The following is a 549,030-nucleotide window of genomic DNA, read 5'->3' as shown; positions in this document are numbered from 1 at the left end:
AGGGAGGCCTGGAGTGAGTGTCTGGGACACAGAGACCTTCCTTCGCCCCGGGTGTTTCTGGCCCTGCTTAGGCGATAATGAGATTCCCTGAGAGCTTTGGATTTCACTCCAACAGCTCAATCCAGTTTGATAAACATTCCTGGAGTGAATGCCAGGGGAGCCTGGCACGTCCCTGGACGCTCAGAACATGATGATCTCTAGAATTCTGCCTGCAGGGAGCTTGCAGTTTGGTAAGAGAAAGAACACATGTACTCCAGTGACTGATAGACAAAGAGGAAGGTGGAGACCCCGTGGGGGAGGTGGTGGTGGATGTGCAGGGGGGAACAGGGTAATTTGGGGAGTCTTCACACCAGCTCTTGGAATGAGGTTCCACTTAGCTCTGATGGGAAGATGCCAGACTCAGATTCACTCAGTACCACCCGAGCGGTCGACCCCTGATGGGAAGGGGGTGGGAGGGGAAAGGGTGGGGAGGGTTTGGAGTCACGGCCAAGGCTACTCTATGTGCCAGAGCCCTGACTTCCTTGGGCGGCCTGAAGTCCCCACGTCAGCACCAGTGGAAGAAGTTTCATCTTGCAATTGGGCTGTGACTGATGGGAGTGAGGAAAGGTAGAAGGTGACACAGCAGTTTGCAGGGATGGGCACAGCTCAGGGACAGGGGCTTGTCCCTGGGGGGTGTCCCGCAATACCCAGGCAACAGCGGCTGGGTAACTGCCTGAGCGAGAAGGAAACCGTGGTCCTCAGCATTGGCGGTGCTTCTCTTGGGTGTCCCGTTCTGCATCTCTCTGCCTTGTGCGGGGAATCACACCAAGTGCTCTCTGTATGGACCCTGGAGTCCAGGAACCTGGACTGATGGCCCAGCTCACCTCTCGGGCAAGTTTCTTGTCTTCTTTTATTTCAATCCCGTGGACGGAGGAGCCTGGGAGGCTACAGTCCATGGGGACGCAAAGAGTCGGACACGACTGAGCAACTTCATGTTATCTATAAAGTAGAGCAAGTAATGACAAATCCTGGCTGGCCTGTTCTGTATGTCAGGCAGGTCGTTTCCAAGCTGGGCTGTTAGCCATGAAGCTGGCCTTGCTCGCGCCACCCTGCTGGGCTGTAAGGAGGGTTGAGGGAGGAGATGAGGGTCAGGGAATTAGCAATTGGCTCACAGGGACTCCTCAGTGTACATTACTGCTGTAGACTGAAAGCTTTTTCCTGCTCCCAACTCTCTCATTCGTATGTTGAAGCCCTAACCCCCCAAATGTGATGGTATTTGGAGATGAGGCCCTTGGGCATTAATTAGGGTTAGATGAGGTCAGAAGGGTGGGGCCCCTATGCTGGGATTCATGCCCCTCTAAGGAGAGACACCAGAGAGCTTGCTTGACACTCTCTCTCCTTGCTCACACAAAGAGCACCAGCGAGATGATGCTACCTACACACCAAGAGAAGCCTTAGAATAAAACCTACCGCACTGACATCCTGATCTCAGACTTTCCCACCTCTAGAACTATGAGAAATAAGTATCTACTGTTTAAGTCACCCAATCAATGATATTTTGTGATGGCAGCCCAAGCCAACAAAGACAGTTACTTAACCTAATCCTTGAATCCCCATGAAAGTATCATTAGACCCACATTCCGGATGAAAAATTGAGGCAGAGGAAATTTAAAACATGACATGTGGGCAGCACAGCTACCCAGCTCCAATTCTAACTCAGGCTTGAAACCAGAGGCCCATTTACTTCAACTCAGGGAGATGACTTGATGTCACAAAAGGCAGTGTGCTCCTTGGCTTCCGAGAAAGCTCTCAATGACCTTCGCCCTCGGGTATCCACACCTGGGACAGCCCCTCTCCACACCAGATCAGGGCTGGCCTGTGTGAGGACTGGACCACAGTAGAAGCGACGGTGGGTGACTTTCAAGGCTATGTCAGAAGGCGTTGCAGATTCTGCTTCGGTCCTTGGATAGCTTGCTCTGGAGCAAGCCAGCCTCCATGCCAGGAGGACACTCCTGTGGTCCTATGGAGAGGCCCACACAGGCAGGAACAGAAGCCCTAGGCCAACAGCCCAGCACCAGTTTGCCACGTGTGTGAACTACTTTGGAAGTGGATCCTCCATTCCCAGCCAAGCCTGTAGGTAACTGCCACCTTAACGGGAACCCAACTGTAACTTCATGAGAGACTCTGAGACAGAACCATCCAGCCAAGCTGCTCCTAGATTCCTGATGCACAGAAATGATGAGAGATAATCGATGGATATTGGTATTTATTTTGTGTATTTATTTTTTTTTAATAATTAATTTTTGGCTGCCCTACGCTAGGTCTTTGTTGCTGCGCTCCGGCCTTCTCTAGTTGTGGCGGGTGGGGGCTACTCTTCGTTGTGGTGCTGGAGCTTCCTATTACAGTGGCTTCTCTGGTTGCAGAGCTCAGGCTGTAGCGTGCATGTGTTCAGTAGTTATGACGCATGGGCTTAGCTGCTCAGGAGCAGGTGGAATCTTCTCGGGACCAGGGATTGAATGTGTGTCCCACACATTGGCAGGCTGATTCTTGTCCACGGCGCCACCAGGGAAGTTCTCAGTTCAGTTTAGTTTAGTCGCTCAGTCGTGTCTGACTCTTTGTGACCCCATGGACTGCAGCACGCCAGGCCTCCCTGTCCATCACACTCCCAGCGTTTACTCACACTCATGTCCATTGGGTCAGTGATGCCATCCAACCATCTCATCCTCTGTTGTCTCCTTCTCCTCCTGCCCTCAATCTTTCCCAGCATCAGGGTCTTTTCCAATGAGTCAGTTCTTCGCATCAGGCGGCCAAAGTATTGGAGTTTCAGCTTCAACATCAGTCCTTGGTGTTTAAATGCCTAAGTTTTAGAGTACTTTGTTACACAGTGTTAACTAACCAATACAGACAGGACTGGGCTTCCCTTGTGGCTCAGCTGGTAAAGAATCTGCCTGCAATGCAGGAGACCTGGGTTCAATTCCTGGGTTGGGAAGATTCCCCTGGAGAAGGGAAAGGCAACCTACTCCAGTATTCTGGCCTGGAGAATTCCATGGACTGTATAGTCCATGGGGTTGCAAAGAGTCAGACACGACTGAGCGACTTTCACTTTCATAAACAGGACTCAAAGGGTAGAATTTCAGACGTGAAGACCCTTTCTAGAACTGAACTGCCTACTCCTGGAGCGAGGCTGTGGCCAGAAGGCCTGGAAGCATTTTAAAATCGCACGGCCGCCACACGTGTTCCACATTGTCGCCCTGCCGCCAGCCCTTCCCGTCACAACCTCGGTGCTGCTCTGTGGTCCCCCCGCCTGGGTGTCGCCAACATTCCTCAGCGGCTGCCCCAGCGCTCAGCACCCCCGGCACGTCGGCTCTGCTTGCTGTCAGCCTTCTACCCGGCCCCAGGCTGGTTTGGGTAAGGAACACGAGACAGCAGATGACTTTCTTCCTCAGTCCTTCAGTGTTTCCATCATGGGCCAGGACTGTTTTGGAATAAAGGGCTGAGATCAGTGGGATTTTCTGCTTGGAATCTGGAGGCCAGGCCTGCAAATGCTGACACATTTTTAAACATCTTAAGAGAAATGAGCTTGTGTTGCTCCTGGAAGGTGGCTCCTGGGTCCTGTTCTCCCCTGTAGGTCCTTCTTGTTTCTCAGCTCCTACCAGTGGACCTGGTGGACCTTCGATTTAATGTTTAATTTAATGTTTAATCTTGGAGTCACATAATAGGTGCTTGGTTGCTTTTGACATAGCCCGAGACACATTTGTCGGATCGTCACACACACACCGGGAGTGTTTGTGGTTTGCACATTATCCATAGATCCCGATGACAACTCTTGCCCGAGCAATTTTCAGGCTGGGCTGTTATCTTTGCAGCTCTGGTCTTGTTGCCATTGTTTTCTTCTTTGTTCCTTGGCCCTCATCTGAGATAAATCTCCAAGCTTTCCACCCCTCTCTGAGCTGGTTTATGACTCACCGAGTCCCATCACTGGGAACAAACAGCCTGTCCCCGCTCACCCGCCCCCGCCCTCCGTGACCCAGCGCTCTCTCCAGCGATCATGGACCTTTACTGGAGCGATGGGTCAGGGTTTGGTCCTGGGTTGGCGACATTATTAAAAACAGATTTAGTAATGTTCCAAGCAGCGAGTCCCCTTGTCCAGTAATGGTTCATCATGGTCATAAAGCTAAACGGGACGATTAGGGGTCAACTAATCTCTGCTTTTAAAAGGCATGACCACACCTACGTCATTCCAGAGAGAAGGCATTATCTTTTATTTGTTGTTAGTTTTTAAAGACCTCCAGAGAGAGCTCAGCCTCCTTCGGAAACCACTCGGGTGATCCAATGTTCCCTAAGCCGCATTGAGCTGAGTGTGTGTGTGTGATGTGCCCGCGCCAGGGTTTTGGCGACCGTTGGGTCCCCAGCACTCCCCCTCTGCCCCCTTCTGCAGGCGCAGGGTCTGAGACGAGGTGGCTGTGGAGTGCAGAGAAGAGAGAAGGTGGGAGCAGCTGGCTGTGTGAAAAGTCTGCAGGGTTTGGTGCCTGGATTCCACTCCACCTACCTCTGATTTGCTCTGTGACCTAAGTAAAGTGAGGCTGGTTAGAATCCCTGAGCTTCAGTCCCGCCATCCGTGATGGGAGAGGAATCGCAGGTCCTTTGCAAAGCTGTGAGGCTTGGAAGTAACATACATCAAGTGCCTCATCCATAGTAGCTGCTCCATAAATGCCTGCTCGTATCGGGGATAGAGACAAACGATGCCTGGGCAAGGAGGTGGGGACATCTGGAATGTGTGGTCTGCGTGGGCACACTTCAGGCAGGGGTGAATCCTCCCTGGAGTCTCCACCGCTCACAGCACGGGGCTTCCCCCCACCCCCCGGGGGAAATCCCGAGGCCACCTGCTGAGCAGGGTGGGGTGCTGGCATCCTGGGTGCCTCCAGCTGACCGGCCACGGCAGCCAAGCCCCGGGTTGTGGAGGGCACGGGCACACATCTGTGGGGTCTCGGGGGGCGGTGATACACGTTGCCTGACTTGATAAGAAGCAACCTGTCCCTGGGCTGTTGGTTTCCATGGCAGCGCAGGGACGAGCAGCCAAGCAACCAGGCAGTTATGCTTGGGGGAAAAAAAAATGTAGCATGATTTGGGAACCTAGTGACTGTCATAGCTGTGTGTGTACAAAATACAGAGATTCGTTTATGAAACAAATATTTATTCAGAATCTACCACGTACCAGGCACACAGGGTGTATCGGTGAGCATAAGAGAGATCCTGTTCCCGAGGCGCTCACGACGTGGCAGATGGGGGTGGAGAGGCAGGCAATGAAGACTAAGTGTGATGAACACATCCACTATACAGTGTTTTAGGAGGCGAGCTATGGTGTGAAGAGAAAGAGGTAATGGGAACTATGAGTGCTGGATGGAGGTGGGGTGGGTTACGTGAAATCATGTGGTCAGAGGAGGCCTCCTTGTGGAGGGAACATGTGAGCAAGACTTAGAGAAGCTTCTGGAACTAGCCTGGCAGAGAGAGAACAGCATGTGCAGAGGTGTGTTCGAGGAGCAGGGAGGAGGCCGTGAGGCTGGGGAGATGAGAGAAGAAGGCAGGAGGGGCCTTTGGGACGTCAGACCACATCCGGCCATCTGACTTGGGCTCTCCCGTGGGCTACCCGGGTAGCTCAGTGGTAAAGAATCCACCTGCAATGTAGGAGATGAGGGTTCGAGCCCTGGATGGGGAAGATCTCCTGGAGGAAGAAATGGCAAGCCACTCCAGTACTCTTGCCTGGGAAATCCCATGGACAGAGGAGCCTGGTGGGCTGCGGTCCATGGGGTCATACCATTCACACACAACTTAGTGACTAAACCAACACCATCGCGTGACCGGTTACAAGTCTGCGGCGCTCATCCAGTGGGAGATGATGGTGGTGGCATTGGAGACGAGTCCAGGGCAAGTCGCGTTCCACAAAAAGCTGACATTGAATACCAGAAGTCAGATGAGCACAAAGATGACCGTGACTCAAAGCGGAACAACCCAAGTCGCGCATGTACAAAAATTAAAAAAAATAATAAAATAAAGTGTAGAAGGGAGGGAAGGAACACATCGGGCTGATGAAATAATGGAAGTCTTCATGTGTTCAGGATGGGCCTTGGAGGATGGATAGATTCCAACTGGGAGTAGGGCTGGGAGGGCGATGAGGGCAGGTGTGGCATCTGAGCAAAGCATGAAGGTGGGAAAGGTAGGGACAGAATCAGGCCTTTTCCATCTATCCTTCCTCTCGGGCCTCCCCCAGCCCACACTGTGCACCAAGCAGGCGGGGCAGCAGAAAAAGTGAAGACAGCTGGTCCGGGTTGACTAGGGGGGAATCTGGTGGCGGGCGGGGGTGGGTACTTCAGGTGGGAAGTTGGGGAGGACGTGGAACAAAGTCTGCGGCTGGGGGGCCTAGGGAGATGGGGAAGGTGGGATGCTGGCTGTCGGCCAAGGTTGGAGTTGGAGGCCACCCCGAGGCCCAGCCAGGGGTAGGGGGCACAGGGATACCACTAAAACGGGTAGTTGGCAGAAAACAGGAGAGGAGAGAGGCAAAGGCTTTGCCTTTGAATACACTGAGAGCAGACATCAGGAGGCCGTGGTCAGGCAGGAATCGAAACGCCCGTTAGGGAGTTGTGCCCACACTTGGCTCTCGGTTGATTTGCACTAATCTGTTGGGGGCTCCCAGGATCAGTTGGGGAGAGCCTGCAGGGTCAGGATGGGAAAAACACAGGATGCAAATGAAACCAAATGGCCCAGGTCAGGCCTCCGGCAAATGCTGGGTAGCGTCGCTGGCACCTTCACAACTGGATGTTGGATGCCACCCCTGCTGGTGGCAAAAAAAGACATTTTTAATGGGCCCTTGCTTTAGACCCAATGTTCTGGAGGAAGTGTCAACTGCCAGAGGTGGGGGACAGGGGGGTCTTGCCTTTCAGCTTCCATGGTGGAAGTGTGGGAGGGGTCTTCTCCCCAGCACGGTTCTCTCCATGGCTGATTCCCCAGTCACAGGGCACAGGGCATGTGCTGAGAGCTGAAGGAGACGCAAGTCCCTGTGTTGGTTTGCCAGGGCAGCTGGCAAAGGACCAGCGGACCGGGGGCATACAACCAGAAATGTATCATCTCATAGTCCTGGAGTCTAGAAGTCTGAGGTCAAGGCGTGGGGAGAGTCAACTGCTTCTGAGGGCCCCGAGGAAGGCTCTGGTCTTCGCATCTCTCCCAGCTCCTGGTGGCTTGAGGCTTTCACTCCTAAGCTTGTAGATGGCTGTCTTCTCCCATCTCTGTCTTCACAGTCTTCCTCTGTGTGTCTTCCCTCTTTGTGTCTAAATTTCCTGTTTTTATAAGGACACCGGTAATATCAGATCAGTGAAAGAAAAGTGAAAGTTTAGTCGCTCAGTCATGTCCGACTCTTTGCAACCCCGTGGACTGTAGCCCACCAGGCTACTCAGTCCATGGGATTCTCCAGGCAAGAGTACTGGAGTGGGTTGCCATTTCCTTCTCCAGGGGATCTTCCCCACGTAGGGATCAAACCTGGGTCTCCTACATTGTAGGCAGGCACTTTACCATCTGAGCCACCAGGGCAGTCTATATCAGATTAGGGCCCACGCTAACGACCTCATTTTTAACTTGACTGCCTCTGTCAAGACCCTATTTCTGGGACTTCCCTGGTGGTCCAGGGGTTAAGACTCTGTGCTTCCAATGCAGGGGACCTGGTTTCGATCCCTGGTCAGGGAACTAGATCTCTCATGCCACATCTAAGACCCAGCGCGGCCAAATAAATTAAAAAATAAACCCTATTTCTAAATACAGTCCCATTCTGAGGTAGTGGGGTGTAGGACTTGAGTGTATTTTCCAGGGGCAGCTACTGTTAGTCACTCAGTCCTATCCGACTCTTTGCCACCCCATGGACTGTAGCCCGCCAGGCTCCTCTGTCCATGGGGATTCTTCAGGCAAGAATACTGGAGTGGGTTGCCATGCCCTCCTACAGGGGATCTTCCCAGCCCAGGGATCGAACTCAGGTCTCCTGCATTACAAGTAGATTCTTTTCCATTTGAGCCACCAGGGAATCCCTGGAGGGGTGGAAGGGGGACACAATTCAGCCCACGACAATAGCATGTTGGTTTAGCTTTTTGTAACTTTAATTCACTTCTCCAGAAGAGGATGATTTTCATCCTGATGGTTTTAGGAAGATAAATGTGTAATTGTCAATTTTTAAATTATGGAAATGAAATAAATCTGCTCTGCTGTTTCAATCATTCATGAAAGTCAGTTAACAAGCTCGGGTTTGCCTGCGGCAATTTCTGTTGATAGGTAGGAGCGCCAAGGCGCTGCTTGTGGAGCGTCTCTGGCCTTGGGATAAATATTTTCCTATGATTTGTATTGTGGTGGTGCAGAAATGAAGGAAGTGGAGCTGTTCTCATTGCTTTTGGACCGAGAAAACACATTCAGCATGTGGGCTGTGTCTAGAGGCCAAACACCAGTCTGCAGCAGAGACCCATCACCCTGGCCCACCCGAGGCAGCCTCCTCGCCAGTCAGACCTTCTCCCCACACGCACTTGACGTCCCTGTGGTTTCCAGAAAGGACTCAAGTCACACATGTGTTAGACCCGACGTCTGAGCAATTCTGCTCAGTCCGTCTGGAAGAGCTTCTCCCGTCTGGTCACCTGAGGCTTTGCAGTTCTCGCCACTCTCTCACAGGAGCATTTTCCTGAAGGAAGATGTGAGGCCTTGGTGGTGGCAGGCCCCAAGTCCCCTCTTTCTGCCATCCTTTTAGTGTCCCTGCTGGTTAAGACGGTAAAGAATCCACCTGCAATTCAGGAGACTCGGGTTCGATCCCTGGAGAAGGGAAGACCCCCTGGAGAAGGGAATGGAGACCCACTCTTGCCAGGAGAATCCCATGAACAGAGGAGCCTGATGGGCTACAGCCCGTGGGGTGGCCAAGACTCGGACACAATTGAGCGACTAACACTTTCACTTTCTCTGCCGTCCGTTTGTGTCACCTGCTTCTTCTTCCACCTCTTCCCTCTAGGCCCAGCAGGCCAGGGAACACAAGCTCTGCTCTATAAACAGAAAAATGGGGTGTCAGAGCCAGGCAAGCACCCAACAGCTTGTAGTTCAGTCGCTCAGTCTTGTCCGATTCTTCGCGACCCCATGGACTGCAGCATGCCAGGCTCCCCTGTCCTTCACCAGCTCCCAGAGTTTGCTCAAACGCATGTCCATTGAGTCGGTGATGCCATCCCACCATCGCATCCCAGCAAACGGCATGCCTCTAAGCAGGGAGAGAAAAGGGAGGTTTGGGAGTTAAGCCAGCAGACCCCCTCCGCCCCCCCAGATGAGCCCGCCTGCCACCAGAGGAAGGCGAATAGAAACACGGGAGGAAAGTTCTTCCAGTGCTTTCCGGAGGGGCTGCTGGGCCCACCGGTCCTAGCGGGCCTCCTGGCCCGGGGCCCAGAGCAGCGGTGCTGAGTAAACAGGAAATGCCACGAATCCGTTTTGATTTGGGGCAGTCTTTACTTTGCCTCCTCTCGGTGGAAAATGAGTCTGCATTCCACAGACTCCTGAGTAAACAGCAAATAGACGCGGAGGCAGCGCCAAGGCTGTGGTTCCTCCAGGTGGTTTTGGAGCCGGTTCTCCTGTGTGGGGAGACCTTGGCCGGCCAGGCGGGCAGGAAGCAGGTGGCTTGCTTTAGAGGAGGCTGAGGGGGGCAGACTTTGGTGCCCTGCAGCCGCCTGCTTCCCGTCAGCCAGCTGCTGATGGGGTTCAGCTCTGCTCCTGGTCCCACACCAGTCAGCTACGCGGGGGGCAAGGTCGGGGATGCTGTGGGGAAGGGATGGCCGTGGCCGCCTGGTCTGTAAGGACACCCAAGGCTTCTTGGAGGCCGTGAACTTGGCCTAGGGATGCGGCCAGAGGCTGGGCTGGAGTGGGCTGGGGTGTGTGTGATGCGTGGCGGGTTTTGCCCTAAGGCCCACCTGCTCAGATCTGCACGTCCTGGTGACAGAGGCAAGGAATGGGAGAGTTACAGGGCTCTCTGGCGGTTGAGCGCCGCGGTTTTTTTCCTGTCTGTGTGACCTCTCTCTACACTGAGAAGCCTCCACCTATGTCTCCTGCCCCCCTCAGCACCCCTTGTCTTCCGCCCCTCTCTCAGTAGATGCCTTGGCCATCCTTCGGTCACCATTGTTCAGGATTACTACACATTTAAAAAAAGAACAAGTTTTTTCTCCTCCTTATGATGGCGGGGACTCTTAAGAGTTCCTTGGACTGCAAGGAGAGCCAACCAGTCCATCCTAAAGGAGATCAGTCCTGAATATTCATTGGAAGGACTGATGCTGAAGCTGAAACTCCAATACTTTGGCCACCTGATGCCAAGAACTGACTCATTGGAAAAGACCCTGATGCTGGGAAAGATTGAGGGCAGGAGGAGAAGGTGATGACAGAGGATGAGATGGTTGGATGGCATCACTGACTCAATGGACAAGAGTTCGGGTAAGCTCTGGGAGTTGGTGATGGACAGGGAGGCCTGGCGTGCTGCAGTCCACGGGGTCGCAAAGAGTCGGACACGACTGAGTGACTGAACTGAACTGCAGATGCCATCAAGCCTGGTCGTTTTCTTGGGCCCACCTTCTTCCGCCTCCTGTCTGAAGACTGTACCCTGCTTGTTATGGACTCTTGGTGAACAGGTCTGCATTATCATTTGAATACTTGAAAGCATGTCCTCTTGCTTTTAATGAAGTGTTTCTCCAATGGGCTCACCTTTTCCTATTCTGTGCTGCAGCCGCATCCAGTGCATGTCCAGAAGGAAACCCAACGAGCTCTGGGGAAGTCAGGCTCTGGGAGCGGCGGCACATGTGTTCCCTGCAGCCAGCTGTGAAGGGCTTGGCCGGCGTTGTAAGGGTGCCCATGAGCACAGATGGTGAGCCTAACACACCCGGGCCTTCCTGACACAGGTCTGGGCCTTGGCTCTTTCCTGACCAGCCCCTCAGCCTCTGAGTCTTTGCTTCTCTTGTCAGACCTGCTTGACTGCCCTTCCTCTGCTAACAGATTTGGCTCTTAGCTCTTTTACTCTCACGATTCCTTCTCTGCTATAATTTTAAATTGCTAACAAGCATGGCTTGCTCATGGCCCTTAGCTGTCTTTCTACCTTCATACCTTTGGAGGAAGTCTTCCTTTTTTTTTAATGTATTTATTTTTCATCAAAGGATAATTGCTTTACGGTATTGTGTTGGTTTCTGCCACACTCTAGGAAGCCTTCCAGCTTCAGCTCCCACTCCTGACTCCTCGGTTCTCTCTAGGACTTCCAGTTCAGCTTCTGCAGTGCCTGGCTCTGGCTGGCCCAGTTCACCCTCCTCTGGGTACAGCTTTCTTTGCCCCCAGGCCCTCCCAGTGGTCACTGTCCAGCCTACAGCCCTGCTTCCCTTGGTTATTTCTCATAAGACCTGAGAGTGAGTGAGTGAGTCAGTGAAAGTCACTCAGTCGTGTCCGACTCTTTGTGACCCCACGGACTATACATTTCATGGCATTCTCCAGGCCAGAATACTGGAGCGGGCAGCCTTTCCCTTCTCCAGGGTATCTTCCCAACCCAGGGATTGAACCCAGGTCTCCCGCATTGCGGGCAGATTCTTTACCAGCTGAGCCACAAGGGGATAAGACCTGGTGCACCACAATTATGCCATCTGATATTGCTCACGAATGACTAAGAAAGATACAGGGAAGATGTCCTTAAATTCTGCTAGGTGAGTTTTTGAAAAGACACCAGTGACATCCACAGGTCCACCCCACACCTCCAGAAATGAAGTTTAATGCCATCGGGTATCTCCCAAATCAAGTCCAAATTCTCAAGTCTCTGTCAGAGCTAGCCCCCAAAGGCTCTCCTGGATGCCTTTCGAGTCGTGTGGAGCCATCTTCCTCTTCACATGACCCATATTCCAGATGTTTCCCAAGCTTGCCACGAGTTAATCAACTTCTTTTATAGGGCTTCTTGTAACGTCCGCATTCTGCCCGTGCTTCAAAAGCTAGTTCATTACCTATGTTCCCTTCCTACGGCCGCTGCCACAAACCACCATGAACTTGGTGGCTTAAAACAACAGAAGTTTCTTCTCTCGCAGTTCTGGAGGCCTGAGCTGAAGTCAAGGCGTCGGCAGGGCGGTGCTCCCTCCAAAGGCTTCAGGGGAGTACCCTTCCTCCCCACTTCGGGTTTTTGGAGGCTCTATGCATTTCTCTGTCTCCGTCTTCATGTGGCCTTCTCTTCTGTGTGTTTGTGTCTTTTCTGTTTCTTATGAGGATTTGTCATTAGATTTAGGGACTATCCAGGAAATCCAGAATGATAGCATCTCAAGATTAATTTAATTCCACCTGCGAAGGCCCCTTTTTCCAAATAAGGTCATAGGTTCAAGGAGTGAGGAGGTGGACATATCTCTTTAGGGTGTGGGGACATCATTTAATCTACTACAGTCCCCCGTTCCCTTGAAGACTGTCACCTAGCCATAAGTGACCCTTTTCATGTTCGGGTTCCAAAGCCCTTTATTCAAGACTCTTAAAGGCCCTTTGACATAGTACCATGCAATTTAGATACTTTGGTACTAGTGGTAAGAGTGTGGCTTGCAGAGTCGTCCTGGGTTCGAATCCCAGCCGGGCCACCTGTCAGCTGAATGGCTCTTGTCAAGTCATTTAACTTCCCCCAGCCAGGGCCAGGGCAGAGAGAGGCAGCCGGGGCACAGCGCTGAGGGGCCCCCACCCTGCGGGCCTGCACGTGCAGTCGGCCGTCTCTCTGTCCCGGGAGGGAGCTTTCCGTAAGCCTCCTTACACTGTGTGCCCCAGGCGTCTCTCTCGCCTTACCCTTGCCCCTGCCCTGCCTCCCGCCCTGGTCTTTTAACCTGTAAACTAGGGATAGCGACCTCCCTGAGAGAGAGAGATGATAAGAACTGAATGAAGGTCAAAGTCTAAGACTTACACAGTAAGGGCTCCAGGGAGGAAAGCTGTTCATTCTCTGACCTAAGTTCCCCAAGTCTTCATGTCTGATTCGTTTTTATGTTTCTAATAACGTTAAACACATTGAAAGGAGCATGTGATCAATTATGTGTGAGGACATTAAGGCAGGTTTGCTGTCTGAGGCGTGTAATTTGGGTTGGTGTCTGTCACCAGGCAGACGAGTCAAGTTCCGAGGGCCTGGATCAAGACTTCTTGAACGGATTCATTTCCTCGTTCGCGTTCAGTGTTGAGCAGATTTAGGTGAGGTGCTCTGGACAGCGGGAGTAGAGCCCAGAGCCTCAGAAAACCCCTGAGCTGGTTTTCAGATGAAAGCCATGACGGGAGAGGCCCCCCGAGCGGGCCGCGCGCCCCGGGAGGATTAGCTCGCGTCTGCAGGGCAGCGGCTCACGCGTGCGAAGTGGCGTGGGTCCACGCGTGCCGGTCGCTCAGGGACGGATGGGCTCCTGCCCTGCTACACGCACTTGCCAGCTCCCTGGGAAGCAGATTCTTTCCTGGAACTCAAAGCCTATCTTGCATCTTGCCTGGAACCCCGTGAAATTCTTGGCGGCATCCGCCCCGGCTGCGTGCCCCCCCACGCCCTTGAAGTATCACATTTATTTGATATTGGGATTGATATTCCTCTTTTTACATTGTGGTTGGGACTCATTAACTCTCAGTAAGGACCAATGTGGAAGGCGGAGTTTCCTCCTCTTCTAGAAAAAAAAAAATAAATGTTTCTTTGGACGGGCCACAGCTCCTGTAACTGATTTGGTCTGCTGGCATGGCACAGCATGTTGTGTGGTACCCTGAGGCTGGTGAGAAAGGGGACAGACTCAAGAATTCCTGGGTGGAAGGCTCTACCCTGTATTTACCACAATTACTAAAACACCACATTTAATAGCCCAAGACTGGTCTGTATTTGCATGGAAACCACATATATGTGGAATTCTATTTTATTTTTTTAACTTCAAGATGGCCATAATAGGAGTCAGACTGTTGATGAGTCTAACAATTAGAAGCAGCTTCTAAATTTCCCAACACAGTCATCTTGGGTTCAATTCTGAGATCCTGTTCTAAAAGTTCAAACTGTGTGGTGTTTATCTAGCAACCTCACTAAAGCACTCACATTGGCTGGTGCCAGACATGTGCATTCGGTTTGCCATTGCCCAGTTCAAGGACGGCTCTATAATCAGTCCTGGAATTTAAATCAAGCAGTCTGGAAGGGTGTTGGAAAGTTTCGTTTTAATAACTGGTTGTATTTATGTCCATAATATCACTATTAAATTGGCAAGTAGGAGGCAGCCTTCGGTGTGGGCGAGCCTGTATAGTCACCACCCCTGGATGATCTGTGTGCTTCGAAACAGGGAGTATAAAGAGGGTTCTTGGCTTCAGGAATTTGGCTCAATGGTTCTATCCATCTGAGCCATGTCCACCATTGCACCTGCTTCTTCTGGAGCCAGACGTACACATTATCACCATCATTCATTCAATAGTACTGAAATGACATCAATCTACAAAATCTGTCTTTTTCCTTTCTTTCTCTGCCACAAAGCAGAATCTCCAGGAGCTTGTGGGGATGGGTTGAGGGATTGAAACCTACATTCTCAAGTCACTGCTTGAGACATTTTTTTATTTTTTCAAGTGACTCTGGTGACGAAAGTAGTATAGTCACAGGGCAAGCAAACATCTAGACTGAAAACAATCGGATGGTAAGGATCTCTGCTTTAACCCACTACATGAGAGGTGACTGCTCCTCGTTTATGAAGCAATTACCCACTCGGAGTGTGGGACTGGAGAGGCTCCTCCGGTGCAGCTGATGGTGCTCACAAAAGAACCACTGCCTTTGAGAGAGAAAAACTCGGGCACCAGTGATGAACTCATTGCTTCTGTGTGTATCTTACACAAGCAACAAGATGCTAAAGTCAGTATCAACACATGGCTAACACTCCCACTGTATCCAATCTGTTTTTCAAACTCTTTGCACAGCAAGGGCAGGGCAGTCTAGATTGAGGGTTGGAAAACGACAGCCCATGAACTGGCCACCTGCTTTTGTCAATAAAGTTTTACTGACACCAGCCACGCTCATTTGTTTATGTCTTGTCGATGGCGGTTTTCGTGCTGCAACGGGAGAGCTGAGTGGTTGCGACAGACAGCGTATGGCCAGCAAAACTCCCAAATATTTACTCTCTGTTGCTACAGGAAGAGTTCACAGACCCCTGGTCTAGACAGTCAGTTGAGCCAAGTGTTGGCTAAAGGTCCCCAACTCACAATGCCAAGAGAAGGACTGGATTGGCTTTGGTTGTTGTCACGCAGTGCATAATTTAAAAAATCTTTACAAGCTGGTACAAGTAAAACTCCTATTCACCTTACTTTGGAGAAGCAATATGGAAAGTAAAATTAGGTCTGACTATATTTTATACGTTACCTAACTGTATTTTATATGTTACCTACACTTCTAAAGCATTTCTGGGTTGCCCAACTGTGTGCATAAGTCAATGTCATTTCTTACAACTTTTAAAAGATACAAATGTTGGCGACCACTAAGTATTGGCATTATGCTTGTCTCTGTGCAAAATTCTACAATGTGCAAAACCACGTGCTGTAGCTATAAATACAGTCCCAATTCAAGTCAAACTCTTCTGTCTAATTATTTTCCAAATATTTGAAACCAGTCGTAAGAGTCACCAGAAATCTGTAGTTTAAGACACCAGACGCATTTCTTAGTCGAGCCTTCCAACGCTGACATGCTGGACCAATTCAGTGAAGCATGCCATAAATTATATGACTACGTTATTTGAATTAATGGGACACTTTCTACAATGGCAGGAATTGTTACCAGGAGTTCAAAAGCCAGACATGGGCTCTAGCTTATTATTCATACTTCAGTGATAGATTTGAATCTCACCTTTGTGGCCAGGTTTGATTGGTCTGGTCAGGAGTGCAGGCCATGACAAAGAACAAAAATTAAAGACCTTAAAGCAGCTGAGACTACGGTTTCAATAGCCCTGCGTTAAACAACCAAACAAATGCAAGACAACTGGCTGGAACAGTATTGGACTGGCGTGTGATCTGAAGGTTTTGAAATGTCATTAAGGATGGGGCTTATTATTTGATGTTGCTTACAATGAAGGCTAGCTCTTTTCTTCTCATTTCAATATTAGGAGACCATAAATAATAACAGATATGATTATGGACTCTACTTGCAAATGTGTCTTAGGAGACCTGCGTCTATGGCAGCAGAAGGGCCATTCAGGTCAGGGTACAGGAGGACCTGAACTGGACTCAGGCTGGATCACCTAGCTGTGTGCTATGTGTGCAGACTGAAAATGGCTGAAGTCCAGTTCTCTAATCGTAACAGTTCTTTTACCTAGAAGGATTTTATTCTAAAACTTGAAGTAATGACTTGAGGAAAAGATGGAATGTTTGTGAAAATATCACTAAAAATTTAAATATGATTTTTGAGATTTAACGTTGAAAGTTAAAACATTAAAAACCCACTTGATGAATTATAAGATCTAAACAAATAAAGGCATAGGATATGAAGTTTCTCTTCAGTTTCAAGTATAATAGGATCATATGCTGAAGAAAACATCAGTGCTCTACACTCTTACTTAAAAAAATTGATACTGAATGATTTTTTGGTACTAATTCTTAAGTTTTGCCTTTCTTAAGCTTAAAAAGTTCACCAGCCAAGGTCTTCTGGTTTTGGTATACCCCATCATCAAATGGGGTATAAACTGGATCTTGAATCTGTCATACAGTGAAGTAAGTCAGAAAAAAAAAGAAGTATTATGTATTAACACATATATGTGGAATCTAGAAAATGGTACAGATGAACCTATTTCCAGGGTAGGAATAAAGGTGCAGATGCAGACAACAGACATATGGACAGGGGGCAGGATGGAGGGGAAGAGAAAAGTGGGCTGAATCGGGAGGTTAGGATTGACATATATACACTATATCATGTGTAAAATAGATAGCTAGTGGGAACCTGCTAAGAAGCACAGGAAGCTCAGCTTAGTGCTCCGTGATGACCCAGAGGGGTGGGATGGGAGGGCAGGAGTGAGGCTCAGGAGGGAGGGGCTATATGTATACATATAGTTGGTAAAGAATCCACCTGCAATGCAGGAGACCCCGGTTCAATTCCTGGGTCAGGAAGATCCACTGGAGAAGGGATAGGCTACCCACCCCAGTATTCTTGGGCTTCCCTTGTGGCTCAGCTGGTAAAGAATCTGCCTGCAATGTGGGAGACCTGGGTTCGATCCCTGGGTTGGGAAGATCCCCTGGAGAAGGGAAAGGCCACCCACTCCAGTATTCTGGCCTGGAGCATTCTATGGACTGTATAGTCCATGGGGGTCGCAGAGAGTTGGACACAACTGAGGGACTTTCACTTTCATAGCTGATTCACTTCACTATAGGCAGAAACTAACACAGTACTGTATAGCAATTATACTCCAATAAGAAAAGGAAAGATGAAAGTGAAAGAGTGACATAAGTGTAGTCAAACACAGATGCTTAATTATGAAAAAAAAAAAAAAAAACACCTTTACTTTTCAAAGGATAAATACGATAGGGCTCGTTTTCAGAAAAGATGATTTACCACTCTCATTTGGGAACAGAAAAGTGAAATCTTTATGGGAAGCTTCCTAAAAGATGTCTAAGGAAAAATGAATGCTTTCAAACCTTTGGTTTAAAGAGGAGATTGTGGGACTAAAGTGTCTCTTTAAAGCAAAGCAACTGACCTTGCAAGCTGTATGGGAAAAGCAACCTACGCATTCTGCAGCCAAATCGTCAATGCACATTTTTGTGTGACATTTCTGCCTGGGCAGCCAGGCTGTAATTAAGATCTAACCAGTTAGATGATCACCAGGGAGAGAGGTCCAGGGTGCGGGGAACACTTCAAATTACATTCCATGAAAATCTTAGACTGTCAAAGCTTAGGAAGGCCCTGATCGTCCATGGACATGGAGGTGGGGGTCAGGGACTGAAAGGAAGGCGAGCACATGTCAGCATAAAATAGCTGCTGACATAAATTGAACATGTGCAATATTTTAAAAAGCGGTATTGAATCACAGGCCCACAGCCATCCCTCTCGGCGTCTCAGACCCCTTTCTTCTCTCCACTCGGGCTCTTTATGGAGTCACTTCCATCAGGCAGAGTTCCATAGGATAAGCCGCTTGAATCTGGTTGTATCTTATCCAACATTTGTTTCCCTGTGGAGATAATAATCACAAAGAATCTTTTGAGCTCTTGTAGAATAATAAGTCTTAATAATTTCTCCTCTATCTAGGCCACATTTTATTCCTTTTTTAAAAAGGACAATGTGGTCGCTCTCTAAATAGAAGAGATATACGTCAGGGAAGAAAGGCCCAGGTCGTGGCTGTCTGCGTGAGCACACCCCGAGGAGTGTGCTCAGGGACATGACCATGCTGGGGACAGAAATCAGGCTGGATCAGTCAGGAGACTAACATGAAGTGTGTACGCATCTCCAACCTCTCTCCCCACTGTTCTGCCTCCTGGCCTATGTTTAGTCTAACGCATGAAACAACAGAGGAAAACAGTCTTTCAAAATGGCTTCTAAAGTTCTTACTGATTCTACATATAGAACTGAGTGAAATGAAAAAGAGTTAAAAGTAAGTAAACTTCATTTCCTACCAAAGAACCCCTAACCATAGAAGGCATCTCTAAGGCATGCCCTTGCCACAAATGCTGATTCCTGCGTTGAATGTTCTTAGCTGGTAAGACAGTTCAAACGGGAAAGAGAACACAGGCTATTTTCTCTCAGGCACAAGGTTTCAATGGTTTTTGCTTCAAAGGCTTGGTCCTAACTGCCTGGTGGAGTAACCTGTGAGAACATCACCACTCCTCATCTAGATGTCTATGAAAGTGAAAGTGAAGTCTCTCAGTGGAGTCCGACTCTTTGCGACCCCACGGACTGTAGCATACCAGGCTCCTCTGTCCATGGGATTTACCAGGCAAGGGTACTGGAGTGGGTTGCTATTTCCTCCTCCAGAGGATCTTCCTGACCCAGGGATCGAACCCGGGTCTCCCACATTGCAGGCAGACGCTTTACCATCTGAGCCACCAGGGAAGCCTTCTAGAAGCCTACAGGTCACCCCAAACCCCTAGCAAAGCCAGAGATTGTTGGGGGTGGTGAGCAGGGGAGGAAGTGAGGACACAGAAGCCCGTTTCCTTTGTTCTGGACATCGCTTCTGTTGGGTCTACATGAAAGTGAAGGTGTTAGTCGCTGTTTTATCTGACTCTTTGCGACATTATGGACTGTAGCCCGCCAGGCTCCTCTGTCCATGGGAATCTCCAGGCAAGAATACTGGGGTGGGTTGATGCCCTCCTCCAGGGGACCTTCCCAACCGAGGGATCAAACCCAGGTCTCCTGAATTGCAGCTGGATTCTTTACCATCTGAGACACCAGGGAAGCCCAAGAATACTGGAATGGGCAGCCTCTTCCTTCTCCAGGGGATCTTCCCGACCCAGGAATTGAACAGGGGTCTCCTGCATTGCAGGTGGATTGTTTACCGGCTGAGCTACCAGGGAAACCCCCCCAGAGTGGGTAGTCTTTCTCATCTCCAAGGGATCTTCCCAACCCAGATATCAAACCCGGGTCTCCTGCATTGCAGGCAGATTCTTTACCATCTGAGACACCAGGGAAGCCCCAAGACTGCATCACGGAAGTGTTATTCTCAGTGGGAGTGGAGAGCTGGGATGACGATGCATGTTAAACCCTTCTGGATGAATGAAGTGAGGAACAGGGGAAGAAGCTCTTTATATTCAGGTGACCAAGAAGAATGTCACTCTTGGACCCAGTACAAGTGCCACCTCATGCTTCTGAAGGGATGATATTCCGAAGCTTCTGGTCTTAGATGTAGAATCCCCCTCAAAGGTTCTCCAAGCAACAAGGGTCTGTTCCTGCCATTCCCACTCCTTTCCCTACCCTTTTCCAATTTAAGGAAATCCAAAATGGAAATTCTCACTATCACCCAAATTAAGAAAACAGGGTCGGTTCTTTTCTATCCCCAGTGTTCTGTGCAAAACTGATAATCAAATAAATAATTATTAACATTTACAGTTAAACTATCATCTCTGCTTTCATCATTAAGTGTACATTTTCTGAGGGTAAGAATTGCATTTTATATTAATTTAACTCCAGAAATCATACCAGCAATAATTCATTTGTAGGATACAATTTTCTATTATAAATTAAGGAATATATATCTTACCGGGAACATTTCCAAAATCAATGTAAGACTGTGGCAGATGTTCCTTTTCTCTATTTCTTGTGACCAAAACCACACCAAGGCATGACAGAAAACACCTGTAAGAATAATGTTAATAAAGAACACAAGGTCACTGTATTAAATAACTGAATGCATGGTATTAAGTAACTGAACTCCATCTTCTACATGATGACATACATTCCATTGGTTTTGTTCTTTCTGTTTCTCATGGTAAGCTGCCTAGAAATTGTCTTAATTGCTGCAGCCAATAATATTTGTCCCCAGAACCAAGACCTGGGCAGCTTCCAGTAAGTCTCTGCCCCAGGTTTTTACCATCTGGAGGTTAATTCAGGCTCTAAACCCTTTGGGTAGACACTAAGTCTCATTTTCTATCCATGCATGCTCAGACCCATTACTGGCATGCAACACGAGCAAAAAAATAATTTATTCTTTAATTTTCTAAGAAATTTCATTGTCCTTGGCCATAAGCATAGTCATAGTTTCCAGACCCCAGAAGTTTAACTTCGCCCAAAAATCTCACAAAATTGAATTTTCAAGATAGATAGCTTTCTATGTTAAAAATAGTCTGGGCTCAAGTTTGCATAACAATGGTCATGCAGAATACCACATTGAGAAGCAACTAAGCATTCAGAGAGTTCCAGGTGGGAACCAGTGGAAGAATCACTACATCGGTGATATTCTGTCAAGGTTCTACTCTCTATCTGCCAGAACACTAGCAGTGATTGTCCAGCAAATTCCTAGGCAGGGTTAAAGCTGGGCACCTAGACCCAAGAGAGGGATGGCACCAATCTGATGTTAGTAGGTCTCAAGGCAGAGATCTGCCCCAGTCTTGGCCTTGCATCCTATCATCCTAGAGGCATCTGTGGTTCCCTGATTGAGATCTAAGCTAATGGTTCCTAAGGCTGGGATAGGTCTGATTGAGTATAAAAAGGTGGAGTCGCTACAAGGGCCTTTGATTTACCTTGACTTTGGCTGGAACTGAAAATCCTGAGTGTTTCAGATCTCTCACAGAGATATTTAAATCACAAAGACACTGAGCTCTGGGTAGGGTGTTAAGTTGAAAAATATGCTTCTTTTGAGCTCAGGAAACTGATGTTTCTTATATTATTTTCCAATTTTCCATGCCTCAGGTCCAATGCCAAAAGTCTCACGTAAAAGTAATAGGATTTCACATACCTTACCTCTGAGACATTTACTCACCCAAAAAGATATATAAATATAGTGAGAAAAGCTGCACCAAGAAACTCCTGATAAAATATGATACCTACAATAGTGACAGAAGATAAAATTAATTTTAGGGTAAGAATATTTACAATAGCTACATATTATTTTTCAAATTACAATATTATTTTTTTCAAAGTAAATAGTTACCCTTAAAATGCACATCCAGTTGTTGCTGTTGAGTTGCTAAGTCGTGACCTACTCTTTGCGACCCCATGGACTGTAGCCCGTCAGGCTCCTCTGTCCATAGGATTCTCCCAGGCAAGAAAAGTGGAGTAGGTTGCCATTTCCTTCTCCAGAGGACTTTCCTGACCCAGGGATCAAACCCACATCTCCTACATTGGCAGGTGGGTTCTCTACCACTGAGCTACCAGGGAAGCCCTAAAAAGGCACAATCAGTAGCTTACTTTAAAAAATAGTTGCATGCAATACTAACATTTTCAATGACTGCAAAGAACACAGATTTGTAGACTTTACATAATGTATAATGTACATATCATTATTATAAAATCGGCACCAGTAACACAGCTTTTGCCAACAGAAATTTTTTTATCCAGTCCAAGATTTGTCCCACTGGAACATGCAAGAAGAGTGACATTTCCCACCACCAGTTGTTTAAGCTGGGGGTTGGCAAGCCTGACCTGAGCGTCTGGGTGGATGCTGGCCCTTTCACATAGCACTTGCACTTCAGGCCAGCTGCTCCCCACGCTGTCGGCCTTGGCATCACCCTGTGGTCTGCAGGTCTGATCACAGGCTCACGTGTGCACTGGAGGATGCTAACATGCTGCCTGAGCACCATTTCTCACTGCCAGCCCCTCTCCCATCTCCCTCTGCGGCTCTTTCCTTCTGGGTGAAGGGAAATGTGCATCTGTCCTTTATTCCAATGAGCTCTCCTTCTCTCCGTCTTAGTATCAATGATTCCCTTTTGGCCTATGGTCCCAAAGCCTTCGCAGACTTTTTCTTTTTTTTTTTTTTAACTAAATAAGCTACCTTTTTTGTTTTAGTTGCGGCGAGCAGGGGCTACTCTCTAGATGTGGTGCACGGCCTTCTCATTGCGGTGGCTTCTCTTGTCGCTGAGCACAGGATCTAGAGCATGTGGGCCCCAGCAGTTGGGGTGCCTGGGCTCAGCGCTTGCGGCACAAGGGCCGCGTTGCCCTGTGGAATCTTCCCGGGCCAGGGATCGAACCTGTGTCCTCTGGATTGGCAGGTGGATTCTTAATCACTAGACCACCAGGGAAGTCCAAAAATAAGTTATCTTTTAATTATCTACTACCTGGAATCACATTTGTGTGTATGCGTGTGTGGTGGTGGCCTTGCGATCCTGTCAACAAGCATTTACTGAGAGTTGTGAGTGCCGGCTGCTGCTGAGGTGTTGCAGGCACCACGGAGAACAACACAGGCCGCTTCCCCACTCTGAGGGCTGTCTCCTCACTTCCTGTGGGAACAAGCCATGTCCCATTCTGGTGGATCTTTGTTGAGTGAATCAACATTGCTGAAGCATTTTTCCCTGTGATTACACACGTACTTGGAGTCATTTGAATGTTTTCTTGTTATTCTAAGCTGTGCCCCATAATATTCATTTCTCGAAGGACATTTTAAATTGCTTCAAACGCTTTTGCTTTTGTGATGTTAATAAACTTCTTTGCACATGTTTCTTCCTGGTATTTTAGTATTTTGTTGTTGTTGTTGTCGCTTAAAGAGGAATTTCTGTCTTCAAGAGTAAACATTTCTCAAAAATTGTAGTAAAATACACATAACGTGGCTTCCCAGTGGTGCACTAGTAAAGAATTCACCTGTCAATGCAGGAGATGCAAAAGACACCCACTCCAGGATTCCTGCCTGGAAAATTCCATGGACAGAGAAGCCTGGCAGGGTACAGTCCAGGGAGTCGCAAAGAGTTGGGACACGACTGAGCATGCAAAGCATGCATGCATACATAGCATAAAATTTACCATCCTAAACATTTTAAAGTATACAGTTCAGTTGTGTTAAGTATACAGTCATCACTCAGTATACACAGAATTTGATTGGAGGATCCCTCAGTGGATACTAAAATCTGAGGATGCCCAAGTCCCTTATATAAAGTGGCATAATATTTGCATATAACTTATACACATCCTCCACAAATATTATAAATCATCTTTAGATTACTTATAACACCTAATACAATATAAATGCTATGTGAACAGTTGCCATCACTTGGCAAATTTAATTTTTGCTTTCTGGAATATCCTGGAATTTTGGGGGAAGGGGATATAGTCTATCTACTATTGGTGGTATCCATAGATGCAGAAATATGGATACAGAGGGCCAACTGTATTCCCATTGGAGTGCAGCCAATTTTTAGAACTTTTTTAACTTGTAAAACAAACTCTATACTCATTAAACAGATCCCCATTTCCACCCTCCTCCAGCCCTTGGCAATCACCACTCAACTTTCCATTTCTATAAGTTTGACTACTCTGGATACCTCATATAAGTGGAATCATACAGCATTTGTCCTTTCATGACTGGCTTGTTTCAGTTAGATAATGTTCTTCTTAAGGTTCACCCAGGTTGTAGCATGTATCAAAAGTCCCTTTTTAATGATTGACTAATATTCCTCTGTATGTATATGGCACATTTTCTGTATCCATTCATTTGTCAATTTAGGTCACTTCTGCCATTTGGCTACTGTGGATAATGCTGTTAGGAACCTAGGTGTACAAATATCTGTTTGAGTCCCTGCTTTCAATTCTTTTGGACATATACCCAGAATAGACTTGTCGGATCACATGGTGATTCTATATTTAATTTTTTGAGGAACTGTCACAGTGTTTCCCATAGTGGCTACACCACTGTTATGTTCCCACTAACAGTGCACAAGGGTTCCAATTTCTTCATATGCTTGCCAGCGCTTGTTATTTTATGTTTTTGTTTTGTTTTTGCTAGTAGCCATCCTAATGGATGTGTGGTGATTTATGGTTTCCATTTGAATTTCCCTAATGATTAGGGATGTTGAGCATTTTTTCCATGTACTTGTCGGCCAGTTGGACATCTCTGAAGAAATGTCTCAAGTCCTTTGCCCATTTTTTAATTGGGTTGTTTTTTGTTTTTGAGTTGCAGGATCAAAGAGGAGAGACATTTTTTAAGGCTCTTGATAAAAACTATGAAACTCAGTTCTAGGAAGGTGGTACCCTGGTACCTGACTCCACAAGAGTGCCTGCAACACTTTACTCATGTCAGCACTGCTTATTGCCGTAAAAAGAAAACAAAAGCTTTACTAATTTAGCAGACAAAATATGGTATTTCATTTTAATTTTAAGCTATACTTTTTGATGGGGCAAAGAGGAGAAGTAAGTCAAGAAGCTTCACCTCCATTCCATACTTCAGTAACATCAGATGAACTGTTATTACTCCTGGAAAGTTCTAGCTTCCCTGACACATCAATTGTGTGTGTGCTAAGTACTCATTGGTGTGCAAAGTATTCAGATTCTGCACTGTTGATCTTCTCATAAAACTTTCCTTTCAGGGGAACTGTATGTTTTACACATCTTTAGCACAGTAATTTTAACTATTCTGCTGTAAGTCATGCCTCTAACTGTTTTTGTCCTTGCTTTTTTCCCTTGTCAATAATTCTAGGGCACAGAAATATACAGTCTTTTGTTACTTTCTTTTGTCAAAAATGCAAGAAAAAATTAGATGTCTTCAGATATAACCTTTCTCTTTAAAATTAAGGTTCAGTTTTGGGAGATGATAAGTTAAGTAATTACATTTAAAAATTTCCCACTGGCAGGAACACTGTTTGCCATGAAACAATATTGATTAGGTAAAAATAATCCCTCATTACCTCCAAAATACATAAATTTTGCATGGAGAAATGAAGTCCTAATACAACCAGGTAGAAAATACATCCAATAAGCTAAAGAACTAGGGTATACCAGTATCAGACTTAGGAGCGACATACCTGAATCTACTGTATTTTTGTTTGGACCAAGTTTCAGACTTATATTTTTGTAATAGTATTGTGTCTGACATATTTAGACATTTCTATGGACATTCTTGTCCATAGAAAGAGAAGAAGCGCAAGAGCAGAAAAACAGAGGCCATAACTGCAAAGGTAGTGGTTCCTATTCTTGTCTGTCTGGCCTTCTGTGCAGCACTGGATCACTTTAGGACCCTACTCTCTGATTCGGGCGGTGAGGGCCAGGGAGAGGAGTCATGGAACTGGGGATGTCTGACCCAGAAACAGGACACAGCAGGACCCTTCCGCTGCTCTGATTATCAGAAGGACTGACAGAGAGGACTCCAGAAAGCAGGACTAAGATGAGCATCTTGAATTCACAGGGAGGCTAATTTCAGCCCCAATACCAGGCAATACTTCTAATGATTAGAGCTCTCCAAATAATTCGAGTGATTCGAACTGGGACTGAGCTGCCTCCGGGGGGCAGAGAGCTCTGGGGAACATTCATGCAAAGCAGGATAACCTCTCCTAGAGGATGCTATGGGAGAAATTCAGACACTGGGGGGGTGGCTAGGAGGATTTGGGCTATTTATCCCTTCTAAGCAGAGATTCTTTGATTTCCTTATTATTCTGAGTGAGACTTCATTTACGCTCGTTATGGGGGTAGAGTCACCAGAGTGTAAAAAGCCCAAACTCACCTGCGATTATGGCACTGACGGTAAAGAAAATGTGGTTAACGGGCACCACCGTCGCTGTGTTGTAGAGTTTCGTGGCTTGATTCAGGAGCCTAGAGCAGAAGACACGTACTGAAGCTCTGTCTTTATGAGACGCTCAACCATAAGTTAACAATAACAATGAGAAATGCATGTTCTTTAGCTGCGACTACAAAGTGGAAGGAAGTGCAGTGAAAGGGCATTTCCAATCAGCAGTCACAGCTTATATGCATCTGATGTATGAGATCAGATGTCAGGTTTTACGGTCTGTTTAAACCAACAACAGTAACAATGAAAAGCAATTAATCATCTTTGGAGGCCACAGAAGTTTGAGTTGGAAGCGATTCAAGCTGCTGGACCGGTATCACACTGGGGCTGATTCATTAGGATAGACCCTAGAATCTGTTAAATATCATATCTGGGGAATGGTCGAGCTATCCCTTGACATGCCACGTGCCAAGAGAGAAGATGGAGAAGCAAAGGAATGTTTAAGGTTTCAAAAACAACGCTCAGCCCTCCAGCTGCTGAGCACATGTGGGAGCCTGGCTTCCCACTCTGGTTGCCAGCACGGTTCAGGTTCCCACGACGGCACGCTGTGGCCTTGCCAGGGACTAGACCTTTTCCGAAGCAGTGCACCAGACTGGCATCACCTGGACACTCAAAGCAGCACTAATGCTGAGGTCCTATTCTAGAGCAACTGGGAGATAAAATTTGTGGGTAGAACCCAAGTGCTCCTTTGTGTGTGTGTGTATACATGCATGCAGGAATACACACATATGTATGCATGTATACAGGCAGGTAGGTATATACATACATGTAAAAACAAACCTCCTCGGGTAACAGAATTGTAATGGGCAGGCAGGGCTGAGAACCACAGGGGCACAGTTCTGCTGCGGTCACAGAGTTCTAGTGTGAAAGGTGTGGGGGCTGAAACAAGGGAGACAGGAATGTAGTTTACCTTCAGTTGTATCTGGCTTTTGAATTCATGAAGCAAGAGTTTCAAGTTAAGGATGCTAATCACTCAATTCTGAAAGCTATTGTAACAGTACTGACTAATTCAGAAGAAGGGAGATGAAGCAAAATAGCAAGACGCAAGTATTAGAAACACGCTTGATCTTATAAACAAACGAAAGAAGCAGTTTGTTTACGACACACAAAACAGTGATGGGACATTGGATTTCTCCGGTAACACACTCCTTGTAACAGGGTCCATAGTAAACCCGTAACAATTAGACTTGACTTCCAGCACCTAAGGCAGGAACCACTCTCTTCAGGCTTGGGCTCTGATTTCCCAGCTGACGCACTCACATAGCACTTTAGAGTAAACAAAAAACCTAGCGGGTAGACTCAGGAGAATCAGGCAGCTGAAGGCAAAATCACAATGTGAAATGGAGGGGAAGTAATTGGAGCCGATGGAGGTGAGCGAAGAGAAGAGCAGAAATTAGAAATGTTCCATGTTGCCACTGTGAGGCCCCAAGAGAAACAAAACGATCATTCTGCAATCCCATGGGTGCAAAGAAAATTCTGGCTGAAGATGCAAAGTTTTAGAGAAAGGATTTCCCTCCCAGCCAAACGTCTGGTTTTGTCTATCTCTGGGCAATTAATGAGCATGAGCTAAGAGATGAAGGTGAAGGGTTCATGTATTTTCCATATTTAGAATGAAATCCTCGATGTGGACCTGCCCCTTTGATTTATTGCTAATGACAACCTGTGTACGATGGATATTAATTACAAGCAGAAGAGCATCAGGAAAGTATCAAAGTGCACTTAGCTGGATTACGGCCACACTTTAGAACTCACAAAATGTGGAGGCAATGCTTCGCAAAAACTTATTATTGGATGTGAAGGATAAAGCCAGGCATATTGGCTGAGGATAAGCTTAGACCCCCCCTCACCCTCAGAAATCAGGTGCACCTAATTTTAATTATCATCTCAAGCCAATACAGATTACTGCTTAGGGAAGCACAGGAATGTTGAAAGATCAGTGAGTATGCAGGAGTTAACTTACTTGACTTGGAAAACACAAGATGCTATCATGATGATACACATGATATAGAAGATGGGATAAGTTAGTTGCATTTTATCCGTCACAGAAAAAGTGATCATGCCTGAGACGGCTTTTACGGAAATAACAGTCACCGAGGCTGAAAAAGAAAACACAAAACACAAATAAAATTCATAGTTGAGAGAGAATTACAAATAAATATCTTAAATTTATATGGTAGAGTAGTAAATACTCCTGGTATGCTTTAAGAATGAAGACTGCTGTGAGAGGTGTAGGGAGGAATGAGACGCAGGCCAAGCAGTAGCCTTATTGCTCAAGCTCTGCTGGGCTTTCCATTTGCTTAAATCAACGTGCTTCTTATCTTTGGAGCAAGATGCTTATTTTCCAGATCTCACTGTTGAAAGGATGCTGCGGAGGTTATAATTATTAGTAGATAGAAAGGAGAAAAAACAATGAGGGGAGGAGATAAGAAAAGGCAGACTGCCCATGTGACGTTAATGGGAAAATAACCACTAAACTATACTGAAAAGACTTAAAGCCAAATAGATGAGAAGACTGGAAAGTGAAAAAGCAACTCACTCAGTGAGTTTATTAAGAGTTGCACTAAAGTCTACACGTGAGCCCTTTTATTAAAGTTTCTCTTAATTTTTTAATTGGAAGATAATTGCTTTACTATGCTGTATTGTATCTACTGTAAAACAATGCTTGTTGAGCCTTTTTGTTAGTAAAGGCTTAGAAGTTTCACTAAAAATATTTTTTGACAAAGACACAAAGTACAGCACAGAGCTGAGTATTCATTTCTCAGAGTCAACCAGAAGTCTAAGATTTATATAAGCAATGTCTATTTATTTTCTATGTTGAAGAGAAACCTATCTCTATGAGACCATAGGTTCCAAATAACAATAAAGAAAAAGTGACTGGATAAGGTTCTGTCAATATGATAGCAAGGAAATATTTTCTGGAAACATAGTTTTTCTGCAGGAAGAAGACAGTGTTCTCTTTTTGTCTTAGGTCCCTTGAAATTACTGTTGTATATAATTCTATAATTTAGCTGAAACCCACAGAAAGTTGAAAAATAATTTTTACCTGATATCAAATATCTGTAAGTCAAAGGCAATGTGATGAAGAAATACTACCTTTGATCTACTTGGTCATACTATATCTGAGCTTTATTCCTTTTAGCTCTTGAAAAGCGCGCGCGCGCGCGCGCGTGTGTGTGTGTGTGTACAGTGTTTAAAATAATAGGTGGTGGCCAACTAGAAAAAGCCCAATTTTCAAAAAACTACAAATATACTTTGACTTGAAGGGTACCAGGACATACTTCCAAATCAGGCATTTTCTCTCTGTTAAAAGTAATAATTAACAGAAGAGACCAGGTGATAAATTCTAAAAATAAACCATCTACCTAAACAAAGAGGCCCTTACCACTGGGACTGTCTTCATCTTAAATGTTTTTGACCCAATCACTTTCCACATTTTCTATAGATTATGAAAATAGTCATACTTTAGCTAGTCCAGAAATTTACAATATCTATAGATATGTATGCCACTTGATGGTTCCAGTTTATAAGGTTAGCTCTTGATGGATCTAGATTTCCTCTTAAACACTTGGCTTGAAACTAGACCGTGATGTGATGAGGGGCTAGTGGTCCAAAGAGCCACGTTTCCCAAACGGATCATTAACCGAGAAAGAGCTGAACACACTGTTCCTTCCTCTCAGAACTTCAGAACAGTAAAGGCCACCTTATTAAATCACCATCTGATGTTAAATTATACTTAAATACAAAACAAAAACAAAACTAGAATTCTTTAGTGAAACCAACTATCAGTTGCTAGAGTTAATCATTATATTTTCAAAGCATGCACCATTACCACCTGATTAATCACTGTTTATTGTAACTCTCCAAGTTATTTCTAGGCTGGTGTTGAGTTCTAAATGAGAGAGGAGGTTGGCTGGGAAGCATGGTTAATGAGGATGGGTGGGAATACTGAATTATAATGCAGTATCATTCTAATGCTGTAGATATAAAAATAGAAAGTACCTACATATGCACAGCAAAAAAAAAAACCAGAAGAAACTACATCAAGATACTATCAGTGGTTATCTCTAAGCACTGAGATTATGAATAAACTTTAAACTCATTTTTTCAAACTATACAAGTGTACATGCTCACTCAAAAAAAAACTGGAAAATACAGAGAAGCCTAGAAAGAAAAATAAAAGTCACCCGCCATCTCAACAGTCATCCTCAAATAATTTTTAACATTTGAGACTTATAGTTATTTTTCTATTGCTAAGCACAAATATATCATAACATGTGAATCATACAATATACATTACTTAGGAAACTGTTTTCCATTGCCAGTAAGTATTTTCTACGCCAGTAAGTATTCTTCTAAAACATGATTTTTATTGGCTGGAGAGTAGGCCTTTGTACAAATGTATACTTTATTTTGGTAATTCCATGTTCTTGGATATTTAGATTGTATCCCCCCCCCTTTTTTTTTGGTATTAAAAATGAAGCTGTGATGAATATCCTTGAATACAAATCTTTGTATATCATTCTTCCGGTATCTGTAGAAAAACACTTAAAGGACAACAATTACTGTTCTTCTGAAATCTATTGGCAAACTACCTTCTACAGAGGACCAGACACACTTTCATCATGTCATGCTGCAGTGCTCAACTACATGGATTTTTATGTTTTACATAAAAACATTTTATATTTTCTTGGTATCTTTCTGTTTTCTTAATTCTCAACAATAGATGTGTATTACTTTTATCATTATAACAGTTCCATTTTTTGCCCAACATTATACTGACCCATGTTTGAAAGTCAGCCTTCTCGGTTTATTCCTAGTTCTTCACCAGAACTGATTCTTGGGCTTGTTTACCTGTCCGTTGCTTTCCTGTTTTCTGTTGTGTTAACTTTTGCCTTTACCTTTACTAACTGATTTTTTCTGCTGTCCTCAGCTTTATTTCAGTGCTTTCTCCTCGACTTCTTACTAATTTGTTTATTTAATTGTCGGGTGCACTGGGTCTTCGCTGCTGTTCTCAGGCTTTCTCTGGTTGTGGCCACTCGAGGCTACTTCGTAGTTGCATCATACTGCCAGTGGCTTACCTTGTTGTAGAGCATGGGCTCCAGGCACGCGGGCGTCAGTAGTGACTTGATGGCTCTAGCATGGGCTTAATAGTTGTGGTTCACGGGTTTGGTTGCCCCACGACATGTGGGATCTTCCCTGATCATGGATTGAACTAGCACCCCCTGTTTTGCAAGGAGAATTCCAAACCACTGGGCCACCAGGGAAGCCCTCCCCTGACTTCTTGAGTTGAGTGCTTAACTGACTTATATTTAAAGCAATGGATTTCCTTCTGAATACAGCATTAGTCATAAACTGTAGGTTTTAATATTGTTTTCATAATAATTTAAGAAATAAATGTTGTAATGAAATTGAGGTTTCTGCTTCAGCCCAGCTGCAGTTTAAGTGTAGTGTTTAACATTCCCACGTGGTATGGCTTCACTGGTTTCTATTTTTGTTATTATTTTCGGCTTTTCTCTCACTGTGATCTGAAAATGTGGTCTGTACTATTTCAACTTCCTGGAACTTATCAAAAATTTCTTTCCGGCCAATTATAAGATCAGCTTTTGTAAATGTTACACAGGCACTTGAAAGAAGGTGTATTCTCTGCTTTCTGGATTTAGAGTTCAACAATAGAACTGCCAGATCAAAATTAAGCATTCAGTTTCTCTAATTTTACATATTTTTCTGTCTACTTATTTCCATGAGCTAAGAGCAATATTCTACTTGTATTTCTGTTAATGTATTTCTGAAATAGCTGCTGCCCCGTCTACTGAAGGCCCCCGTCCCCTAGGACCTCCCCTTCTAAGTTCCAGTTCTACCCAGAATGGGCTTCCCAGGCAGCTCAGAGGGTAAAGAATCCTCCTGCAATTCAGGAGACGTGGATTTGATCCCTGGGTCGGGAAGATCCCCTAGAGGAAGACAAGGCAACCCACTCCAGTATCCTTGCCTGGAGAATCCCATGGACAGAGGAGCCTGGCGGGCTACAGTCCATGGGGTCGCAAATGGTCAGACACGACTGAGTGGACACGCACCAAGAGGTGTGCCTCCAGGACCCTCCGCTGCACTGAACGCTTCTGCCTTGATTTTAATTTATGTGGTAAATTCACAACCGTCTGCTTTCTTTTACTTTCAATCTGAGTTACCTTGCTTTAGGCGAAATTATATATGAAGTCAAAATATTTCACAACCAGCAAGGGCCAATCAGAAAGGATGCTATTTCAATAATCCTTATGGAGTTGAACCAGAGCAAACAGGCTGAATCCAATTTTAGAATCTTTTTCAAAATCAATAGGGGAATTTTTCTGAAGTCCAATTTGGAAATCTCTCTTTTTCACTTGGTAAACTTAGCTCATTTATCTTTATGATCAAAGCTGATATGTATGGTCTTAATTCTGTTATCTTACTTTGTTTTTTCAAGAAAATTAAAAATTCCCTTTATTTTCAATATTTTCTGGGTAATGTACATCTTCTCAGTTTGCTTTTGTTCTCCCTGGCTGGTAAATTGGAAGAAAACAAAGTTTCTTTTCTGTTCTTTTGATCAACGGCATACTTGAATGTGTTCTAGAGTAAATTTATTTCTATAAGTACCACAAATGCAAATCTTCCAATTCAAAGTCAGAGCAAACAACAGGATGGATGGGTCATCTTCTTGGCAAAGAAGAGGCAAAGGGAGGATTATAAATAAAAATCTTTAAAAAGGGAATTTCCCAAATGATTAGTGAGATCTCCTACAGTTGATATATATATGAGAGAAAGAGACATAGAGAGAGACAGAGAGACAGAGATGGAGGAGCAGGGAAGGAAAATAGATTTTAAAATATAGAGAGGGCTTATGTAGGCATCAGTTTTCAAATCTTATAAGGTATATCTGGAAAAAAGGAAATGGGTAGGTAAATGAGTGAGAGAAATGTTGTATTTAAGAAAATCACTGACTTGCCTGGTGGTCCAGTGGTTAAGAATCTGCCTTCCAGTGCAGGGGACATGGGTTTAATTCCCTGGTTGGGGAACTAAGATCCCACATGCCGTGGGGCAACTAAGCCCGTGTGCCTCAGCTGCTGAACTCGCAGGCAACAGCTATACAACCTGCATGTTCTGAGCCTGCATACCACAATGAAAACTCTCGCATGCCTCAACTAAGGACTGACACAGCCAAAAATAAATAAATAACAAAAAAAGAAAATCATACTGCGCACATTTGTGTTTCATATTAGCCATGTTTTACAATTTTCTTAAAAAATGTAAACAGGATAGGCTTTGATAGTTCATTTCTGATACAAAAGTTTCAGTTGGGTTGATTCAGTTGTTTCTTTACTTATTTACTGCAAAAAAAAAAAAAAAAAAAACAACCCTCAAATTGTCAGAGAGCAAAGAGAATTATCAAGAAGTAAAATTGCTTAAATATATTAAAAAAATAAGCACATATCCATTGTAGCAATGGACATGCAAAGTATAATTGGCATAACTGAGTTTCTTTCTATAGATCAGAATTGAAAAGTAGAAACAATGAGAAAAAACAGAATGCTCAAATATTTCTCCTTGAAAGTCTTATATGGCTTAGCATGGCTAGATTAGAGAATTAGAAAATAAAACATATCCTTACCTAGGAGTGCCACCAGGGTTAGCAGAATCACAATGTGCTTCATTCCTTTTCTTTTATGGAAATACAGGAGAATGCAGAAAATTAATATTTCTAAAATCTAGAAAGGAAGAGTAAAGTTTAAATTACTCTACACAAAGTCTTCAGAATGCCACACTTCTCTTTTTGATTTTGCAACGATTATCATATGAGGGTTGAGGGTGACTAGAGTTCCCAAGGACAATTCTAAATCTATGAGAACAACATAAGGAGCCTCAGCCACCCAGACTGAGTTCTACCACCACCTCCAGGGCAATGACAACTGGCTCTAGATCTCCGGTTCTCCCTGCAAGTCCAGTCTCATCACCCAGCTGTCGACCAGACATTCCCACATGCACGCTCAACAGCCATATCATATGAATATGGGCAACACTTAACTCTTTATGAGGGGGAGGGGCTGTACCATGGGGCATGTAGGATCTTAGTTCCCTGACTAGGGCTGGAACCCGTACACCGTGCAGTAGAAGTGTGGCGTCTTAACCACTGGACTGCCAGAGAAGTCCCAGCACTTAACTCTTTCTTTTCCCCCTCTCCATCAACAAGGTTGAATTGTTATAGCTCATTCCAGTGATGACAAAAATAAAGAATCAATGGTACCACATTTAGAAGACTATTTTCTTTGTGTGGTTCTAGAAACAAGTTTTTTTTTTTTTAATATATTTACTTTATTTATTTGGCTATGTGGGGTCTTAGTTGCATCATGCTGGATCTTTCATTGCAGCAAGTGGAGTCTAGATCCCTGACCAGGGATTGAACTCGGCCCCCTGCACTACGCGCAGAGTCTCAGCCACTGGACCACCAGGGAAGCCCCTGGAAACACAGCTTGACTCTTGTTATAAAAATAATACACCACTATCTATAATACTTTGCTTATGCCCAAGGGGTAGCTGATAGTATGGAAACCAGGACTCAATACACATTTTCTTCTGTGGTTTGGCCGACACTTAATTCATGACTGCCTGGCTTCTCTGCCTGCTCCTCCTGGCCCCGCACCCCCTCAGGTGTCCTGTTGCACAAGCTGAAAAGTCCTCTTTCCCTCCCTCCCCCCATCCTCTGACTACTGAAACAGCTTCTACTTTGTCTCTGACTTGACTCCTGTCTCGTAATCATCCAGCCATTGAGCAACAAGAGGAGTCATTTAAAAATGCAACTTGGATAATGAACTATTTCGTTCATAGAGACTCATTACTTGTATGATATACATATTAGGTATTTACAGTATTATGACAAATATCACTGTGCCCTCTTCCCAATCTGAGAACTCGAACCCATCAATCTCTATGAAGTCTTCCCTTCCCAGTTGCTCTCCCCTCCTTCTGTGACCTCCCCAGGAACCACTACATTGAATTTTGTGTTTACCATTCATTTTTTAAAATTATGTTTCTATGTGTTCCCAAATGATACCATTTATTTTTGCACATTTGTTCTTTATACAAGTGGAGTCACATACTTGCCTTCACTCATTTGCTTTTTTTCCACTGTGTATTATAAGACTCATCCAGGATGATACATGTAGTGAAAATATAAATTAGACCTAGTCATTCCTTTGCTTAAGACTCCTGGGGCCTCAGCATCGTGTATGGCTGGCTCATGGATGGTCCACCTGCAGCAGCTACAACGGCTTCCCCACCACCCCACTTCGGTTCTTTGTGGTTCTCAGGCTGCTCCTGCCTTTGGGCCTTTGCACTGACAGTTTGCCCAGCCTGGAATGCGCTTTCCCTGAGCTTTTGTTTGCACAATGATCCTAGTCACTCAGCCCCTTGGAGAGGTCTTCCTAGATCCCTCTGTTCTATCAGAGTCACCTAGTCATTCTATCACAACTTCTACTTCAGGGGGCAACTGTAGAGTGTCTTAACCATGACCTGTCCACGTGTTTATGTATTTCTTGTCTGTCTCCACCAGCACATCAGCTCTGTAAGAACAGGAACCTTTCCTCCAGTGTCTGGCACTCAGGTGGTCACTCAGTAAGTATTTTTGGAATGAATGAGTTAATTACATGTCAAATTTATTATCAACAGTTTGCCAAAAAACAGACCTAATGTCTAATAAACTGAGTATTCAATAAGTATTAACTGACTGAATGTCTAAAATTTTCCTTCTTTTAAGAAAACTAGTGTAATTTTGAACGCTCAATTTTATTTTTTAGTATTTTTTTTCTTTTTTGAGGTCCTTAAGATAACCCAAAAGTTGTCTGAGAAGACCTTACAAACACCTGAGAAAAGAAGAGAAGTGAAAGGCAAAGGAGAAACGGAGAGATATACCCAACTGAATGCAGAGTTCCAGAGAGTAGCAAGGAGAGATAAGAAAGCCTTCTTAAGTGAACAATGCGAAGAAATAGAGGAAAACAATAGAATGGGAAGGACTAGAGATCTCCTCAAGAAAACAGAGATACCAAGGGAACATTTCATGCAAATATGGGCACAATAAAAGACAGAAATGGCAAAGACCTAACAGAAGCAAAAGAGATTAAGAAGAGGGGGCAAAAGTACACAGAACTACACAAAAAAGATCTTAATGACCCTGATAGTCATGATGACCTAGAGCCAGACATTCTGGAGCGTGAAATCAAGTGGACCTTAGGAAGCATTACTATGAACAAAGCTAGTGGAGGTGATGGAATTCCAGCTGAACTATTCCTAAATAGTAAGTAACTATTCCTAATAGCTGAACTATTCCTAAAAGATGATGCTGTTAAACTGCTGCACTCAATATGTCATCATATTTGGAAAATTCTAACAGTGACCACAGGACTGGAAAAGGTCAGTTTTCATTCTAATCCCAAAGAAGGGCAATGCCAAAGAAAGTTCAAACTACCATACAATTGCACTCATTTCACATGCTAGCAAGGTTCATGCTCAAAATCCTTCAAGCTAAGTTTCAGCAGTAAGTGAATCAGGAACTTCCAGATGTACAAGTTGGATTGAGAAAAGGCAGAGGAACCTGAAATTAAGCTGCTGTTATCTATAGGGTCATAAAGAAAGCAAGGGAATTCCAGAAAAACATCTACCTTCACTGACTATGCTAAAGCCTTTGACTGTGTGGATCACAACAAACTGGAAAATTCTTAAAGAGATAGGGCTACTAGACCACCTTACCTGTCTTCTAAGAAACCTATATGTACATCAGGAAGTAACAGTTAGAACCAGACAAGGAAAAATGGACTGGTTCAAAATTGGGAATGAAGTTCGTCAAGGCTGTATATTGTCACCCTGCTTATTTAACTTATATGCAGAGTACATCATGCGAAATGCCAGGTTGGGTAAATCACAAGCTGTAATGAAGACTGCCAGGAGAAATATCAACAACCTCAGATATGCAGATGACACACTCTAATGGGAGAAAGTGAAGGGAACCAAATAGCCTCTTGAGGAAGGTGAAAGAAGAGAGTGAAAAAACTGGCTTAAAACTCAACATTCAAAAAGCTAAGATCATGGCATCCTGTCCCATCACTTCATGGCAAATAGATGGGGAAAAAGTGGAAACAGTGATAGATTTTTATTTTCTTGGGCTCCAGAATCACTATGAATGGTGACTGCTCCTAGGAAGGAAAGCTATGACAAAACTAGATAGCATATTAAAAAGAAGAGACATCACTTTGCCGACAAAGCTGCTTATAGTCAAAGCTATGGTTTTTCCAGTAGTCATGTACAAGTATGAGAGTTGGATCATAAAGAAGGCTGAGCACCGAAGAATTTATCCTTTTGAACTGTGGTGTTGGAGAAGACTCTTGGGAGTCCCTTGGACAACAAGGAGATCAAACCAGTCCATCCTAAAGGAAGTCAATCTTGAATATTCATTGGAAGGATTGATGTTGAAGCTCCAATAGTTTGGCCACCTGAAGTGAAGAGCTGACTCACTGGAAAAAGACCCTGATGCTGGGAAAGATTGAGAGCAGGAGGAGAAGGGGGAGACAGATGATGAGATGGTTGGATGGCATCATTGACACAATTTGAGCAAACTCAGGGAGATAGTGAGAGACAGGGAAACCTGGTATGCTGCAGTCCATGAGGTCACAGAGAGTCAGATAGGACTTAGTGACTGGTCAACAACAAGATAGCTGAAGCAAAGCTCTTTTCTTTGTCCCAAAGAGACAGTATCTCTGGACTGAAATTATAAATTTGAATGTCTACATTGGATAAGTAAAAATATCAGCACTAGTTTTGTTTTTTTTTCCCTTAAAAATGACAAGAGTTGGGGATTTCACTACTTTCAGGATTGCATTTTACTCATGGAGCCTCTTCTAAATAAACACAAGTGTCTCCTGTTTCAACTCAAGCTTTCACCCATTGCTTTGTTTCTCCCTTTAATCCTCTGTGGGTATGCAAAGCAGCAGAACCATATCTTCCTCATTTAAAACCTTTTCATCTAATACGGAAGATTAACTCATCCTTTAGTCTTGTCTTTTCCTGGCAAATGAAACCAATTATTTTAACTTTTTCTTATAGGACTTATTTGCCAGACCTTTAATTTAATCAGGTTGTGCTACAAAATCTATTCAATTCCTATCTCTTCACCTTCCCGAAAGCTGCCATCAAAACCGAAACATCCCTCTCAGTTTGGTCTCCCCTCAACCAGAGGAGTCCATTTCTCATGTGATGTGATAACAGACAGTTTCCAGCAGCCTTTGGAATCACGGTATTTGTGGCTGGAGGAAGGAAGCCATTCCTGCACCAAGGCACAGAGCATGTTAGCTCAACCTGTTAGCACATCAATTATTTTTTTTTTGCAGGGGATGGTGGTAGCTGTCAGTTTAAAAAATCGTATGTGACTTTTTTTGCAAACTTCATCTCTACGATTTCAGATCAACAAAATATGAGTTTCTATTATTCACAGAATGACTGTTAATTGCCATGGGTCCTGTCCTGTGGCAAGAGATCACAGAGCTCCCAGGAGTAAGATATCCAAGCCATGTGAGTTAATGTTAATTTTTTCCCTAGTAACATTTCCCCTCCTCTCTGAGCAAATATTCAGTATTAAAGAAGCTGTGACTTCTGCAGGTTGCTGCAACCCAGAAGCAGCAGCTTTGCTGACTGCTATCTCAGAGGCCAGAAGGAATAAGAGCACAGGGTGCATACTCTCCACATGCTTTACTTGTACTAATTCACTTAATTCTCACAACCGTCTCAGGAGGTGGGTGCTATTATTATCCTCATTTTACAGATAAGGAAACCAAGGCTCAGAGGGGTTTCCTCTGGTAGGCAGGATAATGCCCTACCCCACCTCAAGATGTCCACGTTCTAGTCCCTGGAACTTGTGTGTACATTACTTTACACAGCAAAAGGGCTTCCCGGACATGATTAAGGCTATGGACCTTGAGATGCAGAGATTATCCTGGATTGTCCAAGTGGGCCCAGTGTAGTCACAAGGGTCCTTAAAAGCAGAGAACCTTCCCAGCTGTGGTCAGAGAGAGATGTAACATGAGAAAGACTCAAGTCAAGGAATGCTGGCCGCCTCTAGAAGTTGGAAAAGGCAAGGAAACAGATTCTCCCCCAGGGGCGCTAGCAAGGAACACAGCTCTGCCAATATCTTGATTTTAGTCCATGAGACCCATGTTGAATCTCTGACTTTCAAAACTGTTAAGAAAATAAAATTGCGTTGTTTTAAGCCACTAAGTGTGCGACAGTTGGTTATAGGAAAAATAGGAAATGAATTCAGGTTTGGGTACTTGAAGTCTTTCCAGAGGAACAAAATCTTCAGGATGAGTTTTCTGAATTGATTCTGGGTTTTCTGGATTCATTCTCTAATTGAATTTAAAGGCACTCCTCACCCTGTTTTCGCCAGAGAATGAGGTGGTTAGCTAACATCACCGACTGAGCGGATATGAATTTGAGCAAACTCTGGGAGGATAGTGAAGGACAGAGGAGTCTGGTGTGCTGCAATACATGGGGTCGCAAAGAGTCAGACACAACTTAACGACTAAACAACAACAATAACAATCACTTCGTTGTCGGTGGCAGAAAGAGCACTGGCAGTCCATGGGATGATGTGACAAGAGAGATACACAAAGTTTCACCACTGGAAACCCCACTCCCAGTACCAAACTCCAAGCCTGCAGTCATCTCATCTTCTCTCGTCAAGTTCTCTCTGAAAGTGTAGCTTTTGATACAGTGTCCTTGTCCAAAAGAAATGGGCTCTGCAAAGATTCTCTCTAAAGCCACATCTGGACCAAGATCTGATGCTTGGAGGTCAGCCTGTATCAATTCTGTGTGGAGAGGTGGGTGGGGAAATGAATTGGAGTGTGTACCCCAGAAGTGGTCCACCTGGTTTTGAATTCTGGCTCTTTCACTCAGTATTTATGTGACCTCAGACAAGCTACTGAACCACTCTACTTTGGTTTCCCCATCTGCCAACGTCTAGGACTGCTGTTCGGGTGAAGGAGAGAACGTGGTTGGCGCGGGCACAGGGCTCAACCTGCTCAGTGAGGTTGCTGACCTCGGCTGCAGAAGTGGGTCCGAGTGCAGACCTGTGAGCACTCCTTACATTCAGACAACCAAGCAGATGAGCCTCACATACCAGACACAGAGGACTTACAGAAACTGAGTTTTCTCCTTTCAGGTTTTAACACCTGCTGGTGGGTGTTGAAGCAGCTTTTGCCAGAAAGGCTGACTTAATAGTGGGCTCTGGGGTAGAAAATCACACTGAATGGCAGGTTGGGCCCCTGCTTCTGCTTATTTAGCTTTTTTTCTGGTGGAGAGAAAATGAGCACCATGCAGATTATTTTGTGAAGGAGAATAGCCTGTGGGGAAATCTGGGTGTGCAAAAAAAAAACCCCAAAAAAACCCAGCCACAATCAAGCCTGCCAAAGAACATAGAGTAACTGAGACCGCCACAGCCCCTCCTGCGGGTTCTGCCGAGGTGTTCACAGTTGCTGTTCAACAAAAGGCCCTTCGAGAAAAAGGCCTCATGGTCAAATAAGCTGGGGCAGGGCAGGATTAACAAGGTTAGGCCTAACTCTTCCCTAAAGGACTTCTAGTTTTTAACATGCTAACGGAAATGATGAATTTCTCAGGGGGGCAGGTATGTTTCACGGCATCTCTCCAAGCTAGTTTGACCTTGAAAACCTGATTGTTTTATTGCTTTTTGGCAAGCACCAGGTGGGAAAGTATGTTTTAGTGGATGAGCAAAGGACAGTTCATTCCTCTCTGACTAGTAGACACCAGGCTTCTCAAATCCTCTTCCTACCCCAAAGAGTCCCAGCTCAGAGGTTGGGCCTTGTTTCTGAGGCTTCCACTTCATGTAATTCTTAAAGGGAAGATGGATATTGACCTGAGACAGCTAAACACATGATAAAAGGAGATGCTCTTAGTTAGTCTATAATATGACTTTATAATCCCCTTTTGAGATATGTAAAATTTATTTACTTTAAAATATTTTATTCATTTTACTGCTTATTTGACCAGTCTCAAAAGGCAGTTCATGTGCTGTATTTTATACTTGGTGTAATATACAAATACAAGATATAATACAAATATTGTATAAATAATATGCAATATAAAAACAGATGAACAATTCTTCAAAGAATTGCCTTAGTTATTATAATTATGATCTCTGCAACCACAGTTTGCAGAAAAAGTACAGAACCTGGCACAATGAAGGATTAAATATTAATTATGTACATGTTAACAAACTTTAAACTTCAAGTCAAGATCTTAGTATACAATTGATAACTTCTTGAGTCTTTAGAGATGTAACAAATAATGGATTAAATTCCAAACTGAGATAAACTAAGATAATATAGATCTATTCCCCTAAGAGTCTAATGCCAATAGTGTTATTCAAATGTGACTCTATTAAAGTTTCATTTTATGCTGTCTTATAAGTATCTGGAATTATCTGCATTTTTGGTGACATTTATTTTCAAATATTCTTTCATTGTTTTACAGGAATATGAATCTCTCTCAGGACTGTAAAATTCCTGCCTCAAGAATTCTCCTCTATATTCTAGGTGACTAAATTAGTTGGATGAATTTGTGAATAAATTAACTTAAGATTTACCTTTGGAAAATAGAAGAATGCAATTATTTCAGCGTACATTTTTGTGGAATTAGAAGGCTTAAAAAAGTAGTTTTTTTCTTTTAAAATGTTTTCTCTGGTATTAAAACAATATAAAATACATAATTATCAAACAATGCTGTTTATTCCAGGAAAGAAGTCTTGATGCATCTTTAATCTCCAAAGGATTCAGTGCAGGCTTTTAATTTTCTGGTTGCAGACTCTGTGACCCTTTTCCTACCGGATGAAGAATTTGTTTTGCCTGTAGGCAAAGAATAATAATCTGTTGGTAGGACTTCAAGTCTAGACTATCTCGGAATGCTCAAAGAGTCCTTCCAGTACTTAGATTTGATTGATGAAAGCTTTAGTAGTTAAAGGATTGGGTACAGTGGACAAGTAGGAAGATAAAAGAGGGAAGGGGTTGGGGTGGGGACAAAGTACGACAGACCTGAGGAAGCCTACCCTGAATCGGAAAGCCCACTCCTGAAGTTTGTTGGAGGATGAGGTTAAAGGGAACTTTCCGATTTAAGAGAGGAGGGAGTTCAGGGGAGGAGACCTTGAGTGCAGTCTCTGAGATGTTAGTCCTGCGGACTCTATGGGATAGCCAAGCAGGAACAAGGAGTAAGTCGCTGCTGCTGTTGTTCAGTCCCTCAGTCGCGTCTGACCCTTTGAGATCCCCTTGGACCAGAGCATGCCGGGCTTCCCTGTCCTTCACTCTCTCCCGGAGTTTGCTCAAACTCATTGAGTTGGTGGTAATAAGCGGACACACAGCTTTGGGGTCAGGAGAGATCTGGGAAGGACATGCAAGTCTGGATCTGAAAGTCTTTCTAAAGAACGATGGTGGTGGAGTAGGCAATGAGATCACTCCAGAAAACCCTGGAAGAGTTGTGCGGCATGGATGCAGAAGAGGAGGGAGTGCCCACCAAGAGCCTGGGATGGACTGATCAGATAGGACGAAGAGAAACAGGGAAAACAAACTGAAGAGGCCAGGATGGGAGCGATGCCAGGGAAGAGAGTGGGCTGTCAGAAAATGCCGCACAAGAGGCCAGAAGGATCGGGAACAAGGCAGCAGCTCCATCTGGCAGCTCTTGGGGAGGGATCTAGTACATTACGATGAGTGAGCAGTGACTGGGAGCTGAGGGAGTGGAGGGGAAGAACACAGTTTCAGTGGGGAAATAGGGGGGAAATAGGTTAGTTTATTAAAGGGTGTGTAGTGTATGAGGAATTTTTTTTAAACAGATTTTTGTTGAGTAAGAGACAGGAGGAGTGGGAGATATAAACAGAAAAGCCCGGTAAACACTTGTATCCCAGTGGTTAGAATTATATATCAGAGATGGTAAGATATATAGGCTTCTGGTCACCTGACTAGGAATGGCCACACAATAGTGTAATACTGTAAGGTTCCTGCTGTAACATCCTGAGTCACACTGAGAGCAGGGACTGAGACCATGTCCCTGCAAATGTCAGGTATAAATAATAGGCATAAAGCAGGATTAAACTATTTTACAAAGGCAATACCAAAGAATGCTCAAACTACCACACAATTGCACTCATCTTCACACACTAGTGAAGTAATGCTCAAAATTCTCCAAGTCAGGCTTCAGCAACATGTGAACCGTGAACTTCCAGATGTTCAAGCTGGTTTTAGAAAAGGCAGAGGAACCAGAAATCAAATTGCCAACATCCGCTGGATCATTGAAAAAGCAAGAGAGTTCCAGAAAAACATCTATTTCTGCTTTATTGACTATGTCAAAGCCTTTGACTTTGTGGATCACAATAAACTGTGGAAAATTCTGAAAGAGATGGGAATACCAGACCACCTGACCCGCCTCTTGAGAAATCTGTATGAAGGTCAGGAAGAAACAATTAGAACTAGACATGGAACAACAGACTGGTTCCAAATAGGAAAAGAAGTACATCAAGGCTGTATATTGTCACCCTGCTTATTTAACTTATATGCACAGTACATCATGAGAAATGCTGGGCTGGAAGAAACCCAAGCTGGAATCAAGATTGCCGGGAGAAATATCAATAACCTCAGATATGCAGATGACACCACCCTTATGGCAGAAAGTGAAGAACTAAAGAGCCTCTTGATGAAAGTGAAAGAGGAGAGTGAAAAAGTTGGCTTAAAGATCAACATTCAGAAAACTAAGATCATGGCATCTGGTCCCATCACCTCATGGCAAATAGATGGGGAAACAGTGGAAACAGTGGCTGACTTTATTTTTTGGGGCTCCAACATCACTGCAGATGGTGACTGCAGCCATGAAATTAAAAGATGCTTACTCCTTGGAAGGAAAGTTATGACCAACCTAGATAGCATATTAAAAAGCAGAGACATTACTTTGCCAACAAAGGTCCGTCTAGTAAAGGCTATGGTTTTTCCAGTGGTCATGTATGGATGTGAGAGTTGGACTATAAAGAAAGCTGAGCACCAAAGAATGATGCTTTTGAACTGTGGTGTTGGAGAAGACTCTTGAGAGTCCCTTGGACTGCAAGGAGATCCAACTAGGCCATCCTAAAGCAGATCAGTCCTGAGGGTTCATTGGAAGGACTGATGTTGAAGCTGAAACTCCAATCCTTTGTCCACCTGATGCAAAGAGCTGACTCATTTGAAAAGACCCTGAAGCTTGGAAAGATTGAGGGCAGGAGGAGAAGCGGATGACAGAGGATGAGATGGTTGGATGGCATCACTGACTCAATGGACATGAGTTTGGGTAAACTCCAGGAGTTGGTGACGGACAAGGAGGCCTGGCATGCTGCAGTCCATGGGGTCACAAAGAGTCGGACACAACTGAGCGACTGAACTGAACTGAACTGAACCTGTTTTAAAGGCAGAGCACTGGGCCTGATAGCTTTTTGAGGTCACTTCTAACCCTAAAAATGTATGACTCTGTGTGCCTTGATTCTTTTTATTGAATTCACAACTATTTTACCAGTTCAGTTCTTGGTTAAATGCTCATCTAGACAACCCCATTTTTCTTCTGCCTGCCTGCCTTTTCTAGAATATTCTTAATTTTCAATCTAAACTGACCTCTATAACAAGTTATATGCCAACTATTTCAAGCACATTCTCTCTTAATACCCAACAAACATAGTCATTGCATCAAATTAAAAAAAAAAGTCCCAATTAGTGGCTTCCAATTTCTACATCAGCTCATTCTGTTTTTTCTTTTCCCCACCTCTCAGTATTATCTTATTTCTCTTCAGACAGGCTATTGCATGGGTTTCTATGAGTGCTTTTTTGAAGAAAATACCTACCTTAAATAAAATTCAGTGAAGTAAAATATGTCTTCAGGTACTTTCCTTTGACTTGGGAACAGAGGTTATTTTTTGTTTTTAAGTTGTCCTAAAATACATGACTCTGGAATTTGCTGGATTAAATTCCATTAAATTGTGGAAACTGTTCCAGTGATAAGTTATCCCCAAGGACCGAATACCCAGGGAACAGGGGTACTTCTATTGTTGATTTAGTGTTTCAAATACTGGTCAAATATATTTACATTTTAATGAGTTATTAACACTGAGAAGAAAAGATTATACTAGTTCTCCTACATCTCCATGTACCAGTGGTCTAGACAATATTGCTTCTAGGATAGTAAAATTTTTAGAATTCTTACCATGTAGATCATGAACTGCCAGCCAACAAAGTAATACTGTACTGTTCTTGCGGAGATAGCCTGAGTTATATTTGGAGCAAAGTTCACCAATAGATATGTTCCTGCCAATGCCAACGTCATACCTTTTAAATTGAAAAGACAAACCATGTTGAAAAGGGGCCATTCAAGCCTTTTTGTTTATGTAAAAATTTCCTATACACCGAGCATTACTTGTAAAAGTCATGAAAGTCGCTCAGTCGTGTCTGACTCTTTGCGACCCCATGGACTATAGTCCATGGAATTCTCCAGGCCAGAATACTGGAGTGGGTAGCCTTTCCCTTCTCCAAGGGATGCCTATGAAAATACAATCCATCAAACCATCCCAAGAACATCACGCATTTACCCAACAACATTACCTGTAGAAGGGGATAAGATAAGGGCCACAGGATGGATGGGGTAGCACATAACTTCTGATTTTTTTCTGTTGTTCAAGATGAATCCTGACCTCTTACAGAGAAGGTTTCCCCAGAGATGGGGACGATCAGAACACATATGCATATGGAGATGTGGAAACACATCCAACCTGGCTGTTTGTTTCCATGTGGACCAGGAAGTGCATGATGAATCTAGATCCACCTAGATCTAGATGGCAGGGCCCAGAGAGTAGGGAAATACATCATCTGACGGTCCACTCTGCACTTACTCACCTTGGACCCTTTACACACACATACTTGGGTATTTTACACTTTGAAACTCTGGTAAATGAATACCATAATCATTGTCAGTTTTGGGAGTCCTTTTAGGAGAAATAACAAAGTGAATGCTGACTCTGAGTCAGATTGACTTGATCTAATTTAAAATCTAGAATTCCAGGGATAGCTCGATAAAATATCACATAATAAACCTATGTAGGAATGTGTTACTGTCATCACTTTAACATTACTTATAATAACGGAGGAACGGAAAATGTGGGGGAGAAGTGGCCACAGAGAAGCAGACTTGGCTTTCTAAATAACACTGGAAACTGATTATTTATTAATAATTAGCAGCCTGAGAAAAACTGATTTATGTAGCATTTTTGGGGGAGCACAACTTGAAAACATAATTCAACCTGTTTCACTACTGAGGTCAGCATTGTTGTGTATATAATTTACAACCAGCACACACTCCAACCTGAAACAATTTGGTTTGTCTATACAATCTCATAATTTGAAGACATCAATTTCCTATTGTTCTCAACCTAATGATTTAGAGTTTTGAACTCTAGTTTCTGAGAATCCATTTGATTTTTTATACAAGCCAGACAACAGCTATTCATGGTATAGTAGGAGCTATAAAATAAGCTTACTCTAATGTAACAATTTATTCAGTACTACTTTGTGAAGACAGAAATTATACACACCATTTTAAAAGCTATTTTCTAATGAGAATTTTAAAAAAGAAAACAATATACATTATTAAGCACTGTAATGAAAGGAAATAATAAAAACCATATATAAGAACTTGGGCAAAATTATTGGTCAGGTCTGTCCTTTCTTTGACCAAAAAAAAAAAAAAAAAAAAAAAGAAACCAAAGATCTTATAAGATAATTGTTCAATATTACATTCCTAGGAAGAAGGGATATTTAAAAAACCCAGCTTTCTAAACTTAGTAAAGCAGAATAAATGCATTGAAATACAATTTCAAAATCTCAGAGACTTCCAATCTATTCTTGTGAAACCCAAATCTCTTATTTATATTGAGTTCCTCTGCCAATTGTTTATCTTATCTATCTAGCGTCAAATTTCATTTTTCAAGAATTTGGTTTTTATTTATTTATCTTTGGCTGTGCTGGGTCTTCATTGCTGCGTGGGCTTTTCTTTAGTCGAGGCAAGTGAGGGCTACTCTTTAGTTGCAATGCATGGGCTTCTCACCGTGGCGACCTCTCTTATGCAGGAGCAGGGGCCCTCGGGCACACGGGCTTCAATAGCTGCGGCATGGCATGTGGGATCTTCCCCCATCAGCGATCGAACCTGTGTCTCCCGCATTGGCAGGTGGATTCTTTACCGCTGCACCAGCAAGGAAGACCTTGAAATTTTAGTTTTGAATGGATAACACATGCGTACAGTAAAAAACTGAAAAGCCATATAAGAGGGATCAGCGAAAGGAAATTCTTTTTCACATCCTTGTGGCCCACGAGGTCCCCTCCTCAAAGTGAGCTACTGCTGCTCGCTCTTGAGACATCAATTCCCTATCAGATGCTTTAGGTAGGGGTGGGTGAGAGTGCATGCGTTTTGATTTTCTTTTTTTACACAGAATGATGTCAGCATATTATACACACTTTTCTGTATCTTGCTTTTTTCCTACTTAACAGAACATCTTTTTCTACTCCAAGAACATCTCGGAAAACGTTTCACATCATTATATGTCGGGCAGCCTCATTCTTGCAGAGTCTGCAGTGTTCCATTCATGGAGGCAGCGTTATTTCCAATTCGGCCTGTGCCCATTTCCACCAGTGCAGATCCTCACCGCCTTCCAAAGCTTGTTAAAAACAAATGCAACAACTGATGGTTTTGCGAGTACCCTTTCAAAGTAATTTTTCACACGTATTATCTCATGTGAACCTCACATCACTGAGAGTCTAGTGAGTAACTCTATGGCAGCTCAGGCGGTCACACGTTCTTTCTTGCTAATAATTTTAATTTCAGCAACATCCTACATTTACGAAGGCAGTTCTGGATAACTGCTCTAATTTGTTTGTTTCTTTGGTGTCATTTTTATTTTCCTATGTGATATACTGTCTCCTTCATGAGTCATGTGCACATTTTTCATAAGTGTTTAAAAGTGTTGCAGACAGCCACCAGCAGTTGCTTCAATTAATTTCTGCAAAATATTTTTATATCCCACCTTTTCCTAAAAGCGGCATGAAACATCACGTTGTTGTTGTTGTTTAGTCGCTAAATCGTGTCTGACTCTTTGTGACCCCATAGACTGTAGCCCACTAGGCTCCTCTGTCCATGGGATTTCCCAGGCAAGAATACTGGAGTGGGTTGCCATTTCCTTCTCCAGGCGATCTTCCCAAGCCAGGGATCGAATCCAGGTTTCCAACATTGCAGGCAGATGCTTTACCGTCTGTCACCAGGGAAGTCCCTAACCTCAGGGAACTGGAACACAAAACACTGAGAGCTGACCATTGGTGGGGACCAAAGGCGAAGCGGTCAGGCAGCAGTGAGTCAGCTGCAACCACGGGATGCTGGATACAGGGATGTGTGCTCATCTGCCACCCTTGTGCCCAGACCTGCACCAAATACATTTTCTCATCAAATACAACTGAAGTCATATAAAAATCTACAATGATCTGGTGGGCATTTCAGATTCAGCTTGATACAAGTATTAATAAAATCTCCTCCTATAAACTTGTCACATGTACAAAACAGGGAAACAAGCTCATCCCTGCTCTTTGGAGTAGATGGACTAGGTGTACTGGGAGGGCAAATGCCAAGGGAAGGTAATCATTCTTTTTAAGCAATGTGCTCAAAGCTATAGATTTCATAGACAATTGTGGCTGACATGAGTTACATTATGATCACCATCACACAGAAATGTGATGATAATAAGAACTATAATAGCAATAGCTAATGCTTAGCATAATCTAAATGCTTTATACAAACACAACTAATATTTCTTACAAAAAGCCTGCAAAAATAACTATACTGCATGTTACTATACTAACATATAGTATATGTACATTGTATAATATATAACATTGGATACTATTAAACTATTACTAGCCGTATTTGACAAATGAGAAAACTGAGTCACAGACAGAATAATTACCTTGTTTGGGCTAAGTGAAGAGCTTGAACTGGAACCTAGGTAACTTACTCTTTTAATACACACACACACACACACACACACACATATATATATATATATATGTTTATTTATCTACTTGCTGTGCTGGGTCTTAATTGTGGCATGTGGGATCTAGTTCCCTGACCAGGGATCAAACCTGGGCCCCCTGCATTGGGAGCGTGGAATCTTAACCACTGGACCACCAGGGAAGTCCCTAGATAACCTGTTCTTAATGATTATACTCTTCTGCCTCTTGTATGCATAATGGACCAGGGCTGACAAATGGATTACACAAGTCTGTCATTCACCTTGTAGTCTCAGTGAGTGGCACCCCAGGAGTTGTACTGAGCACAACATGAGGCTGGATGAAACATCTCCACAGGGGAGAGAAGGAATAGACTCCGTCTGGCAGCAGTTCCTTAAGGCCCCGACTGGCCCGTAAGTTTCTTGAGAAGAACGTCTCCAAACTGGTGTTCCCTAGAACCCAGTTTCATAAGATGGACACACCACCAAAAAAAGTTTCAACTCAAGTCTATTTGGAAAGAGGTGAGTTAAACAAATTTAAATTGCTATTTTACTGGAAGACCCCTGAGAGCCTGAATGTGTTAGCGTTCATTGTGAATCTCCTTGGGGAGGATATGGTTGTAATATTTTCTAAACATATTTGACCATTTATATCATCCTGAAGTAGTGTTTGGAGGAATATTTTATACTCTGAGAAATGCCTGACATTTAACTGGATCCAGCTGTGAGAATACAGCCTCTGTTTCAAGAGGCTACTGAAGCTCTGCTGCAGAAGTCTCCTATAGATGCTTGTGGACGGAGGCTGAATAAAGATAGAGGAAGGGAAAACAGCCTATAGGCAGGCTCCTTCTGATGTGTCTGTTCACTGGCATCTATAGCCTGCTGAGTTCCTCACTTGTGCAAGCCTTGGATTTTAGAATCCACTTGCACAGTTCTTCCTCAAAAGATATCCAGTTTCCCAGCCCACCCTTCTCCTTAAGCAAAACCTGAAATCGCTTTTAATTGTGTCCCCACTCCTCCAGCTCATTGCCAGTTAGTGTTAACTGTGGTTAAGCTAGTTTCTGGAATCTGCCTTGACCTGACTTCTGATAGCCTCAAGAGTTGAAAAATTCAGCTAAGCTGACCTTAACCTACATTGCTGTCTGCTTCTCTTAGAGCCTGCAATATGCCGCCGGATCAATGGCGGTCCAGCTATTGCTTTAGTGGTATACCACTAAATACCCCAGCATAAACTGGATCCCTTCACACTGAAGGGTGCCTTCTCCTCAGTATAGTCTCTTCAGATTCCTCAGGCTTAAGGCAAAGTCCTGAAGAAGCCCTGGATTGGCAAGTCTCAAAAGTGTTGTTCAGTCGCTAAGTCATGTCTGACTCTTTGTGACCCCCATGGACTGCAGCATGCCATGCTTCCCTGTCTTTCACCATTTCTTGGAGTTTGCGCAAACTCATGTCCATTGAGTCAGTGATGCTATCTAACCATCTCATCCTCTGTCATCCCCTTCTCCTTTTGCCTCAGTCTTTCCCAGCATCAGGGTCTTCTCCAATGAGTCCGCTCTTCATGTCAGGTGGCCAAAGTATTGGAGCTTCAGCTTCAGCATCAGTCCTTTCAATAAGTTAACTAAGTAGGGTGTATACTGTCACCTTGCTTATTTAACTTATCTAAATAATATAGTGAAATTAAATTGTTCTGAATCTACCATCATAAAGTCTCCCATTCTTGAGCCAGTTTTAAAACCAAATAGCCAATCTGTCCTCTCAACTAGAAATGATTTTTTGTTTGGCTAGATTAGTATTCTAGGTCCTGGCTTCAAACCAAGCTGACCTCTACTGTGGGAGAAGGAAGGAAGGAAGTATTCTTTGTCTCACTATTAGTCTCTTGACATTCTATCAATGGGGAAACCATATATAGGTGACTTGAAATAATCAAGTTACTCTGGAGAGTGCTGATGTAATTTTTATTTTCATGATGACAATGTCTGGACTTAAGTCAACTAGGATCCCACAGACTATTAGATTCGGTATTTTTGATGACTAAGGGAGGAGAGGGGGAAATACTATAGTTTTGGCTGATTGAAGGGGAGAGAATTCTGGTGCATTTTAGAGGAAAAATAATCATTAAAATAATTTAAAGTTATTAATCCACTAAGAATCAGAGCACAGTCCAAAGCCTGTCATTGAATTAATAATAGTTGGTGATTTCTTTCAGACATAGCTTTTGTGAGGTCATTTTTTGAGGCTAGTGGTGAAAAGCTTCATAGCCACAGATCAACATTTGGCAATAAATTAGTTCAGCTAGTTTCCACATGGTCCAAAAAAATCTTCATTTGTTCCATCATGAAAAACAAACTTTCATTTGCCTGAAGCAGGGAAAAATACATTTTACACATTTTGACAATTTAATTTTTAGCATGCTTATATGTTAATCTTGTATAAAATGCCACTAACTACTCTTTTCCCTGTTTGGTCTTAGTCCCTGTAAACAAAAAACAATGCATTTTTAGCTTTTAACAGAAAGAGCCAAATTTTCTCAAGGCAACAGCAATATAGGTCCCAAGAAAATACATGTGACCTAACACACTACTGAGGATGGTTGGGAAAGAGTCCTTCCCAAGCCTGAAAAGGGTTATAACATCTCAAGTCATGATAATCATATGGTATTGCTGTCAGAGGCACGGATATGGAATCGGTGACTATGTCCTTTCTTATTCCTGTAACGTTAATCAAGAATTGATCACTTTTAATTACAGTATGATACAAATATGATAACAGACAAATCCCTGATCAAAAAGCATTCAGGTAAAAGGCAAAAAAACTCAATCAGAGTTGTGGGAAATGTTACCTGGATTCCTAAAGTTCACTAAATATCCTAATCAAGGTTTTCTTTCATGAAGAAACAGCACAGAGTGGTGGGTGGTGGTATTAATAGCTATGATAATAATAGCGGCCATTACTGAGGACTTATTACATGACCGACCCTCTTCCAAGAGTCTTACATACACAAGTTTTATATACTTGTTTAATCCTATGACATAGGTAATATTATCTTCATTTTAAGGATGAGGAAATTTGGGGCTTAAAGGGATTAAGTCATTTAGCAAAAGTCACATAAGTCTTTGAGTGGGAAATGGCAACCCACTCCAGTGTTCTTGCCTGGGAAATCCCATGGACAGAGGAGCCTGGTGGGCTACAGTCCATGGGGTTGCAAAAGAGCTGGACACGACTTAGCGACTAAACAACAATAACAAAGCAGATCTGTAAATGAATGTTCCTACATTTAAATGAGACGGTTCATGCAAAACACTTATAGAACCTGAAAGAAGTAGATATTTAATAAATCTTGGTTATTTTTAAAGTAAGAAAAATTAGCAAAGAATCAAAGAACTGACAGAGGGTTTTTGTCATTGTTGCTGTTACATGTGTATGTGAGTGTATTTCCTATTTCTTATGTTTTTAGTATTACCTCCTAGGAATGAAGTTAATCATAGAAATAATAATTTTATTATTAATAACAGGGCTTTCCATGTCTCAAAGTGCTTGTATCAATTATCCAATTTGACCCTTAAAATAGTCTTCTATATTTGTCAGCAAACTGGCTTAGAGAAGTTAAGTAATACGTTGGCCACACAGTTGATAGCAGAAGTTGAATCCAGCTTTGAACCCTTGAGAGTGAGTTTATTTTATATCCTTTGATGTTGAACTAGCTTACTGCTTTTAGTAATGTTCAGTTGATCTTGGGTTTTCTAAGAATATAATCAAATCACTGGCACATATTGATATTTCTATTTCTTTCCTTCCTATAGCTATGGCTTTCATTAATTTTTCTCCCAATCCTCATTGGCAGTGCTTGTAGCACAGTACTACATAGAAACTTATCTTACCTTTTCATTCGTCAACAGTGCTCATCTTATTCCCTCTGTTTGCCATCCTCCAGATGCTTAGAGGTGGTCCATGCCTGTCCTATTCAGCTGTCAGAACTAATTCAAATGGTATCTGCGCTACAGAAAATCCTCTCTAAGCTTTCTAACTAGAGTAATCTCTCTTTATTCTAAACCAGTGGTTCTCAACCGGAGGCAATTTTGCCTGCCCTCCGCCCCCCAAGGGAGATGTGACAATGTTTGAAGTTATTTTTGGTTGTCATAACTGGGGCAGAGTGTGCTACCAGCAGCGAATGGGTAAAGGCCAAAAGCGATGCTGCTAAACACACTACAGTGCACAGTACATCCCCCTTGATGAATTATCCAACCTAAAATGTTAGTAGTGTTGAGGCTGAGAAACTCTGTTCTAAACTAACGGTTCAGGCATTATAACACATATTGTTTTCTGCTTTTAAAAATGCATTTTTGTATATATTTGATCATTGACCATATTACTTGAAGGCAGGGATTCTCTCTTAATCATTGTTTTATCACAAGGGTTCATAATAATTGGCAAGACTTTCTCTATATCCATCTGTATTACTTCATTAAATACCTTACAATTATTTAAACATCAATCAGCCATTAATTACAAAAGATGACATACGTAAGATTAAATGACTTAAAGTTTCCATAAGACTTTTGATAAATGAGAAACATAATGTAGGACCTAATTGCTTTAATCTATAAAACTCAGGCATTGCTCATTCTTATTTCTGATTCCATACAACGTCCCCAAATGAGGCCATAACCATAGTACAAAAAAAGAGTATAGAAAAATAATGTATTTGAAAAGCCACAATTCACATATGAATGCATTTGGAAAAACATTTTAACCATGAAAATTTGACAGTGTTGACTAAAAAACTCTACCAGCAGAATCAAATCAAGGAGGAAAAAGAAAAAGTGAAAACTCCTTCAAGACACTAGGCTCAAGGGAAACATGATCAGGGAAACAAATGTTCAACATACCAACACTGGTGTCACATTTAAACTCAAACAGTTTTTTTTTAATATGATCTCCTTGGAACTGAGTAGACATGGCTTTATTTAAAGTGCCTAAAGTCTTATACTCATTATCATATGTCGGCAGTAATTCAGACAGGATTTTGTCAAGGAAGAAAATATGAATTTTTATAATTCTTCTCACCAGTGATATTTCCAACAAGAGGTAGAAGATACAATCAATATGTGTTGGCTTTGCCGTGCAGCAGAAACATTTTTTACAGCCAGTAAGGCTACTGTGATTTTTCATTAATAGCTGTATTTCTAAATTAAAAAAAAATTTTTTTTTTGGCTATACTGCACAGCTTGTGAGATCTTAAGTTTCCTGACCAGGGATTGAACCCGAATCCTCAGCAGTGAGTACGTGGAGTCCTCACCACTGGATTGCCAGGGAATTCCCTCTAAATAAAATTTTGAAGATCAATATTCTATGTTACTTTTGGAAAAGGCTAACAAAAAATTAGGTAGTTAATTGGTACATCTAATTTTTGGACGTGGTTTTCAGTTTCATGCAGTCCCTCCATGGAACAATCTATTAAATATGTCCTTTGAAGTGGAATACTCTATTAGGTAACACAGATGTTTTCTTGGATTTTATGACGTTCATAAAATTTTCATAACATTCACAATAGTAATAATACTGTACAATAATGATCTGCTGTGGTCAATAGCTTGGGCAGCGGCCACAATGAAGATGCACGTATTTCATGTCAAAGAGCAGATGGAAACTCCAAGGCAGGATAATGTTCGCCTCTAGATGACACTATATCCATTTCAGTAATTTGTTCCTTGCTTTTAAAACACATATTCTTAATGGATAGGATTAGTTATTTCCTCATCAATCAGAGCTTTAATTACCTGAATTATATAATTACTTACCTAGTAAATCCGAGGTTCTCAAATTTTCTCTCAGAAACATAACAGAAATAATAGCACTACCTAGAAAGAAAATGGCCATTAGAGATGTTTCCAAATAGAAAACATGTAATATGCAACACCATTTGAAAGGAGTTAAGTAGTCTCAGGTCTGACTAGCTGTGTCCTGGTCAGAGACACCTGGTGACTGTGGCCGTGAAAACGGCCTCTTTCCCCTCATGGCTGAGGGTTCACGGAAAAGGGCCTGCTTTATAATGAACCTTCAGCAGTGACTGGGATAGTGCATGGCATACAGTGAGGGCTTAATAAAGGTTGACTGAATGACTAAATGCCTGAGTGAAAAGAAAAGAAAAGAAAGAAAGAAAGAGGTAGGGAGGGAGTAAGGAAGGAAGGAGGAAGGTAGAAACAGAAGGGAAGGATGGAAAGGCAGAAAGAGACAGAAGGGAAGGAAAAAAGGACAAAAAAAACCCCTTAACTTTATATCTCAAACTGACACATACTTCCCCTCATCTCCTCGCACAATCCCCTCTTCCAACAACACCAGGACCCGAGGGCTCCTCCTGGTCACCCCTCTCCTTCACACGACACACCCAACAGCCTGCTGGATCAGGGTCTACGTTGGCATTTCACTGTCTCTCAAGTTCACCCCTGCATCTTCATTCCCTCTGTCACAATTCTGGCCAGCTTCACTTCACGGTGGTAACAGGTCCCCTCTGGAGCCTCCCATTTCACTACCTCTTCCCCACAGCACTAGGGGCATCTTTCTAAAAGGCAAATCAAATGTAAATCCACAGCTTAAAACCTCTTAATGGCTTCCTGTCATACAGAGGAGAAAGGCCCAGCTACTAAGTATGACGTTCAAAGACAGCCACGATTTTACTCCTGACAATTTCCTTGCCACGTTTGCTCTTGATCTCTTCTATAGTCTGTGTCCACTGTCACTAAATTAATCATAATTCCCAGAACCACCACTGAGCTTCATGCTAAAGGACTTTCCTACAAGCGGTTCCCTGTGAATCTCTGTCTCCATCTTTTAACCCAACTCTGGACTCAAGCAACACTTCTGGATACTCCCAGACTGAGTTGACCACGCCACCCTTATGTGTCATTACCCCTCATACAGTTTTCTCATTACATAAGACTTTTTTTTTTTTGCCTGTTTCCTGCAAAAGATATTTTGGCTCTTTTACTCTAAGATATGTCTTTTTAAAAAACTATTTATTTGGCTGTGTGGGGCCTTAGTTGTGGCATGTGGGTTTAGTTGCCTTGCACTGTGTGTGATCTTAGTTCCCTGACCAGGGATTAAACTCACAACCCCTGCATTGGAAGGCAGATTCTTAACTACTGGACCTACAGGGAAGTCCTGAGATATGTCTTATTTTTTCAAGATCTCTTGTATGTAGTTAGTGTGTGTGTGTTAGTTGCTCAATCATGTCCAACTCATTGGGACCCCGTGGGCTGTGGCCCATCAGGCTCCTCCAGCCATGGAATTCTCCAGGCACGAATACTGGAGTGGATAGCCATTCCCTTCTCCAGGGGATCTTCCTGACCCAGGGATAGAACCCAGGGCTCCTGAATTAAAGATGGATTCTTAACCACCTGAGCCACCAGGGAAGCCCAAGCAGTTAGTACCCAGCACATAAATAAAAAGGTTGCTGGGATCGCCTGCATTTGTTGACCCTTGTGATGTTTAGAGTTGTTCCTCCTCTGGAATCATGAGAAAATGGGAACATCCAAATTTGCAATAATACAAACACAAAAAACAAAACCTCACAACGTAACTTACATTTAAAAATTTTTAAAAAACCATTAGCTGAATTTTTTGTTTTTTAAAGCAAAAATACAGAAAGAAAAAACACCATAAAATAATATTATCATCTAGGAAAAAACCACAGTTAATAAACTTGTGTGTTTACTTCCCTTTCATTGAAATCAAATCATAATGCAAAATTTCTTTTCTCAGTTACTGTATTAAAAACAATTTGCCATATCATTAAAAATTCTTCATAGGTATAATTTTAGTGTCTGAATTATAATCCACCAAATCCGTTACACTTGAATGTAACTCACTCTGGTGTTGCGGTTTCCCTGGTGGCTCAGATGGTAAAGAATCTGCTTGCAAAGCAGGAGACCTGGGTTCAATCCCTGGGTCAGGATGATCCTCTGGAGAAGTGAATGGCTACCCACTCCAGTATTCTTGCCTAGGGAATTTTAAGGGCAAAGGAGCCTGGCAGGCTACAGTCCATGGGATCACAAAGAGTTGGATATGACTGACTGCCTGACACACACACACACACACACGCATATCTGGTATTCTGGCAACTGATTTAAAACAAAAGCACAAACCCACACCAGAAACCTTCATTCAAGATAAGCTGGGATCTCCATATGCTTCCTCCATCTTTTCTCAACCTAGCCTCTCTCATTCAAGTGAGACATGTCCTTGCAGATCTTTTCCGGGCAGGTTATTTACAGAGGTTTCACACAAAATAAACAGAGCATGGGAAATGTCCACCAAGCATGAGTTTGACTGTGTGGCACGGCTGCTCCTCGGAAAAAAAGTTATGACCAACCTAGACAGAGTATTAAAAAGCAGAGACATAAAAAAAAAAAAAAAAAAAGCAGAGACATAAAAAAAAAAAGCAGAAACATTACTTTGCCGACAAAGGTCTACATAGTCAAAGCTATGGTTTTTCCAGGAGTCATGTACGGATGTGAGAGTTGGACTATAAAGAAGGCTGAGTGCTGAAGAATCAATGCTTTCAAACTGTGGTGCTGGAGAAGACTCTTGAGAGTCCCTTGGACAGCAAGGAGATCAAACCAGTCAATCCTATAGGAAATTAACCCTGAATATTCATTGGAACACCTGACGCGGAAGCTGAAGCTCCACCACTTTGGCCACATGATGCAAAGAGCCTGATACTGGGAAAGATTGAGGGCAGGAGGAGAAGAAGGTAACAGGATGAAATAGTTGGATGGCATCACTGACTCAATGGACATGAGTTTGAGCAAACTCCGGGAGATAATGAAGGACAGGGAAGCCTGGTGTGCTGCAGTCTATGGGGTCACAAAGAGTTGGACACAACTTAGCAACCGAACAACAACAACAGTGGTTTTAGAACATTAAAGCAATATTTTCTACAGATAAATTAATGTATAGATACATAGCTCATTGCATTAAGAACTGAGTTTGGGACTAGCATAAAAATGTATGAAAAATTTCTATTTCAGATTTGGACCAAAATAATTCTGGGAAACTAGTTTCACATGTTAGAACCTTAGAAAAGGTATAAAAAAAAAAAATCAAGATCTCACTCCCAACTCCCATTACAGACTTCCTGTGTAATTATGTAAGGAATGTTTCCAAGTAGCCCTTCTCCAGGGGATCTTCCCGACCCAGGAATCAAACCAGGGTCTTCTGCATTGCAGGTAGATTCTTTACCAGCTAACCTACCAGGAAAGCCCCTGCAAGCAGAGGGAGATGGATTAACAATAGGTAAAAATAAAAAAATAGGTAAAATATCATTACACTAACATACTAAATGCATTCCATTATAACAATCCTTGAGATGTCTATTTCACAGTGAAGGATTCCAGCAAGAAGGGAGACACTGCTTACATGAAATAAGGAGATTTTAGAGCTATTAGGAGACACAGAGATAACCTACTCTAACCTTTACAGTTGCTCTAACCTAGAGTAACTTAGTCTATAATAATTTACTACTAATAATAATTTACTCTAACCTAGGTTCTAACCTTTACAGTTGGGAAACTGAGGTTCAAAGGTCTCATATTTATTGATCTGTTCATTTAACAAACATTTATATTACAGCACAGCTGGAACCAGCACCCTTATTTCCTTGTCCCACTTCAGAGCACTTTCTAGCATACTACATTTCCTCCCTTAGAGTAAGAAAGGCATCATTTTCCTTCTCATTGCTAAGCCACAGTTTCAGAAATAATGTCACTTTCAGAAGGAAGACAGAAGGATGCTATGTAGTAGACAATTTCATTGCTAAAAGCAAAAGGGACATGACTGGTAAAAATAAATTTGAAATATACTATATACATTAAATTATATCAATTGCCATAAAATAGTTATCAGCGTCTTATGAAACACAAATATGCTACTTTTACTTTCTGAAAGAATTTATGTGCCTGATTCATCTTCCGTAAGTTTTGAGAAAACATGTAATTTGCTACAAAATTTTAGCTAAGATAGGGAATGAGACTTTAAAAAATTTATCTAGTGAAGAAAGTAATGAAAAAGAACATTCTATTAAGATACATCTACTTATAACTAATTTATCTTGCAAATCATGATCAAAATGACCTCTGTGTTGAGCAAAAAGACAGTTTCTGAGCAACAGCTGATAACATGATTTCTAAGAAGAGCAGTAAATTTTAATTTTATTTATTTTTAATTGGAGGATGACTGCTTTACAATGCTGTGTTGGTTTCTGCCATACAAGAAGAATCAGTCATAATTATATATACACACCGTCCCTCTTGAGCCACCCTGCCCACTCCTACCCCACCTCTTCAGGTTGTCAAGAACAGTAGTAAATTTTTTAAATGAGAAAAAAATAAGCAAACTGAACTGTTCCCATATACATCTCAATCAGAGATCTGTCAAACTCAGCCCTGTCTAGTTGTTGCTATAACAACAACCTTGCCTTCTAAACATGTACAAGCGGGGGACAACTATTACACTTTTATTTCTATAGTAAAAATTAATATTTTAAAATAGAGCATCTTAAGATCAATAGTTTAAAAAGCATTGGAACAGATAATACTGGTAAATGAACAGATTTTTACTAAGTATAATTAAACTAAAGTTACTATGGAGCCCTAGGTTGAGCACTCAGTTTTATGTGCATTTTTGACTAAAGGCATGGTTGAGTAGAGGTTCATCAATCCTCTTCCACCCTGGCTTTCACAGGTCATGCTTCTACACAGAGAGTGCTCCCAGACACAGGCCTACACAGAGCGCTCCTGAGCATAGGAGTTAATTCATTGCATGGTGAGCACAGTGACTCCAGAGGCACTGTGGACCACAATGATTAAATGCATTAAAAAAAAAAAAGGTAGCCTATGAAAGATAACACACCCAAATTCAAACAGTGGTTATGTAGGAATCATGGGAAAAAATACAGCAGGAATACTACGTAAAAGAAAAGGACAAAAAAGTGTCTTCTTGGATTTGGTGTAAAAGAGTGCTCCCAAGGTGCCGTTTATTAAAGTATTCACACAGCCTTGATCATAATACTTCATGGTCAGGAGAATCAACAACAGTTACAACGGACTGACTCCTACTGGGAAGTCATCTATGCTCTTTTTGGTGATGAAGCATCACCTGGCTTGCAGGCAGAATGGAAACAATTTCCTGTCATGGCCCTGTACAAGGGTGAGATACATGGACATTCTGATTTGGATTCCAGATGAAAACAGAGGCCAAGCCAAGATCCCCGTGGCTTCAGGTGCACCAGGTATAGGCGTGAGGAGCTGTCAGTCCCAAGTGTAGACATGTTTCAATTTGCAGCATGATGATAAATGTGCACATTTTACTTAAATTCTCTCCTCCAACACAAACAATAATTTTTTTTTGTTATTAAGAGTTTAAGAACACAAAAGAGGCTTCAGTAACTATTCAAATGTGTTATGGTATGGCTATTTTTTCGTTCACATTTATTTATTTCTCACCACTTTTTACCCTTTTATGACCACTGCTATAAAGACAGATTTAACCCAAAGTTTTAAAAAATCAATTACACTTTATTTAAATGTGATTATGTATATGACATTCTTATCTGATTCAGCTGGAAAGGAAAATCCTTTGGTTGCAGGGTCACAAACCCAAATGCCTACAGGGGCCAGTTGGGTAATCCTCTGAAGAAGAAGGACAATGAGGGTGGTGGGTTACGTTGATCAGGGGCTGTGGGCCTGCGGTGACCTGGTGTGCACAGGATCAATGAAAGGCGGTGGCCAGAATTCAGTCTAGCCAACTTCAAGTCCAGTGTTACCAGATCTGATTCTTTAAGACAAAAATTCGGTTTTTGTGCATCACTGTCCACTTTTTAAACATGGGAAATTAATTTGTATTCTTAAAAAGCATTCTTTGAGCAAAACAAACACAGCAGAGGCCAGATTTGGTCTACAGGCTACCCGTTTGTAAACTCAGATCATCCGCAAATGAAAATTCCATCAGCTCTCCTGCCTAGATATTCAATTTATTGTTTAACCTCTATAATCTGAAGAGAAACCAGGGTATATGTTTATAATACAGGAAAGCAGAACACAAAGTACTAAAGAAAACACTCTTTTATAAAAAAGATCCCATGACATGAAAAGAACATATTTATACAATAATGCTACAAACAGTTCCTCACATGTAAATATCTGGCTTGTGGTTTCTGACCACTTAAAATGGCAACTTTATTGTACTGCTAAAAAGCAAACCACAAAAGCACTTTCATGTCAGTCACAATCAAACTTCAAATACGTGGGCATGTTGAGTGCACTCACAGTCTCAAGCAACTCTAACCGTTGTGAGGTACTGACTTCTCCAAAAGGATCATTCCTCCTTAGTTGTAGAATTGGAGGAGAAAAGTATGTCAATTACAATGAATTCCAGGGAATTAGGATTAGAAAATCTGAGGATGTGACACTCTGAAAAATGTTTCTTGACAGAGAAAAAAGTTGTCCCACCGCCTATACTGGCAGGAATGAAAGTATCCAGTAATTCATGTTAGTAAAAAAATTGCTAGAGGGTGTGGAGAAAAAGGAACCTTCCTACACCACTGGTGGGAAGGTAAATTGGTACAGCCACTATGGAGAACAGTATGGAAGTTGCCTGGAAAACTAAAAATAGAGTTACCATATGATCTGGAATTCTACTCCTGAGCATACATCCAGACAAAACTATAATTCAAAGAGATACATGCACCTCTATATTCATAGCAGCACTATTTACACCAGTCAAGACATGCAAGCAACCTAAATGTCCACTGACAGATGAGCCAACAAGTGAGTGGATAAAGAAGGTGTGGCACATATACACAACGGAATATTATGCAGCCATGAAAAGGATGACATAATGCCATTTGCAGCAACATCGATGGACCTAGAGACTTTCATATTAGTGAAGTAAGGCAGACAGAGAATGACAAATATTGTGTTATCACTTTTTTGTGGAATCTAAGAAAATGATACAAATGAATTTATTCACAACACAGAAAGAAACTCACAGACAGTAGAAAACAAACTCATGGTTACACTCTAGATATAAATATAAAATAGGTAAATAACAAGGACCTACTGTATAGCAAGGGAGAAACACTCAATATTTTATAACTCTATCATGGAAAAGAGTCTGAAAAACACGCACACATATACAACTAAATCACTTTGCTGTATACATGAAACTGACACAATATTGTAAATTAACTACACCTCAATTTTTTAAAAAAGAGAAAAAATTGCCATTGTCATTTCTTGAAGATAATGAAATTATAGGTAACATGCATAATTTCAAATGAGGAAAGTTACCTGGATTAAGAACAAACATCTTTTCTACTTTTTACTTGATATACACTAGTGATTAAACTGAAAGGACTCCACAAATGTAAAAATACTATCACTGACAGGATTAACTCTGTATTATACATGTAATAGGGCAACATATCATCATCAGCAATTTCTTTAGAAATACTCTGTGGTGTTCTCAAAAATAAGGATGGGTGGAAAAGATGTTTCAAATAAAGGTTTTTGGGTTTTGGGAATGCTTTCAGCTGAGAGTGCATGAGCAGACATAAAATGAGGACTTCAGGGATTTATTCCACACATTTTACTTAGGCAGGTTTTTGGGACAATATGCTAAGGCAGACAACCCAGCAAGTCACCGAGAAAAGGGATATTTTCCACATATTTTCAATGTAAAGTGCCCCCATCACAGGCAGCCCATGAGGTCTAGAACCCTGACAACCTCATTTGGGCTGGCCCCGAGCACAGGGCATTAAAGGACAGAGAATCCACCGCATCGAGGTTTGTGGGGCGCTACAGGTCACTCGCTCATGGGCCTGTTTGTGTTTTCCTTCATTTGTTTCTAATAAAAATCTTGGAGACCAAAGTTACTGCTTGAGATGACTTCTCTGGAATTCCAAAAGGCCTCACCAGGGTTTTCTGGCTGCGCTATGACCATTGTTTAATGGAATACAGACACATTGCAGCTTACAGCTTCATAACGGCACACAGAAATACATGAAACAACATATATTTCCACATCATGAATTTCAATTTGAACAAAAGCCAGCATGTTAGGGAAAATGCGTGATGGGAAAGACTTACCAGTCATCTTCATTCTCTCCTCATTTTCCCAGTGCAGTTTAGATCTCCAGCCTTAATTCAAATTAGCCTAGTCACAGGGTGACTACTTCTCCTAGGAAATTATCCCAGGGCCAAGGAGACCTCACTGCTATTAATTTTATCATTCCATATAAAATTCCAAGTGTTTGATCTCATATAATTCATCATGAATTTAATCTACTTTTTACTCACTTCTATTCATCTGGGCAGTAATTAAGTAAAATAACAAGGTTGTATGTCTCACACAGTACCTGGCATGGTGGATGCTCATTCAGCACTAGTTTCCTACCTTTAATTATTTCTAAACTGTTACCTGAATTTAATTTGGAAAAAGGTGATCTATTCTCTGAACTCTAACTACTTTCAATCAATACACTCAGAGGTAAAGAACGGGAAAATGTCCATCATGTTTTTATTTCTGCCACCCTTCCTGCCCCCGAAACAGCATCCCTTCATATCCCACTCCCTAGCTACCCCTAGACAAGTCAATTTTATACTGAGAGAAGTCTACCATGAACCTCCTTCATTTTTTGTGGCTTCAACTCTTCAGATTATTGACAACTTCATTATTTTCACTCATCTCTTAATGCTTATGCATAGCATAGATCACCATCAGGGGACAAACAGAAAAAGGAAAACATGAAATGTAAGGGTACACTTTGTATTAATAGATGCACAAATAATCTAACTCAACCCCCCAAAGGACAGGCTTATAAACCTGTAAGTATTTACAGAAGTGAGTATTCACAAGTTCTTTGCAAAAAATGTTTAACCACTGCACTTCATCAGGAATTGAAATCTTTTAAATAACACCTTGGAGAAGGAAACGGCAACCCGCTCCAGTATTCTTGCCTGGAGAATCCCATGGACAGAGGAGCCTGGCGGGCTACAGTTACGGGATCGCAAAGAGTCGGACACAACTGAAGTGAGAGAGCACACAAATAACACCCTAGAACAGAACAGAACACTTCTCTTTCAATATCCTGGAACAGGACATCCTAGAACACTCAATCCTCACTGTATCAAAATTCAAATTCAAACCAGTTCTGTGAGGCTGTATTGTATGATTTCTTGTATCATGCTCTCCTGAAAAAATCAGACAGCAGGCAACATGACACATAGTCCCAATCTCCTGGTCTCAGATGAATGGCCAAGATGAACATTAAACAGGTCATTCTGAGCATGATGACAGTTGCCAAAGGGGAAGTAAGGGTCAAAGCTTCCACATGCAGTTGGACAGGTCGTGCACTGCACAAAGACACTACATTTGAGGGGGCACCACCCACATCTCAGATCTTGGTGCTTCGTATATTTCTCAGGACAATTTTCTGACCGATGGCACTAGAGTGTCCTGCTCCAATCAAATTATTATATTAAGATAATCTGCAGACCAAAATAAAGTACCATGAGAAAGGCTGCCTTTTTCTAATTCACAAAAAGGCACCAAATAGATGAGAGGAGGGCCCATGCAGGGTGCTAAGGGAGCAGAGAAGAAGCCGCTTTAATTTAGTACAGAAGCAAAAAAAAAAAAAAAAAAAGGGCCTCCTGGGGAAGAGGGACAGGAAAGATTAGCAGCAGTTTAAAATTTTATTACAAACTGCACAGAATATCCAACTTATTTCTCCTTATTGGATTTCTGGTGTAATAAATAGTTTCTCAGAAAAACACTTTCTCAAATTACAGTTAGACCTGAATGTCTCTCTGAAGTTAATTAGCAAGTGAACAAAAGTGCTCTGAAGCCAGAGCAAGAAGACAGAAAGTTGCACGCACATTTCAGACTGTTTTCCTTTGGACAAAATTCTGAGTCTGTTTTTTATATGTATTTGTTTTTGCTAGGTTATTTGGAAATGCTGGTATTTTCCAACACATTTTGGTGGGGAATATGTGGAGGAGTCATAGGATAATTGCTGCTTAATGGCTGAACAAATGAGCAGTGAGGAGCCCACCCTTCTTCTCCCTGAGAATTAATTAATTACTGGAGGACTGATGCTGAAGCTGAAGTTCCAATGCTTCGGCCACCTGATGTGAACAACCAACTCATTGGAAAAGACTGATGCTGGGAAAGATTGAGGGGAGGAGGTGTAGGGGGCAACAGAGGATGAGATGGTTGGATGGCATCACTGACTCAATGAACCTGAGTTTGAGCAAATTCTGGGAGATAGTGAAGGACAGGGAAGCCTGGTGTGCTTCAGTCCATGGGGTTGCAAAGAGTCAGACAAGACTTTAGTGACTGAACAATGAACGACAACAATGGTAAGGACAATAAAAGGCATTTCCTGAAGTGGTTTATTCATTTTTGAGAATTAACAACCAGCCATCTTCAGAAGCATGAAGTAAACTCCCTTATAAAGAATAATGTACTGTGTTTTAGTTAATTAAAAATATAAATCACAGTGACAATGGCCAGATTTGTCACTGTGTCAAACACTGCACTATGGATCCAACACTGTTCTTCAGTGTTTCTGTTTACTCAGCTCTTCCCCATGACAACCTCTGAGGGAAGAACTGCTTTTATTCCCATTTTACAGATGAGGGAACTGAGGCATAAACCCATCTAAGCAACTTGCCTGAGGTCACAGAGCTTTCCAGGTGCAACTGAAACACCAACTCTTAAGATTTCTTAATGGAAAAACAAACTCCTAGAATTAACCATGAGAAAAAGTGAAACTGGCAGTCACTCAGTCATGTCTGACTCTTTGTGGTCCCATGGATTGTAGCCCACCAGACTCCTCTGTCCATGGGATTCTCCATGGAGTGGGTTGCCATTTCCTTCTCGAAAGGATGGAGGCAGCCATTTCTCCCTCCCGACCCAGGGATTGAACCCAGGTCTCCTGCATTGTGGGTGGATTCTTGTCTGTCTGAGGAACCAGGGAAGCCTGCCAGCATATAATCAGCATTTTAGCCAAAATAAGCTTTTATACTTATTATTCACTGAGACAGCCCTTCAGGGAGAAAAGGAAGGTAAAAGCATAAGGAGATACAAGAATATGAGGGCTCTGAGCCTCTTTCTTCAAAAGAGGACTCAGGCCTGGGCATTCAGATCTGCCTGTGTATCAGGATTACTCCCATTACCCACCTCCCCACCCTGTTGTAGGTACCGGCGAGGTATCTATCCTGTCTGAGTCTCTAGAACGCTCTGACTGTCTGTGAGCGCTGCCGTAAGGACTCTCTAGAGGGTTTTCTGCAGAACTGTTGTTCCTTGAGATGCTTCTTATAAAGGCATCTTTTGGACAATAGATTTGGAAAGCTGGCTTACTGCATTTGCTTCTGAAAAATTGACAGCATGCCTGGGCCTATCCCAGAGCCTCAAGAAATCCTCTACTCAGGAAACCTGTGTACTGTTTTAAATCCAATATTACAGAAACCTGCTTGATTACAGAATTCTTTGTTTCTGAGAACGCCTATGAAACCATCAGTAAAACTGGTGCTGAGAAATGCCACCTCCAGGTAAGCATGTCAGTGTGGAGCAGCAGGATACACAGAGAGAAGGAAAGGAAGACTAGAAAGGAAGATGGTTCAAGGCAAGAATGTGGGTGGAGTACAAACTGAAATATCCAGGGTGGTTACCGTAGTGCTTCTTACGTGCTATTCCTAAAAAAAAAAAGTCTGTTGCACTGAAGTGTACAAAGGGAGGAGGAATTTTGATTATGTAAGACAAAGCAGTGGGACTGACATATTAGCAGCCTGGGCGTAGTGAGATGATGACCCACACAGTATCGCCTTACTTCTGGAGAGAAGAAAAAGGAACACAGTGTATTGGTATGAACCAGGCTACCCAAGGAGAATGAAGAAGATGGAAGAAAGTTCCTTCACTTGGACTTAAGAGCTAAAACTTAAAAAAAAAAAAAAAAAAAAACCTGTTTTGGACTTCAGTTTTCTTTCTTTCTTATTTTTTTTTCTTTTCAAACTTTGAAAGCCACAAAAGACAGCAGAAAAACCAGAAAAGAACATGTAATCTCTCATGCAACATTGCAACAAATATTACCTTTAAAAAAAATCATAGGAAGGTTTGATTTCCTTCTTGAAGCTCCCAAGAAATAATAGGGAAAATGAAATTAGTAAAGTGTAGACACTTCTCTGCCTCAGCTGTAGACATAGCCATAGGATAACATATTTATTAAAAAATACTGTCCCCTTTGCTTTCACATTTTCTAGAGTTTCTAGAACCTATATAAAGAATCATAAAAGTGGTAGGGGGTTGTTCTGGGGAAAATCCTCCATCTCCAGCATTCCTTACCCACCCACAACACTGCACAGTGACCTGAATTCAATGCAGGAGTGCTGTGGGAATATTATTTATGAGCATATATTACTGTGTGCAAAGACTGTAAAGCAGGAAACAATTTGTGTTTGAGGCTATAGTTTTACTTCTTGGAATCATTTTAAATGGGTAGAGAGGGAGGTTGCTAAAAATGTTCTGAAGTTGAAGCATTAATCCAGGCCAGGGGTAGACAAAGAAAATGGGAGGATAGCATGGAGAAGAGCCCATCCCCAAGTCTGCAGGTGCGTGGACTGCCCCGCCCCTCCAGCAGACCTGGGAGGACGCTCTCGGAGGGGAAGGCGGTTAGACTGAAAACCTCCCGTTATTAATGAGAGCTTCGAGCAAGTCACGCCAAGATGAGCAGCTTCACAGGCGGCTTCACGAAGGGCTGTGAGGAGCTTATCAGGGCTGGCCCTTCATCTCTGATAATTTCCGAATTCTCACTTCGGGTCCCAAGAGGCCTGGCTTATCTTCATTTCTGTGAGATCTCTGGGTCTTTATAAGAAATCCAGCACATCCCCCTTCCTTTGTGCTAGTTGGAATGGCTCTTTTCTTGTTCCCAGAAAAAAGCTTCCCAGGACCGGGGGATTCAAGATAAACGGAGAATTTCAGTGCAATGTGATGCACTCAACCCTCCTCGGGCCTCCGTTTGATCTGTCTGGACACTTCTGTTTTAGGCTATTGCATGGAAACTGAGCATGAAGCAGAATCAGAAACGAAACTAGAGATGAGCTCTAAACAGACAGTTGCTATGAAAAATAGTACAACAGTTTCAGAACAATTGGGGCCTGTAGAAGTCTCATGGTGACAATATAACTATGCGTGCATGCTGTGTCACTTCAGTCGTGTGCAACTCTTTGCAACCCTATAGACCACAGTCCTCCAGGCTCCTATGTCCATGGGATTCTCCAGACAAGAATACTGGAGTGGATTGCCATGCCTTCCTCTAGAAGATCTTCTCAACCCAGGGATCGAACCTGCATCTCTTATGTCTCCTGCATTGGCAGACAGGTTCTTTAGCATTAATGCCAGCAGGGAAGCACAATATAACTATATCTTTTTATCTGTTATTTCTCAGATTTTGAGAAGAAAAAAAAATAAATATAAAGAATGCCCTTGTACACAATATATGCAGTAGTAAATAGAAGATAAGACACCTTCAAATTGCTGATTTTATCTGAATTTTAAAAATGTCAAATGATTACATAAATTGTGTGCCTATTCAGAGTAGGGTGATTTTAACTGAACAATTTCTAGAAAGCCAAAAAAGCATTATTGGGAAAAAAAAAGCATTCTTTGCTAACCATTCTATTATTGTACATTATGAAATAAGATATTTTAAATGATTAAGAAGGGGAAACTTCTTTCAAAATGAAACAAAATTCCCTTTGAGTATACATTATTTCAGTTTAAATTATGTTTTTAAAAAGAATATCATATAATTTTTTGGAAAATATCACACTTGGGATAATACGCTTGATCTAGTCGCTACCAGACAATAACCATCAACTTGTTTCTATTTCAATGAAGATTCCAAGTTCACAGAAACTTAGAAACATGCTGTTTCCATAGCAGCAGATAAAGGGTGAAACTCAAAAGATTTTATTGATTTTAACACAGCTTAGAGAATTTGCTCTCTTTTTTAGCAGTAATTTTTGCTTTATCTTTAGTCTTTAGCAACATCTCATATTCTCTTGTCTAAATGTATCTAGCAGGTCATAAAAAATTTTGAAAGCAGGTTAATTATGACATTACTGTAAAATTACACATTCTTATAGATAGTAATATATCTAATTCTTAATGTAAAAGAGATGCTAAACTATGGATCAGGCATCAAGGACTCTGCATGTCATGTCAGTTTAACATATGAATAAAATATGTCATTCTATTACAAATGTTTTAAGATAATTCATTAATGATTAAAAAGCATGTATAACATTTGCTGTGGCTATTGATTTATTGACTCAGACACCGGGAATCAGGCTTTTAAACATAAATGTTACAGCTACAAAATGCCAGTTTCTTCATGGTTAATGGGGCACCATAACAATGAATAACTGAAATTAGGAGTATAACTGTTCCAAGTGAGCATGCTAAGAAAACAGGAAACAGACCTTCTTCTTTTGGGCCTGTGTTCAGTTGTATGTTTTTTCACCGATTATTCTGATCTCTTAAAATTTCTATTTGTCAAAACACAGAAAAATGGCCCACCTGTAACAGACACACAGCCTAACGGAGCGATGAGAGTAATGGGGGCGAGTCCATAGGCCGAGAAGTTTCCCGTCTCTCCCAGGGCCATCAGTATGACCCCAGCCCACCACAACGCGCTCCTGAAGTATGGCCTTGGGGGTTCTCGCTGTGCTGACCGAAGATGTGAATACTTCTAGAAGTCAAACAGAATGTAAATAAGAAAACATTTCCACGCAACTAAAAACTGCCTTGAAAATTTTGGTCCTATAAAATTGCTTCAAGGCTCTTAAATTTATTTGCAGATTATAATAGAGCAATGATTATGGTTTTCTGTTTTGTTCCAAACATACTAAAAGTGACTCATACTGACACAGTATTTTATAGTTTAAAGGGCCTTCTTCATATTAATTAATTCTCATAACTCTATGAAATAAATATCATTATTACTATCTAAAGATGGGATGTATGTTAAGGAGTTAAGTGACTTTTTATTCTACCACACCAAAACACTTCTTTTATTAGATTGTCAAAAAAAAATCAGGTTCCCAAAATAAACATCATTGAAATAAATACGATAAATTATTAAAGAAACACCTTTGGAAAAGGGATTTAAAGAGAGCATATCTTAGGGTGAGTCAAAGTGGCTACCACAATAAATGTAACAGGGCAGAAAGTTTTGGTAGCGGAGGGTTGGGATGGAAGAACTCATTTATATCTGATTTGAGTACATCCTTCTATTGCAAACATGTGAATTCCTGAAAAACTGGCCATTAAATAAAGCACTATTTCCCTCTTGATTTTCTAATGATAACTGAATTCACTTCTTTAAGAAGTATGCACAATTCTAGATGACTTTAAAATTTTTCCTTTAAAAATTTTTTAAAAGCTTCAGGAGCTATTCAGAAAATAATTAAAGTACCATAAGAAAATGTGGAACATTAAAATAAATCTTGGTTTATGCCAATGTTATGAACATCTTTTCTCAGTGTGATACAAATTCACATGAAGTTTAACTGGGGTATACAATACTATTAAGAGGTTCACAAAAATATTTAACTTCTTTTAAAATCAAAAGAAAAAACATGGATACAATCCAGTCAGCACTACATTTGTCTTTATATCAATAAGGACATAAGATACATTTTCTTTAATGGAGGAAGAAGGCAAGAGTGTCTGAGGCTTATTAAAGTCATAATGTGTCCCTGGATCAAACTACAGAGTTAGAAAAATAAGCTTCTTCTTACCTGAATATTTAGGGAAATGCTGATTACCAGGTTTCCTAAAATGGCCAGCAAAACTCCAAAAAGGTGAATCTATAAAAGAAAATGCTTTCTTTAAATAGCATTTGTAAGATATTTACCAGAAAAAAAAAAACCTACAAAAATTTAAGTTGATACATTCATTCCTTTGTTCATTCATTCTGCAAATATTTTCATAGCACCCATTTGCCAGGGTCATTTGGAATATGGATAACAGTTTTATTAGGATTAATTTCTCACTTTAGTCAAATATTATTTTTTAGAACTAGTTTGGTCTATATTTAATTCTCTAGGTACTTGCTCCATTTACTAAAATAAATAGTCATCAGGTTCTCCCTTTTTCCCACTAAGATGCTTCTACTTATTCTGTTTCAGTTTTCCTCAGCAACCCCTCTGATTGGGGTGTTCACTGTCTCAAGTATGTGAGTGCTGTTCTCCCTCTTTTCTTTCTCTTAAGATATTCTGGTAGACTGGAAGATATTCTGGAAAACTGTGGTATGAAAGAAAGATCATTGGCTTTGGAGTTAAAGGATGAATCTGAGATTCAGATCTGCTATTTTCTAATGGGCAACTTTGAGCAAGCTACTTCAGCTCCCTGGATCCAGTAGATAGGGGTTGTTAGAAAAGATGTTTCCAAAATCCCTTTATCTCCAAAGTGTTATGAACTCTACCGGTGACAGACTAAATTTTCCACTGCTCCCCTGGTCAAGAACCCACAGTCCCTCTCTACAGTCAACTACATCGAGTATAAAACTACTATCCCAGCTCCCCATATTCCATCCTCATCCTGAACACCCGCTGTCCACAGCACGCTCCAGGTTGCTCTCTCTATCTTGGGTACCTGGTTCCCGACTTCTCCAGTTAGATGTCATACCTTGCTCACATCATTCTTCTCACCCAGACAGCATCTCCTTCCCTCAGCCCATTCCAACCAGACCTCACCCTCCTGGCCAATTGAGCTCCACTCATTACAACTGTCTCAGACACCACAGCCCATCTTTACTGTCTCAGAATCTAAATGGTGCACGTCCCTATTTCTTCTTTTATACTGTCACGTGTATCATCAGGCTCTGTCAAGAGATGGCAAATTCTCCAAGGGAAGAGGATCGTGTCTTAGACTTCCACTGGGTCTTCTACATCATCTACTATACACAGTGAGGGGCTTAAAAAAACACTTGCTTGAAAAAGTATATAGCGGTTTAAAACAAGAACTACAGAGGTTAAAAAATAAGTTCTGACACATTGCCCAAGATGTTTACTATAGATAGCATATGTATTATTTGATAACTTCAAAAGATGCATTTACTGCTACTATCTAGGTACAAAGACGTAATATCTGCTAGTAGTAACAATTAGTAATGATAGGACTCTTCCCCCTTTTTCTTCTTTAGTACAGAACTTTTAACTAGCTTCAAATTCCAAAGCATTATTTGAATTTCAAATGAACATTACAAGCACAAGGAACCCTTTTCAGAATGCAAAATGTCTTTGAAGTTTTAGAACTTTATTATGCATGCTGAAGTGAAATTCAGTATTTTTTTAAAAATGAAGCAGAAAAGCTGAAAACCCATTTAATAGCTGACATATAATATCCATAGTCTTTAATCAGTTAAGAATTTTCTTTTCCTAATAAAGGCAGTTGGCAACAATTTTGATCACTATTCCTCATGGGGAACAATTGTATCATAATATAATGTGCTATTTCCATGCTTTCGATTTACAATTGAGTACATTTGGCAGTAATCAGGAAAATAAAAATTCAGAAGAAGTTTGGGATTCAATGAGTAATTATGAAAATCTTCTGTAATTATAAAAGTAAACTGGTGAATAGAAATAACTTACTTCAAAATTCTTTAAATGATTCACTGAGTAGTTTAAACACCACCAGGCCCAATGTTTAGAAATTGGTTAGCAGGATTTGGCAATGATTTCTTGGATATGACATGAAAAGCACAGGCAACAGAAGAAAAAATAGATAAGTTGGACTTTATCAACAGTGAAATATTTTGTGCATCAAAGGATACTATTAGCACAGTGAAAGGCAACCCACCCAATGGGAGGAAATATTTGCAAATCATATATCTGATAAAGACTGGTATCTGAAATATATAAAGAATTCCCACAACTGAACAACACCAAAAAAATAAACAATCCAGCTGAAAAATGGTCAAAGAACTTGAATAGACTTTTCTCCAAAGAAGATATATAAATGGCCAATAGGCACATGAAAAAATGCTCAACAGCACCAATCATTAGCAAAAGGCAAATCAAAAACAACTAAACAAAATAACAGTAAGCTTTGGTAAGGATGTGGAGAAACTGAAACTCTTGTTCACTGCTGGTGGAGATATAAAATGGCTCGGCTGCCGACCTCATACCATATACAAAAAAATCAGCTCAAAATCAACCAAAGACCTAAATGTAAGAGCCAATACTATAAAATTCTCAGAATAAAACACAAGGGTAAATCTTTGTGACCTTAGATTTGGCCATGGATTCCCTTAGATAAGGCATCAAAAGCATAAACAACAAAGAAAAAATAATTGGGACTCCTCAATATTAAAGAATTGTGTATTTCAAAGGACATGATCAAGAAAGTGAAAAGATAATCTATAAAACGGGAGACAATATTTGGAAATCATACATCTGATCATACATCTGATAAGGGACTTATACCTAGAATCTATAAAGAACTCATATATAATGCAGTAATAATGACAAATGACCCAGTTAAAAATGGGCAAAGGATCTGAACGGACATTTCTCTAAAAAAGACAAATGGCTAATAAGCACATTGCAAACATGTTCAACATCACTAGCCATTAGGGATTACAAATCAAAACCATGGTGATAAACCACTTCATATCAAATGAGATACCTATAATAAAAAGTCAGATAATAACAAGCATTAGTAAGGAGGTAGATAAATCAGAACTCTCACACACTCTTATGGAAATATAAAATGGTGCAACCACTTTGGAAAACAGTCCAGCAGTTCTTCAAAAAGTTAAGCACAGAATTTACATTTGACTCAGAAATTCCATTCCTAGGTATAAATCCAAGAGAAATGAAAACATGGGTCCACACAAAAACTTGCACACAAATCTCCATACCAGTATTGCTCAGATTAGTCAAAAGTGGAAGTAACTAAAATGTTCATCAACTAATGAATAGATAAGCAAAATGTGGTATATTCATACAGTGGGATACTATTCATCCATAAAAATGAATGAAGCAAAGAGATATGTTACAACCTAAGTGAACCTTGAAAAGTTTATGCTGGGTGAAAGAATTACATCACAAAAGACCACATATTTTAAGATTCTATTTACATGAAAGGTCCAGATTAGGCAAATCTATAGAGACAGAAAGCAGAATTGTGGTTGTTTAGGGGTGGGAAGGAAGAGGGACTTGGGCATGACAGCTAAAGGCTGGGGCTTTCTTTTTGAGGTTATAAAAATGTTCTAAAGTTGATTATGGTGATATTTATACAACTCAGGAAACTGTACACTTCAAATGAGTAGATTATATGATATGTGAATTATATTTCAATAAAGTTGTTAAAAAAACACAGGCATTAAAAAATAAATAAATAAAAATAAAAACACAGGCATTTACTTTTTTTGTCCAAAGAAATAAAATGCTACAAAGGTAACTAGCTCTACTTCAGTCTCTTCTCCCTCCCAGAGATAAATGACTGTTTTTATGAAGCTGACATAAATGTATTTCTTTCCTTCCTTGATTTAATTATCTTTATTTTGTTTACTCGATTTTTCTTTTTTTGTCATCTTCATTTGAACTCTTAACTCATTAGCTTTTTCTGCTTCTTTCTATCCAGTGATATATGCAAATAGGGCTACTCATTTCTAAGTATACCTTCTGATTTGCCACCTGCATAGCTTTGGCATCCACAGTTTTCACTGGTATTTAGTTCTAAACATTTTATGATCATCTTATTTTAATCTGAGCCTATATTATTCAAAGGTGTGTTTTTCAATATTTCTAAATGAATGGGGTGTTGATCATTTTATTACTAATTTCTAATTTTACTGAGTTGTGGGCAGAAAACATGCTGTGTGTAAATTAACATTTGCCTTTCACCTATTATACAGTGTAAATTAAAATTTGTGACTGGCTGGTGTAGGGTCAAGAAGTGCTCCATGTATGTTTGAAAAAAAGTACTTAATAGTTGAGTTAATATATTTTATATATTCTATCTATTCATCTATTTCCATTAATTCATTGCTCAAATCTTTCCTATTCTTACTAAATTTTGGATTGTTTATTAATTACCTAGGAAGGTACATTAAAAATATACTCAAATGTGTACTTACCCATTTTTCCTTTTAAATCTATTGAGCTTTGCTTTATATTTTTAAGACCAAAGCGCCAGGTGTATACACGTTCAAAACTGTTTTATCATACCAGCTAATTGTTCCTTTTATCATTAGGTATTAATCTCAATGTTTTTTCTTTAAAATCTATTTTATCTGATATTAATAGTTACTTTCTTTTGATATTTGCCATTTTCTACATCACTTTAACATTTCTGTGTCATATTTTAGTCGTCTCTAATACACAGAAAATAATTGGATTAAAAAAAACCCCTGACACTTTCTGTGAAATGGGGAGGTGAGTCCATTTTGTTTATTGTGACTATAAACATATTTTCATTTATTTCTACATCATTTATGTTTTTGCAGTTATCTTGCTTTTTTTTTTTGTTATCTTGCTTTTTTAATTTTGCTTTCTAATTTCTCTTTTCCTGAATCCTGTTGAAATGACTGAGTTTTCTTTATTCTCTTCTTTCCCCTATTCTTCTGGCCAGGGAAGTTACATATCTTATTTATATTCTGTTAGTAACTACTGTTAAATGTTTTCAACTTTCAATTTTGAAATAGTTATGGATTCACAGTAGGCTATAAAGAAATGTCAAGGTAGGTCTATGCCTTCCCCTCAATGTTAACATTTTACACAACTACAATCCAGTATCTATGGTCTCTCTATCCTTTCCATGTGGAACTCCTCTTACAAGTATGTTAGACTTTTTAATTCTTTTTTTCCTAAAATAGCTCTCATATTTTCTGACTCTTATCTCTTTGTACTGAATTATGGATAAGTTCCTCAGATCTATCTTCAAGTTCAGTATTTCTGACCTCCCTTTCAGGTCAGAATATACACACCCATCAGTGCATATATTAAGCTGTACTATAATCATTATCTTTACAAAATATTTATTTGGTTGTATTGCTGGACTATTAAGAAAGCTGAGTGCTGAAGAATTGATGTTTTTGAACTGTGGTGCTGAAGAAGACTCTTGAGAGTCCCTTGGACTTGCAAGGAGACTCAACCAGTTCATCCTAAAGGAAATCAGTCCTGAATATTCATTGGAAGGACTGAAGCTGAAGTTGAAACTCCAATACTTTGGCCACCTGACGCAAAGAGCTGACTCACTTGAAAAGACCCTGATGCTGGGAAAGACTGAAGGTGGGAGGAGAAGGGGACGACAGAGGATGAGATGGTTGGATGGCATCACCGACTCAATGGACATCAGTTTGAGTAAGCTCCAGGAGCTGGTGATGGACAGGGAGGCCTGGCGTGCTGCAGTCCATGAGGTCGCAAAGAGTCGGACAGGACTGAGCGACTGAACTGAGCTGAACTGCCTGGGTGTTAGCTGCGTCCTGTGGGACCTTTTATGCCACACGCAGGCTCTCTAGCTGTGGCGTGGGCTTAGTTGCTCCATTGCAGGTGGGATCACAGTTCCTGACCAAGGATTGAAACCCCCTCCCCTACACTGCAAGGCAGGTTCTTAACCACTGGACCAGCAGGGAAGTCCCTATAATTATTCTTTACAGGTGTATTTTCCCTCTAGACTATCAGCTCCTTGAGGGCAGAGCTGTGACTTACCAACTCATCTTTGTAACCCTAACAACTAGCACAGTTATCTGGCACAGAGATGGTGTTTACTAAAGGCTATTTGAACTTAACTACTCTCAAATTGATTAAAGACTTTCTAGAAATAGTAAATTTTGACCTTTGGCCTTAGAAAGATCTCAAACGGAGTACTTCATAATCAACTGGGGTTGGAATTCAGAAAACACTCAGTTTCATGAGAAAAAAAGCTTGCCCCAGAATTCATATTTCAACAATTAAGGGTCCACTGTGTGCAATAGAAAGCTGCCTGCTGTCTTCTAAAGTGTAGTTATTTCATATCTACTGAAATATAGGTATAAAGCAGGTATCAGAAACAGTTTCCTGCTAATAGAGATATACTTCACTCCTTGTGCTTCACTTTATTGTGCCTCACAGATAAGCATTTTATACAAATTGAAGGTTTGTGGCAACCCTGCATTGAGTAAGTCTTTCAGCACCTCTTCTCCAACAGTATTGCTTACTTCGCATCTGTGTATCACATTTTGGTAATTCTTGCAATATTTCAAACTTTTTCATTATCATAGTATTTGTTATGATTATCTGTGATCAGTGATATTTGATGTTACTATTGCAAAAAGATTATGACTCACTGAAGGCTCAGATGATGGTTAGCATTTCTTAGCGATATATATATATATATATATATATATATATAGTTTGTTTTTAATTTAGTTGGTTGTGCCAGGTCTTAGTTATAACATGCAGGATCTAGTTCCTTGACCAGGGATCAAATCCAGGCCCTCTGCATTGGAAGCATGGCATCTTAACCAATGGAACATCAGGGAAGTTCCGGCAATAAATTATTAAGGTATGTACACTGCTTTTTTTTTTTTTTTAGACACAATGCAAAATGCAATATAATTGCACATTCGATAAACTATGCAAGTGTAAACATTACATTTACATGCTGGGAAACCAAAAATTCATGTGACTCACTTTGTTGCAATACTTGCTTTATTGCAGTGGCCTTGAACTGAAACTGCAATAGCTTAGAGGTATGCCTGTGCACAGTATAAACTAGTATATCTTATTCTTTGTTTTTCTGAAAGTTTACCTAGTTATTCAAGGTTAATTGCATACTCATTAAATTCATTTGACACATACCTGTAAATAGTAGTAATTCAGTAAATCCTCATTAATGTCCCTAATTGGTTGAGATGGGGAGGTTCAAATTTGTAATGTTTCCCAGAAAAGGTGGTTTAGTTACCTTCAAGGACATAGAATGACTTGAGGTAAGCACTATGAAACGCTGTTTCCAATTAGAGGCTCTGGTAAATGTGCTTTAATGATTACAGAATTCTCATCAGAAATCAGTGGTATCATTTGCATATAGTGAGCAGCCCTTATAAACTTGCCACTTAAATTAAGAGACATCTAGTTTACTTCATTACTTTATTCAGAGTGCTATCTGCCTTCCAGCATACTAGAATTAATGGAAGCTTAGATTCCTCTCCTCTCCCAACCCCCTTTTCTCCCCACGCTCTTGATCTGGAGACTGGTGGTCAGGAAAGAGAATAGAGAGCTGGAGAAGGAAAGTGATTTGCACAGAGTCACACAGTTAGATAGATACCAGGCCAATTTTGGCCCCAGGCACCCAGCTCACGCCTGAATCACCGTTTCTTCATAGACTGCAATAGCTAACTGTCTGGCTAGTTAATGTTCATTTACTGCAATTTTAAACTTAGCAGAATCTGTTTCTTTTTCCCAGTGCACATAAACTAAAGCAAAGATAATAGAAGCAAAGGTGGCCCGACACCTTAACAATGCAATTAGAAGTGCAGACCAGAAGCACAGAAAGATGCCCTTTATTTTTGTAGGGTTCACTCCTGTCACTACTGCGGCTTAAGGTCTGGCTTTTCCAGGATGTCTTGGCAAAGAGATGGTGGGAGCCACAGCAAAAATTTCTAGAGAATGAGCTTTAAAATATCAGCACTAATAAGTACTCAGGATGTTTTTGTTTTATTTGGAATAACAATCTTCTATCCTACTTTTTGGTGCCAGAATGGTCTTTAGATATTCCACATAAAGTTACTGACCTATAACCATGGGTGGAGGAGTTTGGCCAGATGATGACGGGATATGATAATAGGGACGTGTGGAATTGGTCATAGTCTGTTCCAGTCTCTGGCGCTGCCTTCAAAACATAAATTCAGAATCAGACCCTGGTGGAGCCAATATATGGTTCAAAAGAACCATAGATTCAGAGCTAGTTTTGAACACTGTAATAGTCATATTTAACTCACAGCTAGAATAATGCTATCTCCTGTTCCAGGCAGTAAAATATCCTTGAACATGGAAAGGAGAGATCCAGTTTTTAGTATGGGAAATATCACAGGTTAAGTGATTTAAGTCAACTAATCACTGAAGGAGTGATCTTACAGAACCTGAGCCTAAAAGGGGATGATATGCCTGAGAAATGAGTATTCAATTCATCTCATCTCACAGGAAACTCAGGAATGAGCTGGGGTGGTTTTGTATTTGCACCTAGTAAACAGGTGCAATCCTACTTCCAGAAAGTTGGGAGGGGATAGGAGGACATCCAAAGTCTTCATGATACATCCTTAAATTTGTAGGAGTAAAGATTCATAATGTGTGCAATTTACTTTCAAATGATACGTGACAATATAAATAAAAAACAGGAAGAGAGAGGGAGAGACAAAGAGAACGAGCAAGAACAAACAAATGTGGTACAGTGTTAACAAGTGAATCTCCAGATGAAGACATGTGGTGTTTACTGTATTATTCTTCTGAGTTTTCTATAGGTTGGGAAAATTCCAAACTAAGAAATTAAAAAAAATCTGCTTTAGAGGTTCCATTAATTTTTTAAAGACAATATGGGTTCACTTTAAAAGAGTTAAAAGAGGAGACGATAACAAAGAAAGAAAAAAAAATTGAGAAATAAATAGGAAGCTGGCTGAGCTAAGGAAAGAGATAAATGAGAAAAATAAGACCACTGCACAACTTAAAACCACAGGTAGGCGAGGGTGGGATGATCTGAGAGAACAGCATTGAAACATGTATATTATCAGGTGTAAACAGATTGCCAGTCCAGGTTGGATGCATGAGACAAGTGCTCAGGGCCGGTGCACTAGGATGACCCAGAGGGATGGGATGGGGAGGGAGGCGGGAGGGGGGTTCAGGATGGGGAACACATGTACACCCATGGCTGATTCATATCAATGTATGGCAAAAACCACTACAATATTGTAAAGTAATTAGCCTCCAACTAATAAAATAAATGGAAAAAAAAAACCCACATGTAGACACTGGTTGGGAAAAATACACAAGGTGGAGGAAAAAGACATGAAATAAAAGTGATCACAGAGAAGACGGTGGATAGGGGAGACAAAGTCCACATCAGAGGCTATTTGCTCAGTCATGAACCCATTTGGTATTTATCTAGCAACTAGTAAATATTAGGTCCTATTTCAGGAACAAAGGATGCAAAGAATCTTCGAGAAGCTCAGAAGAGGCAGGAAAAGTGCCCAGTAACAGATGGCTGCTGCGCTCACTCAGTCGCGTCCGACTCTTTGTGACCTTGTGGACGGCAGCCCACCAGGCTCCTCTGTCCGTGGGATTCTCCAGGCAAGAACATTGGGTTGGGTTGCCACTTCCTCCTCCAGGGGATCTTCCTGACCCAGGGATCAAACCCGCATCTTACGTCTCCTGCATTGGCAAGTGGGTTCTTTACCCCTAACGCCACCTGGGAAGCCCAGTAACAGCCTGGTGGTGGTTTGGTTGCTAAGTCGTGTCCAACTCTTGGGACTCCATGGACTATAGCCCACTGGGCTCCTCTGTCCATGGGATTCTCCAGGCAAGAATATTGGAGTGGGTTGCCATTTCCTTCTCCAGGGAATCTTCCTGACACAGGAATTGAACCCAGGTCTCCTGCATTGCAGGCAGATTCTTTACTGACTGAGCTACGAGGGAAGCCCCCCACCACCACCTGTGAAATCTCTAATAGAGGTACTCTCTAGAACCCATACGAAGAGAAGGGAGAGAGAACAAGTCTGCCTAGATTGGAGAGTATATTAGCTTCCTGAGGATGCTGTAACAAATCAGCATAAACCTGGTGGCTTAAGACAATAGGAATTTACTCTCTTACGGTTCTGGAGCCTGGAAGCTCCAAATCAATTTCATTGGGCTGAAATCAAGATGGCAGGGCCACACTCCCTCTAGAGTTTCTAGCAGAGAATCTATTCCTCACCTCCCCCAGTTTCTGGTGGCTGCTGGCACATCCTTGGTTTAGGGTTGCATCATTCTAACCCCTGTTTCTGTGGCCGCATTGCCTTCCTCTTCCATGCGAAATCTCCCTGTGTCTCTCTCTCATAAAAAAAGAAAAAAGATAACATGTGATAGCATTTAGGGTCCATCTAGATAATCCAGGATAATCTTCCTGTCTCAAATCTTTATCTTAATTACACTGGCATGACTCCAGCATAGTTGGACTGGAGGGGCAGGCAGCAGCCTTTTTATGCCATGGGTCTGCAGGTGGTGCCACAACATGAAGAATGCTAAACCAGAGAAGGATAGGCTCAAAGGAGACATTTAGAAGACATCCTGGTGCAGTGTGGAGGATGGACTGGGAGGGAGCAAGACCAGAGAACAGGAAAACCAGCTGGGAGACACTGGAATCTCAGAAGAAGGAAGGTAAACGTGGAGAATTAACTACAACAGGGCCATGAAGGAACAATATTCATATTCATTGCAGCAAACGATGGAAATACGTAATGCTTTTTAGAATGCCGAATGGGTTGGACCCCTAATCTCCTTTGCCCTCACAGAAAATTGCGTTGTCTGCAATACTAACCCAAACTAAGTTAAAGCTATAATCCCATACGTGAAAATGAAGAAAGAAAAAATTTCATTCCAGAAGAGATTTTTAACTTGTTATCTTGGTTTTTGTATGCCATAAGGTTATTGCCTTTCTATCCTGAGAAAGTCTCATAGCATTGGATCCAAATCTGGTGATTCAAAGCCAACAGAAAAGGTCAGGGTTACAAAACACAGTGTATCGTTGCTATTCTACAAGCTGTTCTATGCCAATTTTTAATCAACTTTAAAAACCTAGGCAGAAAAGCCCAACATACTGCCTTCCCATACAATTAAGCACTGTTACATTTTGTCTTTTACTTGGGAACACATTTACTTACATAATTGTACATTCGTTATCTTAAAAAACTGAACTCCATTAACAGTAAGCCTTACTTAGCTTACTAAGCCACCACGTTTGTTGTTTTTGAGAAATTTAAGTTGCAGCAGAACAAATTTATGGGAAAAACTTAATAAGACATCCTTTGGGGGCTTTTAACACTTTATTAAAAGGAGAACAACAATAGTCAAGAAAGGTGAGATATCACTTAAGGAAATCTTAAACTTGGGTCTATTACAAAACAAATCAATCCTGTTTAACGTTGGAAAGGGGATCTTTGAAACAAGGGCTGACATGCTAAACACAAAGAATGCTATTGTTTGCATCCAGATCAATATGAGGTCCCACAACTTTCAAATTTTGCAAGAACATATTCTTAATAATTATCTAACAAAATCGGTCATTCTTTGTTTTCAAAGAAGCAGGACTGCCGGCTGCCTTTTGCAGGGAAATACCAGGGTGTGCGAGAGGCTTCCGCCCTCGAGCTGGAAAACCTGGGAGCTCGCTGAATTACAGCTCTTTCCCCTGAACCTGACTGGGTTTCAAGAGTACATGACCCTTTTGAGAGCAATGCTGGTCTTGAACTTGGGCTGTATTTTGCCAGCTCCATCCTCCTGGAAACTAAACTCCACTGTCGATGTCAGGCCCCAGCCCCTGGGTGAGTTTTTGCCTCAACATGGGGGAGGGATCGTGACACTGCCTCTTACTGACACGCATCTGCCCGAGACTCCTGCAGCCCTCTCCACCCACCAGACCAGATCTTTCTGACATCAAGGCAGGAATCAAGTGCAGACTTTCTCCTCTGGGACACTGTGACCTGGACACTCCATTGCCTCTAAAGGGCCAGTACTCATAATCAAATAAATTCCCCTAACCCCAAGCTCCCCCTTTCCCGGCAAAATTCTCACATCCCACTGGTCTAGCAACCAGGTCCCAACCCACCTTATGGTCAACCCACCTCTGATACCCAAAGAACTCATTGATGGTGACTGTGATCTGGGTCTGCAAGTACAGTTCAAAAGTCTAATAAAATGCTGTGCATGTAACTCAGAATTATTCTCAACTTCACGGCTGTGGTCACCGCTTGTAACATGAGGTCCACTTGTACCTTGTTCACAAAGAACCACTCGTTTCTCCACTGCTGTGACTCAGGCAGTCACATCCAAAGGCACTTCACACTGTTTCCTCTTCTGCTTTGGCTCGCTTTACTTAAAATTATGTAACTGTACTATGCGAGTCCTGGAAGCACAATGGAAGCAGTCCATCAGATTGTATAAGCAAGGGCAGCTTCACACCAGTCCTTCAACTGTGGTTTTTCAAGTATTTCTAATGCATTCTCATTCTCTGTCTAGATCTTTCACACACACACATTGTACATTGTATAATGTATGCCTGTGTGTGTGCTAAGTCACTTCAGTTGTGTGTGACTCTTTGTGACCCCAGGGACTGTAACTCTCCAGGCTCCTCTGTCCATGGGATTCTCCTGGCAAGAATACTGGGGTGGGTTTCCATGCCCTCTTCCAGGGGACCTTTCTGCCCAGGGCTCAAACCTGTGCCTCTTATGTCTCCCGCATTGACAGGCAGGCCCTTTACCACAAATACCACGTGGGAAGCCCCCGTATAACGTATGCGCTGTGCTGCGCTCAGTCGCTCAGTCGTGTCCAACTCTTTGGGACCCCAGGGACTGTAGTCCGCCAGGCTCCACTGTCCATGGGGATTCTCCTGGCAAGAATACTGGAGTGGGTTGCCATGCCCTCCTCCAGGGGGTCTTCCTGATCCAGAAATTGAACTGGGATCTCCCACACTGCAGGCAGATTCTTTACCAGCTGTCCTATCAGGGAAGCCCTGTATAATGGATATGTGATCTAATTTACATATATCACACCCCATATATGGCTAGTTTGAGGACAGAGTCCATGTTTCCAATTTCTCAGATATCACTGCCCAACACTCTTGAGAAGGGCTTTCTACTTGTGATTTTTACTGAGTGGAATGTTGGCTGCATTTGGGCTGTTACTGTTGACTAGCTGATCAAAATCAGTGTGGGCTGTAATGAGGGAACAGAGTATCACTGTCTCCCAAATAGCCCCGGAACAATCAGAGCCCTGCAAGTCCAGAGGCTGAAGAAGAAATAAAGACCTCCCAGAATTCACAGGACTAACCTCAATGACATTGACCTTGAATGACATTGTCAGCAATGCTGACATGGCTTCTAGGACTCTGCAGAGCGCTGCACTCACATACCACACCTACTCCACCTAAATCCACTAAATTTTTAGGAGGCTCATACCTTCTGAAGAGGTGGCTGTTGACGGTAAAGACACCACTAAGCAGGTCGAGGCAAGCCTGAGATACTGCTTATGCCAGTGGATAGCCTCTGACTTCTCTGTCCGCAGAAAAACAAGAGGCTATTCTAGAAGTCCCTCTTGGGGAAGAGGGCAGGGGCGGTACGTGTAGAATTTAGAGATAAGTCACAGCTTAGAGTTGACGCTAAGAAAAATACTTCAGGAACTGATCCTATAACTAAGCTTTTAAGGAGATTACTGCTCTGGTTCACCCACAATGGCAAGGCGGGCTCCACTGGGGTGATTTTCTGGGGCTGCCCCTCTGAGGCAGGATGTAGAAAGCGAAGGTCCCCGATGAGCTGGGGGGAGAGGTGGCTGCCCAAGAAGACAGTGAACCACAGGGGGACCCCAGCCTACTCAGTGGGCACCGCTGTTAGGGCCACGCAGTGCCGCTCGTCCTGAGTACAGGACCTCTCTCTCATCCAGCCCTTCCAAGGGCTCGTGTTCTTTGGGCCTCGGCGACTGGTTCAGGAAAGGACATGGGCCTAACCTTGTCCAGTCAGACTAAAGGCAATGGATTTTCATTGCTTGAGAAAGTCAAGTTTTCCTTCCTGAAAATGAAAAGGAAGGATGAAGGCTACAGGAGTGAGCCTGCAAAAAGTGGGACCAACAGCCCCGAGGGGCAGAAGTGGAAGAGGAGAGGGAAAACCTGTGTTTGCCATGCGACTGCGGCCTGCGCATCAAGGCTGGTGTGGACCCGGAGTTCTTCCAGCCTTCCACGTCATCCAGACTGATTCATTTCCTCTATTATTTAAGCCAGTTAAAGTTAGGTTTCCTGGGACTCACCAACCAAAGCCTCTTAACTTACAAAGCGTTCTTGGTCAGGAAGCCACGTGCCAAAGCCAGAAGAGAGACGACCCCTGCTGCAAGCTACAGAGGTCAGGCGGGGGTGCCTAAGTCACTGAAAGGGGGAAACCATTTGAGAGGCGCTGAGAAGGTGGGCGGGCGGCTTAGGGAACCACAGTGTTGAGGCTGCTGGCGGACCTCGGAGCAACCCGCCAAGACCAGGGTGGGTCTCTGAAGGAGTCATGCCAGGACAAATACAGTATTTGGTGAGGTGTGGAGCTCATGGCTAAACATAAGCTAGCCTGTGTTTACACAAGCCTGTGTTTACTCTATGTCTCTTGACGTGTGCCAAAGATGACAGGAGACCCACGCTGGGAGTGACCGTGGTCTGGGCCGAGTGAAGAGATGAAGCAGATGCACAGGTGTGCACACGCTGAGAACTATCTAGAGGGGAAGTGGAGTGTTATCTGCCAGCCTCCGGGCAATTAGGAGACTCTGATGGACCAGGACAGAGTGCTGAAGAGTTCTGACTTTATGTAAAGTGCAATTCTCTTGGATGGAACAGAGAATTACATCCAGGAGAATGGGGCTGGTTATAAAAGGTGTAAACTGGGTAGAGGAATACTGGATCTTTAGAGAAAAAAAAAAAAAAGCCAAAACAAACAAACAAAAAAAACCCAAGCTAAAATAAACAGCATTTAAGCCTTAACGCTGACACAGCATGAGCTTTCCCAAGCTGGAGTGTTGGTCCTTAGCTGGTTAAACTACAATCAGCATCTGAAGATGTCATCACACTTCTGACACCAAATCCTGTCAGCTGTTTCCAGGGCCACACACCCATCCTCCCCAATCCAGAAGTCTGGAAAGTGGCAAAACACATGGGGGGAATCCGTGCCTTAGTACACTTGCCTTAGATGACAAGTGTTCCAACTAGGAAATTACTGCAACCAAGAAATGTTTTGTAAGGTGACTACGTCTGGGGAGTAAAGGGGAGGCAAACATCAAATGGAGTGAGGAAGGCACTGGAGATAGAGAAATAGTTGGTTCTGGATTAAAGAAAAGAGAGTTGCATCAAATAACTGACAGGATTTCTCTTACTTCCATTTCCAATGAGTTAAATACTCAAAATTCTCCAAGCCAGGCTTCAACAGTAGGTGAATTGTGAACTTCCAGATGTTCAAGCTGGATTTAGAAAAGGTAGAGGAATCAGAGGTCAAATTGCCAACATCCATTGGATCAATGAAAAATAAGAGAGTTCCAGAAAAACACCTACTTCTGATTTATTGACTACGCCAAAGCCTCTGACTGTGTGCATCACAACTGTGGGAAATTCTTCAAGAGATGGGAAGACCAGACCACCTTACCTGCCTCCTGAGAAATCTGTATGCAGGTCAAGAAGCAACACTTAGAACTGGACATGAAACAACAGACTGGTTCCAAATTGGGAAAGGAGTACGTCAAGGCTGTATATTGTCACCGTGCTTATTTAACTCATATGCAGAGTACATCATGAGAAATGCTGGGCTGGATGAAGCACAAGCTGGAATCAAGATTGCCAGGAGAAATATCAATAACCTCAGATATGCAAGTGACACCACCCTTATGGCAGAAAGCAAACAAGAACTAAAGAGCCTCTTGATGAAAGTGAAAGAGGAGAGTGAAAAAGTTGGCTTAAAACTCAACGTTTAGAAAACTAAGATCATGGCATCTAGTCCCATCACTTCATGGCAAATAGAAGGAGAAACAATGGAAACAGTGAGAGACTTTATTTTGGGGGGGCTCCAAAATCACTGCAGATGGTGATTGCAGTCATGAAATTAAAAGACACTTGCTCCTTGGAAGAAAAGCTATGACCAACCTAGACAGCATATTAAAAAGCAGAGACATTACTTTGCCAACAAAGGTCCATCTAGTCAAAGCTACAGTTTTTCCAGTAGTCATGTATGGATGTGAGAGTTGGACTATAAAGAAAGCTGAGTGCTGAAGAATTTATGCTTTTGAACTGTGGTGTTGGAGAAGATTCTTGAGAGTCCCTTGGACTACAAGGAGATCCAACCAGTCCATCCTAAAGAAAATCAGGACATCCTAAAGGAAATCAATGAATGAATATTCATTGGAAGGACTGATGCTGAAGCTGAAACTCCAATACTCTGGCCACCTGATGTGAAGAACTGACTCATCTGAAAAGACCCTGATGCTGGGGAAGATTGAAGGCAGGAGGAGAAGGGGATGACAGAGGATGAGATGGTTGGATGGCATCACCGACTCGATGGACGTGAGTTTGAATAAACTCTGGGAGTTGGTGATGGACAGGGAAGCCTGGCACACTGCACTTCATGGGGTCGCAAAGAGTCGGACACTGAGCAACTGAACTGACTGAAGTTCAATAATGACTAATCATTATAAATATATATTTTATGATACTTCCTGTAACATAGGTTGATTTTAATACTTCTAATAATAGCTAGTTTTAAAAAGCAATTTTGCAGATTACATTCCTTTAATTGGTTGTGCCGGGTCTTAGCTGTCTTTGAGTTGTGGCGCGTGAGATCTAGTTCCCTGACCAGGGATTGAACCTGGGCCTTGGGAGCAAGGAGTCCTAGCCACTGGACTACCAGGGAAGTCCCTAGCTAGTGTTTATTCTGTGCTTTCTGTGTGTCTGGCACTGCTAACTATTTGATATACATATCTTATTTTATTCCTACATCAGTCCTATAAGGTATGTAGTGTTATTGCTATTGCTATCCCATTTCGATAGAGAAAGTCAAGATTTGGAGAAATTAAGAAAATTGCCAACACATCTAGTAAAGAGGCCGAGCTTTTTAAAACACCCTATCCTAGAACAAAAAGGGTAGCTTAGAGGCAAGTCATCTTTTCCATGGTAAACTCTTAAATGCCAATTTGAACAATCACCAACACTTTAAAAAGAAATTGTTTAAATAATTCTCCTAAGCAAACAAAATGAATACAGCATACCATTTCCCACACTATCTGGATAAAACGTCCAAGATGAACAGTTGTAGCATTGATAATATTTTTACAAATTTTTAAACTGTAGAATATAATAGATACAGGCAAGCTCAAAGAAAATGATATAGATGAACTAATTACTAAAGTGAATTATTATAAGGCAAACACCCTCATAACAGCATCCAGATCACGAAATAGAAACAGGGTGCCCCCCAAAGCCTTCCCTTTGCTTCATCCCATCACAGCCTCTCCCTTCCGCAAGGAAACCCTGGTCTGCCTTCAAGGCAATCACGTTCTTCCTTTTCCTTACGGTTTCACCACAGAAGTGTACATCACCGAACACTGTGAAGGGAGGCTGTCTTTTTTGTCTAATACATCTTCTAGTTGCATTTTAATCTGCAAGGAGAATCTCTATCCTTGCTCTCCCCCTTTTTTCCCCTGTAAAAGTGATCTGCGAAGAAACTGAGCCACACAGACCCATAAACTGGTGAAGTTTCCCACAGCCTGAACTTAGCCGACCGCATGAATACAACTTTATAACTAGTTCGTAAGAATCAGCTTCCCTGGTGGCTCAGCGGTAGAGAATTCGCCTGCAGGAGAAGCAGGAGATACAGGTTCGATATCTGGGTTGGGAAAATCCTCTGGAGGAGGAAATGGCAACCCACTTCAGCATTCTTGCCTGGAGAATCCCGGGGGCAGAGGAACCTGGTGGGCTACAGCCTGTGGGGTCACAAAGAGTGGGAATGAAAGGTAGATTTAAATGCAAACATGTGGTGTGACAAATTCACGACAGCATTAAGAATCTGTTCCTCAATTAAGGACCATGGGATGACTACGATGATGATAATGGTCACAAAAGCTTTGACACAGTTCCTTTGAGGTAATTGATTTCTTCCTTCCTCCTTTTTGCTGCCTTATATTGTACATACATCTTGAAAAAAAACCTGGTAAAGGGGAAATGCCACATTGGCTATATAAGGAAGGTTAAAAAAAAAAGGTCAATAAGTATAAACAAAATTTAAAAAGAGGCTTTTCTTGGGAAGGAAATGGAAAGGACCAGTAACCTCCACCTCGCCTTTTGGTTATTTGTAAGTTTTGACACTTTTCTGTCTCTAAGAGGCAATCAGATGCAGTGACCAGCAGAAAAGAGATAAATGGTAGCAAAGCAAAATCAATAAAAGGGCACTATAAAACCCAATGTGATTTTTCTTTAGTCCAGGGAGACAAGCCATATTCATTTTCTCTTACCACATTCTTTTCAAGCTTTAGTTTCTAAGCAATGGCCTTCAGGCATGGAATAAAAATAGCTCTGCAGTTAAACCTACTTGCTGTAAGATCTGGGGGCAAGTTATTTAACACAAATTTCCTTACATGAACAGTGAGGATAATACGTATCTTACAAGGTTGTTGGGGGGCTCGAATGAGATAATAGCTATAAAGTGTCACATAGCAAATGCATAACAAATGTCAGTCTCTTCCATTCCCCTCATCCCTGCCAAGATGTATCAATTTTCCTTTATGTTGACTTTAAAAATTCAAGCCATTGAAAATCAAAAGTTCAAACAAAGGACATTAAAAAAAAATCTGAATTCTTCATTTCACCCTGTGCAGAAGAAACCTTTCTGACAGTATCTTTGCGAATTTAGATATTTAACAACGTGCATAAACTTAAAGAAACAGTCACGAAACCCCTCCTTTACAATATTTCCCACGTTCATCCTTTCCTGTCCATTCCCTTTACAGCCTTGCTGGATTGGCACTTATTTAACCAGATAACATGAAAAAGATTGTGGATCTTTCATTCTAAGCCTAAGTTTACCAGCAAGGAAAACTGAAGCCCAGTGTGACTTGCCTACAGGCACTGAGCTAGTTGACAGCAGAAAGTAGACAACAGCCTCTGACGCTTTTTGCAAATTAAGTGCCTACAGGGGTCAGTAGGTAAAAGAGAAGACAGCCCAAGTAGGGAGCACAGATGTTCTGAGCTGTGAACCCCCCCTCACAGTTATCACGTGGGGAAGAGGGCCAAGTTGCTAGCACTTCTGATGTTTAAAAAGATCATGGAAATTTGAAACCTTACATACTCATTTTTTAAATGTTGGCAATGTATTAAACATTTTTAAACCTCTGTGCAGTTTGACACAAGACACATCTACAGGCTGGATTCAGTCCACAGTTGGCCTGTTTGAGGCTCCTTCACACTGCTAACTCTAATTCAAATGTCTTTCATTTGCTTTGGGAGAAGGAAATGGCAACCCACTCCAATATTCTTGCCTGGAGAATCTCAGGGACAGAGGAGCCTGGTGGGCTGCTGTCGATGGAGTCACACAGAGTCAGACGTAACCGAAGCGACTTAGAAGCAGCAGCAGCAGCAGCAGCATTTGCTTTGATTGCTTCACTCCCTGTTCACAAAACAACCTTCAATGGCTCCCCACTGTCTACCGGATAGAGTCCAAACATCTTAACCCGTTGTCCTTCAAGGCAACTCATGTTGATATGTAAGACCTGAAACTGTCCTTCCACTTTCCAGTCATGGTCAGTTTTCCACTGCAACCAGAATGGCCACTGACTTCTACTCTACATACAAAGATGTTCAGAAGGGCACCTGTCCAGACCACGTGGGCTGCTCCTTTGTCTCCAGACTTTCTCCTTTCTTGGAGTGCCTTCCATCTGTGCACGCTCATTAATGAAACTCTGTCTTTAAGTGTCCACAAACAGCACTTCTCTGGAAAACATTCCTGATGGCCCCTGCTGAAAGCCACCTTGTTCTGAATTCCCAAAGGACTTTATATCCCTCACATGACACTTAAAACATACTGCCTTGCTTTAGAGTTACCTAAATAGCTTGTTTCCCCAAGCATCTAATAACAAGAAGGAAGGAAGAGTTTGAGTCAAAAGACTATGTTGAATATTCCACAATGCTTTGTACAAAGTGGGGAGTTCAATAATCATCTTAGAAGCATTGTCTTTTTATACTGAAAACTTGTGGATCAAACATAAAGAGAATACCTTTGCAGAACTTAGTTGGATTTATACTTATATAGTCAGATGCCTAAGTAACGCAGACTGGGCAAAAGCCTTGCTTCCCTGATTCCCTAGAATACTTTCCCCACTGAACTCCCACTTATTACTTGTTTGGGGATTTCTTCCTCTAAAACCACTCACATCTTTGCCTTAGATGCCACTGATTCTAAGAAGGCACTGTTAAGTATTCATCTGTCACCTGAAATGTGTTTCAGGGAAGTTGCTCTTTTTCTGTGAGTAAGGTTAATTTATCAGATCTGATGGTTATCTCGTGAAAAAACACAGAGAGCTGAGTATCACTGAACAGACACTGTCCAAATATTTCAGTAGTGATAAAATTCAGTAAACTCTGGCTATCCAGTAATCAGGGCTTCCCTGGTGGCTCACTCAGTAAAGAATCTGCCAACAACGCAGGAGTACTGCTTGCAATGCAGGTAGACCGGAGTTCGATCCCTGGGTTAGGAAGATCCCCCAGAGAAGGAAATGGCAACCCACTCCAGTATTCTTGCCTGGGAAATCCCATGGAGGGAGGAGCTTGGTGGGCTATAGTCCATGGGGTCGCCAGTCGGACGCGGCTTAGCGACTAAACCACCATCCAGTCGTCAAGGTTAACTTTGAGTGTGGAAGTCCTAAACTTATATCCCTTATTTTGTTTTCTTGAAGCACTCCCATTTGCAGCTATCTATAATCAGTTAGGGTTTCCCTCCTGGCTCAGATAGTAAAGAATCCACCTGCAATGTGGGAGACCTGGGTTCAATTCCTGGGTTGGGAAGATCCCCTGGAGGAGGGCATGGCAACCCACTCCAGTATTCTTGCCTGGAGAATCCCCATGGACAGAGGAACCTGGCAGGCTACAGTCCATGGGATCACAAAGAGTTGGACACGACTGAGCGGCTTAAGCACAGTACATAATCAGCTAATGTCCAAAAAGAAAAGAAAAATTAGATTCCATTTTATTTCTACTGGCCTGCTCAGCACAAAAGGCACTCAATAAAATGTTTGCTGAATGAATTTTTTAAATTCAAGTTTTACTTTTGCTTAAAAACAAATGCAACCAATAAAATACCACAATCTTATAAGATAGCCTAAATCTGAATAATAATGGGAAAAGTTGATACAGTCTTATCTCAAACTAGCTATGGTTCAGGTGTCAGCTGAGTAGTTGCAATTAGCATACTCCTGATACACTCTTTCTAACCTGTACAAACCTATACTGTCAAAGGCAAGTTAAGCCTTGCAAACATAAAGTTAAGTTTTCACATTTATGTCACATGATAAGCTATGTTTGGTGTCAGAGAGCCAAGACAATCTTGAATTCCAGGAAGCATTAAAGAAAACTAATGTCTACAGAGGTTTCCACTCTGCAAACAATGTTTTCTCCTGTTTTGGATGATGCCATCTCAGGTCACATTTACTAACTCTTTAATTCCTTTACCAAAAAGACAAAAAATCAGTCAACTTTTATTGGGACTACTTCTAGCATTAGCATATTATAATATGCTTTATAACACAAGCTAGCATAAGCATAGTATAACAGATATGCTCAAAGAACTTGCCATGAAAAGCAGTCTTTGTAAGTCTTGGTAGAAGGAAGGAGAAATGGAATACAACAGGTTCAGTGTCCTCTCATTTTTCCTGTTTTAGTATGTTTTGTGGTAAAACACACTCAAAGTGACATTCTCTCCTCTGTTGAAAACTAATAAGGTGGGCACGTTTATTGTCTTTATATAAGTAAATAATCTTCTGAGTTAAATTTTTGAAAACAAAATTCTAACATTTCAGAAACTAACATTCAAAACACTTGGCAAGCATAAAGGCTTCCAGGTGTTTGATTAGTGGTTAAAGCCCCTGATTTAGACCAACAACAGATATTTTATAATTACACTGTTGTAAAATAAAAAGACCTATTGATTTGTTAAAGAACAAGAACAAAGTAACACATTATGAAAACAGAAGGGAGCCTGGAATAATCCACCATATCAAGATCACTTGCTCTTTCCTGAAAGAATATAAATGTGGCTAGAGGAAGGGCTTTTTTTTTTTTCCTCCTGCTCTTAAACCAAGCCTGAAATAAATGGGCAGCTCCAATCCCCTTTGATCTTGTTAAATGTGTGTTTCCAGTGTACATGGGCGTTGTTGAGGCTGACGACGTTTTCCCACAGGGTCTGTGAGCAAGGAGAGAGTCTGGCAACTGCAACGTGAGAATGTCAGTGTTCCTTGTGCGGAAATGGAAGGAGCTGAGCTTACACTGGGGACACACACACACACAGTCACGCTCAGAGCATCTGCACAGAGGTGCTATCTGGTGGCCTTGAATCAGTTCTCTGATTCTGAGAATACAGTCTCACTCATGTTTTCAACTGTGAAACGATCCTGGGGGTGAATATGGGTGGAGGAGGTTTGCCCCCACACGCCAGGGAGGGTGAATTCAGGCTGGAGAGGCGGGATGTCTGGGGACACAGAGGCCCAGAACCGCCGGCCTGTGTGACCCACTCCCGGGGGCGGCTGCCCAGGGCTTCCCCGCTCTCCCGAACGCGGGGCAGTGAGGTCCACGTGTGGAAACTGCGGTCAGCTCTGCCCACGTGGGCAGCCCGGTGTCCTCGGGACCGTCGGCCGGAGGGCGGCCCCAACCCGGTCCCCACCGGGCGGCGGGGCGGCCGGCCCTTACCTGGTTCCGGCGGTACCACGCGCCCGACAGGGAGCCATTACCGGCGCCCCGCGCCCCGTACGTGAAGTTCCGAGCCAGCTCGTCCAGGACGGCCGAGGCGGCGGTCCGGGGGTCCCCGGGCGCCGGCGCCTCCATGAGCGCTAGCTGCCCGCTCGCCGGGGCTCGGGCTCCGGCCGCCTGCCCGGCCCGGCCGCACCCGCCAGGCGCCGCGGAGGAGGCGCGCCCTGCGGAGGCCGCGCCGGAGCCACTTCCTGCTCCGTGTCCGGGCGAGGCGGGCGCGCCCGGGCCACCTGGTTCCCGCCCCCGCGAGGCGCCAGGTGCCCCGGGGGCCTCCCCGCGCTGCGGCCTCCCGGGGCGGCTCGCCTCGGCTCGGCCCGCAGCTCCGTGTGGCCAGGCCTGGGCGCGCAGAGGCCTCACGACTAGCCCCTCTCTGCTCGCGGGGTCGGTGCCGGTCGGGGTTGGGATGCGCTCAAGGTCAAAGCGCTTCCAACCCCAGCGGCGCTGAGTCAACACTTAAAACTAAAGTGAACAGGAGTGAAAGGAGACATTCAGTTCAGTTCAGTCGCTCAGTCGTGGCCGACTCTTTGCGACCCCATGGAATGCAGCACGCCAGGCCTCCCTGTCCATCACCAATTCCCGGAGCTTACTCAAACTGATGTCCATTGAGTCGGTGATCCCATCCAACCATCTCATCTTCCGTCGTCCCCTTCTTCTCCCACCTTCGATCTTTCCCAGCATCAGGATCTTTTCTAATGAGTCAACTCTTCGCATCAGGTGGCCAAAGTATTGGAGCTTCAACTTCAGCATCAGTCCTTCTAATGAGTATTCAGGACTGATCTCCTTTAGGATGGACTGGTTGGATCTCTTTGCAGTCCAAGGGACTCTCAAGAGTCTTCTCCAACACCACAGTTCAAAAGCATCAATTCTTCGGTGCTCAGCTAGCTTTTTCTTTTTTTTAGTTCTACCACTTTATTGCTACCAACCCATCTCCCTCCACCCTCGTGCACACATGCTCAGTCATGTAACCCCATGGACTGCAGCCCGCCAGGCTCCTCTGTCCATGGACTTTGCCAGGCAAGAATACTGGAGTGGGTTGCCATTTCCTTCTCCATCAGCTTTCTTTATAGTCCAACTCTCACATCCATTCATGACTACTGGAAAAACCATAGCTTTGACTAGACAGACCTTTGTTGGCAACCCAAAGCAGCCACCTTTTTCGGTAGCTGGCAATCCAGCTCTCTATCTCAGATGCAGAGTTTCTCACTTATATTTTTAAAACTGTTTGCATATGGAAAATTCAGGAGTTCCCAGCAAATTTTATATGCAACAAGAGAATAAAGATCTGAGAGATTACATCTCAGGGCCAACACTTGACAGAACCTTAGCAGTTATTCCTAGAAGGAAAGAAGGACTCTCCTCTCCTGGAGGACCCCGGTGTGTATCTGGGACTGGATGGGCTTCCCTCGATGGAACCAGAAGGACTTGCTGGAAAGTTGCCACCCACTGCGTGTAACAATTTAGGTGGGGAGATGATTCATAATGGGCCTATGGAACTCTAACCAGATGTTCTGGTTTTACCTGTATTCAAATAATACTGAGTTACTACATGTGATGTTAGGTCCCTCTAGCCTTGGGAATTCCTTGATTCTTTATTGTTGCCCTGAAACTTGTGATTCTTTCATTGGCACCATGCTGAGTCTTCTTATATAAGGTGCTTTGACTGCCCTGACTTCATGAGAGAGAGACCTACAAGAGGAGAGAATTGCTGCTTAGCAGGGAATTAGGAGGTTTTCAATGTTCTTAGGGACATGTGCAAATGAGAGAATAAAATGAGGAAAAAAAAACAACACAACATTTCAGATAAAGGAAAGACAAGACATCTCTGAAGTTGTAGTTTCCTGCTTGAGTACTCAAAATATTCAGTGAACAGTTAATATGGTAGCTAACTATTTCCAATTTTGCAGCTCATTTATTTCCAATAAGTATCTGAAGGGAACAGTGTCTATTTTTAATATTTCCTATGACGTTATATTACTTTGTACTGGTGACTTTATTAATGTTCCTTTCAGTTGAGATGGTTTGGGGTACAAGTAACAGAATATCCAAGTAAAAGTGGCTTAAGCAATGACCATCTGTTATCTCCAGTGGGAGGGGGGCTCTGTGCGGTTCTATCACGTTGTCACCTCCATCTTTCTGCTCTGCCATCCATGAGGTATTGGCCTTGTCCCTATTCGTGGTGGCAGCTCTAGACACTGCATGTAAACATGATCACATTTAGAAAAGAAGTGAGGCTTTTCTCCTTAAGCATCTTTTCACTAGATAGGAAAGCTTTCCCAGAATCCCACCCTCCCCCGCCCCCCAGCTGCCTCCCCCTCTCCGATCCCATTAGCCAGGACTGGATCACATGCCAGGGAGGCTGGGAAAGTGACTGGTAGGCATTTCCAGGCTTGGGAGTGGGAGGTGAGCCCCGCTGGTGAGGAAGAAGCAGGATGGGGTGGGAGGGCATCACTAGCAGAGCTTGGCACAACCATTGTATAGTGTATTCTATCAGCCAGATTGTAACTAGTCACAGGGTCTGCAACGAGCAAACTAATAAATGGATCGTGCCCACTGCCACAATAAAGTTCACACTTCTTCAGTCTATCAGTAGGAGACCCTTTATGAGCTGGCCCCCATTCTCTACTACATTTAGCTCATTCTCATTTTATTTTTGAAATAAAAAATAATTTTCAGTTTCTTGGCATTTTTTTTAAACCTTTACTTTTGGAGGATGATGGCACTTGGTGCAGAAAGGATATGATGTATACAGCCTGTGATGTGCTCTGCTCTAGACGCCAAGATGTCACTGCAGTTGCTGACTGTCCTAGTGTGTGGGGGTGGTTGAAACAAAGGATTCGTGACCAGTGCTCCTTCCAACACAGTTCACAAGGAGGCAGCAGGAATGCCATGTGAGCTATTTTGGTCCCAGGAGTGTAGGCAGCGCCGGAGGCTGTTCCGGGCATTGTGATGGCCTGTGCCTCTTGCAGGGTTTCTTCGGGGGCTGTTCTGTTCACTTTACAAGATGCCAAAAGCCTTTGATCAACCTCCTGTCCTCAGTGCTGGAACAGTGGCGGTCTGCCTTCCTCAGTTAATTCAAAGGATTCTATTCTGGGGCCACATCATTTGAAGCTGGACTTTACTGTGAACCTGGAGAGCAGGGTTACATTTTGCCCACCTTGCCTAGGATCACTTGCTTATAGCCTCTACAAAATAGTTTTGTTTTTTTAATTCACCTTTAGCATGAGTCAGTCAATGATAATTTTTCACTACTGATGAATGTCTATGGGGATAAGGTAGATATTAGGGTAAAGATTAATTCAGGTCTCTTACATCATATACAAATGACAACCTCAGAGTAAATAATGAGAAAGGTAAATCTCCAAATTCTTTTGAACTAACCAGATGATCTCTACAGTTGACAGTATAAACAGTCTTTAAAGTGCAAATGCTAAAGACAGATGGTCACATTCTTATTCTACCACTTATTTACTGTGTGACAGTGATCAGGTTGCTTAATTTCTCTGTGTCTTACATTCATCATCCATGAAAGGGAGTTAAGAGTACTGAAACATAGTTCTCAGTAAGGAACTTCCCTGGTGGTCCAATGCTTAAGACTCTGAGCTCCCAATGCAAGGGGCCAGGTTCAACCCCTGGTCAGGCAACTAGATCCCGCATGCCACAACTAAGACCCAGCAGAAACAAATAAATAAATATATGCCACCCTTCAGCATCTATCCAGTGAAAAACAAGGTCCAAAAGGACACATGCACCCGTGTTCATTGCAACACTGCTTACAATAGCCAAGACAAGGAAGCAACCTAAATGTCCATTGACAGAAGAATGGATAAGACTTAGAGAACTAACTTACGGTTACCGAGGGAAGGGATAGTTAGGGAGATTGGGATGGACATGTACACACTACTATGTTTGAAATAGACAGCCACCAAGGACCTACTGTATAGCACATAGACTTCTGCTCAATGTTACATGGCAGCCTGGATGGGAGGGGAGTTTGGGGGAGAATGGATACATGCGTATGTATGACTGTGTCGCTTTTCTGTGCACTTGAAACTATCACAACATTGTTAACCAGCTATACTCCAATATAAAATAAAAAGTTTAAAAGAAAAATAAAAAAACAGTAAAATCAACCCCCCCAAAAATCTTATAAAAAAGAAAGAAAAGACTCACTAAGTGCTGGTGTTTACTATTACCTTGGTGGTGGTTTGATCACTAAGTCATGTCTGACTCTTGCGACTCCATGAACTGTAGCCTACTGGGCTCCTCTGTCCATGGGAGTCTCCAGGCAAGAATACGGGAGTGGGTTGCCATTTCCTTCTTCAGGGGATCTTCCTGACCCAGGAATTGAACCGAGGTCTCCTGCATTGCAGGTAGATTCTTTACTGACTGAGCTACAAGGGAAGCCCAACTATTACCTTGGATACTACTGTTACCTTAGGATGGGGAAGTATTCCTTAAACAAAGGGAAGAAAATGCAAACCACAGAGGAAAAAATGGACACATACCATTAAAATAAAATTAAGAACTTTTATACCTCAATAGACCATAAAGTATAAAAAGATAAGTCACAAACTAAGAATATTTATTTGTTGCATATGTGATTAACAATGGATTCACATCCAGAAAATATAAATAACAGTTAAATAACAAAAAAAATCAGGCAGCCTCGTGGAAAAATGGGCAAAAAATATAAATAGGCATTTTTCATGAGAAAATACAAATGACTCATAAACACATAAAATGCTTCCATGTCATCAATAATCAGGAAAAGCCGAGTTAAAATCCCAATAAGAACCATTTTTCACCTGCTGGTTTGGCAAAAGAAAAAAAAATTTTTTTTAATTTACAAAATATCTTGGTACATTTGGGAACACTACTGATTGTGTAGCTTATAAACAACAGAAATTTATTGCTCTTAGTTTTGGAGACTGGAAGTCCAAGATCAAGTAGCCAGCAAGGTCATATTCAGGGAGGCCCTCTTGCTGGTTCATGGTGAGCACCTTTTTGCTGTGCCTTCATATGGTGAATTGAAAGAGGCTAGGGATCGCTCTGGAGCCTTTTTATCAGGCATTAATCCCATTCATGAGGGTTCCCCTCCTAAAGCTTCACCTACTAATACCAGTCCCTTTTGGGGAGGTTGGATTTTAAATAATAGTTCTGGAAGGACACAAGCATTTAGACCAAATGCTGGTGAAGATACGGAGCATCAGAAACTCCTATTCATTGCCGATGCCATAGATACTGGAAATTGGATGTTGTTTGGTAAAGACAAAGGTGCATGTATAAATTTCACTCTTATACCCCAGAGAAACTTCTGTGTGTGGATAGCAGAAATATACAAGGATAACAGGACTGTTTGTAATAACAAACAAGCAAACAAACCTGGAAACAGCTCAAGTGTCTATCAACAAAATTAGTGGGCAAATGAACTTTGATACATTTATATGATGAAATACAATACATTGAGTACATCCATATGTGGGAACATTTGAAGAAAAGCAAGGGAATGAAAAAATTTGGATAGTGGTTCAAAGGTATTGGCAATGTTCTATTTCTTAAACTGGGCACGGTCATTCATTTTATTATTAAAGATATACATTTATGTGTAATATGACATAACTTTCTATGTATGTTTTTATGTCTCTATGTATATTTCTATGTAAAATATACTATGGTATATTTTATAAGTAATTCAGGAAAGCACACAATTTTGTGGTCAAAGTTTCCAAAAGTTCAGGGTCCTTAGACCTGGATTTCACTTCAGTCTTCTGCTCTTTATCAGTTACATGGTTTTGGACAAATTCTCTGGAATTCAGTTTCTTCATTCATAAAGTGAAAATAATAACATTTATCTCAAAGACTGTTGCAAAAATTCAGTGGTAGGTACTGAAATTCAGTGGTAGGTTCGATGCTAGTGAAAAACATCCTTTAGTTCAGTTCAGTTCACCAAACACTTTGTGCAGGAGCCAAGGACACAAGGATGAATGAAGCGTGGGCCCTGTCCCTGGGGCTTGCACTGTAGTGAGCAGATAGGCAGGCAAGCTGATAAACTTGGATTAACCTCTGCCTGGAGCTAGGAGAGAGCAAAGAAGATGCACTCAGTTTAGCTTGGAAAGGCAGGTGCAAGCCTGAGATGGCTTCCTAGAGGGGGATGATGTCTGTTGAAATCCCAAAGGACGAGTTAGCCAAATAAATGAGAGAGGTAGGGGGTGAGCGGGCAAGAACAGCATAAGCAAAGGCCAGAGGCAAGAAACAGCATAGTTTGTACGTTTTCATGTTAGTCTCAGGTGGGATGAAATGTACCCTAAAATAAGGATAGAGATACTGGCAGGGCCAGGAAATTCAGAATTTCACACATCGGTTTATTAAAGTTGGACTTGATTCTTAATGGAAGCCATGGAGTAACTTTAGATAAGAGAGCTGCAGGACAAGATTGGTGTGTAAAAGAGCCTCTGCTGGAAGGACAGGTGGAAAACACCAGAGATAAAGAGATAAAGAGAAAAGTGAGAAGACTGCAGTGGCTCAAGTGAGGATATATAGAAAGGCTGGAGAGAAGCAGAGAGAGTTTAAGAAAAGTTTAGTCATAAAACCAGAGCAACCTGTTTATGGGGCAGGGGAAGAAGGCAGAAGGAAGAACCTAGCTTGGGTGCTGGGTGCCAAGCCAGCACCATTGCTGATGCAAATTGGAAGGAAGAGCTGATTTGGGGGGAAAAGGGATGAGTTCGGTTTAAGTCAGAAACTTACTGAATTAGAGGTGCTTGTGGGGCATCAGTGCAGAAAGGGGTATACAGAGTTATCCCAAGATGCAAGGTGAGGTCAGGGCCAGGGAGATAGATTTGGGACTTATCAGCTTGCAGGTGAATGAGACTGACCAGGAGAGCACATGGCCTCCACTTTTTAGGGTAGGGCTCAGCACTGTTTGTCTGTAAAGGGCCAGATAGTAACTATTTTAGGTTTTGTGGACTCTATGGCCACTATCATAACTATTCACTTCTGATACTATAGTGTGAAAGCAGTCACAGATAATACATTAGTGAGTGCATGGAGATGTGTTGCAATAAAGTGATTCACAAAAACAGGTGGCTGGCCAGATTTGGCCCATGAACTGTAGTTTGCTGACCCTTGTTCTAGAGAGAGAAGAGCTGAGTGCAGAACACAAGGCCCAGAAGGACCACTTGAGAGGGAAGGGACTATATTTTCCAGGCCTCTTGGCATGTGAATGATAGAATCCCAATTCAAGGGGAAATTCAATAGCTCATAACGAATATCTCGGAAGTGGGGGATGGAGTCAGACCACTGGGTCGAGGAACTTGATTTTTTGGGTATAGGTTTCATCCTCAAATCTGCTTCACACGAGGGGGGCAGCTCCCAGTGTCCATCTTTAGAGCCTGGGTTCAGAGAGGTAAGGAATGCCGCAGACTGACTATTGTTCCCAGTTCTTCATGCCTCTACTCGCAGGGATATTTGTATGACACAACCCCTGCAATTCCTCCCACAAGAGGTGTCTTCCCAGTGATTGTGGATGTGGCCACATGACTTGCTTTGGGAGTGTGGACAGAGTCACAGTGTGACGGTTCCGGCCAAGGCTTGAAGAAACGTCACATGTTTCTGCTTGCTCGGTGCCCTGTCCTGAGAAGAGTGTGTCCCAAGTAGCCACTGGTCCAGAGAGAATAAAGAAACCTGTGAAACGTACCCAGAGGCAACCTTTGCCACATCTGACTGTGGACTATTGGCAAGAAAATAAATACTGTGTCACAGGCCACTGAGATTTTGAGAGTCTTTGCTACAGAACAAAAGTGACTGATTGAAGGTAGTCCCAGCCAGCTTCATTAGCAAATGCTGGCGAAAAACTCTGATTGGCCTGATTTGGGACACGTGACCCATCTCTGAACCAATCAGGACAGAGAGGTTTGGTATTAAGATTGGCCCACCTGCGTCACATGCTCACTCTTCAGGGAAGTGGGGCACTTACCGAGGTGAGGAGAAGGCTTACGGGGCGGAGGAGACCCTGCCGAGGAGAACCAGCATAGAGTGGTGCATGGAAACTCAGGCAGGAGAGTAACAAAAGCAGGGGTATGTGAATAATTGCATCAGCAGCAAAGAGAACACCAAGACAACAAACGAACTGTGTTTCTTGGTTTTGGCAACGTGCACGCGTGCGCGCTCAGTTGCTCGGTCGTGTCCAGCTCTTTGTGGCCTCATGGACTGCAGCCCTCCAGGCTCCTCTGTCCGTGGGATTCTCCAGGCAAGAATACTGGAGTGGGGTGCCATTTCCTCCTCCAGGGGAATCTTCCTGACCCAGGGATTGAACCCACATCTCCTGCGTCTCCTGCAGTGGCTAGCGGAGTCTTTGGTTTTGGCAATAACAACCAGTAAAAGTCATTGGTGATCTTTGCTCGAGCAGTTTCATTTGAGTATCGGATGACAGCCGGATTATAGCTCACAATAATGTTTCAGTCAACTCCAATCCACTATGGGAATGCTAGTTGTAACCAAAATAGACCTTGGATAGGAGCAGATTAGGAGTCTGTTAAGGGAGAGCCAGGAGTTTTATTTAATTGTGCATCACTTGAAAGCTACATGAGGCTTAGGACAGGGATCATGCACACTCTACAAGACACAATTCTCAAGGTGTGAGAGGTCTCTTGAGGGTGGAACCAGGCAGAAAGGTGGAGCCCCCGTCCTGTCATGGCCCTCAGGACCTGTGGGCAGAACCAGATGTGAAGACTAGATCCAAGCAACAGGAAATTTAAAACAGCAGTGTTTAGAGAGAGATCAGGAGGAGGTGGGAGAGGCCAAGGGAGGGGAGAGCTGATAAGAGTCTCTGGTCCCAGGCCTGGAGAAACAGGAACACAGCCAGCCTTGTAACACAAGTATCCATCTGATGGAATGTTCATCCAGTGCCCAAACCTTCAGAGGGGTCTGACTTTTTCTTGACTTCTTCTAAGACCTCTTTCCCTGCCCCGCCCCATGCCCTGTCCTCCATATGCTCCCTGTCCCTCCTGCTTTCACTGATGTCAGACTCTGTGCAACTTCCCAAGGCTGTGTCCCATCAGGGCTGGTCCCCGGCATCTCTCCCTCTGCCTCATCGTAAATGGTACCATCTCAGGTCCCATTCCTTTGCTCTCCGCTTTCATATGGGGATGAATCCATGCCAAGATATTAAAGTAACAGCTCTTCTTTTTCTGTGCTTATTTGCTTTCTAAATAGAGTCCTGGTAATGTGATGTCTTCATCCAAAAGAGCATTTCTGTCAAGGGAGTAAGAATTGGGGCTGCTGGATGTGGGGCAGGCAGAATTGTCTCTCACATCTTACCACAAGAAGAGCTGATTTTGCAGTTCAAGTTTGAAAATAGGATAAGAACAGCATCCCAGCTCAGCAGTCAGCATCATTCTCTCTTCTTCTACTGACGGGATGAGGCCCACCCACATGAGGGAGGGCAATCTGCTCTTCTCAGTTTACCAAATCAAATGCTAATCTCACCCAGAGACACTCAAGGAATGCTTGACCAAATGCCTACTTATCCTGTGGCCCAAATTGACACATGAAGTTAGACACCATAGCAGGCTCCACAAGAAAGGGAATAAGAGAGACAGTCCTGTTTGCTTTTAAAACTGATAAAATGGCCTGACGGCTGTGACAAATGTGGCAGGCAGAAGTTTCACAGACAGAAATTTGATTATTTCTACCATTTTCCTTTGGCCTGGAGTTTGATCTCTGTAGTAATCCGATTTGTAGGCCATTCTACCTGGATAGAATTTCTTTTCTATCTTTGTCCTCCCTCCCCTTCTCCAGCAACATTATCATCATCGTACTGTCATTGTCATCAACATCCAAGGTTTCTTGAGTGCCTGCTGCTTATGGGACTCTGAGCTAGGAAGAAATGTGGAATTCACAGGGGAAACTAGATCTGTCCCTTGTTTGGAGTGGCTAAGTGTCAGTTTAGGAGCCAGAACAGGTACATAAAAAGTACAAATCAAGTATGAGCTGGATAACTAAGTGCAACATGCAGGAGGATAGACTGGAGGAGGGCATGGCAACCCATTCCAGTCTTCTTGCTTGGAGAATCCCATGGACAGAGGAGCCTGGTAGGCTACAGTTCACGGGGTCGCAAAGAGTCAGCCACAACTGAAGCGACTGAGCATGCATAGGTTCATCTTAGATTCCAGAAAAAGGAGTGCTTAGCAGGCTGATCGTGGTCTGGAATAGCTTCGAGGAGGTCATGATCCTTGGGCAAGGCCTGAGGGAAGAGTGTGACCAAGATGCGTGTTGGGAAGGAGAAAGCCTGTGTCAGGTCACAGAACACTGGATCCAAGTGGAGCGAGCAGGAGGAGAGGGGACTGACAGGGCTTGGAGGCTTGGTGGCCCTGCACCAGGGAACAGCTTGACGCCTGGGGCGCAGCCTCCAGGAACAGCTTTAGGCCCAGCTTGCTCATTAAAATCTTTTGACTGTGTGTGAAGTTTTCCAGGATCAGCACCGAGTGTCTGCATCTCCCGGAGGCGTCTCCTCCCAAACAAGCCTTCTGAAACCTGCCCAGCAGGTCAAGCAATGAGGCTGCTCCAGGGAGTGATACACACACCCTCTGCAAAGCCCTTCTCCTGGATTTGCACATGATTAAAAGAAAGAAAAGCAATGAAAGCAAAAGCCTTGTTTTCCCGGGTGCAGTCGGGCTGGTCTTGTACTGTTAGTCCGGTGTACCTGGGCCCGCATCACTGTCAGTTCTTAGTGAGTGCTTGGGGGATGGGATAGAAACTGTGTGAGCCAGGAGACAGTGCAAACTGTGCCTCCTACAGCCAATGAGGCAGCCCCCCTACCGCCCCGAATCTCCCCCAGGCCTTCCTCGGTCCTCAGGAGGCAGTGTGGGCTGCAGAGAGTCATGTTCTATGAGAAACCACATGAGCTCCAGTTCTGCTCTGCCAGGAATCAGCTGCATGACCTTGGACAAGTCATTTTACTCCCCTCAGCCCCATTTCTCATCTGTGAAATCAGAGGCTTGGACTAGAGGACGGTGCAGAATGTTTCCAACTCTGAAGGATGAGTCCAGGAGAATTTTATCTTCCTTGGATTATAACAAAGAGCTTTTTTTTTTTTTTTTCCCCTCCCCTGTCTACTTAGGGGAAGAGAGAGCCTCTTGAGAAGGGACTAATCCATCTCCTTGAGATGTCTTGGGATGTCTGACAGTCTCCAATCAAAGAGGGTTGGCTTTTAGCTACCAGCCACACTTAAAATAATATCATTTATGGGTATTTTAGAGAGATGGAATATTTAGAAAACTTTAAATAAAGGAGAACTAAGATTCAAGAATGCTATAACTGAGTAGCTCTGTGATCTTGGACAGATTACTTCACTTTTCTGAGATTCAGTTTCCCTTTCTGTGGTGGCGCTAGTGGTAAAGAACCTGCCTGCCAATGCAAAAGATGTAAAAGACACAGGTTTGATCCCTGGGTTAGAGAGATCCCCTAGAGGAGGGCATGGCAACCCACCCCAGTGTTCTTGCCTGGAGAATCCTGTGGACAGAGGAGCCTGGCGGATGACAGTCCATGGGATCACAGAGAGTCGGACACGACTGGGTGACTGAACATCAACAACATACAAAATATTATCATTTCAACACAGAGTCAACATGGAAATGTTAAGTATTTAATTTCTTCATACCATGCTTGAAATCTGGTTTGGATTTTACACTGCATGTCTCAGTTCAGACAGCACAGTTCAAGGCACAAAAGCCACATATGTCTAATGAATGGTTGCTGAATTGGAAGGCGTAGCTTCAGGTTAAGCTTGATGAAGCCTAGCCTCCACCCTCCATTCCATTCCTCAGTTCTACATCCTGTTTGAGAATCCAGGTCTTTCCCAGGTGGCTGTCCTGAGAAAGGCTTTGGGCTTCTTTGAAGACATGCCCACCACCCACATGGGCGTGCTTCAGTCTTACATGTCTTACTAGAAAAATCACAGCATGACACCATAACCGTAAAATCCATTCCACAAAGTACATGTATACCATGAGAAGAAATTTTTCAAGGCCCTTCAAGCTTGTTATTTGAAGTATCAACTATCATCAAATATCAACTATCATCCTCTTTTTCAGACATGCATTTTGGAGAGCTTGATTTATTGTGATCTTGGCTTACATTCAACCTTCTCTGATAATTCATTTGTTCATTCAATTTATGGAGTGCCTACCATGTGTAATGGAGTTAGGAATGTTATCACATGCAGGAAGGATTCAAGGCCTGCCCTTGGGAACCTTAAACTCGAGCTGGATGAGCATTTCAAGAAACAGGATTTTATAACACAGAGTAGTGGGGGAAATACTCAGTACTCTGAAAGTTCATAGGAGAGCAGCTAACGTAACAGAGGAGTGTGTGTGTGTGTGTGTGTGCGCGCACGTGCAAGGGGACAGTCAGGAAAGCACTATCTTAAGTAAGACCCAAAGTATAGAGAAAGGGAATCCTCCTACACTGTTGGTGGGAATGTAAATTGATGCAACCTCTTTGGAAAACAGTATGGAATTTCCTTAAGAAACTAAAAGCAGAATTACCAAGTGATCCAGCAATCCCACTCCTGGGCATATATCCAGAAAGGATAAAGACCTGAAGGTTGAGTTGAAGTTGGGGTGTAAATTATTGGGGCATATGGGGCTGGGGAAAGAGGAGAGCCTTCCAGAGAGGTGACGAATGAGTAGGCACATGTCCCAGAGGGTCAAGGACAACGTAGGGGGTCTGCAAATCACTCCATCTGGCTCAAGTCCAGGAAGAATACATCTTTGGCTTGGGTAGATATAGGGAAGGCATAGTCAATAGTTTCGACTTTATTTACATTCTACAGTAAAGATACTGGAAACTTCAACTTTGGTTCTGATTTCTCCACCTGCCTTCTTAATCTGTATTTTCTAGCTGTTTACAGGGTATCTCCCTGTTCCACTTAAGATCAACATTATCAGAATCACTCATCACCCTCACTCCTCTACTAAATATTCCAAACTGGTTCTCTGTCCTAATTCTCTGTCCCTCATAATGAGATCAGCATAATTCTAGTCTCCTACCAAGCTAAGGCATCTTTCATCCCTTCTATATCTTCGCCCCTGGTACCCAAGCTGTCACTGACTCTCGCTAATTTTTGATTGAATAGCTGAAAGCTTTTGGTTCAAGCACTTTCTGGCTTCCTTGAATTCATCACTCATCTTTCTATAATAGCTTTAAATTTTCACCAAGGCTATCTGAACTCCAAGTGGTATAACTTGTACTCCTTTGAGATATCATTCTGGAACAAAGCAGCAGTTTAAAGATCACATCAGATTATAAAGTAGGAAAATAATTTCTGCAGTCCAGAAAAGCCTCAAGTAATTTTTACTGGAAAAAAGACAATTCTTAATGTTTTATTTAGTTTTGATTCTACTATCATCTTTAAAAATAATTCATCAACCTTCCTCTTGGTATCTGAAGCTTTTATTACCTGCATAGAGAATTCAGAAGTTGGGATTTTTACTTGTCTAATTGTGTCCCTCCCTTCAAGGTTTTTCCTGGATGCATTACCTGAATGCTCACTCACCCTAAAAAAATGTTCAACACTGTTTAAACTTGCCCTGATTACCAAGTATCTTACTTCATACTGGCTCAACAATTCATTATAACCACACCCTGAGAACTGGACACGGAAAATTTAAAACACAAGAACCAGATTGCATTTTGTGTCTCAGGAATAGATGAGAAGAGAAATGATAATTTCCCCCAGTTGTATTTTGTCATATTTTAAACAAAATGTCCACTGGCTGGCAATTGCATTTCAATCTTTTAAGTATTAGGTGAGGTTTAAGTAGTGTGCTCAGCATGAAACTGCTTGTTAGAGGTATGGTCATCATGTTTGCTACATCTAAAATCAGGACACATGGTGTGACAATGGGACAGAGGGTTTGAAATCAATGTTAGCTTGGAAAATGTGGGTTATGTGACTGCCATAGTTACAGGAAAAGGAAGAGAAATATTGTCCCTCAAGTTTACAGTATTATTGGAAATACAAGTCTAACACATTCATTTACTCCACCACTAAATAGTGAACATTTAGTATAGGAGGTATTTTCTTAGCCAGTAAGATTACAAACATGAAAAATATAGTCACTTTAAATGCATTCTTAAATAAGGTAGGCATTCTTAAACATATGAGGCTAATTTCATGCACCAACTTAGCTAGGCTCTGGTGCCCAGTTATTTGGTCAAACACCATTCTAGATGTTTCTGTTTTCAGTTTTAGTTCAGTTGCTCAGTCGTGTCCGACTCTTTGCGAGCCCATGGACTACAGCGCTTTAGGCTTGCCTGTCCATCACCAACTCCCAGAGTTTGCTCAAACTCATGTCCATTGAGTCAGAGATGCCATCCAACCATCTCATCCTCTGTTGTCCCCTTCTCCTCCTGCCCTCAATCTTCCCCAGCATCAGGGCCTTCTTCTCATCAGGTGGCCAAAGTATTGGTGCTTCAGCTTCAGCATCAGTCCTTAGTTTTTTAGATGTGATTAACATTTAAATAAGTAGACTTGAGTAAAGCAGATTATACTGCATAACACGAATGGGACTCCTTCAATCATTTGAAGGCCTTAAGAGCAAAAAGTGAGATTCCCCTCAAGGAGAGGGAATTCAGTCTTCAAACTTAAGGCTACAAAATTGACTCCTAGGGGAATTTCCAGACTACCAACCTACCCTACCATTCCCCAGTCATGTGAGCCAACTCCTTAAAAATAAATCTCTCTTCTCTCTGAAGAATTCTAATACAACCCTCGTAAGAATTATTTACTTCCCACTCCCGAGGTGTAATTTAAGCCTACTTGTATAACCTTTTTTTCCCCCACAAACAGTAACATTCCCTTTCACAATATGTCTTCTAGCAATGTTTTTAAACATATGGCATTCACTTTCAAGGCCCAGCTTGCTGCTGAAGAGAAAATTTAGAAGCTGATATGTAATGTACTGATGGAACAAAGTTGCCTAATTTTAAGTGGAATGAAAAAGAAGGACTGCAGAGAACTGGAGGAAACCTGAGAGCATTCAAGTCAAAGAGGCCATGGGAAAAAAGCACAAAGAAGGCAACTTCCTGATGGCAGAATTTGGAGGCAGGAAACTGCATGGAAGACAGGGCCTGTGTCTATGAGGACACACAGTAGAAAAAGATGGTGTGTGGCGGGGTCGGGGGGAAGTGTGGAAAGAGGACAGTAGAGCGAAGCTAGTCAAAGCAGTTTGGATAACAATCAAAACTGCTGGTAAAAAACAAGCAAAAAATGTCATTTATGATATAAAACTACGAGTTCAAGGCTAGATTAGTGTTTGGGGGTTTTGGAGTTTCTATGAGCCTTTTCAGTGGAAAATGGTACAGGTTGAGCTGTCCTAACAGGAAATGTGGGCTCCTCACAGCAAGAGAATTTTGGAAGGAATAAGTGATAGCTGACTTCCATATCTGATTTGAGCACATAGCGAGCCCACTTCTCTGAAATGGAGATAGAACCCACTGGGAAGAGGGAAATCTTAGAAATAATTAGGCTTAATTAGGTTGGCAGCTCAGATATCATTATGTCTCGCTGCTCAGGGATGTTTTGCAAATTTAATTAGTTAATGTTTGTAAAATAAGCTACAAGTGCCGTGTATCATTGGCATAGAATTTGATTTTCAGTATGATGAATCTTCAGTGTGATGTAATTAAGTCACACTGATTTCATATGAACTTTCTTTGCAGGGTAATGTCTGTTCCGGAGTGTTCTGGGGGCATGGACATTTGGGCTCTCATCCTGGCATTTCATCAGGAAGAGCTCTGTCGCTGGAGCACGGTGGCAGGCAGTCCGCCTGGAATGTGATTCACAGATCAGGTGAGACGAGACATTTAAACTGTCAGATGAGAATTGTGACTTACTGATGCATAAATGTGATGTTGTAACGATGCCCAGTTGGACAGTATAGTAAATAAAAACAAACACTTTATTATCAATATTTGCATGAGAGAAAACACTAAGGATCTTAGTTGAGTCCCTATGTTCTCTTTGCCTAGTATATGACATGTACATTAAATACTCTTCAACGAGGAAATTAATTTTTTAAATCCTAAAATGACTTCAAGTATTACTCCATCCATACCTGTTAGTAAGCTCTTCTTGTGTGTGTGGGAAAGTCACTCAGTTGTGTCTGACTCTTTGTGACCCCATGGGCTGGAGTCTGCCAGGCTCCTCTGTCCATGGAATTCTCCAGGCCAGAATGCTGGAGTGGGTAGACATTACCTTCTCCAGGGGATATTCCCAACCCAGAAATCGAACCCAGATCTCCCTCATTACAGGTGGATTCTTTACCATCTGAGCCACCAGGGAAGTCAAGAATACTGAATAGGTAGCTCATCCCTTCTCCAGCGGATCTTCCCGACCCAGGGATTGAACCAGGGTTTCCTGCATTGCAGGTGGATTCTTTACCTGCTGAGCTACCAGGGAAGCCCAAGCTCTTCTTAAGCAATACGATTTATTGTTGACTCAGAAACTCAAAAGTGTATTCACAGTTTTGGACTTGAGAGAGGAATCAAATAAGGTCTAGGATAGGGTTTTTCAAACATTTTAGTCTCAGCGTTTTTTTTTTTTTCCCCCCCAGCGTTCTTTATACTCTTAAAAATTGTTAAAGATCCTAAAGAACTTTTGTTTATGTGTATTATATCTATCAGTGTTTATTGTATTAGAAATTAAAGCTAAGAAAAAGTTTTTTTTAATTTATACATTCATTGAAAATAATCCCATTATATAATAACATAAATAAGAGACTTTTAAAGAGAAAAGGTGAGAAGAATGACATTGTTTTACGTTTTTATAAGTCTTTGAAATGTTTAGCTTAGTAGAAGACAGCTGAAGCTCCATATCTGGTTAAGCATCCAATCTGATGTGATACATTGGTTGCAATAGGTGAAAAAAGTTTGGCCTCACCCAAATATGTAACTGGAAAGGGAGGAGTATTTTAACAGACTTCTTAGATGATTGTGGATATTGCTTTTTGACTTGAGACTGTAACACAAAAACTGATAGTCTTTAAAGGTTGGTTTCTTCGAAGTTGATGGATTCTGCAACTATATCAATGACTCTTATAAAAGATTTTTTTATGTGGGCCATTTAAAAAGTCTTTATTGAATATGTTACAATATTATTTCTGTTTTATGTTGTGTTTTTTCAGCCATGAGGCATATGAGATCTTAACTCCCACAGCAGTGATTGAATCCATACCCCTTGCATTAGAAGGTGAAGTCTTAACCACTGGACCACCAGGGAAGACCCTATATTCCATTACTTTAAAATCCATTGGTCTGTCTTGTACTTGTATCATGCACTGGTCATTTGGAAAATATTGATTCACTGAGTTGTGTAAATCTTCCAAATGTTGACACATTTTGTTATACAATATCAAACAATCACTTTGTTCAATATCACCACTGATTTCATCTTAAAATTCTTTAGATGTTGGTATACTGCCAAGTTTTCTAAAATTTTCATTTTTGCTATAAAGTTGGAATTTTATTATTGGCAATAAAACTTTCAGTTGTTTTCCTTGAAGTGATAGTCTCACTTTGTTCATTTTAGAAAAAAATGTCTGCCAAATACCCACATCTGAATAAGCATAGTTTGTTTTCAAGTAAAAATGATATTCCATTAAAAAAGCAGCCAGTTTAGTTCACACCCATTGTAACTGATACACACAGAGGTCTTGTTGGAACATCCCATTTTTCACACAGAACATTAAAATGATATGTGCTCAAGGGTTGACATTTAATAAAGTGAATACTTTTTACTGCCTTATCAAGGTCATTGTTAAGTGAAATCGGTACTTTAAGAAAAATCCAGGACTACACGGCAGTGCCATATACACTGGTTGTTACAGTTTGGTACCATTGCCTCAACTGATGCTAAGGCCCAGGTATTGTATTCATTTTACCTTTGCTCCATCAATGCAAATGTAAGCATAGTGAAAATACAAATAACGTCCTCATCTTACAATGAACTTGTAGATCTATTCAGAGACCTCCAGAGTCTGTGGACAGCACCTTGAGAATCACTGGTACAAGAAATGCACTGAAGGGAGACCAGAGGAGAGTCAAGGTGTGTTTTTTTAAAGCAGCTACTTCAGGAGTACACGGGATGGTATAGGGCAGAATAATCTGATGGAATTTGTTGTTGCTACTGTTTGCTTTTTAAACAGCAGGAAGCATAATATACTGCCCTAGATCAGTTTTTCCAACTTTTGGGACTATAATACACAAAAGAAATATTTTCTACATTATAACAGTGTGTACATACATACATGTTTACTGAAATAAAACTTTCATGAGCTATCCTTACAATTTGTGATGAACTCTAAGACATTTTTATTTTCTTCTATTTCACCTTTTTCAAAAAATGTTAGTTATGACCCACTAAATTGATTTTAGCAACTCACTACAGTACTCTTGCCTGGAAAATCCCATTGATGGAGGAGGCTGGTAGGCTACAGTTGGTGGGGTTGCAAAGAGTCAGACACGACTGAGCGACTTCACTTTCGCGCATTGGAGAAGGAAGTGGCAACCCACTCCAGTGTTCTTGCCTGCAAAATCCCAGGGACGGGGAAGCCTGGTAGGCTGCCGTCTATGGGGTCGCACAGAGTCGGACACGACTGAAGCAACTTCACTTTTGCAATGGGAAATTATTGTTGGCAAAAACCTGCATTTAATAAAGATGCTTTCATTTTGTAATATTTAAACATGGAACAACGGACTGGTTCCAAATTGGAAATGGAGTATGTCAATGCTATATATTGTCACCCTGCTTATTTAACTTATATGCAGAGTACATCATGCGAAATGCCAGGCTGGATGAAGCACAAGCTGGAATCAAGCTTCCCAGGAGAAATAGTAATAACCTCAGATATGCAGATGACATCACTCTTATGGCAGAAAGTGAAGAAGAACTAATGAGCCTCTTGATGAAGGTGAGAGAGGAGAGTGAAAAAGCTGACTTAAAACTCAACATTCAAAAAACAAAGATCGCAGCATCTAGTCCCATCATCTCATGGCAAATAGGTATGGCAACAATGGGAACAGTGACAGACTTTATTTTCTTGGGCTCCAAATCACTACAGATGGTGACTGCAGCCAGGAAATTAAGAGACACTTGCTTCTAGGAAGAAAAGCTATGACCAACCTAGACAGCATATTAAAAAGCAGAGACATTACTTTGCCAACAAAGGTCTGTCTTGTCAAAGTTATGGTTTTTCCAGGAGTCATGTATGGATGTGAGAGTTGGACTATAAAGAAAGCTGAGCACCATAGAATTGATGCTTTTGAACTATGGTGTTGGAGAAGACTCTTGAGAGTCCCTTGGACTGCAAGGAGATCAAACCAGTCAATCCTAAGGGAAGTCAATCTGGAATATTCATTGGAAGGACTGATGCTGAAGCTGAAACTCCAATACTTTGGCCACCTAAAGCTAAGAACTGACTCATTAGAAAAGGCCCTGATGTGGGAAATATTGAAATCAGGAGAAGGGGATGACAGAGGATGAGATGGTTGGATGGTATCATTGACTCAATGGACATGAGTTTGAGCAAGCTCTGGGAGTTGGTGATAGATAGGGAAGCCTGGCGTGCTGCAGTTCATGGGGTCACAAAGAGTCGGACATGACTGAGCAACTGAACTGAAGGGTTGATTACCTTTGATTGGAAACTAAATGTATCCAGGAGTTTTTAATGGCTGCTTATTCTGCTATTTCTTGGCTTAGTTTAAATGATTTTAATGCGTAATCAAATGAGAAATGCTTTAAGGATGCAACATGTATATTATTACATTAAATATATGATTGATTTGATTTTCTCTGCTAAAGTCTAGATGTTTACCTGGAGTTGATGAAACCTAACATTTTCCCTCCAACATTGGTGGATAAATATATGCACTGTGCTGTGTTTAGTCACTTAGTTGTGCCTGACTCTTTGGGACCCAGTGAACTGTAGCCCACCAGGATCCTCTGTCCATGAGATTCTCCAGGCAAGAATGCTGGAGTGGGTTGCCATGCCCTCCTCCAGGGAATCTTCCCAACCCAGGGATTGAACCCATGACTCCCACATTGCAGGTGGATTCTTTATGGTCTGAGCCACCAGGGGAGCCCAAATATACACACTGCTGCTGCTGCTGAGTCACTTCAGTCGTGTCCGACTCTGTGCGACCCCATCCCTGGGATTCTCCAGGCAAGAACACTGGAGTGGGTTGCCATTTCCTTCTCCAATGCATAAAAGTGAAAAGTGAAAGTGAAGTCGCTCAGTCATGTCCGACTCTTCGTGACCCCATAGACTGCAGCCTACCAGGCTCCTCCATCCATGGGATTTTCCAGGCAAGAGTACTGGAGACAACCTTATAAGAGATTTTTTTGTTAAGACTGGTACAGTAGTAACTATCACTCTCATAAAAAGAACACTTTAGTACATTCCCAGGATTTAGGTTTATATCCCAAGATTTAATACTGCTGTGACTTACTATTTCAGTTTTTTGAAAGCGTTACTTTGATGGATGCAACTAATTGTAAAAACCCAAATGAAGTGGCTATCAATTGGGGATTTTATGCTTGAACAGAATTTTTTCTTGCTAGTGATAAGACTATAGATGGTAAGCAAGTAGAATGTATGAGAGATAAAGAAGTAGCTTCTTTGATCTTTTCGGTATTTGGCCCTTTCCTGCTTCTCCTCCTTGGCTTTCAAGATATCCTTTCAGAATCTCTCTCTATTCCTATATTTTTCAATATTTTAAAAATATTAACTTACTGTTCTAGTCTGCTTCAATCTTTAAAGTCCGTTTTTTAAAAACTTTTTTAATCAGAATATAACTGATTTACAGTGTGTGTTAGTTTCAGGTGTACCGCAAAGTGGGTCCGTTATACACATATTCACTCTTTTATAGATTCTCTTCTGATGTAGCCGCTGCAGAGTATTGAGTGGAGTTGTCTGTGCTGCTCAGTAAGTCCTCATTCATGATCTATTTTACGTATGGTAGTGAGTATGCGTCAGTCTCAATCTTATAATATCCCTAACTCCCCTCATCCCCTGGGAACTACAGATTTGTTTTCTATATATGTAACTCTATTTGTTTTGTGAAGAAGTTCATTTGTACCCTTTTTTCAAGATTCCAGTGTAAGAAATATCATATGATATTTGTCTTTCTCGGTCTGACTTCACTAAGTGTGACTGTGTCTAGGTCCATCCCTGTTGCTGCAAATGGGCGTTCTTTCATTCTTTTTCTATGGATGATATTCCCTTGTATATATGTACACATCTTCTTTATCCATGCATTGATGGACATTTCGGTTGCTTCCATGTCCTAGCTGTTGTAAATACTGCTGCAATGAACAGTGGGGTACATGAGCCTTTTTGAAGTATGGCTTTCTCCGGAGTGGGATTACCAGATCATATAGTAGTTCTATTTTTAGTTTTTTAAAGGAAACTCCATATTGTTCTCTGTACTGGCTGCACCAGTTTACATTCCAGCCAACAGTGTAGGAGGGTTTCCTTTTTTCCACACGCTCTCTAGCATTCATTGTCCATAGATTTTTCAATGATGGCTATTCTGACTGGCATGAAGTGATACCTCATTGCATTTTAATTAGCATTTCTCTAGTAATTAGTGATATTGAGCATCTTTTCATGTGCTTTTTAGCCATCTGTATGTCTTCTTTGGAGAAATATCTATTTAGATATTCCATCCATTTTTTTTTTTAAAGGAGGGGGGTTTGTTTTTCTGATATTGAGCTGCATGAGTTGTTTGTGTATTCTGGAGATTAATCCCTTGTCAGTTGCTTCAGTTGCAAATATTTTCTCCCATTCTGAGGGTTGACTTTTCATTTTGTTTATGATTTCCTTTGCCTTGCAAAAGCTTTTAAGTTTAATTAGGTCTATTTTCTCTCTGTTCAAGGCCAAGGTACTTACTTAGACTTGCCTCCTCTGCTTAGGTATCACTCTGGCGATATATAGGGACAACTGGGCGGGGAGACGGGAAGTGAGAGGTAGCTATCTATTGCAATTGTTCAGAAGAGAGATGAGGAGGCCCTGAATCAGGGAGGTGCCTCTGCAAATGGAAAAGCAGGAAGAGGCCCAGAAGATTTGTCTGGTGATGGGAGAGTGGGGATGTAGGAGAAAGAAAAGATTAGTTTGAGATTCTCAATTAGAGGAAACTGATAAGGTAAGAGGAGGAGCTGAAACAGGAAAATAATTAGGTCATTTTAAAAAACGTATTGCAGATATTAAACAGACATCAGAAAATATAATAGTGGAGCCAGAGAGAGAGCAGGCCTAGAGCCTTGAGCTAAATTATCTGCACAGGAGCCGTTGTTGAGCTCATGGGTATAAATGAAGTCGATGATGTAGAGAACACAGTAGAAGAAGGTGACAAGATAAACTTTGGGGAATTTTGAAACTGGAAAGAGCAATGAGAGATGAGGAGCCCCTGCAGGAGACATTCAAGGAGCAGAGAACCAGTTAGAAGAAAGGCACTTTGGCAGCACATGAAATACTAACTTATAGTCCTTTGGGGGAAAGGACAGCTTCTTTCTTTTTTTCTGAGCAAAAAATAACACAGAAATGTTCAAGGAAATGCGTGATATGGAGAGAAAGATCCTAGAATCTGGAGCCAGCAGGCATGGGTTTTCGTTTCCTCATAAGAGCTTACTAGTTATGTGACTTTGGGTAAGCCACAGAACACAGATATGAAGCCTTTAGAGAACAGCTGCAGGAAAGTTTGTGTGCAATATATTGTCAGAAATACGTCAAATCAGAGGGAGGAGAGCTTTCTGGTCGGAGGAAGGCAGAACACATCACTTAATATGTAGAACTTGAGTGAAGTGTCAGAAGATGAATAGGATTTTGGCAGATACAATAATGAAGGGAGAATACATGACTCAGAAAAATGAGGGTTTGTCATCTGTAGAAGAGAGAATTGAAGACAAAAATTCTCCTAAAAGAGAATCCTTGTGCTTTCCTTTTCCTTATTTTTGAACTTATGTAGCTTGTTTATTTGAAATGTTGATGTGCCATAGTATATACAGAAGAAAAAGGTAAGTATGCACTTAAAGGAAAAGCCTTCTTTTAGGATGAATGGGTTAATCGATGTTTTATTTTATTCACTTTCATTTTAGAAATGTACCATGAGAAAGTTTCCATAAGATGCTTCTTATGTTAGTGTTATGGAGAAGGGAAGGGCAACCCACTCCTGTATTCCTTCCTGGAGAATCCCATGGGCAGAGGAGCCTGGCGGGCTATAGGCCATGGGGTCCCAAAGAGTTGGACACGACTGAAGTGACTTAGCACCATGTTTTTGTTAAGGAGATAGCAGTACTTTATGTAGAAAGTTCAGCAACCACTTAAAGATCACTTCACTTTTCAAGTTGGAGGTACAGATAAGCAACTTATTTAACTTCGAGATCAAAAGTGCAAGTCACACAATGGAGGTCTGGGAGATGTATATTAGATGTGATATGAAAGTGCATCTTCTTGGATCACAATAATAGAGAAAAACAGGAGTTGACTGCAAACTGAAGAGAGACACAGAGGGAATACAATCCAGAGGAATAAATTGTTTAAGAGTATTGTGACTTTAAGATAAAATATCAGTTTGGTAGTTAACCAACATTCTTGGGCCATGATGCTGGTTCTTCGGGGGGAAAAATTAAATCAAGCTAACATAAAGGCATTTTATTCCACTATCTTTGGGGAAAATACAGTTACACATTTGACCTCTCAGAATCCGTTCCAGAATCCGATGGGCTTTATGGACCACGCACTGAATCAGCAGTAGGGTGTGTGACAGGCATCCTGTCTGTGGCTGAGCATTGTTCATTAGGCATTACCAAAGGCTTCAGAAATGATCTCAGTGTGGTTCACCTTGCTTTGAATGAAACCAGTGAGATCACTAGCACTCACTTTAGTTGAGGACAAGCTGAGGATTAGCAGCTTTTCAAAATGAAAACCAGAGAGTACTAAATGTGTCATCATTGGGAGGGGGTGCTCTGGGTTTAAGAGGATTTGGACACATACAGAGATCATTACTATGTTATTAAGCAGTTATAAGTTAGTTTATATTTGCCAAACGCAAATATAAAAATCATTTCTTAATTATACAGGCATTAAAGTCTTGCATCATTAACCACATATTTAAAACAGCTTTGCATCACTTATGAAAACAATTTGAAATATCAGATTATTGAATTTCCTCTGTTCTAATGGCCCATTGCCTCTGAGCCAGCTTTAACCTGTTTATTATCTTATAATTAAATGCATTTTTTTTTAAAGTGTTATTCTGTCATTTATCAAAAACTGAAGTGCAGGGAAATGAAGCAATTTGTGCATATGTTTTCATCCATCCAATGTTCAAATTTAAGAATCAAACTCAGATTGTTTTTTAACCTGGTCTATATTTGTACAGTATGCCAGGCAGGCAGCATACTGTTAAGGGAAAAGAAGGAAAATAATAAAAATTTTCAAAAAATGATTAGCTTTGAGTTAAATAACAAAGGAGCACCAAATGGAAACTCATCCACTAGCCAAGAAGGGCCATAGTTCACGCCACCATCCATCACCACCAGCTGGCAGATGGGCTCAAGAGTAATGCACTCCTGCGTAGATGCCAAGTTCTCTGCTTATGCAGCAATCTTTGTCCTTGCCATCCAGGGTGGGAGGACAGGGAGTGGCTGGAGCCTACAGTTCCACGTAGCAGTACATCCCATTTGAAGGAAACTCTTGGGGTTAGCCAACAAAAGAGGAATTCAAATTTGGAACCAGATCTCACCTGATACATTTTAATTGATTGCCATGTGATTGGCCATCTGTTTATAATTTGTCTTTTCTTTGTATGAGAAATGCTTTTGTACAGGGTGGGACCCATGTGCCTCTCAATTTCTATATGGAAAAAAAATATTTTCTATCTTTTCATTGCTTTGCTGAGTAGCTTTCAACAAGCTTTTGGAAAAAGTCTGGATCCAGATTTATAAAGTATCAACTGATGCTGTGCTAAAACAATAGGATATTTTATGGGTTGTAAAGCTCTTATTATTAAGTAATTTTTGGTTGTGGTAATTTTAATAATAAGAGTAGTAAACTATTCTACAGGGTGGAAGGCTGATGAACCTTTTAAAATCAGTTGAGATTGTTTAAATTCAGTTTATGCCTTAAGAACTAAACCTTAAGTATCTCATTTGGCTCTTGCTATAGTTCTATAATTTATTTGAATGTCACTATTTTGATGAGGTATAGACATTGATGCTAGCTGGAATTATGGAGCTAAATGATCAATCCCTAAAATTTCCAGAAACACCAAAATATTTGTGTTTTTACAATTTAAAATGTGCTAATCTTCATTGGTGGAGAAGGAAATGGCACCCCACTCCAGTACTCTTGCCTGGAAAATCCCATGGATGGAGGAGCCGTGTGGGCTGCTTTCTATGGGATCACACAGAGTCGGACACGACTGAAGTGACTTAGCAGCAGCAGCAATCTTCATTGGGCCAAATTTCATTCTCTTGTCTAACCCTCCTTTTTATGAGTCTCTCATTAAAACCATGGTGGTTAATATAAGACCAGGGAGCTGCATTTCTTAAAGATGAAGAACAGCATTTCTCTAGCTTTGGGGCACCAGAATAATGGTGGGTGCTCCATGACCCGGCCCAAATCCATGAAATCAGAATCTGGGGTCTGGACAGCTTTTGTTGTCATAAGTGGCTCAGGTCATTCTGATGCACACCAATGTTTGAGAACAAGTAAACTTGAGAACAAGATCAGCCCAAAGGCCAAATACACCCACTGCCTGTTTTTGTAAATAACATTTTATTGGAACAGGGCTACAGCCATAATTTTTGTACTGTCTGTGGCTGCTTTCCCAATACAATGACAGAGTTGAGTAGTAGTGACATAAACCATATGGCCCACAAACCTGAAAGTCTTTACTATCTGTCCCTTCACGGAGGAAGCTTGCCAACTCCTGAGCGAGATGAACGATATAAAAAGAAATATGTTTTTCCAGATCTAGTCATTTCAGTTCACCCATTCATTCATTCATTCACTCCTTTGCCTGGACAAATAGGAACTAAAATTCTTAGAATCACTGAGGGGGTTAAAAATGACTTTAGATATCACCTCTTTATATTCTTCAAACCTTTAAGTTGTTTTAAAAAAGAAAGTAAAAACAGCTGAATAATATGTTTTTAAAAAATTAACTTCTTAAAATTCTGTATTTGATTAAGATTTTGGATATTTAATGATTTTCCAACTTATTGCAAAAGGACCCATGGGCAAGTTAAACTCTGTAATAGCATGTATTTTAGCAGCAACTCAAATAAAATTCAAATATAAGGAAAAAATAAGCCTTTCATCTCAAAAGGTGCATAATGTTAAAAGATTAAAGGGGCTTAGAAATGCATTTGGATTCAGCAAGGCAGTGAAATGAGGAAAAGGGCTAATGATCTTCAGGAGCCAGGGTCAGCCATCATAAAATAAAGATGCTTTCTGGTGATATAGTACAAAAATGCTCTGTACACTGTACGAAGCATCTTGAAATGTGAATAAATTGGATGAAGTTCCAGAAACAATAGATATGCTCAAGTGAATGGGAGGACTGAGTGCAGGAAGGCTTTTGATTTACATAGCATGATTGTTTCAAGGTGCACACAGCCCTTCCCAAGAGCTGGGCTGGATTTTCCTCCCAGCGCCTGCAGGAGATATTGAATTGACATCACAGAAAATTGTCAGCAGAGAAGAGAGACTGATTGCCAGGCTGTAGGAGGGAGTTGGAGAAGGGAATTAGGTTCCTTACACCTTGTTCATCATGTCATTCACTCCCTTCTTCAAAGATCTTCAATGACTTCTCATTACTTAAAGGATTAAAGGCAAGTCCCGGCTGGTATTTCAGGCTTTCTCTAATATGTCCCTTATGGGGTATCACTAAGCATTTTCATGCCTACTACCTCATTTGATCTTCACGGTATCCTCCTGCAAGTCAGAGGGGGGACTTTGCATTCCCATTTTACAGATAAATAAGCTCAGGAATAGCTGGTTTAGGGGCTTCCCATGTGACGCTAGTGGTAAATAACCCACCTGCCATTGCAGGAGACACAAGAAATGTGGGTTCGATTCCTAGGTTAGGAAGATCCCCTGGAGGAGGGCATGGCAACCCACTCCAGTATTTTTACCTGGGAAATCCCATGGACAGAGGAACCTGGTGGGCTACCGTCCACAGAATCACAGAGAGTCGAACACAACTGAAGTGACTTAGCACACACATAACTGGTTTAATGGACCAGCTAAAGGCCATACAGAAGGCGAGGGCTGAGTCAGGGCTAGGACTCCTGTCCTCTGTGTGACATCATGTTCATGAGTCTTTTCCCCTAGGTTAGCCTGGTTCCTGAAACATGCCTGATGCTTGCTGGTCTTTGCTTGTGCCGTGGAATACCTCCCCCTTCTCCACGTGCAAGGCCACCTCTGGAGTTCCAGCTCCCTTTGGGGCTTACTCCGGGCTCAGTGGTAAAAGAATCTGCCTACAATGCAGGAGATGCAGGAGATGCGGGTTCAACCCCCAGTTCTCTTGGTCTGCTAGCAAATGTTTCCTGAGCTCCAGAATTCTGTGCTCTTTCTCCTCCTCTGAGCTCACATTTATCTTGTTGACACCGTTTTCTTTTCCTCCCAATCCTCCATGCCAAAGCACAGCTCCTCCACTTTCCTGGGTGTTCGTCTTGTGCGCTGAGACTCTTGAGTCACTCTTCAGCTTTGCTCATGTCTATGCCCCATGTCTCCAATGGAACTGTCTGCTCTTTGAGGGAGCATCTAGATAGCATATATTCCTTTTCTCCTCCACAATACCTTCTGTGATGCATCAAGAAGGTGGGAGATCCATAAATATTTGTTGGACAAATGAATAATTTCAATCTCAAGCTGTCTCTGAATATGATTAAGAGAAATTAGATGAAATTGAAAAGCAGAGACCAGGTTGTCTTTTTAACAGCAAATTCCTTTCTGATGAATCAAAATATTCCAAGGACAGCCACTGACGCTCCATGTTCAGCTGAGGCCTGGAGTCGTGAGGGCTGAGTGATCTGAACCTGGGCACAAAAGAAAAACCAGCCCCACAGAAAACTGACTTGGAATATGCACTGGTGAGACAGCTCTCTCACAACTTTCACTTGAGGCCAGCAACTCACAGGCAGTTGACCTAACAGGAAGAAACAGGAGCAGGTTTCCCCCTACCCAAAAGGCTGGCATTGCCATTTCTCCACCTTCCTGGAGGTGCACGCAGCTCTGTGCTTTCCTGGCCAGGAACCCGAGGAGCAGCTGCAGTAAAGCAAACCTTCCCTGGAGCTTCACCAAGGTCTTCTCATCTCTCTTTGGTTGTGGGATTAAGAACGAACATAGTCTCTTTGTGAAGTCTGATACATGGGAAATACAGTTCATGGGGTGACCCCTCAAGGGAGTGGGTGGTGCTTGCCTCTGAGCAGGGCTGGCTAAGCCTTCATGAAGTCTACTCTGTGCAAAGGGCTTTCCCCCTCAACTTTTGTGCATTTCCTGCCCAGTTGCATTGATCCCACCCTCACCCCCAGGATTGGTGCGCAAAACGACCATGCCTATGATCAGCATTCTCTGAGTTCAGGGCCCCGGCCCGGTCAGCAGGGCTATGTGGTCTATAGCAGGGGTCTGCAAGCCTTTTGACACCAGGGTCTGGTTTCGTGGAAGACAGTTTTCCCACGGACTTGGGGATGATTTGGAGATGATTCAAGCACAGTGGTGTCTGTGTTCCTATGAGACTCTAATGCCCCGCTGATCTGACAGGAAGCGGAGCTCAGGTGGTAATGCGGGCAATGGGGAGTGGCTGTAAACACGGGTGAGGCTGGCTGGTTCTGCTGCCCACTGCTCACCTCCTGGTGCAGCCCCAGGAGGTGGTGGGGCGGTGCTGGGCACTCTTGGTCTATACCATTATCCCTAATTCTGGCTGAGTACATTGACCAAGTCACAACTAAATTTGAGGTTATACCTCTGTACATTGATGACTTCCTCTTGATTTACTAGATCTTTCTGTTGCAGAAAGTGATTATATTAGTCTGAGTGCTACCTGGGAAGCTGAAAATTTATGTGGTTTTTGTGTGTGTAGAATATAATTGAGAGGTTTCTGCAAGAGCCTCTCAATTATATTCCACACACATATTTCTTCACTTAAGAGTAAAGCAGAGCTGTGTAAAGTGAGCAGCGTGTTTACACTAGGTCCCTATGGCTTGCTATCAAATTAGTGGCAAATCAGTATTATAGTAAACAGAGGTCAAAGATCAAACCCACAATTTCACATAAAATTCAAAACACAAGACACAAGACACAAAATAGAAGGCTCGTGTCATGAGACCATCAACTACTCTTAAAAAATAATCAAAACCAGGAAAAGATGAGAGGAAACAAAATTTAAACATGATTTTGGTCCAGGATCTGATGCAAAAGCCAGACCTTACAGAGGTCTTTTAAAAACCATGACCACTGACTACATGTCACTCATCTTAACTGGAAACACACATCAAAAGGTGGCAAGAACCAAGACTTAGTAACTCCCGGATTCTATTCATGGACTTGACACTGACTTTGAACAAATCAGAATCTGTCTTCATTTTTCACTCTGAAAATTAGGGTGGAAACTATTGTTTTACTTCTCTTGATGGACAACTCTGGAGAGAATCATGCTAATAAGGAGACAATGGTAATTCTCTCCTAGATTTGATTAGATGTATTTTTAAAAGGTCAAATAATTTAGTAGCATAAAATTGTACACACCACACCCCATTTTTACTGTGGGCAGCTCTCCACTCTTGGCTTCTAAGCAGGAAATGAGAAGAATCACATTTATTCCATGTTAAAGCATTCCTTGAAACAACAACAAAAAAAGCCCCATACAAATTGATTACTGCTTAGCTCTTATTATTGAAATTGGAGTCCTAAATTAGTCAACAGTTCATACCTATCATTATTAATCTAGGTTTAATTAACCTTGAGTTAAAGCATAATGTTTTACTGAGCGGCTTAAATGAATGGGCTAAGCCAGATGACAAATATTATTGGGAAACAGCAAAGCCTTTTTAAAAGAGTTTAGAAAAGCTCCAAAGGAATGCTGAATATTTTAAAATAATTTAGTCAATAATTTTAATTACAATGCTGCTTATTAATTCTTAAGTATTTGCTTAATCAATACCACCAGATGTCAGTATATTCTGTATCATTAGCACTGAGTTCTCAAAACCAGCCAGAGTTTTCATTCCAGTTAATGAAAATGATGTAGTGGCCAAATAATTAAAGCTCTCTAGAGGATTATAAATCCTCTTCCTCAGCGTTGGTTATGTTATGGTGGAGGCCCCTCAGTTTAGATACAAATTCCCAGCTTCCCAATAAATCTTGGCACTGAGGTTCTTGAAAGTAAGAATGCCATTCTCTGCAAGTGATGCATGGTCTTTGAGCTCAAACAGCGTGTTGAGGGACACAAACAAGCACAGCTTCAGCTGCGCCAGCTCTGGATCTCTACTTCTGTGCTTTTTTTCTAGCCTATTGACTTGACTTTTGCATTCAGGCAGTGTCTTATTGGCATTTGATGTTTAAACCAAAGGGGTTATCAGCTAGATAAGGGGAATTTTGTTAACAAAGAAATAATTTTTACTAATTCCTGGATATGCACTGGGACTTTTACCTATGTTATCTTATGGAAGCAATAAGAAGTTATGAAATAAAGTTTAAAATGCCTGAAAGCTTATTGTGTGTCTCTTTTTGACAATATGAAGGACTCAAACCGAGTTCTCAAGCCTTTCATTTAACAAAAAGTGATGTCATGGTAGAAAAAAAAATTAAGGGTTTTAGTAAAACTGGCAAAATCTTGCATTTTCAGGTTATTATTAAGCAAAAATCAGTCCATTCTTTAACAGGATAAACCTGGAAGGCATTTAAGGCACTAGTAAGGATAAGATTTTAAATGCTGTTTAACAGAATGCTATTAATTGTGAGATATGCTTGCATTTTAATAACTGTAAGCTTTAGAAATATTCAAAGTCCCTGGCACTATGTTATGTTTTCAGAAAAAAAAAAAAAGTATTTTGTATAAACAGAACCCACATTGGAGCTTCACATTATGGAGGCCCAGTGTGGGACTACCCCAGGTGTGGTCTGGGGAGACAACATAGCAAGGTAGCTCCAAGCTTCTTGCTGCATAATGAAGAATGCACCTCTCAATTAGAAATAAAAGGGTCCTTGTTTATCCTCGAAGTTGATATTGCTGCAGGCTTTACCTTTGAAGGAAAACCCTTTGAAATATTCTATCTTTATTGTGTGAAAAATGGTTATAGTCTTGTTCCTTTAGGACAAGAGGAAGAAATACTCAACAAAATTCCTTGGATTCTACTTACAAAAACATTGAAACACCTACAGTTATATTAGTGAAAAGATAACATTGAGTTTTTTTTTTTTTAAAGCTTTTCCAACTTCAAAATATTTGTGGAATTCACTGCAAATAGAACTCCCACTTCCTCAAATGCACACGCACACATATTCTTTCATTGGCACCTGGAGACCACTGCACCAGATAGTTAAGACTCTCTACTGGACAAGGTCAAATCAGAAATTTTCATTTGGTAACATATATGTTTCATGAAATAGACCACTGACGTCATTGTATTTCAATATGTGCACTCACATACCATCCTAAATCCACAGAAATCAGAATGTTCATTGAAACCTAGTAGCTAAAAGAAGGTGTTACAAAAGCCACTCTTAGATAAATCTTACTTGTCCTGAAATGTTTCCTTATAAAAACACCTTAAGCACACCACAGAATTAGTTACTGGTTGAATCAAAATTGTGCCAGCTGGGGAGGACTTTGGTATTTATACAGTGACAGGCAAACCCACTGCTTCCCCAAGCCCCACTATTTTTGGGGGGGACACTGATGCTCAAAGGAATAACTTGCTTAGGACTCATAGGTCATCACTGGTATGTGAATCCCAGACACTCTCAGGCACCTGGGCATTTGCACTATTTCACTCTTTTATTGAAGTATATTTGATTTACAAACTTGTGTTAGTTTCAGGTATATTGTAGAGTGGTTCAGATGTAGATACTTATCCAAATATATACACATTCTTTTTCAGGTTCTTTTACCCTTATAGGTTATTATAGGATAATTAAGTATAGTTCTCTGGGCTCTGCGGTGGGTCCTTGTTCTCAGTCTATTTTATATATAGTAGTGTGTATATCGGAGAAGGCAATGGCAACGCATACCAGTACTCTTGCCTGGAAAATCTCACGGACGGAGGAGCCTGGTAGGCTGCAGTCCATGGGGTCGCTGAGTCGGACACGACTGAGCCACTTCACTTTCACTTTTCATTTTCATGCATTGGAGAAGGAAATGGCAACCCACTCCAGTATTCTTGCCTGGAGAATCCCAGGGACGGTGGAGCCTGGTAGGCTGCAGTCTATGGGGTCACACAGAGTCTGACACGACTGACGTGACTTAGCAGCAGCAGCAGTGTGTATGTGTTAATCTCAAATCCCTAATTTATCCCTCCCACTCCCTTTCCTCTTTCGTAGCCATAAATTCGCTTTCTGGGTCTGTGAGTTTATTTCTGCTTTGTAAATAAGTACTTTGTATCATTTTTTTTTCAAGTTCCACATATAAGTGATATCATATGACATTTGTCCTTCACTATCTGACTTACCTCACTTTGTATGAAATCTCTAGGTCCAGCCAGGTTGCTGCAAATGGCATTATTTTTCTTAATTCTTAATAATCATAGTTTTATTATAAACTAACTTGTTTACTCACTGTAACTGGTTTCTAGGCATTAACTAATCTTGACTAATCTTCATAATAGATCACTAGCCGAGTAGATAGTGAGTATAATTCATCTTTTAAAGCTGAAGAAAGAAAACAAGAAGAAGAGGAAGGCTTTTTACACATATCTTATTTATTTTTCACAAAGCCATATGAGGGAAGGTAACTCCATGTGACAAACAAGGACACTGATCAGATAAGTTAATTAACATGCCCAAGGTCACTATCTATTTAAACAGCAGAGCCTGGGTTAAACCCAGATCTGTCTGATTCCAGAAACTGTGCTTTGTCCAGCCTGAGATGTTTCTGATTAAGTTGCTTTTCCAAAATTACATGATGAGAGATAATGGAATTGGACACGAAAGTCACTGCCAATGTACTGGATGATGTTTGAACAGGATCTTCACAATTAAGTCCAACAGTATAACTTTTAGCACTAACCAACAACATCCTAAGTTTTTCTCTCTCTTTTATTGCCAGTCCTGATATATTCCACATACTCAGTATCTTAACTAAATTACAGGTTTGTCTTTTTCTTGCAATCTGTAAACTCCCCGAGGACAGTCCATAGGAATTCACCATGAAGTAAAATGTTAAAAATCCCAGTGAGAAATACTGTTCAAATGTGGTTTTAAATGCAGGTACGTATGGTCAGCAGGCTCCTGTTTGCTCACACAGAAGAGCTTCAAATGGGGCAGGAAGAGGGAATGCGGACTCAGAGCCCTCATGGGGCTCAATGCTCCCGCTGTCCTGCTCTCACTCTTTCCCCCATTTTCACCTCTAATTTAAACGGCGTTTCCAAAACAGAAGTTGATATACTCTGATGAGTTTTTATTATCAAGTTATGTGAGGTTGATATTGCCTTGACAAGCTTGCTGCTGCTGCCGCTGCTGCTGCTAAGTCGCTTCAGCCGTGTCCGACTTTGTGCGACCCCATAGACGGCAGCCCCGTCTATCCCCGTCTATCCCAGGCTCCCCCGTCCCTGGGATTCTCCAGGCAAGAACACTGGAGTGGGTTGCCATTTCCTTCTCCAATGCATGAAAGTGAAAAGTGAAAGTGAAGCCGCTCCGTTGTGTCCGACTCGTAGCGACCCCATGGACTGCAGCTTACCAGGCTCCTCCGTCCATGGGATTTTCTAGGCAAGAGTACTGGAGTGGCTTGCCGTTGCCTTCTCCAGTTGACAAGTTTAGGGTTCAAAAACTGATGTATTTTAAAATTCAGCCTTGTTTATTCAGCATGGGTCTCAATAGGCTTAGGAGGTACAAAGTTCTTAAACAGACCTCAATACCAAGGGCACAGTGGGAAATAAACCTCTTTCCTCACCAGATAGCTGTTTGTTTTTAATTGGATGACGGAGGCAGTTTCTAACTCTGGTGTCTAATTGATGATCCCCAGTGTTTTGGAAAAGCAATAAGATCCTTCCTGGGGCCAGTTTGGAGTGTGCCAGAGAGGCTCCTAAGAACACGGGCAATTGCTGAGTAAACACTCATGGCCCAGTGGCTGCCATGTTGTTCTTGAGTACACGGAGGACAGGGGAGTGGAAAGGAAAATAATTTCACAAGACTGTGCAAGTATTACTTATAGCTTCCTGCTGGGGAAATTCATGAAGTTTCAGAAACCATCTTGCTTGGTATTCATTCATCAATTGGTCCTGGGGGTGGGGTGTGCGTGTGGTATTCACCACTTTACCCAGCCGTAGCCTTAAAAGTCATCTCATAAAAATTCCAGCTGTTCTGACACAATGGAAGGGAAACTCTTATTCTTATGTTTTTGCATATTCTGTGCAGGAGATACGGCTCAGCTATGCTTCATCCCTCTGCATGTCCTTTGGCTATGAATGACCCAAAGCCTGGTCACAGTCCCTGTGTCACTCTGGAAGGCCTTCCATAGCAGCATGGCCCTTCCCAAGGTTGTCTTCAGAGCCGCCTTTAGAGGGCACCCTGAAGGGAGCCAGAGATTTTGAATACCGCACCTCTTCTTCTTTGTTTTTGGGTAAACAGAAACTCCTATGTGCAGGTAAAGGGAAAAATAACCAGTTGACATTTCATTGACCCAAAAAGGACAAGCTTTGAAATCTCCATGAAGCTGAAAGAATCTAGGTTGGAAAGAAATGACTGATTTTTGCAAATATTTGCACTAACCATATAGTCTTTGTATTAAATTTTTTCTAAAAGATCCTCAATTTAGGAGCTTGAAACCTATCAAATCATTCTCACCATATGCTTGTTTTTCTTAATCATATCATAATATTTCAGAGTAAATTGGCTAGCTTTCTTACTTCCAACTGCTCTGATACAATGAAAAAAGAGCTTCTCTCTTTTTTCTTTTTGGAAAGTAATTTTATCAAAGTTTGTATTTCACCAGGGCATTGCTGACAAGATTCTTTCCTCTGGCTCTCCGCTGTCATAGCACTAGTTGATGCTCTCAACATTAATCATTACATAATAGAACTAATAGTAAAGTTATTACTTATCCGTTAATTTGGAAAGGCCATGAAAGTGAAAGTGCTAGTCGCTCAGTTATGCCTGACTCTTTGGGATCTCCATGGACTGTAGCCTGCTAGGCTTGTCTGTCCCTAGAATTCTCCAGGCAAGAATATTGGAGTGGGTAGCCATTCCCTTATCCAGGGGACCTTCACGACCTAGGGATCGAACCTAGTTCTCCCACATTTCGGGTAGATTCTTTACCATCTGAGCCACCAGGGGAGTCCTGTATAGGCCGTAACCCTGCTGATGTAACATAATGTCTGCTGTAGTAATATGCATAATTTTTTGTCTTTTAAAATCTTATTTTATTTACTTATTTTCTTAATTAATTAATTTATCTTAATTGGAGGATAATTGCTTTACAATATTGTGGTGATTTTTCCCATACATCGACATGAATCGGCCATGAATGTGCATGTGTCCCCCCATGTTTATTTATTTGGCTGTGCTGGGTCTTAGTTGCAGCATGCAGGATCTTTATTTGCGGCATAGAAATTCTTAGTTGCAGCACGTGGGATCTAGTTCATTGACCAGGGGTGGAACCTAGGCCCCCTGCTTTGGGAGCATGGAGTCTTAGCCACTGGACCACCAGGGAAGTCCCTACATTATTTAACCCTCATAGCAGTAAGTGAACAAATAAGGTTAGCAATGAGAGCTTACTATGTGTAATGGATAATTTTATGTGTCAACTTGATGGGGCCATGGGAGGTCCAGCTCTCCGGTTAAACATTATTTCTGGGTGTATCTGGGAGAGTGTTTCTGGAAGAGATTAATGTTTGAATTGGTGGACAGAGTAATGTAGACTGTCTTCCCCATGTGGGTGGGCATCATCTAATCCATCAAGAGCCTGAATAGGCCAAAAACGCAGAGGAAATTTGAATTTGTTCTCTGCTTGACTGAGCTAGATGTCAATCTTTTCTGCTCTCAGCACTCCTGGTTCTTAAGCTGTCAGGTCCAGACTGGAATCTACACCATTTTCTCCCTGGCTCAGCTCTCAGGCCTTCCAACTACACCACTGGCTTTCCTGGGCCCCAACTTGCAGATGGCAGGTTGTGGGTCTTCTTAGCCTCCAAAATTCAATGAGTGAATACCTGTAATAAATCTCTTTGTTGTTCTGTTGTGTACTCTATTCTGTTTCTCTGAAGAATCCTGACTAATCCACTCTGCATCAAACATTTTTCTAACCATTTTACACATATTAACTCATTAATTCTCTTTAGTTCTAGTTGGTAGATTTTTATCCATTTTCTCTTTTTGTAGGTCTGTTGCATCTGGACTGTGACATCAATTTCCAAAATGGTAGCAGTTTCCTCTCTCTTGCCAATTCATCCTTCAAAGGGCTAAAATCTTTTTTTGTCAATCTTTTGATGGTTTACCACTGCCTTTAGTGTGAATTCCAAATTATTTGACATGGTGCTGCAAGTCCATCAACATCTAGGTGGCCTTGATTCTCATCAATTTCTGCCATTCTCTCTGGGCTGTAGCCAGCTTCTGTGGCATCTATCAGCTCCACTGTGCTTTTGGTGCCTATGGCTGTGTGCATGTGTTCCGTCTCTGCCATTACTGTTCATTCCTCAGTTCAGTTCAGTTGCTCAGCTGTGTCTGACTTTTCTCGACCCCATGGACTGCAGCACACCAGGCTTCCCAGTCCATCACCAACTCCCGGAGTTCCTACGTTCCCATTTTTCTTGACTGCAGCTGGCTCTCAAGTGGTCTTCTTGCCTCTATTCCTTCTCCCCTCCAACTCATTTTCTATTTGGTGGCCAGACTAATCCTTCTATTAATAAAAATGCAAAGATGAACATGGCACGCCCATGCTTGAGGTCTCTCAACAAGTTCTCATTATCAGAGGTTGAAGTCCAAATTCCTTCAAAATACCCTTCAAGACCTTGTCCCAGCTTCTCTCTCCAGCCTCATCAGTCACTATCCTCCTAAATAGACCCTTCCACCACCAGACCTTTGCACAGAAAAGCCCTACTGACAAAATATTCTGCTTTGTCCTCCTTTGGCCAATGCCTCAGCCTTCATGTCCCCACTGAGATGTCATCTCCTCTAGCCCACCATCCTCTAGCCCATCGTCCACTCTTCCCCTTGCAGTGGCACCCCACTCCAGTACTCTTGCCTGGAAAAACCCCTGGACGGAGGGGCCTGGTGGGCTGCAATCCATGGGGTTGCAAAGAGTCGGACACGACTGAGCCACTTCACTTTTACTTTTCACTTTCATGCATTGGAGAAGGAAATGGCAACCCACTCTAGTGTTCTTGCCTGGAGAATCCCAGGGACGGGGGAGCCTGGTGGGCTGCAGTCTATGGGGTCGCACAGAGTCGGACAGGACTGAAGTGACTTAGCAGCAGCAGCAGCAATGCCCTCCAGGGTGGGAAGCATACTGCGCCATCTGTGTACCATAGCACACTATGCTGATTACCCGCTTCATCTCCCTGTATGGTAACGTTGGCTCTCATCAGCTTCTAGCACTGGACTCTGCATTTCCTACCTGGCAGGACCGTCATTTTACCATCACTGCCCCAGTGCCTGCCACTTAAAAGAAACTCAGTAAGTATCCGGCAAGGATGGCCAGAGAATTGACAGATGAATGGCTAGCTGGATCCCTGCCCTATCTTCACTCCCTGATGGAAAAATCCCTGCTTTCCTTCTTCGGCTCCAACTTCAGTTCCTCACTAGAGCTGCCCTGCCCCCTCTGCGGAATCAGCAGGCCTTTCTCTGTGCCCTCCTGAAAGCGTGAGGCACATGGGGTCCTGTTGAATTGTAAGCTCCTCGAGGGAAGGGACTGTATTTTTGTCCACTTCAAGCTTAGTCTCTGGCACAGGACCTGGTACCTAGTTGACTGTCAGTACACTTTTGTCAGATGAAATCCTGAATTCACTCTTTGCCTCTCTAGTCACATCAGTTGAGAGTTTTCATTAGTATTGCCACATGAAAAATGAAAAAAAAAAAATCTACAGAGGGTTCAAAGAGAAGAAAATTAAGGAAGGATGTAGCATTGTGAGGAAACAATGCACCCCCACCACCGCCCCCACCAAATAAACACCCAGCACTCTGGTCCTGGGGCTTGGCTCCCTCCACCTGGGTACCTGGGGCAACTTGACTTTCTCCTCTACCTTCTCTCCACCGACTCCCCCGCAATGGGTCTGCAGCCCAGCACATCCTGATCCATTTAGAAAGCAAATTGTACTTTTTTCACCATTGTTTTTAATCAGTCACTCAGTCGTGTCCGACTCTTTGCGATCTCATGGACACCAGGCTTCCCTGTCCTTCACTATCTCCCGAAGTTTGCTCAGAATTGAGCCAGTGATGCCATCTAAGCATTGTAACATTTATTGCTGAGTAGAAACTATGTGCAAGCAGATGGAAAGTGCTCAGGGGGCTAAACCTTGTCATCTGATACATGCATCGATCTGGGGCTCAGTCAGTCAAGGGGCTTTCCCCTCCAGAATCGCTTCACCTTAACTTTGTGTTCAGTCCAGCCTACACCTTCTGCTCAGCTAGAAATTCCCTCTCCTTTGCCACCCAAATGCCAACATGGATGCTACCCCACCTTGAGGTCCCTGTTCCACACATTTATTGTACTGCGTCTGTCCTCTTGATAATTCCCTTCAGTCGATGCCTTGTCTAGTTGCTGTTTCTTCCTTCCTCTCTAGTTAATTTGATTTCCCCTCACTTTCTGTAAGTAACTTCCTTCTCCTCTTTATTCCTGCTCCCACTGGCCCACCCTTCCAGCTCTTCTGCAGAGGATTGTTCCAGCCTCTCTGTCCATTTCTCCCTCAGTTTACATTCACCAGCATTTATAGAGGGTCCACCATCTGACAGGCACTGAGGATAAATAAATAACGCATAGGGCTTGTCCTCAGAGGAGCTTGCTGAAACATATAGAAATAAATTATTACAACGCACAGCTGTCACAGGATAATGGAAGTTTGTATAAGACTGTGTTGGTATGGATTCTCTTAAGAAATAGAACTTGTGGTAAAGATTTGGATACATTCATTTATTCAAGAGGTGATCCAAGGCAGCACAATGAAGGTGTGAGGGAGTGAAACAGAGAAGAGGGAAGCGCCAATCAAAAGCATTTTAATAAGTGGGTAAAGGCTGTGGGTAATGGAGGTTCAGACCTACTGGGAGCCATATGAGACATGGTGGAGAACATCCTTCAAAAACGGTTTCTTTGTAGATTCACAGATTTAGGAAATGAACTTACGGTTCATTTCAGGATGGGGGGGAAGGATAGTTAGGGAGTTTGGGATGGACATGTACACAATGCTATATTTAAAATGGATAACCAACAAGGACCTATGTGTATAGCACATGGAACTCTGCTCAATGTAATGTGGCAGTCTGGATAGGAGGGGAGTTTGGGGGAGAATGGATACATGTACATATAAGGCTGAGTCCCTTCGCTATTCACCTGAAACAATCACAACATTGTTAATCGGCTATACCCCAATACAAAATAAAAAGATTTCTAAAAAATGGTTTATTTGTGAAGTCAGGGATGAATTCCTGCCCCTCAGTGGTTAAGGATTGCTTCTGAGACAACCCCCTCACTCCACTCTTGCTTGTCACATGCAGGGATGACATGCTCTTTTGGTCAGAGAAAGTCCTCAAGTCAAGAGACACGGAGTCCTGAGAAATGAAGCCATACATGTGCCCAGGAATGGTCTGCTGGATCTCCAGGTGGCTTCTAGGGTAGCCAGAATATGAGCCAGGTACCAATGACACCTGCCATATGGACACAGAAATATGTATGTGTGTGAGAGGGTATCATGGGTCAGTAAAATATTCATAGAGGTGCAGTCCTAGCAAGGTCTTGAAGGTGAAAAGTTCTCCAGGTGAACAAGTAGGGAAAATGTTTAAGAACAGGAAGACAGGACGAGGGCTTATAGATGTGAATTGCATGATAATGTTGGTTACAGATGAGTCGCCGGTGGGTGGAGGTGGAGACACAAGGGGGAAAGTAAGATGGGCAAGACTTGATAAACATTCACGATACATCTTTTCAATGTGAAGAGACAAAAATCCACAACAAGGTGGTGAGAAAATGTTGCCAGCCTTGGCTCTGTGACGTGGTGGTAGGTTGCAGGGAGAACGGGCTGGATGGCCAGAAGGTCCAAGCGTAAATGGAGGATGTAACCAGGTTTGTGGGCCTCCTCTTAAACCTTTTACAAATACATTGCAGCTTCTGGTGCCTTGTTTGCCTCTAGATTGTTTACTTACTTTGATGGAGGTAGAGATTTCCTGTTCCTGAACTTCTCAGTTTTACTCTAGTCATCAGCAGAGTCATGTGGAATAAAGATCTCAAGGAAAATGTGCCATTTTCATCTCTTATAAGGAAGTGTAATTTGGGGCTGAAGGAGAGCTGAACCTGGGTTATTGGCAGAAGAAATGGGCAAGGCAGAACAATATGGATTGGGATATTCTTCTTACTTCAAATATACATCACTTGTGTTTAAATAAATAAATAGCCCAGACACACCTACCATGGGGGGAAAGCACAATTAGCCAATCGTGATGATCGTAGTCCCCCTGTGCATTTCATCTTATGTGCATTACTTCACATAAGCAAGGTTTTTTCTCTGCTCCATGAACCCCCGCCAAGCCTCAGCAGAAACCTTCAGAGATCTTTCTCTATAATAGTGTGTTTAACTCCATCTGCAAAAAAAAAAAAAAAGGAAAAAAAAGGTCAATGACATAAACAGAGGGTATTTGGGGGTTGTTCTTGCTTATTTAATTTCCTTAATAAAAAAAAAAAAAAAAGACAGCTAGGGGCAGCAAAGGCAAAGGTGGTTGAGAGTCTTTAAAAGCTAATTATAGCATAAAAATCATCCAAGAGCTCTGTTCCGGCCTCTGTCAAAGTCCCAACTTTGTCCTTATGCATGAGTCAAAGCTGCCCAGGGGTCAAGCTTGTGACTACCAAACACCATTACTGCGTCTTATTGCTCCTGTGGAATTCTGGAATGTAGTTAGTGTCCCCCACCACCCCACTCCATAATATAGGACAGGGTTTCTCAGTCTCAGCACTATTGACATTTGGGGCCAGATAATTCTTTGCTGTGGGCTCTGTCCTTGCACTGTAGGATGTTTAGGAGCATCCCTGGCCTCCAGCTGATACACAGATGCCAGCAGGCGATCCCTCTCGGAAGATGTGACAACCGAAAATGTCTCCCGACATTGCCAAGTGTCCTCTCGGGGGAAAATCACCCCGTTTGAGAACCACTGACATAAGGCTACAAAATCATTTTTTGGAAGCAAATATTCCACAAAATCTCTCTAAGTGAGTTGTTCAATTACTTTTTTCTCAAAAGAGCAAAGGAAACCCGTCTTTATGTTTCCCCACTTTGGTCTGTGGTTGCTTTTCTAGTTCTGTTCTTTTTTTATTGCCTGAAAATAACATTCCCCTATAATACTTTGTCTTCATTTGATTTTCTCAGTTCTCTCAGGCAGACTGGTGCTGTGAAACAAAGTCCAGAACCCTGTGGCTTAGGAACCTTAGGCAAGCTGACAATCAAACATTCAGACATGACAAGGGAAAAGAGAATTTTTTTCATGTCCTTTCTATTAAAAATGCTGTGTTGTAAATGATGTTATTTTCAATTTCCAGAACAATTATCAAGTTTTCCATCTCCTTGAAGATAGGAACCTCTGAGTATAATTATGTAATTGTTCAGAATGCTTGGCACATAGTAGGTGCTCAATAAATATATAATAATTGACTGTTTGATTAAGATGGATCTACTAGTAATTTGACTTCTACTAGCCCCAGTCATAGGGGGTCCCAGAAACCAGAGACCTTTGAGTAAGTCACTCATGAGGAAGTAAGTATCCCCCCAAATCCACATGTTCTCAGTTTGAATCTGTTCAGTAAATATTTAGAGATTGCTTAGTGCAGTGGGGCTGAGACACAGAGGTGAAAAAAGGCAGTGCCCACTTTTAAGGAACTTAAAGACACATCAGCGGATAATTTTAATGCAATGCTGTACATTCTAAGAGACAGAGGCTAAGCCAATACTGTGGGTGTTCGGTAGAGGGGCCCCACCCTGGCCTTTGCTGAGAGATAGAAGCAGGGTCAGAAGATGCAACACATAAACGTGTGTCAAGGGACAATCCGAGTCGGTTCTGTGAAGAGGAGCGGGCAGTGAAGAAGTAGGGTGGTGGCAAGGGCGTCCAGGCAGAGGGCCAGCATGGACACACCCACAGAGGAGTGATCTACTCTTCCTGAAACTGGGGGTGCTGGGAGATGAGTCTGGAGATGTGGAGAGGCAGGCCCTGGAGTGGGAGCTTTCTTCCACCTAGGGAGCTGTGAAGGTTTTTGTTTTTAAATTGGAGTATAATTGCTTTACAATGCTGTGTTAGTTTCTGCTCTACAACAACGTGAATCAACGGTATGTATACATATATCCCCTCCCTCCCACCTCCCTCCATCTCACCCCTCTATGGCATCACAGAGCTCCGAGCGGAGCTTCCCACGAGCTATCTATTTTATGAGTGTTAATGTATATACAGGGGTTCCCGGGTGGCTCAGATGGTAAAGGATCTGCCTGCAATGTGGAAGACCCAGGTTCAGTTCCTGGGTTGGGAAGATCCCCTGGAGGAGGGTATGGCAATCCACTCAAGTATTCTTGCCTGGAGAATCCCATGGACAGAGGAGTCTGGTGGGCTACAGTCCATGGGGTCGCAAAGAGTCATACATGACTCAATGACCAACACTGACGTATATATGTCAATATATCTACTCTTGCAATTTGTCCCACCCCAGCAAGAGAATTTCAGAAAAACATCTACTTCAGATTCATTGACTATGCTAAACCCTTTGACTGTGTGGATTACAACAAACTGTGGAAAATTCTTAAAGAGATGGGAATACCAGACCACTTTCCTCCTGAGAAACCTGTATGCAGGTCAAGAAGCAACAGTTAGAACTGGACATTGAACAACGGATGGGTTCCAAATTGGGGAAGGAATATGTCAAGGCTGTATATTGTCACCCTGCTTATTTAACTTATGTGCAGAGTACATCATGAGAAATGCTGGGCTCAATGAAGCACAAGCTGGAATCAAGCTTCCCGGGAGAAATATCAATAACTTCAGATATGCAGATGACACCACCCTTATGGCATAAAGTGAAGAGGAACTAAAAATCCTCTTGATGAAAGTGAAAGAGGAGAGAAAAAAGGCTGTATTAAAAACAAAGATCATGGCATCCGGTCCCATCACTTCATGGCAAACAGATGGGGAAACAATGAAACAGTGACAGACTTTATTTTGTGGGTTTCAAAATCACTGCAGATGGTGACTGCGGTCATGAAATTAAAAGACACTTGCTCCTTGGAAGAACATAGACAGCATATTAAAAAGCAGAGACATTCTTTGTTGACGTAGGTCCATCTAGTCAAACCTATGGTTTTTCCAGTAGTCATGTATGGATGTGAGATTTGGACTATAAAGAAAGCTGAGTGCTGAAGAATTGATGCTTTTGAACTGTGGTATTAGAGAAGACTCTTGAGAGTCCCTTGGACAGCAAGGAGATCCAACCAGTCCATCCTAAAGGAGATCAGTCCTGGGTGTTCATTGGAAGGACTGATGCTGAAGCTGAAACTCCAATACTCTGGCCACCTGATGTGAAGAACTGACTCATTGGAAAAGACCCTGATGCTGGGAAAGATTAAAGGCAGGAGAAGAAGAGGACAACAGAGGATGAGATGGTTGGATGACATCACCAACTCAATGGACATGATTTTGAGCAAGCTCCGGGAGATGGTGAGGGACAGGGAAGCCTGGTATGCTGCGGTCCATGGGGTCGCAAAGAGTCGGACACGACTGAGCAACTGAACAACAAGAACCTTCACCGCCACCGTGTCCACATGTCTATTCTCTGTGTCTGCCCTGCACATAAGTCCGTCTGCACCAGTTTTCTAGATTCCACACATTTGCATTAATACACGACGTTTGTTTTCCTCTTTCTGACTTACTTTAACAGACTCTAGGTCCATTCACGCATGCGTGCTCAGTTGCTCAGTCGTGTCTGACTCTTGAGACTCTCATAAACTGTAGCCTGCTAGGCTCCTCTGTCCATGAAACTTTCCAGGCAAGAACACTGGAATGGACTGCCGTTTTGTACTCAGGGAGATCCTTCCCACCTGGGGATCAAAGCCACACCTCCTGCATCTCCTGCGTTGGCAGTCAGATTTTTTCTTTTCTTTTCATTTTTTTTTTTTTTTTTTTTTACCACTGGGCCACCTGGAAAGCCCCTAGGTCCATCCACGTCACTACAAATGACCCGATCTCATTCCTTCAGTGAAGGGTTTTAAGCAAAGGGTAAGGCAGCCTGCTTTGGGTTTTCCTTCAGTATGAAGCATGGATTTAAAGACCAGCAGCTGCATGAGAGAAAAACAGGACACTTGAGGGAAGAGGCGGTTAGGGTCTTTTCTAGGTAATGGAAGGGGGAAAGGCATACAGTCGACAGGTGGAATGGAATGCCCTAGGGTAGATTGAGACCCCAGGGGCAACCCTCTGAGGGACAGACCAGGGTGGTTGGTGGCATTTGAGAGATGTGTCTAATCTGTTGAGATAAGAAAAGTATTTCTTCCTTACCTCTGTGCCACTCCTGCTCAGATCTTTGTGTCTTTTTAGGTAGAGAGGGGGCTTCCCTGGTAGCTCAGATGGTAAAGAATCTGCCTGCAATGCAGGAGACCCAGGTTGAGTCTCTGAGTTTGGAAGATCCCCTGGAGGAGGGGATGGCTATCCACTCCAGTATTCTCGTCTGGAGAATCCCATGGACAGAGGAGACTGGTGGGCTACAGTCTATGGTCACAAAGAGTTGGTCAAACCCAACGGAGCGATGAACACTTTCATTTTCAGGTAGAGGATCAGCTGTTCGCAAATTCCTGATAGAGGCCTTTGTGCTTTCATAATTCTCAAAGAAAATAAATAGAGTTGGGGGACTTCTATGGTGGTTCAGTGGTTAAGACTTCTTGCTTCTAATGCACGGGGTGTGGGTTTGATCCCTGGTCAGGGAACTAAGATCTCCCAGGCCATGTGACCAAAAAGTTTAAAAAATAAATAAGTTTAGGTCTTAAAAATTTTTTTATTTTAAAAAGAAATTTGAATGTCAAAGAGGGAGAACCCTTAAGTAGTGATGTTACAGCAATGAGAAGGAAAAGGAGATTCAGATTTCAAAAGAAACAGAGGCCTGGGTTTCCTAGGCTCATTGCCTTAGATGGCAGAGGGCAGGAGGGAATGAGTCAGGTGGGCAGATAATATTTGATGTGCTCCATACTCACAAATTGGGAAGTATTTGTGAAGTTCAGGGCAATGCTAAAATCTGGAGTTCCAGTGAAGGTATTCGGAATTGAGGAGGCCAAGAACCTCAAAACACTAGTAATGTGTTGGTTGGGCCAGGCACAAATGTCTTAGAATACAGCAGAAATTCGGTCCACCCATAAGGTGTGTGCTGCTTTGGCAAGAGTGCCCATGGTGATATTTCCATTCTCTTCCCAACCCCAGCCCTGTTCTGTTCTCAGACAGGGTTGGTGGGGGTTCGCTCTCCTACTTGTATGCCTCAGCCTGCACATTCAAGATTCTCCCACACCCTCCAATCACAGCAGCATGATCCACCCTTTAGAGGGAAGAGGCTCTGGACGTGGGTCCAGGGCCTTAAGGCTCTGTGGGCAGGGATTCCCAGGGTCCTGTGTACCCAGAAGAGTCTTCAAAGAGGGAGCAAGAACTCCCTATGGGACTCTTCCCTTGGCTGCCTGAATTCCTTGCCTCTTGGGAAGGGAGATGGTTATAGGAGGGCACAGCAGGGTCCTCTAAAAGAGGGGTCCAGGGTAGCAATCCTGGTGGGCTGGGGGCAATGATGGCAAGAATTGGGATGGAGAAAAAGGCTGTGAGTCAGGGCCTTAGCCCTCCGTGAGGCTGTGCTGTGTGTGTTTGGGAGAGGTGGGTGGCAGTAATGACACAGAGGGTGAAGAAGAAAAACTACTCTTCATCAAACTCTGTGGCTTTAGAATCAAATGAAATATAAGGATGCTATTCTAGCAGATTGATTTTCTCATTTTCCCTGGTAACCTTTAGCTCCTGCAGAGTTCAAAGCCAAGCAAGCAGAGTGGGAGATGCTGGGAAATGACACAGTGAGAGTGGTAGCTGGCAATAAAAAAAAGAGACAAAAGAGTCCCCGAATAGAAGAACACATTAGTTGGGGGGTCAGTCAGTGCCAGGGAAAATGGCCCTGCATGTGTCCTCGGGACACAACTCCATTACAGCATGGAACAATGATGAATGCGCTTTTAGAAGTTTCCATTTTGGGGAAGAAGCATTTGCTTTCAGTTGTTGAGAAAAAAAAAAAGCATTAATTTAGAGCTCCTATTCTCCAACAACTCAGGGTAAGTTGGGTATTGCTGCAGTTTCCATTTAATGAGACTTTCTGTTGCCTCTCCTCTGGCTCCTGATGGCTTGAGCAAGTTTTGCCATCACTTTTCTTTCTCCCCTTCTCCCTCCTGGAGAATTCCACAAGGAGCTGCATCGCTGGGCCCATTTCCTGGTCAGGCTGCATAAAATCAGTTCAACTCATCTAAGCCCGAAAATGAAGTGACAATTCTGCGGTTATGGCCTAATTCACAGCCGCAGCATTAAATGGTTCATCGCAGCCTCAGATGGGACTTTTCATTCTCTTACGACAGCTGGCAAATGATAGGAACAGACGTGCCCACTCAACCCGCCTGGCTTCAGCAGGAGCAGGCAGAAGAGTGAGGATCATAGACCGTTGCAAAAAAAAAAGGCAAGCCACCTCTTCTCATCAGCTCTTAGCCTTGGAATCTGTGGGCTTCCACGGTGGGGGGCTCAGCACTGTGCTCTAGAAGCAGGGCTGTAGCATGGCTCCAAGAGACCCCTGGGTCTGGGAGAGCCTTCGTGTGGTGCTGAAGAGCTCATCTCATCTCAGGGGGGATTTGCACCCCTTCTCTGCTCTCGCCTCCTCTCCTTTGAAGGTCAGGAGTGAAGATGCTGCCCCCACCTCTTGGCAGCTCAATACTTCGCCTCTTTCCCTAGAAGAAAAAGGCATGGGTGGACTTGCCTGCCACTCCAACCACAGTATACTATAGTTTACAGCTTTGATGGCCAGGGGCTCCAAGTACCAGACAACTGGTTTGCAAACACTTGAGTCAGATGGAGCTATCTTGCTGGAACACGTGCAGGCATTTGGGGCCTATTCTCCCTGTCACTTCTCCAGCCCTGGGGCCAGTCCTGTTCTGAATGGGTGGGTGAGATATGACATGATGATGGTGATGATGATGAAGATCGTGGGAGGAGAAGAAGAGCTTGTATACTTTACAGCCCCGCTCTGCAGTACCGGTGCCTGAGAATGATCATGCCATGTAATGTCTATGACTCTTTTGTGTGGGAGGTATTTCTAACCCCCTTTTAGAGATAAGGAGACTGGCATGGGATTATTGAACTTTCCTGAGGTCACAAAGGTGAGAGGTCAAAAAGTCAGGATCCCAGCCCAGCCCTTGCTCTCGACCAGTATCAGGCAGCATCTCCTACCAGACACCTGGGCACTTACACTTTGTACTGTGTGGGCTCCGCTTCACTCAGTTTTCCTAGGACTAGCTCTGATCTTGTTCCTTGATTCTAAAAACTAGGCTCTGCCTTGTTCCCTAAGACCATCTCCTTGTTTTAGGCTCCATTTCTGGTCACTGCGTCCTTTTCTAGTTCCCTTGCATGGAGTGCCCATCAGAGCCAGAACCTCCACTTCTCTGGGACAAAATGCGTGCCTTGATCTTTTCAGTACTGCCCATGAATCTCAGCTTACCAGGAGGGTCCCCCAGTACCTTCTAGGCTTGTCGATGATTATCACTTCCTTGTGTCTCCTAGTGGACCATTCTGTTGCAGAACCCAACTGTCTCTCTTTGATCTCTATACTCCTTTCTATCTTAGGCCCATTGTAAGCTCGTGACCATCTCTGATCACTGCTAATACCTCATCAAGTTTTCCCATCCATCCTCTAGGTTTCAACCACCCCGGATAACACTGAAATATTTATAAGAGGACTATAAGCAAAACTGGATTTTCCTAAAGGAACGCCAGGGAGCCTGGCCCACACACTCACTTCTACAACAAGCAAGGTCACTCTCCAGTATTCCCTTGGAGGTCTGTCCTTTGGAAGACCTCCCCATCCATTGGGTTGGCAAGTAATGCTTTTGCTCAGTGTTAGTACCCTTCTTACCATGATCACTGACATCGGGGGCTCATTTGGAAGCTTTCTCAAGTGTACTTTCCATTATTGATTAAATGTATAAAGGAGGAGAGCTTTATTCATTAGTAATCTCCCTTAGACTTACTCTCAAGAAAAGCATTCAGAGAAGCAGAGAACATAATTCCCAGGGGTCTTGCCAGCCTCCCTCGGGCAGCAGAGAAAGATCGTGGAATAAGGAGCCACAGGTCTCAGCTTTCCTGGAACAGCGGGTAGGTGTGGTAACCCCTCTGGCAATTTCTGGTGAGGCAGCAGGGGAGAGAGTAATGATAGTGGAGAAAATCATGGATTGAGCCCCTGCAGGGTGGATGTCCAGGGAGGTTTTGGAGAAGACTGGGAGAGTTAGAGGCTACGGAGCAGTCATGGAGTAAGAGAACTGCAGATGAGTGAAAGTTTTATGCTGCACTGTGTTGCCTGGGATTCGAAATTGGATCCCCATCCTTGAAAGATACAATAGAGTAGTGTGCTTTTAAAATTGTTTTTAGTTTCTGAAGTGCATTTTCTTTGAATGTGATTTTTGAAAAGAGACTGGGCCATGTGGGACCCTAGAGTCATAAAAACCCCATTTGGACATCATTTCAGGCCACTGAAGAAAACACAGTTGTTTTGCAAATCATCTGACAAGTCCTTAGAAAGGCATTGTTTTCATCTGGAGATAAGATTGGCCCTAATTCCGCCATATTTTCCAATGCCACATTCCCCTTCATCTGGGAATCATCCCATTTCCTTCCTCGGCTCCCTATATAGCTCTGCTTAAATGAGACATGGATAGTTACCTATGGCAAACACCGAGAATCCTCACAAAGTCAGGCTGGCAGGAAGGCCCAACGGCCCAGAAGGAGAAAGACTGGGCAACATGCTCAGCATAGTTTAGACATCGTTACTGCTCAGTGCCTTTTATCTGCTTGGCAAATGGCCTGGATTCTTTTCAGAAGTGGGATAGACAAACTCATTTGGGAAAGGCAACGTGGCCCGAGGAGGAATGTGAGTGGGAGGTTTGAGACTCATCAGTCTGACTCTGTACTGCTAATCTCATCACTCATATCAGTGAGATACAGGGCAGTAAAATATCTTCTTCTTGTTGTTGTTGTTTAGTTGCTAAGTCATGTCCAACTCTTTTGTGACCCCATGGACTATAGCCCACTAGGTTCTTCTGGCCATGGGATTCTCCAGGCAAGAATACTGGAGTGAGTTGTCATGCCCTCCTCCAGGGGATCTTCCTGACCCAGGGATCAAACCCAGGTCTCCTGAGTCTCCTGCATGGCAGGCAGGTTCTTTACTCACTGAGCCACCAGGGAAGCGCCTTTACCATTGCACCACCAGTAAAATAAAGAGTGCTGAATTGCATCTCCAAAATCATTACAGGAGGGATACATAACAGATCTAGCAAATATTTTGAGATCCTTAGGATCACAGAATGTAGAACTGCAAGTCCTAGGTATCAGTGAGAATGTGGAAATAGGCCATTTTAATTTGAAACAGAACAAAATATTCTAAGTTACTGAGCCTGAAGCAAAAGATTTATATATACTTGATCTAGTAATATGGACCCAAAGTACTGCAGGTCCTCTTGACTCTCCCAATGAAAAATGAGCTCATATGTATTGTGTAGAAGTAAATAAAGCAGCTTTTCACATACCAACACCATTCCTTTACCCTCAGTACCCACACTGAATGCACTGAATCACCTCCTAATGCTTTTCTCCGATTCATCTTGGTAGGAATTCTATCTCTCACTCCCCTTTCCTGGTTTTGGTCTGTCTGGTGGTGGTGGTTTAGTCACTAAGTTGTGTCTGACTCTTGCGACCTCATGGACTATAGCCCTTCAGTTCTTCTCTTCATGGGATTCTCCAGGCAAGAATACAGGAGTTGGTTGCCATTTCCTTCTCCAGGGGATCTTCCCGACCCAGGAATAGAACCTGGGTCTCCTGCATTACAGGCAGATTCTTTACTGACTGAGCTACAAGGGAAGCTAGGGGTTTGTCAATGGAGAAGTAGCTCTTTTAAGATATTGTACACCAGATACAGAATCTTTGGCAAATGATAGTTGTACAGCAGAGTTTTTCAATCTGTCTGAATCCCTTCATAAATACAGTACAGCTAGATAGCAAAACTGAAAAACACACGCACAACATTTAAACAAAGCTAGGTGACAACCCAAAACACAGGTATATAAAGACAAACCAACAGCAACCCCCAAAACTGCACAGAGTCACAGGACTACACGGGAGGAGGAAGAAAGAAGCAACTGACAGGGTTTGATGGGCCTGAGAACAGAAAACCAGCAGGCGCACCCGAAAATCAGGGTGAGCCAATTTGAGAAGGGCAGCTGAAACACAGAGGGAGTTGTTTCTTCCAATACCAACTAAAGGAAAAGGGCCCCCGGTCAGAATGACCCAGAGGCTGGAGCCATCTTGTCCTTTGAATTCTCAAAACTAACCCAGAGCTCCCTTCTAGGACAGGGTAACACAATTAGGAGAAACTTACGGGAATGCAATGAAAATTGAACAGGATGTAGGTAAAAAGAAAAGAGGGGAGAAAATGTCCAATCTGACATGGAGGAAAAGAACAGAGCCTGCGAATGTCAGAAAAGAAGATTCACACGATAACAGCAGAAGAGGGCACTCTGTGTGGTTAAAAAAGCTTTCTCGAACCTCATTTCTGACCTCACTCTACAAGCCTAGGAAAACTAATGTCACGTAAAAATGATCAACAGGCAAAGCCCATACAAATTTATTATTTTAAAACAGAAGTCAATGAGAATAACATCCTTACAAAAACACAGCAGAAAGACGTGTCCACCAAACATACCAAAATTATAACTGATTACTTCAAAATGAACCAAAGAACACTTAGAATATGATTTAAAACTTGAAAGAACAACAACAGTCAGAAATAGAAAAACTTAGAAATGAGCTGGCAGAACTCAGGAAATATGTTTAAAAAAGAAAAGCATTATTTCAGAAATAAAGACTAAACTATAAATCTGAGAACAAAAACACAACAGATAATGTCTTAAGAAAGGTAAATAAGAGAGAAGGAAAAATTTAAAGTCAGAAAAAGTGAAGAGTGAAGTAAAAAGAATTTGAGAAAAAAAAAAGAACAAATATTGAAGATAGGCAAAACAAATCCAATTCAAGATAACAGACATTCCTGAAGATGAAAATTAAAATAAAGGAACAGAAAAAAATACTTTAATAAGCATAATTTTAAAAATATTCCTTAAAGAAAAAAAGTTGAAAAGCGCATCACTTTTCCACTTTATGACAAGATGGCCTAACAGGGACTAGATTTACTCTTCAATATGAAAAAGTAAAAATACTGGACAAAATACATGAAACAATGGTTTCAAAGCACTGGACATCAGGCGATGAAGGACAGTGACCCCTGAGACACGGGAAACAATTGAAGTGAGCCCTGTGATTGCTCCAACTTGCTGCCTTATGACAGTTTCCAGATTTTGATGCAGAGATGGGAAATCCAGGAGAAGTCAGGCAGATTCCTCAAGTTGAGGAGATAAACCTATGAGTCTAGGGAAAACAAAACGAGCTAGAGTTAGCAGAACAGAATACTGAGAAGAGAGTGGCACAGAAAAAGAACTCTAGTGATCTAAAGAGGGTATTCAGCACGGTATTGATCAGTGCTACCCAAAGCTGGAGAAAGAACACCTGAAAAGACTGGAGGGGAGAGTATCTTGATGGTTACACAGGATTGGGAATAATGTCGACTCTGGCCAGGCATGAAAAGAGGCAGGAAAGCACAAGCCATAATGAGAAGAATAATTAATCATTATTGGAACCAACCCAGAACTGACATAAGATGTTAAAAATAACAGTCAAGAATGATAAAATGTTTTTTATAACTATGTTCACAAAGTTAAATAGAAAATATAAGAGATCCAAGTTGAATTTCCAGAAATGAAAACTATAATGGACATGCATTTGAGAAAGCTCAAATGATGGTGAAGGACAGGGAAACCTGGAGTGCTATAGTCCATGGGCTTGCAAAGATTCAGACATGACTCAGCGACTGAACAACAACATGTCCATTGAGTCAGTGATGCCATCCAACCATCTCATCCTCTGTTGCTCTCTTCTCTTGCTCGCGATCTTAAATGCAGGGCAGACATAGGAAATGGACATGTGGACACAGTGGGAGTAAGGGTTGTTGTTCAGTCACTCAGTCTGTGCAACTCTGCGACTGCATGGACCGCAGCACACCAGGCTTCCCTGCCTTCACCACCTCCTGGAGCTTCCTCAAACTCATGTCCATTGAGTCAGTGATGCCATCCAACCAACTCATCCTCTGTCATCTCCTCCTCCTGCCTTCAATCTTCCCAGCATCAGGGTCTTTTCTAATAAGTTGGCTTGTTGCATCAGGAGCTTCAGCTTCAGCATCAGTCCTTCCAATAAATATTCATGACTATTCATTGATTTTGTTTAGGATTGACTGGTTTGATCTCCTTGCTGTCCAAGAGACTCTCAAGAGTCTTCTCCAGCACCACAGTTCAAAAGCATAAATTCTTTGGTGCCCGGCCTTCTTTATGGTCCAACTCTCACATCCACACATGACTACTGGAAAAACCATAGCTTTGACTAGATGGACCTTTGTAGGCAAAGCTATGTCTCTGCTTTTTAGTACGATGTCTAGGTTGGTCATCGCTTTTCTTCCAAGGAGCAAGTGTCTTTTAATTTCATGGCTACAGTCACCATCTGCAGTGATTCTGGAGCCCAAGAAAATTACATTTGACACTGTTTTCACTTTTCCCCCATCTGTTTGCCATGAAGTGATGGAACCAGATGCCATGATCTTCACTTTTTGATTGTTGAGTTGTAAGCCAACTTTTTCACTCTCCTCTTTCACCTTCGTCAAGAGGCTCTTTAGCTCCTCTTCAACTTCTGCCATTAAGTAGTATCATTTGCGTATCTGAGGCTGCTGCTATTTCTCCCAGCAATCTTGATTCCAGGTTGTAAGTCATCCAGCCCTGCATTTCTGCATATAAGGTAAATAAGCAGGGTAACGATATACGGCCTTGACGTACTCCTTTCCCAGTTTGAAACCAGACCATTGTTCCATGTCTATTTCTAACTGTTGCTTCTTGTCCTGCACACAGGTTTCTCAGGAGGCAGTTAAGGGTCTGGGACTCCCATCTTTTCAGGAATATTCCACAGTTTGTTGCGATCCACACAGTCAAAGGGTTTAGCATAGTCAATGAAGCAGAAGTAAGTAGATTTTTCTTTAATTCCCTTGCTTTTTCTATGATCCATTGGATGTTGGTAATTTACCTAGCCTTAAAAAGAAAGGAAATTCTGACACCTGCTACAGTATGGATGAACTTTGAGGATGTTATGATAAGTGAAATAAGTCAGTCAAAAAGGAAAAATACTGTATGATTCCACTTACATGAGGTTCTTAGAGTAGTTAAATTCATAGAGATAGAAAGTAGAGTGATAGTTGTCAGGGGCTAGGGGAACAGGAAAAGGGAAATTTTTTAATAGGAATAAAGTTTCAGTTTTGCAAGATGAAAAGAGTTCTGGAGGTTAGTTGCACAACAGTGTGCATGTACTTAACACTACTGAAATGTACACTTAAAAACTGTTCATTTTGTGTTATATATATCTCATTACAATTAAAGATAAAAATATCTAAAAGTATAGCTAGAGATGGTATATTAATATCACACAAAGTAGACTTCAGAGCAAATAATGGTATTAATACCAGGGATAAGCAAATCTATTTTCCAACAAAGTGACCAATTCATCAGGAGGAAAAAGCATACCACATACCTAGGATCATTGACTTGACTATTCAGTATATTTTAACAAAACCATACAACTTTAAAGAAATAGAAAAAAAAATTGGGGGCATTTTTAAGAAAGAGCACATGGCATAAAAGAGGAAAAATTAACTTATCATCAGACTTTCACATGACACGGTATGCCAGAAGAAAATGGAGTTACTTGCTTAAGTTACTCAAGGAAAGAAAATGTGAGCAAAGGCTTATATTCAGCAAAACTGACTTTCTAATGTAAAGGGTACAGACATACTCTTATCAACACGTAACAACTTTGGGAAACTTGTCCCTAAGATTTCACTAAGAAGTCTACTGGGGAGCAACTTTAAACAGTCAAAATATCTAGAAAGACACTTGCATGGACATAAAATATATAGCCACTTGGCACTCCAAGACCTTTTTTGTTTTTCGGACCCTAAGTCGTGTCCTACTTTTTGTGACCCCGTGGACTGCAGCACACCAGGCTCTTCTGTCCTCCACTATTTCCTGGAGGTTGCTCAAATTCATGTTCATTGAGTTGGTGATGCTATGCAACTATCTCACCCTCTGCTGCCCCTTTCTCCATTTGCCTTCGATCTTTCCCAGCATCAAGGTCTTTTCCGAAAAGTCGGCTCTTTGCATCAGGTGGCCAATGTATTGGAGCTTAAGCTTCATTCAGCGTGAGTCCTTCCAATTCAGGGTTGATTTCCTTTAGGATTGATTGATTTGATCTTGTAGTCCAAAGAACTCTCAAGCATCTTCTCCAGCATCACAATTCAAAAGCATCAATTCTTCAGTGCTCAGTATTCTTTATGGTCCAACTTTCATATTTGTACATGACTAGTGGAAAAAAAATCATAGCTTTGACTATATGCATGTTTGTCAGCAAAGTGATGTCTCTGCTTTTCTTCCAAGAAGCAAGTGTCTTTTAATTACATGGCTGCAGTCACTGTCTGCAGTGATTTTGGAGCCCCCAAAAGTAAAATCTTTCACTGCTTCCACTTTTTCCTCCTCTATTTTCCATGAAGTGATAGGATTGGATGCCACGATCTTAGTTTTTTTAGTGTTGAGTTTCAAGCCAGCCCTTTCACTCTCCTCTTTCACCCTCATCAAGAGGCTCTTTAGTTCCTCTTCACTTTCTGCCATTAGAGTGGTGTCATCTGCATATCTGAGGTTGCTGATATTTCTCCTAGGAATCCATTCCATCTTGTGATTCATCCAGCCTGGCATTTGGCATGATGTACACTGCATGTAAGTTAAATAAGCACAGTGAAAATATACAGCCTTGATGTACTCCTTTCCCAATTTTGAACCCATCTGTTCCATGTCCAGTTCTAACTTTTGCTTCTATACAGGTTTCTCAGGAGACAGGTAAGGTGGTCTGGTATGCCCATTTATTTAAGAATTTTCCACAGTTTGTTGTGACCCACACAGTCAAAGGCTTTAATGTAGTCAATGAAGCAGAAATAGATGTTTTTCTGGAATTCCCTTGCTTTCTCCAAGATCCAGGGAATGTTGGCAACTTGATCTCTGGTTCCTCTGCCTCTTTGACACCCAACTTGTACATCTGGAACTTCTTGATTCACTTACTGCTGAAGTCTAGCTTGAAGGGTTTTGAGCATAATTTTGCCAGCATGTGAAATGAGCACAATTGTACAACAGTTTTAACATTCTTTGACATTGCTCTTCTTTGGGATTGGAATGAAAACTGACCTTTTCCAGGTCTGTGGCCAATTTGCTGGCATACTGAGTACAGTACTTTAACAGCATCATCTTTTAGGATTTGAAAAATAGCTCAGCTGGAATTCCATCACCTCCACTAGTTTTGTTTGTAGTAATGCTTCCTAAGGCCCACTTGACTTCACACTCCAGGATGTCTGCCTCTAGGTGAGTGATCACACCACCGTGGTTATCCAGGTCATTAAGACCTTTTTTGTCAAGTTCTTCTGTGTTTTCTTGCCACTTCTTCTTAACCTCTTCTGCTTCTATTAGGTCCTTACCATTTCTCTCCTTTATCATGCTCATCCTTGCATAAAATGTTCCCTTGATAGCTCCAATTCTCTCGAAGATTTTCTAATTTTCTAATCATTCTCATTCTATTTTTTTCCTCTATTTCTTTGCAGATTGTTCATTTAAGAAGGCCTTCTTATCTCTCCTTGCTCTTCTCTGGAACTTTACATTCAGCTGGGTACATCTTTCCTTTTCTCCCTTGCCTTTTGCATCTCTTCTTTCCTCAGCTATTTGTAAAGCCTCCTCAGACAACCACTTTGCTCTTGAATTTCCTCCTCTTTGGGATGGTTTTGGTCACTGCCTCCTGTACAATGTTATGAACCTCCATCTATAGTTCTTCAGGTACCCTGTCTATCAGATCTAATCCTTTGAATCTATTTGTCCCCTCCACTGTATAATCATAAGAGATTTGATTTAGGTCATACCTGACCTAAATGGACTAGTGGTGTCCCCTACTTTCTTCAATTTAAGTCTGAATTTTGCAATAAGGAGCTCATGATCTCAGTCACAGTCAGCTCCAGGTCTTATTTTTGCTGACTGTGTACAGAGCTTCTCCATTTTCAATTGCAAAGAAGATAATAAATCTGATTTCAGTACTGACAAACTGGTGATGTCCATAGGAAGAATCATCTCTTGGGTTGCTGGAAAAGGGTTTTCTATTACCAGCTGCTGCTGCTGCTAAGTCGCTTCAGTCGTGTCCGACTCTGTCACCCCATAGATGACAGCCCACCAGGCTCCCTTGTCCCTGGGATTCTCCAGGCAAGAATACTGGAGTGGGCTGCCATTTCCTTCTCCAATGCATGAAAGTGAAAAGTGAAAGTGAAGTTGCTCAGTCTTGCCCAACTCTTAGCGACCCCATGGACTGCAGCCTACCAGGCTCCTCCATCCATGGGATTTTCCAGGCAAGAGTACTGGAGTGGGATGCCATTGCCTTCTCCATCTATGATCAGCATGTTCTCTTGAAAAAATTCTGTTAGCCTTTGCCCTGCTTCACTTTGTACTCCAAGGCCAAACTTGCCTATTGTTGCAGATATTTCTTGACTTCATACTTTTGTATTTCAATCCCCTATGATGAAGAAGACATCTTTTTTGGTGTTAGTTCTAAAAGGTCTTATTGGTCTTTGTGGAACTGGCCAACTTGAGCTTCTTCAGCATCAGTGGCTGGGACATAGACTTTGATGACTGTGATGTTGAATAGTTTGCCTTGGAAACGAATTGAGCTCATTCTGTCATTTTTGACGTTGCCCCCAAGTACTGCATTTTGGACTCTTTTGTTGACTATGAGGGCTACTCCATTTCTTCTAAGGGATTCTCGCCCAAGTAGTAGATGTAATGTTCATCTGAATTAAATTTGCCGTTCTCATCTGTTTTAGTTCACTGGTTCCTAAGATGTCGCTTTTCACTCTTGCCATCTTCTGCTTGACCATGTTCAATTTATCTTGATTCATGGACCTAACATTCCATGTTTTTATGCAATATTGTTCTTTATATCATCAGACTTTACTCTCACCACCAGACACATTCACAGCTGAGCATCATTTCTGCTGTGGCCCCACCACTTCATTATTTCTGGAGCTCTTAGTAATTGCCCCCTACTCTTCCCCAGTAGCATACTGGACACCTTCCAATCTGGGGGCTTATCTTTTGGTTTCATATCTTTTTGCCTTTTCATACTATTCATGGGGTTCTCAAGGCAAGAATACTGGGGTGGGTTGCCAATTTCTCCTCCAGTGGACCACATTTTATTAGATCTCTTCAGTATGACCCATTCATCTTGGGTGGCCCTACATGGCATAGCTTGTAGTTTCATCAAGTTACACAAGCCTCTTTGTCACTACAATGCTGTGAATGGGATTCTAAAACTAGATGAAGGCTAAAAGAGAGAATAAGTATATAATAGTTTCCTGCTCTGATCATGCAGATGTTATTGTTGTTCAATTGCTAAGTTATGTACAACTCTTTGTGACCCCATGGACTACAGCACACCAGGCTTCCCTGTCCTTCACTATCTCTCAGAGTTTGCTCAAACTTACGTCCATTGAGTCAGTGATGCCATCCAGCCACCAGATGTAGTATAACTACTTTTTTTTAAGTTGAGGGGATGGAGTGATCATGTTTGCATTTTAAAAAATGTTTTTGATCATTGTAGTGACAGAATTGTTTTTATTCTGAGATGGCTGTGCATCCAATATGAGATAAAACAAATGAATAATTGCACAATATTCTAAATTCTATCATCCACTGCATGCTTGAGAACCAGGACTCTTGGCATGGAATAAAGGAGATAAAGATTTAAGAGGTTAATAAAAACTCCGTAATAATATATAGTCCCTCTCTCAGCCCCAGTAACTCTGTCCACTAAAAAGGTCTAGAAATGAAAATCAAACCAGTAGCAATGGATATCCTTTGGCACTCAGATAGCCCTCTAAATGCTGTTTCTTACTCAAAAGAAATAGAGCAACTTAGATAAATGACTGACTCCAAATATAAGACAGGAAATATACAAGGTGAACAATTTGTCAGACCAGTTAGCAGGAAGCAGGAAGCAGAAATCAAACACTATTAGGGTCATGTCAAAAGGACTCAAGAACCAACTTGAAGAGAATCCCACCAATGAAAGAGAGGGCAATATGATAATAATTTTAGTATCTTGAAATCTATTACATATATTTAAACCCACAATTTCATAATGGTATTTAAATTAAAAAAAAAAAGAATTAGTCATCTACAGAGGAGACAGTCTCTTTATCTTGCTTTTCCTATTTAAAGTGTACCTTTGCATAACCAAACCATATATGAGGGTAAGAGTTTCTTTATACAAATATTCCAACTGGTAAATGAAAACAAATTCTTGCAATTAGAATATCATCAATTTGCAACTCCTAATGAATTAACAAATGCAAGTTAATGTAGGTACAGAGGCCATAGGAATCAGGAAAAGACGTATGGGAAAGGCAAATCTTGGTTGTTCTGTAGGCAGACAGAAAGTATAGTGACCACATCCTTTCCAAGTCCAGATCAGTTAGAGGCAAAATGGTGAACCATCAAGGTCATTGTCTTTTTCTTCTCTCTCCTGGAAACACTGACATGAATTATAATACATATGATTATTACAACAATTCCTGTATTAATCAGGCTCTTTAAGGTTTGATAAGGAAACCCTCCTAGGTAACATCTGTGGTATTGAAGAAGACTCTTGAGAGTCCCTTGGACTGCAAGGAGCTCAAACCAGTCAATCCTCAAGGAAAACAGTCCTGAATATTCATTGGAAGAACTGATGCTGAAGCTGAAACTCCAATACTTTGGCCACCTGATGTGAAGAACTGACTCATTGGAAAAGACCCTGATGCTGGGAAAGATTGAAGGCAGGAGGAGAAGGGGACGACAGAGGATGAGATGGTTGGATGGCATCACTGACTCAATGGACATGAGTTTGAGCAAGCTCTGGGAGTTGGTGTAGGACAGAGAAGCCTGGCGTGCTGCAGTCTATGGGGTCAAAAAGAGTTGGACACGACTGAGCGACTGAACTGAGCTGAAGGAGGTTTACTGCGAGGATATATGAGACAAGCTCTGGCCTCTAAGATGATGTTCCCTGAGAATATCAGGGCTTCCAGTCAGGGATGTACAACAGAACTCATGGTGACATGGAGCAGTGGGTCGCCACCATGTGGGATACAGCCTGAGCCTGTGTGACCCCCTTCCATTCTGTGCGGTGCATCCTCCAAGGAAGGGTCTGGTCTCCACGTCACCATTCATTACATAGGGTTCCAGCTGCTCAGAGAAGTTCCAGCTAGACAGTTTCAGGCCAGCTCACCATCAAGGCTGGCTCTCTTCATGTCTGGTGTACCCATGGTTGTCTTGATTTGGCCCTGGTTCCTATTCCAATTAGTTGGAGCCAGTGTAACACAGCTACTTTTACACCTGTTGGAGCCCAGGCAACTCCACATAGAAAGAGCTGCTTGGAGCTGTTTTTCCTACCTTTCTCATCTAAGTGATTAAGCTCTGGCCACTGAGACTTCTGGGAAGCCTTAAAATAAGGGGACACAACTGTCTCCTCTTCATCCACCCGACAGGAACAAGCATACAGAGGAGCTCCTATAGCCATCAGCTTAGAATGTGAAGGTGAGATTTTTAAGGACAGGCAGAGCCGAGAAATGAAGAAAACGAACTGCATCAGTGATGCTTGTGTTGAGTTGCCATGCTGGCCCAAGATTGCCTACCTCTTTGTATGTGAGGGACACAGCCCACTGTTATCTGGGAGCTTGCTGTTTTATGCGACTAAACATTTCCTCATTATTAGAAGCCATACGTTCTAGTCTATCAAAATTGACTAATCTGGGGAGCTCTTTTCTCTAAAGAGATCACCAAATGGCTGCCTAACCTGCTAAACTTGTCCACCAAAAAGTGTCTGTGGCTAGTAACGGTGCCAGACGCTATCTTTTCCATGAGAGAGAGTGTATTAACAGGAATCTGCCAGACACTCAATGCCCTTGAACTAAGAAATTACTTTCCGTGGTGGATACTTGTGTTTGCCCACACAACGTTCATTTGTCTTTGCTAACCAAGTGGCAGTTTTGAGCTTGAATCCAGTGTCTATGTGCCGGACTGAGGCTAGATTCTGTCTCTCCCCCATGTAGTTCTTGCAGTTACTTCTCTCTGTATGCCTGACTCATTCTTCTGCAGTGCAACTTTCTTAGTTTCTCCATGCATATGGCAGAAAATGCCTTTAGTAGAGCTCTCAAATTTACATGCATCACTCAGACTAGCCGTTTCTGAACCACACCTCTAATTTTCTGGAACACAGGATCCTAGGAGCTCTGCTTTGGTTTAGGTGGAGTCCACTGATCTTACCAACTGGATCTAGGGAGGGCTTGTGCAGTCCTGACATGACAGCAACTGCTGGGGCCACCCTGATCTGTAGTTGGGGTGTAGCACTCAAAGGAGAGGTCCAGGGACTGGGAAGACACCCCAAGAGGGTACTTACTACAAGCCTGACTACTCCCTGTGACCATACTGGCTCACTATGACCACAGTCTCAGGGCTGTGACCTTGTCGTTTCATCAGTTGGATCCTGAACTATTAGAAATGCAAGTCATTGAAATTTGGGGCTGTTTGTTAGTGCAGCATGCCTATCCTATCCTGGCTGATACCATATGAACTGGGCTAGGATCTGCATCATTTATGAAAAAAGGCATTTGAAGACCACAACTCAGCACCAAGTCTGTCACACAGACCCCTCTTCCCTCCTTTGTTCTGTTTCCTATGAATCTTTCATCCTCGTGTGCATGCACATGTACACGCATGCTCAGTCATGTCTGACTCTTTGTGACCCCATGGACTGTAGCCCACCAGGCTCCTCTGTCCATGGGATTTCCAAGCAAGAATACTGGAGCGGGTTGCCATTTCCTCCTCCAGGAGATCTTCCCAACCCAGGGGTCAAACCCACATCTCCTATGTCTCCTGCACTGGCAGGCGGATTCGTTAGCATTGAGCCACCTCGTCGTTACATCAGAGAGAAAAGTGCTAATGCCTAGCGGTGATGCCACCAAAAATAATGCGAGTGAAAGCTTATTTCTTGCTTGGATAGGGTGTGCCCAGGGATGTGCATACATGAGCAGAGTTTGAGTAGAGGAGTCTGGTGCTCAGTCCAGACTCAGAGAGAGCTCTGCCTGGTTTTCAGGACAAGGTCCTGGGCAGGGGATGCAGCATAACCTCAATGGCCAGGTAAGGCTTCTGGTGGTGTCCCCCGCTCTGCCAAAGTCACAAAGGGAGGCTCAGGAGTCTGGAAAGACAAGCTGAAAGTCATGGGTGCTCTAGTGCTCATGCAGATCCCAAATGTGGGAATGCGATGTGATGATTTTATGAAATATAAAAGTCAAATGAATTTTTCATGAAGAAGTTATCTTCCCAAGATGCAATAATGGAAAATTCCTTTCAAGAACTGGTGTTTAGACCTCACAAAAATGCGCAGCAAATTGCATTGTGATTTATTTGTCAATGTTTTTATAGGTTAGGCGTTACTTTCTACCCCACAGCTGGAGTCAATTTTTAATATTTAAAAGTGGAAAGAAAGCAAAACCTAAACACATCCAGAGCTGTCTGTTTTAGATTGAGCTTTTCCCAAACAGTGCTGTTTAGAACTGAACCCTGAGCATGGTCGGTCAGGAGCCAGCTGGCACTTACTTCCCTGCAACATAGAATTAAAATATCTGGGACTGGGCAGATTACATATAAGACCTCCTAAATTGTAGTTGGTGGGTCTGGTGTTTATAACTGCTTTCAAATGTGTGTAGCCTGTCTGCCCTCTCGATTGAAGAAGGGAAGACTCTTTGTGCTTTTTATTCTGGGTTTCCCTTCATGCTTTGAGCTCAAGGTGCCGTGAACATAATTTTCAAGTCCAGTGGTTTCTGGCCTCCTTTGATGGCTGAGTTAGCAGGGATCCCACAGACGGTCTCCTTGGTGATTTCCAGCACACCCACCCACTACAGAGAAGCAGCCTGGCCTTTCTAGACGCTGACTTCCACAGCGTCTAGTCTGGGAACTAGCCAGAGCCCACCTTCTTGGGCCTCCAGGTGAAACCATGACCTTGAAGGCCTTGAAGGTGGGTTCTCATGGCAAGAATTCAAATCACAAAAAAACAAGCAGGCCTTGAAGCTTAATTCCATTAACCATTCCTTCGGGCTCGTCTCCAGGCTCAATCAGGGGGCTTCATTATATCCGGTGACACAGGGTTCACAAAGCGAAACTGGGTCTGTGCCCTTGAGAGCACCACAGCATGCTGTTGTCAGAGGCACACACTCGTACCTCAGTGCATGGTACGTCATACTTCATGCTCAATTGCAGCCCCATTGTTGAAGCCTTCAACTGGCCCTGGCTGCAGCTATGGCTGCCACGCGTGTGCTTACCAACAAAGGATTCTGTAACACACAACATCTGCAGAGAGGAAAAACAACCCTAATTGTGACAGGCGCAATCCCTTTGGGTAAGGGTTGATACCCTTTCGATGATGGGGGTATTTCTCTTTGCTCTCTCCTTCTTGCTCTCTCCTGATCATTCTATAGCCAAGGCCCGCAGAGAGAGTTGACCCATTCCCAAATGTGTGCATTGGTCCAGCTGGATCAGCCAGTGGAGGGTTCTTGAGGTTGCTGACAACATTCCCCCCATCAGGTTCTGAGAAGCACCAGCCATGTCATGGAGACAAGCTTTGCGTTACAAGGAGCCTCAGCAAATGATGAAAATGTCAGATGTGCAAGCATTTTGAGCTCAGTGTCAGCTCCCACAGGCCTTCCCCAGCAACCATGCTCATGGTCTTCAGAAGGAACACTAGCATCTAGCAAACCCCTTCAATAAGCCCCCAAATCTACCAAGGAAGTATCTATCTATCCAATCTATCAGTATCAACCAAGGAAGGGCTGGAGAAGGGCAGTGATTATTCCCCATCACAAAAGGATTTCTCGCTTCACGAAAAGAATTTGACATGGATTTCCTTTTTTTTTTTTTTTTTTTTAAGTGCACACCCCAAGAACACCAGTCTCCAGGAACATATTCAACTGTGTAGAGCGAGGTACTTAACATGGGCAACTGGGGCGCAGGTGCAGCAGAGCTGCCCGCCAGCAGGGGGAGCGCTTCCCCCGGTTCAGGTGGCCAGCACCGGTCTCTAAATTACCCACACTCGACCCGATGAAAAACCTGCTGGAGCAGTCAGGGCTGAAGTCCACTGTCCGAAAGGTAATAGACACCCAGTGCATTTGTGCTTTCTCTGAAGGGCCATGGGGAGCCACCAACGGGTTCTCAGAGACGTAGGGAGTTGTACTGGGTCATCCTGTCTTTTGTGCCCCGTGTCTCTGATGTCTTTGAGGAATCCATTTTCAGGAATGGTATTCTATTTCCAGCATTTTCAGCTCCTCTTAAACTGAATTACAGTGGTGACCCAGGAACCAAATACTTCTCAGGGCCCAAGGGTAGTCTCAAGTTTAGGGGGATTTCTAAGAAAATACATAGCTTGTTGTTGTTGTTGTTGGGAGCTAAGGGAAAGACAAGCGTGGTTTAGGGGAACAGGAGAGAGGGGTGAGGCAGAATTATTATCATTTTATGCTCCAGTGGTGCTCCAAACCTTGAAGCAAGGAGCTTGGCACTGAAAATGGTGTTGTTTGAAAGTTAGTGGGCAAGACCTTCTGAGAAACGGGTTGTGGAGATAAGCATCAGGAGGAAACAGCATTGTTTGAAGTTCGCCTGCATCCAGGAAACCAAGAAAAGCAAAGCCACCCATCAGCTGGACCGCAGTGCATACACGCACATGCTCATGGAATCCAAACACTGTCCAGAGCAAACATCTCAGAGAAGCAAATGGAGAGTGACTTTGCTGAAAAAGGAAGTGGGGAAATGGCATTTCCCTCCTGTTCTTGGGATCACAGTCACGATATTCTCTGGGAGAGATGTGAGCTGCGGAGGGCAGGGACTAGGCACTGTCCCTTTAGTCTCACTGAGTATTGATTGTAAAAGTAAGGTCTTGACCTCAGAGAGTCCCAAAGATGGGGGATCCCAAGGGGAAGTGATGAAATGAGACTTGCATGTCCTCTTGAATACCTTACACCCGAATTAGGCCACTGTGATAGTTCCTTTCAGGATGACTACAATGCCTTTCCCACCTCTGATCTAGACCCCCCCTCTCCTACTGCCCCTACGCAGCGCTGCCAGGAGGATCTTTCTAAATCTGACCTGCTTGGCATCCTTCAGTGGCTCCCAGGACCCTCAGGATAAAGCTCCAATTCTTCGACAGAAGTTACAAGGCCCTTCAGACTTTTGTCTTGGAGATCTCCAAATTTCGTCTCTTGCCCTTTCTGCTATGGTCACTCAGAAAAAGTTTTCAGTGCCATAGGAAAGGGAAGCACTGCTTTGGGTACTGCAGTGTAGTTTGAGTCCTTCCTCTTTACATTGATTAGAAGTTGTCTAGACCCACATTTTTGAGGGACCCTTAGAGACAGGAGCACACGCCTTCCCCTTCTCCCTCTTTGCTCTGCCTCTGGATAGCTGTCATTTCCCCGCTCTGATTCTTGCATGTACCTGGGCCTTTCTGTTTATCTCCCCTACCTCCACCACCTCTATTTTATCTTTTGAAAGTTGCGCTAGACATCGTTCATTACAGAAGTCTTTCCTGACTCACCAGGACGGGAAGGGCCACCCCTGATATCGCCCACCCCTGTCCCCCTGAGCGTCTCCCTGTTGTAGCTTTGCACACTGTGGGTAACCACCTGCTGACCTGCCCACTGACCCCCAAGACTGTGAGCCCCACCGAGGGGGGACTTCTCTGCTGGGTCCCCATGTCTAGGCCAATGCCCATCATATGTAGGAGCTCAAGTAATCTCTGAATGAAAATATTCCTTTCCCCCAGACTATCGAAAGACTACCTTGGCATTTGAGGCCGGTTTTTTTTTTTTTTTCCTGGTCAAGTATGATCTATTATTAATGATCCCACAGTTTGGTCTGTGCATAGGACATCTATGGACAAATGGGTCTGGCTGCTCTGTTTAGGCTTTAAGGAATATCCTTCCTTCCTCGAGAGCTCTCTCTGCAGGCACTTCCATCACCTTAATATTTTATTATGCAGCCCTTTTTCAGGTCATAAGGGCATCATCTCTGTTTAACTGAACATCAGAGCAGAGTCACCAAGGCTAGCAGTTCCTGTGGCATTCCAGCAATTAGAAAAATTTGTTAACAGGCCAGTTGGCCTGAGGCTGTGTGATTACGTGTTCTCAAGTCTACTTTGATGCAAAATGACATGTAAACAAATAGAGATCAGAGATGGCTAAAACATTTTCCAGGGGTGTCAGAAGGTCATGAAAATAAACTTTTAATTCACTCTATTACATCCTCCCCATCTATAAGGCTCAAGCTCTACAGAATATAAAACCACAAGGTAAACACCTGATGTCTTCCATCTGATAACCTGTTATTGTCAGACTCCTGGAGTCTCAGAAACCTGCAGGATAAGCCCAACCAGAGTAAGAGATTTCACCAAACAGCCCTTTCTCAACCAGAATGGAGGACAGAGAGGTTAGGTATTTGACTCCAGTGAATGCTCAGAGATGGCCTGCGCCCCAGACCAACAACCTCCTGGGCTGAAGAGCTGCTTACTGGGAGCCCAAGGTCCACATATCCTGTAGGCCAGGCCCTACCTCCCGCCCACAGTGCTAGGGTCTGTGGCTCTCACGGTGATTGAGAGGATTAAATTAATGAATGAGGTGCTTAGAACAGTGCCCAGCACAAGGTGAGCATCACAATAAACATGCATTATAATTATGAAATTAACAAGAGGTGTGGATAGTCTTTAATATCTCATTGGGTTGCCTTTAAAAAAAGTCAGAAGAGCTCCAAATGCTCAGCTCCAGCTTCCCTGCTGTGTTGATTTGCATGTGTGCTAAGTTGCCTCAGTCGTGTCCAACTCTTTTGCGACCCCATGGACTGTAGCCCACAAGGCTCCTCTGTCCGTGGGACTCTCCAGACAAAACTACGGAAGTGAGTTGCCACTTTCTTCTCCAGGGGATCTTCCCAACCCAGGCATAGAACCTGCATCTCTTACGTCTCCTGCATTGGCAGGTGGGTTCTTTACCACTAGCACCCCCTTGACAGTGATGAATAAAGCAGCATGTCTTGTGTAAATGTGTATATTTCATCGGGACATTGGATGGTTTGACCCCTGGCAGGCTGGCTTTTAGAAGGAACTTAACAAATGAAGCGATTCTGCTGGTCTGATCAGGCTGGCATGAGCTGTGGGAACAGGCTCCCAGAATGTGGCCTTGTAGTTTCAGGACAAGGGAGCCACGGGCGAGGGCTGTTTGCTTCTCAGCTCAGGCAGCAGAGCGTCTGGACTCGTGCCAGTCCCGAGGGTTTGGTGATCTCAGCTTGGTCCTCGCTGCCAGCAGGAGACCTCTGTGAACCGGAGCTGGCTTTGGGGATGCTGTCCCAGTTTCTTCGTGGAGCCACTTAGCTTGGATTCCCGGGGTGGTGAACATCCCTGGGGGGAGGCTTGGGCCAAAGTGTTTTTTCCTACAGGGTGTTTGAAGCAAGAGAGGTATTAGAAGAGAGCGAAGGAGGGTGGCTTGGAAGGAATTCAGAGCTCTTTAACAATAAACAGGCCCCTTGGGGAGAACACTGAAATGAGCAAGGGTAGCTCCATGGGAGGATGACAGGAGATGTACAGGTTTGCAGTTTTTACTGGTACCAGGCCTCATCGGACTTGTTGATGGATTGGGTGGGGTCGGGAAGAGAGAGAACAGCTCCAGGGGTGGTTTTTTGCTTTTTTTTTCTTTATTTTTGGAACAACTGAGTGGCTGGTGGTACCTGCCTGCTCACCCCCTCCCCAGGCTGAGCTAGGATGCCCGTAGTGGCTCTGATGGCCCTGCTGGTCCCTCCGCCATCACCCTACGAATCAAAGTTCCCCTGCCCAGAGTTCACCAGTTCACCGGCCTTTAGAGGATCCAGGGTGATCGGAGGAGGGGCACACTTGGGGCACACTTTTTCTGAGGTCAAGCCTGCATCCATCCAGCAAAATCTCTGGGTCCTGATCCCCCAGGTAGGTTGCTGAGACAATGTCCATCTCTTCCCAGATACAAGGGCTGTTTATAGGAGGGGAGCGCCAGCTCCTCCTGCCTCCCACAGAGGATCCTGCAGTGCAGTGTTAGAAACTGGGGTAAAGAGACAAAAAAGAGTGTGGTGCTTCCTCTTGAATTAAGAGCACAGAATCCTGGCTCAGCCCAGGGCTGCCGGCGGAGGCGTCTTCCCACTTTCCTCCACCGCATCTCTTCCTTGTCTGTGGAGGATACCCGACAGGTCTAATCTGCAGAAAATCCTTTCAGCTCTGAAAACAGTTAGCTATTTCTAGAAAGCTCCTACATAATCATTATCCGTGGCTCCCCATCCCCCCCCCCACCACACTCACTCACTCACATAGTTTTATTTACAGTTCAAGAAAAGCCCATACATTCTGAATATATACTCCACCCTCCCCACGAACCACTGTAAAAGTCTAAAAACCTACACAGGCTTGTAAATAGATCACCCTTAAATGGAGCAGGATCTCTGAATAATCTCTGAACACCCCGTGAGTCATGCAGCTAAAATGTCCCCCCGGGGGAGCCCAACTTGGCAGCACGCATTTTCCTATAAAAAAAAAAAAAAAATGAGTTCAGAGCTTTCTGAGGCACCCAGCTCTATGCCAGGAAGAGCCCATCTGTGTTTGGTGGGGAAGCCGGCAGTCGGGGAAGCCTGTGAGGCCAAATACTCTGCCCTTCACCTGGGCGGAAACATCCCCAGCCAGAAGTCACGGAGCGGAGCAGTGAGGAGAGCCCAGCTAGCAGAGGAGAAAGACCAGCAGATAAGAGATGGGGGCTGGGGTCCACCCCAGGCTCTGTCTTCACAGAGATCTGCTAGGGAATATGCCTACCTTCCCTGAACCTTTGTTTCCTTGTCTCTGAAAGAAAGGGCTGGGCCAGATTAAATCCCATAATCACCCAGGGCCAGAGATGTGCTCTTTATTTTTAGAAAGCCAAAATTCAACCCTAAGTCTCTAGGGTTGCAGTCTTGTGGATGGATAACTGGTGCTACCTGTTTAGGATTTGGGATCCCCAAGAAGGCTAAGAGGCACCACTCCCAGCTTTAGGAACCTGAGTTTCTGTCTCCCTGGGGTGAGTGCAGGGAGCAGCCTCAGGTTGGAGTGAGTGGACACGATGGCACCACAGAGATGTCACTGTCTGTGGACGCATTCTCTCCTACCACCGCTGGCCATTGCTAGACTACAGAGACACTAAAATTTATACACCTGACCAGGCACTAGAAAAGTCCTGATGGGGACAAGGGGAGGGGTAGATAAAGGGCCAGATTCAGCCCCAGCCCAAGCTGTCCCCGTGTGGTCTTCTGTGTCCCAGACAAGCCAAGAGACCTTAGCCAAGAAGCCCGAAGCTGAGAGGAATCTTCTTAATGAACTAGAGGGTGTTGCGTGGTCTGCTGAAGGGTGCCCGGGAGAGGAGGCAGCCAGCCTGGGTTCCTGGAGGTACCTCCGGCCCTCCTGGTGCCTGGTGAGTGGGACCAGCACTGTTTCCCAAGGGGTCCCCAGGCAGCCTCAGGCTGAAGGGAGGTCTTGGCAGCTCCACCTGCAGGTTCCGGGTCTCACACAAGGCTCTTCTCCCGCCCGCTCACCTGCCTTCTGCTGACTGCCTGCTCCTCCTGTCTGTGCACCCAGCAACTACGGCTGCTCAGGAATTCCCACTCGGAGCAAACAAAGATTGGGGCTTTATGACCCCTGGCTGCCAGCTCCCTCTGGTCCCACCTTGAAGCCCCTGCCCCCTTCCTTCTGCCCCTCGCACTGGCACTAGTGTGGTCTAGCATCCTTTTCCCCCAGAAGTTCTGCTAAAACCTAAATCCCAAGCCCTAGTCCTTTTTCCTCTCTGGTTTCCACTTCCTTAACGTTGACGTCTTCAAAGGTTATGGCCCAGGTATTTTTTCTCCTGTTCTTCCAAACTAAATTGCGTGACTGTCATTCACTAACTCTACACCTGGAACTGTTTTTAACTATTAGGCTGGGTAGTCACCATTAGCGTGCATTCCCACCCACCTCTTCCCTGCTCTGAGGCCCTAGGGGACTGCCCACCGTGGACTACATCTCCCAGAATGCCTTGTAATCCGCTTCCTATCACTTAGCCAATGGGAGGCACCAGGAAAAGGTTAAAGGCTGAAAGATTGGTCAAGGTATTTCTTCCCACCTCTTCCCTATCCTCTCTGCTCTGGTTCTGTCTCAGACTTTGCCTGACTTAACCTCGACCAGGCGGCCCCTCCTCTGTAGTTTTCCCTGGGCCACAGTTCCATTGTTCCTTCTCCTCCTCCCCTTGCCTTAGGTTGGTGATGACTTCCCACTGCCACTGGCCCCCAGGTGCTTCGCCATCCCTGTGTGTGCCCATAGCACGGCCCACGCCCATGTGTGTGTAATCGTCTCTGAGCCTCCTGGGGTGAATTTCCTGTTGTGACCGTGCTGATGCAACTAACTTTTATTTCAGTGTTTGACTCACTGCCCTTCTAAAATTACATAATTTTTCCACCGAGATCACTAAATTAAATGCTTTCCTTTTAATATGACACCTACTAGAAGTTCTAGAAGAACTCTAGAAAGGTCAAATTCCTTGATAAAGCCATAAGCCATGGAAGAAAAGGTGGTTTCTCAGAAACAAGATAAAAAGGCCCCCCAGGAACAGAAAGAAGTGTCTCCCATGATTGATGGGATTCTTGGCTCTTACTTCTTGATGAAAAGAACTGCAGGAGAGCCAGGCCCTGGAAGAAGAGAACGAGGCAGAGTAATCCCAGATCTGCTTACTTCTAAGGAAAAACAACAACAAAAAACCCTGGAAGAATCCATGTGCCTGCCACCCGAAATGAACAAATGCTTGCTTTTAAATTAAAAAAAGAAATAAACCATTACAGAGTTAAATACCCCCATTTTCTTGTACCAGATCTTTTCCTCTTCCTCCCTTATCAAATCAACCACTATGATGAATTCCATGTGTCCCCAGTCCTTGTCCTTCTCTTCTCACTATACATCCATGTATTGATAAATGATGTATAACATTATTGCGTGTTTTTAAGCTTGTATGAAAAACAGTATCTCCTACAGGTAAGATTGTGCAACTTGTTTTTATCATCCAACATTGTGTTGTCTAATCCGGCTCCAATGCCACATAGAGATTGGATCCATGTATTCTTGTTGCTGTATAGTATTCCACGGTTTATTCATTGTATTCATACTCTCACTGGTGGGAAGTTTGTGGCTTTCAAAGCTTTTGGTTTCTATAAGCAATGTTTGTAAAACATGTACAGATTTTTCTCTTGAAAGTGGAGTGCTCAGTTGTTGGGTATGTGTATTTGCTCTTATATTAGAATTTGCCAAAATCGTTCTCCAAAGTTATTTTACCCACTGCTGAATTCCTGTTTCCCTGCAAGTTCACCAATACTTTGTATTGTCACGATTTTCCATTTTTACCAAACAAAATTGAATTTCCTTGTTTAAGTTGAATATCCCTGTTTCCTGGTGAGACCCTAATGCATATTGGATATTCAGGGTTGTTTTATAAATTGATGATTTATAGTCTTTACTCATATTTGAATTGTGCTCTTTGTCCTTTTGAAAAATTGACTTAAAGAATTTCTTTATATATTTCAAATGAGTCCTTCGTTATGACTTGCCTTTTATTTTATTTTTTCAGAAGTTTTCAATTTTGACATTTCCTTTTTTGATTTTCATGTCTTATAAAATAAATCTTTCCTTATCACCATGTCCTAAAAGTTTTCTCCCAAGCATTTGAGTCTTTAAGGCATTTGGAGTTTATTTTTGGGTTTGGTGTGACACAGCGATCTGATGAAAAATTTTTTTCCATAAAAGAAGCTGGTTGTCCTAACATGTTTATTAAATGGTTCATAATGTCTCCACTAATTTATAATGCTTCTACTATCATAAACTAAAGTCCAATTTAGGCTCTATTTGGACTGAAGTCCAAGGCTCTATTTCTGGGCCTTCTATTCTGTTTTATTGATAGGTTAGTCTGTCCCTTTCCCCCCATTCAGTCCAGATGAAAGTGATAAACCCCACAGCCTCCTGTCTTCAATGCCCATCTCCAATATGTCCCTCTTCACTTTTGCCCTGCACTCTGTACTTATCACTACACTCATCTTTCCGAGCATCTTCGTCACCTAATTTGAGCACCTACCTTGTGCCAGACAGTGTGCTACACATGTTGTTCAGTCGCTAAGTCGTGTCCTACTCTTTGTGACCCCATGGACACCACACCAGCACACCAGCTTTTCCTGTCCTTCACTGTCTCCCAGAGTTTGTTCAAACTCACATCCATTGATTTAGTGATGCCATCTACCATCTCATCGTTGGCTGCCCTCTTCTCCTTTTGTCTTCAATCTTTCCCAGCATCAGTCTTTTCAATGAGTCAGCTCTTCACATCAGGTGGCCAAAGTATTGGAGCTTCAGCTTCAGTGTCAGTCCTTATGATGAATATTCAGGGTTGATTTCCTTTCTGATTGACTGGTTTGATCTCCTTACAGTCCAAGGGACTCTCAAGAGTCTTCTCCAACACCACAGTTCAAGAGCATTAATTCTTTGGTGCCCAGCCTTCTTTATGGTCCAGCTCTCACATCCATACATGACTACTGGAAAAATCATAGCTCTGATTATACAGACCCTTGTTGGCAAAGTGATGTCTCTGATTTTTAATACACTGTCTAGGTTTGTCATAGCTTTTCTTCCAAGGAGCAAGCGTCTTTTAATTTCATGACTGCAATGACCATCCACTGTAATTTTGGAGCCCAAGAAAATAGAGTCTCTCATTGTTTCCATTTTTCATTTATTCCTCACAGCTCTATTAGGCAATCCCTGTTTTTCCAGTCAGGACGCTGAGGTTCAGCAACTGAGTAACTCACTCATGTCATACAGCCAGTAAAGGACAAATACCAGGTGGATGTGTCCATTTGTCCCCAGAGTGCTGATGGCATTCCATTTCCATTTTTAGCCTTCACGATTACCACGATCTGGTCCCTGTCTAATCTCAAAATTCTTCCATCAGAAAAACCACTTGCAAGGTTGTCATAAGGATTCTGTGAGATTATAAATGTGAAAGTACTTTAGGACAACGCCTAGCACATAAAAGTTACTAAACAGACATTAGCTAAATTGGAATAGGAAGTAGGAAACAGTTGCCGAAGTTAAAAAAAGAAAGAAAGAAAGTTAGTTTACCCCTGTCCTCTTATACCTCCTTCATTTTTAAAATTAGCTTTTATTGGCATATTTGCTCTACAGTATTGTGTTAGTTTCTGCTGTACAGCTAAGTGAATCAGCTTACATGATTGTGTGCACACATGATAAGTTGCTTTAGTCATGTCCAACTCTTTGTGACCCCGTGGACTGCAGCCCGCCAGGCTCCTCTGTCCATGGGATTCTCCAGGCAAGAATACTGGAGTGGGTGGCCATGCCCTCCTCCAGGGGGCTGTCCTGACCCAGGGATTGAACCGGCGTCTCTCATGTCTCCTGCACTGGCAGGCAGGTTCTTTAGCACTAGCACCACCTGGGAAACCCCATAAGTACACATATGTCCCCCGTTTTTGGATTTCCTTCCCACTTAGCTCTCTATAGATCACTGAGTACAGTTCCTGAGCTATACAGTAGTTTCTCATTATCTCTGCTTTAGAATCCCAGTGGGAGTTGGGGAAGTGTGAGTGGGAATTAGTGAGTAGGGGTGTGTGTGTTAGTTGATCAGTTATGTCCACCTGTTTGCGACCCCATGGTTTGTAGCCTGCCAGACTCCTCTGTCCATGAGATTTCCCAGGCAAGAATACTGGAGTGGGTTGCCATTCCCTTCTCCAGGGGATCTTTGACCCAGGGATTGAACCCAGGTCTCCCACACTGCAGTCAGATTCTTTACCCTCTGAATCACCAGGGAAGCCCAAGTAGGAGTAGAAACCATCATTGGATACCTACCACTTCCTTGCTGCTTCTTCTGGTTGCAGGCTCCCAAGAGCAACAGGGTGACTGACAAGGAAAAGCTGGTGAGGTTGGGACACCCTTAGATATCTTATTTTTTCCTGCTGAACCTCCAGGCTGAGAGTCAACTCAGTCTGAGCTGTTCTGTATCTCTGGCCACTGAATGACCGTCATGACCCAGGTTTCTCATCTCCAGCATCCCGAGCTGGAGGGGGACATCTTCCTCCCTCTCCGGGCTGTCTGGGCTCACAGTGTGGCCAGCCATGCCTTCTGCCACTCCTATGGCAACAAGAGAACTACAGGACTCCCTCGGAGGAAGCAGGTGAAACAAAGAGAGCCTTTCCAGGCAGCTCTCTGCCTAATGGGAACCACATTGGCGAAGGAAGCTGACTGACTTGAAAAATCATGTGCTAGTACACAGACTCCCCTTAATGCTAGGGGATAATGGCCACTTGCAATTTTCTTGCTAATTGAAGTTTTCGTAGGAAAAGCAAACACATACATACACATGCATGTTGTATTTCCCCGCGGATTCTATTTCAGAAGCGGTAGGCTGTACACTTTGGTTCCCGACTCTCTTTGACTCCACCACTCACGTCTGTGCTGTGTCATTGGCAGCCCCAGCCACGGCCCCAGGACACTCTGCAGGAGTCAGAATAAGAGGAAAACCACAGTGATGAGGACAGTGCCCTCTCTCCCTTGTTTCACTCGGAAATATTGTCCGACTCTTATGAGAAGCAATATGCTGGGTCCTAAAAGAGGTGAAAACATCAGGTTGCCCAATGGGAAACCCCAAAGGGCTGCAGTCTGTTTTCCTTTGCTGGTGGTCTGACTTGGTAGGTTGAGGCAGCTGCTCCTGGCCAGGGGGCTCCTCTCAACATGAGTGATTCTGAAAGGGGAGGATTTTTTCCTTCAACAGTCCTTACTGTTCCCCCAAGCCAAGCAGAGATCCTGGGTCCCCAGAACCTTTTTAGATTGGTTGCAAGGAACACTCAACCGGTGTTTAAAATGTCAAAGTTTGATGGAAAAGCTGTCCATGATAGAGAGACAAGGGCTTCCTAGGTGGTGCTAGTGGTAAAGAACCCTCATGCCAATACAGGAGAAGCAGGAGGTGTGGATTCAGTGCCTTGGTAGGGGAGATCCCGTGAAGAAGGGCATGGCAACGTATTCTTGCCTGCAGAATTCTTGCCTGGGGAAGATGCTCATCACCAACTAATTATTAGAGAAATACACATTAAAACTGCGATGAGGCACCACCAAACACCAGCCAAGATGGCCATGGTTAAAATGTCTAAAAACAGAATCCCATGGACAGAGGAGCCATAGACTTGCAAAGGGTTGGACGTGACTGAAGAGACTTAGCACACGTGCGTACATGCACAGGGGGAAAGAAGTGACTCCATCCCTTGTTATGCTAACGTGACAACGCATGGGTTCCCATTGTGTACCTGCTGCCACACCCTCCCCCACACACTCTCAAACACCTGCCATGCTCATGTGCTCGCCACACTTCTACGGTCATGTCAAGACCCGGGCCAGGTCCCTGCAGTGGCCAAGTCCATTTCTTCTACATTCCCCAAAGCATATCAGAACACAAACGAGCTCCAGGAATATTTTAGAAAAAGAATTCACTCACAAAGATCATTCTCTTTTGTTTTTAATTTTGACCATGATGCACAGCTTGCAGGATCTCAGTTCCCCAAACCAGTGATCAAACCCGGGCCATGGCAGTGAAAGCTCAGAATCCTAACCACTAGAATACCAGGGAACTCTCCCCAAAATTATTCTTGATCATATGTGTCAGATTAGTTATGATGCATGTCTGCATTCATGGTGCCATGGTGGAGACAGGAGATTTCTAGTCCTGGTCCTGGCGCTAGCTCGGTGACCTCGGGTAGGTACCACTCTGAACATTGGTTTCTTCATCTGTGAAAATGTGAGTCTGGGCTGGGAGCCTCAGAGTGCGTTGGCAGCAATACTTTTCTTGAGGGCAAACTCCTTGTGGGCTTTGTTAGTTCACACATTTGAGGGCCTTGGAAATCAGGACAGACCAGAATTTTCAGGCATCTGACTATTGCTGCTGGGGGCTCTGTAACGTTTCCCGCATGGAAGTTGCTGTTTATTTGCTGTCCCTTGACTACCAAACATTCTCCCGGTCTCCATCCCTTCTTCCTAAAATTCTGCCCTCGGGAAAGGATGTGATCATTGTGTGCACGCTGGGTATCAGTTACTAATGGGGGTGGAGGAATTGACTTTGAAGAGAAGGAGCTTTGAACCAAAGGAATGAAACACTCATTGTGAAATTTTAGCTGGAGAGTTGAAGGGGGAGCTGTTTGGCATGAGGACCTTAACTGCACAGAGGCTTATCTTATTGCATATGCCTGAAATTTCAGCTCTAACAAGTGAGTCCTTTTGTTGAAACTTATTGGAGGTTTTCTCCCCACAAAAAGAATGTATTAAAATTCAGAAGTCATTCAGGCCTTGGTAGGAAGGAGTTATTCAGAGCGTTTTTTTTTTTTTGAGTGCCTTTTAAAAGATACATTTATTTATTTAAATTTTATTTATTTTTGACTGTGTCGGCTCTTTGTTGATGCGTGGGCTTTTTCTCTTGTTGTGGAGAGTGGGGGGCTTCTCTCCAGTTGCGGTGCTCAGCCTTCTTATTGTGTGGCTTCCCTTGTTGCCGAGCGTGGGCTTGAGGGTGTGCGGGCCTCAGGGGGCTTGAGGGTGTGCGGGCCTCAGTAGTAGCTGCAGATGGACTCAGTAGTGGCGGCTCAAGGACCCCGGAACTCAATAGGTGTGGCGCACAGGCTTAGTTGCCCCATGGCATGTGGGATCTTCCGGGGCCAGGGATCAAACTCGTGTTCCCGCATTGTAAGATGGATTCGTAACCACTCACCCACCCCCCGGGAGGCCCTTCAGTGCCTTTTTTAGTAAGGACGGGGAGGGGAGCAGCTGGAGGTGGGCCGATGGCTGGTGGACTTTGCCGCTGAGGGAGGTGAGAGGAGTTGCTCTGAAGGGAAAAACCAAAGGGCGGGCTTAGGACCCCAGAAAGCAAACCTCAAGTACCGCACAGTGTGGGTGAGGGCCTGCTCACACCGGTAACTCCCCTGCAGGGCGGAGGAGGAGGGCCCAGGAAAGGACTCAGAAGGAGAAATCCCAGCCGAGTTAGAGCAGCGCAGGTCTGAGAGATACAACAAGCGTCACTGCGTAGAGACGGGATTTACTCCCCCTAGATTTCGTTCATATCAAGGCTGAAGACACCACGCACGCACCTAGAGGATATTAAAAAGGGCATTAGTCACAGAATGAGTCTTTCTAGGAAGATCACGGCAGGCTCCCAGGAAGATCTGAAAATGGCTGGTGATTTGCAGGTGGTTAGGGGGTGGGGCTGGCGGAAGGGCTGCTGCCGGCTGGCGGGGGGTGGATGGCTTGAACTTGCTGCCGTGCTAAAGGAAGCTGTCCCAGGGCATTCTCATCAGCTTGCCCGGATGTGGGCCAGGAGGGGAATGGGAGTGATGGGATTTGAAGACTGTCCGCATCAAAAATAAAAAATAGAGTTTAGTTTTATTTTATTTTTTTAATAGGTCTGTGTGTGCTGTGTGCACAGTCATGCCCAAGTCTTTGTGACCCCATGGACTGCAGCCCAGCAGGCTTCTCTGTCCATGGGATTCTCCAGGCAAGAATACTGGAGTGCGCTGCCATTTCCTCCTCCAGGAGATCTTCACGACCCAGGGATCGAACCTGCGTCTCCTGCCTTGGCAGGCAGATTATTTACCACCAAGCCACCTGGGAAACCCCTTCTGTAGGCCAGGATGGAGCCCTGGGCCTCCCAGGTCCTCAGTCTTCCGCAGGAGTCAAAATGACTTCAGCCTGCTCAGTCCAGTGGACCAGGAACTTTCATTCTTTTAAGAACTAGGGAAGCCTGTTAAAATATTTTCTGAATCCACAGACCTCCTGGCCTTCTCTCTTTCTCTCTCTCTCTCTCTCTGTGTATGTCTTTGAAGAACACTGGCTTTAACACTGACCCCAAACTTTAGAGTCTCGTATAATGAGATGACTGGGATCCCCTAATCAGAACTGGCTCATTTCATGTCTGAGAAACTGAACTCTAAAGAGAACAGGATGGCAGCTCACAAGGTAAAGCTGATCCTCTCATAGCTACTCATCAAACATATATCATCCAGAGTAAGAGCAGGGAGAAAACCAACAATGGAAACTCAGATGTGTGCCATCCTTCCAAGCCAGTCTGGAGGGGGCTATACAGCATCTAGAAATGCTGACATGGGCTCTGTTATTCTTGGAACCAGCTCCCCTTTGGGCAAGGCTTTAGAGCCAGGTGAAGTATAATCTTTTTCCCCAAGAGACACAGTTTTAAAATTGTAGGTGGTCCCTATCAGGAGATAAGGCCTTTGGGTTTAGTCAAGTCAGTTCAAATCCCAGGTAGGTGACCTTACATTGTTTTCTTCCCATCCGAGCCTCAGTTTCCTCTCTTGCAACATGGGATGTTAAGACTGTACAGAATGTTGTAAAACTTACGGCTGTTCCAGGTAAAGGACCTTGCGGAGCGTAAGCACTTCATATACATACTTACCTTCACTTGGTTGTGTGTTCGTACAGGACAAGAATTGATCTTATGATGTGTTGTATCCCCAGGGTCCAGCACAAAGCCAGGTATTTCCTAGATGCTCAGTAAACATTTGCAGAATTGGACCAGTGAAGTGATTGATGACTGGTGTGTCCCTCCTTCTGAGCCCATCTACCAGACAGGGAAGGGCAGGAAATGAAGACCTCATTCAACACTTACTGTGTACACTTGCATCCACTTTTGTGTATATCACACTATTTCATCCTCAGAACAACTCCAGTCAGTACTGATGGTTCCATTTTGACAGATGGGAGGAAAGTGAGGCTCCTCCAAAGGTTATGGAGCCAGGCCTTCCCTCAAAAGCCCAGGTTCTTTCTAAGCCCCATTCTTTCTGGAGCGGTAGGACACAGTGCAGGGGCAGTTGGATGGGGGGAGCTACCAGGCAGGAATGTTGTGCTGGTATTTTCTTCAGATGTTCAACTCTTTCAACAAAAACACTTCCCAGATGTTTCCAGACCCTGGCGAGTCTTCAGTCGAAAAGAGAAGAATGGTCCCACACCTGCAGGAGAGCGGAACTCTCGAGCCTGACCTCCCCGGATTCAGCTTTTTAATTTGTCCAAGAGTCCCCTGGCAGCACCCTCATCTCAGCTGTCCTGAGGGCTCCAAGGCAATCCTTATTGTGAGCCAATACGTTTATCCCATCTGAGTGCTAGGTCATGGGGGCTGTTATGGGTTGAATTGTTCCCCCTGCCCTACCCCACAAAGACACGTTGATGTCCTTACCCCTGGTAGCTGCGAATGTGACCTTATTTGGAAATAAGGTCTTTGCTGATATAACCAAGTTAAGATGTCTTGTGTTAGTCCTTCAGTCGTGTCCAACTCTTTGTGACCCATGGACTATAGCCCACCAGGCTGTTCTGTCCATGGAATTCTCCAAGCAAGAATATGGAGTAGGTTGCCATTCCCTTCTCCAGGGGATCTTCCCAACCCAGGGATTGAACCTGGGTCTCCTGCATTGCAGGCAGGTTCTTTGCCATCTGAGCCACCAGGGAAACCCAAGCTCATCATCATAACATGAGCTCATAATGAATCAGGCCCTTAATCCAATGTGACCCATGTCCTTGTAAGAGGAGGGGAATTTCAATGTAAATGCCAACACCAGGGAGAGCCCCGTGTGAAGACAGAGCAGAGACGAGTCATGTAGGAACAGGCTGAGGAATACCAAGGATTGCCAGCTCCCACCAGAAGCTAGAGGCCTTCCCAGATGGCACTAGTGGTAAAGAACCCACCTGCCAATTCAGGAGACATAAGAGATGCGGGTTCGATCCCTGGGTTGGGAAGATCCCCTGGAGGAGGGCATGGCAACCCACTCTAGTATTCTTGCCTGGAGAACCCCATGGACAGAGGAGCTTGGCAGACTATAGTCCAGGGGTCGCAAAGAGTCGGACACAACTGAAGTGACTTAGCACGTAAGCAGGCGTGCCCCAGAAGCTAGGAGGCAGCAAGGAGGGATGGTTCCATGCCTCAGAGACAGCACGGCCCTACTGACACCTTGACTTCAGACTTCTGGGCTCCAGAACTGTGAGAGAATAAATTCCTGGTGTTTGAAAGCAGTCTGTGGTACATTGTGAAGGCAGCCTTGGGTTCCAGGGCCTGGCACCTTGGCCATCAGCTGAGAAGGCTCACAGATTGCATCAGTCAGGACCCCAGAGCTCCCCACCTGCTTCACTGCCCCCCACCCCCAGGAGACAAGACAGACTTCAGCTCCGGGACACATTTCTCCCTGATGGGCTATTTATTCATCTTTTAGCTCAGATCAAAACCCATCTTGAATCTGAGAAACACACTTTTCTGTTTCCATACACTCCTCCAGGGTAGGCGGAGGGTCTAGGGTATGTGATCCACTCTGGGTCTGGAGAACAGAGGCACTTCACACTTTGTGCAGTGCCCAGGGATCAAGGAGATGGGAAATGAGAACAGCAAAGGTTTCAGACTCAAACAATTCAAATTCTAGCTCTGTTACCTAAAAACGATGTGCTTTGGGAACCGCCACTTAGTGTCAAAGGCTTGGTCTCCTCATCTATAATATAAGGAAAATAACACCCACACAGTGGGGGGTTATTATGAGGATTAAATGAGAGGATGCACAGCACCCAACGTACAAAATAACCGATAAATATTAAGATTACTATTACTTTTGCCGTGGTTGTTGTTACCATTTCCTCTTTATTATTAAATTCTCTGGAATGGGACAGCCCACACCACAAACTAAAGAATTATTTGAGGGAATAGACACTGGAAGCCTCAGAAATGAAGGGAAAGAAATTCACTGCATTTTCTGCCCAGCTCATAAGCCTATTTTCTGAGCACGGACCCTCCCACCATAGCTGATGCTCCGTAAATGGCAGCTGTTACTACCTTTTTATTTTTGCTGTTTATGAGGTTGCTTATCTGAACCAGATCTGGCCATTAACTGCTCCTCTGCCCCAGCCGGGGGCACTTGTGGTAAATTGGATTACTGCTCTCAATCTTCATTCCTTGTAACAGGATTATGTATCCGAACCCTTTTCTATGCAAGGTGCATTTCCTGTGAGCAGAGTATGCCTTCTACATGACTTGATTTGGCCAATGGGATGTTAGCAGACATGACATCTGACTTCTCTTCTATTCCTGATCATATCTATGGAACACTTGTATGTATATTCTGGGCACTACTTTTCATTATCTTATTGAATTGTCATAACTTGGTAAGCTGGGTACTGTTTTCACACAATCTATCACAGATAAGAAAACTGAGGCCAAGAGAGACTAAGTATCTTGCCCAAAGTCACACCAGTATGGACCCATGGCTGAACCCAGACAGCCTGGCGTGCTGGCCATGTCACCTCATAGCCTGAAGACATTGGTAGAAATGCCTCTCTTCAAAGACACAAAAAAGTATTATCTACTTTTTTTTTTTTTTTTTTTTGACAACAGCAACAAGGCAGGCACCCGTCTATGTGTTTTATATCTCTTATTTCTTCATCCCTAAAACTTGCCCCTTTGGGTTTTATGGATGAGGAAATGGAAGCTTAGATATCGGTGTAGTGGCTTGCCAATGTCACAGAACTAGTAAGAAGAGTAAGAACTGGACTTCAGATCTTGAATATCTGACTCCCACACCTGTACTCTTTCCATCTTCTCTCTATGACACATCATCCTTCTGCAGGTTACTGTATTATGGGGGCCTCTGCTTCTCTGGATATAAAAATGGAATAATCAGTCTAGAATCTAGAATTTAGATCTTCCACTCATGTTGGAAGAGGGTGCTGAGAACAGTAGCAATCATGTCTGTGTATGATCAAGAGATCATGTTAAACAAAATTTGTGTTATGTTTTGAATGCATGCCTGCTAAGTTGCCTCAGTCATATCCGACTCTTTGTGACCCTATGGACTATAGCCCGCCAGACTCCTCTGTCCATGGGATTCTCCAGGCAAGAATACTGGAGTGGGTTGCCATGCCCTCCTCCAGGGGATCTTCCCAACCCAGGGATTGAACTCACGTCTCTTATGTCTCCTGCATCGGCAGGCAGGCTCTTTACCACCAACACCACCTGGAAAGCCCCTATGTTTTGAATACATGGGTAAATTTCTGGAGAGAGTGAGGAAGGGAATATTTTACAAGTCTTAGAGCAGAAGGTTAAAAACCAGCAAAGGTCAAACGCTAAAATTAAAAAGTGTCCTGGGAGAAGCGTGTTGGGGAGATGCAGACTGTGTGGCCTGGCCAATAATGGGGCAGTTGTTAGGGAGCCAAGGTGTCCCGCCTGTAGGGAGGGCTGAGTTGTCTGAGTCAGTGGGCCAGACCCCAGTGTCTGCTACCCGGTGGGCTTACGGAATGGACAGACAAGGTCTTGGAATTGAATGGGGGCGAGTTCCCTTCCAACTCATGTTTAAATGAAGCCATTTGTTCTACAAATATTTATCAGATAAGCAAGGCAGTCTGAGACAATAGAAGTTTGAACTGGAGCTTTTATTCCTGGCAGTAACTGAGGCTTGGCATGTCGCAGCAGGTCTGGGTGTACCATGTACCTGGCTGAATGCTTCAGTAAATAGACCCTCCCTGCCCCTTGGGTGCAGTCAGTGCTAGAAACAAATCCTTCTTCCCTAAGGATTTTGCATGGGAATATGTGAAAAGCCTTCAGCCAAACTAAATCCAAGGCTACAACTAACCTTCTCCCCGAATTTAGGTGCCAAAGGGTAACCCTCTATTGCTGATGTGGGGAGAGCCCCAGGATACATGATTAAGTAAAATAAACACAGTGTAAATTGTGTCACTCTTGTGAGAAAGCAGAGGAAAATGAAAATAATATTCATATTTGCTTGTATATTTGTAAAGAAACTCTGGAAGAAAGCATGAGCAACTCAAGGCAATGGATATTTCTGGCAGAGGGCTGGGTAGGAATGGAATGAATGAAAGTAGGTATTAGATGAAGACTTCATTACATACGTTTAAATTTTTTAAATATAAAAATTACTATACAATAAAATTGACTCTTTTTGAGAACTTTTTGTAGTGTTTTATCAATTTTTTAAAATACAAGTTTTTAAATTTAATTTTATTTATTTGTTTTTGGCTGTGCTGGGTCTTTGTTGCTGTGAGCAGGCTTTCTCTGATTGCAGCAAGAGCGGGCTGCTCTTCATTGCAGCACCCGGGCTTCTCACTGCAGTGGCTTCTCTCGCTGGGAACACAGGCTCTAGACACACAGGCTTCAGTAGTTTTAACGCACGGGCTTTGTGGCTCCATGTGGGATCTTTCTGGATCAAGGATCTGAACCCATGTGCCCTGCATTGCAAGGTGGATTCTTAATCACTGCACCATCAGGAAAGACCAAGTTCTATCAATGTTACCTGCTAAAATTGCTTCAGTTGTGTCTGAGTCTTTGCGACCCTATGGACTATAGCCCGCCAGGCTCCTCTGTCCATGGGATTCTCCAGGCAAGAACACTGGACTGGGTTGCCATTTCCTTCTCTGGGGGATCTTTCCAACTCAGGGATCGAACCCAGGTCTCCTTTGTCTTCTGCATTGACAAGTGGATTCTTTACCGCTAACACCACCTGGGAAGTCCTTTTTAACACATATAGCCTCACTTAAAATACCAATATGATCAGGATACCAAAAAATTCCATTACCCAGAAAATTTCCTGTGCTATTCCGTCAATAGCACTGCCTCCCACTGTCCTTAACTCCTGGCAACCAATCATCTATTCATCTTAATAGTTTTATCTTTTCAAAAATCTCATGTCAATGGAATAATCATACAGTATGTAACCTTTTGAGTGTGAGTGTGGGTGGGAAAGCCTCTCATTCGTATTCGACTCTTTGCAACCCCATGGACTATACAGTCCATGGAATTCTCCAGGCCAGAATACTGGAATGGGTAGCCTGTCCGTTCTCCAGGGAATCTTCCCAACCCAGGGATCAAACCCAGGTCTCCTGCATTGCAGGAGGATTCTTTACCAGCTGAGCCTCCAGACTGCTCTTTTTCTCACTCACCAAATTTCTTTGGGATTCTTCCAGGTGGTTGCATGGATCAAAAGTCCATTCCTGTTTATTACTTTGTATCGTCCCTGTATGAATGCAAGACAGATTCCCTCCCCGCCCCCGATTCACCCACTGAAAGACACTTGATTTATTTCTAGCTTGGGACAATTACAAATAGACCTATTATCGATGTTTGTGTACGGGTTTTTGTGTGGATATACATTTTCATTTCTCTCGGGTAGATATGCGGGTGTGTGACTATTGGATCATAAGTACATGTTTTCTTAAATGAAAAACCATGAAACATTTTCCACTGAGGCTGTGACTTTTTACACTCCTGCCAGCAATGTACGAGAGCAACTCAATGTTTGGGTTTTTTCAAATCTTCCTTGGCAATTGGTGCTGTCAGTATACATTTAAAAAAAAAAAAAAAAAAGACACCACTCTAACAGGTACATAGTGGCACCTTGTAGTGATTTTAATTTGCATTTCCATAATGACTAATGATGTTCAACATCTTTTTGTATGCTTCTTTGCCATCTTTCCATCCACTTAGGTGAAATGTCCGTACATGTCTTTTACCCATTTAAAACCTGAATCATTTGTTTCCTTGCTGTTGAGTTTTGACAATTCTTGATATATCCTGTACATAAAACCTTTGTCTGATACATGATTTGCAAATATTCTTTCCCAGTCTGAGTTTGCCTTTTTATACTCTTACTGATATCTTTCTCAGACACTGTTTTTAATTTTGATGAAGGCCAATTTATCATTTTTCAAAAAGAATTGTTTTAATGCCATGTCTAAGAGATCGCCAAACCCAAGGTCATATAGAGTTCTATCTTTTCTTCTAAGAGTTTTATAGATTTGTTTATTACATTTAGATTTATGAACCCTTTTGAGTTAATTTTTAAGTTCTGAGGCTTAGGAAGTTTTTTTTTTCTTTTTTGCCTATAGATCCATTTGTTCCAACATCATTTTTTGGAAAAGACTATACTTTCTCCATTGAATTATTTTTTGTACCTTCATTGAAAATACTTTGGCCTTATCTGTGTGGGCCTATTTCTAGATGTTCTATCTTGTTCCATTGATTTATCCATCTATCTCTTTGCCAATACCACATTGTCTTGATTACTGTGTAAGTCTTAAAATCATGTAATATAATTTCTCCTATTTTACACACATTTTCCAAAATTGTTTAACCATTCCAGATTTTTTGTCTTTCCATATAAATTTTATGATCAGCTTGTATATATCTATAAAAATTCTTATGAGGTTACTGTTGAATTTCATTTAACCTATAGATCGAGTTGGGGAGAAGCAGTATCTTTGCTGTATTGAATCTTCCAATGCAGGAACATGAAATGTCTCTCTACTTATTTAGTCTGTATTATTAATATTTTGCTGTTTTCAGCATTCAGGTCCTGTATGTGTTTTGTTAGGTTTACATCTAAGTATTGCATTTATTGGAACTATTTTAAAATGTTATTGTTTTCCAATTGCACATTGCTAGTGTGTTAATGTATGTTTATTTTTTGTGTTGACTTTGAATCTTACAACTTACTAAATCTACACATTCATTCTAGTTTTAAGTTTTCTCATTCATGAACATGAGATATGTTTCCATTTATTTGGGTCTTCTTTAATTTCTTTCAGTAATATTTTTTTTTTTATTGTATAAGTCTTTCACTTCCTTGGTTAATTCCTGAGTATCTTGTACTCCTTGATGCTGTTATAAATAAAACTGATTTCTTGTTTTTTCTTCTTTGCATTTTTTTATTGAAGTATCATTAATTTACAATTGAAACTGATTTCTTAATTTCCTTTTTATCTTATTGATTATTAGTATATGCAACTGACTTTTATGTGTTGCCCTCTCCTGCTACTTTGCTGAATTCAGTAATTAGTTCTAACAGTTTTTTTGGTATGGAATCTTTGGGGTTTCTTACACATATGATCCCATCATCTGAAAACAGAAATCATTTTACTTCTTTTCTTTTGGATGTCTTTCATTTCTTTTTTCTGCCTAATTGCTCTGCTAGAGTATTGCTAGCATTTTGTCAAATGCTTTTTCTGCATCAACTGTGATGATAATGTGTTTTTCCCTTCATTCTATTAATGTGCATATTGGTTGATTTTTCATATGTTAAACCATCCTTACACTTCAGGACAAATCCCACTTGGTGTAGTAAAATCTTTTAAATATGCTGATGAATTCCATTTGCTAGTCACTCTGATTTTGTTGTTGTTTCTCTTTTCTGCCTCCTTTTGTGTTATTTGGACACTTATTGTTCCATTTTAATTTACCTATTTGATTTGATTATATCTCTTTATATTTTGGTGGTTATCATAGGGACTGCAAAGGACACATGTAACTTTTTACAGTCTGCATGGAACTGACATTTTACCATTTCATCTGGAATGTAGAAATCTTACCATCTCATAAGTTCTTTTACCCACCCTCTTTAGGCTAGTTACCTTCTGTATGATTCCATCAGACTATATTACAATTTTCCCTATCAACTGTCAAATATATTTTAAAGAACACAAGAGAAGATTAGTATTTTATATTTACCTAGGTATTTACCATTTCTATTCTTCCTTTATTCTTAATATTTTAAAATTCTTTTAGGTACCATTTCTCTTTTGTCCAAAGTGTGTTAGTCACTCAGTCATGTCTGACTCTTTGCAACGCGCCCCCCCCACACACACCCCTACACCCACCCCCACTCCCCCTTCCATGGACTGTAGCCCGCCAGACTCTTCCGTCTGTGGGATTCTCCAGGCAAGAATACTGGAGTGGGTTGCCATTTCCTTCTCCAGGGGATCTTCCCAAACCAGGGATGGAACCCAGGTCTCCTGCATCATAGGCAGACTCTTTAAGGTCTGAGCAACCAGGGAAGCATAAAAGGATGGTATGGTCGTGCAGGGAAGGTCAGTAGGCGGCAGGGGCAGAGGAAAAGAAAAGCTTTCCTGATAGGGAATCAAACCAGGAGGGCGTGAATCCTAACCACTGGACCACCAGGGAGCGTCATCGTGAAAGTCAGTCGTGTCTGACTCTTTGTGACCCCATGGACTGTAGCCTGCCAGGCTCCTCTGTCCATGGAATTCTCCAGTCCAGAACACTGGAATGAGTAGTTCCTTCTCCAGGGGATCTTCCCAACCTAGGGATCAAACCCAGGTCTCCCGCATTGCAGGCAGATTCTTTGCCATTTAGCCACCAGGGAAGCCCAAACAGCTTCTTTTAATGATTATTTTAGAGTATATTTGCTGACAATGAATTCTTAGTTTCCTTTCATTTGTGAATGCCCTAATATTATTTTGCCCTCATTTCTGAAGAATACTTTTGCTGAATACAAAATTCGGGTTGACTCTTCTTTTATTTCAGCCTTTAAAAAAGTGTTGTGAGAATTCCTTTTGGCCTCCGTGGTTTCTATGAGAAATCTGCAGTCCATTTGAATTGTTTCTGTATGAGTAATGCATCAGTTTTCTCTGGTTATTTTCAAGGTTTTTTGTTTGCTTGTTTTTAGTTTTTAGCAGTTTGATTACAAAGAATTTGGGTATGGGTTTATTTAGATTTAGACTGTTTAGGATTTCCTTGACTTCTTGAATCTGTAGGTTTATATCTTTTACCTAAATTAGAAAGTTTTCAACTACTTTTTTTTAATGTTTTTCAACACTATACTGTTTTTTTCTTTTTTTATCTCATGACATGAAGTTGGATCTTTTGTTAATGTCCCACAGATCTTGGAGGCTTTGTTCATTTTTCCCCCCTATCATTTTTTTTCTCCATTGTTTGGTTTCTATAATTTTTATTGATCTATCTTCAAGTTCATTGACTTTTTTATGTTATCTCTGTTCTGTTATTCATATAGCAGAGATGTTTACATGATATTATCTTTTTTTATTTCCATTCACTCTTCTTTATATCTTTTATTTCTTTTCTGAGACTTTCTTTTCTTAACATTTGCTGCAAAAGTATTGGAAATTGCTCATTGAGGCATTTTCATCATAACTACTTTAAAGTCTTTGTCAGATAACTCTGATGTCTGTATAATCTCAACATTGATGTCTACTGATTGTCTTTTCCCATCCAATATTCCTAGTTATTCATATGCAATTTTAAATAACATTCTGAAAAATTTTTTTTCATTCTGAACATTTTGAACATTGTTCAAATTCTATGTAGAATGTTTATGTTTTTGTTGTAGCAAAAAAATTATTCTGGCTAATCTCAGGTTGCAATTTACAATCCATCTTCTATAGGCTACGGTTCCATTGTAAGTTCAGTCCTCCAAAGCCATTGTATTGCGCTATGGATCTGTCCCAAGTATGTACCACCCAGTGGCCACTCTGAGACCTAGTCACATTTTGTTCTCAAAATCTTTGCTATGCTAACAAGGATCAGATTCACAGTATTAAGCTCAAGGGTGAGCTCTCGAATTCACAAATGCCTTTATTGGATCATTTCTCCAAGCGCCTCCTATCCACAACCTCACAGATAGCTTCCAGCTCCCTCTGGGCTACGCATTTTGGTTCTCTGGCCAGAACTTGGAGCCCTAGTTACTCTGCTCTGCTGAACTTTGTCACATGCTCCCTCACTTGGCCCTTATGCTGGCCTCTGTTGAGGGGGGACAGAGAAAGGGATAACAACAATCAGTGAGGTTTGTCCCATCCTCTTGGAACTGCAGCTCTGCCAGAGAGGAAGGCTCCCCTCCCTTAGAATTTTGGATCTTCTGGATTCTCATGGGTTGCTCCTGATACTGCAATCACCAGATTGCCTAGAGGCTGGAGCACAAGAGAAAGGAGATGAGGGAAAATAAGATGGAATATTTTCTTACTCTTTGGAGCATTCGAAGTGTTTTTGTCTGGTCCTTGAGCCAAAGCTAGAGGTCTCTCATGGAGCTCTCTCTGCTCAACCGTGCTTACTTGTGGGTTTCTGGATGCCTTGCGTTCAGGTCATGGGCTACTGAAGGGAAAAAATACTGTGAACTCACCATTGATGAGATCTGATGGTATTTTGAATTCTGAAGCTCTTTCTCAATCTGCCTGCTGCTATTTACTTTTCACAGTTTTCAAATTGTGTTTCATGTTTCTGTTCAGGCTTTATAGTTGCTGTCAGAGGGAGAGAAAGGGTGAAGCATACCTACTCCATCTCACATGGAGCTGGAGCCAAGTATATTTATACTTATGTACCATATGAGTGTATTACCTATTCAGAATTTAGTCAAACCATTTTAAAAATAAAAAATACTTTATGCACAACTTATGTAGGATGTTATACCAACAGGCTCTGTGAACACTGCAAGAGGTGGCACTTACCTCTTGTGGGCCAAAACGTTTTGGCCTACACCCAGCCCTACTGTCCTGAGATAGCTTCTTCTTTCCTTCATGAGATGAAACGGTTCTAGCCTCTTGACCATGGGTCATCAATAGGGACATTCACTGGGTTTGGGCCTCAGGCTGTTCCCAGCCTCAACCACTTTCCCCACAGGTGAAGCTTTGCAGAATGTGGAGCCGGAAGGCCTCAGGGAGGGGGAGTGTGTTTCTTCAGAAGCCAGTAAAGGTGATGTTCCACTGATGTCTCCTGTCTCTTGTGGAAAAGCTGTTAACTCAAGGACAGAAGGTTCATGCCAGTGACCACACCCACGAGGTGGCCAGCTTATTTCCCGAGAGAAATCTCCCACAGCAGGGCTGCGTTGTCACACACCTCCTTCAGACCTGAAGGAGAGGCAAAGAGAAGAAGCAGAACAAGGGACTTCCTGGTGGTCCAGCGGTTAAGACTCCACACTCCCAGTGCAGGGAGCATGGGTTCGATCCTTGGTCAGGGAACTAGATCCCACATGCTGCAACTGAGATCTGGGTGCAGTCAAATAAATTTTTTAAAAAAGAAGAAGCAGAACTGCTCCATGGCAGCCACAGATACGAGAAAGAGATGGCTAACCTGAGCAGTGCTACTCCAGGAATGGGATCAGAACGTGTTTGGAAGGCCGGCCCTGCAGCTCTGTAGTAACATCCAGCTGAGACATCTACCCTGAGCAGTGCATCGGCTTGCAGAAGGGTCCACTTTTCTCTGCAGTCAAAAGCTGGGCAAAGATCCATAGCACATGGCTTTCTGATGAGTTACTCGCTCCTTTTAAGACACTGACCAGAGCACTCTGCTTGTCCTTTTCTCCTTACTGGCCTTCTCCGGTATGTTTCAAGATCAGTATCATTAGGTGTTTCAGAGCTGGGGCCCCAGAGTCAGAGAGACTTCTGTTCATATTGTAACTCTGTGACTTCCCAGCCGTGATTCAGGCGTGTTATTTACATTTTCTAAGTTTTGGCTTCCTTGTCTGTAAGATGGATATAAGAATAGTGCTCAGACTGTGAGACGAATACAAGGTAATACACGTGAAGAACTTAACCCGCTGCCTGACACAGTGCATGTGTTCAGTGGATGGTATCAACCTCCTCCTCACCACCCTCAACGTTATGATTGTGAAGACTCTGCTTCCTTCTCTGACCTGTTTATTGTTGGGAGGGCTGCGACTGGAAAAACCACTCATTGAGAATCACCTGTGAATATCTACTTAAAAAAGACAGCTCCCTACAATTGCCCCTCTCTTCAGGATGGGGCATCTCTACCAGGTGGGCTTTGCCAACCTTCAAAAATTCAGAGATTGGCATGAAAACCCCACTGAGAGCCCTATGGTATTTGGGGCTGGGGTAGATAGGAAAGGAAGCTGGGCCTAACTCGGGTCTCGGGGGGCTCCCAGCCCTTGCTACTGGAGGCATCACTGGGCCCAGGTCTGTGGGCTCACTGGGTGTTGGTCTCAGGTCTTCTGGCCCTCACTTGCCTCAAGGCTGGGCATGGGGCAGCATGGTTTGGGTAAGCCAAGTAGCTCAAGAGTTAGCATCCGAGGGGCTTCCAGAATCATTAGAGAATCTGGATTCTCAGCTGCTGTAAAGCACTTACAAGGAAAAATAGGCTTCATGAAAATAGGTTAGACTCAAAAGTTGCTTTGATATTCCCACAACAATGGACTGATCTGTTTGCATAACTTCCCTGAGTGTGCCTTCTAAGATACATAAGGGCTCTTTCACCTTTAGGGAATAATTAGCTTAAAATACTATTAGTAGGTTTCTCCTCAGACCCTGGAGAATGAAATAATGCAATCATTTTGCTCAGAAATGTTGTTCTTTAATAATATTGCTTCCCATGGACCAAAGGCTGCAGTAACCTATACCAGGCTTTGTGAACCCCTCCCACACGGCTCTGGCCACCTTGGTTAGCAATGACCTGTTGGTGTGCTGGGAATCTGCGCCCACCCTCCCTCATTCCTCCTACAAGTGTCCTGGGACTAAAGAACTGGACATAACCATTTCAAAGGTCACAGGTGCAAGGTCATCCACACCACACTCTCCTACTCCCTAGGATAATCAGACCCTCAATTTCTTTCATTCTTAAAACAAAAATACTACAAAAAGAAACACATGTTCATTGTAGAAAATTTGAAATATACAGAAAAGCAAACAGCAGAAAGTACAACTCAAAATCTTATCACCCAGTACTTTATTGTCATCTACCCATCTTTCTATATACATTTTAAAATCCCCTATTATTGGACACTTATGTTATTTTTAACACCCTGGTGAATAATTCCTTGCTCTATGTCCTGCTAAAGAATTCCTGGTAAGATTTTTTGCTCAAATCTCCTATTATTACCTTAAGATAGATGTCACTCCAAGGAATGTCATTATCAAGTCAAAGAGTTTGCATATTTTTAAAGCTTTTTATTCAAGTTAACTCCAGAAAAATCATATCTATTAGCTCTCCTTTCAGTCATGAATGAGATTGCCTGTTCTTCAGACTCTTACTAGTACCAGGAATTGTACATTTTTTTTTTTAAGTCATAGTTTGAGACATAAAAATTGCACTTCTTTGATTGTTGGTAAAGTTGGGTACACTTTCATGGGAGACTTGGTCCTTGAAATTACCTGCCTGTTGTTCATTTTTCTTTCTCCCTTGAATTACCTGCCTATTGTTCATTTTTCCATTGAGTGTTCTTCATCTTTTTTCTTGTAGATTTATAAAAATACAACATACAACAGGGAAATCAATCTATTGCCTATAGTGCCGTGTTGTGCTAAGTTGCTTCAGTCATGTCTGACTCTTTTTGACCACATGGACCCTACGCTCCTCTGTCCATGGGATTTTCCAGGCAAGAATACTGGAGTGGGTTGTCATGCCCTCCTCCAGGGGATCTTCCTGACCTAAGAATCAAATGTGCAACTCCTGCATTGCAGGCAGATTATTTACAGCCTGAGCCATGAGTGTGGCCTATATATGTACATACTTAGCCCATTGATTCCATTTCCCTGGAGAACCTGGACTAAATGTCCTCATTTTACAAACGAAAATATGGAGGCTCAAAGAGGTTCAGTCACTTAATTTAAAGTCATCCAGCTGGGAAGTGGCAAAATGGAATCCTTGTCTGGCGTCCAAGTCCAGGTTTCCTGCACTCCACGTGGGTTCTGAGGATGGGGCATTTCAGCAGGGCTGCGAATGAGATGAGTCATGCGGGTGCAGGATCAGATCTTCCCTCATTTAAAAGTTTTCATGGATTTATTTTTGCATGACTTTGTATTTTTAAAATGTAACGCATTAAAATATTATCTTCAGTGTTGAATTTTTGCCGCTACCTTAAATTTTGTGCCTAAGCAAGTGCCTCACTTCCCTCACCCGAAAGGAGAAGGACGTCTATCCTTTTCAAAGAAATAAAGGTGAGGACACACGGGGGAGTGGACAGGTTGGTGAACTGGGTGCAAACCGGGGTCAGGAGACCTGGGCTTGGACGCACTTCCCAAGGGTGACTCTGGGTGGCTCTGAGAAGTCCGCTTGGCCTTCTGTGCCTCTGGGCCTGTCAGGAGCAGACCTGACTCCCCCCAGCCCCCTGCCCTCAGAAGCAGGGCTGGAAGAGGAACATGGGGCTCGACAGGCCCGTTCTACATGAGAAAGACGTTCTGCTTAACACACAGGTTGTGATGCTTGGTTAACGAGCCGCGTTTGAAATGATCATGGTCTCCGTGTCATTTTGTTCTAAAGGCCTGCTTCCTTCCCGGCCCTGGCTCCCACAGGCAGGGGAGGTCAGACGAGGCGTTCCCAGGCCCAGGTGGTGGGAGAAAAAAGCCCTCCAAGTCCAGGCCGCCTCCTCCAGCCCAGAACCCAGCCTTCCCAGGGGAGGAGAGGGTTGGGGACCGAGGGGAGGCTCTTTTCAGCTCTCTGACCCGAGAGACCAGCCCAGGCTGCGTGCGAGGTGGGGTCTCGTCCTAGGGCTCCCACATTCTGCGTTCTAACCCATTCTCCCCTCTGATGAACATCCCCACTCCCCCTGCCTGGAGGATCGCCTGACAGCTAATCGCCTTCCCGCCCACTTAGTGCACGCCAGCGGCCACATGACTGAGGGGAAATGGCAAGAGACTCAGCCCCTGAACCTGGGCCCAACTGATAGGGCCCAGTTCCTGGAATCGCAGCCGAGAAGCGGCTGGCCCGGCGGGGGCCAGCCTTCCCGGGGTTTGGGCTCCGTCCTGCATGGCAGGGGTTCAAAGTCCACGCAGGCCCCAGCTGGGCCTCGGCCTCCCACAGAAGACAAAGAAATCCAGGCCTCCAGGCCCCTCTCACCCTGGAAGCATTCCCCGTCCCACAGCCCGATGGGCTTGTCCGCTCCTGATTTCCCTTTGCAGGGCGTCCACCCCCCCTCAGGGTACAACCTGCCTTAGACCACAGGGCTGGAGCCCTCACTTGCCTGGAGGGGCAGTGCCTTGTCAGGAGGACCCTGTCTCACTCATCTCTAATGAGTCCCACTTGTTAAGTAGTTTCCACACGTGTGTTATCCTATTTGCTCCTTACGATGAGAGGTAGGCACTGGTACCAATATTATCACCATTCTGCACATGAGGAACGGAGGCCTCAGGGGGGTAAAATAACTTCCCGAAGGTCACCAGTGGGGCTTCCCTTGTGGCTCAGCTGGTAAAGAGTCTGCCCACAATGCAGGAGACCTGGGTTTGATCCCTGGGTTGGGAAGATCCCCTGGAGAAGGGAGAGGCTATCCACTCCAGTATTCTGGCCTGGAGAATTTCATGGACTGTACAGTCCATGGGGTCGCAAAGGGTCAGACATGACTGAGTGACTTTCACTTTCAAGGTCACCAGTAGGTGGCCAAGTTGAAAATTGAAGCTGTGTTTCCCATTTATTACCAAAGCTGGTGCATTGATTCAAGAAGCCAGAGGTTTCAGACACCAAGCTCCAAAGATGACAGAGCAGAAGGAAATGTGTGAGATAAGGAGCAGGCAGGATCTATCATAAGGTAAGAGGTGCTTGTCTGTCTGAGGGAGCAGACACTTCACCCTCCAATTACTCTGCCATGTAGGAATTCAGGCCCATTGCAACTATATAGGTTTTTCTGGAAGAACTTGAAATACACACTTTTAGGTAAAATGTCCTGATTTTCAAATTCTAGAAACCAGTTAAAAATAAAAGGAGAACAGGACTTCCCTGGTGGCACAGTGGATAAGAACCTGCCTGACAATGCAGGGACACTGGTTTCATTCCTGGCTCAGGAAGATTCCGTGTGCCATGGAGCAACTACGCCTGTGGGCCACAACTACTGAGCCTGTGTGCTGCAAGTACTGAAATCCAAGCAGCTTGAGCCTGCCCTCTGCAGCAAGAGAAGCCACCACAAGGAGAAGCCCAAGCCCCACAATGAAGAGCAGCCTCTACTCACCACAGCTAGGGGAAAATGCCCCCGCAAAAGCAATGAAGACCTGGTGCAGCCAAAATAAATAAACAAAAACTAAAAGAAAAACAAGCAACAGCATTATGTTGGCTAAACAGTAGAAGTCTTTGGGTCAGACATAGCCCATGAGCAGCAATTTGCAACTTCTGGTCCATGCATTTGCACGCACCATGCTCTGTATATTGGAGATGAGAAGGGAATGCTTGTTTCATTAAATGGAATGTAAACTAACCCTAATTATGGGACAGTGGTATCTGCAGGGGGTGGGGGGGGGGGAAATAGTATAATCTCAAATATTCCTAAAGGTTCAGTTCAGTTCAATCACTCAGTCATGTCTGACTCTTTGCGACCCCATGGACTGCAGCATGCCAGGCCTCCCTGTCCATCACTAGCTTCCGGAGTTTATTCAAACTCATGTCCATGGAGTCGGTGATGCCATCCAACCATCTCATCCTCTATCATCCCCTTCTCCTTCCACCTTTAATCTTTCCCAGCATCAGGGTCTTTTCAAATGAGCCCTAAGGGTGTATATTCCTAAGGATATATAACTTTAAATGACATGGCTCTGGTGTTAATCTACCTGCAGTGCGGGAGATTTGGGTTTGATCACTGGGTCAGGAAGATCCCCTGGAGAAGGAAATGGCAACCCACCCCAGTATTGTTGCCTGGAGAATTCCATGGAGAGAGGAGCTTGGTGGGCTACAGTCCATGGGGTCGCAAAGCGCTGGACACAACTGAATGACTAACACTTTCCTGGTGTTGCCTGCTAGGGCAGTAGACAGACAGATTCACATACAGACCAGACTGGTGTACTCATCGGAAACTCTGAAATGAATCCTTTTCCCAAGTATCCAGAGTGAGACTGTGTCCTGGGAAGGAGGTCATGTGTACATGGTGCTCAGCCCTGCAGAGACTTGGCCTCTCTGAACTGTCCTCTTTGTCGCCCCATCTCTTACCTGTGGAAGCACCCCAAGACTCAGCCCTGGGACCTCAGCACCTCTTTCTCCCTCTGTCTTGTCTTCCAGGAAGCAGGGATCTCAGCCACCCTCAGGGACTTGACTGTGACCGCTATACCTCGCCCAAGCCTAAAGCCAAGTTCACTCTCTTCCTCCCAGAATCAGCATGCCCACCTCCAGCTGGCCTCATTTCAGTCACTTGCACCATCAGTCTTCTGCTTGGGCAGCTCCAAATCCCAGTCTCATTCTCGACGTTTTCCTCCCTCCCCCTTCATCAATCAGGCCCCAACCCTCAGCCAACATTTCATTCCACCTCTCATCACGTCATACCTGGCCATCACTAAATGCTCCTAACTAATGTAACAGGGATAATATTTGGAGGTGGTAACTAAGCTCCCCCCCCACCTCCGCCGTTCTTCTCTTTAACTTCTATGGCCCTCCCCCATTCAATCTAGACTGTGGGACATCCATCCACTGCTCCAAGAGACAGTTGTTAGAACTTAATAAAACAGTTAAGTTACTGCCTTTTGAGTTTCAAAAGCCAGTGGTCAGATTTCAAGACCAGGAGCCCAGTCGGAGAAAATTCCCTTTTCTCTGGGTATAAATATTCCCTGTGTTGGGTGTCAGGGAGGTGTGAAAGGGAAGGAACCGGTGGGTTTCTGAGAAGAAATCCTGTGCCTTCATCCCACACCCAATCTGAGCCCTAGATAGATTGGGGAGGCATTTCAAGAGGAGACAAAACATATGTCTCACTTTCCAGGAAGGAACCCAGCACAGCCCAGATACAGAGGAATAGAAATGGCTACACAGGGTGTCCAGAAGATAAGATCTCAGTTGTCCTCCCAGAGTCTCCTGTGGCCCCCAGGAGGTGTGGGAGAACAGTCAGCATCCTTAGGTTCCTGAAAGAGGAAAGAAAAGAGCTAAGACCCAACCAGGAAAAGGTGCTCTAGATGAACATTAAGGAAACCATACCCACCTGCAGCTTCCTTGGTGGGTGACTGAGGACCTACCAGGAGGTGGGGGTATCTCAGCAGGTGCCCAAGTGGGCAAGAAGCCAACTCGCCTTCCCAGAGCCCCAGTCCACCATTGTAACACTGACCTAAGACCCTGGAATTCAGACATCATCTTACATGTGAGGGGATAGGGCAAATCTGAACAGACAGAGGTTATTAAATTTATGCTTTTGTGTGTAAGAGGAAATGGAGAAAAATAAAGTTGTCTTTACAACTTGGTCTTCTGTCCTGAAATTCCTAAGTGCGCCTTGCCTCTCTTCTCTCCATATTCCAAACTATTCTGTATTCTGCAGCTAGATCAATCTTCCTAAAATACCACTTCATACTTTTATGGATTCGAAGAGTAATTATTGAACAGCTACAGTGAGCCAGGAGCTGTGTTAGGAGATTAAAAACCTTAAGTGGAGTGTAATAAGAAATATGCAAATAACATTAAACTGAGATACCATTTTTCAAGCAAAAATCCAAAGTTTGACAACATACTCTAGGGAGGCTGTGAAGAAGTAAGTACTCAATACATTGCAATTGGAAATGCAAAATGGTACAACCCCCATGGAGGGGAATTTGGCAATACCTTGCAAAATTATAGGTGCATTTGTCCTTTGAATAACCTATACCACTTATAAAAATCTGGAGAAACACTGACAAAATTATGAAGGGATGTGTGCACAAGACTATTAATTGCAGCACTATTTATATTAGCAAAGAATTGGAAGCAATCCAAATGCCTTTCAATAGGAACCTGGTTAATTAAGTTATTGGCGTATGCTTTTATTAAAATACACAATAGATTACCATGCAGTGAAAAATATTTCTACATTCTATTATGGAGTGATCTCCAGAACATATTATTAAACGGGGCAAAAAAAAAAAAAAAAAGGTGCAGAATGCTATATATATATAGTATGTTGCCTTTTATCTGAAAGAGATTGATTACATACACATGCCACTTACATATTTTTAAATGCAAAATAATAAAAACTAATAATGGTTACTTACAGATGAGGAAGAAATAAAATGGAGACAGGGATGAAAGCAAGACTTCTCTGAATGTACCTTGTTTTATAAATTTTTTACCTTGGAACAATGAAAATACTTTACATAATTATGAAACAAAATCAGGTAGAAAATGCAGTCCTTAAACATGAAAAGTAAATAAAACGATTACGCCTATGTATCAACTTGGTGGCTTCATTACCTAGGGAAAAATTATTTCAAGTGACTTTAAAACACAGTAATTTGATTATACAATTCAAATGGTATATAGCCTAAGGATTTAAAAAAAAAATCCTGAATAGAAACATTAAACTGCTTTTAGTGGTTATATTATTAAAAATATTTCTACTGTTATTCTGAGACACACCTATAATAAGATAAAGCAAGTGAACAGTTCATTTTAGAATTCGATTTTCAGAAAAAGAGAAGAGAGGTATAAATATAAAATTAAAGAAGTAAAAATCATAAGGTTTTAAATTCAAATTGGAAGTATCAGCATAGTTCAGGATATATTTTCTCCTTAAAAGAAAAAAAATATGTATTTCCTTTCTTAGTTTGCTAAAAAGACCTAGAGACAATGACCTGCCTAGGAATAATAAGCCCACTGGGATAAAGTCTGCAATATCCAGAATGTCATAAATAAACTACAAGGAAAAAAGAGGGAAAGGAACCTATAAATTTTAAGAGACCTGGAAGACCTATCTGATTAAATGCAACTTGTGAGTTCTGTTTAAATCTTGACTTAAACACATCTACATTTTTTTTTTTTTTTTTTTTTTTACTTTAGAGGGGCTTCCTTAGTAGCTCAGATGGTAAAGAATCTGCCTGCAATGCAGGAGACCTGGATTTGATCCCTCAGTCAGGAAGATCTCCTGAGTAGTAAACGGTAACCCACCCTGGCATTCTTTCATGGACAGAGGAACCTGGCATGCTACAGTCCATCGGGTCCCAAAGAGTTGGACATGACTGAGTAACTAACACTTCCACAAATTTTTGAAAAAGACAATTGAAAAAAAATCAGACTATATGATATTAAGAAATTGTTGTTGACTATTAGCTGATGCCTTTTGCAAATATGATAAAAATTTACTCTCTGACCTGGCATTTGGTGCCTTCCACTTGAACCAATGATAAGATATGACAAATATAGATAGCATACTAAAAAGTAGAGACATTACTTTGCCAACAAAGGTCCATTTAGTCAAAGCTATGGTTTTTCCAGTAGTCATGTATGGATGTGAGAGTCAGACCATAAAGAAGGCTGAGTGCCAAAGAATTGATGCTTTTGAATTGTGGTGTTGGAGAAGAATCTTGAGAGTCCCTTGGACTGCAAGGAGATCAAACCAGTCAATCTTAAAGGAAATCAATCCTGAATACTAATTGGAAGGACTGATGTTGAAGCTGAAACTGAAGCTCCAATAGTTTGGCCACCTGATGTAAGGAGCTGACTCATTAGAAAAGACCCTTATGCTGGGAAAGACTGAAGGCAGGAGGAGAAGGGGATAACAGAGGATGAGGTGGTTGGATGGCATCACCGACTCAATGAACACGAGTTTGAGCAAGCTCCAGGAGATGGTGAAGGACAGGGAAGTCTGGAGTGCTGCAGCCCATGGGGTCACAAAGAGTCGGACACAACTGAACAACTGAAAACAACAACAACTGGAACCAAAAGATTTTAGTCCTAGATGTGCCACTTTCTAGGCTATGCCTCCTTGAGGAAGTCGTTCAATGACTCAGAACCATTTGTGATAATATGACATCAAAATATACCACCTTACTGGACTCTGGCAAAAACATGAGATGATGAATGTAAGGGCATGTTATAAACCACATCAGCCATCTCTCAAAACCAACCTAGAAACATACCTGAATCTCTGCCTTTATTCTTGTAATTTCCCCTTACCCCGAGTATTCCCCTTGCTTTTGACTGCTCTTGGATGTTTCACCCTTCTTTCTACTCTCAGCTCAAGTTTCACCTTTTCTTTGAAATCTTTTCTAATCAGTTCAGCCCCTGGTGACATGGGCTTTGCTTACCTTGTCTGCTGTGAGCTTCCCACAGCTGTAGGTGCCTTCAAGGCCAAGCTGTGGGAGGACTAGGGTGGAGAAGTGGTTCCTCTCTGCCAGTCTGATTCTGATGGTGCATCAGATTCTCCCCTTCTTCCCCAATTTGCCTGCTACTATTCGCTCTTCAGCATTCTCAAGTAGTGGCCCAGGAATTCTCCCCTGACTTTGTATCTGCACTTCACTGGGAGAGATGGTGCCGTGTGCTTATTTTATCTTACCTGGAATGAACGCAGCACACTTATTTAGATTCATCTCAGAACTCAAGCTCAGCAAAAGGTAGAGATGAACTTATGAAGATTTAAAAAATTAGACTCATTTCCTCTGCGTTACCCTGGCTTCTGTAAAGCTCAGAAAAGACAATTTGGCCTAGACACTTGAGCTGCAGTGTCTGGCACACAGGAGATACTAAGTAAATATCAGCAATCTCTACCTGTCTGTCCGTCCTCTTACCCCTCAAGAGCTGAATTTATGCTCAGTAGAAGGAACTTTCGTTAGTCTGGTTTGAGGATATAATGTCTCTCACTCCCATGCCTTTTATTACTTGGCTTTTCTTGCAGTTCTGTGACAGTAGTTTGGGGGATTATTTTTACCATACTAATATCGTGAGCTGCCTCGAATTCTGTTTGGAAGTAGTCGAGCCATCCGTGAACAAATAAATGAAAAAAAATATTGTATTCGTGGAATGTTTCATCTGCTTTCACACGTTTCCATATTTCATACTAAAAAAAACTCGATGTGAGTGAGGAAGAAAAGGTAGCACACGCCTCCTCTATAGGAGAGAAACTGGCATCCAGCCAAGACAAGCTGGCTTGAGGATTCTCTGGGTACATCCTGCTCAACCAGAGATGAACTGTTTTCTGTTTCGGTCGTCTGTTGAATGTAGTACCAAGGCTACAAGCAGTTTGGAAGGCACACTACTGATCTCCAGGTATCCTCTGGGACCCCTCGCCTCCAGAACTCCGAGACAAGGACTTCCTGCCAAGCCTTTTCTCAGACTGACCAGATCCATAACTGGTTTATCCATACTTTGGGATCCAGGGACCCGCTATAGATGCTGAATGTTTGATGTCACTTAAGAAAGTGTGATAATGGTTTCTCCACCTTCCCATCTGGCCTAGAAAGTTGACCCACAGCTGGCCATATACTTGAGAAGAAGCCCAGCCAAGACCAAAGGAGTTGCCCATTTAATTCTAGCCTAAATTGTCAATGTATAGACAGAATCATGAGCAAGAAGAAATGGTTCCTGTTTTAGGCCATTGAATTTTGGGGTAGTTTACTACCTAGCACTGCTAACCCATGTAGAAGCCAAGCAGTAAAAGAGCTGTTTCTCTATCATTTCTTAGGATAGCCGGAGCATAAGGTTTTAGTGGTACCAATCGTTCCACAGAGACAGAGAAAGGACGGGAACAGTTGTTAGCAGCACAAGGTTGTTAGTGGCTGCACAAGGTTGGGTCTTCGGGGACATTGCTGCTCTTTCAGCACTCAGACAGGAGTAGACCAAGCCGGAATAGAATGGGATAAACAGGAGGATCAACTGGAGAAACAGTCTTAAAATTATCTCCAAGGACTCCCAGAAATATTTAGGAGATATGTGAAAGGGCTGGCGGTCTTACAGGCTTCCTAGGTAGCACTAGAAATAAAGCATTCGCCTGCAAATGAAGGAGACATAAGAGACAAGAGTTTGACCCCTGGGTCAGGAAGCTCCCCCAGAGGAGGGCCTGGCAACCCACTCCAGTATTCTTACATGGAGAATCCCATGGACAGAGGAGTCTGGCGGAGTACAGTCCCCAGGGTTGCAAAGAGTCAGACACGACTGAAGTGACTTAACACATGCACAGGGGTCCTACAGAGTAAATATGCTTGGAGCCAGATTGATCACATAATTTGAATATTATATACATATGAGAGAGGAGTAATTCTTTGAATTTTTTTTACCTCAAATAAGAATTTAAGTTTCATAAACTTATTACACATAAATTCTTCCAAAGATTTTTTTTTAAAACTCAAAGAATTCTGTATTTTGTCTATATTGCCAATTCCTTGGGGATAGTTAAGAATGAAAAATGGGAAATGGGTGCAAGGCTGACAGCATCTATCACATATGCTTTGCAAACATCAAAAAACAAAGTGCACAATGATAAATATTAAGTTATTGTGGCAGAGAATTCTGATGCTTGCTCATCCTTGGATCTCTTTTCCTTCCCGGCAAGCATGAGGATTACACATCTCTGCTCCCCTTTCATCAGGAAAGGCCATGTGACTGGCCAATGCAGGGTGCAACAGCAGGGATCCTATCACTTCTGAGCTGAAGCATTTGCTTGTTGGTCTAAGTTACTCCACTATTCTCATCTGCACACTGATGGTAAAGTTGCAGGAGAGTGATATCTCTGTCCACCTGAATCACTGAGTCACAACATGGAAGGCGGCTGACTTGGAAGTCAACCAGAACTGCAGTGGGTGTTGCATCAGTGTGGGAAATCAACTTCGGTTGTGCAGACCACCGAAGTTTTGGCCTTGCTTGTTCCCAAAGCATTCCCAGACCCAGTCTGCCTATTAATATTTAAGGACCTGAAATTTTAAAAATCTGATTTAAGGGGAAAAAAACCTATTGATACTGCAAATAAATTACAAAAATGGGGAAAAAACTGTTGTGCTGTTGTTGAATGCAGATTATACATGGTTTAATTTTTGGCAAGAAAGATCTAGTGTTCAGAGGAGCATCCAAGAAACTTTATGTGCATGAACATGATAATGGGAATTTTATCCATTTGGCAGAAGTCAGAGGAAAATTTGATAATATTATGGTAGAACTTTTATGCATAATATAAATATCAACACCAAATAATACTGTACCTACTTAGGGGTGAGATACAAAACTAAATAATTAAAAGCGTGGCAGATGCAATGAATGAAATCAGTCTGAAGAAGGTAAGAAGAGCTAAACACTACTAACTAATTTGGCTACAAACCTGATGTTGTTGCATTTGAGACACACCACTGATGAACATAGAATAAATAACAATTTTGTTAGATTTGTAGATTCCTAAAATGCAAATATTTCTACATATAAACATGCTTGGGGACTTTGTTTCCCAGGAGATGACACAACTAAAGAGGGATTATAAACAGTGTCAGTAGACCACGTACAAAAACAATCAAGAATAAAGGAATTTGAGGGGCCATGGATATCACAATATGGCAAATATGCGTGGAAAACACGACAGATTGAAACAGATGATTCTAAGAAATGATTCTAGGGCATTTTCTGTTCCTTGACTGGATATTTTAATCTTAGTGGTAAATGGTGCAATAAAAATCTCTTCTGACACCACTGATTTTTTTTTTTTTATACCATCCAGGATCTATACAAGTGCTTTTCAGCTTCACTGAAACCTTGTGTATTAAAAACACATTTACCAAACATAAATTTGAAACTTTGTCAAGCACATGATGGAAAAGTTGAGCTTATGCCATTATGGCACTAAAAACTCAATTAGAGACTCTGAGCAATCCTTTTTTAGAAAATGTTGCTGTATTAATAAAGACATAGATTGTAGAATTCAAGCCAGAGTTATGCTTTCAAAAACATCCACTATTCAATTTATTTGCTCAGGGTTAATTTGGCAAGATGTTTGAGGTAAAATTAGTGCTATATGCAAAATAATGCAGGAGCTGAAATTCACCATAGGGTCCGAAGAAGCGTTGACAGAGGCTGTGTATTTTCGAAGGCTGATCGGCGTGACTGGGTGAAAGCATGGGCTTTTCTCCTGTTGGAACCTAGAGCAGGCTGTGGAGACCAGACTCGGGGTGAGGGGTGTGACCAAAGCCCCTCTCTGGGAGGAGGTGAGCCTGTCTTGCAACACAGCAAACAGGAGACTAATCCCCGTGGAAGGGCCTTTGCCATTGAAATTCTGGAATTTTCACATCTGCCCACCAGTGGTCAGCAATCTTTTCTGCATAGACCTACTATTGCTTGAGCCATCAGAAACACTTTGTCCAACTCCAGAGCTTCAACTTAGGTCTCCACCATGTCTGGGAGGCAGTGACCCCAGGAGAGGATGAAGGAGGTAGTGAGATGCTGTGAGAACAGCTGACAGAAGTGAGAACATAGTGCCCAGAGCAGAGCTTGCTACTGGCATGCATTCCTAGTGACCAACAAGATGCATTGTAGGCCACCATACGCAGCCATTGAACATGTTTGATTCTGCATCTTAGTCCAGTTCCCCAGAACACATTTTTTGAGTAATCACCATGTGGCAGACCCTATTCTAAGCTCTTCATGTGTAGTAATTAATTTAGTTCTCAGCCACCCTATCAATGCGCCCATTTTACAGATTAGGAAACCGAGGCCCAGAGAGACTCTATTACTTACCCTAGGTCAAACTAAACAGCACACTACTGGGAACTTAACCCAAACTATCTGGCTCCAGAGTGTACATGCTTAGTCAGGATGCAACAGAATCTGGGCATCACCCTTATAACAAAAGGGTTTAGCATCATATACTGAGTTTTTACCCCTAACACACACACACACACACACACACACACACACACACACACACAATTTCCTCTGCAAGAGACAAATCCGAAAGCTGCCACCAGCTTGAAACTGCTTCAGACCATCAGGGTTTCAGGAATGCTGACACCCAGCCGCAGAAGCTGCCCCCTCACAGGGTCACGCCGTCTTCCCAGTGACAGCTGCTGCTGCCTGTCTGTCTCCCCACACAGACGTGACCTTCTCCACCTCTGAGGGCGGGCTGAGACCTTGTCAATGCCCCACAGCCGGCAGGAAAACCAGCTGCCAGCCCTTCACAGACAGAGCAGGTGACGGGCGCTAGGGACGCGGGAGGGACTCGTGAGCCCAGGTCCTCTCTCACAACAGTGGGGGCAGATGGGGAACCTGCTCTCCAGAGCCCGAGGCCCCCCAGGAGCTGCTTAGGAAGGACCTTCCCTCCTGTGAACAAAGTGCTGGCTGCCTCTTAAGGTCACACTTGCCAAAATCAAGGGACCCAAAATTTAAGGTGACCAAGTTGTCCTGGTTTGCCCAGAGCTTTCCTGGCTTCAGCACTGAAAGTCTCACATCCTGGGACACCCCCCAACTCCGCCACCAACAGCGAGGCCCCAGGAAACCCAGACAGCTGGCACCCTAATGAAAGCAGACATCAAGGGAAACTCATTTCACCAGAGCCTCAAGCCGGTACATTTCTCCCCAAACCATCACCATCAGGGTACAGACTGGTCCCCACTGCTCTCTGTACAGAGGGACGTGACATCTCCCTTGGAACACAGAAAGAGACGCTGAGGACACAGGCCCCAAATTCCATCCGCCTGTTCCCATCTCCCCAGAGGGTGCAAAAAATTGGACCCTGGGAGATGGATCTGCTTGGCGGCTGGAGTCACTCCCAGCCTTGGGCAACATTTCCAGGTTTTTCCATCTTTGGCTGAGATGGCAATATTCCCCCTTCATTTCAGAGCCACATGGCTCAGGGTCAGAGACATGAGGACTCATCCAGAATGCTCTCTGCGATAAAGAGATGACAGATTTAAATCAGTGAGTTAACGTACAGGTGAGAAGACGGTTGGCATGATTTGGCTGGGATGGACAAGAAACCCCGACCAGCTCCAAGGTGCCCTGTGTCCCCAGGGATTCTCCTGAGAGGTCTCGGTCCTCAGCACAGCTACAGATACTCACTGTATATAATCCAGACCCCATCTAATGATATGAGTAAATAAACTCTGGACATTCAGCGAGAACAAATCACTAGTCCATCAAAATCCTTGGGGTAAATTAGTTCAGCAGACTGGCCTAGAGACATACGCCGTGACTCACTCTCACCCAGTATAAATAAGCGAAGATTAAGCACAACTTGATTGAATCATACTGAAGCTTGGCATAGCTCAACAAACAGATCAGCCTGAAATCTCACATTAGGAACACATAATCTCATAAAATTTATGACTGTTATTGCTCACCACATATGTTTCTGGGTTACTGTGTGCCGGGCTCCGAGCAAGCTGCATCGCTGGGGTCTTGAGGGGCCTGCCTGCTGATCCACAATGTATTTCAAGAAAGAAGACACGTTCCTGGTTGACACTCTTTGGCCTGACTGTCGGCATGGCCTGGCTGCTGCGAGGACTGGGACAGGAGGGGGGATGCTGGCAGTGGGGTCGGAGGCTTACACCATGTCCCAAGCCAGGCCCCTCTGTTAGGATTGGAATGCTGGTGGGGAGATGGGCAGGCAAATCCTCTTTCCCTTCTCTAGGCCTCAGTTTCCTCCCTTGATAAGAGGGAGTGGTAGAATTAGATGATCTCTAAGGACTTTTCAAGACTTACAGGATCAGTCTAAGAAAGAAGATCAAGGGGGCAACTTATTTATTTATTTATTTTGGGGGGCAACTTATTTAAAGAAAAATCAAGGGACTTCCCTGGTGGTCCACGGGCTAAAACTCCATGCTCCTGATGCAGGGGCCCCTGGGTTCGATCCCTGGTCAGGGAACTAGATCTCGCCTGCCACAGCTAAAAGATCCCATGTGCTGCAACCAAGATGGAAGAACTTGTATGCTGCAACTAAGATCCATCACAGTCAAATAAATAAGGAATAAATATTTAAAAAGAAAAGAAAAATCAGAACTGAAATGTCATCAATGAGATCAGTAGAGGATAAAGATGCAGGAGATGTGGGTGTGGCTTTCTGAAGGCACGGCTGGGTACAGGAGGCCATGGAATGTTAGCCTGAAAATCTGGGAGGGAAAGGTAGATGGCCAACTGCTTTGACAGGCATCTGTCCAAAGCTAAAACATTTCAAGAAATGTTGTCTGAACTTGCACCCCTACTCTACCTTCTCCTGCCAATTGATCGGGGCCTTCTTTCTGCTGAGCCTAAACGCAACCTCAGGATCCTTCTTAACACAAAAGCCGTTGCCCACCCAACAGATATACAGATGACAGAGAGCTGCTTTCCAACCCAAATGACCCCGAGGCCCTCTCCCAGTCCAGAATGAGAGATTCCAGGGACTCAGAATGAATGCAACCCACGAGGAGCAGAGCACAAGAGAGGAAGCAATTTCCCTTCAATGAAGCATCCTGGCGTGCAGGAGATGGCCACTCAAGTTGAGGTTCAGGGACTCCAGTGATGAAAAGGGGCTGGGACCCTTAGCCCTCGGCTCACTTGCTGGAGCGAGATTCTGCCCTCCACCCCCTGGCTCCTAGGCCATGTGCTCCAGCTGTTCCCTGCTGTGCTGAGGCTGGCACCCCTCAACCCTCTGCTCCCCCATCCCCATCCCCACCCCAGTTCACCCTCAGCTTCGTCTCATCAGTCCCAGGCCCCTCCACGCTTGCCCTGCCAGCAGGCAAGGTCTAACCCTTCTGACCCCCCAGCTTGCTTCCAATCATTTCTTGCACTGTTTCCAGCACTGTCAACTCCATCCAGAAAGAGTTTTGAGCAAGAGAATAACCTTTTTCTTTCTGGCTCATTTATTTTCATTATGATTTTCACAGCCAATTCCAGTAAATCTGCTACATGAAAAGTCCCTACTCATCATTAGATTTGACTTGAACTCTACTTCTGTTAATATTTTGCCTTTTGAAAATGAAAAAAAAAAAAAAACAAAACAGTCCTGTTTTGTCTTGACTGTAACTCAGCTATCATTTGGGGACCGCCCTTGCCCCTCGACATCTGTGAAGTGTCTCGTGGCAGATTGTATTTCCCCCCAAACTGGCCACAACAATATTTTCAATCTCGCATGCTTGCTCCAGATCCTCCATCAAGAGATGAAGCCTGTGTCATCTCTCTTGAACTTGGGTGGGCCTTTCGACTGTTTTGACTTATAGAACGCAGTGGAAGGGACTTGATATGACTTCCAAAGCTGGCTTAGAAAGGCAATACAGCTTCCACCTGGCTCTCTTGAGACACGGTTTTGGCGCCAAGACTGTCAGAAGCCCAGCACCCTTGAAGAAGACCGGGTGCAGATACCACGTGGAGAGACCCTACAGAGATAGATATTCTCGGGGAGCCTCAGCTGCTCAAGCCTCCAGAGCCTTCAACGCAGACACGTGAACGGGGAAATCTTCGCCATGACCCCAGCCACATCCATCTGAGTGTAACCTCAGGAAGGATCCCATGCAAGGGCCATGCGGCTGAGCCCAGGCAATCCCCCAAATGGCAAGAGAGAGAATAATAAATGATTGTTGTTGCTTTAGAGTTTCCCCAGTGGCTCCGATGATAAAGAATGCGCCTGCAGTGCCCGAGACCAGGGTTCAATCCCTGGATCCGGGAGATCCCCTAGAGAAAGGAATGGCAACCCCCTCCAGTATCCTTGCCTGGAGAATCCCATGGACAGAGGAGCCTGGGGGGCTACAGTCCACTGGGTCACAAAGGGTTGGACACCACTGAGTGACTAAGCACATAAGCACATTGTTGCTTTATGCCACTAACTTTGGGATAGCTTGTTATGCAGTGGTTGATAACCAGGGCAGTCTGACTCAAGCTTGAGCAATTCCCTACCCCATGGAACTCGAGAAGCTTCTCAAGATTTCTGCTGATTGTTATTGGAGTAGAACTGATTGTTCATCATGGGCTATGTGTCCCCAGATGCTGCCTCTGTCCTGTCCCACATTAACTATTCCATGAATTCCAGCCCCAATTTCCATTCCTGAAACAAAAATCACTCATACCAAGCATTTGAGTGAGTAGTAAACTTCATAAAAAATTTAAGGAGATGATGCTGACCACACAGGCCTCTGCCAACCGGCTGCCTCTTCCCTGCCCACACAAACACCTCTTCCCATCCTCACCCTGCCTCTTGGGTGGCTCCGGGAACCCAAATTCTTCTTCTGCCCTGAAGAGTCATTCCGCTATCCCCAAGCTTGTCATCCAAGATGTCCACACTGAAGCATATCAAGAATCTAGCCTTTGCTGGAACCCACTGGGTGATTTTTCTTATGTACACATGCGTATAAAAAAAAAAAGAAAAAAAAAAGAAGTTTTAAACAGCATACTGACAAAAAATTAAAAATTGTTCCCAACTCCCATTACCCAGAGGTAAGTACTATTAACATTCGTGATAAATGTCCTACACATACACCACTATTTTACACAAATGGGATCACACTATCCTTGCTGTTCTTTATTTTCTCCAAGCATCATTAGTAACAGTAATAGCTTGACCATTTACTTAGTGCCTGGTATGTATTAGGCTGGCCAAAACGTTTGTTCGAGTTTTCCGTAAGATGTTACAGAAAAACGTGTACAATCTCTTTGGCCAACACAATCTTGGTAGTTGCATAAAGGAGACATCATCTAATCGTTACAACATCCCTAAAATGTATGCTCGTCACCATGGGGTTTCCCTGGTGACTCAGATGGTAAAGAATCTGCCTGCTGACACAGGAGACGTGGGTTTGATCCCTGGGTCGGAAAGATCCCCTGGAAAAGGAAATGGCAACCCACTCCAGTACTCTTGCCTGGAAAACTCCATGAGCAGAGGAGGCTGGCAGGCTACAGTCCTTGGGATGACAAAGAGTTGGACGTGACTTAGAGACAAAGACCATCACCATTACCTTCTTTTTCCTGAGGGACCTTAGTGAGAGGCACGGCTGGGATCTGAATCCAGGCCCACCTAACTCTAGGTCCTGGGGCTTCCCTCATAGCTCAGTTGGTAAAGAATCTCCTGCAATGCAGGAGACCCGGGTTTAATTCCTTGGTTGGGAAGCTCCGCTGGGGAAGGAAATGGCAACCCACTCCAGTGTTCTTGCCTGGAAAATCCCATGGACGGAGGAGCCTGGAAGGCTGCAGTCCACGGGGTCGGAAGAGTCAGATGCGATTTAACAACTAAAGAGGAAGAAAGAACTCTAGGTTCTGTGCTCTTTCCACGGGGGCAGAGGCTCCTCTTTGTATCCTTTTCCCAAACCCGCATACCGCCCTGGGGAGACCACCCTGGCCTCATGTATCCGGGACCAGACCTGGTGCCCTGACAAGGTCCTGTCTCTCTGCAAAGGGTTCAGAGCTCCTGGGGGGTGGGGGTGGAAGGTGGTGGTCCCGTGACTGGCTCATTTGCCTGGTGGGGCTGCGTCTCTGAGAGAGAGGAGGGTCTGGGCCCATAGGAGGAGCAGGGCAGAGACAAATAAGCACTCCCTGTCTCCACATCTGCTGGATCGAGAGTGCCCTGCTGTCCTGAGATCTGGGGGTGGCCTTCACGTGTCATCTGCTTCCTCGGCCCAGGCACACTTCCCCGGGCACGCTTGTCTTGAGTCGTGAGGGCTGCGTCTGTCCAGGCCAGCTGTGCAAGGAGGACATGCCTATGGAGAAGCATCTGTGCTGGTTCCCTCCGCCCTCGAACGGACTTTGCCAGGTGGGACTTGCCCTTCCCTGGGAAGGAACATGGCATGTGTCCTCTGTTACCCTTCTGTGATGAGGATATTTTCTGAGCGGAGCCCCAGGGGACCAGCATCCGCTCTGTCCCCTTCCGCAGGGACGCTGGGGGGAGGCCAGGGTAGAAGCCACGCTGAGTGTACTGTGGCCCCAGAAGAGGAGGAATGGCCTCCGGGGAGAGGTGACCTTTCCTTTGACAGCTTCCCTGGGCCTCCAGCTAATTGTGAAGGAGATTTCAAAACTGAGTTATCAGTCTGTCTCCCAGCTGTTTCTGCAGCTGCTGATGCTGGAAGGAGGCCAAGGGCAACCGAGTCCTCCCCGCTGCCCCCAGCCTGAAGGTGGGCCCTGCCTTCCATGCCCAAGGCTGTCAGACACTCTCAGCTCAGTGTGGGAGTGAGAAAAATCAGGTGTGGAAGCCATAAGCCCCAGATTTGAATCCCGGCTGTCTACTTATTAATTGGCAACCCAGGACAATTTGCTTAACTTCTCTGATCCTGGCGTTTCTCATCGTCTTGGTTTGCTTTCTGCTAGAAGCTGACCTTGAAAGAGCACTTCTAGTGCAAGTAGTTTGATTGGGAGGTGATCCCAACAAGCACCAGCAAGCAAGTGGGCAAGGAAGGGAAGCAAGCCAGTGGGAGATGCATTATCAAACAAGTGAGCAAACTGTAGCTTGATCCCACTGGGGATTCTCAGAGATCACGTAAATGTCCTGAAGTTATCTGCCATCACCCCCAGAGGCGAGGGAGCTGGGGTGTTGATCTACCAGCTGCTATCAGTTTTTGATCAGTTGAGGGCCGCCCCTGGGGAAGGATCTAGGGGCGACCCACTGCCCTCTGGCTTGCTCCATGTGCGTGCTCCATGCTCAGCCAGGGACGTCCTTCAGCAGAGTCACAGCACAGGCCAATGAGATGCAAGGAGAGTTTGTAGCAGTGTGCCTTCCTTCTTCTTTCCAGCTAATGTGCAGACACACGTCTGGAGGCACAGTGTCCTCTTGAGACCCTGAGGTAACGACATGAGGAAAAGACTGGGAGAATCACACAAAAGCCAGCCCTGGGGTCTTTAGGCCGTAAAGGGAGCCTCCAGCCAGCAGCCCCAGGCTGTTTGTTCAAAAGGCCGCAGCTGAGTCTCCCGTGATTTGCACTCAAGGGTGGGGGAAGCCTGATTCTTTCCTGAAGAGCTGCTGGTGGGTAAACTAGACATGGGTTTATCTAGTTGTCCTGCCACAAATGAAAAAGAACACTTCCTCGGGTAATTTAAGTCTGGAATTAAGCTTGGACCTCCTGTTCTGCAGAAGAAGGGGTTTGGGCCAGTTGATGGCAAACACTGGTACCAGCCCTGGAGTCCAGCATGGAGGAGGAGGCCACAGCGGGGGCATCCTGTGAGCTCCAGCCTACCCCGCCACTCCAGCGGAGCTTGCTAAGAGGTGAGAGTATCCCAAAGAGACTATCCCAGCTGTTGTGATATCTTTCACCAAACTTAAGGGCAAAAGGACCACTGGGCAGGCAGTGAGGACTCTTCCAGCAGAGGCTTCAGGCCCAGAGGAGGTCAAAAGCTGTGCATAGGTCAGCAGGCAAATGGAAGGCCTGATGGGCAGTGAAAGCCAAGGACTTGGAGAGGTTGTGCTGTTTAGATCTGGAGAGTGGCTTGCCATGAATGGATGTGTGGTGGGTGAGCTGGTTTTAGAGACTAGACAGTAGCAGATGGGGAAGATCTGTGTTCCTAACCTGCTGCAGATTTGAAATTCAGAGGTGCTCTTCCCCTGGCAGACGCAGGTGTGTACATATGTGCATGCTGGCAGGTAGGTGTGTACACACACGTGTGTGAGTACGTGCGTACACATGCGTGGGTGCTGCAGTTGCTGGCTCCTTAGCCTCCAGGCTGGTTGGGAAGAAAGCCTTAGTTCTTGCAGCTCAGCCCAGGGGTTTTAGGACTTCTAAATGGTAACTGCAGTTGCTTGGAGATGAGAGGAAAAAGGAGCAATTAATAAAGCACCCCTCTAACATCAAGGGCTGTTGCCAGCCCCTCTGCACACATCGCACTCACAGTGAGACTGCGAGGCAACGCTGAGCTCACAGACTTCGAAGACAGGGCTGATGAGCCAGAACTCGGGACTGGCAGAGCCACTCACTCTGCGTTCTGTTTCTGCTTCCATAACTTACATCCGCACGACCACGGGCACGTCACCTGAGTACTGAGAACCTTAACTTACCAACTAGGAGAGGGGGCAGCTTGGAGTCAGAGGTCCACTGAATCGTTCCTACTCTGCTCAGTCCCCTATGGTATAGTGAGGCTTGAATTAAATAACATTTGGAAATTTTTTTAAAATCAAGTGCCATGATAATTAAAGGATTATAATTATTTTCCATCACAATAATAATAAGCTAAATTTGATTCTGGCATAAAAATGCAAATAGCTGAAATTCAATGATGTAAAACAGATCAATTTGGGGAAAATTATACCCCATGTGCATTTCAAAAAGCCTGTGGACATACACATTGCCACAGCCATGAGAAGGACCAGAGAGAGGGAAAGGTTCATTAATTCAGCAAGTCTGTCCAATTCCTGTTGACTCAAAGGCACAACGATTTATTCATGGATAACTCTGCTGGGCTTAGGGGAAGATTCAATGATTAAAATATATTCTTAAAGCCTTTAAGAGACTTTAAGTGATCATTTGTATTCCAAATAGGTCTCACTGACACAAGCTCTTTAAAATGTCAAATTGCAAAAAAAAAAAAAAAAAAAATCCAAAGCCAACGCTGGCTGGCAATCCTTCTGCTAGTTTTATGTAGTTGCACGAGAGTTATTCTGCTGAGACAATAGACTGCATAAATAAGCACTCATAATCAGAGTGCAGGGATCTAATCCAATGAAACTTTCAATCAATTTAATCTGATACCACTTTGGCAATTTTTCTGGAGCAGTCGCGAATTCAGATCATCTGTCTTATTATTCAACGGTGAATACCACCAGATGACCCAGTTTTGAGTTTGAAAGAAAATGTCCCCTGTTGCTCTGTGGTCTTCTATTTTTTTCCCTATAATGCAGCTTGCCTTCTTTAAGCCTCATAAACATCAATGACCTGAAATTCCTACCCCTATTTTCCCACTCAGGACCTTACATCCCTAAATTGTCCACTAAGCCCCATGCCCCCATTTACTCAGCCAAAGCTCTCTGGGAACCCACTGCTACATGGTGCCCCGTGGACAATGATATTTTGGGTGGGAGGGAGACACCATTTTTTGGAGCAACTGAAGTCAGCATCGCCTGTGATGCGTGAGTAGTATGGGGTTCCATGCAAAGTTAGAAGAATGGCATTGCTCGTGTGTTTGTGCGTGAGCCCCAGAGCCACTCAGCTTGTACCCAGAGTGCCTTCACCTTCCTCATGGAAACAGCCCCTTTGGCTTCCTTTCTAAACCCTCTGTCTGTATGGGGGCCCTATGGAGCCCTGAGCACTCTGCCATTCCCTCCATCCTTCAGTCTTCCCTTCTCTTCCTTCCCAAGACAGCTCTGCCCCCAATTGCCCCCAAAGGCCCTTTGCACATCACTTCACATCAACAGATGCTCAAAGTTTGACAGATGGACCATCAATTCAACCACCAGTCAACCTCCAGATCCCATTCGGGTCTCAGCTACAACACCCTGCAATGTGAATTTTCAAATTCCAGATGTTCTGTCCTATTTCACCCCATGTGGCAAACCATGTGTTTCAATTTTAAGACTTGAAAAATACAGTCAAGATGGCTCTGAGGTCGTGTACTGGCCTTAAGTTCCTTCTGACTCATTCACAGCTGTCTTTAAGCCCAGGACAGTTTCCTACACCTTCTCTGCCAAATGCCTCCTAGGCCAGGCTGAGTGATGGATGAAAAGCCTGGGTCTCTCAAACACCTTCAGTGGGCCGTTCCTTGGCCAGAGAGTGCCACACATCCAGGATGAAAGAACCGACTCAAGTCAGAGGCCCAACAATTAGATTTTATTTAGGATAGAAGGCCACTGAATCAGTCTTATTTTCTCCAACTTGTGCTGCCTAAGTTTTTCCACATTATTTCTAATTTGGGCTGTGAGAAAGGGGGAAAAATTAAAAACTACTGATCTAGAGATAATGGAATATCTCTGTGGTTATTGCATTAAAAACCAGCCAGTTAAAATGAGTTTGGAAGATCTTAGAAGGCAATCTCTGACTCAAAGTCTGTACAAGCACTGAAGGCAGAATAGAAGCATGGTTAGATGAAGAACTGAACAGCAGAGATTATTCGCAGCTCCCAAGCCACTAGGTATATTGATTTAGTGGTCGACCACCTCACTGGCCTAATGGTAGGGCATCCTAAGGGTAGGATGCGGGTGGTGGGAGGGGGCTAGGACTTACAGATTGTGCTCGTAATTAGGAATTTACCAGCAGCACAAATGTCCTCCTATGCTGCAGTAGGAGAAGCTGCTAAAGCAGGGCATCCCCGAAGGAGCCATAGAAGCAGGCTTGGATAATGAGAAGCACTAGGATCAGTCCTTGGGGAAGAAAGATCAGCAACTTTTAGCAAAGAGTGCCTGAGCAGTTTGAGATCTGATCTGAAACTTGGAGAAACTTCCTCATCTCTCTCTGTTGGTATGGTTAATCACACTGAGAAACAAATGAACAAAAAGGCAATATGGCATCTCTTGGATGCAAGATGGAATAATAAGATTTAAACTCAGGCAGCCAGGATGGTTTAGGGAGCAGTGTGGCTCAACTTGAGAAGACAGCTTGCTTAGTACCATTCAAGAGACACCCCAGATCCAGCCCTGGACTTAGATTGAAGACAGTGCCCTTGAATTTGCTCCCAAGGAGGTAATGTTGGTCACATGAGAGGCATTTCTCAGAGCTCAGCATGTGAGGCAGCATCACCCTCAGGCTGCCCTGAACACTGGAGTAAGTATGCTTACTTGTGTATGTATGCTTACTTGACATGTATGCTTCTTTTGTGTCAAGAAGGAAATTTTGAACTTGTAACTATGTGGAGACTGCCAAGGAGCAGAGACTGGTGGGTGTTTGCCCACGCCTGAAACCTTCCAAGAACCACTAGCGCAACACAAAGTCCTTTTTCTCTGAATCCTTGCATGGAACTTCCTGTGAATTTCTTATGTTTCTAGCAGCAATTAGTTTGTATAAACAGTTCAAAGTCGACTTGATTGCTAGCCTCACAGTAGCAGCCATGCTCCAGGGGAGGTGGTCCCAGCTAGAGCAGGGCAACGACTTTGAACTAGCTCGAGTGTGCTTATCTTTGACTTCCTCATTCCTTGCATAAATTCTCTTATTTCTTAAAACAGAGCTGGGCATCCATGAGGATTAGATTAAATGCTAATGTCCAATCTGCAAGTTCATGTAGGCATCCTCCATTTAACAAAGCTGCAGTTCCCTGTATTCATTTATTCCTCCGTGTGGATTAGAGAACCACCTGTTCTCTAAAACTCTAAGTGTAAAGTCAGAGAAGACTCTGTCTTTCTCTCAGGCTTTCCTGTGCTGTAGTGCTTATGCCCAATTCACCTACATTTGTTTGTATTACGGTTCCAACACTTTGCAATCCCAAAAGGTGTATCTGTGGCTCAGAAAATGACTATTATTTTCATCTAAGAGGCAGAAAACTGTGCCTAAGGCAAAATCCCACTCAGGCCCCTCAAGTCTAACCTTTATAAAGTTGGGTCCACTTAATGGTCCTGTCTACTGGAGTTACATTCTGAATGTACATCCTGGTTACATTCTAGAAGAAAACTCCAACCCAAATTTGGAAAGAATGGGGAACTTTTGTGACATAAACTGACCAGTTCTTCACCAAATCTGATTCTTCCTCCTCCTGGCCACATGGTTAGGTGATATTTCCCAATCTCCCTTGCAATTAGGAGTGGTCATCTGACTGACTTCTGACCAATGAAATGCCTCTGAATACAGTGGGTACCACATCTAGGCCTAGGCTATTAAAACACCCGACATCTATCTCTACCCTCTTTCTCCTTCTCCAGGTTGAATGTAGATAAGCTCTGCAACATTGGAAAGATGTATTAAAGATGGGAGAAGGAGCCCAATTCCTTGAATCACCACTTGAAGGAGAGTTGTCCACAAATTTATAGCAAATATTTTGGACTTTATGTAAATAAGAAGTAAACTTCTATCATATTTGAGCCATAATACATTTATTTACTATACTGGTTGGCATCACTTTAACTAATAGCACACCACACATAAAAACTCCTTCTGGAAATACCTCACCTCCTCTTTCTCGACCATTCAATCACTGTCCCCTTTGGAGAGGACCTGGGTTTCCCTGGGGGCTCAGATGGTAAAGAACCTGCCTGCAATGCAGGAGACCCAGGTTCAATCCCTGGGTGAGGAAGGTCTCCTAGAGAAGGGAATGGCAACCTACTCCAATGTTCTTGTCTGGGAAACCCCAAGGACAAGAGGAGCCTGGTGGGCTACAGTCCATGGGGTTGCAATGTGTTGAATACGAAAGAAAAGCTCCTTATATTTCCCTTGTGGTTCAAACAGTAAAGAATCTTCCTGCAATGCAGGAGGCCTGGGTTTGATCCCTGGGTTGGAAAGATCCCCCGGAGAAGGAAATGACAGCCCATTCCAGTATTCTTGCCTGTAGAATTTCATGGACAGAGGAGATTGGCAGGCTACAGTCCATGGGGTCACATAGAGTTGGACACAACTGAGTGACTAATATACACACACACAGACACACACGCATTCTGACTTTTACTTTGAAGGGCTGTTTTTAACCTTAGCCTGGAATTTTGATAAATTTTAAAGCCTTCCTGCTGACACAAAAATTTTGCTTAAATAAGTTAAATATGCTCTCCAGAAATCTTATTTAGACCAGCAAAAGTAAATTTCATCCCATTCCAGACTTAACAAGATGGATGATTTTTGAAATGCCAAAATAATCTAACAGGCGATAATTAAAATAACATGGTGTTGCTGTACAATGATTATTAGAAAAACATTATTCATTACATTAATCAAGTTAGGAGAGGCTCTGCTTGTAAGAAACAACCAACTCTCCTCAAACCTCTGCAATATGACGCAACCAAAATGCATCTCTCAAACATATCGATACAAAGTCTGCTTTGGATCCAGGAGCCTGCAGGGCAGCTGTGCTCCATGGGGCAGCTCAGGGATCCAGGCTGCGGTGATCTCGCAGCACCAGCATCTAACTATGTACTTCCACGGCAGGGGAGGGGAACGCTGCGGCCGCTCACACGGCAGAGCAGTTAAGTGCTCTGGCCCACGCAGGACACGTCACCTCCAGACTCACTGTGCTGGCCAGGAGGAGTCATTTAGTTCCTCCAAACTTGGAGAGGGTGGAGAAGGAAAGTCACCCTTCCATATGCCCTACGTTCGGGGAGAATTGGATACAGTGAGCAGTTTCTTTCTTTTGGGGGGTGGGTGTGTTTAAGTCATTAAGTCTTGTCTGACTCTGCAACCCCATGATCGTAGCCAGCCAGGCTCCTCTGTCCGTGGGATTTCCCAGGCAAGAAAACTGAGTGGGTTGCCATTCCCCTCTTCTGGGGATCTTCCTGACCCAGGGATCGAACTCGTGTCTCTTGCATTGCAGGCGGATACTTTATCACTCAGCCATCAGGGAAGCCCAGGGTGAGCAGTAGGTACTAGAAAACTCGACCTTTGAAACTTTTGATTTTGATGTCTTAATATTTATGCTGTGAACTTCTGGTAAGTCCAGATTTTTCTCCAAAAAAAAAAAAATTCCTGTAATTTAAGCTTGTTTTGCTAAGTCATTTGGATTTCCCAGCTCCAGTTAGTTAGAATAAGTGCAATGTAAGGAAATGAATTTCCTTTAATAAGAACAAGAGCAAAGGAAACAAGAATCCCAAGAGGACTGTAGCCTGTCCCTGGGGCCAGGCTGGGAGGCCACTCAGGGAGGGGGAGGGGGCCAGAGGAGGCGGCTCTTCTAGCATCAAATTCCCCACCTCTCCTGGTCCCAAGTCACACAGCTTCCTACCATGATAAAAATATCCAGAGCCTCGTCATTTAGCCAGATTTAATTAAAGCTGCCCTAAATTAAGAAAATCTAGTCATTGTTTGCATTCCTAGATGCCTATGTTTAGTTGAGTCGCACGTAAGCAAAGAAATGAAAAAATTAGCTTAATTTTTTGGCTGCAGGGAAGAGTGTGAATTGGTTTTCTGTCACTTGCGGGGAACATCTTGTGTCTTCCCTCAGCTGGGTGTCTCTGATGGGATTGCTTCTTCCCACCCTCCTGAAGGCCTCTGAGGACAAGCTGCTGTTCGGCTCCGACCTGAGGAAACCTCTAGACAGCCCAGCTCATTGTGGGCAGGGTTGGGGAGCTCCTTTAGAGAGTGACTGCCCACCCATCCAGGGCTCGGAGCAACTGAAAGCTCATGCCACGTGGGTCACTTGTGGGCATTTGTCCGGCCTGCCCAGGGCTGGGCTGAGCACCAGGGAAGGGTTCAGAATCCTGCTTCCTATCTAAAAAAGAATAAAAATGGATCAGGAAAACTTCTAGACTCCCTGGCTGGGAAGGAACAGCTGTAATGGCTAAGTGAGGTGTGAGTCTTACCTCTAGAGTTGGCCTGTCTTGCTTTGAATCCCAGCAATGTCACTGGTTAGCTCTGTAATCCTGGACATGTTACCCGCCATTTCAGTGCCTGTTTATCTTCAGAAAATTGTAATATATAGATAGGCTCATTGTGAGGATTAACCTAGTTCACAGATCTGAAACCCTTAGAAGGGTGCCTGGTTTAAGGAAGTGACCAACAAATGTTACTTCCATTATTATCATAAGTGGGGGAGCTAACTAACCCTGGAAACTCTGACTTGGTTGCCTGTGGCAGCCTCCCCGACACTGTACTTTCAGGGCACCTCTCTGTTCAACTACCAGAGAGCTTTTCATTTTTATTTTAAATCCAGGAAGCTGATGACCTTGACGGGCCGATGTGTAAGCAACGTGTGATCTAAACAGATAGGGAGAACTGTAAGAAGGATGGGACCCCATTGGGTATCCAGGGTTTGAGTCCAGCAGTAAAGATGTCATAGGAACAGCCTAGAGTGAAGAATCTCTCAGCAAACCCAGAGCAAAATCAGGCCCTGGAGTAACCATGGAAACAGGAGCCCACAGAGGGATGGGAAAGTGGGTGGATGGATGGATCCATCAATGGCGATGGATGGGTAGTTGGGTGGGTGTCACTTTCACAGAAGAGTGAAGGCCTGTGGGCTGCTGTGAGCGCCTCTCAGCTGTAGGGAACTTTGCGAGGGGGGGAGGGTGGGAATGTGTCCTAGGGTAGACAGTTGGCCATGGTAAAGGACAAACGGGCCAGGGAAGAAAGAGAATCTTTCCCTGAGAGATTTCCCCCAAGTTCTCAGCCTAGGGAAGAAGTGGAGATCAAAGGAAGAGGAGGGGAGCAGGCTTCCAGCCTCTGCAGCTTCCAGGTTGGGTTTCTGGCCCAGAGAGTCTTGACCTATTTAATATCTTGTATTCCATGGTTCTTCTGCCTGATTCTCCGCTGCTTGCATTCAAGAACTGGGCTTGACCCTTCCTCAGACCTGTAATGTGGTTCAGGCCTGAAAACACCATTCTGAGAAAAGGGCAACAAAGTCTCATCTGATCATCTCAGTTCCAGCTCAGGGCTCCCCTGGGCCCATGGCCTGAAGTCCTTCCAGCTGGGGAAAGCTTCAGCCACACCCTGTGGTGAGGAGCAGGTGGGGACACTCCTGTGTTCCCTCCTCCCACCTTGGGAGAAAGGGACACAGGGCGGCCACCAGCATCTGCTACCCCTACAGGAACGGGGGTGGGTGATGTCCCCAAATTCTCTTCTTCCTGCAATTTCCTCCACCTCTCCTAGTTACATGGGGCCACTAGCTGAGTTCTGGCCAAAGGAATGTGGCAGGAGTGAAGTCTGCCCCTTCTAGAACTGGCCTCAGAAACATCTCATGCCATCATCCAAACTCTCCTCATCTCCCATCTAGATGTAGACGATCCCGGGGAAGGATTCCAAGGCCCCATAAACTGACAGAGTTCAAGATAGAAGGAGCCCGGAATCTAGAAATCACCAGGTGGAAAGCTGCTTCCAAACATAAACACATGTTTATGTTCATATCATAAACAATAATATGAGTGAGAAATGATACCTTTACTAGGTGAAGATAGTGGGGTTGGCCCAGATAGCCCAGTGGTAAAGAACCCACCTGCCAATGCAGGAGATGCTGGAGATGTGGGTCCGATCCCTGGTTTGGGGAGACCCCCTGGAGAAGGAAATGGCAACCCACTCCAGTATTCTTGCCTGGGGAATCCCATGGACAAAGGAGCCTGGAGAGCTACACTCCATAGGGTTGCAAAGTCAGACATGACTGAGCATGAGCAGGCATAGAAAAAAAAAAATACAACTGGGATTGGGAGGTCTGGTTATAGCAATTACCCTCACTTGAGATCATTAAGAGGCCAGACTTTGGAACCAGAGAGACATGTTTGAGTCTAAACACCTCACTTTATGGGCATCAGTAAATAAGGTTAATAATGGTACCCAAGGGGAGGAGAGCAGGAGGCAAGCAGAGAGCTTAGCACGGGGCTGATCACATCTCGAGCACTCAGCAGCTGATACTAGTCATGGTTAACGTCTTGAGCACTTACTATGCACCAGGACTCCCTATATTGCTACCCTTACCGTCATCCTTCTCAGCTTCATTTTTACCACTATCTTCATCTTTGGCCACCTGCCCTGGGGCGGGGGGTGGGGGGGGTGGTTGCTGAGATGCTTCACTGCCTGAGGGCCTTGAGGTAAATGCTCCTGATCTGGTATTCCCTCCCCCTCCACCCCTGGGCCCAGAGAAGAGGGCCAGTGGGAGGGGCTGGGGGCTTCAGTCCAGGCGGTCAGTCACCCAGAGAAGGGTCAAGATAGGAGGGGCGGCAGAAGTAACATGCTGGAGGCAGGCAGAGAAGGGGTTCCTGAGGCCCTGGGGCTCCGACTCTACATGGTGGGTTTTGAGGAGGGCCTAGCGTAGAGGGGAAAGACGGCCAGACCCGGGGCAAGAGTGAGACGGCCAGATCCCGGGCAAGAGTGAGGCTGGGAGACGTGCCGTCTTCTTGTGAATTTCCCTGGGGGCGGCCTTAATTCCAGATTGAATCGAGTTCATCTTCTTTTCTCTAGCCTTGCTCCAGGATGTTCCAGGGAACACAGTGAAGGGTCCCCCAAAGGAGAAGTACCCAGAGGGGCGTTCATAGGGAGAGCCTGCCACGGAGATGGGACTTGGAGTGGCAGGTCCAAGAGCTGTGGCCTTGAAGCCCCAACCCTTCAGGAGCAGGCCCTGCAGGCCAGCTCGGAGACATCAGAGCCCCTTTGCGGTAAGGAGTCCCTCTTTGCCTGTCAGTCTCCCAGGGCACCTAGGGATGGGGCTGTAAGAGGAGAGCAAGGTGGTCTCTGGGAAGAAAGCCAAACAGCCTCGGCAAGGACTTGCACCGTATAAACTCAGTCTGGCATCCAAAAACAATGCAACAGCTATGTGAAAATTTACTGTTGCCTCTTGAGAAAACACTTAATGAGGCATTGCATTCATAATGCAGCAAAACTTCTTACAACTCAGCATTTCCCAACTTCCTCTCAGTCTCCCCCACCAGTGCCCCCGTCCCCTACGCCCTCCTTCCCAAGCCTCAGCCCCACTTTCCCAGCACAGGTCTCCCTGCCTGCCTCCCTCTTCTGTTCAGCCTCTACTCCCAGCAGCTCTTCTGTGCCCTTTTCCACCTTAAATCCAAGGAGGGGAAGGAGCCAGATTCTGAGAGGCGCCGTCACTGGGAGACCAGCAGGAGACAGGAATTGAGAGCAGGCGGTGAAAAAGGCCCCCAGCCTTTACAGCGCCCCTGACTTCAGGCAGGCGTGGACCCTAAAGTCAGGACAGGAGTGGGTGCTTACTGAGCTGACATAGCCCCTGCCCTTGGTGCTGATCACGGGGCTGCACTTGGGCACACGGCTCTGTGCCAAGGCCCCTAAAGGCAAAGTGCTCAAGCTCTGAATCTCAGCTCCAGGCTCCACACTGTGATCACTTGGGGGGCAGGGGGCGCTTAGAGAAAACCCTGACTCCATGGGCCCAGCACCAGGAATCATGATTTAATTGGCCTGGGTGGAGGCCCAAGGAATCCAGAGGCATCAGTTATTTTAAAATCTCAAGTGATTCCAATGTGCAGCCAGGAATGAGATCCATTAGACTAATCAATTGCCTGGGAGAGCACCCTGGAACCTGGGAGATCCAGGCCATAGCCCAAGGCACAGCAATCCTTCCCCCTCCAGCTGCTGTCCTGATCCCCCTGGAGGAAGAAGAGGAGGCACAGGATAACGTGAAACAGAGATGGAGCCTTACTCATATCCATCAAGCAATCACATATTCAATAACTGCTTAATATGAGTGCTGCGGGGGAAATGGTAGAAACTAACTGAGGCATCTGTTTAGATGGGGCAGCCAGGCTTCTCCGAGGAGGTGACATGGAAATCGAGACCCGAGTGACAAGAAGGCACCTGCCCTGTGAAGGTGCCGGGGCGAGCAGCGGGAACGGCAGGTGCAGAGGCCCTGTGGAAGCAGCCAAGGGGCCCGGGGCTGGGGGCATCCTTGATGTAGAAGAAGCCAAGGGCTGAAGTCTGCCGGGCAGGGGGTACATCCTGGGGGATCTTGCAACTCAGGAAGGGCATGCCTCTTATGCTCAGTTCCATGGGAAGCTCCTGGGAGGTTTTCAGGAGGGATTAGCAGGACCTGATTTGCGTTTCTAAGAGACATTCTGGCTGGGATGGGAAGGGTGGCTGGTGGGAAGCAGGATGGAGGCCCGTGAACAGTCCACTCCGGCGAGGCGGGGGTGCGCTCGGCTCCTCCACATGGGGGAATGTAGGTCAGGCAGCCCAGCCCCCTCAGCCAAGCTGCCAGGGCAGCCCCCTCGCCTGTCAGAGAAAGAAGCCAACTCTGAGATGTGTGGGCTCCACCGAGAGATCAGTGTTGGCAGAGGAGACAGAGATAACAATCGCCCAGGTGCAGGGGATCTGGGCCGCTGCCTGGGGCCCCCTCTGTCCCTTTCCTGGGATGCCCTCCCCCATCCTGCCACCTCTCCAGGATCCCCCGAGCAGGCCAGCCCAGGGGCAGGCCTTGTGGGTGCCTGGAGCAGGTAGCCATATTTTAAGATCAGGGCTCAGGCCTCTAAATAAACCATAAACACAGCCAGCTTCCCAGGCACAGAAGGAGGGAGATGACTCCATTTCTCTTCAGTGCAGTGATTGGGAAATAAACCAGTGGCTCTGCCTGTCACACACACTTAGCCCTCTGCGAAGGCGGCTGTCAGACCCAGAGCCTCTGCCGCGGCCTTCGCAAGAAATAACTGATGTGCCCCAGACCCCGGCTTCTCCTTGGGGCACCAAGTTCACAGGCGGGCGGGCGTGGGGCCTCATCCTTGATCCCAGGAAAGGCTGACAAAGGGCAGGAATGGACACGGGGCCCCTGAGGGGCTGGGGCCTGTCTCGGTCAGCTGCTGGAGGAGACCAGGGAGAGGGAGAGAGGGAGGGAAGATACTAAGAAGGGGGCAGAGGGAGGCTGGCCAGAGCAGAGGCAGAAAAGAGGCTTGTGGACCCCATTGTGGAGATGGTGGGCACTCCGGGGCCCTGGCAGAGCCCTGGTGTCTGCAGGCATGTGGGTGGCCGTGGGTGTGGGAGAAACAAAGAGAACCAAAAGGCGGGAGGGGGCGGGGGGAGCTCTCTCTCCATGGGTGAAATCTCCCACGACCACAAAGGAAGAAGGAATGAGCAAGAACAAAAGCAGACAGGAACAGAAGGAGGCAGGCAAATAAATAGAGCAGGGGAGGGAGGAGAGCCACATAGGCATCAAACCCAAGAGCTTCTGGGGGAGAGGGACCCTCCAGATGGAAAAGGTGATTTATGCTTTAAGCTCAACTAGGAGAAGAGTCATGGGCAAGGCCAAGGCCACGGGAGTGGCCGGGAGCACAGGCCATGCTGCAGAAGCCACGCAGACACGTGGTGGTGAAGCAGAAGCGAGGCTGTGAGCTTCCGGGCAGCCCGGAGCCAGGCAGGGCACAGTGAGGGGATGGGCAGAAGGGCAGAGAGAGTCACAGGCACTGCTGCTAAGGGTGCCTGCAGAAGGGGGGGTCTCACAGCTGCCACCAACTCAAGGTGAGGGAGGGGGTGGAAACACGGCACCAACACACTGATCATGCATGCATTTACACAAACACACCCTCGGCAAGGGTTGGCGCACTCTCAGCAGCACTCCTACGGAGATAAAAGAGACCCAGGGGCCCCCAGACGGCGGGCTGGCCAGGTGCGGGGAGAGCCGCAGACTTCCAGTGATAGGTCCAGCAGACCAAGACAGAAGACCTAAAAGAAAGACCCAAGATCACTGACCCAAGAGAAAGAGACAGAGACAAAGACAGCAGGTCCCAGATTCTCCCTCGCCCTCTCTTTGTGTGTGTCTCTTTCTCCATCTCTGTCTAGTCTGTCTCTCTCTCTCTCACACACACACACACCTCCCTCTCTAAAAACTTCAGACAAGAGAAAGGAAGCTCGTGTAGCCTTTTCCACACTACTCTCCCTCCCACCTGCTTCCTCAGGATCCCCGTGCCTGCAGAAGCCTGTAGGAACGTGAGTGTGGAGCCCTGGTGCAGGTAACAGACTTGCACACACAGCCCCCCTCCCCCACACCCAGAGGCAGGCGGCGAGCACAGCGACAGGGCTGCTGCTGCTGCTGCTGCTGAGTCGCTTCAGTCGTGGCCGACTCTGTGCGACCCCATAGACGGCAGCCCACCAGGCTCCCCGTCCCTGGAATTCTCCAGGCAAGAACACTGGAGTGGGTTGCCATTTCCTTCTCCAATGCATGAAAGTGAAAAGGGAAAGTGAAGTCGCTTAGTCATGTCCGATTCTCAGCGACCCCATGGACCGCAGCCCACCAGGCTCCTCCGTCCCTGGGATGTTCCAGGCAAGAGTACTGGAATGGGTTGCCATTGCCTTCTCCAGGGACAGGGCAACCCTATATAAAGCCAGGCTTGGTTCCAGGAAAGTCCATACAAAACCATCTCGAGGGTCCTCCCCAGGCCCTCCAAGGAGTCCCAGAGCACTCAAGCTCTGCAGAGCACCTGTCTAGCTGAGGTGGCATTACCTGGGTGTTGTAACTAAAATATATGCTGCCCGCAGTGGCTGGGGTGGCTGCTCTGGGAGTCCAAAGCCACAGAGGGCTTTCCTGGGACCGGGAGCCCACCAGCTCCTGACTAAGCTCACGTTGTGCTTCCCATCTTGTCGAATGGGGACTGAGACCAAGGGGAGAGGGCTCCCCAGGGACTGTGGGTCCATTTCTCAGCTCTAACCCAGCGGCAGTGCTTTGAGGAACAATTGTAGGAGACCAAGAGCGCAAATCGAGGCCACAGGTCTCCTGGGGAATGCAGACATGGGTACTGAGCACAGCTATGCTGGATCCATACCCCCAGGTCCCCACGGAGTCCACATACATGCGGGTCTCGTTTCATTTGGCACACAGACCCGGCCACAGTCCCACTGAATACTACGCTGTATACAGCCTGCCGTGCGCACAGCTCACAGCCTGCCACGGCGTACACACAGCACAATGACAGGCTCCAGGTTCCCCTGTTCTGACACGCCGTACACATTCCCCTCACCACCCCAGAGGTCCTATTTTTAATTAGCGCTGCACAGACCCTGAAAAGCCCCACTTTCCTCAGTCTACACACACAGACACACACAGTTCCCAGCCATCTTCCGAAGCTGGCACACCACCCCGGCCTGCACACACACAGTGCCCACACAGAGCTCCCAAACAGAACTCCGTGACTCCCTCCCACGCCTGTAGGGCCTGCGCTCCGGGCCCCAGCAAGCTAGGCTGAGCTCGACCTTGGGTTTCCCTGCCACCGCCCCCCCCCCCCCCGCTTCTCCCCCCTCCCCTCCAACACCTTTCCTCACCACCCCGCTTCCCCCGCAGCCTCAGGAAACTTTTCAGCAGGTCCCTAAAAGGGGGAAACCTGGAGTTCCCGGCGTCCCGCCCTTCCCCCCCCGGACTAACGCAAGTCGCCGGTCATTCCCCAGCTCGGCTCCGCCCGAGAGATTCAGGTAGGGAAGGGTCACCGTAGGCAGCCCCCTGCCTCCGCCCTGGGAGCAAGAGGGTGGTCATAACAGCTTGTCATCAGGGGAGGTAGGTGAGTGATCGGGAAAGGTGTTGGCTCGGCCTCGAGCCGCGGGCGCGAAGGGGTCTCCGCAACGCAGAGGCGGCAGCCCGGGCGGCGGCCTCGAGCGGAGCTGGGAGGCGCGGAGCTGTCCGTTCAGCACCACCGCGCCGCGCCCCAGAGCAGGGCCCGCGCAGAGGCGCACGGACTCGGCTCCCGCTCCAGATCCCTCGGGCTGCGGCGCGCGTCGTTGTCTCTCCTCGGTGCCGAGGGGCGTGCGGATCGAAAGAGGTGGGGGGGGGGGGTGCTCTGCGAGCGTCGGGGCCACGCAGCCACCTGTGAGCCTCCCGCAACTGCGGACGGCGGCGGCCTCCCCGGCCGGAGACAGGAGGCGCTCGGCGGACCCCGCCCGCCCGCCGGGCGCACACACAGGCGCACACACACTCAGAACACCCTCGCGCACACGCACAGCCAGCCGGCAGCGGCGGCCGCAGCGATGCTCGCCGGCAGGTCGGGGAAGTTTCCCGCCGGCCTCGGCCGCGGGCTCCAGAGCTCGCAGGTAAGCGCTTCCAGAACGCGCAGGGCGAGCCCGGGTAGCTCCGCCGGGTAAGGCGCGGCGCACGCGGCTCCGGGGCACGGAGCCAGGCGGGAGGGGGTGGGGGGTGGGAAGCCCAGGGCGGAGGACGAGGGGGGGCCTCAGTCTCGGGGGGCTGGTCTCCGGGGACGCCGGGCCGGCCCCCTTACCCTGTCCGGGGGTTAAGGACTCGAGAGGTGGATTTCCCCGCTCCCCCTCCCGAAGCTATGCGCCCCCCCATCTCGGCCCAGCCCTGCCGGTACGCAGCCCAGCTCTGGTCCCGCCTGTCTGCGGCGAGAGGGCGGGGGCGTCTCCTCGGCCCGCCCACGGGCAAGGTCAGCTCGCAGCTGGCGGAGCCGCTGGGGTGCGACCCCAGGCAGCGGAAAGCGACCGACAGAACCCCCAGGATGGGGGTGCGGGCGCGGCCATGCTAGTGGAAACATAACCTACCCTCCCCAACTCCAAGCCTTTCTTTGGGAAGGGGGGGGGCAGGCAAAGCCCAGAGCACTGTCCTCCCACCCCAGTGTCCTTCAGTACTCAGAGACCCGCTGGAGAGGACTGGGCGCTCTAGAGACGGATGGGGAGAAAGGAAGGGGTGCCCGAGCCCTGAGCGCCGGGCGCTCACCCGACGCGCTTCCTTTGGCTTCCAGGTGTAGCGCCCCCGCGCGGCGCGGGCGGCCGGGCGTCTCCAGCATGACCGGCCAGAGCCTGTGGGACGTGTCGGAGGCCAACGTCGAGGATGGAGAGATCCGCATCAACGTGGGCGGCTTCAAGAAGCGGTTGCGCTCGCACACGCTGCTGCGCTTCCCCGAGACGCGCCTGGGCCGCCTGCTGCTGTGCCACTCGCGCGAGGCCATCCTGGAGCTCTGCGACGACTACGACGATGCCCAGCGCGAGTTCTACTTCGACCGCAACCCGGAGCTCTTCCCCTACGTGCTGCACTTCTACCACACCGGCAAGCTGCACGTCATGGCGGAGCTCTGCGTCTTCTCCTTCAGCCAGGAGATTGAGTACTGGGGCATCAACGAGTTCTTCATCGACTCCTGTTGCAGCTACAGCTACCACGGCCGCAAAGTGGAGCCCGAGCAGGAGAAATGGGACGAGCAGAGCGACCAGGAGAGCACCACGTCCTCCTTCGACGAGATCCTGGCCTTCTACAACGACGCCTCCAAGTTCGACGGGCAGCCTCTGGGCAACTTCCGCAGACAGCTGTGGCTGGCGCTGGACAACCCCGGCTACTCGGTCCTGAGCAGGGTCTTCAGCGTCCTGTCCATCCTCGTGGTGCTGGGGTCCATCATCACCATGTGTCTCAATAGCCTGCCAGACTTCCAGATCCCTGACCGCCAGGGCAACCCCGGCGAGGACCCCAGGTTCGAAATCGTGGAGCACTTCGGCATCGCCTGGTTCACCCTTGAGCTGGTAGCCAGGTTTGCTGTGGCCCCCGACTTCCTCAAGTTCTTCAAGAATGCCCTAAACCTGATCGACCTCATGTCCATCGTCCCCTTCTACATCACGCTGGTGGTGAACCTGGTTGTGGAGAGCACGCCTACCTTGGCCAACTTGGGCAGGGTGGCCCAGGTCCTAAGGCTGATGCGGATTTTCCGCATCTTAAAGCTGGCCAGACACTCCACTGGCCTCCGCTCCCTGGGGGCCACCCTGAAGTACAGCTACAAGGAGGTGGGGCTGCTTATGCTCTACCTCTCGGTGGGGATTTCCATCTTCTCCGTAGTGGCCTATACCATCGAAAAGGAGGAGAACGAGGGCCTGGCCACCATCCCCGCCTGCTGGTGGTGGGCCACCGTCAGTATGACCACCGTAGGGTACGGGGATGTGGTCCCGGGGACCACGGCAGGGAAGCTGACCGCCTCTGCCTGCATCCTGGCAGGTATCCTGGTGGTGGTACTGCCCATCACCTTGATCTTCAATAAATTCTCCCACTTTTATCGGCGCCAGAAGCAACTTGAGAGCGCCATGCGCAGCTGTGACTTCGGAGATGGAATGAAGGAGGTCCCTTCTGTCAATTTAAGGGACTATTATGCCCATAAAGTTAAATCCCTCATGGCGAGCCTGACGAACATGAGCAGGAGCTCGCCAAGCGAACTAAGTTTAAATGATTCCCTACATTAGCTGGGAGGGCTTGACATCCTCAAACACACATTGCTGAGCTGTCTCTTGTGCCTCTGGCACGGTCCAGGTACCCTAGGGTTATGGCGTGAGGAGTATGCCCAGCCCCAGAGGGGAGAGAATGCATGGGATCTGCACCTCAGGCTGCTTTTCCAGTATTTAGGGTCATTTTTCGAGGCTGGTGTGTCTGACGCCATGCCTTCACACCTTTCAGTGAAATGACACTCACTGGTCTTCGCATCGTGGGCATAAAATGTTCACCTTTCTGCCGGATGAGTACCACCTCGGATGCTAATCTCTCTGTTCATTGTGCTCTCTTGTCTAGTGCTCATGGCCCAGGACTGTCTCTGATTGTGCTCCTGTTTCTGAGGTTGTCACGTGAGTTCCGTACAAAAAGCCCCCACAAATAACGTCCCGTGGAAGCACACCTGTGGGGCCTGCAAGGATAGGATGAGGTTTTGCTCACAGTCAGGTGAAAACAAAATCTCAATTCTTTATCCATTGCTTTCATTTAGTTTTAATATCAAGCAAAGAGAATGTGAAGTTAAGTAGACATGACTGATTCAAGTCTGTGAGTTGTTTTTGTCAATGACCTGTAGCCTTGTGACTTGCATGGGTACCCTGCTCCCCTTTCAAATGATGTACACCCATGTTCACCTCTTAAATGTTGCTCTTTAGAGAATGTTATTTTGTTAAACATGTAGTGAAGATTGAAAATTTCCCCAAGAATAGATGCATTAGGGCTAGGGACTTCAGCTAAACATAGGCCAAATCGCATGATGCTTGAAGATCTTTCAGAATCAGGCCTCCTTCTTTCCTGGGTGGCTGCAGGGACATTTATTTCTTGCTGAGGTTGCTGGTCTAGGTCATTTGACCAACCTTTGCTGTGTCTTAGCTATTAGCATGTTTCTGATATGTTTCTTTTTTAAGGTGTTTAGAAATAAGATCGTGTTGTCTTTCTCAACTAACAAGTTCACTGTTGTACTGTCTTTCTGAGGCAAACATTGTTGGGCTGCTAGCAAGGGCAGTAGTTTAGAAAATTTTGTTACCTACTCTGAAAGCTTAGATAAAGCTTTTATTTCCAAGCAGAGTTTACTTAGATAATTTTGCTTCTAGGGTACAGTATATAACACACAATGCTCTAACCGCCCCAGAGTTCCTGGTATGACACGGACACCTGGTGGTATGGAAGTGTGTACTCAAAATAGAGACAAGTGGCTTATCCAGGATGGAAATATTACAGTTCTTATTTCCATTTCATCTGCCTTCTGTTGGGGGGAAGGTTGGCGGAGGCCAGGAGAAAGGAAAGAGTTGTGAAACAAAAAAGCATTGTTAATAAAATGTCATAAATAATTGCAAACTTCTTGAAAAGCTTGATGCTATTTTAAAGGCCTTTAAACTTTCAAACTCGGGTTGAAGGTTAGGAACTCTTTCCTTTTCCAAAATGCTTTCCCTCCTTCTTCTTCAGTTAACCAGCATGTAGCATTTTGAAGGGTTAACTTGGATAGTTCTCTGTTATATTCTAGGTAATCAGATGGTGTTCCAGTTGGCCTCCGTTGTTGTTCTTCTTTGGAAAGGCTACAGAATCCAGTGGTCCACACGTGAAGTCAGGCAGGCTTTTTCTCAAGGGCTTGGATCTTCCTTAAAAAGGTCCATTTGTGTCTTAGTTGGTTGAAGGCAGTACATACCCCTCAGATAGAGTGAGGATCTTGTCAGAGGCTTTGTGTCCTTGTAGTTGCCATGGCTACTACAGAGGGGGCCATTTGTTGGATGAATGCACTAGTCACTTACACCTTTGGGTCCCCAGTTCAAATCTTTCCATCAGACTGGAGCCTCATAGGGAGCGCGGAGGCAGCCACCTCCTAGTGCTACCTGATCGACCATCTACTCTGTTTTTCAGGAATATCAGGAAAAGTGAGATGCCTTAGGGGTAAAGAGCCGTCAAGTGAGAAGAACAGGGTTATTTCTCAGATTTGCACACGTAGCACTTGGCTTTGGCTGATGTTTGCGGCACTGAAAGGCAGAGAATTTGTGAAATCATCTCCAGCTGCACTGAGGCAGGTGATGGTAAAACTCGTGAAGACTGTTCAGTTTGCCAAGGCTGATGGCATTGGGTCACTGAGCATGGTATCCACAGTCACTGAGATAAAACTTGTGAAAAGAGGAAGCAAGGCAGGAGGCTGAATAGCTCAGTCACTCTCCTCAGTATTCTTTTGAAACAGGAAGGTTTTTACCACTGAAACAGAGATGCTTCTAGTGGTTACTCTTTGCTGATGTGAAAGCTGGAAAACTTGACTTTTCATTTCGGTGATGACTTGCATTATCTGGTGCCTTTCATTGGGGGAATCCCAAAGTGCTTTAGAGACTGTCTTTTTAATATCTTTTGTACATATATATATATACATATATACTCTTATAAAATATTATTTTGCCCATCCTGGAATTTCAGTCACTTCCGAGCATGAGAATAGCCTAATAACACTGAGGACTCCAAGCAGTGGTTTCAGATAAGAGGGTGAGAGACCAACCCAGCTGGCTTGAACACTGGAGCTAATTCCCACAGAGAATGGAGATAGAACTCTGATCCAGGGAGAAAGAACCCTTCCTTTCTCACAAAGTAGCACCGAGGTACCTGGTACGTAGTTCACGAGAGCTCTCGGCGGGGCTTTGATTAACCTGGTCAGATAACATTTGATGGGGCAGTTTCTTCGGGTCCCTGAAGCTATTCGGTGCAGGGAAGGGGATGGGGGTCAGGTGAATTTTCTGTTCTGTTTCTGGAGTTGAGAATATGATTATGAGCTGACAGCTTTGGCCACCAGGCTGCCAGACTGACCCATCCACCCCCTTTGGAGGACACAGTCGGAGCTTCAGAGCACCTGTGTCCAGCCGTGGGCTTGAGAACAGCTTCACAGCCAACACTTGAAGGTTATTCTTTTCAACGCCATCGGGACAAGGATATAGGTCATGCTTTTCTTGAAATGTATGTGATGAGCATTTTGAAAGCGCTGGCTGGGAAGTGACACTGTGTCTTTACTGCATAGATGCATGTTGGTTATTGTCCAGTGTCTTCTGTCAACCCCCTACATTTCCTGGCTTTGTTACCAAGGAGGGGCATGTTGTAATGCCGAGCTGTTGTGTAGCTCCTAAGGTAGTAATTGGCATTTACCGCTTGGATTTGTTATTTCTACTCGTCTTAGTGTTCAAATAATAGAACTACCTGCTAATTCTTGCCTCACTTCGAAGAAAATGGTATGTTATGCACTTTGGGATAGCCATGATCTGTACAGGCTGTGTGTTATCTACTTGAAGGCTTAACTAGTATTTCTTGTATGTTTTAACAGCATGACTTGTTACAGAGTTGTAATTTTAAAAAATCAAGAACGCTGTATTTGTGCTGTCAGTTTGAACACTCATTAACGCGCTACTGTGCGGGCATTGATGCAAGCCCGAGGAGCCCTTCTGTGTGGTGGCTGCGTTTTAGCCTCTGCCTCTCGACTCAGCAGTGAGGGGCAACACTGACACGCTCAGGACTCCAGCCTCAAAGAGGATGAGGATTAAATAGAAAATGATTGCTGACACCCCCTTAGGGCACGTCAGTTACACATGGAGTGGCAAACACAACAAGGGCGTTCGACGCTGGGAACCAGATTTCCTGAGAAAGACTGGGCTTTTTGAGCATTTGTTGGGAAGGAAGAGGTGTGCATTCTTCTTTGGAGGTATGGAGAGGTGGGGTCCCCTTTTCACCGGGACCTGGAGCGACCCGCCTGCTTTGCAGTGGGAATAGTTACGAATTACTGGAGCCCCTGGAAACAGACACCCCTGGTGGGGTTTGCCCCTCCCCTCCTGTCTCATTCACTACTACCGACAGGCCTGCCAGTGCCAACCTCACCCCACCAGGTTGCCATGCCCCCGACTGCTACAGTGCCTCTCTGGCAGCAAGCTGGGGTCCTGGGTAACCTGAGTGTTCTGGCTGGTTTGCTGTGACTATTGCTGGGGGAATTGGCCCTTGGCATCTACTTAGCCCAGTAGTGACCTAGCCTGTGGGGCTTCCCCTGTGGCTCAGTGGTAAAGAATCTGCCTGCAATGCAGGAGATGCAGGTTTGATCCCTGGGTCGAGAAGATCCCCTAGAGGAGGGCCACCCACTCCAGTATTCTTGCCCGGCAATCCCACGGACAGAGGAGCCTGGCAGGCTAGAGTCTGTGGGATCTCAAAGAGTTGGACACAGTTGAATGACTGAGCATGCATGCATGCGTGACCTAGCCTATGAGGCATTCTGAAGGCCACCTGAACCTGTAGGGAGGTCCCTGGGCTAACTGGGCTTTGCTCCCAGTTTTGCCTTCAACTCTGTGATCTTAGGCACCTCACTTGAACTCTCTGAGCCTCACATCCCCCTACTGCAAAATGAGGAGCCTGGATTAGATCAACCTTAAAGCCCTGCCCAGTTCTTCATCTCGATGTAAACACAGAATTTCTGCATGGTGCTCCACGTCCTTCTGCTAGCACCGAGTGGAACTCAGTAGCCTTAATTTATTTTTAACAAAGCAGAGGGACTGCTCTGCTTGCTTCCATTTCTCTTCTCAAAAGCCAACCACAACAGACAACGATGTCAGGGACAACGATACCAGAGAAAATACTTGGGCTGGTGTCTGTGTCGGGGAAATAGAGGTTTAAAAGAATCAAGGCAGTTTCCTGTGGCTTTTAGGCTATTGACACCAAATCCAAATTCCTGCTATTAAAAATCACTAGAGAGGAAAATCCCATTGATCTCATGTGGCTTCAGGGCTAACACTGCCCATTTATGTTTGCTGCCTCTGTGAAGCCCAGCGGGTCCCCCAGCCAGTTCCCATGAGGTTGCTGGGCCCCGATCTGGACAAGGGCATGTGGGCTGCCCGCCTCCCACATTAAGTTCTCTCTGAGGGGCAGTGGCATCTGCGAGTGTCCCCTTCTGTGTAACCTCCAGAAGGGTGTGCCAACAACCTGGTCCCATCTCATGACAGCTGGAGAAGGCGACTGACAATCCAGCATGGAGAAGGTGCTCACAGCCACCACAGACCCTGTGTTCCCACCACACAGGTGTCCTCTCTCCAGCAGGGGTGTACCTGGATGTTCAGGGATATTTGGGGGGATTCCTTGCCTTCTAAAAGGAAAAAAAAAAAGACTTCCTCTTAAGGGAAGAACTTAAATACTGCATTTGCATGGTTATTATCTTCTCTTATTTTTAGGAGGACTTTTAACCAGCGTTTCCACCCAAGGACCTTATCTGGGTATCAGATTCAGTTAATAGTGTAGACCTGAAAACAGGCAGCATCTTCTTCCTTCTGTGACCTCATTTGTCAATATCATCACCCTTCTGGTGAAATTCTCCAAAGCAAAGGACTTTGTCTGCTGGTGACAAGTCAATGCTTTCAGAAGAACATCCACACAAACAATAAGATGGGAGGAGAAGAGGGCAGGTGTGCCCAGGAGCTAGTGCAAGTTCCTGTAGAAGAAAAAAGGGAATAGGAAGAAACCAGGGAAAAGAGGAAAAACAAAAGAGGGTACAGAAGGAGAGAGTGAATACAAGAAAAGGCAGAGATGAAGGAAGTGAAAGAGCAGTCAGTTAGGGAGGCTGAGAGAGGCTATGTTTAATGCAGTTATTTCAGGCCTTCCGTTGAATTCATTTTATTTCCAGGCAACAAAACAGGCTCTGAGTCCAACAGTGGCCTCCTGGGAAGTAACTATTTCTGGAGGCAACTCCCACCCCACCCCCCAGCCCCTCCCCTCCCCTCCCCACCAAAAGGGTTCATGGTCTGCTAGAAGAGAGAGATGGAAAGTACCGAAAGCCTTTGGCATGAAGAAGGCAGTGAGGACACACAGCAAGGAGGGGCGAATAGTGCCTCTTGAAGATGGGTCTTCTGGTTACAAATAGAAAGAGGACCAAATGGTGGCCAGAGGTGGTGGGGCAAGTCAGGAACTGAGAAGTGGAGGGAAGGGAAGGGAAAGAAACTTCCATGCCCAGGGACCCGCACCAGCAAAGACTCGGAGACCTCCCTGGCCAGCGTGTGTGAGACACATGTGAGCCGGTGTGGTGGAAATGAAGTGTGCTGCAAAACCAGCCCACGGCAAAGCCGCCAAAAGAGCTTGGGCGTCATTCTTTTGTCACGGGGTTGGGACACCCTGACCAGCTAATGCTGTTGGGACAGGACCCTGGGTACAGCTTGGAGGCCTGGGAGGGGCTGGGAGACATGCCTGAGGTCACTGCCATAGCACAAGCCAGCTACAAAGGAAGCAAGCTGGAGAAGAAGGGGCAGAACGAGCTGCTTACCGAACTCCATCGACCGCTGGATGTGGGGAAGAGAGATGGAGGGCTGGGATGGCTTCTGGGTTCAGGGGAGGGAGACGGTGCACCAAGAGAGGCTGGGAATACCTGGATCCGTCCCCGAGCTGGAGTCGTGTTGCCGGCTGCCTGGGCAACAGGCAGACAGAGCTTGGGACTCCTCCGCAGAGAATGGAAGCTGAGGCCATAGGTGAGGTTACCTGGGAAGTGAATGGAGAGACACAGAAGAAAGAAAAGGTTCCTGCGGAAGACCAGCATCCGAGGGGCAGCCACAGGGATGATGAAGTCCATGGCCTTGCCTTTCTCTGCCGGCTCATTAGAGCTGTCGTCCTATTTCTCTGCTTCCTCCTGAGAAATCCCCGGAGGGCAAACTCTGCCGGCAGCAGCTTCAGCTTTCCTCTTGATCTGCTTCCTTGTTTTATCTCTGTGATTGGCTTCTGTTCCCATCACTCTTTCCAAACCGCCCTCTTGAAGGCCTCCAGGGGCATTCCTGGTCGCCAAGGCGGTGACCCATAGCTCATCAGGTTCCCCATAGACAACCTCTCCGTTCTCCGCCCTCCCTCCTCATTTTGGACCCTGCACTGTGGCTTCTCTGGGCTCTGCCTTTTCCTATCACACCCCCACTGGGTCTTCGTCCTCTTTATTGACCCTCTTCATCAAGTATGTCCCCCAGACTTCGGTCCAGCAAGCCACAGCCGTAACCAGTGTGGAGGTGTCAACCTGCCTGGCCCCATGTCACTTCTGGGGTCCATGCACATTACCCATGGGCATTTGGAAGTCACCATTTCTAGCTCCCGTGTGGCTCAGGTGGTAAACAATCTGCCGGCAACGCAGGAGACCTGGGTTCTATCCCTGGGTTGGGAAGATCCCCTAGAGAAGGGAAAGGCTACCCACTCCAGTATTCTGGCCTAGAGAATTTCATGGACTGTCTAGTCCATGGGGTCACAAAGAGCTGGACACAACTGGGTGACTTTCACTTTAATTTCTAGCTCCATATATCCACCCCGAGCTTCCTCTTCCTCCTGCCTTCTCTTTCACATCTGTTAACGGAACCTCGGTGCTCTCAGCCACTCAGATTGAGATTTCAATTCATCTGTGAATCTTCTCCATTGAGTTAGCTGCTCACTCACCATAGTAAGCACTTCTTGACAGCTGACTAATTGCCAAGAACCATATTAGAAGCAAGGGTGATATAGGTAAAGGGCATTGCTCCTGACCTCTCAGCAGTGTAGACTTTATAGCTATTTTATTGTGCATCGGAATCATCTGAAAGTGAAAGTGAAGTCGCTCAGTCATGACTGACTCTGCGACCACATGAACTGTAGCCTACCAGGCTCCTCCATCCATGGGATTTTCCAGGCAAGAGTACTGGAGTGGGTTGCCATTTCCTTCTCCAGAGGATCTTCCTGACCCAGGGATTGAACCTTGGTCTCTCACATTGGAGGCAGACACTTTACCATCTGAGCCACCAGGGAAGTCCTTGGAATCATCTGGGAAGCTTTTAATAGTGCAGATTCCTGGGCATGACTCCATCTACAAAATCAAACTCTTAGGAGTGAGCCCCAGGAATTTACACTTTTAAGCTCCCAGGTGATTTTGATGCAAGTGGTTTTCAGACCCACATGGAGAAACACCCGGGTCTCAGGGGTACCCCTTGCAGAACTCTCACTGTCCCTCCATCACTCGCACACCATCTTGGACAGCAAGTTTAATCAATGCTTTCTTCACAGGATCTCACACATTGGTCCCTTCATATTCATTCTAAAGGCACCAGCCCCACCTCAGTCCTTAACTCACGTTTTGTTCATTTCCAGCAGACTCGTGTCCATTCCCTTCCAGTCCATCCTTTTCTGCAACCCCCTCTCCTAGGCTCATCTCTCCCCTTCCTGTACGTTAGACCTATTGGTGACTTCTTCATAAGCTGGTGCTGACGTTCAAAATAAGTACCACAGATGTTAAGGGTCACAGCTGGGGAGGTGAAAAGTCTGCATGGACCCATCAAGGCTCTAGACAGAGAAAAGGGCCCATTTATAAAGGAGTGCCTTTCAATGGGGCAACCAAGGACAGGTGAGAGGGACATAAGGATTTGTAACAGGGAACGCAAAAGCTGACAGCATGAAGGGCCTGCGTGTTGGGTGATCAGGCTCCCCACCTGTCCAGCGATGGCCAATCCCGAGTCTTAGACAACCACATGGAAGTGTTAGTTGCTCAGTCGTGTCCCACTCTTTGTGACCCCATGGACTGTAGCCCACCGGTCTCCTCTGTTCATGAAATTCTCCAGGCAAGAATACCGGAGCGGGTAGCCATTCCCTTCTCCAGGAGGTCTTCCCAACCCAAGGATCGAACCCGGCTCTCCTGCATTGCAGGTGGGTTCTTTACCATCTGAGCCACCAGGGGGTCCTAGACTACTGGTTTCCCGAAGACACTGGTGGGTCTGTCCAGCACAGAGCCGTCCCTGATATGCAGGCACGTGGGGTGAGGCAGGCAGACTGGGGGAATATGGCAGAAACAGAATAGGGGTTCACAGGGTGGGGAAGTTCCCACTCAAAACTCTTTTCATCATCGCCTACATCTCCAGACATTTAAAGACCTCTGAGCTATTTCCAGACCTACTATGAAAAGAACTGAATTGTTACCCATCAGACACCCATCTAACCGTTTCCGAAGAGGAGAACTGGCATGAGTCACTTTTGATCTGTCAGCTTTGAATTGATTTTCCTGGCAAGTTTTGTGGGTCTGCCAGGGCCGACTCCACTGGGAGCAGCTGAATTGTAACCCACTGTGCTCAGGGTCGGTTGTTACAAAGGCCACCGGCCGGGTCGCTGCCTGCAGTTCTTTTTGTGGAACGTGTGGGAGGAGAAGAGGGAAACCACGCCACAGGAAACCAAGGATGGCCCGGGGCTTTCCCACTGCTTTCCCATATTCTGTCCCCACGGGTCTCCCAGATCTGAGGTCTGCTTTTGGAATAAGGTGCTGCTAGGAACCAGGGGAGCCCCAGAAATCATGCTGGATTCTTCCTCCACTCTCTTTCACTCTGCCCTTCCCTGCGCCCTGGGACCTGGGAGCCGAGTCAGGCATTTAAATGTTACTATGTAATTTGCCAGTTTTAAAACATGAACTCCCTGATTACTCCATAGTCTTTCTCATCTTTTAAAAGAGCCCTCTCATGTTAAAAAGATAAAAAGAAAACTACAAATTCCAAACCATCCCACTGCCCGTCGCCTTTACCCATGCTCCCCGGCCTCACCTGTGGGAATATGTAAACATGTGTCAGAGCTTTAGAACCAGCAGGACGCCCTGAGTCCTGATGCTCAGGGACTCGTTTGTGCTGATATTTCAGGGATGAGCTTGATGCCTGGGAACTGTAGTGTGCAGATGTCATGTGTTCAGAGAGACTGGTGAGCCAGTCTCAGCAAACAGTGCCGGGAGGGGACCCCAGAGGCAGAATTAAATCAACTGTGAGCCAAGAGCTATCGTTTAGCTGGGAGCCAAACTCCTTGCCCAGCCCAGTGCTGAGTGCAATAGATGTCCCGGGTCCCCAGTACCGTCATGGGTGCCATCTCTGAAAAGGTACTTCAGATGGCACCCCCCCCAACTCCGCCACAGCACAGGGGGGATACACATGTGTACGTGCCTGGATCTAAGTTTGTCCATGTGCGCACAGCATGGGGGTCTCCGTGAATTCGTGTGTGTGTCTCAGTGTCTGTGTGCCTGTGTGTTCGTGCCCTTGTGTGTCTGTGAATGTGGGGGTGCAATGACAGGAGCAGTCTTACCCTTTAAAGGAAAGAGGCAGCACCAGCTGCTCTCCAGGGCTCCCACTAGATGTGACTTTCATAGAGAGGCTTTCTCTGCACTTGCCCTGACTTCAAAGACATCTTTCTACCACCCAGTGTCTCTGCCTTATTTCTCACAGTGTTCAGTACTTTTCCCTCTTAGTTCTTCTTGTGACTTGTCACTTTTGCTTATTGGGTGTTGTCTATCACCCTCACTCACTGGAAGCTCAGAGGGCAGGGACATTTGTCTCCAGGGCTCAGCACAGTGCTTGGCACAGAGTAGATCATGCTGGCAAGTCATAAATGAACCAAGGACAGAGTGGCCAGCTGAAGTATGGGGTTCAGCCCTCTCACTGGAAATGATGCTGAAACAATCGCAGGTCCTTGGGAATCAGGGTGAGTGGCTGCTTCCCTGAAAGGAGGGTAGGGAGGCCTTTGTAAAGGGGTTTCACTGCATGGCCATCCTTAGCACAGTCTCCCGGGCTGGAAGACCTGTGATGTGCTGGTCAGGCAGGCTGCCTTCAAGGTTGGAAAGGACTGCCTCCCTGTAATGTGCATTTCTAAGTGTGCCCAGAACCCAGAGAGGGCTGCTAAGACATTCCCGTTGAATATAGACTAATGCACAAACCAGTGTGCATGGGAATAATGGGCCTGTATACAAGTCAACATTCAGAAAACTAAGATCATGGCATCTGGTCCCATCACTTCATGGGAAATAGATGGGGAAACAGTGGAAACAGTGTCAGACTTTACTTTTGGGGGCTCCAAAATCACTGCAGATGGTGATTGCAGCCATGAAATTAAAAGACGCTTACTCCTGGGAAGGAAAGTTATGACCAACCTAGATAGCATATTAAAAAGCAGAGACATTACTTTGCCAACAAAGGTCTGTCTAGTCAAGACTATGGTTTTTCCAGTGGTCATGTATGGATGTGAGAGTTGGACTATGAAGAAAGCTGAGCACTGAAGAATTGATGCTTTTGAACTGTGGTGTTGGAGAAGACTCTTGAGAGTCCCTTGGACTGCAAGGAGATCCAACCAGTCCATCCTGAAGGAGATCAGTCATGGGTGTTCATTGGAAGGACTGATGCTGAAGCTGAAACTCCAATACTTTGGCCACCTCATGAGAAGAATTGACTCATTGGAAAAGACCCTGATGCTGGGAGGCTGGGGGCAGGAGGAGAAGGGGGCGACAGAGGATAAGATGGCTGGATGGCGTCACCGACTCGATGGACATGAGTTTGAGTAAACTTCGGGAGTTTGTGATGGACAGGGAGGCCTGGTGTGCTGCGATTCATGGGGTTGCAAAGGGTCGGACACAACTGAGTGACTGAACTGAACTGAAATGATGGCAATGACAAAGAATGTTCAAATTACTACACAATTGCACTCATTTCATATGCTAGCAAAGTAATGCTCAAAATTCTCCAAGCTAGGCTTCAATAGTATGTGAACCAAGAACTTCCAGATGTTCAAACTGGATTTAGGAAAGGCAGAGGAATCAGAGACCAAATTGCCAACATTTGTTGGATCATAAAAATAGCAAGAGAGTTCCAGAAAAACATCTACTTCTGCTTCATTGAGTATGCTAAATCCTTTGACTGTGTGGATCACAGCAAACTGTGGAAAATTCTTAAAGAGATGGGATTACCAGACCACCTTTCCTGCCTCCTGAGAAACCTGTATGCAAGTAGAGAAGCAACAGTTAGAATGGGACATGGAACAATGGACTGGTTCCAAATTAGGAAAGGAGTAGGTCAAGGCTGTATATTGTCACCTTGCTTATTTAACTTATATGCAGAGTACATCGTGTGTAATGCCAGATTGGATGAAGCACAAGCTGGAATCAAGACTGCAGGGAGAAATATCAATAACTTCAGATATGCAGATGACACCACCCTTATGCCAGAAAGTGAAGTGGAACTAAAGAGCCTCTTGATGAAGGTGAAAGAGGAGAGTGAAAAAAACTGGCTTAAAACTGAAAATTGAAAAAAACTAAGATCATGGCATCTGGTTCCATCACTTCATGGCAAATAGATGGGGACACAATGAAACAGTGACAGACTTTATTTTCCTGGGCTCCAAAATAACTGCAGATGGTGACTGCAGTCATGAAATTAAAAGATGCTTGTTCCTTGGAAGAAAAGCTATAATAAACCTAGACAGTATATTAAAAAGCAGAGACATGACTTACCAACAAAGATCTGTATAGTCAAAGCTATGGTTTTTCCAGTAGTCATGTATGGATGTGAGAGTTGGACCATAAAGAAGGCTGAGCATCAAAGAATTGATGCTTTTTAAAAAAAATTTATTTTAATTGGAGGCTAATTAATTTACAATATTTTAGTGGTTTTTTGCCATACATTGACATGAATCAGCCGAATTGATGCTTTTTGAACTGTGGTGTTGGCAAAGAGTCCCTTGGACAGCAAGGAGACCAAACCAGTCAATCCTAAAGGAAATGAATCCTGAATATTCATTGGAAAGACTGATGCTGAAGCTGAAGCTCCAATAATTTGGCCAGCTGATGCAAAGAGCCAACTCATTAGAAAAGACCCTGATGCTGGGAAAGATCGTAAGCAGGAGAAGGGGATGACAGAAGACAAGATGGTTGGATGGCATCACCGACTCAATGGACGTGAGTTTGAGCAAGCTCTGAGAGATGGTGAAGGACAGGGAAGTCTGGCATGCTGCAGTCCACCTGGTTGCAAAGAGTCAGACATGACTGGGTGACTGAACAATGACAATAGTTGCTTTCAGTAATCTCTTATGATCTTTTGTATTTCTGTGGTGTCAGCTGTAACTTCTTTTTCATTTCTAATTTTATTGAGTTGAGCCCTCTTCCTATTTTTCTTGATGAGTCTGGCTAAATGTTTGTCAATTTTGTTTATCTTTTCAAAGAACCAGCTCTTAGTTTCATTGATCTTTGCTATTGTTCTCTTCTCTAAATAAATAAATTTCATTTATTTATGCTCTTCTCTTTATCATTTCTTTCCTTCTACTAAATTGGGGTTTTATTTGTTCTTTTTTCTCTAGTTGCTTCAGATATAAGTTTAGGTTGCTTGAGATTTTTCTTATTTCCTGAGATAAGATTGTATTGCTATAAATTTCCCTCTTTGAACTGCTTTTGCTGCATCCCATGGGTTTTGGATCATCATGTTTTCATTGTCATTTGCCATTAGGTGTAAAATTTCCTCTTTGATTTCTTCAGTGATTCATTGGTTATTTAATAACATATTTTTTAGCCTCTGTGTGTTTGTGTTTTTTACAGTTTTTTTTTCTTGTAGTTGATTTCTAATCTCAGTGTTGTGTTTGGAAAAGATATTTGATAAGACTTGAGTTTTCTTAAATTTACCAATGCTTTCTTTGTGCCCCACCATATGATTTACTCAGGTGAATGTTTCCTGTGCACTTGAAAAGAATGTGTATTCTGCTCCCTTTGGATGGAATGCTCTCTAAATATCAGTGAAGACAACATGGTCTAATGTGTCATTTAAGACCTGTGTTTATTGATTTCTGTCTAGATGATCTATCCATTGACATACGTTGGGTGTAACAGTCCATCACTATTATTGTTTTACTGCCAACTTCTCTATTAGTGTTACTCTTTACCTTATATTTATATATTGAGGTGCTTCTATGTTGGGTGCAGATATGTTTATAATTGTTATATCTTCTTCTTGGGTTGGTACCTTAATCATTATGTAGTGTCTTTTTTTTTTTGTCTCTTTTAACAGTGTTTATTTTAAAATCTATTTTGTCTGATATGGAAATAGCTACTTCAGCTTTCTTTGGACTTCCATTTGCATGGAATAACTTTTCCATCCCCTCACTTTATCTTTATGTTTCCCTAGATCTGAAGTGGATCTCTTGTAGACAGCATATTTACAAGTCTTGTCTTTGTATTTTTTCAGCCAGTCTGTATTTTTCAGTTGGCACATTTAATCCATTTACATTTAAGTTAATTATCAATATGCATGTTCTTATTGCTATGTTGTTAATTGCGTTGGATTTATTTTTCATACTCTTTTTTCTTCCCTTCCTCTTTTGTACTCTTGTGATTTGATGACTGTCTTTAGTTTGTGCTTGCATTAGTTTCTTGTGTGTGTGTGTATCTATTGTAGGTTTTTGGTTGGTAGTCCCCATAAGCAGTCTATATGATGCAAGATTGTTTTAAGTTACTGGTCTCTTAATTTCAAATGCATTTCCAATATCCTGTATTTGTACTCTTCTCACAATTGCTGGTTTTGATATCATGTTTATGTGTGAATGATTTTCTACCTTTACTGCATGTTTGCCTTTACCAATGAGCTTTCCCATACGTAATTTCCTTGTTTCTCATTGTGGTCTTTTCTTTTCCTCTCCAAGAAGATCCTTTAGAATTTTTTTGTAAAGCTAGTTTAGTGGCACTGAATTATCTTTGCTTTTGCTTGTCTGTAAAGCCTTTGACTCCATCATTGAATCTGAACAAGAGCCTTGCTGGGTAGAGTATTCTTGGCTGTAGATTTTCCCCTTTCATCACTTTGAATATATTCTGCCACTCCCTTCTGGCCTGCAGAGTTTTCAGCCCCACAATGCTGAAAAGCATTGTGGGGATTCCCTTGTATGTTATTTGCTGCTTTCCCCTTGTTGCTTTTAATATTTTCTCTTTGTCCTTCAATTTTGCCAAATGTCTTGGCATGTTCTACCTTGGGGTTATCTTGTATGAGTTTCTCTCTTTGCTTCCTGAATTGGGTGGCTGTTTCCTTTCTCTTGTTAGGTAAGTTTTCAGTTATTATATCTTCAAATATTTTCTCAGGCCCTTTCTTTCTCTCTTCTTCTGGGACCCCTATAATGCGAATACTGGTGCATTTGATGCTGTCCCATAGGTCTCTAAGACTCTCCTCATTTCTTTTCATTCTTTTTTATTCTGTTCTGCGGCAGTTATTTCCACTTCTCTGTCTTCCAACTTATCCATTTTTCTGCCTCATTTATTTTGCTATTGATTCTCTCTCATGTATTTTTCATTTCAGTTATTATATTGCTCGACTCTGTTTGCTAGTTCTTTGCATCTTTTAGTTCTTTGTTAAACATTTCTTGTATTTTCTTGTGCTATTCCCCCATTATTTCTCCAAGATCTTGGATCATTTTTTTAATCATTATTCTGAATTCTTTTGGGATAGGTTGCTTATCATCACTTCACTTAGTTGTTTTTCTGGAATTTTATCTTTTTCCTCTTCCAGAATACACTCCTCTGCCGTCTCCTTTTGTCTAGCCTTCTGTGTTTGAGATCTCTGTTCTGTAGGCTGCAAGATTATATTTCCTCCTGCTTCTGATGTCTGCCCTCTGGTGAGTGTGGCTGGCCTAAGAGGCTTGTGCAGGCTTCCTGGTGGAAGGGATTGGTGCCTACCCACTATGGGTGGAGCTAGGTCTTGTCCTCTGGTAAGCAAAGCTATGTCAAGGGATCAGTTTAGAGGCAGCTGTGGACTCAGAAAGACTTTAATCAGTCTGTCTGTGATGTGTAGGGCTGTGTTCCTACCCAGTTCACTGTTTAGCCTGAGACATCTCACTATTGGAACTGACAGGCTGTTGGGTGGGCCCAGGTCCTGGTGACAAATGGCAGTTTTGAGAACTCATGCCAATGAGTAAGCCCTGTTATCTCTATCAGTGTCCTTGTCCCCACAGTAAGCCACTGCTGGCCCCTGTCTCCCCAGGAGATCCTCTAAGACCAGCGGATAGGTCTGACTGAGGCTCCTGCGAAATCATTGCTTTTTCTCTGGGTCCTGGTACACATGAGAGCTTGTGTGTGTGTGCCCTCCAAGAGTGGAGTTTCTGTTTCTCTCAACCCTGTGGAGTTCCTGTGATCAAGCCCCACTGACTTTCAAAGCCAAGTGCTCTGGGGGCTCCTCTTCCCAGTGCCAGAACCACAGAGTGGGGGGCCTTACATGGGGCTCTGAACCCTCCTATGGGTCAGCCTCTGTGATATAACTATTTTCCCGTTTGGGTCGTGAGTATGCGATTTGATTGTATTGTGAATGCACCCCTCCTTCCATCTGTCTTTGGATGTAGAGCATCTCTTCTGGGAGGTTTGAGTCTTTTTGGTAGACGGCTATTCAGCAATTACTTGTGACTTTGGTGTTTTTGTGAGAGAGGGTGAGCTCAAGTCCTTCTACTCCACCATCTATTCTCAAACCTTCAAAAAAAAAAAAAAAAAAGTGTGTCGAGGGGGTATTTCAAAGACAGTGCAGGGTGTACAGTGATAAGGAACAGTGTGACAAGAGCATTCTTTTGTGATAGGTAATGAGATTTATAGTAATTGTCTCATTTTACTCTTCACTGCAACACTAAATGATAAGTTTTTGAACTTATTTTAAAAATGAACCAATTTGTAATTATACATGGAATAGTTGAATACATTAAAAAAAATCAAGCCATATAGGGAGAACTCAAACATGTATAACCCTCCAACTTCAGTCCCCACCCTTGAGTAACTGCTGTTATTACATTGGTACATACCCTCTTTAACTTTCCACTGATTTATATACAGATCTTTGTATCTGGAGAATAGAATTGAAGAGTGGTTTTATAAATTGCTCCATTCTGGAAATGCCTCAATATCACTGAGATAATTTTTTCCATCAGTACATAAAAATCAATATCTTTCTTGGTAGCTGCTCCTAGCATCCTCTCTATGTGCTTGTACCTGAGTTTATCTAGTCATCTCCCTCTAATGATCAATTAGTGAGGTGAGTTATAATCATTGGGGGACTGAGTACTTTGTCCAAGGCCACCCCACTGGAAAGTGCAGAGCTGGGCTCCAGCCCCAAATTCCATCTGGCTCCAAATACAATAGTCATGACCACGGTAGTATAAGTGAACACAAACATAAAGGTTTGCTCTAAAGTCAGATAGAAGCTCAGTATTTGTTTGTGCACCACACATTTCTTAAGCACCTACTATGTGCCAAAACAAGTGATGGGGACTCTCCTTCTTGAAGTTTATTTTCTCTAGATGTCCAGTGTCCCTCATGCCTCCTTGCCTACTATAAAATCTGCTGGCCATTTGTCCTGCCTTGCCTGCCCCAGGGTTTTATCCTTGGCCCTCCGCCTTTGCCTCCTCACTTGGCACAGTCTCTGGAGTTCTTTTCGTCCATTCCTCTACCTGACAACAGACATCTTCATCTCCAGGCCTGCCTCTCTCATCCAGCCCCAGGGTCGTACTTCCAACTGACTCCAGGATGCCTCCTCTTGGATATCTCATAGATTTTGAGAATTCATCATGCCCAAATCTGATCTCATTATCTTACTTTTCAAATCCATTTCTAACTTAATGAACTGTAGTAGTGTTTTGGGGTGGTATAACCTGGGGTTCTCTGCTTTTTTTGACCCCCACATTCTTTTTTACCTCCTGCATCGATTTAGTCTATCACCCCTGCTTGTTCAGTCTCCCGAATAGTTCTTGGATTTGCCCTCTCCTCTCCATTGTCAGACCCCTGTGAAACTTCAGCCCCTTTCCCATGAACTAGCACAGAAACCTCTCCCTAACCAGTTCTCCAAGCTCCTGAAGCCCCTAACCCATTCCTCTTTCAGCTTTCATTTCAGCGCTGAGATTACAGGTACAGTTGCTTCAGTCAACTAGTGTGAACTGTGCTTTAGTCATCTGAATGTCTCTGGCACGTGAGGGTCTAGAACCCAGTTTCCCTGAATATTTGCTGAGTGAATGGTAGCACTGAGGAGGTTTCCAGAAATAACAGATCAAACCACCAAGGAGGGTGCTTTAAGTGAGGCCCTCCCCTTTTTCATCAGGGTTTGGTGAAAGAGTGGGAATGAGGATGAAGCAGTGTCTGGCTCCTATACTTGAATGTGTTGTTAAACTGACTGGGAATTCCATACCATTAAACTCACCCCACAGTTTTGCATTTTAGGAGCATTACAGAAAGTATCTTCTTCACTATCTTTGTGTGGTGGTGATGGCAGGTCTGTCGTCAATGCTTCCTTGTGTGTATTAATCACACACATAGCAAATTTATACAATAAAAATAGAACTGGCAGCAAAATATATAGTATTGCTCTAGCTTTATTGCTTACAAGTACATTTTTATTTTCTCATCACATCAGCTGAATGTTTTACTTTATAAAGCACTTTTTAGTACTGTAATTGGTTCCTAATGATCTAGGAAGCCCTGAGATTCTTCTGAAAAGCAGAGACATCCATTGCTTCCCATGCAAATTTCTGCACCATTGACAACAGAATTATAGGGACGAAAAAAAGAAAAAATGAAAAGACTCTGTTCTCTTTTTCATATTTTTTTTTGTGAAGCAAATGTGATGCATCAGTCTGTTTTGTATGAAACAGGACTCCAGAGATTTTCATTATGTAGGACAATAAAAAAGCTCATGTTTCCCCCTTTAGAAACTGGGGTATATTCTTTCAGGCCTTATAGTACAGCTGTGTGCAGGGAATTCAAGGGTATTTATCACCCAAATTCTCACATTCAGTTGGATAATTATTTCCTCAAGGGCAAAACCAGTGCCTCCCCAGGTTCCCAAGTATTGAGTACTAAGTACCAACTCTGGTTTGGGAGGTAACACAGATGTAAATTTGAGGATGTTGGGACTAATTTCATGAAACTGGTTTGTTTCTAGTTCATTTCTCTGCCTGTATCTTTGTTCATACATTTGCTTATCTTCCCATCCACCCATCCAGAAAATACTGAAAGACATCAGAGACACTGTGATGAACTGAATAGACATAGCCCATATCCTTATCGAGATGAGCAAGGACATTCAGCACCTAAAAATTGGGCTTCTATGATTTCTTAGCCATTTGCTTAGATCCAAATTTAAATCACATTTCTTCCACCTGTGGCTTATCCCTTATTCTACAAGTGTTTATTTAGCGTTACTATGCTGGGGCTTGTGCTGATGCCACAGAGAGAGGAAAACATGGGCCCAGTCCTGGCCCTCAGACAGCTTAGCTGGTGGGAGATACAGAAGAATGAATGGCCACAGTAATACAATCTGGAAAGTGCAGTGATCCCAACCTGCATCTGGGTGCACAAAGGGGGTTATGCATGCCTGAGCAGAGCTGACAGCATGAGCAGTTGGTCACTTAAGTCTCAGGAGGGGTAGGCAGGAGCCATAGGTCACTTGAGGGAGTATTCAGAGCCAGAAAGGGAAACGGAGGCAGGGCTCTGGTGTCAGAGGACATGTTTACTTTAATGGGCTTTATCCTGCAGGTAATGGAGATCCATTGCCTTCTGGATTGACAGTGCCAACAGATGCGAGGGAGGGTGAGTTGAGGGGAATGAACTTGGAACCGAGACCAGTTAAGGGGCCACTGCAATTGTCTGGGCAGGAGATGATGGAAGACCCAGGGGCAGCAGCAGAAAGAGAATGGAGGTGAGGACACAAACTTGAGAAACATCTGGAAGCTGGAATTGTCTGGGTGGTGCAGGGTGAAAGACAATGGTGATTCAAGGACCCCCAGCACTGGTGATTGAATGGTAGATGTAGCACCCACTGGGCTGAAAATACAGGGGCAGTAGTGTTCGGCCATGCTGAATTGGAGGTACGTGCGTGGCATTAAGAATACCTGGGTGTGACATTTATGAGCACAAGTCTGGGCTGAAGGCAGGGATTGGGGAGCCATTAGCATGTAGGTGTTTACTGAGTTGAGGTTGTGTGATGCCATTGACAAATACTGAAAACACTGCACAGCCCGGTGTTAACTCTGAGAATATTGATCATGCATGTTGATATTAAATTGAATATGCACTGTGTGCTTTCCAATGGTCCCCTTAGGGAGACACTTCTTATCTAGGTACTAAGAATGATGGGGTTTCTTCTGAGCAGCAGAGTTTGCTTTTGTCTTTTCCTCCCCTAAAATAAAAAAAAAAAATTATGATTTTAACATAACTAAATATATTCATTTTAAAAAGCTTACAATTGATTGATTATTAATATAGTCACAGAGCTATGCAATCATCACCCCAATCAATTTTGGAACATTTTTGTCACCCCACCCAACCCTCCTGTGCCCATTATTTCATTCCTTTTACTGCTAACCATATTTTCTGGTATGGATACACCACATTCTATTCATTCATCAGTTGATGAAAGCTTTTATCTTACAGACCAGCACTGTCCAATAAACTCATAATGTGAATCACAAATATAAGCCACATATGTAATTAAATTTTTTATGTAATTAAAAAATTTTAGCTGTTTTTTTAAAAAAGTGAAAATAGGTGAAATTAACAAGATAGTTTAACCCAACAAATCCAAAATATTATTTCAATATGAAATAATAAAAATTAATGGGATAGTCAACATTTTATTTTGCACGAAGTCTCTGTGATACAATGTGTCTTTTATACTTACAGTTCATCTCAGTGTGGCTATCCACATTTCACGAGGCTACCATTTCAGACAGCATAGCTGGATAATGTGAACTGTTTCTGCTTTCTTTCTTCACTTTGGCTTCCAGGAAGCTTTGGACCAAATTCACAGTAAGCCATGTTTCTATTATCAATAATATGATTCATGGCTTCAGATTGCTTCTCTTATTTTTGCTTTTCCTTTTCTCACTTGTTTTTAATTTATGCTACTTTATAAATTGCCTCAAATAAAGGTGGAAAATGACAAAGGTCTCGAGAAGACTATTGCTGACAAAAAGAAGATAAATGTTTCAGTCCGGCAAATACTGAGTGAGTTGATTTGAGGAGTTGAGTTTAAGTGAATTTCTTTAGATGCTGTTGTTAATTCTCTACCCACTTTCTCTGGCCCCTTTGATCCAATAACCAACCTTCGCAAGGCTCTGCACACATTATTTCTTCTAGATACTATCAAATAATATCAAATAATAGAAATGGGTCTGGCTGAGTGTGACTGGGAGACACGGGTGCCAGGAAACAGGCCAGATATTTTTACTTTCAGTTAATTCATCTGGGTAACATTCAGTGACTGGGGAAAACAAGTCCAGCCAGAAAAACAGACCACATGACCTCCTCAACTGCAGGAGGAAGCAAGCAAGACAAACGGTCCTTAATGTATTTTCACTGAACACCTCCCCTGTGTCGCGAGACTTTCTTGGACTTTGGAAGTATACCAGATATCCTTCTCCCCTCTGCCTTTCTGTGTGCTCTGCGCTCCCCGCGGTGCCTTTCTTCCTCTGCTGCCTTCCCAAGCCTCAAGGCCTCGTTCAAGTACCCTTCCTGAAGCCTTCCTCGTCCTGCCCCACAGGGCTTCGTCTTTGTATTTCCTACCACACCCGTGTGTCTGCCCTGTGCCAGGCGACAAGCGCCAGTTCTCAGGCAGGAGCCAGGTCACCTGTGTTTGCAAACGCAGCACGGAAGCTGGTTCTACAGGTGTTCGGCGATGCGTTAAAGGAAGTGCAAAGTTGCCGGGACTCCCCGGGTGTGGGGCAGTGTGCTAAGAGCTTCACGTGTGTTTCACATTCATGTTCACAAGCCTCTGAGGCTGCCTCCCCTGTTTGATAAAGAAGATGAGACTTAAAGGAAGGTTAAATAACTCACTCAAGGTCTTGCATCAAGTCGGTGGCAGAACGTCAAAGATGCTTACCTTTGAAGAGCTCCAATCTGCAGACGAGATCAGCTTTCATATCTTTTTTATAACAACCTCCATAACTAAAGAAACAAATATACTTCAAATTGGACAGAGTAGGGATAGGTCTTTTCTGTCAGAAGTTTTTTATTCTTTTCAGCCAAGTTAGAAATGGTTACTATAGACTATCTCTGTATACCTTGTAGATACTTATTACCATTGCTTTGGGTAAAGGTCAGGGGAACTGGTAAGACATCAGAAGTCATTTAACAAGTATATGACATCCCTTACACATGGAATCTAAAAATGATACAAATGAGCTGACTAAAAAAACAGAGAGTCACAGAATTAGAGAAAGAACTTATGGTTGCCAGGGGAAAATGGGGGGAAGGGATAGCTACGGAGTTTGGGAGGGACATGCACACACTGCTGTATTTAAAGTGCGTAACCAGAACAGACTTTTGGACTCTGTGGGAGAAAGTGAGGGTGGGATGTTCAGAGAGAACAGCACTGAAACAAGTATACTATCAAGGGTGAAACAGATCACCAGCCCAGGTTGGATGCATGAGACAAGTGCTCAGGGCTGGTGCACTGGGAAGACCCAGAGGGATGGGATGGAGAGGGAGGCGGGAGGGGGGATCGGGATGGGGAACACATGTAAATCCATGGCTGATTCATGTCAATATATGGCAAAAACCACTACAATAAAAAATTAATTAAAAAAAAATAAAGTGCGTAACCAACAAGGACCTACTATACAGCACAGGGAACTCTGCTCAAGGTCATGTGGCAGCCTGGATGGGAGGGGAGTTTGGGGAAGAATGGAGGCATGTGTGTGTATGGCTTAGTGAAACTATCACAACATTGTTAATCAGCTATACCACAACACAAAATAAAGTTAAAAAAAAACCCCAAACTAGCAACTTATTAGATTTGTGTGAAATTATTTTGCCTTATGGACTTTAAAAGCATTGTTGGACTTCTGTGACTGCCCACCACATTCAAATTCTGAATCATATTCCAAATCACTACTCACTTGTTAGAGCAAATAATAAACCCTCACAACCGAAAAGCCTTGCTGAAACTTGTTAAGACCTACATTCATTAGTCCATTAATATCAGGCATAATTTCCAAAGGCCACATTCTAAGTGTGGAAACTGATTTATGGTCATTAGCTGGTATGCTTTTAGAATAAACTTCTGTAAACTTTATGAAAGGTCAACAGAGAATGAACTCATGAATTTGCACACTGATTCATTAATAATGAAACAGTTCTACATTTCAGATTCCTCAGTGTATCTTGTTTTTAATATTGAAGACTTTTTGGTTCCAAGTGCTATTATGTCTTCTCATTTGAATATTTTTGCTAAGAATATTTTCCTTTTAAATAGGAAAGAAAGCTGTCATGGAATAAATGGGAAGTCTGAGAAACTGCACAGCTGCAGAACTGCCCCCATCCAGCGAGCTCTGTATACACTGGGACATTAGAAAGAGAATATTTTAAAAGCTGAGAGCTTTAGTGTCAGGTTTTATTTAGCTTCCACTCAACTAATTACACTTCACCTTGGAAAATTCTATAAAAATTTAAAGACAACTAGTTGCTTGGTTTAAATACAGGCAGGCACTGAATTTTCTACTAGAATTTTAGAATTCTAATTTTTAGTGCTTTCTCATAAAATGGAATACTTGTTTTTCTACCATGGAAATGTAGGTATGACACCATTTTGTAATTTTGGCTACAACTGTCCTATCTATCACGTTAAAAAATAAAAACAACCTGTTTCCATTTGCTCTTTTCTCTTCACTGAGACTATAAAGTGGCTTATGGATAGAACAATACAAATGGGAAAACACTGAGATGAGATTTTAAGGATTCTGATCTGCTGACTGGCCTGGGGTTTGGACAGCATGGTGTTTTGCCTGGTTGGCCTAAATCAGTTTTGGTGTAAATGTGATTTAAGCAGGCTGCCGAGGCAGGAGGTGTGAGGACTGGGGGCATGTGGTATTCTCTCTTGGCTTGTTCCCTAGGAGCAAAGACAGTGGTTATCTCCAAACCAGGGGACCTCATACCCTACAGACTTCTTTCTCCCCACGTGGTGATACTCTGAAAGATTCCAGCAGGGTTCCAGACCCAGGGCCTAACCAGCAGATCCTCTTGTCACACTGTGACCATATTTGACACCAACACGAACCCTATGAGAAGATATAAAAATAGCACAATAGGGAACCTCATACTCCAGGTAATTCCCTTAAAAAAAAAAAGAAACACTTTCTATTTTTACAAATTTAAGATCAGGGAAATATAAACATGTAGATCATAGAATCCTATAGAATTATTAGCTCTAAATTTGATTTCAAACTTCCTAGGATCAAAGTAAATTGGGAAAACCAATCAATTACATGATTCATACTTTTGAGAACCAGAATGCCAAAACTTTACTGAAATGAAACTATAGAATAAATTAGAAAATTTCCTGATGGTTCTTCACAAATGAGGCCAGAAATGTTGGCCTTAATAATATCGCTAAAATAGAAAAGATAATTCTCAAGGTGGGGGGGGGGGGATGATATAGCTTAACCTAACTACTGACTCTGCTCTAGGAAGAAAGGAAATACTTAAATCACTATCTGTGAGCAGGTTAGACCCTTGATGGGTTCTAGAAGACTCTAATGCACTTTAGAAGTTACAATAAACTTGTTTATCAATGGAGACCAGGGCCTTTTTCTTTATTCTTTTAAAAACAAACTGTATAAACTGAAAAGAATTAAGTTTATTTTTGAAGTCATATGCTAGGAACTTCACTTAATATTTCACATGTACTAGAATATTTGATTTTCACAATTGCTGCATTATTATAGATCAGGAAATTGAAACAGATTGCTTGAATGCTTCTTCTTATCCAGGGCAACAAAAGTATAGAGCTGGAACTTGAACCTAGGTAATTGACCTTCTGAGGTCTTCTTTCTTCCACTATACTGATCACAGTTTCTCTAAAGTGCTCATTATAAAGACAGACTTTGGTAAAGAAGAGAAGATGCTAACATCTTAGTTTACCAAAACAGACAAACAAAATACATATATATATAGCTTTTAAGGCACAAGAACTCCAAATATCTCCTAATGAAGTGTAAAAAATATCTTTTTGTACAAATCATCTTGGAAACTTCAGTAAATGCTCCCTGCTTCTTTTCCTGTCATGTAGATAGGGTGCCTTTTTGGAAAATTTAGGTTCCATTGAAATGGAGAAAAAGTTCAAATCAGCTAACAAGTTCCTCTCCTAAGTTTTAACTGAAGCTTCTTCCAAGATAGATCAGCAACCCTGTCCAGCAATTCTAAAGCCAGACCTGCTGTGTTTATTAGGCAATGTGGTCTAGTGGAAAAAGCACAGATTTTGGAGACAGACAGTTTAAAGCTCATGCTGGCATTGACTAGCATGATGATCTCATTTAATCTCTCTAATCCTGTCTTTTTCCGAGAAAAAGACTATGCATCTTGTTGTGAAGGTTTGAGATAATATACCAAGTTCATGATTTGGTAGCTGCTCAAAAACTGGTTGACATAATTGTTCTTGTTACCATGATTACCAAGATGTAAGGAGAGTGATTAGCCCATATGATTAATGATGGCAATTCTGTTACACAAGCTAGTTGCCTGCAGTGAAACTTTATTTACTACCAAATACATCTAACATCCTGGTAAGCACTATGAGAAAGCAAGGTAGACAAACACCAAGTTTCTGCTTTCAGCTACCTTACAATCCAGTAATAAGGGAAATCAAAAAGAATTTGGAAGTAGTTTGGTTTGGTGGAAGAAAGGCCTCAAAGAAAGCAGTTAAGGCAGGATGGGCTAGGACAAGCTGCAGGTCTTGAGGGGCTTCCCAGGTGGCGCTCATGGTAAAGAACCCACCTGCCAATGCATGTAGATGCTGGAGACTAGGTTCTATCCCTATGTCAGGAAGATCCCCTGGAGAAGGGCATGGCAACCCACCCCAGTAGTCTTGCCTGGAGAATCCCATGCACAGAGAAGCCTGGCTGGCGGGCTACAGTCCACAGGATTAGAGTCGGACATGCCTGAAGCTTAGTGACACGCACACAGGTCTTGAATGGCAGGAGGCAGAGTTCATTTGTTTTTTTTTTTCCTCCCATTGCGCAGAGTTCATCCTTAACTTGGTAGGCAAAGTTCTGTGAACCGGAAGAGTGACCAGCAGAATCAGAATTTTAAATTAGGGAGCTTAATCAAGTGAAGAAAAAAAAAACTGTAATCGGGAGTCTGGCTAATGCAGGTGTGAGAAGAGCAGTGGACTGGGAACTATTCTTCCAAGACTAGTGGAAGAACCGAATTGGTCACTTGCTTTCTCGTTTGGGGTCTTTTTATGACTCAGGGAGTTGGCTGACTGAGGTTGAAGGTGTTTTGAGTAGATATGGAACACGGAGAGAAGCTGACTGACTCCTTGGAGGATAAGCCATGATCCAATACATCAGACTAAGCTACTAAGGTATGTAAGTGGCCCTGTATCTCAGCAAACCACTCCAACAGGAAAGACAAGTAATCCTCTTGTTAGACTCCAGATTCCTGGGCTCTCGGCCCCCACCCCCCAGAAAGAATCTCCAAATAGTACTCCAAAATAGCATTTTGATAAAATATCTATTAAACGTCTGTACTTAAGAAGTTTAGTATGCAATGCAATTCCAATTATTTTTAAAAATCGTTCTATTTTAGAATGTTTTATTATTAGTACTTTCGGACTTATTTTAATTATTATTCTTTAACATACAGGATAGGAAACGAAAATAGCACTCCTATTGAATGCTAACATGTCAGTAATTTGAAAAGATTTCCTGTGACTAAGTTAAAAACATCTCATTAATATATAATTTCCACAAGAGAAGCTACATATTTTTCAGTGAGTAGAGAGTGATTTTAAAAGTTGGGGGTATGATTCAGTAAACAAGCAGAAGAAAGAAATTCAAAAGCATGTAAATAATACATGTAAGGCTGTTCAGCAAAGTATCTGACACACATAAGTGTCCCAAATAACAGGTATTATTATTTTGAAAACCATTTAAATAAATATATTTTCTTGTCCAACTGGCCACAGTAGCTCATATTTTGAATATAAAACTATTTATGCTAAAATAAGCTAAGTGTATTGTAAGCCTGTAGAAATGAGTCATCTAAGTTCATTAAATCAAAGAAAAAAATTTTTCATCTAGAGGCCAACATATACAATGATGCTGACTTTTCAGCAAGATGAAATCCTTCTTCATTAGCTTCAATTACATCTACAATACTGTATCTATGAAAGGACGGGGGTGTGCAGAAAGTACACTTAACTATTTTTGGAATGTTCTCAGCAACCAAGGTTAAAATAATAAGTGTCTTCTTCTTAAACTCATTAAAATAACCAGAAAACTCTTTCCTAAGAATAATGATTAATCAATGCTGACCTAGACTTGAAAGTTTCTTTAACGGCTTTTGGTTCTTCCAAACTTTACATTCCTTTTTTGATTGGTGGTTGGCAGAGAGTGAGAAGATAGGAAAATTTTAAGGCAGATTATCCTGAAATGTTCTGGAGCTTCCTAAGGTTCTGAAGTAGAACAATGTCTACTGTTCTTAAATCTCTAAATATAGGTGTGTATACATATATTTGGGCTTCCCAGGTGGCTTAGATGGTAAAGAATCAGCCTACCATGCAGGAGACCTGGGTTTGATCTCTGGGTCAGGAAGATCCTCTCGAGAAGGAAACAGTAACCCACTTTAGTGTTCTTGCCTGGAGAATTCCATGCACAGAGGATCCTGGTGGGTATAGTCCACAGAGTCCACGGGGTCGCAGAGAGTCAGACACAACTGAGCGACTAACATACATATATTGAGAAAGACAAATATAACAACATATAAATATACATATATAAATAACATATATATAAAGAACAAATAATTACATATATAAATAACATACACATTTAAAAAGACAAATATACATATATAAAGACAAATGTAAAGTCTAGTCACACAAAAATTATGATTGAAATATGGCATATTTATGATTAAGAGGAAGATTCTTGTTGAGACTTTATTAGTAAGAGTAGTTAACAGGCCTTGTTGAATGAATTTGCATAAATTTTCTAGTTTAGTAAACAGGAGATAAATCATCTTCATAGGTTTCTTGTCATTTCATGTAGGTGGCTTTACTTGGCTAATAATAAATCAGTCAGTGGATTCCATCACATTAGGTGAGGTATTCAGCAGTTTACTGAAAGAAAAACAAAGAAAAAAAAGGGCGGGGTGTTTGAGTTGATTGACTCATCTGACTGACCCTGAAGCGGATAGCTGAAGTCACAAACTCAGTCTTCATTTGTTGTTATTCAGTCACTCAGTCGTGTCCCACTCTTTGTGACCCCATGAACTGCAGAACGTCAGGCTTCCTTGTCCTACACTACCTCCTGGAGTTTGCTCAGACTCATGTCCAGTGAGTTGGTGATGCCATCCAACCATCTCCTATTTTGTGGCCCCCTTTCTCCTCCTGCCTTCAATCTTTCCCAGCATCAGGGTCTTTTTCAAGGAGTCCGCTCTTCGTATCAGGTGGCCCAAAGCACTGGAGCTTCAGCTTCAGCATCAGTCTTGCCAATGAATATTTAGAACTGATTTCCTGATTGACTGGTTTGATCTCCTTGCTGTCCAAGGGACTCAAGTTTTCTCCAGCACCATTTTTAATAACCTTTATAAAATCTTCAATATTTACCATGTTTTAACAATATCATAACCTGTATCCAATGAGACAATTTACTGTTTGTAAGGACTCAACGGGGCAAAGACAAATGTTACTCCAGGTATTACCCGGGGTGCAAAGGTCATTTTAAAAAGGAGTAGAAGTTTCCAGAGAGGACACAACTTCCGTTGCTGCTGGCTGGAGCCACCGTGTGACTCACCAGCGCTCCTTTCCTTGCTGTGGTGACCACCAACGTTGCAGACGGTGGAGGCTCTGTCAGCGTGGTCCCTGGCTATGAAGGTCAGGAGCAGGGCACGTGGGTGACAGGTGATCTAGGTTATGTTAAACCCTTGAAGGTTTAGGGTTGTTATCACTGAATAATCTAGCCTGTACTGTCCTGACTAACATACCTTCCTTGCCTAGAAAAGACAGAATCTAGGTCATGAGTTTTAAAAAAAAGAGCTGAAATGTGCTGGGTGGCACAGTAAATTTATTTGTTTTTATGATTTACACATAGTAATTAAACACACAAAAGAACAAACGCTGTCAAGATGGCCATATGTAGTTTAGGAAATGACTGGTCCCGGTTCAATCATGCAAATGTTCATTCAGCTTAGAAATGAGTTTCTTTTTAATGGTTTTAATCTTTTTTTTTCCCCAGTCCCCAGGGCTTGCACAGATCAGTACAAACGTTTCTGCTACTTTGTTATCATCAGGCACATGATGTTTACCAATTCCCAGCAAATAAGTGAAATCAACAAAAAAGTCTGGGGACAACTGAGCATTTTCACAGAAATAAATGTGATGAGCTTATTACAATTTGATACAGTTTAGCTCTCAGACCTACCCATGAAGCATGAAACAATATTAAGAATTACATTTGTCTTAAGGATTTATTTCTTTTAAAATATTCACCATACATTTTTGTGCAAGGGTTCCATTGATTTCTTTGGTTTTAAACATTATAGCTCTGTATGACCTAAATATATATAATCCTATTTGTACCAAACGTCAGAAATAAAAAAATTAAAATTTCAGAAGGTAAAAATGAATTATTGCTTCAGTATAAAAAATTGCCTGGCCCATTTATGTACTATTGCTATTATTGCTTTGCTTCTATTGGAAAACTATCCTGGAAATCAAGGAATGTACCCGGTAGCTCCTGGCTTACAGTATAATTTGGTTGTACACTGTCATCTATTAATATGTCCCGACCTTCACCAAAGCTATCCTGATCTTGCCCTTACAAAACAAAGTGAAATAGCATAAATAAATAAGTTTACCTAGAGGGATACAATAAATAGGCTATTAGAAAAGAATAAAGAATATTGTAACATAAAGCCCTTCGGTGCTGTACAATTCAACAATAGCTTTGGATTTTCAAGGTTTCTAAACACAGCCTTCGTTTTACAACACAGTTTTAGTGCTGGTATGTAGCTGACAGATACAGAGAAGAATGCACTTCTGCTGTTTTCATCATTTAAAAATGAAAACACAGTGGAAACCGTGTTAAGTCCTGTCTTCCGGGAATTCACCTGGGTTTGTACCATCATCGTTTTTGGCTGCTGCCCGACTGTAGGGCCCAAATCTCAGAGATTAAAAAAAATCATAAAATTTCTTCCATTCTCAGTGGCTTCCTGGTCTCCAGAACATTCACAGAAACAAACAGAAAGGAAATTAGACTCAGAAGTTTTGCTGTCTTCTTTTCTTCGCATCCATTGCATCCAGAATGGGCTGCCTTTTCGCAGTGTATCTTTGACGAAGCTCTTCTATTTCTCGTTCCATCATGGGGTCCAGTGCTTTTAACCGCATCTGTAGTTCTTCTAAACTTAGATTTTTTAACTAGATATAGAAAAAAAAAAAAAAGAAGAAGACATTAAAATAGTAAAATTATCTATAATAGGTTAAAGTCTAATGAGTTTTAGCAGGAATATTCCAACTCTTTACATCACCTTTGAAATACGGCTCAACAATTAAAAGAGGAGTTCCTTCGCTGAAGAACCGAGAAGGCACATCTTGCAGGAGCCTCAAGTAATTTGCAACAAAACAATAAAAAAACCTCTCCTTTTAGGAAAAAACAAATGAGAAAAATAAGCTAATAAAATCTATCTGGGTTAAAAAAAGGCAGAAATACAAATGTACCACTGCCTACAGATAGATTTTCAGGACATGTTCTAGATTGTTGTTGTTGCTGTTCAGTTGTGTCCAACTCTTTGCAGCCCCATGGACTGCAGCACGCCAGGCCTCCCTGTCCCTCACCATCTCCCGAAGTTTGCCGAAGTTCATGTCCATCGCATCGGTGATGCCATCCAGCCATCTCTTCCACTGACACCCTCTTCTCCTTCACTCTAATCTCTCACATCCTTGCCGGCCATGGAGAGCTATGATAATCATGAACACTTGCAGAGATCACCCAAGAATGTGACAGGATTGAATACAGGGTTAAATTAACTGTTCTAGTCTGCATTTTACCAAATGCTTAAATTTTAAGTACTTGGCTGATCAGAAAATCAAATTATCTAGAATACTTTAACCCCAAATTGGTTACTTTATAAGCCAGGCAAGAAAACACTCTCATTACTTTGTCACATACCAGTTTTAACCAAAAACAGCATTTTTCAGCTTGATCCTCCACCTTACTCATCATACCTGGCCCTAAGTGACTCTTGGTTCCAAAAGTCAAATTCATTCTCAACTGAAAAAGATCTGTCACCGCTGAGGATGCTGAAAAGAATGAGTCACAGACTCTGAGGAAATGCAAAGGAGGAGCTCCAAAAATATAAGGATGACAGTGTTACGGGAAAGAATGCATTGGTTGACTCTTGATGACTCTGAAGGTGATTACCACTTGCTCTGGTTTGTATAAGCAGTGCTTGTATATACCTAAAATATGCCCTGTTATTTCTTAGTCAAACATCACTAAAACAAAACAAAACAAAAAAACAAACCCTAGCCTATTATACTATACAATTATATACATTTACATATAAAGCATAGTGTTATGTTACATGGGCTTCCCAGGTGCTCAGTGATAAAGCATCTGCCTGCCAATGCAGGGGACATGGGTTTGATCCCTGGGTCAGGAAAACCCTCTGGGGGAAAGAAGTGGCCATCCACCCCAGTATCCTTGCCTGGGAAATGCCATGGACAAAGGAGCCTGGTGGGCTACAGTCCACAGGGTTGCAAAAGAGTCAGACAAGACTTAGCGACTAAACAACAATTATATCACACACTTTCTTCACTAATTTTTAATGTAAGTATTATTCTGTCTATGGTCACTACTGTTCAAATCACTCTGGGGATGAAGAGTACGCTAGTGGGGAATCTGGACACCTCTGCGATGGTGAGATGAAGGGCCGATGGAGACCACACACAGCCACGTTTCTCTGGGAAGATGCCTGGGGGCTGCCTGCCACAGATCAGGCTCCACTGTCTCTGTTTCAGCCTATGTTACCTTTGCTACCTTTGAATTTCTATAACATTCAAAATTTAAATATCACCATTCAGTATCTGATTCTAGAGTCATGTACTATTTTCACAATTAATTTTTATGCGTGGGTTTCACGTCTACCCCAGATAATCCCCAAATGTTTAAACTTTAGACACACATCTTTGTGCACACATCTAGAAACTATTAAAACATACCGCTAAATGTGAGGACACAAAGGTGAGGTAAATAGGAATAGAATAAATGACTCAAAGGAATGGGTTACACTATAATTAGTGTATTAGTGTTATAGTGAGTGTTATTTCTATAACATCATACAAAGCAAACAACTGCTGCATTAAATACCTTATAAATATCTTACACTACCTTACTGGGGCAAATTGCCCATAGTTTATAACTATTTTACTAAAGCAATGGACTGAATTCAGAAAAAAGCTACTTAAAAAACTTTTTTTTCTGTAACAGACTTTTATATTATCAACATGTAAAATTTTATATTATCAATATGAAAAGCAGATCTGTGATACTGGAGAACCATTAGCTGGCATTGTTAGGGAATTATGTGTTCCACATATGAAAATTCATGGCATATCTAAATCTTAATGACTCTTTCAACCATTTTAAACAGAAAATCCTTTATGAAGTATTTTACAGAATATGCTGCCTTCTAAAACAACCTTTCCTTTTGATGAATCATCATTATTAACATCTATTACTAATGTATACCATATATTAATTTACCTTCTTCCTTTTGGTTTTATCTTCACTTGAGGGAAAGCTATCAGCTCCTCAGTATGTCTGGTAAGTGGCTCAGATGGTAAAGAGTCTGCCTGCAGTGTGGGAGACCTGGGTTTGAGCCCTGGGTCAGGAGGATCCCCTGGAGAAGGGCATGGCAGCCCACACCAGTACTCTTGCCTGGAGAGTCCCAGGGACAGAGGAGCCTGGCGGGCTGCAGTCACGGGGTCGCAGGGTCGGACACGACTGAGCGACTCTCGCTCTATATCAGGCCTTTCACTGCCACCCCTGGGTGAATATCCTTCTTTCTCTACTCCAAGTCTGTTCACCTACTGGGAACCAGAAAAGTAATCAAACAATCCTATCAGGCATTACACTACATAGGAATAAATAGCTCTGAGTGAAAGCTTGAGGCTGTTTTAGGAAAGATAGAGCATGGCTTTAGTGCTGAAGCTTGTTACACGTTTTTTGTTGTGTATGTGTGTTTAAAATTTTGGACTTCCCTGGTGGTCCAGTGGTTAAGAATCTGCCTGCCAATGCAGGGAACACAGGTTCGATCCCTGGTCCAGGAAGATCCCCATGCTACGGAGCAACTAAGCCCTTGTGCCACAAGCACTGATGCTTGCACGCTCCAGAGCCTGTGCTCTACAAGAGAAGCCACCACGATGAGAAGCCCACAGACTGTAGCTGAAGAGTAGGCCCCACTCGCGGTAACTAGAGGAAGCCCGTGTGCGGCAATGAAGACCCAGCACAACCCAAAGAAACAATAAATTAAAAAATTTTAAAGCCTTAAAAAATTTAATTTCATATTTGTGGATGTATAAGGTTGAGGTTACAGGAAATCTTTTACATACAATATATCCATAGTTGGGGCTTCCCTTGTGGCTCAGCTGGTAAAGAATCCGCCTGCAATGCAGGAGACCTGGGTTCAATCCCTGGGTTGGGAAGATCCCCTGGAGGAGAGGAAGGCTACCCACTCTAGTATTCTGGCCTGGAGAAGTCCATGGACTGTATAGTCCATGGGGTCACAAAGAGTTGGACACGACTGAGTGACTTTCACTTTCACCATACATAGTTATGTTTTCTGGTGGGCCATCAGAGAACTTCAGAACTTTAACTCACTTGTTAAAACATTTATTGATATTTTCTATGGACCCAAGCACTGCAGACGCAAAGATGAACAGAACGCTACCTCCCGTAAGGAGCTTGCGATCTAGCTCACGAAACAGGTTCAGGTACCGCTAACTCATGACTGGAGGGGTTCGCTGAGAAGTCGGGAAGCAGGATGGGGTAGGGTAGCAGTGTATGCAGAAATGTGGAAGGCACACAAGTGCCTGACATCTTTTGAGATGTCAGCTGACTGCCGGGATGTAGGAAGGATCCATGGGAGAAAGGGATCAGGAGATAAAGACAAGAAAGAGGGGAGAGGATGGATGACTAAGGGCTTTAAATGTGCTGCTACAAAATTTCTGTAGACAAGAAAAGAAATGCTTGATAATTCTGAGCATAATTACTGACATGACTGTATATGAATGAGCTTTAGAAAAATGTCTCCAATAGCAGGCAGAGAAAATGGATTGCCATCGGGGTGGGGGAATACAGGCAGGAGTTGTTGTCAACAGGTTACTTCAGCAATCTAGTGAGAGGAAGAGGCTTGAACCAGGGAAATGGAAGCAGAGATTGAGGAGAGGGGTTAGAGAGTCTAGAAAATACAACTGATCGGGCTTTCTTTGTTCACTGACAGAGGGAGGAAGGATTAGGGACGATTCTGGCTTAAAGCTGGGGTCATGGGGTAGAGATTGACACCAGTTAATAAGGGAGGGGAGAGTTAATGACATTAAGGTGGAGATATCAGATGTGGATTATAATTTGGGGGGTTTAGACCTCAGGAGAAAGATTCAAGCTGAAGACAAAGACTTAGGGAATCATCAGAATTTAGTTTGTAATGAAGCTCTCAACGAGGATAAGATTATCCAGGAAAAGAAGATTTTCCTCTCTGTTCCTAAGATCCATGATATCCAACAGAAAACGACCCACAAATCTTATTAACACTGTGGTCAGAGGCTTTTCTTAGCTTCTTAACAGAACAGAAACGTATATATATATATATATATATATATATATATATATATCCATTCATCTATCCATATATTCCTAAATAACTCTATATTATGGTGTCATCTAGACCCCAGAAATTGTGAGGTTAACTGGTAAAAATGTTTACTTCTTATACAAATAGGCATGACTTACAGACATGAACTTCTGGTTGAATTTTGACTTCTGATTCAGCCCTAATAACATATATTTAGCACTCTATATTTCTGTAGCCCTCAAGCCTCCACAGGCATAAAAATGGTTTGGGGTGGGAAACATGGCAGAAACAGCTTTTCAGTCTCTTGGAAAACAGTATGCTCAATTCCTTGGTAGTAAAAAGATCTATAAGGCAGATTAAATATTTAGAGAGACTCATAATGATAAAAATTACCCTGTAAAATCATACAATCCACTATCACCCTTTAAAAATGCTAATCCAAATTAAAACAATTTGGGGAGGGGTAGTGAATGCGAAGAGTTGACTCACTGGAAAAGACCCTGATGCTGGGAAGGATTGGGGGCAGGAGGAGAAGCGGACTACAGAGGATGAGATGGCTGGATGGCATCACCGACTCGATGGACATGAGTTTGAGTAAACTCCAGGAGTTTGTGATGGACAGGGAGGCCTGGTGTGCTGCGATTCATGGGGTTGCAAAGAGTCGGAGACGACTGAGTGACTGAACTGAACTGAATACAGATAGAATCAGAAGAAAATGCTGAGCCTCCTGAACTAACATCAATGTTACTATGATGAAAGTTTCCTTCACTAAAATCAAGTCTCTTGGAAGATGGAAATCACTTCAGAATTATGTTTATGGATTAACAGATCTTGTGGTAAATTAACTTGAATTTACGTTTTTTATATAGGAAAGAAATGTTACTTATGAACCATCTTTCTACACGAAATACAAAGTAGCTGTATTAGCATAATCATATGCCAGCTGACTAACTCCAGAATAAATGCAGAGTAAACAGTGTTGGGAGCATCAAGTCTTTGTTCTGTGTCTGGGTTTAGAATTTGGTAAGTCAAGTCAAATAAAAGAATTTTAAAATATGTATACATTGTGGGCTTTACTATATACGAAAAACATACAAAAATGAGTATCTGGAAATGACTTTTACATGTTTTAGGCTGATTTTATTAAACAAAATTTAGTTTTTAATTTAAACGATAAAATAGAAGTTGCATAACTAGCAATGATGCTTAAATCTTCAGGCCTTAACACACTGGAAGAATATACTGTAGCTTGACGATCTTTACAAACACTGGACACGTGTCTTGGTTAAGTGACTAAATAAGCTGCCACGCAGTAAGAAGGAAAACCTGAAAGTAGAGAGTGAGCCCACAGCTGCCTCAAAAACACAGAGTCACATAAAGGTTTATGCGTTTCGGAACAGTACTGTTTCATTGTCTGAGACATTTTTTCCCCCTATTCATAATTCACATTCCCTATTCTGCTCTTCTTGGCCATTTGAAATGACAAATATCAGGGGGCAAGACGTACTAAGAAGAGCAGAGAATAAACTCGGTTTCCATAAAAGGGTTTAAACAGAGACTGGGTATATTGAATCATATGGGCCTGAGAGAAATACGCTTTGAGACCTGGGATTATTAAAAGTTATTGCATATGACTAAATCATTTATTTAGCAGAAACACAGAGCCAGGTTTAGTTAAGCCTCACAGAATCTCACTTTAAGAGAACCTTAGAGATGATCTACTCTAACTTCCTTATTTTAGGGGAGGAAATGAGAGCTAGCCTGCTCAGAGTTACACTCCTGGTTAATAGCAGAGACATACCCAACTCTTAGGTCGAAGCTGTTTTGTTTTGTTTTTTTATTATACCAAGTCTGATATTCTTAATCTAGCACAGCCAGAGAGTTCAAAATGTTACGTCACCTCAGAATGGGGGTGTGATACTGAGAAACTTCTAGGGTTTTCAACCTGAACTAAAAGGAAAAATGGTTTTTAAATATTCAGCTATAAAGGCCACACTGAGCAGAAAATGCCACATTTGACATTTCTACAAAGCCGTCTCTTAAAATGGAATAAACTGCAGAAGTTCAGCAAAAGAGGGAATGGCTCTCTTCTTAGAGGTTCAGGCTGGTAAACTAGGATCTCCCAGCTCTTACAGAAAGTTTAGGTGACAAACTCTTAAGAAAAACTCAAAACTTTCGAAGAATACCAATTAGATAGTTGAGTGGGTGGATACTTGTATATAATGGAAAAGTCAAAACTGCTTTTCAATAGGAGTAACATTTTGTTTGAAAATAGTATCATTTGGTACATGAGTGACAGCTTGAATAAGCAGCTCATTTTGTTACTGATAGTCCTAGATTATCACATTTTAATCCAAGAGGTAAGAAGATTACAGCTCAATATACTAAAATATTTTTTCACTATGCTTTAAAAAAAAAATCCAAGACAGGTATGCAGATTAATAACTCACCAGCTCTTACATAAAACAGCATAAATAACTCAGTGATGTAAGAAGGTAGCAAACAAAATTAAATCAACCCACAGATAATTCTGACAGTTCAAGCTTTTAATAAGAATTATTTCTGAACTCTATGAGAAGTACTGAAAAGCTGCTAATTATTATTGATCAGGAAGAACTGTCAATAAAATTAGAACTTTCAAGTTTATGTATCCAGTCTGCTATAAAAATGTTATTTTGTTTTGTCAAAAATAGTCCTAGTTTTTTTTTTTTAAGGGTTTTTTAAGTCTTAATTTCAAAAAACAGCAGAAACAGGATCATGCAAGTTTTAAAATCCTTAGGTGTGGTAACATTTCAATACTTAATGGGTCTATGAGTTGCTGGTATAATCAGTCAACTCAGAGACCATCACAATGAAGCAAATGGTCTTAAGTGTAAATGTTAACACTGTCAAAGACTCGATCAAAACAACTTTGTCTAAGGTTTGCTGTGTTTACTGAGAAAACAAATTCTTCCTAGCAACTGTTTAAATAAATCTCACAGATGCGACAGACCTTTTTAGTGGCCTGTGATTAAAAAAATATGGATTGCTAATACTGTATCCTGACTCATCTATTTTCCCATCTGCTAGCAATTCTAACAATACGAACTATCAACAGAACGGCTAACAACAATAATTTTCTATGGCAATTTTGATGCTGAATCGCCCATTTTGCAGGATTTACCACTGCACGCCTCAAGCTGTTTTGAGTTGTCTGTGGCCTGGAGCAACATATTCCACACCCCCCTCCCCGATATTCCATTTTAGTTCCAATTTTTACTGTGTTGAACAGAACCTGGTTTAGTTTTATACAACAGTATTTATGGAGGCCGCCACATCATTTCACTAACGAGAGTGGTAGACACACCAAAGTACTAGCGCAGTCAGGCCCACTGGTAAGTTTAGATACCTGTGTGCAGGTAAGGGGCTTTCTGCTAAGCAACAGGGATGATGGGTAGCACTTAAAAAAAAAGTTAAGATGTTAATATATTAAGGAATTTCCTGATTTAATTTCTGGCACTGAGAAGAAAACAATAAACAAGCTCTCAAGTCAACACAAAATTCTACGGAGCTTTCTTAAAAGCTTCATAGTACATACACATCTAAAACATGCATTTACAAAGCTAACGAAGAAAGTGGTAACTTCAGACTCGACACCTTATGGAAGAAAGGCTGAATCACTCACTGTACACGTTCTTTATAAACATCCACATTAAATCTATCGGCAGAGCTTTCTTCAGACAGACAGCCTCTACGATCTGGACGGAGGACTGAACACATAACCCCGTCTGGGGCTGAGTGGCCCCGCCGGCAGCTGACTGCAAGAATCCGGGATTAGAACTGGAAATTGAATTAAGCGTCTGTTTGACCTCGGAGCATCTAGAGTAACTGTGAGACATTTAGATCTTCTCATTCCTGAAGAAAAGGGAAAGCATCCCTTCTTGTGGCTGTCAGTGGAGGAGAGAGGGAAAGTGCCAATTACTGACCACTAACCAGGGGTCAGACGCCACCCTGGGTCCCCGGCAGTAAGTCATTTAATCCTAACAGTCACTTTACAGGGTAGCTATTACCAGCTCTGTTTTAGAGGTGAGGACACTAGGAGACCCAGGGACTCACCCCAGGTCACACAGCTACCGGAGTTTATACATGCACTCAAGGACAACATCAAATCCACCCACATAAGTTTGGACTGGAGCCTAGTGAGAACAATTTCTTAGGCCTCCCAAGAACTACAAAAGCACTTCAAAGGCCAATTATCAACAGATTTTTTTAAAACAGATTGTTTATAGATTAAAAACAGGGAAACATTTAAAAAAATCCCACCTTTCCCCTCTAGATTGCACCTAGAGGAATATTTTACTTTCAAGATATTAATGTATTTTTGAGGCTTCCCAGGTGGCGCAATGATAAAGAATCCACCCGCCAATGCAGAAGATGTAAGAGATATAGGTTCAATCCCTGGGTTGGGAAGATCCCCTGGAGGAGGAAATAGCAACCCACTCCAGTGTTCTTGCCTGGAAAATTCCATGAACAGGAGCCTGGCAGGCTACAGTTCATGGGGTCAAAAAGAGTCGGACATGACTGAGCATACACACAATGTATATTAGCTATAATTGGCTTTATGAAATAAGCACGTATATGTTTATGAAGGATTTTTCTACTTAATCAGCTCTCTAGAAATATAAACACATTTCTACATAGCCCTCTGGGATAGATGCCACAATTTAATCAATAAAGAGATACGCTGTGATAAAACTAACATGACCTGTCCCCTTGACACAGAAGCAAGATAGCCAGCATCCATTCAGACTGTCCCATAGTTGGTCTGATATGTTGTTTGGCTTGGGTCCAGCAGCGAGCTACAAACTGATGGACATTACTACAGTTATCTTCTACAGAAATCTGAGCCACCCATACGAAAAAAAAAAAAGAACCATGAAATTTCAGTTGTATTCCTCAATGGCAACTGAACACCCATTCCTTTTATGCCTTTCAGTTTCTAGTAAGTAGTTTTGTCTGCTAAAAATACCAGGAAAAACTTAATTCATGCATAACTCTGCTATACTGTAAGAAGCTCAAAAATTCTAGGCCCAGAACAAAAAAATATGAGTAACTCAAAACCAACCACTAATTAAATCTTTCCAGATCTACTAAGGGGCAGATGAAAAAGCTCTATTAGCTCTGATTCCTTATATCTGTGTTTTTGATGAACACTTTGAACAGCTTTTAAAGCACCAACAAAGTCATATATGAGGGATTAATAAATTATGTGATTAACTTCCTTTATACACTATGCAACTAGTTTCTTTAAAAGTTATATGACTAGTTATGGATGATCACAAACATTAAAAAAAAAAGTAACTACTTAAAATGTATCTGTAACCAGCTTACTGGGCAAATCTTTGTGTTAACTACTGTATAAAAAAAGTTTCACTTCTTTCAATCGCACTTCTTCAACTATGCTATGCCAAATTTCCCTGACACATCCCTCAAGGAGTCTTACACAGATTGCACTGATTTTTGGTCACTTTTCATTACTGAAAGTCCAGTTATAAATTTCAATCTCATACTAAACATGGGCTTCCCAGATGGTGCTAGCGGTGAAGAACCGGCCTGCCAATGCAGGAGACAGGAGACGTGGGTTTGATCCCTGGGTCGGGAAGATCCCTCCCCCTCAGTCTGGGCTTGCACAGAAAGACCCAGAGACTGTGGGAAGGGATGCTGTCCGCATCCAGAACCTTCTCCCCACCTCTTATCAATTTCAGGGTCTACTTCCTCTCTGGCTCTGGGAGCTGGGAAAGAGAGAAGGACCTTTTGAACTAAATGGTTTCATGTGAGCTGCAGGGAGGTTCCCCTGGTCCTGCTCCGGCTGGGCTGATTACTGGGGCTGGAGCACAGACGGGGTGTGTGTGTACGGATTTCCAATGGGGGGACGGTATCACCCTGGTGCTCACCCCTCTGGGTGGGGTACCATCTCCTCCGGCCTGGAGGCCCCCTCAGCAGCAACGATGACTTCTGATCTCTGGTTTTAGAGCCACGGAGCTTGCAGAGGTTCTTTTCTACGCTCTCCAGGGCCGCCGGGACTACAGAGGGCAGAGGGCCCCTAGTCCCGGCTCTCCTAGGGCATTACACAGTGGGCCCGTTATCCTGCAGGCCTTGGTTCCGCCAACACAAGTCTCTGGGGGAGAAGCAGACATCTCCCTTAACATACCCTCCAGACTCCCAGTGGGTCTGCAGGGTCAACCAGTTCAGCGAGCAGCCGGCTGGGACACCAGATGCCAGTCTCCCTTTACTGCAGGCACACCGATCTCCTCGAATGGCAATCCCGAAGCACCCCACGGCCACCTTCAATCTCAGCGAGGACAGGGCCCCTTTCTTCCCCACCCACTAACCAGTAGGCTGTGAACTACATCAGGGCAGGAACTTTGGCAAATAGTTGCATCCCCAGTGTCTAGACAGAGCAGGTACCTGATAAATGTATACTGAATGAATGAAAAATGGCGGGGCTCTTAGTAAACCCTGGAGGGAGGTGTCTGGTCTCAATGGCTGGCAGCCCTCCTTAGAATACATGATACTTAAGAGTCTGCTGTTTTCGGTTGTGGACAAGACTGCTCATGTGTGGCAACAGGAAAAGTACTTTCAATGCTGTGGTGCATATCTGTTCACTCTAAAATATGAAAAAAGTGTGTGTGTGGTATCAAGTAGGCTCACGTACAACTGAAGTAGAGCAGAAAGGGCCATTTGGGAAAATCAGAGACATTATCCCGCATATTTCATTTATTTCACTACAGGATAGGCCCATGCTCCATTACATGCTTATTCTGCATGTCTGATAATACATTTAATTTTGATCTCAACTCCTTATTGTCTTAGAAAAATGGCTTCTGTCAGAAAGTTCTTCAAAATGATAATACCATAGTTTACTCCTTTGGCAAACATGTACAGAAATGCTTTGGGAGGGCATAATCCTTACTAATACCACTGAGAGCATACAACCATTTATACAGTTTTCTGCTGCAGTAATATCATAATACTTAACCTGACCATTTAAATTACATCTATCTGCAAATCATGAAGATGCAAAATTTACTTTGCCCATCTATAAAAAGGGTTTTAAAATAAAATAGAGGCCAACTGAAAATCACACATCATGAAATGCAGGTTGTAATACATGACTTTCTAAAATAGAGAAACAATACCTACAAATGAACAAGATTCCTAATACTTTAGTTTTAAGGCATTAAATCTGAGTTCCTTCAAGACACCACAGAATAAACATCATGGTCTAATACCTACTTATAAAATAACAGGAACTCAAAGTGTGGTAAAAAGTTTTTAAAAACTTAGAGAGTAACAATAAATTCTGAACATAGTTCTTCATCCTTACTTGCCACATGAGTTTCAGAAAAAAAAATTTACCAAAAAGGAAACATTTTAACATAATCAACAATTTTAGAATGGCATAATTTGTGACCAAAACAGTATTTTTAATTTCCCAGTAGTAACAGTATTTTTAATTTTAATTAATTAAATTTTAATATAAAAATTCAATTAAAAATCCATGAAGAAATTCAGTAATTTAAAAGGATGAGCAGAAAAAAAAGGATAGGAGGACACCTATGAAAATGTTAAAATATAAAATCCCTTCCTATATTAATAACAATCAGTCTTGTGCAAATATAAAAACAAAACCAAGTGCATAAAACTGAAGCTGAAGGCTTCTGCCCTTATTCTTTCATTAATAGTTGTTTTAAAATATGTTCATAGTGCTACTAATTTAAAGTAAGAGAAAATATAAAATGAGACTAAGTGAAAATAAAATTGGCTAATTATTAACTGAAATGCATCTTATGAAGGAGGCCTCAACTGTTAAATCTAAGTGTAAATGTTTCAAACTTACAACTTTCTGGTTTAGGGAGAAGACAGCAGTGTTTGTGTGTTACATCATCATCTTAGACTGGACAACTAATATGTATAAAACACTGAAAATAAAGAGGAGAAAGTAACATGCCAGTGTCATCTGCAAACGAAATAGCTTACAGTAAAAGTTGACTGCAAACTAAAATTTTCACTTAGGTGCCTTTAGTAAATGAATTTTTCCCAAAGGCTTTTAAAAAAAATATGACAATGCCATCAAATTAATTTTTAAAAATTGCTTTTATCAACTAATAGAGAACATGGCATCAAAATTTTGTTTAACCCCACCTTCTAAAATGAGTTAAAAGGAGGCATTTTAACATAATCAAGTTAACGAACATTGTTCCCAAATGTTCCCAGAACTTTTCGGCGCTGAGAGGGACCAAGCTGCACGTCCTTCAGAGGCAACGAGACTTCTGACTTGATCTTCCTTGAGCCAAACACCTCTTTCTGAGTGGACTCATGACTAGGGGTACACGGAAACAGAGGCAGAGAGCTGCGACTGAGGGAACTTCATGAAGACAAGATCGTCTCACTTTGCATCTGGTGGAAGCCAGGAGACTGTGGTCACTAGTGGAAACTAGTGGATCAGAGTTTGAGCTCTGGTTCGAATAATATACATTAATGTAATGTAGTTTTGCTAGTAAATCTTTACATCTTATTTTTCAGTATGAAATTTCAGCTCAGTCTTAAAAAAAGTCCGATTTTAAAAAGGATAAGAGGAAAAATGCATCTTTAATTAGTGACCAAATAAAAGACATACTGTTGGTTTACCTCCTGTGGAAAAGTTACTAAAAACCTATGGGGCTGTTAAATTCAATGTGCTTGTGAGGAACATTCTATAAGATGTTGTTAGCAAGTGGCTGACATATGTGTTATTCACAATAGCTAATCCACTTGTATCATTACTCTGAAATTATTTTGTATTAGCATACAGTATTAGGTAATTCCCAATTCTGAATAAATGACCTAACAGACTTAGTGACTGGATGCCTGGTACCACCAGATGCCAGAATCCTCCATAGCACTCTTTAGACAAAAATACTGTGAGTGAGATTTCCTTTTCCTTATTAGATTCAGAGTAGAGGTGCAATACCAGAAAGCCTGAAATAATTAAAAAAAAAAAAACAACACAAAAAACTGCACTCAAAGGAATCACCTTCAAATGAACTCAAGCACTGCCAGCGAGCCCACACTGCACTGCCCGTTTCTGGACTCCCATGATATCCAGCCTATCTTCAATGCGGGACATCCATGTGAACTGACTTCTTCATGCCATGGTTCTTTTAACCAATGTGGGTGATCCGTAACTGGGAGGCTCACCCTCGGTCCAGCTGCCACCGGTGGGCCTGCCAACTCGCACACCTCTTCGGCTCTTTGGCAGCTGTGAGAATCAGGCCTGGTCTGAGCCTTGCTATCCTTGCCCAACGGTGCTCACTGCCTCATTGTGCCCAGACTCACCACCAGCCTTTGAAGCAGGCCATGTACATTATGTTGGCCCAACCTGATACTCGGAACAGACAGCTGTGCTGAACCATGTTGTCCGAGGAGAGAGGCCCCAAGTATTGAAGCAGCTGCAGATTTTGCCAGTTATCTCCTAATTTTTCAATTACCTGAAACTTTGTTTTACATTAACCTTTAATGAGCATCATAATGAACCATGCCACCTAGTAACAGAGAGGGCAGATTTCCCACCAGGCTGTTTTGAGAGACTGACGGCAGTAGAAGTTTCCCCATCTTGTCAAATCTCTGACTACAAAAAAAAAAAAAAGATGCTGTTTATTGATTCTGAAGCACTTAGGGGGGTTTTAACCTTGCAGAGTTACCACAGATTGAATAATTGGTAATTATATTGTAAAACCTCTTAAATCCCATTAAGAAATTAACATATAGAACATCTGAGAGTAGTGGAAGTGGAAGCAATAGGATGCAATAAAATGAAATCCTTGTAAATCAACTGACTGCAATGGGTAGGGCTCTTCCGGAAGGAGCACGGGGTAGAGTGAAAAGTCTGATTGACTGCAAGAGTATAAAGGTTTATGGAAGATGGGAACTGGCTTGCAGCTCGATCCCTGATCCGTGAGAAGGAAGGAAGATGAGTCACTATCGCATCAATGGTATTTGGAACTGAGAAAGCAGGATGCCACTGAGCTCCACGCTAGTGCGAGGTCCTGAACACCTCTCACGAGGGCAAGGTAAGAGCTCAGGCTCTAGGAAGGGGCTAGGTCACTGGCTATCCGGCACCCTCTAGTGGCCAGATTTGGCACCACATGTTTCTGCCTTGTAAGAGTATAAACCTGCTTTCCTCTTTTTCTTTCTCTTTGAAGTGTGTGTGCGTAGGTGTGGGTGGGTGGGTGTGTCACTCAGTAGTGTCCAAATTTCAAAACCTTTTTTATTGTGGAAGGAATCACCAATACTACTTGTCTATAGGCCAGTGCTGGTCTATAGGCAGGTGGAAAACTACTTATTAGGTATAAACATTTGACATCCCCCAAAGTAAGCTATTACAATGATTCAAAGAAAAAACATTCCTTTGAGTATATATAAAATCCCATGGATGAAGCTACTTAAATGGAAAGATGCAGTCAGTACTTAGCTATTTAAACTTTAATTCTTTACAGGTACTTACTGTGCAAGAAATATTCTTTTATATATGGATGTGTATTGCTGGAAAGTTCATGTACATAATAGCTAACAAGTTTTTTGAGCACTCAGTACTGGTAGACACTATGCTAAGTGTTATCTCATTTAACAGGTACTAATCCTGTGACACAGTACTATTAATGTCACAATTTTTCAGAGTTTAAATTGTCAGAGGCAGCAAGAGTTTACACTTATGGAAGACATTTAGCCACTAAAAGGTATGATGGGGATTTGAATCCAAGGCAACCTAAATTTGGAGCTGGTGGTTTTAAACATTACACTACATATAGATACATAATTTATCAGCCATTTTAAATCTAGGTTTAGATTAGCACAGAGACTTGGAGGTGAACAAAGCTTAGGAACTAAACTGAAATCCTTATGCCAGTCAAGGGTTCATTCCCCACAACATTTACTCATGTATATTTTACAGTTGACGGGGAGTTGGCCACGAGAGCCTGAGATCCATTATTTTTCCAACTGTAAAATATTTAAAGATACTTATAATTTACAAGGCATGTTTTCATTATATTATTATAAGATGAACCTCACAGTAACTCTGTGAAATGGGACAGATAATTCTGTAAATAGGCATTATTCTTACTTTACAGATAAGATTAGTAAGATTTACAGTGATTGGTTAACTTCCCTAGGTAACCTTTCCTCAAAATCTAGATATCTCAAATGATTGACTATACAATGAATTAGCCTCAGTCTATAATCTTTATCCTGTTATAGAGAAAATAAAAAATGAGAATTTCCACAATAAACCATAGGAAAATTTGACTTATGCTAGACAATTTAGTTTCACTTTATTTCTTATTTATCCACAGTAAATAATTCAACAGTAATTACTAATGCTGAACTTGCAAAAATCCATGGAAGAAGAAAATAAAAATCAGAAAGTAAAAAACCGTAGGGGAAAAAAAAGAACAGATATGAATCATAAAATCCCCACTGAATTGGGAGCAGAACAGTCCAAAAATTATAAGGTTAAGGTGAATGATTACATAAAGTACTTAGCATTTTAAAATTCTTTAATTTTGTAAAATGCCTTCAAAAAAATTTGATACCTTTTTTTTTCCATAATCCCTAAGAGATCACTGGGAGGCATAATAGCCTCTACATGGCAGATCAAGAACATTTCACAGCACAAAAGTACTATGAAAGTGAGCTATTACTTTTGCTGAATAGAAAATAGCTTGTGATTCTAATTACAGGACAAAGCCCCCAGTTCTTTCTGAATATAAAGCAGAGCAGTTTAGACACATTCCTGCTCACTCATCTTCCACACCCCCTGTTCTAATGGAAGACACATGCCTCCCTCTGATCCAAGGCCAGATAGCCCTGGAGTGGGCTCAGAAATCTCACTACACGGTTATCTTCCTTCTCTCACGCTCCTTCAAACTCTCTCAGTCTCTAGTACCAAAACCGAATGCCTTCTAAATATATCCGATCTTAAACAGACCAAGAAAAACAGACTTGCCTTCAATTTCACCCACCCTCTCCACTGTCACAATTTCATCCCTCTTCTCTTAAAAGCCAAACTTCTCAGAAATGTGGAGAAAAGTTTCTACTTTCTAAACTGGGTATCACACTTCAGCTCCCTCCACACTGCTCCTGCCCCCACCAGCTTCTCCAAACTGCTCCTGTTAGGTCACCAAAGTCAAGTGAATGGATAATTTGACCCCTCAAGCTGCACTTGATACTTTCTTCACTGCTTCATTCTTATTCTTCAGATCCTAGCATTTAACAGGTGCCTAACATATGCTAGTTAAATAAACTAGTAGCCAGAAATAGGCAGAGGAATATTTCCATAGTCAAAAGGCTACAAAGATTCATAAATCTCTAAAAATGATTTTTGGGGCTTACAGTCCATTCTGATTCTGTTTAACTGTGAGGTGGAACTTCGTCTTGGCCAGACACTAACAAGCTTGAATTCTTAAGAATCAGTATGTAATTTCTGAAAAGATCTGACTACCAAGGACAAAAATAATGTAGCTATGTTAGTAATATCTGCTACTAGTAGATATTAACAAGGGATGATACATCATCATCCAACCTGGGAACATTACTAATACATTTCAAAAACCATCATGAAAGATTCCATTTATCAATTTATCAGTGTTTATCATCATGATGACATATTTAAAGATAAATATGAAACAATACAATATTAATCATTAAATATGTTACTGTGATGAAATTTTCTGAAGTCAGAGTTCATCTGTTTATCCACACTCAACAAGCTAATAAAATGTCTTAATCAATGTATTAGCACAATTCTCAAGTCTTATTAGGAATCTCAATTCAAATGGTTAACATCCTTTTTTAAAAGACGTTTTATTTTATATTGGAGTATAGCCAATTAACAATGTTGTGAGAGTTTCAGGTGGACAGCTAAGGGACTTGGCTCAGCCGTACATACACGTGTATCCATTCTCCCCCAAACTCCCTCCCATCCAGGCTTCCACATAACCCGGAGCAGAGCTCCCTGTGCTATTACAGTAGGCCCTTGTTGGAAAATGGTCAACACCGTAATGCTGGGCCAGAAGGCTGGAAGACTCTCAGATGCACAAACCTGAAAGGACTGTGCTCAGGTGTGAATATAACCTTGATCAAAAGCACCAAGGGGCTAGGTGAAGAGGCAGAATGCAGAACACGCATTTGCACAGAAAATTAACAGGGGAAGAGACTGTGACAGCAGAGATGGCCCCTCTGAGCTTCCCTCAAAGACCTGATGTAACGTGATGTTCAAGTTCAGTTTAAAGAGAACTATCAAGGACTACAGGGGCTCCTACACCTTAGACACATTTCAAGGCAAAAGTAGATATACTGGGCAGAGAAAACTCTGAATTTAACATTTAATTCAACACATACTTCATGTCAGTTACAAGTTTTTATTCAAACCAGTGGGAGAGAAAAGTTTCATGTCCCACATGTATTCAACATAATGCCCTTTTTTTCCTCCCAGATAATTTGTCAAAACAAGAGGTATGGGGATAAGGTGAGAATCATGCAGTGCTTTTCTTACAGACATGAAGACTTCCCTGGCGGCTCAGATGGTCAAGAATCTGCCTGCAATGCAGAAGTCCTGGGTTCAATCCCTCAACTGAAAAGATCCTCTGGAGAAGGGAATGGTTCCCTCTCTGGTATTCTAGCCTTGAAAATCCCATGGACAGAGGAGCCTGGTGGGCTACAGTCCATGGGGTCGCAAAGAGTAAAAGGACGTGACTGAGCTCTACTAACACACATGAAGACTTGGGAACACCTTAGTCCAATGCAGAGAACTTCAATGCCCCACAAGCTCTAATACTGAGCAGATTTGGGATTATACTAGTTAGGTGATGAAAGGTCCAAGGTAATTATCGAGACTAATCAAAATTGCCAAGGGCACTGACATGCGGGCCCTCTAATAGAGTTATATTTATCAGCAGTCTTAAATGGCTACAGGTACATGTTCTGGTTCTGTGCCCTCCACCCCCCTGCCTTGTAACTATGATTTTCATTCCAATAGAAAAGGGGAGGAAAAAAATGACTCCAGGTGGGAACAATGTTGCCTCTCTGAGAAATGACGACCCTGTTACCAGGGTAGCCCTAGTGGCTCAGCGATAAAGAGCCCATCTGCCAGTGTAGGAGACGTGAGTTCGATCCCTGAGTCGGGAAGATCCCCTGGAGAAGGAAATGGCAAACCGCTCCAGTATTCTTGCCTGGGGAATCCCATGGACAGAGGAGCCTGGCGGGCTACAGTCATGAGGTCACAAAGAGTCAGACAGGACTTAGCAACTCAACAGCAGCAGCAACCATACTACTAGCAAATGGACAAGGCAAATACAAATACAAGAACAGATTTGAGTGTTTCAATAAAAACAAAGCTTCCCCCAAACTGACTTCATTTCAAAAATAACCAGAGCCAAAGTTGTTTTTCTAGCCTCTCCCCGAGTTCTCCAAGTTCCTTAGCATCTATAACTTGCATCACTACCAGCATGCGCCCTTTAACTGCAGCTCCCTGGTATCCAAGGGGACGGAGTAAAGGCTCCCACATGCCTCTGCTCCACAAATCCCGCCGTGGCTTCCTCCCCAAGGGTCCACTAGCTGTCCATTCAGTGCTTCCCGTCCCTGCTCTTCACCAGAAGGGGCCACTCCTGTGGTTCTGGCTGCAGGACAGGCTTGAGAGAGGCCTCCATCCTTTTCCAGGCAAGAATCCTGGAGGGGGTTGCAATTTCCTTCTCCAGGGGATCTTCCCGACCCAGGGATCGAACCTGGGTCTCCCACATTGCAGGCAGACGCTTTACCTTCTGAGCCACCGGGGACGCCCTGAGAGAGGTTGGCCTGGCACAATCACTACACCATTGGGAGTGGCCCTCATGAAGGAAAAGAAGGGATAGGGAAGAGAAAGGACACAGGAAAAGGCTCTAGGAGTCTGTTCCAGGTTTCTCAACCTTGGCAGTGTTGATACATTGGATTGGACAGTTCTTTATTATGGAGGCTGTCCTGTGCCTTTCAGAAGGTTTAGCAGCATCCCTGGCTTCTACTGATGAGATGAAAAGTAGCAGTTTCCCAGTTGCAAGAACCAAAAACGCCCAGATAGTAACAAGTGGGCCCTGGAGGCAAAATCAACCCTGGCTGAGAACTAATGATCTTCTCTGAGGATCTCAGACATAAAAAGGACTAGGAAGAAAATCAAAGAGAGAGACGGACTCTTGGGCTGTGTGTGGAAGAAGCCAGTGCCCAGCACAGAGGGCAGCACAGCTGGCTCCCTGTCCTCTTGTTTCCCCATCTTTTCAAACTCTCTTTCCCTTTCAGCTTACGTACAGATGCCCACATCCACGTCCAACTCCACACCAGAGCGTTCCTCCATCTGCTCCTATAAGCTTTATTTCCAAGCTTCTGTCATCATCCTGTTCTGAGATTTTCTTCTCTCCCTGTGTTCCTGATGAGGTGGCAGTGGTACCAACTGATGAAGGCATCTAAATTCATTCCACTCCTCTCCGACAGAAGCGTGCATGGGTGGCAATGGGCAGGATGCAGAAAAAAGGACGTCAGTTGTGAGGATGACAAACTGCATCTTTATCACTGCTTCACCCTTGGCAGTTCTGCTTGACTTCCTCTGGGTGAGGACACGAAGGACTTTCTGTGTGACAGTGTAGGCATGTAGTTTAACAGGAAATTTGAGAGGCAGGTAAAGGATTAAAAAGCATATCAGGAGTTCAGCTTTCGTAGGTCAGAGAAAGCTCCTAAAAATCTAACTCTTTCACAAAGAACTATCAACAGCCTTAAACAAACTTAAACCTTCAGAAAACAATCACAATAACAACAGAATGAATCACTAAAGGCTATGAAGAGTAAACATAACACATTCTTTTTCTCCAAAGTAAAACATTTACAATGTCTGGGATATGATCCAAAATTACCTGACATATCAATAATCAGGAAGATGTGATCCACTCTCAAATGAAATGAAAATCAACTGAGACCAACCTTTATATGATCCAGATATAGAAACTGACAGGACTTTAAAGCAGCTATAGTTATACTCAGTGAGGTAAGGAAGAATATGTTCACAATGAATGAGAAAATGGGAAATCTCAGCAGAGAAATAGGAAATATAACAACAACAACAAAAAGGAAATTTTAGAACTGAAAAAATTCAATATCTGAAATAAAAATTCACTGGATATGCTTAATTGCAGGAGAAAGATGACAAAAGATCTACTGGAAAGAGACCAATAGAAATGATCTAATCCAGAGAGAAAAGATTGGGGGAAAACTGAATGCAGTTTCCGCGACCTTTGGGATAATATCAAAAGGTCTAACAGGTTATCTGGAGTCCCCAAAGGTAGGGAATGAGAGACTGAGAAAAAAAATCTGAAGAAATAATAACCAAATATATTTCCAATTGTGGTAAAACATATAAACTTATAGATTCAAGAATCTCATGAGCTGTCAAGAAAATTAAAAACAACATCAATCACAAAAATCTATGCTGAGGTCCACTGAAACAAAAAAAAAAAAAAAAAAAAATGCTTGAAAGTAGGCAAAAAAAAAAAAAGTATACAATATATACAAGAGATACATATGAATCCCCTGTATATTACACCATAGACTTCTCTTTAGAAAATATGGAGACCAGAAGACGAGAAGAACATCTGAGATGTTCTGGGGGAAAAGTATACTTCACTTTAAATATAAAGGCACAGTTGGGTTAAAGTAGATGAATATAAAAGGATAAAGCAGGCAATCAGTAAACACAAGAAGGATGGAGAGACTATACTAATATCAAGAGGAAATAAAGGCTATCACTTGCCAAGCTGAGAAAATATCATTAAAAAAACAAAACAAAACACTTACCAAGCACAAACAGAAAAGCTTCTTCAAATGTACTGAGGCACTGAATTCACACTTCATCAGATAATCTAGACGACCAGGGCTCTCTCTAACAACCTTGGTTGGCACACACCACAACTATTGCAGAGACCGCTAAGAGAGAGATCCAACCTTTGTATGCTCTCTACTACTGTCTCGCCAGCCACATAATGAAACCCACCAGAAATAACAATAATCTACTAAGTCAGAGATTCTCTATTTAGGGGAAAGATTCAGGCTATGCTCTTACATCACAATTGGCATAGGAAAAGACACATACACAAACACACACAAACAAAACACATATGGCAAGATGCTAATATTTGTTGAATCTAGGTGGTGAATGTGTTTACTGTACTATTCTCAGCTTAAAAAAAAATTCTGCAATGAAAAAAAGTTGGAGGAAAATGAGCCAGAAGAACTTTATTCCAAATACCCTTTCCTTTCTTTTCTGTCAGTATTTTCTAGTTGGCAGAAATGTGGGATGTCAGAGTACCAGCTACATATTTTGAAAAAGAACTGCATATGATTTTGATATATACATCAGTCATTGCAAGAAAACCCATATAGATAAACACTGTTGGAATTATGTATAAAATCTTCTATTTTCAGATTATAAAGTCTAGGAATCTTTTTTCAAGATGTTTTTCATTCATTCAACAATTATTTCCTGAACACCTATCACGTGACTGGTGCAGCAGTGGACACACTGGAGGAATCCTGGTCTCCGTTCTAGTGAAGAGACAAGAAGCAAAAACGTACACTGCTGGGTGGTGCTAAGTGCTCATTAAGAAAGAAAACCAAGGACTTCCCTGGTGGCCCAGCAGTTGAGGATCTGCCTTCCAATACAGGGGACGTGGGTTGGATCCCGGTTTGGGGAATGAGGTCCCACACGCCGCAAAGCAACTAAGCCCCCAGCCATGACCAAGGAGCCCGCCCACTGCAACAACAGATCCTGAAAGCCAAATAAACAAATTTTTTTTTGAAAAGAAAGAAAACCAAGTAGGGATTAGAGTGACTAGAAAGTGACTTGAACGAAGAGGAACTATGTGAGAAGGACAGTCCTGATCGTGCCAGTGAAGGCACAAGCCTCGGGAAGGAGTAAACTGGACTTGAAGACCAACAGGAAGACCAGCAGGGCTGAAGCAACATGAGCCGAAAGAGCACGGGAAACACGGTCAGAGAGAGGGCCGGGGGCCAGAAATGAGTGGCACCAAGAGACCTCAGAGTTTATCCTGTGATGGAAAGGGCCTGGTGTGTTTTGCGCAGAGGAGCAACTGAATTTGATCCACATTTAAAAGGAACCAATGAGGCTCCACAGTGGAGGACAGAATTTAGGGAGGCAAGAATGCAACCAGACAGAACAGTCAGGAGATCAATTAGTTGTTGCCAAAAATAACCCATCACAAGTGGAAAATACATAAAGACACTCTAAAAACCATCCTGCCCCCACCCCCACCTCACCGCAGGAAAACAAAGGCAGGGAGTAAATACTGTACACTTCTCATTACTAAGGTCCACTACTAGCCTCTGCTGGCTTGTGTTAAAAAGGAAAGGTGGTCTGAAAGAACTACCGGCTAGAATGTGTTTGGGACTTTATAAACAATGGGATGGGTTCTGACAATCAGGTTTCACCTGTACTTCTCACCTCATCCAAAAAAAAAAAAAAATGAAAGTCACTGAAGTAATATGCATTCAACTGAAGCTGTTTCCACACATTTCTCACACTTCCCTTGAGTTAGCATTCAAGATTAACTTAAAAAGTCAAGAAGGAATTCAGATTCAAGGTTCTTCCTGCCTGCCCCATCTCAGGCACTTTAAAATAAACATAAACATATACTAATGTCACTTCATCTGTAGCATTCACCTTTCCAAGGAACTTTAAAAGAAAACACCCTGCAGGTGGATTTTTGACATGCAAATCTCACAGATAAAATAGCACAGCATTCTTATACATCAATTATGTACTTTAAAAATATTATTTCTCCCTCAATAAAAATAAATCAGTTTGAATCCTAAGAGTAATTAAGGTCAAAACTCAATGTTCTGAAAACAGTTTTACATAGTTCATTTAAATTATTCAATTTTAAATAAAAATGACACACAAGACACAGATGTTTTTATGGATTCTTCTGAAGAAATCACATAAAATCAAAATGAAATATACTCATAATAGTTTGTCACTGATGGCAGGAACTGGCAATTACTAGAATGGTGAGGATTTGTTTCCAGGGTTCAGGGAAGCACATGCCCTGTATGATGGGCTTCAGGAGTTTATGCTATCGTCTGCACAGCAGCGACTGATGGCCAACATTCAAATGGTACCTTGGACAGACTCAACAGTACCTCTCACTGCTCAGCACCTTCCCCTCCACGTATGTCAAACAGAGAGAAGAACAATTGCCAAGCCACCTCTCAGCAATTTTTGGCTTCCCTGATAGTTCATTTAGTAAAGAATCCGCCTGCAATGCAGGAGACCCCGGTTCGACTCCTGGGTCGGGAAGATCCACTGGAGAAGGGACAGGCTACCCACTCTAGTATTCTGGCCTGGAGAATTCCAAGGACTGTAGAGTCCATGGGGTTGCAGAGTCGGACACGACTGAGTGACTTTCACTTCACTTTTCTCAGCAATTTTAGAAGATTTAATGACAAGGGAGCCAGACCTCCGTGGCGAGTTAATTATTCCCTGGGTGGAAGTCATGTTATTTGTGAGGTGCTGTAACTCTAAGGATGGTAGAGTACTTAACAAGCACTTTGAGTAGCTATTCTGTGACTCTCTGAAGTGTTTATATTAAAGAATAATGTACACCCAACCACGTAGCAAATAATTGGATGTTTTATTCAAAACAGTTTGACAGAATGAAATCATCATACAGATATTATAAAGGTATTTCTCTTCTATTAATGAGAAAGAGAATATGGATCTTTTAGGACAAATGGGTTTAAAGGAAAAGATAGATAAGGATGAAGCTAACTGAATCCAGACCGATTAAAATGGCCCAATACCATGAACTATGTATTTCATTGAGCCAAGTCCAGAGCCCACTAATCTCAGCTTGCCCAAGGCAAGCTTAGGACACTACCCTGAAAAGAAAAGATACAGATCTGCTGATGAAATATGATTTAATTCTTAAAAAGTGGCCCAATATTAATTGAAATAATTAATATACACATATAAAGGCAGTAACAAACACTTAAATTTGGATTAGTGAAGTCAGACTCTTTAAATAGTTCACACAGGACGGTCATGCTCTCATAAGTTAAAATGGATAAAATTGATTTTTTACACCAGATTAGCTACACAATATTAATCATATAAAATATTTCCCTGAAAGTCTTGGCAAAAAAATGGGCCAACGTTTTCTGTTGTGGATAGTTTTTTTCCAATGTAAATTTAGATGGGGAAAAAACTTTAGAAGGTAATCACAAATTTCAAAATCAATAAATTCAAATTGTTTTTAAGCCCGTGAAGACATAGGCCTGCCAAACACTGCAGGAAACTGATGTACAATATGCCTGGCAGCTGGACCATGTGAAAAAATTTTAGGAACGATCTTAAAATAATCAAGATTCTAAAGTCTCAAAAAACTTTGTTTTAGTAGGACCATTTTCCTGGTTCATAAAAAAGATACGGAAGTAAGGGGTGGCGAATTATCTTGGGTATCTTTCAGTGGTATTTTTATTTGGGCCTGGACTCAGAAGAAATAGTTCACCGTCATCATTAAGACCAGCTGCTCAGTGGCACGGAATGAAGTTAACCAAGGGAAACCATGGATGTGTGTGAAAACAGGGCATAAGACAGTCCAAAAAAAACTAAGATAGCTACCTCCATTCAGTGAAAATTGGGGTCAATTTCTTGCTACCTTTAAAAAGCTGCCTCTACTAATCTGGCCGTGAACATTAACAGACTGAGAAGATTCAGTTTCCCGACACAAGTGCCACCATGGTTTAAAAACTTAATAGAATCCACTTTATTCTAAGTCCTACGATTTTTTCAAAAGGAACAGGAAACATTTAAACAAAGAAAATAGTTTTCTTCCTACAAAAACTGGGGGAAATGCCAAACTTTGTCTTTAAAAACAGTTTTAGTTTGATACTAAAGTATCATTAACACTTCGAGCAGAAGCACTAACATATTTCATTGTTCACTTAAAAATTATAAGAGGAGTGCACCCTGAATGATAAAGTTCAAATAATACCAAAACAAGAATGTACTAAAGTAGTGAAAGTCTACTTTTGACTCTTGGAAAACTGATTTGTTGTATAGCTTCCAGATCTTTTCCCAACACACATACACAAATTTTTTTACAAAAAATTGAATTATTTTTCTGCCTGATAACTTGTTTTTTATTTTTAGAAAAAGTGTATTATGGGGGACACTTTCCTGGTGGTCCAGAGGTTAAGATTCTGCCTTCTAATGCAGGAAGTCCAGGAGTTCAATCCCTGGTCAGAGAGCTAGGATTCCGCATGCCATGTGGCCAAAAACCAAAACGTAAAACAGAAGCAATATTGTAACAAATTTAATAAAGACTTTAAAAAATGGTCCACATTAAAAAAAAACACTTAAAAAAAAAAAAAGGACCAGCATGTCATGGAGAGTCTTCTAAAGAAATCCGCTGCTCTCAGAAAGAAGGCATATAACGCATATATATGCACACAGGCACACACCCCACGGCTGCAACTGCTAAGCTCTTTTCATTTGTTCATTCATTCACGTAACACACTTTCACTGAATGCCTACTGTATTTCAGGTACGGTGCGAGGCTGGACCCCTGGTCACTGCCTGCGGGAAAGAAGCAGCTGCCGGTGCTGCTAACACAGAATGGCGGCCGTTAAGGGACGCTTTCCTAGAGGAGGGACACCCGCAATTAGTCTTGAAAAGCAAGCAAGGATCAGCAAGGTAAAGGACTAAACAATCCACATTAAATTAGACTAAAGTAATGCAAGTTCATGAACTTATTATACTAATACATTTAACTATGTGAATGAGCTATTTTGCCATATTCTACTGTTTGTCTTTTTTTTCCCCCAAAGTAAAGATAAAAAAATAACACCAGAACTAGATTTTCCAGTAGTGCAATTAATAATGATTTTTCTAAAAGTATACTACCTAAAGGGAAATATAAGGTTTGAAAATTTAAGACCCTCTTGTTTATATGTGCATGTTTATTATACATACATGTATGTACATGTGAATATATGTACATACTCACAAACTGCACACTGCTGCTGCTGCTCCTGCTGAGTCGCTTCAGTCCTGTCCGACTCTGTGCGACCCACAGACGGCAGCCCACCAGGCTCCTCTGTCCCTGGGGTTTTCCAGCCAAGAATACTGAGGTGGGTTGTCATTTCCTTCTCCAAAACTATATACTACAGAATACTAAATATTTCAGAATAAAATAAATCTCATCTTTTTTGGCATTCTTGTCAAAGCAAAAGACAACTCATATTCAACTAGTCAAATTAACTTTTATGCAGAACTGTTTTTTAATGCCTTAAAAGCCAGGTTCATTTTAGTCACCCAAAACCTTACAGAGCTTCTTTTATGGACAAGCTACTGTATGAACCTCTGAAATATAATCAGCTGAAGACACAATCCTTACCCATGAAGGGCTTTCAACGATTGTATCAGGGGCATACGTAGTCACAAATAATTGTAACACAAAAGCAGCACTCAGAGATTAATTCTGACCTGGGGAATTGGACATTAAATGGAAAGCACAGGGTTAAGCTGGGTGGGACTTCAACTCGCCAAACAGGGCTGAAGGGTACTCCAAAATAACGCAGAAAGGCACGAGGAAAGACAAGGAGGATGGACAGACCAGGAGGACAGGTGCTGCCACGCACAGGCAGAGGACAAGGAGGTGGCAGGGAGATGCTCCAATTTAGAGGCACAGAGGAAGCAGGGGTGGGAAACGGCTGGAGCAGTCGTGGGGGCAGCTTATGGGGCAGAGTAGTTACATTCCAACAAGTTCAGCCTTCACCCTACAGGAAATGAGCCATCAGAGATTTCTCCAAGGGGATGATCCAATTAGAATGACACATGAGTAGGAATGGAAAAGAAGACAGGAGTAGGCAGACACTGCAGAGGACTGTGACAAAGCTCTAATGAAGAGGTGACGAGGGATTGAGGACTGCAGCAGTGGAAACTGGGAGATGGGAATAGCCCGAGAGAGACCCACTGAAGGCAGAGTGAAAAAGGTAAAGAACGTGGGCTCCAGAAAGCCCTGGATCTGAATTCTGGCTCCTCAAATACTTGTTTTCTGGCCTTGTTTTACCTCCTTTAGGCTATAGGTACCTCATCTATAAAACAGAAATATCTCAATCTTCCTGTGTGGGGAAAAAACCTACAAGAAAAACATAGGAAGCTGTCTAGATGAATCATGTGCACACATTTATTCACTGCAATACAATGACACAAAGAAGAACAAAATGCAGCCCTTATCTGGTTGGGAAAACAGATATACAAACACAGAAGAGAGGGGGCAGAGAGGCATTAATGATTGTGTAGAAAATGGTGAAGGAATTCATGAAGTTTTCATAGAGGTGTTTGAAGGAGGCTACTCACAACTTCGAGGTGTTTCAGTCTGACCTTGACGCACTAGGGTCTTCACTTTACCGTATATATTATAGTACACGACTGCCAGGATACTGTGTTATCAGAATTTTAGAGGTGAAGGGGAGAGTCAAGAGAAAGTGGTAGAAAAAAAAAGGTGGGGCAAGGGGAGGAAGGGCAAAGTAAGAAAGATTAGAGGAATATGAATGAATTTTTAGGCAAATACCTTATCAGGAAACAACACTTGAAGGAAAGCCAGACAATATTTAGATTCCTAGTGTAATACAACGTCAAGGCAGCAAAACTCAAATGAAAGAATCTAATGAGTTTCAGGTGGTGGTTTAGTAGATGTTTTTCATTGGGTGAAGCTGAGTTGAGGTGGCTACTGTCAGTGTCAAAGCCCTGTCTGAACAAGTTTTAACTTCAAGCAACAAATGTAAAGACTTTTGTTTAGACTGCTTAAATGCACTGGTCTACCACTGGTAAGAATCAAAGTAACCTGCTTCTTTGTAACCAGAAAAACCTGGTTGCAAAGATGTTGTCTTCAATTCTTTCATGTATCAGGCAATTTTATATAACTTAGCCAATAATATATTTACATAACGATATTCAACAAATATTTATTGAGTGCCCAGTCTATGTAAGGCACAATAGTGTATCAGTTCAGTTCAGTTCAGTCACTCAGTCATGTCCGACTCTTTGTGGATACATGAATGGATATTATACAGATCTCACCACCATGAATCTCATAAATGTGCTTACTACAAAGCAGAAACTGATCAATTCAATGAGCAGTACAGATAATACAGAGCAAAAAATGGAGGTTGACTACCTTTGAGTTGGGAAGATTAAGGATGTGCCACTGGCATTAGGTCAGAAGGGACTATGCTGTGATAAACATTTAATGAGCAAGCCATTTACTTGAAGGACAATGAGACTCTGAGGTGTTTTTGTCCAACACTTTCATTTAATTCAGTGGGAAACAAACACCCAGAGACTCAAACAGCTAATTCAAACACATCGTAAGAGGTCAAAACAGAACTGATATCTCCAGGCTGCAAGTCCGGGTACTTTGACTACTTTACTCTGTCTCCCTCAGTCTGTTTTGGAACAATGACTATTTTAAAATGCAACCCATTCCATTTCTGGGTTCAGTTTAACTGCTGTAAATGCCTGCTGTAACATTTAGTTAAAAATATCTAAGAAGTGGCCCCCTCTGGAGGCACATAAACAGACACAACCCTTCAGCCACATGGCCGTCATTCACATATAAGAAGACAATTCTCACACTCCTGTTCTATCACTTGGGATTCAGTGCATCACTGTGACGGGAACAGGCACTGGAGTTGGGAAGAGCTCTATCTGAATCCTAGCTTCAACATTCAGGCAGCATATGGTCATGAGCAGAGTTACGTGACTTATACAATCTGTGTGCTCTTGCAGAAAATGGGGGTCTCTGTGTCCTTCCTGCTTCCCACTGAATATAATGGCTAATAGCTATGATGGAGAACTGGTATAACTTTCAGTATAACTGTTGGAATACTCGAGTTTCTCTACATATGTTAATCTAGCACTGAATCATGAGGAGGGAAAAGTTACACGACTGAAAAAGATGGCAGTGTTTTTTCTCCCTCCTCTCTTTCTCTGGTACTGACCAGTCAATGAGCGATGGCTGTGCAATACTGAGGAAAAGCTAGGTAACTGTCATGGTTTTACCAGAAAGCAGACAGAGCTCTGTATGCATGTGTGCCGTAATCGTGTTGACTCTTTGCGACCCCATGGACTGTACAGACTGCCAGACTCCTCAAGAGTACTGGAGTGGGTTGCCATTTCCTACTCCAGGGCATCTTCTTGACCCAGGGATCGAACCTGTGTCTCTGGTGTCTCCTGCAATGGCAGGTGAATTCTTTACCATGGCGCCGCCTGGGAAGACAGCAGTTTTATGGAGGTGTAATGCTGAAAACATCTCCCTATCATATAAGGCACAAGGGCTTCCCTGGTGGCTCAGGTGCAAAGACTCCACCTGCAATGTGGGAGACCAGGGTTCAATCCCTGGGTCAGGAAGATCCTCTGGAGAAGGGAATGGCAACCCACTCTAGTATTCTTGCCTTGAGGAATTCCATGGACAGAGGAGCCTGGTGGGCTATAGTTCATGGGGTCACAAAGAGGTGGACACTACCGAGAGATTAACACCATCACTTTCACTATCTATAAAGCACAAACATGCATGCTTTTTTTTTAATTAGAAATAAAGATCTTCAAGGGTGGGATTCAGACAGTTTTATAACTTGTACTGTCTCAAATGCATTAAGACAGAAAGAGGTAGAAGGACTCCTCCCTCTTTGTTCGTAAGTTCACCTAAACAATACAGTACAAAGCTGACAGTGTTTCCCAGTTCCTTGGGGAGGATGGGGAGGAGTGGAAAAGAAGAACAGACGATTCAGAAGTGGATTCTGTTCCTACTTCCAAATGCTACACACCAGCTGGTAATGTTTAGTAGCAATAATCTCATCTGCTAGGCACTGCAACTAATTTCCCATATTTGGAGAGGAAAAATGCATGGTGTCTGAAAGAATGCCCTACTGACAGAGAATATAGTGACTGACAATTAAGGTAGATATGCAGCTCCTGGGTATGAGAGAGCAGTCAAGGACTCAGAGATCTACACACCGGCACACAGTCTGCGGAAGCAGAGACAGAACGAGTCAGTGCCCTCAAAGGACGCGCTGCACCAAGAAACAGGAGATGAAGAATCCAGGCTGGTAGCTGCCCCCCCACCCCCCGGGATCTGCTCTTCCTTCTGCAAAAATAACATTTTTAGCAGGGTTCACGGCCATTCAGAATAATGAGGGCGTTTCCCCCGTCTCTCTTGCAGCTAGGTAGATGTAGCCATGAGGCTAAGTACTGGCCCGTTTCTATGGCAGTTTCTGGGCACCTCCCTCAGAAGATGGCTGGGGCAGGCCCTTTTCATCCTGTTCTCCAACCTGCTGCGTGAAATGGAGATGCTTCCCCTTCTATCAGGAAAATGAGAGTACCACCCTGGGAATGGTGAGTGGTAAACTTTAGGAAGTGGGTCTCTAGGCATATAAAATGTTCTCAATTTTTATTAAACAGTGCTGTAAAAAATATCCTTAAAACTCTTTTGTACAGATCTATTTCCTTTACCCTCAGAAGTGGATAAAAGGATTAAAAAAAAATTCTGAAGATTATGATACATATGGTGGAATCACTCTTCTCAAAGTTTACATTTACTTCTGCTCCCCTCCTTCCGAGACCAGCATTAGGAGTTAATCTATTTTCGCTAATTGGTAAGGGCTCTTTTTATAGTGTGGGCACCATATTATAAATACTCCTCAAATTATTTGCCTTTTTTTAGTTGATTATTTTACTGTCCAGAAACCTAAAATCTTTATGCAGTCAAATCAAACCCTTTAAAAAGTAATTCCTACCTTTACTATCATCCATTTAAAATGCCTTCCCCTTCATTAAGATTATGTACACATTCATCTACATTCTTCCTACTTTTTACCTTCCACTTAATCTTTAATCCACACGATTTTCCTCACATATTTAGCTAACTATACCAACACCAGATTCAACACTTTCAGTAATACGTATTATTGAGTATGTACTTAAAAAGTCACCTTTATTATATTCTAATGTTTAAAAATTAGTAGTAGGCTGTTTTAATTACTGTGGCTTTGGAAATATTTTAAAACTCACTCATGCAAATAATTCACATCACATTTTTTTGAGGGGGGACAAAAATCTGGTTTATTCCTTCAAGTGAACATTAGAAATACACTGTCAGGTTTGACAAAAAGAAAAAAATACCAAACTTTAATTGGAATTGTATTCAATGATGAAGAGAAAAAACCACAAATATGGAATATTTCTCAAATTGCTTTTATGTCACTTAGTTAGGTTTCATAGTTTATGTCATATGTTAGTTCTATAGTTTACTTAAGTCCTTTAGTTTACCTTGCTAGGTGAATTTCTTAAGAATGGCTGAAGATCTTTTTCATTTAATTGTACTACTATAAGCAGGATCTTTAAAAATTTATTTCTATTTGTGTTGGTATAGAGGAAAATAATTTTTGAATTTATTTTTAACTAACCATTTTACAGGTATGTTTTTAAATAAAATTTTCATAAATATTAGTTGATTATCTTGGGTTTTCTGGTTAGACAATAATATTTTCAATTTTAAATGATAATGGTATTCCTCATTTCCTTTGCAATATTTATACTTCATTTCATCTTCCTGTCTTACTGCATTAGACAAAACTTTCAAAACAATATTGAAAAACAGAGTTAATTAAGATAATAGCTGATACATTATTTTCACTGACTTTACATTGGAGGGCATTTCTCTCTTTTGCCCTGTGTAAACAGCTGTTCTTTATCAGGCTTTTTCACGTTTATATCTCCCCCAACCCCCAACTGTTCCATAAATCTGAAGGCAGAAACTGTGTTTTCAGTCAGTTCAGTTGCTCAGTCATGTCTGACTCTTTGTAACCCCATGGACTGCAGCATGCTAGGCTTCCCTGTCCATCACCAACTCCCAGAGCCTACTCAAACTCATGTCCATTAAGTCAGTGATGCCATCCAACCATCACATCTTCTGTCGTCTCCTTCTCCTCCTGCCATCAATCTTTCCCAGCATCAGGGTCTTATCTAAGAGTCAGTTCTTTGCATCAGGTGGCCAAAGTATTGGAGTTTCAGCTTCAGCATCAGTCATTTCAATGAATAGTGAGGACTGATTTCCTTTAGGATGGGCTGGTTGGATCTCCTTGCAGTCCAAGGGACTTTCAAGAGTCTTCTCCAACACCACAGTTCAAAAGCATCAATTCTTTGGTGGTCAACTTTCTCTTATAGTCCAACTCTCACATCCATACATGACTGCTAGAAAAACCGAAGTTTTGACTAGACGAACCTTTGCTGGCAAAGTAATGTCTCTGCTTTTTAATATGCTGTCTAGGTTGATCATAGTGTTTTAGTATAGCTTAAAATAATTGTAGCACTCAGAACAGTGTCCTGTACAAAGCAGATAAACCATAAACCAGTAGTTCTCCAACCTGGTGGATCATTGGAATCACATGGGAGCTTTTTAAAAAATAGACTGCAAGTTCTATAAACCATTTACAAACTTCAAATTCTCTATTCACAGGGGAGACAATCTAGATATTTTAAAAGTTTCTCAGTCCATTCTGATGATCCACTAGATTTGAGATCTAATCTAATATTTTTAACATTCCTGGAGATTCTGTTTCAGAGCCAGGGATATCTGATTTTTAACAAATTTTTCTAAAAGACTCAAAGGCAAGTTTGGAAATTACTGATTTAGATAGTAATTCAGAGAAGAGATCAGAGGCCTTTTTCTCTTTTATGTTTTCTGTATTTTATATTCTTCATAAAAGTAAAAAAAAAAAAGGCAAGATACACAATGAAAAAGTTAAGCTCCCAGCTGCACCTCCTAGAGACAACTACTGAGAACCAAGGAGCCGTGTCCTTTCAAACGTTTTCCTGCATAAACAAAATGAACATAGAGTGTATGTGTGCATGTTGTGTGAAATTTTCTCTTTGCTTGTTTTTACCAAATCAAAATAATAACCAACCCATTATTTTATAATTTGGCATTATATTTAAATCTGTTACTGCAAACAAATGATAATGAATGCTCTCAGGACCATTTAGCCTACTTATTAATAAAATGAAAACTAATTTCCATTTTCTCATCTATAACACACTTAAATATAGCAATGAGTATAAAAATATTTTAATTTCATTTTTAATTCTTTAGCAAATATAGGGACAATTTTGGGAAACTCAGCTAGGAAGTTCAAAGCTAGAAGTTAATATTAATGTACCAAAGGACAATGGGTTCATAAATCAAAACAGCATCTTAAAAACCATGAGGACAGTGGTAATGTAGGAAGGCTAAAAATGGCATATAAAATTTCCTTTTCAACACAAATAATAAAGTACTTAAAGACTACAAAAAGAAATCCTATTATAGATGTTACTTATGCTTCAGCTGTTACTCATCTTTTAGATAAAGGCTATTTTTAATACACAAGCAACATTAAGGTTCAACTGACCTCCACTTAACATGCTTTCATGAAACATAAAAGATAGCACTCAAATGTATGCCAGAAATAAAATTTTCTAAAATAGAACTGCTAATAAAGGGAAAGAAAGTAAATTACTAGCTAAGAAAAAAAAGAGTATATTCTAAAAGACTAAGTGATGACTTTGGTGAAATCACTACATCATTCGTCACTACTAAATGTTCATAGTTTCTTTTCCATAAAGCTCAATGAAACACACTGATTATTATACCAATTATTACATAGTAGAAATAGATATTTCTAAATTCTCCAACAGTGAAAATGAGAAGACAGTGTGGGAGTTGCAGAGAGAATGAGAGAGGAAAGGAAAGCTAAAAGCAAAAAAGTTAAGAAAGACATCTTCCCCTACCAAAAATGAACAAAACTGCAATTTCAGATTCATTCTGCAAGGATCGTTCTGTACAAGCAGGATTTAAAGAGAGTTTTAAGAAAATGATGTCTTCTTGACTTTCAGGAATTTGTCAGAAGAATATCTGATTCGGTAAAGTTGGAATGGGGGAGAGAATGTGGTGGGGGACGAAGTAAATCTAAAAAAAGTGTGAAATTAGAAGGTTTAAAGGTTTAAAAATCAAGAGCAGAAAAAAGGAAAGCCGGAAAGAGGCACAGTATCTACTTTCTCGTCTCCTGCTCCTGACCCTTCCCGGGATCCGTGATGCCGAGGCAGCTGCAAGGAGCGACGAACGGTCAGGGTTGAGCCCCAAGTGAGCTGAGGGCTTGCGCTCTTCTGGCCCTATCCTCCGGGCCGCCCCACTTGAAGAAATGAGTGGTGGATTGGCCCCAAGTAAAAGTACAGTGTATGTATCCAATCTGCCCTTTTCCCTGACCAACAATAACTTATATCGGATATTTTCCAAGTATGGCAAAGTTGTAAAGGTTACTATAATGAAAGATAAAGATACCAGGACGAGTAAAGGGGTTGCATTTATTTTATTTTTGGATAAAGACTCTGCACAAAACTGTACCAGGGCAATAAACAACAAACAGTTATTTGGCAGAGTGATAAAAGCAAGCATTGCTATTGACAATGGAAGAGCAGCTGAGTTCATCCGAAGACAAAACTATTTTGATAAATCTAAGTGTTATGAATGTGGGGAAAGTGGACACTTAAGTTATGCCTGTCCTAAAAATATACTTGGAGAACGTGAACCTCCAAAGAAGAAAGAGAAAAAGAAAAAAAAGAAAACTCCTGAGCCAGAAGAAGAAATTGAAGAAATAGAACAAAGTGAAGATGAAGGGGAAGATCCTGCTCTTGACAGCCTCAGTCAGGCTATAGCTTTCCAGCAAGCCAAAATTGAAGAAGAACAAACAAAATGGAAACCCAGTTCAGGAGGTCCTTCAACATCAGATGATTCAAGATGCCCAAGGATAAAGAAAAGCACATACTTCAGTGATGAGGAGGAACTTAGTGATTAAAAATATATATATTATGTAAATATCATTAAAAAAATTTTTTTAAGTCTTGGAGTACCATGTTCCCTTGGGATTAAAAATTACTTTTAGAATGTGAACATAAGAACACTTAGTACCAAATACTTTTTAAATTTAGATAGTTGATAGGAAATGGTAATTTTATAGTATCATATTTATCTTGCCTCAAGATTTGCTAATAATCATTAATCTTTAAAATAGTTCATTTGAATAAAAAAGAAAATGTAATACTATCATAACAATGCTATCCCAAGAAGAAAGTGAGGGTCGCTCAGTCATGTCCGACTCTTTGTGACCCCATGGACTATACAGCTCATGGAATTCTCCAGGCCAGAAATACTGGAGTGGGTAGCTTTTCCCTTCTCCAAGGGATCTTCCCAACCCAGGGATCAAACCCAGGTCTCCCGCATTGCAGGCGTATTCTTTACCAGCTGAGCCAGAAAGGTAGATAGTAAAAAGATTTGAGAAGTTCATTATGAAAGTTTATTCATTATAAAAGTTTATTCATGAAATAAATTTCATCTTTAAAACAAAATTCATAAAGACTGTGGAAAGTTTGGAGTGATTTATTGTTATTCATGTTAATAAAGTTTTCTCAAGAGACCTTTATTTAAAAAAAAAAATCAAGAGCAAATATGTTGAAAATAACAATAATAATTTACAAAAGAAATAGTTTTGAGAAAGGGAAAACGATCAGTGTTGTGGATGATGGAAGCAATCCTAAAAAGTGTCCTGCTGTGTTTTTAGAGGGAACAAGAAAATCAGGGAGACTTACAATAGCAGCTAAGGTTTAGATGGCTAGATATTTGGCAGAAGTGACAAATGGAAAGGAGAGTAATTATTAGGTGGCATCTCCAGACAGCCACTCCTCTCCAGCACCCACCTGTACTCCCTAACTGCCCTGACACAGATTAACACTGTAATACACTTCTCCCTTTTCCAGCTAAACTCGATTTCTCTATCAATCCTCTGGGTGCCATCCACTCTCGTCCGTTAATTAAGGACTTCATTGCATTGATTATCTTTAACCAATCCTCAAACTCCTTAGTTCTTCCTTTTCAGCATGTAAAAGTCCTCATGTTTCTCATATGTAAGACCAAACCAAAATAGGAGAAAAAGTTTCTCCTTATTATCTCCCCACAAGCTGCTCCTGGGAAAAAAGCCTGCTTCTTTCCCTCGGTTCACTCCTCACTCTGAAGCAGTCTGGCTTGAGGCCTCACCATCTGATGGAGGTGGCTTCACTTAAAAGCAACACTGACCTTCTAAGCGCCAAATCCAATCTCCAGTTTTGAGTTCCCATGTTGATTTAATCTTTCTGAAGCTCTCTATATGTTTACCTCCTCTTTCTTGAAAAGCTCCCTTCCCTCAGTATCTAAGCCATCACTCCGCCTTCGTCCAAGGTCGCTAGGGATCCATCTCAGTCCCTCTATTAAGTTTTCCTTCAATTACACCAGCTCAAAAAAACTCCACAATTCTGAATCTCTAGCCCAAACAGATATTTCTATGGAGCTCTAATTCTGGATATGTCCAAAAATACAGCTCTTTCTGAATTTTGACAGTATTTGTACATCTAAAACTAATTCATCACGCTCCCCCTTAAAAAGTCACTATTCCTTAACAGTGGAAGGAGCCATCACTCACCCAGTGGTTCAAGTAACATCTGGGAATCATCTGAGATCTTTTCTCTCTTATTTCCTACATCTAATCATTAGTGGCTAGAAATTCTCTCAAAACTGCCCCTTTCCATCCATTTCATTGCCTTCATGCATTTCTCAGATTATGTCATATTGCAACATCCTCGTTAATGATTTCACTACCTCTAACCTCAATTCTTTGCAACCTAATTTCTGAAGATCGGTTCACTGTAATTTTTCAGTGGCTCTCAGGTTTACATAAGCTAAAACCTAAACTTCTTTATATGACATAAATGTACCTGCCACTTGCCTTCCTCATTCCCACCACTTCCCAATTCAACTTCACGCTTTAGTAACACTGAATATGTTACTAATATGTGCCCAACTCTTCTGTATATAACACAATTTTCCCACCTGTCTGCCTAGTACATTCTTACATATTCTTAGGTATCTGTTTAAATGCTAACTTCTTAAACAGCATCTCCTTCCTCTATCAGGTAATACTTTGGTGTTCTTTGTATATTCTCAATTACAGTTTTAGAGATCCTTCCATTAAACAATGACCTTACTGCATTATAACTGTTTGCAAGGGCAGCTTAACTAATTAACTGGTTTATATTAGGGAATTAAAGTAGATCTCAGGACAACAGTTACCAAACTATTCCCTAACTTAAAAAGTTTTATAATAATGTATGCTCAGAAATAAAGGTCTTTTAATTAACTTTTTGAGATTGAAGAATAAGACCATTTATTATTTTTGCTTTACTGCTATTTTTTTATTTGCCAATATTTTTTATTGTTGTTTTTTTGCTTTGCCTTGAACAGTGACTAGAAGAACACTGATTTTTGATACATGTATTGCTCTTGATTTAAATCTAATTTAAAGATCTATAGCATTTACCCAAACCAGTATTTCACTGAACAAATATTGTCTGAGCGAACTATTATTAATATTAGCCAGAAGCAACCCTTGGTGCTGGGAACAGTGCTGACAGTTATGATCTCTACTCCAGAGGAATTTAAAATGTGGAGAAGACAGATGGTTAAAAAGTAATTCTTAATAGTGTGTAATGAGAGTGTGACAAGAGACTACAGAAACCTTTATTTAGAGGTCTAACCTGTCTTTTCCCCTGAGCATACCAACCTTAAACAGTGCCTGGAAAGACAGGCGAAAGACAGATGGATAACGAGAGGGGTCGTGATGCCGGAGAGGCCCAGGAAACCGTACCACAGACCCTGCAGAAGGGAGGCTGTGAGAAAAGAGCAGGAGAGACACCTGGAGCCAAACCGGGAAGGGGCCATCCAAGAGAAGTTAAAGCTCCGCACTTCCAGCAACCGAGTCAAGTGTTCTCCAGGAATCACACGACTAGATTAAATACCTGTTTTCTAAAAGCGCCACATTCCTTAACCATAAAGAGAAAAAATGTTCTAAATAAAACTCTTCCTAGACTTCCCATCCTGTGGTACCCACTGTGACTAAGCACTGAGGAAGTACACTAAACTAGGGATGTTTCACTTGCACATCTCCAGGGTGTGTGAAAATGAAAACACTGAGACTCAGAACTCTCAGAAGTGATCAGAGTTCTAACCATGAATTCGGCGTGCCAAGCAACATAATAAATGCTCACTTTTGAAACAGGAGAAGTATGCTTCACCTTTTTATTTGGGGTAGAAGATTAGAGTCTAATCTTTTTCGGTTTCCCATTCAGATGAGTACAGTAAATGGGATCATGCGTCTATGTTACAGGTACATTTTTGTGAAAGTCTGTGACTAATTTAAAAGCCATGGACAGCAAACTGGAGGAGTTCTTACCATGCAAAATGTTGTATAAATAGTTCCATGTGCACTCTTCATCTGGAGTCTCACTAGAGATGGATAATGACCTTGTATTTTGTACTCATTTACTCTGAATTAGCCAAACCTTCTGTTTTTAATTACACACTTAATTCACCTAGCATGGTCTAATTACAGAAAACAAAACATCATTTAAACAAAAGGTGGCCTTGAACTTAATCTATCAAAACACTAGTTAGTTTTAAAAGTTTTCAGTTCTTAATAAACTGCCAAGACATGCAACAGCAATTTTCCAAATGTGATCATATACTTTTATAGCAACAAATTTACTACATAATCAAACATCTGTATGTACTTTGAAAACTTGATGTACTGTCTCACTATTAATGCGAATCTGCTTAAATTTTGACAGACGTTAAATAAAAAAGTCTAAAAGTTGAAGTACTATGTAATACTTTTTTAAATGTCCAAGATCATCTTGGCCTTGAAATGACGAGTCATCATAACTATGGCTACTTATTTACAAAATGGTCCAGGACTCTGCAAAGGCTCATCTGTGAAATTTCTCCTAACTCCCCGCAGCGGAGGAGCCCTTCCCTCTGTGCCACCATTTCTCTTTACACACCTCTCAATCCCAGCATTTACAGCACTGAATGGTGATCACTGGTTTAAAGATGCCTCCTACCTGGAGTGCAAACTTCATGAAAGCAGAGTTCATGCCTTTTATTTCTATAAATATGTGCTCCAACATGGAGCACAGAGCCTGACATGGAGCAAGTTCTCAATACATGTTTGCTGAATTAATGTTTTTAAATATAATACTGTAAAACTGTCTTAACTTGGAGATGACATGATCTCGTATATACAAAATTCTAAGGAGTCCACCAAAATACTACTAGAACTAATAAATGAGTTCTATAAGGTTGTAGGATACAAGATCAATATATAAAAATCAATTGTTTTTCTATACAGTAGCAAAGAGCAAACCAAAAATCAAACTAAGAAAAATAATTCCATTTAGAATGACATGAAAAGAACAAAATATTTAGGAATAAATTTAACAAGTGCAAAACAGACTATGAAAATTATAAAACATTTCTGAGAGAAATGAAAGAAGATCCAAATAAATGTGAAGACATCCTATGTTCATGGGTTGGGAGACAATATTTTAAGGATGAACTACTCCTCAAATTCATCTACAGAATCTAGAGAGTTAATGCAATTCCTACCAAATCACAGCTGACTTCTTTGCAGAAAATGGCAAGCTCATCCTAAAATTCATATGAAAATTCATAGAATTAAAAATAGCCAAAACATACAATGAAACATTATTCAGTCTTAGAAAGGAAAGAAATCTGGTCACAAGCTACAACACAGATGAACCTTGAGGACATTATACTAAGTGAAATAAACCCATTATAAAAAGTTAAATACTACACAGTCAAGCAATTGTCAGAGGTATCTAAAGGAGTCAAAATCATAGAAACATGACAAGGTAGAATGATGGTTACCAGGGGCTGAGAAGAAGGGAAAATGTGAATTGTTTAATGGATATAGAATTTCAGTTTTGCAAGCTGAAAAGAGTTGTAGAGAATGGTTGCATAACAATGAACATAAGCATTATGGAACTGTACAGTTAGAATGGTTAAGATGGTAAATTTTATGTTTTTTTTTTTTTTACAAAAAAATTATTTTAAAAATAGCTCAAACAATCTTGAAAAAGAACAACAAAATTGGAGCATATATTTCCTGAATTCAAAACTTAGTGCAGAGCTACAGTAATCAAGATAGTATGTTTCCATGCTACTCCCTCAATTCATCCCACCCTCTCCTTCCCCCACTGTGCGCTCAAGTCTGTTCTCTATGTCTGCATCTCCACTGCTGCCCTGCAAACACGCTCACCAGTATTATCTTTCTAGATTCCCTATATATGTGTTAATATGTGATATTTGTTTATCTCTTTCTGACTCACTTCACTCTGTGTGACAGGCTCTAGGTTCATCCACCTCATTAGGACTGACTCAAATGTGTTCTTTTGATGGCTCAGTAATATTCCATTGTATATACATACCACAACTTCTTTATCCATTCATCTGTTGATGGACATCTAGGTTGCTTCCAATTTACAAATTAAAAAAAAAAAAGATAGTGTGGTACTGGTAGGAAGACAGGTGTATATAACAGCAACAGAGTTAAGAATCTAAAAATAATTCCTCACACTTATGGTCAACCAATTTTCTAGAAGAGTGACAAGACCACTTAATAAGGGAAAGAATATTCTTTTCAACAAATGCTGGGACACCCGGATACTGACAAGCAACAGAATGAAGTTGAATTTCTATCTCACATCATATGTAACAATTAACTCAAAATGGATCAAAGACCTGAACGTTAAGAGCCAAAACTATAAAACTCTTAGAAGAAAACATAAGTGCAAATCTTCACGACCTTAGTTTAGGCAATAGTTCTACATAAGCAATCAAACAAAAAGGATTTCATGAAAATAAAAAATTTCTGTGCTTCAAAGGACCTGGTAAGACAGTCAAAAGACAACCCACAGAATGGGAGAAAATCCTGAAAATCATAGACCTGATAAGCAACTTGATACAGAATATATTAAAAAAAACTTTTACAGCTCAATAAAAATACTAACCACACAATTAAAACATAGGCAAAGGATTTGAATAGACATTTCTTCAAAGGATATATGTAAATAGAAAATAAGCATATGAAAAGATACTAACAGCATTAGCTGTAAGGGAAATATCAATAAAAAACACAATGAAAACAAACAAAACCACAATGAGATTCCACTTCACACCCACTAGGTTGGCCAATCAAAAGTATAGATAATAGCAAGTGTTGATGAGGATGTGGAGAAACTGGAACCCTTAAAACTGCTGATGGGAATGTACAACAGTGCAGCTGCTTTGGAATAGTCTGACAATTCCTCAAATGCTTAAACCTAGCACTGTCACATGATTCAGCAATTCCATGCCCAAGAGAAATGAAAATGTATGTCCACAGAAAAATCTGCACAAAATTTTTCATAGAAGCATTATTCATAGTGACTAAAAGGGGGAAATAATCTAAACAACCATCAGTTGATAAATAGATAACCAAATACCATACATTCAAACAATGGAATATTATTTGTCTACAAATAGGAATGAAGTGCTGATATACAGCATAACATGGTTGAATATTTAAAACATTACTTACACACACAAATAACTTATAATATTTAATGACCAAACTACATTTCTAGGAAAGAAACATAGGATTATGTGAAAGTACAGCTGACCTTTGAACAACACAGGAGGTAGGGGGTCGACCCTCCATGCAGTGAAAACCTGCATACAACTTAAGAGCAGGCCCTCTGCATCCAAGATTCCTCTATAAATGCTGCTTCACATCTGTGAGTTCAACTAACTGCAGATTGTGTAATACTGTAGTATTTACTATCGAGAAAAATCTACATATAAGTGGACTCGTGCAGTTCAAACTCTGTCATTCAAGGGTCAACTGTATAAGGCTTCCAATGACTGAAGAGATGTCTTCACACCTGAATTGTTTCCCTGAAAAGAGGTGAAAACTCCCACTGTGGTACAAACTATACAAAGTGCATCATGGCCTTGCCCTTCATAAAACAATTGCTTCATGTTACTATAATAATTTTTATCTTTTTTTTTTTTTTTAGATTTAGTGAAGATCTTTTTCACTTCAAGAATTTATTATGAACTTAAACTGTCAGGATCAGTAATAAGCTCCCTTGTTGCTAACTATTCAACAGTAAGGGATCAGCACTCATCTTGAGCTTTAGCTGATCACTCCCTCATTTTAGGACACTTTTCTCACTTAACCTTCAGGATACCACACTCTCCTGGCTCTCTTCCCACATCTTTGATCATTCCTTCTCATACTCTTTTGCTGGTTCCTCCTCTTCTCCTCAAACTTTTAACATTGCTATGCTCTGGGGACCAGCCCTTAACTCTGTGGTAGGTTGAAAAATAATCCCTCAAGATACCATGTTCTAATTCCTGGAACCTATAAATGCTACCTTATATGGCAAAGACTTTGAAATGTGATTAAGTTGAGGGACTTAATTTAAAATCCTAAAGACGGGGAACTCATTCTGAATTATCTGGATGAACCCTGAATGTAATCACAAGTGTTCCCACATGAGGAGTGACAAGGAGATTTCACACAGAAGAAGGGATGGGAGAAGTAATTAGATGTTGAAAAGAGGCAAGGAAACAGATTCTCTCCTAATATCTCTGGGAGGGAAGTTTGGCCCCGCTGAAGTCTTGATTTAGTCCCATAAGACAGTTTGTATTTCTGACCTCCAGAACCATAAATGAATAAATTGAGAATGTTGTATCAGTAGAAATATTAACTGCTTGGCTTGAAGAGAACAAGGATACACCTGTGTCTTCATCCTTTTCCTGCAGATAGGTCCATCAGTACCATTTTTCTAGATTCCATATGTATGTGTTAATATACAATATTTATTTTTCTCTTTCTGACTTACTTCACTCTGTGAAACAGGCTCTAGGTTCATTCACCTCATTAGAACGATTCAAATTCGACACAGAGGTAGAGAATGAACTTGTGGATACACTGGGGGAAGAGTGGGATGAATAGAGAAAATGGCACTGACACGTACACACTATCGTGTGTAAACAGACAGCTGGTGAGAAGTCGCTGTATTACACAGGGAGTCAGCCTGGTGCTCTGTGATGACTTGGCGGGGTGGGACGGAGCTGGGGAGAGAGGCTCCGGAGGAGGGTTGTATGTACAGTTGTGGCTGACCTGCACTGCTGTACAGCAGGAACCAACAGAACATCATACAGCAATTTTCCTCCAATTAAAAATACACGTTTTTTAAAAAAGGACAAGAATAGGATGAAATGAAGGAAGACTGTCAAACTCTCAAAATTCTACAACCAGGTAACAGGCTAAGAAAACTTGTTGCTGTTTAGTGGCGAAGTCGTGTCCAACTCCTTGCCACCCCATGGACTGTAGCCTGCTGGACTCCTCTGTCCTTGAATCTCCTAGGCAAGAACACTGAAGTGGGCTGCCACTTCCTTCTCCAGGGGAAATCAAACCCACCTCTCCTGCACTGGCAGGGGGATTCTTTACCACTAAGCCACGAGGGAAGCCGAGCTAAAAAACATCTTTACCCATCAAGAAAAGGGAAGGGTGACTCAGAGGGCAGAGTGTATGACCCAGAGGGCAGAGCCTCAAGTCACAAAAGATTACTCTCAGGTCTTGAAACCTAACTAAGATTTTCAAAATTGAATTTCAAAATTGCTTGGGACCAGTGAGTCCCTTCTTCCTTCCACTGAATCCTTTTTGAAATATTTGTAACTGTTACCTTATGCCTCTGTGCCACTATTATATTTTGGGGGCTGATGATCTCAGTAGATCATTTATTTCCTAGTTCAATAGGTCCATGATGGGTAGGAATTTTGTTCCAGAACGGATCATGCCTAGAGTATAACCATACCTGATTTTGATGATGATATTCTGGGGACTTGTGATTCTTTAGATAAGGGGCTCTGAGTGAATGCTGTAATAGGCCGAGACTTTTGGAGATATTGGGTTGAGGTGAATGTATTTTGCATGAGGACAGACATGAATCCTTGGGGACCACAGGGAAGTCTGCAGTATTCTGTATTAAAGGCATTCCATGATGTCCATGTCCTAATACCTGGAACCTATGACTATGACTTTACAAGACTTTGTAGAAGTGACTAACTTAATAATCTTGAAATGGAAGATTACCTTTCAATATACAGGTGGACCTTAAATTAAATCCTAAGTGTCCTTTTAAAAGGACACTTTTAAATTCACACAGATGACAAAGGTCATGGGACAGAAGTAGGAAGCAGTAACACAGAAAAGATGCTACTCCAGTAGCTTTAAAGATGGGGAAAGGGGCTATGAATCAAGGCTGCAAGGAATGCTGCTTGAGATGCTCAAAGATGAAACAGGTTTTCTGCTAAAGCCTCTGGAAGGAACACAGTGCTGCTGATAGCATGATTTAGCCCTCTAAAACTTAGTTAAGACTTCTGACCTCCAGAACAATGAAAAAACAAATTTCTATTTTTTAAAGCCACTGTTTGTGGCAACTGGATACCATATTTTTCTATAGTCACAGGAAACTAATAGAGACTCCTTTCCCTTCTCTATACATCCATTTGGAGAGTCAGTTAAAGACCCTATTCAACCTCATGGTTTTGAATACCATCTATATACTGATGTCTCCCCAAATGCAGCCTGCGTGTCTCTCCCAAACTCCCAACTTGTATATACAAACAAAACTCCTGATATTTCATACTGAATTAAACAAACAGACTAAAGGGATAGAACAGAGCCTCCCAAATAGAATCTTTCATATACAGACATTTGATCTATGAGAGAGACAGGATTTCACAAAGTGAAGAAAGAATGGATTTTTCAGTATATGGTGCCAGACAATCAGTTATAAAATCAGACTCTAAACTAACTAACTCAAAATCTAACTCAAAAACCAAAGTGACTGATTTATGTCCACACAAAAACATGCACCTGAATGTTCATAGCAGCTTCATTCATAACCACCAAAAACTGAAAGCAACTAAGATGCCCTTCAATAGATGAATGGATAAACACACTGTGATGCATCCACACAATGGAATATTATCCGGCAACTGAAAAAAAGGAGCTATCAATCCATGAAAAGAAATGGAGGAAATAGAAACATATACTGCTAAGTGAAAGAGCCCAGTCTGAAAAGGCTACATATTGTATATGATTCCAATCGTATTTTGGAAAAGAGAAACTTCAGAGACAGCAGAAAGATCGATGCAGAAAGATGGTTGCCAGGATTTGAAGAAACACAGGGCGAGATGAATAGGTGGAGCACAGGGGATTCTAGGGCAGTTACGCTATTCCCTGTGAAACTATAAAGGCAGGCACACGACAATATGCATTTATCAAAATGTATAGAACTGTGCAATAAAAACAGTAAACCCTAGTGGAAACTATGGACTTTAGTCAATAATAATGTATCACTATTGGTTTATCAATTATAACAAATATACCACACTAACAGAAGACTTTAATAATAGGGGGAACTAGGGGGTAGAGGAGTGAGAGGGAAAATGTGGAAACTGTACTTTCTGTTAAACTTTCCTATAAAGCTAAAACTTCTCTAAAAAATAAAGTCTATCAACTAAAGACAATGTGGAGGGTAAAATTTTAAAATTTTAGAATTCAACAAATAAGATATGTTTGCTGCTGCTGCTGCTGCTGCTAAGTCACTTCGGTCGTGTCCGACTCGGTGTGACCCTATAGAGGGCAGCCCACCAGGCTCCTCTGTCCCTGGGATTCTCCAGGCAAGAATACTGGAGTGGGTTGCCATTTCCTTCTCCAAAGATATACGTATGTCCTTTTAAATATGACCCAGAAAGAGTGTATCTTAACAGAGAATAATGAATCCAATTATATTAAAATTCCGAACTTCTATCATTAAAAAAAATCACAGTGAAAAAACAAGTGACAAAATGGGAGAAAAAGATCATAGCAATTTAACTGAAATAAAACAAAACAAACATCCAGAATATGTGAATAGTTCCTATAAAGCAATAAAAAAGACAAATAACCTTAATAGAAGACTAAAAGACTTGAACAGGCACTTTACAGAAGAGGAAATTAGAATGGCCAAAATCCATGAGAACCACATGAAACTGTACTCAGTCCCATTCATGACAGGGAAATATGATAATGAAATATCTTTTCACAGCCACCAGATTGGTGACAATACAAAACCTAGCAATAGTAAATTAATGACAGCGCTGAGCAATGGGTACTTTTAGTGTAAACCAGTATACCACTTTACAAAATAATTGTGTATAATCAGTAAAGTTAAAGATGTAAATATTTTACTATTCAGCAATTTCTAACACAGAAGATACTATAATGAAATTCTTGCACTTGTTCTCTGGGAGGCACATATAAAAATGTTCATGGCAACACTGTCTGTAACAGCTAAAGGTGAAAAATGATTCAAGTATTAGTCAATAGAGACCAGATGTATAAAACATGGAGGGAAAAAAAATCATGTAGTGGAAGACTATATAGCAGTGAAAATACATAAACTACAGTTTCATGAATCAAAACTAGTTTCATGAATCTAGGGTATACTTTTGAGTATCAGTTCAGTTCAGTTCAGTCGCTCAGTCATGTCCAACTCTTTGCAACCCCCTGGACTGCAGCACGCCAGGCGTCCCTGTCCATCACCAACTCCAGGAGTTTACTCAAACTCATGTCTGTTGAGTCAGTGATGCCATCCGCACATCTCATCCTCTGTCATCCCCTCTGCCTCCTGCCTTTAATCTTTCCCAGCATCAGGGTCTTTTTCAATGAGTCAATTCTTCACATCAGGTGGCCAAAGTTTGAGTTTCAGCTTCAGCATCAGTCCTTCCAATGAATATTCAGGACTGATTTCCTTTGGGATGGACTGGTTGGATCTCCTGGCAGTCCAAGGGACTTTGAAGAGTCTTCTCCAACACCACAGTTCAAAATCATCAATTCTTCGGCGCTCAGCTTTCTTTATAATCCAACTCTCACATCCATACATGACTACTGGAAAAACCAAAGCTTTGACTAGATGGACCTTTGTTGGCAAAGTAATGTGTCTGCTTTTTAATATGCTGTCTAGGTTGGTCACAACTTTTCTTTCAAGGAGCAAGCGTCTTTTAATTTCATGGCTGCAGTCACCACCTGCAGTGATTCTGGAACCCAAAAAACTAAAGTCTGTCACTGTTTCCACTGTTTCCCCATCTATTTGCCATGAAGTGATAGGACCAGATGCCATGATCTTAGTTTTCTGAATGTTGAGCTTTAAGCCAACTTTTTCACTCTCCTCTTTCACTTTCATCAAGAGGCTCTTTAGTTCTTCCTTGCTTTCTGCCATAAGGGTGGTGTCATCTGCATATCTGAGGTTATTGATAATTCTCCTGGCAACCCTTGATTCCAGCTTGTGCTTCATCCAGCCTTGCATTTCGCATAATGTACTCTGCATATAAGTTAATTAAGTAGGGTGACAATATACAGCCTTGACGTACTCCTTTCCCTATTTGGAACCAGTCTGTTGTTCCATGTCTAGTTCTAACTGTTGCTTCCTGACCTGCACACAGATTTCTCAAGAGGCAGGTCAGGTGGTCTGGTATTCCCATCTCTTTCAGAATTTTCCACAGTTTGTGGTTATCCACACAGTCAAAGGCTTTGGCATAGTCAATAAAGCAGAAATAGATGTTTTTCTGGAATTCTCTTGCTTTTTCGATAATCCAACTGATGTCAGCAATTTCATCTCTGATTCCTCTGTCTTTTCTAAAACCAGCTTGAACATTTGGAAGTTCATAGTTCATGTACTGTTGAAGCCTGGCTTGGAGAATTTTGAGCATTACTTTACTAGTGTGTGAGATGAGTGCAATTGTGCAGTAGTTTGAGCATTCTTTGGCCTTTCTTTGGGACCGGAATGAAAACGGACCTTTTCCAGTCCTGTGGCCACTGCTGAGTTTTACAAATTTGCTGGCATATTGAGTGCAGCACCTTCACAGTATTATCTTTTAGGATTTGAAATAGCTCAACTGGAATTCCATCACCTCTACTAGCTTTGTTTGTAGTGATGCTTCCTAAGGTCCACTTGACTTTGCATTCCAGGATGTCTGGCTCTAGATGAGTGATCACACCATCGTGATTATCTTGGGTCGTGAAGATTACCTGGGCATTCTCCATCTCCCATCTGAGGTCTATGTCAGAAGCTTTCTCTGTCTCTTTTCATACTTTAATAAAACTCTGCGCAGTGCTGGAGCAGCGGCTGCATGGCACTGGAGCAGCCGTGAGGAGATACCCCATGCCCAGGGGCAAATGAAAAGCCCCAGCAAGATGGTAGGAGGGGAAAATTCATGTTTAGAATCAAATCCCATTCTCGCCAGAGACACTCAGAGGGCTCAAACAAACCTTGTGCACACCAGGACCCAGGGACCCCACAGAGACTGAGCCAGAACTGTGTTTGAGCATCTCCTGTGGAGGTACTGATCAGCAGTGGACTGCGACAGTTACAGGCTCTGGGTGCAGCAGACTTGGGTATGGCATAAGCCCTCTTGGAGGAGGTCACCATTAACCTCACCAAAGAGCTGCCAGAACTTACACAGGACCGGGGAATAGACTCTCGGAGGGCACAAACAGAACCTTGTGCGCATCAGGACCCAGGAGAAAGGAGCAGGGACCCCACAAGAGACTGACCCAGACTTGCCTATGAGTGTCCAGGAGTCTCCAGCAGAAGCATGGGTCGGTGGTGGCCTGCTGCATGGCTGGGGGCAGTGAGCGTAGTAATACATGCATGGGACCTTTTGGAGGAGGTGGCCATTATCTTCACTACCCCACCATAGTTTAGTCAGTTAGTTAAGTCGCTCAGTCATGTCCAACTCTTTGCGACCCCGTGGACTGTAGCCCACCAGGCTCCCCTGTCCATGGGATTCTCCAGGCAAGAATACTAGAGTGGGTTGCCATTTCCTTCTCCAGGGGATCTTCTCAACCCAGGGATCGAACCCAGGTCTCCCACATTGCAGGCAGACGCTTTAACCTCTGAGCCAGCAAGGAAGCCCCCACCATAGTTTGGCCCCAAGTAAATAGCAGGGAGGGAACACAGCTCTACCCATCAACAGAAAATTGAATTAAAGATTTACTGAGCATAGGCCCGCCCACCAGAACAAGACTCAGTTTCCCCCTCAGTCAGTCTCTCCTGGTTCAGCTGGTAAAGAATCCGCCTGCAATGCTGGAGACCTGGGTTCGATCCCTGGGTTGAGAAGACCCCCTGGAGAAGGGAAAGGCTACCCACTCCAGTGCTCTGGCCTGGAGAATTCCATGGTCTCTACAGTCCATGGTGTCACAAAGAGCTGGATAGGACTGACGACTTTCATTAGGCTTTTGAGTATACCCTAGACCAAAAGAGTCAAATCACAAAAGCATACCCAAAATATAATTCCATTTATATAAAGTTCAAATCCAGCAAGACCAAATAACATACTGCTTAAGAATAAATGCCTGTTTATGGCCAAGTTATTTCATTGTACATAATATACCACCTCTTCACACCTTCTTTATATTCATCTGTTGGTTTCCATATCTTGGCTATTGTAAATAAAGCAGTTGGGAAAACTGGGGTACACGTATCTTTTCACACTAATGTCTTCATTTTCTTCAGACATATACCCAGCAGTGAAACTGCTGAATCATATGTTAGTTCTATTTTTACTTTTCTGAGGAAACTCTATACTGCTTTCCATAGTGGCTATACCAATTTATGTTCCCAACAAGGGTGTATACAAAGTAGATGGACCTAGAGGGTATTATGCTCAGTGAAGTAAGTCAGACATATACTCCATGTTATCAATTATATGTGGGGTCAAAAAAATAAATAAATGTATATAACAAAACAGAAACAGACTTGAGATACAGAGAATAAACTGGTGATTACCAGTGGGGAGAGGAAAGAAGGAAGGGGTAAGACAGGAGCATGAGATAAAGAGACATAAACCACTATGTATAATATAAATAAGCAATAAGGATATACTGACAGCAAAGGGAAATGCATTATTCTGTGATAACTTTAAATGGAGAATAATTATAAAAATATTAAATCACTGTTGTACATATGAAACTAATATAGTATTGTAAATCAACTGTACTTCAACAATTTATTTTTTAAAAACCAACAGATATATATAAATGAAAAAAGAGAAAATAACATACACCTGGTTGGTATAACTACAAAGATAAGAACAGTAATATTAATAATTACCACAAAAGTAAGAATAGTGGGTATTGATATAGGAAGAGTTGGGGAAACATAAGGGGCTTTTAAGAAATTATAATTTATATTGCTTAACCTAGGTGGTGAGTATCTGGGCATATGTATAACTTTTCTTAAAATCATACATATAATGTTTGGTGCAAAAAAAATAAACACATATATAAGAATTATAAAAGGTAAAGGTAGAAGCAAATAATAATAAAAGCAGCTATAGAAATATAAATGTACTTTATATATGCTGCCTTGGGTCAAATATTTTAAAATGCTACATACCTTAACAAAAAAACCCAGCATAATTACAGAAAGGGAGGGCATATTTTTTTCCTCTTTGTGATAAATTGCAAACAGCCACAGAAAAGTTCAAATATGGTAGCATAATGAACACACACATATAATCTCTGCTTTGCTTCAATAACTATTAACAGTCTATTCTATCTACTTAACTTACTTTCTACACACACACACACACACACACACACACACACACACACTTCTATTTTGAGCCACTGTAAAGTACATACAGAATAACATGGCACTTCACATCTAAATACATCAGCATGCACCTTCTGAGAATAAGGATGTTTTCCTACATTACCACATGCTTCTATTGTGCCCAAGAAAATGAATGTTATGTCTATAAAGTCACCTAACACAGGGACTACACATTTTGTGAAGAACAGAAAACCTGGGAAACTGATACAATAATATGTACAGTTGAAAGGTTACCCATAATAAATTCACTAAATATGCTGAGGAAATACATGTTCACTTACTTTAAAAACTCATTAACAATACCTAAGGATTAAGTTGAACCAGGCCAAGATGGGAGGAGGCAATGGCACCCCACTCGAGTGTTCTTGCCTGGAGAACCCCAGGGACGGCGGAGCCTGGTGGGCTGCCGTCTGTGGGGTCGCACAGAGTCGGACCCGACTGAGTGACTGGGCAGCAGCAGCAGCAGTGGTTCAGATGTCAAAGAACCCATCCGCAAAGCAGGAGACCTCAGTTTGACCCCTGGGTAAGGAATATTCCCTGGAGAAGGGCATGGCTACCCACTCCAGTATTCTTGCCTACAGAATTCCACAGACAGAGGAGCCTGGCAGAATACAGTCCATGGGTTCACAAAGAGTGGGACACAACTGAACAACTCACACACACACCATTTAATAAAATACCTTGATATTGAGCTCTATAAAATTTCAAAGTACAGGTCTTGAAAGTAGGGGACTAGAAATACTAAATAGATGCCAATTAAAACAAAAATAAATGAATGAAATCTATGGAGACAACTGCATATTCATGTATTGCATGTGAATCATTTCAACTATAGTATCTAATAATTTAACATTTACACATCTCAACAACTTTTAAAATATAACCATATAAGAATCTAATTTAAAAATACAAAGTAGCTACTGCATATATTGCACACTTGTGATTATTTTATTAGAGATGCAAAAAATTCAATAAAATTTCTCTTTATTCTAAAAATAAAAGTATGTATACAGTCATGCTTAAGGATTTTAGAACATTCTCCTTTAAAGGAAAGCTATCCTATATACAAGAGACCAAATACATAAGTACATCAGTATGAAATTGAGTCAAGAGTATGAACTGATACATTTCTTGAATGCCTTCTCTTACATTGTTACCTTGCTCTGCAGTTAGAAGGTGGTTTTATTTGATACTTATTTCAAATATTAATACAAAACAGGTTTTCCCTAAATTACAAAATGAAGATGACTTGAGAGGGATTTTCATTTAACTTAGAGAACATGCATTAAATTGTTACCAACAAGTAAATTGATATAGATGCTACTGTTTTTATGTTTTAGTTATGAAACAGAAAAGGGTATGAAAAACTCCGTAAGTATATTTTAAAATAATCTTTAGCTGTTTAGATGAATGTGATTTTTTTTTAACCTTTCAGAAGAATAACCATAAACGGAGATGATGGTGTCTGGCTTGATTTTTTCTAAGCTCTTTTGCATGAATTCTGTTTATTTTCACAGTTACACATATTCCCTCATCTGGAGTCATGGATATCAGAGATGTCCTATTACTAGAAAAGGGGCTTGAACTGGAGGAGCAGTTGCCCATTTCTGAAAAACAGTTTTTCACGGTTCAGTGAAAATGGAGGAAAGATTCTCACCCCAAGAAAACCACACATATGGTTCACATGGAAACTGCAACATCAGCAGAGACACTCTACAGTAGCGAGAACCAGACTGTGCCAGAACAGAACCGGCCGTCTTCAGACGACCAGGTTCAGATGATGAGCTCGGCCTCTTCTGGCCTTCCTCTAGCCTGCTCCTCACCCCTTCCCCTCACTGTCCATCCCCCCAAGAGCGAGACCCAGCAGAGGAGAAAGCATACCAACTGTCTTAAACCACTGTGGTGGCCTGTCCTGAGACACAGGGTAGGGAATGATTAGGTGAGATTTAAATCACATTTGAGCGTAAAATTTTAAACTAGTCAAGACTTTTACTAACCAAAAGTAACCAGAAACTTGTAGCATTTGTTGAAAGGCAAGTTAGGGGGCAGAAAAAGGAGATTAGAGAGTGTATCCACTGTTCAAAGCAGGTTTGGAGAAAAAGCCATATCAGATTTATACCCAATGAACTGTAACTGGTAATCTTCCTTTAATGCAGGAGACCCAGGTTCAATCCCTGGGTTGGGAAGATCCCCTGGAGAAGGGAATGGAAACCCACTCCAGTCTTCTTGCCTGGAGAATTCCATAGACAGAAGAGTCTGGCAGGCTACAGTCCATGAAGTCACAAAGAACTGGATACAACTAAGTGATTAACACACACACAAAGTGTTTACATTTAAAAATGTACCAGCATGAATCATGATACCAGAATGAATCCTCAAGGAGCTAAGAACACAAAATCTGGTAGCTGAAACTATGAAGTTCAAGTTTAAACTGATACAGGCCCCAGTTAGAAAAAAAAAAAGTAAAATGTCCGCCCTGGTAAATTCTCAAGTGACAGCTGTTATCTGCCTTCTTAAGTAAGCTTGACTAAGCTTATATCTAAGGCTAGATAAAGCCAGTCTCCACTGCTCACAGCTCCTTCTCTGCTGACCTGCTACCACTAAGTCACTTCAGTTGTGTCCGACTCTGTGCGACCCCATAGATGGCAGTCCACCAGGCTCCCCCGTCCCTGGGATTCTCCAGGCAAGAACACTGGAGTGGGTTCCCATTTCCTTCTCCAGCACACGAAAGTGAAAAGTGAAAGTGGAGTTGCTCAGTCGTGTCCGACTCTCAGCGACCTCATGGACTTCAGCCTACCAGGCTCCTCCGTCCATGGGATTATCCAGGCAAGAGTACTGGAGTGGGGTGCCATTGCGTTCTCCGCTCTGCTGACCTACGATTCCCTAAAAATCACTTTTGGTAACTCTCTCCCCTTACTTCAAGGCTTTCTCTGGGTGATCTCATGTACTGTAGGCCAAATATTCCCAGAATCATAGCTTCATCCTGTATTTTCAACTATCTAGTGTACCGTATGTCCTCCAGACATTATAAACTTAATACACCTGCAACAGAATCACCCTCCAAGCCCAATCTCCAAAACTCCTTCTTCTCTTCTTCTCTACTCTGTATCTCAAACAATGGCAACATCATCAATCTAATTCTCTAGATCAGAAAACCTTTTGTTCATTCTAATCCCCTACATACGATTGGTTATCATATCCAGATGATTCTTAAATCTAGGATATTTCTTAAAGCGAACCTCTCATCACTAATTTCACTGTCTTTGTCTTAATCATTTGACAATTTCAACAGGCTTCAATCCAGCCGTCCTAAGGTTCCAGTCTACCCGATTCCTATCTGCTTTACCCTGACACTAAAAAACCAATTTGATAAGGGTTACTCTCCTGATAAGAACTCTGCACTAGTTATCCACTGCCCACAGAATTAAGGCTGAATATCTGCTTGGCAGTTGAGACCTTCACAACCTAGGTCACTCCCAAATCATCCCCAATATTCCTCTGTTTCACAGTCATTATCTCCTTTAGGACCTGTTCTCTCATTCAGCTAAGTGTGCAGAAAAGCCTTCTTCTGTGTTTCTGGCTAAGCCAACTTGCTTTGTACCTGCACCTTTGCCCGCACCATGGATGAAAGCTACTTTACTCCAGTGGTCATCATCAGTTTTGCCTCTGTTTACAGCCTGGGTTTGGAGCCATCACTTACCCATCTTCTAGTTTTCTTGATTTCAGGCTCAAACTACAGCCTGTTCGCTAAAGGCTTAACAACAGAGTAGTTGTCAAGGGCAATTAATTGTACAGGGCAAACTCTGTAGTCATACCTCCTGGGTTCAAATTTTAGCTCTGTCACCCAGAGTCTATGTGACTTTGACTATGAACTTATCAGCTCTCTATGCTTAGTTTCCTCAGTTTTTTTTTTTTTTAAAGGTGGGGGAGAAATTACAACAGTACCTTCTGCAAAAGGATCACTTTCAAGAAAATGCTTTGAAATGTACTCAGCACACAATAAATTCTCAATGTTTATTAGCTATTATTTCTGCTAATAATTAGCATCTAGAAGCAAAAGGACAGGGAAAATTCTGAGCAGTAAAATTACACAGGTAGACAAAACTGCACTTATCAATCTAAACTTAAAGGAACTGATGAGTCAGAAAAATAATGTCAGATGCTGACATTTTAAACTTCATGCAGCATCCTATCCTGAGTTCCAGCAAAATGTGGAGTAGGCTCTGAACGGATGGAAGCCTCAGACTTCCAGCGTGGAGTCAAGAGAAAGAAAGGTATAAATGAATACAGGCAAGGAAGAAATTCTTACAAGTGAGAGCAACTGATGTAAAAAATAAAAAGAAACTCAAAGGTTGACTAAGTTATGGAAAATGCTTAAAAAAGACAACAAAAAAGGTGAATTTTTAGCATATCTAAAGAGCTGCTTTTAAATGACTACTACATTGGTCAGGGTTGAATAATTTATTAATTTCAGCCATTTCAAGAATATTTTTCTGAAAGACTATACCTACAATTCTAAAGTAAAGGAAAAATGGAAAGGCAGAATTTGTTTGCAGACATTAGCTGTAATTCATTGATTTCTGTGAGTCAAAGGGGAATTTAACCATCTGGTTTCTGTTGGGCCTTATATACCAAGCAACACTCAGTATTCACAGTCAGGGTAAGAATAATTGAATGTTGAAAACCAAAGTCAGGCAATTTTCAGGAGTTTTGTACCATCACTGAAGTTCTAAGGCATTAGAGTCAGTAAATTTCTTTTCATCAAAGATTGTAATCATGAAAATGACTGTTTCAGAACTTTCTTCCATAGCAACAATAATCTATAACTAACTACTCATTTCATTTGACTAGTTAGTAAAAGTGTATGGCTGATTATCAACTTTTTGCATATTTAAATATTTTTAGCCTTGACTATTATATAGCTTAATTTGCATTCTCATATGAAGGGAGAGAATAAAACTAAATTGAAGGATTAACCGAGATTTTTATAAGACACTAATAAGAAACAGCTTTAATTACATGTGTATACTGCACATCAAATTTAATATGCACCATTACTTAATTCATGAAGGAGAAAAAAACCTCCTTTGTTAAAAGCCATGAAAATGTGTCTTAAAAATAAATCAAAATAATTAAGTATCTCTATATCAAACTTATTCTGCTACTGTATGTTAGTTTGATATCCTCTTTTGCTTATCTCTGTACTACCTGTCTATATTTCTAGAAAGATGTTTCTATTATTGATGGACAAAATTATAAAATAAAACTAGTTTGGTTCTGAATCAAGACAACTAGGTTTTGATTTTTAAAAACCTGTAATTTACTGGAATGTCTTCTAATCCAAAGGATCCAGCCTAATGAAAGCTTTCTACATTTAACAAATGAGAGGTAGAATGGAAAAAGTTTCCAACCTAAACTTACGACAAGAGAAAAAGATGTATTAGTTTAACCAGGCCAATAAATCTAATGGACCCAAAATGAACTATGTACTTGTAACTCTGAAAGATACAGATCAGGAAGTATGATGGAACCAGTTAGGGAAAAGGCTCTGACACTAAACCTGAATTAAGTATGAATGTACACACACAGTTTCAGACTTGAAGAAATTTCATTTAGGATGGTTAAAGTAAAAAAAGAACTCTCCTATTGTCAACACAAGCTGAGAACTAGGGAGGTTCAGTCAATCCTAACAACTTGTTTGAAATCTTATGGCTTATTTAAGAAGTAAATACTGTGGGGCATGGGTCTTAAATTAGAAGGCAATAAGTTTTATTGTCCACTCTATAATCCTAAATTCCACTATTGGTTCTTAACATGTTTTCTTCACATAATCACCCAGGAGTCTTCACTGCTTATTGACTAAACATTCAAAATGAGGTTATGAACAAAAAGTGCACTTAGTCAAAATAACTTCCTAAGACATCAACATTAGCCACAACATGCTTAAGTGTATTAACATCTTTGTTTTAAAATGTAAAGTAGCCAATTTTTCAACATATTCTTCTAGATAAATGACATTTTTAAAAGAATAAATTACTATGAGGAAAGTTAATGCTTTTTAGAACTCTTTGGAAAACCATTTTTCCTTTTGCCACGTGCTTTAAACATCGTAATAAATTCCAACATGGTGACAAGAACCCACACACTGCACCTGTGCTTTCTATCTTAATTAATCCAAGAAGTACAGGCCTGCTCACTTTAATTTGTAAAGGAAATGATGATATAGTGAGTTTCAACTTAAGGCATTAATTACCTAAGCAAGCAGAATTAGCTTAATGTTTCAGTAGATCTTGCCTAGACACAAGCACCAAATCAAATCTTCTGATATTTTGGACGCCTTTAACAGCCTATTTAGGAATAGAAAGCAAAATTCTCACTCTATCTTAGGTGTCCAAATGGATTAAATTATACTGAGGGAAAAAACAGTGTGAGGGTTTAGAGATGCTATAGTTTTTATGGTCTTTACTATAGAATTAATTAAATTCAGTTTAGTTGCCTGGTGACTATTAATATTTTCTTCCCTACTTGTATATGAACGCGTATCTTTGAAGAAGGGCCCCACTCTTTCAAAACAAAGGGTACGGCTGTCTTAATGCCGCAGTAGACTGATGGCCAAAATCTTATAAAAAAGTCTCCATGGACCTAGACAATCACATGTTGCAACTGTGCACACAGCACACCATCTGTTGGATACAACTGCCAGCACAGATTTCGTGAGTTGGCGAAGGACTGCAACAGTCAAGAATTCTCCAAGTGTTTCAAAGCGCAGGGTTCTCATTAATTTTAATTTCCTGTTGGCTCTTGAAGGAAAGAGTGAACAGTGAAAGCACCGTGTGCCACAAGCGCTCCAGTTCAGGCCGCACGTACACCTGTGATCATAAACGCTTCTCCAGGGCTGGCCACTGAAGAGCTTGAGATTCTGTGTTTATTTCTTCTTTACCCAAGAAGAAATAAATCTGAAGGATCTACTGTTATCTTCTCATACTGGGGTAATACTCCTGCAAACATCTGGAAATATTTGACAGTAATCATTTAATTAATGCAAAACTAATCGATGACAATATGCTTAAAGACTTCCCTCAGCGGAAGTGCTTTCCTTGGTGCACACGAGCAGGGTCTGAGGAGAACAGGCAGTTCTTTGACTCAGGAGCGCACCACGAGCGAAGCTGTGAGCCAGCATCTCTTTAAAGGGCGAAGGCGCCCTCGGGTATTTAAGTAGCGAAAGCAGATGGTAGCATACTGCTACGCTGCTTAAAACGCAGATGCTGTTGGCTGAAGTTTTTACCTCCAGGTTCCCTATAGGGCCTGGGTGGCTGAGGGCTTTCCAAAGGCTGGCATCGCTACAAGCGCTTGCGTGGGCTCCTGGACCCCACCACTGTCTCCACTTCATCACCCTCCACCGCTGCTGGCCGCTCTGGTGGGCTGAAAAGACCCTAAGAGGGGAAGATGCCTACAGCGCACCCGTGGCTCCAGAAGCAGGGCTGGTACTTCCTCCAGCTTTCTTTACCGCTTTCTACAGTTGGCAGCACTGAGGTTTCTTGGGTTTTGCGGGGGGTTTGGGGTTTTTATTTTTTTTCCCAATCACCATAATGATTTGCCAATCCAGAGTCAGAGGAAGAACTGTAAAAATCTCTGCAAAGTTCAGGGCACATTTATGCTTGAAGGAGAGGACTTTATTTGCCTTCTGCCACCATCACGGAGACTGTTTCTCCAGTGTTGCCGTGGAGGATTTTTGTGTCCCTCAGCTCAAAAGAGCAACACAAACTGAATATTTAAGAAAACTTAAAAAAGTTACCTTATAATTAACATTACCTTCAGTTTGAGTCAAAAACGAAACAAAAAATAAATAAATAACTGATTTATCTAATCCCTCTTATACTAGCAGTTACTGTCAATCCAATTCCTTTTTTAAAATTTGGAACCAATACAGTGGATTAGCAGATGGCTTTTAAAAATTTTTGTTCTTATTCCAAAATCTTTACATTATCCAAAGAATATCTATTTAAGTATGAATGATAGTGTAATTTCTGCAAAACATGATCTTCATACATGCTCTCCAATTAACACTAAACAATCTGGATGCTAAATCTGTTTGGAAATAATTCTAACAAAAGCTGAAACATTAGACGAGCGCTGTTAATAAACAGATTCGCCTTTTACATTTGTGTTAGAAATTTTCATAGCCACACCCTAAACAGAACTTTTTTTAGTAGAGTTAAAATAATTGGTTCAGTTAGCCTCAATACATTTTATCTTATCTTTATGCTACCTTCAAGATGGTGAAATCACCAATTATTTCTCTTATCATCTCCTTACATCCAGAAACATAACAGGAAACAACCAACTGACAGAAAATCTAAAAGACAAATGCTAAAGAAAATACACAAATTAAGTTGCACGCAGACTTCAAGATAAAGAATGCCTCCTACTCCTCACATCTGTATGGCAGGTGTCTTTCCTAAGTTTTGCCCTTTTGGAATCTACTCTGAATACGACAAAAGACAGAGAAGTATTCACTTTCGTTTTTCTTTTTTGAAAACTCTTTTTCTTAAGGCACAGGAAAAGCCCTCCATGTCCTGTAAACACAGTCAAAATGACTTCGGATAGTTTCAAGCAACTTGCATTTCATAGACACGGGAATCATATAAAGTCTAGTTCTTCTGGCAGGTGTCCTTGAGATACATCATAAAGACAAAAGACAAGCACAGAAACCTGCGAACACGTTAGACTTTGATGAGTCACATTTTTAACATTCTATACCTAATATATGATGGAATAAATAAGACCAGATTTCCCTTATCAACACCAGTTGGGGTCTTAAATGGAAATTGGTCTTTGCTTTTAGTCCATTTTCTTGCTTTGTAAGCAAAGAATTTTATCACATTCTTTACACTTTGTCCCACCTTTGCTTCCTCTTGTCCTACTCTCTTTGAGCCTCTTACACACTCTTCCTTTTTTTCAACAAACTCACTGCTTCTCTCAGCAATTCTTTATTTATCTTCTGGCAATGATTCCTTTCTTCATCTCTTATTTATTCCCATTTGCATTCCCTCCGTAGCTACTGCAAACATTTTTCACTTTCCTCCAAGTGATGAGAGGGTTGAGCAGTTCACAGGTGTAGTAGACGCTGGAGAAGGAAGAACTGCTCTAGTCATTCCGTCCCCCTCCCTTCTCCCCATTTACGGCTACATGCCCTGTGTACGTCAGAAAATAAATAATCCAGTCATATGATCTCATGGAGACTCTTCCCAGCTGTGAATTTATTTTCCTCCTCTGTTTTTTTTTTTTTAAGTTTCACCTTCTATTATTTGGCTCCTCCTCTTAACCAATATTGTCTCTTTAGTAAGTCAGCTATTTCTGATTAACCTTTCTAGTGTCTCCTACATCTCTCCCTGTTTTTGCTGCTTCTTTTCCACTTTATTACTATATTATTTAAAGTCTACTTCACATACTTGATTTCCCCCTACCTCTAGTCTTTTTCTATCAATCAATTCTGCATGCTAACATCAAGATTAATATTCTTAAAACACTTTTCATCATGTCATTCTCCAACCTAAAAACCTTCCGTTGGTTTTCCACTGTCTAGGAAATAAAATGTCAGACTTTGCAATCTTACATTTAAGGCTTCCACCATCTGACCCAAACCTAGCTTTCCATTTTATCTCCTGTATTATTCCAAATGCACTTGAAGGTCTTCACTTCATTGTCACCCAATATATCTTGTCATTTCCTACCTCTAGGCTTTTTATTACACACATCATCCTTTGTACTGCCTGCCTTCCCTTCTCCAACCTTTACTGAGTCCTCCTCTTAATAAAACCACATAATATCTGAATTACTGCTCTGGATTACAGGTTAACACTTTACTAACTTATATTTTGTCTTAACAAATGTACACACATACACATTTAAACCCACAGTGCCTGGCACAATCCAACCAGAAAACAGGACATTTGTTAAGCTAAAGTTTTCTAAAAAATTTTGGAATTTCCAGATAGAAGGACTCCAGAATCTATGATGGGCAGAAAATGTTATCAGAAGTTGGCCACTGGAAAAACTGATGCTCTGACTCAAAACTAGAATGAGCTTAAAAAGGACAGTAGAAGACTGCATGTCAAAAGTTGTGTATGAATATTCTAAAAGAAGGGTATGAGATGGTCCTTGCCAAAACCACTAATGACCTCTGATTTCCTAAATTCGTCATTCTAAACCCTGCTGAATTTTTCATTATGACAACTTTAGTAGACTATTCACAAAGATGACTGCAATAATTCTCATTCATTCCACAGGACCCTCTGCAATGCAACTTTGCTATTCTCATCATAAGGTGAAATCAATTTCCACATCCTTTGAATCTGGACTGGCCTTGTGACATACAGTAACTAAGAATAACCACTTTTAAGTTCAGTGGCATTAAGTACATTCACACTATTGCGCTACCAGCATGACACTCCATCCCTGGGACTTTTCTCATCTTCCAAAACTGAAGTTCTACACTCAAAAAACAATAACTCCCTACTTCCCCTTTCCTCTGTACCTGGCAACCACCAGTTTATTTCTATGAATTAGATAAGACTACTCTAGATACTGCATATAAGTGGAATCACACAGAATCCTTTTGTGTGACTGGCTATCTCACTTAGCTTATTATCTTCACAGTTCATAGATCCATGTTATAGTTTGTGTCAAAATTTCCTTCCTTTTCAGGCTGAATTATATTTCATTGTATGCATATATCACATTTTGTCTATCTGCTCATCTATCAATTGACACTTGGGTTGCTTCCATTTTTTGGCAATTGTGAATAACACTGCTATTAACGTGGATATACAAATATCTATTCAGGTCTTTGCTTTTATTCATTTCTTTTGGGTATATAGCCTGAAATGGAATTGCTGGATCACATGGTAATTTATGTTCAATTTTTTTGAGAAATGCCGTACTGTTATCCACAGCTGTACCAATCTACATTCACACATGTAGTGTACAAGGAAGGGTTCCTTCCAAATTCTCCTCATCCTCACCAACACTTACTTTCTGTGTGTGTGTGTGTTTATATAATGGGTGTGAAATAGTATCTCATGGTTTGGACCTGTATTTCCTTAATAATTAAGGAAATCATTATCTGATGATAACAAACAATTCTTTTCATTTGTTTACTGGCCATTTGTACATCTTCTTTGGAGAAATATTTATTGGAGTACTTTGACTATTTGTAAACCCGGTTGCTTAGTTTTTCGTTGTTGAGTTATAGTCATTTAGCTGTATCCTGGGTGCTAACCCCGTATCAGATATGACTTACATGCTTTCTCCCATTCTGTGGGCTGACGCTTGTCTGCTGATAGTGTACTTTGATGCACAGAAGTTTTAGTTCAGTTTATCTGTTTTTGTGTTGCTGTTGCCTCTGCTTTTGGTGTCATATCTAAGAAACCACTGCCAAATCCAAAGTCATACAGCTTTCCCCCTGATTTTCCTGAGGTTTTCAGATACACTTCTTATACTTATTTAGATCCTTGATTCATTTCAAGTTAATTACTGTATATTATGTAAGGAAAAGGCCCAAATTCATTCTTTTGCTGTGGCTACTCAGTTTTTCCAGCATTAATTCCTGACAAAGCTATCCTTTCCTCATTGAATGGTCTTAGTACCCTTGTTGAAAAATCATTTGACTGTATATGTGATGGTTTATTTCCGGGCTTTCTATTCATTCCATCAGTCTCTATGTCTGTCTGTTTTGATTACGGTAGCTTTGTAGCAGTTCTGAAATGAGGATGAGAACTCCAACTTTGTTTCTCTTGTTCAAGGTTGTTTAGACTATTCGAGTCCCTTGAAATTCCACATGAATTTTACATGGATTTTTCTACTGCTGTAAAAAAACAACATTGGGATTTTAATAGAGATTATATTGAATCTGTAGGTTGCTTTGGACAATGCTGACATCTTAACCACATTAAGTCTTCCAATCCATGAATATGAGATATACCATGTACTGGAGACTTCTTTAATTTCTTTCAGCAGTACACTGTAGTTTTCAGTGTACAGGTCTTTCATCTCCTTGGTTAAGATTATTTCTAAGTACTCATTTTTTTTGATGATATTGAATTCTAAACTTAGGACTCAAAAGACCTTGCAACTTCTTCTATCACCTTCTTGGAACACTGCTACCACAACATAAAACTTCCAGGCTTGCATGATAGGGTGATACAGCCTAGACAACTCTTAGCAACTGCCAGACATGAGTGATGTTAGAGAGCACTTAGCTCCAGTCAAGCTGCTAGATGATTACAGCCACGTGAGAGACTCCAGGGGAGTCTAGCAGAAGAACCACTCAGCTGAACCTAGGCAAACTGCTTACCCACAAAATTAAAAGCAAGTAAAATAGTTATTTTAAGCTACTAAATTTTAGGGCTGGCAGCAAAGACTAACTGAACAGAACTAAATCATTTTATTTGCTATTTCTTAACTATGATAATTTATTCATTACTTTGTACTCATTTCAAACTGTTTTCCAGAGGCTGTTAAGATTTATTCCAAGTGAGTTAAGACAGAGTTCTTTGATGCTAAGTACTCTACATTATTCATTGTGTTCATGAATGATTTAAAGCTTGAGGGGCAGAATTCTAAATAATTTATATATGTTTTAAAAGGAGATAGCATAAAATTAAATCACATTAGAAGTATAGAAATACAGATTTCTAATTTACAACCTCAAAATTGAAAAAACAGTAAGGAGATACTATAATGAGTGTATTTCAGACTAACCTGTGCTATTGCTAATAGTTGCTAGCAATTAGTGCTAAATTTACTGAGGAGAGATTTTGAAAATTTATTATCTGATTATTATAAAACTTAAATAATCACAATATTTAGGAGAAAAGTATTTAACATTAAAAATGTTTATAATCCCAAAGCATTTAGAGGCTTGGTGTCTAAGCAAAATGGCTTGATATTACTTAAAATTTTTGAAGATACACATATATCTAAAATTTTATGTTTTATAACAAACATGTATTCATTAACAAATATAGCTATAGTTATTTTAAGTGAGAATCTTACAGAGCAATAGGCAAAAATAAATGCTATTTATGTGTGTGCAAGCTCAGTGTGTCCAACTCTTTGTAACCCCATGGACTGTAGCCCACCAGGCTCCTCTGTTCATGGGATTCTCCAGGCAAGAATACTGGAGTGGTCTGCCATTTCCTTCTCCAAAATGCAATTTGTAATACACATTAAAACAAAAACTTCACTTAATAAAAATTTCTACCCCATTAAAGAACTCACTTTAAAAATTTACTCTCTCACATTATAGAAAGAGTTGTTTTAGAATTATTTATCTAGTATTACATGTGTTCTTTAAAAGAAATAATTAATAAGGAGAAAATGTAACAGGAGGCAATAGACAAGTTTTTTATGTGGCTCAGATGGTAAAAGAATCTGCCTGCAGTGCAGGAGACCTGGGTTTGATCCCTGAGTTGGGAAGATTCCCTGGAGAAGGGAAAGGCTACCCATTCCAGTGTCCTGGCCTAGAGAATTCCATGGACAGAGGAGCCTGGCAGGCTACAGTCCACGGGGTAAAAAAAGAGATGGACACAACCGAGTGACTTTCACTACTCACTTATATTTCTAACTAGACATAGAATGGGACTATTTTTTCTGACAAATCAAGAGGAATTAACACTTAAGTAGAAACTATTTGAATTAAACCTTCAAAGCTGAGGCAAATTCCTCAATGTCTATGTCATAAACACATTTCCAACATTTGTTTAGGAATTTGAATTTACTGTCAGAAATATCTCATATTTGCATCATTAAAAACATCTTTTGAAACAGTTACCATTTTTGTTTTAGAGTCCTAAATATTACTTTAAATTTCGGCTATAATTTATTTAACCACGAGCAATTACTTACACTTCTCTGAAACTACATTTCAACAAACAAACTACAATTTCACTGCTCCTCTACCCATATATGACAACACGCTGAATATTAAAATATAGTCCATAATTTTAATCATACACAAGTGCATACACACACACACACACACACACAACCTATTTCTTGCTAGGATGATAAAACAAAGAAAGAGAAAAGAAATATGGAAGAAGTAAAATGTACTTACGAAGTCAAAATCTCCATCCTGAGGAACTTTCCAGTTATCAGGAAAAACATTTTTGGACATAGGGAAGGGTTCATGCATATTCTGATGACAGTTTTCATGACTCTTATTCTTGAAGTCCTGTTTATCAAAGTAATCCATGAAAGACGGCCTTTGTACTTGTGGCGAAGTTGCATTTCCTTAGGTAAATGAAGAACACAAGGAGGTATAAGTTCTCACATTTACTAAGAGAACTATAAGTTTTATTAAAACATGATTTTTAGTACTATAATAAATTTTCACTAGTCAGATTTAAGAACAGCATAGTTAATGAAGAAAATACATTAAGTAAAATAAGAATGAAGAAACAAAAATATCTAAGGCAAATAGATTGCCTTCACCTAATGATAAGACAGATCTGTAATATTCTTAGATTGTAGAAACATCTCAGAATTTTGGCAGAATATCATAATTTTATTAAAAATTATTTCAAATACATTTGAAATTTGTTAAAGAAAGTAAACATTTTAAACCTCAATCTTTGTTCATAAAACATTCAAGCCTACATTGTTATTGTCCCTGTGTACCAGCATCAGCTGTAAGAAGTTACAGCTGATAAGACTTGCCCAGCTTCCTCCTGTGTCTCTTTGACTACTTCCTCACAGTCTTTCTAGCTGATTCTACCTCCTCCTAGAACGTCCCTTGTTTCACCTGTCATATTTTTACCTGTGACCCCTAAAGCTATTTCTCCAGCCCAGACCTTGCTCCTAGGTTCTCTGACTTTCCAACAGCTCAATTCCTGGACCTGCAGTGAATTAGGTACCTTGAATTTACCAGTTCTAAAGCTAGATCTTCTCCTTCAAGCCTGCTGCTTCTCCAGATGCTCTTTGTCTGCCAAAGTTAACATTATTTACTTAATCCTCAAAGTGATCAAGTTGAGAATGAACCCAGACTCTCTTTTCCCATCAAACCAAACTGCTCATCAGGTTGTTTAATGCTACTGCACTGTCCACCGCTGCTACTGTCTCAGTTTAGCTTCTAATCTTTTCTTGCCGAGGCCACCGTAGCATCCTCCAAACTGGTGTCCGTGCTTTACCTCGGTTTTGATTTTAGTCATACGGATGATGTAGTGACCTTTCTAAACACAAATCAAATCATGTCTTTCTTCTGTTTAGGATCTTTCAGTGACTCCTCATTTCCTATACTGAATGATTAAAGTAGAAAGTAAACATAGAATAACTAGACTTTCCCAGTGATTTTCAAACTTGATTCCCTAAAGCCCCAGTGTCCCCAAAAAAGATCCTAAGTATCCATGTATCTGTTTGGCCGAGTTCCCTTCGCTGCTCACCTGAAACTAGCACAACACTGTTAATCTGCTATATACCTCAATACAAAAATTAAAAAGCTAAAAAAAAACTAAGTGATTGCCACAAAAATACTTGCCTATGCAGTCCTCCACATAGTAAATTACCTATCATCTAAAAAATTTCTTGTGACAGGACGTACACTTCTCCACAAGGAAGCCTGTTGGGCTATTCTAAGTTGCAGAAAGTTTTTTTAAAAATGTGAACTTGAAGTATGTCTTTTTGCAATTTATACTCATGTTCCAAATAAATTTCTCTTTCATACACCAGTCCTTCAGATATCAGAAGACAGAAAATGGCTCCATTTTGGCTATCTTTTTCAGGTGAAACATCGCCAGTTCCTTTCACATGACGTTTTTGAGACGCATCATCATCTAGTTTACTGGCCTATGGAGACATTCCAGTCTCTAAATGATCCTCTAAAATCGGACATAACACTGCTAACAGTAACAGGGCCAATTCAGAATGTATTTGTAATAGCACTAACAGAGCTTAAAACTATAGTTTGAAAACTAGATAACACTATTGGCTCAGGGTGAGCTATAAGGCGATTTTGTAAACATTTCTGCAATTAGTCAAAGTAAAAGTCCCATAAGAAATGAGCAGTGGCAATAGGAAGGAAAGAGGCAGAACAATACTTCGGGCTGACAGAAGAAAACATGGACATCGCTGAGACATTTTATTCCAGGAGTCTCCTTTTGCATTCACAACAGTCCTGTGCCTCCTTCTAACCCAATCCTAATCAGAAGCTCCTTTCCCAGTTATAGGAGCCACCACAAACACCCTAGGGTCTCAAGGTAAACAAATCGTAACCTAGTATCTAGAGGTTCTCCCTTTCTGAAGATGACAGGGGTCTCTCCTGTGGGGAGGAGTGGCTGTGTAACTCAGTTTTGACCAGTGACACGTAAGAAGAAGGATCCTAGGAAAACTCTGTTTTCTTGATGCCCACATCATCCCTCTGCTTCTTCTCGCTCTTCTCTGCCTGGAATGCAGACTTCACAGCTGAAGATCTGACAGTTACTATGCAAGCAGGAAGGTGAGAGTACTACCCTAAAGATGAAAGAATCTACCCTAGAGAAAGAATCGCTAATGATGTTATGAAATCACACTATCAATGTAGGACACTCCGCTTCTGGGTTTTTTTGTTAAATGAGAAAAGAAATTAATTCCACTCTATTTAAACCACTGTTATTTGGTTCTTCTGGTACCTATTACCAAATTCGGTCCCTAACTACTACATTTCTGTTCCCAAGTAGAGGATATAGGAAGATATGGGAGCAGCAACCTTCAATTTTAACTGCAACTACACAACACCCCAATTTGAAACTTGGAATTCACTACTACATAGTGGTTCGATTATCACTACATTTCAGGCCAATCTCAAAATCTATGATAAAATACCTGTCAGAGTCCACACTCAAAATTTTCAAAAATAACCCATTTCTACATTAGAAATAAACATTGTCACAGCAAGTTAACAGAAGTCCAAAAATCAACTGAAATAAAGGAAGGTAGTCTGTTTCATTAGATTTTTCTGTTTGGATGACGTCAAAACAAGATATCGTTAACCAAGACATCCCTCTACACAATTTTTTCAAATGTATGTGCTTATACTTTTAACTATTTTCCATCATTTAGTTTAAAACCTACTATCAACATTTAGAGTATATACTTTTTACATACAAAGAAAAGTTTAAAAACAATTTTTAATTTATAAGGAGGAAAATAGGTTAGGTATATTTTAAAAGTTGGGCTTCCTAGGTGGCACAGTGGTAAAGAATCTGCATGCCAATGCAGGAGATCCAGGTTCCTGGGTCTGGAAAGATCCTTTGGAAAAGGGAATGGCAACCCGCTCCAGTATTCTCGCCTGGAGAATCCCAGGGACAGAGGAGCTTGGCGAGCTACCACTGATGGAGTTTCAACGACTGAGCACGCCCACACATGTTTTAAAAGTTAACGGGATGGAGCAGCTGTAATTGGCCAGTCATATTTAACTACACGATATGAAACACATGTCCACAGAGTGCAGTTGAGTCTCCAAGGAGGCTCGTGTTCACAGACAGACAAAGAGGATGATGCTTCTGACTTACAGTTTGTTTTTTAAAAAAGAAATAGTAGGCCCTCCAACAGAAGAGTGAAGCAGGAAATCTCAAGACAGTAACCACTGTCATATGTGATTGTGGTTGCTATGGTGAATACTTTTTCTTAAATACACAGAAAATAATCACATAAAATTGACATCAGTTTCTCCAGTTATAGCTGAATTCTGACCCTATCTTATAAAAATATTTTTTTTTATTTTAATAATAAATTTAATGGTCAAAATTACTTCATCCTTCAATTTTGGTCCCAATTCCTTCAGCTAGTTGCTATGGAACTAAAATCCCATTAGCAATAAGGAATAAAATAATCACCACTCAATTCTTTTGTGTATGTGAAATTTTAAAGAAAAAAATTATTTCCTCTCCTTCAAACATTCCCTAAAACACACACAAGGAAAGTAAATTGTATGGTATATCATACCTTTTACAAAATATGCCAGTCTACTCACAATTATTCACTAACTATTCTAATTTACACATGACTTCTAAAGAGGTGAAAAATTGTCATGAAAATTTAAATATACAATGGAATTTTTAGAATAATCTAACAAATACAATCTGTTTAATTTTTAATTTCTTAACATGAGTATGACAAAGACAGTCAAATGTAGAAATGATATAATCATCACTTTAGCATAATATCTGGAGTAGGAAATGGTAACCCACTCCAGTATTATTGCCTGGGAAATCCCATGGATAGAGAAGCCTGGCAGGCTACAGTCCACGGAGTTGCAAAGAGTTGGACGTGACTGAGTGACTAACACTTCAGTTAGCATAATATATTTCACTATCAAATGGTTTTTGAATATTACCTAATTTGTTCTAAAAATATTTTAAAATGTGGGTGTTCCACCTGATTAATGATCCAGAAAATCTGTCCTTTAATTTGTTGCCAAGAGCATAGTGAATAGGGTATATATAGAAGGGGCTTCCCAGGTGGCACTAATAGAAAAGCACCCACTTAGCAGTGCAGGAGATGTTAAGAGATGTGGGTTTGATCCCTGGGTTGGGAAGATCTCCTGGAGTGGGGCATGGCAACCCACTCCAGTATTTTTGCCTGGAGAATCTCCCCATGGACAGGGGAGCCTGGCGGACTATAGTCCAGGGGGTCACAAAGAGTGGGACATGACTGAGGTGTGTGTGTGTGTGAACCAGGATGTTAGTCCAGAAGCTACTAACATCAGCTTTTTCATAACATCAGACTCTACTATGAAACAAAGGAGGATACAGTCAACATGGAGAGGATCTAGAGGCTATTCAGAAAAAGATTAAAAGCTTAGTAAATAATACCTGCACAAAGGTTAAAGGGAATGAAATTGTACAGCCAGAAAAAGTCTGAGGATACAATTTAATAAGTATCCAAGTATACATGAAGGGATCTTGCACAGAAAATGGTGACCAGCTGTTTTCCATCTCCAATGAGGGCAAAATAAAAGAAAATAGACAAATTGAAGCCCAGGATTTTAGTTAAATGGAAGGGATGATTTCCTGTGTGAGTAGTGAGCTCTGCAACAACCACTGTTTGTCATGGAAGCCCCTTCTTCAGAGGCCTTGATAAGAATGACTGGTTGTCATCTGCAAAAGACTAATATTTACGTGTTTGTGCTCTGCGCTGATACAAGAGGCATCCTATGGTCAAAATACCTACACTAATCACATATCATTAAACATTCCACAGAGCAAAAGCACACAGAACAGACCATATGCAGTACCCACAGGTAACTCCAAAGCACTGTGGCCACACCTTAGCTGAACACCCAGAACCTCTGCAGAGGAAAATGAAGGGTTTCTAACCGCCCCGCGATATGCAGGGCATCTGCGCCCAGCTGAAGGTGGGACCTGTAGTCTACTGCTGTCACCTTTACTGCCGTCATTGGCAAAAGTAATCTTAAAGACGCATATAAAGATTTCTCATGGAAGAATGGTAAGATCTCTGGAGAGGTGGGAAAGTGATCCACCGACATACTTCCCTAAACCGACTGACTGTTTTTTGGCACCTGAATTTCCATCCTTAGTTATTTACTCCTTTGGCTCAAAAATGTTTTCGGGAAAAACTGTAAATTTGTTGGGGGATGTAAATATTTCAAGAACATAAAACATCATTAAGGATTTTTTACACCTGCATATCAGATACTTTCCTGAAATAGGTTTTGGGAGGAAGAAGGAAGGAAAGGGATCTGAATCAGAGCTGAAAGAGAATATTATTACTAAGCACAGTATAGGACATGGAAGTTATCGTTCAGAGCAAATGGTCTCACGCTTACAATTGTGTCTAGAAGTGTCCAATGAATTAGAGAGTAGGAACACCTAATGGTGCATCTTTTCTTGATATCTCTCCTAAATGCCTTCTAAATCTATGTAATATCTATTTCTAGGATAAATCCTAAAAACCTAAAGCAGAACCTAATTTGCCTTCTCTTACTATTTAAGTGAAACTACATACATGTGCTTTCTAAAATGAAACAATAAACTGTGATGTTTTAAAAATCACCATGTATTACAGGTATATACAAAGAAGAAATCTTAAAAATATATATTCAATTAAAATCACTTAAATCAATATTTAATAACTGATGAATAGCTATGATAACTTAATATAAATAAACAAAATAAAATCAAAGGATTCAGACAGAGGTTATTCCTCTACCCATTCCTGTTACAATGTGGCCTCATGTACTTCACCATTCAGCTCACTGCTTGGTGAACATGTGCGACCGCGTCTCCATCCTTCCTAGATAAAACAGGCGAGTTCTGGGCACTGAGGGTACAGTGAGCCTGCTTACTTCTGTCCTAAAAAGTAAGCTGTCAGTCCTAGCTGCGCCTCAGAAGCACTGGGAAAGTTCACTGCGTTGGGATGCTAAGTTCGGTTAGAGATGTGTAGGCCCTCCTCTGGTCTGCAGAACCAGCGTCTCCAAGGGGCTACTGCTAAGACGTACACTTGTGAGGTGAGCATGTGGACCCAGGAGCAGGGTTTATCTTGTAAATCAAGCCTCTGCTCCAGCCTGAGGAGATCTCTTGAGCTCCTGTTTCTGCCTTAGAATATATTTTTCTTTTCTTCCACTTCATGTCAGTTGCAATTCTAATGGGCTTTCATTCCACAGCTTCACCCCAATTTCTGTAAAAAAGGAAAAAAATTGAGCTGAGGGCTCAGGCCTAGACCCTATACCACACAATGGGAAATCTCCTTGACAGCATTATTAAACACAGTGAGAGAAAAATTCTTAGTTTGCTCAGTCATGTCCAACTCTTTGTGACCCCATGGGCCAGGCTCCTCTGTCCATGGGGATTCTCCAGACAAGAATACTGGATGGGGTTGCCATTCCCTCTTCCAGGGGATCTTCCCGACTGAGGAATCGAACTCAAGTCTCCAGCACCGCAGGCAAATTCCTCACCGTCTAAGCTACCAGGGAAGCCCACAGCTGGCTGAAACTGAGCAACCACCGCCCCTGGTGAGCCGTCTTACTGTACAGTCTGGGAAGCTAAACACTACATTTCCTGTAATACCCTGCACCGAGGGTCCTGGCTAAGTGTACTCTCTCATGACCGGGAAAGCAAGAAATGAGGCAGAGAACAGGGGCCTGCTATCTCAGCCATTTCCTTCCAGCAGCACAACTACGCAGACATGGGATTTTTTTACAGCAGCATTCCAGCTCCAGTCGTCAGCCTCACAGGTGTTAAAAATGTGGTTGCAGTCTCAGTGGTAGCTTTCTAATCCCTGAATAGCAACAGGTATTTGATCTCAATCTGTATTTTGCATTCAGCAGTGCCAATGACAGCCTCTGAATTCACTAGCTTCCTGACTGTAATAATAGTAGTAATGCCATAATGGTCACTTTTGTGGGGGTGTGGGAGTCATTCTTGGAGGCCCAGCCCACACAGCCCTCTCTTCCAAACTCTCCGCTGATTTTGTTAATATCCAAAACTCTGAGTCAAATCTTTTTGTGTTTAAAATGCATAGTTTCTGTCCTCCAAAAAACACTGACACAAGCCTATATGTGTATAACTGCTCAACCCTCATAATAAAACCATCAGCCTGGTCATACTACATAGAGTCTACAAGGGTATCATCAAAACCACTGTAAAATACTTTCCTCAAATGATAAAACACAGTATCCAAATCTAGAAGTTTCTCTGATCTAGAGGTTTAGCAATGTTGTCAAAAAAGGAAATCAAATTGTTCTGATATAATTTGTTCCCACTAACCTATGCTGACTTATAACAATTCAAGTCTCCTTTCCTAAAGGACTCACAAATATTCTAGACAGCCTGCCCAAGGGGACGTCAGGTTCACTGGCCCACAGTAATAACGTGATTTGGGGGGTGGAACCTGAGTCTGTATATCAGGTCTACCACTCATCTGCTATGAAATCCTGGACCAGTCACTTCATGTTCCCAAGTCTCAGTTTCCTTAGCGGCAAACAATAGTGACAACATTATTTACAAAGTCCTTGTGAGAAGTTAATGAGCTGATGTATGTAAAGTTCCAAGCACAATGTTCAGCCCATATGGACCTGCAATTAATGATAGCTGTGAAAGTGAAAGTGAAGTCGCTCATTTGTGTGCGACTCTTTGAAACTCCATGGACTATATGTAGCCCGCCAGGCTCCTCCGTCAATGGAATTTTCCAGGCAAGAATACTGGAGTGGGCTGCCAGCTATAGCCTGAGAAATTTACCTTCTATTCTCTTTTCTGAAAATAAAAAATGAATAAAACAAAATAACAATTAACTTCATCTTGCTTACATGGATGGCACTTCCCTCATTTTCTCAAAAAAAAGACATCAAACTTCACAAACAGTGGAATACAATCCTCTCACCTGCAAGTTATCTCAACACATTACTGATCATACTCCCAGTCGGGAGGTACTGAATCAGCTGAGTGTTCCCTGATCATTACCTCACCTTGCCATTCGATTTCTTATAAATCCAGCCCCAGCTCTGGGAGGCCAGAAAGTTCCACTGTAGGAACACAGCAGATCTGAACAAGGGAAAAGGCCCCCACTCTTTCTTTGCTACAACAGTTTTGCTCTTCTAGAGTTACCCACAAAGAAATAACCTCTACTAGTTTATCAATTTAATGACAACGGATTCCTGACCTGATCCTAATCGATTTCCTCCAGATAAAAAAAAAATCTTAAATGTTGATTTCATTAATGACAACCAACCTGCTTACACTTTCTGTCAACCTCCTAATTCCAACTGGCATAGACTAGTCTGGATAAAAGATAATATGTAAGGCAGTAGAAATCTATATGCAAATATTGGCTGATGCCAGATTCTGAAAGACCTGGGTTACCGAGCTGAAGCCTCGCCATCCCAGGAGCAGTGAGAGCCCAGGGAAGTGGGAACGGGAGGAGGCAGGGGAGGGACAGTGAGAGTAATGCCGGCACTGCTGGAAGCAAGCACGGAGACTGCTCCGGACGTGCTCTCCAGGTCTGTGCCCGTCTAAAAAAAATTACATTTTAAATATTCTCTGTCATTTTCTCCATTTCCCTCAAAAGATCTTTTAACAACTTTGCTTCCTAGAGTTAAGTCATCACACTTTCAAGAAGTAAGGAAAATAGGACTATAATTTCTAGCTTTATGGATAAAGGTATAAAAAAGTATGCAGACATAATTTAAACTGTCAAGAATATTAAATTGGGCAACTCTTTTGAAGCTCCAGTGGTAAAGGTGATGGAAACCAGGATTTTCAGCATATAACTTTGTAGATATTTTAGAAAACTGAAAACTATATAATGCTTTCATCTTTTAGGGAATATATAGATATATACTCTCTTTAGGGAACAAAAATGCTAAAGACACATTACCAAGTGGGACTTTCATTAACTTTAACATAACCTAAGAGCTCATACCAACTAATCTAAGATATTTTTTAAAAGATTAACATCATGAGGAAAGACAAAGCTAAAACTAATTATGTAGTTTCACGGAAAGTAAGTTCTGCCTCAGTAGCTTCTTTACATTCTATACTATTGCTGTATTACAGTATGACAAAACCAGGGTTACACTAACATCATTTGGTTCAACTTTTGGGTACATGGAAATCCCATATTATAGAATGATGTCTAAATTGTGGAAACTTAAAACACAACGAAAGTTGGCTCATGAGATTTAAAACTTGCTCAAGCATATAAAGCAATTACATAAACCACTATCTGCTCCATTTAAAAATAAGCTTTCAATAAAACTTCTGTGACCAAAAAAAAATCATGCTTAGGATATAAAATTATGACATAAACTGAATGTTTACTGTGGTTGTCAAAGCTAAAAGTCATTACACAAAACATGTGGAAATCTGTTATTTTAAAGCATGAGGTTTGATAAATCATTATAATATATCTCTTCCTTGAAAGAGAATAATCTTAATGTGAATTCGATTCCATAAATACTCATTTTTAAACTACTGTTTAAATGATGATGTTCAACTATATGGACTACAAGGGAAAAGTTGTTAATGTAGTTTCATAAGGAGCTCAGTAGCTCTCTGAAGATAGAATGAAGCACTCGATGATCTTACTGGTCTGTTAAGAATCAGAAAACCTGACTTAGAAGAATTTTATCAGCTGTGGAAAACCGACGCTACCTACTGATGGGAAGCATGCTGTAAATGACCTTATCTGTCTTTTCAGTCTACAGGGCATATGACTTGTACCCTAACATAAGCTGGCTTTGGAGGCCACAAGACCGTCCAGTGTAGTCGGTTAGCATGTTAAGGATGCAGAAGCCCTATTCTAGTAATATGCTCAGCTAGGAATGCAAGTCTTAGACTGCTTTCCAGGGCAAAGGCTCAGGAAACCCATCAGCATGTAAGATTAAAAAAAAAAAAATCGCACCCCTTCCCACCCAGGATTAACTATCAGTATCTGGCAATGTGTTTTCATCCTGTGCTTCACAACCCTCCCTTTCAAAGTATACAACCATAATGGGCTATATATACTAAGGAATATGAAGGAAGCAACTGCAGTGAGCCAAATGACTTGAAGCTATAAGCTTATCAAGCAGCCCCCTCATGGGGGGGGGGGTGATGGGGCGGGAGGGGAGCAGCAAAAACAAAGTAGGCAAAAAGAAACAAAAATGTTGGAGAGGAAATTCCTACCTATATCCATTTTATGCTATCAGCAGATCACTTGACTGTAACTTCATAGGCTCTACAGCGCAAGAAGTCATATATTGCTGCTTTTTGTACCCTTCGGAAGAAGTCCTATGTAGTGAAAAACAGCCTGCGCTTAGACCTAGTCATTGACCACATATGACTAGGGTAGTGGGGGAAGAAAAAGGTCAGTAGGCATCAAGAGGTAATTAATCTGCTGTTGTCTGTAACTGAGAAATCACAATGTCTTACACTGTTAATTGCAAACTTAAAGGGCCATGTTTATACAAAAAGAAATGCTAGCCTGTGAAAGTATCTCTGTCTTCTATCACTCTGCAAGCAAAGGAGATCAAAGAGAATGCTTTAACCGTCCTTTCAGCCCTGCAGTGCCCCTGGCACCGTGGCTCTCACAGTACGAGAAGTAATAAGTATGCACCAGGCTGGATGTTCTGCATGAGCATCCTTGTTTCTTGACACGTCTTTCTACTGTTTCTTCTTTTCCCACCTCAGCCCGTATGTCTTCCCTCAGCTGTTTCCCTGTGTTACTGCAGCTTCACTGATAATATGGACAACATGAAATAATATTACGTTGTATTATTTGGGACGGAATTTTAGGTTTACTTTTTTAATCAGAAAAGCAAATGTGAGGAATTTTTTTATCTCTATCATTCTATCTCAAAGATACTTTACAAATTAAATTTTGGATTAGTATCCATCCTTCAACAGAAAAAAGTTCCATAAACCCTCAGTTAAAGAGGAGCTGCTTTCTGCTGTACTAAAAAAAACTCTGAAAACTTACTTGTGCCATACTCCTTTCACTCTTCCCCCCTCCCCGAACTTTAAGCGTTTTATTTTGTATTAGGGGCATAGCACATTAATAATGTTGTGGTAGTTTCAGGTGAACAGCGAAGGGACTCGCCCATACGTTTACATGTATCCATTCTCCTCCAAAGGCCCCTCTCGTGCAGGCCGCCACATAACACTGAGCAGAGTTCCCTGTGCTATACAGCAGGCGCTTGTTGACTATCCATTCTGAGTGATGGCAGTACGCACACGGCCTTCCCAAACGCCCGAGCGATGCCTTCCCCTCTGGCAACCATATCCCAAACGCCCGAGCGATGCCTTCCCCTCTGGCAACCATATCCCAAATGCCCGAGCTATCCCTTCCCCTCTGGCAACCGTAAGTTTATCTGCTAAGTCTGCGAGTCTCTCTCTGTTCTGTAAATTCACTTGTATCATTTCTTTTTAGACTGTTAGATAAAGTCAGGAAACAAAATTTTCCACAACTGGCTATAACAAGTAACACAGAACTATCCTGGTTTCTATAGAAGCACATTCTCAAAACAGAAGATCAATAGTCAGTGGGGGAAAAAGCCACATACTTTTCATAGTTCCATCTTCTTCTTCCTCATCCTCGCTGTTTATAACCATGGTCCCCAAGTCAGACTCTAGCATGGTGCTGTTGTGTTCAATCATGGTCTGGGCCCCTTCACTCATGGTGCTCGTGGCCCTCATGGTGCCCACGCTTTCCGAGCTCGTCTTCACCATGGTGTGGGAGTCCAGCTCATCCTCATCCTGCAAGCAGAACACTGCAATGAAGGCAGACTTTTCTAACACAATGGATATCTTAGAAGAGTATGAGCATCATTATATTTTTAATAATAAAAAAATTCTATTACTACTAATTTTCATGTAAGGACACACATACAGTGTTATCCTAAGTGCCAACTATCCAAAATAACCTAAAGAATTTAAAGTAAAGTTTTAAGTAATTAAAACTCAAGCAATAGAAATTATTTGATGAAACTGAAGGTGGCCAGCTGTTCTTAAAGTAGGATTAAGATAGATGAGGTAGATGATCAACAAAGAATATATAACAAAATAAATAGAAGAGCACATTAAAGACAGAATGTGTTGGCACTATTATAACAACCTTAATAATGTTTCTAACTTTGTACAAAAGCCATTAGCTCTTAAAAAATTATTGTAAATATACATAACATAAAATCTACCATCTTAATCATTTTTCAGGGCACAATTCTATGGCATTAGGAACATTTACAGTGTCATCCAATCATCAACACCCTATTCCAAAAATATTTCATTGTCTCAAACAGAAACTCTGTACCCATTAAAAACTAACTCCTCATTCCTCCCTTCTCCCAATCCTATTCTACTTTCTGGTAAAAGTATGGAATCTCCGTTCTATTTTCTGTTACAATGAATTCACCGATTCTAGGCACCTCATATAGGTAGAATCATGTCTTCTGTGTCTGGCTTATTTCATTTAGCAAAATGTTTTCAAAGTTCATCCAAATTGTCCCAGATGTCAGAATTCCATTCCTTTTTAAGACTGAATGGTATTTCACTGTGTGTGTGCAAACACGCATACCACACCACCATCACCACCTTATGTTTACCCATTCACTTGTTAATGGACATTAAGGTGTTTACACCTTTTGGTTATTAGGAATAATGCTCTGAACACTGGTATATAAGTATCTATAGATACGTGGTCCTTGACTTCTGAAGGTTCAACTTAGGATTTTTCAATTGTACAACAGTACAAAAGAGAAACACATTCAGTAGAAACAGTAGTTTGAATTTTGAACTTTTCCCAGCCTTAGCAACATTTGGTAGGAGCTATTCTCATGAAGCTCTGTGACAGCAGCAGCCAGCCACGTGATCGGGGATGTAAAGAACCCGTACATTTACAACCATTCTGTACCTATAAAACCAATCTGTGTTTCACAGAATGCTATGGTTCAGCACAGCATTTAACAAATTGCACAGGATTCCATACTTTATTATAAAATAGGCTTTGTGTTAGATGATTTGCCAAATTGTGGGCTAATCTAAGTGCTCTGCGCACATTTAAGGTAGGCTACAATTAGCTAGGCTTTTTGGTAGGTTAGGTATATTAAATGCATTTTTGACTCAATCACAGTTTCAACTAGCAAGTTACTTAAGACGTAACCTCATCAAACGTTAAGGAGGATCTGTATTTGAGTCTCTGCTCTCAATTCTTTTGACAGCACTTGAAGTGCAAATTATACGCTTTCCACATTGGCTGCACCGTTTTATACTACAAGAGTGTACAGGGTTGCAACTTCTCCACATCCTCACCAACACTTGTTATTCCCCCCAACGTTGCTAACAGACATCCTAATGGATATCTGGTATCTCACTGTGGTTTGATTTACATTTTCCTAAAAACTAGTGATGTTGCGCATCTTTTCATGTGCTTATTGGCCATCTGTATATCTTCTTTGGAGAAATCTCTATTCAAGTCTTTTTGCTCATTTAGTGTTATAGGCTGTTTTTTGCTGTCAGGCCAAATAAGTTCTTTTTAGGTTCTGGATATTAATCCCTTATCAGATATATGATTTGCAATTATTTTCCCCCATTCTACAGGCTGTCTTTTCACTCTCTTAACAGTTTCTGTGACACACAAAAGCTCTGATGAAGTCCAATTTATCTTTTTCTTTTGTTGCATGTATTTTTGTTGCCATATCCCAGCCATTGGCTTTTAAATGAAATTCACAGAAGAATCAAGTCAGTGACAAGTATGAACCAAAAAATGCTTTTTAGAACGTTCACCAAAAGATAAACTGGAATAGGGCCACAAAACTAAACTAACAAATTCTGTTTGAGAAACCAAGCAATGTGCGATTTGGAAAAACTTGATCATGCACTGAAATTAATTTATATCTACTTCACTTTAAGTAGAAACAAACAAACAAAACCCAAGTTCTGACAGAAAGTTAAAATGCAAATATTGGAGAACAGGAACATCCACATTGTTCTCAGCGGTCTGACAGCCCTCCTCTTCCTAAACCTACAGTATAAACTCAGCATTATATCTCAAGTCCTTTGCTCCTCTTTCATGAGCTTCTCTTCCTTTAGAAGACATCTTCATTGCTATGCCTTCAACTATCTTGCGTGTTGAGGACTCCCAAATTCTGAAAATCTTCCTGACTTTATTTACTACTTATAAGCTTAATGATGTTTAAAAACTCAACAATCTCAAATGAGATCATTTCATCCATCTCCATGGCCCTTCTAGTCTGCCTCCAGCCCCAAAAACAACCACTAAAGTATCTTCATTAGCTATCTGAGAATAAGATTTCAATGTCTTCACGGGTTTACTCTTATTCATTTCCTTTATACCAACAGCCAACAAGCTCTTCTTCAAAAGACTCTTTCTCGGTTCCATCTCTTCTTTTCCAGTCCCACTGCTCCTGAGTATCCTCAACTCATGTCTGGGTAACTGAAAGAAGAGCACCCCGACCTTCTAGAACCAGACAGATGTTAGTTCAAATCCTAGTTCAAAGCACTTACTAGACTTAAGACCTTTGCTTGGTGATTTGGTCACTAAAACGTGTCCAACTCTTGCGACCCCATGGACCGGAGCCAACCAGGCTCCTCTGTCCATGGGATTTCCCAGGCAAGAATACTGGAGTGAACTGCCATTTCCTTCTCTGGAGGATCTTCCCAACTCAGGGATAGAACGTGGGTCTCCTCCATCACAGGCAGATTCTTCACCCACTGAACCACCAGGGAAGCCCTCTTACGACCTTTTAGTAAAGCTATTTAAACTCTGTGAACTTGGGTTTCTTTCATTGGTGTTATGATGATTAAATGAGAAAAGGTATGCCAAATGCTTCCATGTGACTAGGAATAAGGTAGTTTCACCTTCTTCAAAGTATACATACTACACCAATCTTTCTTGAAAACTACTTGTATTATATAATATTCTTCTGCTAAAGAATCTATAATGGCTCCCAGTTCTTACCTGCACTGAAAGCTAAACAAAGCTGCCTAGATTTTAATGTTCTTGTTATCTTATTTTATATAGTCAACCTATTTTCCCATTGTTCATGTATCATGCAATAGAGTCAGGCTGACCTAAACTGAGTGTCTAGCTGCCATAAACCCGTATCATACTATACTCATTAAGACTTCATCTTTGTTTACGTCTTCTTCACTACCCAGGGGGTTCTTTCCTCACTAATTCATTTTAATTAAATCCTATTACCTTCATTGCTAACTCAGTCTTTATTAATTATTCCCTTTTTCAAACTTTGAGAATTTATGACCTGCCTTAGAGGTTGCACTTCTGCACTTAAATTTATGATCTCATACTGTAACTGTTCTGTAAAATCATTTATAAATATAATACCTATGGACAAGAAAGCCTTATAATAACTATTTCTGAATCTACTAAAGTGCTCCATTCAGTACACCAGGCAGTTTTAAGTATTCATTGTATATTTACTTTTTCACATAACTGTAAAATCATGAAGCTTTAATAATTCAACCCCTTATTTTAGACATTAAAAAAAAACAAGGCCCACAGAAAGTAAGGGACTTCCCCAAGGTCACACACCTATTTAAAAATAAAACTGGGACTAAGAAACTAGTTTCTTCATTTCTTAATCCACTATTCCACCAAGTACATGTACCTTATTTACATTTTTAAATTTTGATCTACTTGAATGTGTAAGGTAGAGGAGCAAGTTTACACTTTTCACAGCTTACGTCACCAGATCTTATGCTGAAAGGGTCCCATACAAATTACTTGTTCCATCCTATTCAAAGCCACTGTCGTCTCTCGGATTATTACAACAACCTCCTAGCAGTTTTCACTTTTTGCCCTCTTTGTTCCCATTAGTCTCCCACAAAACAGGCAGATTGATCCTTTCAAAACACAAATCACATCATGTTACTCTCTGACTCACCAACCCCACATTTGGCCTCCTGTCAGTTACAAAAAAGCCCAAAATCTTTATCATGGCCAAATGTGATCTGGCCCAGTAACATCCGCCAATCCCATCTCCTATCACATTCCTTCTCACTCACCACGTTCCAGCCAGCCTGGCCTCCTGTGCTGTTTCTTGAGCATTCAAAGCATGTTCCTCTTCTTTTAGACTGACTGATCTTTCAGCCTGGAATGCTCTTCTTTAAGGCAGTTTTATTTTCTGCTTAACTCAGGTCTCCATTTAGATGATAGATGTTACCTCTTTAGTGAGGCATTTTCTGACCACCAATCCAAAATTGAAGTCCCCATCAATCTTTTATCCTTCTATATTTTTCATCACCTGTACCTGGCTTTTCTACCATTAGAATATAAGTTTGATGAAGGCAAAGACGCCTTCTTTTTCACAGATGAACTCCCAATGCTTAGAACACCTGGTATACAGTAGTGAAGTTGCTCACTCATGTCTGACTCTTTGTGACCACATGGCCTATATATAGCTTACCAGGCTCCTCCATCCATGGGATTTTCCAGGCAAAAGTACTAGAGTGGGTTGCCATTTCCTTCTCCAGGGGATCTTCCCAACCCAGGGACTGAACCCAGGTCTCCTACATTGGAAGCAGATGCTTTACGGTCTGAGCCACAGTAGGGACTTGATAAAAATTTATTGAATACATGAAGTAATTAATATTATTACTTATTAATTCATTCAACAATCATTTATTGTAAATTCATAATATGTCAAGGAGTGGACTAGGCATTGGAGATACAAAGAATAAGAAACAGTTTTGCTCCATTTTTGTCTTTTTTTTAAGAAGTCTGAGGTCTAAGAGAAATTACCTGACATGTGAACAACAAATTACAAGGCAATTTGTTAAATGCTGTGTTGCAAAATACAACAGGAATAAAAAAAAGCAGGGCCTTTTACTCTACCTCTTATCAAATGAAGAAAGCCTCATAGAGGATACTGCCTTTAAATTAAGTTCTTAAAGGACGAGAAGACTATAATATTTAATGTTGTTGTTGTTGTTGTTCAGTTGCTCAGTCATGTCTGATTCTTTGTGACCCCATGGACTGCAGCATATACATATACACACACACACACACACAATATTTAATATATGTACATAAAGGCATGCTTAATATTAAAACTTTTTACAACAGAACTATACTTAGACATCCATTCTCAGTTTAGATATAGGTGTCATATTTTTGTGTTGCTATATCAACTTTTATGCTTACCTATGCTGATCATATCTTACTAAACAATACTGTAACTGTAGGTATATCTGACTTGTCTAAATCTATTAGACTATAAAATCCATAAGGGAAGTAACCAGATCTTATTAATAATTATATATCTGGTATCCATTAAAAAGTATTGTTCTCATTACAAAATCCATTATATTAATATTAAAGCCCTCTTTATGAGGTAGTGCTAAAGCACAGAGTGTTATATATAAGGTTCTACCACAGAACTTTACTTAAATCAACTAGTTATTTAAAACATAGAATGACTATTAAAGAAACTGGGAGGAAAAACTCTGTTAATTAGAATTATTCAGTCTATTATTTATTGAATAGTTGTCATCAATGAGTTAAAAGCACTATACTAAGGACTTTTTGTAGGTCACTCTTATTTAATCCTCTTATTAATACTGTGAGACCCTGTTGTCCCCACTGTGTAAACGATGAAACTGAAGTTCAAATGGTTTAATAATTTGCCCAGGATCATGTAACAAATAAGTGGGGAAGCAAGGATTCTAACCAGGTTGTTTGATTCTAAAGCCCAATGGCTAACTTCCAATTTTATAAGGTTTTTATTTACAATATTTCTCGACTCTAGGTTAATTTCTATTATAGGTTAGCTACAGCATGTTTTATTTTGCTAAGTTAAGAGATGAAGAAACTGATATACACATAAGTAAACTAATTTGCATGTGCTAAGTCTCTTCAGCCATGTCTGACTCTTTGCGACCCCAAGGACAGTAGCCTGCCAGGCTCCTCTGTCCATAGTATTTTCCAGGCAAGAACACTGAAGTGGGCTGCCATGCCCTCCTCCAGGGGATCTTCCCGACCCAGGGATCAAATCCCCATCTCTTATGTCTCATGCATTGCAGACAGGTTCTTTATCACTAGTGCCACCAGGGAAGCCCAAACTAATTTGCACTTTGGTCAAAAACTTAACAAAAAAGGTTGAGATTTACTCTTTTCAGTAGATTCCACTAAGGAGGGAAGAAAAAAGTTGATTTTCTACCAGTCCTCTTAAAAAATCTGCTGCTAGTTTAATATCTTATTTTACTGTGGTTGCAACCAGTTAATTCCCAAAATACTAAGCTAAATCTATTTTTATATGTGAGTCATTTATCTCTCATTCTTGTAAGATTCAGTACTGTGACCATTAAATTTAATAAGAAACATAACATCTGGTTGGTGTGAAATAATACTTTAAAATCTTCCTATATTCTACAACAGAATTGAATCTATGCTGAGATAATGAAGCTTGCATCTTTGGATTCACATAACTGACTTAGATAACCAATAAAATTATAAAAACACTGAATCAAGTTTGGAAGGGATAGCTTTTACCGCATACTACTTGCACTTACATAGTCACTTTGCTAGAAGATGCTAAACCAACTTACAAGCCGACAGTAAAAGAAAAAAAAATAAGCAATCAAGTCACTAATGAGAGGGTGGCATCCAAACAGTCAATAATAAAATACAGAAGGAATAAGAAGTTGTTTTTTATAAAATTAGAAAACTCAAATACTAATAATTTGGTGATGGTGTTGAAAACTTTTCAGTAACACTTTTTACTTTTCTCAATCATTAACTCAAATTATTCCTGATCTTTTAGATGGCTATTAAAGTTTCATTTGATTCTTTTAACATTTTCGTAATAAAACAGCTATTTATAATGTTTTTCCAAAGTTACACTTCATTTATATATACTCTGCTATTTCTTACAAGAGAAAAGCAGAAGGAAAACATGTTGATACTTTATAGAAAAAGGTCTGCAGAGCAGATGCTTCCCCACTGTAGAGAGCCGCCAATTCCAGTAAGGAATACAATAGCATTTTCAATCAGTGGTCATCATGTGCCAGGAATGCAAAACAGAGTACTGACGATAATCCAGGTTATGAATCATAAAATCCACATGGAATACAAATATTTGAAAACATTATTAGGAAATCCTACTCCACTGCTGAGACAGATTTATGCAATAACGGTCTGAGAAATAATCAGAGCCACTGCACTAGGTGACTTTACATTTGTAATATCTTCCACCGTAAAAATTTTTCTAAATATTCAGCTACTATCTGACTGATTTAGAAGATATTAACACAAACATTTTAGAAAGCATTTGTCATTTCTAACATGAATAAGACTATTCTTAGATAAATGGGTGTCTTTTTAATTTGCAATATTCTAATTATTTTATTTCTCTCCTTGAAATATTAAATTCTTTATTACTTATACAATTCTATAACATTATGTTATCAGTACAGAACCTATCTTAGTGGCTCTGATTCAATTAGATACTCCTGTTGATATTCAGGACTTCCCCAGTGGTCCAGCAGTAAAGAATCTGCCTGCAATGCAGGAGATGCAGGTTCGATCCCTGGATCAGGAAGATCCCCTAGAAGAGGGCACAGCAACCCACTCCCATTTTCTTGTCTGAAGACTCCCTCGTCCTGAAGGATGAGGAGCCTGGTGGGCTGCAGTCCATGGGGTCACACTGAGTTTGCATACTACTACAGCACGAGAAAAATTATTTTTCAGGGAAAAAAAAAATGAATGTGATGAAAGAAATTAAAGAAGACACAAACAGATGGATAGATATACCATGTTCTTGGTTTGGAAGAATCAATATTGTGAAAATGACTATACTACCCAAAGCAATGTACAGATTCAACGCAATCCCTATCAAATTATCTATGGCATTTTTCACAGAATTTTTTACATTCTGTGTAAAAACTATAAAATAGAACAAAATATTTTACAATTTGTATGGAAACACTAAAGATCCTGACTAGCCATGGCATTCTTGAGAAAGAAAAAGTTGGAGGAATCAGGTTCCCTGACTTCAGGTTATACAAAGCTTTATAATCATCAAGACAGTATGGTACTGGCACAAAAACAGATCAGTGGACATGACAGAAAGCCCAGCCACACACCTATGGTCACCTAATCAATGACAAAGGAGACTAGAATATACAATGGAGAAAAGACAGTCTCTTGAATAAGTGGTGTTGGGAAAACTGGACAGCTACATGTAAAAGAATGAAACATTCCCTAAAACCATATGCAAAAATACTCAAAATAGTTTAAAGGCCTAAATGTTAGGCCAGATACTATAAAACTCTTAACAGGGAAACATGGGCAAATATTCTCTGACATAAATCGCAGCAAGATCTTTTTTATCCTACCTCCTCGAGTAATGAAAGCAAAAATAAATAAATGGGGACCAAATTAAAATAAAAGCTCCTGCACAGCAAAGGAAACCATACACAAGGCAAGACGACAGCCCTCAGAATGGGAGAAAATATTTTCAATGGAGCAACAAAGAATTAATCTCTAAATACACAAACAGCTCATGCAGCTCAATGGAAAACAAAACAAAACAACCCAATTAGAAAACAGGCAGAAGACCTAAAGAGACATTTCTCCAAAGACAACATATAGATGGCCAACAAACATATGAAAAAATGCTCAACATCACTAGTTACTAGAGAAATGCAAATCAAAACTACAATGAGGTATCACTTCACATCAGTCAGAATGGCCATCATCAAAAAGTCTACAAACAATAAATGCTGGAGAGGGGTATGGAGAAAAAGGAATCCTCTTACAATGCTGGTGGGAATCTAAATCGATATAGTCACTATGGATGGTGGTTCCTCAGAAAACTAAAAATATCACTACCATGTGACCCAGCAATCCCACTACTGGGTATATACTCAGAGGAAACTGTGACTCAAAAAGATACATACACCCCAATGTTCACTGCAGCAATATTCACAATAGCCAGGACATGGAAGCAACCTAAATGTCTATCAACAGAGGAATGGATAAAAAAGATGTGGTACATATACACAATGGGGTATTACTCAGACGTAAGAAGGAATGAAACTGTGTCATGTGCAGACATGTGGATGCCTCTAGAGACTGTTATACAGAGTATAATGTCAGAAAAAGAAAAACAAATATCATACGTTAACATACATATGTGGAATCTAGAAAATTTGCAAAGCAGAAACAGAGACTCAGACATAGAGAGCAAACTTATGGATACCAAGGGGGCAAAAGGGTGGGATGAATTGTGAGACTGGGATTGACATATATGCAATACTATGTATAAAAAAACATACCTAATGAGAACCTATTGTATAGCACAGGGAACTCAATTTGGCGCTTTGTGGTGACCCAAATGGAAAGGAAGTCCAAAAAAGAGGGCATGTATGTAAACACATGGCTGATTTACTCTGCTGTACGGCAGAAACTGACAGAGGAGTGTAAAGCATCGAAACTCCAGTTTTAAAAAAGTTAACTACAATATTATGGACCTAAAGAGGCCAAACTGACTTTAAAGAAAAAACTGTAAAAGATCCTAATTCGAATAGAGGAATACAGATAATGAAATAGATAATGTCAGTTATATATAAGCAAAAAAAAAAAATAAAACGGCAATGGAATTTCCTACTTCGGCACATGAGAGAGACACTGAAATCTAATAACTAATTTGTGGTGAAAGAGTCAAATAAGAAATCAACATGGCATGTGCAGTGCAACTTCAAGGAAATGAGCGTAAAATTGGGGAAACCTGTGGCAGGGATCTTTTGCTTTTCTCCCCATGCAGAACTAAACCAGAGCTTGTGCTTAAATGCTAACCTGCATCACCAAATAAATTTTAGTCATTCTTGACTTAGAAAAGGCAAAAATCAAAGGGAACTCTTGTGTAGTTGCTTGTATGCCTCATAGCATGGAAGAGTCCTGTGTCCTGTTAAAGTAGAGGCACTCTGCACTAGGGCAAGGTAAAACTCCTGATGTGACCGCACAGGGCACACATTCTCTTTACATTACACTTCCAAACATGGCAAGGCTAGCACTTATTTGTTGCTTCTGTTATCCGCACATCTGCAGTGTCCACTGTTTCCGGGTTACAGGTGCAAGAGCCCACAGCAGGAGCAACTGGCTAACTCTGGTCTCGTTTCATACTGCACTCAACCCAAACTGAGCTAAGAACTACTGAGAAAACATCAGAAATATTCCCCTTCAAATCGTTGCCCTTAAGCATTGCTTCAACACCTGACAGGCTGGAAAAAAAGTCATAAATTGATATTCACCCATTAAATACTGCTAAGACTTAACAGTATCTGGAAATCTGTACAAAGAATGAACTTGCTTCCCACTGCTGTAAGTAGGTGGTCCTTCTACTTCACTGCAAAAGCAGCAGCACAAGAGCTTATACAGCTGCTGCCTTTCACGTATCTGTCTTTAACAAACAGAAATGCCTGCCTTCATGGATCCTAGCTTTTTGCATGTTCACGGGCATGTTTTAAAGTTACATCAAAGCTTTCAGGATCTCCAAGAGTCATAAAAGACTTGTTCATCAGCACAACAAGCCAAAATGGTGAGAAGGCCTGTGGGCAGGACTTCAGAGGCTCCCTGATGCAAGACGGTACAAGTTCCTGGCATTGTATTAAAAGCTTTCAAACACAAGATTATCTTACATCCCCTGTGCACAATACTGATATATAATAGAGTGAATTAAAAAGTAATAGCAACTTTAACCATGACTTCTTTCTTTTTTTCCAGAGCCAAAAGCACGTCAAAGGATGAACAAAATACAAAGATTATAAAATCAAATATTTTAAGATAAAAGGAACTTTTTAAAAAACTGTTGTTACGAGCAGTTTATTAAAAATCCACAAGAGGGCACCAAAGACAAAAGGCTAGAACAAATTCCATTAATTTGTGATTTATACATACAAGTTTATAAAATAGGTTATTATATTTACTAACATATTATCAGTATCTTTCAGAAAGACTACTGGCCACTGATTTTTTAAAAACCTGAATATTTTAAAATACCATCACCACTGCCATGTTATTTTTTTACATAAGCAGTATTTATGTTTCTCAAAGGATGTATCTATATTCGTTAATACATTCAGTAATCTATCTACATATCTACATGCAGTAATCTCCCCAATGACTTGCATAAAACAGGAACTCAGGAAGCACTTGCTGAGTCTACAAAATTGACAGAAACATACAATAGGAAATATCAAGTATGCACATCACTTTGTCATTGCATTCTAAATTATGTTTATATAAAAAGATTTATAATTGCGTTATGTTCTTAGAACAAACAGAAGTGAAGTGAAGCGAAGTGAAGCCGCTCAGTCGTGTCCGACTCTTGGCAATCCCATGGATTGTAGCCTACCAGGCTCCTCCCTCCATGGGATTCTCCAGGCAAGGGTACTGGAATGGGTTGCCATTTCCTTCTCCAGGGGATTCTTACCAACTCAGGGATCGAACCCGAGTCTCCCGCATTCCAGGCAGACGCTTTAACCTCTGAGCCACCAGGGAAGCCCCAAATTAGAACTAATCTGTCTTTGAAAATAATGTCTTTTTCTCATCTTTTCTTTCTCCTACTCCTTTTCTGCTCTATTAGGATAGTTCTTAGCAATAATCAGAAACTTTAATAAATACTTAACAAAAGAAATCACTTTTATAAACTCAGAAATGATAACATTATAAAATGACTTTAAGAAATCAGCTTCCAAAACATACAGTTTAGAAGAAAACTGTCTGGATTACAAGAAAATAACAATGTTAATTTTAGCATGCAGTTTACATTACTGAAACTGCTGATACAAATGACATTCTGGGGCAGAGAAATGCCAAGTCAGGGCCGCAAAAACAAGCAGTTCCCCCCAAACCAAATATTTATGACATGTTTGACTTATGCACTGCTCCAGAAATACTTCATGTGCCAGGACATACCTGATTACTTTTAAATGTAGATACTTTCGGTGCTGATGGTAATCTTGTGGCACTATGCTAAAGAATACAGGGTAAAGTCAGTTAAAATCCATTATAAAGAATTTTACATATATATTTATTGACTTGATAAATCTAAAGTATTTGTAAGCACTTACTATGTGCCAGACAGTATGCTAAGATATAGTCTTTGTCTTTGAGAAATGCACAGGTTAGTGGAGAAAATTAGAAAGTAGACAAGTATAAATATAGTGAGTTAAGCATTCACCCAGAGGTAAACACAGGATACCATGAGAGCACAGCGGAGCATTTCAATTTCAAGATCAGCTGGATAAATACCGAGGACCGCAACTGGTAGGTCTCATGGTATGTTCAGCTTTCTAAGAAACTGCCAAACTCCCTAACAGTGTTACACCATTTATGCTTTTCCACCAACAGTGAATGAGAGTTTCTGTTGCTGAGCTTGTTCACCAGCACTCAGTATTGTCAGGTTTTTGGGTTTTTTTTTTTCATTTTAGACATTCTCACAAGTATTTAGTGGCATCTCATGGTTGGTGTAACTTGCAATTTCTGATGACAAAAGGTGCTGGGCATCTTTTCATAAGCTTATTTGACATTTATGATCTTTGACAAGGTGTTTGTTCAGTGCTTTTACCCATTTTTTAAATTGTCTTGTTTGCTTTTTTATAGTTGATTTTTAAGGAGCTCATGTATTTTGGACACGTTTTTTCAAATAAGGCAGTGCTTTGCAAATATTTTCTCAGACTATGGCTTGTCTCTCCATTTTCTTAATGGGGTCTTTCACAGTGCAGTAGCTTTAGTTTTAATATCACCAGCTGTTTTGTTTTTTTCTTTCCCCATAAACCTTGCTTTTGGTGTTTTAACTCAACACCAAACCTAAGGTAACACAGATTTTATCCTATGATTTCTTCCAGAAGTTTTCCGGTTTTACATGTTATATTAAAGTCTATGATCTATCTCAAGTTAAGTTTTGTGAAAGCCTTGAAGTCTATGTCTAGGTTCTTTTTTTTCCCCCCATATAGACATCGGGTTCTTCTAGCACCCTTTAAGAGATTATTCTTTCTCCACTGAGTTGCCTTTGTGGCCTTCCCAAAGGTCAACTGATTATATTTGTGTGGGTTTCTTTCTGAGTCCTCTATTCTGCTTCATTGATTTATCACTGATAATACATGTCTATTCTTTTTCTAATACCACACTGTCTTTATTACTATCATTTTACAGATGTCTGCAAATTGGAGTCTTCAAACTATTTTTTCTTATTCATTATTGTGTTGGCTGTTCTAGGCCTTCTGCCTTTCCATGTAATCTTTAGAATCATTTTGTTCGACAGTTACATGTTAGCTTGCTAGAATTTTTATTGTGGATGAACTGAATCTATTCATTAAGAAGAAATGATATCTTAACCACATTTTGAGTCTTTTAATCCATGAACATGGACTGTTTCTCAAGTTTTTTTTAGAACTTCACTTTTTTTAATCAGTGCACACAGATTCTATACATATTTTGTCAGACTTAAGTATTTCTTTTTTATTTCTTTTGTTAAAAAGATTTTTCAAAATTTCCAAATTCCAGTTACTTATTGCTGGTAAACAGAAAGCAAATGAATATTTTACATTGCCCCTGTACCCTGTGACTTCACTATATCCACTTACTATACAGTTCCAGGAGTTTTTTTTGTCGATTCTTCGAAATTTCCTAGAGAATCGTGTCTATGCAGGCCTTTCCAGTCAGTCACATTATCCCTTTCTTCTGGGGCCTTTCTCCTCAGTATAAAAATTTAGTAATATTCTGACCATTAAACAACTAAAGGAAAAACAAGTTATTCATAACCAGACTTCTTGATAGAGTAGTCAGAGCCTTTGTTTCTTTCCTTCATCAGGTTCTCTCTCTACCTCGTATCATACTGTGGCTGAAGTACTCTTTACAGGGCAACTTTCTGGGTAAGATGAGATCATTTAGAACCTATTTAATTTGAGGTGTCCATGGGTCATCCAAGTCTTTCTGTAGCAGGCAGCAGAGTATGCATTTTTTGAACCCCAAGGGAGAGCTCAGGCAGTTAGGGAATCAACAGACTTTCTGCATCTGGTGATTAAACCTTAGGCAAAAGTGGGATTGCTCAAGAAGTCTTTAAACAAAAACATGGGTTGCTGCTTCTGCTGAGACCACTTCTTAGGTCACCCTCACTTGCCTGATCAACTCCTTATCCTCCAGGAGTCATCTCAGCCTTTGGCTCCTCTGGAAAGGGAGACTCTTTCCTGGCACTCCTACAAGGCTTTGGTTTGCTGTTGTCCAGTTGCTAAGTTGGGTCCAACTCTTTGTGACCCCATGGACAGCAGCAGGCCAGGCTTCTCTGTCTTCCACTATCTCAATGGAGTTTGCTCAAACTCATCTTCACTGAAACATCTGTTAGAATGTCTAAAATGCCAAAAACACAACACTCCACAAAACCTGACAATACTAAGTGCTGGTGGACATGCTCAGCAACCAAAACTCTCAATCGCTGGTGGCAATGCAAAAATGGTGTAACACTGTTAGAAAACATGGTAATGTTTTACAAAGCTAAACATACCACAGGATCTACCAATTATAGTCCCAGATAGTCTACCAATTACAGTCCTTAGGTATTCACCCAACTGAATCCGAAAATTTCCATCCATACAAAAGTTGATATGAAAATGTTTACAGCCACTTTATTCACAATTGCCAAAAGTTAGAAATGACCAAGACATCCTTCAGTAGATGAATGGATAAACAAATTGTGGTACATCCATGCAAAGGAATACTGTTTAGTTAAAAATTAAAACGGGGTTAATTTTAAAAAGGGATGAATCTTAAATCTTACTGCTAAGTGAGACAAGCCAGTCTGAAAAGGCTACCTTCTGTTCGATTCCAATTACATGACATGGATAAGGCAGAACTATAGATGGTAAACAGATTAGCAACTGCAGAGGGCTTGGGGGTAGAAGGAGAGTTGAATAGATGCAGCAAAGGGATTTGGGGGCAGCAAAAGTATTCTTCAGTGTATTGCAATGGTGAAAATGTAACACCATGCATCTGTCAAAGCTCGTAAGATGTTTATACAATAAAGAATGAACCTTAATATATGCAAGATCTCAGGGTGTAATGCAGAATGCAACACACAACCAAAACATCTAACTGTATTACAAATGTATGAAAGAACTTCACTGAGCAAGGCAGGCAGAAAAGGTGCTAACCCAAGTAACCTTGAAAGTCAGTGGAGTTTGTAAGACTTAAAAAGCACTATACTAAGCACCATGTTCTACTTGATAAAGTTGTTCCCGTGGGGATATGGCTTAAGTTCTGAAACTACTATACATGTACACAGGAACTGAAACATGTAGCAAAGTGGGTGGTTTAGGTAGAGGGAACCAGGTTTCTCACCATTGTGGTGGGAAGTTATAAATAAGCAAGGAGAGACAGAATGACCCATGTGGTAATGGATTAGAAGTCAGAGACATCAGTATGAATTCATGTTTACTTTAATATAGAAACAGATAGAGATATATACACACACACATACATATGTATGAAGACACAGTATACACATATATACAGCTGCTTGGTTTGTCTGCTGAGAGGAGTCGATAAAGGGACAATACTCCCACAGCAGCAAAAAGCACACCTACAGTTCGTATCTTAGTTTCTAATACCATTTGCTAATAAAGGAACTAGTCTCCCAGGATTCTAGAAGCTGTGGCAGGAAATACACAAACTGAGTCTAGAGGATCTTACAGTGTCAGAGAATAAGGAAGCAAGTAAAGTAAAAGCAAACCCACAATGATGTGGTTATGTCAAAGGGACAAAGGAGTCAACCATACGAGGAGGCTCCAATGTCCACAGCTGGAACAACTGGAACAAGAAAACAGTACGGAAGTATTGGACTATAACTCAAAGTGTCAACTAAATAACCATGAGTCAGTAAGATATATATGACTGAATAAGTAAATGGAGAAAACAGACAAATCTCCTATACAGAAGAATTACAAATAACTTATGTAGACACTCTGCCCTCCAAGAGGGGGAGCATAACTCCCCATTCCTCAAGTGTGGGCTCTCTATTATGATGTCCTTCCAAAGAGTACAGGATGGAAAGGAGGACAGAGTAATTTCATCGTGCAGAAAACTGACAAACATCATGTCAGCCAGGTGATCATGGGTAACACTGACAGTGACAAGTCATATTAATAGAGTGTACTTGTGATACTGTGATATAAGAGGAAACACAGACTTGATCTGTCCCCAGTTCCTGGCACAGTGCTTCTAAAACTCTTATAATTTCTGAGTGGTATGTGTGGGAGGAGCACGTTTTGGTATTCATAATAAGCCCCTTTCCACCATATCTGGGTTTTGCTAATACGGAGACTCAGAGGATGAGGGCTGGCTGCCAGAGGAACCATGTGATTAGAGGGTTGGAACTTTTAGGTCTACCCTCCTGACCTCCAGGAAGGAGAAAGGAATTAGGGATTGAGTTAATTACCAATGGCCAATATTTTAATCAATTATATCTCTGTCGTGGAACCTCCATAAAACCTCTAAAAGGAGTGTTTTGGAGATTTTCCTGGTTGGTGAATACACTGGGTGTCAGGAGTGTGACATGCCTGGAGTGGGCATGGACCCCCCCACAACCCCCTTCCTCATATCCTATTACCCCAGGTAACTCTTCCATTGGGCTATTCCGGAGTTGTATCTCATACTGGTAATAGTAAGTAAAGTGTTTTCCTGAGTTCTGTGAGTTATTCGTAGAAAATTAATGAATCTAAGGAGGGCACTATGGAACCCCTGATTTACAGCCAGTTGGTCCAAGTACAGGAGGCCTACACTTGTGAGAAGCATCTGAAGTAAGGGAAGAGGCAGTTTGGTGAGACTGAGCCCATAATCTGTAGGGTCTGTAGGGTCTGTGCTAACTCAAGGTAGTTAGCATCAGGATGAATTAAACTGTAAGACACCCAGTTGGTGAACCAGAGAATTGCTTGGGGTAGAAAACCCACACAACTGGTATCAGAAGTTTTACAAATAGAGGAAATGAGTTTTTTCTTTAATGCTCTTGATATAAATGGGATAAGACTAGCCTTTAGTTCTACAGTCTCTCTCTCTCCAAAATGAATAAACTCAATGTCATCATAAGAAAAAAACATCAAACAAATTCCAATTGAGGGATATTCTATAAAATACCTAACTAAATTCCTCAAATTTCTCAAGGTCACCAAAAACAGATAATCTGAGAAAGTGACAGCAAGAGGAGTCTAAGGAGACACGGGGTGGTGACTGAATGTTAATGAAATGTGGCATCCTGGATGGGTCCTGAAACAGAAAAAACACCACCAGGTAAAAACTTAGTAAATATGGATAGACTATGGATCTTAGTTGAGAACATTTATCAGTATTGGTTCATTAATTATAACAAATGTAGTGTACTAACATAAGATATTAATAACTGGGGGAACTGGGTATGGGTATACGGGAACTCTGTACTACTACTTTCACAATTCTTCTATAAATCTAAAAGTAGTCAAAAATTACAAGTTACTTCAAAAAATAAGATGGAAGAAGCTCTTCACTTTTTTATTTGAATAAATAAAAAAATACTAAATAAATATTTATGCTATAAAACCCAACACTAGAATCTACAGTTCAATGGTTCTTATCTACATTAGAATCAGCTAGGGAGTTTTAAAAAATTCTGATGCCTGGGCTTCAGTTTATATCAATTAAATCAGAAATTTTTCAAGGTAAGGAATTCCCTGTGGTCCAATGGTTAAGATTTCATGCTTCCACTGCGAGAGGCATGGATTCAATCCCTAGTCAGAGGTTTAAAATCCCACCATGCCCAGAGACATGGATTTTTTTAAATTAATTAATTAAAAAAAACACAAGAATTCACCAGAGTAAAAACCAAGGATTACTGGGGGATTTTTTTCCCCTCCAGAAGTAGATAGGTTGTTCAAATGTATAAAGACAGATTAAGTGACAGTCATTTGCTGAATATTAAATGCATGCATGCTAAGTCACTTCAGTTGTGTCTGACTCTTTGCAACCCCATGGATTGTAGCCCACCAGGCTCTTCTGCCATGGGATATTCCAGGTAAGAATACTGGAGTGGGTTGTCATGCCCTTCTCCAAGGGATCTTCCTGACTCAGGGATAGAACCCAAGTCTCTTGTCTCCTGCATTGGCAAGCTAATTCTTCACCACTAGCACCACCTACATTATATTAAACATTACAAATTCCAAAGAATCATTTTTTCCATTAGAGATAACTAAAATATACAGACTTTAAAGTGATTTGTGTATACAATTTTTTGTATTGACTAGAACAGAACTCTGTACTCCATTGTTTAACCAAAAAGTTTGTTTGACTCTCTTTTCCAAATAAGATATTTTAAAAAATATTTAGCAAATTTCTGTATGTATATGCTTTAAAACAAGAATGCCCTGGAGCATATCTTATTTTTGAAAAGGTATCCTTTATTGGATAAGATTGTTTAAACTTTTACATGGCAGAAATAATTCACATAGATTTACTTTATATCCTACTATGAATGCTCCTTGGTAAAAACAAAATGTCATCTTTGTAGAAAGTTGTATTGAGTAGAAAGACCAGATTAAATTAGAAGACACTCTTTAAAAAGCAGACTTTCTATAAATAATTCAGGAATTTACAGTAAATATGAACAAATATATGCTTTTTAATCAACTCACACTAAGGATTTGGGAATATCTTCCACTGACATTCAGAAAACAAATAATTTTCTTAATACGTAATACTATTAACCCACCTCAGCACCAAATTTATATCACATGCTCAGGAAGGCCAAAGAAAGATCTTTGCCATGTTTAGCAATGCCTAAACTACCACAAAAACCTTGATGTCAGGATTAACCTGCTGCAGATATCTCTGTTTGCAATTTATTTAATTTTAAAAACCTGTACAATTACCTCAGCATTGATCAAAAAATGTCTATTTGTCAAGATGTATCCTCATCAGACAAGCTTTTCCTATAATAGGCATAAAAATCAAATTCACAAAGCATTATTTCTAATCATGTCCCATATCTTTCTTGAATAAAAAATATTTAAAGAAGTTTATTTGTAATAGTTACCTGGGGCTCAGGTGTATAGTACTAAAAAACCTTACAACACTGTATCTTGAAATAGTTATCATACAGTGTTTCCCTTTCAAATTCACAGGGAGAGTTGTTGGACATGTTGATGAAATTTTAGGTCACAAATTTTTCTCCAAATATAGTAACTTGAATTACAAAAAGGAAAATTAAGCTTGGAAAAACTGTAAGTTGATATTGGTATAACCCATAAATTCTCTCATTTCATTCACTCAAAATGAAAAAAGCAGGATCTACAACTGGTTCAAGTATTAATACTGAATACAAATATAAATATCTTTGATAATACAGTAACTCAACATGGTGAATTTACAGCTCTAGGATTTTGAAATCAGAGAAAGAATTTGATCTATATTATTTCAAAATTCAGCACTATTAAATTTTCAATGGTTCAGGGCCAAAATGGCTCCATGTCATGTCAGCCCAGTAGCTGGAAAACGACTAATCAAAAGATCGAGACTAAAGATAATAAACAGGCCATCATGGAACACAGACCCTCTGTATTCTTAAACTAAAAATAAGTGTAGAAATAAAACTTGGTAATGTAGACTTCCCACGATGCTGAAAAGACCATCTTTTAAACAATCAAAAAAAGGAAAAGAGGAATGGAGAAAAATCTCAAATGGAAACAACTAGTATATCAAAATATCTAATCAGGTGGAGTTGAGACGGTCAAGCAGGATGACACAGAGTTTCCACCTCCTCACATGCAGGGCATCCACCAGGCACTGGTGGGGGACTTCAGACACCTAAGGAGAGGGGAGGAAGCCCCGTGTGACCAGGTAGGACGTTGAGGGAAAGGAAAAGTGGAGGTGGGACGGGACCCGGCATCCCTGAGGGGTTGCTGGGGGAGGGGAGGGGTTTGCACTATCAGAGGGGCCCACCCATGGTGTGGGGAGTTGTGGGGACAGGAAAAGACTTTTGGGGGCTTAGGGGATCAAAGGGGAAGGGAGCCAGCATTTTGCTGTTTGCTCAGGTCCCGTCAGCCCGCCAGCCTTCTCTAGCCACACAGGTCTTGAGCTTAAGTCCTGCCCTCCCCGGGGCCTTGACTGGCCGTGTGGACCCTGGGCCTAAGCCCCCTGCCCTGAGCCTCCCCTGGCCACAAGGGTCCGGGGCCTGAACCTCCCACTTCCGCGCTATCAAGGCCTTTTCCGTTTTCTTTTTTTTCCTGCTGGTGTACTGTTTTGCTTCACTGTTTTCACGTTTTTGTTTTTTATGATGTATTTTTCTATTTCTCTAAATTTATTTTCCTTTTTACTCCTGTTTGGTCCCCTTTCTTTGGCATGCTGTTCAGCTTGCCAGGTCTTGGTTCCCAGGCCGGAGCTTGGACTGGAGCTCCTGTGGTGGCAGCACTGAGTCCAAACCACTGGACTGAAAGAGAACTGCAGGCCTCAGGGGATATTAACTGGTATGAGCTCTCCCAGAGATTTTCAACTCGGTACCAAGACCCAGTTCCACCCAACTGCCTGCAAACTCCAGAGCTGGATGTCTCAGGGCAAAACAGAAAGACAGGAAGACATACCAACCCATTAAAAAAAGTGAAACATTAAATAAAAAAAAAAAAAGAAGAGAGAGAGAGAAAGAGGCAACAAAAAAACATAGTATGGATGAAGAAACAAAGTAAAAACCTACAGGACCAAATAAATGAAGAAGAAATAGGCAACCTACCTAAAAAAGAATTCAGAGTAATGATAGTAAAGATGATCTTAAAACTGGGAAATAAAATGGAAACATGGATAAAGAAAATACAAGAAATGTTTGATAGGGACCTAGAAGAAATAAAGAATGAACAGACAAAGATGAAAAACACAATAACTGAAATGAAAAATACACTAGAAGGAATAGCAGAATAACTGCAGCAGAAGAATGATTGAGCTGGAAGACAGGAAGGTAGAAATAACTGCCAAGGAGCAGAATAGAGAAAAATAATGAAAAGAAGTGAGAACAATCTCAGAGACCTCTGGGGCAACATGAAACAAACCAACATTCGAATTATAGGAGCCCCAGAAAAATAACAGAAAGAGAAATGGCCTGAGAAAATATTTAAAGAGATTATAGTCTAAATCTTCCCTAACATGGAAAAGGAAATAGTCAACCAAGTCCAGGAAGTGAAGAGGATAAATCCAGGAAGTGAAGAGAATAAAAGACAGGATAAATCCAAGAATAAACATGGTGAGACAAGTATTTGAATTGACAAAAATTAAATTCAAAGAAAAAATATTAAAAGCAGCAAGGAGACAGCAATAAATAACATACAAGGGAATTCCCATAAGATTATCAGCTGATTTTTCCACAGAAACTCTGCAGGCCAGAAGGGAGTGGCAGGATATATTTCAAGTGATGAAAGGCAAAAACCTACAACCAAGATAACTTTACCCAGCAATGATCTCATTTAGATTCGACAGAGAAATCAAAAGCTTTACAGACAACCAAAAGCAAATAAAATTCAGTATCACCAAATCAGTTTTATAACAAATGCTAAAGAAACTTCTTTAGGCAGGAAGCACAAGAGAAAATAAAAACCCATAAAAACAAACTCCAAACAATTAAGAATATGGTAAAAGAAGCATACATATTGATAATTACTTTGAATGAAAATAGATTAAATCCTCCAATGAAAAGACCAGCTGAATGGATACAAAAACAAGACCCATATACATGCTATCTACAAGAGACCCACACAGATTGAAAATGAGGGGATGGAAAAAAATACTCTATGCAAATGGAAAGCAAAAGAAAGTTGAAGCAGCAATACTCATATCAGACAAAAAACACTCCAAAATAAAGACTGTTACAAGAGACAAAGAATGTCACTACGTAAGGAACAAGGAATCAGTTCAAGAAGAAAACATGGCACTTATTTATGCACCCAACACAGTAGTACCTCAATACATAAGGCAAATGCTAACAGTCATAAAGAGGAAATCGACAGTAACACAATAATAGTGGATGACTTTAACACCCCACTTAAACGAATGGACAGACAATCCAGACAGAAAACAAATAAGGAAACATAAGCTTTAAATGACACCAACAGACCAGATAGACTTAATTGATATTTATAAGACATTCCACCCAAAAGCAGCAGAATATACTTTCTTCTCAAGTGCACTTTCTACTTCTTAGGTCACAAATGAAGCCTTAGAAAATTTCAGAAAACTGAACTCATATCAAGCATCTTTTCTGACCACAATGGTATGAGATTAGAAATCAATTACAAGGGAAAAGAAAAACCCTACAAAAAACACAAAACCATGGAGACTAGACAATACATTACTAAATAACCAAGAGGTCACTGAAGAAATCAACAAGGAAATAAAAAAATACCCAGGGACACATGACAACAAAAACATGGCGACCCAAAACTTACAGGATATAGCAAAAGCAGTTATAAGAGGGAAGTTTATAGCAACACAATCCTACCTCAAGAAACAAGAAAAATCTCAAATAAACAACCTAACCTTACACCTAAAGCAACTAGAGAAAGAACAACAAAAAATTCAAAGTTAGTGGAAGAAAAGAAATCATAATGATCAGAGCATATTTATTCAATAAATAAAAAAGAAATGAAAAAACAATAGTAAAGATCAATAAAACTAAAACTTGGTTCTTTACAAAGATAAGCAAAATTGACAAATCATTAGCTAGACTCATCAAGAAAAAAAAGGGAGAAGACTCAAATCAATAAAACTAGAAATGAAAAAGAAGTCACAATTGACACCACAGAAACACAAAGGATCTAAGCAACTACTACCAGCAACTATATGCCAATAAAACGGACAAACTGGAAGAAATGGACAAATTCTTAGAAAAGTACAACCTCCCAAGACTGAATAAAGAGGACATAGAAAATATGAACAGACCAATCACAAGTAATGAAATTGAAACTGTGATTTAAAATCTTCCAACAAACAAAAGCTCAGAGTCAGATGGCTTCACAGGTGAGTATAGAGAAGAGCTAACATCTATTCTTCTCAAACTTTCAAAAAACTGCAGAGGGAGGAACACTCCTAAACTCATTCTATGAGGCCACCATCAATCAATCAGCCTGATACCAAAACCAGACAAAAATATCACACAATAAAAGGAAAATTAGGGGCCAATATCACAAACATAGAAGCAAAATCCTCAAAAAACACTAGAAAAAGAATCCAACAACACGTTAAAAGGACCATACATCACTATCAGGTGGGATTTATTCCAAGGATGTGATATACCATATTAACAAATTAAATAAAAACCATATGATCATCTCAATAGATGCAGAGAAAATGTTTGACAAAAATTCAACACCCATTTATGATATAAACTCTCCAGAAAGTGGGTATAGAGGAAACTTACCTGCCTCAATATAATAAAGGTCATATGGCAAACCACAGCAAACATTATTCTCAAAGGGAAAAGCTGAGAGCATTTCCTTTAAGTTCGGGAACGAGAAAGGGATGCCCACTCTCACCTCTGTTACTCCACACTGTTACTGAAGTCCTAACCACGGCAACCAGAGAAGCAAGAGGAATACCAGATGGGAAAGAGTATGTAAAACTGTCACTGTTTGAGGATGAAACTATATACAGAAAATCCTAAAGATGCCACCAGAAAATTCCCAGAGCTCATCAATGAATTTGCTAAAACTGCATGGCAAAATTAATATGCATAATCTCTTGCATTCCTATACACTGACAATGAAAACTCAGAAAGAGAAATTAAAGAAACAATCCCATTTACCACTGCAACAAAAAGAATAAAATATATAGGAATAAACCTAGAGGAGGCAAAAGACCTGTACTCAGAAAACAATAAAACACTGATGAACAAAGTCAAAGAAGACACAAAAAGAGATATACCATGTTCTTGGATTGGAAGAATCAATAGTGTAAAAATGACTATACAACCTAAAGCAATCTACAGATTCAATGAAATTCCTATCAAACTACCAATGGCATTTTTCACAGAAGTAGAACAAAAATCTTTACAATTTGTATGGAAACACCAAAAATCCCAAATAGCCACAGCAATCTTGAGAAAGAAAAACAAAGCTGGAAGAATCAGGCTCCCTGACTTCAGATTACACTACAAAGCTACAGTCATCAAGACACTATGGTACTGGCACAAAAAGAGAAATATACATCAATGGAACAGGAAAGAGAGCCCAGAGATAAACTCAGGCACATATAGTCATCTAATCTATGACAAAGGAGAAAATAGTTAAAAAAAATAGAAATAGTAAGAAAACAGTAAAAAAACAAAAACAAAAAAAACAGCCTCTTCAATAAGTGGTGATGGGAAAACTGGACAACTACATGTAAAAAAATAAAATCAGAACATTCCCTAACACCAAACACAAAAATAAACTCAAAATGGATTAAAGACCTAAACATAAGACTGGATACTACAAAACTCTTGGAGGAAAACACAGGCAGAACACTCTTTGACTTAAATTGCAGCAAGATCCTCTTTGACCCAGCTCCTAGAGTAATGGAAATAAAAACAAAAATAAACAAATGGGACCGAATTAAACTTAAAAGCTTTTGCACAGCAAAGAAAACCATAAACAAGACAACTCAAGAAATAATTTCTCCCATTCTCCTTCAGAATGGGAGAAAATATTGGCCAATGAAGCAACAAAGGATTAATCTCCAAGTTATAAAAACAGCTCTTGCAGCTAAAAACAAAAACGAAAACCCAAAAATCCAATCAAAAAGTGGGCAGACCTAAATACACATTTCTCCAGAGAAGAAATACAGATGGCCAACAAACACATGAAAAGATGTCCAGTATCACTAATTATTAGAGAAATGCAAATCAAAACTGCAATGAGGTATCACTTCACACCAGTCAGAATGGTCAACATCAAAAAAATCTATAAACAGGGAGTTTCCTAGTGGTCCAGTGGATAAGACCCTGTGCTCTGAACATAGAGGGCCTGGGTTTGATCGCTGGTCAGGAAGTTAGATCCCACATGCCACAACTAAGACCCAGGGCAACTGTAAAATAAATTTAAAAAAATTTTTTAAATCTACAAACAATAAATGCTGGAGTGGGTGTGGAGAAAAGAAAATCCTCTTGCACTGTAGGTGGGAATGTAAATTGATTCAGCCACTATGGAGAACAGTATGGAGGTTCCTTAAAAAAACTAAGAATAGAACTACCATATGCCCCAGCAATCCCACTAAATGGGTATGGACCCTGAGAAAACCATAATTCATGAAGACCCATCTATCCCAATATTCACTCCAGCACTATTCACAATAGCCAGGAAATAGGAGAACCTAAATGTCCATCGAGTTTGTGATGGACAGAGAGGCCTGGCGTGCTGCAATTCATGGGGTCGCAAAGAGTCGGACATGACTGAGCAACTGAACTGAACTGAAATGTCCATCGACAGATGAATGGATAAAGAAGGCATACATATCTACAATGGATTATTACTCAGCCACAGAAAGGAATGAAATTGGGTCATTTGTAGAGATGTAGATGGACCAAGAGTCTGTCACACAGTTAAGTCAGAGAAAAACAAATATTGTATACTAATGCATGTATGTGGAATCCAGAAAAATGATATAGATGAAACTATCTGCAGGGCAAGAATAGAGACAAAGATCTAGAAAATGGACAAGTGGACACAGGATGGGAAAGAGAGGGTAGGATAAAGTGGGAGATTAGAACTACTATATATGCATGCCCACATGTAAAATAGCTAGTGGGAACCTCCTTATAATACAGGGAACTAAGCTCTGTGCTCTCCTACGACCTTGATGGGTGGGATGGGCTCTCCACGGGGGCAGGAGGTCCAAGAGTTAGGGGTTATATATATACATATAGCTGATTTATTCTGTTGCACAAAAGAAACTAATACACCATTTTAAAGCTATTTTACTCCAATAATAAAAGAAGAAGAAGAAACAGAGAAAGGCCTTCAGAGTTTTAAGGGAACATTATTTTTAATCCAGAATTTTATACTTGATCAACAAACAGTAAAGAAAGAATAAAGACATGGTCAGATATACAAGGTCTGAAAAAACTGCTAATGTCTGGAAGCTCCTGGAAGATAGGATGCATCAAAATAAGGAAGTAAAACACAAAAGACAAGACTCAGGAAACAGGACACATTACAGAAGAGAGAGAAAAGGAAATTTCCAGGATGATGCTGGGGAATGGAGGGCCACAATAGTCTGTAGAGGACAGCTTGTTCAAGACTCTAGAAAGTAACTGTTCAGCTTAGAAGCAAATAGAGGGCTCAATAAAGAATTAATCAAGTAAAAAGTATGATGCTAAAAAAATTATTTGTATTTGAACATACAGAGGCCTTTACAACCTCTGCAGAGAGTATAGGGACAGAGCATTTGACAAGTTGGCGATGGGTATGTAGAAAAGTTAACAGCAACAAACAACAGTAAGAAAAGCTGTGACAACTACTAGTTCCAGAAACCACAAAAATAAAAAATATGTAATCATAATGTATTATGATGCTTACGTAGTCCTAACTATCTGAACACTGAGAGGGATTTTTTTTAGAACTGTACTTTAATTATATGAGGAAAATGAGAGATAACAAGTAATCTGTTCTTTTAAAGAATTTCAGTTTGCGATCAATAATTTTATCTCAAATATGTTTTCTTAATAAAACTAGTTTACTTTTCAAGAAGTAAAAGAATAAGGATAAATTTTTAAATTCTCTTTACTGGTTTTAACCTTAGTTTATAAAGATCTCTACCAATTCTTTCAAACACACGTGGCCATTTAAAACTTGTTTTTAAATAAAGAACTTCTCATGATGTTATTTTCGTGGCCCTTGGAGTAGCAAAACCAGCAGCAGCAACCATTACCACCAAAGAAACCAAAAGCAAAACAATAACAAAGTGCCTGACCAAAATATTTTAATAGCAGTAGTGGAGATAAAAGTAGTAGCATTAATAAAAATGGAAGCTAAACTATTGAGCATACTATGTGTGATAAGTTGTTCTAGGTGTGAAGATACATATTTTTTTTATTCCATCCCTCTAACAATTCTATGAAGCAAGATCTTTCACTATCCCCTTTTTATAGACAGTGAAATTAAGCCAGAGACATTAAATAACTTGGCCAATGACAGTAAATTGGGAACAGAATCAGGATTTTAGTCAAAGCAGTCCATAATTTAACCAATTTGATATAATTGAAGCTTCTGGACTGACTTGGACTGATTCTGATGCTGTTCTGTTCATCATCAGTTTCAAAGATTCTCGAGAGAGACTGATCTGAATTCCTTGGGCTTCCCTGGTGGCTTAGATGGTCAAGTATCTGCCTGCAATGAGGGAGACCTGGGTTTGATCCCTGGATTGGGAAGATCCCCTGGAGGAGGGCAAGGCAATGCACTCCAGTATTCTTGCCTGGAGAACACTTCTAGACAGAGCAGCCTGGCGGGCTACAGTCCTGAGCATATAAGCACAGGGAGGAAATGGAAAACTCTGGAGAGTGCTCACCTGAAGGCTATACCACCTTCTGGAGGGATGTGGATTTTTCCAAGCACCCTAGCATTTCTCCTGATACCCATGCTGAGAATTACTGCTTCAATGAATCACACTGGAGGGGACATGGCATCCCTCAGACATTAAGGACCACAGCATGACAAGTCTGGAGTTCAGACCATAAAGAAATCACCAAAAAGTCCTCTTTTCTAAATACAGGAGCTCGGAAACATGGTCAAAAGCTAGTTAATAGGCAAAACCTTTTTCTTTGAATCACTACTAAATTAATATGAAATAAAATGACACCTTGGAAAGTGAAAATAAAAGGCCTACTACACACATGAAAGTGAAAACTCTCAAGCAAGCCTAACATCAAGAAGTATCCAATTTTGGCTCAACAATTTACTTAACATTCTTCCACATCTGTTTGGCTTCTTGTATTCTACTTAAATTAACGTTGTGATCGACATGGGAAACACCTGTGCTATAGTACAAAGCAATTCTTGTAAACTCCTAATCAATTTTTAAATCTATTTTTAAAAATGACCATTTGACAATATGCACTCTCTACCTTCTCTTATAAATTCAACTTATTAATACCATCCATTCCACTTTCAAATAATCATCCAGTGTACCATGTGTGGAGTGTCTACCTTGTTATTTAACTTAAAATCAGCAAGCACTGACTTTTACTTTGTCAGTATTTAAATATAACTGCCTATCTAACATTTTAATAAGACGTACCAGATAACTTAAAACTAGTATTTTAAAAGTCAATGATTAATTAGGGTTTAAGAACTACTTAGGTACATAGTTTATTGTATAATTAATAAATTACCAAAATGCATGCTCACACCTTGAATGCTACAGATATATTAGTATAATCTGAATGAAAATAAGAAAAAGTTCTGTATGCCTTCAATTTATACAGACAACCTATGTCCCATTGTCTGCTGACTTGGTCAGAAATAAATGCAAACTTTATGATTATGTTTGACTTTTATGAAAAATAAAATATCACTTTAATGACAATTTGGCTGTGAAGATTAAAGAGACACATAGCTATGAGACTGTTTTACTTTAAACCTGAACATGTAATCCAATTTTAAGCCAAATTTGCAAGAGAGTCCCAAAGGCATTAACAGTATAAAGACAAATACTATGTAAGATTTTTAGCCTTCAATATGAACAAGAGTTCCTGAGAGGACAAGACTACTGATTTTAAAATTTGGTAAAAATGAATGGCAATGTAGAAATATACTCTTACTATAGAAGGACTCCAGATCCACTCTATCTTTTTCTTATAAGTTTTTGTGTCTATGCATGTATATATATTTACTTATATTCAGAGCACAAGTGATAAAATGACCTCAACATAGAAACTACTGCCTGAGAACATAATATAAACTGAATAAATACTAATCATAGTGTGTGACTCCGTCAAGACAATTTTTTCTTATAATTCCAATAAAACAGCAAAAAATAACAATAGTTTCATCTAAAAATATCACCTTGGTTCCAGAGAATAAATGCTTATTTGAAAACTAAGAAATCATTAAATCTGATGCGATTTTTAACTCTATCCATATTATTTTGGAATCCTTCCCTTCAAGTGGTAAAACCTAATGCCCCACACCTTGAATGTGCACTAGACTACATAACACATACCTAAAACAATACGATGGCTTCAGAATGGGGCAGTGAGCAGAAGCTGGACACACTCAAGAGAGTATTATTTAGTAATAGTATGAAAAGTGACAAACTTTTAGCTCTTATATTTTGGACACTGATTCATCCAATTAGATCTTATATTAAAAAGTCATTGTATATGCTAAGAGATAAGAGTATAACTTCACACTTTTACATGTGGCTATTCAGCTGTCCCTCAGACATATTATATTTAACTTATATGCAGAGTACATCATGAGAAATGATGGGCTGGATGAAGCACAAGCTGGAATCAAGATTGCCGGGAGAAATATAAATAACCTCAGATATGCAGATGACACCACCCTTATGGCAGAAAGCAAAGAAGAACTAAAAAGCCTCTTGATGAAAGTGAAAGAGGAGAGTGAAAAAGTTGGCTTAAAGCTCAACATTCAGAAAACTAAGATCATGGCCTCCGGTTCCATCACTTCATGGCAAATAGATGGGGAAACAGTGGGAACAGTGGCTGACTTTATTTTTCTGGGCTCCAAAATCACTGCAGATGGTGACTGCAGCCATGAAATGAAAAGATGCTTACTCCTTGGAAGGAAAGTTATGACCAACCTAGACAGTGTATTAAAAAGCAGAGACATTACTTTGCCAACAAAGATCCGTCTAGTCAAGGCTGTGGTTTTTCCAGTGGTCATGTATGGATGTGAGAGTTGGACTGTGAAGAAAGCTGAGTGCCAAAAAATGGATGCTTTTGAACTGTGGTGTTGGAGAAGACTCTTGAGAGTGCTTTGGACTGTAAGGAGATCCAATCAGTCCATCCTAAAGGAGATCAGTCCTGAATATTCATTGGAAGGACTGATGCTGAAGCTGAAACTTCAATATTTTGGCCACCTTATGCAAAGAACTGACTCACTTGAAAAGACCCTGATGCTGGGACAGACTGAAGGTGGGAGGAGAAGGGGACGACAGGATGAGATGGTTGGATGGCATCATCCACTCAATAGACATAAGTTTGAGTAAACTCTGGGAGTTGGTGATGGACAGGGAGGCCTGGCGTGTTGCAGTCCATGGGGTTCGAAAGAGTCAGACATGACTGAGCAACTGAACTAAACTGACTGACTAAGTCAGCTGTCCGAGCACCATCCATTAAAAAGACTGCTCTTTTTCCACTGAATGGTCTCCACACCTTAGTTGAAAATTAATTGGCCACAATAACATGATTTATTTCTGGACTCTCAATTGTTCTGGACTTTCTATTCCATTGATTTTTATATCAATCATTATGCTAGTACCACAATGATTTAATTGCAATTCTACAAAATTTCATTACAAATAGGTTTGTATTATATTCTGAAATTGGAAAGTGAATCCTCCAACTTTGCTCTTCTTTTTCAGTATTATTTTAGCTATTTGGGGCCCCCTTTTCCATATGAGTTTAAAGATAGGCTTTTTTTTTTTTTGCAAAAAAAAAGATCATAAGGATTGGATGAATATGTGAGTCACTTTGAAAAATACTGCCATTTAAACAATATTAAGTCTTCCAATCCATGAACATGGGATATCTCTTCAGCGATTTAGGTATTCTTTAATTTCTCTCAGCAGTGTGTTACATTTTTCACTATATAATTATTTTACCTCCTTGGTTAAACTTTTTCTTAGGTATTCCATTCTCTTGATGCTATTGTAAATGTAACTGTTTTCTTAAGTACCTTTTTGCATTGTTCATTGCTAGTGCATAAAAATATAACTGACTTTTGTATGCTGATCTTATACTAAATTTGCTTATTAACTCTAGAAGATTTAGATGTTTTGAACAGATAACATCTAGGAAGCTTCTCTACTTAAGGCAAGCCTCTGTGTCAGTCCCACAGGGAACTGCCGGATAGTCCAAAATGGAGAAGCACACATTTCTGAGAATAAAGCTATTGCTCCTCCCCTGCCCCCCAACCCCCACTGTCCCCACGGCTGCCACTGACCTAAAAAACTGGGGATGGCAGGCATTCAAAAATGCAAAAATGCCACAACACTTTCTTACCAAAACTTCACATTCTTAAACTTCTTCATTAAGCACTCCTTTGGTTGTTTTACTTTTCTATTAGATTGCAGTGTTTTGAAAACACTGATCTGTCAGTTTCTGCTAACTTAATGGTTTCTTCATTTTATTTGTTAAGAGAAGCTACTAGGGAAACTCCACCATTCTCCATGATCAGTAGCTTCTTTTTACAAATAAAATGTGGTGAAATTGACAGAACACAACTCTTGAGACTATGTCATAAAAGGCACTGAGATGTCCTTGTTCTCTCTCGGAGCACTCGCTCCAAGAGAAGTCAGTTGCCAGACTGTGAAGACTCTCAAACAGACCTATGGGGAGTCTCACATGGCAAGTTGCTGAGACAGCTTACCAACAGTCATACGAGTGAGCTACCTTGGAACTGCAGTCCTTGTCAAGCCTTCAGATGACTATAGCTCTGACCAACATTTAAACTGCAACCTCAGAAGAGACTCTGAGTCAAAGTCATCCAATTAAGTCACTACTGAAAAAACGATCTACAGATACCAAAAAATAATAAATGTATATTGCTTTAAACTGCTAGGTTTGGGAAGTATATGATATTTAAAGCTGAGGCCTGAAAGATGAGAAGCTAGTCATCCAATGAGTTCTAAGGAAGAAGAGTGTTTCAAGCAGAGGGAATGGCAAATGCAAAGGCCCTGCATAAGGAAAGGTGACTGACATGTTAAAAAAAAAAGAACTTGAAAGAAGATCAATGTCACGGGAGCTCAGTGAACAAGAGGAAAACAGTGAAGAAAAGAGATCACCAAAACGGCAGAAAGTAACTGAAGTGACTGTAACGAAGTCTTTAAAACAGTGAAAACTGCTAAGTTCTAGGGTAATCAAAGGTACCTTATCCATAAAAACATGGAAATCAACCTGTAATTAAGTAGAGGTAGATAAGAGCAAAGCAGTAATGGTCACTAGTCCAAAGACAGCTAGGCAGTTAACTAGTCCAAAACTCACGACAGGCTCACATAAGGTGAAGGAAAGCCACTGGGTACTACCCCAGAGGGGCAAAAACTAGACTTTTTAGAGAATATAACCTTATTGAAAAGTATATAACTCTGATAAGCCAATGTTGCTTATTTTTAGAAGTACTAATAAATATTGGATTGAAAACTGAGCATAAGGTCTTAATGAAGAGGCCTAAAAGTAAAAAAAACCTAGTTTTATTCTTGGGTTTCTCACTAGTTTTGTCAACTTTGGTAAATAACTTCACTCCTAATTTAATTTCACTTAACCACAAAATGAAATAATGATATACACATGTCCAGTCTTACCTTTTTTAAGATCAAATAAAATAATATGATAAAAATGCTTTGAAACTACCAAAAAAAAAAAAAAAAAGACATACACAAATCTGATCATTTGTAGAGAGAAACCAAAAAAAACTAACTGTATCTATTATCACACAGGAAGCCAGCGTGGAAACTGTAACCCTTTGAGAGTACGAACCAAGATCTTTACATCATCCCATATTACTTACAGAAACAACACCTTTATGAGGACGCTATTTTACAATTCTGAATGGTGAAATCATTGGTGAAAAAATTTATATCTAGAATGCTAGCTTAAAGCATCTGTCTCACCAGGCAGTCCACAGCTACTGCCAAATGAATAACTAATGCAGCTGAATACCTAAAGAAAATGATTACGAATCAGTTCTGAGGCTTCCCTTCTGGCTCAGTGGTAAAGAATCTACCTGCCAACGCAGGAGACCTGGGTTCAATCCCTGATCCGAGAAGACCCCACATTCCATGGAGCAACTGAGCCCGTGCTCCAGAGTCCAGGGGTCACAACTACTGAGCCCTCTCGCCATAACCACCGAAGCTTGCACACCCTGGAGCCCCTGATCTGCAAAAAGAGAAGCCAGTTCAATGAGAAGTCCAGTCACTGAAACTAGAGCCCACACAGCAACGAAAATCCAGTACAGCCAATTAAAAAAAAAAAATCAGCTGAAAAGATGCACACTTGTCCTTGTTTTGGGATACCACATGGCACAAGGTTTAATAACTGGTGAAAAGAGTAAAAGAATTTCAAAAGAAATGCCAGTTAGATAACCAGTCTCTGAAATTAAAAATAAATCTGAGGGCTTCCTGGTGGCCCAGTGGTTAAGAATCTGCCTGCCCATGCAGGGGACACAGGTTCAGTCTGGGGTCAGGGAGGACCCCACAGGCCGCAGGGCAGCTAAGTCCAGGCACCACAGCTACTGAAGCCTGTGCGTGCTCTGCAAGAGAGAAGCCACCACAGTGAGGAGCCCCATGCACCACAACCAGAGAGCAGCCCCTTCTCGCCACAACCGGAGAAGGCCAACAGGCAGAAGCGAAGAACCAGAGCAGCCAAAAAATAAGTAAATAATAAGTGTTTAGGGTAAATTTGAATCAGCAAAATAACAGGATTTGTGTACAAAAACCTTAAGATTAATTTAAAAAACCTTCTTTGGGAAAATACAGATGATGTTATCAAAGACTTAAATCATTATAAACATAAAATATCTGTGTTTTCAGATTTAATGAGTGACTGAATACCCAAGAGGTATTCATCTCTATATCCTAACCAGAAAAAAAAAAAATTACATAATTTGAAAAAAGGAAAAAAATCATTAGTGAATCACAGATATGGTAGACACTATTAAACGTGATATAAAGATATAACCTTTTACTTTATTAAAATGCACTGATGCAGTAATTTAAAGTAAATGGAATAAGCTGTCCTTTTATGTCCCTCCTGCTTTCTCTAATAACCCATCTTCTGCTGTAGTATTTCATCTACAGTATCGATGATCAGTTAAAAGCAAGTTCCAGAAAATATGACATCAGTTCAGTTCAGTTTGGTTCATTCGCTCAGCTGTGTCTGACTCTTTGTGACCCCATGGACCACAGCACGCCAGGCCTCCCTGTCCATCACCAACTGCCGGAGTTTACTCAAACTCATCTCCATTGAGTTGGTGATGCCATCCAACCAAATTGACCAAATTCAAGAAAACATTTATTCAACAAACAAGAGCGCTATTATCAACTAGACAACAGATACTGTATAAGCTTACTATATTAACCTTACATCCCCCATTAGTCACTAATGCTTAGCTACCAGAAAAGAGTAGCAAACATTTAATAAAAACAAAATGTATTTTGAGATTTAATAAACAAATATACTTCTTTTGTACAATAAAACAGAAAGTGCTATTGATATATTTAAAGAAAAAAACGAAATTCTAGAAAAAATCCTAAGAAAAAGATTAACTTTTTTAGGGTAATTACGAACCGAATTTTCTTCCTCCTCTTCCAGTTCTCGCTGCTGTTCTTCATGTCTTTTAGCTTTGATCTCCATTGCTTCTGTGATCAGGTCTCTTAAAATCGATACAGGTTTTGCATTCTTAATAAAAGGGTGCTAGAAAAGTAAAATTCAATGGTATAAATTCAAACGGCTTCTCTGAATTATATCTTAAAAACATTAAAACAATATGTAAATGTGAACCAGGATAATAGGCTTCAATGATTGGTCCTTTATCCAGAATTAAATAGATAGGTTAAGAACAGAGAATATTTCAACTGCTTTAGAACTTAAGATTTTACTTTTTAGGTTTACTTGTTTTTAAAAAACCACTGCAGAACACAAAAACAAATGTAATCCTTTTGATAAAAATATATCACCATTAGAGATATAGTTTTCCAAAGGAAGTATAGATTATGTAGTCAAAAAGGCAATTTTTTTTTTTAATTGGCGTATGTGTATGCTCAGTCGCTCAGTCACATCCAACTCTGCAACCCCATGGACTGCAGCCTGCCAGGCTCCTCTGTTCATGGGATTCTCCAGACAAGAATACTGGAGTGGGCTGCCATTCCCTTCTTCAGGAGATCATTCTGACCCAGGGATTGAACCCAGGTCTCCTGCATTGCAGGCAGATTCTTCTGAGCCACCAGGGAAGCCCAAAGGTCAGTGATTATATTACATATAAAAATAAAATGATTTTGGCATTGTTATAAATTTTAACTAATCTTAACAAGCCAACAGCTAAAATCAGTAGTCAAAAGGAAGACAACTATTTTTACTTCTTTTACATATTTTCTATTTATTATATATTTAATAATGTAATCATTTCCAAGGGAAAAGTAAAAAATAGTAATGAGAAAAATATTTTTCAGAAAATAAGTACTGCTTAATCTCTATACTACATATAAAGTAACTTTTCACTTCTTTTTTTGTATCATCCTGATCCAGCTAAGACATCTGAGTTTGCTACAATTCTGATAAACAGAAATAGAACCACCAGGAAATACCTGACTGTTTGACGACTTTGTAATTCAGAAGGGGGATCATGAGAGAATATAGACGGAAAGGTTAAAAGTTTAATTTGGACTGGATAACTGTATTTTGAATCAGCAATACACCTTCAAAATGTCATTTTCTTAATTATATGTCAGCAGATAAGAGTCAGATGAAAGTCATCTGAGTTATTTTAATAAAGATTAATACAACACAAAAATATTTTTAAAGGTAAAACAATTTTAGTGCTAAAGAAGAAATTTACTGACATTTGTAGGAGGCTTTAAAATGGTGAAGAAAACTATGGGAAAACTATGAGTAAGAATTTTACCTGAATACAGAAGTTCTAGGATAATGGCAAAGAACTAATAAATTATTTTATAGTGGTTATAGACTGATCACCAGATAAATTCTATCAACATACCTGTGATGGAGACTCCTAGTCACCCACCAAAACAGAGCTGGGACTGGACCTATGGCTGCCCAGCTACATCCTACATCTCTCAGACTCCCTTTCAGTTGGTTGTGATTATGAACTAAGTTCTCACCAATGCAATAGAGGTGTTTCATTGGTACTGAATGAAATACCAGTGTCTGTGTTGTGTTCTACCCCTTTGATCTGGGCCTCAGAACAGAGTGGGAGCTCTTCTGTGACTTCTTTTCTTTCTGCCACGCTGGGAAACAAAGACAGCGTCCTGAAGGAGGGGGGAGCAAGAAGGAAGAAGCCCCAGCCCTGCTATCAGAGCTTCTGAGTAACACTGAAAGGGGCTGCAAACAGTAGCAATAACTGAAGATGCGCTCCTTGCCCTTAAAGAACTTATTATCCAGAATAAGGAATAAAAGATAAATGCATAAAAAAATTACAGTGTGACATTCATGATGATCTAGCATAGTCTATATGATTAAGCAAATTAAAAGTAAAAGAAATAGGTGAAGTAATATCAGGTGTCTCCTGGAGAAGAAACACTGTTTCAGGGAGAAGGAAAAGTATGAATGATACAAACACACACGCAAAGATAGGAGACGGATGTGAAAACACTGTAGGGAGAGCTGCTGAGCCAAAACAGAAACACGGCCTACAGAAATGGTGTCCTAAGAGTTTAGACACAGGTAACAGTGGGACAAGAAGGATAAATATTCAGAATGAGACACCGGAATTTTGCCTGACAGCCCCTTTAATTACATAGACGAGAGAACAGTGTAAGGAAAAGAATGTGATACCACAATCTTGCAGTAGAGTTTAGGAATGAAGTAAGATGGGGAGAAACTGTCAAACAGGTGTAAATTATTAAGAACCTAGGTTAAAAAAAATAGCTGCCACAATCAAGAGGAAATACTGAATCTGATGGGAAAAACTCTTAAGAAGGATTTAGAGCCTATGTATTAACAGAAGTAAAGGAAGACTAACACAGCAAAAGCTGAGAACCAGGAGAACTGTATCTCTTTACAGAGGCAAAAAAATACCAAATTGTATTTATACTTTATCTTTTCAGGAAAAATTATGAGCCAAATTCCAAGCAACAGTTTTATCTTTAAGAAATGCCAAAGTACACCATCCAGTCTATTGCAAACTTACTTTCATGCAGTTTGCTGTGAACTGACTACACAGTGTTATGCTACCATTAGTCTACAGAGCTTAACATTCCTTATCTCAAAATCTCAGCATGTCTTACTCCATTTGTACTCATTTTTTCCCTACATAATCACTACAGGCATGATTCTGACCAACAAAGAGGAATTGGCTAATAAAGTTAAAAGGGTACTTTAAGAACAAGCCCACAATATTTGAGCATTCTTGATGGACTGCATCACCGACTCAATGGACATGAGTTTGGGTAAACTCCAGGAGTTGGTGATGGACAGGGAAGCCTGGCGTGTTGCGGTTCATGGGGTTGCAAAGAGTCGGACGCGGCTGAACTGAACTGATCATCACAAGAAAAGTTTTATCAGACACATTGGCAGATTTTTGAAGAATATTTGAAAGTTTTTTACAAGCAACTGGTAGTAAAATTTTAAAATGCAAAGCAACATAGAAAAGAACAGAACAACAACAAAAACCAGAGAAAACAAGGTGGCAAAACTGAAACGTGACACCTGTGACTGAAACATTATTAGTACAAACCAATATAAATAAATGTGCTGAAATTTCCACTATAGCAGTATTTTAGTTAAGTACTAAAAGATATTTAGTTCGTAAGATAAATTAAACTACATGCTTTCTACATGAGATATACTTAACAAAATAAATCCAAATTACGTTTCTATCAGGGGATGCTAAAAAGAACTTGGGGGTTAAATGTCAAGGACAGGCAATGAAATATCAAACATAAACAATGTCAAGAATAACATAATCCAATAAAAGCAGAAATGAAGACAAAAAATGGTAAGTGAAGGAAGAGTCATACAATATTAATAAGGGACATAATACAAAGTAAGATATAATAGTTATAAATTTGATATATTAGTACAGCATTATGATATATAACAAAAACAGAGACATAAGAAGATCTAAGTAAATAATGAGAGGAGACATTAGTATTTCTTTTTTAGTCACTGAGAAATGGAACACTAAAAATTAAAGATTAAAGCAATCTGAATAATATAATCAGACTGAGTTAACAGAAAAATCAATAAACAGAAGTAATATCTTTTTGTTAAATGCCTAGAAAAGCATGTGGTACCAGCATAAGAATGGAAAGAACAAGAAAACAGAATATAATGCCTGGAAATAGACTATAATGTACAAAATAAGCTGGCATATTATGAAAATAGCAATTCCAATCAGTGATGAAAAAATACTTGCTGCTTCCTTATTTTGGGGGTTGAGAGGAAGGTTTTGAATTAAGTTAGATCTTCACCACAGAAGTATCAAAATAAACTGGAGATGGATTAAGAAGTCAAAAGTCAAAAAATGGAAATATAAAAGAACTGGTAATACAGGAGAACATTTATATGTTCAACCCAGTGCTATGAAACAAACAAAAAAAACCATAAATCAACTAAAAATTTAACATTTATGTCAGACAAGAGGGTAGTTACTTAAAAGAGTTTTAAAAAGAGTATCAATAAGAAAAAGATAAACAGACAAAGTTGTAAAAGGCAAGACAGTTTCCCTATTTCTAAATGTATCCAGGGTTTTTACCCCAGTCCAGCCTTAGGACTCGCTGCTTTCACTTCAGCAACCCAGGCTCAATCCCCGGTCTGGGAACTAAGACCCCGCAAACTGTGTGGCGTGGCAAAAAAAAAATCAAGTATCTAAAGTAAAACATAAACTAAAAGAGGACAAGAATTCTTACACCACTTGAACTGAAGAGAGAGACTACCCAAAATCAGCCTATCACATTCTTGGTCATGTATTTTAAGAAGTAAAGCTGCTTAAACTTTGTTTATGTTCTGAGTTATCAATTTCTAAACTGAAAGAATTTAAATTAATAATTTCCTCCAAGGAGTGAAGTGCAGAAGAGACTTCTGCTTCTAGACAGATCGGGCAGTCGTCCTTTCCTCCTACCGCTCCGTCAAAGCACAGTGAAAACCCTGGACGTTACATACAAACAAGCCCAGGAAGACACTGGACGGTGGAGAGCAGGTGGCAAGCCAGCTCGGGGCTGCGGGACTGAAGCAAGGGCTCAGCTGTGAGTTCCACGGGCTTCCCTTTTACTTCGTTTATCCCAGACTGGTTACTGATGAAGCCAGGAACCCAGACACACCAGCGGACACAGACTAAAACAGCCCCTACAAAAGCCTGCTCTCTCTGGAGTCAAAGGATCAGGAAAGGGACAGTTAGCCAGCACGCAGCCCTCTCTTAATAGCCATTCTGCTCCACCCAAACCCTGCAGAGCGAACAGTGGCCCCACCCCATGTGGCGAAGGCTGGGTGGGGAACCTAGACTTCCACCCTCTGGAGGCTGTCCAATCCTTTCCCTGCAGTGGCATCAGAGAAGACCAAATGTTAAGCTGGGTGTTCATCCACACCCAGCAGTATAAGAGGTGCTTCCCCCCCACCCCCGCCCCGGTGGGGAGATCTCGTGACAGCCTGGACTTCCAGCACTATCAAGCCGTAATAAGGAAACCCCACCTCCCTCCCTGCTAGAGGGGAGAATCAGAACTTCCATCACTGCCCAGCTCTACTGAGGCCCTGCAGGGCCTGCAGAGGCCGCTGAGGGAATCTGAGTCCTCAACCCCTCAAGGGGCTTGTGGGCCCCTTCCCCCCACAAGTCAAAAGAGACCACGTAGGGGGGCCTGGACTTCTAATGCTACCTGATAGAAATGATGGTGCCCCTCTACCTCACTGAAGCACTATCAAAGGACACCACTTATTACAGAGAATTTAAGTAAGATCCAGCGTCTCAAAACATAATACTCAAAATACCCAGGTTTCAAATGAAAATCACTCATCATAAGAAGAAGCAAGAAACTATCAACTTAACTGGGAAAATACATTCAACAGATACCAACATCAAGATGACATGGATAACAGAATTATCTAGTAGGGATTTTAGAGCAGTCATAAAAATCCTTCAATGAGCAATTACAAACATGTCTGTAAACACGTGACACATTAGAAAGTCTCAGCAAAGTATGAGAAGATACAAAAGAGAAACAAATGAAAAATATAAAAATAAGATATATAAAAATAAAACCTGATGGATGGACTGGCTGTATAGCAGAATGAGGACAGAGAGGACTCAGTGAATCAGAATATTAAACAGTAGAAATTACACACTATGAATGACAGAAACTAAACTGGCATAAAAATGAACAGAATCTCAGGAATCTGTGGTACTGAAACAAAAAAATCCGAACACTTGTGTTAATGGAGTCCTAGAAAGAGAATAGAGGGGAGGGCCGAAAACTGACTGATAAAATGATAGCTAGAAACTTCCCCACGCTGGCAAGAGATGTAAACCCACGAGTCAAGAAGCTGAACATATTCTACACAGTACAGACCCAAAGAAATTCATACCAACACACATCATAATTAAACCTTTGAAAATAAAGACAAAGAAAAAAATCTTGAAAAGACCACGGGGTAAAACAATTCAGATGACTGTAGACTTGTAGATTTCTCATAAGAAACCACTGATATCGGAAGAACGTGGCACAGCATTTTCCAAATATTGAAAGAACTGTCAACCAAGGAAGGATTCTACAGCCAGTGAAAACATCCATCAGGAATGAAGAAGAAACAAGACGTTCTCAGGTGAACGAAAATTAAGCGAATTTGTTAACAAAGTCCTACCCTAAACGAAAGGCTAAGGGAAATCTTCTAAACAGAAAGAAAGGAACAAAAGAAGGAACTTCTGGAACATTAGGAGGAAGAACACTGGAGAGAACATAAACAGGTTAAACAGTTGTCCCTTATCCTGGTTTTCTCAATCGTTTAAAGGTTAAAATAAATATAACACTCTGATATGGGCCTCAATGTAATGAAGAGGAAGTATTAAAGATAATTATATTATAAATGGGAGGGACACCAAGGTAGATAAAGTTTCTATTCCTTACTTCAACTGGTAAAATGAAAACCAAGTCATATGCCAGGAGAGTTCACAAAGTGACCCACGACACCACTTATTCCAGCCAAGCCCATGGGCCAATTTGAATAATGACAGATTTCACTCTTCTAGAAGGCCAGACTAGGGCAAAAATTGACTTTCAGGTTCTAGGCCACCCACCAGAAGTACAGGGAACAGTTCCAGACTAGGAATTCTAGTGCCACCAGGCTGAACTTTAACTGTCCCTGGGGATTCAATATCCTCTTCTTTTAAAAACTACCAAGAGTTCAGCTTAATCTCAAAGGATCCTTTCAGTCTTAGCCTGCTCTTTTAAACTTATACAATTATCTAGTGTTGGAAAATAAGCACTATAAAAAATTCAGCACAAATTCCTTTTTAAAACCTGTTTATCAAAGTCGAGAAATCAATATGGTAAAATCTACACATGTAGGTTATAGGCAAATGTCCACTTAAACTTGGTAATAAGACTATATTCTTAAAGTTAAAACATAATTTAACTTATAACATATAAAACATATGCAAAACTCCCTTAAGAGACAGAATAGGATGACTTTCAGACATTCAGTAAAATAAAACTCGGAGTCTAATATTAGAGACTCAAATGATACAACAGATAGTAATTCTGTCTAAAAGCTTTTAAAATCAGAAGTTTGCTATCTTAAATAAACATGTTGAATTTAATACACATGTATTAAGCACTACATGTGTATTAAAGATACCAGGATATAGATACCTGTATTAAGATACCAGGAATACAAAAACAACCCCCTCCCCAAAAAGAGTACCACTTGACCTTGATCTAGTTACAATCCAGGACAAAGACATAGAAACAAGTTATTTCATTCTATATATGGCAAATGACATGCCCAGGATGCTTATGGAAACCCAGAGAAACAATTAGCCTGAACAAAGATGAAGGGAAGGCTTTCTGGAGGAGTACCTACTTTGAATTTAGAAACAATGAGACAATGAGTAAAAAGGAGCCTGCTGGTAAAGGCAGTCTTTAAACTAGCAAGTGAGGGGTGAGAAAAGGTACAGAGGATTGAAATAACATGATCTGTATGAAACATGAAACTGCAAGTCGACTACTTCAGCATTTATAAAGGGGAAAAAAGGGAGGTCAAGCAAGGGGTCAATTAAGAAGCCAGAGGAGGACACACCAACATTATAAGAGAGGGCCTCCACGCTCAACAACGGCACAACAGGAAAAGTTTTTTTTTTTAATCAAGAGAACAAATACTGGCTCATAAGCACTATACAAAACCAGCTGCACTGTTTGCCCTCAATATAAAGAAAAATGCTTGAGCCAAACCCAGCTAGAAGCCAGAGAGTAACGAGCTTATTAATACAATCCGTACAGGTCAACTGGGCTTCCCATGTGGCTCAGCTGGTAAAGAATCTGCCCGCAATGCGGGAGACCTGGGTTTGATCCCTGGGTCAGGAAGATCCACTGGAGAAGGGAAAGGCTGCCCACTCCAGTATTCTTAAGGGCTTCCCTCGTGGCTCAGCTGGTAAAGAATCCGCCTGCAATGTGGGAGACCTGGGTTCAATCCCTGGGTTGGGAAGATCCCCTGGAGAAGGGAAAGTCTACCCACTCTAGTACTCTGGCCTGGAGAAGTCCATGGACCCTGTATAGTCCATGGAGTTGCAAAGAGTTGGACACAACTGAGCAACTTTCACACATGCAGGTCAACTTCCTGGGCAGAAAGCAGAATGGACAAAGGGTGACAAGTGAGGCTAGGGGACACGTGGAATAAACCTAGAAGAATCCCTTGATCACTGTGTGGTCTTTCGTGAGGCATTGAACTTTTCTGGGCTTCAGTACTCTCGTAAACAAAATTAGGGAATTCTACTGGAATATTTCTTAAATGCTTTTCCACCCTAAAAACTCTAGGTTAAAAACAGAATTTCTTTAGAGGTTAGAAAAGATTATGGAAGAAAGACCAGAAAGAAAATATTGGCTAAATTATCCAAAAACCAGTCACTGGATGTATTTGGATTTACTTTCATCATCAGATTTTATACTATTTGTTCCATTTTTTTGATTATTTCCCCTCTCCACTTCTTTCTTGTCTTCTTTATGGTTAAATAATTTAGACATTCAACACAGTAACAACAGCAATAGGTCCTTGATTTATATGCTTAAAATTCCTTTGAAGTGCTGACAATATTTCAAAAATAATGTTTCAATTAATTATCTTTTGAAAGGTAATATGGGCACATAAAACCAAACTCAAAAGTCTTAAAAAGAGTCTTCAGCAAAAAGAAAGTTTCCATCTCACTATTGCTTCTCAGCCATGTAGTTACCTTCTCTGGAGGCCATTTTCTTGCTTATTTTTCTAGAGCTACTCCACTATAAGCATTGACATTTGTATACATACATACATGTGTATGTGGGTGCATGTATTTTGCCAATAACTCCCCTCAGTAGACCTCAAATTGCTTCCAATTTGTTGACAGGTATTTATGTTGTTTCCAATCTTTCGCCATTATAATGGTTTATGAAGATTTTTTACACCTATGTTATTTCACACGTGGTTAAATTTCTCTGTAAATTGCTAGAAGATTAACTACGGGGTCAAAGAATACATGGTGTTTTATTCTAGACAGACTTTGCTAAACTTCCTTTCATGGAAACTGAGTATTAAGCTAAATTTTTGTAACAATAAAGCTTATATTAAAGGACTAGTTTCTAACATTCTCAATAATTCCTTTTTTAAAAAACATTACCTTGGAAAAATCACTTTTTATAGCTATGTTTTTAATCCCTTTGTCACTTAAAAAGAACTATTCTCCAAATATCAAGTTTTGTTAACATGCACACTTATCATAGCACACAGGTCTAAGTCAATTCTGCTGGGAAAGGAAAGACTCATGAATAATTACTAAAAGTATTCAATTATTTCTACTTGCATTTAATGTCAAAACAGATTTTTTAAAAAAAGGCTCCTGACACTCTGGATACAAAGTCTCTTCATTTAGGTCATCTTGCAACCAGTATTTACAACATTCCATCTTCTCAGGGAGTTCAGGGATTTCATATTTACATATCTTACAGGGCAAAAAGTCAAAGAAGAAATGCTGGGTCAAGGAATAATACATCTGGAAATTAAAACATAAGAAACAATAACAATGGAAAAGAAACTCATTTCTGAAATGAGAACCCTACAGAAGTTCAGTTTTAACACAATTTTAGGAGGAAAGAACTGGCAACAAAAATTAGTGGGGGAGAGGGGAGGGCAGAAAATTGAACTTGGAAAACAAAATTTTTAAATGAGAGAAACAGAACATACAGGAGAAGAAAGGTGTATGTGTCTGTCTGTACATTAATCCATGTTTCCTGAAAAGTTTACATCTTTACAATTCAGTTTCTGAATAAATAAATCAGTTAGTGAAACTCCTAATGATCTCGGTCGGTGTTAGAAAAAGCTAAAAGGTACACAGAGAAAACATCCCCCTGTCAGAGACACGAGCACCGACCTGTAAAAGCTGTGTTGCAGCGGCTCTCTGCTCAGGGTTCTTCACTAGGCACTTCTTAACAAAATCGGTGAAATCATCAGACCAAAGTTCTGGCTTCCTGAATGTTGGTGGTGGGTTTGTGGGAATCATAAATATAGCCTGATACAAATGAAAAATCCAAAAGACACAGTAAGAATCACAATAACACACCAAATAAACAAATCTCTTTATCTATCTTTAATCAGACTCAAAAATCTGAAAAACAAATTTAGCTCTTCTTGGATTTCCAGTCAAATTGCAATTCAGGAAGCAAAGCCATCTGCTACTAATGTAATCATTTCCCATTAAATTTCCTCTATTTGAATTGTAGTTCATTGAGCACATCATTCTTTATTTTATCTATTATTTTTAATCAGTCTCCAAAGAAGACTGTATTTCTAACCCTTATACCAAATGGAGGACATTCTCTGGTTAAACAGATATATACTTCAATTTTGCTATTGCATGCCAGACTTGTTTCCCATTTCAGTATTTTTTTTCAGTACTGCTATTTAGAATGGCTAGCAGCAGCCTAATTTGCGTCTGCAATTCAGAATATTAAAGTACAAATATAATTACTGCTGTGGTTTGAAATAATACTTGGTGGAAGCAAGTCTTTAATTTCTCTTTCTAAATATATGAGTCAAGAATGCAAATTAAAAGCTTTAAAAGTAATATACCACTTCATCACTAATGATTTAATATTAATAACTTATGGCAGCTCAGACTGTAAAGAATCTGCCTGCAATGTAGGAGACCCGGGTTCAATCCCTGGGTCAGGATGATCCCCTGGAGAAGGGAATGACTACCCACTCCAGTATTCTTGCTTGGAGAATTCCATGGACAGAGGAGCCTGGTGAGTTACAGTCCATGGGGTTGCAAAGAGCCGAACATGACTAAGCAACTAATACTTTCATTTCTTCACCTGATATTCAGAGAGCTCAAAAATTCAAAAACTTTTAAAAAGTCTCCCTGTCATCTTGTCTTTATAGCTACCCAGTTATCCTTTTTTTGACAAAGAGAATTAATCCCTAAAGTTCTCAGAAAATCACTGTATGCAATGAGTTAACTTCTCTCCTGGTCTGTAGAATAGTTCCTGATAAATTACCATCACTAAAACAATATCTTCTTTGAAAGGATATGAAAACCATAATAAAGTAAAAAAAAAAAAGTATCCTGCACACAACAAATATTAGATATCATCACTTTCATTTCCACATAATGTTATTTTAAAAAGACAAGAGACAAACACAGCAATGACAAAAATTTTACAAAGTAAAATGAACTCAACCATATATAACTACCTATAGTTTAAGAGGTAAGTTTCTATATAATGGCACAATCAACATTACAGGCGACAAGAGGAAAAAATGGCTTTTTGGCAATCAATATAGACATTCACAGTATACAATATACGTGGACCTCTTGAAGGCACAGTATACACAGGCCTCTCAAAGATGTATTCAGGGGTGAAGCATCCACAATGCTTTCTAGACTTTGGTATTCCCTGCCTGTCCAGAAGAGAGGTGTCCGTCTCTGCCCTAGCTCATTTCTTCGCTGATTTTTGCTGGTCCTAGCCTTGTGATGAAGAGGCTTGTGCAACTCAATGAAACTATGGGCCAGGTGGTGCAGGGCCACCCAAGATGGATGAGTCATTGTGGAGAGTTCTGACAAAACGTGGTCCACAGACGGAGGGAATGGTAAACCACTCCAGTGTTCTTGCCTCGAGAATCCCATGAACAGTATGCAAAGGCAAAAATATATGACACCAGAAGAAAAGCCCCCCAGGTCAGAAGATGTCCAATATGCTCCTGGGGAAGAGCAGAGAAATAGCTTCAGAAAGAATGAAGATGTCGGGCCAAAACAGAAATGATGCTCAGCTGTGGATGTGTCTGGTGGTGAAAATAAAGCCCAATGCTGTAAAGAACAATACTGCATAGGAACCTGGAATGTTAGATCGCTGAATCAAGGTAAATTGGCTATGTCAAACAATAGCAAGAATGAACATCGACATCTTAGGAATCGGTGTATCAAAATGGATCAGAATAGGAGAATTTAATGCAGATGACCATTATATCTACTACTGTGGGCAAGACTCCCTTACAAGACATGAAGTAGCCCTTCTGAGGGCTACGAAAGAGTCCAAAATGCAGTACTTGGATGCAATCTCAAAAACGACAGAATGATCTCTGTTCATCTCTAAGGCAAACCATTCAACATCACAGTAATCCAAGTCTATGCCCCAACCACTAATGCTGAAGAAGTTGAACTTGAACAGCTCTAGAAAGAACTACAAGACTTTCTAGAACTTACACCAAAAAAAGATATCCTTTTCATCCTAAGGGATGGTAGTACAAATGTAGGAAGTGAAGAGATACCCAGACTAACAGGCAAGTTTGACCTTGAAGTACAAAATGCAGCAGGGCAAAGGCTAACAGAGTTTTGCCAAGAGAACACACTGGTCATAGCAAACACCCTCTTCCAATAACACAATAGACGAATCTACACACGGACATCAGCAGACTGTCAATACTGAAATCAGACTGATTGTATTCTTTGCAGCCAAAGATGGGGAAGCTCTATAAAGTCAGCAAAAACAAGACCAGGAGCTGACTGTGGCTCAGATCATGAACTCCTTATTGCAAAATTCATGTTTAATTTAAAGAAAGTAGGGAACACCACTAGGCCATTCAGGTATGACCTAAATCAAATCCTAAAAGATGATGCTGTTAAAGTGCTGCACTCAATATGTCAGCAAATTTAGAAAACTTAGCAATGGCCACAGGACTGAAAAGGTCAGTTTTCATTCTAATTTCAAAGAAGGGTAATGTCAAAGAATGTTCAAACTGCTGTACAGTTGTACTCATTTCACACACTCTAATGTAATGCTCAAAATTCTTCAAGCTTGGCTTCAGTAGCGACTGAAGAACTTCCAGACATACAAGCTGGGTTTAGAAAATGCAGAGGAACTAGAGATCAAAATGCAACATCCACTAGATCAGAGGGAAATCAAGAGAATTCCAGAAAAACATCTACTTGGGCTTCACTGACAATGCAAAAGCAAAAGCTTCGAGTATGTGGATCACAACAAACTATGGAAAATTCTTAAAGAGATGGGAATTACCAGACCACCTTCCCTGTCTGCTGAGAAACCTGTATGCAGGTCAAGAAGCAACAGTTAGAATCAGACATGGAACAATGGATAGGTTCAAAATTGGAAAAAAAAAGAGTACAACAAGGCTGTGTTTATTTAACCTATATGCAGAGTACATCATGTGAAATGCCGGGGTAGATGACTCACAAGCTGGAATCAAGACTGCCAGAAGAAGTATCAGCAACCTCAGATACACACATGTTACCACTATAATGGCAGAAAAGTGAAGAGGAATTAAAGAACCTCTTGATGAGGGTGAAAGAAGAGAGTGAACAAGCTGGCTTTAAAAACTCAACATAAACTAAGACCGTGGTATATCCAGTCCCATCACTTCAAGGCAAACAGAAGGGGGGGAAAGTGAAAACAGTGACAGACTGTTTTCTTGGGTTCCAAAATCACTGCAGACAGTGACTGCAGCCATGAAATTAAAAGACACTTGCTCCTTGGATGGAAAGCTATGACAAACCTAGACAACATATTAAAAAGCAGAGACATCACTTTGCCAACAAAGGTCCACATAGCTAAACCTATGGTCTTTCCAGTAGTCATGTATGGGTGTGAGAGCTGGACCATAAAGAAGGTTCAGAGCTGAAGAATTGATGCTTTCAAATTGTGGTACTGGAGAAGATTCTTGTAAGTCCCTTGGACAGCAAGGAGATCAAACCAGTCCATCCTAAAGGAAATCAGTCCTGAATATTGGCCACCTGATGTGAAGACTCATTGGAAAAGATCCTGATACTGGGAAGATTGAAGGCAGGAGAAGGGGATGACAGAGGATGAGATGGTTGGATGGCATCACCAACTTGATGGACATGAGTCTGAGCGAGCTCTGGGAGTTGGTGATGGACAGGGAGGCCTGCAAAGAGTCCATGGGGTTGCAAAGAGTGAGACACAACTGAGCGACTGAACTGAAATGAACACACAAAAGCATGGCATTAGACTTCATATGGAATTAAAAGATGCAGCAGGAAATACGATCACTGCCCTTAAGAAACTTCTAACCCAGTCCAGTAATGAGAGAACAGTAAAAGATTTAAAGAACTGTACAATGATAAAGAAAATCATATAAAGCATTGAGAGGTCATTCTCCTTAGAAGAAATAGGATAAGGAAAAGTGAAATAAGACTGTTGGGAGGAGCAGAGAACAAGCTGATTATCCTATAAGGGACTAAGAAATGATAAGATTAGAAGAGGAATGAAGGATATGGAGTTTGGTCAGCAAGAAAGTGCACAACTCTTTTTAGTTGGATCCCCACCCCTCCCGTGTGTGTATCTTTATATTTTTTGCTTTTAATCAGGGTTTGTGTGTGACCTAAGAAAAGGATTAAGAAAAAACAAACAAACCTAGAGATATTCTAAATGTGGCTAGCATAGAGGTCTCAGGATGCATCATAAATAGTTTTAAACTGGGATGGTATTTACAGGAACAAAATGGAAGAAATAAGGTATACACACTACAAGGGCTTCCCTTGTGGCTCAGCTGGTAAAGAATTAAAGAATCCACTGGCAATGCGGGAGACCTGGGTTCAGCTCCTGGGTTGGGAAGATCTCCTAGTGAAGGGAAAGGCTACCCACTCCAGTATAATGCCTAAAGGGAAAGGCTACTTGCTCCAGTAAAACACTTAAATTTAATGTCTGAAACTATAAAATCTCTAAAAGGAAAAGCTTCATGACATTAGTCTTGGCAATAATATCTTGGATATGACATCAAAAGCTCAGGCAAAAATAGCTTACAAACTCTAGGAGTAAAAATAGTGCATTATCCTGCACTTTTCCTCACTTTAAGTTTTAGGAGTGACCTTTGATTCTGAAAATGTGTTGATGTTTATCTACGATAATGGGGAAAGCAATATGGAGGAATTCTGAGGAAAAAAAGTGTGGTTTTACAAGGACCTACTGTATAGCACATGGGATTCCCCAGTGGCTCAGCAATAAAGAATCCTCCTGCAATGTAGGAGATGCAGGTTTGATCCCTGGGTCAGGAAGATCCCTGGAGTAGGAAACAGCAACTCATTGCTGTATTCTTGCGTGGAAAATCCCATAGACAGTGGATACAGTTCATGGGGTTGTAAAGAGTCAGACATGACTAGGCACGCACACAAAAATAACTGAATCACTATGCTGTAAAGCTGAAACTAACACAACATTATTAATCAACTATACACCAATATAAAATAAAAAGTTTTAGCCACGCCGGTGGTATAGTGGTATCATGCGAGATTCCCATTCTTGTGACCCAGGGCTGATTCCCGGGAGGCGTAAATTATGCTTTGTATTTTGGGGCTTCCCTAGTAGCTCAGGCTTCCCTTGTAGCTCAGCTGGTAAAGAATCCGCCTGCAATGTGGGAGACCTGGGTTCGATCCCTGGGTTGGGAAGGTCCCCTGGAGAAGGGAAAGGCTACCCACTCCAGTTTCTGGCCTAGAGAATTCCCTGGACTGTATAGTCCATAGGGTTGCAAAGAGTCAGACACGACTGAGCAACTTTCGTTTCATTTGACTTCACTAGTAGCTTAGATGGCAAAGCATATGCCTGCAATGCAGGAGACCTGGGTTCAATCCCTGGGTCAGGAAGATCCCCTGGAGAAGGAAATGGCAACCCACTCCAGTATTCTTGCCTAGAGAATCCCATGCACAGAACAGTCTGGTGGGCTACAATCCATGGGGTCGCAAAGAGTTGGACACGACTGAGCGACTAACACTCACACACTCTAGAAAAAAAAGCAAGAGTACCTCCTAACAACATTGTCTGGGGGACTAGAGAAAAGGAAAAACAAAACATTACTCCAGAATTCAAGAAATAAAAAACAGACACCTTAATTACAGGGCATTCAGGTATTCTACCAATTTACTATACCATTCTTCTGAGAGCCCTCAGAATATGTGGCAGTTTACTAAAATGTGTTATCACTGGTTATCACTGGTTCCTAACTTGGAAAGTCATGCAAAAGACTCTCTGTGGACAAGGCAACGAAGATTCAATATCCCAATCTGTTTATTCTAGGCTAAGAGTTAATCTCTTTATTACTATACTCATCTTCTTTGAAAAAGAGAAAATCCTTTAATAGAAAAGAACATTCTTATTCATCTTACATCACATTACACATATGACATCTAAGATAGTCCTTCAAAAGCAGCATAGCCAGTTTTATGACACAATGAGCATCTACCAAGTGACAACTATGTACCAAGTACTTTCTGTGCGTTCCTATGTTTTATTAAAAGAAATAGCAGACGAATAAGCCACAGGCCAGAGAGCATCAGCAGATACATTTCATTCAGGCAACACTGAGTTGCCAGTCCCATAAGGTAAAATTGTGCTGGAATTAGACTGCTTCTACATGAGGTTTATGTTTTCCCTTTTACATGGACCCCATCTAGCCTGGCTCAGTTTTATATTTTATCAGATGGCCCCCATTACGTATCTAACTTTGTAAGCCCTGGTATTACAGATTTTAAAATAAGACACATATCTTGACCCTGCGGAGCTTGCAATCAAATTGTGTGTGTTGGGGGGGGGGGGGGGGGCGCGGGGGGGGCGGGAGGAGGGGCACACGTGAAAAAACAGCAAACAACGGAGGGCTAGAAAATAAAATTCTTCTGTAAGTAACCGAAGTAACCTCAGCTCCACAGCTGAAACAACAAAAAAGAATTCATCTGCAATGCAGGAACCGTACAAGATGTGGGTTCAATCCCTGAGTCGGGAAGATCCCCTGAAAGAGGGCACCCCCGTATTCTTGCCTGGAGAAGCCCATGGACAGAGGAGCCTGGCAGGCTATAGTTCACACAGTTGCAAAGAGTTGGACACAACTGAAGCGACTTAGCAGGCACACATGCACACATTCCATCTTTAAGGAGGGGCAAAATGGGGTTAATATCAGCTGTGGCAAAAGGCACACAAATACACCTGCTACTTCAAATTAGAGAATAAAAATAAATTTGAACTCTCATCTCTGCGAAACAGTTCAAAGCACGTATGTACATAAACCCCTATAGAGACTGACCTCAAACTGCAGGTATATGATACTAGATTGTCTAGATAAATGCTGTTCATCTGCCCTTCTGTTACAAATTGATGGATAACAACTCAGCAATTTATGTCCTTGAGTTAATGCTCTCCTTTGAACTTTGAGCCAGTGAGTGAGCTGCAGTCTTATCTTCAGATAATCTTAACATATAAGGCTCACCTTAGCAGTAGCTATTAGAAATCCAAGGATAAAAAGCTTAACTCTAAAGCTTATTTACCCAGTACTATCATAAAGTGATCCTAAAATGTTCACATTCTATTCTCAAACAAGCACTGAACTGCGTACAGTTCAAACAAATAAGTCCTAATATATGATCTACCAAAATGGAGAGGCTCTAAAAGTCTCCAGGGGAAACACTATGTTCTATTTCCTTTTATTTTTAAAGTTAGATAATGATAAACTGACAGTTTTTCTCACAGACTTGACTTTGTTCAGCTAATTGAACCTGATCTTGAATCAGGGAGGACCCTCTTAAGGACTGCCAGGTTTGGTATGAGTTGATTAGGTAACAGGCGTCTGCTGTAGAAAGTTTTGGCATTCAGTGGCTAGCCTTATCCTAACAATTCACTCCCTTCCTTGACACCAAGCAAATCACATGGACACACATTACAGCCATAAAATTTATCTTATCTCTAACACCATTTTGATTGAAGAATGTTAGTACAATAAACGATATGATTATCTTTGTGTTTGTTTCTACACAACATGTTGCTTAACTACATAGTGAACCTCTGAGTTTTTTAAAGAAGTTCTCTAATCACAAGTAGTCTAAGAAGCCAAGAAATATTAGTGCCTCAAAACAACAAATTATCTTCATGCCTGGAATTTCACACCTTAGACTCCAGGAGCATCCAGAGGATGTGAAAAAAGCTGGAGCTGAGAAACAACAATGCCTGAACTGTAATCTCAGTAGAGTGAGTCTACTGTGTCTGAAGCTAAGGTAGCTAAGACTTGTGAATGTACAGAAGCAAAAGGACATGCTGGATCACAAAGGACCCTGTGCCACTATTCAAGAACCTCAGGTACATGAGCAAAAGGTTATCTTCATACAAGCAAATGAGATAAAGGATGAGAAAGCACTTCATTAAACTGTGAAGAACTAAAAACACATACAGCTGTCTTCTGACAGTGAACATAACACAGAGGTAGCAAGTTAAGTTAAAGTATATAATCCCTAAAAAGAATACGTAGTAATAATACTTTTAAAAGATTATTACAAATAAGGGAGTAAACAGTACAGTGGAATGAAGCCAATGCTGGACTCAGGTCAGAAACATAGGCTTGAGTTCTAATCAACCTCTGGCTGTGTGGCCTCAGTATCTTCATATAGGTGAGGCAGCTGGATATTTTTCAGATTCCTTTTTGGGTCTGTAAGACTCTGGCACTCTACCTAGCAATCTAGGTTAAGAGTTCAATCCTACTAGGCAAATACTCAGCTGTTGGTTAAAAAGAACATGCAGGTGGAAGAGGAGAGTGAAGGATAACAAAAGGCCTACCAGATATTAATATAAAAATACAACTCAAAGTTTTTCTCACCATTCTCTTAAAAGCAACTATAAACAGACAGAGGTTTGAAGAGAGTATGAAGATCTAGAGTGATCCTTGCTCTTAGGGTGCAGTTTCTACAGTAAGCCCAGGGTTAGAGCATTGCATGACCTCATAATCGACTCCAGTTGCAGCAATTTCAGTAATCATTAATCTGGCTCATGAAGGCCAGTCTGTCTGCCTAGGACTCAGATTAAGGGGATGGATGGAGCTGATGCCCTGGCAGTCCAGGGTGAATAAGAGAACCAGCTCTAGAGGTCTGAGCCGGCTCTAGATGGCCCTGGGTCACCATCATACCTCCGTCGTAAGCAGCCATCTGACTGGCCTCTTTTACTTCTCTATGCCTGGGTTTCCATACTTTAAAACTGGGAACAATAGTAATAATGACAGAACAATAACAGAGCTACCTCATGGGGCTGTTCTGAAGTTTCTATGAGTTAATATATGTAAAATACTTAGAATAGCACCAGCCATTATAAATGCACAATAATGTTAGCTCCTATTAATCCAATTTTACTGCTGAGGCTCAGTTAATTAGCTTATTCAAGATCACACAGCTAGTAAAGTGGCTGTCAAAACTAGAAATCAGATCTATCTGGTTCCTTATCTACTTCACACTATTTCCATGTTTCTATTAAATTTCTGCCACAGATAATTCTATTACAAGGTAAAGGCTCTGTAACACATATTTGGTCTCTCAAAAAGAAAATGCAAAGCTATCTGTATAAAAATAATTATAGTTCACTTTCTGTGATTGTGGTAAAATATAAATAAAAAATACCAAACAATTAAGACATGGCCAAGTAAAATACCATATATCAACAAATGGAGCAACCTGCCATAAAAATGACAAGTGTATAAATTACAAAGCCACAAAGAAATGTTCTATTGAAAGAAAAGTGAATTTCTAATAACCAAGACATGGACACAACCTAAATGTACAGTGACAGATGAATGAATAAAGAAGATGTGATATATATATCATGTGTATACACACATGTGTGCGCACACACACACAATGGAATACTAATCAACCATAAAAAATGAAATAATGCCATGTGCAGCACATGGATGGACCTAGAGACTATTATACTAAGTGGAGTAAATCAGAAAGAGAAAGGCAAATACATCTGATCTCACAAATACGTGGAATCTAAAATATGATACAAATGAACTTATCTATGAAACAGAAATAGACTCACAGACACAGAGGATAGACCTGTGGTTACCGGAGGTAGGGGAGAGGGACTGAGTGGAAGACTGGTGTTAGCAGATGCAAGCAAGTATATACAGACTAGATAAACAACAAGGTCTTACTGTGTATCACAGAGACCATATTTAATATCCTGTAATAAATAATAATGATAAAGAAAAAAGAAAATGGAAAGATATAATAAAAAAGAAAGAACAATGAGAAAACAAACAACAGTACAGAATGATTTGGTACAAAATCTCAAAGATTCAAAATATCAATTCACTGTCTACAAGACTGCATGTGCTGTGAGTGCTCATTCAGCTGTGTCTGACTATTTGCAACCTCATGGACTGGGGCCTGATAGGCTCCTCTGTCCATGGAATTTTCCAGGGAAGAATACAAAAGTGGGTTGCCATTTTCTACTCCAGGGGATCTTCCTGACTCAGGGATTGAACCTGTATCTCTGGTCTCCTGCATTGGCAGGAGGATTCTTTACCACTGCGCCACCTGGGAAGTCCTGCATTGTACAAGACTGTATAAGATTCCTTTAAAACTTTTTATTATAAAGGCCACTATATATTTATAATTGAACAAGACATCATTTAAAAACACAAGTCACCCATTTCAGTCTGCTTCTACAAGCACCTCTCACAGACGCACAATTTAAATTCCCATACCTTTGAATGCTTCCAGTTAAGTCTTAATCATCTTTCAAGGTTGAAATATAATATTACTTTAATATAACTCAAAAATATCCATAAAATGTGGCTATAGAAGAAATCAAAAGTGACTAAGAGCCAAAACTGAAGGAACTTCATAATTCTACTCTCTCTCAGACTCCAGAATTGGAATTCCTGTGTGTAATCAGCTCAATTAACTTTTTTAAGCACATAAAATGTATCTAAACCTGTAACACTAGAAATTATTCAAGAAGCTTAGACTCTAATGGGGTAGGAAAATGCATACCAGATCATTTCAACAAAACAGTGTAAGTGCTAAAATAGATGGGAACAATAGGCATTACAAAATGAGTTAGCTCAAATTGACGTTTAAGGGAAAAAATGAGAGGCTGGGTCCTAAAGAATGAATGAGTGAGTTAATGAGGCACAGAGAAGAGAGCTGCACGTTTGTTCAAAGGTGTGAGGTCTGAAATACTGAGGGGTCGAGGAAGAAAACCAACTTATTCCTGGTGTGGGGCAGGAAAAATTACAAGATGAACTTGAAGTATCTTCTTGGCCCTTAAAGGAAAAAAAATAAAAATAAAAAACACAAGCTAATCAAGTCTACCAAAGAAGTTCAAAACTTGTAGAACTTAGCTTTGCTCATAGTAGATTCAGATTTAATCTAAATCTGATCTGAGAACCAGGCACAGTTATTTTTTGTCTCCCAAGTAATCCTAACATACAGCCAATGCTGAGAACCACTGTGCTAGAACACAAAACATAAGGCAACATACCATCACACCATACACCTCAGCTTTGGCACTCTGCATATGTTAACGTGGACTCCAGTTAGTTTTAAACTCATTCTAAACGCTCTGAGTAACATGGAAATTACTTGAAGGCATAAACAGGCCTATCAAGTTTTGTACCCCCAGCTGCATTAGACCTAGTTATTTATGCAGAATAAAATCCAAATCTATACTAAGAGTGTCGATGTAAAAGACTCCAGTTAAATATGGTGACTTGAATATACTGACTCACTCGACGTCATTCCAAAAATGCTACTAAAGGACAGTAGGAATTTTTTAAAATGCTTAAACTCCAGAGAGAAGGACAACAGCAAATATGGGATAGCAATAGAATTCTGAAAACAGAAAAGTAAGTGGATGAGTCTTAACTCAAAAGATCTGAGAAATCAATGAGAAACAATCAACTCCCACCATGGAGGAGGGCGGGGCCGGGGAAGGCTTAAGAAATTGGAAGGGACAGATACATTTAAAGATAGAGGACATCTGCAGTAATGAGCACACCTGGCATCCAAATTTTAGTTTCAAAAATGCCATTCTCACTGAAATAAATCAGGGCTCCTTGAAGAAAGATTGTTGGGCCTTATTTCAGTATGGAAGCACTCAAAGATTAGTGAAATCTTGCCAAAAGGTGCAGGACTAGCTGAACTTAGAAAAACTGAGCATCCAAATAGTAATACTAGTGGCTATAATTATGGTGGTGGTTTAGTCTCTCAGTTGTGTCTGACTCTTTGTGACCCCATGGACTGCAGCCTGTCAGGTTCCTCTGTCCATGGGATTCTCCATGCAAGAATCCTGCAGTGGGTTGTCATTTCCTTCTCTAGGGGATCTTCCTGACCCAGGAATGGAACCCCGGTCTCCTGCATTGCAGGCAGATTCTTTACTGACTGAGCTAACATACTGGATAAGATGAAAATCAATTAGCCTATAGTAATATTTTTATTTTTTTATTTCACTTTTACATTAAAAAAATTATTTGAAGTTAGAAGGCACACAGTTTTCAAGAATTTATCAACGTTTGTTATGGAAAACAGCAGTTCCACACTAATCCTTTCTTCACCAGGGTAAACACCTCGCTATTTTACCTGATTCTTTAGGCATTTACCTCAGTTATATCAATAACATGCTTACAATGGTACTTCTCGATTTTTCGGTTTGAGGCATAATCTTCTGCCCCTCAACTACAGATGAACATGTAGATTTCTTCTTCCTGCCTGTTCCACAAGTACCTTTCCTCTTCCAAACTAGTTATTACTTTCTTTAAACTGATACTCAGCGCCTACAACAGTGTAACTATGTAAATACCATACATAGTAGCTGAGCCAGGTAGAAAATGATGATCTTTTTTCCTATCCTGCATAATTTTTTTTGTCTCTGGAGATGATATAAAGTGGTATTTTTAAAAAAGAGTTTAAGAAAAGCTGTTTTTTATAGAAAAATACCAGCTAATAAACACACAATAACTGAATGACTTAGAAGATCAACATTTGTCACCCTCAAAGTACTGCAATGATCAATTTGGGCAAGGACCACCAGAGGATACTACCACCAGGGAACGATTACTGGAGAAAGGATCCTTACAAATTATAAAAGTACCCTTCCAGACCACTCAATAATTACAAAGGAGAAGATGTACCTTACAATAGAGAGATCTGTTCATTGTTACCTTAACTAAGTGATCAGACTTAACTGAGAGACAAACTCACAGTATGTGATTTCTGATATGACACAACATGAAAAACACACCACCACCCACGAAACCATTCCCCAAAATATATAACCTGAATCTACTCTATCGAGGACAGGCACGCCTTGTTCTATTGTGTTTTGCCTTACTGCATTATGCATATATTGTGTGCTCTACAAACTGAAGATCCATGGCAGTCCTGCGTCAACCAAGTCTGTCGGCATCATGTGTCCAACAGCGTCTTCTCACGTCACATTTCTGTGTCATAGCCTGGTAATTCTTACAATGTTTCCTATTTTTGCATCATGTTATGATATTTTTTATGGTGCTCTCTGACCAATGATCTCTGATTTTATACTAGGACTTGCTGAAGATGTACAAGAAAATGAGCATTTTTCAAAGCAATATTTTTAAATTAAGGTACATATATTGGTTTTTCTTTTTTAAACACAACGCTATTGCACACTTAACGGAATACAGGATAGTGTAAACATAACTTTTATATGCACTGGAGAACCAAAGAAATTCACATGATTCACATTACTGAAATATTTGCTTCATTGGGGTGGCCTGGAACTGAAACTGCAATATCTCCAAGGCACGCTTGTACTGGAAATGAAGCTAGTGTAACAAAGAAACTAAATTTTTAATTTTATTTAAATTACTCTTAGGTTGGTGCAAAAGTAATTGCAGTTTTGCATTGCTAAAATTTGCCATTCGCTATTGGAATACATTCTTAATAAATGTAGTTATGCTATACATCATTTTAACCCGCTTTATGTTTTTATTTTCTCGCTTTATGTTTTTTCACTAATGACTTATCATTTGCTGTTTATTTTATATTTATTTTAAACTATGGAAAATGATGTTAGACAAAAAGCAAATTCGAGCAATTTTCTTATTTGAGTTCAAAATAGGTCGTTAAGCAGCGGGGACAACTCGCAACATCAACAATGCATTTGGCTCAGGAACTGCTAACAAACGTACAGTGCAGGGGTGGTTCAAGAAAGTTTTGCAAAGGAGATGAGAGCCTTGAAGATGAAGAGGGTAGTGGCCAGCCATCGGAAATGGACAACAACCAACCGAGAGCAAGTACCTAAGCTGATCCTCTTACAACCACAGGAGAAGTTGCCAAAGAACTCAACGTCGACACCTGAAGCAAATTGGAAAGGTGAAAAAGCTTGATAAGTGGGTGCCTCACAAGTTGACAGCAAATAAAAAAAAATCATCATTTAGAAGTGTCATCTTCAATGAACAATTTCTCGAGTGGACTGTGCCGCGCAACAAAAAGTGGATTTTATATGACAACCAGCTCAAGCGTCTGGACCAAGAAGCGCCAGAGCACTTCCCAAAGCCAGACCCAGACCCGAAAAAGGTCATGGTCACTGTCTGGTGGTCTGCTGTTGGTGTGATCCACGACAGTTTTCTGAATCCAAGAGAAACCATTCCATCTGAAAAGTATGCTCAGCAAATTGATGAGATGCACTGTACACTACAACCTATGCAACCAGAATTGGTCAACAGAAACGGCCCTATTCTTCTCCACAATGCCAGTCTGCACATCACACAACCAATGTTTCAAAAGCTGAACGAGTTAGGCTACAAAGTTTTGCCTCATCTGTCTCACCTGGCCTCGTGCCAACCGACTACCCCTTCTTCAAGCATCTCTGACAACTTTTTGCAGGGAAAATGCGTCCACAACCAGCAGGAGGCAGAAAAAGCTTTCCAAGAGTTCGTCAAATTCTGAGGCACAGATTTTTATGCTACAAGAATAAACAAACTTATTTCTTGTTGGCAAAAATGTGTTGACTGCAATGGTTCCTATTTTGATTAGTTAGTTGAGTTTGAGCCGAGTTATCATGATTTAAAATTCATGGACTGAAACTGCAGTTACGTTTGCACCAACCTAACCCATGTGAACCATTAGGCTGGTTTTCCTGATTTGTATCTTTTGTATTAACACTGTAATCAAAACTATAGTGCTTTCTTCAGTTCTGTGAGTCATTCTAACAAATTATTGAACCTGTGGAGGCGAAAGGAATTGACGAATTTATAGCCAGTTGGTACCAGTGACCGGAAGACCCCTGAAGCACAGTTGGTCTCTGAAGAACCAGCAGCTGTGTTGGAAACTGTGACCTTTAACTTGTGGGGTCTACACCAACTCCAGGTGGTTAGCGCCAGATCTGAATTGCATTCCACCCCGCAGGGGTTCAAACAGAAAACCAAATTACAGGTGGTGTTCAAACATGGCAAAGTATCATGAAACTGATACGTAAGTTTATATGAGAAGTACTTCTTAAGCTAAGGGGAAGAATAATGTTTCTCTACATTGTTTTCTACAGTTGTGGTTCTCAAAGTGTGGTTCCCCCTTCATGAAGTCCTAGGGCCCATCAGGTCAAACCTATCTTCATAAAAATACTAAGACATTATTCTCCTTTTTCTCTCTATTGACATTTGCACTAAAGGTAAAAAAATAATGATGGGTAAAACTGCTGGACCCCTAGCACCAATCAAGACAGTGGAACCAAACTCTCCTAGTAATCACTGTATTCTTCACTATGCAGTAATGGTTTTCTTTAAAAAAAAAACAAACAAACAAAAAACCCACTTTCATTTAAGAATGTCCTTGATGAAAAAGAAAAAAACCTTCATTTTTAAGAACCTTAATATCTGAACAAATATCTTTTTAATATTGTTGTGATTAAATGAGAAGGAAGCATATACTACTTACGCTGCTATCAAAGTAAAATGGTTGTCTTGATGAAAAAGCACACATGTGATTACAGTGCAAGCCAAACCATCACTTTTGGGGGGAACATTGTTCTTATTTGAAGAAAAAAAAAAAAAGACTTGATAGGCAAACTCTTGATAATTCAGATTCAGGTACATGGCAAATATTTCCTCAAAAAAAAGTCAAGTGAGCCTATCACTTCAAGGAAAATACAGATACTTTCTGGTACCCATGATAAAATTCAAGCTTTCAAGTGAAAATTCAAATTTTCAAAAATTTCTGTTACTATTAACTTAATAACTTACCAATACTTAAAATTAAAAACTGTTCTAATGAGACTAGTAGTGATACTGACAAATGTCATTTTTTGGGGGTACTATATGTCAAAATGTGAAAGCTCTGCCATTACTCAGTGAATTAAGATGTTAAATAATCACATGAGAAAAGATACATTCAAAGTGCAAAACAGAACAATGGATTTTAACGTAATCACTAAGAAAAGTTACTACTATGGTTTCATATTCTAATACTGAAACTAATGTTTATGAAATTACTATTGTTGAGTTTTAGTGTAGTATCAAAGAATAATATCTACAAATTTCAGGGAAAAAAACGACTAAAACGTTCCTCTGTTTTACCCAGCTGTGCATGTGTGAGGGTAAGATTCTTTCCATATACTGCAATCAATGTATTGCAACAGAATGAGCACAGCATGTACTAAAATATGGAACAAACAGCATGATTACAAAATGGAAAGAAAAAAGAAAACCCTGTACAAAAGATTCATGAAACGTTACTTCCTATAAGCCCACCATGGCACAGTGGTAAAGAACCCACCTGCCAATGCAGGAGACTCTAGAGACCTGGGTTTGATCCCTGGGTCGGGAAGATCCTCTGGAGGAGGGCATGGCAACCCACTTCAGTATTCTTGCCTGGAGAATCCCATGGACAGAGGAGCCTCAGAGGACACTGAGGGGTCGTAGAGAGTCAGACACGACTAAGCACACACGAAGGTGACAAGGGCGTTATGCAATAAAGGAGGCTCTGGCCCAAGAACTGTACAATATGCCCAGTACAAATCAGTTTAACAAAAAGTATTATAGGATGAAATCAATGTAATTTGAAATAAGAAAAACTAAAATTAAATAACAACAAAAGGTGTATTAAGAAAAAAAAAAGAAACACAATTGAAAATGTGGAAAAGTCTGAATCAGTAAGAAATGACAGATCTCAGGAATTTAATCTGACACTTAGAAATTAATGGTAAATTTTAGAGAAAAGAAAAATCTGTCAACATGGTCCCTCAACCTTGTTTAGAGAAGAGAATGATTTAATCTGTTGCCTTGGTCAAATACGAAAGCCAAATTAAATCTAAATGATCAGATTCAACCAAAACTTAGTGAAAATGGAAAATATATATATATTCATGTATTCATTTCTAGCTCCACATTCTTTAAGGAAACCTTGGCCAGGAGGTCTCAACACTGGCTACATATTAGGGCTTTAAAAAATTCCTGATATCCTGGACCCAGCCCAAAGAATCTGATCTGGAGGGGGCCTACGTATATTTTTTAAATTCCCCAGATAAGCCTAAGAATAGCCAGAGTCAAAAATCACTACATGAAGCAAGCAGTTATGGACACAGTATCTACTTCTAAACCCCTACCATTGTCAGCATATCTTTGGGGTTAGCATGAAAATCATATCATTTTTAAAGACTGAGAATTCATCAATAAAAGGAAGGAAAGAAACTATGAAAACTCAATAATTCAAGGGCCAGACTAGGCAACAACAACCAAACTATTTCCTTTCTCACATATATAGAGAGAAATAGGCAGATATACATACTTGTATTTTATACATTATATTTTTTATACATACCTAAAATCCTATCAATTAGAAAGGCACTACCATTTAAAAACTATGTGTCACTCTTCTGCTTCCACGAGGATGGAGTAGGTGTACTTCCTCTATTCTATCCGTTAAGTACAACTAAAAATCCTGGACAATATGTGTAAAACCAACATAAAAAGACTTCAGGACTGCGCTGGTGGTACAGTGGATAAGAATCTGGGTTCGATGCCTGGTCTGGGAAGAGTCCACATGCCACAGAGCAACTAAGCCCAGATGTCACAACTCCCGAGCCCTCACTCTAGAGCCTGGAAGCTGCAACTACTGCAGCCCGAGCCCTAGAGCCTGTGCTCTGCAACGAGAGAGGCCACCGCAGTGAGAAGTCCGCACAAAGCAAGAAGAGTGGCCCCTGCTCGCCACAACTGGGAAAAGCCTGTCTGCAACAACAAACACCCAGTACAACCAAAAATAAAGGAATTTATTTTTGAAAACAGATAACTGATAGATGTCAACAGTTAAAAGAACAGAGATGTCAAAATTATTTGACAAATATTTTAAAGCAGTGATGAACCTGCAACTGGTTGAAACAAATGTAAACATAAATCTTTCCATTTACATTTTTAGTACTAATAAAGATAATATGAAAAAAAAAGTGTAAAAATAGAAAGCCTCAGCAAAGAAACACAAGACATAAAGAAGGTATTTCCAACTGGAAATTATAGAAGCGAAAGTAATAAACAAAAGGCTCAGCTGATGAAAAACAGACAGAAGAGAAAAAAATTTATTAACTTCCCTTTCAGTGGTGTTTTAACTGTCCTACAAATTTTGACACTTTGTATTAATTTGGTATTTTAATAGTTTTAATACACTTTTACTCTTAACATTGAGGTGGGAATAGTTTATCAAACCATGAAATAGGAAAAAAGTCAGTATTAATGTCCTCCAAAATTTCAAAACTGTTCTGTTCCCCATTTGAAAGTCAAAAGTATCACTTCTAGAGCACTTACATTGTGATCTATTTTATAATAAGAGTAACAACCTAACACAGTAGTAGTACACAGTGGTTGTGGTAGTGAGAAGCAGTGCGGTGGTGAGCAGTAGTATGTTTACTCTTGGTAAAAATGAACCAGTGGAGAAGAGATTAAAGGGAGAAAGTGGAGAAGAGAAGGGAACAACATAAAAGAAAGGAAGAAGGGAAAGACAATTACAGATATTTACTGTTATAGACCAAACTGTGTCCCTCCAAAATTCCTATTGAAGCCTTAACCCCCAGTACCTCTGAATGTGACTGTATTTGTAGAAAGGACCTTTACAGAGGTTGCTGCTGTTTGCTGTTGTTTTTAGTCGCAAAGTCTGTTTGCCTCTTTTGTGACTTCATGGACGGTAGGTAGCCCACCAGGTGCCTCTGCACATGAGATTTCCCAGACAAGAATACTGGAGTGGACTGCTACTCAGTGTTCTCCAGGGGATCTTCCTGACCCAGGGATCGAGCCCAGGTGTCTCACATTGTAGGCAGCTTCTTTACTGTCTGAGCCACCAGGAATTAAGTTAAAAGAGGTCATAAGGACAAGGTCCTAGTCCAATGTGACTGGTACCATCTAAGGAGAGGAATGGACACTAGGGATGTCATACACAGGGTAAAAAAGGCATGTGATGATTCAAGTGAAAAGACAAACCACGAGGAGAAGCCTCAGGAGAAACCAAACCTGCCCTTCATCTGGGACTTCCAGCTTCTACAACTGCGAGAAATTTCTGCTGTGTAAGCCACCCACTCGGCAGTATTTTGTTACAGTAGCCGGGCCAGACTAATACATCCATCTCAGTGTGGCACAGAAACATTCAATAGCTAACAGTATCGTTTCCTCTGAGCTAGAAGACAAGATCAGCCCAAAGTCAGGAAAGCTGTGTTGAAACAAAAGGATTTTGCAAACTGACTCAGGGTCGGGTTGGGGCTTGGTGGGACAAGGCAGGGGAGACACAAGAAAAGACGGCCAACGGCCAAGTTCAGACTAGAGAGCAGAGTTTTGCTGGCACCAGGCTTCATAGTTACAGCCATCCCTTGGTATCTAAGGAGGACTGGATCTAGGACCCCCAAGTTAACAAAAGGTACAGATCAAGACCCTCAAGAGACTTTAAGCAACCTCCCCTTTTAAAGAAGCCCATCATTCCTCTAACTTCCCTCAAAAAGATTAAAGACCACAGAAAGACTCTGCACTGACTGAAGGTCTCTTTTCAGGCCTGCGGGGGATGCTAAAGTGGCAGACTTAGGACACCAAGAGAGTGATGGCAGAAAACTATCTTCCCTGAGAACACTGGCTCAGACCTGGTTTCTAGGACAGGGGGATTTTATTAACAGGACCCTTCAGCCTTACTTATTTCCTACGAGAAACAGAGAAAGTGTGCCCACAACTGACAAGCCTTACAAGAATCTTTAACATAAAGTAAGAAAACACTATGGACAGAACTACATGAAGAAGTAACTACACAAAGAGATGCCATTAATTAGATGAAAAAGGGGAAACCTATCACTAAAGGAAAGAAACATTCCTTACCAGAGAAGCAGGGAGGATTACAACTATACAACAGCTTAGAACAGGGATCAGCAAGTCTCTGGCTCTCATGCCAAATCTGGCCAGTTACCTGTCTTGATTATTAAATAAAGTTTTACTGGAACATAGCCATGCTCACTCTTTCACTTGCTGTCTATGGCTGCAGAGTTGAATGTTTTAATTACAATGGCAGAGTTGAGTGGTTGCACATGACCTGCAAAGACTGAAATAATTACTACTTGGCCCTTTACAGGAAAAGGGTTCTTTCTTGGGACTAAGTCACTAAGTCGTGCTAAGTTGCTTCAGTTGTGTCTGGCTCTTTGCAACCCTATGGACTGAAGCCTGCCAGGCTACTCTGTCCAAGGGTTTCTCCAGGCAAGAATACTGGAGTGGGTTGCCATGCCCTCATCCAGAGGATCTTCCCAACCCAGGGATGGAACCCGCGTCACCTGCGGCTCCCACACTGCAGGCAGATTCTTTACCGCTGAGCTACCAAGGAAGCCCTTTATGGGGGGCGGGGGGGGGGGGGGCGAGGAGTAACATGAGGACTAAGATAAGGACACAGGATCTGGCCATTAGTGGTAAATATGATGAAACAAACTAAAAGACATTTAAAAGAAAATGTACACATAGTAATAAAGAGACAGTAAGCATAAGCTATTATTTCAAGCAGTTTGGCTACTAGGAAAAGACCACATGGAAGCCTATCAGGAAAAAGAGATTTTCTTTCTTTCAGCAATCCTGCTCCTCCAGGAGTCCCTGTCTCTTTCATCACCACTTGAACTGCCTCCGAACTGGATACTTCAGTCATTTTGGCCACCAAGTTCAGGTGATTCCAATTCCGAATATCTTACGTATCCTCAGTTTTAGGCACAATGCTTAGTATACAGCGGGTGCTCCATACACATTTGTTGAATAAAAGAAGGTAAGAGCACAAAATATAGAGAGAAAAGACTGAGAAGAAAACAGAAGGCTCTGTCTCAGCTCTACCCTTAAAAACAGCTATGTGGCTTGTACTCAAGTCTTAAGAGTCTTCATCCCAGAGATGATAGTAGTATCATTCTATTATTTTTAACCCATTCAATTTCATTCACTAGTCATTCTATATGACTAGTCTGCACAGATACATGGAGACATAATTCACATACCATACAAATTATGGCATATATCCAGAATCTGACCACTCCTCAATATCTCTACCTTTACCACCCTGATCCAAGCCACCATCATCGCAAACCTGGTCTACCAAAGAAGTAACCTCCCTCCTGTTCACTCTGCTTCCATCCTTGCCCTGCTACAATTTAAAGGAAGAACAAAACACCTTTTACATCGTATTTAAGGCCGTATCAGTCCCCCGCTCAACACCTTCCAATGGTGTCCCATCTCACTCCCAGGAAAAGCTAAAGAGCTCATCATGGTTTATTAAGGTTCTAAGTGATCTGGTCCTCTGCTACCTCTCTGACTTCATCTCCTGCTTCTCCCCCCTTCTCATCCAGCTTCAGCCATACAGATCTCCACATGGCTCCTTAAAACACCAAACACACTGCCATATCATTTTCCTCTAACTACTTTTTCACCAGAAATCTGCCTGGCTCATTTTCTTATCTCCTTTAGATCTCTACTAAAAGTCATCTTATCAGACAGGCCTTTCTTGACCATCCTATACATACTACCACAAGCACCCTTTGTCATTCTGTACCCCCTCTTATCCTGCTTATTTTTCTTGCACAGCAGTTATCAGCACCTGATGTATTTATTAAATACTTTTTTGTGTGTAATTTATTGTCTCTCCCCACTATAATGTCAACACCTAAAAGCCTGGAAGTTTGTTTCATTCACTGCTATTTCCCAGGGCCTAAAACAGTGTCACAGCAGACACTCAATAAATACTGGATGAATTAATATATAACAGTCTCTTTCAGTTTCACTAAGATTTTGAATTCCCAAAAGAGAGGGATTCCGATGTAATGATCCTTAAGACACCTGGACAGCTTTAAATCTATAAATCTAGTGAAGAGGCAGAACAGGATAACTAATGGCAACGTATAAAAATGTAAGCTGGCCTTCTCAGAAAAGAAGGACGATTTGACAGTAAATGATTAACCACCAAAAGAATAAAGTATATGAGAGGTACTTCCAAATAAACATGTGAAAAACTTTATAATAAAACTATATAATTAAGCACAGAGAACAAGACTATCTTGCCAAGATTTGCTATCATTGGCAGAAATCCACATTAAACTCAGCTTCCTCAATTCCAGATACAAATGGAATTGTGAATTTGGCAACTCACTGGAGAGAAGGACTGAAGTACAATCTGGGTTCACATTAAAGTTACCTCATTCTTCTCAACTTAGATCTGACCCAGAGGAAAATTTTTAACAGATTGTGTTGGACTAGTGCCATACTATACTCAGTGAAGTTCAAAATTAGCATTTTAGATGCTAACCTAAAGGAGTTCTATGTTGTTTCCCCAAACTAAAGTGGACTAAAAATAAAATATGATGAATTACGAATATAAAATTGATTGTTTAAAGTAATATTTTGTCAAAGAAAAAGCAAATCGTAACAGCAGTCCTTCTCTCTTATTTCTTTTGATTTCATTCAAGCAGTATCTCACCCAGGGCTTAACACATGGTAGCACTCAAACTGCTAACTGATAAGAAAGAAATAATGCTCTTCTTTCAAAGTTTATTCAGATTTAGTGACACACCATATAGACATGTCCACCTCAATCTTCCTAGTTTATTTAAAAATGCACATAAAAATTACATATTTCAAATATATATATATATATATGCATTAACCATTTATTTTACACCTACTCTGTCATAAAGCATTGCATTAGACACTGAAGACCTAAAATAGAAGTCACATATGCTGCTCTCAATAAATGTAAAATCTGGAGAAAAAGTCAGACAAATTATAATAGAGTGTAATAAATGCTATGATCTTAAGCTATACAGGGTACTAAGAAAGCCCAGAGGAAAGGTTCCCAGCTTAGACAGTGGAGAAGACAGATGGGAGAAAAGGCAGGCAGAGAGAAGTGACACTGAACAGTGAACAGCAGTAAGACCTAAACTACCTACAAATGACAGTGTGGCTAAAGGAAAGGGGCCATCACATGAATAAAAAAGGAGGCAGAGCCCAGGACTGCATGTAACACCCTTAAGAGTTTGGCTCTTAATCTAGAGACAAATGAAAGAAATTGCTTTTTAATGGGAGGATTATAAATAAAGAAGTAATATGATCTGTGTTTCATTTTAGAATGATCAATCTAGCAGCATCATGAAGGATATTTTGGAAAGTAGGGTGAAATCGAACACCATTAGAACAGGAGACTGTTGTAGAAATCCAGAAGAAAAATTATGAGGTCTGAAATGAGGAAATAAAGATGTAGATGGAAAGAAGGACATGTATTTAAGAGATGTTAAGGGTGTAAGTATGTGAATGAATAATGGTGAATAATGAGAACTTGAATTAGCTCGTTAGAAAGGTAGAGAAGGTAGAAGCTGGAAGGTAGAGAAGCTGGAAAGAAACTAAAGAAATTTCATGAAATTTAAGAAGCAGCATCAAAAAGACTTGGTAATTGATTAACAGTAGAAGACTGGACAGAGAGAGAATAGATTTTCAATTTGACAACTAATTTGGATGGTAGTATCATTAACCAAAACAGAAAATACAAAGGTAAAAACAAAGTCTGATGAGAAAACAGATTTGGATTTGAAGTGTCTCAAGACACTATAGAAAAGATAATTAAGTAGATAATTAAAAATGAGTCTAAAGAAAAAAGGAAATTTAAGAAGAAAATGGTTACTAAGGTCAAACAGATGTAAAACTGAACAATTTCAGTAGAAAGGAGGAGAAGGAACAGCCAAAGTCTGTCCAGCAGTGGGCAGGAGGGAAGTGAGGAAATAAAGGTGGCAAGTATCCCTCAGTCCTTTTACACATGGCTCTGAGAGGAAGAAGTAAGACAGGGCAGCAAGTGGAGACTAGCAGGAGGATAACAGAGAGAAGTGATGGGTATAGGGTGGAAGACAAGAAAAAAGGAGCATGCCCTTCTACTAAAGCCAGAGAAAGAGAACGAGTCCTTACACCTAAGGCACGTAACAGCCATTTAACCCTATATATTGTTTCAATGACAAACATCCTGTGCTCAGGGTATCTCAGCACTATAAAAAATTTTGTTATGTAACTTTTGACAAATTTATCTGTTATATGTAATAATAATAACTGTTGTTAGTATTATATCTACTGTATACAGATAATGTGCATGGTAAGCAGTTTTACAAAAATTATTTCTTTTAATCTTCACAAAAACCCAATGAGGGATTGTTACTACATTTTATATAATAGAAGACTAAGGCATGCAGAAGTTAAATAACTTGCCCTGTAATACTGAGCAAATAAAGGACAGAGTTAGAAATTAAACCTTGATGGTGTAGCTTCAAAGCTGATGCTCTAAACCATCAAGCTATCTCGCCTCTCTACACAGAGATAATACAGAATATTTTGGTCCACTTAGATTAATCTGAAGACATGTTTCTTATTAGAAAGTATTTCTAAGCTCAGAATAAGAGCAAGAGAAAAACTAAAGTTTACTGATCAGAAACTTGCTAAACTACATTTAATATATTACATAAGAAAAACTAAAGAATTAACAGAGTACTATTAAAAACACCTCACCTTTTATTTTTCATCTGTATAAATACATACATACAACAATGGTTCTTTTAAATTTTACCAAGGATCAGAATTCCTTGGAGATCAGGCTGAAATGCAGATTGCTGACCCTCACCCAGAGAGATTCAGATTCCAAAGGCTTGGGGTGAGGCTCAAGAATCTGCACTTTCAACAAGTGCTCAGAAGATGCTGATGCCGCTAATCTAGGAATCACACCTGAAGAATTACTACCTTCTATAACCCTGTAAGAATTAGGTGAGATGAATGTTAAAATATTGCATATGACAAGCAGCCAGTAAATGGCATCTGCAGTTATTAATAATAACAAATATGATGAGGATGATCATTACCATTATCTGCATAATTTCTTATATTTTTATATCAGTTTTACTCAGAGACCATGCCAAACTGACGTTTTAATTTTAAGATCACAAAAACCTTGCCTGCCAGCTCTATCTGCCTCTGGTATCTTTCCTCTCTCTATACTGCTTGCAAAATAGCCTTTCTAAAAGGTAAGTCTGCATATCAACCCGTACTTCAAATCAGTCTTTCCCCATCACTTACAAAATAAAGTACAAACTTCTTGGCATGGCTTACAGATACACCGCTTTGCCCATGAACCACTGACTAACACTCATCTTTTAATACCCTATTAGAACATTACCTATTCTTTGAAGGTTTTCTAATACAACTCTATTAAAGCTATACATTCCTCTCATAACTTTGAAGTATCTCTAAAATAATAAGAAAGAGAACAATGATAAAATCAATCCACATTTGTGCGGCACTTCCCAAGGATTTTATGTGAATTATTTCATTTAATCCTCATAACAGTTCAGAATAAAGACTATAATTATTCTCATTTTACGTATGAAAAAAAAACGAGATATGAAGAAGTTAAATTTGTCCTAGGCAATAAAACCAGAAAGTAGAATAGCCAGGATTCTACCACTGCAATTACACTGTTCTAAATATTATCAACACTATATTGTTGAGTACTTGAGTACTATTTAGATAATGTATGTGTGTGCTTGTGATCCCATGGACTGTAGCCTGCCAGGCTCCTCTGTCCATGGAATTCTCCAGGCAAGCATGCTGGAGTGGGTTGGCTTTCGCTTCTAAGGGGATCTTCCCAAGCCAGGGATCAAACCTGCATCTCTTGCATCTCCTGCACTGACAGGCAGATTCTTTACCACTGCACCACCTGGGAAGTCCTATATAGATAATAGATTTTTGTATATACTAATCTAAATAAAGTCTTTATTCATTTTATATTTAACAAATTTTACTGCCTATTATATGCCAGTCTCTGAGTTAGAGACTAAAGAATATCAGATTTTTTTAAAAGGGAAGAGCCAGTGCCTGCTCCCCTGGGACATGCATCTGGTGGGGAAAGTGAAAGTGAAGTCACTCAGTTGCGTCGACTCTCTGTGACCCCATGGACTGTAGCCCGCCAGGGTCCCCTGTCCACGGGATTTTTGATGCAAGAATACTGGAGTGGGTTGCCATTTTCTTCTCCAGGGGATCTTCCTGACCCAGGGATCACACTCAGGTCTCCCACACTGCAGGCAGACTCTTTACCGTCTGAGCCACCTCTGGTGGGGAAGACAAACATTAAATAAACAAGCAAAAATGCCACAAAAATTTCAATAAATAAAGACAAAAAGTACAAGTTCTCTGAAATTATAATAGGAAAATCTAACCTGCCTATAGCTATTGTCCTTTATCTTCAGTATCCTAATACAAGGGTATAAGCTATGCGGAATAAATGAGACTCTCAGAATGCCAAATAACTCCATTCTAAAATGATATTCTCAAAGTCAAATTAAGTGATTTAATTATAAGATCCAAGTCACACAGCTAAAAATTTAAACAAATTATTAAAAGTGACATTTCAATTCTTCAGCTCTTTGTTCCCTTGGCAAATGTAGCTACTGCCTCTCTGAAATAGAATATAAACTATAAAAAACTAATAAAAATATTTGAAGAGGCTGCAATATTAGTCATGATAAAGGTAAAAATATATGTCAAATTCCTGACACTCATAGTAGACAGAAAAAGTACTTCTGTTTTGAACAATGCTAACTTGCTTAAGCTTAAGGAAAAATCAGATCTATGACCTTTATAAAATATGTAAGGTTCTTTTTCTAATTGTAAGATTTTTTAAAAAATTTCCTTTGTAGTAAGTTTCACAGGGAAAACCAACATTTTTTTTTTTTTAAATATAGAGGAAAAGCCTAAAAGTCCAAATACTGATCTTACATAAAGACATGAAAGGTAAAAATCAAGTATGAACCAGGTCTGGATCCCCATATCTTCAGTTTCTATTTATCAAACAGAAAAATCTTTCCAACGTTCTCCTTTCCTGTATAAGACCAAAACTATGCGATATTCTGTTTGTATTACAATTACACTAATTCAATGCAGGTCACTTGATTTTTACTGAGTCCAGATGACATTCAGTAAACTAAACACGGGCCAATTAGTTAAAAAAAAAATGAAAAAAAAGAAAGAAAAAAGAAAAGGAAAAAGAAAGAAGTGTGTTCTGATTGCCTTTGGGTAGGTCATACGGTGGCTACAGAGCATCACGGCCTGAACTTCATTTTGGCTAACACCAACCATACGCTACCATTAAGGACTAGCAGTTTTCATTCCTTTCAGATTTCTCACATTTGGAAATTCTAGTTTAAATACATTTTCTGGTGAAAGTGAAGGCAGGACTCCCGCACAACACTGCTTTTCTCCTACTTCAGCTCAAGTGTGCATTATTTTGGTACTACTAGGATGACATTTGCATACATCTTAAAATTTATCTCTCATCACAGTTATAAAAGAGTAAATAAAATTGTTGATTTAGCTGATACACACACACACACAAAAGGATGTTCTGAGGCTGTGAACTTCCAACATTGATAACTGTAATCTTGTGAACTGAAATGAAAATGTTAGTCACTCAGTCATGTCTGACTCTTTGCCACTTCATGGACTGCAGCCTACCAGGTTCCTCTGGAATTCTCCAGGTGAGAATACTGGAGTGGGTTGCCATTCCTTTCTCCAGGGGATGAACCTGGGTCTCCCACCTTGCAGGCAGATGCTTTACTGTCTGAGCCACCAAGGTCAACCAAAACCACCATGTAAACGGGCACAACAAACAGGGTAACAGGAAGAAATGTTTATAACTAAAGCAGCAATAATTCTTAAGTACCTTGTCAGGAGTTGGCATGCCACATTTTCTTACAGTCTATTATGCGAACAAATTCGTTTTACTATTTCTTTTAAAGTCTGCTCACTAATATACATTTTTGATTAAAAGATTAAAAAGCTCTTAAAGCCATAATTTTAAACTAAAATATATACAGGATTGTGCTCCTACAACAAAACTACATTCATTCATTCCTCACTACAATTATATTTACTCAATTGCTGGTGTTTTAAATTAAAAGCTATTCAATCACTATTATTACAAAACTACAAATTTCTAAGTATTTAAGTTAGCCTGATTTAAAATTTTGTTTTTTACTTTTAGCCTGATTTTTTTTTTAACTTGTATATATTTAACTGAAGAATATTATGTTCCTGCAAGTGTTCATGAATACAAAGATACAGTAATGGGGATGGAAATTATTTACTCTGAAAACCCTGACTGCAGGACTGTTAAGTCACTTACATACGGCTAAACGATCTACAGCAAAGCAGGGAGGTCCTGAGCTCGTGTACCATATCCATTTTCAACTACTGCACGGGTGACACAGTCAATCACAGCCTTACTGAAAGAGAATGGGGGTAGAAGGCACTTGGTGAATAACGGTGATGTCTTAAAATAAAATGGAAAAACAGACTATCACCGTCTCATATCAAAAAGGACTCGACAGCTATAGATTAAAGAATATTTTCTACTCTCTCTGGTATTCAGTAAGGCAGGTCTAACTTTAGGCCCCATCTACACTGTAATCAACGTAGAGAATACTACAGAAAAAAGCCAATACACATAAAGTAGTTCACTAATAACAAATCCTCTGATAATCAAGTTTCCTAGAGCTCCTCGACAGAGATTAGCTAGTGATCAAGGATGAAGAAACAGCAGCAGTGTCCCTCTCCCCAAACTATAAAAAGCAGGCAAGCCCATCCCAAGGGAAGCGCTCAGTGACTGGCGCTCGGGTGGTGGGGGGGACAGGTGCGGCCCTCTGTCTGGGTGAGTGGAGTGGCGGACACACAGTACATCTGAGGAGAAGCGGGAAGCCGATCCTATCCCACCGAGGAAAACATGAGGAAGGAAGTATCCGAGCTGAGCTACACTGAAGAGGAATTCACAACCTGGAACACATCTCTACAGCTCCCATCTTTTTTCTACTCAACAACAGAGTGAAAGTCGCTCAGCCGTGTACGACTCTTTGCGACCCCATGGACTGTACAGTCCATGGACTTCTCCAGGTCACAATACTGGATTGGTTAGCCTTTCCCTTCTCCAGGGGGTCTTCCCATCCCAGGGATCGAACCCAGGTCTCCCACATTGCAATAGAGTATGCTTGTTATCAGAAATTTCCTCAACATAAGCACTTCCTATTCTTAAAAAAAAAAAAAAATGCAGTTTTAAGTGCCTTGAAACATTAACCAAATGGGTTTACAATGTGTAAGTCAACTCTGTGTATTATATGCACACACAAACAACATATCTATGAGCAACCCTACATAATATAACTTTTTCTGCACATAGAATTCACTGTCAACCAAAACTCCTAACTGCTTTTTATATCTGCTACTCTTAATCCAAGTCTCCACCAAGATCCAATCTTCCTACCTACCCTCCTTCACTAGAAGTGAGTGTGGGGGAAATATTCAAACCTAATATAGGCTTAATTTTATCTTCTTGGATTCAATCTACTGCTTCATTCTGCAAGATATTTCTATATCCTAATTCTGTCATTTAAGAATATTTATCAACCCTCCTTTCTTCTTTGCACCCACAAATTAGCAAAACATGGCTGTTGCTTTTTTTTTTAATATTAACAGAAGTCATTTATAAAAGATGCTCAACCTCTGAGAGAAACAATCAGAAACTCAACAAACTGCTTTAAGGATCTACTTAGAACAGCTGAGAGAAAGATTTCATAAAGAAGCAGATTATGCAATAAACTGGGAAAACTGATTATCTACCAGCACTGGGGCAAGAGAGTAGTGGCTGGAATGACACAGCAGCAGCAGGCCTCTATAATGATTATTCAAAAGAAGAAAGAATTAAGATAATCAAGAGGCAAGGGGGTGGTAGGGAATACCACCAGCAAAGACAGAAAGGCAGCAGTGAATTCAGAGTGTGAGAACAGCCTGATTAAGGACTTTTGATTAGAAAACCAGAAAGGTAAATTAGGCAAGACACATTATCAAACTAAACATTTTAAGCTTTATCAGATAGCCAAGAGTTGTACATGAAGTACAGAAGGATTTTTTTTTTAAAGTGCATTCCATTCATATATTTACAGGAAAAGAATCCCTCAGTTCAGTTCAGTTCAGTCGCTCAGTGGTGTCCAACTCTTTGCGACCCCATGAATCGCAGCACACCAGGCCTCCCCGTCCATCACAAACTCCCGGAGTTTACTCAAAATCATGCCCATCGAGTCGATGATGCCATCCAGCCATCTCATCCTCTGTCATCCCCTTCTCCTCCTGTCCCAATCCTTCCCAGCATCAGGGTCTTTTCCAAAATGAGTCAACTCTTCACATCAGGTGGCCAAAGTATTGGGAGTTTCAGCTTCATCATCAGTCCTTCCAATGAACACCCAGGACTGATCTCCTTTAGGATGGACTTGTTGGATCTCCTTGCAGTCCAAGAGATTCTCAAGAGTCTTCTCCAAAACCACAGTTCAAAAGCATCAATTCTTCGGCACTCAGCTTTCTTCACAGTCCAACTCTCACATCCATACATGACCACTGGGAAAACCACAGCCTTGACTAGATGGACCTCTGATGGCAAAGTAATGTCTCTGCTTTTTAATATGCTGTCTAGCTTGGTCATAACTTTCCTGCCAAGGAGTGTCTTTTAATTTCATGGCTGCAATCGCCATCTGCAGTGATTTTGGAGTCCAAAAAAATAAAGTCAGCCACTGTTCACACTATCTCCTCATCTATTTGCCATGAAGTGATGGAACCGGAGGCCATGATCTTAGTTTTCTGAATGTTGAGCTTTAAGCCAACTTTTTTGCTCTCCTCTTTCACTTTCATCAAGAGGCTTTTTAGTTCTTCTTTGCTTTCTGCCATAAGGGTGGTGTCATCTGCATATCTGAGGTTATTGATCTTTCTCCCAGCAGTCTTGATTCCAGCTTGTGCTTCTTCCAGCCCAGCGTTTCTCATGCTGACTCTACATATAAGTTAAATAAGCAATATGTAGCCTTGACGTACTCCTTTTCCTATTTGGAACCAGTCTGTTCCATGTCCAGTTCTAACTGTTGCTTCCTGACCTACATATAGGTTTCTCAAGAGGCAGGTCAGGTGGTCTGGTATTTCCATCTCTTGAAGAATTTTCCACAGTTTATTGTGATCCACACAGTCAAAGGCTTTGACATAGTCAATAAAGCAGAAATAGCTGTTTTCCTGGAACTCTCTTGCTTTTTCGATGATCCAATGGATGTTGGCAATTTGATCTCTGGTCCCTCTGCCTTTTCTAAAACCAGCTTGAACATCTGGAAGTTCACAGTTCACGTATTACTGAAGCCTGGAGAATTTTGAGCATTACTTTACCAGCATGTGAGATGAGTGCAATTGTGCATCTGTTTGAACATTCTCTGGCATTGCCTTTCTTTGGGATTGGAATGAAAACTGACCTTTTCCAGTCCTGTGGCCACTACGGAGTTTTCCAAATTTGCTTAATCTTCATTAAATCAAAAAGCACTATCGCTAAAAGCTTGGAAATAATGCACAATGAAATGTTACCTAAAATCTTAAAGTAGTAATTATACTTTAGAAAAGAATAAATGTCTTTAACATTAAATTAAAAATTAACAATAGGTAAAATCAGTCTATGGTCCAAAATATAATACCATATAATATGGGAAAGGATTATCGACATAACATCTGTTCATATAGCTATAAAAAATGCAATAAAGAAGTCTGCAGAAATAATATTCTAAAAATCATAATACAGATATTAATTCTTCTAAAATAGATGGGGCTTTTAATAAAAATGCAATATAAATGTAACTATCTCAGTTCAAAATTAAAATTTGCTCTCCCTTTCTTTTTTTAAAAATTTGATTATTTATTTATGGCTGTGCTGGGTCTTCACTGCTGCGCTCAGGTTTTCTCTAGTCGCAGGGAGCTACTCTCTAGCTGCAGTGCCCAGGATTCTCAGCGCTGTGGCTTCTCTTACTGTGGAGCACAGGCTCTAGGGCTCATGGGCTTCACTAGTTCATTCCATTCATGTGTAATCTTCCCAGACCAGGGATTGAACCCACGTCCCCTGCATTGGCAGGTGGATTCTTAGCCACTGGACCACCAGCGAAGTCCTGCTCTTCCTTTTTTAAAAATGACATTACACTGTGAATGTTTTAACAGAATTTTTACACTTTCACATAATAAATTTTTGTAATGTTTGCTACTCTAAATTAGCTGCATGACTACTAATATTTTGGAGAAAACTTCTTTTTTTGGTTTCTTCGTTTGCTTTTCAAAACCATAGGTAATAATGCTTCTTTATTTCCTCTGACTAACTCTGATCTGAAGTCATTAATACTTTTGATATCTTTTTAAATGTTTTTCAATATTAAATAGAGATTTATTAACTTTATATAGCAAAGAATGGGCTTCCCTGGTAGCTCAGGCAATAAAGCATCTGCCTGCAATGCAGGAGACCTGGGTTCGATCCCTGGGTCGGGAAGATCCCCTAGAGAAGGAAACGGCAACCCACTCCAGTATTCCTGCCTGGAGAATTCCATGGACAGAGGAGCCTGGTAGGCTACAGTCCATGGGATCACAAAGAATCGGACACGACTGAGCGACTTCACTTCATAACAAAGAATAAAGTAAAATATATCTTTCTTCCAATTTCCAAATTGTTTTCTCATTTTAGAGCATAAAAGATGCTCCCAGTTACAGGCTTTCAAAACTTCAAAAATTCTTGACAATCTTTCCTTTTTTAAGTCTTCCTATGTAGTTTCATATTCCTTTTATTCAAAATGGTGGCTCAAAAAAAACCAAAACAAAACAAAAAAAAAACTGTGGCAAGGTTTCAGGGAAGATATTCCTTTATAATTCTATAATCTAAGTGGAAAATATGTGATGTAAAAAATGTAATATTTAATTTTGTACTAGTGAAGGGTTTCTAGTATTCATTTCTAAAAACACTGATTCATTCTCAACCTATTTTATAATACCATTTTTCTTATCAAAGTATTTCTCAACATTTTCATTTTTGTCAATAAATAACATTAAAATAAATAACAGCCTGCATTTATTATAAAGTATCAAACTAAGTATTTCCTTGAAAGGAATATTTTTTTTTGAAAGGAATATTTTAATATAACATTTCAGTTACTTACTCTTGGTCAATTGCTCATGTTTCCCTCTATAAATACATCATACCTCACAAATTCCTACATAAACATAGCATTAAATATTATTAAGCTTTTAAATTGTTTTATTCACAGCAGGAAAACATATGTGCTCAAAAAAGTTTTTAACTATAAAATCTATTTTCTAACTGAAAAAACATAAAACAGAAAGTATGATTAAAGTATTAATGTTAAAATATTGAAGAGGTATTACTATAAATTAAGTCTCACGGCATTCTCCTTCACTCACTACTTTAACTCAGTAGCTTACAATCCACAAAATTTCTCAGCACTCTGTCTTCCTGCAGGAGGATCTGCCTTACTAGTGACTGCTAACCCAAAACGCTCACGTGTGACTCCATCACGGACTGGCTATTGAATCTGTAATATATTACATCTTCTATTTCTATTTTTATTTACTGCTGACTCATTTCTGACCATTTCACTATTTATTCAGCTGAAGATCCAAACTGGCTAAGTTCCTGCTCTCCAAACCAGGAGGTACTCTAAAGCAATGGTGTCAGCGAAGTGTGAGTGCTATAGAGCTTATCTACTCATTTAAGCACCAGTTCTAGACTTTTTCAATCCTGACCCAATCTAATACCAGAAGATTTAACATCCTTAAATGTTAAAGGCTCATCTTTGGTAGACAAGACTCATTCATTCAACAGATACTTGCTGTGTACTTCCTATGTGCCAAGTACTGTCCTAATGCCTTAACATACATCAGTGAAAGAAAGAAATTTAAGATTGGAGCCCTCCTGGAGCTAACACTAGTGGTACCGATTTACCATGCCTTGACTTCACACCAAGACTACAGAGATGAAGACATTGCCCCTGCCTTAAAGAATATCTAATTCAATTACGGCAGAAACAAAAATTCCCAACTTATCATACAAGGGCAAAATAAACACATGGAAATGGCAATGAATGCATAAACCAAGTACTCTGGGAGTAGAGAGGAAGACATCTCTGTGCAGATGTTACTGAGTACACAACCACAAAGGCCACAAATCTTTCTGCCTATGTCAACCATATACCAAGAACAGGAATCCCCAGTGAGTGAGTGAGTGAAAATCCCTCAGTCATGTCCATGGAATGAATTCTCCAGGCCAGAATACTGGAATGGGTAGCCTTTCCCTTCTCTAGAGAACTTCCCAACCCAGGGATCAAACCCAGGTCTCCCTCATTGTGGGCAGATTCTTTACCAGCTAAGATAACAAGGGAAGCCCAGGAATCCCCAGGGCAACAACAAAGTTTTACACCTAATTCTGCCCACATCATCTTCTTTCAGAGGTTAATCTATGCCCCATTAGCATCTTCAATAGTAAATACAGAACGTGGGAAAACTCAATTATCTCCATCTGCCAATTGCTAGGCTTCCCTGGTAGCTCAGAGAGTAAAGCGTCTGCCTACAATGTGGGAGACCTGGGTTTGATCCCTGGGTCGGGAAGATCTCCTGGAGAAGGAAATGGCAACCCACTTCAGTACTCTTGCCTGGAAAATCCCATGGACCGAGGAGCCTGGTAGGCTACAGTCTATGGGGTCGCAAAGAGTCGGATACAACTGAGCCACTTCACTTCACTTCAAGGAAAAGGTTCTCTCAGGATGACAATGAAACAGTTAACTTCCATAAAATTTCTAGATTAACTGAAGGCCTCAATAATTCCTACCAGCTTTATCTCTTATTCAGATGAAGACACTGCCTACTATTTATTAAGTGCCTCCAAGAAGAAAGGTACTGTGTAGACCCTTTACATACATTATTTCTAAGGCTTACATCGGGAAAGTAGATAATTTTATTCACACTTTTTGAAGATTAAAAAAATTGAGGGTCAGAGAGATTTTATAATTTTCCCAAGCTGGTCCAGAGTTGGGCTGGAATATAAATCAAATCTATCTGAATACAAAATCAGTGTCTGAACAGGGAACTAGGGACCTTTTCCCTGTATTTCACAGCCTCTTACTCTCACAGAGAATATTATATTGGGGGATATTAATTCCTCTTCCATAGTTATTTTTAATCATCCTATATACAGATGGCTCAGACAGTAAAAAAAAAAATCTGCCTGCAATGCAGGAGACCTAGGTTCAATCCCTAGGTTGGGAAGATATCCTGGAGGGAGGGCATAGCAACCTACTCCAGTATTCTTGCCTGGAGGATCCCATGGACAGAGGAGCCTGGTGGGCTACAGGGGTCAACAGGAGTCGGGCCTGACTGAGCAACTAACACTTTACCTTTCCTATACAGATACATATGTGAACTACCTAAAACAGTTTATGTCCTTGCTGAAAACAGAAGCACATAAGATTATCTAGCTAGCCAGCCAGAGAAAAAGACAGATGGATGAAAGAACAAAATTCTGAGTATAATGGTACCTAAAATTATTTAAACCTACTCCACAGTACTTTTATAAGTCTCCAGTGGCAAGAACATAATATCTGACATTATTTCGAAAAGCACAATTAAAAAAAAAAGCATATCCCAAGATGTTTGTAATAACTTTATTACCTCAAATATCTCATAGTACTGTCCCTCTGGTGCACTCCAGCATACTGGCCTCCTAGTTAAGCCTCAAAGAGCCAGGCATCTTCCCATCTCATAGACTTCGTGCTCTCCGATCCCTCTACCCAAAGTGGTCTGACCCCATATACCCACAGAGCTCACTCTTTCATGTCCTCAGGCCTCTGCTTAGATAGCACCTTCTTATTAAGCCGCCCTATGGTATATAAAGCACTTCCCTGGAGTTCAAATGGTAAAGAAGCTGCCTGCAATGCAGGAGACCTGGGTTCAATCCCTGGGTCAGGAAAATCCTCTGGAGAAGGGAATGGCAATCCACTCTAGTATTCCTGCTTGAAGAATCCCATAGACAGAGAAGCCTGGAGGGCTACAGTTCGTGGGGTGGCAAAGAATTGGACATAACTGAGCGACTAACACTTATTTATGGTATATAAAAGTAAAACCAGACCTTTATATTCCCCACTAGCAATTTCCAAGTATAATACTATATATTGTACTTGTTTCATTTCTTATTTGTCTAATCCAACTGGAATGTAAATATCATTAAGGCAGGAAGTTTTGTTTTATTCAGTGCTATAACTCCTGCCCAGAGAACAGTGTCTGGAACTCAATAAATATCTACTGACTGAATAAATGAACTTCATTACTTAGAACCTAAAGAGGAACTGAGATTTTATCATTGCCAAAGAATTCAAATAAGGTTTCTTCAAAAGTATAGTTTAAGTTATTTGGTATATATTGATAATATATACCATCTTATAAAATATTTACCTCCTTACTCTGGTCAACAATCTTTTCACTGCTTTTCAGAAGTTTAACATAAAAGATATCAACAATTTTTATTTTAAAAATCAAAATTTGAATGAAACTAAACTTGGACAGATCCATCTATTAGTTCTCATTTCTATAAAGTTATTAATAAACATATTTTGAAAGAGAAAATAAACTAAAATTAATATTTTACTGATGCTTTATTGTATTCTTTATATTAAGTGGGTATCATCATTCATTATGTTGAATGGATTCTAAACTATAAGTTTCCATTAGAAAGGCTTCTGAGGAAAATTGTACTCCTTATGTTGTCCAGAGCCACTCAGTGAAGTATTTTACTGAAGACATTCCTATGAATAATAAGTATCCCAATGCAATAGGAATTACAATGCCACATCATACATACTTTAGCTTTAAACTATCCATGGCTACTATGTTTAACAAAGAATCTCTTATCCAAAACTACGTATTGTAGTTTAAAATCATTTTTTCTCAACAAAAACCTTTCTCTCCTAAGGTAAATGAAGGTGTATGACATCTACCCCATTATACAACTTTTTATTATTCAATTAAATATTTAACTGATAACAGCACCCTTTAATACCATTCCTACATATTTAGAAAAAGTAAATAACCTAGAGATCAAAATACACAGTAAAACCATAGGAACAGCAGTTTTTCATTGCCAGCTCTCTCTATATAAACACTGAATGCAATTCTATGGAAGCACGGCTCCACATATTAAGATGAGGAATATGTCTGTTTACATGTGTCTCTTTCCTGCTCTATATTACACTGGAACCTGTGTGTGCCTCTGTGGTTAAGATTTACTTCATGTTCATATTAAAGTCCCATTTCCAATATTTAAACACACAGCCACAAAGACCAATTACAACAGTTATTAGTACAATCTTTGGTGACCAAAGATTTGGGAGTTGGTAAAACTGGAATTGATTGTTTATAGACAATTACAGGTACTGAGATTATATAAAACATTTCAATTTCTGTTTTGCTCTGCTTAACCAAACAGTCTCATTTAAACAAAAGAACCAGATGCAGAGATTTAAGTATCAACTTCTAATCAAAAATCACCACTGATGTCTTAGCAGGGTGGCCATTCTCTAGCTCATTAAAAAGTCCTTCAAAGGTACAGGGACTCTGGAAGTAAGATGACGGTATTCAGTTCCAAACATTTTTAGAATAAACAAAAACATGTCAGGCCTAGATTTTCAGCTTAAAGAAACATGTAAGGTCCAAGAAATAATTAAATCAGTGCATTCGTAAAGCTGCTATACGGCTAAATGACACATACATAGTACATTAGAAGCACTTTCCTGCTAAACACTAAATTATATATTAAACAAATGTAAATGAACCTATTAGAAAAATTCAAATGAATGTTTGCAAGTACCCACATAATGTCATGCTCATAAACTGTGAGCTACTTCAAGACAGAGAATGCGACTGATTCATTCATCTTTGAATTGCTATGCTAAGTCGCTTCAGTGGTGTCCAACTCTGCGCGACCCCATGGACAGCAGCCCACCAAGGCTCCTCTGTCCACAGCACTCTCTAGGCAAGAATACTGGAGTGGGTTGCCATTTCCCATCTTTGAATTACCAGTGCTTAAATAAAGGGTTTATATTTAGTAAATACTGACTGAATGCATCAATGAACATAACATAAAGATAGTTATATAATATCTGTCAATGTCAACTTTAAGAAAAAAAAAATTGTACTTCTCCAACAAAGTTTAAATCTCCCCTAATCTCGGAGGTAGATGGCACAATAGATGAAAAATAAGACATCTGTCAGCTGGACAGAAGTCTAAACTCACAGTGTTATTACTAAACATACTTCAGTGTTATTACTCTCCAAACGCTATCACTGTGATGAACTACCTCTAGGATATCTGCTTTTCCTTACTTCTTCTAGTGACAACTGTTAAAGAAAAAGTCAAAAAACAATTTTTAGTAAGAAGTGTGACTACAGGATTCTGTTCCACTTCAGAGGCAGGGTCCCTTTACAACCCAACAGGCACTTATGATTTCAGTTGTTTTTGGTTGTTGTTTTTTTTCTTTTTGCAGAGAACACAGTAAGTTTTTTCCTCAGAGTGATTTCTTTCTGCACCTCCTCACCAACCTGGTTCCCACCGACTTGTCTATCAATCCCTAGTCCCTAAAGGGCTTCAAATCTTCCCCAGTGGTGAACTATAGTCCCTTTTGAGTAACGACACGTCCCCACATCAGGACGACAGCATCGAAAGCAGCAGTCCCTGCCACCACCTGATTTTGCCTTTCCCTGGTCTCAACTAGGAAAAGCCTCAACTGTTACATGAAAGAACAGCATTCCACCACACTATGTAAAATCTAACCATGCCACTAGTCCCATCTCCTTTCCCCCACATATTTCTGAAATCTCAATTCTACAACATCAACCCCTTCCTGATGGCAAAGAGAGAGAGAGAAGGAGATACAAGTCAAGGTCAATTTGAAAAGTTACAGAGTTAATCCTGTTTATTCTCTCTTGGCCAGAGTATATTTCTAATTTACCCCATTTGAGGAAAATATCTGAACAGATTCTATCAAACAGCAAATGAATCAGAATGGAGACCTCAAAAGAAGATTATGAAGAGAAGAGGAAACATTTAAAAGCAATGAACCTTTCAATATATGTGACCAAATTCAAATGACTCATAATAGAATGAATGAAAGCATGCTAAACACAAATTCTTGAAATGTGAAGGACATTCTAACAAAAAATAATTAACCCTGAACAACAAAAACAGAACAATGTATATAGAGCTCATTAAATTAAAGGAAGAAACTCAGATGCTGAAAAAATATTTGCCAATACTCAACAGCTTTTCCTTTTCCATTTAAGTACATAAATGTAGCAAAATATACAAAAAACAAAAATGCAAACATTATTTTAAACTCAGTGAAATGCTGAATCTATTTCTTATAATAGGTGTGCCTCTATTATCATTATCATTCACCATTTTGTTTTACATGGTCTAGCATGTTCTATAAGATAAAATGATGGAATAATCAGTATAACATTAGAAAATAAGAGGAAAAGTGTGTTTTATTTTATTGGTATGACCGACTGTATGCCTGGAAAACCTGAAACATACCAGTAAAAGATTACTAGGATTAATAAATGAAATTAATAAATGAATATACATAGGATAAAATACACAGGAGTCAGTAACCTTTCTTGATGCTGATTATTCATTAAAGAAAAATTGAAAAAATAATTCAAATACTTTTAAAAACTAGAAAGTAACTTATGAATGAACTTCATAAGAAGGGTACAATTTAATATTAAGAAAGCTATAAAATCACAGGTAGAGGCAATGAGACCAGTTCAGAGGCTATTGTAATAATCCAGGTGAAAGGTGATGATGGTCTCCACAGGCTGGGAGCACTACAGGTAATGAGACCCGGTCAGGTTTTGGCTGTATTTTGAAAACAAACCCAACGGAATTCCCTGACAGATTGGATGTGGGGTGTAAAAGAGGAATTAAGTTAGCTGGTGGGAATTCTCATAAAACAAAACAGAAAAAAGAGAGGGGAAGAGGAAGGAAGAGAGGGCGATAAGAACCTTAGGAAGCAGTAGGAACTTAACACAAATATTATTTTGCTTTCACCCTCTAGCCAAGCGTGTGTGTTTGTGTATGTGAGGGCTGGGATCTTCTGTATCAATTAAATCACACAACAGCCTGTTGTTCTCTGTTTTTGGTGTAAGACTAGCCCTGAATGGGCACATAATTGTATTCAGTTGATACAGCAAATATTAATATAACAGAAAAAGAAAAGTGAGTGTTCTGTGGGAATTAGGTCAAGTACAAATTGAAACCTGCATATTAAGTGAAAGCGGAAAAGACAGAGAATGCGGAAATAGGAAATCTTATCTTGAAAGGGTAAGATGAAGGGAAGGAGTTAATACTGAGAATCAAAGAGAAGAGTCTTTCTTCTCCACCTGGAGTAAAGAACCTTGAAATAGGAATCTGGACTTTAGAACACAAGAATGTCATAAATTTCTTCAACAAAAACTGGAATTAAAAAAAAACCTCAATACTAAATGATAACAACTGGACAATGATAAAGGCAAGGGGGGAGGATGCTGTTGTTGATGGAGGTTAAAATATTGTTGAAATTATATGGAATTCCTAATATATTCCAGGTGCTTCTGGCAAGTGTATGGGAATTTAAGAAAAAGGAGAAAATTTTCCAGTTTACCTTCTGGGGAAACCCCAAGGGTAAATTCTCTGAATTTTTTGTCAATGAAGTGTCATATGCTGCATTTAATTTTGGGAGACAGTACTAGTTGGGAAAACAAGAAAGCCCATCCTTCCTTTTAGTACTGAGCCATTTATCATTTATCCATTTATCAAAAATTTACGCTATGCAATATTCTCTGTTCTAGGTATTAGAGATAAATCATGAAGAAAATAATCTTTGCCTTTAAAGAATGTATACTGAAACTGGGGGAGGTAATAAGCACATAAATGAATACATGAACAAAACATAAAGTAGTTATTAAGAGCTAAGAAAAAAAGGTAGGGCTGGGAAAGGAGAATGAGGTTGGAGTATAAGTGCTATTATACATACATATATACGACAGTCATCAAAGACACTCTGATGATGGCGACAATGAGGACAGTGGTAATGACGACAATGGCAGTAGGAAATCTGCATTCAGTGCTTTCTAAGGGCCAGGTACTGTGCTAAGTACTGAACACACATTAACTCATATACTACCAAACAACTCTATCAGTAAGCTAGTATTAAAATAAAAGCTATATGAAATATTTAGATTCAACCACAGAACATGTTTCTGAAACAATATTCAGAATATGTTACTGAAATTCTTCATTTCTATAGAAAAATGTTTTAATTTAAATGTTATATCATCTCATTATTCAAAAATTGATCAGATAAAGTACTCAGAATTAAAATGCTGAAAAAACAGGCATCTGAGAGTTATCTTTATGTGATTTTAAAAGACTTCTTTATGAAACTAAAGGCTAGAATGATACATAAAGGAGAAACAAGCAATTAAAGATAGAAATGAGACTAGGATGTTTATGGTACAACATCTTTATGGATCCCTTCCACAGAACTCCCCATATAATCCTTCCAAGCCTGTGATTCAAATAGTCATGTGCATTTTATACACAAGGAAGATGAAGTTTAAGAGAATTGGCATCTTACCTAAAGTCACAATAGGAAAACAGGGGAAGAAATAAAATACGAATTTGAACAGAAGGCATGACCACAGACTATTACATATCCCAGAACATCAATTTACAACAGGTAATAAATGGGTTTAGCCAAGTTGTAGGAGACACAGGTAACTCAAGTACAGTGCTTCCCTACCAAGGCTGGATTGTACAATGGAAAGAAAATGGGCTACTGAACCAAATATGCTTGATACAAGTCACGGAAACTAGCCTGGAGAGTTAAGCGAAAAGCATGTGTTTCTGAGATTAGCATCTGCAGGTTTGTTTTTTTTGGGGGTGATAACCCTAGTGGATGCACCAGTGACAGAGTTGCTCAGCAACAACAGCAATTTAAAGCAACACTAAAATACCTGATCAAACATCTCCATTCCTGGTTCTGAGAGATCAAAGGCAACCACCTCAGCTATGTATGAAGTTAAAAACCTCAAGTCCCTAGTAGGCCTCAACACCAACTTCACCCTCTGTTAACTAGTCACTCTTTTCCTTCCTCTCTATTTGACTCTTTCTTTCTGATTCTTCCTTTTCCATTACTTAATCAGGCATCTTCTTTTGAAGAACTGCTTTCTTCTTTCCTACCACCAGACTTTGGTTTCAAGAGCACTCATATATACCTTCATTACCTCCAAACAAATTTTGACATCAAAGGCTTTATCTCTTGACTACTAGTAATCTAAGGAAAATCTAAAGAATTCATCATATGCTCAGGATGAAAAATAGATGTAAAACAATGACTTGTGTATGTTAAAATATTATGCAGCTTTAGAAAAAAATCATCCTTTAAATATATATTTTTAATTCTTTCATATAATTTTTAATTACTCTGCAAAATTCAAGGAGATTAAGAAGATTAGTTTCAGAAAGAAACTCAATTGATTCAGTGACCCTCAGCATGGCATTTCTTTTCCATTTGGACTTAATAACACCTCACATATATACATGATTCACAAAGGAAAGACAAGTCATTGACAGTTTACTATTGTGGGAATCAGAAACACAATGCTTTTAATTCTTATATCACTAAAATTTTAGCAGAAACAGATGTCAGCAGTAGAATTTTGATGGAATTAGTTAACTTTTCTTTCACTTTCATAACAAATTAAGCATTGCTCAGTTGAAAAGTTATAATGTCACAAGCCTTGAGGCAGTGTTAGGTGCTATAATTTAAACCTGTACAGTGCAGAGTTTGTATGCTATTGGAAGAGAATTGTTGGCCTCATTACTGGTAATTATTCAACTGCTTTAACAGGTTTTTTGAAAACTTTCAATCAATTAAATACCTAAGGAAAGCAATAAAATAATTCAAAGCTCTCTAACTGTATAAATGATATGGCAATATATAAAGTAGCAATTTAGTAGCAAATAGGTGGGAAAAATAACCATTAATATGACTTGCAAAGAACAAGTCAGACAAGTGGTTAATATCCATTAATAAGTTAAAATCTAGAGAGAAAGAAAGTCAGTAAGTGAACAAGAAAGATAATCCATACTTAAATTTTTAAACAGATGAAAAAAATAAGTGACGAGGATGGATGGATAAATATAATGTGATATATATTATAATGGAATATTACTCAGCCATAAAAAGAAAGAAAATGTTGGTATATACTACAAAATAGATGAAACTTGAGAACAGCATGCTAAGCAAAATAAGCCAGTTACAAAAAGACAAACAGTCCACGGTTCCACTTGTATCAGGTATCCCCAAAGTAGTCAAAATCACAGAAACAGAAAGCAGAGTACTGTTACTAGTCACTGGGGTTGAGGGGAAATGAGAGCTGTTTAAACAGGTCAGTTTCCAGTCTGCAAGATAAAAGTCTGCAGAGCTGTTGTACAACAAGATGAGTACATTTAACACTGCTGAACTATTTAAGATGGTAAATTTTGTTATGTATTTGTTACCAATGAAGAGTGAAGAACTAAAGATTTGCACCGTAACTGTTTCTCACAGGCAAAAAAATCTTGTAGGTAAAACACATTTGTTATATGTTATGACTTAAAAAAAAGCCATAGGTTTTGATATCTGATGTCCAAAGCATGTGATATAATAGCTCTCTCCATATCAGTTCTGACAAGTAGCCCCAAACTGATTTCTTAGGACTAGTCCCTAAGCCATACTCATCCACCCCTCCTCCCGCCAGAATTCTAGGGTTCCAAAGGAAGATCTTTTGCCTTGAAGTCTGACCAAAGTAATCGGTCCCCAACATACAACCAATCATCCAGGAATGGTAGGCCAAGACACCACACTAGGTTTCTCCTTCCCTCCTCTCTTCTCTTTCTCATTACCACTGAAAAAATTACTACTACCTGGGACATCCCTCCCTTCTCAAAAACGAAGAAGAAATTATGACATTCTCACATGGATGAAAACGGAAAGAACTCACTGTGAGCAGACCTACAAGAAATGTTAAAGGGAGAACTCCAGGCTGAAATAAAGAACACTGGACAGTAACCTGAATTCACACAAGGAAACAGAGAGCACCAGTAGTGACGAACTACACTATTGTTAATCAGTCGTGAAGTCGTGTCTGACTCCTTGCAACCCCATGGACTGCAGTACACCAGGCTCCTCTGTCTTCCATTGTCTCCTGGAGTTTGCTCAAATTCATGCTCATTGAGTTGGTGATGCTATCTAACCATTTCAATGACACAGGTAAATCTAAGCAACAGTATAAATTTAATTTTTTTGTTTGTACCTCTATTTGGCACTACTACCATTAATTTATGACCAAGGGGCGGGGTGGGGGGGTGGGGGGGAAGAATGGTCCTGTTTCCAAAATTATGTTTTCTATTTCTAGAATAGAGGCAGTAAAGAAATATAAAAAATAGAATAGAGGCATCTTTGAAAAGAGGAAAAAGCTTCAAAACAAACCTGTGTGGATGAATTACATACATGTCATAGACATATATTTAAATTTACAACTTGACAGTTTGGTTCAGTGTGGTCCTAAAACACTGACCTTACCTTGTTCACTTTACCTCCTTTGTATTTCTTAACTCTGTCCCTTTCTATCACCAGAGCTTAACCCAGGCTTTCACTATTTCTCACTTGGATTACTGGAAGTTTCCTGAAGGGTCTTCCTAACAGTCCTGCTCCATCCTAATCCATTTCCTACAATGCTTCCATTGGTGATGTAACCAAAAAAAGAAGAACGAGATTTCATCACTCTGCTTTAATTTTTCCTACGGCTCTCCATAATCTTCAGAGGAAAGAAATGAAAACTCCAAGGACAAAATTCAAGGTTTTGTGACATAAAAACTACTTTTCTCTCCTATATCAACACCACCACATACATAAATGATCTATAACCACACTATCCATTCTATAGCCCTTGAAAACAATTTAGGACCCTAGAGAATGTAGTTCTATGTCTCTCTTTACACATGCCACCTTCTCTGATTAGAAAAATCTTACTTTGTACTTACTTACTTGGTACTACAACCTCATCTGTATTCCTGCAAAGGATTTAAGTTTCTTGAGGCCTCAACACACTATACCTAGTTACCCCAACTACCAATAAGTCTAGAGTTTTATCATTATCTAGACATAAATTACCTTTTCCTGGTTCCAAATAGGAAACAGAGTATGTCAAGGCTGTATATTGTCATATTGTGTTTATTTAACTTATATGCAGAGTACATCATGAGAAACGCTGGGCTGGATGAAGCACAAGCTGGAATCAAGATTGCTGGGAGAAATATCAATAACCTCAGATATGCAGATGACACCACCCTTATGGCAGAAAGAAGAACTAAAGAGCCTCTTGATGAAAGTGCGAGAGTGAAAAATGTGGCTTAAAAGCTCAACATTCAGAAAACAAAGAGCATGTCATCTGGTTCCATCACTTCATAGCAAACAGATGGAGAAACAGTGGAAACAGGGGCAGGCTTTATTTTCTTGGGCTCCAAAATCACTGTAGATGGTGATTGCAGCCATGAAATGAAAAGACGCTTATTCCTTGGAAGGAAAGTTATGACAAACCTAGACACCATATTAAAAAACAGAGACATTTCTTTGCCAACAAAGGTCCATCTAGTCAAGGCTATGGTTTTTCCAGTAGTCATATATGGATGTGAGAGTTGGACTATAAAGAAAGCTGAGAGCTAAAGAATTGATGCTTTTGAATTGTGGTGCTGGAGAAGACTCTTGAAAGTCCTTGGGCTGTAGGGAGATCCAACCAGTCCATCCTAAAGGAAATCAGTCCTGAATGTTCATTGGAAGGACTGATACTGAAGCTCAATCTCCAATACTTTGGCCACCTGATGCAAAGAGTTGACTCATTTGAAAAGACCCTGATGCTGGGAAAGATTGAGGGCAGGAGGAAAAGGGGACGACAGAGGATGAGATGGTTGGATGGCATCACCAACTCAATAGACATGAGTTTGAGTAAATTCCAGGAGTTGGTGATGGACAGGGAGGCCTGGTGTGCTGCAGTCCATGGGCTAACAGTCAGATATGACTGAGCAACTGAACAGAACTGAGACATAAATTACCACAGTATTTATCAAAACACTTGCTTCCCAAAGTATTTATCTTAGACTGTAAGCTATTTAAGTGTAAGAGGATTGTTCTTTTATTCCTATATTTTTTTATCCCTACATATATACACATTGTGCTAGCATGGAGTAGGTGGTAAATAAATGTTTGGAAAAAAATGCATCAAAGAATGAAGCAGGTTGTACATTAACAGACAAGCCACTCAATTTTTACTTTCTATAATCAAACTTAGTATCTGAACTGACAATAAAGCAAAAAACCTGAAATACCAACATTAATTTTTGCTAAGTTTATAATCAGTAAAAATAAGCAAATAAACAATATAATGTGGTTCTTAATTTTGATAGCTCATTCTTTCAAAACATCTTCTTCCATTATAAGAAAAGGGAACCCAGTGAAAATATGAAGGCTCTCCTCAAAGGTTTTACAATCAAAAAATAAGTTTGTTTCAGTGATCCCAAATCCCCAAGAAACCTCGAAGTAAATTAAACAACATGACCTATGATTTATATACAGACCTTTACTTTGTAAATAGAAAACAGAGATATATTAAACTTGCTTTATCTTATGGTAAAAATTACCAATATTAGAGGGATATTTTAATGTTATTAATTAAAAAGTGAAAATCTAAATTTTTTAAATTGGAAAAGTAAAGCTTAGTGACACTCAACTGTCTAGGGTAACAGAAAGGTTCTACCATCTGTAGTATCAGCTTCTCTAGATTCAGCTTTTCCCGACATTAACAGTTGTATCTCCCTCTCATAAGACTATTGAAAGGACCAGAATTCATATACTCCACACAGAACAGTCCCAAGTACCTAGTAAAAACTTGGTAAATATCTCAGTGGTGGTGGCGCTATCAGTAGCAGGAAAAGTAAGTGAAAAGGGAAAAGGGAAAGTGAAGTGGCTCAGTCGTGTCCGACTCTGCACTCCATGTACGGTAGCCTACCAGGCTCCTCCATCCATGGGATTTTCCAGGCAAGGGTACTGGAGTGGGTTCCCATGCCCTCCTCCAAGGGATCTTCCCGACCTAGGGATTGAACCCAGGTCTCCCGTGTTGCAGGAAGACTGCTTACCATCTGAGCCACTGGGGAGTTCTTTCAGCCCAACTTTATTTGGTTTGGGTGCATACATGGACACCTCATAAAGTGCTCCCTTCAAGGATAGCTTGTATTACTATGCATAAGGATGCCTTCCACACTGATTGAAAAGAGATGAAAAGGAGTAAAAAATTCAATGAAAGCATAAATGATTAAGAGGTGAGAGAAAATAATCTCTGGCTTTGGGGATTTCCCTTAGAAGTGTTTGCTGAAGTAAATAGTTTAATTAAAAACAATCCTAGACACAAGAATCCTCAGCCCTACCTTAAATGCCTCTAGAACACAGTCTTGTAATTACATGGACTCTTACTTTCTTGCTGGGGCACTCAGCATGGAAAAGCAAATTCATGGAAAGAATGAAGAGTGCAGGGATGAGCGTGCACTAACTAACATTAACTTTCTGCTGTTGAGTCAGACACTACGCAAGGTGACTTTTTCTAGTTTCTCATTTAACTCACACAACAACTTTAAGAAGGATTACATCTGCTTTTCAACAGATGATAAAACTGAGACTAAAGATTTTTATGTCATAGAGACAGTCCATGGTTTAGAGAGACTAGAAACCTAAACCTAAGGATCTGACTTCAAAGTCATTTCTTTCCATTTCACCACGTTATTACTCAATGAAGCAGCTGAACTTTTAAAATGCCACCAGGGACTTATATTTCACTGAAGTAGTTGGTTAAATAAGCCATCAAGATTTACAGCGAAAATTAACACACGTTCTTCCAGTCTCTTCTAAATGAATGAACAATGTAAAGTAAATATATTCTAATAACTAGTTTAAACTTGAAGAAAATTTATCCTTCACTCAAATAACATTCTACTTAAACCAGAATGATCTTCTTACCATGACACAATGGTTTTGGCAATTGTCAAAAAATAATACCAAGAAATTCTGATTCATCCAAGGACATTTCCTATATTAACCTAGTAATATATACGAAAAGTAGTATAATAGAAAACTTCGGGGAGAGAGGTGTTTATTCAGCAACATGCTCCTTGTTAAGAAAAAATGTTTAATTATTTATATACCATAAGAAATAGTCGTCTTATAATAAAAAAAGGGCAGAATAATAACACTTTTAAGAGATGTCAAATATTTAGGGTCTTTACTGGTTCTCTATAAGCTCTACCCAATCAAGTCAGGTTTAGGGACTCAAACTCCTACAAATACTTTCATGGTAAGACAGAACCTATGCCAAAAAAAAGAAAAAGCCAAATTCAAATAAAACAAAGATTCTCTGGTCTATACACCCAGTTCTTTTCAAAGCAAACCAATACTTTACCACATGAACTTTTCTTTGGAAAACACAGGAATAAATCCCACTTGATCAAGGAAATTGCCAGAAACATACATGTTAATGTAACATGGCTGACTTACCTTGCATATTATAAGACACTCAATTCTCCAGACATGCAAAATTAATTATTTTCAGCCACTTGTTTTACTGCATGTAAGTCTCAATTACCCACAACTACAAAAGAATAATGACATTTCATGATGTTCCAAACACATGAATCAACAATACAGCAGATGCATGGCTCAGGAAACTCAAACAGGGGCTCTGTATCAATCTAGACGGGTAGGATGAGGCAGGAGATGGGAGGGAGGCTCAAAAGGGAGGGGGTGTATGTGTACCTATGGTTGATTCAGGTTGAGGTTTGACAGAAAACAACAAAATTCTGTAAAGCAATTATCCTTCAAAAAAAAAATAAAAATAAATTTAAAAAACCCCAATACAGCAGAAAAATACAATACAGATCCTAAATAGACAAGGTAACATTTTTGCCAGCTTCATCTGTTTCCCACAGGAGCCTCAATACTACAAGCCTTAGTTCACATACCTTGACTCCTCAGAACTTTCAAAAAAAATAGATCATGCTGCTTTTTTTAAAAATCTCAATTGTTAGCAAACAAATGAAAGGAAGCATAACTTTCCAAGATGACATTCTAAGTCCTTTTCTTTATTATTGCTGTCAACTACTTTTCTAATTTCTAATTCTAATAAAAATTTTCATAACTAAGAAAGACAAACTAAAATTATCCAGAGATTTTTTAATGCAAAACTTCCAATGTTGTGTCCTAAACTCTCTTACTCCAAAGTGAGTTCACAAACTCTGACAGATGTTTTATAACTCTGTTTAAATATTTAGTCAGTAAAAGGATGAAATAAAAAAAAACTCAGAATGATTTCATTCTTCTCAAAAACCAGGGTGGTCTATGGGCAATTTTGGGACCAGTGGTGTTGCCGGGGGAACAAAATGAAAACAGGTGCCATCAAATTCAAATTAAAGATTTAGTTCTATTTTAAACCACCTTAAACAATGTTTCCATAAACTTTCTAACTGATACTACTATAAATCTGACAATATTTTATAACAAGAAAAGGATTATAAATTGTCTGTAGACCATCAAATTTTAACTGTAACAAATTTAGACTGATTGGCAACACTTCCTTTTAAAAAAACTTTCTTTCATTAAATATGCAGCATCATTTAAAAATGGAATGAATATATAATAAAAGGCAAGTAAAAAGAAGGAAATAGAGCAAGTATAAAGTTTGACAGTCTTTTCTGAAAGACTTTACCTTGACCTGAATCTACAGTTTTAAAAATTAAAAATGAAACACTAAGAAGTTTAAATTCACAACATATAAGGGAAGTATTATGTAATTATTAACATTATGAAAAGCTTAACTTTTCCTCTTAAACTTAATTGTGGTATACACTTAACTATTAAAAATTGAATGCATTTTCTTTACAAAAAATTCTGATAACCTTTGTTTTATTTTAGTACTGAAAACAATATCCTTATTCTACCATTAAATAGTTCTCTTCTTTTTTCTTTACTATTAAGAGACGAAGCAAGGGCCTCAGTATAAAAGCTAATTGGTGTTTTAAAAAATTTACTATGGTATTAAACATTTTCTTACTTATTTCATATGGTATGAGTGATGAAAAATTTTCCTCTAAGAAATGAGCTTATAAGAAACCTTTAAAAAGTGATATTGCATTTAGGAGATGGTCTCAATAAGGCTATATAAGAGTTTTTCAGCAAGAGTTAAGTATTTTGCTTTCAAGGATGATTCTAGATACACATGTAGGATGTGATGCACATTTTACAGTATTATTAATTAGATAATAATTTCTCTTTGTATCAGTTTTGACACTTGAAAAAACTTTAAACTGATGCACAAATGGGAGTTCTTTTATTCTGATCATAAATAATCAAATTCTGTTGTCACATCAAATCTTTCAGACAGTTCAAAGTTTTATTTTTAGCAGTGCTCTGGGGAAACACAAGTTGGTTCATTAGTGTGGACTCATAACTTAACAGTCAGATGCAGTCATTGGATTCTTTCCAATATTCAACCACACTGAAAGTTTCATCAGCCAGTTTTCTGAAAAACTTACAGTTTCCAGTATTAATAGATAAATGTCTTTGAAATTTTCTTGTTTTAAAACCTCCCCCATTAAATTACATTTGCAAAAATAACAGAATCCTTTTTTTCAGATTAGCACTTGTAAGTATTTGAATCATAAAAGAAAAATACACAGTATTATATGAAGTTGATCAATGTAAAACTTCCTTTACAGTTATGTTAAAGTTTCAAATAATCTCACTTGTGTATAATTATAAAATTACTGTACTGGTCTAGTGCTTACTTTGAAAGTGATTAATCAAAGTCAGAGAAAGCCAACCATCAACTGAAGTATGTTTCAAATTTCCTTCTGAGAGAAATGTCAAAAAAAAAAGATGAATCAATTTTACTTTAATTAAAACCTCATTTAGAAATATGAAATAAATGTTTTCTATTTAATTCCAATTATATTTCAATTGTATCCAGCTTTCAAACTGCTTCTGCTACTTGATTACACGTGCCAAATTAATCTTTTCTTATGATTCATATAAACAGACAAAATCAAAAGGCTTGGATATTTGATTATCTTGTCGGTATACAGTATTTTACATCTTATTCTAAATAAAAGAGCTGAGTAGCAAAAACTTAACTATAAACATTTTAGCCTCAGCTCATTAATGGCTATTTATCTCTTATGCAATGCACTACCTAAGAATGCTTAAATTCTATTTTCTGCATTTAAGAACTTTTAACTTTTTCTTACATTCTCTAATAGCTCATAAAAGCATAACAAATGTATTGGCCCAACTTCCTAATTCTGAATTGTTTTCCCAGAAGAGTTAGAAGTAACTCTTCCTGCTAGAACCGGGATACATGTGTTACAGCAATCCAATCATAAAATACCTGAAAGCTCTGTGACCCAGGAAAGACTCCTTTAACACCAAATGTTAAACCCCCAAAATATCCTTAGCTAAGTTTAAGATATGTGTTATTTGGTTGGTTCAAATACAGGAAGACTTGTCCTCTGTATATCCCAACATCCTTTGTTACATTTTTTCAAAGAATAAGAAGGTAGGGGAAACAGATTCATCTAAAATACTTCTGTTTTACTAATAAGCAGCAATCTTTCAAAAACTGAAAGTAGAAATTTTAGAACAAAAGACACTTTCTGGCATGTCTTCACATAGATGGTCAGGGAATCAATGAGTAAGTAAGGGAATACAGAGCCTATAATGGAATCAAGCAACATGCTGCACAACTGAAAGGAACACAGTACCAACTCCTTATAACATGAGTCAAGCAAATCTCCTCTTTTCCTTCACTTACCTCCTTCTTCCTACACTGCTCGACTTACGGCCTCGCTCTTCAAAGGCATCTGAAGGCAGGAAAGATTTAGATGCCTTTCACATGAGAGAAGAAATAACTCACTGATGAAATGGAGAGATGTTCAGAGAAGGCTCAAGCTCTGAGCATCCTTCAACCATAAGCTCTTCCATCTATATCTTTAGAAGATAACTGTACTTATAAATAGTTTCCTGTTGACAAATACATGAAAATTAGCACTTACTGTACTGGATAAAAAATAAATAGAAAAGGGAAAAAAGAAGCTACTGACTCATGGTAAAAAGTAACCATCAACAGGCAAATAGAATAAAAATCATTAGATTTAATGTGAAATCCTTAGCCTCAATTAGAAGTTCACTCAATCAAAGCTGGTCAAAACATGTTTAATATGAAAAAAACAGTCAATATTAAAGAGTATGAACAGAATGTTATTAACATATTATTGACAAGCCAAATGAAATTAGAGAATGTATAATAAAGTTCTCTGAGGAAAAAAAAAGTTCTCTGGGATGAGAATCTGTCAACTGGCTTTTAGAAACATTTATTACCTAAGAAATCAGAAGACAGTCTGTATGAACAGAAGGGCTAATTCCTGACATGGAGACTTTGCATCTAGAAATATTGTCTGAATCCATTTGAGGTGGGGGGAAAAAACGACTTTCCACTAGGAACAAATAAAGACACAGCTAATTATAACTACATGCAACCAAAAATGCCATAAATTCAATGAATCAATCTATATGAAAAAGAAATGAGCAATGCAGTTATCTGTATAGATACAAAGATAGCAGTAAATACAATTTTCTTTTATATTATGTAAAACAAAATGTTTACGGACTCGCTGATAAACTTCTCCAAGTATTGTGACATATGGATATAAATGATTTACTGCTTTGGAGGAGACATCTTCTGTACTACTAAATACCTGACATTATAATGAAATTATGGTCCAAAAATTTGTTTTACATAAACTCTCTCATCTACCTGTCATCAAACTAGTCACTAGGACATCACCACCATCTCTTCCACTGGCTCCAGCAGATAGAAAAAATAAGATGTTTTGTGTTTTGTTTTGATGTCCTCACGGTTCAGCTAAGAGTAAAGGCGAAAAAGAAATCCTTAATCCCCCAAAGGTTTCAAGGCAATTGCTTCAGTAAATCAGAAGGATCCTTTCTCTATTGCCCAAACCACATAATTTAAGAGTAAAGAGTTATTTAGGATGATTCAGCTTTTCTCAAAGAAGTAGAAAGTTAAGTGCTAATAGGGTTAGTGATCAGAATTCTGGGGAAATGCCAAATTCTGGCACATTCTGATTATCAAGCTATTACCAGTGCAGGGAACGGAGACAGTCTGGAAGAACTTTGGATTCAGGCTTAAATTTTACATAAAGAGAAGCCATTTAATTGTTGTAACATGCTTCAGAGCTCTAAGAAGCAGCTACCACACTTTGCTATGTTTCTTCAAAAATGTATCTATCTACATACGCTATTGACTTTGGGTGGTATTTAGCTCCCCAAACACCAAGTATCAGAAAGATGATGTCTATAATTAATGTTTGGTCTACATATTTTATGTGTGGCCTCTAAACTTTCGCCCTCAACTGAAACTTTCACATTGCCCAAACATTTAGCTATACCACTTAAATTTTTCCAGTTGTCATGGGATGCCCTTTTCAATTTGGTTCAATGTGTATTTACAATCCACTTCATACAAGGATGAATACAACACTATATTACATCTGGATTAAGAGGCCAGAATCTGGAGTCCACTGCCTAGGTTCTAATCCAACACCTTCCAATCACTTGGAGAGGAAATGGCAACCCACTCCAGTATTCTTGCCTGGAGAATTCCATGGACAGAGGAACCTGGCAGGCAACATTCCATAGGGTCGCAATGAGTCGGACACAACTGAGCACCTATCATTCACTCCAATCACAGGTCAAGAAGCAACAGTTAGAACTGGACATGGAACAATAGACTGGTTTCAAATCGAGAAAGGAGTACGTCAAGGTTATATATTATCACCCTGCTTATTTAACTTATATATGCAGAGTACATCATGTGAAATGCCAGGCTAGATAAAGCACAAGCTGGAATTAAGATTGATGGGAGAAATATCAATAACCTCAGGTTTGCAGATGACACCACCCTTATGGCAGAAAGGGAAGGAAAACTAAAGAGCCTCTTGATGAAAGTGAAAGAGGAGAGTGAAAAAGTTGGCTTAAAACTCAACAAGTTCAGAAAACGTAGATCATGGCATCTGGTCCCATCACTTCATGGCAAATAGATGGGGAAACAATGCAAACAGTGAGAGAATTTATTTTGGGGGGCCCCAAAATCACTGTAGATGGTGACTGCAGCCATGAAATTAAAAGACGCTTGCTCCTTGGAAGAAAAGCTATGACCAACCTAGACAGCATATTAAAAAGCAGAGACATTATGCCAACAAAGGTCTGTCTAGTCAAGCTACGGTTTTTCCAGTAGTCAACAAATGGCAACAACCCACTCAAGCATTCTTGCCTGGAAAATTCCAAGGACAGAGGCGCTTAACTAGCTACAGTCCACAGGGGTGCAAAGAGTCAGCCTCAACTGCATACACATACAAATTATTACCCATGCCACAAAAACCAGGAACTATGTAGGATGTTGTAGTCCAAAATTTTATATAACATACAAAAGTTTAGAGTTTTATGCTTACTTTAAGTTTTCACTGTATAAATTATTTCTTTTAAATTCAGAATGAGATTATGTAATTCACCTATTAGGAACTCATTTCCTCTAAAAAAAGATATTCATATAAAAATTACACATGAAAAATGGCAACTAAAAAATTACTTTCTATATTTACTGTTTCATGTTATCCAAGTTATAACTATAATTTTGACATATAGTACTTATGTGTTTAACTATCTAGGGGAAAAAAGGAGCAAAATTTTTAAAAAAAAGATACAAATAACATGGCAACCAAAGAATTATTTTGTAAGTTTAACCCTACAGATCATAATTGCTGTGCTGTGCTTGGTCATGTCCAACTCTTTGCAATCTCCTGGACTGTAATCAGCCAGGCTCCCCTGTCCATGGGGATTCTTCAGGCAAGAATACTGGAGTGGGTTGCCATGCCCTCCTCCAGCGTGTCTTCCTGACCCAGGGATTGAATCCCTCATTGCAGGCAGATTCCTTACCATCTGAGCCACCAGGGAAGCCCACAAATTATGTAATTTTTAGTGATATTTTGCATATTATATTATTTTAACATCTTTACACACGTATTTACAAACTCAATGGGAGGTTCATTTTGTGATAAATCTGAAAAACTCTTCACAATGGAAAACAAAATGGGAATCAAGAATTGGATCAGCCCAGGGAAAGCAGATAACAAAGAACATAAAACCATAAGGCCATATTTATGACTATCAGAGATCACTAATTCATATTCCTATTTTAAGGAAAAAGAGAAAAGTATTTCCAAATCCAAACTTGAAGCCTTTAAACTATATGTCAGTAAGTGAAGAGATCACAGTCAGCTCTCAAACTATCAATTATAATAGCCAAGAGATCAAGTCTGAAAGTACTTCACCTCAAATAAAAAAGCTACTGAAGAAACTATGAGGCACTTTCTACTCATATCTAAAAAAAAAAAAAAAGAAAGAAACAAGAAAAGCTCCAAAAGCAAGAGAATATTTCATATTTTCCATTTCTAGGCTTCACATATTTGTTTTAATATTAGAAGACTGTCTTTTTGTTTTGTCATGCCTAATGTTTGTCTAATAAGTTTCCATTAAATGTGTTACAAAAGGTTTCTTTTGGGAATGATAACTATATTTCAAATACACATTTAACAACAAAAACGAAAACTGTCATTGATAATTTTAGTATGAAATTAAATTATTAAAATAAATTTTCAAATATTATATGTTGACATCAGTCAAAGAATTGGGGCATGAAGCATGTAAGCTTTACTGGATCTAAAGCAGAGTTTAGGTCAAGCTTTCTAAAACAGCCAAATGTTTAACAATTGAAGAAAAATATACATTAAGTGCTTTATGGATAAAAATACAAGGTCAGTGGGAAATAAAGCATTCTACTTTCTGTATCACACATCATCACTGTCAATAGTGTTATACTACATGTGATATGAGAAAAAACTTCACAACTACAAAGTTTTTTTAAACATTATCTTTTCTTCAGAAGATTTTTAATAATTTCCTGAAATTATTTAAATGTGTTTCACACTAAACAGAGACATATTTTCCCCACATCTCAGTTCCATAAACATTTGAATAAAAACATTATGCATTCTGCACGCCCTCTGATTTGTATGTCTAATATCAAGAGTTGAGTGAGTTGTAGAAAACAGTATAGTTGTTCCTCAAAGAATTAAAACACTGAACTGATTACCATATGATCTAGCAGTTAAAAGCAAGAACTCAGATATCTGTACACCGCTATTCAAGGTTCATGGTAGCATTATTTATAATAACCAAAAGGTGAAAACAAACTCAAGTGTCAATGGATGAATAGATAAAGAGAATTTTGTATATACACACAATGGGATATTATTCAGGCTTAATAAAGAATGAGTTCTTGACACGTATGCAGAGTACATCGTGCAAAATGCTGGAATGGATGAATCACATGCTGGAATCAAGATTGCCAGGAGCAATATCAACAGCCTCAGATATGCAGATGACACCACCCTTATGGCACAAAGCAAAGAGGAACTAGAGAGCCTCTTGTTTGATAAGGGTGAAAGAGGAGAGTGAAAAAGCTAGCTTAAAACTCAACATTCAAAAAAAGATCATAGTCAGTATCTTGTAATAAATTACAATGTAAAATAATCTGAAAAATAATATTTATGTGTACATGTATACACATGTATACATGCTATGCACCTGAAACATTCTAAGTCAACTATACATCAATAAAACATATATATTAAAAACAAAACAAAATTAAGATCATGGTATCTGGTCCCATCACTTCACAGCAAACAGAAGGGGGAAAGTAGAAAAAGTAACAGATTTTATTTTCGTGGGCTCAAAAATCATGGTGGACAGTTACTGCAGCCATGAAATTAAGACACTTGCTCCTCAGAAGAAAGCTATGACAAACCTAGACAGTGTATTAAAAAGCAGAGACATCATTTTTCCAACAGTGTAGTGTAGTGTTAAGTTACTCAGTTGCGTCCAACTCTTTGCAATCCCATGGATTGTAGCCTGCCAGGCTCCTCTGTCCAGGGGATTTTCCAGGCAAGAATACTGCAGTAGATTGTCATTCCCTTCTCCAGAGGATCTTCCGGATCCAGGGATTGAATCCAGGTTTCCTGTGTTGCAGGCAGATTATTTACTGTTTGAGCTACAGGGAAGACATAGCTGTAGTTTTTCCAGTAGTCATGTACATATCAGAGTTGGACCATAAAGAAGGTTGAGCACCGAAGAATTGATGTTTTTGAACTGAGGTGCAGGTTAAGACTCTTGAGAGTCCCGTGGACAACAAGAAGATCAATCCAATCAGTCCTAAAGGAAGTCAATCCTGAATATTCATTGGAAGGACTGAATCTGAAGCCGAGGCTCCAATAGTCTGGCCACCTGATGTGAAGAACTGACTCACTGGAAAAGACTCTGATGCTGGGAAAGACTGAGGGCAAGAGGAGAAGTAGCGACAGAGGATGAGATGGTTGGATGGCATCACCAACTCAATGAATATGAGTTTGAACAAACTCCTCGGGGATACTGAGGGACAGGGAAGCCTGATGTGCTGCAGTTCATGAGGTTGCAAAGACGCGAACATGACTTAGCAAGTGAACAACAGCAATATGGATGAACCTTGAAGACATGCTAAGTAAAGAAGTCAGGCAAAAAAGGACAATATTATATGATTCCACTTACTGTGAAATGCTTCAGTTTAGTTGGTTCAGTTCAGTTGCTCAGTCATGTCCCGACTGTGACCCCATGAACTGCAGCATGCCAGGCCTCCCTGTCCATCACCAACTCCTGGAGTCCACTCAAACGAATGCCCACTGAGTCGGTGATGCAAACCAACCATCTCATCCTCTGTCATCCCCTTCTCCTCCCACCTTCAATCTTTCCTAGCATCAGGGTCTTTTCAAATGAGTCAGTTCTTCATATCAGGTGGCCAAACTATTGAAGTTTCAGCTTCAACCATCAGTCCTTTCAATGGATATTCATGGCTGATTTCCTTTAAGATGGACTGGTTGGATCTCCCTGCAGTCCAAGGAACTCTTAAGAGTCTTCTCCAATACCACAGTTCAAAAACATCAATTCTTCAACACTTAGCTTTCTTTATAGTCCAACTCTCACATCCACACACGACTACTGGAAAAACTATACCTTTGACTAGATGGACCTTTGTTGGCAAACTAATGCCTCTGTTTTTTAATATGCTGTCTAGGTTGGTCATAACTTTTCTTCCAAGAAGCAAGCGTCTTTGAATTTCATGGCTGTAGTCACCATCTGCAGTGATTTTTGAGGTGCTTAGAATAATCAAATTTATAGAAATATGAAGAATAGTGATTAGAGACGGGATGAGGGATTAATAAAGAATTATTGCTTAGTAAGTACAGAGTTTCAATGTGAGATGTTGAAAAAGAGCTAAGATGAATAGCAGTGATGTTGCAGAACAATGTGAATGTATTCAGTGCCACTTTAAAATGGCTAAATGGTAGAATTTATGTTGTACATATTTTATCATAACAAAAAAATGAAAAAAACTTTAAAGTTCTGGAAACAGGTGGTGGTGAAGAGTGTACAACAATGTAAAGGTACAGATGACATTTGAACATGAGCTGAATGACACAGGTCCATGTATATGCAGATTTTTTCAATAAATACTATGTACATCATTGAACTATACATTTAAAAAGTTAAAATGGCAAATTTTATGTTATGTGTGTTTTCCAACAACTGTTTTTTAAAAGTTTGGTGAAGTCTTTGAGTAGTTAGTTTCAGTCTTAATTAATCATTTTTAGAGCAGGTCAGAATACAGTTACTGACAAGTTTCTGAATGCTTTGTAAGCAACTACAGCTAACCAGCCTCCTAAATCAAGCACTGCCTACCAAAAGAATTGCTGCCCTTCAACTGAGTGGCCCTGACTAAGCTGGGCAACCATATGGAATGCTATATATTGCTACTGCAGCAGTCAGGGATGGGTTCTTAAAATGTAGCACTTGTATTCTGTTACATGCAAGCATGAGCCTGTTATAAACAGAATATACTTTAGATTCATTTTCCCCAAAGCTAAGGACTGCACTTTCACCTTCAACCACATCCCCTCTTTCTTTGACGTGGGCCTTGTCTCCCTGATCGTCATCTTTGGCCCTACTCCCTACAACTTTAATCCTCTCCCTGCATCCTTCATCTCATTCTAAAATCAGATTAAGTCCTCTCATCCTAATAAAATCTCTCCTCAACTCTGATGCCTCTAAACTAGTTTCCCAACTTCTCCCCTCCTCTTGGTTGCCAAATAACCTAAAATAGATTCTACTGGTACTGCCTAGTCCTCTATCCCTCTTCATCCCTTGATCCCTCAGGAATTGGCTTCTGCCCTGCCACTGAGTTAAATTACACTCCTGAAAGTTAACCATGACTTCCATCTAATAATCTCTTCATACTACCCAATCTAAAGGGAAAAAAGACAAACACTGATAAAAAGTCATCAATCACTTTCTTCTAAAAAACTCTTCTCTCCCTCGCCTGGAACACCATATTCTCCAAATTCTTCTCTGACTCTCTGGCTTCCCTTTCACCTCCTTCCTCCCAACCCCCAAACAGGGGTACTGTTATTCTGTCCTTCATCATTTTTCCCGTCTCTCCTAAGAACTTTTCAGAAGCTTTCTTTTTGAAATTTTGCAAAGTCATTTTATAAATGCAGAATACCATCAGCCAAAGGATACTAGAAGGAGTCAGGTAGTTGAAAAACAATTATACTTATGCCAAAAGCTAATTAGTTGGCAAAAGAGGAATGCTTCTCTACTGCACATGCATATCTCAGTGTTCAAGGTTAAGAAAATCACATCTGTATTTTTTGGCAGGTAAAATACATTTTAAATGAAAAAAACATTTGGAATGTTTTCTTTTTTAAATGTCTGTACCGCTAGAAGAAAGTATCTAACAATCTGGTCATTATTAATTGCCTGTTTTCTGATATGGTTAATTATTTAGGCTTGATGCAATCATTCAGCTGGTTAAGCCTGCTTACTTGATACAGAGTTAAGGATAGGATGTATAAATGGCAATGTAATATAAATACCAGTTTCTCAAAGCTCAAAAATAACAATTTCCTCTAGAAGAAAGTTTAAAACTTTTATACAGAAATAAAAAATGAAATCCATAGAGAACCAATGTTATACCTTACTTTAAAAGTTGTTAGACTATTTATAGTCTTTAAAAGTATAATTTATGATAACTAATGGATAATTTATTAATATTAATTATTAATGTTAATAACTTATTGGTATTAAATATTAAAGCCAAGACATTTTTGCACACTTTGGAACTGCTAACTAGCCATGAATCCTTTTTTCATTATAGTTAGTTGATTAACAATGATGTGTCAGTTACAGACGTATGACTAAGTGACTCAGTTATGCCCACAGCATTAATACTGGAGTCAGCTGCCATGACCTTCTCCAGGGGATTTTCCCAACCCAGGGATTGAACCCATGTATCTTACATCTCCCACATTGGTAGGTGGGTTCATTACCACTAATACCACCTGGGAAGTCCTTTAAAAGTATAATTTATGATAATGGATAATAATTTATTAGTAGCAAATATTAAAACTAAGACATTTTTGCACACTTTAAGACTGTTGAGTAGCAATGAATCCTTTTTTAAATTTATTTTTTATTGAATGAAAGATTCTTTGAATTCTATAGTGCTTTACAATTTTCACAAGTTTCATAAAAAAGGAAAACAACTCATTTTAAAACTTTTTATCATAAAAGTAGAATATCTAAGATTATTTCATGTAAGCAATTTTCTAAACATTTTAAAGCTCAAAATACTTAAGAATATGGGGACACTTCCAAGATATAGTGCTAAACGAAAAATAAAAATTACAAAACACAATCTCATCATTTCAATTTTGGTTAAAAAACAGTATGCTTCTCATGGGCATGATCTACATGCAAAGTAAACAAGAATACCATACATCAAAATGTTAACTGTGAATCTCTAGGCAGAACAAGTGATTTTTCTTTTCTTCTTTACATTTTGCTTTCCTTATTTCTTCCTTCCTTTCTACAGTAAACATGTATTACATTTATAGCTGGGCTTCCTGGAAGAAAAAACTCTACAACTCTACTCGATCTCGTGCCTTACACTTCGGCAGAGCAGAAAAACAGGCCAGCTCCCAAAGTTGTACCAAATGGCTTTAAAGCACTCTCAGTGTTCTCACGCACCTAATCTATCAACAAATTCTGTTCATCCACCTTTAAAAACACACCAGAAACCAACGATTTCTCACTTTCTTCGCTGCTTTTGACTTCCACGGTGGCTCACATAGTAAAAGCATCTGCTTACAATGTGGAAGAAACCGGGTTTGACACCTGGATCGAGAAGATCCCCTGAAGAAGGACATGACACCCCACTCCAGTACCCTTGCCTGGAAAATCCCATGGACAGAGGAGCCTGGGAGGCTACAGTCCGTGGGGTCGCAAGAGTGGACTGACTGACTTCATTTTTCACTGCTTTTACCGCCCTAATGCAATCATCTCTTGTGTGGGTCATTCAAGTCTCCTAGTTTATGTGATTCTACCCTTGTAACTCCTCAGGCTAGTCTCATGCCACCCTCTTCTCAGAAACCCTCATCTCATTCAGAATAAGAGTCTAAGTATTTACTGAAACCTTCAAGTCTCTATGATCTGTACCTGGAGTTACCAGGCACATTCCCACTTCAGGACTAATGAAACTGAAGTTGGCTGCCTTTATGTGGAATACTTTGTACACAGATACCCATTTTCTTAAAAGTTTTCATTCAAGTCATCTCTTCAGTGAGGTCTTCACCAGCAATCCAGTACTATACATCAACCACTCTACCTCACCACTGAAATTTCCTTTCTCACTTACCTCTTTATTTTTCCTACTGTAGGACTTATTACTAACATACTTTTGTTGTTGTTGTTTAGTAACTCGGTTGTGACTGACTCTTTTGTGACCCCATGGACAGAAGCCTGCCAGGCTTCTCTGTTCATGGGATTTCCCAGGCAAGGATACTGGAGTGGGTTGCCATTTCCTTCTCCAGATGATCTTCCCAACCCAGGGATCGAACCCATGTCTCCTACATCTCTTGCACTGCCAGGACTGAGCCACCAGAGAAATCCTAAGGTGTTGTATCTACTTCTCTTCTTCATTATCTCTCCCCCTCACTCAAATATAAGCTTAATAAAGAGAAATTTTCAACTTTTTTTTAATTGTTGCATCCTCTGAACTAGAACAGTCCCTAGCCATAGTAAGTGTTCAGTAAATAACTGCTGAATGAATGAATAAATACATTCCTGTGTAAAGGCAAAGCTTTTGGGTCACAGTAATAGCTAACTCACCTAAAGTCATGAAATGACTGCAACTCATTTATTCATATTCTGAAAATCAGTATCTAAAATGACTTCACAGAGGACTAAGAGCTGAAGAACAGCTTCAGTAAACAATAATGTAGTCTTATTTTCTTAAATCTAAAAGGCAACTTGTAGGATCTTTTCAAAATTCAGCAATAAAATTATGACGTGATTTGTTATATCAAAGGTTCTCTGGGAGATCACATTGCTGTTATTGTTGATACTAAAAAGTAAGCAATATTGGCTAAAATGACACAGTTACTCTTCTAAGTTTTCCACTAGAATATTCAATTCCACTTTAGGAGGCTGGCTATAAAAACATTCCTTATATATAAACAAGAAACAAGCTGAATATCATACTTCTATGCACCTGAGTATCTGTTATCTAAAAGATCTTGAGATATTTTATAAACATCAATCAATGCTGTGCAAAGAAAGCTAAGGTGGAATAGGCAATTAGATACTGTGAAAAACTGGAGGCAATCAGAAGAAATGCAGTCCATGGTGGCAGTGACACAAGCTAAGCAGGAGGTATGGATAATCTGGGTAAGTGCCATGGAAAAATAAATATCATGATTGGACTTGAGGCAAATGGAAACAGTTCAAATTGGCTTCGTACAGTACTCTGCGGAACATATGATGTCCATATGTCCATTACCAACAAACTGAAACATGGAAAATAACAAAAGCCAATGCTGTGATGGCTATAAGAACACACCCAGTGCCAGTCTCTACCACACCACAGCAGCATAACTGACTACAGCTGCCAGGTAAGCTGGCTAAGAAGTCAGAAGCAATAAGAAAAGAAAAGGGGAAAGACCTACTATAAACTGTTCTCTTCACATACAGAAGAAAAAGCCAGATCTACACTAGAAAGTAAAATGTGACCACAGGCAAGGCTGAAAATGAAGTACAATTTTTCTTTTCTTTAGAGTCCCCAAAAGTATGAAATACTTTAGAATTTAAAAGGTCAGTATTTTGCCCACAACTATCAATGATTTAAGATTCAAAGACCTAAATAAAATAAGAATGGGATAGGATGGAATAGCATCCAAGAAAAAAAAACAACAACTGCAAATGTGAGTTTTCAAATTCAAAACACGTAATAGTGAGCTAAAGCAAACTGAACAAAAGATGTGCTAGGAATCCATTATGTTGTATGTCAGTGCTAACAAGTCTACCAAATTTTCTTTCCATTCTCTACACCCCAAAGTGATTCATCTTCAAGATAAAAATTATAGTTGATACCAAATAAGTACTGCTTACTCAAATGTCACGTAGACCAATATATACAGCAAAGCCAAAACTATTAAAAAAAAATTATAAAAAGTAAACTAACATCTTAGAGCCTATCTGGTGGTCCCGACGGTTCAACCAATCAAAACCAGATATCCCCAGCCAGGTGAAATGCATAAAAATAACCTCACCCCTAATTCAGAAATACATTGGTTGTCACTCACTGAAACTATACAGTAATAAGATCCAGCAGTTAAAAATACATAACTATTTTATAGTAAATATCAGTGTCATTCCTGTTTCAACCTGACTTCCCATTCTACCCTCAAAGCCCCCAAACTTGAAACCAACTACCATTTGTTGAGTAGCTGGAGTGTGGTTAAGGAAAGGAAGCTATGCTTGTTTGTAAGGAATCTGCCATTTCCTCCCTGCCAAAACACTTGTTTAAAAAGTCATGTAATATTTCTATTAAATTGTAAATGCAGCCGACAAGGAAATGGCCTACTGGCAGTGTGCTGCCTTTGTGGCAGAGCCAACGGGCCTACAGCAAAATAGTGCACATGATAATTTCAGCATGCATTCCCAAGTAACAAAATTGTGCTTTACATAAATACCACAGAACCTGAGCAAGATCCAGAAAAAGCAATGAAAATTTGCCCAAGCTTTCATGCTTGCCTGTATCAATTGTATGTCATAACTAAAGCAAAATAGAAAAGCATCTACATATGTCCAAGAAGCTTGTGAAGTTAGATCATATAACCCTGGGAAAACTATTGCAACTTAAATCTGTGTATTTCTTGTTAACCACTGTAACAACTCACTAATAAAAATTAAGAAAAACTGTGGGTATCAAATGAACCAAAATGTACTAACTGCATACAAGTCCTTAAAGACTATAATGCAACTTATTAACAGGAACATATGTTCGGCATAAGCCACAATTGTTATGTTAAATTACTTCTTCCTTTGATATCACTCATTTGATTACAGAATTTAAGAGATTCACAAACCTTCCAATTAAAATGGTGACCTTCAGTTTATAAGTCACTTACTGCAATGCTTATAAAGTCACCTCTGATCATTTATCCCTTACCTTTCATTACATAGCACAACTACATGTAATTATGCTATTTAAACGATCCCAGATGTAATGAAGATGATTCTATTTATGTAAAAGTTCTACTGAAAACTAAGTTAACATAATCAAACAAATAATCTGTATTTAATATATTCCTCTAGGACAGCTGAAAATTCTACTCTGCAAGAATTTAGCTAAAATAGTTTTTAAGTCAGGTATGTTTTATCTGTCTTCATTTTTTTAAATATGTCTGATTCAGCCATGATTTCAAACATCAATATGCTACAGACAGCATTTCCTCCAAAAACATTATGAATTTTTAAGTGCAACAGACATGAAAGTAGAGTCAACAACTGCCCACAGATACCTCCCAATATCCTAACACAAAAACACCTGGATATTTATGTCTTCTAAAATAAACGTTAACCTAAACAGTTAGGTTAACAAAACACAACAAAACTTACTATGATCAATACAGTAAGTCTATACAATTGATTTTAAGACCTTCAAGAGGGCTGATGACTGAACCCCCATGAATCCCCATTAGTAAACCAAAGCTACTGTCCAGAGGCCAACACTAAGTCTTTCTGATCTCCTTCAACATATTAACAGGATCTAAAGTAGCAAATATATATATATATATATATATATACACACACACACACACACACACATATATATATATGTATATATGTGAATTAAAGCAATTTAAAATTGAAACTTTAACTGCACTTAGTAAAAGTTCAAAAGTCAAGTCAAGAGCAACAATATGGCTTTCAAGTTGTACTTAATTAGTATTTACTTTCATTTTTCATTTATTTCCCTGACCCTCGTACATTATCATTATAAGAAAGAAGAACCTCAGTCTGCTAGATTTCAATATCAACACCATGAAGTATCTCTGAGATAGGAAAGAGAATTCAGCACATATTCACCAAAAACATTTATTGGATGCTCTTAGGTAAGTCACTCTGATTTTCAATTAGACACACAAAGATGAAATACGCTTGCATTTAAAACTTAGATCTAGTAGAAGAAATAAGACAACAGCATAAACATTACTGCAATATTGATACATAGGAAGTTTAAAAGAATCATAAGAAAGAGAAGAGAAGAAGTGATATGAAAATATAGAGGGGGAAAAAAGATTTTTTTTTTTTTAATAGTGGAACTTCAGACAATAAATAGACATACATAAAACTAAACTTTCCAGAAGTTCAAGAGTTTTGGGGGATTGGGGTGAAATCACAGCTGCCCTATGCATATATAGTTACTGGTTCCAAATTAAAACACAGAACAGTGATATGCTGTAATAAAGTAAATAATGAACAAAACCACATCCTAAATACACAATATAATAAGAAACTCTGTTAAAGGTCTCCAATACTATTACTGAGAGCCACAGTTCTCAATCTTTGGGGACCAAGAAACTCGTATTTTCATTGATGAAAACTGTGAACTCTCTCACCAAAAAATGGACATTTGCCCAAAAACCTATATTTAAATGCAATTCTGGAGGTCCACTGACTCTCTGAATTCGCTGCTCAAGAAAAAACTCATTCTACTCTCTTGTGAATCACAGTTTCCATTACTGAGTATATAGTGAAAATGAAGTAGAAAACATCTGTATATCACAGTATGACCTGAGGTTAGAAAAAGGAGTCCACATGTCTCTCTGTCCTCATGGGCTCATTATTTCCATATTGTTTCCAGTAGAGGCTGCAGAAGTCATCTCAGCAGCCATAAGCAAGAGCTTAAAAGCTTTCAACAACCTCCCCCAGCTGGCAATAAACTCCCCTGGGCACTGTATAAGCTCCCAATACCTCGAACTCTACTCAATAAGCCAAGACAACAGTAAATAATATCAAACAGGGTACCCTCCATAAGAACTTGAACTAATTTACAATTTCAATTTGAGACTTGAAAACTTAATAAAGCTACCTAATATTTCTAAAGTATTTAATATTATATATATGTTGCTCATTTATAATGTCTTCTATGATCTTCATAACAATTTAGTGAAATGGACAATTAGTTACTATTCAACTGCTCAGTCGTGTCCAACTCTTTGTGACCCCATGAACTGCAGCATACCAGGCTTCTCTGTCCTCCACCATCTCCTGGAGCTTGCTTAAAACTCATGTCCATCAAGTCAATGATGCCATCCAACCATCTCATCCTCTGTTGTCCCCTTCTCCTCCTGCCTTCAATGTTTCCCAGCATCAGGGTCTTTTCTAATGAGTCAGCTCTTTGCATCAGGTGACCAAAGTACTGGAGCTTCAGCTTCAGCACAATCCTTCCAATGAATATTCAGGTCTCATTTCCTTTAGGATTGATTAGTTTGATCTCTTTGCAGTCCAAGGGACTCTCAAGAGTCTTCTCCAACACCACCCCCTCAGTTCAGTTCAGTCGCTCAATCATGTCCGACTATTTGCATCCCCATGGACTGTAGCACTCCAGGCCTCCCTGTCCATCACCAACTCCCAGAACTTGCTCAAACTCATGTCCATCAAGTCGGTGATGCTATCCAACCACCTCATCCTCTGAAGTCCCCTTTTGCTCCTGCCTTCAATCTTTCCCAGCATCAGGGTCTTTTCAAATGAGTCAGTTCTTCACATCAGGTGACCGAAGTACTGGAGTTTCAGCTTCGGCATCAGCCCTTCCAATGAATATTCAAGACTGACTCCTTTAGGATTGACTGGTTGGATCCCCTTGCAGTCCAAGGGACTCTCAAGAGTCTTCTCTAACACCATAGTTCAAAAGCATCAATTCTTCAGCGCTCAAGTTTCTTTATAGTCCAACTCTCACATCCATACATGACTACTGGAAAAACCATAGCTTTGACTAGACGGACCTTTGTCAGCAAAGTAATGTCTCTGCTTTCTAATATGCTGTCTAGGTCTGTCACAGCATTCCTTCCAAGGAGCAAGAGTCTTTTAATTTCATGGCTACGGTCACCATCTGCAGTGGTTTTGGAGCATACAAAAATATAGTCTGCCACTGTTTCCACTGTTTTTCCATCTATTTGCCATGAAGTGATGGGACCAGATGCCATGATCTTAGTTTTCTGAATGTTGAGTATTAAGCCAACTTTTTCACTCTCCTTTTTCACATTCATCAAGCGGTTCTTTAGTTCTTTTTTGCTTTCTGCCGTAAGGGTCGTGTCATTTGTGTATCTGAGGTTATTGATTTTCCCCCAGCAGTCTTGATTCCAGCTTGTGCTTCATCCAGTCTGGCTTTTCACATGATATACTCTGCATATAAGTTAAATAAGCAGGGTGACAATATACAGCCTTGATATACTCCAATATAACTAATTTTCAGATAACAGAACTGATTTAGGACTCATACACCAGGTCACCACTCTCATGTGGCAACAATGAAAGCATCATGGCACTGGAAGAAATCAGATTTCCAAAGGTTGGTACAGTGGTTCTTGCCCTTAAAATTCAAGTTACAAACCAATGCTGGGTCATAAATCAACTGAATGGATTTGAACCACCTTTTTTTTTAATGAAAAGATGAAGTACAACAGATGATAATACTGTGATAGAATAGAAATCAGAGTCAATCACAAACAGTAATTCACAATATAAAATTTATTTCACACGGGACCCATTATAGACAAACATAGATAAGTACTGTTTATGTTGTGAATATGTGACGTGCTCAGACCCTTCAGTTCTGTCTAACTCTTTGCAACCCCACGGTCTGTAACCCACCAGGCTTCTCTGTCCACAGGATTATCTCAGCAAGAATACTGGGTAGGTTGCTATTTTCTCAGCCATCTTCCAGACCCAAGGATCAAACCTGTGGCTCCTGCATTGGCAGGCAGAATTCTTTACCACTAAGCTAACCTGTGGGAGAAGGCAATGGCACCCCGCTCCAGTACTCTTGCCTGGAAAATTTCATGGATGGAGAAGCCTGGTGGGCTGCAGTCCATGGGGTCGCTGAGAGTCAGACATGACTGAGCAACTTTACTTTCACTTTTCACTTTCATGCATTGGAGAAGGAAATGGCAACCCACTCCAATGTTCTTGTCTGGAGAATCCCAGGGATGGGGGAGCCTGGTGGGCTGCCGTCTGTGGGGTCGCACAGAGTCGGACACGACTGAAGTGACTTAGCAGCAGCAGCAGCAGCAGCAGGCTACCTGGGAAACTATTTATATATATTTTGTTTCAACTGTGTGCACACACATGCATGCCCACATGTGCATAATATGTCACAATGTGAAATAAATTTCTTACTAAGGATCCCAGTCAAAAAAGTATGAAATATAAATCATCTTTCAATCATTAATAAATCAACTTATATTGTCTCCTGTAAATGCTCCCACACAAATACAGAGAAATATTGCCTGTGCTAGTATCCCACATTAAAATCTTTAAAAGATAGATTCTAGTGTAATTCTTTAAGTAAAACTTAATGGAAATATGTCTCCAATATTACTATTCCTATTCACATAATTAGTATGTCAGTGAGAAAGTGATGATTGCTTCCTCAGTAGTTACCAAACTAATCATATTTACAGAGGACTTGGCAACATCAACAGCAAGGTTTGAATATAAATTAACAGTGGGAATTTGTCTTCCCCATGAAACCCTCAGGGGTGACCTCAGCAGACTCAACCAAGAGAAATTGAGATCTGTTTATTCTGTTTTCCCTGCTTATTCATCTCTTCAAGAATAATAACTCCTACTGGACAGAAATATGTTGAAACTGTCAATGTAATAAACCTTAATCCTCGATTTTGAGGCTGGAACGCCTTGTACTCCCACATGTATTAGGACCACAGGGCAGAACAACTCTAACTCTCAAATAGAGTGAAAAACCACATGTCCGGGAAGTTGTACTGAAATTCTCCAATGATCCAATTTGCCCCCTCCTCTGGATCCTTAGCTATTTCTGATCTGAAAGTACAGTTAAGAGAATCAAGGTATCACTTAAAATAATCAGGCAGAAAAACACAGGGAACAGATGGGGGAAGAAATAGTGTACGAACAGAAAGAAACATGAAGGTTCGAGAGGGACTGTGTGAGCATTCATGTACGCACACTGTTAGGAAACAGGGAACAGTCAGAGGAAGTCAAGGCAGCACTGGGGGGAAACGGAGAAAAAGGAAGATGAGGGTAAGTTCAAGGGAGAAAAACTAGCACTACAACGTCAAAATAACAAAAATCCTATGGGCATGTGATCCTTCATGGTTTGTAATGTACATATAAATGAATAAACGTTGTTACAGTGTATGGTCTTACATCCTAAACAACTGAATATATATGTACTTCCTCCCCATACACACACACAGAAAGTAAAATAATTCTAACATCAGAATGCACGTTATCACTGGAGTGGAAGTTCCAAGAGAACAGGACACACACCTGTACTGCTTACCACTACATCCTCAAAGTCTGACTGGGACATGATGAATGTGCCCTGAATATATGCAGAAGGAAATAAAGAAAAGGGAACAGAAGTAAAAGAATATAAGAAGAAAATTCCAGGGTCCTTGTCTTCAAAAAATCAAACATCCATACTTAGGGGACACTCAGTTTCTCTGACACAAAATAACCAATGTCAGACACCAGATATATTCTCCAACTGGTCCAAAGGTTGACTTCCTGCCTCCACATGAGAACAGGCATCTATTTTAACATTAACACTAAATCAAAAATATGTTAATATTAATGATTAAATTTTGTATTACTGCTAAAATGGATATGTCCATGATAAAAAAAAAACACAATTATATGGCAAGTAAGTTTCAACACATTATTCTCATCACTAAAGGAATCAATAAAAATTATCTTTAAAAAATAATATCCCCAAAATGTCAACTCCAATTTACAACTATTAAATGTTTAAACAAAATGCCTAGAACACATCTATTACACAAAGCAAAGTAATACAACAATTAAATACAAATAAGCAATCCTATACTTGTAGGACAGCAAATCTGAGATACATTTTGACTCAAAGACCTCCCAAGGGAAGGACTGAGAGGATTCTACCCAAAAAAATTACAAAGGGACTTAGACTGAGTATTAGAATTGGATACAAAAAGTGATGGGGGACAGCTGGAAGAACAATAAACAGGCAGTAAAAAGTCAAAGGGCTAGGAGACTTCAGCCAGCAAATAGAAAACGGCAGACCAAACTAGAGAAAAGCTGATTAAAATGAGACCAGAAACTCAACAACACAGAAAACAACCCAATTTTAAAATGGCAAATAACCTGAATAGCCGTTTCTCCAAAGAAGATATACAAATGAACAAAAAGTACATGAAATGATACTCAACATCACTAGTTATTAGGGAAATGTAAATCAAAACCATGAAGTAACACTTCACTTTCATTAGGATGGCTATTATCAAAAGACAGAAAACAAGCGTTGGCAAGAATGTAGAGAAACTTGAATCCTTGTGTATTGCTGGTGGGAATGTAAAATAGCACAATGCTATGAAAGACAGTAGAGAGGTTCCTCAAAAACTTAAACATAAAATTACCATATGACCCAGCACTCTAGTTCTGAGTATATAGCCACAGAGTTGAGAGCAGACTCTCGCAGAGAATAAATCCACATTCATGTTCAAAGAAGCAAGAGTCTCAGCAACCAAAGAGTGGAAACAACTCAAGTGTCCAACACGGATGAATGTTTAAACAAAATGTGGCATTTATACGATGGAATATTATTCAGCCTTAAAAAAGAATTTGGATACATGCTACAACAATGGATGAACCTTGAAAACATTATATTAAGTGAAAGGAGCTGGACACAAAAGGACAAATATTGTATGATTTCACTTATGTGAGATGCTTAGAATAGTCCAATTCATAGAAACAGAGAGAATTATGGTTATGAGGTGTTAGGGGGAGGAGATAATGAAGAGTTATTTTTTAATGTGTATAAAGTTTTAGTTTCGGATGATAAAAACTTTTGTAATAGACAGTGTGATGTGAATGTACTTTCATGCCACTGAATTGTATACTGAAAAATGGTTAAAATGATACTATTTTTATGACTACTTTACCACAATTTTAAAAATTTGAGAAAAGACAAGGAAAATAGATCCTGAAATTAATCATTACTGATCTTAAAATACATATAATTTGAAAAAAGGGAACAGATTGTAGAAGACATAGTGGGTTGAAGAGTGGTCCCCAAAAGATACATCTATATCCTAATATTCAGAACTTCTAAACAGGATCTCATTTGGAAAAAAAAAATCCTTGCAGTTGGAGATCATTCCCAATTGCTGGAGTGGGCCCTAAATCCAATGGCATATGCCCTTTAAAGAAAAAGGCGGAGGAAAATCTGAGGCAGACAGAAGAGGAAAACGCAGACACTCACAAAGGAGAGAGTAACATAAAAGGTGCAGGCAGGGACTTAAGAGATGTAGCTGCAACCCAAGGAATGCCAAGGACTGCCGGCCGCCGCCACCCCAAAGCTGAAGAGTCAGAAAACGGAGTCTCCTTTAGAGCTTCTGGAAGGAGTGCAGCCCTGTCAACACCTTCCTTTCAAACTGCTGGTCTCCAGAATTGTAAGAGAATAAAGTTCTATAGTTTTAAGCCACCAAATTTGTGGCAGTATGTTAGGACAGCCCTAAGAAATTACCATGGGGGTAAGAAAAATAAAATGAAAACTAAGAAAGTAGACCTGTTGAGCACAGAAGGTGTCATTCAAGCCAAAATTGAACTATGTAAAAAGCGAGAGGAAAAGGGAATCCTAAGTTTTGTCACTGAGTTGTAACTTCTGGCCGTACAATGTCAGAGGGCAAAGTCCCATGCACACACACGGTGATGGGCCAGGTGCCGACCCAGGCACACACAGCAGGAACTGGCGGATGGAAGATGTGCAGGCGTGCCAGGGGCGGGGGCTACTTAACTGGCACCTCTAACCAAGCCCAGCCGTCCAGAATTTCTCAACTTGGTTCCATTATTAATTGGGCAGGAAGGAAGGAGGTCATGGATTCTTGTTTTGTTTTTTTAATTTAAAAATGACTCACTCAGTTTTCAATTCTTAATAAACATTTTTGAAATTTTTTAAAAAAAGAAATCATGTTGGATTAGGAGCATACTTGGTTGTGACACAGTGACATGTAATTTGCAATGAGAGAAGCTACTCTGTGCTTTATTTTTTAAATCCTTGGCTATCTGCTAGAAAGACTACCTCATGGTCAAACTGAATATGTGGAACTATTTGGTTGGAAAAAATAAGATTTATACTGGAGGAAGCAGAACAGTAATACTCTTAAGTCCTGGGTTAAATCCCAGCTCTGACACTTAGCTAGGCTGTCTTGGATACTTTGGTTAACCTCACTAATTTAAACTCAAATATATCTAGCTAAGGATCACCCCAAAAACTTTCTAGCTGAAAGTACCAAAGATATCTAATAATCAGAAAAGAAATGAGAATTTTATTGATCATTTTATGTTGACCTTGTTATAGTTTATGTCAATATTTTCAAAGAATTCGTGCTATTTTTCTGTTTCACTTGAGCAAGAGGCATTTATAAGCACAAGGAAGATAACACATATCATATACAATTATATTCCTCAAAGAGTTCTTGAGTGGCAGGCAGATTTTTAAATATTTCAGTATAGTACACTATTATCTACACTACTGAAATTCAGTTTATAATAGCACTATGGTATCAGATAGAATTTTAATTTATTCTTCTTTTTCAAATACTCTAAAATACTGCATTCTTTTTCCTCCCATCTGTTTACTTCACACATTTCTCCATCTACCCTGAAACCATCTTCTTTTCTTTACACACACACACACACACACACACACACACACACACACACACACACATTCTCTCTCCCCCTCCCCCACCTTCTTTCTGCCTTCATGCCTATATCCTTTCTTCTTGAGTTGAATACAGCCACTAGAGGGCAACAAGTTTACAAAGATAAATGTATTTATTTATAATGAATTGAGATTCACATACTAATAAATTTAAAAACTGTATCATCACAAACCCTAAAGCAGTGGCAATTAGACTTGAATATGCAATCTATACATTTCAGACTCAAAAATTTATCATGGAAAAGGAGTTCATAAAACCATAAAATAATATTCAAAAAAGGAATTCCATTTTCTCACTGAACACTAAAAATAAACACTTAATTCACTTATAGATACATAGCAATATTAGAAATTGGGATTCTTTTTTAATATTAGCTGAACTAGAGAAACAAAAACAAAAAGGTATAATATGCAGGGTATGTAGCAGAGAATGGATTTCTTCCAAGCCTCCACTGTTACATTCAGAATACGAGGAACTGAATAATGCAGTGGATTTACCAGCCCTTTCTTCTATTTAAATCATAGGGAACCCTATATGCAAAACAGAAAAGGAGACACAGATGTACAGAACAGACTTTTAGACTCTGTGGGAGAAGGCGAGGGTGGGATGTTCTGAGAGAACAGAATTGAAACAAGTATACTATCAAGGGTGAAACAGACCACCAGTCCAGGTTGGATGCATGAGACAAGTGCTCAGGGCTGGTGCACTGGGAAGACCCAGAGGGATGGGATGGAGAGGGAGGCGGGAGCGGGGCTCAGGATGGGGAACACATGTAAATCCAAGGCTGATTCATGTCAATGTATGGCAAAAACCACTACAATATTGTAAAGTAATTAGCCTCCAACTAATAACAATAAATGGGAAAAATAAATAAATAAATAAATCACAGGGAAATGTGGCAGGTATACTTTGGGGGAAAGAACAGCCCCTGCAGAGAGAAATATAGGCTTCACTTCTTTCCCTCCCGATTAAGGATGTGATGGTGGAAAGAACTGAACAGTCACTAAGCCCTGACAGATAATTTTACTAATTTTTTGCACAGAATCCAAATTCAAATGATCTTTTTACTCCGTGTTTATTTACACTCACACTACAAAACTGCAGCGCTTTTAACATTGACATTTTCCATCATTTTCTTACCCGCATCGGATGTATATCAGCATAAGGAGGTTTTCCTTCAGCCATTTCTATAGAAGTAATGCCGAGGGACCAGATGTCAGCCACACAGTTATAGCCTATTTCTTGAATGACCTCAGGAGCCATCCAAAATGGAGTTCCTATCACAGTGTTGCGTTTTGCCATTGTATCCTGCAAGAACATTACACAGATGTAACTACAAAAACACTAAGGAAATGTATTTGCCAGTGTATTACTTAAACTACATATTTGAAACCCTCAAATACTACAGGTTATATCTGAAATTGACTATTTTCCTAAAATTTCAATCAGTTGTGACATGACATATTTAGGAATTTAGAATTCTGAAATAACCAAGAGTCCATAAGTAACTTAACTCCACTACCTTCATTAAAGATAGCGCTATAACAATAAAACCTACAGAAATGGAAAAATGCAGCTTTCCTTTCCAAATATTTAAGCATTTTGATGGCAATATATGTTTTTTCATATTCATCCAATGTCTCTTAAATGGTAAATAAAAATAATTAAATAATACCTAAATAATGACTTCTTCTTCCTGACAGTAATGAATTTATGCATTTCTTTTCATAATCCTCAAAAGATATTATCAATGTTTAATCACACTCGAACCCGGACAATACAAACCAACAGAGCTTCCAAAAGTATTACACTTACCGTTAACTGACCAGCAACTCCAAAATCTGCCAATTTTGCATGTCCTTCTGTATTGAGGAGAATATTGCCAGCTTTTATATCTCTGTGTATTTTTCTCATAAAGTGTAAGTATTCTAGTCCTTTCAAAGTAGATTTGAGAATGGTTGCAATCTCATCTTCTGTTAACTGGAAAGAAATATTTTAAAAACTCAACTGAAATGCAGATAGAACTAAACTCTTACAAGAGAGCATTGTTAACAAGCACTTCTTTCTGAAGATCATTAAACTTTTAGGAAAAGGCTAAAAGGTAAAGTACCGAGAACCTCTTCTTCTGATGAAAGAAAATGTCATCATTCAATTTCTCCTTTCTTTAAAATTATCCATGTCATTTCTAAAGCACGTTAACATATCCCAAGAATCACCATGACCCTAAGAAATCACTCTTCCCTACGCCATCTAACACTGAGGTGGCAATATGACAGCTATCTATCCTGAAAAAGTAAATCCAGAGACACCCCTCCCTGTGGCCCCTCCAACTACTGACGAAAGTAAAAACCAACAGTGTCACACAAAGGAGAGGAAATGAGGAAGTGTGGACTGCCAAGAGCCTCCTGCGTGAAGCATTTACGCCAATACCACTCCTCCTCCTTCCAGTGAGGTCATTCTTAATCTACCCGGGTCCTAGATTTCTAACTCTAATAATGAGAACTCAGAAATGAACGTGTCAGAGAAAGACTAAGAAAACGGAAACACAAAAACAGGCCATTGGGGAAGGAAAAACGAGGAGGGAGGTGCGAACATAAAGACTTTTAGTACTGACAGCACCAGAGCCAGTGCTATCTGTACCAGGAATTGTGCTAACAGTTTCGCGTGCATTGTCTCATTTATCTTTGTAATAACCCTATACAGCAGATTATCACCATTTGACAGAAGTAAAATATGGGTACTCAAACAAACATGTACGTGAGTGCTCACAGTAGTACTATTCACAATGGCCAAAAGGCTAAAACAACCCAAATGTCTATCACAGAGGAATGGATAGACAAATTATGGTATATGCAAACAATGGAATATTATTTGGTCATGAAAAGGAATAAAGTGTGGACATGTGCTGCAATGTGGATGGACCCCAAAAACATTGTGCTAAGTGAAAGAAGTCGGACACAACAAAAAGCACATATCGTATGATTCCACTTACATGAAATACTAAGAATAGGTAAATCCACAGAAAAAGAAAGCAGACTGGTGACTGCCAGGGACAAGAGGGGTAGTAATTACAGAACATTGTAAATGCACTAATGACAAGGAATTTTTCACATTAAAACAGTAAATCTTATATGAATTTTACCTCAATTTAAAAAAAACCTTTATTGTGTCAAAATTTCTAAGCAAATTGCCAGGTGGTTTACATTTGCATAAAATACCATTATATACTGTCATAAAATTACTGCACAGACCATGTAAAGCTTTGCAGGCCATGGATAAGGAGTCTGGATTATTTGAAAATTCTAATACTTTCAGGAACTGATTCTCTACCTCAGACCAGATGGACTGACTTCATAGTCCACAGAGAGCAAGCACTATATTCTGAAGCTGCACTATTCAACACAGTAGCTCCCCAGCATTTGAAACATAGCTAACTCAACTGAGATGCTATACATATAAAATATACCAAAGTTCAAGGCCTAGTACCAAAAGGAAATGTAAGGTATCTCATCAATAACTTACATACTGCTTACACAGTTAAATGACATTTATATACTAATTATATTATATTTAAAATGTGTTAATGTTATTAATATAATATAAAATTAGTATCAGTGAAAAAAAAGTTTGTCACTTAGTCAGGTCCAACTCTTTGTGACTCCATGGACTGTAACATGCCAGGCTCCTCTGTCCATGGAATTCTCCAGACAAGAATACAGGAGTGGGCAGCCAATCCCTTCTGCAGGGTATCTTCCCAACCCGAGGACTGAACCTTCATCTCCTGTATTGCAGGCTGATTCTTTTCTGTCTGAGCCACCAGGGTGGCCCCGCCTATATTTAATACATTAAAATTAATCTCACCTGCTCCTTTTTCTTTTTGAATGTGCGTGCTAGAAAGTTCAGAATTACACATGTAGCCCATGCTATGTTTCTACTGAACAGTACTGCACTAAGAGTCCAGAAGAGCAGAGACCTTTGTCTGGGTCGCTGATGTGTCAGCATCAGTGCATACACTGGTGGAACCACACCTGGCATACAGTTAGCAATCCATCAAGAATGAATGAATGGGTATGGACTTGTAGTTCTAAAGGAGAAGAGAAATTCACATCTGCTGGTCCCAGTCCTTTTAAATTAGTGGTCTGCAGCCCTGATGTGTGAGTAAGAGGCAGGGGTGCGTAGAGGGCCACCACACCACTGCAGAGGTATGCAAAGTGGTGGCCTGGGTTCTCTCCCCTCCCCGGATTCCACATCCCTACTATAAAGATTACAGAGCTCAGGGTGTTACAAAAGCAGTACCAGTCCAAAAAATGGTGTCATGTTTAGTCACTTCAATGCTGACCTTTTCAGTTACCTAGACTTCGATCTTTATCCTCCTAGCATTCCACTATTTCCAACCAATAATTCAACTAATCCTTCATTAACTTCTTGGTTTGTTGTCTCTGCTCCTATACCCTGTATTTCAGAGCCACACTAGAGAAAGTTCAAAATTAAATGGACCTACTTTACTTAGGCCTCAGGATGAATCTGATTTCAGTGCGTTTGCCACTGGACAAATCCACAGAAAGACGAAAAGAAGACTTGCCAGAGACAGTAAGCTGATTCATGAACTGTCTGGTTTTGCCAAAAGACTTTCAAGGTTCATTCCAACTCTATGATTCTATAACATTACATTATAAGATCTTCATTGTCTTAACAGAAGACTAATTTGGGCATCCATTTTTATTTTTCACTAATTTGGGCAACTGTTCTTTCAACAAGTATCTACTTCACTGGCTCTCTTGTATAAGTCCTGCTAAAGGGGCTGGGTATACAGTAGGTGAAGAAGCTGACAGTACTAGTTTTTATGAAGTTTACAAGAATACCTAAGGCCACAGCCAGTATCTGGCCCTGAATTAATAAAGGTGAAGAGGACAGATCTGAAGCAAACGTGAAGTATCTGAAGTCTCTTTCCCATTATGCTTTTCTCTATTCCGTAATAAAGCCCTCCCTCTACTTTAGAGGTTCATTTCATATCTTCCCTCTAAAAAAAAACAAAAAAGATGCAAGAGCCAATCATTCTAATAGTACATGGATATGTCTTAAATTAAAATTATTTGTGCACAGTATTATTCTAACAATCCCTTTGAATATTAAGGCTCAAATGTGGTATCTGCACTTTGAGACTTTTAACTTCAATTATAAAATGAAAGGTTTCTATCCCTCAATAAAATCATTTTAACAATTAACAAGTAAACATTTTCTAGAACACAGAGACATAATGTTGACTTAAATTTTTTTTATTAATTTACAGTTGTAGAGTCTTTTATATGAGTTTCACACAAACATGAATGCATGAATTAGCCTCAATATAAGCACAGAGTAGCAAGGCTTGTTCCAAAGATGAGATTCAAAGTATGTATTCAACAAAGAGTAAAGGCAGCCAAATTTCAGCCTTAAGTACAAAAATTTCAGGTAAATCTTGACAAATTTAGAAGGATAAATGTTTATCTGGTCTCTTTTAAATATCAAGGGTAGCAAATACACTTTGGAAAAGAATAATATCTATTTCAACATTTAAACCACTCGACATATATTTTGGGTCATTAATGGAAAATAGGAAAGAAAGGAGACTAGGCCTTCCCAGATGTAGGCCTTGATCTAGATGTTTATTTCACATCCTTTGGACACATACTATTTAGAGGGAAGGGGTAAGGGAGTTCATTGACAGTCATTTTCCTAAACAGAGTTTTGTTTTTAAACAATCTTTAAACGTAAATTTCACTTACAAACAATATCAGCTACCAAAGGTGACTAGGTTTCTATTTGGCAACAGAGAAAAACCAAAAATTTTAAGTAATATATTTTTTATTTCTATAAATAAGACTTTTCATCAGTTCAGATAAATTTCAAAATCCTAAGCTTTATATTGAAAATATATAGAAAGAAAAGAAAAAAACAAAAGAGAGAAGATCTGCTTTTATACAAAAAGTAAAGTAGGATTTAAGTTCTAAGATGGAAAACACTCAAACCACAACTAACACTTCTTTTAGTATATCTGTCAAGAATCCTTTCCAATGGAAAATTTTATTGAGAGTACTTCATTTGTGGATTTAATTAGGTTATCATCAATTCAGTACAGATTTAATTTTATTTCTGTCACTACACAAATGGAGCAATGTCATCTTAAAATCATTTGAATCATATTTAGACTCTAGTTTAAAAAAAAAAAGAAAAAGGAGGGCAGGAAAGAGATAATAAACCATGAATGAAACACTCGGTAATCAGAGCTGGAAATAAGACTTTATAGCTGAGCTAATACATTAAAAGACGGAAGTCTACATCTGGTTTCAATACTGGTATGAATTCACTGGCAAGTTTAAAAAGAATCCCATTGTACAAAAACAAAAAGATGGTTTTGATAGGCTCTAAGTCCCCTGGTTACTTTTGTTTCTAGAGTCCTATGATTAGTATAATAATATGATACATTTAATATGTCACCATGTATATGGTTTTGATAAAAATGCACCCACCAACGTGTCTCAAGGGCACATGCACAAGCTGTTTTAAAATACTCATAGTGCCTTAATGTTTTTACACTAGCAAAAACAAATTCAAGGGAGGTTTTGAAAATTCATACAAAATTAAGAATTTTATTTTTCTAAGAATGAAACTGACACTCTTAGCTAAATTCTTATAATTATCTGTGCATATAAAATAATATGTTGGGGCTTCTGGTTTAAGATGGCGGAGTAGAAAGACAGGCGCTCATCTCCTCCAGCGAGAACATCAAAATCACCACTAGCTGTTGAACAACCATAGACAGGAGGACACTGGAACCCACCAAGAAAAGAAACCCCATGTCCAAAGACAAGAAGCCAGTGAGACGGTAGGAGGGGTACAATCACAATGAAATCAAATCCCATACCTGCCAGGTGAGTGACCCACAAACTGGAGAACAATAATACCAAAGAAGTTCTCCCACTATTGTGAAGGTTCTGAACCCCACGTCAAAGTTCCCCACCTGGGGATCCGAAGAAGGGACTGGGAATCCCCAGGGAATCTCAACTTGAAGGCCAGCAGGATTTAGTTATAAGAACTTTCACAGGACTGCGGGAAACAGAGACTCCAGTCTTGGAGGGCACAAACTCACTCTTAGGCACACCAAGACGCAGAAGAAAGGAGCAGTGAGCCCACAGAAGACTGAACCAAACTACCTGCTAGTGCTGGAGGGTCGCCTGTGGAGGCGTGGGTCGGCAGGGGCTCACCCCAGGGACAGGGGCAGTGGCAGCAGAAGTCCAGGAAGGTCCCCCTAGGCATAAACCCTCCTGGAGGTCACCATTAACTCTACCGTAGAGCCCAGAGAGCCCAGGGCGGGGTCCCCTCAGGCCAAACAACTACAAAGGAGGGAGCACAACCCCACCCGTCAGCAGATAATTGGATTAAAGCTTTACTGAGCAAAGGCCCTGGCCACCAAAGCAATTCCCAGTTTTTCCCACCACCAGTCCCTCCCATCAGGAAGCTTACACAAGCCACTTAGCCTCCTCCATCAGAAGGCAGACAGAAGAAGCAAGAAGAACCACAGTCCCACAGCGGCTACAACAAAACCACATTACAGAAAGTTAATCAGCATGAAAAAGCAGAAAGTTATGTCCCAGATGAAGGGACAAGATAAAACCCCAGAAAAACAGCTAAATGAAGTGGGGCTAAGCAACCTTCCAGAAAAAGAATTCAGAATAATGACAGTGAAGATGATCCAGGATCTCAGAATGGAGAAGATGCAAGAAACGTTTACCAAAGACCTAGAAGAACTAAAGAACAAACAAACAGAGATGAATAATACACCAGAAGGAATCAATAGCAGAATGACTGAGGCAGAAGAACAGATAAATGACCTGGAGGAAAGAATGGTGGAAATCACTGCCACAGAACCGAATATAGAAAAAAGAATGAAAAGGAATGAAGACAGCCTAACAAACCTTGGGGACAACATTAAACGCACCAACATTTGCATAATAGGGATCCCAGAAGGAGAAGAGAGAAAGAACGTGAGAAAATATTTGAAGAGCTAATTTCAAATTATCCTAATTTCCCTGAAAATTTTCTGAAAATTTCCCTAATATGCAAAAGGAAATAGTCAACCAATTCCAGGAAGCACAGAGAGTCCCAGACGGGATAAACCCAAGGAGGAACACACTGAGACACTCAGTAATCAAACTGACAAATACTAAAAACAAAGATAAAATACTAAAAGCAACATGGGAAAAATGACAAATAACATACAAGTTGAACTCCCATCAGGCTATCAGCTGATTTCTCAACAGAAAATCTACATGCCAGAAGGGAATGTCACGATATATTTAAAGTGATGAAGGGGAAGAACCTACCAAGAATACTCTACCCAGCAAGACTCTCATTCAGATTTGGTGGAGAAATCAAAAGCTTTCCAGACAAGCAGAAGTTAAAAGAATTCAGCTTTACAGCAAAAATCAGCTTTACAACAAATGTTAAAGGAACTTCTCTAGGCAGGAAACACAAAAGAAGGAAAAGACCTACAGAAAATAAACCCAAAACAATTAAACGGTAACAGGATTATACATATTGATAATTACCTTAAATGTAAATGGATTAAATGCACCAACCAAAAGACATAGCCTGGATGAGTAGATAAAACTTCTGTATGTATACACTTTCACTTACCAAATCACTGCTTGACTCCCCAGATTCTATGTAATTATTTTATATTATTAGGCTAACCATGTTCCCATTATGGCTTACAACTGTAATTATCTTTTTTTTTTTTTTTGGTCTGGCTATTGACTGTGAAAATTGGTAAACATCTTTTACTATTGTGATTATGTAACTATTACTCACTTAATACCACTGCATCATGACTAATCAACAGAATAATAACAGAATGTATATCACCAAAACTACCATTTATAAAGAGACCTGTAGTCACTTTTTAAACCCAGATGCATATCAGGAGTACCTTGGAATTTTTTGAAAAATAAAACAGTAATAATAATTCTATATATATTACTTACTATTAAGGAAATAAACCTAAAAATGAGACATAGATCCCCTTTCATGTGTCACAGACAGATAACTATATATATTGTATTACCAAATTTCAAGTTTTAACTTGCACCTTGAATTTTCATAAAGTTTTGAAAACTATCTGAGCAAAACCCACCCTACATAGTCTTTTAAGGCCTGGATCAAATCTAATTTCTTTCCAAAAAGGACCCTTTATTCCCAAGTGAGGATTTATCTGTCCAGTGATGATAATGGCAACACCAACAACTTACACTTACTGAGTATTTACCATACCTGCCACATTACAGGTATCATTTCATTTAATACCCACACACAACAACAGATGGTAAGCACCAACAAAAATTTACTGAGAATCTGTTATTCTGCCCTTGCCTTCATGGTGCTCATAATTTACTGGGAAAGGAAGGGAACAGGAACAAATAATTATGGTATTAAGCAATGCCAGGTACGATAAGATTAGATATAGGAGCACTCCAGGACAGCAGTATCTAAGGTGATTATAAGAACCATTACTGCATCAGAACCAGTACTCTTAAAGTAAAATTCAAATCATACACTTTAACCCTCAAGGCCTTGAACGATACAGTTCCTGTAGCCTTGACAGTCTCACCACAGCACTCTCCCTATTCAAGGAAGTCTTCACAGAGGAGGAGACTTTTGAGTTGCCTCTTGAAGAATGTACAAAGTTTGTCAGGAGACCAAAGAGGAAAAGAAATACTAGATATGTATAAAGGAAACGGGCACAAAAAATGAATAAGTCTAGTACCAGTTCTTTGTGTCCGAATGCAGTGTGCATGGGAAAACAGCACAAAATGGCAAAGATAAGTTAAGGTTAACTCTGCTTTATGTGCCTACATACTTTTAAATGAAAGGACGGTACGATCATACCTGAACTTTTAAGAAGGAAACTGTGACAGCAGCCTTCCTCTAAAGACTAGAAGCAGAAAAGCTACTGTGGAGAATTTAATAATAAAACCATTTACAGTAGGAGCAGCAGATTTGCAGTACTAGCTAATAGATAAATAAACTTGCTTAAAATCCCAATGGATTTTTTTAACTTCTTATTTCATATTGGAGTATAGCCGATTAACAAGGCTGTGACAGTTCCAGGTGGACAGCAAAGGGATTCAGTCACGCATACACATGTAACCACCTCTCCCCTCAAACTTCCCCCCCGATCCAGGCTGCCACATGACACTCATCAGAGCCCTCTGTGCTACACAGCAGCTCCTCGTCGGTTATCTATTTTAATTACAGCAGTGTGTGCCTAGTCCACCCCAAACTGCCTAACTATCCCAGTGCATTGTTTTAGTCAAAATTTCTAATTTTAAGATGAAGAGATGCCAAAGCACACAGTTAAGCAGGAAGCCACCGAAAGCAAAATCCAAAATCCTTTCATAATTCAAACTGAAATTGCCCCCCTCAAAAAAAAAAAAAAAAAGAAGAAGGAGAAAAGGAGTTGTCACATGAACACGCCCTCCAACTCAGTAATTTCATTTCTCAGGATGTAACCAATGGCGGAACAACACAGGTGCACCAGTCAGTTCGGTTCAGTTGCTCAGTCCTGTCTGACTCTGCAACCCCATGGACTGCAGCCAATACATACCTACAAAAGTTTCCTTCAACTTTGATTACAACGTAAGTTGGAGCTCATTTTACCCAAAGTACTGAAAAAAACACATTCTGTTACATACACACAGACCTATATACTGATATGGGAATATCTCTGAGATACATCAAAAGTTGGAAATAAAAAATTCATCTCCTGGCTGGCTCGCCAAGGAAAAAATAAAAGAAAAAGAAGACTAAAAAAAAAAAAAAGAAAGAAAGAAAGCAAAGTATAGAACACCACACATGCAGTGTGAATCTCTTGTTTAAAACAAAATATGATTAAAGACCTAAATGTAAGGCCAAAAATATTAAACTCTTAGAGGCTAACTTAGGCAGAACACTCAATGACACAAATAAAAGCAAGATCCTCTATGACCCACCTTCTAGAGTAATGGAAATAAAAACAAAAAAAAAAAAGTGGGACCTAATTAAACTTAAAAGCTTTTGCACAGCAAAGGAAACAAGAAACAAGGTGAAAAGCCAACCCTCAGAATGGGAGAAAGTGATAGCAAAGGAAACAAGTGATAAAGAATTAATTTCCAAAATATACAAGCAGCTTATACAACTCAATACCAGAAAAGCAAACAACTCAATCAAAAAGTGGGAAAGGGACCTGAAGAGACATTTCTCAAAGAAGACATACAGATGACTAGCAAGCACATGAAAAGATGCTCAACATTGCTCATTATTAGAGAAATGCAAATCAAAAAACTACAATGCAATACCACCTCATACCAGTCAGAATGGCCATCATCAAAAAGTCTACAAACAATAAATACTGGAGACAGTGTGGAGAAAAGGGAACACTCTTGCATTGCTGGTGGGAATGTAAACTGATACAGCCACTATGGAAGACGGTATGGAGACTCCTTAAAAAGCTAGGAATAAAACCATCATATGACCCAGCAATCCCACTCCTAAGCATGTACCCTGAGGAAACCAATACTGAAAAAGACACGTGTACCCGAATGTTAACTGCAGCACTATTTACAACAGCTAGAACATGGAAGCAGCCTAGACGTCCAACAACAGATGGATGGATAAAGAAGCTGTGGTACACGTCTACAACTGAATACTACTCAGCCATAAAAAGGAATACATTTGAATCTGTTCTAACAAGGTGGACAAAACTACAGCCCATTATACAGAGTGAAGCAAGTCAGAAAGAGAAATAGAAATACTGTATACTGACATATATATGGAATCTGAAGAGATGGCACTGGTGAATTTATTTTCAGGGAAGTAATGAAGAAACAGACATAGAGAATAGACCTATGGACATGGGAGGAGGAAAGGAGGGGAGAAGGGAAGATATATGGAGAGAGTAACATAGAAATTTACAACACCATGTGTCAAATAGATAGCCAATGGGTATGACTCAGGGAACTCAAACAGGGGCTCTGCTACAGGCTGAAGGGTGGGGTGGGGAGGGAGACGGGAGGGAGGTCCGGGAGGGAGGGGACATGGATGTACCTATGGCTGATTCTTAGAAAACCACTGAAAGAAGCCCCAAGAAACTGGTACCTGACATCTCCTCCAGGAAGTAAAACTGAGGGATGAGTGACTAGATGTTAAATTCCTCTTTTGTACTATTTGGAATTTTTACAATGTGCTCCTATTACTTTTTTTCCCCTTTATTTATATTATTAAAATGGAAGGCATTTATACATTTTGGTTAAAGGTATAAAGAATTATACAATACAATTTTAAAAGAGCTTCATCTAAAACTGTTAAAATTAGATTTGCTACCTAACGAGCTAAATTTCCATTTTCTGAAAAACTAACTTACATTTCTTGATTTCCTAAAATTAAATAATATTTTACCGGATAAGACACAATGATCTTTTTATGTTCTTCTAATACTAGAGGATATCCACTATTTCAACAAATATAAAATTCTTAAATCAGTGATAAATCATTAAAAACTAAATACCATCTTTTTAAGTTTCTGCCTTAATAGTAACAAAATACAGTTTACATTTGTGTAGAACTTGGCAGGTTACAAAATGCTCTGACACTCATCATCTTTGTTCCTCAGAAGAAAACACTGAGGTAGGTAAGGCAAGTAATACGATATTAGGTCCATTTTAGGATTAGGCATCTGAAGTTAAAAGGAATTAGTTACACGGTGTATCCGGGGTCACAGAGCTAACATGTAACAAGCCAGGAACTGATGTCTGGTCTTCTGATGCTACATTCAAGGGTCCTTCCACTAAACCACATCATTCCAAATAACCACTGTCACAGTGTGCTAAGGGGTCAGGCTTATGACAGGGAGGGAGGGCTCACGGCAGGTCTGGCTGTGACAGGCAATCTGCCAGGAAAGGAACATACAATATAAAAATAAAGTGCGTGAAAGTGGGCCTGACTTATGAAAGGGAAATGGAACTGGGAGAAATGCCAAGAAGTACAGCAACTAAGGTGAAGACTGGGCAGCTCACCAATTAGGGAAGCCAAGGAAATACCTTTGTAGGTTTACTTTACTTAGTTAAGGTAGAAGAGCAAGACTACTGGAGGGACTATATTGCAATGGGGAAAGATCATAAAGAAAAGCGTTTATAATCCAATCAAAAGACTTAGAAAAGATGTCATGGAGCGTGATGTGCACAATGTATTTCGTAAGAGTTGAGATGTGGCACATGACTGCTATGAAAAACTCGGGTCTGATCCTACAGTGCATGGTCATTTTAAGGCTGTGGCTTGGAACTTTTAAGAAGTATGTGTGAAATAACTTAGAACTCAATCTCACTCTACAGGAGACACCAAATAAGGAGCAAGAATTACTTTCCACACAAAAGGATTCTCTCTTCTAAGATTCTAGCATAGAACTCAATAGCAGTACCCGTTTAGGGTGAGAAAATCCTTGTCAGGAGAAGGGGCCATGGACATGGGAACTAAAACCAGGGTTAGGTCACCATGATCTGAATGAAACCGCGGCTTAGATGAATTCCTGGAGAAAACACTTACTGCTGACCCAGCAGAAGCAGGCTCCTTGGATACACGATCCCAGCTGTCCCTTGCTGTACCCCACTGTGAGGACCCCACAGTGTTACCCCTGAATATCGCCAGATACCACTGCAACACTTAACATTCATTTTGGAAGTTATTTTAGAAGCGTGTGTGTGTGTGTGTGTGTGTGTGTGTGTGTGTGTTTTATCCTTGGTACATTTAGTTTTGATTTTAGGTTTGATATATACATAGAAATACCTGTTATTTTTGCCATTCTAACACTCATTCACCCTTCTCCTGCTGCTGCTGCTGCTAAGTCGCTTCAGTCGTGTTCGACTGTGTGCGACCCCATAGACGGCAGCCCACCAGGCTCCCTGGTCTGTGGGATTCTCCAGGCAAGAACACTGGAGTGGGTTGCCATTTCCTTCTCCAATGCATGAAAGTGAAAAGTGAAAGTCAAGTCGCTCAGTCATGTCCAACTCTTAGCAACCCCGTGGACTCCAGCCTACCAGGCTCCTCCTGCTAACATACCCTCATTTCCCTTGAGGGAATCGCTATTTCCCCACCTTCAGACCACACACTTCTAGCAGTCAGTTCCATCCTTGCTGCAGGTCAGACACATGTCCTAGATCTAATCCAATTACTGCATCACATTCCAATGGCCATAGAGAAAGGCACATGACTCATTCAGGACCAGTGAGGTACAAGACTCCTGAATTTCAACTAGAAAGGCATAACCAAGCAGCTGTCTTGCCACTATGAGGCAAGAGTCTGAGAGTAGAATCAATACAGAGGTATTAGAACAAAGATACAAGTCTAAGTAATTCCTTTCACTCTGAATCAAGCCATGCATGAAACCAGCCCTGCAAAGATTTTTAGTTATGTGAGTAAATAAATTCCCTTCCTGGCTCAAGCCTGTTTGAGGTGAGTTTTCTGTAATTTATAACCAAGAGCTGAAACCGATGCAGTAAATTTCAAGTGGATACCAAAAAAGTGGGGAGGTTCCTGGAAAAGAGGTTTGTACAAAGCACAAACCACTGACCAACTCTAGAACTGCTATAGGTTACTCCAGATATTAACAGTATGAAATCTCTGAAGCTGATTTCTATTTTCTGCCACCAAACAAAAGGGCTACAATAACTGGGGGTGGGAAAAGTAGAACAAACAAGTCTTTTAAAAGAAACATGAAGCCCTCCTTTTTGCCTTCATTTTTCCGAGTACCACCTGCCCCAGCCAATAAATGTTTACTCCAAATTAAATTGACACTGCATTTAGATATCTCACTTTATAGAGCTCTTCGAATGTTTCAGCATTATTAGTTTTTTATGATATACATGTTACATCATACACAATGGTGACCAAAGCCTCTTGCTAAAAATCAATGGTTTAGAGAAACCTGAGGGGTTAAGTAGCAATTTCTGGAATACCTAAATTTCAAAAGTAATTCTTAAGCTTACGTGTAAGGTTTTATCTGAACATCCATGAAGCTTCAGATTCCAACTGCTCTACAATCACAAATTCTCCCCCCCTTACTCCTTCTTTCTTGGGGAAAACAATACATACATTTAATGGGGCTGTTAGGTATTCAACATGAGGAAAACACTGGAACAAACAAGAGCAACTCAGTAACTCCCTTCCACCCCTCACCACTCTATCCCATCCCACCCAAAAATGGGAGTGTTGAGGGTATAAAATAGCCAAGGTTTTAAACAATAAAAAATTTATGGGATTCTTACAGAAAAACACAAATCTGCTCAATACAAAGTATGTACATTAGAAAACATAACTAGAATATTTTAGCCATTATTATATACAAAAGGGCAGAGAGGTTTTCTTTCATGAAATCTGGATTGCAGATGTCTGGCAAAAAAAAAAAATTAATAATCTGTCACAAAGTCCCACAACTAGTGATTCAAAATGAAAGCTTTCACTACTTACACCATATGTAAATATACATATATACTCGCTGCTTATAATCCCTTGATCTGAAGAGAAAGAGAACTGATACTCTACTGTGAAAATGGTCAGTGGGCAGACATTTTAAAATCCTTTCCCACATGAAAAGATTCCTGAAAAAGAGATCAGAAGACAACAGAAAAGCACTCAATATATATGGAGTTGTAAAGCCCGTATGAACTAGTATCTATTACACAAAGAGAGAACATGCAACAAAGTGATTAGGAAAGTCAAACATGAATTAGTCCAATAACACACAGGCAAACATAAACCGTAAAAAGAACTTTATGGAAGAGAAATCCACACATCTCAAAAAGATGTCTATTATTAATGACGAAACAATACCAAATTTTGAAGCTCCAAGTATTAAACCTTAAATCAGTAAGAAATTGGTATGCCTTCACTAAGGGAAAAAACAGCTTGAAACAGTACATAATGAACATCAAGGCAGAATACATATTTTTAAAATGCAAACATATATCAAAAAAACTATTATGTATAAGGCGTTAATTCTAAGGGCACTAAAATAAAATATTTCAGCATGTTCTGAATAGCCACTGTCTGAGTCTATTAAACAAACTTTCACTGTACCTAAAAATGTAAGCTCTATCTCATGGAGCTTATGTACCTCTCTTGAAAATAATTCAAGGTACCAGTGGTGAATGCTAAGAGATTTTGTACTTGGTTCCATAGTCTTCTGTATTATTGTACTCAAACACATTATCTGATTAATGTTCACAATGCAAAGATACTTCCATCCATATAAGTGAGAAGGCAGGACAATGATGACAATATCAATGCAAATACATATAGGACTTTTTATGTACCAGGGACTATTTCTAGCACTTTACAAACGTATAATCTTCAAAACAACTCAATGAAGTAGGGTGGTATTCTTATCCCATTTAGCAAATGAAAAAAATGAGTCAAAGAAAAGTTAAGAAACTTACCTAAGTTCACACAACCAGTATGTAGCAGAGCCACAATTCAAGACAGTGAGGCTCTACACTCTATGCTCTTAACTTTTACAGTTCGATTCCAGCAGTCGGGTATAAATTCAACCCTTTCTTTCCCTCTAATCTACTTTACCATTCTCTGATTCAGTTGCTTGTCTGGAAAAATGGGGTTAATAACTGTTCTTAGCTTACACAGTTGTTCAGTCTTTACACGAGGATTAAATGCAACAGTCTATATAATATGCCTGGCCATACCAGTATTACAGCAATGGTTCTTAAAATACCTATCAGATGTCTGGAGTTGAGAATCACTGCCATAATACTAACAGTAAGAATTTACCAAAAAGAATGGTCTCAATGTGTCCTTCACACTTCTCAAGTGATGCCTAAATAAACCTGACTTTCCTAATCACTACCATTATATAACAAGTCCACCACAAGTCTTCAAGAAAATACACATATAGACAACTTAGGAACTGCTCCCTTCAGTCTGGAACTTCCACTCCATTATTTTGTGTTCCTTCAATGCCCCCTCCCCAACTCCCACCCAATCACAAAAATATAGTTCATTCTGGTAGAAGCAGACACTAAAAAAATTTCTCTCCTATACCAAACTGGACATTTATTGTGTTTTAAGACCCAAACTTCACTTGGTATTTTCATGTCGTTTTCACCTGCACATCGGGGTACGGGTACTCTAAAAGGTTTCAACCAGAATGCTCCTCTCAGTTTGTCTTCACCAAGGAGCGGCAAAACTACGGAGACTGAAAGAACAGCAGCAATTCTCCAGTCCAGGGTCTAGTGCTCATCAACATTTAAGTCTGCTCCTAATTTTTTGTTGTGACAACATTCTGGAATATTTCTCACCATCCGATCATGTTAGGGTTTCTCTTAGGGTACAGATGGAAGAGGAGAAACACTGGATGGTGTTTTCCCATGGTGCTTTCGTATTCAAGTTTACAACACTGCATCAAATTGTACTCCTCAAAGCAGCTGTATTAATTTAAACACCTAAGGGTATGAAAGTATCTACAGGGACGTGGGTAGGAAGGGGAAGAGAACATACCACTGATTCAGCTTCAAAAACCAACCTGAATTTGCAATTTGTTTAGTTCTCTGTGTTTCCTCCTCCTAAATTCCCATTAAACTGATAGAAAAAAAATTTAATAAATAAACTGATAAAAGAATCAGCACAGGAGAGTATAATAAATTTGGAAGCATTTCTATGAAGAGTTCACAGGCAAGAGAAGGCAAGGAAGGGGTGACCACCAAGTAAACACTAGGGGCTCCAGGTTAGAACCACTGGGTAGAGAGGGCAGGAGTGAGAAGGGGAATGCAAAAGGTAGGCTAGCTTTTCCCCAGGAAGTGAAAAGAAGAAAAGAGAGCAAGAGTGAGCTCCTCATGCCTACTTTATACACAGAGATTACATGCATCCTGGCATTCATCCCCAGGCCCCAGAAAAGGCAGGGGAGGGGAATGGCTAAAGAAACTGAACAAACCACCTCTGCAGGCACTTCCTCCTAAAGCCAGATACCAGCCAGTTCATCTTAACATTATACCTGACAGGCGAAAAGCATCGTCCCAATGTTTCCAATGAGAGCTAGTCAGCCTTTCCGGCGGTCATCCTCCCATGGGGAAGACCAGGATCAAGCAAGTGAAGCAATAACCCCAGCAGAAATAGAGATGATGCAGGAAACACAAAACAACTTTTTTCAAAACTTATTTTTCTTAGAGAGATTAGAAAAGATCATGCATCCATGTCTCAAGCATCAAGATGTTTCAAAAAAGAAATAACCAAAAACAAAAGAGTTCTTGTAAATTAAAACATAACTGCTGAAATAAAAAGTTCAGTTAGAAGAGTCAGAAAATAAAGTAGAAAAAAAGAAAAGAAAAAACCGCCAAAAGGAGGCAGAAAACCTGGGAGGAAAAATAAAAAGAATAAAATTCAGGAGATTTCACCATCCAATGAATAAAACAGAGGGGAAATTATCAAAGAAATTTTTCCAAAGCTAAAGAAAGACACAAGTTTTTATCTGAAAGGAACTACTGAGTGCTAAGCATAACTAATAAAAAGGACTCATACTTAGGCACATCCTCATAAAATATCTTGATCTTAGTCAACATCAGAAACATCACAATAAAGAAAAAAGTCTAAAAAGTTGTGAGGTGGGAGGAAACCTACAAATGAATAAGACTCTGACAGGCATTAGCTATCTAGAACATTAGCAACACTGGCTGCTAGAAGATAATACAGGAAAGCTATCAGAGCTCTGAGAGAAACTTAGTTTCGAGGTAAAATTCTACATAGGTTACTATCAACCAAGTTTGAAAGCAAAATAAAAGCATTTTCATACAGAGAAGGACTCAACTAGTTGATCTCTTAATTTTGTATCCTGAAAAAGATAGTTTAGGAAAAACACAGAACAAGAGTGAAAAGCCAAGGAAATAGGAAATACACAAGAAAATGGTGACACTAACCCAGGAGTCCAGTGAAAAGAAATTCCAGGACTGCAGCTGTATGGCAGACCTAAAAAGCAATGAGTCAACATTAGAACAAGAAATCAGGAAGATCCAAAGAATGTTTTCTCAAAGAAGAATCACATAAACTCCAGGAAGTAGATAAAATGAGTAAGAAGCTAGAAAACATTAGTGAAATGATAAAGATGGTATATGCTACTTCTTCCAACATGGGGGAAAAAAAGGGAAAACAAAAAATCACGATCCTAGCATAGATCCATCAAACTAATATATGACAATGATTTTGAGCAATTAAGTTTGAGGAAAGTAAATCCATTTAAACCAGATGCCAGGAACATTTTCCTTCAGGTGATCAAGAAATATGACACTGTACTTTTAAAGATGAAAATATAATTCTAGAATATCAGTTTCCTCTTCCAAGATGCCCTTTGCCCTCTCTTCTCTGAGTCATTCATTCATTCATTTACACATACAACAAGTATTTACTCAGCATCCTACACATCAGGCGCTGTCCAAGGAGCGGGGACAGAACAGTGAACAAAGACGACAAGACCCTCCCCTTGTGGAGCCTGACTCTAATGACAGATGCCTCCTCTTCCAAGATCATGTTAAAGGGTTCTCTCTCCTATGAAGCTTTCACTGAACTTCCATGTTAGGCTAAGTGCTTGTCTTGTACTTTCTCTAAAGAACTCCAACTCTTTACAGAATCAAATTTAGCTTTTTACACATGCATTACCTCAACCAGTCTGTAAACAATGCAACAGCAACATTTATTAGAGCTATTTGTACCTGTAACACACAGCACCAGGCCTAGATCAATAATGTACTAGTAAAGTGCAAAGCACTGTACCAATGCTAATTATTATGAGGAAGCTGAAGACCCAGATTATAAAACTAGTTTCAGGAAGAACCAAAATTAAAATCCACAGTGCTAGGTTGAATTAAAATAAGTGGCCAAATGAAAAACTGAGTCAGAGTGGGAGACACCAACCTTAGGCATTTTCTTAGAACATTTCCAAACACACAACAAACATCTAAGACGTAGACTCTATTTCTTCCATATGTCAAGGCATAGCTTAACAATTATGTAAAGATCATTTTGAAAGCCTCTAATCAAATATATAATCTATCTTTAAAAAGCTTCAATTTCACAGAATTGTCTATTTTTACTTTGCATAAATGCATAAATACTTGAAATGCATAAATGTTCAGAGGCTAAATGCATTTAACATAAAATACATTTGTTTTTAAAATGTCCTCATAAGAAAACCTTCAAAATTCTTGCCATAAATATTTTATGTATTTATTCCCATAATTACTGGACTTTTTATTCTTTTCAAACTTGAAAACACTCAAAAAAAAAAACCCGCAATGATTACATTAACTTCCAGTAATAACAACATAAGGCAGATTTCTTTTTCATCAGCCAAATGAGGCCTATGGTTTGAGTTATCAGGATATACATTTGCAAAAATAAGCAAAAAATTTAATTTACATAAATATAACTTCTATAAAAATCAGGGAACTAATACAACAGATCCTGTTATTTCACACTTTCATAGGTTACTGATAAGCACATATAATTTCTTTGGTATATGATCATATCTGTTCAATAACCCACATCATTAATATTGAATAGTAGTAGCTATGAAAATTACAATTTACCCGCAAAAATACAACACTAAATAGATGAGTTAGATTGTTTATATTCACAGAAGAAGCAGTCAAGAAACTGTTCCTGTTTCAGTTCAACAAACATTTATCAAGATTGCTAGATGCCAGTAGCTATTCTAGACACTTGTAATAGTTTCAAAATGAACATATAAAAATTTCTGCCCTTGAGAGGTAGGGGAAAGCAACTGCTAAAACTTTTCTCCTAAAGACTAAAAGCTGACTAATAATTAAATGTGACTTCCAAGTACAGGATAGCCACAGCAATGTTATCTACACATAGGTTTCACCAAATTCTAGTTTTAAATATTATTTTTTTTTAAAGTCAGTTATTAAAGATACATGATACCAGGACATGAGTTGTATGCTGTGGGTTTGATCACAGAATCAGGAGTTTAACTCACATATACTTATTATAGATTAACTTATATATGGCCATTAACTTATAAAATAAAAGATTCAATAAATACTAAACAAATAGTGATTTCTACTCTAAATGCAACTAGAAGACTCAAACTTTTATCACCCACTGAAATATAAGAAAGTTTCACCTTCATTCTCCCTCTAGTACTACCACCATTTCCTGAACTACCATTTGTTATTGGCTCAACTACCAACAATCCAATTCCAAAACTCTTGCTACTCAGGCTCAGGTCCAATCACTGAGAGTTCTAATTAACGCTCAAATTTAATTCTATGCTTTTATCTTTTCCTAGGTATTTCCCAAAGAAAATGTCAGGGCATAAAACCTCTAAAATAGATTTTAGAAATTAAATTTCTAAAAAATTTTCAAATTCTTTCTTTAATATCTATGCTGACAATCAGATAACTGGTTTTTTTACTTTTAAAATGATATGTGAAATACTTATAAAACTATTAGCAAACTGTCAAGCAAGCCTGCAAATGTAAGAAAAACACCACTATCGACAATAATAATAAAATGCAAAGGATAAGCACTAAAAATAAGTAAAAGAGCCAATACAGAAACAACAAGATGCTTAGTCTATCCAGCAGTCAAAATATATAAGATAATAACAGTAAAAATCCTAAATTAATGGCTGATATAATTTATTGTGCTCTTATGTAATAGTGAATATGCAATAAATACTTAGCTAATTCATTAATCAACCAATTACCAAATAGATAAAACTACCTGGGAAAAAAGGGAAAGTTTCAAAGAAGAGGTGATAACTGAGCAAGTCCTTCATGTATGCAAACTCACTAGGCAAAGACTAGGGGTAAGGAAAAACACTCAAAGGTGGGGGAGCAGATGAGGCAAAAGCATATACCAAAACACTAAAACACGAACCCATTCCTTTATTCTAGGAACCCATTCTTACTGTGAAGCTGACGTGACAAGTTATGAAACTGCACAGATAGGAGGGAGGTAATATATAAACAGTTTTATACTTCAGGCTAAAAACTTATTAACTTTTTTTAAAGGTATGTATTTTTTAAAGGTATGTAACTTAATCAGGTTTTTTCTCTGTCTTTAATTTTTACATAAATATTTGATCAAAAAACCAACAGCACCGATGACATCTCTCATATGTAGAATATAAAAAGAAATACAAATTAACTTACTAGCAAAACAGAAACAGACTCACAGACTTAGAGAGCAAGTTTATGGTTGCTGGTGAGGGAAGGACTGGGGAAGGGACAGCTGGGGAGTTTGGAATGGGCATGCACATATTGCTATATTTAAAATGGATAAACAAGGATCTACTATGTAGCACAGAGAAGTGTGCTCAGTGTTATGTGGTAGCTTGGAGGGAAGGGGGGCTAGGGGGATACAATGGCTGAATCCCGTCCCTGTTCACCTGGTCACCTGAAACTATCACAACATTGTTAATCAGCTATACTTCAACACACACACACACACACACACACACACACACACACACACAAAAGATAGCAACAGAACTGAAAATCAGGAACAGTTCACCCCTAATAAGATTTCTCTCAAAGACAAGAATAATTCTACAAAAATGGTGTTACTTAGGTGGTTTTCCAAGAGTCAATCCTCTTAAAATACACTAAAAATGTAAAAGAAATTGCAAACCTAGAATTCTTTACCTAGCAAATGTATCATTCAAAAGTAAAGTGAGATAACATTTTCATACAAGAAAAAAAAACCAAGGGCGATTTTATTACCATCATAAGGAAACACTAAAGAACACTGTTCAGGCAACTGAGAAATGCAAAAAAAGAATAAAGAGCAAAAAAAGTATAAATATAAACACCATCAAAAATAATAAGAAGAATTATTATTTAAACAGCCTTGTGCTGTTTAAAATGTACACAGAATTACAAGAAACAACAAAGCACGTAACAAAAACCAAAACAGCATATAAAGCCTAAAAGAAAAATTTCCATACTGTTAGGAAAAGACAGATTGTTCTGTGACCATGAAAGCAATTAACTACTAGAGTGAGTGTTAACAGGTCAAGGACAACTGTTCCACTGGTCACCTTTTTTGAAAGTCATGCCTCTAAAATTCAAACAATCAAGATTATCATTCCAGTGAACATTCCTAAAAAATAATCAAATATTAAATAGGATGATAACTATCCCCCTATACTGCCAACCTTCATAATAATGGTACTCTTTTTAAATAATACATAAATGAAGGAAAAGTAGCATAAGTAGTATAGAATATTTTTGAGATTTAACAGGAGCTGCTATCAAGGCAATTCCCAGAAAAAATATATGTACAGCACCTGAGCCATCTCATGCAGTTCTGGATTCTTTTTTGTATTTGGGAATCAGATCCTTCCATACCTCCCCAGGCCCAAGAAAAACCAATTTGTGAGAATAATAATTAGACTATTTCAAATGTATGATCTCCAAACATGATAGGTGGAATCTGCCTTCTAAAAAAAAGCGCAAATAGGGTAAAATCCTTCCTTTGATAATTGGTGAAGGACATACCTGAGAATAATTATCTCATCCAAATCTACCTTTTAGAACTATAGTATACTTTCATGGTTTTTATTTATTAACCACAAGAAATAAAGTATTTTTGTATACTTAGAATACATAGAAGATTGTATTCTTCCTATGTACTCAAAATGGTAACATTAACATTTAAAATAAATAAAATAGATTTTCCACTACATACAGTATTACTCCGTATTTCTACTTGATAACTTTAAATACCAAATGCACTGAGTTTAGCCCTGAAATGGTTTTAAAACACTTCTCTAACTGGAGTATAATTATTTTCAATTAAAGCACTGTCCTGCCACTCAGGAGTCATCTGATTTACATAAATGTTAGTTAAGCACCATAGAAATTCTAAAATATGTAATTAAAATGTCACAAGTCACTTAATCCATTCTGTCAAAACAGGGCTTATTTTAACTTCTGTTTCACTTCCTTTAAAAGAAATCCTATTTACTTTATTTTCTCTAACAGAAAAAAAAAATTAGTAGGATAAACTTACAGTGTACTTCCCCAATCAAACTTTAAAATGATTCTGGTTAACCACAAATTGACTCAAGTAGTTAAGTATTTTTCCAAATGTATTTTACTGAAACATGTCTGACAACATGGAATAATGACATGTAGTAACTGGGATATTGTTTTACAGAATTACAAATTATTTCACTGATTTATTATTCTTAGTCATTCACAGATTTTAAAAAGGTCATTTTGGTCTTGTAAATTATCCGAGTTAACTAGGTGCATTGCTAGGCTAAAGTAAACAATTTTGTAAATAGCTCTTTTACTTAGGGTTAAAACATAGCCATAAAATTTATCATTAGATAACACATTCTCACTAAGCTGAATTTACCAGAAAAAAAAATTATAATTGAGCTCTATTCATTTCAAACATCCTGAGATATTTGGGGAAATAAGACAAAAATTGTTCTTCAGTTATCTTTAAGATTCAGAAACATAATACTTCAACTGTTTACCAACCATAGGTTATAATGCAAAAAAAACTTATGATAAAGAAATACCATAAATATTATGAAATAAAATTCCAGCCATAACTTACTGAACTCAAGTTAATAAAGAACATGCAACAATGATTCCAGATGAAAAAGAGGAGTGCCATGGTGGTTTCTCGGTGACTAAACCAAAAATTATCCTAATAAATAAATTAAAACAATCATATGACTCCTCTATTTGCCACACAAAGATCTGTGACTAATTCTCACACCTCATACTAGATTCTTTTACACTGTAAAGCCTTTTCTTTTTTCACACTAATATTTTCCTTGTAACAAAACACTATATAGTCAGCTTCTAAAATATGAATCTTTAGAAATGAGATTGGCAAAACAATTTTAAAATACTTACTGTCTTGTTTCGTAATCTAATTATGTCTGAGACAGAGCCAGCTCCACAGTACTCCATGACAATCCAGAGGTCTGTGTTCTTAAAGTAACTGCCATAGTACTTTACAACATATGGGCTAAAGAAAAATATATAGACAATTAAATTCAGTTAATTCTCAAAGAAAATTATTTCTTAATCCAATGCAAAGTATTTTCAGCATTTCATAATGTTCCAATAAGTAAACTTAATGAGTAAACTATTATACATGGAATTGTCTCTATGTAGGGTACACCAACTACGTATAATTAGGCTTTAATTCATGGATGAAATTTAACAGGATTAGAAACCAAAGGAGGTCCAAATGTTCCGAGTGATTCCCAAGAAAATAAAGCTTTGTTTTGGCAAAGAACATACTATTTAACATTAAGGAACAAATGAAAATATTTTACTTTAATTAAAGGATTTTAAACGTAAGTCTTTAAAGGATTTTGTATCCAGTCAGATATTAACACTCAACTTTATATTTCAATAAGGCCCCCAATTTTTTAAATTCTCTTTTATTTTGAACTTTAAAATCCTAGAGAAAAATAATTATATATTTTTGGCTTCAAATTCAGATAATTAAAGTTACTGACAACTTAAAATATTTCTGAGCTGAGGTCTCAGGTTTTTTAGGGTAGAACAAACTATGTTTCTAGCCAAGTTGCTTTTAGGAAGACTTAGAATGCGGCAAATGACCATCACATTATTAACGATATGCTATGTACAGTGATGTGTAAAATATCCTGTCCAACACAAAAAGGCAGAATATCAACATTCACAGACTAAATAAAAAGATGAAAAAATATGCTGCTGCTGCTAGTCATGTCAGTCGGGTCCGACTCTGTGCGACCCCATAGACGGCAGCCCAACAGGCTCCTCTGTCCCTGGGATTCTCCAGGCAAGAATACTGGAGTGGGTTGCCATTTCCTTCTCCAATGCATGAAAGTGAAAAGTGAAAGTGAAGTCGCTCAGTCGTGTCCGACTCTTAGCGACCCCATGGACTGCAGCCTACCAGGCTCCTCCATCCATGGGATTCTCCAGGCAAGAGTACTGGAGTGGAATATAAGGAAGCATAAAGGAGTACACAGCTTAGCTACTATAGAGCCCAAAGGTGGAAGTGACCATGGCAGAATCATGCTAGAGGACTTCATAGAAATGGTGGGATTTGAATTATGGGAGGGGAAAAAAAACGTTAAAACTTCAAGATATGGGTGTATAAGAGAGATAAGAACATTTGGAAAAGAGAAAGACCGTGAGCAAAGGCACAAATCAGAAGGGGAAAAAAACCAAGAATGACATGTTTAAGAGACAACGTGTTCAACAGCTATTTCTATAGAGAAGCAGCCATCATGAAAAGTGGCATCAGTGTAAGATAAATAAGACACAGGAATCAAATAAGCAAAACAGAACAATAGAGAATGTAAAGTACTATAAACTACGACATTAAAAAAACTACCAAAAGAACAGATTAAGAGAATTTGGTCAGGGAAAGGCTTCTCAGTAAAGTCTTTGCAATTTTAGCTGTCTTGAAGTCAAGGGTAGAACTGATTGGTTGGAGTTTAAACTGAAACAGGACTAGAATTCAGTCCCATTTTATCCCTACTGCTCCTCATTCCCTCTTGCACAAACTTGCTTTGGTCTCCTTGTCATAGTTTTCTCCCCCATTCTAATCTATGTTCCATATAGTTGACAGGTAACTTTCCTTCAAAACAAAATAAAAGCTAATCATGTTGCCTTCCCGATTTTAAAAAACCTCCAATGATTCTCCATTACCAAAGGGAAAAAGAACAGCCTCACATCACATATATGACCTTTCAAAGTCTACCTCTCTACCCACATCTCTCACTACTCCCCATCTCACAGCTTAAAGTTGCAGACAACACTCAACTTTGCTAGGTGGAGGAACTGGAAAGTACTACCAAGAGTTCATAAATGTTCACTAAAACATTTAAAATTACTTCTTTATAAATGAATCTAAACTACAGAACCAGAACTGTAACTGATGGGAAACATAAAAGAGCATTCTTGACATACGCTTCCTTGGGGTATGACTGCCTGTGTAAAAACGTCCATAGGATGTATTGCTCTTATACCTGGCTTTACATCAGAATCACCTGTGACCCAGGTCCCACACCTTAGAGCTTCTAATTAAATACAGCTATTAAAACCTCTACAGCTGACTTTGATATACACCCACAGTCAGGCTTCACTCCAGAAGATAGATGGTGTATCCTTCAGAGAACTTCTTTAAATATTAATTTTCTTAATCAAAATCTTGAAAAGTGTTAAATTAGCAATGCATTCAAGATTATGTCCACTGAAAAGCACACAGAAAATATATATTTTATCTTGCAATCTACACTAAGAAATCAGCAACTCTAAGGGTAGGACTGACAGCTCCTACAAAAATCAGAGATTCTAAACTGGGCAGAAACCTAAAAGGGCAATTCCATCTCTTGAGGGATGAGTCAAGGCAACACCTTTGGGGAAAGGCAAAATTCTCTTCAAGTGGCCCATTCTAATACACAGTCAATTAGATGGACCAAAGTCCAACAATTCTGTGTCACTTAAAATTGGCCTCAATAATCTTAACCCAGAAAAAATATTTAAGCAGATAGAAACAGCCACCTTAAGGACACATGCTCAAATACAGTTTCTATCATTTATCTCAACATTCATTCACTGACCTTCAACTCAAGCCAAGCATTGGTCTAATAAACCAGACACAATTCTGCCTCTCCTATGGCACAAAGTAGCCTGGGATACTCAGGTATCCAGAAGCAAACCAACAAATAAATATGATTACTAATTGTGGTAAGAAAAGGACTGCTATGAGACAAACTGGATGAGACTTTATTTTGCATTCATTATTTCTGCTAGTAAAATTGTTTCCAGTTCATATGCAAGAATGGAATAGTGCAAAGGAAGCTGCTAGAGGAGAGTCTGAGCCCTTGATCCTCCATAACTGCTCACTTTTAAGTAAAATGAGGGCTTCCCTGGTAGCTCAGCTGGTAAAGAATCTGCCTGCAACTCAAGAGACCTGGGTTCAATCCCTGGATTGGGAAGATCCCCTAGAGAAGGGAATGTCTACCCACTCCAGTATTCTGGTCTGGAGAATTCCATGGACTGTATAGTTCATGGGCTTGCAAAGAGTCAGACATGACTGAGTGACTTTCACACACTTTCCATGGTAGCCCCTGTCTTGGGAAGCACTGGAATATATGAAAAACTTTGAAAGTAGACATGGGTGAGCTTTTAACAACAAAGCTAGCATTCACATGCTAGCAAGATTATGCTCAAAACCCTTCAAGCTAGGCTTCAACACTATGTGAACCAAGAACTTCTGGATGCACAAGATGGATTTACAAAACGCAGAGGAACCAGAGAGCAAATTGCTGACATCCTATGGATCTTAGAAAAAGCAAGAGGATTCCAGAAAAGTATCTATTTCTGCTTCATTGACTATATTAAAGCCTTTGATTGTGTGGATCACAACCAGATCACCTTACCCACCTCCTGAGAAACCTGTGCACAGGACAAGAAGCAAAAGTTAGAACCAGACATGGAACAACAGACTAGCTCAAAATTGGGAAAGGAGTACGTCAAGATTGTATATTGTCACCCTGCTTATTTAACTTATATGCAGAGTACATCACGGGAAATGCCAGGCTGTATGAGTCACAACCTGGAATCAAGACTGCCAGGAGAAATATCAACAACCTCAGTCATGCAGATGATATGACTCTAACGGCAGAAAGAGAAGAGGAACTAAAGAGCCTGTTGATGAAGGCCAAAGAAGAGAGTGAAAAAGCTGGCTTAAAACTCAACACTCAAAAAACTAAGATCATGGCATCTGGTCCCATCACTTCATGACAAACAGATGGAGAAAAACTGGAAACAGAGACAGACTCTATTTCCTTGGGCTCCAAAATCACTACAGACAGTGACTGCAGCCGTGAAATTAAAAAACACTTGATCTTTGCAAGAAAAGCTATGACAAACCTAGATGCATATTAAAAAGCAGAGACGCCACTTTGCTAACAAAGATCCATATAGTCAAAGCTATGGTTTTTCCAGTAGTCATGTATGGATATGATAGTTGGACCATAAAGAAGAATGAGCGCCGAAGAACAGATGCTTTTGAACTGTGGAGCTGGAGAAGACTCTTGAGAGTCCCTTGGACAGCAAGGAGATCAAACCAGTCAATCCTAAAGAAAACCAACCCTGAATATTCATTGGAAACACTGATGCTGAAGCTGAAGCTCCAAAACTTTAGCCACCCAATGTGAAGAGCTGACTCACTGGAAAACACCCTGATGCTGGGAAATATTGAGGGCAGGAGAAGAAGGAGACGACAGAGGATGAGATGGTTGGAAGGCCATCACCAACTCAAAGGACATGAGCCTGAGCAAACTCTGGGAGATGATGAAAGACAGGAAAGTTTGGTGTGCTGCAGTCCATGGGGTCACAAAGAGTCGGACACGACTTAGCAACTGAATAATAATAAAACCGTTTACTCAGTTGACCCATTCCTTCCCACAGAAACCACAGTAAAGGCTCTTGCCCACATTTCCCTCTCTCATCATCTGCCTCCTGACTGACCCTGGTGTTTCCCCCCATGGGTCCTCCCTCTCTCACCCCTATCCTTCTCGGATCTGTGTGTACAACAATCTCTCTCCGGATATGCTAGTCTCATCACAACTGAATAATAAAACCTACATTTTAAAAAACAGATGGTGGCTTTGAGAGAGAGTAGAAGAAATAGAAAACAAATTAAAGAAAGATTTTCAAGGTCCACTCAATGCAATTCCTTATTTTATTGGATTATAGCTGTTTTACAGTGTTGTGCTGGAGAAGGAAATGGCAACCCACTCCAGTGTTCTTGCCCTGGAAATCCCATGGACACAGGAGCCTGGTGGGTTACAGTCCATGGGGTCACAGAAGAGTCACATACGACTCAGCAACTAAACAACAATAACTATGTTGTACCAGTTTCTGCTATCCATCAGTGGGTCACCTACACATATACATATATCTTATGGATTTGCTTCCCACTTAGGTCACCACAGATACACGACACCAATTTGATGATGATGTACACTGGCAAGTTAGAAGACAATAAGCAAGGCTTCTACTGCGTTTTACCCACTGTGTTTCCTTTCAACTGCACACTAAGTATAAATTTAAGATTGACAAATTAAAAGATTAAAACTTCAAGCCAACACTTTGAAAAATTACAAACACAGACACAAATCAGCTCAGAGAGTTCAAGACCTGGGACTTTAACTCAGTCTGTTTCCATAGACATAAATGTCATTCATTCATCATTCACTCATTACCATTTTAAACATAATCAATAAACATTCACTGAACAACACATAGAGTCTTGTGGCAGATGCTAGGGAGAAAAATGGGTAGACTTTAGCTTAGTGACAAACAAGAAAAGGCAGTCAGGCAATGGGGAACCCATGACGAGTTTATGCAAGAAAATAATACAATCAAATAGCACTGAAGGAGGAATATCCAGTGCAAGACTGCCAGGGGTCAAAGGTGACAGAGTCAAAGCTGTGGGCAAGTCAGCTAACTGTACAATTATTTAGATATACTGACGGCTTTTTTTCAAACCACACATTGATTATTAAAGGCTGGAGAGGAAGCAAAGAGAGCTTCCTTCAAAACACTAGCTCAGTGTTACTTATAATTTTTAAGCAACATACAAAGTTTTAGTTCGGCCATAATGCCTAAGAATCTTGACTAAGCCACCGTATGGACTTACAGGACATATGAGAACCCAGCAATTCTGTGTATTCTTGGCATGGTCAAATACAACAGTTAAATATGACTTTGAAAATTCCAGTGGTTGGAGGGAGAAGGAAGACACAAGTGAAATTACAGTATACACTGGGAAGCAAAAGTGAAACGCGATGCCTTGATAACTGGGGGGAAACTCAGGAGGCAGTCTACTCCTTTTTCCGGTGCCATCCCCATACCTCTCACTCTCCCGTCCCATTCACTTCCTTTCCCCTATTTAACACTTTCAGCCCAATGAAACTACATGGCAGGCTCTTTTTGCTTTTGGCTTTCTTGGGCTTCCTCTCATCTCATGCCTAATGTATCAATCCTTGCCACTCCTCTGTTTCCATTTCATAAATCCCCAAACTCTTATCCTAAGGGTCTTCCTCTGTTATCACAACTCAAAATAAAAGTAGTGTTTAAAAAAAAAAAAAAAAGTGAGGGGGAAAGAAACAAGAAAAACCAGAGGGGGAAAAGAATAGAAAACTTTCCTTACCAATTTGTTCCTTACATAGACACTACTTGTGGTACAATTATATTTGGACTGAATCATTATATTTAAGCTTCTTACAGAGATTCAAATGTTAACTTTTCCTGTCTAAAAGGTAATTAAATTTGTATATTAACTTGAATTTCAACTTAATTGAAGAAAATCATGTTTTGTTAAAGGTATTTTTTTAATAACAGGTTTAGATTAGAGTCACAACAAAACTGAGTGAAATGTAAAGAGATTTCTTATATACTGCCTGCCCCCGACAACATGTATAGCTTTCCCATTATCAACATCCCCTACCAGAGTGGGACATTTGTTACAACCAAAAAATCTATATTGACACACATCACTGTCAACCAAAGTCCATACTTTACATTAGGACTCACTCGTGATGTTGTACATTCTTTGGGTTTCAACTGTATACACCATTATAGCACCATACAGAGTAATTTCACAGTTCCACCTAAGCATTCCCTCCCTCCACCATCCTAACACCAGGCAACCACCGATCTTTTTACTGTCTCTACAAGATTTTTCTGCCTGGCTGTCATATGGTTGAAATCATACAATATATAGCCTTTTCAGATCCTCCTCTTTCACCAGTAATACCCAAACTTCCTCTATGTATCTTCATGGCTTGATAGCTCATTTCCTTTTGTATGTGCTAAGTCACTTCAGTCGTGCCCAACTCTTTGCAACCCCATGGACTGTAACCTCCAGGCAAAATACTGGAGTGAGTCACCATGCTTTCCTCCAGGTGATCTTCCTGACCCAGGGATCAAACCCACGTGTCTTATGTCTCCTACATTGGCAGGCGGGCTCTTTACCACTAGTGCTACTGAATAATATTCAATTGTCTGGATATATACCACAGATTACCCATCTGCTTACTGAAGGACATCTTGGTTGGTTCAAAGGAGCAAGACTGCTGGATATTATGGTTAAAAGAATGTCTAATTTCAGAATAAAACTGTCAAACTGACTTCTAAACAGGAAATATGATTTTGCATTCCCACCAGCAAAGAAAAGAAGTTCCTTTAGCTCCACATCTCACCAGCTTTTGGTGCTGTCAGTCTTCTGGATTTGGGGCACTGCAACAGGTATATAGTAGCATCTCATTTTAATTTGTATTTCTTTGATGACATAGAATGTGGGGCATCTTTTCATATCTTTATTTGCCATCTGTATATCTTCTCTGGTGAGATGTCCATTAAGGCCTTTGGTTCATTTTTTAATTGGGCCATTTGCATGTTGAGTTTTTTAAATTCTTTGTATATTTTGGATAACAATCCTTTATCAGATAAGTCTTTTGCAAATATTTTCGAAAGTATACTTTTAATGTTCCCATTATGAGCATGTGGTAATTAAAATACTAAAGAAATGACTATTTTTCATTGCATAAATTTCATCAAAACCCTTCTACAATCTTCAGTGTTCTAAATTAATAGGAGTAATACAGTGTTTTCACAAAGGCAATGTGAATGCTCTCCTATGAAAACGAAATTTTTTCCAAAATAAATCTAAACCATAGCAACTGGTTTTTTGGCCCACCCAAAAAATAAATACATCTACATGAGCTGGTAAAAACTGCCAAAGTTAATCACAAATCCTTCAATATGGTAAGTGTCAATTTTTTTTTTTTAATCAGCAACACTGTTCAAACACAATCTCACCCAGAAGCATCAGCAAACAGAACAGATGGGACAGGAGCTGCTCTGGAAGAAGATTCTGAGCAGACAAGCTAGAAACTTACTATTTCTACCATATGGATCACCTCTCTTTCTTTGCCCAGTAAATCAAGTCATCCTTTTTCCCTGAATTTCCAATAGTGAGGCCTTACATGTCTTTCACTACAATACAGTATGTATTGTATTCTTTCAATACAGTATGTTCTCTGTTTATCCCATCAGAGCTCTTATCACACTATATTGAAACAGCCTGTCCATTCATCTGCCTAGTCCATATGAGTGAAAGTCCGTCCAAAGTCTGGTTCATTCATTGTTATACCCCTCATGCACAGCACAGAAGGGCTGCCCTCAGGAGTAGGCACTCAATAAATAAATAAATTTATTTACCTAATATATATGCTGAATTTGGATTTTATATAAATGTATACATTTACATAGAAGGGCTTCCCCAGTGGTCAGTGGTAAAGAATCTGCCTGCCAATGCAGGAGATGCAGGTTTGATCCCTGGGACAGGAAGATCCCCTGGAGGAGGAAAGGGTAACCCATTGCAGTATTCTCGCCTGGAAAATTCCCTGGACAGAGGAGCTTGGTGAAATACAGTCCATGGGGTTGCAGAGAGTCAGATACGACTTAGTGACTAAACAACAACAACAACGTATATATAGAATAAATTAGGTGAATAATTGTGTGCCCTAATGCATGTGTTAAAAACACATTTCCCCTGGTTTAGATATGAGAAGTTCCTTCCCTAAGAGAGTTAAGTACCATGAGTGTAGAGGTTGGTGGTTCCCTTGTATCCATGTTACTTGGGCACATGATATTCAAGAGAACTGCTGACCAGCTCTTGCCTCCATCTCTAGCCTTGCCTTGAGAGTGAGCACTTTACTTTGAACTGTTGGAATCTTTGTATAGATATTGCTTTCTTCAGCAATGCCCCTGCAGTCAGCAAATACGGCTCCTCATATCATCCTAGTCATTAGCTGTGACCTAGGACAATCCATGTAAAATCTCTAGATCTCATTATCTTATGGAAATAGCATATGGAAAATACTTCTTTATTATGCTTTAGCACCAGAACCTTAAATAAAATTTTAGAATGAGCTCCAATATAGAGAAGATGATAAAAGTAAGAGCTAAATTTCTTACTCTGCTTGATTCTTCACTGTTTGAGGAAAATACCCCTAGAAGCACATCCTTAGAGAAGAGTACATTGGAAAAACTTGAAAATATACCTACAGAAGTTTAGTCAAGCACCAACATTCGATGATTTACACATTCAACAAATACTTACTAAATACCTATTCTGTGTCAAGTGCTGGACTAGACAGAAGATTCAACCATAAACAATGCAGATGGGTTCCCCCAAATATTTATGCCAAAAAGCTGTATTGAATAGGTGTTGAGTATGCACTAAAATGAACAAAAAATTTAAAACGTCCTCTGGTCTCTTTTTACAGTGTAGAAAGCAAGACAATTTGCAAAATACCCAAACAGCTGTATAGACTTAAGAAAATGTATCAGTTTCAAAAATACAAATCTCATTTTCTCTAGCTGAAATTCTACTCTTTCATGTGGGCATTTTTTAATTTATACTGTTTCACCCAAATCATTTTTACACCTATTCTCAAAAACACATCTGCATTAACACTAAGTAAGTAGTAGCTAAAATGTAATGCTTGCTCCTGCCATTTCCCAGTTTTTCACTCACCTTATCTTTTAGCACTTTTCAGTTCAGTCTCTCAGTCGTGTCCGACTCTTTGCAACCCCATGAATCGCAGCACGCCAGGCCTCCCTGTCCATCACAAACTCCCGAAGTTTACTCAAACTCATGCCCATCAAGTCAGTGATGCCATCCAGCCATCTCATCCTCTGTCGTCCTCTTCTCCTCCTGCCCCCAATCCCTCCCAGCATCAGGGTCTTTTCCAATGAGTCAACTCTTCACATGAGGTGGCCAAAGTACTGGAGTTTCAGCTTCAGCATCAGTCCTTCCAATGAACACCCAGGACTGATCTCCTTTAGGATGGACTGGTTGGATCTCCTCGCAGTCCAAAGGACTCTCAAGAGTCTTCTCCAACACCACAGTTCAAAAGCATCAATTCTTCAGCACTCAGCTTTCTTCACAGTCCAACTCTCACATCCATACATGACCACTGGGAAAACCATAGTCTTGACTAGACGGACCTTTGTTAGCAAAGTAATGTCTCTGCTTTTTAATATGCTATCTAGGTTGGTCCTAACTTTCCTTCCAAGGAGTAAGCGTCTTTTAATTTCATGACTGCAGTCACCATCTGCAGTGATTTTGGAGCCCCAAAAAATAAAGTCTGACACTGTTTCCACTGTCTCCCCATCTATTTCCCATGAGGTGATGGGACCAAATGCCATGATCTGAGTTTTATGAATGTTAGCTTTAAGCCAACTTTTTCACCCTCCTCTTTCACTTTCATCAAGAGGCTTTTTAGTTCCTCTTCACTTTCTGCCGTAAGGGTGGTGTCATCTGCATATCTGAGGTTATTGATATTTCTCCTGGCAATCTTAATTCCAGCTTGTGCTTCTTCCAGCCCAGCGTTTCTCATGATCCTTTAACTAACCACCTTCTTTGCCCCTTCACTATTTTATATGTTCAATATGAATGTAAAACTGAAATCTAGAAGATGGAATTCACCTTTATTAGGTTGGTTCAAAAGTAACTGCAATTTTAATTGTTGAACTTTGCTATTTCATACTGGAATACATTCTTTTAAAAATGTGATTATGTTATACATTATTTTAATGTGCATTTCTCACTTTGTTTCTTTTCTTTGTTGCTAATGACTTATGAAAGTGAAGTTGCTCAGTCACGTCCAACTCTTGGAGACCCTGTAGAGTGTAGCCAACCAGGCTCCTCCATCCATGGGATTCTCCAGGCAAGAATACTAGAGAGGGTTGCCATTTCCTTCCCTAGGGGATCTTCCCGACCCAGGGATCAAACCCGGGCCTCCTGCATTGCAGGCAGATGCTTTACCTTCTGAACCATCAGAGAAGCTCAAAGACTTATTCAGTTCAGTTCAGTCACTGAGTCATATCCAATTCTTTGTGACCCCATGGACTGCAGAATGCCAGGCCTCCCTGTCCATCGCCAACTCCTAGAGTTTACTCAAACTCATGTCCACTGAGTGGGTGATGCCATCTAGCCATCTCATCCTCTGTCATCACCTTCTCCTCCTGCCTTCAATCTTTCCCAGCATCAGGGTCTTTTCAAATGAGTCAACTCTTCGCATCAGGTGGCCAAAGTACTGGAGTTTCAGCTTCAGCATCAGTCCTTCCAATGAATATTCAGGACTGATTTCCTTTAGGATGGACTGGTTGGATCTCCTTGCAATCCAAGGGACTCTCAAGAGTCTTCTCCAACACCACAGTTCAAAAGCATCAATTCTTCAGCGCTCAGCTTTCTTTACAGTCCAACTCTCACATCCATACATGACTACTGGAAAAACCATAGCTTTGATTAGATGGACCTTTGTTGGCAAAGTAATGTCACTACTTTTTAATATGCCGTCTAGGTTGGTTACAACTCTTCTTCCAAGGAGTAAGTGTCTTTTAATTTCATGGCTACCACCTGTAGCGTTTTTGGAGTCCAAAAAAATAAAGCCAGCCACTGTTTCCACTGTTTCCCCATCTATTTGCCATGAAGTGATGGGACCAGATGCCACAATCTTAGTTTTCTGAATGCCGAGTTTTAAACCAACCTTTTCAGTCTCCTCTTTCACTTTCATCAAGAGGCTCTTTAGTTTATCTTCGCTTTCTGCCATAAGCGTGGTGTCATCTGCATATCTGAGGTTATTGATATTTCTCCCGGCAATCTTGATTCCAACTTCATGAAGCCCAGTGTTTCTCATGATGTACTCTGCATGTAGTTAAATAAGCAGGGTGACAATATACAGCCTTGACGTACTCCTTTCCCTATTTGGAACCAGTCTATTGTTTCATGCCCAGTCCTAACTGTTGCTTCTTGACCTGCATACAGATTTCTCAAGAGGCAGGTCAGGTGGTCTGGTAGTCCCATCTCTTAAAGAATCTTCCAGAATTTGTTGTGGTCCATACAGTCAAAGGCATTGGCATAGTCAATAAAGCAGAAATAGATGTTTTTCTGGAACTCTCTTGCTTTTTCGATGATCCAACGAATGTTGGCGATTTGATATCTGGTTCCTCTGCATTTTCTAAATCCAGCTTGAACATCTGGAAGTTCATGGTTCACATACTGTTGAAGACTGGCTTGGAGAATTTTGAGCATTATTTTGCTAGCGTGTGAAATGAGTACAATTGTATGATAGTTTGAGCATTCTTTGGCATTGCCTTTCTTTGGGATTGGAATGAAAACTGACCTTTTCCAGTCCTGTGGCCACTGCTGAGTTTTCCAGATTTGCTGGTATACTGAGTGCAGCACTTTCACAGCATCAACTTTTAGGATTTGAAACAGCTCAACTGGAATTCCATCATCTCCACTAGCTTTGTTTGTAGTGATGCTTCCTCAGGCCCACTTGACTTCACATTCCAGGATGTCTGGCTCTAGGTTGGTAATCACATCATTGTGATTATGTGGTTCATGAAGATCTTTTTTGTAGAGTTCTTCTGTGTATTCTTGCCACCTCTTCTTAACAGCTTCTGCTTCTGTTGGGTCCATACCATTTCTGTCCTTTATGGTGCCCATCTTTGCATGAAATGTTCCCTTGGTATCTCTAATTTTCTTGAAGAGATGTCTAGTCTTTCCCATTCTATTGTTTTCCTCTATTTCTTTGCACTAATCACTGAGGAAGGCTTTCTTCTCTCTCCTTGCTCTTCTTTGGAACTCTGCATTCAAATGGGTATATCCTTCTTTTTCTCCTTTGCCTTTCACTTCTCTTCTATTCACAACTATTTGTAAGGCCTCCTCAGACAACCATTTTGTCTTTTTTGCATTTCTTTTCCTTGGGGATGGTCTTGATCCCTGCCTCCTGTACAATGTCATGAACCTCTGTCCATAGTTCTCCAGGCACCCTGTCTATCAGATCTAATCCCATGAATCTATTTCTGACGTCCACTGTATAATCATAAGGGATTTGATTTAGGTCATACCTGAATGGTCTAGTGGTTTTCCCTACTTTCTTCAATTTAAGTCTGAATTTGGCAATAAGGAGTTCATGGTCTGTGCCACAGTCAGCTCCCAGTCTTGTTTTTGCTGACTGTATAGAACTTCTCCATCTTTGGCTGCAAAGAATCTGATTTCGGTATTAACCATCTGGTGATGTCCATGTGTAGAGTCTTCTCTTGTGTTGTTGGAAGAGGGTGTTTGCAATGACCAGTGCGTTTTCTTGGCAAAACTCTATTAGATTTTGTCCTGCCTCATTCTGTATTCCAAGACCAAATTTGCCTGTTACTCCAGATATCTCTTGACTTCCTCTTTTGCATTCCAGTTCCCTATAATGAAAAGGATTTCTTTTTTGGGGTGTTAGTTCTAGAAGGTCTTATAGGTCTTCATAGAACCATTCAACTTCAGCTTCTTCAGCATTACTGGTTGGGACATAGACTTGGATTACCGAGATATTGAATGGTTTGCCTTGGAAGCGAACAGAGACCATTCTGTCGTTCTCTGGGTGCAGCAGACCTGGGTATGGCAAAAGCCCTCTTGGAGGAGGTCACCATTCACCCCACCATAGAGCTGCCAGAACTTACACAGGACTGGGAAACAAACTCTTGGCAGGCACAAAAAGAAACTTGTGCACACCGGCACCCAAGAGAAAGGAGCAGTGACCCCACAAGAGACTGACCCAGACTTGCCCGTAAGTGTCCAGGAGTCTCCAGTGGAGGCATGGGTTGGCAGTGGCCTGCTACAGGGCTGGCGGTACTGATTGCAGCAGTGTATGCATGGGACCTTTTGATGGAGGTCGCCATCATCTTCATTACCTCCACCATAGTTTGGCCCCAGGTAAATAACAGGAAGGGAACACAGCCCCACACATCAACAGAAAACTGGATTAAAGATGTACTGAACATGGCCCCACACATCAGAACAAGATCCAATTTCCCCTTCCGTCAGTCTCTCCCATCGGGAAGCTTCCATAAGCCTCTTACCCGTCTCCAACAGAGGGCAGACAGACTGAAAACCACAATCACAGGAAACTAACCAATGATCGCATGGACCACAGCCTTGTCTAACTCAATGAAACTATGAGCCATGCCATGGAGGGCCACCCAAGACGGATGGGTCATGGTGGAGAGTTCTAACAAAATGTGGTCCACTGGAGAAGGGAATGGCAAACCACTTCAGTATTCTTGCCTTGAGAACCCCATGAACAGTATGAAAAGGCAAAAAGATAGGACACTGAAAGATGAACTCCCCAGGTCTGTAGGTGCCCAATATGCTACTAGAGATCAGTGAAGAAATAACTCCAGAAAGAATGAAGAGATGGAGCCAAAGCAAAAACAACACCCAGCTGTGGATGTGACTGGTGATGGAAGTAAAGTCCAATGCTATAAAGAACAATACTGCATAGGAACCTGGAATGTTAGGTCCATGAATCAAAGCAAATTAGAAGTGGTCAAACAGGAGATGGCAAGAATAAATGTTGACATTCTAGGAATCAGCAAACTAAAATGGACTGGAAAGGGTGAATTTAACTCAGATGGCCATTATAGCTACTACTGTGGGCAAGAATCCCTTAGAAGAAATGACGTAGCCATCATAGTCAACAAAAGATTCCAAAATACAAAACTTGGATGCAATCTCAAAAACAACAAAATGACTTTACTTGCTGCTTATTTTATATTTATTTTAGACTATAGAAATGTTAGACAAAAAGCAAATTGGAGTAATTTTCTGATTCAAGTTCAAAATGGGTTGTAAAGCAGCAGAGACAACTCACAACACCAGCAATGCATTTGGCCCAGGGACTGCTAAAGAATGTACCACGCAGGGGTGGTTCAAGAAGTTTTGCAAAGGAGATGAGAGAGCCTTGAAGATGAGGAGCGCAGTAGCTGGCCATCTGAAGTTGGCAACGACCAACCGAGAGGACCATCTAAGCTGACCCTCTTACAACTACACGAGAAGTTGCCGAAGAACTCAATGTCAATCATTCTATGGTCATTTGGCATTTGAGGCAAATAAGAAAGGTGAAAAAACTTGGTAAGTGGGTACCTCCTGAACTGACTGAAAATCAAACAAATTGTTGCTCTGAAGTGCTGTCTTCTCTTATTCTATGTAACAACGACAAACCATTTTTCAATCAGATTGTGACCTGCAACGAAAGCGGATCTTGTGCAACCAGCTCAGTGGTGGGACCAAGAAGAAGCTCCAAAGCACTTTCCAGAGCCAAACTTGCATCAATAAAAGATCATGGTCACTATTTGGTGGTCAACTGCCCATTTGATCCATGACAGCTTTCTGAATCCCAGCAACACCATTATATCTGAGAAGTATGCTCAGTAAATCAATGCAAGGCACAGAAAACTGCCACACCTGCCACCATCAGTCCTCAACAGAAAGGGCCCAACTGTTCTCCACGACAACACCAGACCACACGCTGCACAACCAACATGTCAAAAGTTGAACGAATTGGGTTACAAAACTTTGCCTCATCCATCATATTCACCTGAACTCTCAGCCAACTGACTACCACTTCTTGAAACATCTCCAACAACTCTTTGCCAGGAAAATGAATGCTTCCACAATCAGCAGGAGACAGAAAATGCTTTCCAAGAGTTCCTCAAATCCCAAAGCATGAATTTTTATGCTACAGGAATAAACAAACTTATTTCTCATTGGCAAAAATGTGTTGATTGTAATGGTTTCTATTTTGATCAACAAATGTGTTTAAGCCTAGTTACAATTATTTAAAATTCACATTCCAAAACTGCAATTACGTTTGCATCAACCTAATATCAATATATGTTCCACCATTTCATTCAACAAATCCTTTGACAAGTACTTACTATGTGCAAGGCGTTCTGCTATAAAGTGGTACAAAATTTCTAGAATTTGTTAACATTTTCTACCCCTTCGGGCTTCACTGGTGGCTCAGATGTTAAAGAATTCAACTGCAATGCAGGAGACCCGGGTTCAACCCTTGGGTTGGGAAGTTCCTCTGGAGAAAAGATTGGCAACCTGCTCCAGTATTCTTGCCTGAGAAATCCTATGGACAGAGAAGCCCGGTGAGGGGTTGAAAAGAGTCGGACACTGAGCAACTAACACTTTCTACCCCTTTAATTCATTATTTTTTTTTCCAGTTAGTAGTTTAAAGTACATAACAACAACAAATATCAAATTTCCCTAGGGTTCCCTCAACCTACAATGCTCTTTCACATTCTCCTTATCCATATATATTTATTCACAGTCATTGAACAAAAAGTACAGTGCGAGGTACTGTAATGTGTGCTAAGAAATATGGTTCCAAAAAATTAAAAAAAAAAAAGAAATATGGTTCCTTCTCTCAAGGAATGAAGAAAAGATAAAGACAGTGAAGACATTTCAGAAGGAGACTCTACAAATATTAGTGTCAACAGGGGTATAAGAAGAAGAAACAGATGAGTTCTGTTTTTGAAAAACTAACTAGATGATGATGACATTAACAAAATAGGTATCTGAATGGTTTTTCTTCCAACAATTAAAAATTTGGTTTTAGAATGTTAAATATAAAGTTGCTTCTGGATAGTCCAGTTGAGTCATTGTGATGGGAATTAGTTAATACCGGTCAATACTTGAGTAGCCACTATGTGGCAGGATCCAAGGGCATTTAGTAAGACATCACCCCAAACTCAAAAGAATTTAAGCCGGGTGACAGAATGCAAGTAAACAGATGCTTAAAAGCAAAACTCAGGTAAGAGAGAGGCAGCATAAGCACTGGCCAGATGATGCAGGACCCTGGGGTCATCCTTAGGAGACTGGGTTCAGCCAAGCAAGGCAGAGCCACTGAAGTGTTTAAAACAGGGAATGGCTTGGTTAGGTGTGCATTTTAGAAAGAAGACTAACTTCAGGGGGGAAAACAGGCTGAAGCAGGCAAAAATGAAAGACAAAGTGAACACAGGAAGCTGCTGCAGAAATCTGAACAAGAGCTGATAGGCACCAAGATGCACAAAGATTAGGGGAGGAGATGTATTAATAGGTAATATTTGAAACACTGCTTTTTCCTAGACCACACTCAATTAAAATCTCTAAAGCACAACACTAGAAACTGAACTATTTTTAATCATTACAATAAAATAATCATAGTTACATGCAAACACTAAACAACTGAAGGGCCCAGCACTACACTATGTCCAGTCTTTCCTTATCTATATCAAACTGTGGGAGCCACATTCTTATGAAGTTATCAAATAAAGAGCAAGGTCTGGAAAAATTCTGCAAATATATATTTTGATCAGGGAACTGAGGAATGTATGTTTTTTCTATAACCACTTTACATGGCCTTCATGAAAAATACATAATATGATCTAAATATACAGCACACAATAAAGAGCAAAATTGAACAGACCCAAGCAACAAAGTTCCTCTGTGATTATTCAGTCACTTCATTAGCCGAAGAGCTTATAATATATGGAGCTTATATACCTTTAGAAAAGGAAGTTTTCTATACATCTCTTACTAATAGGGCCCAATGATTTGATTAAAGGTGACAATGTGTCTAGACTCCTTTAAGTTCACCAGCTCTAAGTCACCATGTGATGCAATTCTGATGAATAAAATATAAGCTGAGGGTTTCCGGGGAAGCCCGTTCCTGCTTCTCATCTTCCTCCCTTCTGGAATGTAGATAAAAGGCTGGAGCTGGAGCAGCCCTCTTGTAACTATGAGGTAATAAGCATGAGAACAAAGACTACGTGCTAGGTGGCTAACCCTACCTAGAGACCTTTTATACAGGGAGAACAATAAATCCCTCTTCGATTAACTGTAGACTCTGCATCCCTTACGAAAGGCCAGGCTACTTAATAGGTCAGCTTCATGGTCAGTTCCATTTACCTATCCAAACTCATTTCAGACCAATCACTGTTTACTTTCCACCCCAGTAATTCTAAACCCTATCAGAACAGCACATAACAGTGAGCTGTTTTTCACCTTTCTACTTTTAATTCTCTACATTCTCTCATCCTTCCATTTCTTCACCAGACTTAAAATTCCTCAGCATTCCAGACCTCCTGACTCCTAGCTGAGGTAGGTGCCCTCCCTCCTTGTTCTTACATCTCCTCACATGTATAATGACTGCACTGTACTATAGCTATTCACTTAAGTATCTGTCTTCCCAACTAGATTACCAGCTCCTCAAGAAGAAAAACAATGTCTTAGTTTCCCTCGTATTCCTAGATCCTGTGACAATACCTGGCGCACTAAGGATGTCCAGTAGATGTTTGCTGAATAAATCAAAGTTACATAAAACATGACTTTTAATTTTTGTTGTTTACTTGCTCAGTTGTGTCTGACTCTTTGTGACCCCATGGACTGCAGTACACCAGGCTTCCCTGTCCTTCACCATCTCCCGGAGTCAGCTCAAACTCATGTCCCTTGAGTCGGTGATGCTATCCAACCATCTCATCCTCTGTCATCCCCTTCTTCTCCTGCCTTCAATCTTTTCCAGCATCAGGGTGCTTTCCAATGAGTCAGTTCTTCACATCAGGAGGCCAAAGTATCAGAGCTTCAGCTTCAGCATCAGTCCTTCTAATGAATATTCAGGGTTGGTTTTCCTTTAGGATAGACTGATTTGATCTCCTTGCTGTCGAAGGGACTCTTAAGAGTCTTCTCCAGCACCACAATTCAAAAGCATCAGTTCTTCAGCACTGAGCATTCTTATGGTCCAACTCTCATATCCATACATGACCACTGGAAAAACCAAAGCTTTGACTATACAGACCTTTGTTGGCAAAGTGATGTCTCTGCTTTTTAATTCACTATGTAGGTTTGTCATAGCTTTTCTTCCAAGAAGCAAGCAGCTTTTAATTTCATGGCTGCAGTCACCATCCACAGTGATTCTGGAGCCCAGGAAAACAGTCTGTCACTGTTTCCATTTTTCCCCATCTATTGGCAACCTCCTCCAGGAGTGTTTTTAATTATTTAAAACAAATTACAGCAAAAGGACTGTTAAATGACTTCTCCCTAATATCAAAAGCTAATTTTCACCTGTAAATTTCCCCTGAAAATGAGAAAAGTGCTTGAGTATATTCTATCACCACATATTGCTTTATAATATCATTTCTGCTTAGAACTGAAAGTCCTAAGACAACCCAACAAAGCTAGTCTCATCTTTCTTGAAAGATAAGTCTCACTTCTGATGGGAAGTCAGAAGAAAAAACTAAGATGACTAAATACATTTTATTGTACATGACTAGCAAAATTTATCAAAATGAAGGTAAAATAAAGAAATAAAATCTCTTCATACCTGTCACATTGCTGCATTATGGAAATTTCTTTGATTATTTCCTGAAGATCTGATTCAACAGGTACTTGTTTAATTGCCACAACTTGACCAGATTCCTTATGTATTGCTTTAAATACACTTCCATAAGACCTAAAAGAAACCAAGACATGCCTTTATTTTTTTCCTTTCAAACATCGTAACTATTAGAGAAAGAGTCTGAGTGTTCACATGTAGTCTTTTCTAATTTAAAATACTACTCAATGGTGACAAATCAAACGAAATAAATTTTAAAAGTGAATTATATCTTAGCTTTAATGCTTCAATTATAGGCTTAAAACTCATTAACATCACCAAATTAACAGAAAAAGATTTGCTCTGTTTCTTATGAATGAAAGAAATAGACTTACGGTTTGTCAACTCAAACAAGTGCAGCATTAAGAAGATACATAAATGGAAGTTAAAAGAATGGAATATAGAATAAAAACAGCCAAAATCTCATGTTAGGAGAAAAGGCTGATCTCTCCTTAAGCAAAATCATCCCCAAAATATCAGAGTCCCACGCCTGCCCAGACTGCTTACGAGTAACTGAAACCTTCACCATGGGTTTGTATGTATATGTGTGTGTTAGTCCTAATTTACACACACGCACATATACAGGTAAACCCACTTTTCAAAAATTCACTTTACGCCCCTTCATTTTTACAAAAGGCCTGGAATAACACCTGTTTCACTAACCAGATGAAATCTGAAGAGGATTTACACTTTTACAAAAAAAAGGTGAAAATAAAAACAGCATTCAACGTTTATTTTTGCAGGAGCCGTTAGAAAGGGAGAAAGTACCATGAGCAGCAACAGTGGCACTGCCAAGCTCATTCCTAGAATTACACTCAGCATCTCAGCATCAAGCCACCGTACCTCTGAGCTTTGTCTGAGAGGATCTGTGCTTTATCTCACAATTTATTTTCTGTAAACGTTAGCAAGATGTGCTGTAATATATCTGCTTCAGCTCCTCTGTCCATGGAATTCTCCAGACAAAAATACTGGAGTGGGTAGCCACTCCCTTTCTCCAGGGGATCTTCCCAACCCAAAGATCAAACCTGTGACTCTTGCATTGCAGGCAGATTCTTTATCGTTTGAACCACCAGGGAAGCCCTTCTTTGCTTTACGTTTCAACTTACTAAAGGTTTCATAAGAATGCTCTACTTTCAGAGAGCAAGGGAAATCTGTATCTCCCCCTTTGAAGCCATATATATGTGTGTGCATGTGTGTGTATGCGTGTGGGTGTATTATATATATATATAGCCCCTCAAAAGCTAGTCTAGACTCAAGAGCTAGATTAACTATTGCCAATTAAGCAACACCATCAGTCTCTTCTAAGGTCTTCCTGTCACTACAAAAGAAAACTAGGATCCACATTTCCCAGATTTCCCTTCCCTGAATGGATCCCACTTAAGAGTCTGACAATGAGAACATTCATGAAATCTGAATGGCAAAAAGCTGAGGAAAGACCATCACGTTTCAAATACAGCTGCAGCAGATGCCTGACCAAACATCAGATATACAGTGCCTTCCTGCTGAGCTTCTTGATAACCACCACACTGCTGCTGCAGACTAAGAGAGCTGGTGGGAGCACCTAAACGATTCTCAGGGATCCCAGCAGAGCCCATGTGAGCTTTGGAGAAACACCACATCAGTGCTGAGACCTGCAGCACCAGCTTCTCTGGGCTTCAGTGACAGAGTCCACAACCTTTGCACCCCCGGCCTTTGCACAAGTCATTTCAGCTCCAAATTTCATAGTAAACTCTTTATGCCTGGAGTTCATAGAGTGACCTTTCTTTTCACAACCATGATCTGCTGCCAATAGTTTTGGGGAAGGAAGTGGTTCCCAGGGAAAGAATCTTAAGAAATGGGAATCTTGGATTAGTTCTTTCTTAGACTTAAAGATAGCAATGACGTCAATGCAAGGGAAAAGCAGAACACTGTAGACTAAGGTATCTGATGGCAAAATAATTATTTAAATTATTATCCTTAGTTCCTGGAGTCTAGGGAAAGTTTTAGAAGATCAACTACCTGAATCAATTGAATGTTACAGTGAAAATAAGAGTACAAAAACTGCAGAATGGAATGGCTGCTCCTGACTAAGCTGGAAAAGTCATAAAACAAACATAACAAGCTCAGGGCTTAAATTTCCAGGCCAAGACTGAGAGATCCAGAAAACTTCTGAATGCTTCGAAGAAAAATCTCATTTCTTATACATCCAAGACTGAGACTTCTGAAACCCAAAATCTAATCTTGCCAGAAGCTGAATTACAATGCAAACTCAATTCACAACATCACTGGGTCTTACTGTTTCATTATGAGTTCTCTTTCATATCACTACCTAATATCCCTCTTCATTCTTTATCTGAATATTAACTCCTCTTTTCTCACTTACGATATTTTAACTTTAATTTATGTGATATAAACATTGCCATTTCACGCTTTCTTTCTGATGTGGTTACATCTTTCTTATCTCATGTCTCTAATAGGAAATACCACTATATGTCCACCCTTTGTATTAGGCCTCTTATAAACAGCATATAGCTAGGTTTTGCATTTTAATTGACCCTAATAGTCTGTCTATGGAAGAACTGACATTTAGTGAAAAATACATTTCACTTTATTCCTTCTAACTTAAATTTATCTTACTATTTTATATTTTTGTTTTCTCTATTTCCTTTTCCCTGTTCTTACTGATCTAATATGTTTTGTGTTTTATGCCTTTATTACCTTGGAAGTTTTCCTATACTTTTGGTTTTTCATTATGCAGTATGATGTTAGCTTGGGCTTGTCATATATGACCTCTGCTATGTTCAGGTATTGATACATTCCCTCTATACACTTACTGTTTAATTCAATCAAATATACTCTAGTGAAGGACTAATCTTACATGGTATGTTATAATCGTTCTGTCATTATCTAAAAGCTACTTTTGTATTTTTTGTACTTACCCTTCTCCCAGTTTCTCTAATACATCAAAAACTTCTTCAGGCTGTTTAGTCAAACTGTCTTCACTCAGCTTTTTTAGCTTACTAATGAGAAAAACAAAAGAAAAAGCATTTTCTGTAAGATCTCTTATAGATTTTTAAAATTTTAAGAGAAAATATATTCAGATGGTTCAAAACTCAAAAATACAAAAAAGTATACAGTATATAGTCTCCTTGCAATTCTTGTTCTTAAACTTCCCAGAAACATGGCAAAGAATAAGCACTTTTATTACCTTCCTGTGAAACCTTTATAAAAACATTTCTATTTCTCCCCCTTTTGAACACACAATATAGCATTTTCTACACACACTGTATATATACTTTTTACACACGCTGTTACATACTTTGATGTTTTCATATAACATAAAATCTCTGCTGGATATCTCTACAACATAAATTCATAGAAAACATCTTCATTCTTTTCTTTTTTCTTAGCAATCCTTTACTTATAGATATCTAGGTTCCCTTTTGCTATTACAAACACTGAAATAAGTAAGCTTATAGGTAAGTCAGCTAATACATGTGCTTGCATATCTTTAGGGTAAATTCCCAAACATGAAACTGTGAGAGCAAGAAAATATATAAACACACAAAATATAGATGTTTGTGTGTGTGGCTCAGTCGTTTCAGTCATGTCCGACTCTTTATGACCCTATGGAGTGTAGCCCGCCAGTTTCCTCTGTCCAAGAACACTGGAGTGGGTTGCCATACCCTCCTCCAGTGGATCTTCCTGACCCAGGGGTCGAATCCATGTCTCCTGCATCTCCTGCATTGCAGGCGGATTCATTATCACTGAACCACCGGTGAAGCCCATATAGAAGTATACTATGATAAGTAAGTACATATACTATAAGTATGACCATATTTCATAATATAAATTTAATAACATAATAAAATCACTGTTATAATAACTGATACTAATTATTAAAATTGCTGATTGATTATATTATGGTATATTTTATCTACTATAATTGTGCATCATGTCAATATATATGTATATTAATGGACACCAGCAAATTGCCCTCTGGGGGCAACTTACACCAATTTACTTTCCTGCCAGTAATACATGAGAAACCTTCTTTTCCCACAATTCCACCTATACAGTACTAAACTCTATATCTGGACAGATACATTAAACTTCATATTTGGAAATATTTGGATTTCAGCAAATATATTACGTAAAAACTTATAACTCAAATTTATTTTGCATTTCTCCTACTGTGAGTGAAGTTGAGCATCTTTTACTACAGTATGAAGCAAAATCATCTATTCATGATCTCTGCTCCCTTTGCTTCTGGGTTTTTGGTCCTTTTCTTATCTCTGTGTACAGATAAGAAAAGGTTTAGGTTGCAAATATTCCCATTTGTAGTGACTTTACTTATGAGTTTTTAGTTTTTATGGGCTACTTGACTGGTTGCCATAGAGAAAACTATTTACTTTGTTTTTGCTTTTTTAAAAGTTATCCAAAGTATGGCATGGGCAGAAATATCTAGAAACAAGAAGTGAGAGACATTATACATGATGTGTTTGACAGACCAAAAGTAATTCCATATGAATAAAGTAAAAGTGGTCAGGATGCAGAGGTAAAGAGTCTTGTAAACCATGTTAAGGAGCTCTGTTTTTAAAAGATCACCCCTCCTGTAATTAAGAGGAAGAACATGCAACAAGCAACAGCAGAGAAGGGAAACTAGCACGGAGTTGTTCAAAATACAGATGCAAAGAATATAGTAGCAGTGGCAATAAGAACCGAGAGAAGACAAGCTAAGCAAGATACTGAGCAGGCACACTCAACAAAAAGTAGTTTTGATTAAATATGCAGAGATGCAAGAAAGAGAGAAGTTGAGAATGTCTCTTAAGCCTTTGGTTTAAGCAAACGATTAGATATAACGTTATTTACCAAACTAAAGAACGCAAGAAAAAAGCTTGAAGAAGAACGTGTTGGGTTTAACCCCTCTCATCCAAATGTAGATTTCCAGTAACCAACTGTTTATATGAATCCCAGGAGAGATCTGAATTGGCAATGTCATTTTTTGGTGTCATGGTAAAGAATCTACCTGCAATACAGGAGACCCAGGTTCAATCCCTGGATCAGGAAGATCCCCTGGAGAAGGGAATGGCTACCCACTCCAGTATTCTTGCCTGGAGAATGGACAGAGGAGGCTGGCGGGCTATGGTCCATGGGATTGCAAAGAGTCGGACACGACTGAGCAACCCACACACACACAGCACACAGATGAAGCCTAAAGGTATGATGAGGGATAAAGCCATCAAGAAATGTCTAAGAAGAAATAAGGATCAAAGAGAAAAGAGATGGGGTGAGGAGCCAAGATGGCGGAGGAATAGGACGAGGAGACCACTTTCTCCCCTACAAATTCATCAAAAGAACAATTGAACGCTGAGCAAACTTCACAAAACAACTTCTGATCACTAGCAGAGGACATCAGGTGTCCAGAAAAGCAGCCCATTGTCTTCGAAAGGAGGTAGGACAAAATATAAAAGATAAAAAGAGAGACAAAAGAGCTAGGGACAGAGACCCATCCCGGGAAGGGAGTCTTAATAGAGGAAGTTTCCAATCACCAGGAAACCCTCACACTGGCGGTTCTGGGGGAAGTTTTCGAATCTCGAAGGGCAACCTAACTGGGAGAAAAATAAAACCCACAGATTATGTGCCTAAAAGCAACTCCCAGCTGAAAAGTGCCCCAGATGCCCGCATCCCCCACCAGCAAGTGGGGGCAGAACAGAGAGGAACGGGCGGCATTGCTTAGGGTAAGGACCGGGCCGAATGCCCTGAGAGCAATCGGAGGAAGCTTTCGTGAGATAGCAATTTAAACTGTGGGATAGCAAGAGAGAGAGAAAACTAACCGGCCCAAACACACAGCCGGCCGTTCGCAGAAAAAAGGGACTGAGCAATTCCAGAGAAGAGCTAGCAGGCGGCGGACCGGCCCATCCCCGCCAGAGGCAGGAGGCAGGGGGGACGGGAAGGGGGCAAACTCGGCCCCAGAGACGGCACCCCCTACCACACTGCAAACAGGCCTCCAGTTTCTAACCAAAGACTTCCTGAGATTCTGGATGGTCGACATCCGCCAGGGAAGGGGGGTGGGGGGTCACGGCTAGAGGCCAGCTCCCAAGAACAGACACAAGCCGCACGCACCCGACTGGCGCACGCGCGGGAACTGAGGCTGGGACCGCGGAGGGGAGAAGGCGCACCGCACCCGGGAAGAGTGCGCCCGTCAAGCTCCCGGCTGCCTGAGCCGCTCAGGCCAGGGAAGGCACAAAACGCAGGCCCAACGAATTCCGTGCTTTTGTGGAGAACCGGAAAACTGGAACCGCACACAACGCTGGGCCCGCTGCATATAGAGCAGCCAGGAGCCTTAGCAGTGTAGACCGGGAGAGCACACACCCGTGAGTGGGGGCAAACCCAGTGTGGCCGAACACTGTGAGTGCTCCCCACACACACAGCGCCCCTCCCTCGCTGCAGCGCAACTGAACAAGTGGACCTAAACAAGAGACCACCTCCGCCTGTCTGTGTCAGGGCGGAAATTAGACACTGAAGAGACCGGCAAACAGAAGCCAAATAAACAAAGGGAACCGCTTCAGAAGGGACCCGTGCAACAGATTAAAATCCCTGTAGGTAACACCGACTACACCGGAAGGGGCCTGTAAATATCGAGAAGTGTAAGCTGGAACGAGGAGCTATCTGAAACTGAACAGAACCCACACTGACCGCAACAGCTCCAGAGAAATTCCTAGATATATTTTTACTTTTTTTTTTTTCTAAGTTAAAAAAATTTTTTTTTCTTTTATTTTTTTCTCTTTTATTTTCTTTTAAAATTCCCTATTACTCCCCCATTACTCCTTAACATTTTCATTTTCATATATTTTTACTATTTAATTAGGAAAAAATTTTTTTTTCTTGTTTTATTTTTTCCCTTATTTTCTTTTAAAGTCCTCTATTACTCCTGTTACTCCTTAATTTTCATTTTCATTTCACTATAACCTTGCCAAAAAAAAAAAAAGAAGCCCTATTTTTAAACTGAACTTCATATATATTTAGAAATTTCTTGTTTTTGTTTTTAATATTGTATTTTTAAGAGTCTAACCTCTACTCTAGATTTTTAATCTTTGTTTTCAGTATGTGATGTAAATTTTGGAACATTTAAGAATCCAATATCCAGTTCCCATTTTTATTCAGGAGTGTGTTGATTACTCTCTCACACTTTTGACTATCCGTTTTCTACCTCAGAACACCTCTATTTCCTCCCTCCCCCTTCTCTTCTCAATCCAATTCTGTGAATCTTTGTGGGTGTCTGGGCTATGGAGAACACTCTGGGAACAGACAACTGCGTAGATCTGTCTCTCTCCTCTTGAGTCCCCCTTTTTCTCCCCCTGCTCATCTCTGTCTCCCTCCACCCTCTCCTCTTTTTCATGGAACTCTGTGAACCTCTCTGGGTGTCCCTCATGGGGGAAAATCTTTTCACCATTAACCTAGAAGTTTTATTATCAGTGCTGTATAGTTGGAGAAGTCTTGAGACTACTGGAAGAATAAAACTGAAATCCAGAGGCAGGAGACTTGAGCCCAAAACCTGAGAACAACAGAAAACTCCTGACTACACAGAACATGAAGTAATAAGAGGCCATCCAAAAGCCTCCATACCTACACAGAAACCAACCACCACCCAAGAGCCAGTAAGTTCCAGAGCAAGACATACCACGCAAGTTCTCCGGCAATGCAGGAACATAGCCCTGAGTGTCAACATACAGGCTGCCCAAAGTCACAGCTAACACATAGACCCATCTCAAAACTCATTACTGGACACTCCATTGCACTCAAGAGAGAAGAAATCCAGTTCCACGCACCAGAACACCGATACAAGCTTCCCTAACCAGAAAACCTTGACAAACCAATCGTCCAACCCCACCCACTGGGTGAAACCGCCACAATAAAAAGGAACCACAGACCTTCAGAATACAGAAAGCCCACTCCAGACACAGCAATCTAAACAAGATGAAAAGGCAGAGAAATACCCAACAGGTAAAGGAACATGAAAAATGCCCACCAAGTCAAACAAAAGAGGAGGAGATAGGGAATCTACCTGAAAAAGAATTTAGAATAATGATAATAAAAATGATCCAAAATCTTGAAAACAAAATGGAGTTACAGATAAGTAGCCTGGACACAAAGATTGAGAATATGCAAGAAATGTTTAATAAGGACCTAGAAGAAATTAAAAAGTCAATTAAAAATGAATAATGCAATAAATGATATCAAAAACACTCTGGAGGGAACCAAGCGTAGAATAACGGAGACAGAAGATAGGATAAGTGAGGCAGAAGTTAAAATGGTGGAAATAAATGAAGCAGAGAGGAAAAAAGAAAAAAGAATCCAAAGAAATGAGGACAACCTCAGGGACCTCTGGGACAATGTGAAACGCCCCAACATTCGAATCATAGGAGTCCCAGAAGAAGAAGACAAAAAGAGAGGCCATGAGAAAATACTCAAGGAGATAATAGCTGAAAACTTCCCTAAAATGGGGAAGGAAATAGTTACACAGGTCCAAGAAACCCAGAGAGTCCCAAACAACATAAACCCAAGGTGAAACACCCCAAGACACATATTAATCAAATTAACAAAAATCAAACACAAAGAACAAATATTAAAAGCAGCAAGGGGAAAAAAATAAAAAATAAAAGCAGCAAGGGAGAAACAACAAATAACACACAAAGGGATTCCCATAAGGATAACAGCTGATCTATCAATAGAAACCCTTCAGGACAGAAGGGAATGGCAGGACATACTTCAAGTAATGAAAGAGAATAACCTACAACCTAGATTACTGTACCCAGCAAGGATCTCATTCAAATATGAAGGAGAATTCAAAAGCTTTACAGACAAACAACAGCTGAGAGAATTCAGCACCACCAAACCAGCTCTTCAACAAATGCTAAAGGATCTTGTCTAGACAGGAAACACAGAAAGGTTGTATAAACATGAACCCAAAACAACAAAGTAAATGGCAACGGGACCATACCTATCAATAATTACCTTAAATGTAAATGGGTTGAATGCCCCAACCAAAAGACAAAGACTGGCTGAATGGATACAAAAACAAGACCCCTATATATGCTGTCTACAAGAGACCCACCTCAAAACAAGGGACACATACAGACTAAAAGTGAAGGGCTGGAAAAAAATATTTCACGCAAACGGAGACCAAAAGAAAGCAGGAGTTGCAATACTCATATCAGATAAAACAGACTTTCAAATAAAGGCTGTAAAAAGAGACAAAGAAGGACACTACATAATGATCAAAGGATCAATCCAAGAAGAAGATATAACAAAATTATAAATATATATGCACCCAACATAGGAGCACCGCAATATGTAAGGCAAACGCTAACGAGTATGAAAGAGGAAACTAATAGTAACACAATAGTGGGAGACTTTAATACCCCACTCACAACTATGGATAGATCAACTAAACAGAAAATTAACAAGGAAACACAAACTTTAAATGACATAATGGACCAGCTAGACCTAATTGATATCAATAGGACATTTCACCCCAAAACAATCAACTTCACCTTTTTCTCATGTGCACACGGAACCTTCTTCAGAATAGATCACATCCTGGGCCATAAATCAAGTCTTGGTAAATTCCAAAAAAATTGAAATCATTCCAGTCATCCTTTCTGACCACAGTGCAGTAAGATTAGATCTCAATTACAAGAAAAAAATTGTTAAAAATTCAAACATATGGAGGCTAAATAACACACTTCTGAATAACCAACAAATCATAGAAGAAATCAAAAAAGATATCAAAATATGCGTAGAAATGAATGAAAATGAAAACACAACAACCCAAAACCTATGGGACACTGTAAAAGCAGTGCTAAGGGGAAGGTTCATAGCATTACAGGCTTACTTCAAGAAACAGGAAAAAAGTCAAATAAATAACCTAACTTCTACACCTAAAGCAACTACAGAAGGAAGACATGAAGAACCCCAGGGTTAGCAGAAGGAAAGAAATCTTAAAAATTAGGGCAGAAATAAATGCAAAAGAAACTAAAGAGACCATAGCAAAAATCAACAAAGCTAAAGCTGGTTTTTGGAAAACATAAACAAATTGACAAACCATTAGCAAGACTCATTAAGAAACAAAGGGAGAAGAACCAAATTAACAAAATTAGAAACGAAAATGGAGAGATCACAACAGACAACATTGAAATACAAAGGATCATAAGAGACTACTACCAGCAGCTCTATGCCAATAAAATGGACAACTTGGAAGAAATGGACAAATTCTTAGAAAAGTATAACTTTACAAAACTGAACCAGACAAAAACAGAAGATCTTAACAGACCCATCACAAGCAAGGAAATCGAAACTGTAATCAGAAATCTTCCAGCAAACAAAAGCCCAGGACCAGATGGCTTCACAGCTGAGTTCTACCAAAAATTTAGAGAAGAGCTAACACCTATCTTACTCAAACTCTTCCAGAAAATTGCAGAAGAAGGTAAACTTCCAAACTCATTCTATGAGGCCACCATCACCCTAATTCCCAAACCAGACAAAGATGCCACAAAAAAAAGAAAACTACAGGCCAATATCACTGATGAACATAGATGCAAAAATCCTTAACAAAATTCTAGCAAATAGAATCCAACAACATATTAAAAAAATCATACATCATGACCAAGTGGGCTTTATCCCAGGAATGGAAGGATTCCTTAATATCCACAAATCAATCAATGTAATACACCACATTAACAAATTGAAAGATAAAAACCATATGATTATCTCAATAGATGCAGAAAAAGCCTTTGACAAAATTCAACACCCATTTATGATTAAAACTCTCCAGAAAGCAGGAATAGAAGGAACATACCTCAACATAATAAAAGCTATATATGACAAACCCACAGCAAGCATTACCCTCAATGGTGAAAAACTGAAAGCATTTCCCCTAAAATCAGGAACAAGACAAGGGTGCCCACTCTCACCACTACTATTCAACATAGTTTTGGAAGTTTTGGCCACAGCAATCAGAGCAGAAAAAGAAGTAAAAGGAATCCAGATAGGAAAAGAAGAAATGAAACTCTCGCTGTTTGCAGATGACATGATCCTCTACATAGAAAACCCTAAAGACTCTACCAGAAAATTACTAGAGCTAATCAACGAATATAGTAAAGTTGCAGGATATAAAATTAACACACAGAAATCCCTTGCATTCCTATACACTAACAATGAGAAAACAGAAAGAGAAATTAAGGAAACAATACCATTCACCATTGCAACAAAAATAATAAAATACTTAGGAGTATATCTATCTAAAGAAACAAAAGACCTATACATAGAAAACTATAAAACACTGATGAAAGAAATCAAAGAGGACACAAACAGATGGAGAAACATACCGTGTTCATGGATTGGAAGAATCAATATTGTGAAAATGGCTATACTACCCAAAGCAATCTATAGATTCAATGCAATCCCTATCAAGCTACCAATAGTATTCTTCACAGAACTAGAACAAATAATTTCAAATTTGTATGGAAATACAAACCTCAAATAGCCAAAGCAATTTGAGAAAGAAGAATGGAACTGGAGGAATCAACCTGCCTGACTTCAGACTATACTACAAAGCCACAGTCATCAAGACAGTATGGTACTGGCACAAAGACAGAAATATAGATCAATGGAACAGAATAGAAAGCCCAGAGGTAAATCCACGTACCTATGGACACCTTATCTTTGACAAAGGAGGCAAGGATATACAATGGAAAAAAGACAACCTCTTTAACAAGTGGTGCTGGGAAAACTGGTCAACCACTTGTAAAAGAATGAAACTAGAACACTTTCTAACACCATACACAAAAATAAACTCAAAATGGATTAAAGATCTAAATGTAAGACCAGAAACTATAAAACTCCTAGAGGAGAACATAGGCAAAACACTCTCCGACATAAATCACAGCAGGATCCTCTATGACCCATCTCCCAGAATATTGGAAATAAAAGCAAAAATAAACAAATGGGGCCTAATGAAACTTAAAAGCTTTTTCACAACAAAGGAAACTATAAGCAAGGTGAAAAGACAGCCCTCAGATTGGGAGAAAATAATAGCAAATGAAGCAACAGACAAAGGATTAATCTCAAAAATATACAAGCAACTCCTGCAGCTCTATTCCAGAAAAATAAATGACCCAATCAAAAAATGGGCCAAAGGACTAAAAAGACATTTCTCCAAAGAAGATATACAGATGGCTAACAAACAAATGAAAAGATGCTCAACATCACTCATTATCAGAGAAATGCAAATGAAAACCACAATGAGGTACCATTACACGCCAGTCAGGATGGCTGCTATCCAAAACTCTACAAGCAATAAATGCTGGAGAGGGTGTGGAGAAAAGGGAACCCTCTTACACTGTTGGTGGGAATGCAAATTAGTACAGCCACTATGAGAACAGTGTGGATGGAGATTTCTTTAAAAACTGGAAATAGAACTGCCATATGACCCAGCAATCCCACTTCTGGGCATACACACTGAGGAAACCAGATCTGAAAGAGACATGTGCACCCCAATGTTCATCGCAGCACTGTTTATAATAGCCAGGACATGGAAGCAACCTAGATGCCCATCAGCAGACAAATGGATAAGGAAGCTGTGGTACATATACACCATGGACTATTACTCAGCCATTAAAAAGAATTCATTTGAATCAGTTCTAATGAAATGGATGAAACTGGAGCCCATTATACAGAGTGAGGTAAGCCAGAAAGATAAAGACCGTTACAGTATACTAACACATATATATGGAATTTAGAACGATGGTACGATAATCCTATATGCAAAACAGAAAAAGAGACACAGATGTACAGAACAGACTTTTGGACTCTGTGGGAGAAGGCGAGGGTGGGATGTTTTGAGAGAACAGCATCAAAACATACATATTATCTAGGGTGAAACAGATCACCAGCCCAGATTGGATGCATGAGATAAGTGCTCAGGCCTGGTGTACTGGGAAGACCCAGAGGGATTGGGTAGAGGAGGAGGTGGGAGGGGGAATTGGGATGGGGAATACATGTAAATCCATGGCTAATTCATGTCAATGTATGACAAAAACCACTACAATATTGTAAAGTAATTAGCCTTCAACTAATAAAAATAAATGGGAAAAAAAAGAGAGAGAAAAGAGACCCTAGGAAAACATCAATAATTAAGAAATGAGGTCATGAAGGACAAGAAAGTAGTACTTGACCACTTTCAAGAATGCTACTGAAAGTTCAAACAACTTGAAAATTTGAAAGTGTCTGTTACAGGACTTTCACTTCTGACTACAAGGAAGTAAGAGGATATTATCTGTCTGCTGCAAACAGCCAAAAAACTAAAAAAAAAAAAAAAAAATTATGGGAAACTATTTTCACAAATTAGATATCAGACATTTCAGGACTGTGATCCATAACAAAAGGAAAAAAAATAAGAAAAGCCCTGCTATCGCCCAGGCTTTACATCTAAAGCTATATGGGCTATATGGGCTATATCCAAAATGTAGCACAGTGAGAGAGGAATTCAAAGAGCCCAACAATTTTGCAGAGTTAAAGAAACAAAGATGAGACTTTGGAGAGGCAAGGCAAATAAAATTTACACTACAGAATACCTGTGAGAAAAGAGCTGTACTGAGAAAGAAGTCTACCAATCTACCAAACAGTTCCCTTGACTATTTAGCTGAATGCCAACCTGTACATGCTAACAAAAACATGGTACAAAGCCCAACAAAATCTATTTCCTAAGGGGGGAAAAAAAGATTTTTAAAAAGAACAACTCCCAGAGATCACACAAGGCCGAGAATCTTTCCCACCAACAATAGTTTAGTCAACAATAGTTATGAGAATACATCCCAGAACAGCCTTGTTTTAGAACAGAGACTGCATTACCAAAACATAAAGTCTACTTTGCATGAGTACATACTCAGTTGTCCAACTGTTTGTGACCCCATGGACTGTAGCCCACCAGGCTCCTCTGTCCATGGTTTCTCCAGGCAAGAATACTGGAGTGGGTTGCCATGCCCTCCTCTAGGGGATTTTCCTGACCCAGGAATTGAACCTGTGTCTTCTGCATCTCCTTCATTGCAAGCAGACTCTTTACTGAGCCAGCAGTGAAGCCAAAAGGCTATTAGACTTCCCAAAAGGAGCTTAAAAATAGGCTTCAAAAGCACTGAGCCAATCTACAAGGTAACTTAACTGCCTACCAGAACAAGTCTATAGAGGCATACCTTCTTTTATTATGTTTTGCAGATACTGAGGTTTTTTTGTTACAAAACTAAGGTGTGTGGCAACCCTGCATAAAACAAGACTTATTGGTACCATTTTTCCAACAGCATTTGCTCACTTTGTGTCATGCGTCACATTTTGGTAATTTTCACAATGTTTCAAATTTTTCATTATTATTATGTTTTTATAATGATCTGTACTCAATGATCTTACATGTTACCATTGCAATGTGTTTTGGGATTCCATGAACTGCACCCATATAAGCCTAATAAATGTTACCTGTGCTGACTGCTCCACCAACTGGCCATTCCCCATCACTCTCCCTTTTCCTCGGGCCTCCTTATTCTGAGACAAAACAATATCGAAATTAAGCCAATTACTAAAACAACCTCCCAGTGTTCAAGCAAAAAGGAGAGTCACCCATTTCTCACTTTAAATTAGAAGCTAGAAATGATTAAGCTTAGTGAAGAAGGCTTGTCAAAAGCGGAGACAGGCCATAAGCCAGGCCTCCGGTGCTAAACAGTTACCCAAGTTGTGACTGCCAAGCAAAAGTTATTTCTTGTTGTTTGATTTATTTTTAATGGGAGGATAATTGCTATACACTGTTGTGTTGGTTTCTTTCATACATCGGCATGTATCAGCCTTAGATACACACATGTCCCCTCCCTCTCGAAACTCCCTCCCACCTCCCATCCCTCTGGGTTGTCACAGAGCATCGGGTAGCTCGCTGAGTCATTCAGCAAATTACCACTGGCTATCTACTTTACATGCAGTAATGGGTGTGTTTCAGTACCACTCTCTCAACGTTTTCCACTCTCCTTCCCTTGCTGTGCCCACAAGTCTGTTCCCTATGTCTACTGCTGCCCTGCAATTAGGTTCATCACTACAATTTTTCTATTAATAGATTCCATATATGTGCGTTAATACATGATATTTATTTTTCTCTTTCTGACTTACTTCATTCTGTATAACAGGCTAGGTTCATCCGCCTCACCAGAACTCACTCAAATGTGTTCCTTTTTATGGCTGAGTAATATTCTATTGTATATATGTACCACAACTTCTTTATCTCATTCATCTGTCAATGGACAGCTAGGTTGCTTTCATGTTTGGCTATTGTAAATAGTGCTTCAATGAATGTTGGGGTACATGTGTCTTCTTTTAGAACTATGGTTTTCTCAGGGTATGTGACCAGTAGTGGAATTTCTGGGTCATATGGTAGGTTATTCCTGGCTTTTTGAAGAAATCTCCATACTGTTCTCCACAGCAGCTGTATGGGAAAAGTTCTTGAAGAAAAGTTAAAGCACTACTCCAGTGACCACACAAATGATAAGAAAACAAAACAGCCTTGCTGCTGATAAGAAGAAAGTTTCAGTAGTCTGGTTAGATCAGACGAGCCACAGCATTACCTTAAACCAAAACTTAATCCAGATCAAAGCCCTGATTTTCTTCACATCTATGAATCTTTACCAGCTAAGCCACAAGGGAAACCCATCTGTGAAGAAAGAGAAAAGTAAAGCAGTGGCAAGAGGAAAGTCTGTAGCTAGCAAAGGGTGATTCATGGGTTTTAAGGAAAGAAGCCATCTCCATAACATGAGAGTGCAAGGTGAAGCAAAAAGTACTCGTGTAATGCTGCAGCAAGTTACACAGAAGATCTAGCAAGATGCAGGCACCTGCACTAAACAAGATCAGGACATCCAGTCCCATCACTTCATGGCAAATAGACGTGGAAGAAGTGGAAACAGTGACAGATTAAATTTTCTTGGGCTCCAAAATCACTGCGGACAGTTAATGCAACCATGAAATTAAAAGATGCTTGCTCCTTGGAAGAAGTGAAGTGAGTGAAAGTGGCTCAGTCATGTCCAACTCTTTGCGACCCCATGGACCATACAGTCCATGGAATTCTCCAGGCCAGAATACTGCAGTGGGTAGCCTTTCCCTTCTCCAGGGGATCTTCCCAACCCAGGGATCGAAACTAGGTCTCCCACATTGTAGGCAGACTCTTTACCAGCTGAGCCACAAGGGAAGCCCAAGAATACAGAGTGGGTAGCCTATCCCTTCTCCAGCAGATCTTCCTGACACAGGAATTGTACCAGGGTCTCCTGCATTGCAGGTGGATTCTTTACCAACTGAGCTATCAGGGAACCCCTCCTTGGAAGAAAAACTATGACAAACCTAGACAGCAGAGAAATCACTTTGCCAGCAAAAGTCCGTCTAGTCAAGGCTATGGTTTTTCCAGTGGTTGTGTATGGATGTGAAAGTTGGACCATAAAGAAGGCTGAGCACCAAAGAACTGTTACTATTGAATTGTGGTGCTGGAGAAGACTCCCTGAGAGTCCCTTGGACGGCAAGGAGATCAAACCAGTCCATCCTAAAGGAAATTAGTCCTGAATATTCATTGGAAAGACTGATGCTGAAGCTGAAGCTCCAATATTTTGGCCACTGATGCAGAGCCAACTCACTGGAAAAGACCCTGATGCTCACAAAGACTGAGGACAGAAGGAGAAGGGGACAACAGAGGATGAGATGGTGGGATGGCATCATCAGCTCAATTGGACATGAGTCTGAGAAAACTCTCGGAGACAGTGAAGGACAGGGAAGCCTGGCATGCTGCAGTCCACAAGGTCACAAAGAGTCTAATGCACCTTGGGGACTGAACGACAACACTAAACAACAGATGTCCAATGCAGATTCAACAGCCTTATATTGCAAGAAAATACCATAGAGGACTTTCACAGCTAGAGGGGAGAGGTCAACACCTGGCTTCAAAGCTTCACAGGACAAGAGCTAATGAAGCGGGTGAGTTTAAGTTGACACCAATGCTCATTTACCCTCTGAAAATCCTAGGGTCCCTAAGGATTATGCTAAATCCACTCCGCCTGCGCTCTGTAGGTAGAATAATAAAGCCTGAATGACAATACATCTGTTTTACAACTGAATATTATAAGCCCACTCTTGAGACCTGCTGCTCAGAAAAAAAAAAGATTCCTTTCAAAACATTACTACTCATTGACAATGCACTTGGTCACCCAAGAGCTCTTTGAAAATGCACAAAGATAATACTGTTTTCCTTCCTGCTAACACAAAGTCCATTCTGCAGTCCATGATCAAGGAGCAATTTCAAATTTCAAGTATTATTATTTCTATATATATTCCATATATAGCCTTATGATATGTATTTCATAAGGCTATAGGTGCCATAGATAGTGATTTCCTTGATAGCTCTGGGCAGAGTAAACTGAAAACTTGGAAAGGATTCCCCAATCATAAGAACATTAATGATTCAAAGGAAGAGGTCAAAATATCAACATCAATATGGTTTGAAAGTGAGCAGAAATCTCAGGGATGACTTTGAGGGGTTCAAGACTTCAATGGAGGAAAATATTGCAGATGTGATAGAAACAGCAAAAGAACTGTAATTTAGAACTGGAACTTGAAGATGTGACTGAACTGCTGTAATCTCACGATAAAACTTCAGCAGATGAGGAATTGTCTCTTATGGATGAGCAAAGAAAGTAATTTCTTGAGACAGAATCTACTCCTGATAAAGCTGTTACAAAGACTGTTGAAATGACAACAAAGGATGTAAAATATGGCATTAACTTTAGTTGATGAAACTGTAGTGATGTTTAAAAGGACAGACTCCAATTTTGAAAGAGGTTCTACTGTGGGTAAAATGCTATCAAGCCCAGCACTGCATGATACAGAGAAATGGTCTGAGAAAGAAAGAGTAATCAATGTGGAAAACTTCACTGTTGTCTTATTTTAAGAAACTGCCATAGCAACACCAACTTTCAGCAACCACCCAGATGAGTCAGCAGACATGAACATCAAGGCAAGATCCTCCACCAGCAAAAAGATTACATCTTACTGAAGGTTCAGATGATAGTTTGGAGACGGCAATGACAACCCACTCCAGTTCTCGTGCCTGGAAAATCCCATGGACGGAGGGGCCTGGTGGGGTACAGTCCATGGGGTCGCAAAGAGTTGGACACGACTGAGCGACTTCACTTTCACTTTTCACTTTCAGGCATTGGAGAAGGAAATGGCAACCCACTCCAGTATTCTTGCCAGGAGAATCCCAGGGACAGAGGAGCCTGGTGGGCTGCCGTCCATGGGGTCGCACAGAGTCAAGACATGACTGACGTCACTTAGCAGCAGCAGCAGCATATGGTTAGCATTTTTTAGCAGTAAAGCATTTTCAATTAAGGTATATTACATTGTTTTCTAGACAACACTACTGTCCACTTAATAGACAACAGTATAGTTTAAACACAACTTTTCTGTGTACTTGGAAACCAAAAAATTCATGTGATTCACTTTGTTGCAATATTCACTCCATTGCAGTTGTCTGAAACTAAATCCTCAATATCTCAGAGGCATGCCTGGAACTCTTTAAAAACTTAAAATCCACCCTCCACAATATAAAAATTTTAAACATTAAGAATTCAATCAAAAATTACTAGACATAAGAAAAACTGGGAACTATGACTCACAAAGAGGAGAAAACTTAGTCAATTAAAACAGACACACACACACAAAATAAAAGCAGACACAGAAATGGCAGAAACAATAGAATTAACAAAAATAATCTTATAAAAAGCAAAATATAAATACGTCCCATGTACTTATTGATGTAATAGAAACAGATAGGAAAAAGAGCTAAACAGAAATTTTAGAGATGAAAAAAATAAACTATCTGAAATGAAGTTTTCACTGGATAAGACTTAAACAGATTCGATAGTACAGCACAAAAGATAACTTGAAGAAAAAATGTTTTAATAATAAAGGAAAAAAGAAAAAACCTGAGCCCTACATGGAAATGAAGAATAGATATTAAAAAACCGAAATAGACAAAAAGAGGGAAAAGGGCTGAAGGAAATACTGGCCAAACATTTTTCAAATTGTATAAAAACAAACTAGAGATGCAAGTAACTAACCAAATCTAAAAGGATAAATACACACAGAGAGACAAATCTGATGTATTATAATAAAATTGCCAGCATTAACAGGTATACCAGTAGAGGAAGAAAATACTAAAAGCTAAATACTAAACATCCCAGGAAAAAGACATATTACTTAAATAAGGATAAAGACAAGAATGACTACAGTCTTCTTGTCAGACAGTAAGCAAGCCAAAAGACAGTGACTCTTTAAAGAGATGAAAGAAACAATAATCAAAATACAACTCTATATTTAATGGAAATATCCCTCAAAAGGTAAGAAATAAAAATTTTCAAACAAAAAAAGGTGAGAAAATTAATTATGAGTTGACTTTCACAACAATAAATGGTTAAAAACAGCTCCTTAGGTACAGGAAACTGATGTCAAAAGGAAACATAAATCTATACAGAAGAATAAAGAACAACAGCTAGTAAAAATATAGGTAAAAACAGGGGGAAAAAGTTTCCCCCATTTAACAACAGCAGAATATACATTCTTCTCAAATGCACAAGGAACAGAAACACTCTCCAAAAGGGATGGCATGTTAGGCCACAAGAATACTTTAGTTTTCTTCTGCAAACAAAATGGAATGAAACAAGGAATCAATAATAGACAACAGAAAAATCCAAAAATATGTGGACATTAAACAATATATTCTTAAACAAAAACAGGGTCAGGGAAGAAATCACAAGGAAATTAAGAAAATATCAGGAGGGACTTCCCTGGTGGTCCTATGTTTAAGAATTTACCATCCAATACAGGGGATGGAGCTAAAATCCCACATGCCTGGTGGTCAAAAAAACAAAACATAAAACACAAGCAATATTGTAAAACATTCGACTAAGACTTTAAAACTGGTCCACATCAAAAAGAAAGAAAGAAAAGAAAATATCTAAGACAAGTGAAAACACAACATACCAAAACGTCTGGGATGCAGCAAAAGCAGCATTAACAGAGCAGTTTATAGCAGTAATCCCTCCTATTTAAAAAGAAGATATCAAAGCAACAATGTGACTTTACACATCAAAAGACCAGAAATGCAAATTAAACTCAAAGTTCATAGAAGAAATGAAATGATAAAGATTAGAACAGAGATAAATTGTGAATACAAAAGAAAATTTTAAAAAATCAACAAAATTGCAAAATTGAGTATTTGTGTCCTCCAAAAATATATACTGATGATATCCAAACTCCCAAAGATGATGGTATTAGGAGCTGGGGCTTTGGGGAGGTGCTTAAGTCATAAGGATGGAACCCTCATGAATGGAATTAGTGCCTTATGAAAAAAGCTCCACAAGCTTTCACCTGCATGTGACCATGCTGGCACCCCGATCTTGTGCTTCCAAGTTTGCAGAACAGTGAGAAATAAATTCCTATTATTTACAAGCTACCCAGTCTTGGTATCTCAATAAAGCAGATTGAAACCAAAAGTTGGTTTTTTGAGACCAACAAAATTGGCAAACCCTTAGCTAGACTAGGGTTTCCCTTGTGGTTCAGCTGGTAAAGAATCCTCCTGCAATGAAGGAAACCTGGATTTGATCCCTGGGCTGGGAAGATCCTGTGGAGAAGGAAAAGGCTACCCACTCCAGTATTCTGGGCTGGAAAATTCCATGGACTACACTAAATGGGGTCGCAAAAAGTCGGACACAACTAAGTGACTTTCACTTTCACTTTAGCTAGACTAAGAAAAGAGAGAAAGAAAGAAAAAAGGAAGAAAGAAAGAAGGAAGACTCAAGAACTAGGATTAGGAATCAAAGAAGACATTAAAATTGATGTCACAGAAATAAAAACTATTGTTAAGAGAATACTACGAACAATGAACCTAAAAGAAATAGATAAAATCTTAGAAAGACAATCTTCTAAGAAAAAATCATGAAGAAATAGAAAATGTGAACAATAAGGAAACTGAAGATATAATTAAAAACCTCTCACCAAAGAAAAACACAGGACTAGATGGCTTTGCTGGAGAATTCTACCAAACATTTTAGGAAGAATTAACACCAATACTCCTTCCAAAGAATTCAACTCTTCCAAAGAACTGAAAACTCATTCGTTAAGGCCAGTATTATTCTGATATTAAGACCATACAAAGATACAACATGGAAAAACAAAAACTACAAACTAATATTCCCAATAAATGCTGATGCAAAAATACTCAACAACTACTAATAAACCAAATCCAACAGCATATTAAAAGGATTATACACTATGACAACTAGAATTTATACCTAGAATATAAGAACAGTTCAACAAATGAAAATCAACAACAAAATAAAGAACAAAAACTGCATGATCACCTCAGCTGACAAAGTAAAAGCATTTGACAAAATTCAATACCCTTTCATACTGATAAAAAAAAAAACACTCCACAAACTGGAAATAAAACTATCTCAACATAATTAAAAGTTTGCAAGAGAGTGAATGGTAAAAAACTAAAAGCTTTTCTTCTAAGATAAGGAACAAGGCAAGAATGCCCACTCTTGTCACTACTATTCAACACAGTACTAGAAGTTCAAACCAGAGAAATTAAACAAGAAACAAAAATAAAAGGCAAAGAAGAATTGTAAGAGAAGCAAAATTATCTCAATTCACAAACAACATGACCTCATATGTATAGAACTCTATAAACATTACACATATACACATAAAAACCTGTTATAACTAATGAATGATTTCAGCAAAAGTTTTGCAGCATACAAAATCAACACCAAAAAATCAATTACACTTCAAATACATTAACAATAACCAGAAGTAAAATGAAGTTAAGAAAAAATCCCATTTTTATAGCATAAAAAAGAGGAAAGTACTTAGAAATTGAACTAAGGAGGTAAAAGACTTATACACTGAAAACAAAAAGACATTGTTGAAAGTAAAAATAATAAAAGAATATACAAATAAATAGACATACACCCTATGCTCAAGGATTGGTTGGAAGACTCAACACTGTTTAAATCAATCTACAGATTCAATGCAATCTCTATCAACATCCCATGACTTTATTTTTTTTCAGAAGGGGAAAAAGAAAATCCTCCAATTCATATGGAATTTCAAGGAGTCCCAAATAGCCAAAACAATCTTAAGGAGAAAAAACAAAGTTAGAGGTCTCCCAGTTTCTGATTTCAAAACATACTACAAAGCAAAAGTAATCAAGACACTGTGGTACTGATTAAAGTCAGTACCACAAACTAATACAACAGAACAGAGAGCCCAGAAATAAACCCTTGTATGCAGGACCAAATGATTTTCAAAGGGTGTCAGGACTACAGAGTGGGGAAAGGACAGTCTCTTCAACAAATGGTCCTGGGAAAATTGAATGTCTACATTCAAAAGAAGCTGGACTTTTACCTTACAAAAATGTTTAAAATTAACTCAAAATCTACAAGACATAAACGTAAGACCCAACCTTGAAGAAAACATCTGGGAAAAGATTTAGTACACTTGATTTGAAAATGATTTCTGTAAAATAACAAAATAAAAATCCTAAAATTTAGGCGAAATGACAAAAGGCCCAGAACTGCCAAAGCAATTCTGAGGAAAAAGAACAAAGCTGGAGGCACAAACTTTCCAGACTTTAGACTATGCTATAAAGCTACAGTAATCAAAATAGCACAGTACTGACACAAGAACAGACATGTATAACATATCAGTGGAACAGAAAAAAGCGCCCAGAAATAAACCCACACATCTACAACCAACTAACCTATGACAAAGGAGGCAAGCATACACAATGGAGAAAAGACAGTATGTTCAAAAAGTAATATTGGGAAAGCTGGACAGCTACATGTAAATTAATGAAACACACTTTCATACCATATACAGAAGTAAACCCATGGTTAAAGATATGACACCATAAAACTCCTGGAAGGGAACACGTGCAAAACATTCTGACATAAATCAAAGCAATATTTTCTTAGATCAATTTCCCAAAGCAAAAGAAATAAAAATAAAAGTAAACAAACCGTACCAAATGGAACTTAATATGTACAGGTGATACAATGGACAAGAGGTTAACATCCAAAATATACAAACAATTCATATAATTCAGTATCAAAAAAAAAAAAAAAAAACAAAGAACCTAGTCAAAAACTGGCTAGAAGATCTGAACAGACATTTCTCCAAAGAAGATATACAGATGGCCAACAGGCACATGAAAAGATGCTCAACTCTGTTAATTATTAAAGAAATGCAAATCAATACCACACTGAGGTGTCACCTCACACTGGTCAGAATGGCTATCTTCAAAAAGTCTACAAATAAAAAATGTTAGAGAGGGTGTGGAGAAAAGGGAACCCTCCTACATTATTCATGGAAATGTAAATTGGTGCAGCCACTATGGAAAACAGTATGGAGGTTCCTTAAAAGAACTAAAAATAGAGCTACCATATGATCCAGCGGTCCCTAGGATATATATTCCTAGGTACACACATCCAGAAAAGACGAAAACTCTAATAAAAAAGATACATGCACCTCAATGTTCATAGCAGCACTATTTACAATAGCCAACACAAAGAAACAACCAAAGTGCCCATCAACAAATCACTGTCTTACACATACACACACACACACACAAAGTGGAATATTATTCATGAAAAAGAATGAAATACTGCCATCTGCAGCAACATGAACAGACCTTGAGAACAGTATACTTAGTGAAGTAAGTCAGACATAGACAAATTTGACATATCACTTATATGTGGAATCTAAAAGATAATACAAATGAATTTATATACACATAGGAACTGACTCTCAGACATAGAAAACAATTTATGGTTACCAAAAAGTGGGGGGTGGAGAGGGATGAATTATGAGTATGAAATTAACAGGTAAATACTACTATATAAAAGTAGATAAGCAACATATTCCACTCATAACATGCAGAACTGTATACAATATCTTTCAGTAAACTGTAATGGAAAATAATCTGAAAAAATATGTATAACTGAATCACTTTGCTATACATCTGAAAACACAATAAATGAAATATATTGTAATTTTTTTAATGTGAAAATAATCCCAATGATGAGGAATCATTTTTAAGGTATTAATACTTAAGGACTGTAGTTTTAAAATCAATCTGCTGTCACATTACCATAATCATAGATCAATTTTTTAGTATTATTAGAGATGTGTGCTTATAATGCCTTTGTGCTTGTAATACAAAGTAGAACTATAACAACTGCCTAATCTTATACAGAAACTGTGTATGAATTTGTTCTGAAATAAAAATATTGTCTAGGGGGAAAAAAAAACAGACCTAGTGAAAAGTAAAAGTCAAAAGAGACTTCAAAGCTATAGGGTTCAATGTGCTCCCCACCCCATACACAGATACTGGAATCAGCAGAGACCAGCAGAGCACAACGTGTTTGAGCACAACTTTCGCACAAATCACTGATGGACAAGGCAATCCCAGAGAATTCTGGCTAGAAAACTAAAAATAAAAGATGTGAGCAAGGTATTACCAGCCAAGCACTGCAGGGAGATAGATGCTACAGTTTAAGTTCATGAAAGTTTAAAAAAAAAAAAAGCCTGGGAGGGAGGAGAGAAACCAGAGTTCCTATATCATTTTACAAGTACAGTTTTAAACAAACCAAAAATTATGAAACTTGCAAAGGAAAAGCGTGACCCATACTTAGTAAAGCACTCAACAAAACAAAATAGAAGCAATCAATGTAAAAAACAAAAGCAGTCAAGAGACAATGACTCACTATGGGTCCAGCTATTGGATACATCAGAAAAAGGCTTCAAAGCAGCTACTCTAAATACATTCAAAAAAATGAAACTGTGTTAAGGAAATTAAAAGAAAACACCATGAAAATTATACAAAAAATAGAGAATCTCATAGCAATACAGAAACTAACAAAAATGCAAAATTCGGATGTGAAAAATACCTTAAAGACAATACATTAGAATAGTTTGACAGCATTTCTGAGATAATATATAAAAAAATCAGTAAACGTGAAAATAACTAAATAAAAAGTATCTTTCCTATGAAAACAGAAAGAGTGAAGAAAAATCAACAGAGCCTCAGAGCCTAGTAAGACATCAACATACCAATACAGTCATAAAAGGAATCTCAGGAGAAAAACAGGCATCCCTGGTGGCTCAGCGATAAACCTGCAGTGCAGGAGACACAGGACACACGGATTCGATCCCTGGGTCAGGAAGATCCCCTGGAGTAGGAAATGGAAACCCACTACAGTATTCTTGCCTGGAGAATTCCATGGACATTGAGCCTGGTGGGCTATAGTCCATAGACTTGCAAAGAGGCGGCCATGACTGAAGCGACATAGCACTCAAGCACGCAGGAGAAAAGAGTGAATAAGAGGCAGAAAAATACTTTTTTTAAAAACAGTGACTGAAAACTTCCAAAATTTGAACAAAAACAATAATTTACACGTACAAGAAACTAAATGATTAATGGAGATAAACACACAAAGATCCACGTTTAGATACACTGTAATCAAACTGATGAAAGACAAAAAGAAATTTCTGAAAGAAGCAAGACAAAACGGCTCATCATGGATTAGAACAAGAATGTGATTAAAAGCTGAGTTCTCATCAGAAACCATGGCAGTCAGAAGGTAGTGAAAGAAACACTCAAAGTGCTAAAAGAACAATGTCATCCAAGAATCCTTAAATCCAGCAACTTTATCTTGCAAAAATGAAGGGAAAATAAGAACATTCCCCAATAAACAGAAACACAGAATCTGCTGCAAGCAGAACTTCTGTACAAGAAATAATAAAGGAAATGCTTCTGGGTGAAAAGAAATGGTCACTATTTACATAAACATAAAATATTAAAAAGCAGAGACATTACTTTGCCAACAAAGGTCCATCTAGTCAAGGCTATGGTTTTTCCAGTGGTCATGTATGGATGTGAGAGTTGGACTGTGAAGAAAGCTGAGCACCGAAAAATTGATGCTTTTGAACTGTGGTGCTGGAGAAGACTCTTGAGAGTCCCGTGGACTGCAAAGAGATCCAACCAGTCTGGAAGGACTGATGCTGAAGCTGAAACTCGAATACTTTCGCCACCTCATGCGAAGAGTTGACTCGTTGGAAAAGACCCGGATGATGGGAGGGATTGGGGGCAGGAGGAGAAGGGGACGACAGAGGATGAGATGGCTGGATGGCATCACCGACTCTTGGATAGATAGATTGATAGAAGAAGGACAAATTCAAAATAACTGCAGGAGATTTCAACAACTCCTCTCTCAGTAATTGATACAGTAAGTTCACAGAAAATCAGTAAGGATATAGAAGACAAACAACAATATCAACCAGTTTAAATTCTTTATTTTGTACCTTTTATCTCTAGTATTTCTATTTGACTCTTTCAAAAAGAAATAATTTCCACTGCGCAGACAAATTCTCCTAACTGTGCACAGGTGTTGTCCACCTTTCACCAGACACTTAACACAGCAGTCCTTGTAAATTCAAAATCCCTACATGATAATTCCAACATTTATATCATTTCTGATTCTGGTTCTGTTGACTATTTCATCTTTTGACAGTGGGTCATTTTCCTTGTTTTTGTGGGTACTATCTTCATGTGAATCCCAGATACACATGTACATGCATACAAATATACAAGCACTGATACAGAGCTATTTAATCTAAGTGACTGGAGAACAATACTCACATATATTATTCTGTGATACAGAAACTGTATCCAAAATACATTAAAAAATTCTTATCAGTCAGCTCCGTTCAGTCTCTCAGTCGTGTCCAACTCTTTGCGACCCCATGAACCGCAGCACGCCAGGCCTCCCTGTCCCTCACCAACTCCCAGAGTCCACCCAAATCCATGTCCATCGAGTCAGTGATGCCATCCAACCATCTCATCCTCTGTCGTCCCCTTCTCCTCCTGCCCTCAATCTTTCCCAGCATCAGGGTCTTTTCAAATGAGTCAGCTCTTTGCATCAGGTGGCCAAAGAATTGGAGTTTCAACTTCAACATCAGTCCTTCCAATGAACACCCAGGACTGATCTCCTTTAGGATGGACTGGTTGGATCTCCTTGCAGTCCAAGGGACTCTCAGGTGTCTTCTCCAACACCACAGTTCAAAAGCATCAATTTTTCGGCACTCAGCTTTCTTCACAGTCCAACTCTCACATCCACATATGACCCACTGGAAAAACCATAGCCTTGACTAATAGACCTTTGTTGGCAAAGTAATGTCTCTGCTTTTTAATATGCTGTCTAGGTTGGTCATAATTTTCCTTCCAAGGAGTAAGTGTCTTTTAATTTCATGGCTGCAATCACCATCCGCAGTGATTTTGGAGCCCAGAAAAATAAAGTCAGCCACTGTTTCCACACTGTTTCCCCATCTATTTGCCATGAAGTGATGGACTGACGCTGAAGCTGAAGTTTCAATACTCTGGCCACCTGATAGGAACAGGCAACTCTTCAGAAAAAATCCTGATACTTCAGAAAGACTGAAGGCAAGAGGAGAAGCGGGTGGCAGAGAATGAGATGGATAGAACACCCACTCAATGAACAGTGAGCAAACTCCAGGAGATAGTGAAGGACAGGGAAGCTTGGCACACTGCACTCCATGGGGTCACAAAGAGCCAGACACGACTCAGAAACTGAACAACCACAACAAAGAAAGATACAACAGACCAGTAAGAGTGTATCCCTACCAGAAAAAGAAGTCAGTCTCTTAAATTTTCAAAAACATCACAATGTCGCCCTGTGCTTCATGCCCTTTGTGGACAAGGAAGCACAAAGTAGCTGAAGATGAGTCACACACGTGAACACAGTGATGGAGAGAGCATCATACTAACAAATCTTTAAGACTAAGCCAAAAGGTAAGCTAACCACCACTTAGCTCTTTGGAAGTTATAATTACTTTCTTTTTTTTTTTTCTGAAAACATGTAATGGATTTTTTTTTTTTTTAGAATTTAACTTTATTTATTTATTTATTTTTTCCATTTATTTTTATTAGTTGGAGACTAATTACTTTACATCATTGCAGTGGTTTTTGTCATACATTGAAATGAATTAGCCATGGATTTACATGTATAATTACTTTCTTAAAGTAGGCTTGCAAACGCTCACTTCGAGCACACAAGTCATAGGTCCCCCAAGTGAATCCAGTAAAAGCTAAATGGGAATTTTCCATTAGTCCATATGTCTTATTTTCCCAACATGCGGAACAACTGAAATGTTACTAATTTAACTGAGGCAAAAAGATGGTCTCAGGGGTATTTGTCAAGTGAAAACACATAATTTATTTTGGTAAACAATTCATGCTTGTCTTTATTTCCTCTTTCCCTTTCTGGTGTTTTAAATGAAAACTGATCATTTCAGTTTATGGTATAATTTTAATTAATTTTTATATCATCAGCTTTTAAAGCCCTTACAGATAAAAAAGAAAACCTCATAATTGGAAGCCAATTTAAAATACATACACACACAAATACATTTTCCTGCCTTGGCAAACACAATATAATGAGTATAATTTCATCTGTACTTGACATATTGTGATTTTAACACCTCAAAATTTCATCATAAATGTTTTTAATCACAGATCCAAAAAAAGTTATTCAAGACTGAGTCCTTTAGAATATGCACTCTCTCAGGTGCTGGTGAATTTTGTGGAGAACTAGTCACCTCCAAGCTCTCCCTCTCATGGAACTAGCAAGATATAGTTTACTACATACTTTAGCAGACATACCCTAGAAATATCTTTTTCAAATAAATAACTGAAAATACAATCTGGTTTTTCTGTCAATTGACTTTCTATCTCAAAAAGTAGGAAAGAACATAATCTATTACATGATTGCTAACACAGTGGGAAAAAGCAGTGTTCTCCCAGGTCTTCTTTGGAGAAATGTCTATTCAAATCTTTTGCCCATTTTTATTTGGGTTGTTTTGGCCGAAGACATGTAAATAGAAAGGAATACAAAGAAATGGCTTTCTACACTGCTAGATCTAGCTCCCTAGTGAAGAATAATTAGGACATGCCCTCTAGATCTCTTAGGAAACTAATTTTGAAGAGGACCTGGCTAGAGTGCAAATTCGGCAACAGAGAAAAAACTCCCAGCTTTGAGAAAAGAGAGATTCCGCCTTCAAAGAGCACATGCTACCTCATATCAGCTCTGTCATTTTCGATGTCTTTTTCCCTTCTGGCAAAGTTCTCTGTGTTTTAGTGATTACATTACAGGTGTTACTACAAGTAGTAGCTATTTAATGTTAACAGTTGCACTGCTGCTTTTCAGTCGGACACTGAGTGGTTCTTTGGATCATGTCTGGTGGCTCCGTGGATTTTAACAGAGAACATGGCGGCCCAGAGGGAATGGACCCTGATGGTGTCATCAGGAGCAACTGGAATGGGATTGTTGATAACTCTGATGATATGAAATTAAAAGTTTGTTCTTCAGGGCATCTATGTTTATGATTCTGAGAAGCCATCAGCTATTCAGCAGAGAGCTATTATTCCATGTACCAAAGAGTATGATGCAATTGCTCAAACTCAATCAGGTACTGGCAAGACAGCCACATTTGCTATTTCCATCCTGCAACAGTTGGAGATTGAGTTCAAGGAGACCCAAGCTCTAGTACTATCCCCCACCAGAGAACTGGGTCAACAGATCCAAAAGGTAATTCTGGCATTTGAAGACTATAGGGGAGTTTTTTTCTCCGTTGCTGAATTTGCACTCTAGCCAGGTCCTCTTCTTCATTATGCCATGTGCAATTTTACCAGGGGCTGAACCCTATCTAGGATGATTGCTTACTGGGGCTTAGCAACAGGGTCCACTTCACACTTAGCACTAATTGAATACTTAAACGAATAAATATAATACCAAACAAAATGCATTCAAATGCCTTCTTTAAAAAATCAACTTTAAAGGCCTTTCTATTCAGGCTAATGACAAACACAATAAAGTCTCAAACATGGGAATTCCCTGGCACTCCAGTGGAAAACTGTGTCTTTCTTCAAAAGATGTCAGCAATGCCAGACATATTTCTAAAACACCTCAGAAACTCTTCAAAGGTAAATGCTTTTTTCTCCCTCCATTTAAACTGTGAAGATAAAATGTGAGGATTTAGTCTCTATACACTCAGAACTTCTCACTCCCATCCTTAGAAAACTACTAGACTTAACTGCAATGATCCCAAACAATACACTGATTAAAAGTATAGCTACATCAATAAAAGTATTACTTAAGGGAAGTTTAAACTCTTGACAACATTAACATTTGTATCATTTAGTGAGTTCTGTACTCTTACTTCTGCATAACTTTTATATATTTCATTTAATCCTCACAAAATCCAAAGAGACGGTACTATTATCACCTCCACTTTATGAGTATACCAAGACTTAAAAAACGTAAGTAACTTACCCACCACTGCATCAGGAAATGGCAGAACTAAGATTGGAACCATGGTCTACCTGACTCTAAAGCTCTGGCTCTTAACTGTTTTCCTAGCAATTATCACTTCTTAAATAGTAAGACAGATATAATTTGATGATCTCATAGTATATTTACTTTTTAAAACTGTATGAAAATTTATGACGGTTTAGTTAATTAGTGGCATTAGAATGAACTAAAATTCAACTCAAAAAATAAATGGTCTACAATGGATAGAAGACTTCATAATTAAATGAAAGTCTTGTTTTTCAACTCTATCAAACCATTTCCTCTCAGCTTGGGCTCTCTGCCTGAAGGTACTCTAAAATTATAATTTCCTGGCAAAGGACTTTAAAGAAGAAGAAGTTAAGATTTTTCCCCTTCCTTCACCCTTGGAGTCTTTCATTTTTAATTTCTAAGAATTTTTTCACTTACTCTCAACTGGAAAGTGGCATTATCCCTTTTAATTTCTTATAACAAACCTCTATGAAGTTAACAAACACTGTGATACACTCTCCAGCCCTAAAGACATGGTAGTGCATTTACTTTCTTACTAACTCATTTTTCAAAAAAATACAAATCCAGAAAATGCAGACAACATAAAATAGCACATTTGAAAATGCTCCAACATACTCACATCCCACCAAAATAGAAATTAAAAATAACTGTATAAGAAATACACAGAACTATATAACTTTTAATCCAGTTCATTAAAAAGATTTTTAAACACTCAACAACCATACCAAGATTTGAGAACTAAAAAAGGGAAAAGAATCTTTAGCTGATTAACAGTAAAAGAGGAGACGTCTACATGAAATTTCCCAAGGTCTACTCATGAATATAAAAAAATCCACTATGACTTGTGCTAAAGAGACTACCTACACTTAAAAACTGTATTTACTCATATGTCTTATTCCTCATTTATTTCCCCACACCTCAAATTCTGAAAATAAACTATGAGGATTTATTCTCTCTACACTCTCAACTCCTTGCTCCCATCCCTAGAAGTATACTATAATTAACTGCAACAATTCCAAACATTAATACATTAATTAAAAGTGTAATAGCCACATTAATAAAAGTCTAAATTCAAAGAAAGTTTAAACTCTAACATACTAATATTTCTATCATCAATGAGTTCTATACTCTGACTTCCACATAATTTTTATAGGCTTTCATGAAGAGGTATGGGGCGACCTGTGGGGACAGTGGCTGCTTTCAGCTGTTTGCAGATGGACACTGTTTCACTTGATTTCTCATCACATTCTGACTACTTACAGAGCAACAGCATATAGGAAGCCACTTCTCAGTACTTCTCCGAGGTTCTTTGTAAATAAATTAAGGCGAGGAAACTGAGAAATAGTTCCTGATTTTGGTGCTTTGTGAAAATTCCTTTTGCTTTTTTTAAAAAATTGGGATTATTTTCACCTGTTTGAGGTTTTTTCCAAGAAATAAAAATAAAATTTTAAAATTACAGCTGTGTCTAACAGACAAAAAAAGATCAATCATTGTAAGAAAGATAAATAGCTTAAATATTTAACCCATAGAAATTAAAAATAAACTACTACAAATGCAACTTTACCGTATGTGTGTGTGTGTTTGTGTGTGTGTATGTGTGTGTGTGCTCAGTCGAGTCCGACCCTTTGCGACACTATAGACTGCAGCCCTCCAGGTTCCTCTGTCCATGGGATTATCCCGGCAAGAATACTGGAGTGGGCTGCCACTTCCTCCCCCAGGAAATCTTCCCAACTCAGGGATCAACCCTGTGTCTCCTGCAGCTTCTGCACTGGCAGGTGGGTTCTTTACCACTGAGCCACCTGGGAAGTCCTATCTGTACACAAATATACCTCTGAAACATCAATTCAGTTTGGTGATACCATGGGTCCTCAAAATCTAAGCAATGTTTCAAAATGACAGAAATTTGTTTAACTTGGGAGTTTTGTGAGGGTTTTAAGGTAAAATCTGTTCTTTTTTAAAGCAAAAAAATTGTTATTTTCATACTAAATTTTAGAAATTTAGGAAAGTTTGAAAAATTTTGCTCTCCTTCACTGCACAATAATTGCTTAGTTAAAAGATGTACTACATGAACCGTGAACTTCCAGATGTTCAAGCTGGTTTTAGAAATGGCAGAGGAACCAGAGATCAAATTGCCAACATCCACTGGATCATAGGAAAAGCAAAGAGAGTCCCAGAAAAACATCTATTTCTGCTTTACTGACTATGCCAAAGCCTTTGACTGTGTGGATCACAAATACACTGGAAAATTCTGAAAGAGATGGGAATACCAGACCATCTGACCTGCCTCTTGAGAAACCTGTATGCAGGTCAGGAAGCAACAGTTAGAACTGGACATGGAACAACAGACTGGTTCCAAATAGGAAAAGGAGTACGTCAAGCCTGTATATTGCCACCCTGCTTATTTAACTTATATGCAGAGTACATCATGAGAAATGCTGGGCTGGAAGAAGTACAAGCTGGAATCAAGACTGACAGGAGAAATATCAATAATCTCAGATATGCAGTCGACACCACCCTTATGGCAGAAACTGAAGAGGAACTAAAAAGCCTCTTGATGAAAGTGAAAGAGGAGGGTGAAAAAGTTGGCTTAAAGCTCAACATTCAGAAAACTAACATCATGGCCTCCGGTCCCATCACTTCATGGCAAATAGATGGGAAAACAGTGGAAACAGTGTCAGACTTTATTTTGGGGGGGCTCCAAAATCACTGCAGATGGTGATTGCAGCCATGAAATTAAAAGACGCTTATTCCTTGGAAGGAAAGTTATGACCAACCTAGAGAGCATATTTAAAAGCAGAGACATTACTTTGCCAACAAAGGTCCGTCTGGTCAAGGCTATGGTTTTTCCAGTAGTCATGTATGGATGTGAGAGTTGGACTATAAAGAAATCTGAGTGCCAAAGAATTGATGCTTTTGAACTGTGGTGTTGGAGAAGACTCTTGAGAGTCCCTTGGACTGCAAGGAGATCCAACCAGTCCATCCTAAAGGAGATCAGTCCTGGGTGTTCACTGGAAGGACTGATGCTGAAGCTGAAACTCCCAATACTCATGCGAAGAGTTGACTCATTGGAAAAGACCCTAATGCTGGGAAGGACTGGGGGCAGGAGGAGAAGGGGACGACAGAGGATAAGATGGCTGGATGGCATCACCGACTCGATGGACATGTGTTTGGGTAGACTCCGAGAGCTGGTGATGGACAGGGAGGCCCGGCGTGCTGCGATTCATGGGGTCGCAGAGTCGGACACGACTGAGCGACTGAACTGAACTGAACTGATGAACCCAGGAGAGAAAAAGGCCTTTGGTAAGCAAACAATGAACAAAGAGCATTTACTTTGAGAAAGGGAAAGCTAGTGTTAGGTCAGATCACTAGTTCTAAGCTGCCGTTTAGAGAAGAGCATAGCAAAGAGAAAAAACAGGTGACAACGAAACTAGACTTGGGGGGGTGGGGGGGTAGGAAACAGCTATAGGTAGCAACGAAGCTTCTAACACACAGAATAGCACCCTTGAGTGTTTCTATAAACTAAAACTATGAACAGCTTCATGAATTTTATTATGTTTTTTTATCAACTAAAATTTATTTTAAAATAATACTAAGTAATCAAGAAAGCAAATGATTTGTCCCAGAAGATTTGGTTAAGTGTCCTCACTTTGAAATGAAATTTCATCAAAACTGGTTGTTTTAAAACTGTTTTAAAAATATTTTAAGAGTATAATGCTTGAAGTGATTTACTTCATTTATTTGGAAAATCTATTATATAATACATCACACTTCCCAGTAATGTTTGATACTATAAAGTTATCACTATATCACTATTTTGGGAGACTGTTTTACATCACATGACTTTTTTATGAACATTAACTAAAGCTGACTAATCAAGTGTTGCAAGTCTATATATAAAGGGGTGGAGTGATCCCATTTTCTTATCTTGGTCTGGTACTTGAGTTCTTTTAGAAAAAAACACCTTGGAAGTATAAATGAGACTCAAGTGTACAGAAGGAAAACTCAATCTACCAGGAAAAGAAAATTATCAAAATACTTTCCTCTCAAGAGCTAATGAGTACATATATTTTTAAGTTTCCACTGGAATTTTTATGAAATTCCATTGTTTAATTTCATCTTTTTTTTTTAATAATTCTTAGGAATTACATAAACTATAAAATCTATTCAGTGCAATCATTTCTCTCTAACCCCTTTCTATGATCTAGATTCACTATTAAAAATGTTTGAACAGACGTTATTTAGTATCATTGGAAAATGGTTACTGGCTGCTATTTGATTACAATGATGAACTGATTCACACAGCAACTTGTAAGTGCAACCTAATGTCTTTTAATACAGTAAGCAATTACATCAAAACCAATTCTTTTTATGATTATGTGACACAGTGGCAAATGTAACTTACCAACTATGTCACTGAGACAAAAATCTCATTTTACTTATTCAAAAGCACAATAAAACTTAACAAGAGGTGTTAATATCAAAAGTAAAAGGTAGTAACATGTGGCATTTACTATCTGGATGTGTTTCATTTTGCAATTCACCATACTACAGTCAGTTAGGGCTGGATTTATAAAGCAGCATCAAGATGCCCTTGAATTTTGTTTGTTTTTACACAGATATACTTGTATGTATATAAGACAAGGCAAGCTAAAAGGTCTACCTTAAAAGTAAGGCCTGAAATCTGATCAGGTCACTAGTAGTGTTCTCTGTCTTGGATTCATTTCCTTTTCTCATTTAAGAAAAGAAGAAACTAGGTCACCTGAAACATCTAGAGCTAAGAAAAAAGTGAGGCTAGATATTAGGATAACAGTGGGTCACAAGGTAACCAGACTAAGATAGGGAGAAGACAAAGATAAAAGTCCACTCTAAAAAGTCTCTACCACAGAAATCTGTCTACACATGTCCAATTTCTGACTCAAACTTAGAAACATAAATGCATGGTGGATATTATCCAGGAAAAAGTATAAAACTGCCAGTGCTAGCTCACATTTTTTTTTATAGACTAGCCCATAGTTTGAAAAAAACGAGTCAGGCTTCCTATCTAGAAATGAAACTCTTATTTTAAAATAACATCATATTAGTGGCCAGGTTAGGGTCTTGAAATACCATCTCTCACTAAAAGTAGGGCTTACTATACAGGTTGATTCCAGATCTGGGACAAAAGATGAACAAGATGAGGCCTCAGTATCTTATCACAGCAGAGAGCAAAGAAGCTCTCAAAGACCATGCGGGTCATGTTGTCGCTTAAAGGGATTCCCACTGATCAAAGATGGGACACTCTGAGCTTCAGCAAAAGTAAATGCAATGAATTAAATCCATCAAATATGTCTACATTCATCAGCTCACAATGGCATTTTAAAAAAAAGAAAAAAAAGAAAGGAATGAGTCCCCTTTGGAGGAAAACAGGGACTTGATTCACTATCTTAAAAACGGGTAAATAAAGGGAAAAAAATCAAGCATTTATCCTGTCTTTTCCTTTCCACTGGCTAACCACACAGAAGCTGAGAAAAGTTACTCTTTAAAAAACCATTCCAACTAATAATTGAAAACAAAATGGTGTATTTTCAATTTCACCATTCTGCAACTCCCAACAAATTAACAGAAATAAGTATTAACCATCAACAGCTGCTAACATCACAAAAAAGAGAGGCAACTAGACATTAAGTGACTCATACAGTCTTGAGAACACCACCTATTATGATGCCTAAGGGACTGACTTGAGCCCTGATCCAGTCTCTGGATCCAGCTGCCCATCTGCAGGAAATATGGAGGACAAATGAACGTGCTGAACTGCGCTTTGAGCAAGCAATCAGCAAGATCCAGGCTGCAGGAAACAATTCAAACAGTCTGGGTCTTCAACAGGAAAAGGAGACGAGAAAAGATAGAGGACCAACCTAAAGATTAAAAACAACTCATATAAAAACTATTTTTTAATTGTCAAGACTAACCTACAGTGTCCAGCAATGCACGTTCAAGTGATTACCAGAAAAGTAAGGACAACGGTTACACATGGGGAAAGGTGGCTGTGACTGGCATGGAGCACCCAGAGGGTGGCAAAGCTCTGTTTCTTAACCTGACTGGTGATTATAAAGGTGTCTGCCTTATAGAAATTCATCAAACCATACATTTGTTTTTTACTGATGTTTCATTTTGCAATAAAACAGTGAAAGCCGCTCAGTCGTGTCCAACTCTTTGCGACCCCTTGGACTATACAGTCCATGGTATTCTCCAGGCCAGCATAGTAGAGTGGGTAGCCTACGGTTCTTCTTAAATATCAGGTCAGCCGAACATTTCAACACTTAACAGAGGCTTGATTTGTTTCCCATTCTCTAGTCTAATGCAGTGAAAACAAGAGGTTGAAGAAAGAAGTCAATGCCCATCATTTCCTCCCTACACATTTCCTCTTCTGAGGGAACCACCTAATATCAATATTTTGAGCCAAACAGATTCACATTCCTGGGAGTTTGGAATTCTAAGGAAGCGAATATAGTTAACTAACCTGTTCCTCTCCCAGTCTTTCACCATCCCCCAAGTAGTTCAAAGCCAACACCCAGGAGCCAGAATTGTTTCCTTCTTCCTTATTCCCCACATCTGACTTATCAGTCTTTCATTTCTAACTCCAAAACATAACTTATATCTGTCCACTTCTCTTCATCTCCGTGGACTTCACCATCTCTAACCAAGAACTACATCAACGGCCTTCTCACTTTTTTCTCTGCTTGTATTCATGTGTGTGTGTGTGTGTGTGTGTGTGTGTCAGTCATTCAGTCGTGTCCGATTCTGCGACCCCATGAACTACAGCCCACCAGGCTCCTCTGTCCATGGGATTTCCCAGGCAAGAATACTGGAGTGGGTTGCCACTGCCTTCACCAGGGAATTTTCCCCACCAAGGAATCAACTGAACCTGCCTCTCCTGCATTGCAGGCAAATTCTTTACCACTGGGCCACCGGGGTAGATTTTATTCTTAACCCTCTACAATTTATCCTACCCAAGCAATAAGAGTGCTCTTATAAAGACACAAACTGCTTAAAATTCCACTTAAAACCCTTTAGTGACAGCCACTGTACGGACTTAAATCCAAATTCCTTTTTATGGCTTGCATCATTGAATCTCTGCCCATCTCTCTGACCTCATCTCCAACCACTTTCTCCCAGTCTACAACACAGCCACTGTGGCCTTATTTCAATTCCTCCCACACACTACATTGTAAACTCTTCCCCACCTCCAGGCCTTCTCACAGCTTTTTGCTCTGCCTGGAATACTCTTTCCAGACACACACACTGAGTACTTCTCAGCCCCATGTTGACAGCTTAAGTGCTACCTTCTCAGGAAACCGCCTTCAACTCCCCTGTTAAGCAGGTTCCACCATTTTTCTTAACAATAGATGCTACTTCTCCCCTCAGAGTTCAAGCTCCAGCTGAAGTGTATGTTCAGGGGCAAAGATTTCATCTGTTGCATTCAAGCATGTACACCTGGCATTTGAAGGTAGTTAATTAGTAATTACTAAATATATGAATAAATGAGCAAGTTAATGAACTCAAGGATGACAACCAATTGGTGCCATGAGCAACAATGGGTAAGTAAAGTCACTTTTTACAAAGAAACAGTAGAACGGGGCAACCCGCCAGACAGGAAAAATAATATGGCTAGAGACAGAAAGAGTCAAGGAAATTAACTGCCTATTCTCTTTAATTTCTTCATATATGTAAAAAGTTCACCTAAATCACAAAAATAATCCTAACTTACATTCCTTTCCAATCACAGAACTCTAGGTCCCACAATTTCAGAAAATCAAAAACTCTAAAAGTGAAAACATGATCTGCAACCTAAATGTCCATCAATAGATGACTGGATAAAGAAAATACAGTAAATATATTCAGTGGAATATTACTCAGTCATAAAAAGAGTGAAATAGTGCCATTCACAGCAACATAGATGAATCCGAGATTCTCATACTGAGTGAAGTAAGTCAGATAAAGAAAAATATCATATGATATCACTTATATGTGGAATCTAAAAAAAATGAACATATTTACAAAACAGAAATGGACACAGAGAAAACAAACTTAAGGTTACAAAAGGGATGGAGGGGTAGATAAATAAAGAATTTGGGATTAAAATATGCACACTACTGTATATAAAACAGGTAAACAACCAAGATCTACTGTACAGCACAGAGAACTATTCTCAGCATCTTGTAATAACCTATAATGGAAAAGAACCTAAAAAAGAATATATGTATGTGTGTGTGTGTGTGTAACCGAATCACTTTGCTGGACACCTGAAACTAATATAACATTATAAATTAACTACACTTCAGTTTTTTTTTAAAAAAAGACAGAGATACAGAAAGCAATGCTAAAGCAAAAGACAAAAAAAGGAAGAGATGACCTGGACAGAGAATAACACTCTATATTTTGAATTAAAGAAACGATCTCATCTTTAAAAACCACATGTACTCACCTATTTCCCCAATTTTTTGTGTGTATCAAGATACTAATACTTATAACAACATATCCAAAACATTTACTCCATCTTACCTCGTTACTGAGATGTCCGGTGTTATACAAAATCTATGTATTAATACAGGACTACATGTGCACACTAATTCAGAACCCACATATAGTACTACATGCATACACCTATATTATTTATTACTAGCGCTGAGAGCTGTCTGTAATTCTCATTTGGCTACAGAGTCATGATTTAAGATACACCTTTTTATGTACTCTTCAGAAGTTCAAGGTAATCTGCACCTTAATTTCATGGCACACAAGCAATGGACTTATTTTTAACTTTCATACATGTCTGTTTACATATTTGTTACTTTCATTTATGCAACTTGAGACTGTATGTAGAAAAAACAGTTGTAATAAGACATTTCAAATATACAATCTTTATTCTACACTATAAGCTAAAAGCTTTGGAAAATTAAGAGTAATCCTGACATATGAAGCAATTCAAATAAAATCATAACAAGAAGCTTGAGACAACTGAAAAAGAAAATGTCTATCAGACAGTATAAATGTTCACTTTACAAGAAATATCTAAAGACCTCTCTGGTAGATAGAAAGGGTAGAGCTGGTAGGGAGTCAGAAATTGAGGTTATCATAATTACAGTCGGATATTTCCAGTGTACTGGGTCATTCCACATCAAGAGGCAAAAAAGCCTTTACCTTCAAGAAACCTTCATGTATTATTGTTGTTTTAGTCGCTCAGTCATGTCCAACTCTCTTAAGACTCCACAGACCATAGCCCCAGGCTCCTGTGTCCACAGGATTTCCCAGGCAAGAATACTGGAGTGGGTTGCCATTTCCTGCTCCAGGGGATCTTTCTGACTCAGGGAAAGAAACCACGTCTCCTCCATTGCAGGTGGATTCTCTACCACTGAGCCACCAGGGAATATGTTCCTTTATAAACTCTGTCAGATGCCAGGCATAATCATTTTCCACTTTCCTGTACCTTAACTGGGACATATACACAGTGTTTGAAAGACAGTTGTTTTTAAATAATGGTTTCCTCTTCCTCCTTCACCTCCCTTTTTGTTTTACAAAGAATAGCTCTATTGTACATATAGCTTGTTACAATTATACCACTCTGGATTCCTTTGGCAATGCCATCATCAAGCTTTAAAGTATAGTGCTGGAAACGCAATCGGTTTCCTCACTGTCACAACTATATACACCAACGAATGTTTCTCAAACTGCAGATCACAACTGGTTAGTAGGTTATGAAAACTTGGTAGGTCATGACTAGCAACTTTTCGAAGAACTAGAAAAGAAAAGAAAATATAAAAATACCAGAGAACATTACATGTAGTTCATTTCATGAAACTTCTGCTTTGGAGTCTCATCATCAACATTAAAAAAAAAAAAAATCATAACATATGATGGGCTGAAGTGACGGTACCTCTAATTCTACACAGACTTTTTTGAAACTAGAAAGACTAAATTCTAAGCACTTTCCCCCTGCACAACCAAACAAGAAGTGCTCCATTTAAACCCATTATCTTTAAAGCTTTACTAGTACACATTTCTGGAATGAGCACTGAAATTTTCTGGGATTATTTCAGAAAAACAAATTTTAAAACTAGCTGTGTTTAACATACATTTACCTTTCTCTTTACATCCTAACAAATTCTTCAGTGCCAATATACGCTATATCTCAGCCCCTTAAAGAACAATGCATAAATTAATCATTGCCGAGAGTTGACTAAAAGACTGAGTTTATCTCCTGTGTTAATGCACAACTGAAGTTCCAAGAACTGCTCCAGAGGCTGTCATACTCCTCTCTAGAAAGGAAGAGCCAATTGATTGTTCCCACCTTTGTGGCTTAAATCCATTCGAATGGAGTTGGAGCCACCACATATTAACCAAGAAAAGCCAAAGGGAGGACAAATATGCTTTGGGACCAAGTTGTTAATGTTAAGACACAGTCTGCTGGATTATTTTCCCACTGAACTACTTGACCATCTCCTCCACTTGCCTGCCACTGAAGCTTGAAGCTTTCGCCAGCTTAAATCAAAGAACTCTTCTTACCTTGAGAGTACACATGCTTCAGCAGTTTACTCTTTTCTCATTATCCTTCCAATATTTTCACTATTTCAATCCAACTTTTCCTCTAAGTACAACCTTAATCAATGAATTTTAAACTTTAAATAACTATCAATCCTATAACCCATCAGGGACCAGGCTTATCTGGTAAAAAATTTCTCTCCAACAATGATTTTCTATCCTCTCTTTGACAAGTACTGTATATAACTATCTACCCTCCAGCAACCAGAGTTCTCATGCTCCCCACCTATCACAGAGATCCACCTCCCCTTCTATGAATGTTCTACTGGAGAAGAGCCCAGGTTTGGTCACTTCCCTTTCTACCTATCAAAACTTACCTATTGTATGTCATCTAATAGTTCCCCTAAACAGAAATCTGATAAACTCAATCTATCAAAATACTGATAATTAACAACAATTTAGTGGATTTCCCTTCCCAGTTGTTCAGTTGCTCTGTCGTTTGTCCAACTCTTTGCGACCTCATGGACTGCAGCACATCAGGCTTCCCTGTCCTTCATCATCTCCCAGAGCTTGCTCAAACTCATGTCCATTGAGTTAGTGATACATCCCTTCCCAGAGGGACTTCATTTTAATAAGGATATCTGAAGACCTCTGTGATAAGGTATTAAGGAAATCTGGGGGATCTAAAAGCCATTCTGATCCTCAAATTAGGCAAAAGATGTGGTCAGCCCTATCACTATGTTAACACGGGCCTTGTTGAAGAGAGCAAATCAATATTGCAAAGGTAAGAGGGGCTTTACAGATCATCTAGGCACTAGTTTCTCAGGCCTGGTTGTACACTGGAATCTCCAACTCCCAGAGGAGAAGAATGATACCCAAAGAAGCAACTTTCAAAGTCAGTGACAAAGCTGGGCCTAACATCAAGGCCTGATGCTATGTCAGATATATATAAACAACAGTTTTATATATATATATATATATACACTAAAAATTTAAAGACATGTATGGGAATGGCAAACATGTACGGGAATGACAAACACCCAATTCACAACAGTGACAACCCTCGAGGGGATGGGAAAGGAATGCAAATGAGAAGAGATAAACTTTGGGAGCTTCAATTATATTGGGAATATTTTATTTTTAAAGCTGAGTAGTGATGTGTAAGTATTTACTAAATTCATCCCCATTATCTTTTGGATGTCTAAAACTTTATAATTAAAAAAAAGAACAATCTTAAGATTGATACTCAAATGAATATCATTACAGGAATAAAAAGAAACAGTTTAGGCTAGAAAGTACTCAAGTAAGATACTTTATGAAGCAGGCTTTGAATAAAACATAAGATTACTAGTAAAAAATAATAAATAACACAGACTTTTCTAAGGGAAAATCATGAACAAAGGCAAACCTGGGAGTACCTACAGCCTATAACCTAAACAAAGAACAACAGGGAGACTTTAGAAGGAAAGATTCAGCTTGCAAAAGTAACATAAGGCTGGTGGTTAAGTTGGAGACCAAGCGATGGAGCTCTTGGGTACCAGTCAAAGACTGTGCCCCAATCTCCACCCCCCCCCAAAAAGGAGGAGCATGACTGAAGTGATGTTTTAGCAAAAAAAAAAAAAAAATCAGAACAGCAGCTGCGTGCAGGATGAACTAACGCAGTGTTCTATTGATCATGAGAGGATTCCATACGAAATCAAAAGGGGAAAACAGAGGGAGGTGAGGCACTGAGAACCAAGTTCCAGGGCTCTGCCTTTACTCCAGAGAGAGCTCTTCTGCTGTTAAAATGTTTTGATAATCACTGAACTAGAGTGCCCAACTGGAAGGCACTGCTATAAATCAACTGTGAGGGTCTTAAAACCCTGGAATGGGGTAGTAATACTGGGAATGAAAGGGGGTGGACACAGACTTTCCAATGGAAAATTTGATAGGATGTAGTGATAAACTAAATAAGATAACGAAAGAAATGGATCCACATGAAGAAACCAAAACTACTAACTGAGGAGCAGCTATTGGTCATATAGACTTGATCATCAGCAACACATTTGTGACCATGTAATAATGTCTGAACCCTAAGCAAGAGCTACTCACAGCAGAAAAGCGAAGTGGAATTCTTACAGAGATTAAAAGGAGAACAAGCAAAGGGGACGAGAAGATTATAGAAACAGATGATCACGGAACGCTAAGACAGCAAGCAGAGTTTCAGTTTCAAAAAGAGGCGTCGCTGGACACAATGAGTGGGTACACAGACCTTGCAGCTCAACATTATTGAACATATTATGAAGCACTGTGCTAACTGTTCTACTGGCACCTCCTCCACCCGACCAAGTTACTTAACCTTTCCAAGCTTCATTTAATAAGGAAAATATAGACAACTAACAGTATTGAACATATTATGAAGCACTGTACTAAGTGCTCTACATATGATCTCATTTACTCCAAAACACATTTTACAGATGAAGAAATTAAATTCAGAACTAGCACAGTAAGTTGCAGAGCCAGGATTTCTATTCCTTGAGACAACCAAGTAAAAGAATGTATATACAAAATTCTTGGCAAATAGTTAACATCTCAAAAAAAAAAAATGGTAGCTTCATTATTAGAGGGTGATCATTAAGAAGTGCAACACAAAAATTCCCTGTCAGTTATCTCTGTCATAGCCCTCCATGTGGTGAACCCTCTTAGTGTCCTCATCTTATAAAACACGATTAATGTGTATAATCTAACCTACTCAATGGGGTTGCTTTAAGGATTAAACAATATGATGGAAAAGAAAACGCTATGAAAAAAATCTTTAAGAGATATTCAAACATATGGGATTTGTCACATATCTTTTGCTCTTTAGAAATGGCTTTCTCGATGAACATGTCTCTCTGAAGAGAGCTAAAAATAAGTCTCTTAAACGTGCAACCAAACACTTTAAAAAGTGTAAGTCACCACCGGATGGTGGTGCACACCACTAACCCTCCCCAAACCCCTCCAGGTTCTCTCATGTCCCGGCAAGGACAGGGGTTCGTTCTTACATCTACAGTGAAACTCTCATGACTTGGCGTCGAGCTCATCAATAGAGAGTTTCTCCTTCAACTGAGAGTCATTTAACTTGGCCTTAACTGTAGGATCTCAGAGGTACCCTTTACAGTCCTTCCAAAACAAAATGGGGGGAAAACTGGTTCCAGTTTTTGTTACAGTATTAAAACTGAGTGCCAAATCAATATTAGAATTGGGATATTTTAAAATGCCAGAGAAGAATTTATCAAGGGCTCCAACAGCAGGTCTCTTTTGGAAACTCCCCAACAACCCCTCCTTTTCACCTGAACAGATGGTTCCCAGGCTTCAAGGCTCACATGTCTAGTCACACAATTCACAATAGCTCATGAAGTTCCTACCTTTCAATTATTCCATATTCTTGAATATACCACCTTTCCTCTAAAGATCTCTAGCTATCAAAACTCTCTTTACTCTTCACAACAGCACTATCTGGGAGAAAGATTGGTACCCTTATTTTACAAATTAAAAATGAAAGATCTAAGTGAAATGCTTTATCCAACATCAATCAACTGATTCACCCTTAAGGGGGGAAATACACATTACAAATTTGTATCAATGGACAGCCTTGATTTAGCTTTTCAAGACCATTTCAAGTTCCAGTTCAAAAGTATCTACTGTGTACTGCTACCTTTACAATATACCAAAGAATACTAACGAACAGTAAATACCAAAGCATCACTATTTTTACAAGCTAAAAGAAAAACAAACCTACACACACACACACACACACACACACACACACACACACACACACACACACACACACCCATATGGGGGAGGGGTTCTAATTTAAGACTCTACGGTCCTGCATCCATAAATACTTTTGAACTTGCGGAGTAAGGGGCGAGGAACACCTGTTACTGCAGCATTTGCACAGTAAGTTTTACGACTGTCTAGCTATTAATATTTAATTCCTTGAACTGTAAATAAACAAACCGCTTTCTCAAAAAAAAAAAAAAGGGTGGGGGGTGAGCAACATTCTGGAAAACATTTGACAAGAAAGCCTAGATGGTTATACGAAGTCTAGTAATTTCCTAGTTTTACGTCTCCCAGATGCTGACCCTGACACGCGGGAGAACCGCGCCCGCCCCCGGAGCGCCCCGCGCTGCCCACCGACTCTCCCCGCGCGCGCCAGGCCCGGCGGGCCGCTGGGGACGCGAGGCTCGGCCTCCCCTCCGGCCCCGCCTCACCCACAGACAGGCGCGGCCCGGCGCTAGGACCCGCCCTGCGACCCCCGGAGCGCCCGGCTCGGGGCCCCGCAGTCGCGGAAAGGGGGTCGCGGTCCCGCCCGGCCTAGCCGCCCCCGCCCCGCGGCCGGCGGCGCCGCCTCCCTCCTGCTCCTCGCGCCCCGCGTTCGTTTACCTCTTGGGCGCTGGCGGCTGCTCCATGGCGGCTAGGGGCAGAAGGAGGGACCAGGTGGGCGGCGAAGGCTGGAGGCGGGCAGAGGGCCGGGGCACCGGCCGGCCGAGCCCGAAGAGCCACAAGCAGGAAACTCCAGGAACTCGGACCAACTTTCCCGTAACTCCGCGGCGGATCCCCCGCCCGCGGGCCGAGCCGGGCTCCTCCCGGCCCGCCCCGCCCCTCGGCCGCGGGCCCCGGCTAGGGAAGGGTGGGCGGGGCCGGCCGCGCGCCGGGGAAGGGTGGGCGGGGCCGGCTGCGGCCCAGTGTGGTGGGCGGGGCCAGGCGCTGGGGCCGGGGGTTCGGGGGCTGGTGGGCGGGGCTGGGGCGCGGGACAGGGCTGGCCCTGGTGCAGGCGAGCGGAGGAAAGAAGCCCGGACTGGAAGGGCGAGAGGCTGAGGCCTAGTCTGGACCCAGAGCCAATCTCGGCTGGCCTGGGGTACGTTCTTTTCCAGTGGCCCGAAGCTGCCGCTCCTCACTTGCCTTCACTGCTTTTGACCCTATCTGATTTGATTCGTTTCTCTGGATTTCCCGAGGATACCCTTCCAAACATCTTGAAGCAACCTTTTGAAGTACTGCTAACTGCCCACGCTTCCCTCTCTAGTTTTCATGATTATTGGTTATGTTTTCCCCCAGCCAGCCCCTGGTCCTCGGGATGCTTATGTATCATGTCTAATTAAAAAGAAAATTAACTGCAGTGAGAGCTCTCATGCACTACATTCAGTGTGGCCTTGCCCGCTGTTCAGTTAGGTAACCTAGCAAAACTATCACAAATTATGAGTCCCTAGAAAGGTCCTCCGAAAGGTTTATTTCTGTCCCTCTTGCCACCCCTTCTCCCAACCTGTCCCCAAGGACCTTCAGTTCAGTTCAGTTGCTCAGTCATGTCTGACTCTGCGACCCCATGAATTTCAGCATGCCAGGCCTCCCTGTCCATCACAAACTCCCAGAGTTTACTCAAACTTATGCCCATCGAGTCGGTGATGCCATCCAGCCATCTCATCCTCTGTCGTCCTCTTCTCCTCCTGCCCCCAATCCCTCCCAGCATCAGGGTCTTTTCCAATGAGTCAACTCTTCGCGTGAGGTGGCCAAAGTATTGGAGTTTCAGCTTCAGCATCAGTCTTTCCAATGAACACCCAGGACTGATCTCCTTCAGGATGGACTGGTTGGATCTCCTTGCAGTCCAAGGGACTCTCAAGAGTCTTCTCCAACACCATAATTCAAAAGCATCAATTTTTTGGCGCTCAGCTTTCTTCACAGTCCAACTCTCACATCCATACATGACCACTGGAAAAACCATAGCCTTGACTAGATGGACCTTTGTTGGCAAAGTAATGTCTCTGCTTTTTAATATGCTATCTAGGTTGGTCCTAACTTTCCTTCCAAGGAGTAAGCGTCTTTTAATTTCATGGCTGCCGTCACCATCTGCAGTGATTTTAGAGCCCAAAAAAGTAAAGTCTGACACTGTTTCCACTGTCTCCCCATTTATTTCCCATGAAATGATGGGACCGGATGCCATGATCTTAGTTTTCTTCATGCACCCATATTGCATGTGTACCATTTAACCCTAAATTTCATCTATAGATAACTTTTCTTATGACCATATACAGCTGCTGTGTATGTCATTTGCTTGTTAGAAGTTGTCAAGATGTAGAGTCACAGAGTTTTTTGAAGTTTAGAGCAGAGAATATTGTGAACATTAATTCAAATCACACTTGTCTATTAACAGGTAGCCTCTTTTTGTGTTATTTTCAGTTTTGATATATAATAAACTTACATGATTTATTTTCAAACCATTAGGCTCTCCCCCTAAACTTAGTTATTTTAAATGTGTTAAGATCATTCGCTGTTGAAACTGAAAGTCAAAATTTGTGAACAAAAGAGATTACTACAGAATGTATACTTATTTGCATTTATTGTAGAGCCACAGACTAACAATTCAGAAGTAACAAGACAATCGTTAAGATGCCAAAGCTAGGAAGAGCCTTTGAAATTACCTCATTCCGCCCCTCACTCACATCCTCATCCCCAACACTGCTAGTCCCTTCAGGCCAGCCGGGGGCGGGGGGAGGGGAGGGGGCTGCCTTGCAAGTCTCTGATGCCTCCTCTCTTCTCTACATTTCCCCTAGATCTCAGCCCTCCTCATATAACCCTAATTTCAGTGTACCTTCAAAAGCATTTCCTGTTGGAACCCCAGTTGAGATACCCATAAAGAAGTTTTGTAGAATGAGAAGGAATAATATCAGAAAACAAATCTCTGAGGTCTCGCCTTAGTTTGAAAAACAGGGGGCTAACAATTATTGTATGACCCCAATGGGATCAGACACTTGGCCTACATTATCTCATTAAACCCTTAAAACTGCCATGTTAGGTGGTCAGTTAGGTGAAGAAACAGGTTCAAATAGGTGGAGGGAGTTAAACTAGACCAAATAGAAAAACCGCGTTCTAACTCATGCCTTTAAAACTCCAAAGCCATGCCTTATCCCACTGTAAGCCAGTTGATAAATATTTGCTGAGCTCTTATGGCAGAAAGAAAAGAAGAACTAAAGAGCCTCTTGATGAAAGAAAGAGGAGAGTAAAAAAGTTGGCTTAAAGCTCAATATTCAGAAAACTAAGATCATGGCATCTAGTCCCATCACTTCATGGCAAATAGATGGGGAAACAGTGGACAGACTATTTTTTGGGGCTCCAAAGTCACTGCAGATGGTGACTGCAGCCATGAAATTAAAAGACGCTTATTTATTGGAAGAAAAGTTATGACCAATCTAGACAGCATATTAAAAAGCAGAGACATTACTTTGCCAACAAAGGTCCGTCTAGTCAAGGCTATGGTTTTTCCAGTAGTCATGTATGGATGTGAGATTTGGACTATAAAGAAAGTTGAGCACTGAAGAATTGACGCTTTCGAACTGTGGTGTTGGGGAAGATTCTTGAGAGTCCCTTGGACTACAAGGAGATCCAATCAGTCCATCCTAAAGGAGATCAGCCCTGAATATTCACTGGAAGGACTGATGCTGAAGCTGAAGCTCTAATACTTTGGTCACCTGATGTGAAGCACTCACTCACTGGAAAATCCCCTGAAGCTGGTGATCTCCTTGCATCCAAGGGACTCTCAAGAGTCTTCTCCAGCACCACAATTTGAGCCCTCGCATGCGCAGTTGGCAGTAGGGCTCACGCTGCCTTGAGACTCTAACGCTGCCCCCGACCTGACAGAGCTCAGGCGGGAATGCGAGGCCTGGGGAGCGGCTGTAAATACAAAGGAAGCTTGGCTCCCGCGCCCGCCGCTCACCGCCCCTCGTGCGGTCAGGTTCCTAACAGAGGCCTGTGTCATGTTGGGACCCCTGCTCTAAGAGAAAGGGGAGTGGAAGCCTCAGTTCGGAACCCAGTGCCTCTGAATATCGAAAGGGCATTTCTTGTCACTGAATACATACACTGCCATTTTTTATAGATAGAAAAATATTTTTAAGAGGGAGGGGACACATGTATACCTATGACTGGTTCATGTTGATGTTTGACAGAAAATTCTGTAAACCAATTAAACAATGTAAAAACAAAATTATGTAAAGCAATTATCCTTCAATTAAAAAAATAAATCAGTTAAAAAAATTTTTTTTAATTTGTCCTTGTCATACTAGTTGCTGCTATTAACTGAAACTACAGGTTTGTATTACTCTTTTTCTCAATTTTATATTTATTTGAAAAATAATACTAATTAACAACTGTTAAACTTTCTTACCAGGAAGAGTTTGGGACAAAAAGAAAGCTCCACTCAAATATATTATGTAACTTTTTTATTTGCAAGGAAGTGTTCCAAGGGGCAGCTTTACAAAGCATTTTCACAAGATCTGTTTTCTCTTTTCTAATTTAATGTTATAGTTAGTCTGGAACTAGCATGTTGCTTTTAAATTCAACCACTACCCTTTTTTATCATAGCAATCAAACTTTTATTTTATTTATTTCACTTATTTCCCAATATTTTATCCATACTTGTCATATCAAATGTCTAGTGTCTGTTAACTACAAGCAACAACTCAAAATAACTTTTAAAACAAGAAGCCTAGAGATAGTGTTCCTAGGTTTGAATAATTCTTTGATTTTCTTCTGTTTCCTGCCCTAAGACGCACTGCAGGGTCTTCCTCAGGCTATCTCCTCCCCTCAAATAATGGCCACAGTAGTTCAGGCATCACATGGAGACTTGACAGTGTCCATCAACAGAAAGTTATTTCTTTCTGAATACCACTTTTAAGATGGTGGAAAAGTCTATCCTAAAAACCCTCCTGCAGGTTCTTCTTCATATCCTGTTAGCCAGAAGTATGCCACAGAACTATTTCTAAGAAATAAAATGGTGTCACAAAAATCTGTGTATGGACTTCCCTGGTGGTCCAGTAGCTAAGGCACCACACTCCCAATGCAGAGGGCCCAGGTTCAATCCCTGTTCAAGGAACTAGATCCCACATGCTGCAGTTAAGATACAGTGTAGCCACATAGATAAATACCTGTGTAGACCAATTGCAACTCACCCCATGGGGCTGGGCTTGGAGCTGAGTTTGGGACCAGCCTTCCCAGAAGCTTATGGCAAAAAGGAGCATGAAAGCACAAAATTGAGACTCTATGTTAACAAAGAACAGAGGAATCTGCTAATGATAAGTACCTAGAATGTGACAGTCACTGAATAAATGTTTGCTGAGTCGATGAATAGACTTCCACACAAAGAAAACGTCAAGAATACTAGGAGACAGAGATAATTTATAAACTACATGTTAAGTGAAAGTGAGTGTGCCATTTATCTTTTTATTTCCTCTGAGTTCCAAATTTATCCTTCATTGCCTGCTCTGCCTTTAAATATTTTTCTCTATCAGTGCATGCATGCTAAATTGCTTCAGTCATGTCTGACTCTTTGCAACCCTATGGACCATAGCCCACCAGGCTCCTCTGTCCAAGGGATTCTCCAGCCAAGAACACTGGGGTGGGTTGCCGTGTCTCCTGCATTGGTAGAAAGGTTCTTTACCACTAGCACCACCTGGGAAGCCCTTTTCTTTATCAAGTAGTAAGACAAATCAAGCTTTGTCACTGGAGGACCATGGGGAGACATTACTAAAGAAGAGTCTTCCTTCCTGGTTGGTGGGTCCACTCCAGCACCAGAGTGGAGGAGGCACAGCTCCCCTGGGCCCCGCAGGACATGCCGTGTTTCCAACACTTGATTCCTGTTACTACATGGAGGCAACAGCGCTAGGTACCCAAAGGTTTTCTCTCCATCGTAACTGCTCCCTCCCGGAGGTACTTCTTCTGCAGAGTGCCGCCAGCAAGACACCTCACTATGGCTTGTTTCTCCAGCAGCCTAAGATTTTCAGAAAATTCCAGAGGACAGATTTCAGCAAGTTCCACTAGCATGGCACCAAAACAACTTCTCTGCCATTCGGTGAGGCACAGCTGTGCTCTCTCCAACGAGGTCTGCCTCTCAACCTGGGGGGCCTCTTCTTTGTCGGGGGCTCCATCTCAGCCCCCAAAGTACTGCTCCTGATTACTGCTATCCCTACACTCTTCAGAGCTCTCTGTACTTCTTACTAGCCAATCCCTCATCACTCCAATCCCCTCTTATAGTTAATAATTCTTTATATTACATGTTCTCTATTCAAATAACTGTGTGCTCTCTGTATAAGAGTTTCTGTATTGGGTTTCTGTATAAGGTTGGACCTTGACAAATACAGAGAATAGTAGCAAAGAATCTCAGTCCCCACTGTAAACTCAGAAAAAAAAAGATAAATAAGACTGATTCCACTTTCAGTGTAGCACATAATTCTCTATACAGGCAGTTCTCAGATTTTTTGGTCTCAGGCTCATTTTGCTCTCCACTCTTAAAAACTGTGGAGAACCTTAAACAGCCTTTGTTTATTGGAGTTACACCTATTGATATTAAGAATTTAAAACTGAGACATTTTTAAAACACATGGGTACACAAGTACACTTTCCATTAGCCATCAGAGCAATGATATCATCACATGTCATGTAGCATTCGGAAACTTCCACCACACACTCACAAGGGAATGAGAGTGAAAAAAAGGCAAATAATATTTTTGTATTGTTTTAAAAATAGTTTGACTCTACTGACCCACTGAAAGTCTCTCAGCTACCCTCAAAATTACCGAGATTACACTTTGAGACCCATCTATCTACAGTAACTTTATGTAAACACAATAAGTAGGACCTATAGGGGGGAAATAAGGAAGATACAGCCCTTGCTCTCCAAGAATATGGTTTGGTTGAAAATATAGACTATATAGTCATATGAGTAAAATAATGGCTCAACTGAGTGTGTAATAAACTATCTAATTTCTATCATTCAGAAAGGTGTGTAGTTCCAATTAATAAGGGCTGGAGCTCAGCAAAACAAAAATGCCTTCCATTTTACAAAACCCACCCTCCTTATATATCCACTATAAGGCGAAAATCAGCTTCTGTTATATACAAATATAAATTCCACAAGCTAAAGATCTCTTAAAAACACAGCAATGATGGAATAAGACACTACACATGGGGACAGAGTGAAGGAAAAGAAAGAGATCAATACAACCTGGTAAACTCCACAACTTAAACCCTTTCCATAGTCGACCTTTAGTTACATTAGTACGAGGAACTTATTCTCAATGAACTAAGTCAGTGCTATGCTTTCACAATTTCTCTTTTTTTATTTTTGCTTTTTTAAATTTCTTTTTATTCCGACCTATGGTTTCCAAATAATTTCTAATTTGCCTTGATCAAATGAAGGAAAAAGAAAACTTGTTTACTGACTTGTAGGCCAGGAAAGCTAGAAGACTCCTCCTACACAGATATGCAGCGGTGACAGCAGTAAACACTGCTGGGAAACTGGGACAATGAGACTTACACAGAATTTGTGATAAAACTGAGCCACCCTGAAGCCAACCTTAGCCTGTGATACATTCCAAATCAAACTCAAATCTAACTTCACAAAGTTAGAACGATGTCGGTTTTCAGGAACAGTCTCATGGATATGCCGAGGAAGAAATCACATGGCATGTTAACAAAGCACAGCTTCCTAAAAACCTTTACCTGACTTTCTCCCTAAAGTTTCATGTTGTTTAGTCCCAAAGTAGTGTCTGACTCTTCAAAGGCCCCATGGACTGTAGCCCACCAGGCTACTCTGTCCATGGGATTTTCCGGGCAACAACGCTGGAGTGGATTGCTATTTCCTACTCCAGGGTTTCTTCCTGACTCCGGGGTCAAAGCCACGTCTCTTGCATTGGCAGGCTGATTCTTTTCTATTGAGACACCAGGGAAGCCCTAAGTCTGTTACACTCGTTCACCCTCCTCTCCTTCCTTTTGCTGTTGCTCCAAGCTCTACCCTGCAGAGAATAATTTGACCCCTTTTCTTGATTCCATAGCTCTTCTAGTCAGCACAGATAGTTCTGGGAGACAAAAAATGAAGGACCCTTCCCTTAAGGGGGCCAGGGAAGCAGGAGAGATAAAAACTGTAAACACTCAGACTTCAATATTTTTGTCCCTATCAAACATTCTTTCAATCAACATTTACTTATTAAGTCGCCAGGCACAGACAATGAGGTATGGCCCCCACCCATTTTCCCATTAAAAGTTTTACCTTGCTCCTTCTTTTGAATTTCTTTCCAAAGGGAATGATTCTCTTACAAGAGGTAATTTTTTGCTTAATGAAGTAATCATTTTACAATAATTACCCATGGAATACTTTTACATGGCTAATTTCCCAAGCATTTAAACATGATTTCAATTTCAGTGTTCACTGAGAAAGAGGTTAAGATGACCATGGTTTTTTTTGTAATCTCGTTTAGAATAAAGGTATTAGGAAATATTTTCCTAAGGGTACCTGGCTAATAAATCACTGCTGACAACAGTGGATTATCTCTTTATATTTAGCCACAAATGAGGTAGAGAAGAGTAAGAGAGAATCTTCTGAATACCACAGATTTATACTTGGTAAACTGAAAATATCTTTTAAAACATCTTTCAGCAGTAAGAGCACTGAGGGACTCCTCCGGTGGTCCAGTGGTTAAAACTCTGCACTCCAATGCTGGGGTCCTGGGTTTAATCCCTGGTCAGAGAACTAGATCCCACATACCACAACCAAGATCGAGAGCAGCACAATTAATTAAAAAGAAAAAAGAATGAGAGCATTGAAAACATAGATAAACCTAACTTAAAAATTTCTGACTGTATTAGTTACCTATTGCTGCATAACAAATTACCCCATTATTATTTCATAGATTCTATGTGAAAGGAATCCAGGTGCAGCTTAGCAGGACCCACCACCCTTCTGCCCAGGGTCTCTCAAAAGACTGTGCTCAAGGTGTTGGCCTGGGTCACAGTCACCTCCAGATTTAATGTGTAAATTTAAAACAATCCCAGTGTTTTTTCTGGGCTTCCCCAGTGGCTCAGTAGTAAAGAATCCATCTGCAATACGGAGGCACAAGAGACTCTCCTTCCACCCCTGGGTTCGAAGATCCCCTGGAGGAGGAAATGGCAACCTACTCCAGTATTCTTGCTTGGAAAACTCCACGGACAGAGAGACCTGGAGGGCTGCTGTCCGTAGGGTTACAAAGAGACAGACACGACTGACCCACTGAACACACAGCTTTTTTTAATCTTGAGATTTTTTTTAATTGAATGAACTAACTCTCAAGTTCAAAGAGAAGAGAAAATACATAAAAAGAGCTCATAAACTTGGGGGGAGTGTGGGGAGAAGAACAATGAAGAAAGGTTTGCCCATGCAGATGGCAAAACATAGAATAAAGTTGTAGTAATTACAACAGCATGGTATTAATTCAGAAACAGCTAAATTAATATATGCGATGAATACTGAGCTTAGAACCATTTTTATATGGAAACGTTTATGATAAAGTGACATTTCACATCACAGAGGGAAGAATGAACTACTCAATAAATTGTATGAGCACAACTGACAATCTATTTGGAAAAATAAATAAATAAGGTTAAATCTCTGTTGCTATACCCCTGTGTCAGGCTTCTTTATATTGCAAGCATTTGAAGACCTAACCGAAACTGCCTTATATAACAAAGAGTTCATTTAACTGGAAGACCCAGAAATAGAGCAGACTGTAGGGTTGCTTTGATTTAGTGGCTCAGTAGTGACATGAAAGACACTGGGAGGTTTTGTTTAATTTGTTTTTTGTCTTCCTTTTCCATCTCTGGGTTTTAACTTCTGCGATGTCAGCTTCATTTTAAGGCTAAATGACCGCCCAAAGTTCAAACTTCAAATCTGCGTACCAGACTGCCGTTTTTTGGAAAGAGGAATGCCCTTTTTTAGAAGCTCTCTAAAAAGGAGAAACTTCCTTTTCCAAAGTGCTTCCACAACCTCCCTTCCTGTCTCATTGGCTCAAGCTGTTAGCCTGGCCTATTTCCTAACATGCAATGATTTGACTTATGCCTGAACAAATGATTGGTTTATCTGAATAAATCAGTGTGAGAAGATGGATGGGAACTCTCTGGTCTAAAATAGCAGAACTCTGTTTTAGAGCTATATGTGTTAGTCGCTCACTCATGTCCAACTCTTTGCAACCCCATGGACCGTAGTCCACCAGGTTCTTCTGTCCATGGAATTCTCCAGGCAAGAA

At 40.7% G+C, this 549,030-nt stretch overlaps 4 protein-coding genes across 6 annotated transcripts; 2 read left to right on the top strand and 2 right to left on the bottom strand.

Annotated features, from left to right (window-relative positions):
• Positions 1-17,472: 17,472 nt before the first annotated feature.
• On the bottom strand, positions 17,473-94,249 carry NIPAL2 (NIPA like domain containing 2). Its single transcript, XM_070477351.1, has 11 exons — positions 93,991-94,249; positions 71,100-71,168; positions 69,877-70,048; positions 55,044-55,103; positions 45,411-45,532; positions 33,760-33,856; positions 28,081-28,216; positions 26,058-26,146; positions 21,396-21,459; positions 20,178-20,272; positions 17,473-18,155 (listed from the first exon to the last, which is right to left on the bottom strand). The coding sequence occupies exons 1-11, from the start codon at positions 94,123-94,125 to the stop codon at positions 18,043-18,045; spliced, it is 1,152 nt and encodes a 383-aa protein (XP_070333452.1). The 5' UTR covers positions 94,126-94,249; the 3' UTR covers positions 17,473-18,042.
• Positions 94,250-220,164: 125,915 nt separating this feature from the next.
• On the top strand, positions 220,165-226,485 carry KCNS2 (potassium voltage-gated channel modifier subfamily S member 2). Of its 3 annotated transcripts, none has more exons than XM_070477350.1 (2): positions 220,165-220,346; positions 221,624-226,485. In XM_070477350.1, the coding sequence occupies exon 2, from the start codon at positions 221,667-221,669 to the stop codon at positions 223,098-223,100; it is 1,434 nt and encodes a 477-aa protein (XP_070333451.1). In that variant the 5' UTR covers positions 220,165-220,346; positions 221,624-221,666; the 3' UTR covers positions 223,101-226,485. The 3 variants fall into 3 exon arrangements, with proteins under 3 accessions (XP_070333451.1, XP_070333450.1, XP_070333449.1); XM_070477349.1 differs by having other exon boundaries at positions 220,344-220,428; XM_070477348.1 differs by lacking the exon at positions 220,165-220,346 and adding an exon at positions 220,727-220,958.
• Positions 226,486-251,914: 25,429 nt separating this feature from the next.
• On the bottom strand, positions 251,915-539,616 carry STK3 (serine/threonine kinase 3). Its single transcript, XM_020887266.2, has 11 exons — positions 539,375-539,616; positions 496,820-496,900; positions 493,851-493,979; positions 474,481-474,595; positions 451,331-451,495; positions 450,656-450,823; positions 375,527-375,664; positions 365,533-365,658; positions 330,559-330,751; positions 318,643-318,818; positions 251,915-253,283 (listed from the first exon to the last, which is right to left on the bottom strand). The coding sequence occupies exons 1-11, from the start codon at positions 539,398-539,400 to the stop codon at positions 253,125-253,127; spliced, it is 1,476 nt and encodes a 491-aa protein (XP_020742925.2). The 5' UTR covers positions 539,401-539,616; the 3' UTR covers positions 251,915-253,124.
• Positions 287,880-288,760, top strand: LOC110133387 (zinc finger CCHC-type and RNA-binding motif-containing protein 1). Its single transcript, XM_020887267.2, has one exon. The coding sequence runs from the start codon at positions 288,068-288,070 to the stop codon at positions 288,719-288,721; it is 654 nt and encodes a 217-aa protein (XP_020742926.2). The 5' UTR covers positions 287,880-288,067; the 3' UTR covers positions 288,722-288,760.
• Positions 539,617-549,030: the final 9,414 nt, after the last annotated feature.

The sequence above is a fragment of the Odocoileus virginianus genome, chromosome 15, assembly GCF_023699985.2.
Source record: "Odocoileus virginianus isolate 20LAN1187 ecotype Illinois chromosome 15, Ovbor_1.2, whole genome shotgun sequence".
Classification (NCBI taxonomy): Eukaryota; Metazoa; Chordata; class Mammalia; order Artiodactyla; family Cervidae; genus Odocoileus; species Odocoileus virginianus.
Note: the sequence above shows the minus strand (reverse complement) of the source record. Positions and strands in the feature narration are given on the sequence as shown.

Coding starts and splice junctions, on each gene's coding strand:
- NIPAL2 (XM_070477351.1), bottom strand. CDS start 94,125: ATGGAGGCGCCGGCGCCCGGGGACCCCCGGACCGCCGCCTCGGCCGTC. Junction 28,217..33,759: donor AACCCTGGTGGCACTCCTAG/GTAAGGATATGT, acceptor TTTCTTTTTCAG/CCTCGGTGACTGTTATTTCC. Junction 18,156..20,177: donor TGATTTTGGAAATGTTCCCG/GTAAGATATATA, acceptor TTATCTCCACAG/GGAAACAAATGTTGGATAAG.
- KCNS2 (XM_070477350.1), top strand. CDS start 221,667: ATGACCGGCCAGAGCCTGTGGGACGTGTCGGAGGCCAACGTCGAGGAT.
- LOC110133387 (XM_020887267.2), top strand. CDS start 288,068: ATGAGTGGTGGATTGGCCCCAAGTAAAAGTACAGTGTATGTATCCAAT.
- STK3 (XM_020887266.2), bottom strand. CDS start 539,400: ATGGAGCAGCCGCCAGCGCCCAAGAG. Junction 493,980..496,819: donor TTAGAGAAACTGGGAGAAGG/GTAAGTACAAAA, acceptor GGTTTCTTTTAG/GTCTTATGGAAGTGTATTTA. Junction 365,659..375,526: donor CTGCAACACAGCTTTTACAG/GTCGGTGCTCGT, acceptor TTACTTTTCTAG/CACCCTTTTATTAAGAATGC.